The sequence below is a fragment of the Bufo bufo genome, chromosome 1 (genome assembly GCF_905171765.1).
Source record: "Bufo bufo chromosome 1, aBufBuf1.1, whole genome shotgun sequence".
Lineage (NCBI taxonomy): Eukaryota > Metazoa > Chordata > Amphibia > Anura > Bufonidae > Bufo > Bufo bufo.
In genome coordinates this window covers 711237326-711814041 of record NC_053389.1, presented here as the reverse complement: position 1 = coordinate 711814041, position 576716 = coordinate 711237326, and the positions used below count along the sequence as shown (strand labels likewise).

At 44.6% G+C, this 576716-nt stretch overlaps 3 protein-coding genes and 1 pseudogene across 6 annotated transcripts; 1 reads left to right on the top strand and 3 right to left on the bottom strand.

Annotated features, from left to right (window-relative positions):
* Window positions 1-7262: 7262 nt before the first annotated feature.
* Window positions 7263-15358, bottom strand: LOC120986879 (annotated as a pseudogene).
* Window positions 15359-76248: 60890 nt separating this feature from the next.
* On the bottom strand, window positions 76249-123724 carry ASB7 (ankyrin repeat and SOCS box containing 7). Of its 2 annotated transcripts, none has more exons than XM_040414247.1 (6): window positions 123588-123724; window positions 119357-119401; window positions 115390-115487; window positions 108835-109090; window positions 90544-91149; window positions 76249-78313 (listed from the first exon to the last, which is right to left on the bottom strand). In XM_040414247.1, the coding sequence occupies exons 4-6, from the start codon at window positions 109070-109072 to the stop codon at window positions 78174-78176; spliced, it is 984 nt and encodes a 327-aa protein (XP_040270181.1). In that variant the 5' UTR covers window positions 109073-109090; window positions 115390-115487; window positions 119357-119401; window positions 123588-123724; the 3' UTR covers window positions 76249-78173. The 2 variants fall into 2 exon arrangements, with proteins under 2 accessions (XP_040270181.1, XP_040270182.1); XM_040414248.1 differs by having other exon boundaries at window positions 123297-123717.
* A 55856-nt stretch (window positions 123725-179580) lies between these two features.
* LINS1 (lines homolog 1) lies at window positions 179581-228456 on the top strand. 2 transcript variants are annotated; one of them, XM_040414245.1, is made up of 8 exons: window positions 179581-179697; window positions 180812-181005; window positions 194843-195036; window positions 197714-197803; window positions 198252-198393; window positions 206388-206975; window positions 222633-222816; window positions 227331-228455. In XM_040414245.1, the coding sequence occupies exons 2-8, from the start codon at window positions 180840-180842 to the stop codon at window positions 228085-228087; spliced, it is 2121 nt and encodes a 706-aa protein (XP_040270179.1). In that variant the 5' UTR covers window positions 179581-179697; window positions 180812-180839; the 3' UTR covers window positions 228088-228455. The 2 variants fall into 2 exon arrangements, with proteins under 2 accessions (XP_040270179.1, XP_040270180.1); XM_040414246.1 differs by lacking the exon at window positions 194843-195036 and having other exon boundaries at window positions 227331-228456.
* Window positions 228457-235841: 7385 nt separating this feature from the next.
* On the bottom strand, window positions 235842-442614 carry CERS3 (ceramide synthase 3). 2 transcript variants are annotated; one of them, XM_040414243.1, is made up of 13 exons: window positions 442527-442613; window positions 426304-426352; window positions 425180-425227; window positions 325087-325260; window positions 283662-283779; window positions 258135-258253; window positions 247915-247972; window positions 245750-245800; window positions 244695-244787; window positions 244186-244314; window positions 243981-244087; window positions 241221-241374; window positions 235842-237494 (listed from the first exon to the last, which is right to left on the bottom strand). In XM_040414243.1, the coding sequence occupies exons 4-13, from the start codon at window positions 325257-325259 to the stop codon at window positions 237378-237380; spliced, it is 1119 nt and encodes a 372-aa protein (XP_040270177.1). In that variant the 5' UTR covers window position 325260; window positions 425180-425227; window positions 426304-426352; window positions 442527-442613; the 3' UTR covers window positions 235842-237377. The 2 variants fall into 2 exon arrangements, with proteins under 2 accessions (XP_040270177.1, XP_040270178.1); XM_040414244.1 differs by lacking the exon at window positions 325087-325260 and having other exon boundaries at window positions 442527-442614.
* Window positions 442615-576716: the final 134102 nt, after the last annotated feature.

The window sequence follows — 576716 nt, the reverse complement described above, 5'->3', positions numbered from 1 at the left end:
ATAGCTAGCCAATATCTATAGCCCAGACAACCCCTTTAACACTACTTCATGGCTTCAGGTATCTCAGATGGGCAATATGCTAACAACAAATTACAGGTTGAGGTGCACACGAAAGATGCAACCACCCGATAAACAATAAAGTATGGTGCTGATGGCCCTCTCGAAGGGTCTAGTAATATGTAAATACAGTATATATGTGTCAGTGAGACATCTGATCTTCTATTGGTTACAATCTATTTATACATACTGTCCAGTTTGGTATTGTTTGCATGATGTATAATATTTTGCCTTTCTTTTTTGTACTTTTCCCCTGTCTGTAATGACTGAGAGTGCACAAGAGAAGAAGCTGAGCAGGACCCGTGCTTGTTGTCACTGTACATCAGCTGGAAGGTAAAGGCCTATGGCTGTCCCAGAAACAGTGACATAGTGATGTATCTGCTCATTTATCCAGGTACTGTTGAAATAATGATGGCCTGTGAGGTTTCCATTGGGATTCCAAGAATAGCACTGTAGACTGCCCTATTGCTGCCATCTACCATAATCGTAACCCCTGATTGAAGAGGTTAGAGCCTTCTTGCAATGTGCTGTTATACAGTGTCTGCCGCTGTATTGCAGCTATCCCTTTAGCAGCCTAGGCTGGGGCATAGAATACTTTTTTCTAGATGGTATCTTGTACATATCATGGTAGTTAGAGACAATCATGTTGACCCTATCACTGCCAGGATTTCTAGGGGGATTAATATCAGTCGTATTTCTCAGACATCTCCTCATCTTGCACCACTCCTGTAAAAATAACAGAAACCTGAGCAGGTCACATTCCCCGGGGGAATCCAAGTGAAAGGTATTTGTTCTTTAATATTAGCGGCTTTTTGTGGCCTCTTAGCTTTTGGGTTCCTGTTATTAGAAGCTCTTGTGCAGACACATACCTGCATCCCAGCTAATTAGATCATGTTTCATATTCCTCTTCAAACTTCTTATCTTACATAAAGACCTTTCTGTTTGGGAGCAAATAATTATGCGAAATTTGGAAAGGGCTTCAGTCTGAGATACCTGAAGCCATGAAGTGGTGTTAACTTGCAGGTAGCTGTCACTTCACTCACAAGAAGCATTTGTACTGAAAGCTTTTAATTACGTCCAAAATAGGAGACCTATATGAAATAACCGGAGGATAAATATTGGTTGCAAATTGCTGCTGAGTGAAACTTCTCAGCATGGGGCATTCTGATGTCTGGCTCTCGGACTGACATGCACCACTGGCTGGGAAATATGCTTGCGACGTGAACAGGACCTTCTGTCAGCTTCATAACACCTGTTCCTCAATGAGAATCCAATTCAGAGAGCTCTTGCAATAATCCAATATTATTCCACCTGTTACTGTCACCTGTAGCGGAAGTCATTACTATTGCTGACAGGTCTTGGTTTTTCGTTCAAATGAAGAGAGCAAGTTTTCTCATAAGGTATGTTCACATGCAGATTTTGTTTCAGTAGTCACTACGTATGTAGGTCAGAAATTGTTTTACTTAAAGGGGGTTTCTAGGAATAATTAAAAATGGATGGTAATGATGTATCCTGTCTATGATATGCCATCATGGCTGAGCAGCCTGACAGGATCACTCACCAATATATATTATATGCAAGTGCCAAAGCGTACTGTGTATTAAGGTCTGGCCTCCTCACCCCCCTAGGCAGCTCTGGTCCTGCTCACCTTCTAGAAATGGTTGCTGGCGACGATCTTAAATAATTCCCGGAGAACCCCTTGAAGATTTCATTGCGTTTTGACTGCAGTATATATAATAATTTCTAAGTAGTGCATTACAATAAGAAGACAATATAGTATATGCACCAGTATGATGAATGCAGAAGCATCCTCGGGGGCGTAATTTGAAGTTCCTAGACCCCAATACAAAATGTATAACCACATACCATGTACACCCTATAATAATACTATCATTAAAACCATTAGAAGCTCTAAACAGGTTTCCAAAACTTAAAGGGAACTTGCTATCAAGTCCATGCTGTCTGTGTAATTCGAAAGGGTCTATGTTTTAGTCTGAAGTACTACATCATTTAAGAGAAAACATAGTCAAAGGGGCTGGCTGCTATTCTATAAGTGCAGATAAATGGATTTAAATAAGGAAAAATACATTTACTAATTGTAAATAGGTCCCAATTCCTACTTTCAGAGCTACCACGTCACACACCAGCACAACAGGTTGGATGTTAAAATGGACAATTAAAATGCCGTCATTAGGGGCATCATCCCTTGCCAGTGTTATGGTGGGGACAGACTAGAGTAGCGGTGATTTGTAACAAGAGCGGTGGCAAGAGACTGCCCACTGCAGCGCGGGGCAGCACAGTGCCGGAATATTGGGAGAGGTGGGGAAAGACTGTATCAACTCTTCTCTCCACCCTGCAGCACTTATTTATAGGGAGTGGTGGGGAGAGAAATGATTGAGTTCCAATTTCAGTGACCACTAGAGCAGCTAGAGAGTATCACGTGACGTCACATGTGAACATAAATCTGTATGGACAATGTTTCGGAGGGCAGAGTCATATTAAATTCTATTTCATAAATTTTTCAGATGAATTAATGTTGATAAGGGTGGGTTCACACTAGCGTTAGGGATTCCATTATGGCTTTCCGTTATAACATGGTTATAATGGAAAAAAACGGAATCCATAAGACGGAAGAACGGATCCGTTCTTCTGACTATAGACTTGTATTATGACGAAATGCAAAACGGAAGCCTTTAAAAGGCATTCCGTTTGCTTTCCGTCCTAATAGAAGTCTATGGGAAAGCATAACGGATCCGTCTGGGTCCCATTATGCAAGACGGAAAACAAAGTCCTGTCAACAGGACTTTCTTTTCCGTATTGCATAATGGGACCCAGACGGATCCGTTTTGATTCCCATAGACTTCTATTAGGACGGAAAGCAAACGGAATGACTTTTAAAGGCTTCCGTTTTGCATTCCGTCATAATACAAGTCTATAGTCAGAAGAACGGATCCGTTCTTCCGTCTTATGGATTCCGTTTTTTTCCATTATAACCATGTTATAACGGAAAGCCATAATGGAATCCCTAACGCTAGTGTGAACCCACCCTTATCAACATTAATTCATCTGAAAAATTTATGAAATAGAATTTTATATGACTCTGCCCTCCGAAACATTTTTTAACTCCTTATCTGCCAGGAGCTTCGCAACATCCTGAAAAGGCCAAACATTGTAAAATTATTTTTTTAAATATACAGTTGCAAGAAAAAGTATGTGAACCCTTTAGAATGATATAGATTTCTGCACAAATTGGTCATAAAATGTGATCTGATCTTGATCTAAGTCACAACAATAGACAATCACAGTCTGCTTAAACTAATAACACACAAAGAATTAAATGTTACCATGTTTTTATTGAACACACCATGTAAACATTCACAGTGCAGGTGGAAAAAGTATGTGAACCCCGGGCCTAGACTAATAACATCTCCAAGAGCTAATTGGAGTGAGATGTCAGCCAACTGGAGTCCAATCAATGAGATGAGATTGGAGGTGTTGGTTACAGCTGCCCTGCCCTATAAAAAACACACACCAGTTCTGGGTTTGCTTTTGCTTTCCACAAGAAGCATTGCCTGATGTGAATGATGCCTCGCACAAAAGAGCTCTCAGAAGACCTACGATTAAGAATTGTTGACTTGCATAAAGATGGAAAGGGTTATAAAAGTATCTCCAAAAGCCTTGCTGTTCATCAGTCCACGGTAAGACAAATTGTCTATAAATGGAGAAAGTTCAGCACTGCTGCTACTCTCCCTAGGAGTGGCCGTCCTGTAAAGATGACTGCAAGAGCACAGCGCAGACTGCTCAATGAGGTGAAGAAGAATCCTAGAGTGTCAGCTAAAGTCTTACAAAAGTCTCTGGCATATGCTAACATCCCTGTTAGCGAATATACGATACGTAAAACACTAAACAAGAATGGATTTCATGGCAGGATACCACAGAGGAAGCCACTGCTGTCCAAAAAAAACATTGCTGCACGTTTACAGTTTGCAGAAGAGCACCTGGATGTTCCACAGACAGTACTGGCAAAATATTCTGCGGACAGATGAAACCAAAGTTGAGTTGTATGGAAGAAACACACAACACTATGTGTGGAGAAAAAGAGGCACAGCACAAAAACATCAAAACCTCATCCCAACTGTGAAGTATGGTGGTGGGGGCATCATGGTTTGGGGCTGCTTTACTGTGTCAGGGCCTGGACGGATTGCTATCATCGAAGGAAAAATGAATTCCCAAGTTTATCAAGACATTTTGCAGGAGAACTTAAGGCCATCTGTTCACCAGCTGAAGCTCAACAGAAGATGGATGTTGCAACAGGACAACGACCTAAAGCATAGAAGTAAATCAACAACAGAATAGCTTAAACGGAAGAAAATACGCCTTCTGGAGTAGCCCAGTCAGAGTCCTGACCTCAACTCGATTGAGATGCTTTGGCATGACCTGAAGAAAGCAATTCACACCAGACATCCCAAGAATATTGCTGAACTGAAACAGTTCTGTAAGAGGAACGGTCAAGAATTACTCCTGACCGTTGTGCACGTCTGATCTGCAACTACAGGAAACGTTATTGCTGCCAAAGGAGGTTCAAACAGTTATTAAATCCAAGGGTTCACATACTTTTTCCACCTGCACTGTGAATGTTTACATGGTGTGTTCAATAAAAACATGGTAACATTTAATTCTTTGTGTGTTATTAGTTTAAGCAGACTGTGATTGTCTATTTTTGTGACTTAGATGAAGATCAGATCACATTTTATGACCAATTTGTGCAGAAATCCATATCATTCCAAAGGGTTCACATACTTTTTCTTGCAACTGTATATACACTGCTCAAAAAAATAAAGGGAACACTTAAACAACACAATGTAACTCCAAGTCAATCACACTTCTGTGAAATCAAACTGTCCACTTAGGAAGCAACACTGAGTGACAATCAACTTCACATGCTGTTGTGCAAATGGGATAGACAACAGGTGGAAATTATAAGCAATTAGCAAGACACCCCCAATAAAGGAGTGGTTCTGCAGGTGGTGACCACAGACCACTTCTCAGTTCCTATGCTTCCTGGCTGATGTTTTGGTCACTTTTGAATGCTGGTGGTGCTTTCACTTTAGTGGTAGCATGAGACGGAGTCTACAACCCACACAAGTGGCTCAGGTATTGCAGCTTATCCAGGATGGCACATCAATGCGAGCTGTGGCAAGAAGGTTTGCTGTGTCTGTCAGTGTAGTGTCCAGAGCATGGAGGCGCTACCAGGAGACAGGCCAGTACATCAGGAGACGTGGAGGAGGCCGTAGGAGGGCAACAACCCAGCAGCAGGACCGCTACCCTTCGCCTTTGTGCAAGGAGGAACAGGAGGAGCACTGCCAGAGCCCTGCAAAATGACCTCCAGCAGGCCACAAATGTGCATGTGTCTGCTCAAACGGTCAGAAACAGACTCCATGAGGGTGATATGAGGGCCCGACGTCAACAGGTGGGGGTTGTGCTTACAGCCCAACACCGTGCAGGACGTTTGGCATTTGCCAGAGAACACCAAGATTGGCAAATTCGCCACTGGCGCCCTGTGCTCTTCACAGATGAAAGCAGGTTCACACTGAGCACATGTGACAGACGTGACAGAGTCTGGAGACGCCGTGGAGAACGTTCTGCTGCCTGCAACATCCTCCAGCATGACCGGTTTGGCATTGGGTCAGTAATGGTGTGGGGTGGCATTTCTTTGGAGGGCCGCACAGCCCTCCATGTGCTCGCCAGAGGTAGCCTGACTGCCATTAGGTACCGAGATGAGATCCTCAGACCCCTTGTGAGACCATATGCTGGTGCGTTTGGCCCTGGGTTCCTCCTAATGCAAGACAATGCTAGACCTCATGTGGCTGAAGTGTGTCAGCAGTTCCTGCAAGACGAAGGCATTGATGCTATGGACTGGCCCGCCCGTTCCCCAGACCTGAATCCAATTGAGCACATCTGGGACATCATGTCTCGCTCTATCCACCAACGTCGTTTAAAAATTTGATTTCCATTTTTTTATTTTTGTGTGATTTTGTTGTCAGCACATTCAACTATGTAAAGAACAAAGTATTTCAGAACAATATTTAATTAATTCAGATCTAGGATGTGTTATTTTTGTGTTCCCTTTATTTTTTTGAGCAGTGTATATAAATTTTTAAAAAATGGCCAAGAGCCCCATTTCTGCATAGGGCAGGTGATTGGGGTAGAGGGGCGTTTAAGACTATTAGTGATGCAGCTTGCACACTGTCTTGATAAGGCACATTGTGTAGGTTTGATTGTAACAGCAAGGCGCGAACGCCACAGAGGGTAGGTCACCGCGTGTACCAAAACCCGCAGACCCAATCGGGGGCAGAAATAGTTATAAACAATATTTTAGATGGAGGCAGAACATGGCGGCAGCATGCGGAACTTCGCCAAATATTTCATGGGCGGAGCAAAGCTTTTCCAGTAAGTCACATGTCATTTCTAGCGGCCGCCATCTTGAAGAGAAAACCTCAGAACCGACCAGTTCATTATATGTATACATATATACTGTCTGATGCAGAACGCACCCCCATAATAAAGTTTTACTATTATTTCCTTTACCTTTTTTAAAAAGAAAAAGAAACTGGACCGGATGCGATCGCCCGAGTCCAGATCACAGGGGGAAGAGGGGGAGGGGTTTATAAAAGTTTATAAAAATCCAGGAGGAGAAGAAAAAAAAATCCTCTTTTATACAATATTATCTAAAACTGGAAATCTGTAAGGCAACACTAATGGAGATTAATGCGCAAAGTTTACCGTTCCCTGGTGCCAGCAGCGTCACAGATCTTCAGTAAAAACGTTATGGTAACGATGGTCGCTGGGGTGCATGAATGCCCAGGGTGAAATGAGGGGGTGTTGCGCCCCAAAACCTGAGAAAGCACCAGTCTTTAGCTGGCAAGGGCAGGGCCTTGGCAGACCTGTGGAATACGAGTTTCTTTGGACTTTTTCCAGGTTGATGTCCCAGCGTTACGCCATGCAAAGAGGGAAGCGATATTTACACGTGTGTGGAATAGAGGAAGGTTATGATGGCGCCTGTTGGGAAGTCGGATCATTTAAAGCAATTTTCTTATGTTAAAAAAAAGAAAACATTTCTACAGCGAACCCAGTCATGTATGCAGGGCACCCCGCCCCCCCCCCCAAAAATAACTGTTAAAATCTAGGATTATAAAAACTCAAGTCCTTACTTACGGGGACCCCAAGGTCATTTTTTTGGGCCTGGGGGAATAAATTCCGCTGGAACATGATACCACAAAGGGCACTAATCTGCATATAGAGCAGCTGCCCTCGCTGGGCCCCACAAGTCCTCCATTAGGAATCCAGACTTTCTAGGGACAGTTCCTCTGTGGCCCTCTGGAGTTCGGTGCTCACCCTCCTACAGGGGGTTGCACCCGGCTGTGGGGGAAGCTTTGGCTCCTCCTGATTACTTCTCACTTTTTTGTCTGACTCCCCAGCTCTTCCTTCGGCCTCCAGACGCAGGTCCTCGCTCCAACGTTGCTTGAAGCGCAACCTAAGGGGGATGCAGCGTCCGCTTCCACTTCCTGCGCCAACCGCTTCTTCTTCCTTTCCAGGAGGAATAGGTGGAGGGGGTCTTTGCTCTGGTTCTGTGGGGGCTTTGAACACCTCCTCATCTTCTTCCTCTTCTTCACTGATGTCTGTCACCTCCACCATTAGTTCCTCCTCATCTTCCTCAGCATCAGAGATTGGCTCCACTATGATTTGCAGGTCCCCTGAGGAGGAGGAGGTAGATGAACCGGGTTCCAGGGGTCTGTCCCACTGCTTTTTGCCCAAAGGAGGAGGCTGAAGTTTGAATTTGAATGGAGGTTTATCAGGGGGTAAATGTAGAGGCTTTTCAGGGCGTTGCGGCTGAGGCACCACAATACTGGGGTAATGCAGGAATGCCTGTGGGCTGAGGTGGTAGTTATACACGCTCTGCGTGTGCGCCTGAAGGTAACGCTTTATGTCTTTGGGATTAAATGAAAAATGACTACCACCTGGGTATATGGGGCTCAGAGTAGGTGATGGGGTATAGTTCATATGATTTGAGGTCATTGGTAGTGATGAGCGGCAGGGGCAATATTCGAACTTGCAATATTTCGTGAATATTTGGTAGAATATTCGTCATATATTCGCGAATTCGAGATTATTTTCTTGATCGCAAAAAAATCGTCAAAGTAATATTCGTGTAATGCGCTCGATATACAGGCGTGGGTCACTATACTGTAGCTACATTTTTCAAGCTGCTAGAAGTTTCCTGAGACTGAAGAAAATGGTTGGCAAAGCAGAACATTACAATAGCTTTATATGCAGATAGAGTGCTCCAAAATATTCGGCACTAATGATGCGAATATTTTGGCTTAATACGTGCAACTTCACATTTTAACAGGTCTGACTACTTATTAGTGATTGGTGCACTAAGTATTATTGTGAACTTGTGACATCACAGCACTATGTATGTATGTATGGACAGCAGAACCTATCAGCTACACTACAGTATTTCACTATCTAACCTACACTGACTATCTCCCACTAACTATCTGTATTATATACTGTATATAAGCTAACTAACTATCTAATGTAATGACACAGGAAAGCAGAGAGCACAGCAATAACACTCTATCTCTCTCAGTTCTGCAAAATACTGCATACAAGGGCTGCTGGGGAGGTTCTTCTATAGTAAGGGGTAGGCAACTTTCCTATCGGTTGCTACGGATGTTGCTAAGCTCAGACAAAGACATTGCAGCCTTTTCATTGGCCCACAAGCAAGAAGGGAGGTTACTGACAAAAAAAAATCTAGAATATTCGAACTGGGAATAGGCTGAGGGGTTCTGGCACCCGTGGACGAGGGTAGACCCTGAAAATATCCTCATGAGTGAGTCGAGGAAGTGGTGGCCCTCTGAACGCTGGGACGCTGGGATGTCAGGCCCAGGGCCTCGTCGGTGCTGCTCTTCGCTCAGACTCTCTTCGACTTCAGAGTTAGTAGAGGTGCCTTCGCTGCAATCACTGACTGATCCACGGGCGAGACAACGTGCCACGAATGAGAAGAGGGTGGGTGATCGTAGCTCCTCGTGGGAGACAAAACATCTGAAGGGGTGCAGGGCGGGAAACGGAAGTGTGTTTCTCCTGACGTTATAGGCAGAGCACTCAGAGTTACCGGCCCTCCCGCCATGCCCATGTCGATGAAGGGGTAGTTGACCAGTACCAGCTTGTTGAAGTTGAGCTTGTAGGTGAAGCGTTTGACTTTGGTTTTGTGAAGGATTCTCTTGTTGTAGTAATACCTAGTTCATTTGAGGTTTTCACTTGCGCACGCCCCATAACCGTGTTAGCGCAATTCATGCGCTTCTCCCTCTTCTTTGTGTGGTGCCAAATCAATTAGAAGAATAAGTATGTGTACACCATACTGCTTTATAATGAGACCAGACAAACTAGGTGGTTTCATGAAAGCATCTTCTCATCTTCCCTGAGCCATGGTAGAAGAGACCCTTTATTCACAGTACATTGACTTAAATAGCAGACATGACATCACAAAAGGGGTGTTCCTTAAGAAGAGACTATACGCTCCTTAACCTGATAGGAGTGGTTTAGGTAGATTTGAAAGCTGTAATGTAATCCCCTCTTCCCCCTCCCTTATTGACCTTCTTATACATATGGTTTGCAGCCATCTAGTGGAAAGAAATGTGTACTACAGAATGTTTGCATTATATATGCATAGAATAATAAATCCATCTCTCACAAATCCCTCCTTTTGCGGGAAATAGACCAAAGGTGAACAGGCAAAGTGAGGTACTCTCCCAACGCCCTAAACAGCGAAGAGCTGGACTTTCCTTATTGCTTCACCAGGTACCCTCAACTCCCTTTCAGGTTTGCCTTCACCTTGTCCTATTTACCCCGCAACCATCAACAAGGTTTTATTTACTTAAGGATGGAATAATCTGTGTCTTTGCCAGGGGCACAGCACATATACATAGTGTGGGCATGGATGTATTATACATTTTCCAAAACAATTTTCCTAAAATGTAGAACTATATGACAGCCTGTTAAAACCAAATTCTAATAACATTGTAGTCGCTGAACCAGTTCCCAAAACATTATTCTGGCCATGATATTAATTTCAGAATTTTTCCCATCAGTTCATTTGATAAAGTCCATCAGTTTCTTCAGATCCTTGGTGATCCTTCCATCGGGGCAGTGTTGAATGTAGATGCAGCAGTTCCTGTAGACCCCTCCTTTTTCTGCTGTCAAGGACCAGTCGGTTCTGTAGAGTCATCACTGGAAAAGAGCTCAGTTGTTCCACCATTCCCTTAACAGCATCACATATATAATTCACAAATCTCTGTTGATGACAATAGAGATGTTAATCCAATCAAAAAAATATAATTTTTTTATTTTTACTAATCATGGGAGTTAATGACTCAAATCCTGCAATTATCTGACTTTTTGCTTTAAATTCATCAGAAACCCTTCTACAGATTCCTATGGCATCCATGTATAAATGTGAGTCAAAGGATGTAGGCAGTGACCTCCTTAGTCGTGACCAGACATTGGTTTCTGATTTGATCTCACTCAGGAGGTGAGAATAGAACAAATGGCATCAGTACCCGATCAGGACTTGATCAGGGTACATTGACCACTTCATTCCACCTGCATCCCGGGTCGGAGTTTCAAATCTACACACAATCACCAGATATCTGTGTTTTGATCATTTTGGTTGATAAACCAACTGTCAGAGTAAACGTTAGAGTCACTACTTGTCTTCTTCAGCTGAATTATGTAAGAACAATATCCTGGAGGGAAAACACCAAAGGGCTTTCCTGTATAAATCCTGTCTCTAAGGTCAGTTTGTCATTATATTTTAAATTTGGCCAAATATTTAATGTCAATTATAGGTAAGGATGTAGGAGCCACAGATGCTACTGAACTTTGAGGTTTCTCTCTTACCAACATTCTAAATTTGTCTAGGCTATGTTTGTCACTTACACATGCTCCTAACACATATATCCCCGAATCCTGTTGGATAGGATTTCTAATGGACAGGAACAGAGGATTACATTCATCATGTTGCAACTGTTTGGTGGTGTTCCCTTCAGAATAGTCATCCTTTGCGACAAACCTTCAGCTTTACTGACTCTAGAGGTAGTTTCCACTGGTTTATATTCCCAACACTTCAGACTAGTACTCCATTCGATTAATTTCCAATATCCACAGTTGGTATGGTCATATTTAAACACAATTACCATAGACTGGGTCACTTCCAGTCACACAGATGTACTTCTCAGACCAAAACCAAGTGTCCTGTCATCTGTCTTACAGTCCACTATACTGCAAAAGTCAACTTAGTTGTTCCTGACTCATCTTGATAATATAACACTGTTGGAATTTGATTTGACTGTGATTTCCCCTTTGTACAATATAGAACAAACAATAAGGCATGAAACAACATTATGACTCTTATAGTCCTGGCACTTGATTGCAATAAGATCAGTTTTTCCTTGCAATTCGACAGCAGTGGCAGCGGTTATCAGGACTTGATGTAGATCTTCAAACCGTGGCTCTAGGACTTTCCACACGTCTCTCGTTTCACCACTATCCAATCTCCTGATTGTAAAGAATGAATCGCTTCTATACAGTCTGGATTCTAGGAAACAACTAAAACTTGGAAATACACATTAGACAATAATTTGTGCAACAGGCAACATCATTTGGAAAACTACTATGCTGCATCTGGAACTATTGGGGAAATAGACACCTAATCCAGGAGCATTCCCAAAGAGTACTTCATAAGGACTTAGGCCTATCTTTCGGTTAGATGTATATCGGAGGGAGAAAAACCCCACGGATAGGTACTCTCACCTCAGTCAGTATCTTTTAGATGTAGCCTTTGCTACAGGCCAAATCTCCGAATATCCTGGAAAGAGATCAATACAGACACAGACATATTCACACTGTTCCACCTTTGTTCCGAATGTAGTCAATCCGCAGTCTCTGAAATGGGTAAGATGACCTTGGTATATGCCTTCCTGGAACTCCCATAGTTCTCCTATCATTATTACAGCATTCACAACTAACCTAGTGGCAGCATTGTTGAACCCAGGAGCCATCCCCCACAGAACCCAATCACACCTTCTCTCTCTTGATTTGCCCATTTTCAAATCCATCCTCTTTAGGTAGAGTGCCCTCTGAAGGAAGAGTTTCTTACCAACTCTCCAGAGTCCTATTATCACTTCTACCTTTATCCTTTGATGTTTCCATTCAGCCTCTGTAACCTGTATCTGAAAAAGGCAAACTTTTTGGAAGTCCACTGGTCTTAAGCCATCCTGTATCACACAGATTTCCACTTAGCATAGACTTCAGGTAATATGTAGCCTCTACCTTCTCAGGCAGCATCAGGGCATCAAACATCTTTCATACACTCAGCATTCATTATTGATGGACTTACCCATGGATCAAACAAAATCTCTGCTTCACTAGATTAGACCATAATAATGAGTGATACCGAAGGCATACCTGGATGTTAGTAGTCTTACCCTCAGCCATCTTACCAACCTCAGCGAGTGTCTTCAGCTCTGTCTCCTGCACTACCATTGCTGGACGGAGTGGTTCTTTCTTGACAACATCAGATTAAGTAGGAACAGCATATCCTGTCCGAAATGATCCATCTTCCAGGAACCTGAAATGATCTACCAGAAACTCAAAAATGTGGTTATTAATTGGAGACATTCATGTAAATTTGAATTTTTATGTTTTTATTTACTACTCCCAGAAAGCACTCTATTTACAGAGGTGGGAAAAAGTATTTGTATTTACTACTCCCAGCCTCCCCTCCTCCAGATGCAGCAGAGTAATCAGATTTAAATTTTGCACACCCTTAAGACGGTGATTAATTGGTGAGAGGAGTAGGAATTGCATTACTATATGCTCCTACACATGTGATACTACCCTTAGCCATGAGAGATCATGGAACATGTTTGCTATGAGGCAATGGAATTAGATCCCAAGGATTATATAAATAATAGGGATCCAGTATTTGATTCTGGGTTGTTAATTCCCTATGGGTGTTTCATTTGAAAGGGCTGAACATTTGTAGCTCCTCCCACGGGCGAGGAAGTGGGCAAGTACATACAAAGTCTTCCTCCCCCCCTTGTGGGGAGGACTGATAGGCAGCCACGCCCGCCTTAGGTCTTTGTTTGATTTAACTTTAACAATATGAAGGGACAAAATGAACTTCTCTCAAGCCTAGCCAACACTAGACGCCCGCAGATGATCCTTAAGACCATCCACAAAGGCAGCACTTAGGATTTTCTCATGCATAGCTAAGGTAATCTCAAAAATCCAAATCCACCCAACTTTCCTGGAGTCTAGTGAAAACTTTCTCCACACTCTCTGTCCTGATGACAATGTGACTGACTGATGACCTAAACACTTCCTCCCAGACTCACTTATCTTCACTATGCATTAAATCCCCAGCTCTACATTGGACTTAATTTTCCAAATCTCATAAATAATATGAGAAAACTCTCCATATTTTAACTAATTTTCATGCTCAAGCAGCATAAGTAAGTTCTCTGAATTGGGAATTCTATTCATCATGGCAAAATTGATGTTACTACCCACACTCCCATCCCCCATAAGGAGGGGGTTGATGTTCTAAGGAAAGAGTTTTGGGGGATGGGGAAGGGATAGAGGGAGCAGAAGGCACAGTGGGTGGTGCTGATAAGAGCATTCCAGAACATGGTGTAGAGGAGGGGCTGACAGAAAAAGCAATAGTATTGTTTGATGAACCACAAGACCCAGGATTACTTCTTAAAGTTACAACAGATGTGGTGGGGGAAGGGATGCCACATGGCAAAGTCTCCTGTTCTTTGTTCCCTACCACACCCAAATCCTCCATCTTACTATACCAATATTGTCCATTCTTCTCAATTTCTCTCAGTCACTTCCATATACACTTTTCCACAAACTTTAATTTAATCTATCTCCTACTGCATTTGCAACCTCTGGGGGGAACTTTTACCCAAAACTGCATATTTCCGGATAATACCTGAAATCGCTGCTACTTAGTATGACAGAATGCTTTCAACTTTTATTCCTAACTGAAACTTTTTCCTTTCTTTCTTGCATCAACTGAGCTGCCGTTAATATCTCTTCACTCTGTCCTGCAACATTAGAATTTCCCATTATTGTAGTTACACGAAGATCCAACAATTGCTACTTATCGAGCCCGCTAACTTAAGCGTAGTTGCACAAAGATCAAACGGTATCCGATTACTATAAGTAATCGCTATCGAACCCACAAACTTAAGCACAGTTGCACAAAGATCAAACGATATAATAGTATTGAGCCCACAATCTCTCTTGGTGAAGACCCCTAGTCAATTCACCGGGATACAAAATCTTAATAACTTCCAATTGCCTATGACAATTGGTGTTAACCCTTTCCTCAAGATTCTCATCAGAACTTGGCTGGGATCCAATTCTACGTCACAGGATATCAGACTCAGCTATCTAACAACTTCCGTTTAGTTCCAGTATGTTCTACCACACCAATTCAACTCTTAAGAACCCACAAATGCGGAAGTTTCAGAGGAGATTCGTAAGAAATAAAGCTTTCTTACCTTGCCGGCATGTGATCTCGTCTGATGGTTCCGTTTAAGTTGCTCTCGTGGCGTTTAAATCGGAAGTTACGCAAGCTGTCTGCCCCACGTTGGGCGCCATTTGTTAGCGCAATTCATGCACTTCTCCCTCTTCTTTGTGTGGTGCCAAATCAATTAGAAGAATAAGTATGTGTACACCATACTGCTTTATAATGAGACCAGACAAACTAGGTGGTTTCATGAAAGCATCTTCTCATCTTCCCTGAGCCATGGTAGAAGAGACCTTTTATTCCTTAAGAAGAGACTATTCGCTCCGTAACCTGATAGGAGTGGTTTAGGTAGATTTGAAAACTGTAATGTAATCCCCTCTTCCCCCTTCCTTATTGACCTTCTCATACATATGGTTTGCAGCCATCTAGTGGACAGAAATGTGTACTACAGAATGTTCGCATTATATATGCATAGAATAATAAATCCATCTCTCACAAATGCGCCACCTTGTCCGGGTCCTTGATGACAAACTCCCCGTAGTCTCCTTGCCAGGCGATGACGTCGTGATATTCCTCTTTTCTCAGCAGTTCCAGAATAAAGTGCCAGAGCTGGATCTGTCCGGAGCCCGGGTTGGACTCCGGCTTGTAGGCCCAGTCCGGAAAGGCGAACCCTGGCTCGGCAGCCGGGGTCTTCATGGCTGTGTCCCACTGGCTGATGCTCTCCGCTAGGTGTCTGGCTCCGGTGTGAGGACCGTCTCCTCCTCCCACTCGGGCCCCAGGCTCTCCTGTCTTATGTGTTTTGTACCCACTCCTGCTTTTGGCTACCAAATCATAAGCCAATTCTGATGGGACCATACAGGCCTTACAGCTGCTACACAGACAGGATCCGATGTGTGTCTCATTTTTCCTTCATTCTGACAGATCAGAAGAACGGTTAAATAAATGATGATGCCAACAAGGCCAAAAAGGCAAAATACTGGCCCAGTCATGGAGTGGGGAGGGTGGGAGAACAGCTTGAGAAGTCTACAGAGTGGCCCAATGACATAGTGTTGAGGTAGCAGCAGCATGAGGAGCCAACAGAGTGGCCTAGTCACATAGTGGGGAGGTGGCAGCAGTATAAGGAAGCCACAGAGTGGCCCAGTGACATAGTGTTGATTTAGCAGCAGCACAAGGAGGCCCCAGAGTGGCAAGGTGACATAGCGTGGAGGTGGCAGCAGCAGCATGAGGAGGCCACAGAGTGACCCAGTGACATAGTGTTGATTTAGCAGCAGCATGAGGAGACCACAGAGTGGCAAGGTGACATAGTGTGGAGGTGGCAGCAGCAGCATGAGGAGGCCACAGAGTGGCCCAGTGACATAGTGTTGATTTAGCAGCAGCATGAGGAGACCACAAAGTGGCAAGGTGACATAGTGTGGAGGTGGGAGCAGCAGCAGCAGCATGAGGAGGCCACAGAGTGGTACAATGACGGAGTGTGGAAGTGGCAGTGCAACGGGCGGCCTCCCCCCAGGGCCCTCTATATATCGCGTCCCAGGTGTAGGAATGCCGAGTGGTATAGTGCAGCCTAAAACGTCTCTTTATGTGTTAATGTGCTCCTACCTGTATACCGCTGGACCCCAGGCTTTGGCTCTTAAGCAATAAATAGGGGGAATAATTGAGGGATAAAAGAATAACTGGAGTCTAGACCTTGAGATGAAGTTCAATGGCAGCTTTACTTTGAATAAACGTTCTCCAAAACGGTTTACAGGCTTTGGTTCCAGCAGGCTTTAGCATAAAACTGGCAGGAAAACTCAACTCTGCTATATCTCTGTTTCTCTCTAACTCTGGTGTACTGACAGGCTGACTGTATAAGGGTACTTTCACACTTGTGTTGTTGGATCCGGCAATCTGTATGCAAACGGATATCATTTTACTCACAAATACATTGTAATACCGGATCCGTCTCTCCGGTTGTCATCCATAAAAACGGATCCGGTATCTATCTTTTTTTACATTTTTAAAGGTCTGCACATGTGCAGACCGCAAAACCGGATCCGTTTTTCCGGAACACTTGGGGCCGGATCCAGCATTAATGCATTTCAATGGAAAAGTTTAACGCAAGTGTGAAAGTACCCTAACTCAGCTTCTTCTGTATGCTGCACTTCTTTTCTGTAGTCTGACTCTAGATTATGCTAGAGAACTTTCCTCCTGGCTCCTGAGGATTTAAGCTTTGGTCTCCATGGCCAGCAGAGCTTAAGGTGCTCTGGCTGGTGTGGGCACGTCCAGCAGAGATGTGCCCCTGCACACCCTTCCCCTTGCTGGGGGTAAACTAAACTAACCCTAACTGGTCCCCACCCTTCCTGCAGGAAATAGGACTAGCCCACTTCTCTCCAGAGGGGGGTTAGAATGGAATGGTAAGTTCCATTCTATCTAAGTACAGATCTGCCATATTTGCTGCCACCTGCTGGTGAACCAGGCATATTACAAGAACATAACAGTCGCAAACAGATTTATAATGCACAGTGTATAGGACCTGGACAACAATACATAAGATGACATTTTGTTAGCCCAAATAAAGACAGTAGCAGGGTGCAGAAGTGGTAACACCACTCTGGGGTGTTACAGCAGCAGCAGCATGAGGAGACCTGAGTGATGAGGTGGCAGCAGCATCAGGAGACCCCAGAGTGACCTGGTGACAGAGTGGGGAGGTGGGTGGCAATAACAGTACCCGCTGACGATGGTGGATGTAAGAAAGAGCACTTGGCATCAGATGTGTGGCATCAGGTGGGTGGCAGCATCAGAATAGTAGCTGAGGCCGTAAGCCAGAAGAAACCAGTCTCTTTTGTAAAGGTTTGGGTGAGGCAGCATGGATGATCTAATCTGATGCATCAGGCATTGGTGGGTGAAAATCCTGTCTGATCCACGCCTGATTCATCTTGACAAAAGTCAGTTTCTCCACATTTTGGGTTCTCCTTGGGGTAACTATGGCCCCCGCCGCATTAAACACCCGCTCTGATGCCACACTACTGGCCGGGCAGGACAGCTTTTCCAGTACAAACTCGGACAGTTGTGGCTACAAATACAGTTTGGCTGCCCAGTAGTCCAGCGGATCTTCAATGTGGGGTAGCAGGGTGCTGTCCAAGTATGCCACCACCTGCTGGTTCAGGTTCTGCTCTAGGTCTACCTGCTGCTGTTGGTGAGTAGTTTCTTCACTAGGTGGGTTAAGAAAGCTGCCCATCATCAACTCTAGACTCAAGCTGCTGCTGATAGAGCTTGTACTGCTCCTACACCCCCACCCCGCCACAGCAGCCATGGCAGTGAAACGAGAGTGCAGTGGGCCCCCCCCGGTCAGACCTGCGAGAGGATGGACGATGGCGCAGATAGGCAGCGGCCAACTGACTACATAGGATGTCTCTATAGTAATTCAGTTTGTCTAAGCGGGTGTAAAAAAGGCCCCCATTTTGGACTAGTAGCAAGGGTCCAACAGGGTGGAGAGCCAGAAGTCATCCATCTGCGGAATGGTGACAATTCCGCTGTCACTACCCAAGCAAGTGAGCATGCAGCGGGCCATTTGCGCAAGTGACTTGGAGGGACTGCCACGGTGTGCCTGGGTCATCTGGGTCATCTGCCTCATCTTCCTCATCTCCCTCTTGCTCCTCCAGCTGCTCCTGCTCCTCCTCTCCTGTCACCTGTGTAGAAAAACCACCCATTTCGCTACAGATTGATTGTGCTCCAATGTCCTCCTCCTCCTCCAGTTCAGCCCCCACAGAACTCATGTGGCTGTGATATGTAGGTACCACGTCTCCAGTCCCCTGACCAGCCAGATGTACCAGCATCTGTTCCAGGATATGAAGCAGTTGAATGACGTTATTCATCTCGTAGTCCTGGGGACTGACAAATAACGTGGCATCCTCAAAGGGCCTGAGCAAACGGCGGTATATGAGTGGCTGAAGTGCATGCAAAGTTTCCTGGCCATTTTTAGGATATCTTGCAGATGGGTGGAAGACTTCAGGAACCGCTTGACAACCAGATTGAACACATGCGCCATGAAGGGCGCATGGCTCATCCCTCCTTGACGCAGCGCCGACACCATGTTCTTCCCGTTGTCGGTTACCATGGTTCTGATTTTGAGTTGTCGCGCAGAAAGCCAGGATTCGATTTCTTGATGAAGGACATGGAGCAGTTCCTCCCCAATGTGACTCAGTTCGCCCAGGCAAACGAGGTGTAGAACAGTGTGACACCGCCGTGCCGTGCACATGTGGTATGTTGGAGGAGCACTATGAATTGGCCCTGCAGTGAAGGCTGAGGACACGATGGAGGATGAGGAGGCAGAGGCGGACATTTTCGCAGGACAAACGACGTGAGAACATGGAGGTGGAAGCGGCGTCACCTGGCCAAGTTGCTGGCTTGGCTGGGCAGGAACCACATGTACCCAGTGGGCCATAAAGAGCATATATATATAGTTACAGCTCCATACGTCGGCGCTGCAGTGCACCGACTGGCCCACCTTCTGTTCTACATATTTGTGCAGGGCTTCCTTTGTGGCAAAGAAATGACAGCTTGGGACTCTCCACCTCGGTTTGGCATAAGCCATCAGTTCTCTGAAAGGTGCAGAGTCCACCACTTGGAAAGGGAGAGACTGCAGCACCAGCAACTTGGCCAGGAGCATGTTCAGCTTCTGCGCCGTTGGATGAGTGCATGCATACTGTTGTCTCTTGGAAATCGCTTCAGTGATCGATTGCTGACGGAATGACTGACACGGAGTAGGAGGGTGAGAAGCAGGAGCATCAGGACCGGTAGATGATGGGAAAGACAGACAGCTCCCTTCGGCTGAGGTGGTGGAGCCTTGACTGCCTGAAATCGGGTGTGTGCCACTGGCTGGACCACCTCATTGTTGACGCAGGGCCGTGGTGCCAACATTGGCATCCTGGCCACGCATTAACTTTCTGCCCACAGATTCGGCAAATGGCCATGTTCACCTCCTCCGGCGGCTTAACAAAAAACTGCCACACCGCCAAGTAGGTGATTTTACCCCTAACACTGTGCACTGACTGACTGCTACCGCCGCTGCCTCCGTGAACCCCTGCACCACTACTTTCCGAGCAGGTAGGCTTCTGCGAAGCGGGTGGTCTACCCTGGGCACGTTTGGTTCCCGACCTCCCACTGCTGCCACCCTGCTGCCACATTACCGACTTGCTGGCTCCACCGCTGCCTCACGCGTAAGCTGCCACCCTCTCCTCCCGATGATGATGAAGCCCCTTCATCACCCGGCTCCAAATTGCGATCGGCTACATCATCATCGAGTACTGTCTGCATGTCACTGATGTCCTCCTCAACGGTCTCTGAGCCAGGAGCCTGACCGCTCGCAACACCAGCTCCCATGCCACTCTCCTCATTACTACTTGCCCACCTCCTCCGGTGGTGGAGGCGGCGGATGTCTCCTCCAGATCTTGGCTGGGCAGTAGCTGCTGACTGTCATCTAGTAGCTCATCCTCACTGTATAGTGGAGCTGAGCCCACAGCATACAATACTTCTCTGGCTGAGGGAACAGAAAAGGACAGAGACAGGTTGAGGACAGGTGAGGGCACAGGGCCTGCTCCCGGTCCATGCCAACTAAGTATTGTGTCTGACGAACCCACTGACTCTTGGCTGATGTTACTTGGGACGAAGTAGATGACCGAGTCAACCATTCAAGAACCGCTGGGTTGCTGGTCAAGACACGACCGCTAGCTGACACTGGGAGCTCAGGCCTCTAGAAGTGACCCCTGCTGCCACGCCCCCTCACTCTGCTGCGACCTGTGCCTGCGCCAGAAACATTTAGGCCTCTGCCCCTCCCCTGTGCAGGGCCAGTCACTTCTCTGTCTGACATACTGTTAGATCAAATAAGTAAATAAAAAGTAAATTAATACACCCCAAAAAAGGCTGTAATTTTGTCACTTCACCACTCAACGGCAAATAATACTTTTTTTTGCCACTAATACACGCCAAAAAAGGCTTTAGAACATATAACTGCATCGATGAACGGGAAATAATACTTTTTTTTTGCCACTAATACACGCCAAAAAGGGCTGTAATATTCTCACTTCACCACACAATGGCTAATAAGCCCTTTTTTTTCCAACTAATACACGCCAAAAAATGCTTTAGAACATATAACTGCGCCACTGAACAGCAAATAATACTTTTTTTTTGCCACTAATACACGCCATAAGGGCTGTCATTTTTTCACTTCACCACACAACGGCTAATAAGCCCTTTTTTCCCACTAATACACGCCAAAAAAGGCTTTAGAACATATAACCACCACTGAATGGCAAATAATACTTTTTTTTGCCACTAATATACCCCAAAAAGGGCTGTCATTTTCTCACTTCACCACACAACGGCTAATAAGCCATTTTTTTCCCACTTATACATGCCAAAAAGGCTTTAGAACGATAACTGCACCGCACAAGGGCTAATAAGACGTATAAATATTTCCTAGTAATACACCCTGTTAATGGCTGTATCACACTGAACTTGCACCCCAATAACAAGCAAGGTTTGCTGGAATTACAGAGGTATCATCTATTGCAAACCTGAAAGCAGCAGTATAATGGCAATTTGGATCCGCAGTCAGTGCAGCAAGGTGTAATAGGATTGTTCCTATTACCCAGGCTGCACATCCCCCTATGGAACCCTGTTCTGCTTTAATACTGTGGAATAATTCCTCCCTATACTTTCCCTATGCTTCTAATGCGCTTTCCCTGAACTTCTATTCAGCAAAATAACAGTTTTCAAGTCTTTCCTAGCACTTTCCCTAGCGCCTGCTGACGTCTCTCCCTGCACTAAGTACACTGGAAAATGGCTGAATCCAAGATGGCTAAGGCTATTTATAGGGCTGTGACATCACAGGGCTGGCTGGCTGCTGATTGGCTGCATGCATGGCATTGTGGGTGATCCCAGAGTTCTTTGTTCCATGTCCTAACATGTGCAGCAGTCATTTTAGGAAAAAATGTGATTCGTTACCACGAAGCATGAGGAAATTTGGATTCGGTGCAAATCAAATTTTTCCTGAAATTCGGATCGCATTCCACTTCGTCAGTTTTGATTCGCTCATCTCTAATAATAAGTCAAGTTATTAAAAAAAAAACTTATGGATGAATAGATGGATTATGTCAACAGGCGCCATTTGAGAACACAACAGATTGGTTTTAGGAATATTGCTACATTGCATTGCCATGGTTTAGTCCAATGTGAAATGGCCTTCCTATGGTAAATGAGTGAAGATGATCACATCTTATTCCTTCTAACTCTGCTAGTGGTCAGAGGATGGATTAACTCGGTTCCTATTCTTTGCATCTGTTGTAAAGCAGATTGTGACCCAGAGCAATCTGTTAGGTTCGGGTTGATGCAGCAGTTTACAATAATGCTTTGGCAGGACACAACCATCGCCCGGTGTCCTCATTATACACTACACTATATCACCAAAATAACAGAAGTCTTAAATTCAGGGGAGATGAGAAGCAGAAGAGTCTATGAGAATATCACAAAGGAATTCAAAATGCAAATTGTACTGGAAAGAGCCAACTTTAAAATCAGTGAGAACAGCCAAAACCATCAGGGTCTATTCATTATGGTCATTAAAATAACATCTTGTTCTCTAGTTGGAGCTTTTCTCTCTTTCTCTGCCCTAAATCTTGATTTCCCAAGAGGTGGCAAATTTAAACATTTTGCTGTATCATTACCAGATTAAAACAACATACATTTACTTACAGCGTTTAGAAGCCCATGTAAACTCATTTATCAAATTCTCCAGCCGCCAAGCCGAGTTACAAAGAAAAACCCTACAAAGTGACACTAAAGGCTGAATATGATCAATGTGCTCTCGTGGATTCTTCCTTAACCAGCCCTGGTGTCCTGAAGTTCCTTCACCATACGGTATTCAGAGAGGCACGCTGCGTATAGAATTTCTGTTGTTTTTTACGTAACAAAAGGGAATTAATGAAATTGGTTATTTTGAAATAAAGAAATTATTGATTCAAGAGGTTGTCTCATGGAGAGTTAGGTTATATGGACAGCATAGAGATGGACCATCCTCTATTAGCCAGGGCTGACAAAGCACACATCTTGCTCTGTTGCACCCAGTTCACCTATGTATTACATGATCAGCATGTAATAATGCATTTAATTTTGGATGGTTATGATGTCATATGCATATATCTATCATCTATTATCTATCTATCTATCTAGAAGGAGCAGCAGCAGGGTCAGTTGGTGATAGTCGGGTGCAATCCCTCTGGGGCAATAGGCCACAGTCCACTGAAAGATCCAAAATGCAAAAATAGGGGGGGGGGGATGGGGGGGGGCAAGGTTATATGCTATGAATAGAGATTAATGTTATACGAAGTAGAATATGTTACTCTTCTTCTGTACAAGATTGATTAATTCAACAGCATGTCATTATTTTGATTCTACTTACAGTGAAAATCATGCTTTGCTTTTAAGATACTTCTCTAAGAAAATAAATAAAATGTTATTAAAAAAATAAATGCAAAAATGAGGCAGCACTCCAATGCAGTGAATGGATGGTGGACCCGTTTAATCCCAAGGCAATGTTTCTATCTATCTATCCATCTATCTAAAGCTGAAAAATGGCAGCACTAGACAAAAGGTGGTGAAAGAGGGAGGTGCAAGTGCAATGGGACGCGACTAAATAAACAAAAAATGCAAAAAGGCAGCACTCTCACATATAAAAAAAAGAAAAAAGATTTATTCACCCATGCAGGACACAATGCATGGGTGAATAAATCTTTTTTCTTTTTTTTTATATGTGAGAGTGCTGCCTTTTTGCATGTTTCATTTTTTATCTACAGTATCTATCTATCTATCTATCTATCTATCTATCTCATATACATTTCTTTATACAGTCCTGATCAAAAGTTTAAGACCACTTGAAAAATTTGTTGGATCTTAACAAGGTTCCAAGTAGAGCTTCAACATGCAACAAGAAGAAATGAGACTGAGACAAAACATTTTTTGTGTATTCAATTAATTGAAAATAACGATTAAACTGAAACAGGCTGTTTTTCAGCTGATCCAAGTTTTAGGACCACCACATGCCTTTAAAAGGCCAAATCTGTGCAAAGATGTGGATTCATTGTCATTTTCTGTCAGGTAGTCACACGTTGTGATGGCAAAGGCAAAAAAACTCTCCCTTTTTGAACGTGGTCGGGTTTTTGAACTGCATAAGTAGGGTCTCTCACAGCGCGCCATCGCTGCTGAGGTGGGACGCAGTAAGACAGTCATTTGGAATTTCTTAAATGATCTTGAGGGTTATGGAAAAAAAAAGTCAAATGGAAGACCCAAAAAAATTTCACCAGCACTGTGCCGGAGGATCCAATTGGCTGTCCGTCAAGACACTGGACGATCCTCGACACAAATTAAGGCCCTTACTGGTGCTGACTGCAGCCCCATAACCATCAGACGGCATCTGAGACTGAAGGGCTTCAAAAACAAAAACCGTCTTCAAAGACCTCGTCTCCTTGAACGCCACAGAACTGCTCGTTTGGACTTTGCAAGAGAGCACCAAACATGGGACATTCAAAGGTGGAAGAAAGTTTTCTTCTCTGATGAGAAAAAATGTAACCTTGATGGTCCTGATGGTTTCCAACGTTACTGGCATGACAAGCAGATCCCACCTGAGATGTTTTCTACGCGCCACAGTGGAGGGGGCGCCATAATGGTCTGGGGTGCTTTTTCCTTCAGTGGAACAATGGAGCTTCAGGAAGTGCAGGGGCGTCAAACGGCCGCTGGCTATGTCCAGATGTTGCAGAGAGCATTCCTCATGACTGAGGGCCCTCGTCTGTGTGGTAACGACTGGGTTTTTCAACAGGACAACGCTACAGTACACAATGCCCGCAGGACAAGGGACTTCTTCCAGGAGAATAACATCACTCTTTTGGCCCATCGTGCATTTTCCCCTGATCTAAATCCAATTGAGAACCTTTGGTGATGGATGGCAAGGGAAGTTTACAAAAATGGACAGCAGTTCCAGACAGTAGATGGCCTTCGTGCGGCCGTCTTCACCACTTGGAGAAATGTTCCCACTCACCTCATGGAAACACTTGCATCAAGCATGCCGAAATGAATTTTAGAAGTGATCAACAATAACGGCGGAGCTACTCATTACTGAGTTCATGTTTGGAGGTTGGATTTCTGTTTTGGGGGGGTTTCGTTTTTTTTTGGAGTTGTGGTCCTAAACTTTTGATCAGCTGAAAAACAGCCTGTTTCAGTTTATTCGTTGTTTTAATTCTCAAAAAAGGTTTTGTCTCACTCCCATTTCTTCTTGTTGCATGTTGAAGCTCTACTTGGAACCTTGTTAAGATCCAGCCATGCTAAATATGATTTTTTGCCATTTTTCAAGTGGTCTTAAACTTTTGATCAGGACTGTATCACATATACATTTCCAATCAGAATGGGGTCAGGACCCCCGTTGTGGAAACAAGTGTGGATCATGTAAATGCAAGTAACAAGCGCTGATCAGCATGCCATTATTATCGACCCGCACTCAGTACCAGGCAGAATATGCCTGCATAAAATCGTCCTAAGGGAAAACGCCTTTATGTGGTAAATTAAAGCCCTTTCATTTGGCTAAGGCCTCATGCACGCAAACGTATTTTCTTTCTGCGTCCGTTCCATTTTTTTTTGGCGGACCATATGCGGAACCATTCATTTCAATGTGTCCGCAAATAAAACGTAAATTACTCTGCGTGCATTCCGTTTCCATATGTCCGTATTTCTGTTTCTCAAAAAATAGAATATGTCCTATGAGCTTATTTGCATCCCTTTCTTCCCAGAATTCCAAGGAGCATGTATGGCCTATAAGTCTCACGCTGATTAAGGTGTTCTCTCCCCAAGGAGAGATAGTGCCCCCAAATCCATTCCTTTAGACTTTAGAGTGATCTCTAATGCCAACCTACCTGTATTAGAAGTCTCAGTATGTAGTTATTGCTGTTAAAGCTAGAACACCCAGATATTGTGTTATTACATTTACATTTTTATCATTAAAGAGTTGAAACAATTGTGACAAATAGAAAAGAAATCAGGGGGCAAATATTTTTCACAGCGCTGTCTGTATGAATGAGGCGTCTCCTCCTATCTCTGTATGACACATCAGAGCACCTTCTATTCCCAGCTGGACGCAAATAATTTTACTAAGATGTCACAGCGCGGTTTGTGTTGTTAATAAGCAGCGTGGGACCGTCTTCTGACAACCCAAACCTCTCCCGGTGGAACTGGCCGCTGTATAAAGGGCAGGGTTGTGCAATGTAATATTACAAGTATGTCCGATCAGGAGGATGAAAAGACAGCTAAAACAATATAAATGAGCAGGGCGGCTGCTGATAGATGTGTTAGAAACAGGAAAGACGACCCCGAAGGAGCCAACACCCTTTAGGTGTCTTACAGGAAAAATCTGACTTTTAATAGATTTTCCCCAAAATGATGTCAGATATCAAAAATAAAGGAAACCAAAGAACATGGTGGGCAGAGAGCATCGCTATCATGTACATATGTAACTATTTCATGGTCCCAACTCCCAAATAATAGCTTTACATTGGGAAATACACATTCCAGATATCATGTCTGGTTAGATGTTGTACATTTGGAGAGTCATATTTCCTCTGCTATTATGAGCGATAATGAAGGGGTTGTCCAGGGTAAGACAAAAGGGTCCGCTTTGTGAACCCAGAAACACCACCACATCTGTCCATACTGCTCATGGTATTGCTTTTCAGCACCATTCAGTTGAAAATAGTTAAAGGGGTTGTCTCACCTCAGACATTGCTAGGATATGCCCCCAATGTCTTATAGGTGCTGGCCCAACCTCTAGGATCTGCACCGCGCATGAGTGGCCACTCTCCATTCATTTCTATGGGAGCGCTGGAAATAGCTGAGCGCTGGCTCAGCTATTTCTGTCAGCCCCATAGAAGTAAACGGAGCAGTGGCTGCGCTTGAGCAGTGTGCTTCCCATTTAATTCAATGGGACTAACGAAAATAGCTGTGTGCGACGCTCGGCTATTTCCGGCACTCCCATAGGAATTAATGGAGGCGGCCTCCTTTACTCTGCGGGCTCCATTCTAAAGATAGGTGCAGGTCCCAGAGGTGGGACCCGCACCTATCAGATATTGGGGACATATCCTAGCAATATGCCCCCAATGTCTGAGATGAGACAACTTATTAAAGCAGGCATATTGCATGCTAGGTTTGATCCTGCTAAATAAAATGGTACCAGTCTTGTGAAAATTGGTTGTGGTGTTCCTGAGAACAAAGACTTTTATTCTTTATGAAAATCAGGACTTCAGTGCCCTTCAGAGGGGCGGGGCCAACAGTGGAAAGATGAAGAACTGATGTGGACAGGCCCCGCCCCTTGGTGCACTGAAGCCCTCATGTTCATAAAGAATAAAAGTATTTTTTCTCTTTGAATGTCTCAACCGATTATGACAAGACGTGTGTTATTTTAACCCGCAGGATTAACCCTACCATGTACCATGTCTTGCTTAATAGGGTTGATCCTGCTAACAAGTACTCTTTAAAGGGATTATCTCATGACAGACATTCGTGGCATATTACTAAGATTGGTTATCAGTGTCCAATCGGTGCGGGTGACCATCTGCTGTGACCAATTGTTAGAATGAAGTGGCAGCAAGGCTCGAAAAGCTCTGTGCTACCTTGTCTCCTATTCACTCTACAGCCTCGATATGCCATCAGTACCTGCCAGGAGACAACCTCTTTGAAGATAATAGGGGAAATTCATTATTCCACCTACGACATGTTTTTGGTGTAGAAAAGTCACAAATCCACCAGACTTTTCTAGTCGCAATCGGCATTTTACGGCACTCTCGCCAATTTTACATAAAGGGAGCTTAACGAGGGTGGAGTGTGGATGGGGTCATCAGCCGTAGATTTCATTCCGGCACAATGAGAGCCATAGGAGGCATGTAATCTATGACATGGCTTCTCCGACAACGCAGGCACCATCAATCAGGGGGCCAATGTCTCGTGTAGATGACTCTGTAACCAATAGGTGGGAATTTCTGAGGTTTCCATAACATATCAGTCATTTGGGCTTCTGGTTGCCTAGAAGATAGGCCTGCCCGCTCCACTGGTAGAATCTCCCACTCCCACTTTTACACCTATTATGGGAGAGTAGTGTGGATTATAGGTCATTTAAGCTCTTGGGATGGGCCAGTGCTCACTGATTCTAAAAGGCAGCCAGCAGAATTTGGAATGCAGCTCTGGATGCGACTGGAGACAATGGCATAATGGAGGTCAAAATCATCATAAGTAAAGAAAAATAAAGCTATGCTTGAATTTATCCATCACAAATATCTCATCTGGTAAGTCTTCGCTGCTCTATGTTTTAAGTGCCTGGGAAAACCTTTTCTTTCTGTACATACTATGGATGTACTTGGCAAAACAATGTATTTGTCACTGATACAAAATACTTTGCAAGATACATAGTGGAAAGTCTGATTCCTGACCACCTGCTGGAACACAAACACATCCACCCTTTTAATATCAGGCTTGCTAAGAGTCCACTTACGGCATCCGGTCCTTGCAGCTGCACTCATCTTAAATCCCTCAGCCATGGAGAATAGTTTGTAAATCACTCTGCAAACTGATACAGAATGTGCTCTGTTTTCTACTGATTCCAAGTTACTGGACACAGTGTTAGATGACTGACTTTGTATCTCAGAGGGTTTCAGTTTACATGTATGGCTACCTGCACGCGTAGCACGTCTGTCCAATCATCCTCCATGACGTAGGAAAAAGACTGGGTTGCCATGCTTCGATAGAAATGTCGTTCTTTTTGCATTATAAGATGCTAATAAAACCTATTATAACGAGCTTCGAGTGCAGCAATTTGGAAGAAGCAGGGGTGCACCTTCAATGAGGCCAGGTGAGGCGATCGCCTCAGGCAGCACCAGCTAGGGGCAAGAGGGGGGCAACGGAAGAGCCACGGGCAATGAGCGCTTTCATCGTGGCAAAGGGGTTAGGCCTCTTGCACACGACCATATGTATTTTGCAGTCCGCGAAAAAACGGGTCCCGCAAAAAATACATCTGTGTGCATTCTTTTTTTTGCGGAACAGAACAGCTGGCCCCTTATTGAATAGTACTATCCTTGTCCGTAATGCAGACAATAATAGGACATGTTCTATTTTTTGGCAGAACGGAAATACGGAAATGGAATGCACACGGAGTACCTTCCATTTTTTTTGCGGACCCATTGAAATGAGGTATTTGGTCTGCAAAAAAAACGGAACAGACATGGAAAGAAAATACGTTTGTGTGCAAGATGCCTTAGGTTAAGAAATTGGCATTTGCCGTTTCAGTTTTCGCCTCAGGCAGCAGAAAGGCTAGGTGCGTCCCCGGGAAGAAGAACTGTCCAAGTTGGTGTTTTCAGTCATTCATGAAATATCTGTTTTTGTGTATGGCATTCATTTTCTTCCTTACTACTTTAGATAAAAATTCCCACAACGAAAAAAAGAAATTCTAAGAAACTGCTGACTCAGCCACTGCTCCTTCAGAGTCACTTACAGAAAACTAAACAAGACTCCAAAATTCCCTAAGCAGTATGATAAGGCTGCCATGTATTACAGGAGGAGGTGGATTTATTGCACATGTAGGACTGATTATCAGTCAAAGGGAATGTGTCATCAGAAAATTATTTATTGTTTATATCAAGTTTTTATGTTAGCCTTTTTTATTTATTTTTATTTTGGGGGATTTTGTTTTAAATACTCCACAGCCTTATCTAGCTCTAAAAGAATCCTAAAATCATGCAATTTTCACACTGGCCACCAAGCCTGACAATATGTCAGGACTTCCGTTACTTTAAGAGCAGCTCCATGGGCCATAGACACAACGGAGAGGAGCTTCTATGGGAGAGTTTTCTAGGTATGCTCTGTGACTTGTAGGGAGTAGATAAGCTGTGAATGGTGGACCCTGTGTTATCTATATATTGTAATCCTGCCTGTAGTGATAATGCGTTGACTGTTGAAATGTGATCTGTACAGAACAGGAAGCTACAACTTATTATTAATTAGGCCTAGTGGCCAGTGCAAAAACTATGTGATAATATAAATAGTTATATGGAAAATTAAAATTAAAATCAACACAAATATGAAAAAATCTATTTCTAACATAAAATCTTAATTTAAATAATAAAATATCTGATGACACATTTCATTTAATATAGGAAGGGGGGCTTTTTATGTGGGAGCTCTCAAATACAGATGTCTTTCAGGTCTTTCTGTACGCCACAATTTGGTGTCTCCAACCTACCAGATCTGTGTTATGAAGGCCTATACTGTACCGCCATAGACCTATGATTGTAGGTCTATGGCCCATCACCCTGTTCCCTTGAGACAACCCAACCATATTTGATTATAAAGTGTTCCAAGGACAGAGTCTACTACCCTGGAGCAGTTTAAAAAAGAAAGCTTGATGGGGAATAAAAAGTCACCAGGGTGTATTGAAGGATATCTTGTTATTAATTAAGCGCATCTTCCGGTAGCGCAGGTGAATATCAAAATAAATGACCCCCTTAATAAATAATCTACAGAAGGGGAGAAGGAGAAAGACAAAGGAGAGAATTAGAGAACTTAGAATCTGCATGGCTTAGCATTGGAGTCAGTAAGGTAATCAGTAAGGTAACCTGCTACTAAAAGCTGCTTAGACTTTGCTGCTGTGAGGGACACCGTTAAGATACTCTTCACATCGGGACATGACTTGGTTGGTCATATCACTAAAACCCTGCATCCTGCAGTGGCCACTACATCCGTTATTGCTCACCATAGGTCCTGTTGGAAGAGACTTTAGAAGGACAGAGAGGAAAGAGAGCCATAACTCCTGCCCTTGCCTCAAATCCAAACATCACTATCTGGGAAAGAATTGCACAATGTACATTTGGAACTGTGTCTGCTATAACTGCATGTACTACAACTACCAGTTTGCACTCAAGTAAAGAGAGACTTTTATTCTTTACCTTTGGCCTGGTTATCTGACTCCTATACCATACGCTGCAATCTACATGCCCTGCCTTGCACCCATACAGACACTTAACATCATGGACACACCAACTACCATCAGATAGGTGTCCCAGAACCAGGGTGTACCACAAGGAAAGAAAAGGTGCACCATCCTATCACTGTACAGCGCTAGGGAGCAACGTTGTCAAGAAATAATTGATTGCTACAGGCAGAGCCACTACCACTCCCATCATCTGCTCCGGCTCGCTGCACATGTCGTCAAATAATAAAATAAATCATACTCATATTATTGACCTACACCTCTCTAGATTTTTCTTTTTGCACCCTTTTTCCAAAAACCACTTCTGTATCATATCGCTCTGTTCCCTATAGGTTTTTTCTCTGTACAATTCCGGTGAATTCTTTTAAACTGACCCTTTGGGATATTTTCAATTCAGAGACCGTAATGGCAACTGGTGATATCAATGTATGTATTTGCGTCCGTGGGTTTGAAATATGTCTTTGTCTTTAGTGTATTATCCTCCACAAAAATAGTGAGATCCCAAAAATTAATACTAACTGAACTTATAGTGTTTGTGAATTTTAAATTCCAGTGATTATTATTAATATTTTGCAAACATTCCTCCAACCCCAATAATTCACCTTCCCAAATGAACACACAGTCATCGACAAATCGCTTCCATAAACACAATTTTCCCTTTTCTTGTCGCAAATTTAGTATAGGATGTATAAATTCGCTTTGCCAGGCGGCCAAAAATAAATTTGCGGAGGCCGGGGCGAATTTTGCCCCCATTGCCGTACCAGTTGACTGTAAATAAAAATTAATCAAAAACCAAAAATAATTGCGACTTAAACAGAAATCAATACATTCAACCCAAAATTCCCCTTGTGCTTTAGACATACAGTTGCAAGAAAAAGTATGTGAACCCTTTAGAATGATATGGATTTCTGCACAAAATGGTCATAAAATGTGATCTGATCTTCATCTAAGTCACAACAATGGACAATCACAGTCTGCTTAAACTAATAACACACAAAGAATTAAATGTCACCATGTTTTTATTGAACACACCATGTAAACATTCATAGTGTAGGTGGAAAAAGTATGTGAACCCTTGGATTTAATAACTGGTTGAACCTCCTTTGGCAGCAATAACTTCAACCAAACGTTTCCTGTAGTTGCAGATCAGACGTGCACAACGGTCAGGAGTAATTCTTGACCATTTCTCTTTACAGAACTGTTTCAGTTCAGCAATATTCTTGGGATGTCTGGTGTGAATCACTTTCTTGAGGTCATGCCACAGCATCTCAATCGGGTTGAGGTCAGGACTCTGACTGGGCCACTCCAGAAGTCGTATTTTCTTCTGTTTAAGCCATTCTGTTGTTGATTTACTTCTATGCTTTGGGTCGTTGTCCTGTTGCAACACCCATCTTCTGTTGAGCTTCAGCTGGTGAACAGATGGCCTTAAGTTCTCCTGCAAAATGTGTTGATAAACGTGGGAATTCATTTTTCCTTTGATGATAGCAATCCGTCCAGGCCCTGACGCAGCAAAGCAGCCCCAAACCATGATGCCCCCACCACCATACTTCACAGTTGGGATGAGGTTTTGATGTTGGTGTGCTGTGCCATTTTTTCTCCACACATAGTGTTGTGTGTTTCTTCCAAACAACTCAACTTTGGTTTCATCTGTCCACAGAATATATTGCCAGTACTGCTGTGGAACATCCAGGTGCTCTTGTGCAAACTGTAAACGTGCAGCAATATTTTTTTTTGGACAGCAGTAGCTTCCTCTGTGGTATCCTCCCATGAAATGCATTCTTGTTTAGTGTTTTACATATCGTAGATTCGCTAACAAGGATGTTAGCTTATGCCAGAGACTTTTGTAAGTCTTTAGCTGACACTCTAGGATTCTTCTTCACCTCACCGCGCTGTGCTTTTGCAGTCATCTTTACAGGACGGCCACTCCTAGGGAGAGTAGCAGCAGTGCTGAACTTTCTCCATTTATAGACAATTTGTCTTACCATGGACTGATGAACAGCAAAGCATTCTGAGAGCTCTTTTGTGTGAGGCATCATTCCCATCAGGCAATGCTTCTTGTGAAAAGCAACCCCAGAACTGGTGTGTGATTTGTATAGGGCAGGGCAGCTGTAACCAACACCTCCAATCTCATCTCATTGATTGGAATCCAGTTGGCTGACACCTCACTCCAATTATCTCTTGGAGATGTCATTAGTCTAGGGGTTCACATACTTTTTCCACCTACACTGTGAATATTTACATGGTGTGTTTAATAAAAACATGGTAACATTTAATTCTTTGTGTGTTATTAGTTTAAGCAGACTGTTATTGTCTATTGTTGTGACTTAGATGAAGATCAGATCACATTTTATGACCAATTTGTGCAGAAATCCATATCATTCCAAAGGGTTCACATACTTTTTCTTGCAACTGTATTCGGATCATTCTCCAAATGCTTCTGAACCGCTCTTTACCCTTTCTCCTTAGGAATTACTGTGTACAAAGATATAACATCAGCTGTAGAAAGATACGTATTCTCAGTGAATGATCCAAAGTCATTCAATATTTTCAACACATCACCCGTATCCCGCAAATATGAGGCCGTAGCTATTACATATTTCTGTAGGTAGTAATCTACATACTCTGTCAATCTACTAGTTACTGAGTTTATTCCCGAAACTATGGGTCTCCTGTAACAGTACAGCCTGGATCACAGCGGCTCCCTGTGACGATACGCTGACTTGCGCTCCAGCGTGGAACGCACCGGCCGTCTGCGATGATACGCTGGCTTGCGTTCCAGCGTGGAACGCAGCGACCGCCTGTGTTGTTACGCTGGCTTGCGCTCCAGCGTGGAACGCAGTGGCTGCTGGGCCCTCCTGTGACTCCGCCCACTTACCGTCCGGCCCTTAAATAGAAGACAGGTGCTAAGCAGGGTGTTCCACTAATGGAGTGCGCACCCTGCTAGCTCCACTGCATCTGAGGACTCTGTCCACATATCCAGACCTGGATCCCTAACAACAGCGTGAAGGACTGCCTACCTTCTTGCCACTGGCTTCCCCACTGCTGGTTTCCTAGCCAGGACCAACTAACCGCAAGTATATGCCTGTTACCTGCTCTGATTAATGTCCTGGAACTCTGAGTGGGGTGGTTCCTGACTGGTGTGAGATGATACTCCCAGACCAGCTCTGAACCTACTGCATACTATATACTAAACTGTGGACATGCTCTGAACCTACTGCATACTATATACTAAACTGTGGACATGCTATACTAACTCTGAACCTACTGCATACTATATACTAAACTGTGGACATGTTCTGAACCTACTGCATACTATATACTAAACTGTGGACATGCTCTGAACCTATGGCATACAATATACTAAACTGAGGACATGCTATATACTAACCCTGAACCTATTGCATACTAGATACTAACTCTGAACTGTGCACAAGCTTATACTAACTTGTGACTCCTGTAATACTGGGAGATCTTCCTCTCCATCAGTAATACTAAATAGATGGATAGCGGTAAATGATTTTGTTACCCCAAACTCTCCGCCCAAGACTGAGAGAGACGCCTGGGGTACATACTGAGTAACCGCGAATCCCACAGCCAAGAACAAGGGCAGTGGGATAATAGTGCATGTCCATTGCTTCCGCAGTTGAGATCCTAACTGATCAACTAGGTGCGTTACATCTCCCCGGTGGATCTACAAGACTCTTATGTATTTTATGGAGTTGGTAGATTACCGGTATGACTGGATGTTTAAACCTCAGGTATTGATATTCTTTTCCACTCAATATGCCCTTTTTATACCCTTTTTCCAACAGCGCCTCCATTTCCTTTTTAAACTGAATAGTAGGGTCTCCTTTCAACACTTTATATGTAGTTTTATCCTCCAATAATCTCAGCATTTCTGCCTCATATTTTATCCTATCCATTATCACAACCCCACCCCTTTTGTCGGCGGGCTTTATCACTATCTCAGTTCGAGATTCCAGGGCTAGCAATGCTTGCCTTTCCTCGTATCTTAAATTGTGGTATACGGATTTGGTATTGATAGTTTTTAATTCCTTGAAAATCCCCTTTTAGTATCCCCTTTTCCTCCATTAGTTTCTATTCTGGGATTTAGGATCGCATATTTTGTTTCAAATTTGTTCATTGTTCTGGTTGGTGCAAATTTAAGGCCTTTCATTAGGACAGTTTTTTCATTATCCGTGAGCTGATATGAACTCATATTATAAATACCTTTTATTTCTCCTTCATTCTTTTGGTTCTGGGGCTGGGGTTTTTCTCTGTTCCCCCTACATCCTCTCCTAGATTTCTTTTTAGTGGAGTTCTTGATTCCCTATGTTCTCTTCCCTCTGTGTTCTGCACCTGTCTACCTGTTCATGATTTCCATATTCTCCTCTGCCTGCATTCATATTCCTCCCTCTATTATATTGGAAATGGGGCACATAATAAAGAAAGAATAATACACTGGAGGCAAACCTAACCAGCAGACGTATACACCACAGCAAAAGAGGAACTTCGGTGACACGCAATACAAACCGGATTCCAAAAAAGTTGGGACACTAAACAAATTGTGAATAAAAACTGAATGCAATGATGTGGAGATGGCAAATGTCAATATTTTATTTGTAATAGAACGTAGATGACAGATCAAACGTTTAATCCGAGTAAATGTATCATTTTAAAGGAAAAATACGTTGATTCCAATTTTCACGGTGTCAACAAATCCCCAAAAAGTTGGGACAAGTAGCAATAAGAGGCTGGAAAAAGTAAATTTGAGCATAACGAAGAGCTGGAAGAGCAATTAACACTAATTAGGTCAATTGGCAACATGATTGGATATAAAAAGAGCTTCTCAGAGTGGCAGTGTCTATCAGAAGCCAAGATGGGTAGAGGATCACCAATTCCCGCAATATCAGAAAGGTGTTACCCAGCGAAAAATTGCAAAGACTTTGCATCTATCATCATCAACTGTGCATAACATCATCCGAAGATTCAGAGAATCTGGAACAATCTCTGTGCGTAAGGGTCAAGGCCGTAAAACCATACTGGATGCCCGTGATCTCCGGGCCCTTAAACGACACTGCACCACAAACAGGAATGCTACTGTAAAGGAAATCACAGAATGGGCTCAGGAATACTTCCAGAAACCATTGTCAGTGAACACAATCCACCGTGCCATCCGCCGTTGCCAGCTGAAACTCTACAGTGCAAAGAAGAAGCCATTTCTAAGCAAGATCCACAAGCTTAGGCGTTTTCACTGGGCCAGGGATCATTTAAAATGGAGTGTGGCAAAATGGAAGACTGTTCTGTGGTCAGACGAGTCACGATTCGAAGTTCTTTTTGGAAATCTGGGACGCCATGTTATCCAGACCAAAGAGGACAAGGACAACCCAAGTTGTTATCAACGCTCAGTTCAGAAGCCTGCATCTCTGATGGTATGGGGTTGCAGGTTCTAGAACAACATATGCTCCCATCCAGACATCATCTCTTTCAGGGAAGACCCTGCATTTTTCAACAAGATAATGCCAGACCACATTCTGCATCAATCACAACATCATGGCTGCGTAGGAGAAGGATCCGGGTACTGAAATGGCCAGTCTGCAGTCCAGATCTTTCACCTATAGAGAACATTTGGCGCATCATAAAGAGGAAGGTGCAACAAAGAAGGCCCAAGACGATTGAACAGTTAGAGAGGCCTGTATTAGACAAGAATGGGAGAGCATTCCTATTTCTAAACTTGAGAAACTGGTCTCCTTGGTCCCCAGACGTCTGTTGAGTGTTGTAAGAAGAAGGGGAGATGCCACACAGTGGTGAAAATGGCCTTGTCCCAACTTTTTTGGGATTTGTTGACACCATGAAATTCTGATTCAACATATTTTTCCCTTAAAATGGTACATTTTTTCAGTTTAAACTTTTGTTCTGTGATTTATGTTCTATTCTGAATAAAATATTAGAAGTTGGCACCTCCACATCATTGCATTCAGTTTTTATTCACGATTTGTATAGTGTCCCAACTTTTTTGGAATCCGGTTTGTATAATCGTGCCCCATATTTTAATAGATAAGGAATTTACAATAGTGGTCATAGTCCTCGTCGTTCATGGAACAATGGCCAACACTTTATTCGATCAAATTATTAACGGAGATCTAATTATGTGCCCCATTTCCAATATAATAGAGGGAGGAATATGAATGCAGGGAGAGGAGAATATGGATATCCAAGGAACCACACAAACTATGAAGATAGACAAGGTAGGCCTACTCAACCCTGCAATAATTATACAAATGGGACTAAGGTAGAGATTTGAAATTTTCCACATCAGGAAATAAAGGGAACACAAAGGGAAGAGAACATAGGAAATCAAGAACAGGTAGACAGGTGCAGAACACAAAGGGAAGAGAACATAGGAAATCAAGAACAGGTAGACAGGTGCAGAACACAGAGGGAAGAGAACATAGGGAATCAAGAACAGGCAGACAGGTGCAGAACTCCACTAAAAAGAAATCTAGGAGAGCATGTAGGGGGAACAGAGAAAACCCCCAGCCCCAGAACCAATAAAATGAAGGAGAAATAAAAGGTATTTATAAGTTCATATCAGCTCACGGATAATGAAAAAACAGTCCTAATGAAAGGCCTTAAATTTTCACCAACCAGAACAATGAACAAATTTGAAACATTTTTGGATGTGCATAAATATATTAGAAGATTAAATTTAGCAATATATGCGATCCTAAATCCCAGAATAGACACTAATGGGGGAAAAGGAGATACTACAGTATTATTCACTCGGGATTGTGGGAAAAATCTAAGTTTTGTCCGGTAATTAAAGAAAATTAATGTGTAGAGGTGTTTAGGAGAGGGATTTGGAAGGAATTAGAAACTATCAATACTAAACCCGTATACCACAATTTAACCACTTCCCATCTGGGCCATTTGCCCCCTTCCTGACCAGGCCAAATTTTGCAAAACTGACATATCTCACTTTATGTGGTAATAACTTTGGAACGCCTTTATTTATCCAAGTCATTCAGAGATTGTTTTCTCGTGACACATTGTACTTCATGATAATCATAAATTTGAGTCAAAATATTTCACCTTTATTTATGAAAAAATCCCAAATTTACCCAAAAATTTGAAAAATTCGCAATTTTCAAAATTTCAATTTCTCTGCTTTTAAAACAGAAAGTGATACCTCATAAAATATTTATTATTTAACATTCCCCATATGTCTACTTTATGTTGGCATCATTTTGGAAATGTCATTTTATTTTTTTAGGACGTTAGAAGGCTTAGAAGTTTAGAAGCAATTCTTCAAATTTATAAGAAAATTGCCAAAACCCACTTTATAAGGACCAGTTCAGGTCTGAAGTCACTTTGTGGGGCCTACATAGTGGATACCCCCATAAATGACCCCATTGTAGAAACTACACCCCTCAAGGTATTCAAAACCGATTTTACAAACTTTGTTAACCCTTTAGGCGTTCCACAAGAATTAAAGGAAAATGGAGATCAAATTTAAAAATTTCACTTTTTTGGCAGATTTTCCATTTTAATCAATTTTTTTCTTTAACACATCGATGGTTAACAGCCAAACAAAACTCAATATTTATTACCCAGATTCTGCGGTTTACAGAAACACCCCACATGTGGTCATAAACTGCTGTATGGGCACACGGCAGGGCGCAGAAGAAAAGGAACTCCACATGGTTTTTAGATGCCATGTCCCATTTGAAGCCCCCTGATGCACCCTTACAGTAGAAACTCCCAAGAAGTGACCCCATTTTGGAAACTAGGGGATAAGGTGCCAGTTTTATTAGTACTATTTTTGGGTACATATGATTTTTTGATCATTCATTATAACACTTTATGGGGCAAGGTGACCAAAAAATTGGTTGTTTTAGCACAGTTTCTATTTATTTATTTTTACAGCGTTCACCTGAGGGGTTCAGTCAAGTGACATTTTTATAGAGCAGATTGTTACGGACGTGTCGATACCTAATATGTATACTTTTTCTCATTTATTAAAGTTTTACACAATAATAGCATTTTTGAAACAAAAAAATTATGTTTTAATGTGTCCATGTTCTGAGAGCTATAGTTTTTTTATTTTTTGAGAGATTTTCTTATGTAGGGGCTCATTTTTTGCGGGATGAGGTGACGGTTTTATTGGTACTATTTTGTGGGACATACGCGTTTTTGATCACTTGGTGTTGCACCTTTTGTGATGCAAGGTGACAAAAATTGCTTGTTTTGACACAGTTTTTTTTTTTTTTTTTTTACGGTGTTCATCCGAGGGGTTAGGTCATGTGATATTTTTATAGAGCTGTTTTTTACGAACGCGGCAATACCTAATATGTATACTTTTTTTTATTTGTTTCCCTTTAACACAATAATAGCATTTTTGAAACCAAAAAAATGATGTTTTAGTGTCTCCATGTTCTAAGAGCTATAGTTTTTTTATTTTTTGAGAGATTTTCTTATGTAGGGGCTCATTTTTTGCGGGATGAGGTGACGGTTTTATTGCTACTATTTTGTGGGACATACGCATTTTTGATCACTTGGTGTTGCACCTTTTTTGATGCAAGGTGACAAAAATTGCTTGTTTTGACACAGTTTATTTTTTTTTTTTTTACGGTGTTCACCCGAGGGGTTAGGTCATGTGATATTTTTATAGAGCTGGTTTTTACGGACGCGGCAATACCAAATATGTCTATTTTATTTTATTTTTTCTATTTTTAAATTATTTTTTTTTATTCCTTACTTGGGAACTTTTTTTTTTTTTTTACATTTACAGCGCTTCCTTCTCTGCAGACACAGCGCTCGGTGAGCGCTGTGTCTGCAGCGATCTAGAAGGCAGGGACACCTGGGCACTGTCCCTGCCTCCTCTCAGGGTTGCCCTGCTGTCACTGACAGCGGGCAACCCGATCAGCAGCTGCACGATTAGCGTGCAGCTGCTATTTCTGAAAGGACGTTCTAAAACGTGCTTTCAGAAATAGACGTCCACCCATAGGACGTTTATATCCTATGGGCGGACGTGAAGCGGTTAAGATATGAGGAAAGGCAAGCATTGCTAGCCCTGGGATCCCAAACTGAGATAGAGATAAAGCCCGCCAACAAAGGGGGTGGGGTTGTGATAATGGATAGGATCAGTGCTTTAAGTGGGCCAAAAGAGGTGCCGGTACTCTATTAGGCGCCGGTGCTCCCCCCCCCTGCACATCAGACCCCCCCATCACACACATATATATTAGTTCCTCTATGTACCAGTACAGTACCCCCCCCACCACCGCACATTCGTTCCTCTCTGTACCAGTACCCCCCTGCACATCAGACCCCCCCCCCACTCATCACACACACACACATTAATTCCTCTCTGTACCAGTACCCCCCTGCCAGGGGGGTACTGGTACAGAGAGGAATTAATGTGTGTGTGTGTGATGAGGGGGGGGTCTGATGTGCAGGGGGGTACTGGTTCAGAGAGGAACGAATGTGCGGTGGTGGGGGGGGGGGGGGGTACTGGTACATAGAGGAACTAATATATATGTGTGTGATGGGGGGTCTGATGTGCAGAGGGGTACTGGTACAGAGAGGCACTAATGTGTGGTGGTGGTGGGGGGGGGTACTGGTAAAGAGAGGAACTAATGTGTGTGATGAGGGGGGGGGGTCTGATGTGCAGGGGGGTACTGGTACAGAGAGGAACGAATGTGCGGTGGTGGGGGGGGGGGGGTCCTGGTACATAGAGGAACTAATATATATGTGTGTGATGGGGGGGTCTGATGTGCAGGGGCCCCCTACACATCAGACCCACCCATCAGACACATATATATTAGTTCCTCTATGTACCAGTACCCCCCCCCCCCCCACCACCGCACATTCGTTCCTCTCTGTACCAGTCCCCCCCTGCACATCAGACCCCCCCCCCCCCTCATCACACACATTAATTCCTCTCTGTACCAGTACCCCCCTGCCAGGGGGGGGGGTACTGGTACAGAGAGGAACTAATGTGTGTGGGGGGAGGGGGGGTGCCTGTCACTCACCAGTACTCTTCAGAAGTTGGATTCCAAAGCAAAGTCGATGTTCTTTGCTGCACCGTCCGACTCCTGACTCCAAGGAGGACCAGTCACTGGTCGCCGCACTGATCGCTCCTCAGTCACAGGCGCGCGGGAAGGAGTTGACGTCACCTAACGTGAGGTCAACTCCCTGCCTGCGCCAGCCTGAGCCGTACTCTGCAACGACCCGCCCCCCTCCACTAGCTGCCCAGCCAACGACATTAGGGAGGAGATACTGCCAGCTCTCCGCTGCGCTCCGGTACCGGAAACCCACGTACTGGGCGCACGGAGAGGTGCTGGTACTCTCCAGGGCAATTTTTGGAAGTGGCGGTACTGAGTACCGCCGCGTTCCGGCCCACTTCAAGCACTGGATAGGATAAAATATGAGGCAGAAATGCTGAGATTATTGGATGATAAAGCTACATATAAAGTGTCAAAAGGAGACCCTAAATGGAGTATCTGTTGGAAAAAGGTTATAAAAAGGGCATATTGAGTGGAAAAGAATATGAATACCTGAGGGTTAAACATCCAGTCATACCGGTAATCTACTAACTCCATAAAATACAGTCTTGTAGATCCACCCATAGTTTCGGGAATAAACTCAGTAACTAGTAGTTTGACGGAGTATGTAGATTACTACCTACAGAAATATGTAATAGCTATGGCCTCATAATTGCGGTATACGGGTGATGTGTTGAAAAAATTGAATGACTTTGGATCATTCACTGAGAATATGTATCTTTCTACAGCTGATGTTATGTCTTTGTACACGGTAATTCCTAAGGAGAAAGAGTTAAGAGCGGTTCAGAAGCATTTGGAAAATGATCCTAATATATGTCTAAAGCACAAGGGGAATTATTGATTGAATGTTTTTGTTTAAGTCGCAATTATATTTAGTTTTTGAATAATTTTTATTTACAGTCAACTGGTACGGCGATGGGGGCCGCCTGGGAAAGCGAATTTATACATCCTATACTAAATTTGCGACAAGAAAAGGGAAAATTGTGTTTATGGAAGCGATTTATCGATGACTGTGTGTTCATTTGGGAAGGTGAATTATTGGGGTTGGAGGAATGTTTGCAAAATATTAATAATCATTGGAATTTAAAATTCACAAACACTATAAGTTCAGTTAGTATAAATTTTTTGGATCTCACTATTTATGTGGAGGATAATACACTAAAGACAAAGACATATTTCAAACCCACGGACGCAAATACATACATTGATATCACCATTTGCCATTACGGTCTCTGAATTGAAAATATCCCAAAGGGTCAGTTTAAAAGAATTCACCGGAATTCTCAGAGAAAAAAACCTATACGGAACAGAGCGATATGATACAGAAGCGGTTTTTGGAAAAAGTGTACAAAAAGAAAAATCTAGAGAGGTGTAGGGAAGAAATAGAGAGTGAAAAACAGGAAAATCACAACAAAAAAATGAAAAAAAAAAAAGTAAAAACGATTATAGATTTTCATTTATCACCTAATTTAATTGCAATGCTGGTTTAATTAAAAATGCTATAAGAAAAAATTGGTCAGTCCTTAAAAATGATCATGTTTTAGGGGAGGTGATCCCTGCTCATCCAGAATTTATATTCAGAAAGGCACCTAATCTAAAAGATCGCCCCTTGCATAGTTGTTTACCTTTAAAAAATGAAGGTATCAAAAAACATGTTGTCACGGGGTTCCGAAGGTGCACTCGGTCCCCCATTGCCCGCAGAACTGTTGCTTAGCTTTTGGAATGAGGTTCTGTGTTTGACCTCATTCCCAGGGCGGCTTTACTAGCTGGGTGGCTCCCTGCTCCTAGTCTGCCTTGAGCGCCGAGCTGATCACTCGGTGCTCGACTGGTTGGTCTGTCGGTCATGTGACGCTGGCCACGTCACATGACCCTCACTCCCCACTATAAATACAGGCAGCCTGCTGGCTACAGGTTGCCTGTTAATTTCTAGGTTCCTGGCTATTTGTTGGACTGCTGAATACTTACCTGATCCTGTTCCCTGACCATCCTTTTGCCTGCTCCTCCTGTACTGCGCTTCCGTCCTGGTATTGTGACCTCGGCTCCCACCTGACTACTCTCTTAGGACTCCTCTTGTACTTCTCTGCTCTCCTGGTATTTATGACCCCGGCTTCTCCTGACAATTCACTGCTTGCTCCATTTGTACTTTGCAGCTTTCCTGGTATTGACTCGGTCCTTTCACGTCCTGTTGTTTGTCTGTCTGTCATCCCTGCACTTACTCCAAGTTAGGGATTGCCGTCCAGTTGTCCCCTGTCATTAGGACTCGCGAGGCAAGTAGGCAGGGCCAGGGGTAAGGGTGGAGCGCAGTGGTCACTTCCCTCCCCCCTGTGTGTGTGTGTACGCGACCGTTACAGATTAACAGGCCCAATAACCACTGTATTATGAATCCTCTGGTGACCCTGACTGACCATGTCTCTAATCTGACGCAGAGGGTGCAGGAGTTAGGGGAAAAACTGAGTTAGGGCAAGGTTCTTCCACTCCTCAGGCCTCCAGTCCGCATTTTGAGCCCCAGATTAAGCTCCCAGAACCCTTTTCTGGAGACCGGAGGAAATTTCTCTCTTTTAAGGAGAGTTGCAAACTTTACTTCCGTTTGCGCCCCGTGTCCTCTGGCCCCGAGAGTCAACGCGTGGGCATTATCATTTCCCGATTACAGGGTGATCCCCAGGACTGGGCGTTCTCTTTACCTGCTGGCACCAGTTGTTTATATTCTGTGGAGGGGTTCTTTCAGGCCTTGGGTACCCTCTATGATGAACCAGACAGGGCTCTAGTAGCCGAGACGGCTCTAAAGGCACTGGTTCAGGGCAATTTACCAGCGGAGGATTATTGCACCCAATTCAGAAGGTGGTGTGTCCCCTCAGGATGGAACGAACCAGCCCTGAAGAGTCAGTTCAGGTCAGGTCTGTCTGATAAATTAAAGGATCTTCTGGTCAGTTATCAACTTCCAGAGACCTTAGAGGAGATGATGACCCTTGTTGTCCGACTTGACCGACGGGTTAGAGAGAGACGACAGGAACAACAGTTCTCTTCCCAGATGGTGGTCCAGCCAGAGGCCTATCCCAGAGACAATGCTGAGGTCTCCACCGAGGAACCCATGCAGGTTGGCATGACCCGAGGGAATCTTCGCCGCAGACGTGGAGAATGCTTTTACTGTGGAGATCCTGACCATTGGATCAACCAGTGTCCTAAGAAGGTCCTCTCTGTCAAGTCTCCTAAGACAAGGCAACCTAAAGACCAGGTACACCCTGAATTTTCTAAATGTAAGCTTTCGGTACCCATTACGATTTCTCTGGGAGTCGATAAATGGCCGGGTAAGGCCTTTATTGATTCTGGCTCAGCGGCTAGCTTTATTGACTCTGAGTATGCTGTAAGATTGGGTATTCCTATGTTTGCCTTACCAACTCCTATCCATGTCATGGCTATTGATGCTACTCCTCTTATTGGTGGTACGGTGAGCTTATGTACCTCGGAGATTTCTCTAACCGTGGGTGTGTGCCACTCAGAGAGATGTTCGCTTCTAGTCCTGGAGAACCTACCTGCTGAGATGGTACTAGGGTTGCCTTGGCTCCGACTACATAACCCCACTATAGATTGGTCCAATGGGGAGTTGGTGAGATGGGCGCCTAAGTGTGACTCGTGCTTGTCCGTGGTACAGGCTGGGGTCTCAGTAAAGTCTGATACTTTACCCTCTGTTGTTAGAGAATATTCTGATGTATTCTCATCACCAACCCCGGAGGTTCTACCCCCCCCCATAGACCTTATGATTGTACCATAGAGCTAGTAGAGGGGGCCAAGTTTCCTAAAGGACGAATTTATAATCTTTCTATGCCCGAACGCAAGGCCATGGAAGATTATATTAAGGAGGGCCTTGGTAAAGGGCATATTAGACCTTCTGTCTCTCCTATGGGGGCGGGGGTTTTCTTCGTTAAGAAAAAGGATGGTGGTCTTAGGCCATGTATCGATTACCGGAGATTAAATAAAATCACTGTCCAGAATAGATACTCCCTCCCATTGATTCCGGATTTATTTAACCAGGTTCTGGGGGCAACCTGGTTTTCCAAAATTGACCTGAAAGGGGCATACAATCTAATCCGAATTAAGGAGGGAGACGAATGGAAGGCGGCGTTCAATACTCCGGTAGGACACTTTGAATATCAAGTGATGCCTTTTGGACTCAGCAATGCCCCAGCTGTGTTCCAAAACTTTATGAATGACATTCTTAGGGAGTACTTAGGTAAATTTGTTATTGTCTATCTTGACGACATTTTGATATTCTCTCCGGACTTCGAATCCCATGTGTCTCATGTTAAACAAGTATTAGAGGTGTTGAGGGAGAATCAGCTATCCGCTAAACAAGAGAAATGTGTCTTTGGTGTACAGGAGATTCTGTTTCTAGGGCATGTTCTGACTCCTCACGCCTTCAAGATGGATCCTGGTAAGGTACTAGCAATTAAGGAATGAGTAAGACCTTCATCCTTAAAGGCCTTACAACGGTTCTTAGGTTTCGCCAATTACTATCGTAAATTTATTATGAATTTTTCCGTAATTGCTAAACTATTGACCGACCTTACTAAGAAAGGGGCGGATTTGGAGAATTGGTCTACTGAGGCCATTTCTTCATTTGAAAAATTAAAAAAGGCATTTAGTAGCGCTCCCATTCTGATCCAGCCTGATCAGGAGAAACCTTTTATTGTGGAGGTGAATGCGTCCGAGGACGGCGTAGGAGCAGTCCTTTCACAAGGTCCTGCTAGCCTCACTAATCTGAGACCATGTGCCTTCTTCTCCAGGAAATTCTCTCCCACGGAGAGAAACTACGACATAGGGAATAGGGAGCTGCTGGCCATTAAATGGGCATTTGAGGAGTGGAGGCATTTCCTGGAGGGGGCAAGACATTGTGTAACTGTTGTCACTGACCATAAAAACCTTATGTTTCTCGAGTCTGCTAAGAGGTTGAATCCCCGTCAAGCCAGATGGGCTCTGTTTTTTACTCGTTTTGATTTTTCCATCACGTTCAGGCCGGGAAGTAAAAATGTGAAGGCGGACGCATTATCTCGGAGCTTCCAGGCTTTTCAACCTACTGAGGTACCACCTGAATCCATCCTACCAGCAAAAATCTTCTTAGCAGCTCTTACCCAGGATATCTCGGCTCGCATTAGGTCTGAACAACATCTGGCACCGGTATCCACCCCAACAGATAAGTTGTTTGTTCCCGTACAATTTCGTCTCCAGCTGTTGGGTGAGTGTCACGATTCTGCCTTTTGTGGACATCCGGGTGTTGAGGGCACTAAGGATCTGGTTTCTAGATCTTATTGGTGGCCCACTCTAACTAGGGATGTCAAGTCCTACGTGTCAGCCTGTGAGGTTTGTGCCAGGTCCAAGACACCTAGGACTCGCCCTGCTGGTAACCTACGACCCCTACCCATTCCCAGTAGACCCTGGTCCCATATCTCGATGGACTTTATAACTGACCTACCGCTGGCGGAGGGTAAGACTGTGGTTTGGGTAGTGGTCGATAGGTTTAGCAAGATGGTTCATTTCATTCCCCTGTCTAAACTTCCGAATGCTAAAACCCTGGCGTCTATTTTTGTGAGAGAGATTGTTTGTTTACATGGCATCCCGGAAAATATTGTTTCTGACAGGGGTGTGCAGTTTGTGTCCAAATTCTGGAGGGCCTTCTGTCAAAGATGTAAAATTTCATTGTCTTTTTCTTCCGCCTACCATCCTGAGAGTAATGGGCAGACTGAACGCCTTAATCAGTCTGTGGAACAATTCTTGAGGTTGTATGTTGCTGATGACCAGCAATTATGGGTCAAATTCCTTCCGTTGGCTGAATTTGCTTTGAATAACCGTGTCAATTCTTCTGCTGGGGTCTCCCCTTTCTTTTGTAACCATGGTTTTCATCCCCGTTTTCATTCTGGGTCGTCCGTCTCCTCCTCTAACCCTGAAGCGGATAAACTCTCCTCCGAACTGTGCACAGTTTGGGCCCGGGTTCAATCGAACCTAGAAAAGGCTCAATGTTCTCAAAAACTCAAGGCCGATAGGAGACGTTCAAGGGGGGTAAACTTTCAGGTTGGGGATAAAGTATGGTTGTCCTCCAAGAATCTATCTCTCAAGGTAACTTCTAAAAAATTTGCTCCTCGTTTTATTGGACCATATAAGATCACGGAAGTGATTAACCCGGTATCTTTTAGGTTGGAGCTGCCTGAGTCATTCCACATTCATAATGTGTTCCATAAATCTCTGCTTAAAAAATATTTTGAACCGGTAGTACTCCGCCGGTTCTTGTTAATGATGCTGTCGAGTATGTGGTGTCTAAAATAGTGGATGTCAGGAAGGTGCGTAATTCCTTACAGTACCTGATTCACTGGAAGGGGTATGGACCTGAAGAGAGATCTTGGGTACCTGCCAGGGAGGTTCATGCTCCTAGACTTGTTCGTAAATTTCATTTAGAACACCCTGAAAAGCCATCGCCTGAAGTCTTGGGTGCGGTGACCCCTCGTAAAAGGGGGGGTACTGTCACGGGGTTCCGAAGGTGCACTCGGTCCCCCATTGCCCGCAGAACTGTTGCTTAGCTTTTGGAATGAGGTTCTGTGTTTGACCTCATTCCCAGGGCGGCTTTACTAGCTGGGTGGCTCCCTGCTCCTAGTCTGCCTTGAGCGCCGAGCTGATCACTCGGTGCTCGACTGGTTGGTCTGTCGGTCATGTGACGCTGGCCACGTCACATGACCCTCACTCCCCACTATAAATACAGGCAGCCTGCTGGCTACAGGTTGCCTGTTATTTTCTAGGTTCCTGGCTATTTGTTGGACTGCTGAATACTTACCTGATCCTGTTCCCTGACCATCCTTTTGCCTGCTCCTCCTGTACTGCGCTTCCGTCCTGGTATTGTGACCTCGGCTCCCACCTGACTACTCTCTTAGGACTCCTCTTGTACTTCTCTGCTCTCCTGGTATTTATGACCCCGGCTTCTCCTGACAATTCTCTGCTTGCTCCATTTGTACTTTGCAGCTTTCCTGGTATTGACTCGGTCCGTTCACGTCCTGTTGTTTGTCTGTCTGTCATCCCTGCACTTACTCCAAGTTAGGGATTGCCGTCCAGTTGTCCCCTGTCATTAGGACTCGCGAGGCAAGTAGGCAGGGCCAGGGGTAAGGGTGGAGCGCAGTGGTCACTTCCCTCCCCCCTGTGTGTGTGTGTACGCGACCGTTACACATGTGTTCACATAGTGCGGTTTCTGCTTGCCGTGCAAAAACCGTCAAAAGAAAGATAGAAGACCTAATGTAACGGAAGTGGTGTCTATGAGCAATGGTGGTGCTTTTAAGATTGGAAGTTAATTGTTCTGTGAAACCATGGGGTCGTCTACATGTTGGAGTGCCCTTGTGGACTCCAGTATGTAGGACGAACTCTTAGGAAAAAAAAAACTGTATACAGGAACACATTAGAAATATAAAAAAGGGCTGAAAACACATAGTGTCTCGGCCCATTTCAAAAGAGTACATAATAAAAATGTCACGGACATTCCCGTGGCAGGTACCAGGAGATCGGAGAGACTGCCAACTCGTGGGTTAAATTGACAAGTTCACTGTGGATCTTATTGTGTCTATGTTTTGGTGAATGCCACACCCCTTGCTTCAGGTTTTGCTTGTTAGTGATTTGCCTTTCCCATAAGTAGCTGCTACTCACTCTTGGATTTGCGGTTTATAGATTTTCTTCCTGCCTTCTAACTAGCTGGTCGGTTGTACTGTGTGGTGCTTCTGGAGGTGCCAGTTTTTTACTTAAAGGGGTTATCCCATCATAATGATCACTGTTAAATCTGTTAATGATTTGACAGTGATCATTTTTGTAAATATACTTTATTAACAAATTCTCACCGATTAGGAGAAAATTCATCCCCACTTACCTTATTGTTGTGACTCGGTCTCCCCTGGTTACGACCACCGCTCTTCCGCAAGATCCCGATGGTCGCGCTTGCCCAGAAGACTTCTTCTTTTCTCCCGGCCGGGCCACTCGCTGTCCTGAACACACACGCTGCCGCGCATGCGCGACGGTGACTTTCATCCCGGCCAGAATAGTACAGAGCTGCGAACGCGCACGCCGGCTCTGTACTATACTGGCCAGAAATAAGTCACATTGCGCATGCGCGGCAGTGTGCGCGTTCAGTCCAGCGCGCGGCCCGGCCGGGAGAAGACTTCAATCAAGATGAAGCCCGCCCCCAGCCAGAATCCAGGAAGTGAATGCGCGGTGGCAGCAGGTAAGTATGAAACTGCTAAGTGGGATAACCCCTTTAAGTCTTGTCTTCTCTTTGTTTTGTGTTTGTTATATTCCCTCTTGTTTGTATCTGGGCCTGAGACAGAGACTTGCATTTGTCCATCTGGGGAGGAATGGGTTGTCTCTGGTCCTAACCTCATTCCAGGGCCTTATAGGGAAATCAGGGCCTAGGTATACTGCTTATGAATATTCCTACCTTCAAGGTCTATTCATATTGATAGGTAGTTAGGGCCCGGATTAGGGTTGTTTAGGAGATGACCTGTTTCCAGGCCCAGTTACTGTTCCCCTTCCCTCCTGTGTTTAGTGTGGAGTTTTCCCCCCACACTGATCGTGACGTTATAAACTGCCAAATAACCGTCATTTTGTTGTGCTTATCAGTTCAGCCATGGATGTTATCGCTGCACTGACCGGACATCTACAGGGGCTGTCTCTGGAGGTGGATGACCTCCGCTCGACCGTCTCACAGATGCAGAGACCACTGTTGGCTGATCCTAGTAGTGGTTACCTGACCTGTCCTGAACCTAAAGTTGCTCTCCCGGATAGATTCTCGGGGGGGGGGGGGAGGGGGGGAGTGATATTTTATTCGGTTCAGGGAAGCGTCCAAATGGTACTTTAAGTTGCATGCACACTCATCTGGGGATGAGAGCCAGAGAGTGGGTATGATTATTTTGTTGCTTAAAGGGGACGCCCAGTCTTGGGCTTTTTCTCTGCCGACCGGATCACAGTCTCTCCGATCAGTAGATGCCTTTTTCAGAGCTTCAGGTCTCATCTATGATGACCTGGACCGAATCTCCCTGGCCGAGACTAGATTACGCGGCCTGCGTCAGGGAGAGCGTTCGGCGGAGATCTATTGTTCTGAATTTAGGAGGTGGGCTACGGATACTGAGTGGAACGATCCAGCTCTCCGTAGCCAGTTTTGTCAGGGTTTATCTGAGAGGATGCTTTGGCCTTTCATGAGAATCCTGAGTCTTTGGAAGCCGCTATGTCTTTGGCTGTACGTATTGATAGACGCCTGAGAGAGAGATCTAAGGGCCCAATCTCTCAGGACGTTCTATTACATAAGGTACCGTATTCCTTTGACTCTTTTGGTGAAGAGACTCCTGAGCTTATACCTGGGGAGGAATCCATGGAATTAGGGGGAGCGACTCCGGGATCTGCTTGCAAAAGTAGGAGTCGCAAGCAGGGAGTATGTTTTTTCTGCGGTCAAAGGGGACATTTTGTCAATATATGTCCAAGCATTCAGCGGCAAAAAGAGAAACAAAAAGGGGCGTCTAGATCCCATCTGACTATCGAAGGTGTGAGTGGAGAGTCAGAGAATGTGCATTTGTCCTTTGCTGGTAGTACCCGATTTCTCCTGACTGCCGAGGTGGCGCTAGAGTCAAAAACTGTGGGAATTGAGGTATTTGTCAACAGTGGGGTCGGGGTGAACCTGATTGATGCTCAGTTTGTCCGCATGAACGGGTTATCACCAAGTACATTAAAAAAAGACATTCCTGTATTTGGTATTGATTCTGCCCCTCTTACTCCGAGGTGCTTGTCGCAAGTTTTGCATGATATCAGATTAAGAGTGGGTGACTTTCATCAAGAAGTTATCTCGTGTTTTGTCTTGGAAGGTCTCCCTGCACCTATGGTTCTGGGTTTACCGTGGCTTACCAAGCATAATCCAACTATCGATTGGCAAGCTAAGCAGATTCTAGATTGGGGGGACTATTGCATTGATAATTGTCTCAATACATCCTGTTCTGTGGTTACTACTATGGCTGTACCCTCTTTTATATCCGAGTTTGCCGATGTGTTTTCTGAGAGTGGATGTCAGGATTTACCTTCCCATCGGGAATATGATTGCCCTGTCAATCTTATTCCTGGTGCTAAATTGCCTAAATCTAGGTTGTATAATCTTTCTGAACCTGAAAGGCAGGCCATGAGAGAATATATTGCTGAGAGTTTGAAGAAAGGACGCATAATACCTTCCAAGTCTCCAGTGGCTGCAGGTTTTTTTTGTAAAAAAGAAAAAGATGGAGGTCTTTGGCCATGTCTGGATTTTCGTGAACTCAATCAGATTACTATCCGTGATCCTTACCCTCTTCCTTTGATTCCGTATTTGTTTAACCAGATTATTGGTGCCAAGGTGTTCTCCAAGTTGGACTTAAGGGGGGCATATAATCTGGTTAGGATCAAGGAAGGGGATGAACGGAAGACAGCTTTTAATACTCCTGAGGGGCACTTTGAGAACCTGGTCATGCCTTTTGGGTTGACCAATGCCCCGGCGGTCTTCCAACATTTCGTGAATGACATCTTTCATCACCTGGTGGGGAGGTTTGTGATCGTGTATTTGGATGACATTCTTATTTATTCTCCTGACATGGAAACATATCTGAATCATGTGAGACAGGTGTTACAGATTCTAAGGGATATTAAATTGTTTGCAAAATTAGAGAAGTGTGTTTTTGCGGTACACGAGGTGCAGTTCTTGGGCTACCTGCTGTCATCTTCGGGTTTTCAAATGGATCCTGAGAAAGTCTGTGCTGTATTGGACTGGGATTGACCTGAAAATCTGAAGGCTCTTATGCGTTTTTTAGGATTCACCAACTATTACCGAAAATGTATTAAGAATTTTTCGACAATAGTAAAACCCTTAACGGACATGACTAAGAAAGGTACGGATGTCTCTGTATGGTCTGATTCGCCGTTGCAAGCCTTTTTGCTTCTCTTCTGCTCCCATATTGGTGCAGCTAGATGTGTCACAACCGTTTATTGTGGACGCATCCGAGGTAGGGGTAGGAGCAGTTTGGTCACAGGGCCCATCACCTGGTAAATGGCAACCATGTGCATTTTTCTCGAAAAATTATGATGTGGGTAACAGAGACTTGCTGGCCATTAAATTGAGGAATGGCGTCATTGGTTGGAAGGGGTGATTCATCCAATCACAGTATTCACTGATCACAAAAATCTGGCTTATCCGGAGTCGGCGAAACGACTGAACCCAAGACAAGCCAGATGGGCCCTGTTTTTCACCAGATTCAATTTCACTGTCACCTATCGTCCAGGGAATAACAATGTCAAGGCGGATGCCTTGTCACAAAGTTTCCCTGGAGGTGGTGATTTTGAAAACCCAAGTGCCATACTGTCTAAAGGGGTGGTGATATCTGCCCTCTACCCTGACCTTGAGGTGAAGGTGTTGGAGGCGCAGGGAGATGTACCGGATTCGTGTCCCTCTGGGAAACTATTTTTGCCACCGGAATTGCGTCACAAGGTGTTGGAGGAACATCATTGTACGGTTCTTACAGGACATCCTGGGAGTAGGTCCACTGCCAACTCCATATCTCGTAGATTCTGGTGGCCGGGGTGGCGTAAGTGTGTGAAGGACTATGTGTTAGCCTGTACTACCTGTGCACGTGCCAAGGTGACACATACTCGACCTTCTGGATCTTTACTTCCGTTACCCATTCCGTCCAGACCATGGACTCATGTATCCATGGACTTTATCACTGATCTACCTAATTCTTCAGGAAAGTTATTCTGGTTGTAGTTGATCGCTTTAGTAAAATGGTACATTTTATTGCATTACCAGGCCTACCTAATGCTAAAACCCTTGCACAGGTATTTGTTAACAACATTGTGAAACTTTATGGCATTCCCTCTGACGTGGTCTCAGATCGTGGAACTCAGTTTGTTTCCAGATTCTGGAAGGCGTTCTGCACTCGTCTGGGAATTTAACTGTCCTTGTCTTCGGTTTTTCATCCTTAGTCGAACGGACAGACGGAGCACACTAATCAGAGTCTGGAGACTTACTTGAGATGTTTTGTATCTGAGAACCAGGAGGAGTGGTCTTCCTTTTTGTCTTTTGCAGAGTTTGCCATAAACAATGGTAGTCAGGAGTCCACTGGAGCCTATGGATTTCACCCGCAGTTTGGCACATTTTCTGGTTCTAATACTTCTGGTATCCCTGAAGAAGAACGTTTTTCGTCATCATTGTCATCGATATGGCGAAAAATTCTAAATAACTTGAAAAATATGGGCAACAAATATAAACATGTGGCTGACAGGAAACGTATGAATGGTCCAGACCTAAGTGTGGGTGATTCTGTGTGGCTGTCCACAAGAAACATTAAGTTGAAGGTACCTTCCTGGAAGTTGAGTCCAAGGTTTATCGGCCCATATAAGATCACGGCCATTATTAATCCTGTAGCTTTTCGTCTTGAGCTTCCTCAGGCCCTGAAAATTCATAATGTGTTCCATAGGTCTTTGTTGAAAAAATATGTGGAACCTTTACAGCCATCTTCCTTGCCACCTGCTCCGGTCATGATGGACGGTAATTTGGAATTCGAGATTGCAAAAATAGTTGACTCTCGAGTTCTCCTTGGATCCCTTCAATATCTTGTCCACTGGAGAGGTCATGGACTGGAGGAGAGGATGTGGGTGCCGAAATCCGATGTTAATGCCAATCGTTTAGTGAATGCCTTTCATAGATCTCACCCGGATAAGGTCGGTCCTGGGTGCCTGGAGGTCACCCGTAGAAGGGGGGGTATTGTCACGGACATTCCTGTGGCAAGTACCAGGATATCGGAGAGAATGGCAACTCGTGGGTTAAATTGACAAGTTCAGTGTGGATCTTATTGTCTCTGTGTTTTGGTGAATGCCACACCCCTTGCTTCAGGGGTTGCTTGTTGGTGATTTGCCTTTCCCATAAGTAGTCGCTTCTCACTCTTGGAGGTCCGTTTTATAGATTTTCTTCCTGCTTTCTAACTAGCTGGTCGGTTGTACTCTGTGGTGCTTCTGGAGTTGCCAGTTTTCTACTTTCAGATAAGTCTTGTCTTTTCTTTGTTTTGTGTTTGTTATATTCCCTGTTGTTTGTATCTGGGCCTGAGACAGAGACTTCCATTCGTCCATCTGGGGAGGAATGGGTTGTCTCTGATCCTAACCTCATTCTAGGGCCTGATAGAGATATAAGGGCAGATGAATATTCCTACCTTCAAGGTCTATTCATATTGATAGGTAGTTAGGGCCCGGATTAGGGTTGTTTAGGAGGTGACCTGGGCCTTCCCTAGTTTCCAGGCCCAGTTACTGTTCCCCTTCCCTCCTGTGTTTAGTGTGGAGTTTTTCCCCCACACTGATCGTGACAAAAAATCCGTCCGGGTTAAAATTTGTTGGAGTTGAGTGTGTGATGAACAAATGGCGGGGAGATGATCCTGTTGCCAAGATTAATCGCCGTGAGATAGAATGGATTCACAAATTGGGTACTCTGCAACCTGCAGGGTTAAATATGGAGTTTGATTTAAAACCTTGTCTGGTATAAAAGGGATGTTTGGCTCCTTGTTAATAAGGAGAGAGCTTGTAAACTGATGGTCATTCATATATAATAGTAATTCCTTTGAAAATTATAATGAGAAATGGGAACTTGAGTATGAATAGATGCTTATGAGAGGGTAGTAGTTTTTTCTGAATGGGTCTTGATAGTATTCTCCGATTGGCCTTATACAGACATGTGATGTTGGAAGGAAGCATATACGCATATGTGATGTTGTAATGAGAAGGATTGTTGATTTTATGGATTTTTAGAGCTAATGAGCTATTTTTTATAGGTTAAACCAATGTTTTCACTTGTTATATAGTGGTTTTATATGTTTTTAATGCAAACTAAGTGAGAGGAGGAACATAACGTGTATATAAAAAACACGCCCGTCTTGGGCGGGATATGCACCCTTGACAAAGCAAAGCTGAAACCCGGGTCGGGTGATAGACGTGAAGCCGGTTGAATTGTTTTATATGCCTATGTCCCTCGCATGTTTGTGAGTATAATAAAAGCTGGTTTGTGATTAAATCTCATTGCGGTGCTTCACTATTTTTGCCTATCTGGTCTTGACCATTGTAGGACAGGCGAATAGATGTGTAGCAAGAAACCAGTGATTGGCGTATTGATTAATGTCAACGCAAACTGAAGTGGTCTGATTGGAGCTTCAGGTGAGCAGCGCGGTTTTAACATTGTGAAGATTGGAGCTCGGTGTGAACAGGACCCACCACACTTGTAACCTGCAGCGCTCAAAGTAGGATTGACTATTCGGAATTGACTTTGATTTCTAGTGATGATTAACTTTGAACCTGTTACAATTATAACTAAACTACAACTCCAAATATGCAGGACAACCACAAAGTGTGAAGGCATGCTGGAAGTTTTATTTTTTTCAGTAGCTGGAGAGCCACTGGATAGGCAACACAATCTTAAAGCATTGTTCCATTTTTAAAAAGGATATCCTAAAGGATCCCAAATGGATCAAATGGATTCCTGGTGCAGTTCTGGTATTTTTTTGTAAAACTAGCCCTGCATACTGCTCTGCTATTGCCCTCGAAAATGCCGGAAAGCCTGATGTAAACCCAGACAGAAACCAGTAATGCCAAATGCCAATGTAAAAGAATAAGCAATAAGTCACACTGAAGACAGTCAGCCAGTCCGGCATCATTTTTTATGAGAACCCTTAAGAATCAATGTTTCTGAGTAATAATACTTTTCCAAAATTCTTTTTTTAGATCATGATTTCAGACAAGTGATTCATAGACAGTTTTGTCAGCAATGTATTACAAGGCTGTGGTTTAACACAATGAAACATCTTTTGGTATGTGAAAATGTTTCTGCATATTTCATTGTATCTGTAGGCACTCCGTGGGATGCTGTTTGGTACCTCTGAGGCATCATATTCTTCTCTGGAAGCAATGCCGAGAGTCAGTGAGACCCTGAGGATAGTGGGGGAGATTTATCAAGACTGGTGTAAAGGAAAACGGACTTAGTTGCCCATAGCAACCAATCAGATTGATCCTTTTAGTTTTTAAAGGAGCTCTAAAAAATGAAAGGTGGAAGCTGATTGGTTGCTATGGGCAACTAAGCCAGTTTTCATTCTCAACAGTCTTGATAAATCTCCCCAAATGTGCTAGTGTAGAGTCACAACCACAGACAAATGTACTAATACAGTCCGGATAATTGGAAACCCGTGTGAACAGTGAAGAAATAAAGCCTAACAATAGATGGCCGCTCGCTCCTTGAGCCAATCACTGCTAGGGTAATTTTTTCCACCCCCAGAAGACAGTATTGTCTCTTCAGAGAAGGAGTTCATTGGTCCCAGGGCTGTTACAGTGAAAAGGGGGTCACCTAGTAGTTATTTTTCCCCTGGGGCACACCATTGTTGGAGGTTCCTACCCGATGGGAGGTGGTATGCCATTAGGGTTGCCACCCGGCCGGTATCTCACCGGCAAGGCCGGTAACTTACTGGCCCTGCCGATGCCGGTAATTTTTTTGCACCAGCAATGTTACCGTAATTGCCGGTATTTTCCTTTGCAGACTGCTACTAATGAGCGCTTCCATTGCGGAGCGCTCATTATTGCAGCCTTTCTCTCCCCCCCCCAACCCCCTCCGTGTTAATAAAATAAAAAATAAAAAGCACTCACCTTCTCCATTTGCTTACACAGCTGACTGGATGGAGCAAATGGAGGAGGTGAGTGCTTTTTTTTTGCAGAAGCAAACTGGGGGCACAAATGGGGACATTATTCTAACTGGGGGCACTAATGGGTGGCATTATTCTTCCTGGGGGCACAAATGGGGGGCATTATTCTTCCTGGGGGGCACTAATGGGGGCATTATTCTTCCTGGGGCACAAATGTGGGCATTATTCTTCCTGGGGGCACAAATGGGGGGCATTATTCTTCCTGGGGGGCACTAATGGGGGCATTATTCTTCCTGGGGCACAAATGTGGGCATTATTCTTCCTGGGGGCACTAATGGGGGCATTATTCTTACTAGGGGCACAAATGGGGGGCATTATTCTTCCTGGGGGGCCCTAATGGGGGCATTATTCTTCCTGGGGCACAAATGGGGCATTATTCTTCCTGGGGGCACTAATGTGGGCATTATTCTTCCTAGGGGGCACTAATGGGGCCATTACTCTTACTGGGGGCACTAGGTCTGGGGTGCACTAATGGGGGCATTATTATTACTGGGGGAACTAATGTGGACAGTATTAATTCTGGGGGCGCTAATGGGGGCATTACTATTACTAGGGGCACTAATGGGGGCATTATTAATTCTGGGTGGCACTAATGGGGGCATTAATTCTGGGGTGCACTAATGGGGGCATTAATATTACTGGGGGAACTAATATGGACAGTATTAATTCTGGGGCACTAATGGAGGCATTACTATTACTGGGAGCACTAATGTGGGCATTATTAAATCTAGGGGCACTAATAGGGGCATTAATATTATTGGGAGTCACAGTATGATAGGGACTTAACACCCAGTCTTAAGCCACACCCCCACACCCTTTGGGGTGTGGCTTAACTTGGCCGGTATTTTTTGTTGGGAAATGTGCAACCCTAGATGCCATTGGTGTTGTACGTGGCGCGGTGCAAAAGACAGAAGACAGGCAAGGAGGAAGTGCACTTGACCATAAACAAGAAATCTTGTCAGCACTTGCAAGCTGCCATACTGATACATTTGGGAGTTGGAAACTTTTACATGCAATCAAGTGCTGTGAAGTCTAGAAGCTGTTTACGCGCATTACCTTCACAAGCTAAATCCCGCACCACCTCTTTTTAGCAGCTCAGCAGTCTGAGGTGGGGGTTCTTATGCTCAGACTGCACATTCCAACCCACTGAGTTCACAGAGGCCAAGCTCAAGGGGTTAAGTTCTGCCCTGCACCTGGAAATAGTACCTCAGGGACATGAGAGACGTGTATGCTAATTAGCCCCTTTGTGCAACAAAGGCGTTGCCGTTGCACTTGAGGCCCCACTCATCTTGTTTTCAGGCTGCACCCCCATCACTTTAACTGACAGGGCCTGGTCCGTTTTTTTTTGTCGCACTGCATTTGTGCATGTGCAGTACAGGGATGGATATCGCCAGGAAGATGGTAGGCTTCCATCAAACTGGCGAACTCCAACCTTGTACTTTCTGTGCGTGCGCCAAACACGCTGCCACGAGACTTCAGGGCCAGGCGTGAATACGACTTCAATGCCTGATCCTTTCAGTCAAAGTGGAGGGATCACTGCCTGGAAACAAGATGAGTGAAGCCTCGGGTGCAACAGCAATGTCCTCATTGCACCAAGGGGATAATAAGCATAAACTTAAAATGCTAATTTCTCTGGATTGTGGGCACTCATGAAGGTGGGACCAAGAGCAATAAAATGTTACTCCATTAAACTGACCATATATGTGAGATACATTCAGATGAGTGGATGTCCATCCAAGAGCAGCCATTGTACCCCCAAAAAGATAAAAATTTTAATGCTACAAGAGTCCTCAAGGCTGCTATTTTATTCAGTGTATCCCTCATTGAATGCTGCCATGTGGTGCCATGCCAAGGAATCATATATTGTAGACAGCTTTTACAACAAAGCACATAGATAATTTATAGCTAGGAAATAGTAGATATAAAATGTGCATTGATGGTGGAATTGTAAAGCAGTTTTGTCATTTTTTTACTCTGATTCATCAACAAAAAATCCATTAAATATTATGCCAACATTTTCTCTTATGTTACTCAGAAGTGAGCAAAATGATGATATCATAGGAGAACAGACAGCAGGGAGTCTGAGCTATGGATGCCAACCCTTGTAAATATTTCTGCTCTGACGCTTAGTTTACTGACACATTGCATCTTTAAAGCCTTTCTCAACAGCAAATAAAGAAGGATAGTAAAACATAGAATGCACGATAAAAAATACTTGAAACACAGATACTGCAGAGATAATACAGTCAGGGGTGTCACTAGGTCAAAACTTCCAGGGCTTGGGCCATGTGCCATGTTGACTTTATTGCACCACCTGGGCTGAGAAGCCAACAACTCAGTATCGCAGGCGGCTAAGGGGAGTTAGGTGAGTATTATGTATTTTTGGTTTTCTTCCTCACTTTGGATGAAGATAGTACTGGGGCACTATGTAGGGCGGACATTATAACTACAGGGAGGCACTATAAGTACTGGAGGCACTAGAGGGCTGCACTATACATACTGGGGGCACAACAGGGCACATCATATATACTGGGGCACTACAGGGGGCCATTATAACTACTGAGAAAAAATAAGTGGCAATATACTTACTGGGAGCACTGTAGAGGGCATTTTACTTACTGTGGGCATTATACCTACTGCGGGGCACTACAGGCGGTTATTATAACTATTGGAAAACTACAGTGGGGCATTATAACTACTGGGGCAATTTACAGACTTGGAGTACTACAGGGAGCATTATAACTACTAGGCAAACTACAAGGGGCATTATAACTACTAGGGACCCCACAGGGGGTATTATAACTACTGTAGGCACTATGGGGGTCGTTATTACTACTGGGGCACTATAGGGGGCTATTATAACTACTGGGGCCACTATAGGGGGCATTATAACTATAGGTGCTCTGAAGGGAGGCCTTAAGGAGGGGCTTTATTACTAGTGGGGGCACTTTGGAGAGGTTGACCTATCTGGACATTCATGGCTTATCGATAGGATATGTGATAAATGTCCAATAACGACCTACTCCTAACTCAGGAATGGGGCCCCACCCTAAATAGAGAACACATTGTGTATGCACAGTCAACCTTCCTTTCACCACTATGGGATTTCCAAAAATAGCTTTTATGGGAATGGCAGCTATTTTTCAGAACTCCCATAGCAGGAAATAGACAAAGCTGTGTATGCGCAACTTGCTCTCCATTCAAATTGGGGCCCCATTTATGAGATAGGAACGGGTCCCAGAGGTGGGACTCACACCCATCATACATTTATGGCATGTTCTATAAAGCAGTAAAGGGTATGGGGAGGGGGGAGAGTTAGTGATGCTTTTTACATATTCAATTTTTATTGAGGTTTTTAGTATAACATATTCTGGTCATAAACAAATGATACAAGCTTACAATAACGATGCATTGTGAAAGAGCACACATAACATACAGTGCTCAGAAGTAATAAGCCACGCAACAGCGTGGGTAATGGCGATTACGAAAACTTGGAATATAACAACTAACAAAATAACTTAAAGGAGAAGAGAGACAGACAGAAGATGGTATGGAAGGGGGGGGGGGGGGGGAAGGGGGGGTAGGGAGTCAGATATGGAGAGTCAGATCTGTATATACCGGCACATCTAGGAGGAGCGGAACGCATCCCATGGGCCCCAAGTTTTGAAGAATCGTGAGGAGTCTAGGGGTGTAACACTAATTAGGTCCTCCATTCTCTGGTATAGAATGATTTCCTCGAACCATTCCTCTGGTGAAGGAGGGGAGGGGGATTTCCAGTGTTGTGGAATAACAGCTTTTTCTGCTTGAATCATGTATTTCTGGCGTGAGGTTTTGTAGGCAGGGATATTTAGGTCGAGTACAAATAGTAGAAGAGCTTCAGGGGAGTTCTGCATAGGAATGCCCGTCACCTCTCCGATGGTTTTGTGCACAAAGTTCCAAAAGGGGCGCAGGACAGTACAATTCCACCAAATATGGATCATCATGCCCTCCTCTGTGTGACATCTCCAGCAGCGATCTGACACCTCGGGAAACCATTTATGGAGAAGTGCGGGCACCGTGTACCATCTGGATCGGAGTTTATAACTCGTTTCCTGGGCCTTAGTAAAGATCAGCGCTTTATGGGATAAGAGATAGAGTAAATTGTGCACCTATATCCCGCTCCCAAGCTTGACAAAAAGGGGGGAGGTGTGAGGAGCGTTGATGTATTAGTAGTTTATATCTAGTGGATATGTTCCTGAATACCTCTGAGGGGGTTATGCACATTTGTTCAAATGATGTGAGATTTTGGTTTAATGTATAGGACTTACTCAGAGAAGAGTAGAAGTGTTGGAGTTGCTGATACTCAAAGAAGATGCGTGGTAGAGGGAGGGGGGGGTCTCTAGCAATTGAGATAGGGGCTTCAGAGACGATCCCGAAAGGACATGGTAAAATCTAAGTGGACGAGTCTTCATACCCTTGAGGACGAGATGAGGCGAGTTCCCTGGAGGGAAGCGTGGATGATCAGTGATTAGGACCAAGGGATCAATTAGAGAGGTGTGGCGGTTTATAGACGCAATTACCGCAAAAGTGTGGCGGGCCGTGAAAGAAAGCTTAGAAGAGGTAGAGCATCAGGTGCCTATTAGCCATGGGAGTACTGTTAAAGCGCAGGGAGAAGAGTCTTGTGCTATATGTACCCAAGAGGTGGCAGTCCGGAAGACCAACCCCCCCCCCCCCCCCCCGCCTCTTTAGAGCGGTTCAGCACTACCTAGTTAATCGTGGTTTACCAGGCGACCATACAAATTGCGTAAAGCATCGGCGCACTTGGGACCAGTATACAGCCGGGATACGGAGGGGAATGGTCTGCAGGAGATAGAGTAATTTCGGCAACAAGGTCATTTTTAATATGCTAATTCTGCCAAACCAGGAGAAATCCCTTCGACGCCAGGCTTCCAAGTCCATTTGGAATTGTGACAAGTCAGCTGCGATTTTTATACCTAGGTATGTTATCCCGTTTGATGGCCAGGCAAAGGGGAAAGGGGTTTTAGGAGAAGAAACCAAGGCGTTGGGTAGGGAGACGTTTAGGGCCTCAGATTTAGTCCTATTGATTTTGAAGTTGGTCCAGTCGCCAAATCGGGAGATCTCACGGAGAAGAGATGGCAGGGAAATGTGGGGATTAGTTATATAAAGCAGGAGGTCGCCTGCGAAGGCCGCACATTTGTATTCATGATCTCCAATCTTTACTCCGGAGATGTCCGGGTTGGCACGTGTAGAGGACATAAGATGCTCCATAACCAGGACGTAGAGCTAGTGATGCTTTTTAAACTGTAGATGATGTATCACTGAATTGGTAAAGTAGATTTACAATGCATTGATAAAAATGTCTGTGAAATAAGATATAAAGGAAATATAAAATGAAATTTTGACTGATAATTTAGGGTAAATACCAGTGTTCTGAGATTTACAGCAAATAGAGGAAATGGCTATTTAATGTTAGTTTATTGCCAGAATCATCCCATTCGCTTCCATATAACCAATAATCACATTCAAATCCATTAGGTATTAACAGATACTGTCAGCATATTGTTCTTTTAGCATTTCCAAGGAATGGGGCAGCTGCAATTAATAAGAACAATGACATTGTGGAAATGGTATGTACTAAGCAACATAACAAACTGTATTGTGATATTTACTGGTACATGGAGGCTCCCACAGCATATGGCTCCTCATCACGAGTGTCACAAGGGAACTGAACCTAGGCTTAACAATAAGGAAAACAGGAGATTGTGGAAGCAAAGGCATGCAATCAGTCTCTGGCACTGTGTCCTAGCGTTTCTCTTGTCCAAGGTTGACATGTGCAGAGGATACTGATATGATTTACAAATACACAAGATTTGCTTTGGGTATCAAAGTCACACAGTACAGAGAATCGCACATCAATCCTGACACGTCTGTGTAGGAAATTGGTGTATTCGTATAAAATAATCAACAAATATTCATCTTGTTCCTCTATTATTCCTTCTAGAAATGTATGAATGTTACCATTCCTTTGTCAAAGGGATGTGTCCCTATACTGGCAGCAATGATTGGACAGTGTCAGACAACATACAGACACTGGTAACACCCTGTTGTCAATTCCTAAATGTCTAAGAATAAGAATGGCACAATGCAGTGCTATAAGAAAAGTTGCTCCAGTATTGTTTTTATTAGTAATGCAGTAAAGTACAGTGGTGCTTGAAAGCTTGTGAACCCTTCAGAATTTTCTATAGTTCTGCATACGTGTGACCTAACACTACATCAGATTTGCACAGAAGTCCTAAAGGTAGATAAAGAACCAAATCAAACAAATTAGTCAAAAATATTGGACATGATCATTTATTTATTGAGGAAAATGATCCAATATCACATGTCTATGAGTTGCAAAAGTATGTGAACCTTTGTTTTCAGTATCTGGTGTGATTTGTAATGTGAGAAAGGCCTTTAGTTGCATAGAGGTTACCTAGGGTTCCTTTGTGACCACGTGGACTATTAAACGTCTTGCTCTAGGCGTGATCGATGTTGGTTGACCACTCCTGGGGAGTGTAATGATGGTTTTGAATTTCCTCCATTTGTACACAATCTGTCTGTGGATTGGTGGAGTCCAAACTCTTTACAGATGGTTTTGTAACCTTTCCCAGCCAGATAAGCATCAACAACTCTTCTTCTGAGGTCTTCAGAAATCTCTTTTATTGGTATCATGATACACCTCCACAAAGATTTGTTGTAAAGATCAGACTTTGATAGATCCTTGTTCTTTAAATAAAACAGGTCACCTTCGCATACCGGATTGTCATCCCATTGACAGAAAACACCTGACTCTAATCTCACCTTCAAATGCTATGCTAATCCTAAAAGTTCACATACTTTTTCCACTTACAGACTTATAATATTGGATCATTTTCCTAAAAAAATAAATGACCATGTCTAATATCTTTGACTCGCTTATTTTATTTGATTCTCTTTATCTACTTTTCAGACTTGTGTGAAAATCTCACATAGTTTTAGGTCATATTTATGCAGAAATACATAATTCTAAAGGGTTCACAAATTTTCAATAACTGTATTTACTAAAACAAACGTGTTAGGAGAGCTGATAGACCCTCTTTAATCATGTAGACTACATAGGGATTGGTAAGCTATAAGATTCACCTGAACTTACAATGCTGTGTTTAGTGTGTATCCAAATCAAATCATGCCATCTAAAAACTGGCAGGTTAAAGAAATGTTTTTTTTTTTTTTCTTTCATTAAGTAAAGAATCTATTTGCCAGAATATATCATTAAAACTTGTATTTTTATTATTTTTGCAATTGAAATGTAGTGTAAAGAAATCATCAGTTGATACGTGTACAAGATATATATTCAAACCAATATGGAAATAGCCTATTTACAATCTAAATACCTGTCTGCAGGGATGGACAGGCCCATAGAACCTACAGGGAAAATTCTCAGTGGGACAATGCCCAGCAGGGCACCTGAGCCCCCCTCACCTGGCCACTGGCTGGCTGCATAACGATCTGGCGCCATACTGACAATTTCTGCTGGGGCAGTATATTGTGATGCACTTTGCCATTTGGTTCTGCTACAGAACCATATACAGGGTAGCCCACGAAAAAGTAGCCTGCCTCCAATATCTCAAAATGAAACTGTCAAATAGTAAATCTGTCTTAGTTGTCCATAGCAACCAATAAGATACCAGTCATTTTTACAGAGCCCTGTAGGAACTGAAAGCTGAGCTCTGATTAGTTGCTATGGGCAACTAAGACAGATCTACTATTGGGCAGTTTGATTTGGAGATATTAAAGGCGGGCTACTTTTTTGTGGGCAACCCTGTACCAAAGTGTAGTACAATATACTGTCCATCTATGGTTTTGTTGGCCCTGCCTACTTGAGTTGGCCCAACTTGTGTCAACTTGGGCCCACCTACTTCATGGGGCCACTTTAAATTCCCACTCTCCCCCTGCCTGTCTGGCATTAACATGTATATAATAGTGGATATTTACTATGATCTTCTATCCAGTAACTGTCGTAAAAAAGTCACAAACCACAGGTTGGCAAATTTTTAAATAGCTTTGCCCCTAAATTTGCCCAAAGAATGGAGACGTCTGTCATTTTTATCGTAGGTTCACTTCAACTGTGAGAGACAGAATCCAGAACATCACATTGTATGATTTTTTAATAATTAATTAGTATTTTATTGCATGAAATACGTATTTGATCACCTACTAACCAGCAAGAAATCTGTCTCTCACAGACCTGTTAGTTTTTCTTCAAGAAGCCCTCTGCACTCATTACCTGTATTAATTGCACCTGTTTGAACTTGTTGCCTGTATAAAAGACACCTGTCCACATACTGAATCAATCACACTACAACCTCTCCACCATGGCCAAGACCAAAGAGCTGTCTAAGGACACCAGGCACAAAATTGTAGACCTGCACAGGGCTAGGATGAGCTACAGGACAATAGGCAAGCAACTTGGTGAGAAGGCAACAACTGTTGGCGCAATTATTAGAAAATGGAAGAAACACAAGATTACTGTTCATCTTCCTCAGTCTGGGGCTCTATGTAAGATCTTGCCTCGTGGGGTAAGGATGATTCTAAGAAAGGTCAGCAATCAGCCCAGAACTACACGGGAGGACCTGGTCAATGACCTGAAGAGACCTGGGACCACAGTCTCAAAGATTGTTGTTACTAACACACTTCACCGTCATGGATTAAAATCCTGCAGGGTCCCCCTGCTCACGCCAGCACATGTCCAGGCCGGTTTGACCATCTGGATCAGGGATGGCCAACCTGAGGCTCTCCAGCTGTTGCAAAACTCCCATCATGCCCAGACTGCATACAGCTATCAGCCTACAGCAGGGCATGGTGGGAGTTGTAGTTTTACAACAGCTGGAGAGCCACAGGTTGGCCATGCCTGATCTGGATGATCCAGAGGAGGCATGGGAGGAGGTCATGTGGTCAGATGAGACCAAAATAGAACTTTTTGGTATCAACTCCACTCGCCGTGTTTGGAGGAAGAAGGGTGAGTACAACCCCAAGAACACCGTCCCAACCATGAAGCATGAGGGTGGAAACATCATAGGCTACTTTCACAATTGCGTTAGGTGCGGATCCTTCTGGTATCTGCACAGACAGATCCGCACCTATAATGCAAACGCTTGTATCCGTTCAAAATGGATCCGTTTGCATTACCATGAACAAAAAATAAAATACATTATATATTTTTTTTTTTCATGATAATGCAAACTGATCCGTTTTGACTTACACTGAAAGTCAATGGAGGACGGATCCGTTTTCAATTGCACCATATTGTGTCAGTGAAAATGGATCCGTCCCCATTGACTTACATTGTAAGTCAGGACGGATCCGTTTGGCTCTGCATCGTCAGGCGGACATCAAAACGCTGCAAGCAGCGTTTTGGTGTCCGTCTCCAGAGCGGAATGGAGGCTGAACGGAGGCAAACTGATGCATTCTGAACGGATCCTTATCCATTCAGAATGCATTGGGGCTAAACTGATCCGTTTTGGGCCGCTTGTGAGAGCCCTGAAACGGATCTCACAAGCGGACCCAGAAACGCCAGTCTGAAAGTAGCCATACTTTGAGGGTGCTTTTCTGCAAAGAGGACGACTGCACTGTATTGAAGGGAGGATGAATGGAGCCATGTATCGTGAGATTTTGGCTAACAACCTCCTTCCTTCAGTCAGAGCATTGAAGGTGGGTCGTGGCTGGGTCTTCCAGCATGACAATGACCTGAAACACACAGCCAGGGCAACTAAGGAGTTGCTCTGTAAGAAGCATTTCAAAGTCCTGGAGTGGCCTAGCCAGTCTCAAGACCTGAACCCAATCGAAAATCTTTGGAGGGAGCTGAAACTCAATGTAGCCCAGCGACAGCCCCGAAACCTGAAAGATCTTGAGAAGATCTGTATGGAGGGGTGGGGCAAAATCCCTGTTGCAGTGTGTGCAAACCTGGTCAAGAACTACAGGAAACGTCTGACCTCTGTAATTGCAAACAAAGGCTTCTGTACCAAATACTAAGTTCTGTTTTTCTTTCTCTGTTTGTATCAAAAACTTATTACATGCAATAAAATGCAAATTCATTATTTAAAAATCATACAATGTGATTTTCTGGATTTATTTTTAGATTCTGTGTCTCACAGTTGAAGTGTACCTACGATAAAAATGACAGACCTTCCCATTGTTTGGCCTCATGCACACGACCGTTTTTTTTTGCGGTCCGCAAAACGGATTTCCGTTGTTCCGTGATCCGTGACCGTTTTTTCTTCCGTGGGTCTTCCTTGATTTTTGGAGGATCCACGGACATGAAGGAAAAAGTCATTTTGGTGTCCGCCTGGCCGTGCGGAGCCAAACGGATCCGTCCTGACTTACAATGCAAGTCAATGGGGACGGATCCGTTTGACGTTGACACAATATGGTGCAATTGCAAACAGATCCGTCCCCCATTGACTTTCAATGTAAAGTCAGGAGTCCCTATTATACCATCGGATCGGAGTTTTCTCCAATCCGATGGTATATTTTAACTTGAAGCGCCCCCATCACCATGGTAACGCCTCTTTGTTAGAACATACCATCGGATTTGAGTTAGATCGTGAAACTCAGATCCGACAGTATATTCTAACACAGAGGCGTTCCCATAGTGCTGGGGACGCTTCAAGTTAGAATATACTGAGAACTGTGTAATAACTGCCCCCTGCTGCCTGGCAGCACCCGATCTCTTACAGGGGGCTGTAATCCGCACAATTAACCCCTCAGGTGCTGCACCTGAGGGGTTAATTGTGCGTATCATAGCCCCCTGTAAGAGAACAGGTGCTGCCAGGCAGGAGGGGGCAGACCCCCTCCCTCCCCAGTTTTAAATTCATTGGTGGCCAGTGCGGCCCCCCATCCCTCCCTCCCCTGTATTTAACTCATTGGTGGCCAGTGCGGCCCCCCTCCCTCCCTCCCCAGTATTATATTTATTGGTTGCCAGTGTGGCCTCCCCTCTCCCCCCCCCTAATTAAAATCACCTTCCCCCATCATTGGTGGCCAGTGCGGCCTCCCCTCTCCCCCACTAATTAAAATCACAAATCTAATTGTGCGGATTACAGCCCCCTGTAAGAGATCGGGTGCTGCCAGGCAGCAGGGGGCAGTCATGTACACAGTTCGTAGTATATTCTAACTTGAAGCGTCCCCATCACTATGGGAACGCCTCTGTGTTAGAATATACTGTCGGATCTGAGTTCTCACAAAGTGAAAACTCAGATCTAAAAAGCTTTTATGCAGATGGATCAGCGGATCCGTCTGTGTGAAAGTAGCCTACGGACACGGATGACGGACGCGGATGACAATCTTGTGTGCATCCGTGTTTTTTCACGGACCCATTGACTTGAATGGGTCCGTGAACCGTTGCCCGTCAAAAAAATAGGACAGGTCATATTTTTTTGACGGACAGGAAACACGGATCACGGACGCAGATGTACAACGGTGTATTTTCCGAGTTGTCAATGGGTCCGCAGAAAATCACGGAACAACGGACACGGATGCACACAACGGTCGTGTGCATGAGGCCTTTGTAGGTGGGAAAACTTGCAAAATTGCCAGTGTACCAAATACTTATTTTCCTCACTGTACGAACAGGCATAGACTCAATCTAGGTGTACAGTCTTCTGGAGAATACGTTTAATTTATGACGAGGCGTGTGCCTCGTCATAAATCACATCCTAATCTGGTGCAATGACCCCTCCATGTATACATTTCAGAACACTGGGGGCATTTGTTAACGGTTGTACTCTGGAAACTGGTGTTAAATGCTTGTGCCAAACCTTATGACTTTTAGGGGTTTAAAGCCCCATTCACAACTTTTCTAAAGTGTTCATAGCCAGCTCTGCACATTTATTATAATTTATGCCAGAAAAGTGACGTAAATTATACCAGAAAGTTGCACCAGCTCCCTTGCTGGCATAGATTTCTATTATGGCTCACGGTGCCATAATTATTAAGAGAAGATGGAATGCAAATGAGCTCTTTGCAAGCTCTGCCCCTAATTCCACCATTTACACTATAAGGCCTCATGCACACGACCGTTGTGTGTTTTGCTGCCCGCAAAACACGGATGGCGTCCGTGTGCGTTCTGCAATTTACAGAACAGCACAGACAGCCATTAATATAACTACCTATTCTTGTCCGCAAAACGGACAAGAATAGGACAGGTTATATTTTTTTGGCAGACCACGGAACGGAGCAACAGATGCGGACAGCACACGGAGTGCTGTCCGCATCTTTTGCGGCCCCATTGAAGTAAATGGGTCCACATCCGAGCCACAAAAACTGCGGCTCGGATGCGGACCAAAACAACGTTCGTGTGCATGAGGCCTAAGGTAGCTATCCTTGGAAACAGGCCTTGATACATGGCTTGGATAATAATTAAGCCAGCATCTCATCTGCAGACAGGATTTTCAGGGTGATTGCCCCTCATCATTGCAGACCAGAAAGTACTGGCTTGACTGGGTAAGAGGCCTAGATGAGGATTCGGGGAATACAATATCTCCAGAAGAGCATTGCCTGGCATATAAGACTCCTCACACCGTTTTGGCGCTTTCCATAATGAGATATTGTATTCTCCAAACAATTATTAAGAGATATGCAACTCTTAATAATAGTGGTGTATGTGACGCCAATGGGAAATAGGCATGTAATACGTTGGTTTAAATAAATGTGCCCCACAGTGTCAAGCATGTAGTACACAAGGCCAAGTGAGAAGACTAAGGCCTCTTTCACACTTGCGTTGTCCGGATCCGGCGTGTACTCCACTTGCCGGAATTACACTCCGGATCCGGAAAAACGCAAGTGTACTGAAAGCATTTGAAGACGGAACCGTCTTCCAAATGCGTTCAGTGTTACTATGGCACCCAGGACGCTATTAAAGTCCTGGTTGCCATAGTAGTAGTGGGGAGCGGGGGAGCGGTATACTTACAGTCCGTGCGGCTCCCCGGGCGCTCCAGAATGACGTCAGAGCGCCCCATGCGCATGGATGACGTGATCCATGTGATCACATGATCCATGAGCTTGGGGCGCCCTGACGTCACTCTGGAGCGCCCGGGGAGCCGCACGGACGGTAAGTATACTGCTCCCCCCTACACTTTACCATGGCTGCCAGGACTTTAGCGTCCCGGCAGCCATGGTAACCACTCTGAAAAAGCTAAATGTCGGATGCGGCAATGCGCCGAAACGACGTTTAGCTTAAGGCCGGATCCGGATCCGGATCAATGCCTTTCAATGGGCATTAATTCCGGATCCGGCCTTGCGGCAAGTGTTCCGGATTTTTGGCCGGAGCAAAAAGCGCAGCATGCTGCGGTATTTTCTCCGGCCAAAAAACGTTCCGTTCCGGAACTGAAGACATCCTGATGCATCCTGAACGGATTTCTCTCCATTCAGAATGCATTAGGATAATCCTGATCAGGATTCTTCCGGCATAGAGCCCCGACGACGGAACTCTATGCCGGAACACAACAACGCAGGTGTGAAAGAGCCCTAAGCAGGAACCTGGGAGGGCTGGCAGCAGAGAAAACAGGATTAAAACGTATCCCTTATTGTGTTATAAGGGTATTTTACATCATTAAAGGGAACCTGTCATCTGGATTTTGGGTATAGAGCTGAGGACATGGGCTGCTAGATTGCCTCTAGCACATCCACAATATCCATTACCCATAGCAGTTTGCTCCCTGAGGCTCTAGCTTTGGGACGTCGGGGAGCAAGGAGCAGATTCAGGGTATGCGGGGCGGGGCGGGGCGGAGCTGGGCTCCTTCACAGTGGGCGTGGCTGGGCTCAGAGTCCGATAACGCTGGACTCATCTCTCAAGCACAGAGGACGCAGGACTCATCTACGGTTAATTTACATATCTATAAAAATGTTTTTTTTTTATACAATAAAAGCACAGAGAGCTATGGGGACTGGATATTGCGGAATTGCTAGCAGCCCATGTCCTCAGCTTTATACCCAAAATCCAGGTGACAGGTTCCCTTTAAGTACCAATTGGTTCTGTCACCTTTAATTATTACATCACCTTCTATATTCTTTGTAAATGTAGTAAGTTAGGGATAGTTCGATAACAAACAAACCCCCCATTGTGGAGAGAAGGCTGCATTCTTGAGTGATTATCTCAGAGACAGGAGTACTGCACACTGGAAATCCTTAGGATGAGGGGCTGAAAGGTATAAACTTATGTGCACAAAGACAAAAAGAGGTGCTCCAATGAGAATATTATACAGGTAGGATATTATCCCTCTTATGTATCACCATGGGGTTTCAGCCATGTTCTACGAGTCCCCCCATTGTGTTGCAGGCCAGTGATTATTTTTAATACTCTGTATGTGATTTGTCTGTTTTATATTTTCTATTCAGTAAATGTATTTGTTCACATAGCCTGTGTGAGTTTATTCTCAAATCTTTTGACTTCACGTTAAAACACCTGAGCTGAATGGAAAAGCAGCAGGCATCTGTGTCCACTGCTTTAAATGGGAGAACACAGGTTCTGATTCTTGTGATCACTGCACCAGTGGTTGGGCCCCCACCAGACACTGTGGATAGGGGATAAATTGATGTCATTAAACAACCATATTAATAGAAAAAATAGCTATGACCACAGAAATCCAGAGAAGATAAAACAAAAAAATGACAGCGTCAGTAAGTGCAGGATCACATCACAGCTATGGATTCCGTTTTTGGTTTCCGTTATAACGGAATCCATAAGACTGAAGTCAAAACGGAAGCCTTTAAGAGGCATTCCGTTTTGATCTGTCATAATAGAAGTCTATGGGAATCATAACGGATCCATCTGGTTCCAGTTATGCAAGACGGAAAACAAAGGCCTGTCGACAGACTTCCGTCTTATGGATTTCGTTATAACCGTGTTATAACGGAAAACAAAAAAACTGTATCCAAAACGGTGATGTGAACCAGCCCTAACTTACAAACAGGCTTGGTCGTTAAGAGTTTAATAACATTTCTGGTGACATCCTTATAGAATGTCAATCTTGTTGCAACCTTGTCGCACTCTGTTCTGATTTGCTTGGCGTAGGGTTCCCGCCCCAATTATAAATGAAGAAAAAGACTCCAGCGTAATTTGGATTAACTTGATTTATTTTTATTGTATGGTTACTGCGGCTTTAAATGTTACGTTTCGGCCATGTGGTCTTCTTCAGACTGCCGTGAACATAAGATATATAATTTTAGTATACATTTCATATCATATCATAAAGGGAACATGTAATTATGACATCTGAACATATGGGGATATGTACATATCATAGAATTCCATCTAGGTACATTTTACATTTAATTCAAGATTCAATTCATCACAAAAATGGGATCTCAAAAGCATGAGACCCAGTGTCATGTTCCGGAGTGGTCGCCCTGTAGTATTATCCAAAAGATAGATAAATTACTGACATTTGTAGGCCCCTTCAAAGTTGCCTGTGATAGTACCCCAATCTATTCATCTGGTTATTAACCAATCACATTCCCATCAAGATCATGATGTTACCGGTACATTAACCATCTAATACTGATGTATTGATTAAGGAAGAACTGGTAAATTCTACTTTTCTGTTTTCTGTACCTGCTAGAATTGACCAGTTCTTCCTTAATCAATACATCAGTATTAGATGGTTAATGTACCGGTAACATCATGATCTTGATGGGAATGTGATTGGTTAATAACCAGATGAATAGATTGCGGTACTATCACAGGCAACTTTAAAGGGGCCTACAAATGTCAGTAATTTATCTATCTTTTGGATAATACTACAGAACGACCACTCCGGAACATGACACTGGGTCTCATGCTTTTGAGATCCCTTTTTTGTGATGAATTGAATCTTGAATTAAATGTAAAATGTACCTAGATGGAATTCTATGATATGTACATATCCCCATATGTTCAGATGTCATAATTACATGTTCCCTTTATATGATATGAAATGTATACTAAAATGATATATCTTCTGTTCACAGCAGTCTGAAGAAGGCCACATGGCCCAAACGTAACATTTAAAGCCGCAGTAACCATACAATAAAAAGAAATCAAGTTAATCCAAATTACGCTGGAGTCTTTTTCCTCATCCTTATAGAATGGTAATGTAAAGACCTTCAGATCATAGAACTGAAATGTAGAAATAAGTTATCCGTTTATTTAGGTCCTGTGGTGCATTTCCAATCGCTATCTCTACAGGTCCTTCTAAAAAAATTTGCATATTGTGATAAAGTTCATTATTTTCTGTAATGTACTTATAAAAATTAGACTTTCATATATTTTAGATTCATTACACACAACTGAAGTAGTTCAAGCCTTTTCTTGTTTTAATATTGATGATTTTGGCATACAGCTCATGAAAACCCCAAAATTCCTAATCTCTAAAAATTAGCATATTTCATCCGACCAATAAAAGAAAACTGTTTTCAATACAAAAAAAGTCAGCCTTTAAATAATTAAGTTCAGTTATGCACTCAATACTTGGTCGGGAATCCTTTTGCAGAAATGACTGCTTCAATGCGGCGTGGCATGGAGGCAACCAGCCTGTGGCACTGCTGAGGTGTTATGGAGGCCCAGGATGCTTCGATAGCGGCCTTAAGCTCATCCAGAGTGTTGGGTCTTGCGTCTCTCAACTTTCTCTTCCCAATATCCCACAGATTCTCTATGGGGTTCAGGTCAGGAGAGTTGGCAGGCCAATTGAGCACAGTAATACCATGGTCAGTAAACCATTTACCAGTGGTTTTGGCACTGTGAGCAGGTGCCAGGTCGTGCTGAAAAATGAAATCTTCATCTCCATAAAGCTTTTCAGCAGATGGAAGCATGAAGTGCTCCAAAATCTCCTGATAGCTAGCTGCATTGACCCTGCCCTTGATAAAACACAGTGGACCAACACCAGCAGCTGACATGGCACCCCAGACCATCACTGACTGTGGGTACTTGACACTGGACTTCAGGCATTTTGGCATTTCCCTCTCCCCAGTCTTCCTCCAGACTCTGGCACCTTGATTTCCGAATGAAATGCAAAATTTGCTTTCATCCGAAAAAAGTACTTTGGACCACTGAGCAACAGTCCAGTGCTGCTTCTCTGTAGCCCAGGTCAGGCGCTTCTGCCGCTGTTTCTGGTTCAAAAGTGGCTTGACCTGGGGAATGCGGCACCTGTAGCCCATTTCCTGCACACGCCTGTACACGGTGGCTTCCGCAGGTCCCCCAAGGTCTGGAATCGGTCCTTCTCCACAATCTTCCTCAGGGTCCGGTCACCTCTTCTCGTTGTGCAGCGGTTTCTGCCACACTTTTTCCTTCCCACTGAGGTGCCTTGATACAGCACTCTGGGAACAGCCTATTCGTTCAGAAATTTCTTTCTTTGCTTGAGGGTGTCAATGATGGCCTTCTGGACAGCAGTCAGGTCGGCAGTCTTACCCATGATTGCGGTTTTGAGTAATGAACCAGGCTGGGAGTTTTTAAAAGCCTCAGGAATCTTTTGCAGGTGTTTAGAGTTAATTAGTTGATTCAGATGATTAGGTTAATAGCTCGTTTAGAGAACCTTTTCATGATATGCTAATTTTTTGAGATAGGAATTTTGGGTTTTCATGAGCTGTATGCCAAAATCATCAATATTAAAACAAGAAAAGGCTTGAACTACTTCAGTTGTGTGTAATGAATCTAAAATATATGAAAGTCTAATGTTTATCAGTACATTACAGAAAATAATGAACTTTATCACAATATGCTAATTTTTTGAGAAGGACCTGTATATCTGCCAGGAGGCATGGGGTCTCTGGGCCACCAGTTTCTTACATTATCAGTGTAAAGACATACTACAATTGCAAACCATTCAGCTAGAACACAAAGTATCTGGACGCAAACACGTACATGCTCTGAGCACTGAAGGGGGCACTGGCTGCAGAATGTGGTCATGGTCCGTAGCCGATCAGACGCCCTACAGTATGATGTTAATTAGGAAGGGACCAGGACGGAGGCTGATGGAAAAGGTTGTGATTTAGTTCCCCATCACAGAGCAAAGAGCAACAATCAGAGGAGGTGTTAAAGTGACAAGCTCCTTAAGCTCATTAGCTACACTATGTGAACAGGAACAAAAAGAACGGTGTGACCACAAAGCAGAGCATGACAAGCCAAAGAAAGACACAAGGTTGTAACAGGGATGCAGCACTTACAGCTTACCATCATCCAGGGGTGGCAGACACTTTACTGTGACCCGGGCTTGCAGTTGATTTAATAAGTCATAAAGAGCTACTCATGCCTGCTAATTAGGAATGTGGACGTTGGGCTGCAGGGAAGCTTTCAGCAAGGCCTCATACACAGGACCGTATATGATGTGGTAATGTATATGGGAAAGTAGTGTATACGTCGCCCAGGTTCCTGAGCTGGGTGGGATAGCGTAAATGCATCTTTCTGGATTTCCTTCAGCAGATCAGTTTAGACCAAATAAAGCACAGTTTGAAACCGCTGTTTCTGTGAAAATCTACTGTTGCCAACCCTACTGCCAGTACAGATCCCTACAATGAGTATAGCATTAGTTTAGATATTCGGTGTTTGCGGCGTGCCGTTGCATTGTGTTTGACTACTTGTATGGCATACATCGCCCATTTACACATATTGAAAAGTGTACTGTGCATTATACTTGTTTTTTGCAGTGCACTTTCCTATTCAGAAGAAAAAGGGGCATGCTGACATCTTCCAGCCCATAGGTGGCCATAAGGACTACAATGGAAATGTATTTACTTGGAGCTTTTCCCAACACACATGCCAAAAATAGGGCGCACAGTGTGCACAAAAGCCCTAGGGTCCTTTTATATAGGCAGATCGATGATATAATAAGTCAAATCGGCGCTTGTTTAAGGGTTCTTTACACGGGCCGAGGCAACGATCGTTCGTACGATCGTTCATCCCCCATACAGTTTGCATATTGTCAGCAGCACAATCCTTGTTGATATGGGGAGATGTGCTGCCAATCCATTCAGCTTGTTTAGCAGCTGACTGATGGACAGGTCGATGACGAGCAGAACGAAAGTACCCATGGACGTTCGCTCCCAATCACCTACCTGTGAAAAAAGGGACTTTATTTTAATTCAAGAAAGAAAATTGAATTATTTTGATTTAAATATTTTATTACCAGCTACCCGCTTACCAGTATAAAGCCTCATTCACACGTCAGTGTTTCACGGACGTGTGCTGTACATGTTCTTCACTGACAGCACACGTCCCCATTCATTTTAATGTGTGTATTCACACATCAGTGTTTTAGCACGGTCTGTGGGCTCGTTTTTTTTAGCACGGATGCCTGCTCTATTTTGTCCGTGTTCACAGATCCATCACGTCCATTAAAGTCTATAGGTCTGTGAAAACCACGGATGCCATCTGCGTTTCATGGATCATTAAGAAGAGATTATTTGAAAATTATTTTTCAGCTGTTCAGTGTCAGTGAAACACGGACAGCAAAAAACGGACACACGGACCCAACATGGATCTTTCACGGACAGCTTCACCGATGCATCACTGACCACCTGCTCACGGATCTGAACACAGACACGGACGTGTGAATGAGGATTAAAACAATAACACCCTTTATAAAATCAATCACTGACCACTAAGCACCACACCCAGTATAAAAAAATAAAAAAAAAACACAAACAGCAGACTTTCTCAAAATGTGACTTTTATTAATTATAAATAAGACACCATAGCACCATACACATGAAAGAAAATAAAGTCACAGAGCCGAGGGAGAAAAGTATGTTTAACTGCAAACATAATGCTGCCTAAAAGGATTAAACAAAAAATATATATTCATTTATATATTTCACAGCATGGGAATAAAAGAACAAGAATTACGTAACCAAGTTGCTTTGTTCTGCAGCATCATTCACATAGAAAACCTTTTAGAAAGAGCTGTGGAATCAAATTCTCATGAAAAGACAGTACTGGATATAGGGGAAGGGAGATTCTTCAGGGGCTGATCATTTGGCTACATCAGAATTTCGTATACTGCTACTTTGCTTTATTTATTTTGCATTGGTTTTAAGTTGGTGCATGCCTACCCCTCTCCATTCGAATACATGGCTGCTTACAAAACTCAGCTGGTTGCCCTTGGAAACAGACAGCGGCTTATCTGCACTCTGCTATCAGACATCGGACCCATCTGCTCCCCTCCAATGGCCACCTAAACTCCCACAATGCACTGATCTCTGGTTTACGTCCTGTTTACACTATACAATGGCTCGGGGCCGAGAAACCAAATGCACGACATGATAATTCATTGGATTACTTTGTTTCAAACTACTTCTTTTTTTCTCAGATTTATTTTCCAAAGTAGCAAACATCCCTACAATGCTGAGAAACAAGCAATGATGGCTTAAGATTGAAACGCTGGGATCATCAGATCTGTTGCCTGCGTTTTATGGATCTAAAATCTGTAGCAATGGTCTATAAATGGACGGGAATGAACAGAGCCAGCTAAAATAGGACATTAGCGTGAATGGAGTGGAAACCAGCAAGTAAATAAAACCAGTATATGATAAGTAAAGCAAAGTATTTGTAGTCACTTATCATTTTATATAGATGTAAACGGTTGTAAAAAATGTGCTCAAAAGTGATCATTTCCTTTAGGCTACCCATACATACTAGAAAATTATTCGGCAGGCAACGATCCCACCTGTAACATGAATGTTCTACTTATGGAGGAAAGACAGACGAACGTGAAGGTCCAAGAGCTCTGCAAATCAGTGGTATAGGGGGAAGGGTCCTGCCAGTGGACATATATATTAAGGGGGTTGTCTGACATCAGAAAAATAGGTAAAAGAAGGCTAAGTGATAAAATAGCAAAACAAATCAATAGTTACCTGTTAGATTCTCAATGCTCCAGTGCCACCTCTCTGGTGCTTCCTGCTGGTCTTGGTTTACGTGGCTGCAGAGGTGACATACCTGTCTACCATGTGACCGCGCAGTGGTCTCGGCACTGGAGGACCTAACAGGTGATGATTATTGGTTCTTTTGTTATTTTATCACTTTGCCTGCCTTTGAGAAAATCTTATGATCTTGGACTTTCCCTTTAAGGTGTCAGCAGATCCGACAGATGCCACGGACTCTACTGTGTCAGGGCAGCTAAAGGTGTATAGTAATTTGCACTTGTAGAATCCAGTTTTAGTAATATGATCGGTTGTCAGTGCACTGACAACCGAAACACCAATCAGCGAAGATAAAGTTGTGCAGCCTCAGATGTATCGTAGGCTATTTCAGAAACAAGGGGAACCTAGTGTACCCCGATTGTGATCAAATCTGCTCTGTGTCAAGTAGGAAAGGGAAGAAATAAATTAAAGAGGCATTTATTTAAAAAAAAAAGTGTATAAAGTAATTATTTAAGTGAAACTGAAAGAATGGACCGCAAAACCTGGATCCCAAAATATTAAGACTTTTCGGGACAATCTTTTTAGGGAAATGATAAAATAAAAGTGTATACCTGCCTTCTGACTCCGCCCCACATCAGAAATTGCATAGGATATACTTGTGCAAGACAACAGCCTAACCCACGTCTGGAATATTGACACTTAGCATTACTGGGCAAGTCTCTTCTACTGAGCAACCACACTTAGATGTCATCAAATTTGTGTTTCAGGTAGTCCTTCATAACCCTGGCAATGGGGAGCTCGTCCAGTAGCTTGAGGTTCTGCAGTCCAATACAGTAGCGTATTTTGATCCGGCATAAATCCTGCAAATATCGGGGTTGCCCTGCAAACCAAGGAAAAAATAGCAGTGGGTTATCGCCGGTAATATGTGTGCCATCGTAAAATGCAAAAACTGCTGGTAAAGTTCTTAAATAGTCGGGTAAAGGAAACATGCCAAGTTACTGGTGAGAAAATAGCAGAAGAACGCCTGGGAAGGAGCCACGCTGTCCCCTTACCTCCAAGATCAGCCTGCAGAAGTAAAACTATACACGTGGCCTGCACCATCAGCAGGTCTATTATACCAGTCAGGAGGCATGACATGTACACTGTTCTATATGTTCTGTATTATTGTAGATTTGTCACATTGCAAGTTTTTGAACCCAAGATTGTGATAAAACCACAACAGAGCTTCTATATGAGAACTCGTCCAACATGGATTCTGATCTTTAAACAGATAATATTAGCCAAAGGAAACTAGAACACAGCAAACGCTATAGACACCTATATGACCTACGTGATAAAAGTATCTACACTCCTTAAAGGGGGACAGTCAGTAATCCTGATAGGTCTATTTGATTAAAGGGGGTTGTGTCACCTCAAGCATTGGTGGCATATTGCTAGGATAGGACACCAATGTTTGATAAATGGGGCTCGCACCTATCTGTAGAACAGAGCCCGCAAAATGAAGAAGAGCAGATTGCGTGTGCGCAGCGGTCCTCTATTCATTAGTATGAAATTAGTCAAGCGCTAGCTCGGCTATTTCCATCAGCCACATAGAAATGAATGGAGTGGTGGCTGCGCTTGTGCGGTGCACTTCCCATTTGTTTCTATGGGACTTCGGAAAATAGCTGAGAGCACCGCTATGCTATTTTCAGCACTCCTATAGAAAAAAAATGGAAGCTGGACGCGCATGCACAGTCCACTCTTCTTCACTTTACGAGCTCCGTTCTAGAGTGAGGCTAGGGTTACACGACAACATGTGTCGCGCACAAAGGGCACAACTACACTGCAACATGTGTCGCAAGACAATTTTATAATGATATTCTATGGTGTCGCACTGCGACATGCTGCATCTTGGTTGGATTTTTTTTTTTGCTACTGTCGTGTCGCAGTGCGACACCACAGACAATAATTATAAAAATTGTCGGGCAACACATGTCGTGTGGTTATGCCCCAATGTATGCGATGGGACAACCCCTCTAAATCTGTGTGTTCTATATTAAATAATTCCTGGGCATCTTTTATTAGAATTTAGAGTTGTCTTGTTCCTCTGTTATTCTACCTAGAAATTAAAGAAAAAAAGATTGACGCCAGGGCATTGACGCCTTGATGTGGTTAGCCCTCCTGCAAACCCTGATGCGGCCGCCATCATCAGTACCAAGGCAGAATCTTCTTTCATCACTGAACAGTATTGTATGCCATTGATGGCCGCATCAGAGTTCGCTGGAGGGTTCGAGATGGCCTATACTTTGTAAAATCTTCACTCCATCACATTAAGTTCTCCAGCTGTTCTTGATTCATTTTCCAAAAGTGCATATTTGTCAGCAGTCAAGTAGAATTCCACAGTGCGGCAGAATTTGTCCTTTTCTGCAGCAGAGGCTTGAGCCCATCACGTGTCATTGGTAGACACTTACAGCAGGAAAGTGGTGACTGCTAGGAGAGTCAGTCTGTGGTCTCTGACTATTTTTAACCCTTTGATACCTACCATTGCCAGATAACTGCGCAATCTCACTCTGGTCAGTCCTGCCCCCTCGCATACTGGAGTATTTACCAGGAACAAATTGCATCTTCCAGGCGTAAGCCTTTGTTATTACATCCAGTAAGTTGTAAAAGCCAAAGTCAGGAACAGTGCAAGGTTCCCTAGAAGCAGTGTCTGCACTTAGTCATTCTTCAAGATGAATGAAAGCAAATACGAGAAAACCAGTAACAGGAGGAAAGGTCACTGGTGACTCCCAGTACTGATAAATCTCTGTCGGGGTACATGCTGATTCACTACTAGGAAATATAAACTGGGAAAACATATGTACAGTTCGGAGGATCCCAGTTCCCACTAGTGTTTCAGATTTGCCCGACTGTTCCGGCAGGGAATAGATGTACGGATATCTCAGCATTGCTGGAAGTTTGTAAGTCTCAGTCCAGTCCCATTAACTATAATGGGGACCAGAGGAGATCTGGCCACATTCAAGCAAATATGGCGCGAATCGGCCAGAAGAGACAGGTGCTCCATAATGCAGAGATCTGGAACAGCCGGGCGGCTAGTGTGAAACTGGCCTAATAGAGGATAAAACTGCTCACTGTCCTTTAGGATCAATCATTTGTATAATTTGCAAAATGTTGTCCCAGGATATTCTAGAAATGACCGTTGTCAGCACATTTTCCCTATCCTGACAAACTGGGTTGTCACTAAACTTTCCACAAACTTTGCATACATTAATAGTGCAGGTGAATAAAATAAACTTTGTAATATAACTTATCAGAAGAAAATGCCACTCTCCCCCTCCTGATCTAACAGTATCTGCTAAGGGTACTTTCACACTAACGTTTTCCCTTTCCACTATTGAGAGCCGTCATAGGATCTCAATACCAGAGGAAAACGCTTCGGTTTTGACCCCATTCATTGTCAATGGGGACAAAACTGAACTGAACGAAACGGAGTGCACCCGAATACATTCCGCTCCATTTCATTGCGTTCCCATGACGCACACAAAAGCACTGCAAGCAGCGTTTGAGTGCGTCCTAGGATGCGGAGCAAGAGGGATCCGTCATGACTCACAATGTAGGTCAATAGAAACATAGAATGTGTCGGCAGATAAGACCCATTTGGCCCATCTAGTCTGCCCAATATACTAAATACTATGGATAGCCCCCGGCCCTATCTTATATGAAGGATGGCCTTATGCCTATCCCATGTATGCTTAAGGCCATCCTTCATATAAGATAGGGCCAGGGGCTATTCATAGTATTCAGTATATTGATCTTATATAAAATAATACCACCGTGGTGGTTCACCAGTGAAAAATAGTGAGACAAACAACAATAATGAAAAATAATAAATGCTCCTGGAAGCCTTCCGTTGATATAGTAATAAGGTGGTGAGCAAACACAGGGCAGCTAAGGGGAGCAGTGAGTGTATTTAACCTGTCCCTACGCTCACCCTGACTGATTCCTCAGCCCAGGGACGTCCCCTAGAGGTGGAGACTCCCTGTCCTCGTGCCTGGGCTGACTGCCCTGCGTTTACCCTCCTCTCAAATGGTATAATTAACACAGCTCCCCAAGAACTGACGGGTGATACTCTGTGTCCCAGGTAACCAATTACCCACATGGACACCAATAGATAAGATCAGACCAGATAATGTTTATAAATAGGTGAACGAGGATACGTATCGCCTATAGATATGAAAAACCAAGCACTAGGGCATCATAGCGGTGCGTTCCCAGGCTGGTTTACATAAACTCCTACGCGTTTCCCCTATTGCTAGGTTCATCAGGGGGCATTCACAGTCAAGGGTACAACCGTCATATATAAACAGATAAATCAAATATACTTATGATATAGTGGAGATTTAGGCTGCATCCCAGTAACGTCCTGTTCCGTCCTGAGGAGGAACAGGACGTTACTGGGATGTAGCCTAAATCTTCCTGGGTGAAGTGCTGGCCCTTATCTTATTGGGCCCTTTAGCCTCCTGACTGCCTAGGACACTAAGTGGGACATATCAATTGGTCCCTTGGTCCTATGCTTATTATCGTCTGCGTCTCTGGTCCTGTGTCCTCCACTATATCATAAGTATATTTGATTTATCTGTTTATATATGACGGTTGTACCCTTGACTGTGAATGCCCCCTGATGAACCTAGCAATAGGGGAAACGCGTAGGGGTTTATGTAAACCAGCCTGGGAACGCACCGCTATGATGCCCTAGTGCTTGGTTTTTCATATCTATAGGCGATACGTATCCTCGTTCACCTATTTATAAACATTATCTGGTCTGATCTTATCTATTGGTGTCCATGTGGGTAATTGGTTACCTGGGACACAGAGTATCACCCGTCAGTTCTTGGGGAGCTGTGTTAATTATACCATTTGAGAGGAGGGTAAGCGCAGGGCAGTCAGCCCAGGCACGAGGACAGGGAGTCTCCACCTCTAGGGGACGTCCCTGGGCTGAGGAATCAGTCAGGGTGAGCGTAGGGACAGGTTAAATACACTCACTGCTCCCCTTAGCTGCCCTGTGTTTGCTCACCACCTTATTACTAGATCAACGGAAGGCTTCCAGGAGCATTTATTATTTTTCATTATTGTTGTTTGTCTCACTATTTTTCACTGGTGAACCACCACGGTGGTATTATTTTATATAAGATGGATAAGTAAAAGTTATGTTTTAAAGGGATCAATACTGCTGGACACTTTTTGATTCTATGATCCTTCTTTATCAAAATTGATATTGATTTAGCTGGACATTTATTCAGTATATTGGGCAGACGAGATGGGCCGAATTTGTCCCTTTTCTGCAGCAGAAGCTTGAGCCCATCACGTGTCATTGGTAGACACTTACAGACCTGGCATGAAAACATCAGAAAGTGGTGACTGCTAGGAGAGTCAGTCTGTGGTCTCTGACTATTTTTAACCCTTTGATACAGACTATCGCCAGATGACTGCGACAGATCCGTTTTCTCTGACAAAAGAAAACAGACCCGTCCCCCATTGACTTACAATGGTTTTAGAGATGGATCCACCATTGCTATTTTAGAGATAATGCAACCGGATTCGTTCATAACTGATGCAGACAGTTGTGTTATCATGACGGAAGTGTTTTTGCTGATCCATGACGAATCCAGCAAAAACGCACATGTGAAAGTAGCCTACATCTGCCTTCAGAGGCCAGACGGGCTGTCAGCGCACTAAAAGATCAGAAAACATATGCCCATGGAAGTCTATGGGAGAAGGGAGGAGGTTCATAGAGTGAGAAGCAATCTATGGAGATGGTGAGGAGAAGTGAGCTGCTAGAGGAAGAAAGAGGCATTTTTCTTTGATAAGATATATTAAAGCTTCTCAAATTCATCTGTACTTTTGATATATTCAAATTCTTTTAAAAGGTCAGTGATCATTTAAGCTAAACCATTATACGCCTTGGTAAACCAGAGATCTATTACAAATGACAGATGCCCTTTTGTTTTAGATCAGGGGCCCTATAATGCTGTATGAATGAGATCGTACTTAGAAACTTGCCTCCTGTCTAATCTAGAAAACGCCATGGAAATTGCTCACTTCACATCAGCTTCTATTTCTTGCACGACTTCTACTGGCTGAGACACTTTCTAATGGATGGCTCCCTTGGTGTTTTGGGGCCTTGATTCTCCATGAAGAGCCCACATCTACAGCAAAGGTTCAGTTCATGATGTGACATACGAATAAGCAGAGTTGTAAACCAGTGGTTTTAAAATCGATTGTTGTCTGCCGGATACCCCCACCATATGAAGAGGGAGCAGAATTACATAAGTCTGGGACTTATACAATGCAAACTAATCTTTGGGCAGAATGGCATAACTTTCCATGACAACTCAGCGCTGAACAAGAATTTATGACTTGTTTTCAGTAACAAGTATGAGGTCACCCGTGCATTTCTCACTAATATGCGGGATAGGATCTGGTACAACGTAGCAGGTGCCAGAGGAAAACTTCCCATGGATAACCATTCCTGGGCTGGCACTACGCACACAGGGAAGCTGTGCGGCTGGGATTTCCTGCAGAGAAGCAGAGCCTCCATGAAAATTAACACGCAAAACACCTTCCACTGAGAGGGGCCCCGCACCCATGAATGGGGCAACCCCATTTACTGGCAGGCTGCTGGACATCTGGCAGTGTTTGTGAAGCATGTGGGTCCTCTCAATCCTGCACACAGATGTGGGCTCTCTCTTCACGTTACTCTATTGTGATGGAGGATGTAATGTAATCTGTGACAGATTAACTTCAGGACCCACACTCATGACATCTGGGCTGGGGAGAATACGCGATACAGGAGTAATCCTACTATGCCAGCGTTCCTCAAAAATATTTCTGTACAAGGTCTTCTTGGCACAGACATGAAAAAGTTTTACCTCTGATGACCTTATACTAATGGCATATAAAGCAATTCCTTAATAAATGTCTATTATCACAAGGTAAAGCACGTCAAGAAGTGAGGAGCGGTCAGGTCAAGCCTTAGCCCAACCGGTCTAGTCTGCCTATGGCACAGCAGCTGCTCCATTCACTTTTATGGGAGTTCCAAGAACAGCCACCCAAGTGTGCATGTTGGGAGTTGTAGTCTCGCAACAGCTGGAGGTTGCTGATCCCTGCATTAGATATTTGTAGAAAGATCTCACAGATTTCATTCGAATCCACAACTATCCCTAAAAATCTCTACTCCGGGTAAACTAGAAACGGACAGGCTGAATTTTAACCAATGTCCTCAGAGAGGCCTGGTAGCCACTTATCTCCTTCCCCTACTAGAACCAAAACTGAATGTGCAGAGTTTGTGAAGAACAAGTGGCTGTAATTTTGGCCTCTGGGCTTTGAGATGAAGGGGCTTGTAAATGAGCTTTCTAAGATGTCTTCTTCTTTCGTAAGGAAAATTGGAAATAATTTATAGAAAGCGTAGAGGTGTACACCTGAGGCACGGGAATTTGGGATTGTATATCACAACTGTGGGTGGAGGATCCTTAGAATACTCAACCAATGGCCTCTTTTCTTGGTGATTAAGCCAATCAGGGGGCTCAATCCTTACTGAAGTGCTGATTGGCTGTCTAGTAGCGCCTCTCTCCTGTACTGCGCTCTACCTGTGCCGGGACAAGCTGCTGCTTGGACATCAGATGAGGCTGGCTACTTTCATTTATAATGTCCACCAGTGGGGGCCAAATAGTACATGTCAGAATGGGCGCCAGGAGGTTGTCACCTATCTGGTGGATGGCTGGTCCATACTTTTTGTGGGATAACCCCTTTAAAAAAGGGTTTTCACCTTTTTATAAGCTTTTCAACAGACCTCACAGCTCGGCTAGACCTGTGGTGATAATCATACTTACCTGATCCCTACCACTGGTTTCCAGCTCCTTCGCTGCCCCACCAGCTCTGCAGATCCCAGGTCTTCCTACGTCAATAGCCGGTTTGACACCAGGTCATGTGACCGCTGCAGCCAATGATTGGCCGCAGTAATCACATGTCACCCATGCAGCACATGGTTCGGTGATGTGCCACATGGGTGACATGCCACCGCTGCGGCCAGTCATTAGCAGTAGCGGTCACAAGACCCGCGTCAAACTGGCTATTGACGTAGGAAGACCTGGAACGTGCAGAGCAGGCGGAGCGGCAACAGAGCTGGAACCCACCGGCAGGGATCAGGTAGGTACGGCCACGCTGTGGGGTCTGTAGAAAAGAGATATAAGGTGAACAACCCCTTTAATGCTGGATTAATGGAAGTTTACAGTATTTTGTAGCAATCCATGTCACAAAGTTAGGTAAGGACAGAGTTAAATCATTAGTATTCTCCCTATAGAAAGCTGCTGAGTGGCAGAAATACATTAATAATGAGCCTATGTGTTTCTACAGTAAATTACCTCAGGCTCATTATCCTGTGCTATTCCCATTGCTCTCAGATCTTATCCAAGATGTTCATCATCTTCAGGCACTTTTTTTTTATTTTTTTTTGTTTTCTTGCCCCCTCTGTTCTTCAAAGACATTTCATTCTGAGGGTCAGCACTCAATCCTCGTTGGAGCGGCCAGAGTCTTTGGGAAAGATTTATATTCCCCCATTAAAGCAAACTTATGAAGATTTAATGCTAACAAGGGCCGCTCCTTTGAACAGTCCTGGCACGCTGCGAGCTAAGTGACGTGCTTCATTTAATGGCTCGCACAAGCACAGACCCTCACAAGTATAAGCACTTAATCCCCCTCCTCTTAGCGGTTAGACATGCACGTTTGGTCTCCTAGTAATGCACAGATCTGGGGCCGGTGCCGCTAAATCAAATACAGCCAGAATGGGCCTGAATACTGATTGCTGGGAGCTATAGAGAACACATCTACGTGTGCACACGACACACAATACAGCAACATTTCAATCACCAGATCCTCCAATGACAAACCGAATATAGACCTATATGGATATCTACTGTATAGGTCATTTTACAGATGATGTGGAACTACAAGGCTCAGCACAACCTAAACGTTCCATAATACACTGCATGGCTGAAGTGCTGTTTCCACGGATGGGGACTACAATGACATCTGCTGGATATAAAAATCCTAAAAGGAAATGTTCAGCAAGTATGAGTACAGAAGACGACTTGACGTAACCTGGCACGTCCAGCACTAAAGTGACCAACAAAGCACAGGAAAACAACAGTCCTGGATAATGTGGTTTCTGCAGCAGTCTGGCATCTGCATCTCTGTTTTACCAGTTCTATGAATGACATCGTAGCTTCCATTACCAACTGGGCTACGTCTGCTAGTGCAAAATGGATCGCATTGCCTTCAGATGGGTATAGGTCTGACATTGCTCCACTAAACTTGGCTTCTTTTCACATGTTATTCTTGCTGTAAAAAGAGGAGCAGCGCCCAGATGCAGTGTGAACAGAGCCTGATATGCATTTACCCCGCTGCATTTTCTGGTCTCGTGTACACTTAGTCATTGTATAGTGAAATATTAAAGACTTATTACTGATGATGTATTCTCAGGACAGGTCATCAGTACCCGATCATCTGACACTCAGGCCCACCGCCGATCAGCTGTTTGAGAAGGCACCGGCGCTCACAGCCGCAGCCTTATTGCAGCACACCAAGCACAGCACCGTACATTGTATAGCGGCTCAGCCTCATTCACTTCAATGGGGCTGAACTGCTCCGAGGCCACGTGACTGGTGAATGTGATGTCACGTGGCCTAAGGAAAGCTGTGAGAAGATGGCGGCGCTACTGTGGGGGGGAAGGGGGTCAGTGTATACACCTCAGCTCATGGCACATCTCAAGCGAGGAGGAAGTACAGTGTTCCAGGCACGATATTTCGGACGAGCTAGTGCCAACACCAGGAAGCTAAGGGAATGTAAATAACGGGTGGGCTGGCGGCAGAGACTCCATGACTTGGCGAATCCAGCCATACGCCCCCGTGACTCCTGGTCCCACACAGACCTCAGGTCAGACTGAAATACTACTTTTTGTTTCAGGAAAAGGGCTTTACGGTAGTTTGAAAACTGCGTATTGTGAACAGCAGCAACATGCCATTTGCTGCATAGGGAAAAACCTGATGACAGGTTCCCTTTAATATTCAATTTCTTACCACTCTCAACATGTCTGCTTGCAGTCAGTGTACGGAAGCTAAAAACATGTCCTCCTAATGTGCCGCTCACACAGGTATATATTACATCATTGCAATGCTATACTGTGTAAACAGGATGGGGTGTAAGCGTCGGAATACGCTGGTACCTGAGGATACAATATTTAACATGCAATGGTCTTTCCTGCCCCGTCATATTAAACTAGACTGAACATACACAATGCCTCAGATCTAACCAATCAACATGGCCAGTTCTCTGGTAAACCACCTGCATCGATCAAGGCACTACATGTCCTGTACTGCCCCCTGTCTGTAGCAGGATGAGCTGCTCCATTTTATTCTTCTGGTACGCCGTGTACTGTACAGGACCCTGAAGAAGCTCCTGTCCTCACCATACAAAGTGATTTACAGCTTCCAGCATCTGCTCCTGACTGTTATGTGTAAAGACTTCCTTCATCTGTCTTAGGGTACTTTCACACTAGCATTAGAAGAATCCGGCAGGCAGTTCCATTGCCGGAACTGCCTGCCGGATCCGGAAATCCGTATGCAAACGGATATCATTTGTTTCCAGATCCGGATGACAAATGCATTGTAATACCAGATGCGTCTCTCCGGTGTCAACCGGAAAAACGGATCCGGTATTTATTTTTATTTTTTTCACATCTTTAAAGGTTAGCACATGTGCAGACCGGAAAACCGGATCCGTCAATGCGGCAATTTCATGAACACTTGGTACCAGATCCGGCATTAATACATTTCAATAGAAATTAATGCCGGACCCGGCAAGTGTTCCGGAATTTTGGCCAGGGAAAAAACCGCAGTATTTTCTCCTGCCAAATACCGTAAAAGGGACGGAACGGAAGAAATCCTGATGCATTCTGAACGGATTGCTTTCCATTCAGAATGCATTAGGATAAAACTGATGCGTTTTTTTCCGGTATTGAGCCCCTAGGACGGAACTCAATAGCGGAAAATTTTAACGATTGTGTGAAAGTACCCTTAGTGCTCTTTCACACTTGCGTTCTTGTCTTCCGGCATAGAGTTCCGTCGTCGGGGCTCTATGCCGGAAGAATCCTGATCAGGATTATCCTAATGCATTCTGAATTGAGAGAAATCCGTTCAGGATGCATCAGGATGTCTTCAGTTCCGGAACGGAACGTTTTTTGGCCGGAGAAAATACCGCAGCATGCTGCGCTTTTTGCTCCGGCCAAAAATCCGGAACACTTGCCGCAAGGCCGGATCCGGAATTAATGCCCATTGGAAGGCATTGATCCGGATCCGGCCTTAAGCTAAACGCCGTTTCGGCGCATTGCCGGAGCCGACATTTAGCTTTTTCTGAATGGTTACCATGGCTGCCAGGACGCTAAAGTCCTGGCAGCCATAGTAAAGTGTAGCGGGGAGCGGGGGAGCAGCATACTTACCGTCCGTGCGGCTCCCCGGGCGCTCCAGAGTGACGTCAGGGCGCCCCAAGCGCATGGATCATGTGATCGCATGGATCATGTCATCCATGCGCATGGGGCGCTCTGACGTCATTCTGGAGCGCCCGGGGAGCCGCACGGACTGTAAGTATCCCACTCCCCCGCTCCCCGCTACTACTATGGCAACCAGGACTTTAATAGCGTCCTGGGTGCCATAGTAACACTGAAAGCATTTGGAATACGGTTCCGTCTTCAAATGCTTTCAGTACACTTGCGTTTTTCCGGATCCGGCGGGCACCTCCGGCAACGGAAGTGCACGCCGGATCCCAACAACGCAAGTGTGAAAGAGGCCTTAGTTATCTGCTTATTTTTCTTGAATCTTCACTTTCTCTTACCCTGGTATGACATTTTGGGGCTTCGAAACCAATTACTAGGTTTCCGCAGTGGTTCTAAACTCAAGTTACAATGGTTTCAACTTACAATGGTCGTCCCAGAACAAATTAAAGGGAACCTGTCACCTCAAAAATGCATCTACACCCGCCAGCAGTACCTCATAGTAGCCCGCAGCCTGTTAATAATCATATATTCCATCCTGTTGTCCAATACTGCGCAAGTTCAAAAAAGGTTTATTATCTATGAGCGCTATAGTGCCGGCCAGCTTGAAGTCAAGGTAACCACGCGCCCCAACTGTCCCCTCTTGCCTGAGAGTGACAGCCTGCAGTGCGGCTGCGATTCCCCAAGTCTCGCGCATGCGCACTGCGCTCTGTAGTAATGCGCTATCCCATCTCCTGCTGCCGCTGTTAGCCGGGTTACAGCGCCGCAATGCGCATGCGCTAGACTTGGGGAATCGCAGTCGCACTGCAGGCTGTCACTCTCAGGCAAAAAGGGACAGTTAGGGCACGGTACTGCTGGAGGGTGTAGATGCATTTTTGAGGTGACAGGTTCCCTTTAATATTTAGTATACATAAAACATGATAGAGTGAAGCCATTCCAAAAGACCACCCCTTATCCAGACCGATTTAAAGTTCCATCCTACATTATGCATGCCGGCCAACTTCTTTGAGAGGACCACTCTTCTGGAAGACCACTTTCGAGTGGAATTTTGGATGGTCATTTCACTGAGGTTTCACGGTAAATAAATGGCTCTCCATACAGAGACAGCAAGCAGAGCAGAAAACGTTGGTGCTACATAAAGATTATTATTAGGCTCCATTCACACGTCCGTTCCGCATTTTGGGGACCGCACATCGCCGGCACTAATAGAATATGCCTATTCTTGTCCACAATTGCGGACAAGAATAGGACATATTCTATTTTTTTCAGGAACGGAATTGCGGACCCGGAAGTGCGGGTCCGCAATTCCGTATCCGGGCAGCACATCGTACTGCCCCATAGAAATAAATGGGTCTGCAATTCCGTTCTGCAAAATGCAGAACGAAATTGCGGACGTGTGAATGGGGCCTTACAGATATAAGGTGATACACAAATGATGTTAGTCCCAGGATGTACATGTGAGGATGTGCCAACAGACATCCATTGGAAATAGACGTTACACTTGGACACAATTGGACGTGGTTACTTACTTCGTACTTCCTGTAGGAAATCCAGACAGGGCCGACTAGTTTCTGAGATGCTTAGTGATACATCTAGTGGGGTCTGACCCTCATAGTTCCTAGTGTTCGTGTCTGCACCATAATTGTACAACATCCGGGCGCATAGAACATCATCCCGGAGGGCTGAAATGTGAAGAGGGGTCTGTCCATCCTCTAGTCGCCCTAAGTTCGTATCAGCACCTCTTTGGAGAAACATGCGACAGTAAGAATGGTTACTTTTCAGCACGGCATAGCGTAGCAAGAACCCGTTTTGAATATCGATATTGGCATTATGGTCCAGTAGGATCTTCACGCAGCTGGATCTTTCCCGAATGATGGCAAGCTGCAAGGGAGTCGTACCCTTGTCACTTAAAGGGTCAACCTCGGCCTTGAACTCCAAAAGCAGAGTGACAAAGGAGTCTCTACCATAGTGGGCAGCCACATGCAGGGGCGTCCAGCCGTCATTGCTCTTGGCGTTGATGATGTCACTGCGGTGCTCTGACTCCAGCAGAAGGCGTGCAATCCGAGCCCGTCCGTGCATGGCAGCATAGTGCAATGCGGTGAAGCCTCCAATCAGGTCCTTCACTGTAGGATCCGCTGAAACAGAAAACAATGAGGTTACCCAATGTTCATATGACATTTTAACCATCAACGAGTGGATTTTTACATAGCGGTAACTATACTGCAACACCACCGTCATAATCAGTCTGCAAGAATATACTTTATTTAGAAAATCCTAATTAAAAAGCACAATGACATAGGTATTGTTGGTTGAGCAGAACCATGGGAGGTCCAAGAAGAGCAGTCATAGGGATACTACCGCTGTATGAAAGTGACGTTATTACCATGTGCAATACCTACCCCTCAGAGAAGCAAGTATAGGGGCAACCTATAAATCTTGCCTAGGAATATATACTGCCCAAGTGTGTTAATGTAGATGTTGTTTGGTCAAGCATCTATGAACATGTCTGCCCATCCCTGTGGAAAGAGTACATGGACGTAAACGGAGAAGAAAAAATAAATAATCTGCCATTGATTTTACGATAAATGCACGACAAAATCAGCAACAAATACATGGCTTTTAGGCCTCATTCACATCTCCGTCAAGCTGATCTGGCACAAATGCCGGCTGTCAGACGGACAAAAAAAAAACGTTGCATGTAACGTTTTTTGTCCGGTTGAATGATAATCCCGGCATTTATTCTGGAAAGTGGCCAGATCACCGCCGGACCTCACTGCAGTCAATGGGGATCTGGTGGTGAACTAGAGAATCCAGCAGGCTGTCCTCTGATTGACGGAGATGTGAACGAAGCCTTACTGTGGATTTGCTGCAAATTTCAGTCTATGCATTAAAAAGGGTGACAGAAAATGTGCAACATAAATGGACAACCTTTATATACATCTGTAAAGATCGTGTGTGTGTGTGTGTGTGTGTGTGTGTGTGTGTGTATGTGTGTATATATATATATATATATATATATATATATATATGTATGTGTGTGTGATGAGAGTAATTTCTTTCCTCCTGCAGTATACTGGGAAGCCGTCGATGCATCCTCCTCCATATCAGCAGTCCTATTACACAATTTCACACAAGAAGACTTGGCAGCCTGCTGTGCCCTCTGTTGCCTCCACGTCTTCTGCGCTTCATGTCCTTGCTAAGAGAAAGCATGTGTCAGAACATCTGCCGATCATTGGATTTCCTGTGGTCTGGCACGACTGGTGTACGGAATTTAGGTAACATGCTCCTCTGTGGCTTGTCGCCTTTCCAAGCAATACAACATACATTATTTAAGGGTCTTCTGGTACACTGTGTCCAGTGTGCGGGGAGCGTGCCCCTGCAGTTAATGTAAATGAAAGTGAAGGGACAGGAAGAGTGTAATGGAAATCTGTCTTCCTCTGACTCTTGTTTGATTACTGGGCTGTTTGAAGAGACATTATTTCTGGAACCCGTTCATCAGTTACCTGTGCTCAAAGGCAATGTCATGAAATCAAAGCTGCAGAGGCACAAGAATGAATGGGGCACATCAAAGACGGGCAAGGGAGATGCAAGAACAAAATACCACCTGGCACAATGAGCGACCAAAGACCAGGGCAAATCTGCCACTCACCAGAGTGGTGACTCACAGCAGCTATTCATTGCTTAAACTTTATTATAACCAGCACCAGGCCCCATTCTGCCCTTACACTACCTGGGAAAAGGTGGCAACCCTTTCATCTCTGGGCTTTTTGGCCACACACCTCACTAACAGGTGCCTATGAACAAGCACACAGCCTTGCAATCCGCAGTGGCAGCAGAGCGCGTCATACCAAGGAGCTCTTGGATTTCCAATATGGCACTGTCAGAGGATTTAAAGGGGTATTCTGTTTGGTACAAGTTATCCCCTGTACAAAAGGGGCATCAATATCAGATCGGCAGGGGTCCGACACCCAGCATCCCCGCTGAAAAGCTGGTTGAAAAGAAGGCTGCGTGCCGTGCCAGCGCTGCCTTCTGTTCATTGTTAAAGGGGTATTCCCATCACAGACAGTGGGGGCATATCGCTAGAATAGGCCCCCATTGTCTGATTGGTGCGGGACCCAGGGGTGGACAACGAGAACAGAGCGGGGAGAGTTGTGGCTGCGTGGCCCCCGCTCCCATTCATTTCTATAGGGCCGACGGAAATAACCGAGCCATCGCTCTGCTATGTTCAGCGGCCCCATAGAAATGAAGGGAGGGCGGCTGCGCACGCGCCCTGCACTACTTTCCCCGCTCTGTTCTCCGTGTAGGTGCGTGTCTCAGTGGTGGGACCCGCTCCTATCAGACAATGGGGGCATATCCTAGCGATGTGCCCTCATTGTCTGTGATGGCAAAACCCCTTTAAGGCTACTTTTACATACGAGCTTTACATTCTTGTTTTGAGATCTGGCAAAGGATCTCAAAACCGGAGGAAAATGCTTCCGTTTTGTCCCTATTCATTGTCAATGGGGACAAAACAGAACAAACCAGATCAAAATGCACTCCGTTCCGGTTTGTTCAGTTTTTTGTGGTTGTATTAAACCGAAACTGAACAAACCGGATACAGCACGAAAATTAGTCAATGGTGCTAGATCCGTTTTTGGGGATAAAAAAAATAAAAATACGGTTTGTTCAGTTTCGGTTTAATACAATCATATCCAAACGAAACAGATGCATCTGGATGTATAAAATCCAACTGAAGCGTTTTGCTCCGGTTTTGAGATTCCCTTGGATTTCAAAACCGGAAGGCAAAGCGCATATGTAAAAGTAGCCTTACCTGCTCGTCGTTGCAACCGCAGCGGTGAGCAGGTGTAATTACAAGAAGCCGTCCCATTCACTTCAATGGGAGGTCTGTTTCAATACACTATAATATGAACGAACTGTCCCATTGAAGTGAATGGGACGACTTCGGTGTAATTACACCTGCTCACCGCTGCGGTTGCAATGATGAGCAGGTATACAATAAAGAGAAGGCAGCACCTGCACCGCACGCCAGCTGATTGGCAGGGGTGCCGGGTGTCAGACTCCTGATGATCGGATATTGATGACCTATCCTGAGGATAGATCATCAATAAGAATAACTTGGACAACCCCTTTAAGATCGGTGGGGGTCCTACTGCTGGAACCAACACCGATCACGAGAATGGGGGCCACATACCGCTGCAGCTCCCCTAAAACGACCGGAGCGGCCAGTCGCACGTGCGCGGCCGCTCCATTCATTTCTAGGGGAGTTCCGGAGATAGAGCTGCAGGGGTACAGGGCCTCTGTTCTCATGATCTGTGGAGGTCCCCTACTGATCTTAAAGTTATCCCCTATCCTGTGGATAGAGGATAACTTGTACTAACTGGAATACCCCTTTAACCTTTCCAACAGGCTTGGTCTAAGATAGGGACCTATGACTCTAACGGTCAAGCCCACGCACAGCAGCACAGTTTTATCACAGAATCACGCAGCCACACTGGGAGGCCGTAACCGAACCATTGCAAAAATAGAACTCCCAGCCTGCTCTCTCCACTCTGCAAGTGTGCATGCGGGGGGTTGCTCTAAACCCTTGGTGTTGGTGGGGATCCTAGTGGTCGAACGCTCAGTGAACAATTTTATGGCAGGTTTTACTGATGTGCTATAAAAAAAAAAAATCCAATTTAGGACAATTCTCTTTTGATGGAAGGGTCACTGACAATAAGCTGGTCACAGAAGGTCTTGCTACTGGGAACCCTAGGGATCAGGCTGTAACCTGCTGGGAAACCTGGCACCAAGTGGACAATTCCCTGCAGCGCCACCACAGGAGAAATAATGCATTACGTGATGCTCACTGGGAGAATTGCAACGTCATGGATCTGGTAAGTCCTCGCAGGGATAGATGCTCTACATTTGCTCCCCACGGATCCTAAAGAGGAGACCCTACTTTATTACCAGACAAGCCGTAGTAACTACACGCTGTCTACCAGCTGAGACGCTGCACGAAGCCACCGTACGTCTGTCCAGACTCCATACTACAAGTTGCTGCTGCTTGCTTCACTCTATTGTCGGCCATGATCATGTACATTTGGGAGCACCTTTAATAAAGACAAGTAATCCTAGAGCACTGAACCTTCTCTAATAAATCTTCTATATTTCTGACCCCAGCCCTCTGGATGGTTCCAATTGCTGTTGGAATTAAAATACACGAGGACATCACTTTCCCACTAGAAACCACAAGCTAGAAAAACACCATCTCTGGCAACCGAATGCGAGAAATGCGGATGTCAGCGAACTGACATCGCTGTGACGTTAGCCTTGCTCTACACACGGATTTATTTGCTCACAGTAATCCTTATGTACAGATTACACGGACGGTATTAATTGGGTGGTTACACGGTCTTATCAAAAGCCATTAAAATAGTTCAAACAGTGCGTGATCAAAGGTGTACTAACCTGAGCGCTGTCCAGTATGCTCGTGCTAGAAGCTGACCACGTACATTACAGAACAGTGGTCTGTGCATGGCCCAGCTTTCTGCTGCATGGACACACTTTTTCAAAATGTATAAATCAAAAAAACTTTTAGTAACAGAAGCAAACTGGACACAGTTCAGAAGCCGTTGACGCCAACTGGACACTGGTGCCATGTTTCAGCAGGATACCACCAATTTCTGCTGAGGCAGGTCCTTCAAACTAGAGAACACATAAAAATGCACCTCTGGGAAGGCCTGTCCAAACATATAATGCGTACACCATCTACTGCAAGTACAAAAATCATCAAGCTGAAATGAATGTAGATGGAAATATGAGCTACTTTTATAGATAAGTAACAATAACTTCTGAGCGCAAAATAACTCACTGAATCCCCACTCGGAACCTGTAAGGCTATAAGGAGGCATTATTGTATAGCTCCTGCAGAGCTATGCAGACATGCAGTCCTTCCCCTGGATCACTAGGTGCTGATGCATCTGCTGCAGTTTATACATTATAGGATATGCTGCCATCTCCTGGCAAAAAAGCAGAATTACATCAGACTGCTTTGAAATTGTACTCCACCACATAAATCATTCTGTAGCACTAATGAAAACCTTCAGACTTAATAAATCAATAAATAAAATACATGTGCTGAAGATTTTTATTAAATGGACAAACTGAACATGTGGTAGCATGTTAAAGCGAGTCAGTCACCAGGAAACCCAATGTTAAAGGGAACGTGTTGCCAATTATTTTTTTTCTGCCTGTAAAATACATACCGTAGCATAAATCCATTTCACGAGGTCAAATTCCTCAGGCATTAAAGAGATTTTATTTTATTTTTTTACTAAATGACCTATCCTCTGAAAAGGTTGTCAGTATCTGATCGGTGAGGGTCCAACATCCGAGACCCCCGTTGATCAGCTGTTTGAGAAGGCAGTGGTCCACCTGTGGACACGTTCATCGGTCACATAGCCTAGGAACAGCTAGACAATGTACAGCGCTGTATTTGGTAAGCACAGTTAGAACGCCACAGCACTCCCAGGAGCGCCGTGGCCTTCTCAAAACAGCTGATCGGCAGGGGTCCTGGGTGATGGACCCCCACTGATCAGCTACTGATGACCTCCCTCCAAGTCTTGATTGACAGGGCCAGGCAGCGTTTGCATCCTCCTGTCGGCCCTGAGCGCATGGTAAATCTCACGCCTGCGCCGTTCAGTATTCAGCGCAGGTGCAGTAAGGAAGTCAGCAGCCAGTAAGCGTCCTTCCTTCACTATGCCTGCGCCGAATAGTGAACGGCACGGCACAGGCGCGAGATTATATATTTTTTTTTATTCAAAGTCATCTTTTTATTGCAATAAAGGTATGCATAGAACATCAAGGAGTCAGTCAGGTTATACATCAATGTCCGGAAAACATAGTAGTATCACCCGGCCATCAGGGCAACACATCTTGACAAAAGTCATGTATACAAAGATCGCAGAACACTTACAGTACCCGATTACATATAGACATTTCCGAAAAAGAAAAGTAACTCCATAACATTTCAACTCCCCCCCCCCCCTTGACCATGCAGAGAGATGGGTACACCCATTCAGTAGTCAGAAGACAAAAAGCGCAGAGCAATGCTGCATATCACTGATACGTAGACATGATCTCCCATAATATCTAATCTAATAAACTAAGATAGTTGGCCTAGTAGGGATAGTTGCCCCCTCAAGCAATCTCTTGTTAATGCTAGTGAAGCCAGATTTCCAGATTCCAGCCACATTGACAAAAATGTATGTGGACATTTTCGTTTAACATACACCCCTCTTTCAAAGCGCAAAACAGTATTCAGCCTATTAATATATTCCTGTCTAGTGGGAGGTTTCACCTGTATCCAATGCTTGGCGATTAGGATCCTCGCCTGGAATAACATCCGGTGAATACACAGGGACTTTGAATCGTCCATTCCTGAGGAATCCAGCATATCCAACACACAGACCCTGGGATCATTGGGTAACACTATCTGGGTCGTTGCAGCGACAATGTCTCGTACATCTTCCCAATATTTACCCAGTTTCGGGCAGCCGCAAACCATATGAAGCAGTGTCGCTTCTGGTGATCCACAACGAGGGCATGCGGAATCTGTAAACCAATTTTAAATAGGAGCTTGGGGGTTCTATACACTATACACTCTATGAATAAGATATATCTCAGACAATCTTTGAGATAGTTGAGGGTTGCGCCACAAGGGCGTATCATCATAAAACCCTGTCAAACTCGCTGATTTCTTAAATTCAGACCATATTCTGGCTATAAAGGGAGATTGTGGGGAGTCTTACCAAGAGGCTGCTGCTTACCTATTTCAACCGAGGCAATGGGTGATCTCTGCTTCATCACAGAGGAAACGATAGCAGCCGAGGAGTCTAAGTTATTGGTCCTCGACCACCCTGTAATATGTTGCAATTGCGCAGCTATAAAGTATAACCACGGGTTTGGAAGAGACAGGCCGCCCTCATCTTTACCTTTTTGGAGTGTCTCTATACAAATTCTCGGTTGCTTTTTCCCCCCAGAGCAATGACCTAAAAATCCTGTGAATTTTGTAGAATATTCTGTGAGGGACCCATATCGGAGAATTATGTAACAGGTATAATAATTGTGGCACGAGTATCATCTTGATTAAGTTACAGCGGCCAATGACCGAAAAGGGGGGGGGTTTACACCAAGCATTAGTTTGGGTCCCAAATTTAGTAATTTACCGCTCTATGTTAATTTTTATGTACTCAGCTGGTATTTGAAGCTAGAGGTCATCTGTAAAGGTACACGACCGGGGTCCAATTGCGGCGGGGTAGAATCCAGCGGAAGAATTGTGGACTTATCCCAATTAATTTTTAAGCCAGAATAGTTGCCAAAATCGACAATCTCCTTCATTACGGGATCTATAGACGTCTGCAGATCTCCCACATATAACAAGTCTTCTGCGTAAAGCGAGACTCTTTCCTCCTGTGGGCCTAGGGGAAATCCCTGCCAGTGAGGAGAAGATTGCAGCAGACAGGCTAGAGGCTAAACCGCTATCGCGAACAACAGAGGGGACAAGGGGCAGCCCTGACGCGTACCCCTATGTAGAGGGAATTGATCAGAAAGTATCCCATTCGCCCTGATCCGTGATAGTGGTGAACAGGCGTGAGATTTAACATGCACTCAGGGCCGGGAGGAGGATGTGAACGCTGCCTGGCCCTGTCAATCAAGACTCTGAGGGAGACACCCGTTTAATATAAGGAATGGCACTAGGCAGGGGTGTCCATTGTCCCCCTTGCTATTTGTTTTGACACTTGAGCCCCTTCTTCAAACAATTAGAAATGACTCTGCTATCAAGGGCATAACCCTTGGAGATCAAGAACATAAAATAGCAGCCTTCTTGGATGACATGCTTGTAATGATCAGCATTCCAAAGTCTGCGCTTCCTAGAATTTATCAACATCTGGAAAACTTTGTTCCAATTTTAAAGTGAATCATAGCAAATCATTTATCATTTGCTCAGGCCTATCTACGTCTACAAAACAAAAACTAGCTCAAGCTTCCCCCTTTAACTGGACAGCCCCTTTCCTGACATATCTAGGGATCAAAATTAGTACAGATCCATCTCAATGGTTTGCTTTGAACTATGACCCCCTGCTATTAGAAATCACTAAGATAATTAAAAATCTGGAACTACCAATACTTTCGTGGTTTGGGAGGAAAAACATTTTGGCCTGATTAATCCTCCCGAAGTTAACATACCTACAACAGACTCTCCTCATACAAGTTCCCTCCTTATTCTATAAAAAGGTGAGATCTCTTATTAGCTCATTTATTTGGTTTAATAAAAGTCCTAGAATGTCTTACAAGTCTTTGAATAGAGCAAAAAAATGGGGTGGCATTGCCCTTCCAGACCCTGAACTTTATGGTAAAGCGGTTCTCCTAGCAAGAGCGATAGACTGGTTGAGGGAACCTTTCAACAAATCCTGGGTCTCTATGGAACAAACCCTACTGGGTTGCACCTTCAGGGCCTTTTTATTAGGCCATAGAACTGCTCAAACGTTACCCCCACTAGCTTCCTCATTAATGAGAGCTACACTTTCTGCTTGGAAGGGGATCAAGGATTCACAACACTGTATACCTTTTCCCTCTTTAACCCTGCAAATTAGGGATATTATGAATGTGGCACCTAAAGCTTTGCTTGATAGTGTGGCAGGTTCACTTAAAAACTCCACAACTCAAGTTAGAGACATATTGGGCGACTCTCATCCTTACTCCTTAGCAGACCTGAAAGTCAAGCTCAACTATAGTCATACAAATACCTCCCCTCTACTTTTCTTAAGGTCATATCTTCAACAAAATATTAACAGTAATGATTTCTCCCACCCACCGGTCTGGCTAGAAAGCCTTTTAGAAAGCACACAATACCCAACCAAACTAATTTCCCAGCTATATGATAAATTAAGAATGCCTGATGCTCTTTTTACCCCGGCGTACATTAGACTCTGGGAAAGAGTCCTGAACAAAACATTTTCCAGACAGGATATAGATCGGATATTGATTTCCCCACACAGAGCATCAAGATGTGTTAGAATTCAAGAAAACTGCTATAAAGTAGTAGCCAGGTGGTATAAAACCCCTGACAAAACTTGTTTGTACTCAGCGTCAGCATCAGACACATGCTGGAGGTGCTCAAGTTCTAGAGGTTCCTTCCTACATATATGGTGGGAATGTCCTCCCTTAAAGGAATGGTGGAAACAGATATTCGAGATATGCAACAAGTCTGTACAGTCGTGGCCAAATCATTGTTCTTCCATTGTTAACCATGGTGACCTGCAAAGAAACGCGTGCAGCCATCATTGCGTTGCATAAAAATGGCTTCACAGGCAAGGATATTGTGGCTACTAAGATTGCACCTCAATCAACAATTTATAGGATCATCAAGAACTTCAAGGAAAGAGGTTCAATTCTTGTTAAGGCGGCTTCAGGGCGTCCAAGAAAGTCCAGCAAGCGCCACAATCGTCTCCTAAAGAGTATTCAGCTGCGGGATCGGAGTGCCACCAGTGCAGAGCTTGCTCAGGAATGGCAGCAGGCATGTGTGAGCGCATCTGCACGCACAGTGAGGCGAAGACTTTTGGAAGATGGCCTGGTGTCAAGAAGGCCAGCAAAGAAGCCACTTCTCTCCAAAAAAAACATCAGGGACAGATTGATCTTCCACAGAAAGTATGGTGAATGGACTGCTGAGGACTGGGGCAAAGTAATATTCTCCGATGAAGCCTCTTTCCGATTGTTTGGGGCATCTGGAAAAAGGCTTGTCCGGAGAAGAAAAGGTGAGCGCTACCATCAGTCCTGTGTCATGCCAACAGTAAAGCATCCTGAGACCATTCATGTGTGGGGTTGCTTCTCATCCAAGGGAGTGGGCTCACTCACAATTTTGCCAAAAAACACAGCCATGAATAAAGAATGGTACCAAAACACCCTCCAACAGCAACTTCTTCCAACAATCCAACAACAGTTTGGTGAAGAACAATGCATTTTCCAGCACGATGGAGCACCGTGCCATAAGGCAAAAGTGATAACTAAGTGGCTCGGGGACCAAAACGTTGACATTTTGGGTCCATGGCCTGGAAACTCCCCAGATCTTAATCCCATTGAGAACTTGTGGTCAATCCTCAAGAGGCGGGTGGACAAACAAAAACCCACTAATTCTGACAAACTCCAAGAAGTGATTATGAAAGAATGGGTTGCTATTAGTCAGGAATTGGCCCAGAAGTTGATTGAGAGCATGCCCAGTCGAATTGCAGAGGTCCTGAAAAAGAAGGTCCAACACTGCAAATACTGACTCTTTCCATAAATGTCATGTAATTGTCGATAAAAGCCTCTGAAACGTATGAAGTGCGTGTAATTATATTTCACTACATCACAGAAACAACTGAAACGAAGATCTAAAAGCAGTTTAGCAGCAAACTTTGTGAAAACTAATATTTGTGTCATTCTCAAAACTTTTGGCCACGACTGAACATCCTCCCTTGCTCCTCGACCGGAGTTGGCGTTGTTGAATTTATTTCCGAAAACCACTAAAATCCTAAATATAGGCCTTTATAAACAACTTATTAACGCAGCTAGATTTTTGATCCCACTCCACTGGCTGTCGCCAGATGTCCCTTCTATTGAAAAATGGTGCTCCAGAGTGGACCAGATATATAGGCTTGAGGAAATATCCAACTGGGAATGCAGATCTATTCATAAATTTAGATCCACATGGCTCGCCTGGGAAACTTATAGAGGGCTCAAGATTGGTTAGATATCAGACGCCCACAGGTCGATGGGAGTTTCTCATATCCTTTCCCTATCCTTTCCCAATCTGTTTAACTTACTCACAGTTACACATGTAATCAGTCGTATATTAGTATTGTCTGGGTAAGACAGTCCAGAAGTGTTGCATCTCTCTTGGAATTTGGTCATCTGCCCGAATTTTCGATACCGATTATTATAATATTGCTAATAATCGAAGTAAAATGCCGTAATGTCCTGTATTCATCCTGCGATCTTGTCTTGTATACATCATACTGTCGTTGATATGTCAATTTTTATGTTGGAGAATGGAGATCTGTCATCACTCTCCGTTGCTCCTATGTTAACTTGTACTCATGCTTTTGCAAATAAAGCTTTTTTGAAAAATCAAAAAAAAGACTCTGAGGGAGGTGACAGAGGTAGGAGAACGGAGCCTCCTCTAGGAGCAGGAACAACGCCCCTATCGCCCCTCTCCCCCCCCCCCCCCCCCGCTCCTAAAGGCTAATTTGCATATTATAAAAGTTACATTTATGGAGTAACGGGCATAGATAAAACTAGGAATAGGCTAGTTAGGTATAGCTGACATTAGCACATCGCTAAAGTCAGACAGTTTAATTTAGGTATTTCTGGTGACAAACCCTTTAAAGGTAAACATTTTTTAACAAGTTCCTGCAGCATGACCCCATAAACAGAGGATTCACTTACCTACTCCAGTTCTCTGCGCTGCTCCTGCTCTGTTTATATCTGGCTATGTGCATGGTCACATGCTCCGCTCCAGCCAATGACTGGCTTCAACAGTGACATCCTAACGCCAGTCATTGGCTGGAGCGGAGCATGTGACCATGCACATAGGCCAGCCAGATGTAAACAGCGCCGGTACCGGAAGATGGAGAGTGAGGAGGCAGCGTGGACCATGGGGGAGAGGAAGTATGAATCTTCTGTTTCAGGGGATATGCTGCAGGATCTTGATTAAAAATCACTTGCGGCCTACCCGGAGAATTTTACAAGAAGCATCGAGAGTTGTTACTCCCGTATCTCTTAGAGGTTTTCAGAGACACCTATCATACGGGTACTTTGCCAAACTCAATGAGAGAGGCGATAGTGGTAGCGCTCCCAAAATCGGGCAAGGATCTCACTCTGGTAGATTCCTATCGCCCTATTTCTCTTCTGACGGTCGACATTAAATAGTTAGCTAAGGTTCTAGCTAATAGACTTTTAGGTGTCATATCCACCATTGTCCATGAAGACCAGTGTGGTTTTATGCCTGGGAAATCTACATCCCTTAATTTGAGACGGTTGTTCCTAAATCTCCAGTGGGAAAAAGAGGGGGAGATGGTTGTCGTGCCGTGGTCTCACTCGACGCTGCCAAAGCGTTTGACAGCTTGGAGTGGGATTATCTTTGGGCGGTCATGTCTAAAATGGGATTTGGCCCTGTGTTTATTAATTGGGTGAAGCTACTATATAGCCAACCACGTGCTAGACTAAGAATAAATGGGGGAATCTCTCCGGTTTTGGAGCTTGAGAGGGGTACAAGGCAGGGGTGTCCCTTGTCGCCTCTTATTTGCGATCGCAATAGAACCTCTGGCCTGCCTCCTTAGATCTACCCCACTAATGCGGGCTTATGAAGAAGGTATAGGGAAAGGTTAGGGAAATCTTGGGTGTCTCTGGGCTACTGAATATTTCGCCCATTTGGAATAACCCTGCTCTGTCGGAACTTTCTCGTTTGACGGGCTTTTCCTTTTGGGAAACGAAGGGAATTTGGAATATTAGTCAGCTTTACTCCAATGGAGTTCTGAAACAGTTTCAGCTCCTCTGCACCGAGTTTGGATTACCCTGGACTCATTTCTACAGATACTTGCAGCTTAGACATGCTCTAGATACACAATCCAGAACATCTTCCCTGCAATTTACGTCTAACCAGCTGCTCAGTAAGGTCGTTGGGACAGGGTGAGTGAAGGGTGCCATCTCAACTGTCTATCAGTCGTTACATAAAGAATTCCTGAAAAATTCACGCTTAAGGTAAAATTACAGTGGGAAACTTTATTGCTAGGCTGAATGGTATAATACGGTTGGAAAGGGGGATACATCTTAAGCGAAATTGCATTTCAAAATTTTAGGCTATTTGGGGCTTGTGGGTCGATAGATCTGGAGTATGTAGTCCCTGGCTTGCTCTTACTAGAGGTGTGGGAAGTGTTATACACAGAGTGTAGGAATATTTGTTTTGTGGGTGTCCTAGGGGTCATGCAGTTGATACCCTTGAAAAGCCTTAATGCCCCTTCTTATTTCGGTACTTAAACTATATATGTTTGATTTGTACTACTGCATCTTTGCTATAATTGTCTACACAGTATACACTGTTTGCTAGTCCATCTCGAGTGGGGTGGGTGGGGGGTTATGCAATTATGGATCGACCGATATTGATTTTTTAGGGCCGTTACCGATACCAATAATTTGTGAACTTTCAGGCCGATAGCCGATAATTTATACCGATATTCTGGGAATTTTCATTTTTGAAAAAAAATAAAAAATTTCTACACAAATCTGTTGAAAATTAATATGTTTATTGTTAATGTGTATTTTTTATTTTTTTTGTAAATCTTTCTTTTTCATTTATACTCAATATTTATTTATTTTTTTTACTAACTTTTAGCCCCCTTAGGGACTAGAACCCTTGTCCTATTCAGGGTGAATAGGATCTCACACTGTCCCTGCTGCTCTGTGCATGGAGCTGAACATAGCAGCCAGGGTTTCAATAGCGTCCTGGCTGCCATGGTAACAGATCGGAGCCCCAGGATTACACTGATCGGAGGAGCAGGTGAGAGGGGATCCTGTGGCCACTGCCACTAATGATTAATACTGGGCGGGGGGCGTGGGTGGGGGGAGCGCACTGCGCCACCAACATTTTTAATACTGGGGTGGGGGGCGCACTGCGCCACCAATGATTAATACTGGGGGGGGGGGGGGGGCTGGGGGGGGGGGCGCACTGCGCCACCAATGATTAATACTGGGGGGCTTGGGGGGGGCGCACTGCGCCACCAATGAAGAGAAATCGCTCATTTATTCATATACAGGAGGCGGGAGCTGGCTGCAGAATCACATAGCCGGCTCCCGACCTCTATGAGCGGTAGCTGCGATCCGCGGCACCTAAGGGGTTAACTACCACAGATCGCAGCTACCGCTCATAGAGGTCGGGAGCCGGCTATGTGATTCTGCAGCCAGCTCCTGCCTCCTGTATATGAATGAATGAGAGATTTCTTTTCATTGGTGGAGCGGTGGCCAAAGCCCCTCCCCTTCTTTTGTCCTCTCTCCTCTAATTGGCGGCAGCAGCAGCACAGGGGGGGGAGACACGGCTTCCTTCTCCCCTGTGCTGCTGAGGGAACACGGAGAGCGCTGAGAGCAGCGCGTTCTGTGTTCCCAATACGTTAACGGTATATCGGCAAAATAGATGCCGATACGATAACTGTCAAAATCCTGAATATCGGCCGATAATATCGGTAAAACCGATAATCGGTCGATCCTTAGTTGCAATGTTTATATATCTTTGAATTGACTGCATGTGTACAATTTGCAAATTGTCATTTTTGTGAAAATTTTCAAAAATAGATAAAAAAATATTTGATCAAAAAATAAAATAAATCACTTGCACCAGAACACCCCTTTAATGTTTGTCACACAGAACTATCCCGAGCAATAATTCTTGGCTGTGCTGTATTGGCCCCATCTGTTTTTTGTCCCTACATAATTATATCCATGTACAGAGTCTTCAGTCCCCTTTAAATGGGACGATACAGATTGTCGGGAGGGAAGCTTCGCCTGTTCGTCAGTGGAGGAGACCGCTGCTATTATATATGCAGTGATCTCCTCCACAGTCTGGGGAGGAGTTATCGCTAATGCATTTGCTCGTCCCCATAAGGAGTCATTATTTGCCGGCAGCAGAACGTGTTTACACAGTACATTCTGCTGCCGGCATCAAAGATTTTGGTGTCCGTGTGAATTACCTGATGAACAACCTGGGTAATCGGCAGCACTTTTACACCGCCAGATAATCGCCAACAAGCGTTCCCATGAACGCTAAATGGTGATCATTTTGCGGATTCTCGGCCAGTGTAAAGGGCCCTTTAGTTCTCAGCACTACAGCAAAGTCAACTGTTCAACGATGGACCAGCATTTGCCATGGTTATGCACAGCAGAATAAGGCCTGTAATATTACACCAACAGATTATCGGGCAGATTTTCTGACGAATCATTGGTCAGATGGCCGTTTACACACACAGATCTTTTGTTATACATACCAACTATTAGTCTGATTGAACAGATATTGGTCAGATAATCTGTTGGTGTAATATAGGCCTTACAGGAGTCCTATCTGATGTAAGCATTATTTATTAACATTTTTCTGTGCCTGACTATTTTTATCTATACTGGACCTACTAAATTAATTGATATCCACATTGGGATATACACATGGATGATACAGAAACTGGATGTATTTGAAACTGCACACCGTTAAAGGTTTTGCTGATCTACATACATGAAAATGTCAAGAAAAAACACTGGGCCTAGCCCGGTTTCAACCCACAATGTACAGGGCTTGAGTCTGCGCAGTCAGGCAGCCTTAGGCACAACCCCCATATATTCTCAGTCAAAACCGGGCTAGGATCACATGAAGTCCCAGAACTGTTTGCAACATTATTAGACTGGGAAGTGCAGCGCTCACTCGGTAAGGTAAAAATATTCATCAGGATGCAATTCTTGAAAGACTCGCCACTGTGGGAGAGATTATAAAAAAAATATATATATCTTTTTTAAGTAGCAAGACCATCCAATAAATAAATTATTTATTAAGCGCATCATCCGGTCACACAAGGTTAAAACGTTAAAAGACACTTTTTTTCCTATGCAAGGACAAACTATTATTTATTTATTTTATTTCCAAAATGATTAGCGCCCATAGCAGAGAAAAATGGTGGGGGTAAATTCCACTTTCTATATGTGCTACACCCTTTTCTTAGGGCGGTGAAGGGGTTAATAGTAAGATCCATAGTGCTCTAAGGTAGATGTGGTGTTGTACCTAGACTCTATGACTGTCTAGTGTAGGAAAAGGTCAACATCTAATATTCCTGCAGAGTTATGTCTGGAAAAAAAACTTCCTTATGTTATCAGTGGGGGTCCAACCAGCCGGGCAAATACAGAGGGACTATTCTATGGTTAGGCCTTCAATGTATGTACTACTGGATGTTCTTATTTTATAAGATCTGTCACAGTAACAGGCTGTCTTCAAAAATCAGCTTGTAAGGCATAAAGAGAATCTGCCATCCCATACCAAAATGCAGTGCAATCTGTAGACAGCATGCTATAGAGCAGGAGGAGCTGAGCAGATTGATGTATAGTTTTATGTGAAATGAGTAAAAAAAAACCTTGTAATTTATTCATTTATATCTGTGCCATTTCTGACTTGAATTGTACTAATTATCAGTGATTGATAGCATTCTCTGTCAGTGCTCCAGACTAAAAAAAATTAAACAGGAGCCATTGGCTCCTAAACTGAAAAATTTAGGAGCTAAATTAATTTTTTAGTTGCCAAATTGAAAATACATATATTTATAATTAATAAAAAAAGACTTGGAGAAGATGACACGCAGGTCACAGTAATGAGCCAGCACTACATATTAGGGGTGTCACGATACCAAAATTTTGATTTGGTTTCGATACCATAAAAAAGTATTGCAATACTCAATACCACGCAAAAAACAAACAAAAAAAAACACCATTCCGCATTTTATGGAACGTCCAGCCCATAATAGAATAGTACTATCCTGTTTTTTAGGGGGACAAGGTGACACTATTATTTTTTTTTCTTTTACGACGTTCACCGCATAGGAGATATTTTTTAATATTTTCATAGTTTGGACTTTTCAGACGTGGCGATATGTAATATGTTTATTATTTATATATTTTATAAGTAAAATTAGGAAAGAGGGCCATTTATACTTAATATTTTGGTGTTTGTTTAAAACTTTCATTTTTTTTTTTTTACACTTTTTATTTAAGGCTACTTTCACACTAGCGTTCAGAGCGGGTCCGTCTGATGTCTGCTCAGACGGATCCGCTCCTATAATGCAGACGTTTGTATCCGTTCAGAACGGATCCGTCTGCATTATAGTTTAAAAAAAATTCTAAGTCTGAAAGTAGCCTGAACGGATCCGTCCAGACTTTACATTGAAAGTCAATGGGGGACGGATCTGTTTGAAGATTGAGCCATATGGTGTCATCTTTAAACGGATCCGTCCCCATTGACTTACATTGTAAGTCTGGACGGATCCGCTTGCCTCCGCACGGCCAGGCGGACACCCGAACGCTGCAAGCAGCGTTCAGGTGTCCGCTCGCTGAGCGGAGGCTGAACGCTGCCAGACTGATGCATTCTCAGCGGATCCGCGTCCACTCAGAATGCATTAGGGCAGTACGGATGCGTTCAGGGCCGCTTGTGAGACCCTTCAAACGGAGCTCACAAGCGGAGCCCCGAACGCTAGTGTGAAAGTAGCCTAATAACTATTTCTCCCCTTAGGGGCTAGGACCCTTGTCCTATTCACCCTGATAGAGCTCTATTATGGTGCATAGGACCTCACACTCTCCCTGCTGCCCTGTGCATAGTGCTCACAGCAGCAGGGGGCTTACCATGGCAGCCAGGGCTTCAGTAGCGTCCTGGCTGCCATGGTAACCAATTGGAGCCCCAGGATTACACTGCTGGGGCTCCGATGGGAACTGCCACCAATGACTTTAATACTTGGGGGAAGGGGGGGGGGGGGAACGCACTGCACCACCAATGATGATAACTCACTCATTAATTAAAATACAGGAGGCGGGTGCTGGCTGCAGAATCACACAGCCGGCACCCGACCTCTATTGCCTTCCTCAAGGATCCTGCAGGATAAGCACAATGTCCAGAGACCATTCAGAGGAAAAAGGATTTTCCCAAATCTTTGCCTGTAAATTGCCACTTCTGTCAGAGCCCTTACAAAAGAAAATGAGGCATGCTCCACATTAAGCAAACTGTATCTCACCTCCATGTTCCAGGAATACTCTCACACATCTTTCTTTTCCTCTGGCTGCTGAGAAGTGCAGAAGAGTCCATCCGTTGGTATCACGACCATTCGGTGAGTAGCCCTGTTCCAGCATTGTGCGGACAGTGTGGACATCGCCTACAGCCACTGCCCCTTGGATCCGCAGTTCCTCCTGCAGCTCAGGATTCCTGCGGCAGTGATGATGTAACATCCTCCACGCTCTGCTCTTCCTCCACATAGATTCACGTGAAGTTACCTGTCATACATACACAGGATCAGCATTTACATCTGTAGGGAGCATGACTGATATCTTGTAAGCATTGTGTGTGGTGCCAAAACTCTGCTCCCATGCACGGACAAACAAATTGCCAGCCATAGCGTCCCCATCATAATGTCAGTCACAGGGCCCGATCATATTGTCAGCCATAGTCATAGTGCCCTATCAATACCGCCTAGCTTACCCGACAGTAGCAGTGCATAGAGGCAGGAGTTACTGTGGACAGATCTGCTCTTGGGTCAGCATACAGAGGAGAAGAGTCCTGGTTGCCCATGTTCTAAGTATAATTAGGCTTGGCGAGAGGGCCCTGGCAGAGCAGTGGCTGCACAGATTAAATTGTCTAGATTTACAGAAGTCTGTGGGTAAGATGTGACTATTCAGTAAGCAGATAACACCAATACTGTGTACTAGGCCCAGTACATACTGCACCTGAACACTGCACTGCCAGGAGCTTATAGACATACAGAGCTCAGCGTCTCCTGATCCTGAACACTGCACTGCCAGGAGCTTATAGACACACAGAGCTCAGCGTCTCCTGATCCTGAACACTGCACTGCCAGGAGCTTATAGACACACAGAGCTCAGCGTCTCCTGATCCTGAACACTGCACTGCCAGGAGCTTATAGACACAGAGCTCAGTGTCTCCTGATCCTGAACACTGCACTGCCAGGAGCTTATAGACATACCGAGCTCAGCATCTCCTGATCCTGAACACTGCACTGCCAGGAGCTTATAGACACACAGAGCTCAGCATCTCCTGATCCTGAACACTGCACTGCCAGGAGCTTATAGACACACAGAGCTCAGCGTCTCCTGATCCTGAACACTGCACTGCCAGGAGCTTATAGACACAGAGCTCAGTGTCTCCTGATCCTGAACACTGCACTGCCAGGAGCTTATAGACATACCGAGCTCAGCGTCTCCTGATCCTGAACACTGCACTGCCAGGAGCTTATAGACACACAGAGCTCAGCGTCTCCTGATCCTGAACACTGCACTGCCAGGAGCTTATAGACACAGAGCTCAGTGTCTCCTGATCCTGAACACTGCACTGCCAGGAGCTTATAGACATACCGAGCTCAGCATCTCCTGATCCTGAACACTGCACTGCCAGGAGCTTATAGACACACAGAGCTCAGCATCTCCTGATCCTGAACACTGCACTGCCAGGAGCTTATAGACACACAGAGCTCAGCATCTCCTGATCCTGAACACTGCACTGCCAGGAGCTTATAGACACACAGAGCTCAGCGTCTCCTGTTCCTGAACACTGCACTGCCAGGAGCTTATAGACACAGAGCTCAGTGTCTCCTGATCCTGAACACTGCACTGCCAGGAGCTTATAGACATACAGAGCTCAGTGTCTCCTGATCCTGAACACTGCACTGCCAGGAGCTTATAGACACAGAGCTCAGTGTCTCCTGATCCTGAACACTGCACTGCCAGGAGCTTATAGACACACAGAGCTCAGCATCTCCTGATCCTGAACACTGCACTGCCAGGAGCTTATAGACACACAGAGCTCAGCGTCTCCTGATCCTGAACACTGCACTGCCAGGAGCTTATAGACACAGAGCTCAGTGTCTCCTGATCCTGAACACTGCACTGCCAGGAGCTTATAGACATACCGAGCTCAGCGTCTCCTGATCCTGAACACTGCACTGCCAGGAGCTTATAGACACACAGAGCTCAGCGTCTCCTGATCCTGAACACTGCACTGCCAGGAGCTTATAGACACAGAGCTCAGTGTCTCCTGATCCTGAACACTGCACTGCCAGGAGCTTATAGACATACCGAGCTCAGCATCTCCTGATCCTGAACACTGCACTGCCAGGAGCTTATAGACACACAGAGCTCAGCATCTCCTGATCCTGAACACTGCACTGCCAGGAGCTTATAGACACACAGAGCTCAGCATCTCCTGATCCTGAACACTGCACTGCCAGGAGCTTATAGACACACAGAGCTCAGCGTCTCCTGTTCCTGAACACTGCACTGCCAGGAGCTTATAGACACAGAGCTCAGTGTCTCCTGATCCTGAACACTGCACTGCCAGGAGCTTATAGACATACAGAGCTCAGTGTCTCCTGATCCTGAACACTGCACTGCCAGGAGCTTATAGACACAGAGCTCAGTGTCTCCTGATCCTGAACACTGCACTGCCAGGAGCTTATAGACACACAGAGCTCAGCATCTCCTGATCCTGAACACTGCACTGCCAGGAGCTTATAGACACAGAGCTCAGTGTCTCCTGATCCTGAACACTGCACTGCCAGGAGCTTATAGACACACAGAGCTCAGCGTCTCCTGATCCTGAACACTGCACTGCCAGGAGCTTATAGACACAGAGCTCAGTGTCTCCTGATCCTGAACACTGCACTGCCAGGAGCTTATAGACACACAGAGCTCAGCATCTCCTGATCCTGAACACTGCACTGCCAGGAGCTTATAGACATACCGAGCTCAGTGTCTCCTGATCCTGAACACTGCACTGCCAGGAGCTTATAGACACACAGAGCTCAGCATCTCCTGCTCCTGAACACTGCACTGCCAGGAGCTTATAGACACACAGAGCTCAGCGTCTCCTGATCCTGAACACTGCACTGCCAGGAGCTTATAGACATACAGAGCTCAGCGTCTCCTGATCCTGAACACTGCACTGCCAGGAGCTTATAGACACACAGAGCTCAGCATCTCCTGATCCTGAACACTGCACTGCCAGGAGTTTATAGACATACCGAGCTCAGCGTCTCCTGATCCTGAACACTGCACTGCCAGGTGCTTATAGACACACAGAGCTCAGCATCTCCTGCTCCTGAACACTGCACTGCCAGGAGCTTATAGACACACAGAGCTCAGCGTCTCCTGTTCCTGAACACTGCACTGCCAGGAGCTTATAGACACACAGAGCTCAGCATCTCCTGATCCTGAACACTGCACTGCCAGGAGCTTATAGACACACAGAGCTCAGCATCTCCTGATCCTGAACACTGCACTGCCAGGAGCTTATAGACACACAGAGCTCAGCGTCTCCTGATCCTGAACACTGCACTGCCAGGAGCTTATAGACACACAGAGCTCAGCGTCTCCTGATCCTGAACACTGCACTGCCAGGAGCTTATAGACACAGAGCTCAGTGTCTCCTGATCCTGAACACTGCACTGCCAGGAGCTTATAGACACACAGAGCTCAGCATCTCCTGATCCTAAACACTGCACTGCCAGGAGCTTATAGACACACAGAGCTCAGCGTCTCCTGATCCTGAACACTGCACTGCCAGGAGCTTATAGACACAGAGCTCAGTGTCTCCTGATCCTGAACACTGCACTGCCAGGAGCTTATAGACATACCGAGCTCAGTGTCTCCTGCTCCTGAACACTGCACTGCCAGGAGCTTATAGACACACAGAGCTCAGCATCTCCTGCTCCTGAACACTGCACTGCCAGGAGCTTATAGACACACAGAGCTCAGCGTCTCCTGTTCCTGAACACTGCACTGCCAGGAGCTTATAGACACACAGAGCTCAGCGTCTCCTGTTCCTGAACACTGCACTGCCAGGAGCTTATAGACACACAGAGCTCAGCATCTCCTGATCCTGAACACTGCACTGCCAGGAGCTTATAGACACACAGAGCTCAGCATCTCCTGATCCTGAACACTGCACTGCCAGGAGCTTATAGACACACAGAGCTCAGCGTCTCCTGATCCTGAACACTGCACTGCCAGGAGCTTATAGACACACAGAGCTCAGCGTCTCCTGATCCTGAACACTGCACTGCCAGGAGCTTATAGACACAGAGCTCAGTGTCTCCTGATCCTGAACACTGCACTGCCAGGAGCTTATAGACACACAGAGCTCAGCATCTCCTGATCCTAAACACTGCACTGCCAGGAGCTTATAGACACACAGAGCTCAGCGTCTCCTGATCCTGAACACTGCACTGCCAGGAGCTTATAGACACAGAGCTCAGTGTCTCCTGATCCTGAACACTGCACTGCCAGGAGCTTATAGACATACCGAGCTCAGTGTCTCCTGCTCCTGAACACTGCACTGCCAGGAGCTTATAGACACACAGAGCTCAGCATCTCCTGCTCCTGAACACTGCACTGCCAGGAGCTTATAGACACACAGAGCTCAGTGTCTCCCACAGGAGTTTTAAGTATTTTTAAAGGCAGGTATACACTGGTAAACACAGCAAAATGTGTGCAGTGTGCGATCTGCCCAGTTCTTTGTACCACGCCCCTCCATGCTGTGCACAGGACTGATCTATCCCAGTACTCTTGCTGCTGCTTCTGACTGGGTAAGATTAGGTAGCAAGGCTGTCCCTAATAATGACACAGCTCTGTGGTTGGCATAGTCAGGGGGCACAGAGACTGGCATAGTAAGTGAGCATTATGGCTACTAATATGATGGGACACTGTGGCTGGCATAGCCAAGGGGCACTGAGACAAGCATAGTCAGGGATCATTGTGGCTGCTAATGTGTATATGACCCATAGGTTATATACAGTGAACACTGTATTTTCTATTTGTATGCTTCCAATTGTGGGTGTGTCTTATAGTCTGAAAAATATGGCATATAGTTTCGATTATGTTTTACTACTCTTAAAAATAAACCTTTACAATTTTATTTTTTTTGCATCGCCATATTCTGAGAGTCATCGGTTTTTATATTTTATATATCAGCTATTTTTTTCCATTACAGCGTTCACCACACACAATAAATAATTTTATAATTTTAATAGTTTGGACATTTTTTTAGATGTGACGATACCAGTGATGTTTATTTTTTTAATTGCTTATAGATTTTTATATTATAAGTTAGGAAACAAGGTGATTTGAATATTTCATATTTGTGGGGGGGGGTTTTTAAAACATTTTTCACTTTAATTTTTAGTCCTCTTAGGAGAATTGAATGTGCAATCTTCTGATAAAGTATTACTGCAGTCTATGGGATTTTGACCGCCTTAACAGGCATCATTATATGGTAGGCCTGGGAGCAACCAATCGGAGTATGCGATTATGCATTAAGGGGTTGAAGGGGGTTGTCCTGGATTTTGATACACCATCAATATCAGATTGGCGGGGGTCCAACACGCCACAACCCCTAGCAATCAGCTGTTTTCTTGTAGCTCTGGTTCCGCTGCTCCCATTCACTTCATTGGCAGCAGTGCTGCAGTCACTGTACTTTTGGTAACAGAGCTACAAGGCAAAAGAAGATTGGTGGGAGTGCTGCTGTCCAACACCGCCGATGTGATATGGATGGGCTATCCTGAGAATAAGTCATCAAAATCCTGGACAATTCCTTTATAATAAAATAAGCATTCAATGCAGCATTTATCTTAATATATACTAACTATATATCACATATGGTAAGACTAGTTTCACACCAGTATTAAAATCATCCATCAGGCTGTTCCAGTAGAGGAAAAGCCATCCAGAGTTCTTTGTATCCGTCATAGCCAGATATTGCCTTTCCGAGCCGGAGCCCATTGACTATAATAAGGCTCTTTCCAGCATTAGTGTCCCGTTCCGGGCTCAATCCCGGCACTAATGTTGGAAACAGGCCAGATCTCATTACAGTCAATGGGACCTGGTGGTTCTCCAGCAGTTTCCAGCTATGCCTGATATGATGCACTCCGGCAGCTCTGGCTGGATCTAGAAAGTTTACTAAAATGACCGACCTGGGAGCCTTTGTTGGTTGCTGAGGTCAATATTGACCTTGGTATCAATTGGATTAAATGGCCAGGACAGGAGGTACCTCCAATACTGGCCGTTGCCGCAGGAGCCTGGTCGTACTTGTACATCAGATTGGTGGAAACAGGGCTATGCACTGACACTTCCCAAACGTACCAGGGATCATGTGGCTGCCAAGACCAGAAAGAGATGGCAGAGCTCATTGACCACTATGCATACAGAAGGTTTAAGGCAGCAGAAACCGCGGACATCTGGCTGTACGATCTTTCATGCAGAGTCGCAAGATAGAATTCCTTAACTGGCTAGTTTCACACGAGCGCTAGGGATCCAGCAGCGGCTTTCTTCTGGACGATTCTTGGCATATTTGCTGGGTTGCTGCTGGATCTCCGGCGGACCCCATTATAGTTAATGAAGCCGGACGGAGACATTCAAGCTTCTGGCAATGCCGGAATGCCGAGAGATCCTGCAGGTTGTTCCCTGCCGTAACATCCTGCCGGATCCCTAGCGCTAGTGGGAGACTAGCCTAAGCATGTTATGTGACTGGAGAAAAAGACAGTGGCCTTTACTGGGAATGGAAATACCTCTCAGTGCTGTGCCTATTTCTTTTTTGAGCAGTGGTGGAGTCTCTCCTGGCCTGAGGTACTGAACCACTTCATGTCCTCGGAGTGACTGTTTTCACCTGCAGGAGGAAAGAAACATATAGTAATAAAAAATACATGTATACAGGGCAGGGCAGTTACACGAGTGATGACGACTGAGGGACAGGGGCTTCTCTAGTAGGACGCATGGCGTTCACCTGTTTAACAAACTAGTTTCAATTAGTAAGAGGATCGTCAAGATAAGAAAACTCAAGTAAAGAGGTTGTGCCATCGGGACAATTATGGCATATCCACATAAATGTCTGATAGGTGCAGGTCCCACCTCTCTGACCCGCTCCGGTCAAGAACGGGACCCTGTATCGCGCTGCAGTGAATGAAGAGCAGGCCATGCATGCATTGCTAAGGGACCTTCAAAAATAGCAGAGTAAGGGCTGTTTCACATGAGCGGATGCCGTGCTTTGACATCCGCTGCGTGAAAGAGAGCCAAGCCCCATTCCGGACAGCAGAGACACGGAGCACTAACATGATTGATAATACTCTGTTCCTCTCTGTGATCTTTTTACTACAAAATCACGGTGACAACTTTATCTCCCTGTGACTTTGTAGTAAAAAGGGCACAGAGAGGCATGTTAATGCTCCGTGCTTCTTCTATCCGCAGTGGGTCTTGGCTTTCATTCACGCAGCGGATGTCAAAGCACGGCAGCCGCTCGTGTGAAACAGCCCTAAGAGCTGCTATATTCAGAAGTCCCTTAGCACTGAAAGGGGTTGCCCTTCTAAAGAGGCCGGGTCATCACACAATGCAGTGCAATGTGCAGACAGCATGTTCTAAAGCAGAGTGATATATAGTTTCATGGGAAATGATTCAGTAAAACCTTTTCAATTTCTACATCTTTTCCTATAACTATACAGGTCCTTTTCATAAAATTAGCATATTGTGATAAAGTTCATTATTTTCTGTAATGTACTGATAAACATTAGACTTTCATATATTTTAGATTCATTACACACAACTGAAGTAGTTCAAGCCTTTTCTTGTTTTAATATTGATGATTTTGGCATACAGCTCATGAAAACCCCAAATTCCTATCTCAAAAAATTAGCATATCATGAAAAGGTTCTCTAAACGAGCTATTAACCTAATCATCTGAATCAACTAATTAACTCTAAACACCTGCAAAAGATTCCTGAGGCTTTTAAAAACTCCCAGCCTGGTTCATTACTCAAAACCGCAATCATGGGTACGACTGCCGACCTGACTGCTGTCCAGAAGGCCATCATTGACACCCTCAAGCAAGAGGGTAAGACACAGAAAGAAATTTCTGAACGAATAGGCTGTTCCCAGAGTGCTGTATCAAGGCACCTCAGTGGGTAGTCTGTGGGAAGGAAAAAGTGTGGCAGAAAACGCTGCACAACGAGAAGAGGTGACCGGACCCTGAGGAAGATTGTGGAGAAGGACCGATTCCAGACCTTGGGGGACTTGCGGAAGCAGTGGACTGAGTCTGGAGTAGAAACATCCAGAGCCACCGTGTACAGGCGTGTGCAGGAAATGGGCTACAGGTGCCGCATTCCCCAGGTCAAGCCACTTTTGAACCAGAAACAGCGGCAGAAGCGCCTGACCTGGGCTACAGAGAAGCAGCACTGGACTGTTGCTCGTCATTCGGAAATCAAGGTGCCAGAGTCTGGAGGAAGACTGGGGAGAGGGAAATGCCAAAATGCCTGAAGTCCAGTGTCAAGTACCCACAGTCAGTGATGGTCTGGGGTGCCATGTCAGCTGCTGGTGTTGGTCCACTGTGTTTTATCAAGGGCAGGGTCAATGCAGCTAGCTATCAGGAGATTTTGGAGCACTTCATGCTTCCATCTGCTGAAAAGCTTTATGGAGATGAAGATTTCATTTTTCAGCACGACCTGGCACCTGCTCACAGTGCCAAAACCACTGGTAAATGGTTTACTGACCATGGTATTACTGTGCTCAATTGGCCTGCCAACTCTCCTGACCTGAACCCCATGGAGAATCTGTGGGATATTGGGAAGAGAAAGTTGAGAGACGCAAGACCCAACACTCTGGATGCGCTTAAGGCCGCTATCGAAGCATCCTGGGCCTCCATAACACCTCAGCAGTGCCACAGGCTGATTGCCTCCATGCCACGCCGCATTGAAGCAGTCATTTCTGCAAAAGGATTCCCGACCAAGTATTGAGTGCATAACTGAACTTAATTATTTGAAGGTTGACTTTTTTTGTATTAAAAACATTTTTCTTTTATTGGTCGGATGAAATATGCTAATTTTTTGAGATAGGAATTTGGGGTTTTCATGAGCTGTATGCCAAAATCATCAATATTAAAACAAGAAAAGGCTTGAACTACTTCAGTTGTGTGTAATGAATCTAAAATATATGAAAGTCTAATGTTTATCAGTACATTACAGAAAATAATGAACTTTATCACAATATGCTAATTTTTTTAAAAGGACCTGTATATCAATCTGCTCAGCTCCTCCTGCTGTAGAACATGCTGCCTGCAGAGTACATTGCATTTCATGGGTCATTTTAAAGGGGTTGTCCAGCCTTTACTACGTGATGGCCTAACTTCAGGGTAGGCCATCACTAGCTGATCAGCGGAGGCCTGTACCCCCGCCAATCAGCTGTCCTGGGTCCAACGCTGATACTACAAATGAACAGCGGATCAGCGCAGGTGTGGGGTGCCAATCTGCTAGTGATGGCCTGGCAACTCCTTTAAAGAGGTTTACTCACTTCAGCAAATGGTATTTATCATGTAGACAAATACAAAACACTTACTAATGCAGGGATCAGCAACCTCTGGCACTCCAGCTGTTCTGAAACTACAACTCCCAGAATCCTCCTTTTACTTCTGTGGGAGTTACCAGAACAGCCCAGTAAGTTTGCATGCTGGAAGTTGTAGTTTCACAGCAGCTGAAGTGCCGAAGGCTGCTGATCCCTGTTCTAATGTATTGTTATTGTCCATATTGCTTCCTTTGCTGGCTGCATTAATTTTTCCATAACATTATACACTGTTCATATCCAGGGGTTATGACCACCCTACAATCCAGCAGTGGTGGCCGTGCTTGCACACTATAGAAAAAAAACACCAGGCTCTCTGCTGGCCGGGACTGTGGCAGCACACACAGTTTGGTGCTTTTTCCTATAGTGTGCAAGCACGGCCACTGCTGCTGGATTGCAGGGTGGTCATAACCCCTGGATATGAGCAGTGTATTATGTGATGGAAAAATGAATCCAGCCAGCAAAGGAGACAATATGGACAATCACAATACATTAGTAAATGCCTTGTATTAACTTTCTCTACATGATAAATTCCATTTGAAGTGAGACAACCCCTTTAAGGCTACTTTCACACTAGCGTTCGGAGCGGATCCGTCTGATGTTTCATCAGACGGATCCGCTCCGATAATGCAGACGTTCGCATCCGTTCAGAACGGATCCGTCTGCATTATTACTTAGAAAATTTTCTAAGTCAGAAAGTAGCCTGAGCGGATCCGTTCAGACTTTACATTGAAAGTCAATGGGGAACGGATCCGCTTGAAGATTGAGCCATATGGTGTCATCTTCAAGCGGATCCGTCCCCATTGACTTCCATTATAAGTCTGGACGGATCCGCTCGCCTCCGCACGGCCAGGCGGACACCCGAAGGCTGCAAGCAGCGTTCAGGTGTCCGCTCGCGGAGCGGAGGCTGAGCGCTGGCAGGCGGATGCATTCTGAGCGGATCCGCGTCCACTGAGAATGCATTAGGGCCAGACGGATGCGTTCGGGGCCGCTCGTGAGCCCCTTCAAACGGAGCTCACGAGCGGACGCCCGAACGCTCGTGTGAAAGTAGCCTAAGATAAAACAATTAATGGAAGTTGAAAATCAAAATTATGTATATTTTTAATAATAAATATCATACAAAAATACATTTCTGTGAAAAAGTAGCCTTACCTCCGGTCCTTTCCTTTTACTTCCACAAACTCTCTAACACCAGACCTATAATATAACGAAAAATGGGAAATAGAATGAGACGACAAAAAGGAGCTGTAATCAAACATTCCCATTTCAAAGTGTATGTACCCAGAGGAAATCTAAAGAACGTATGGAATTCATTCATGGCTTGTCATGAAAAACATATCCGATTTGGAATCGGCAAAACCCAATACCCAAAATAACCATATGAGAGACACAGGGATTAAAAGGCCACATACAGAAAGCAAAACCATCATGAAGGCAGATTTCTCCATGATATATTTCCAGCACAAGCGCATTCAGTGCTTGAAATATATATCATGTGGGAGGAGTATTTCCCGGACTGTACACTGACCCTCCGAAGTGAACTTGCAGCATCATAATGATTTATAATGGTGTGTGTTGCTGCCCGACCTTGGCTGCTCTAAATTGTACTCAGATATTGACGTCAGCACAAAACAGTACAGAGGTGGTCGGGCAGGAACACACAGCCTTATAATGTCACAGGAGCACAGAGCATAGGCTTGTGTGGAATTGGCCTCTTTTTCTTTCCACCGCATAAAAAACCAGTGCTGAATGCTGCAGTATGGAGAGTTCATCTCTGGGCATCATTCACACTGAACATAACCCTCTATTTAGGGTCCCCCACATCAGCATTTGGACCTGGTGTTTTTACTAAGAAAAACACCATATTTAGTGCAAGCTTTTTTTGTTCTTCCACCAGTGGTTTTTGTGGTTGTATTTGCTTGTATTTTACCACTGGCTTTTTCTTCATAGGGTTTTTCTCCTATAGAGAAGGTGATGTAAAAACTCCTGAAAAATGCCAAGAGCTCCAGCATAAACCTAATCAAGAAAAGGCCAGAAGCAAAAACTGGCTGTGCGGCCTGCATTTCATATTTCCCACAGATTTCCAGCAAAAATGTGGCAAAAAGACCCACTGCAAAAAATGCCACTAAACCTGCATGTGAAAAAAGGCTAATCTTAGGCCTCCTGCACACGGCCGTTTTTTTTTTCCCCATTTACTGGCCGTTTTTTGCATTCCGTATACGGAACCATTCATTTCAATGGTTCCGCAAAAAAAACGGAATGTACTCCGTATGCATTCCGTTTCCGTATTTCCGTTCCGTTTTAACATAGAATATGTCCTATTATTGCCCGCAAATCACGGTCCGTGGCTCCATTCAAGTCAATGGGTCCGCAAAAAAAAATGAACACATACGGAAATGCATCCGTATGTCTTCCGTTTCCATTCGGTTTTTTTGCTGAACCATCTATTGAAAATGTTATGCCCAGCCCAATTTTATCTATGTAATTACTGTATACTGTATATGCCATACAGAAAAACGGAACAGAAACGGAAACAAAAAACGGAAACGGATCCGTGAAAAACGGACCGCAAAACACTGAAAAAGCCATATGGTCATGTGCAATAGGCCTAAGAGGGAGTCCGTTCCAATGTTTCATATACTTTTATGGGGAACCCCAAACAGCTGGCTGACAGGGTGCACTCAGGCTGCATGGAGCTTGCAGAAATCCATGTGCTCGCTGCCCCATTCAAAAGGAACGGATTTACAGTCGCAGACAATTCTGCAACAAAATCCACATAAGTCCCGGAAAACAGCCATTTTCCGCTACAAAATCCACTAATAGCTTTCCACTGACTTTAATTGAAAAACTGCCATCATGTGCACATGGCGGCATTTTTTTTTTTTGCTGCTAAATTGAGATCCGCTTCTGAAGTGGCACATCACGTCTTAAGGGCTACTTTCACAATTGCGTTTTGTGCGGATCCGTTCAGATAATACAACCATCTGCATCCGTTCCGAACGGATCCGTTTGTATTATCTTTAATATAGCCAAGACGGATCCGTCTTGAACACCATTGAAAGTCAATGGAGGACGGATCCGTTTTCTATTGTGCCAGATTGTGTCAGTGAAAACGGATCCGTCCCCATTGACTTACATTGTGTGCCAGGACGGATCCGTTTGGCTCAGTTTCATCAGACGGACACCACAACACTGCAAGCAGCGTTTTGGTGTCCGTCTCCAGAGCGGAATGGAGACGGAACGGAGGCAAACTGATGCATTCTGAGCGGATCCTTTTCCATTCAGAATGCATTAGGGCAAAACTGATCCGTTTTGGACCGCGTGTGAGAGCCCTGAACGGATCTCACAAACGGAAAGCCAAAACGCCAGTGTGAAAGTAGACTTAGAAGCGGATTGTTAGTGTATTTTGTATTGAAGTCAATGGGGAAGCGTTACACAACACTAGAGGTTTTAGAAGCTTCTGAATTATATCCCAACCAAGGACTGGGTAAGAAAAACGCTAAATTCTCAACCAAAAGCTCTTCTAAAGCTAGTAATCTGCTACGGATTTTGCTGCGTGATCTTAGGCCAGGTTCACATCGCCATTTCGTTTTCCGTTCTTCTGATCTATCAGAACAAAAAAATAAAATAGATCCCATTTTTCAAGCATCCGTTATGCAGATTTTGCTTCTGTTTTGGCCATGTCCAGCTGAGATCCGTTATTTTAAACGGAAAACAAAATTACTGCATGTGGGACTTTTTTTTCCTGTCTAAAATAACGGATCTCCAAAGGAAATGGCTAAAACAGATGCAAGATCTGCTTAAGATACAGGATCCGGGTTTTTGGGTTGTTTTGTGTTCTTCTGAAGGATCAGAAGTACGGAAAATGAAACGATGAAGTGAACCCGGCTCTAGCCTAGGGGTCCATTCACACGTCCGTGTGTGTTTTGCGGATTCACGGATCCGCAAAACACGGACATCGGCGATGTGCGTTCTGCATTTTGTGGACCGCACATCGCCAGCACTTAATAGAAAATGCCTATTCTTGTCAGCAATTGCGGACAAGAATAGGACATGTTCTAATTTTTTTTTTTCGGGAACGGAATTGCGGACCCGGAAGTGCGGATCCGAAATTCCGGATGCGGGCAGCACATCGTGCTGCCTCATAGAAATGAATGGGTCCGCAATTCCGTTCCGCAAAATGCTGAACGAAATTGCGGACGTGTGAATGGACCCTTAGGCTGAGTTCACATCAGCGTTCAGCCTTTCCATTCTTCAGTTCCGTTATAGGAGCAGGAAAACGGATTCGGCACAAAACTGAGCCTGCGGATGTCTCAGACTATAATGGGGTCCGTTAGGTTTCCGCTCAGAGGAAGATTTTTGAAGCTGAGACAAGTCCTGCCTGCACCACTTTTGTCTCCGCTCCAAAATCATCTTCTGAGCGGAAACCTTGCGGACCCCATTATAGTCTAAGGGGTCCTTAGGTTCCGTTCGCCTCAGTTATTGGCCATCCTTTCCGTTCCCCTGCTTCATAATGCGGCAGGGGAACGGAAAGGCTGAACGCCGATGTGAACTCAGCCTTAGAAGTGCAGGCCTGACAAACCAGTTGCTAGCAGAGCTGCAATGTAAATCCAGGTCAAAGGTTAAGGCCCATTTTCGCAGAGCGGTATTTCATCTAAGGCCTCGTGCACATGGTCGTGTCCATATTTTAGTGCAAAAATAAAACAGTTCCACCTTCTGTGTGCAGTCCCATCGCATCTGCAACACGGACGCGAATACAACATGTTCTTTTTAATGTGCGGAACGGCCATACAGATCCACACGGCCCCAGAGAAATGAACGGGTCGGCAGTATAATACAGACGACACACTAATGGTGACGTCTCAGCAGCAGAAGCAGCCATTTCAGGGAGAACAGCACAGCCTAAACAGAGTTCATTAACTATTTAATGGTCATTTGTCAATGTGTAAAGCAGAGAATGATTCCTGACATATGTATACAGAATGGAGTCTGTGAGGGTGCAGGGGACAGTGTAGCCCCCTGATCAGAGCTGGGAGACAAATGACACATGCAGCTGGTGTGGATGATAGGCCAGGACTACTGCAGTACACACCTTTCATGGGCACAGGTCTGCTCTATGGGCTGGGGTATTGTCTGCAGCTGGCACAATGGCCGCAGAGGATGCACACGGTGCTGGCAGCCTTATAGCCATCCTGTGGAGCTGCACGTCACAGGGGGCAGCCGCACACAGGCACGGCCCGCACTGGGCACTTGCTGCTGGCTAAGGGGGGCACAGGCGGCCATTGTTGCACAGTAGTGGGTGCAGGGACCGGGCGCTGGGTGTGAGGGCCTGTCTGGGAAGTGGTGAGTGCAGGAAGGGCTTACTGAACGGAAACACACTCACCCCCGAGACACACCACTGCCCAGCGCCTCACACCGCTCCGTACTTTCCAGGGCCTGCCCCATAACCCTCCGCGTTAACGGGAAGCAGGCACAGAAAACCCCTCCAGCACAACCAATCAGAACACAGCACCGCAAAGCGAGACCGGAACGCTGCAAAAAGAGACGAGCTGGGCCTGCGCTAACAGACAAGGAAGTCAAGCGGCGCGGGCCGGCCTTCACGATGATTGGCTGGAAGTCGATAAACCCCCCGCCCAATCCCTTCGGAGTCCCTAGTGGTTGCCAGGCAACAGCGACCAGCTGCTGTAGGCGGCAGTTACCTTGTAAGCAGGCGCAGTAGAGCCGAATAGCCCAACGACTACATTTCCCGTCTTTCTTTGCGCCTAGTTTGAAAACGCTGCATTCTGGTTTATATTGATAGCCAGCCAGAAGCATTGTGTCTACTGAGAAGTAAAAAAACGTGCAGTTATACACACGAGTGCTTGTCTGTTAGTTACAAAGTTATTATTTTATAATCGTAGTGTACTGTGCCTATTTTAGCTCCTGTTCCTGTGCTTCATCCCTGTGTTGGGGTACCGCACATGAATGGGGGTGGATGTCAGCTCTGAGTCTGAAGCCAGGAAAATGGGAACTGGAGCTGTAGACTGTGGTAACGGCCGTGTTAAAGGGGAGATTTTTTAGTTATTTCTTTTTTTGGAAAAAAGGGGGAAAAATATATAAAAAGGGCTGTTTGTAGAGATAAGCGAATTTCATGTTATGAAATTCGTTCACGCTTTGATTGGTGGTAAAAGCAGAATTGCGTTATGGATTCTGTTACCACGGACCATAACGCAATTCTATGATGGAATGCATAACGGAATGTCTTTAGAGGCATTTATTCATTCCGTCATAATAAAAGTTTATGGCCTGCGAAACTGATCCTTCCCGTTTCCGTTATGCAGGAGAGGACTTCCCTGCATAACGGAAATGGGACGGATCCGTTATCCAGGCCATAGACTTCTATTATGACGGAATGAATAATGGAATGCCTCTAAAGGCATTCCATCATAGAATTGCGTTATGGTCCGTGGTAACGGAATCCATAATGCAATTCTGCTTTTACCACCAAACGAAGCGTGAACGAATTTAAAAATATGAAATTCGCTCATCTCTAGTTATTTGACCAAAAAGAGTAAATTAATGAAAGTCCCTTCATTCCGGCTCTCATGACCGCTGTCTCCAGTCCCCACATGAACTGGAAGCAACGATGTGCCGTTCCCATTCATGTGCCCACTGCAGTCATCCACTGGCTTCAGAGGTCAAGTAGGGAGTGGAGGTACTGCAGGTACAACAGTATTTAAAGGGGTTGGCCAGTATGTAATGTAAATGGTTAGGATGCCATATACAGTCTGTATGTATGCTCCATATACCCATGTCTGTATACTGTCCGACTACCCCAGTGCCACTGAAGTAAACATACTTACCTGTCATCCTCTATGTCCAAGATGGATGTGTTGCAAGATGGCAGCAACCGCTTCCTCTGGCTGCTCCTGGATAGCGTCTATGGTAAATGGACCATCCGGCGCATGCGCAACTACAGATTCCTTTGTATCTGCACATGTGCTTGGCACATCCGTTTGCCATTCAGCGCAAGGGCATAGTAGAAGCTATCCAGGAGCAGCCAGAGATAGCAGTGGCCGCCATCGTGAAAACCCATGGACACGGAGGATTACGGGTATGTTTAAGGGACCTCCATTAGGACTCCTGGGGGACAGTATACAGTAATGTATGCTTGTATGTGCCGTAATAATGTGCAATAATTATTCACAGTGGCAATCCTCACACCAATGCTTCCTAAAGCCTACTGGCAGTGATAGGAAGGAACACCCTTTCTTCTCTCGGGGCACACCATGGCATTGGGGCTCCTGCCTGATGGTATTTGGGATGCTCTTGGTGTAAGTCTTGTATAGGTGCAAGGCAGGAGATGTAGGTGCTGTGGCCGGCGAATAGTGATGGAGTCAGTAACCAGGCCAGTTGTAAAAAATAAACAAGTCTCTAGTTATTAACCCCTTCAGGACCCTGCCATTTTGCACCTTAACCCCTTAAGGACTCAGCCCTATTTCACCTTAAGGACTTGGCCATTTTTTGCAAATCTGACCAGTGTCACTTTAAGTGCTGATAACTTTAAAACGCTTTGACTTATCCAGGCCGTTCTGAGATTGTTTTTTCGTCACATATTGTACTTCATGACACTGCTAAAATTGGGTCAAAAAAGTAAATTTTTTTGCATAAAAAAATACCATATTTACCAAAAATTTTGAAAAATTTGCAAATTTCAAAGTTTCAGTTTCTCTACTTCTGTAATACATAGTAATACCCCCAAAAATTTTGATGACTTTACATTCCCCATATGTCTACTTCATGTTTGTAGCATTTTGGGATTGATATTTTATTTTTTGGGGATGTTATAAGGCTTAGAAGTTTAGAAGCAAATCTTGAAATTTTTCAGAAATTTACAAAAACCAAATTTTTAGGGACCACTACAGGTCTGAAGTCACTTTGCGAGGCTTACATAATAGAAACCGCCCAAAAATGACCCCATTCTATAAACTACACCCCTCAAGGTATTCAAAACTGATTTTACAAGCTTCGTTAACCCTTTAGGTATTGCACAAGAGTTATTGGCAAATGGGGATGAAATTTGAGAATTTCATTTTTTTGCCTAATTTTCCATTTTAACCCATTTTTTCCACTAACAAAGCAAGGGTTAACAGCTAAACAAGACTGTATCTTTATTGCCCTGACTCTGCCGTTTACAGAAACACCCCATATGTGGCCGTAAACTACTGTACGGGCACACAGTAGGGCGTAGAGTGAAAGGTGCGCCGTTTGGTTTTTGGAGGGCTGATTTTGCTGGACTGTTTTTTTGACACCATGTCCCATTTGAAGCCCCCTGATGCACCCCTAGAGTAGAAACTCCATAAAAGTGACCCCATCTAAGAAACTACACCCCTCAAGGTATTCAAAACTGATTTTACAAACTTTGTTAACCCTTTAGGTGTTGCACAAGAGTTATTGGCAAATGGGGATGAAATTTGAGAATTTCATTTTTTTGCCTAATTTTCCATTTTAACCCATTTTTTCCACTAACAAAGCAAGGGTTAACAACCAAACAAGACTGTATCTTTATTGCCCTGACTCTGCCGTTTACAGAAACACCCCATATGTGGCCGTAAACTACTGTACGGCCACACAGCGGGGCGTAGAGTGAAAGGTGCGCCGTATGGTTTTTGGAAGCCAGATTTTGCTGGACTGTTTTTTTGACACCATGTCCCATTTGAAGCCCCCCTGATGCACCCCTAGAGTAGAAACTCCATAAAAGTGACCCCATCTAAGAAACTACACCCCTCAAGGTATTCAAAACTGATTTTACAAACTTTGTTAACCCTTTAGGTGTTGCACAAGATTTAATGGAAAATAGAGATACAATTTCAAAATTTCACTTTTTTGGCAGATTTTTCATTTTAATATTTTTTTTCCAGTAACAAAGCAAGGGTTAACAGCCAAACAAAACTCATTATTTATGGCCCTTATTCTGTAGTTTACAGAAACACCCCATATGTGGTCGTAAACCGCTGTACGGGCACACGGCAGGGCGCAGAAGGAAAGGAATGCCATACGGTTTTTGGAAGGCAGGTTTTGCTGGACTGGTTTTTTTGACACCATGTCCCATTTGAAGCCCCCCTGATGCACCCCTAGAGTAGAAACTCCAAAAAAGTGACCCCATTTTAGAAAGTACGGAATAAGGTGGCAGCTTTGTTGGTACTAGTTTAGGGTACATATGATTTTTGGTTGCTCTATATTACACTTTTTGTGCGGCAAGGTAACAAGAAATAGCTTTTTTGGCACGTTTTTTTTTTTTTGTTATTTACAACATTCATCTGACAGGTTAGATCATGTGGTAATTTTATAGAGCAGGTTGTCACGGACGCGGTGATACCTAATATGTATACCTTTTTTTTATTTATGTAAGTTTTATACAATAACTTCATTTTTAAAACCAAAAAAAGTTTTAGTGTCTCCATAGTCTAAGAGCCATAGTTTTTTCAGTTTTTGGGCGATTATCTTGAGTAGGGTCTCATTTTTTGCGGGATGAGATGACGGTTTAATTGGCACTATTTTGGGGTGCATATGACTTTTTGATCGCTTGTTATTACACTTTTTGTGACGTAAGATGACAAAAAATGGCTTTTTTTACACCGTTTTTATTTTTTATTTTTTACGGTGGTCACCTGAGGGGTTAGATCATGTGATATTCTTATAGAGCCGGTCGATACGGACGCGGCGATACCTAATATGTATACTTTATTTTTATTTATGTAAGTTTTACACAATGATTTCATTTTTGAAACCAAAAAAATCATGTTTTAGTGTTTCTTTAGTCTGAGAGCCATAGTTTTTTCAGTTTTTGGGCGATTATCTTGGGTAAGGTATGATTTTTGCGGGATGAGATGACGGTTTGATTGGTACTATTTTGGCGTACATGTGACTTTTTTGATCACTTTTATTACCTTTTTTGGGAAGTAAGGTGGGCAAAATTTCAATTTTCTCATAGTTTTTATTTTTTTATTTTTATGGTGTTCACCGTGCGGGGAAAGTAACATGACCGTTTTATAGATCAGGTCGTTACGGACGCGGCGATACCTAATATGTGTAGTGTATTTTATTTTTTTTATTTTTATTCAGTGATGAATGTTTTTTTTTTATCTTAACTTTTTTCACTTTTTTTAACTTTTTTTTTGACCCAGACCCACTTGGTTCTGGAAGATCCAGTGGGTCTGATGTCTGTATAATACAGTACAGTACAATATATATTGTTCTATACTGTATTTTACTTACACTGAACAGATCTATGCTTTCAGCATAGATCTGTTCAGCACCATGGACAGCAGGACGCCTGAGCAGGCGTCCTGTTGCCATGGGAACCCTCCCCGTCTGCTCAGAACTTCGCAGACGGGGAAGGGTAAGCACAGGGCTGAGGGGGGCTCTCTGGGGGCTCTCTCCCTCTCCATCGGGGGGCTGCAAAGGCACAGCAGCCCCCCGATGGAGAGGGAAGGAGCTCCCTGACCGACGACAGTTAACTTTTTCCATACAGCGGTCCGGTCCGTTCCGTTTAACCCCTCGGGCGCCGGAATACTGAGTTCAAGTTAGGACGTACCGGTACGCCCTGAGTCCTTAAGGACTCGGGAAATAGGGCGTACCGATATGCCCTGCGTCCTTAAGGGGTTAAGGACCAGGCCATTTTTTGCAAATCTAACATGTGTCACTTTATGTGGTGATAACTTTAAAACGCTTTTACTTATCCAGGCCATTCTGAGATTGTTTTCTCGTCACAAAAATTTGCATATTTCCAGATTTCAATTTCTCTACTTCTATAATACATAGTAATACCTCCAAAAATAGTTATTACTTTACATTCCCCATATGTCTACTTCATGTTAGGATCATTTTTTGAATGCCATTTTATTTTTTGGGGACGTTAGAAGACTTAGAAGTTTAGAAGAAAATTTCCAAACCCCACTTTTTAAGTACCAGTTCAGGTCTGAAGTCACTTTGTGAGGCTTACATAATAGAAACCACCCAAAAATGATCCCATTTTAGAAACTACACCCCTCAAGGTATTCGAAACTGATTTTACAAACTTTGGTAACCCTTTAGGTGTTCCACAAGAATTAATGGAAAATGGAGATTACATTTTAGAATTTCACATTTTTCTGGCAGATTTTCCATTTTAATAAAAAATTTTTTTACACTAACAAAGCAAGGGTTAACAGCCAAACAAAACTCAATATTCATGGCCCTGATTCTGTAGTTTACAGAAACACCCCATATGTGGTCGTAAACTGCTGTACGGGCACACGGCAGGGCGTAGAAGGAAAGGAACGCCATACAGTTTTTAAAAAGCAGATTTCACTGGGATAATTTAAGCTGCCATGTCACATTTGAAGACCCCCTGATGCACCCCTAGAGTAGAAACTCCAAAAAGTGACCCCATTTTAGAAACTACACCCTTCAAGGTATACAAAACTGATTTTACAAACTTTGTTAACCCTTTAGGTGTTCCACAAGAATTAATGGAAAATAGAGATAAAATTTCACTTTTTTGGCAGATTTCCCATTTTAATCCATTTTTTAATCCATTTTTTCCAGTTACAAAGCAAGGGTTAACAGCCAAACAAAACTTTATATTTATGTTATATATATATATATACAGAAACACCCCATATGTGATCGTAAACTGCTATACGGGCACACGGCATTGCGCAGAAGGAAAGGAACGCTATATGATTTTTGGGAGGCAGATTTTGCTGGACTGGTTTTTTGACCCCATGTCCCATTTGAATCCCCCCTGATGCACCCCTAGAGTAGAAACTCCAAAAAAGTGACCCCATTTTGGAAACTACGGGATAAGGTGGCAGTTTTGTTGGTACTATCTTAGGGTACATAAGATTTTTGGTTGCTCTATATTACACTTTTTGTGAGGTAAGGTAACAAAAAATAGCTGTTTTGGCACCTTTTTTTTTTTTTTTTTTTTTTACAATGTTCATCTGACAGGTTAGATCATGTGCTATTTTTATAGAGCAGGTTGTTAAGGACGCGACAATACCAAATATGACTTTTTTTGGTTGTTTGTTTCAGTTTTACATAATAAAGCATTTTTGAAAAAAAATGATTTTATAGTGTCTCCACAATCTGAAAGCCGTATTTATTTTTTATTTTTTGGGCGACTGTCTTGTGTATGGGCTAATTTTTTTTCGGGATGAGATGATGGTTTGATTGGTACTATTTTAGGGTGTATATGACTTTTTGATTGCTTGCTATTACACTTTTTGTGACGTAAGGTGACAAAAAATTTCTTTTTTGACACCGTTTTTATTTTATTTTTTTAAGCTGTTCACCTGAGGGGTTAGGTCATGTGGTATTTTTATAGAGCAAGTTCTTACCGACGCGGCGATACCTATTATGTCTACTTTTTTTTATTTATGTAAGTTTTACAGAATGATATAATTTTGTAAACAAAAAAAATGATGTTTTAGTGTCTCCATAGTCTAAGAGCCATAGTTTTTTCAGTTTTTGGTTGATTGTCTTAGGTAGGTTGTCATTTTGCGGGATGAGATGACGGTTTGATTGGCACTATTTTGGCGTGCATTAGACTTTTTGATCGCTTGCTATTACACTTTTTGTAATGTAAGGTGACAAAAAATGGCTTTTTTGACACCGTTTTTATTTTTATTTTTTTTACGGTGTTCACCTGAGGGGTTAGGTCATGTGATATTTTTATAGAGCAGGTTGTTATGGATGCAGCGATACCTAATATGTATACTTTTTTTATATACTTTTATACAATAACAGCATTTTTTAAACCAAAAAAATCATGTTTTAGTGTCTCCATACTCTGAGAGCCATAGTTTTTTTGGTTTTTTTGGGCGATTGTCTTACTTAGGGTATCATTTTTTGAGGGATGAGGTGACGGTTAGATTGGTACTATTTTGGGGGGCATATGCCTTTTTGATCGCTTGGTGTAGCACTTTTAGTGAAGTAAGGTGACAAAAAATAATAATTTTACCACAGTTTTTATTTTTTATTTTTTACGGTGTTCATTTGAGGGGTTAGGTCATGTGATATTTTTATAGAGCCAGTCGATATGGACACGGCGATACCTAATTTGTCTACTTTTTTTTCCGTATTATTTACAATTTTTTTGAAACTTTATTTTGGGAAAAGGACGCTTTTTTTTTTACTTGAAACTTTTAATTTTTTTGTAAAACTTTATTTTTTTACCTTTTTTTTACACTTTTTTTTTGTCCCACTCTGGGACTTAAACATTTGGGGATCTGATCCCCTTTACAATGCATCACAATACTTCTGTATTGTGATGCATTGGCTGTAAGTGTATTACAGATTATAATACACTTACAGCCTGTTAGCCTCTCCTGGAAGGCAGCCACGATGCCTAAGGCTACTTTCACACTAGCGTTCGGGTGTCCGCTCGTGCGCTCCGTTTGAAGGGGCTCACGAGCGGCCCCGAACGCATCCGTCTGGCCCTAATGCATTCTCAGTGGAGGCGGATTGTCGTGGAGGCAGATGCCGGCGCATGCAGCAGAGGTTCGGCTATCAGTGACTGCCGGTTCCCTGCCACGGATCGGGCAGGCGCTGGGCCTTAAGGGCTCTTTCACACTTGCGTTGTTCTGTTCCGGCATAGAGTTCCGTCGTCGGGGCTCTATGCCGGAAGAATCCTGATCAGGATTATCCCCATGCATTCTGAATGGAGAGAAATCAGTTCAGGATGCATCAGGATGTCTTCGGTTCCGGACCGGAACGTTTTTTGGCTGGAGAAAATACCGCAGCATGCTGCGCTTTTTGCTCCGGCCAAAAATCCTGAACACTTACCGCAAGGCCGGATCCGGAATTAATGCCCATTGAAAGGCATTAATCCTGATCCGGCCTTAAGCTAAAAGTTGTTTCGGCGCATTACCGGATCCGACGTTTAGCTTTTTCTGAATGGTTACCATGGCTGCCAGGACGCTAAATTACTGTTTGCCATGGTAAAGTGTAGTGGGGAGCGGGGGAGCAGTATACTTACCGTCCGTGCGGCTCCCGGGGCGCTTCAGAGTGACGTCAGGGCGCCCCACGCGCATGGATGACGTTATTGCATGGATCACGTCATCCATGCACATGGGGCGCTCTGACGTCATTCTGGAGCGCCTCGGGAGCCGCACGGACGGTAAGTATACTGCTCCCCACTACTACTATGGCAGCCAGGACTTTAATAGCGTCCTGGCTGCCATAGTAACACTGAACGCAGTCTTCAAATGCTTTCAGTTCACTTGCGGTGTTACGGATCCGGCGGGCACTTCCGGCAAATGGAGTACACGACGGATCCGGACAACGCAAGTGTGAAAGAGCCCTAAGTCACGGACATCTGCGCCGTACATGTACGGCGCGGATCCTCTACGGGTTAATTGTCCATCTTAACATCCATCCTGTTGTGCTGGTGTGTGACGTGGTAGCTCTGAAAGTAGGAATTGGGACTTATTTACAATTAGTAAATGTATTTTTCCTAATTTAAATCCATTTATCTGCACTTATAGAATAGCAGCCAGCCCCTTTAATTATGTTTTCTCTTAAATGATGTAGTACTTCAGACTAAAACATAGACCCTTTCGAATTACACTGCCAGCATGGATTTGATAGCAATTTCCCCCATTTCAAACATCAGATCAGAACCTCATATCAGACCCCCATATCAGATCCCCAAATCTGTCCCCCATTTCAGACCTCAGATGAGATCCCCATCAGGCCTCCACATTAGACCCCTCTTATCAGACCTCAGATCAGACCCCATATCAGATCTCAAATCAGACCCCCTTATCAGACCTCAGATTAGACCCTCATATCAGACCCCCATATCAGGTCCTCAGATCAGACCTTAAATCTGGCCCTCAGATCAGACTTCAGATGAGATCCCCATCAGGCCTCCACGTTAGACACCCCCCCATATCATATCTCAGATCAGACCCCCATATAAAACCTCAGATGAGATCTACATCAGGCCTCCATGATAGACCCCCATATCAAACCTCAGATCAGACCCCCATATCAGATCAGACTCCCATGTCAAACCTCGGATCAGAGATAAAATAAATAAATGTACCTCTCCTGCTCTGCTGCTGTTCTGCAAGTTTGGCGTTCTCTCTTGCAGTCACGCTCCCTGGTCTTCTGCGGGCCCGCTTTGCACTGTGACCTGATTGCGTGCAGCGTCCGTCATAGTGTGTGCACTGTGTCCTCATGCTGTTTGGAGGAAGACCATGGAGCAATGAGTACAGCTCATCACCTATCACTCCCACGCCACTTCTTCATATTAGTGAGACGCACTGCCATTTTTGCCCCACCTTTGGGGGGAAAAAGTGCTTCTTATAAAGCAAAAAATATGGTATACAGTAACCACTGAGGTACTACAAGTTGCCTAAACGTAACATACAAATGGTTAAGTAAAAGGGTTTTCCAATTTGCATCGAAGTCCATTAACCGCTTGAGCCCGGAGGATTTTTTGTTTTTCAATCCCTACCTTCCCAGAGCCATAACTTTTTATTTTTCTGTGTATATAGCCGTATGAGGGCTTGTTTTTTTTTGTGGGACAAGTTTTACATCCTAGTGGCAAAATTTATTGTTGCATGCAATGTATGCTTCTCCCTGTACACGGATAAAAACATCCGGTGTCTAGGGGAAGCAGCCAATGGCAGGTGGTGACGGGGACGAGGCTCCCTAGCATCACCCGCGATGCTAGGGAGGCTCGTCCCCGTCTGCCATTGGCTCCCCCCCCCCCCGACACAGGATGTTTTCATCCATGTACACCGAGAAGCAGCGGCGGCGGTGCGGGGACCAGGAACGTGCAGGGAGCTGGGTAAGTATATTACCTGTGAGGGGCCCGGCACATGGAGACATTGAATAACCCCTTTAATGCACAGCCAGTTCACACTAAGAGAAGCTTGTAATTTTTCACTGCTGTCATAACTATGCCGAGCTGAGTTTTGGAGGGAAAAGCCAGAAACCGTTAACTTGTTACTATCTGGTTTAGCTCTGTCAGACTTGTTTAAGACTGAAAACTGCTTGGTCATTCCCACTGACTTGTATTGAGGCTCACATAAAAGTCTATAACAGCCTTAGGCCTCATGCAAACGTCCGTTGTTTTATTCCGTGTCCGTTGCGCCATTTTTCGTGATTTTCTGCGGACCCTTTGATTTTCAATGGGTCCGTTGAAAACTCGGCTAATGCACCTTTTGTCATCCGCGTCCATGATCCGTGGTTCCAGTCCGTCAAAAAAATATAACCTGTCCTATTTTTTTCGCGGAAAACGGTTCGCGGACCCATTCAAGTCAATGGAACCATGAAAAAACGTGGAGGCACACCCGATTGACATCCGCGTCCGTTTTATTTCTATGTTTTGCCATGGCAAAACTGTCTGCCAAAACTTGTGCCAATAAAATGAAAAATATATATATGCAGGAAGTTTAAGGTCACAGGTTTATGCTAATTGCTAGCCACCTGTGCCGAAAATCAGTAGTGTGGTGTGGCAGTCATTGCTGATCTATTTTCAGTCAAAATGCCACGCTGGAATGTCGAAAAATTAATACATTTGGTACAGGAGAGGCCCGAAATATGGGACACCCAGTCCAATTCCTATCAGGACCGAGTCCGTAAGGAGGCTGCGTGGGAACAAGTGGCCCATAGCATGAGGCGGGCCGAATGGGCCAAAGCAGATGGCCGAGGCCGGGCAGATTTAGCTAAGTGCTAGCAATGTAGTTGTACTGTCCTTGCCCTGTGTGTGCCAAAATGATGTAGCTATAAATTCCATGAGGTCAGAATATTGTATATTTTGTGGCCCATTTTGCATAAAGGCCTGTACATGGTTTTTAAATGAGTCGTGCACTAAATACCATACCCCACCATTTCTAACTTTAAATGGCTGTCCCTCCCTTTGCTACAGCATACAGTACTCATGTATAATAACATGTATGGGCACTTTTTATTTGGTGACACATGTGTCCCTGTTGTAATTGAGCATCTTATAGTTGTCACCCTCACATATTCTAAAGTATTTTAGTACAAATGGCTTACACGACTGTCTCCTCCTTCCTGAACTTGTACATTAGTATCCACACACCTGCAGTACTGTACCATGTGCTGTATAATCTTGCCAATTCAGACATTTATGAGATTTGTCTCCTTGATCTAGGTTAACATTTGCACTTTGTTATTTGTCTAGAGTTTTTATCTTGTTTTTGATTAAATTAAATTTTATGTAATTTGTATATTATGTCATTTATTTACAGTCAAACAGACTAAAACCCGGTGGTCTAGTTGCCGGGATCAATTTCGCTGGGAGGTTACAAATAAAGGCCGGAGTGGGGAAGGAACCTAAAAAACAGGCCCTATCTGTACACTGCCCAGTTGCAGTTTTTGCGACCAGTTATGGATTTGAGGCCGTAAGTATTTTTGATGTTTTTTTGTTTTTTTTAAATGTTGGTTAAAATTAGTTCCTAATCTAGGGGAGCAATAGTGGAAAAGAATGTAATGGCTTGTGTTGCGTTGTACTATTGATGACCTATCCTTTGTGTAGGTCAGGCATGTCCAAACTGTGGCCCTCCAGCTGTTGCAAAACTACAACTCCCAGCATGCCATATTAGCTGTAAGCTATCCAGTCCTGCTGGGAGTTGGAGTTGTGCAACAGCTGGCGGGCCACAGTTTGGACATGCCTGGTGTAGGTGATCTCCATCATTTTTGTGGGGGAGTCACACCAGGCACCACCGCTGATGAGCTGTATGATGAGACGACACGTGCAGAGCGCACATGGCGCCTCCCGTATCTCTTTTGTTCCTGTGAAGCAATATTTTCACGGTCAAGGAACATAGATGTTTGCAATCAGAGCAGGAATAGAGAAGGGAGATGGCACGTGCTCACTGCACGCATTGTCTCCTCATACAGTTGGTCCCACACCAATATAATCTTGTGTACCTGTCCTGTGGATAGGTCACAAATCTCAAAAGGTTGGACAAACCCTCCTTTTTTTTTTTTTTGCCCAGAATAGTGTAGCCATTTGCGAATGTTTTGGTTGGTTACACATCTTACATACCTGCTATCTTACTATCTTACTTTTGTCTGTTTTAGAATTTGATACCCATTCTGTACCGTCATTGTCATTTACATAGGTTAAATGGTATATTACAAACCACAACATGGATTCCTAAAAGTTCACATATAAAATGCCGTGGGCATTTGACTGAATTTGAGAAATTGATATGCTCACCAATTACTGGCACAAGGAAAATTGCAAAGCTCTATCCTTTGGTGGTAGGCCTGGGCGAATCACTGAAACCACTATATCTTAGGGAGTGGGAAAAAGAATTGAACAAGGTTCTTAATGATGCTGAGGTCAAAAGAGTGCTAGCACACTCGCATGGATTCTCAACATGTATTCGCCTACAGGAGAATCATTTCAAAATGCTATCAAGATGGTATAGAACCCCTGACTTTCTCTTCAAGAGGGGATTAACGGAAGCGAGGGAGTGCTGGAGATGCGGAGGAGGAGTTGGCACATTATCACATATTTGGTGGGAATGTCCCCGCATAAAAAAGTATTGGGAAGAAATAGAAGTAATAATCCAAAAATTTACAACACCAAATTTCAAGCTTAAACTAGAAACGATAGTTTTGTCTCTCCCCACATCTGAATATAAACCATCCAAGAGGAACCTAGTATCCCATCTTCTTGCAGCTGCAAAAATAATAATTCCTCTACACTGGCTGGACGCAGACCCCCCCTCCGTATCTGAATGGAAGGCCAAGGTTAATCAAATTTGTAGGTTTGAAGAGATGAGCAGTTGGATCAACAGGACTCATGATAGGTATCTGGAAATGTGGGGCCCATGGATATCTCTGAAAGAGGCAACTCCTGGCGATAGCAACTCATAACTTAGGATAAAACACAATGGATCAAGGTCCCCCCCCCCCCCTCCTCTTTCCCTCCCTGTCTTCCCTGTCTCTCTTCTCTGTGGTTTTTCTTCTTTCTTTATTGTCTAATATATTTTAATGATCTGGCCTATTATATACGTTTCTCTTTAATAGCACCAACAAAAGTGATTAAGGGATTGTATTAAACTATCCAACGCTTTTTCGGTACTCAGCCTCCCTTGCTATGTGACGTATCCATGACTGTACAAGATAAAGAATTCGGAATTGTTAATATTCAGACCATTGTCTGATACTCAGCTGTAATAACAGATGTTGATTCTTCATGGCCATGCATGTATGTCATGTTGCATTGTTCTTCTTATTGAAAATTTAAAAATAAAGAATATATAAAAAAATAAAATGCCAATTACATAATCCGATGATAATCGAGTATAATGATGCTCCAACTACGTCCGACCAGCAGATTTTAAATACTACTCCCACCATGGGCAAGTGTTGCCTGGTACATGTTGTTTCTCAGGAAATGATGTTCTATTAGGTTTACATTACATCAAGTATGTTTGGATGGTGGAAGCAGGCCACATGCAGACGAGATGGACTGAATATCAGCACTGGTTTTGGTCCTTGAATGAGTAAACCTCTTTTGGTGCTGGACAGCTCCAAACGCCAAACAGTGTATTCCAAATAGTTTCACATTAGGCCTTTACATCAAATATCCAAATGTTTTAAAAAAAAGTTTAATATTGTTATTTTTATTTAGAAAAATTCACATTGAAGGTGTTATTCCTTTTTTTAAAACCAATATGTGATATATGCAGCCTCACAGTATATATTGTACACACACGGCTGTTTTAAATTAGTAAAAATGATGTACTTTTGCAATGAGGTAATCAAATGATGTAATATATTTTTCCTTGTTTCTTTCAAATACAGTACTGTGGACAGTCTGGATGCCTCAGATGACTCCGAGACGGCGGGAAGTGAGACACTGGCTGTTTTTTCTCCCGCAACAAGTCCAGCACCAACGCCAGCAGAGGAGCCTGAAGAGTCGTCACTGGCCCAGCCCACCCTAGCAATGGCGAGCCCAGAGAGAGGCCAGCAGCCGCAGCCCAGGCGTCGCCGCCATGTCCCTCCCTCTTCCTCTGGGCAAGCGAATCGTGAAATGATTGATGCACAAGTCATAGAATTCCTTGCCCAGAGGAGGAGTGATGGCATGGAGGAGGCAATGTTAAGGGGACTAGGGCCATTAATGAAGCAAGTCACTCCGGACAAGTACCATGAGTGCATGGCTTCTCTGGCCCTAGTCATTAAAATGTATTCCTCCCCTTACCAGGGAGACATACACTCAAAAATAAATTTATTAAAAAATGAAATATTAAATGCTGCTAATCAGCTGCAAACACGCAGCTACCACCAGCATCCCCAACCAACTCAAGGGTCATCTTCCCCCCCCCCCCAACCACCATACCACCATTCCCAAGACCCGACACAACATGTGGGTCAGCCAAATTACCCGGCCACTTTGGCAACTGGGGCCACACAACAGGCCTATGTACGCCCACGCTCTTCATATGGTCCTGGGTCATTTACCCAAGACCTCTTTGAATTTTGATATGATATGTTTCAAAATGTTTTCATAGCACTTTTTGATTATGTGTTTATTATTTATGTATTTTTGTATGGTTTTTGGATTTGTTATCCACATATTTTAGTTAAAGTATGTTTGGGAAAAAAATATTTGACTTGTGTTAATTTTTTAAGTACACTAATCATTTATAGTTCAACACATCGCAAAAACACAACGCACTATAGCTCACAAATAAACACTTTATTTTGAAGAACAACATCTGTATTTTTGGATAATGTGATCATGAGATATTAGAAAAAATTTTGGACCATATAAGCAAAATACTAAAGATCTTAATGTCAATTAACATTTTGTAGAAAACATCTTTAAGATTTATTTATATGGAGTTTAAAATATGTGATGTCCAAAAAATCTCAGCCCGCAAGCCCACGTCAAGGGTCCTCATTCTCTTGCGAGTCCTTCCACTCAACTACCACAATAAATTTTGATTAGCTATCTAGAAAAAAAACCAAAAACTAATGAGTCCAGAAGATATCAAACACTGCCACGAATAGCGTCCCTCTGCCATGGCAAGGACCCCTCTGGGCTGTAAAAGTAGTCTGCATAGAGTTCCCGAACTGCAATGCCTGCAGTCCCAGGTCGTCTATGCAGGGTCTTTTCCAAACCCAAAACTGATGACGTAGGAAAATCTCCAGTACTACCACAACTAAGTTACAACAACTGTGTTTAGACCCTTGACATGCTGAAGGGTATGGGCGACTTAAGAATGATGTGAACATTATGCATGATTATGACGTTAGCTGAACACAAATTGGAAACCTGCTAAAAAGAAACGACGAGCTTTAATATTGCCATTTTATGTGTCAGGGATTCAAGTTAAAAAAAAAAAGGACATAACCATGTTCGCAAAACATTATGGGCAAAGAAAGGTTACTTCAGCAAACAGTAGCACATGTCTAACAGCAGCCATTTCCAGAAACATGTTCCTCCTGACAGAAGCAGTGCACATTACTGTTGAAACTAGAAACGTAAAATATTGCTTACCTCAACGTGACGATGAGCCTTTCCTCTGGAGAAATGCTGCGCCTCATATTGGTTTCATGAAGGTAAGGACAGTACAGTACGTAGAGATGACAGCAAGCGATCAAATGTAGTCACTGACATCCGACAGAAGGAAAAAAACTTCTCAGGATGCAGGCGCATATCTTGGTAGAGAGTATGAAAGTGTCCTTTCCGGTAGCGTTGTGAAAAAATCGGATGGACCCAAAATCGCCGCCTTCTACTAGGTTCCTCGTCCAACAAAAGAGCACGCTGTCCCCATCGCCGAGAAATAAGCCAATGCAGTACGACCTCTTCCTCGGAGTCATCCACCATGGTGAAACAGCAAAGACAAGCAACCAAAAGAACCTCTGTACCCTGTAAAGACTACAGAAAATGGCCACCAAACCAAACTCAGGTGACCTGCATATATACCAGTATCCTGGGTGGAGATATTAAAATTAAATTTTTTTCACCCTTCCGTTTTTTTTTGCGGACCGTCAGAAAACAAGGAAGACACAGGGAAACACAACAGAAGCAAAAACGGACACGGATCACGGAACAACGGAACCACATTTTGCAGACCGATAAAAACAACTGTCGTGTGCATGAGGCCTTAAAGGCTATGTACACCTTCGAGGGCAATATTTTTTATGATTGCATTTTTTTTATATTCAGCCATTCTGTCACAAAGTGTTAACTATCTAGCTGTGTGAATAGCACTTTCACTTTGTACTGGTCATCTAATTAACCTAATCTCTAAATTATCAAAAGATCATAAACACTTATTTAAGCCCATTATGTGGCTTAAATAAGTGTTTAAGAGGTCAGAGATAAGGAGCCCATCAGCTGAGCTGCCTGACGGAACACAATAAAAAATACAGAGCCTGCTACTAGAGAATCTCAAGGCTGTACAGAGAAAGGGGCTCAAATTTTTTAATAAAGACCAATTGAAAAAAAGGATTTTTAGCTCAAAATGAGGACACTGCAATAATAATAAAAAAAATGATCCCCAAAGTGTTTATAGCCTTTAACCAGTTGCCGCAACTGTAACGCCGAAAGGCGTCATCGCGGTGGCTCCCTCAGTCTACGCTAACGCCGATTGGCTTCATCTCGCGTGAGCCGAGATTTCCTGTGAACGCGCGCACACAGGCGCGCGCGCTCACAGGAACGGAAGGTAAGAGAGTTGATCTCCAGCCTGCCAGCGGCGATCGTTCGCTGGCAGGCTGGAGATGTGATTTTTTTAACCCCTAACAGGTATATTAGACGCTGTTTTGATAACAGCGTCTAATATACCTGCTACCTGGTCCTCTGGTGGTCCCCTTTGTTTGGATCGACCACCAGAGGACACAGGTAGCTCAGTAAAGTAGCACCAAACACCACTACACTACACTACACCCCCCGTCACTTATTAACCCCTGATCACCCCATATAGACTCCCTGATCACCCCCCTGTCATTGATTACCCCCCTGTCATTGATCACACCCCTGTAAAGCTCCAATCAGATGTCCGCATGATTTTTACGGATCCACTGATAGATGGATCGGATCCGCAAAACGCATACGGACGTCTGAATGGAGCCTTACAGGGGCGTGATCAATGACTGTGGTGATCACCCCATATAGACTCCCTGATCACCCCCCTGTCATTGATTACCCCCCTGTCATTGATAAGCCCCTGTAAAGCTCCATTCAGACATCCGCATGATTTTTACGGATCCACTGATAGATGGATCGGATCCGCAAAACGCATACGACCTCTGAATGGAGCCTTACAGGGGCGTGATCAATGACTGTGGTGATCACCCCATATAGACTCCCTGATCACCCCCCTGTCATTGATTACCCCCCTGTCATTGATCACCCCCCTGTAAAGCTCCATTCAGACGTCCGCATGATTTTTACGGATCCACTGATAGATGGATCGGATCCGCAAAACACATACAGGCGTCTCCCTGGAGCCTTCCAGGGGGGGTGATCACCCCATATAGACCCCCTGATCACCCCCCTGTCATTGATCACCCCCCCTGTCATTGATCACCCCCCCTGTCAGGCTGCATTCAGATGTCCGTATGATTTTTACGGATCCACGGATACATGGATCGGATCCGCAAAACACATACGGACATCTGAATGGAGCCTTATAGGGGGGTGATCAATGACAGGGGGGTGATCACCCCATATAGACTCCCTGATCACCCCCCTGTCATTGATTACCCCCCTGTCATTGATCACACCCCTGTAAAGCTCCATTCAGATGTCCGCATGATTTTTACGGATCCACTGATAGATGGATCGGATCCGCAAAACGCATACGGACGTCTGAATGGAGCCTTACAGGGGCGTGATCAATGACTGTGGTGATCACCCCATATAGACTCCCTGATCACCCCCCTGTCATTGATTACCCCCCTGTCTTTGATCACCCCCTGTAAAGCTCCATTCAGACGTCCGCATGATTTTTACGGATCCACTGATAGATGGATCGGATCCGCAAAACGCATACGGACGTCTGAATGGAGCCTTACAGGGGCGTGATCAATGACTGTGGTGATCACCCCATATAGACTCCCTGATCACCCCCCTGTCATTGATTACCCCCCTGTCATTGACAACCCCCTGTAAAGCTCCATTCAGACGTCCGCATGATTTTTACGGATCCACTGATAGATGGATCGGATCCGCAAAACGCATACGGACGTCTGAATGGAGCCTTACAGGGGCGTGATCAATGACTGTGGTGATCACCCCATATAGACTCCCTGATCACCCCCCCTGTCATTGATTACCCCCCTGTCATTGATCACCCCCCTGTAAAGCTCCATTCAGACGTCCGCATGATTTTTACGGATCCACTGATAGATGGATCGGATCCGCAAAACACATACAGGCGTCTCCCTGGAGCCTTCCAGGGGGGGTGATCACCCCATATAGACCCCCTGATCACCCCCCTGTCATTGATCACCCCCCCTGTCATTGATCACCCCCCCTGTCAGGCTGCATTCAGATGTCCGTATGATTTTTACGGATCCACGGATACATGGATCGGATCCGCAAAACACATACGGACATCTGAATGGAGCCTTATAGGGGGGTGATCAATGACAGGGGGGTGATCACCCCATATAGACTCCCTGATCACCCCCCTGTCATTGATCACCCCCCTCTGTCATTGATCACCCCCCCTGTTATTGATCACCCCCCTGTCATTGATCACACCCCTGTAAAGCTCCATTCAGACGTCCGCATGATTTTTACGGATCCACTGATAGATGGATCGGATCCGCAAAACGCATACGGACGTCTGAATGGAGCCTTACAGGGGCGTGATCAATGACTCTGGTGATCACCCCATATAGACTCCCTGATCACCCCCCTGTCATTGATTACCCCCCTGTCATTGATAACCCCTGTAAAGCTCCATTCAGACGTCCGCATGATTTTTACGGATCCACTGATAGATGGATCGGATCCGCAAAACGCATACGGACGTCTGAATGGAGCCTTACAGGGGCATGATCAATGACTGTAGTGATCACCCCATATAGACTCCCTGATCACGCCACTGTCGTTGATTACCCCCCTGTCATTGATAACCCCCTGTAAAGCTCCATTCAGACGTCTGCATGATTTTTACGGATCCACTGATAGATGGATCGGATCCGCAAAACACATACAGGCGTCTCCCTGGAGCCTTCCAGGGGCGTGATCAATGACTGTGGTGATCACCCAGTATAGACTCCCTGATCACCCCCCTGTCATTGATCACCCCCCTGTAAGGCTCCATTCAGACATTTTTTTGGCCCAAGTTAGCGGAAATTATTATTTTTTTCTTACAAAGTCTCATATTCCACTAAAGTGTGAAAAAATAAAATCTCACATGAACTCCTCATACCCCTCACGGAATCCAAATGAGTAAAAATTTTTAGACATTTATATTCCAGACTTCTTCTCACGCTTTAGGGCCCGTAGAATGCCAGGGCAGTATAAATACCCCACATGTGACCCCATTTCGGAAAGAAGGCACCCCCAGGTATTCCGTGAGCGGCATATTGAGTCCATGAAAGATTGAAATTTTTGTCCCAAGTTAGCGGAAAGGGAGACTTTGTGAGAAGAAAATAAAAAATCAATTTCCGCTAACTTGTGCCAAAAAAAAAAAAAATTCTATGAACTCGCCATGCCCCTCATTAAATACCTTGGGGTGTCTTCTTTCCAAAATGGGGTCACATGTGGGGTATTTATACTGCCCTGGCATTTTAGGGGCCCTAAAGCGTGAGAAGAAGTCTGGGATCCAAATGTCTAAAAATGCCCTCATAAAAGGAATGTGGGCCCCTTTGCGCATCTAGGCTGCAAAAAAGTGTCACACATCTGGTATCGCCGTACTCAGGAGAAGTTGGGCAATGTGTTTTGGGGTGTCATTTTACATATACCCATGCTGGGTGAGATAAATATCTTGGTCAAATGCCAACTTTGTATAAAAAAATGGGAAAAGTTGTCTTTTGCTGAGATATTTCTCTCACCCAGCATGAGTATATGTAAAAAGACACCCCAAAACACATTGCCCAACTTCTCCTGAATACGGTGATACAACATGTGTGACACTTTTTTGCAGCCTAGGTGGGCAAAGGGGCCCACATTCCAAAGAGCACCTTTAGGATTTCACAGGTCATTTACCTACTTACCACACATTAGGGCCCCTGGAAAATGCCAGGGCAGTATAACTACCCCACAAGTGACCCCATTTTGGAAAGAAGACACCCCAAGGTATTCCGTGAGGGGCATGGCGAGTTCCTAGACTTTTATATTTTTTGTCACAAGTTAGCGGAAAATGATGATTTTTTTATTTTTATTTTTTTCCCTTACAAAGTCTCATATTCCACTAACTTGTGACAAAAAATAAAAACTTCCATGAACTCACTATGCCCATCAGCGAATACCTTGGGGTGTCTTCTTTCCAAAATGGGGTCACTTGTGGGGTAGTTATACTGCCCTGGCATTCTAGGGGCCCAAATGTGTGGTAAGCAGTTTGAAATCAAATTCTGTAAAAAATGACCAGTGAAATCCGAAAGGTGCTCTTTGGAATATGGGCCCCTTTGCCCACCTAGGCTGCAAAAAAGTGTCACACATGTGGTATCTCCGTATTCAGGAGAAGTTGGGGAATGTGTTTTGGGGTGTCATTTTACATATACCCATGCTGGGTGAGAGAAATATCTTGGCAAAAGACAACTTTTCCCATTTTTTTATACAAAGTTGGCATTTGACCAAGATATTTATCTCACCCAGCATGGGTATATGTAAAATGACACCCCAAAACACATTCCCCAACTTCTCCTGAATACGGAGATACCACATGTGTGACACTTTTTTGCAGCCTAGGTGGGCAAAGGGGCCCAAATTCCAAAGAGCACCTTTCGGATTTCACCGGCCATTTATTACAGAATTTGATTTCAAACTCCTTACCACACATTTGGGCCCCTAGAATGCCAGGGCAGTATAACTACCCCACAAGTGACCCCATTTTGGAAAGAAGACACCCCAAGGTATTCGCTGATGGGCATAGTGAGTTCATGGAAGTTTTTATTTTTTGTCACAAGTTAGTGGAATATGAGACTTTGTAAGAAAAAAAAAAAAATCATCATTTTCCGCTAACTTGTGACAAAAAATAAAATGTTCTATGAACTCACTATGCCCATCAGCGAATACCTTAGGGTGTCTACTTTCCGAAATGGGGTCATTTGTGGGGTGTTTGTACTGTCTGGCCATTGTAGAACCTCAGGAAACATGACAGGTGCTCAGAAAGTCAGAGCTGCTTCAAAAAGCGGAAATTCACATTTTTGTACCATAGTTTGTAAACGCTATAACTTTTACCCAAACCATTTTTTTTTTACCCAAACATTTTTTTTTTATCAAAGACATGTAGAACAATAAATTTAGAGCAAAATTTATATAAGGATGTCGTTTTTTTTGCAAAATTTTACAATTGAAAGTGAAAAATGTCATTTTTTTGCAAAAAAATCGTTAAATTTCGATTAATAACAAAAAAAGTAAAAATGTCAGCAGCAATGAAATACCACCAAATGAAAGCTCTATTAGTGAGAAGAAAAGGAGGTAAAATTCATTTGGGTGGTAAGTTTCATGACCGAGCAATAAACCGCTAAAGTTGTGGAGTGCCGATTTGTAAAAAAGGGCCTGGTCTTTAGGGGGGTATAAACCTGTGGTCCTTAAGTGGTTAAACTACAACTTTTATTCTGTTAGCCTCTGCTTCTCCAGCTTCACCCCTCCCACTACAAGCTGGACCAGTTAGAAACTGTATAAAAGTATAGCAGTCAGAGCCCTTAGTTGTCTGCAGATAGGGACCAGTGTTTAGTAGGAGAGACTCTGCCAGACTGTATGATCAGAATAAGATGCTGAGACAGGGATACTCTGCCACAGACCCTGAGCTAAGCCTTTGGCCTGGGAGCAGCCTTCTAAGAGAGAGAGGAGGACAGTTAGCTCAGGCCTTTCCTCGGCACCAGGGAGGAGACTGGAGAAGCCAGCTCAGTGCCTTACCTGTATGGTTTTGCACTTGAGTTCTTCCTGTAAAGAAGCACACTGGTTTACTGCAGACCCTGACTCTCTGTACTTATTTACCATTAGGGTGCACCACACTTCGACGGTGTCCGGGGGACCCAGTGTAGCGTTCAGGCCACCCTAAACCTGGCCACCGTACAGCATATTAAACCAGGCATAATGCATACCTGTGTTATATGGCTTTCTGATCACTGGATCGGAGACCACACCAGTTTAACCCCAATACTACTATTGTACTAATTAGCACTAACAGTACTTCATTAAAAGAAAATACACAAGAAAGATGAGGCTGTCTTCATATTCCTATATTTCTGATGCAGAGTCGTTCCATCACTTCTCAGAGGGGCTCTACAAATTACATCACAGACATAACATACCGGCAGCAGACTGGATTAGCTGCAGAACATGTTCATGGCAGCGAGAGATCTGTGTCCTGGCAGATGTAGAAAAAGTAGGAAATAATGTACAGTCGTGGCCAAAAGTTTTGAGAATTACATAAATATTGGAAATTGGAAAAGTTGCTGCTTAAGTTTTTATAATAGCAATTTGCATATACTCCAGAATGTTATGAAGAGTGATCAGATGAATTGCATAGTACTTCTTTGCCATGAAAATTAACTTAATCCCAAAAAAACCTTTCCACTGCATTTCATTCCTGTCATTAAAGGACCTGCTGAGATCATTTCAGTATTCGTCTTGTTAACTCAGGTGAGAATGTTGACGAGCACAAGGCTGGAGATCATTATGTCAGGCTGATTGGGTTAAAATGGCAGACTTGACGTGTTAAAAGGAGGGTGATGCTTGAAATCATTGTTCTTCCATTGTTAACCATGGTGACCTGCAAAGAAACGCGTGCAGCCATCATTGCGTTGCATAAAAATGGCTTCACAGGCAAGTATATTGTGGCTACTAAGATTGCACCTCAATCAACAATTTATAGGATCATCAAGAACTTCAAGGAAAGAGGTAGGTTCAATTCTTGTTAAGAAGGCTTCAGGGCGTCCAAGAAAGTCCAGCAAGCGCCAGGATCGTCTCCTAAAGAGGATTCAGCTGCGGGATCGGAGTGCCACCAGTGCAGAGCTTGCTCAGGAATGGCAGCAGGCAGGTGTGAGCGCATCTGCACGCACAGTGAGGCGAAGACTTTTGGAAGATGGCCTGGTGTCAAGAAGGGCAGCAAAGAAGCCACTTCTCTCCAAAAAACATCAGGGACAGATTGATCTTCTGCAGAAAGTATGGTGAATGGACTGCTGAGGACTGGGACAAAGTCATATTCTCCGATGAAGCCTCTTTCCGATTGTTTGGGGCATCTGGAAAAAGGCTTGTCCGGAGAAGAAAAGGTGAGCGCTAGCATCAGTCCTGTGTCATGCCAACAGTAAAGCATCCTGAGACCATTCATGTGTGGGGTTGCTTCTCATCCCATGGAGTGGGCTCACTCACAATTTTGCCCAAAAACACAGCCATGAATAAAGAATGGTACCAAAACACCCTCCAACAGCAACTTCTTCCAACAATCCAACAACAGTTTGGTGAAGAACAATGCATTTTCCAGCACGATGGAGCACCGTGCCATAAGGCAAAAGTGATAACTAAGTGGCTCGGGGACCAAAACGTTGACATTTTGGGTCCATGGCCTGGAAACCCCCCAGATCTTAATCCCATTGAGAACTTGTGGTCAATCCTCAAGAGGCGGGTGGACAAACAAAAACCCACTAATTCTGACAAGCTCCAAGAAGTGATTATGAAAGAATGGGTTGCTATCAGTCAGGAATTGGCCCAGAAGTTGATTGAGAGCATGCCCAGTTGAATTGCAGAGGTCCTGAAAATGAAGGGCCAACACTGCAAATACTGACTCTTTGCATAAATGTCATGTAATTGTCGATAAAAGCCTTTGAAACGTATGAAGTGTGTGTAATTATATTTCACTACATCACAGAAACAACTGAAACAAAGATCTAAAAGCAGTTTAGCAGCAAACTTTGTGAAAACTTATATTTGTGTCATTCTCAAAACTTTTGGCCACGACTGTACACTGCACACTATGGGCCACTCGAAAACATAATGCAACTTAATAAAGAGTATTTATTCCATCTATATGAAATCTATAACAGATAAGGCCAACGTTTCAGTCCGTCCCGGACCTTGATCATGGCCTATAAAAATACATAGAATACAAATGAAAAGTACATATGAGCAAAAATTACAATAAATAAAAAAATTGAAGGAGGAGGAGGAAGGGAATGAAGAAAAACAATAATGATAATGGGGAGGAGTAGTCTCTGTGAAGAACATAGGTATATATCATGTAAAGAAATCATCAGAAAAACTGTAGACAATTAGACATATAAAGACCAATTAATGTGATTAGAAAAGTAGAGTAAATCAAAATTTGTGGCATGGTAGTTTAATAAGTAATCTGAACAAGATCCTACTGGTCATAAAAGAGGCATAAGTGAAAATGGCCTGATGCTGTTTTAATATATAGTCTGCGCAATATACTACTGGTCAAAGAGAGACTGACATGAGCGGAATTAGCCTACTGCTTGAGTATAAAAAAGTTGGTGAGAAATATAATATGAGCCCAGAGTATAGCCAGAAGTAGCGCTGAAGGATAGGTAAACTGTCAGTACATTTATCAAGTTATGAGGAGAGATTTAGATGTACATACCGGAAAGGCAGGAGCGTGCTGTAGTGCTGGATGGCGTTGCGCTAACTGTACTGAGCATGCCCCATTTTAAAGCAGTACTTTGGCGCTCTGGATGGGTCACATGATTAACGTCTGACGTCACTACATACGCGCGCATGCGCGGACAGCTAACTGTGGGCAAAGTGGGCTGATATGTGCTAGTGATACAGCGCAGAACCGTGTAGATAAATGGAAATCAAGTAAACGGCCAATGTAGAATAAATAGCGACCTGACTATGTGCGAAAAGCACAGTCACCAGACAGGACAAATATCACAAACATCTAAATCATACAATAGGATTAATAATTTATGTTCAGGCGGTAGTATAGATTAGCGAACACCTGAGGTTACTGTACCCACAAAAGAAACATATAGGTCATACAGACAAACAAGGTGTATGTTCAGATATAATCGCATTAATGTGGGAGAAAAGGTAAGTATACAGGGGCACTGCGCCAACAGTGGGTTAGTAGATGTAAATATATTAATTGTATATGAACGTGTATATACTAAATGAGTTACTATACCTTCAAAATAGCGTCACTTCTTCTGTGTAAAAAGAGAGTGACAGTTAAAAGAGATAAAGGGAAAATGCTCAGGGTACGAAATTAAATGATCAAATCAAAATCACGGTTGAGTCCCATTGGATACAGACTCATCAATAGTCTCATCCACAGACTCAATTCTTACTCCGTTTTCAATTTTCTTGGAAAAAATATTGACTCCTTTGACACAACTCACTAAATCCTACTTATTGGACACTTCACACTTTCTTCAGATTATTTTAACATTACAACGTATTCCACCTGACGCTTTATGGTCCTTACACTTCAATCCAACATGAAAAAGGATTACACGCAACTTCTGTGCTCTTACAAACATCCTCATTAAGCACAACTCAACAGTCCTTCTGTATTCAGCTGTTGCGCTCTGTTCTGTACAATAACTTTTTTATGTTTGGAGATGAATATTACCTCCAAAAAAGGGGACCGCAATGGGGGCTAATGTAGCCCCCCCCATGCTAACATCTTTATTGCTAAGTTTGAAGACAATTTTGTATATCCCCACTCATTATATCAGAAATATGTGCCATTATGGCACAGATACATTGATGATATTTTCTGCATTTGGACAGGTGATAGAGAGTCATTTAACTTGTTTCATACTTACCTCAATAGTATTGATAGCGACCTTCAATTTACTGCTCATACTAATGAGACCAGTATTAACTTTTTGGACACCACTATTATTAAAAAACCAGGATAGGGTCCTAAATATAGATTTATATACTAAACCCACTGATAGAAACACACTTTTATTGTATTCTACACTGAACAAAAATATAAACGCAACACTTTCGGTTTTGCTCCCATTTTGCATGAGCTAAACTCAAAGATCTGAAACATTTTCTACATACACAAAAGACCCATTACTCTCAAATATTGTTCACAAATCTGTCTAAATCTGTTAGTGAACACTTCTCCTTTGCCGAGATAATCCATCCTACCTCACAGGTGTGGCATATCAAGGTGCTGATTAGACAGCATGAATATTGCACAGGTGTGCCTTAGACTGCCCACAATAAAAGGCCACTCTGAAATGTGCAGTTTGATCACACAGCACAATGCCACAGATGTCGCAACGTTTAAGGGAGCGTGCAATTGGCATGCTGACTGCAGGAATGTCTACCAGAGCTGTTGCCCGTGCAATAAATGTTCATTTCTCTACTATGAGCCGTCTCCAAAGGCGTTTCAGAGAATTTGGCAGTACATCTAACCAGCCTCAAAACCGCAGACCACGTGTAACCACACCAGCCCAGGACCTCCACATCCAGCATGTTCACCTCCATGATCGTCTGAGACCGACCACCCGGACAGCTGCAGCAACAATCGGTTTGCATAACCAAAGAATTTCTGCACAAACTGTTAGAAACCGTCTCAGGGAAGCTTATCTGTTGTAAAATTATTTCTATTAAGGGTTTTACATGAAGTCTTAAATAACATACATTGAAATACAAGCGTATATAAAAATATGCGCCATTAAGACATAAGAATATATCAGATATACACTGGCAATGAGGTAGTTATAGTCAAATGGCCTAGGTGATAGCTTGACCTCTCGACAATGTATTTTTACAGTTCAATATAGGTAACAAGTAATGAGTCCTAAAGGAACATAACCGGGGATATAGGAAGGTCAGAGGGGAAGAAAGGGGGGGAGGGGGGTTAGATGTGATTGGTGTAGGTCTGTTATATATCCTCACAATTTGACAGTCTTGCCAAAACATCATAACCTTACATCGGTTGCATTAATCATCTAATTGTCACTAATGGACCATCTTTGCCTTATTTGGTTCCAGGCCCTTTGTACAATCCCGGTCCTGCTTGCTACCATCATTTTATTAGGGAATTAGGTATCTGAGAAGTGTCTGTATGATCGCCAAGGGCTCCAGATCCTCTCGAATTGAAAAGCGGTGCGGGCATCCCAGTGTGCTAATTGCTCTAAGCGGTACAGCTGGTCACATTTCTGTATCCAGTGTAGAAAGTTGGGGGGCTCTGGAGACTTCCAGTGCACCGCTACTAATAGTCTGGCCGCCGCTAACAATGTGCTGGTCAGCTTTCGGGTATGTTTAGCACACTGGAACTCTCCAACTATCCCAAAAAGGCATAATTTCGGAGAGACCGGAACCGAGGCCCCACACACCTCCGAGATGGTTTTGCATATCTTTTGCCAATAGGGTTGAATTTTTGAGCAGGTCCACCATATATGCCCATGTGTCCCTGTGCCATTATTACATCTTCAGCATTCAGGGCTACAGTCAGGGAATATACGGTTTAGTCGCTGCGGGGTATAGTACCATTGCATTAATACTTTATAGCTATTTTCTTGTAATTTCACACATCTGGACACCTTCGAGAAGTTCAACAATGCTTGCTTAGAGTCATTAGGGGTAAAAGAAATATCTAAATCCCTCTCCCACCGTTCAAACCATGGGAGGGTTTTGGGTTCTGTCAGTGACATTAGCAAGTTGTATAGTTTGGATATTTTGCTCTTTGGCTCTTTGGTTTGTAAAGCTAATTTCTCGAATACTGAAAGTTCCTGTGGGTCAGTGAAATTAATTAACTGTTTTTTGATGGTCTGAATAAAGTGGGCCAAATGAAAGGAAGATAGGCTGCCCATCAAGGGGTGAGTTTTCAAAACAGCAAAGGATGGGACATCAGTATCTGGACACAACTCTAAGGCCGGGTCTCTTGAAAATGGGTAGTGGATTGAAAAAGTACATCTCTTACTTGCATGAGTGTAAGATAATTAGGGGAGAGCTGATTCAACCAGTTAGAGCTTAACCATATGTAAAGCGTGTATCTAGTAATCGGACTATGAGTGCGAAGCTGTTTATCTGCCTTAGTACGGTCTAGAAAAAGCAGGGAACGAAGTGGGATGGATGACAGATCATCTTCAACCAATAAATCTAAACGATTACCATTTGGTCTCAACCATTCTAAGCACCTGGAGCATACTATCGCTTTATGGTAAGCATAAAGGTCAGGTACCCCAAGCCCACCTTTGGCAGGGCGTTGTACTATTTGTTTGAATGGCAATCTGGCTTTCCTACTGTTAGGAAATCTCAACGTCCCACTTGGTACCCCTGGTACCGAACTTCTAGTATCAGCTTGGTTTGAGTCTTGTTCTGACGTCAGGAGAGCGCTTCACTCAGTAGGGACAGACACAACAATGATGTACTGAATGAACGCTCTAAAGTTTATTATTAGTACACACAGATTATATAGAGGGGTTTACGCCCCCATATTAGCATATCAATGTAAGTTATTTATTCAACCTATCATAAATTAACATGTTCTATTCTACAGGCAAATAGAGCAAAGAGCAGAACTTCCATATTTGGGGGAAACATCTGGGCGTAGTGCCAAAGAGATAAGATTCATTTTACAGAGAACAGAAACTGATACACAAACAAAGAAGCTTCTACATGTTGTATAACATGGATTCCCTTCAAATCCCCTCTTAGAACCTTTAGTCTATCACACTACATGGTTCTTTCCTTTCTTGTCCCTTTTCTCTCTATATGATATTAGATAATTTTTATACTCTTCTGGGCTTCGATCCTCCTGGGATAAGAGAGTTTGATATAATGACATATTAGAGATCCCCTTTTCAAGCATTCGTCTCACACAAGGAATAACACATAATGCTTATCAAACACATAGTGCAACAGCACTCTACAAACCAAATAAAGTACAAGGTATATTATATTGCCAATGCTATGCTAATAACTTAGAGATGCTTTGCAAATACTTTTTGTACAAAATTATTTGAGCCCGTCTGCCGCACGCCAAGGCGATCTCTAATATGGTCATAATGCTACTACACCTATTACTATTGGTTAGTAAACTCAATAAAGTCATCGAGGCCATTGCAATCTTAATCAATGCGCTCGACCATTTCCCAAAACAGGGGGAGAGGATCTTCATGTTGGAGGTCAGGGCTGTCTGCCCCCGTTAGTACCTCTGGGCCTCGTTGGAGGTCAGGGCTGTCTGCCCGCATTTCAGCCTCCTCTCTTGCTCTCACAAGCTTCACTCGGGTGGCGTGGATCCACGTTGGAGATTGTTCAGTCAGCACGGCTGTTCTGGTTACTGCGACCACAGTAGTAGGTGGGCCATATACGAAATCACCTTGGGCTCTTCCTTTCTTCGGTGTTTTGATCACCACCTCATCCCCCACCCTGTATGGGTGGGTGGGTTCCTGTGGAAGAGAGGGAGACTTACAAGCAACTTTTTCCTCAGTTTTATTAAGTACCTGTATCAATTTGGTGACATATTCTTCCTTTATTAAATCAAGGTCCCCTTCCTGTACTATCATTGGGCGTCTGGCCCAGGGGGTGGGGAAAGGCCTCCCCATGAGTATCTCAAATGGTGATAACCCTAACTTCTTATTAGGTGTCATCCTTATCTCTGCAAGTATTATGGGTAGGATCTCTTTCCATTTTTCAAAGGTACCTGTGGTGGCCTTCCTCAATTTATCTTTGATTGTCCTGTTCATGCGTTCCACAATTCCTGAGCTCTGTGGGTGATATGGAATGTGAAATTTCCATTCTATCTGTAGTAATTTAGCAATTTCCTTGGTGAGTTTAGAGGTGAATGCTGTTATGTCCTTGTCACAACCAGACAGTTGAGAAGCTCTGACAGGAGCTTTCCAGATCCTCCTCCTTGAGTTTCTTTGTTTGGTTAAGTTCCTCATCTCGTTAGTCTATCTCAGCTGTCATGCAGTTGGACTGATTGCTGCCCTTTAAGTTCCTCCCCAGAATGCAGTAGTGTGCGGCTTATACAACTTCCTGGAGTGTGTGTGCATGCTGTTCCTAGTTCCCAGTCCACAGTCGTCTGCAAGATAAGTGCTGTTTATGTATTTATGATTTTCTGTTTTCTGGATCCAGGTGACCCTGACTCCCTCCGTGTCTGTGTAGGGAGCCGGTGGTCGTGTCCCCTCACTATTGTAGGGTCTTCAGGTGTAAGATAGTCGAGGTACGTGGATATGCGCCCATCCACCTTTGGGGTGGTCGCATAGGCTGAGCAATAAGGGAGAGCGGCAGGTCTCATGCAGGGGTCTCCCTTTTGTTCCTTAGTTGTGGATCCAGTGAGTCATTGTTTATATTGTATTGTCTTGTTTCCTGTACACCATCCGTGACATTATAAGCCGCCAAAACCGTCTCAAGCATGGATCCGGTTTCACTTTTAGCTGAACGCCTCCAGGGTCTTTCATTGGAGGTAGCTGATCTCCGTAGAATTTTTTCTCAGTTTCAAGTGACCGGTTCAGCTTGCGTTCATGGAGTTTGTGCTGAGCCTAAGATCTCGCTCCCGGATACGTTCTCTGGGGGTAGTAAGCATTTTGTGCGTTATAAAGAGGCTTGCAAACTCCATTTTCGCCTTCTTCCCCATTCCTCTGGTGATGAAGAATGGAGGGTGGGGATCATTGTATCGCTGCTCAGGGGTAACGCTCAGTCTTGGGCCTTTTCGCTACCGGAGGGGGCACGGCCCCTCCGCTCAGTGGATGAATTCTTTTTAGCCCTGGGTCAGATATATGATGATCCGGATCGTATTGCTCTGGCTGAGTCTAGACTACGTCTGTTATGCCAGGGTAAACAATCCGCAGAGATATACTGCTCAGAATTTCGGAGATGGGCAGCTGATACTGGTTGGAATGATGCTGCACTCCGAAGTCAATTTTGCCATTGTCTTTCAGAGGGATTGAAAGATGCATTTGCCTTTCATGAGAGACCTACCTCCTTGGATTCTGCTATGTCTCAGGCCGTTCGTATTGACAGGCGTCTTAGAGAGAGAGGAGAGATCTCTCCTTCCTGTCATACTCAGTCCCGGGACAGTGCAGCGGTCTCTTTCTGTGCGCAGGGGTCTCAGTCGCTGTCAGCCCCTTCTGAGCAGGAGTCCATGCAGCTGGGGTTGATTGCCTCTGACAATAGAAGATTCAGCCCGCATGGGAGGGTTTGTTTTTGTTGTGGAGGTATAAATCATTTGGCAAATGTTTGTCCCTCTAGGAGATTCAGGCAGTTTTCTGGGAGTAATAAAGAAACAAAAAGGAAAAAATCTTTTAAAAATGTTCCGTCTGTTACTATTGGCAGGGTTGAGGCGGAAATTGAAGGTTTTCCGTTTGCTTGTAGTTCCCGTTTTGTCCTGCCTGCTAGGGTGGCGCTAGAGAGCAAAAGCATTTTTTGTGAGATATTTGTGGATAGTGGAGCAGCTGTCAATCTCATTGATAATCAATTTGCAATAACTCATGGTTTCCAGGTATGCACTTTGGGAAAGGATATTCCTGTTTTTGCTATTGATTCCGCTCCACTTTCTCAGAAATCATTAAAGGGCATAGTTCACAATATCCGTTTAATTGTGAGTGACGCTCATGTTGAGGATGTGTCATGTTTCGTCCTTAGCGGTTTGCCTACTCCTCTAGTGTTGGGACTACCCTGGCTCACTAAACATAACCCCACCATTGATTGGCAAGCGAGGCAAATAAATGGTTGGAGTGACTTTTGCAGAGAGAATTGCCTTATGACATCTGTTTCTGAGGTTTCTACTAAGACTGAACCACCTTTCCTCTCTGAATTTTCGGATGTCTTCTCTGAGAGTGAAGTTCAGGATTTGCCCCCGCACAGGGAGTACGATTGCCCTATTAATCTCATCCCAGGCGCCAAGCTGCCTAAATCTCGTTTATACAATCTTTCCCAACCTGAGAGGGTCGCTATGCGTGCTTATATCTCTGAGAGTCTGAGAAAAGGACACATACGACCCTCGAAGTCACCTGTTGCCGCTGGTTTTTTCTTTGTTAAGAAAAAAGATGGTTCTTTAAGACCTTGTCTGGATTTCAGGGAGCTGAACAGTATCACTATTCGTGACCCATATCCACTTCCTCTGATCCCGGACCTGTTTAACCAGGTAGTTGGGGCTAAAGTCTTTTCCAAATTAGACCTAAGAGGGGCATACAACCTGGTCAGGGTCAGAGAAGGAGACGAATGGAAGACGGCTTTCAATACCCCTGAGGGCCATTTTGAGAATTTGGTTATGCCTTTTGGTTTGATAAATGCCCCAGCCGTTTTTCAGCATTTCGTGAACAGCATTTTTTATCATTTAATGGGAAAATTTGTATTAGTGTATTTGGATGAGATTTTGATTTTTTCTCCTGATTTCAAGACTCATAAGGAACATTTACGTCAGGTCTTGCTCATCCTGCAGGAGAATAAATTATACGCGAAACTGGAAAAATGTGTGTTTGCGGTTCCAGAAATTCAATTTCTGGGGTTTCTTCTCTCCGCTTCTGGTTTTCGCATGGACCCCGAGAAGGTCCGCGCTGTGCTTGAGTGGGAGCTTCCTGAGAATCAGAAGGCGCTGATGCGTTTTTTGGGCTTTGCCAATTATTACAGGAAATTTATTTTGAATTATTCCTCTGTTGTTAAACCACTCACTGATATGACCAGAAAGGGGGTAGATTTTTCTTCCTGGTCGGTAGAGGCAAGTAAGGCCTTTTCTAATATCAAGGAGAGTTTTGCTTCCGCTCCCATCCTGGTACAACCTGCTATTTCGTTACCCTTCATAGTTGAGGTTGATGCTTCTGAGGTAGGGGTGGGTGCGGTCTTGTCTCAGGGTTCCTCTCCTGCCAAATGGCAACCATGTGCCTTTTTCTCGAAGAAACTCTCTTCCGCAGAGAGAAATTATGATGTGGGAGATAGGGAATTGTTGGCCATCAAGTTGGCTTTTGAGGAATGGCGCCATTGGCTAGAGGGAGCCAGACACCCTATTACCGTGTTTACTGACCATAAAAATCTGGCCTACTTGGAGTCAGCCAAGCGTCTGAACCCGAAACAGGCCAGATGGTCTTTGTTCTTTTCAAGGTTTAATTCTGTTGTCACGTTCCGCCCTGGGGTTAAGAATGTGAAGGCAGATGCCCTGTCACGTTGTTTTCCGGGAGGTGGGAATTTTGAAGACCCGGGTCCTATTTTGGCTGAAGGTGTGGTGGTCTCTGCTCTTTTTCCTGAATTGGAGGCAGAGGTGCAGGCAGCCCAGTCAGAGGCTCCTGATCTTTGTCCTCCTGGGAGGTTGTTTGTGCCTCTCGCTTTGAGACACAAGATTTTTAAGGAACACCACGATACGGTCCTTGCTGGGCACCCGGGGGCAAGAGCCACACTGGATCTCATCGCTCGGAGATTCTGGTGGCCTGCGCTTCGTAAGTCGGTTGAGGGTTTTGTGGCAGCTTGCGAGACTTGCGCTCGTGCCAAAGTCCCTCATTCACGGCCATCAGGTCCTCTCCTTCCCTTACCCATTCCTTCCCGTCCTTGGACACATCTGTCCATGGACTTCATAATGGACTTGCCTCGTTCCTCGGGGAAGACTGTGATTCTGGTGGTGGTGGACCGTTTTAGCAAAATGGTGCATTTCATCTCTTTTCCTGGTTTGCCCAATGCTAAGACGCTGGCGCAGGCATTTATTGACCACATTGTCAAATTGCATGGTATTCCTTCAGACATAGTCTCTGATAGGGGCACGCAGTTTGTTTCCAGATTCTGGAAGGCTTTCTGTTCTCGCTTGGGGGTTCGGTTGTCGTTCTCTTCTGCTTTCCACCCGCAGTCGAATGGCCAGACAGAGCGCGTCAATCAGAATCTGGAGACATATCTGCGCTGTTTTGTGGCGGAGAATCAGGAGGATTGGTGTTCTTTTTTGTCCCTTGCTGAGTTTGCTTTAAACAACCGTGGTCAGGAGTCCTCTGATAAGTCACCATTTTTTGGTGCATATGGGTTTCATCCGCAGTTTGGGACTTTCTCGGGAGAGGGGTCTTCTGGTTTACCTGATGAGGACAGATTCTCCTCGTCTTTGTCATCTATTTGGCAAAAGATTCAGGATAATCTAAAGAGCATGAGTGAGAGATATAAGCGTGTGGCAGATAAGAGACGTGTGCCTGGTCCGGACCTGAATGTTGGTGATCTGGTGTGGTTGTCTACCAAGAATATCAAATTGAAGGTTCCCTCCTGGAAGTTGGCTCCTAGGTTTATTGGGCCTTACAAGATCCTGTCTGTCATCAATCCTGTTGCCTACCGTCTTGATCTTCCTCAGGCTTGGAAGATCCATAATGTTTTTCATAAGTCCTTATTGAAACCTTATGTTCAACCTATTGTACCCTCGCCTTTGCCTCCTCCTCCGATTATGGTTGATGGAAATCTTGAATTTCAGGTCTCTAGGATTGTGGATTCTCGTCTTGTCCGCGGTTCCCTCCAGTACCTCGTTCATTGGGAGGGTTATGGTCCTGAGGAGAGGATGTGGGTCCCAGTGATGGACATTAAGGCCACTCGTCTCATCAGGGCTTTCCATAGGTCCCATCCTGAGAAGGTGGGCCCTGAGTGTCCGGAGTCCACTCGTAGAGGGAGGGGTACTGTCACAACCAGACAGTTGAGAAGCTCTGACAGGAGCTTTCCAGATCCTCCTCCTTGAGTTTCTTTGTTTGGTTAAGTTCCTCATCTCGTTAGTCTAGCTCAGCTGTCATGCAGTTGGACTGATTGCTGCCCTTTAAGTTCCTCCCCAGAATGCAGTAGTGTGCGGCTTATACAACTTCCTGGAGTGTGTGTGCATGCTGTTCCTAGTTCCCAGTCCACAGTCGTCTGCAAGATAAGTGCTGTTTATGTATTTATGATTTTCTGTTTTCTGGATCCAGGTGACCCTGACTCCCTCCGTGTCTGTGTAGGGAGCCGGTGGTCGTGTCCCCTCACTATTGTAGGGTCTTCAGGTGTAAGATAGTCGAGGTACGTGGATATGCGCCCATCCACCTTTGGGGTGGTCGCATAGGCTGAGCAATAAGGGAGAGCGGCAGGTCTCATGCAGGGGTCTCCCTTTTGTTCCTTAGTTGTGGATCCAGTGAGTCATTGTTTATATTGTATTGTCTTGTTTCCTGTACACCATCCGTGACAGTCCTACTCCGTGGAAATGTGCTATAAAGATGGAAGCACTGTGTTGGGGAATGCATGGCTTCCCCTCTTTGCAGACTAATCCTGTCTTAGGATTTTTCTGCAATACTGGATAACACCAGTCTTTCCGTTCCTGTTCAGTGGCATACCTTTGAAGATCAGTAAGCATTTGCGACATCTCAGGGGTTGGAGGTGCCAGACATGGCATCTCCCAATGGTTACACAGACTTGTGGGGTTGCATTTGGCCACTCATTTCGCCACCTTATCTGCCAGCGCATTGCCCTGTGAGACATGATCCTTGCCATTGGTGTGTGCCTTGCAGTGGACAATTGCTAATTGTGAAGGTAGTCTGATGGCTTTAAGTAGATCTGTGACCAACTGTGAGTGTGAGATACGCTTACCATCTGCTGCCGAGAACCCTCTTCTCTGCCAAATCATACCATGGTCCCACACTACTCCATGTGCGTACCTACTATCAGTATAGATGGTGACAGGTTTGTCAGCATGTAGAATACATGCTCTAGTGAGTGCAATGAGCTCAGCTGCCTGTGCAGACTGGAATTTTATGGGTTTTGCCTCTAGGAACTGTACAGTATTTGGTGTCATTTGGTCTGGTGCATGACCCGTCCACAAAAACCTCTGGAGCTCCTTCAATGGGTGTAGATGACAAATCATGTCTTGGAGAAGTTTCATGTTCTAGTACCTGTAAACAGTCATGTGTGTCTGCGAGGCAATCTTCCTGTCCTTTAAGGCCTAAGAGAGCATTCAGTATTGGTGCTGGACCTGAGGTGTGGGAAGCATACTTGATTTTGAGTGAGGGGTCACTGAGCAGTATTACCTCATATCCTGAAAGTCTTTGTGCAGACATGTGTTGAGTGTGGATGCCCTTGAGTAGGCCTACAACATCATGAGTGGTGTGCATAATGGTGTAATGTCCCATTGTGAAAGGAGTTGCCAACTCTACCATCAAAGCACAGGCTGCAAGAGAACGCAGACATGCCGGTATCCCTGGGACAGAGGTGGGCATTACCTTCGAGAAAAATGCACATGGGCGCAATTTGCCTCCATGTTCTTGTGTCAGTACACCCGCCATGGTTTTACAGTTTTGTCGTGCAAACATGTGGAAGAGCAGTTTGTAGTCAGGGAGGCCCAATCCTGGACTTAACATTAATGAACATTTCAAATAATCAAATGCATTATACATTTCTGAAGAACATCTTATTAAATCTGGTTTGTCCTCCAATGTTGCCTGCCTCAAGACATTGTCATAGTAGGAACAGTCGGGGATCCATTGTCTGCAATAGTTAATCATTCCATGGAAGGACAGCATTTCCTTCTTGGCGTTCGGGGTAACCAGGCCCGCCACAGACTGGACTTTGTGTCCACATTCAAACAACCATTGTCCTCAATGTTGGCCTCCACTGACATACTGCATAACAGTCAATTGTCGCCCTTCGAAGGAAAAAGCAAAAAGTAGTCTGGTCCGCTTGTCAACTGGGATAGAAAAGAATGCATTTTTCAGATCTATCACACTGAAACAAACAGCGTCTGCTGGGATGGCAGATAGTAATTGAGTGATGTCAGGTGCAACAGGGGCTTCAGGCACAATGATGTTGTTGATGGCCCCTAAATCCTGTACAAAGCGAACTGAACCATCTGCTTTTGCCACAGGATTTATGGGAGTGCTAAAGGGTGAAATCACCTCTTCTAAAATGCCCTTCTTTAAAAATTTCTCGATCATTGGCCTTAAGCCCTTAATTTTCTCTGTGGACAACGGGTATTGTTTCTGGAACACTGAGATGACACCTGGTTTTACAGTAGCTTTGTAAGGTGTGCAATCTATGAGCCCCGTGTCATATTCATTTGAGGACCATAATGCAGGGTTAATGTTGTTAAGTTCTGGGTGGTCCTGTATGTTTGCAAGAATCAGTGGCACGGGTGTAGAGATTGGAATGAGGTCTGAGTGTACTCTTATGCCCTGATTTTTGGCTGTCACTTGTAAGTCAAGCTTAATGAACAAATCTCTCCCTAAAAGGCTGACTGGGCAATCTGGTATAATGCTGAAGACATGATTTGTGATGTATTCCTTGTCCGTGGTCTCGAGTGGTAGTGAGTCAGTTTTGTAAGTTTTTGTCAATACCCCATTAATTCCCATAGAGGGCTCAGATTTTCTCAATGGTCCTTTGTACAAATCCTTACTTAACACACTTGAGGTTGCACTGCTATCTACCATGAATCCTACTCTCCTTCCTCCCACTCTCAGTCATCTAAGTCCACCCCTTTTAGTCGGACGCTGTGGTCCTCCTTCTTTCCGTCAGTAGTGTCCCAGCTGTCCATGAGAACAGAGCTCTGATGTTAAGCACAACACTTAACATGTAACACGTAACTTCAAACATTGAAACAAACAGATCTGACAATACAGACATGAACACACAAAGGGCCCATAAGAAACTTTTCATTGACTTCAATTTAAAAAAAATGTACAGCTCAATCAACTCTGTTGGCACCAATAAAAACCAAAAATCTTCCAAGAAAAATAAAATACAATTCTCAATGCGCATATTATATGAAAACAAATATCGTACTCCATACACATTCACATTTTCATGTACTCCTTTTCACAAACAGCTCATAACCACGCCCTTATACATAAAATATGAATTGCATACACAGCTCTGCTAAAAACATCCATCAGTCTTCACACATTTTCGACTCAACTACAACTCAAAGCCAAACCCATTCACATTCCACTGAATCATTTATGTCTTCCAACCCAGCCACATAGTTTTCTTTGTTTCATCCCAAAACTTGCAGCACAGACAAACACAGCTTTCCTGGAAACAGATAGCCACACCACACCCAGAATTGCTGATGGTCTATGTCGCTGTTGTGCTGTGTTTTCCAATGTCTTCTGGTTTTCACTCTGTGATTAATCAACTCTTATAAGAAGACAATATACATGTTATAATCATACAGAAATTTTGTTAAACCCAAATCATCTTATATGCCATGTGGTCTTAGTTAGTGTTGCACATATATAATAATTTTTGTTAAAAGCTGGATTCCCACATTACACTGCTTGTGAAAGAAGAAAGAAAATTATTAAACAATTCTTTGTCTTCTATAATGTTATTACACATATAACATCACTTACTCTGCATGATTCCCTCCCCCCTTTTTTCTTTGCCTGCTTCTCTTATCTTAGGAATGTTTCTCTGTTAAGGCAGGGGAAAGTAAATATTCCTCAAACTTTTACAGATACTGCACCAGACAATACTGCGTCTTCTCACACTCTGGAAAGTAGAACTACTTCAACAGAGATATCTTTCTAACACCTTCGTGTTCTGTGGCTCACACTAGGTACAATACTTATCCATTAACTGACCATCTTTTACTGCTCTAATTTCTAATGCTAGGGCTACGGATCTTCCCTATTTAAACACACACATATCATTAGGGTAACAAAACTTAACCAGTTAATTTCTGAACATTTAACACAAGCGCCTTTCTGATTGCAGACACTGGGGCACTTTCTTTCTTGCTAGTGCCATCAATTAACCTCCTGACACTACTCTGTTTTCTCACTCATTAGAAGCCCCCCTCAACATCACAGGAGTTCTGATGTCCACAGTCTGTAAGCTCTAACTTCACAGATTCTTACAGATTTTCATCCCTGTTGCCAGCCAGACGACCTGCTGTCCGGGGCCACACTTTCTCTGTAACATTCTTTTTCACATTTTAACTTTCAATTCTCCATTAATATCACATCCTGCCAAATTGTCTACCCATGGGTTAACTAGGAAGTAATTTGTGGGACTACACAGGGCAACATAAACTTTACATGTTTCTCCCTTCTCAGGTTTGGGGTAATCTGTTTTTGACCCTTGTGCCCCCATTTCATCTGATATTTTAATGATGCCACTTCTCTAGGACTGGCTGTACTGAACCGTGAAGGCTCCGACAAATCCTGTCAACTTAGACGAAGGACTCAGGTCTGATCACAAAATATCAGAGAGTTTCATTAAACATATAATTTGTTGTTTTGGCCCGCCACTTTCACCTATCCCCGGGTCAACGGATTGCTCCTAGCCGGGGGGGTGGGGCTTCTTGCAGACCTCCGCAACACAGTAAAACAACAATACAATGTCCTTATAACTCTATGCAAATAGTCAACTTCAGTCCGTACACTTACCACCTGGACATCAGTATCCTTATATCAACTCTAATATTCTTATACTCTAAACAATTTAAAAAGAGTCAAACTAAGCTCCGTCCTTGTCTAGCATTTTCTAGTGCGCACTATATTTTCTCTGAGTGATCCTCACGGCGGAGTAAAAAAAAATCTTTTTTATTTATAAAAAAATACCAAATTTACCAAACATTTTGAAAAATTAGCAAATTTCCAAGTTTCAATTTCTCTACTTCTATAATACATAGTAATACCTCCAAAAATAGTTATTACTTTACATTCCCCATATATCTACTTCATGTTTGGATCATTTTGGGAATGCAATTTTATTTTTTGGGGATGCCACAAGACTTAGAAGTTTAGAAGCAAATCTTGAAATTTTTCTAAAATTTTCTAAAAAACACTTTTTAAGGACCAGTTCAGGTCTGAAGTCACTTTGTGAGGCTTACATAATAGAAACCACACAAAAATGACCCCATTCTAGAAACTACACCCCTCAAGGTATTCAAAACTGATTTTACAAATGTCGTTAACCCTTTAGGTGTTCCACAAGAGTTAATGGCAAATTGAGATTACATTTCAGAATTTCGATTTTTTGGCAAATTTTCCATTTTAATCAATTATTTCCAGTAACAAAGCAAGGGTTAACAGCCAAACAAAACTCAATATTTATTGCCCTGATTCTGTAGTTTTTAGAAACACCCCATATGTGGTCCTAAACTACTGTACGGGCACACGGTAGGGCATAGAAGGAAAGGAGCGCCATGTGGTTTTTGGAAGGCAGATTTTGCTGGACTGGTTAATTTACACCATGTCCCATTTGAAGTCCCCCTGATGCACCCCTAGAGTAGAAACTCCATAAAAGTGACCCCATCTAAGAAACTACACCCCTCAAGGTATTCAAAACTGATTTTACAAACTTTGTTAACCCTTTGTCACGGATGGTGTACAGGAAACAAGACAATACAATATAAACAATGACTCACTGGATCCACAACTAAGAAACAAAAGGGAGACCCCTGCAAGAGACCTGCCGCTCTCCCTTATTGCTCAGCCTATGCGACCACCCCAAAGGTGGATGGGCGCATATCCACGTACCTCGACTATCTTACACCTGATGACCCTACAATAGTGAGGGGACACGACCACCGGCTCCCTACACAGACACGGAGGGAGTCAGGGTCACCTGGATCCAGAAAACAGAAAATCATAAATACATAAACAGAACTTATCTTGCAGACGACTGGGGACTGTGGACTGAGAACTAGGAACAGCATGCACACACACTCCAGGAAGTTGTATAAGCCGCACACTACTGCATTCTGGGGAGGAACTTAAAGGGCAGCAATCAGTCCAACTGCATGACAGCTGAGATAGACTAATGAGATGAGGAACTTAACCAAAACAAAGAAACTCAAGGAGGAGGATCTGGAAAGCTCCTGTCAGAGCTTCTCAACTGTCTGGTTGTGACACCCTTTAGGTGTTCCACAAGAGTTATTGACAAATGGAGATTAAATTTAAGAATTTAAATTTTTGGGCATATTTTCCATTTTAATCAATTTTTTCCAGTAACAAAGCAAGGGTTAACAGCCAAACCAAAAAAATATGTATTGCCTTGATTCTGTAGTTTTTAGAAACACCCCACATGTGGTCGTAAACTACTGTACGGCACATGGTAGGGCGTAGAAGGAAAGGTGCGCCATGTGGTTTTTGGAAGGCAGATTTTGCTGGACTGGTTTATTTACACCATGTCCCATTTGAAGCCCCCCTGATGCACCCCTAGTGTAGAAACTCCATAAAAGTGACCCCAACTAAGAAACTACACTCCTCAAGGTATTCAAAACAGATTTTAAAAACTTTGTTAACCCTTTAGGTGTTCCACAAGAGTTATTGGCAAATGGAGATGAAATGTAAGAAATTAAATTTTTTTACAAATTTTCAATTTTAATCCATTTTGTCCAGTAACAAAGCAAGGGTTAACAGCCAAACAAAACTTAATATTTATTGCCCTGATTCTGTAGTTTGCAGAAACACCCCATATGTGGTCGTAAACTACTGTACGGGCACACGGCAGGGCATAGAGGGAAAGGAGCACCGTGTGGTTTTTTGGAAGGCAGATTTTTCTGGACTGGTTTATTTACACATGTCCCAATTGAAGCCGCCCTGATGCACCCCTAGAGTAGAAACTCCATAAAAGTGACCCCATTTTGGAAACTACGGGATAAGGTGGCAGTTTTGTTGGGACTATTTTTAGAGTACATATGATTTTTCGCAATGTAGTTATTCAGTGGCTCACCAATTAGATATTATGGATATACAGTGGGATGCGAAAGTTTGGGCAACCTTGTTAATCGTCATGATTTTCCTGTATAAATCGTTGGTTGTTACGATAAAAAATGTCAGTTAAATATATCATATAGGAGACACACACAGTGATATTTGAGAAGTGAAATGAAGTTTATTGGATTTACAGAAAGTGTGCTATAATTGTTTAAAAAAAATTAGGCAGGTGCATAAATTTGGGCACCACAAAAAATAAATGAAATCAATATTTAGTAGATCCTCCTTTTGCAGAAATTACAGCCTCTAAACGCTTCCTGTAGGTTCCAATGAGAGTCTGGATTCTGGTTGAAGGTATTTTGGACCATTCCTCTTTACAAAACATCTTTAGTTCATTCAGGTTTGATGGCTTCCGAGCATGGACAACTCTCTTTAAGTCACACCACAGATTTTCAATTATATTCAGGTCTGGGGACTGAGATGGCCATTCCAGAACGTTGTACTTGTTCCTCTGCATAAATGCCTTAGTGGATTTTGAGCAGTGTTTAGGGTCGTTGTCTTGTTGAAAGATCCAGCCCCGGCGCAGCTTCAGCTTTGTCACTGATTCCTGGACATTGGTCTCCAGAATCTGCTGATACTGAGTGGAATCCATGCGTCCCTCAACTTTGACAAGATTCCCAGTCCCTGCACTGGCCCCACAGCCCCACAGCATGATGGAACCACCACCATATTTTACTGTAGGTAGCAGGTGTTTTTCTTGGAATGCTGTGCTCTTTTTCCTCCATGCATAGCGCCCCTTGTTATGGCCAAATAACTCAATTTTAGTTTCATCAGTCCACAGCACCTTATTCCAAAATGAAGCTGGCTTGTCCAAATGTGCTTTAGCCCACCTCAAGCGGCACTTTTTGTGCTGTGGGAGGAGAAAAGGCTTCCTCTGCATCACTCTTGCATACAGCATCTCCTTGTGTAAAGGAATGGTTGAACGATGCACAGTGACTCCATCTGCAGCAAGATGATGTTGTAGATCTTTGGTGCTGGTCTGTGGGTTGATTCTGACTGTTCTCACCATTCGTCGCTTTGTTCTATCCAAGATTTTTCTTGGTCTGCCACTTCGAGCCGTAACTTGAACTGAGCCTGTGGTCTTCCATTTCCTCAATATGTTCCTAACTGTGGAAACAGACAGCTGAAATCTCTTAACCACTTCCCATCTGGGCCCTTTGCCCCCTTCCTGACCAGGCCAAATTTAGCAAAACGGACATATCTCACTTTATGTGGTAATAACTTTGGAACGCCTTTATTTATCCAAGTCATTCAGAGATTGTTTTCTCGTGACACATTGTACTTCATGATAGTCATAAATTTGAGTCAAAATATTTCACCTTTATTTATGAAAAAATCCCAAATTTACCCAAAAATTAAAAAAAAATCGCAATTTTCTAAATTTCAATTTCTCTGCTTTTAAAACAGAAAGTGATACCTCATAAAATATTTATTATTTAACATTCCCCATATGTCTACTTTATGTTGGCATCATTTTGGAAATGTCATTTTATTTTTTTAGGACGTTAGAAGGCTTAGAAGTTTAGAAGCAATTCTTCAAATTTTTAAGAAAATTGCCAAAACCCACTTTATAAGGACCAGTTCAGGTCTGAAGTCACTTTGTGGGGCCTACATAGTGGATACCCCCATAAATGACCCCATTGTAGAAACTACACCCCTCAAGGTATTCAAAACCGATTTTACAAACTTTGTTAACCCTTTAGGCGTTCCACAAGAATTAAAGGAAAATGGAGATCAAATTTTTAAATTTCACTTTTTTGGCAGATTTTCCATTTTAATCAATTTTTTTCTCTAACACATCGATGGTTAACAGCCAAACAAAACTCAATATTTATTACCCAGATTCTGCGGTTTACAGAAACACCCCACATGTGGTCGTAAACTGCTGTATGGGCACACGGCAGGGCGCAGAAGGAATGGAACTCCACATGGTTTTTAGATGCCATGTCCCATTTGAAGCCCCCTGATGCACCCTTACAGTAGAAACTCCCAAGAAGTGACCCCATTTTGGAAACTAGGGGATAAGGTGCCAGTTTTATTAGTACTATTTTTGGGTACATATGATTTTTTGATCATTCAATATAACACTTTATGGGGCAAGGTGACCAAAAAATTGGTTGTTTTAGCACAGTTTCTATTTATTTATTTTTACAGCGTTCACCTTAGGGGTTCAGTCAAGTGACATTTTTATAGAGCAGATTGTTACGGACGTGGCGATACCTAATATGTATACTTTTTCTCATTTATTAAAGTTTTACACAATAATAGCATTTTTGAAACCAAAAAATTATGTTTTAATGTGTCCATGTTCTGAGAGCTATAGTTTTTTTATTTTTTGAGAGATTTTCTTATGTAGGGGCTCATTTTTTGCGGGATGAGGTGACGGTTTTATTGGTACCATTTTGTGGGACATACGCGTTTTTGATCACTTGGTGTTGCACCTTTTGTGATGCAAGGTGACAAAAATTGCTTGTTTTGACACAGTTTTTTTTTTTTTTTTTTTACGGTGTTCACCCGAGGGGTTAGGTCATGTGATATTTTTATAGAGCTGGTTTTTACGGACGCGGCAATACCTAATATGTATACTTTTTTTTATTTGTTTCACTTTAACACAATAATAGCATTTTTGAAACCAAAAAAATGATGTTTTAGTGTCTCCATGTTCTAAGAGCTATAGTTTTTTTATTTTTTGAGAGATTTTCTTATGTAGGGGCTCATTTTTTGCGGGATGAGGTGACGGTTTTATTGGTACCATTTTGTGGGACATACGCGTTTTTGATCACTTGGTGTTGCACCTTTTGTGATGCAAGGTGACAAAAATTGCTTGTTTTGACACAGTTTTTTTAATTTATTTTTTACGGTGTTCATCTGAGGGGTTAGGTCATGTGATATTTTTATAGAGCTGGTTTTTACGGACGCGGCAATACTAAATATGTCTATTTTACTTTATTTTTTCTATTTTAATTTTTTTTTTTTTTATTCCTAACTTGGGAACTTTTTTTTTTTTTACATGTGAAACTTTATTTTATTTTATTTTTTCAACCCTTTATTTTTTTTATTTTTTTTTACACTTTTCGTCCCCCATAAGGTCATACAAGACCTCTGGGGGACATTTGCTTCACTTTTTCTTTTTTTTTTCACAGTTGATTTCTCCTGTAACTGGGGCTGAGATAGTAGCCCCAGTTACAGTGGAAATGCACCCCTATAGAGGCTGTACAGCAGCAATCCTGCGCTGTACAGCCTCACAGCAGGGCTGATCGAGGTCTCTGAGAGACCTCACACAGCTCCTGCACACTCCGGTCACGGCGGTCACATGACCGCCGGGCCGGAACAGGAAGCGCACAGCGCTTCCTGCTCTGCAGACACAGCGCTCGGTGAGCGCTGTGTCTGCAGCGATCTAGAAGGCAGGGACACCTGGGCACTGTCCCTGCCTTGTCTTAGGGTTGCCCTGCTGTCACTGACAGCGGGCAACCCGATCAGCAGCTGCACGATTAGCGTGCAGCTGCTATTTCTGACAGGACGTTTTAAAACGTGCTGTCAGAAATAGACGTCCACCCATAGGACGTTTATATCCTATGGGCGGACGTGAGGCGGTTAAACAGCTTTCTGTAATCCTTCCCCTAAACCATGAAGGTGAACAATCTTTGTCTTCAGGTCATTTGAGAGTTGTTTTGAGACCCCCATGTTGAAACTTACAATTGACCCCCTTAAATACTCTCTCTCATAATTGGATTCACCTGTGTATGTAGGTCAGGGGTCACTGAGCTTACCAAGCCAATTTGAGTTCCAATAATTAGTTCCAAAGGTTTTGGAATCAATAAAATGACAACAGTGCCCAAATTTATGCACCTGCCTAATTTTGTTTAAACAATTATAGCACACTTTCTGTAAATCCAATAAACTTCATTTCACTTCTCAAATATCACTGTGTGTGTCTCCTATATGATATATTTAACTGACATTTTTTATCGTAACAACCAACGATTTATACAGGAAAATCATGACGATTAACAAGGTTGCCCAAACTTTCGCATCCCACTGTATATAAATTCCTGCCACATATTGCCAATTCCTGCTGGGACCCTAGACTAAAGCTGTAACTTGTATGGATCAAAGCTGCATATCTCCAAGTAAAGACAAGTTGGACCCTATTATCTGTGTGGAATCCCATCATTCCTCAGTTACTCCTATTAACCACACTCAATTTGTTGCATGTGAGCCAGGATACAGGAGTCCAGCCGTACTACAGGTAGGAGACACCGTTGACACTACCATATCTGCTATACAGAGACAATATCCCCCCTCTGGCATTCCTCACCTGGTACGTGAGCTATAATATCTTAAAGGGCCCTGCTACAGTACCTGCGCAAGCTGCAACTGGCGTCACAAACTTATACACATATATACTGACCCACTGCATAGCATGCCCACTGACCCAGTGTCCTGCTACCATTGCACATGTGCAGCACGAGGCTCCAAAACGTCCTCATCTCGGCTGCACTGACCGGAGTCCAGCCATCGGACCTAGCCAAAAAGGAGCCTGGGTGTTGAGCAATGAACAAGTTCGCTTGCTCCACCATCAGATTCACAAAGTGGTCACTGAAAAAAAAACTAAAATAGTCATATTCAGTGAAGCCCACTGTGGGAATCTGGATTCCTGATTGGCCAACAAAATCAGGAATCATGGGCTCAAAATGCTCTGGGGTACACCATGCAAGTTCACCGGTAGGGGGCTCAGGTGGACTTATCTGGTGGGCCGGAAAACTAGTATGACCCCCAGAGCTGCTCATACTAGTGTGGGCTACAGGGTCCCTGGCATGGCAGTCCCCTTGCTCCGCCGCCTTGGGGGCTCATCATCATCGCTAGATGATGAGGAGGACACGGATGACAAGAGGAAAGTGGGGTCATCCTCATCCTCACTGGGGCTCTCGGAGTTGGAGGCAAACAGGGCGTATGCCTCCTCGGCTGAGAACGTCTGGCGGGATATTTCTGGGAGCGTGGCGTAACCGGGCATGTAACAGGACGTGTGCTCGCTCGGCTCTGTCCTGCACTCGGCAGTTTATCCTGAAAACCCCGCTGCAGAACCTCAATAAAAGCGCCCACAGTGTGCCCAGAGCCGACCTACCTACCTCCAGTGCCGCTCGTGATCCGACCGGCGAAAATGTCCAAGAGGAGAGAGGGGAGAGCGGCCAACCCGAGCTCCAAGATGGCGACAGCAGTGAAACCCCATGCCGCACAGACCGCCCGGCTGACCTGCACAGGGAGACTGCAGCTAAGCTGGGTAAGTTTGCCCGTTCTGCTGCCCAACTAACCGCTAAAGTGGCAAGGGAAAGACATCCTCCCTCCATGGGATCTGCCGATCAGGCTGCTGAGCAGGAGGGAGAAGGGGAAGCTGCTGCACGGCCAGAAGAAAGCTCTGCTGTCCCTGAAGCTGCACAAGCCAGCGATCCCTCAGCACAGCTCACTGACACAGAAGACATAGTGGGTGAACCGACTCTTAAAGACGTCCTTCACGCTATCACTAAGTGTGGTAAATCGCTGCACACTCTTAATGTTCAAGTAGGAGCCATTAAAGAAGACGTAACTATAGTCCGCCACGATCTGCGAAAACTTGCGGACCGAACGACCGACCTGGAAAACCGTGTGGGCGATGTGGAGGAGTCTATTCATCCTCTTAAACGTGATGTCGCTGAATGTACCAGGCGGATGGATGTGTTGGCAGCTAAACAAGATGACTTAGAGAACCGATCACGCCGAAACAATGTGCGTCTGGTGGGCGTACCGGAAAAAGCAGAAGGTACTAATCCCACAGAGTTCTTTGAATCCTGGCTGAAAAATCAATTCGGGCCAAGCAATCTGACTCCTCTGTTCGCGGTGGAAAGGGCTCACAGGGTGCCTACTCGCCCATTACCACCGGGTGCACCGCCAGACCGGTGATTATGAGGATTCTACAATACATTATTCTCCGTAGAGCCAGAGAGCTGCCAGACATGTCTATTGATGGCCGCAGAGTGTCTCTGTTCCCTGATTATTCCATTGAAGTCCAAAAAAGGAGAGCGAAGTTCCTTGATGTAAAGAGGCGACTGAGGGCTCTTGATGTCAGCTACTCGATGATCTTCCCTGCAAAACTTTGTGTGGCAGCGCTGGGATCCACCATGTTCTTTGAGGATTCTAAAGAAGCCATGAAATGGTTGGACAAGCATGAACAACAGCTGCGAGAGAATAGAAGGCGGGATGATTTGTGACTGTCGCTTGTGGTAGTGTACACGTAATGTGGTTATTTAAAATGTTCACACCTCTCATATTTGTGTGTTCCTCTCTTTTTGAATCTGCATTTATTCGCTCTCGCGTGCAGTCTATGGACCTTGCTATCGGTCTCATGATGTGCTTATATTAAGTATAGCCGAGAGTTGCAGGAGAGCTTAAACTGTCTGTAATACTTTGTATATTTTCTAACTGCAATACATATTGTTCTCTGTTTACTCCTACAATTATAATTACTGTTGATACTGCTCTACGTTTGGGGTAGATAGGCTGACCACTGGTGCTTGGCCTTGACGACGGGTGCTACTTTGACCCCACGGGCCTGGTAACTCGGGTGTATTTGGTGGGAACCCGCTGTTCAGGCTACAGCGCCATCTTGGTTCTAAAGGTGGAAAGAGGCACAGGAAAAATTAAATGACAAATTATTGCAAAATGCAAAGAATAAACGCTTTTTCCAAAAGCAGTCCTATTATGAGGAGGGAGAAAAGGCGGGGAGGTTATTGGCTTTAATTTCTAGAGCTCAGCAGCAGTCATCATATATAGCGGCGCTCAGGGATCCAGAGGGAGTAATAAGAGATGATCCTGACACGATAGCCCATACTATGCAGTCCTTCTACTCCCCGCTATATGAGTCCAAGATGACAGCTTCAGAGGAGGAGATTCGGGGGTTTCTACAGCAGTTACCCCTGCGTACCCTTTCGGGGGAACACAAAGATATGTTAGATGCCCCAGTAACTCTTGAGGAGTTGGAGGAGGCTCTAGGGTCCATGTCTAGTAATAAGGCGCCAGGGAGCGACGGCCTACCCGCTGAACTGTATAAACGATATGCATCCATACTTTTGCCGCAGTTACTGGAGGTTTGCAAAAAGGCGAAAGAAGTGGGACGCTTGCCTGCCTCGATGAATGAAGCTATAATTGTGCTCATTCCGAAGCCTGGTAAAGATGATAAAGAAGCGGATTCTTATAGACCAATCTCGCTCCTGCAGACGGACATTAAACTACTGGCGAAAGTGATGGCAAACAGACTAAACCGGGTCATCACGACGCTTATCCACACAGATCAGGCGGGCTTCATGCCGAATGCTTTCACTGCTGTTAATGTCAGAAGACTTTTTCTAAATATCCAGGCGAGCCAGGTCCACACCTCGAATGCGGCGGTTGCATCTCTTGATGCGGCCAAAGCATTTGACAGTGTGGAATGGCGATATATGTGGCTAGTGCTTGAAAAGATGGGCTTTGGACACCACTATATAGAATGGGTACAGCTTTTGTATGCATCCCTGAAAGCCGTATTGCGGATTAATGGGAATTTGTCGGACTCCTTTGAACTGCATAGAGGGACGCGACAGGGGTGTCCCCTGTCACCGCTTTTGTTTGCGGTGGCGGTGGAGCCTTTGGCGGAAGCTCTGAGACGAGCAACCTCAGTGCGTGGTTTTCAATATGGTGAGCTGACTGAAAAAGTTGCGCTTTATGCAGATGATCTGCTGCTGTTCATGGATGACTGGATAAACTCCCTTACGGGAGCCATGCAGATCATTAATGACTATGGTACACTATCTGGCCTGCGCATTAATTGGGCGAAGTCCGTGGTTATGCCGTTAACTAATGGAGGCGCCCCGACTTTGGAAGACGCCATGGGTCTCAAGATCGTATCCTCCTTTAAGTACTTGGGCGTTCAAATAACCTCTGATATAAGGGATTATGAAAGTCTAAACTTAACTCCTTTGCTAGATAGGTTCAAAGATAAAGTAAATACATGGGTTAAACTGCCGCTTTCCATGATAGGGAGGACCAACCTTATTAAAATGATATTGATGCCCCAGTTACTATACCTTCTCCACAATGCACCCTGCTGGATCCTGCTGCGCTTTTTCTATAAAGTAAATGCCCTGTTTAGGGACTTAATTTGGAAAAAGGGTATCCCTCGTATTAAACTCACAACTTTGCAACGACCCAAAACGAACGGGGGCCTGGCCTTACCAGACCCGTGGCTATACTATTTAGCGAGCCAGCTACAACACATAACGGGCTGGGGGGATATAGAGAAGATAAACACGGCAGGAAAGATAGTGGGATATCTTCTGGGACGGCCCTGCTTGTTGTCTGCGCTGGAGGATGGCACCTTTCACACTAAAGGGAGTCAATACGGTGTCTTACGCACCATTCACAAGGTGTGGTGGAAGGCCAGAAGCATAACAAAGGTTTCTGGTTACACGATGTATACCCCGATATGCAGGGCCGGCTCTATCATAAGGCAGCCCAAGCGGCTGCTTGAGGGCTCAGAGAAGGGGGGGGCGGAAAACAATTAACTTGCTAACTTACATTTACCCCGCTGAGCCTGTGTGCCGAGCAGCCCGGCTTGACTTGGCCATTTCATAACATTCCACTTCTTTCCCTTAAAAAAACTCTTTGGTTGCTTTTGCAGTATGCTTTGGGTCATTGTCCATCTGCACTGTGAAGCGCCATCCAATGAGTTCTGAAGCATTTGGCTGAATATGAGCAGATAATATTGCCCGAAACACTTCAGAATTCATCCTGCTGCTTTTGTCAGCAGTCACATCATCAATAAATACAAGAGAACCAGTTCCATTGGCAACCAAACATGTCACTGATGAGGTGGTATGCTTATGATCATGGGCAGTTCCTTTCCTTCTCCATACTCTTCTCTTCCCATCACTCTGGTACAAGTTGATCTTGGTCTCATCTGTCCATAGGAAGTTGTTCCAGAACTGTGAAGGTTTTTTTTAGATGTCATTTGGCAAACTCTAATCTGGCCATCCTGTTTTTGAGGCTCACCAATGGTTTACATCTTGTGGTGAACCCTCTGTATTCACTCTGGTGAAGTCTTCTCTTGATTGTTGACTTTGACACACATACACCTACCTCCTGGAGAGTGTTCTTGATCTGGCCAACTGTTGTGAAGGGTGTTTTCTTCACCAGGGAAAGAATTATTCGGTCATCCACCACAGTTGCTTTCCGTGGTCTTCCGGGTCTTTTGGTGTTGCTGAGCTCACCGTTGCGTTCCTTCTTTTTAAGAATGCTCCAAACAGTTGTTTTGGCCAGGCCTAATGTTTTTGCTATCTCTCTGATGGGTTTGTTTTGTTTTTTCAGCCTAATGATGGCTTGCTTCACTGATAGTGACAGCTGTTTGGTTCTCATCTTGAGGGTTGACAGCAACAGATTCCAAATGAAAATAGCACACGTGAAATGAACTCTGGACCTTTTATCTGCTCATTGTAATTGGGATAATGAGGGAATAACACACACCTGGCCATGGAACAGCTGAGAAGCCAATTGTCCCATTACGTTTGGTCCCTTAACAAGTGTGAGGCACATATGCAAACTGTTGTAATTCCTGCACCGTTCACCTGATTTGGATGTAAATACCCTCAAATTAAAGCTGACAGTCTGCAGTTAAAGAACATCTTGTTCGTTTCATTTCAAATCCATTGTGGTGGTGTATAGAGCCACAAATCTTAGAATTGTGTCGATGTCCCGATATTTATGGACCTGACTGTATGTGTTCCGTTCCGTGCATTGGGGACCGCAATTCATTCAACGTGATCAGAGCAAGTTCTATCTTTCTGCGGAACGGAACCCCACAGAAGCACTCAGTAGTGCATCCGTAGGGTTCCGTTCCGTGCTTCCGTTCTGCAATTCCGGACCCATTCAAGTCAATAGGTCCGCAACCGTGATGCAGAATGCACACAGAACAGTGCCCGTGTATTGCGGATCCGCATATGCGGTCCGCAATACGGCTACGGGACACCTACGTTCATGTGCAGGAGGCCTTAGACTGAACTACGGGCAGCATGAACTTAGTGACAGGTATGCTTTACAGCCTTGTTCACACATTGCAGTTCTGGTGCAGCTTTCCCTAGTGAAAATAGCTTATTCTCAGAGGTTGGGGAAAATTTCTTTATAGTGGCCATGGACAAAAAATCCGCCAGTGTATCCTTGGCCAATCAGAGTGTAGAACAGGGTAAAATAAGCCAGTAGTGGGGAAGAATGGATTGGGCAAGATACAATCCTACATGTCCGATCCTACTTTCCAGTGATTTGGGAACTCTTGGTCCCAGCATCAGTAAAGTGCAGACAATTAGACATATGGACTATACAAGCAATATATACGGGTGTCGGGTGACCATGTGTTTGTCTTATTAGGCCCAAAACCTCCCTTGAAAACCAACTCATGTGAGACAATTAGACCGCTTTCACGCAGTCTGTGTTTGATCAGTGATTTCCATCGTGAGCCAAAACCTGGAGTGGAGTCTGCACAGAGATAAGGTACAATGGGCAGATTTTCTCCTGTTCTGTGTTTGACCTGCTCCTGGTTTTGGTTGACAAACACTGATCAAATCACTGACCAAACAATGACTGTGGGAAAGCGGCCTTAGGCTACATGCACACGACCATTGTGTGTTTTGCGGTCCGCAAATCGTGGATCCGCAAAACACGGATGGCCTTTAATATAACTGCCTATTCTTGTCCGCAAAGTGCGGACAAGAACAGGAGAGGTTATATTTTTTGGGCCGACCATGGAACGGAGCAACGGATGCGGACAGCGCACGGAGTGCTGTCCGCATCTTTTGCAGCCCCATTGAAGTGAATGGGTCCACATCCGAGTCGCCAAAACTGCGGCTCGGATGCGGACCAAAACAACGGCTGTGTGCATGAGGCCTTATGAGGAGTAGCACGGCACAGCTGGAGTCCAGATTCGGTTTGTCCACCTTATCATGTAAAGGAAGTGTGAACCTCTAACGGACTATATACCAAGACAAGAGTCCAGTCCACGCCCTTTCCAAGAGTCCAGTCCAGGCCCTTTCCAAGAGTCCAGTCCAGGCCCTTTCCAAGAGTCCAGTCCAGGCCCTTTCCAGGTTCACAATGGCATATTTTGGCTGCATTTTCCAGCCCAACCGCGAGACTAATGACCTGAGAGCATCATGCCTGGACTATGGCCACAAGTCCTGACCCAACCCTGGCTCTCTAGGGTTGCCACCTGGACAATTACCACAGAGAGGCCTTTGCTGGTATTTAATCTGTGTTGTTGTTGCTGCAGGAAAGGCCATTAATCCTTTAATTGATTCTCAGTATAAGGCCAAATGCACACGGCCGTGAGCGGTCCGTGGTAACACGGCCTGGATTCCTGCTGAGAGCATTGGTTGCTATGACGCCGTGCGCTTCCTGCTGCCGCCGCAGTACAGTAATACACTGGTATGATCCATACCAGTGTATCACTGTACTGTGGCGGCAGCAGGAAGCGCACGGCGTCATAGCAACCAATGACGCCGTGCGCTCCTGCTCTCAGCAGGAATCCAGGCCGTGTTACCACGGATTGCGCACGGATTCAGCCTAAGGGCTCATGCACATGGAAGTATTTTCTTTCCGTGTCCGTTCCGTTTTTTTAGCGGACCGTATACGGAACCATTCATTTCAATGGGTCCGTGAAAAAAACGGAAGGTACTCTGTGTACTTTCCGTTTCCGTATGTTCATTCCACACAAAAAAAATAGAGCATGTCCTATTATTGTCCACATCACGGACAAGGATAGGACTGTTCTATTAGGGGCCGGCTGTTGACTTTCCGCAAAATATGGAATGCACACAGACGTCATTTGTTGTTTTTAAGCGCTGTAATCTCGCTCATTTAGCGCATGCACAGTTTGTTCCCTGAGGCTGATACCAGCATAGGGAAGAAACACCATGCCGACGCGCGCATGTGCGAGATTACGGCGCTTCAACCGTGTGATGTGGAGAGCAAGTAGTGGATTTGGAGGATGTGGGGCGGTGCTCGGTGGGTGTGGCTGGGCCCCTGAAACGGTACTAGCCCCTTGGGCTCCTTACTACCCTTTTTGCATATATATATATAAAATCTTTTTTTTTTACTAAATAAAAGCATTCAGAGCTATGGGGAATGTATATTGCAGACGCGCTAGTGGCGATCTAGCAGCACATGTCCTCAGCTCTATAGGCTAAACCTAGCTGACAGAATCCCTTTAATTTTCTATTTTACCACATTTAGGCCTCATGCACACAACCATATGCATTTTGCCAGCTGCAATAGCCGGATCAGCAGAATACAGATGATGTCTGTGTTGCACCCGGTTTTTGTTTTTTTTGAGGACTTACGTGGTCCACATTTTGCAGCCAGGTACAGGACATGTTCTACCTTTTTGCTGAGCGGACATACGGATGCAGACAGCACAATCAATGGGTCCACAAAAAAATATGCAACGCGGACGTCATCCGTATGTTGCAGATAAGCATTTTGCAGACTGCAAAATACATACGGCCTTGGCCCACTTTCCCAGGGCGTTGTTCCTGCCCCTAGAGGCTAATTAGCATATTATAAAAGTTGGATTTCGGGCGTAACGGGGGCATAGATAAAAGTAGGAATAGGCTAGTTAGGTTTAGCTGACATTAGCACATCGCTAATGTCAGCTAGCTTTCGCGTTAGGTGCGGATCCGTCTGGTATCTGCACAGACGGATCCGCACCTATAATGCAAACGATTGTATCCGTTCAGAACGGATCCATTTGCATTATGAAGAACAAAGTCAAAACGGATCTGTCCTGATTTAGATTAAGAGTCAATGGGGGACGGATCCGTTTTCAATTGCACCATATTGTGTCAGTGAAAACGGATCCGTCCCCATTGACTTACATTGTAAGTCAGGACGGATCCGTTTGGCTCCGCATCGCTGCAAGCAGCGTTTTGGTGTCCGCATCCAGAGCGGAATGGAGGCACAACGGAGCCAAACTGATGCATTCTGAGCGGATCCTTATCCATTCAGAATGCATTGGGGCTGAACTGATCCGTTTTGAACCGTTTCCTGAATCCTGATCCCTGAAACGGATCTCACAAACTGAATTCAAAACGCCAGTGTGAAAGTAGCCTTAATAGGGTTAAATCTGGTGACAGAATCCCTTTGAGGAAAATACCTGGCTGGATGCAGTGGGACCTGTTTTTGTGTGTTTTGCTGCTATGCGAGGAGCTGGACCCATATTAAAAGAAAAGGTCATTAACCTCAGTGTCACCAACTGTGCGCCTTGGGGATGCAGCTGGCACCTCTGCCCTGTAAATGATTTATCAAAACCACTGCACTGACTGCGGGCACCCACACACATCACACCCGGGCATGCCTACCTGGCAAACCCCACCGGGCAAATCCCGCATTGAACTGCAGCAGATGGCAGCGACCCCTAGTCAGCCAGCCGATTGGCTAAGACGCAAGCAAAACTCCGCCCACCATCCAGAGACACTAGCGACTGGCAGGCAGTATATAGCGGGACCTGGAAACAGCTACTGCGCATGCGGAATAGTAGGTCCGGTGGACTACATAACCCGGCATGCTTTGCGGTGTGCGCCGTCGTACTGCTCCGGTTGCTGTGCATCTCCTGGTGTGTCATGACGGCCGCCTGGGGTTTATGCCGGACACTATGACGGATCTGGCAGGTAATGTATGGGCCTGCTGTGGTGACGCTGGGTGTGCATGGGGGCATACATGAGTGGAGTCATAGGGTCTTATCCACACTGATAGACAGCCAGTCCATCAGGACCCCCCACAGGGGGAGTTCTGGGCAGTTTCCTGGCCGTGGACCCATTTCAATGTTTAGTTCACGGAGCCTCTAACACTTTTGCCTTGTGACCGGGTCACCACCATGCTGGAGAACGTCCATCCCCGGGCTGCTCCTGGACCACGGGGGGAAGTGGCTCTTGGAGGACGTTTTTGTCCAATTTTTCTTTAACCCCTTAAGCCATGGAGGATGTTTATTTTTCATTTTTATGCTCCCTGCCTTCCTAGAGCCATAACTTTATTTTATTTTTCTGTTCACATATCTGTATGTGGGCTTTGGCTTAGGTTTTTAATTTATTTTTTGGTGGGACAAGTTTTACTTTCTAATGGCATTTGTATAATGTATACAATGTAGTGGGAAGCTGGAAAAAAATACCAAGTTTTATTGGGGTGGAAAAAAAATGCTATTCTGCCACAGTTTTACTGGTCTGGTGTTTGTCATTCTCTGTGAGGTCTTATTGCCTGCATTCTCTGGGTCATGTCGTTTTTCTCTTGTTTTAGTAATTCACCGTATTCCAACCCCATAACTTTTTTTTTTTTTTTTTTTTTTTTTTTTATAGTTGCATCACTTTTTATTCCGGGATTATTATTATTATTATTATTATTATTTATTATTATTTTTTATATATACCTTCTTGGAGTGTGTTTTGACTTTGCTTTTTATTCAGTTTGTTTTTTTTTTAAAGTAAGTTTTGATTATTTATTTTTCCATTACATTTGGTGTTACCCTATGGAGACCTGCCACCTGCTGGCCGCCATAAGAACTACAGCTCTGATACGCTGGGTTTCTTAACCAATGACCTGCATGTTCCATGGCTAACTCCTGTTGATGAATCTGGTGCACGCTCCTGTGCAGGAAGATAATTGCACCATTTTGATAAATTCCTCCCTGTTTGTCTTATGTTCTATATTGAAAATGGACCGGGCCTGCTTATCTTCTGCTGTGTATCTATATACTGGTTTTGACTTTTTTTTTTTTTTTTATTGGTCTAGGAGGATTAGGCACCAATAATGATCGTTCATGAAATGTACACTATTCAAGTGTCTCAAGGAGATGGAAGGACCATTCCCAGACTTGAAGGAGCTGCACAAGAAGTTGCTGCAAGCTGCCCCCCTACATGAAGACGTCTCTGCTTGTGCAGCACTATTGATGCCACGTCTTGCAAATGAAGCCTCTAACAGCTCAGGTGAGGCAGCTTGGTGTATCTTTGTCATGTCTAAGGGCATCCACCGGCTGTACATGGCAGCAGTGTCTCATGCGGCAGCTCCTACCGAAGTCACTTGAATGGGTTGTGCCGAAGTATAACGTCACAGCCGCGTGTACATTTGTGTCTGGGGGCAGGCATCACAGCCACTATATCCTGCTACTCGGAAAACGGATAACACAAATCAGATTAGTGGCCTTCTTGAGATTGGGCCATTAAAGGGGTTTTGCCCTGGCATGATATTGATGACTTACCGTATTTTTCGCCCTATAAGACAAAATGGAAGCGCTTCATTAGTATTCGCTCCACGGAATGCGTTCGCTGAGCCATAAGATCGCGCATGCGCTGTGGATACACATGTCAGCGCCTGGAATCGGCCTCACAGGACGCACTGCAGACTGATGTGATGATGTTCAAAGCTGTCACTAAAATCCAGGTGACAGAATCCCTTTAAAGGAAACCTGTCACCGGGATTTTGTGTATAGAGCTCTGGCTTTCTGACGTCGGGGAGCAAGGAGGAGATTCTGGGGATGCGGGGCGGTGCTGGTCTCCTTTACGCTGGACTCCTCTCGGGGACAGGACATATATCAGGTTCATTTTCATATCTATTAAATTTTTTTTTTTTTTTTTTACACAATAAGGCCCCTTTCACACGAGCGAGTTTTCCGCACGGGTGCAATGCGTGACGTGAACGCATAGCACCCGCACTAAATCCTGACCCATTCATTTCAATGGGTCTGTGTACATGAGCGTTGTTTTTCACGCATCAGTTCTGCGTTGCGTGAAAATTGCAGCATGTTCTATATTCTGCGCTTTTCACGCAGCCCTGGCCCCAATGGGGCTGCGTAAAAAAACGCATTGCATCCGCAAGCAAGTGCGGGTGCGTTTTCACTGATGGTTGCTAAGAGATGTTGTTTGTAAACCTTCTGTTTTTTTTATCACGCGCGTGAAAAACGCATCTAAACGCATTGCACCCGCACGGAAAAACGGAACAACTGAACGCAATCGCAGACAAAACTGACTGAACTTGCTTGCAAAATAGTGCGAGTTTCACTGAACGCATCCGGACCTAATCCGTCACGCTGGTGTGAAAGGGGCCTAAAAGCACACAGAGCTATGGGGACTGGATATTGCAGATGTGACCCATGTCCTCAGCTCTATACACAAAATCCCGGTGACAGGTTCCCTTTAAGTGCGTTTCCCACTTCCTCTCTAACTTCTTCATGCATTTCATCATGGAAGGCGACTCTTCTGTAATTGTAGACTCAATACAAGGGCGACAAAGTATCTTACTATAGGTGGGAGCCAAGTTTGCTTTACACAATCCACATTCTTTATATTTTGTTTTAGACAAAATCCTGGTGACAGGTTCTCTTTAAATCCAAGAAAGTTCCTCCTAAGTCTCCGTCAGTTTACTCTGATATCTCTAGCTCAGAAGATGAGTTTTTGTTAGAAAGTGGGGAACTGGGCTCTGATTTGTCTTCTGAGGAAGACAGGGGTGGTAAACCCTTTTTTCCTATTCAGGATACTGATCAGCTATTAAAAGCAGTTAGAGCTACTATGAACATCAAGAACCAAAAATAAGTTCTTTCCATTCAGGATGTAATGTTTGAAGGGCTAGAAGGAAAGAAGAAACGTTTTGTTTTTTGTTTCTCCTCCTCCCCCCCCCCCCCCCCAATTCATAAAAATTTATCTACTTTAATATCTAATGAAGGAAAAAATCCAGATGAACTGAAATTTTATTCCATCATCAGTTAAGCGAAAGTATCCCTTTGAGGAATCGGAGTCTGATTGTCAATCTTGGGATCGGGCTCCAAAGATTGATGTACCCATAGCAAAACTTTTCCGTTTTGACAATTTATGGCAGTTAAAAGACACTCTGGATAGGAAGGCAGACAGTTTTCTTAGACATACATGGGAATCAGTGGGGGCCTCCTTTAAGCCCAATATTGCTGCTACTTGTACAGCCAGAGCTCTTATCTTATGGATTAAGCAGCTCGAGGCTCAGATCAAAGAGAGTTTCCAGAGAGCAGTTATTGGAGAATATTCCAGTAATTGCTAAAGCGGCAGACTTTTTAGCGGATGCTGTTAGATTATCAGCCAGAGCCGCTTCATCTAACTCTGCCCGGAGGGCTTTATGGTTAAAGAATTGGTCAGGAGATGTGGGATAAAAAAAAACGCCTATGTAATATTCCTTGCGAAGGCAAGTATTTATTTGGTTTAGATGATAGTTTGGAAAAAGCTGGTGATAGGAAAAAGGGGTTCCCCTCTGGTTACCGCAGGCAATATAATTCTTTTCGTCAGAATAAAAGATTCCCCGGTAAAGATAGGAGCCCGGGTAGGAAGAATAACAGATGGAAATTCTCCTATTCTAAGTCAAAAGGCTTTCATGTTCAGGGGTCAGGGCTTTGTTCCCAAGAAGGAGAATACTAGGGGTGCACCGAAATGAAAATTCTGGTCCGAAACCGAAAATTCAGGATGCCCTTGACCGAAAACCGAAACTGCCTTTTTGCCCAAATACTTTTAAAATACTTTTTTTTTTTTTTTAATGATTTTATTAATAATTCTTTTTCATGAATTTAATAAATCATATTATATAACATGGTGCTTCCTCATACACAAGTGATTGTACAAAACAACTGTTATGGGGGGACACTGTTATGGGGGGGGATCTGTGGATGACGGACACTGTTATGGGGGGGGATCTGTGGATGACGGACACTGTTATGGGGGGGGATCTGTGGATGACGGACACTGTTATGGGGGGGGGATCTGTGGATGACGGACACTGTTATGGGGGGGGATCTGTGGCTGGCACTGTTATATATGTGCCATCCACAGACCCCCCCCCCCCCCCCCAGCCCATAACTGTGCCATCCACAGATCGCCCCCGCCTCCCCCCCCCCCCCCCCCCCCGCTGCCGCCAGTATACAAATATAAGATGTTATATTCATTTATTGGTTATTAAACATGCCCCCTCAGTCCTATTACTACCTTACATCCTAATCGCTTCTGTAGAATTCAGGCAGCCCAAGCCGGGCGGCCGGCGCGTCTCTCACTGACGTCACTTGCCTGCGCCGCCGGCTTCATTCAGGCACATGACAAGAGTTACGCTGCCGCCCGCCTGGCCTGCATGAATTCTACAGATGCGATTAGGATGTAAGGTAGTAATAGGACTGAGGGGGCATGTTTAATAACCAATAAATGAATGACATCTTATATTAGTATACCGGAGCGGCGGGGCGGGGCTATTATATTTTCTGCTGATATGTACCAATATCGGCCGAAATGGATTAGGCCCATTTTCGGCCGATATTTTCGGCCGCCGGAGTTTCGGTGCACCCCTAGAGAATACATAATTACACCAGGGTGGGAGGAAGATTGTCAAACTTTCTCCCCGCCTGGTCCAGATTTTCCAACAGCAGTTGGATTTTAACCTCTCTAAGAGAGGGGTTCAAGTTGGAGTTCTGTTCTTCCCCGCCAAAATATATAATTTTTCATTTCAGAAATGGGTCAAAAAATTCAGGGGGCGCTAGAAAGGGAGGTGGATATGTTAGGAAAAGGTGCTCTTTATTCCTTTCCCTTCTGGAGAAGAAGGTTCAGGTTATTCCAATCTCTTTCTAGTAAAGAAGCCAAACTGGGATTACAGGACAATTATAAATTTAAGAGGTTTGAACAAATTTTTGAAATACAGGGAGTTCAAGATGGAGACGTTCAGATCTGTAATAGATCTTCTTTACAAGGACTGCTTTATAGTAGTGCTGGCTATAAAGGATGCGTATTACCATCTGCCGATTTTATCCTGGTCATCAGAAGTTTCTGAGAGTGGCACTGTGATTTAAGGGGAGAGTAAGACCCTTTCAGTTCCAAGTGCTTCCGTTCAGGATTTCTATGGCTCCCTGTATATTTACCAAGCTGGTGGCAGAGATGGCGGCTCACATAAGAGAGGACATCTTATTTGTCCCATACCTGGACGATTTTTTAATAGTGGCCTCATGCAGGCAGAATTGTCTTTCACAAGTAATTCAGCTCCTGGAATCATTTGGGTTGTATTGTGAACAGGGAGAAATCCAGAATGATCCCCCAACAGACGCAAAGGTTCCTGGGGATGTTTGACTCTACCTCCCAGAGATCCTTTTTGACCTTGAACAAAGTGGAGAAAGTAAGGTCAGTGGTGCGGGATCTGATTCTATGTCCTTACGTTTCAGTCAGGAAAGCTATGTCCATACTCTGTACCTTAATTTCTTGCATTCCGGCAGTTCTGTGGGCATAGGCTCATTCTAGGTGTCTCCAGTGCGAGATTGTCCAGTTTTGGTCAGGGAGATTGGAGGAGCTGGACCACAAGATTGTCATCTCCAGGAGGACCCGTCGGTCGCTGGAGTGGTGGCTTGTGCAGGAGAATTTAGATTAGGGGGTCCCGTTGAAGGTGGTAAACCCTTTAGTAGTTACTACAGATGCCAGTCTGTCTGGTTGGGGTGGCCCATGTTCTGGACAGAGTTTTTCAGGGATCTTGGGACAGCTCAGATTGAGAGATTTCTTCCAACGCAAAAGAATTGATGGTGGTTCTGAAGACTCTGCGGGAGATTCTGACGTGGCTTCAGAAACGACATTTAAAGGTTTTGTCTGACAATGGTTTTGTGGTGGCCTACTTGAATCATCAGGGGGGAACCTGATCCAAAGAGTTGATAGGAATTGCGAGTCAGATTTTCTCCTTTGTTGGAGGGGAAGGTGTTGTCACTGTTAGCCCTACATATCGGAGGTATAGAAAATTGGAAAGAGGACTACCTGAGTCGACACAAACTAGACCAGAGGGAAAGGTCCTAGAATCAGGAGGTCTTTACCAAAATAATAAGTCGGTGGGGGTTGCCAGATATAGACCTCTTCGCTATGGAAAGGAACAGGTAGATGAGAAGGTTCTTTTCCCTTTGTTCAGGGGATTCTCCCACAGCAGTAGATGCCTTCCTCCAGCCTTGGGGCAGAGGTCTTCTGTATGCATTCTCTCCGTTGCAGTTAATTCCCAAAGTGTTAAACAAAATAAGGCAGGACAGGGCTTCTGTGATTTTGATAGACCCCTTTTGGCCCCATCGAGCATGGTTCACCTGGTTAAGACTACTGTCGGTCAGGGAGCCATGGGTGCTTCCGGAGATTCTGGATCTCTTGTCTTGGGGCCCAGTAATACATCCCCCAGTCAGGGGCCTTCACTTGACGGCATGGGTTTTTGAAAGGTTTCTTCTGATGCGGAAGGGGCTATCGGGTTCAGTAGTCTCTACCTTATTAAAGAGTAGGAAGAAAGTGACTACAGGCATATATGCTAGAGTATGGTCGGTTGCCTTTAAGTTTTTAGGGGTTCCTCCTTCCCCTTCCTGTCAGCTTGGCATTCCAAGGATTTTAGAATTTCTCCAGAAGGGGGTTAGATAGAGGGTTGGCCTAAAGTACCTTAAAAGTTCAGATGCCGGCCCTAAGTGACCTGTTTGATTAAAGTTTGGCTGCACATCCTCTAATTGCTAGATTTTGTAACTGTAAGGCTGTTGCTAGAAACATCCCAGCTAGGGTCGCAAGAGTCCCTCCTTGGGACCATGGTCTGGTCCTTCGGGCCTTGGTTAAAGCGCCCTTTGAACCCCTCTCTGAAGTCCTAACATTAAAATGTGTCTAAGTGGCCATCACATCAGCCAGGAGATTGGGTTAAATGCAAGCTCTTTCCATTAACCCTCCTTATATGTCCATTCAGGAGGATAGGATTAGCCTTCGTCCCGATCCAGCATTTCTCCCCAAGGTAGTTTCGGATTTTCACAAGGGCCAGGAAGTAATTTTCCCTTCCTTTTGTGATAACCCTAGAAATCCTAAGGAGGCCAAATTTCAATCATTTGGATGTTAGATGTGTATTGGCTTATTTAGAGGCTACTATGGGGTGGAGGAAAGCAACTTCCTTGTTTTATACAGTTTGCAGGCCCCAACAGAGGGAAATCAGCTAGTAAGAGTTCCTTAGCCAGGTGGATAAGGCATCCAAAAGAAATCCCAGCGGGATTTCTTTTGGATTTCAAGTGGAGATTGCTTCCTATCCCGTGCGGCGTGCACTGAGTGAGTGCCAGGTGGATAAGGCAGGCTATCTCTTTAGCTTATGTTTCCCTGCAGAAGCCGGTTCCCCTGGGATGGTCGGCTCACTCAACAAGAGCGGTGGCGACTTCTTGGGCAGAGAGAACGGAAGCTTCAATTTAAGATATCTGCAAAGCCGCAACTTGGTCATCTCTATTGACCTTCTATAAGCACTTTGGTCGTAGGGTTCTCCAGGCCGTGGTCCCACCCTGATTCGTCTCGGGAATCTCTCCTAGTGCTGTCATGGACGATTGAGGAAAAATGATAATTACAGTCACCAGTAATTTGATATTCCAGAGTCCATGACAGCACCTCTATTTTTCCGACCCTTCTGCTTCGGTGTTGGTTCTTGGGTATGGTCACAGGGTGTGCAGATATATATATATATATATATATATATATCATTTTCCATCACATTATATACACCGCTTGTTTCCATAGTTACGACCACCCTACAATCCATCAGCGATGGCCGTGCTTGGACACTATAGGAAAAAATGCCAGTCTCCCTGGTGGCTGGGAGCATGCATAGGCTGATCCTGTGCCGGCCACTTTGTATCTGTGCTGAAGAAAAGGCTAATTATGGAAATGAGCAGTGTTTAATGTGATGGGGGGGGGGGGGGAATGAATCCAACCAGCAAAGGAGGCAGTATGGATAATAACAATTAGTATAGTAAGTGCCTTGTAATAACTTTCTCTACACGATAAATGCCATCTCCTGAAGTGACACAACCCCTTTAAAAAAAAAAAAAAGTGATTCTCTTTCTTCGGAGCCATTCTCTGTGGTGCTTGTCCAGTCCTCCTTGCACTGTTTGTTGAGATGATGATGATAGGCCAAGGATATGGTACATGACCACTGTGGACGAAGTTGTCTTTACATGTCCGTGTGCAACGGGCGTCATAACCACTGAGACCCACCGCAAATGTATTTGATCAGCCATAAAGCTGCTATTAGTGGAATATACCAGTACAGGCCACTAGGCAGCATTGTATTGTTATATAAAAATGATATATAGCTATCAATGAACACAATGGGCAATCTAATTATTGCCAGTTAGTCACCCAGGTTGACTTAAAGGGGTATTCCTATCATAGACAATGTGGGTATATCGCTAGGCTATGCCCCCATTGTCTGATAGGTACAGGTCCCTCCTCTGGGACTCCTCGTTTATGCTGAGAACTCTCCGGGGCAGAGTGGTGGCTGGAGGACCCCAGCCACCACTGCCCCATATAAATAAATGGAGGATGGTTTCGCATGCGCAGTGCGCCCTCCACCACCTTCCCTGCTCCGTTCTCTGTGTAGGTGTGGGTCCCAGAGGTGTTTTCAAAGGTGAAGGAAGCTTTTCACACACTTGGTAATGATATACGGGAGGTTGCATCAACTGTTTCATTCTCTGCAGTTTTGCCTGTGCATAACCTTCAGCATGACAGGAAGATGCGCATTAAGGAATTTAATGTATGGCTTGGTGAATGGTGTCTGAACCAAGGGTTTGGCTTTGTGTCTCATGTTAGCTCTTGTTGGAATGGAAAAGAACTGTACAAGAAATATGGTTTGCATCTTTCTCTCAAGGGAACGAATGTCCTCGGTGAACAGTTCAAAGTATTTGCTAAGGAGCATTTAAACTAGGAAAGGGGGGCAAAAGAGTGATAATCCAGCAGTCCGACTGCCCCCCGGAACAATGCCAGAAGAGGCCAGTAGCACACAGGTTAAGAAATGACGACAAGCTCAGAGTCTTGTCTACAAATGCTCGCAGTTTAGGGAATGAGGTCAATGAACTTGAGTCTATAATGGCATCTGAGAATATAGATTTAGTGGCTGTTACTGAGACATGGTTCAAGGGGAGTAATGACTGGGATATAACAATACCAGGGTGTTCTCTATATAGGAAAGACAGAAGGCAAGAAAGGGGGAGGGGTGGCCCTGTATGTGAAAGATAGCATAAAATCGAATTTAATACAAGTTAGCGAGACCAATTTAGTCAGTTTGGGTTACGTTGCAGATTGATAATCATAAGGTAACTCGTGTAGGTGTGATATATAGACCACCTAGCCAAGTCAAAGAATCAGATCTAGTTGAGGAAATGGCTAAAATTACATTGAAAGGGGAAGTTATCATTATGGGAGACTTTAATCTTCCTGATGTAAGCTGGAAAACCAAAAAAAGCTAGTTCTGCCAGGAGTACAGATATTCTAAATTCCCTACTGGGATTATCTCTACAGCAAGAAGTGGAGGAGCCAACCCAGAAGGAGGCCATTTTAGATTTAGTATTCACAAATGGGAATTTGGTATCTGATATTACTGTAGGGGAAAGCTTGGGATCTAGTGATCACCAGTCAGTGTGGTTTACTATAAGTACAGTGACTGAGTCACACCACACAAACAAAAATTTTAGAAAAACTGACTTTTCTAAAATTAGATTAGTGGTATGAGTCCCTATCAGATTGGAACAGTTTCATTGGAGTCCAGGAGAAATGGGACTACTTAAGTGGCACTATTGAAGGCAACAGACAATTGCATTAGGCTTGTCAGTAAAAGCAAAAAAAGGAAGAGACCACTGTGGTACTCAGCAGAAGTAGCCAAAATCATTAAAAACTAAAAGATAGCATTTAGTAATAAAAAAATAAAAAATAAAAAAAGAGGATGACTGGCAAATTTATAAGATTAGGCAGAGAGAGACCAAGCAAGTTTATAAGAGCTTTTAAAGCACAGGCAGAAGAGAAATTAGCTCAGTCAGGGAAAAAAGGCGATCAGGCATTCTTCAGATACATAAATGAAAAAAGAAACTAAAACAAGGAATTACCAAATTTAAAACAAAAGGAAGGTATATGGAAGAAGATAAAGAACTAGCTGACTGCCTCAATGAATATTTCTGTTCAGTTTTTACAAAGGAAAATGAAGGCAAAGGACCTCAGTTAGTAAAGAAGACTAATGAATCTTTTGATGCATGTGTCTTTACAGAGGAAGAGGTTCTAAGTCAACTGTCTAAGGCCTCTTTCACACTTGCGTTGTCCGGATCCGGCGTGTACTCCACTTGCCGGAATTACACGCCGGATCCGGAAAAACGCAAGTGTACTGAAAGCATTTGAAGACGGAACCGTCTTCCAAATGCTTTCAGTGTTACTATGGCACCCAGGACGCTATTAAAGTCCTGGTTGCCATAGTAGGAGCGGGGGAGCAGTATACTTACAGTCCGTGCGGCTCCCGGGGCGCTCCAGAGTGACGTCAGAGCGCCCCATGCGCATGGATGACGTGATCACATGATCCATGCGCTTGGGGCGCCCTGACGTCACTCTGAAGCGCCCCGGGAGCCGCACAGACGGTAAGTATACTGCTCCCCTGCTCCCCACTACACTTTACCATGGCTGCCAGGACTTTAGCGTCCCGGCAGCCATGGTAACCACTCTGAAAAAGCTAAATGTCGGCTCCGGCAATGCGCCGAAACGACGTTTAGCTTAAGGCCGGATCCGGATCAATGCCTTTCAATGGGCATTAATTCCGGATCCGGCCTTGCGGCAAGTGTTCCGGATTTTTGGCCGGAGCAAAAAGCGCAGCATGCTGTGGTATTTTCTCCGGCCAAAAAACGTTACGTTCCGGAACTGAAGACATCCTGAACGGATTTCTCTCCATTCAGAATGCATTAGGATAATCCTGATCAGGATTCTTCCGGCATAGAGCCCCGACGACGGAACTCTATGCCGGAAGACAAGAATGCAAGTGTGAAAGAGCCCTAAAATTAATACAAATAGGTCACAGGGGCCTGATGGGATACACCCAAAGCTATTAAAAGAGCTCAGCGGTGAACTAGCAAAACCATTAACAGATTTATTTAACCACCTGCCATCTGGGCCATTTATTTATCCAAGTCATTCAGAGATTGTTTTCTCGTGACACATTGTACTTCATGATAGTCATAAATTTGAGTCAAAATATTTCACCTTTTACTTATGAAAAAATCCAAAATTTACCCAAAAACTTGAAAAATTCGCAATTTTCTAAATTTCAATTTCTCTGCTTTAAAACAGAAAGTGATACCTCATAAAATATTTATTATTTAACATTCCCCATATGTCTACTTTTATGTTGGCATCATTTTGGAAATGTCATTTTATTTTTTTAGGACGTTAGAAGCCTTCTAAGTTTAGAAGCAATTCTTAAAATTTTTAAGAAAATTGCCAAAACCCACTTTTTAAGGACCAGTTCAGGTCTGAAGTCACTTTGTGGGGCCTACATAGTGGATACCCCCATAAATGACCCCATTGTAGAAACTACACCCCTCAAGGTATTCAAAACCGATTTTACAAACTTTGTTAACACTTTAGGCGTTCCACAAGAATTAAAGGAAAATGGAGATCAAATTTTTAAATTTCACTTTTTTGGCAGATTTTCCATTTTAATCAATTTTTTTTCTTTAACACATCGATGGTTAACAGCCAAACAAAACTCAATATTTATTACCCAGATTCTGCGGTTTACAGAAACACCCCACATGTGGTCATAAACTGAAGAAAAGGAACTCCACATGGTTTTTAGATGCCATGTCCCATTTGAAGCCCCCTGATGCACCCTTACAGTAGAAACTCCCAAGAAGTGACCCCATTTTGGAAACTAGGGGATAAGGTGCCAGTTTTATTAGTACTATTTTTGGGTACATATGATTTTTTGATCATTCATTATAACACTTTATGGGGCAAGGTGACCAAAAAATTGGTTGTTTTAGCACAGTTTCTATTTATTTATTTTTACAGCGTTCACCTGAGGGGTTCAGTCAAGTGACATTTTTATAGAGCACATTGTTACGGACGTGGCGATACCTAATATGTATACTTTTTCTCATTTATTAAAGTTTTACACAATAATAGCATTTTTGAAACAAAAAAATTGTTTTAATGTGTCCATGTTCTGAGAGCTATAGTATTTTTATTTTTTGAGAGATTTTCTTATGTAGGGGCTCATTTTTTGCGGGATGAGGTGACTGTTTTATTGGTACTATTTTGTGGGACATACGCGTTTTTGATCACTTGGTGTTGCACCTTTTGTGATGCAAGGTGACAAAAATTTCTTGTTTTGACACAGGTTGTTTTTTTTTTTTTTTTTTTTTTTACGTTGTTCACCCGAGGGGTTAGGTCATGTGATATTTTTATAGAGCTGGTTTTTACGGACGCGGCAATACCTAATATTTCTTCTCCCTCTCCCTCCTTTTTTTTTTTTTCACTGTTGATTTCTCCTGTAACTGGGGCTGACATAGTAGCCCCAGTTACAGGACAAATACACCCCTAGAGAGGCTGTACAGCAGCAATCCAGCGCTGTACAGCCTCAGAGCACGGCTGATCGAGGTCTCTGAGAGACCTCACACAGCCCCTGCACTCTCCGGTCCCGGCGGTCACATGACCGCCGGGCCGGAACAGGAAGCGCACAGCGCTTCCTTCTCTGCATACACAGCGCTCGGTGAGCGCTGTGTCTGCAGCGATCCGGAAGGCAGGGACACCTGGGCACTGTCCCTGCCTTGTCTTAGGGTTGCCCTGCTGTCACTGACAGCGGGCAACCCGATCAGCAGCTGCACGATTAGCGTGCAGCTGCTATTTCTGAAAGGACGTTCTAAAACGTGCTTTCAGAAATAGACGTCCACCCATAGGACGTTTTATATCCTATGGGCGGACGTAAAGCGGTTAACCAATCACTGGTAACAGGAGTGGTCCCAAAAGATTGGAAATTAGCAAATGTTGTGCCCAATAACAAGAAAGGTAGTAGCGAGGAATCGGGCAACTATAGGCCAGTAAGCCTGACATCAATAGTGGGGAAATTAATGGAAACCATACTTAAGGAGAGGATTGTGGAACATCTAAAATCCCATGGATTGAAAGATGAAAAACAGCATGGGTTTACTTCAGGGAGATCATGGCAAACTAATATTATTATTTTTTTTTTATTTATTTTATTGGGTGACTAAAATAATAGTTGGCGGAGGTGCAGTAGACATCGCTTATCTAGACTTTAGTAAATTGCAGTCTTTGTGCTTGGACTCCCATATTGTTGAATAGATTAGGCAGTGGCTGAGGGAGAGACAACAGAGTGTTGTAGTCAATGGAGTATATTCAGACCATGGTCTTGTTACTAGTGGGGTACATCGGGGATCCGTTCTGGGACCCATATTGTTTAATATCTTTATCAGCGAAATTGCAGAAGGCCTCGATGGTAAGGTGTGTCTTTTTGATGATGACACAAAGATTTATAACAGGGTTGATGTTCCTGGAGGGATACACCAAATGGAAAAGGATTTAGAAAAACTAGAGGAATGGTCAAAAATCTGGCAATTAAAATTTAATAAAAGTTCAAGATGATGCACCTGCGGGTGTAAAAACCCAAGAGCAGAATATAAAATCAGTGATACAGTCCTAACCTCAGTATCTGAGGAAAGGGATTTAGGGGTCATTATTTCAGAAGACTTAAAGGTAGGCAGACAATGTCATAGAGCAGCAGGAAATGCTAGCAATGCTTGGGTGTATAGGGAGAGGCATTACCAGTAGAAAGAGGGAGGTGCTCATGCCGCTCTACAGAGCACTAGTGAGACCTCATTTGGAGTATTGTGCACAGTACTGGAGACCATATCTCCAGAAGGATATTGATACTTTGGAGAGAGTTCAGAGAAGAGCTACTAAACTAGTACATGGATTGCAGGATAAAACTTACCAGGAAAGATTAAAGGACCTTAACATGTATAGCTTGGAAGAAAGATGAGACAGAGGGGATATGTTAGAAACTTTTACCTTGTTGATTCCCTTTATGTACAGTGATACCTCGGTTCACGAACGCTTCTGTTCACGAACAACTCTGTTCACCAACAGAAAAGTTCATAAAAATATGCTCCGGTTCACGAACTCCGCCTCGGTTCACGGACAGGAGCCGCGGCCATTTTAATGCTATTTCCAGGCTGTCACATGGTCGTGACTTCCTGTAGGAAGACCGTGGAGAGAAATGATAATGTGGTCTCTCATTTCCGGAGGGTTATGCAGCGCAGGAAGAGACAAGTGACATTGGACAGATTTTTCAGAAAAACTGAGCCTGCAGCTAGGAGACAAAGGAGAGAGGAAACCCCTGAAGGAGATCCCCCTGATGTCCTTATGGAGGGGGACTCTCCCTCCAAACAATAACTGCCTCCCACCTGCCTTCCTCCATGCCAGAAGTCATCTCAAGCAAGGTTAGTGTCCTCTCTTTATACATTACTATACTGTACTAATGTGTATTGTAATTTGTTTCATATTTTTGTGCTTCAAAACCCCCCAAAAAAAGGTCAGCACGGATTAACTGGATTTACATTTAACCCTATGGGAAAATGTGCCTCGGTTCACGACCAATTCGGTTCACGACCAGAGTCAGTTCACGAATTAAGTTCGTGAACCGAGGTATCACTGTATTTAAAAGAAGAAAAACTGCTACAAGAGGACATAGTTTTAAATTAGAGGGGCAAAGGTTTAAAAGTAATATCAGGAAGTATTACTTTACTGAGAGAGTAGTGGATGCATGGAATAGCCTTCCTGCAGAAGTGGTAGCTGCAAATACAGTGGAGGAGTTTAAGCATGCATGGGCATAAGGCTATCGTTCATATAAGATGGGGCCAAGGGCTATTCATAGTATTCAGTATATTGGGCAGACTAGATGGGCCAAATGGTTCTTATCTGCCGACACATTCTATGTTTCCTTAACCAATTCTGCTCTCTCTAATTTTAGCAATACATGAAAATGCTGGAACAGAGACTTACTTGGCCACCACATGGGTAGCCCGAGATGTTACCTTGCTTCAGCTGTCCCTCATCCAGATCCTGATCATCAAAGCTGAGAACCTCTGCACTGAACCGCAAGTTAGATGTCAGTATTCCCGAGTGCTGGAGCTGCTGCAACAAAATGGAGCTGACACAACAATTGTAAGGATCAAGCATGTGTAAAACTTGACAAAGGGATCATGAATATCTGATCTCGTGGAGACCTGTGGGTTGGCAGTCTTCGCCCACCCCAATTGGTGACCACTCTGGCATTACTGCTTGGTGGGGAGTGTCTGGAAGACGGGGCTCTCCTCATACTCCATCCCCATCCTGTTCAGTGGAATGCAAGTCTGTTGTCCGTTTACTGCTGCTGTGAGGGGAAAATTATATCTGAAGAGTAATCCTCATTAGAATAGTAGGTTGAGGAGTGGAATGATTGACAGTTTTGTTGTTTTCTTGATAGTTCTAGATAAACCTGGCAGCAGTGCCTTGATTAGTATTGGTTCTGACCAGCCACTCAACTGGTGGCATAAGGCCCTTGCAGACTAGCATGTGTCATGCTGCCAGTCCGCAGCGCAGCTCCTGGCCTGACCTCCCACCACTGACGGGGTCACATAGCATTATATTGACTTATGATGCTATGTAACCCTTACAGTTCCGGAATGTATTAAATAACACTGGCAGCATTATGTCAGTGTCATCTAATACATTCTAGAACTGTAAGGGTTACATAGCATTAGATTGATTTATGATGCTATGTGACACACACTCATCTGCAAGGGGCCTTAGGGAGGTGTGGTGCTCAGTCACTCATTCAGTTTGGTCACACTGATGGTCTGAGAGCGTTAAAGGGGTTATTATTGTCAGGACAGGTCATCCATATCTAAATGGTGGGGGTCCGACACCCGGCACCCCCACCAGTCAGCTGTGAGATGAGGAGGCGGCGCTCCATGTGAGCGCTGCTTCCTCTTCATTACACTACGTCTCGTCTCCTGTGGCACGACGGCATAGTGTAATACAAGTACTCACTCCATTCACTTGAATGGAGTGGGTACCTGTATTACACTGCACTTCCGAGACTAAGTGCAGTGTTGGGGCTCATTCATGTGACCATAGTGTTTTGTGGATCCACAAAACATGGATACCGGCCATGCGTGTTCCGCAATTTGCGGATTGCACATGGCCGCAACTATAATAGAAAATGCCTATTTTTGTCCGTGATTGCGGGTCCCCGGAACGGAACTACAGACTGCACACGGTGTGCTGTCCACATCTTTTGCGGACCCATTGAAATGAATGGTTCTGCAACATTTCGGAGCAGACGCGGACGGACTACTTCATACGGCCGTCTGAATGAGCCCTAATTAAGTGGAAACAGCGCTCGCATGGAGTGCAGCCTCTTCTTCAAACAGCTAGTTGGCAGGGATCCAGGAAGTCGGACCCCCGCCGATAAGTCATTGATGACCTATCCTGACGATGGGTCATGAATATTACCGCCCTTTAAGCAAAACTGTATGCCATGCTAAGTCTAGACAGGAACTAGCATACATGAAGAGATGTAAATTTTTTTAAATCCAGGAAACCATCCACTTGTTGTTCATAAACTAAAAATGGAAGTGTCCCCCTAAAAGGTTAGGGTTAACACCATAACATGCTTTCTTATGGTCCAAAATAATATCGTAAACACAATCTATTATGGAACATGCCCCTCCAGATAAATAATTGCTCAGTCCATTGGGGGTCTTTTGTTTGCGTTTGTTGCTATTGGAGCCGCTCACCAGTCCTGCAGAGAGGAGGACTCACATGGGCACTAAGCAGAAAGGGTGTCTGTTATGATTTCCTTCTAGCATGCCCACTCCACTGGCCTCCATCATGCACTTCCAGTGTTAAGGATCCAGTCTGGCTTCTTCCTGTCCTCGCTCTGTAAAGTTCCGGACAGGGTCACCTGTGCCGCTGCAGCCAATCGTTGGCCTTAGTTGTGACGTGTACCTAAACGGCACATCACTGCTGGGTCATATGTTCCTTGGGGACTTGTCACCTCTGAGGCCAATGATTGGGCCCAATGGTGCACGTGACCCTGTCTGGATGTGTACAGGCCTGTGACTGGAGGGGGCTGACCAGACCCTCTACTGGAATGGAGAGGCGAGGACCAGGTGAGTGACTATTTTTTAACTATAGGATTAGCTCTGTACTGCCCAAATTAAAAATTAACATAAAAGCTGGTTCAACCCTTTAAAGCGGAGACATCTCCAGTGACTTTACATGGGGCAACACAGCCGGCAGTTATCAGCAACGAAACATTGGTGATCGCCCGTCCCCATAAACATGCATTACTTCTGGGCAACAGATCATTGTTCAGATGGCACAACCTGCTGCCCAGAAACCAGGAGATGGGTGTCTGCACCAGCAATGCCTTCACCTGATGAACCACCATCTGCTTGTTCAGTGAGTGGTTAGTGGCACCTTCTGAAAGTTGCCCCAATCATTGGCCCATGTAAAGGAGCTTTTAGGAATAACTTCTAAAATCTCATTTCAAATTGCCTTGCATTACAGGGGGTAAGGTGGTAAAGGCCCCATATAGACTGGTGGCCGAACCCGCCATGATGTGTGTGTGTAGAGCTCCCCTAAGGTGGATCAGTTGAAGTGACTATTTTTGGCTGATCTTTTTGTTCTCCTGGGTGATAAGTGTCTGGCAGCAGCTTTCTCCCTTTTTCTCAATAAATAAACACACTTCAGCTTTCCACACAAAATCCCGCCATGGAGAATCCTCAGCAGTGGGCGTAAGAATAGGCCAACCTCTCTGGCGCACATTAAACTGTCACCTTTCTTTTCTGTGCAGATTGGACTGTTACAGACTTCTGATAAGGTGCTATCACACATCTCCTCCAAGTGCCTCTCCTATTTGGTGCTATATCAACTTAAATTCAAGGTGAACAGAACTTTCCTCTTTTACTTTCATAAATTGACTGTTACTGAACATCTGTGATTGAAATGGGTTTGAGTGCTCTGTGGTTGTGGAAGTTGAGGAACAAGCTTACAGACTGCATGGTGTAGTCTACTGAACTGCCCATGTTACAACATACATTCTTGATTGCCGGGGGGCGGCGGCGTGATCTTCCGAAATTGGAAGCTATTTATTTGCAAATATATGTTGCAGAGTGAAATGAATCCCTTGGGTTAGGATTAGCCTAACCCTAACCCTTGGGATTACTTAAATTATCTCCGTGACTGGGGGGCTGGAACGCTGACAGTGAGGCTGCTTAGCAGTGATTATGGCTTGTATAGATAGGGCCGCTAAGTATAAGGGCGTCCTCACACTTTTAGGCAGGTGATCTGTCACTTAATATATTTTCCATGCACTGTCCCTGTTTCCCTAGAACGAAGTGAATCCTCATTGGCTTCAGTTCTGCCTAAATACCTTCAGTGATGACCCAGGATCCCCCGCCCTGATGCAATGTCTGATGTCTCTGATGGCTGTTTACAAAGGAATCCTTGTGGATGAGAGGATCAGAAAGGCAGGTAGGATTATATTTCATTATTACCGGTGCAGAACACAACTAAAGGCTGTATTAGACAGCATTACTTGCTAATCGTCTGCTTGCTAGTAGCGGAGACCGCCGCTATTACATGCAGCAATCTCTGCCTCAGTATAGGACGGAGCAATGCCGTCGCTCTTCCCTATACTGAATCATTGTTTTCCAGCAGCAGATCGTTCATTTTTAACCCCTTAGTGACCACCAATACATGTTTTTACACCGATCAGTAAGGGGTCTTAGGCTGGGCCGCGTTTTTTCATTTTTTTAACGGCGGCCCAGTCTAAGCGCTGCACTGGTCCCCCGTGCAGCTGGGAGCGGGGACCCGGCTCTTGCATGAGAGCCGCGGCCCTGCTCTAACAGCCCGGACCGGCAGGAGTGACGATCCGGGCTGTTTAACACTTTACATGCCGCGGGCAATGGCACCCACCGCATGTAAAGTGCTGACAGAGGGAACGGACTCCCTCTGTCTCCCATCGGCGCCTCGCAAATGCGATCGTGGGGTGCCGATGTGTGTGAAGGCTACCTGGGGTCTGATGTAGGCCCCAGACCAGCCTTCAATAATTTCCGCCTCTCTGGTGCAGCTGCTGGTCAATGTTAGAATAGCATTGCCATTAAAATGCAATTCACTATAGGGATAGTGCATTGCATTTTAAAAGCAATCAAAAACTGTCTGTTATAGCCCTCTTTGGGACTATTAAGTCGTAAAAAAAAAAACATTTTCTATTAAAAAAAAAAAACTCCATAGAAATAAAAAAAAAAAAGTTATGGGTCTTGGGAAGCGGCAATGCAAAAAAGTTGTAAAATGTAAAAAAAAAAAAAAATATGTATTTGGTATCAATGTAATTGTACTGAACCAGAGAATAAAGATGTTGTTATTTATACCGAAAAATGAATGCTGTACAATTTATAACTTAAAAACGCAGTGGCGGTATTGCTGTTTTTCCCATCTCCCTCCCAGAAAAAGTTTATAAAAGTGAATCAAAGTTATGTGTACCCCAAAATGGTGCCATTAAAAACGACAACTTGTCCCGCAAAAAAAAAACAAGCCCTCATAAAGCTATATAGACGGAAAAATAAAAAAGTTATAGCTCTTGGAACACAGGGAAGAAAAACACTTGGCCAGTAAGGTCCAAAACAGGGGTCACTAAGGGGTTAAATATGTCAAAAGATTTGGATTGCCGCTCCTTCAGCGGCAGTATCACACTGCCAGATGATCGCTAATGAGCGTTTCTACAAATGCCTGTTAGCGATCATCTGGCAGAAAATCTGCCTGTCTAATACAGGCTTAAGATAGCAGACTGCCTTAAAACCTATTTTAGGGTTGGATTCACATCCCATTTTATGACTCTGTTTGACGTATATGTTCGAAAAAAAAAAAGGGCAAAAATGCAGCACACCACATTCTTGTATCCTGCAGAGTCCAGCAATCGGGCCACTGTTAAAATCCAAGCGTTTTATTGTATTTTGTTAAAATCCATTAGCCGGCTGGAGTACAAGGCAGTCTACGCATTTCAACATAAGGGTCCATTCACATGTCCGTAATGTGTTTTGCGGCTCCGCAAAACACGGACACGGCAATGTGCGTTCCGCATTTTGCGGACCGCACATCGCCGGCACTAATAGAATATGCCTATTCTTGTCCGCAATTGCGGACAAGAATAGGACATGTTCTATTTTTTTTCGGGAAAGGAAATGCGTGTCCGCATTTCCGGAGCCGCACATTGTGCGGCCCCATAGAAATGAATGGGTCCGCAATTCCGTTCCGCAAAATGCGGAATGAAATTGCGGACGTGTGAATGGGGCCTAAGAGTTTTGGTCCTGATTAAGACTCCTATGTTGAAACCTGTGGACTGCTTTGTACTCAAGCCGGCTAATGGATTTTAAGAAGATACAATAAATTGGTCTAAATGTAAGACAGCAAGGAAGCTGTTACATTTTGAAGCCTGTGGCTCTTCATAACCACAGCGGATCCACCACCAGGTATAGAGATTTAATAAATGTGCCCTATGTGCACAGCAGATCTATGCTAAGAGGCTGGGAGAGCTGAGTTACTTCTATGTAAATGTGTAATATAAAGGTTATATGGAGTATTACTCAGTAATTAGTCTGCATCGTTAGTATATAGTACCTGGATCACATCATGGCTCTGACAGTCATTAACCGTTCATGGTGTCAATGCACCCCTGGGCAATATCTCGAACCACATCAGGTATAGTGGCAGTAACTGTGACCATAGGAGGAGTTGATAAGTTTTTCTTTACAAATGCTTCATCCATATTCACTGGACAGGCTTGTGTATGACAATGGGCATATTCTCTTAGAGGATCAAGTTTACTATATATATATATATATATATAATATATATATATATATATATATGTTCCGCGATCACTCACAAACGCAAGCATCGATTTCAACGAAACTTGGTATACACATCCCTTGCTACCTGGAAAGAAATCTTGTGGGGGGGTCACAGCTCTCTAGCACGTACCATTCCTGAGATATTCCCAAAAAATGCAAATATGGCACATTACTTGACTTACATTAGCCAATAGAAGCCTGCAGGTCTTTCTCTTCATATCCCAATTGTCATACACACGATCACATGTCCCTATCAGCCAATAGAAGCTCACAGGTCCTTAGTCTCCACATCCAGTTTTACACCAGGTTTCCATAACAACCCAGCCATTATTCCCCTCACCTATGACTGCACCCATGCAACTAGGACCTCCCATCCAGGACAGGAAACCTGAAGAGAGAAAATGGTTCACACCTCAGATCAGGTTTCCTGTCCTCCGGATATTAGGTACCTGAGGAGCTCTGGCTCCTACCGTTGCTTTGGTTCTCACCTCAGGAGGCTGGGGTTGTCCGGTTCTATTATACCATAAAGGGACCTATCCCTGGCGGCGTCAGTCTCCTTGGGAGCTGCTGGACGAGCCTGCTCTTCTTCCTGCCTCGTCCCAAGCCTCATTGGGGAGCCGCTGTGGCCGTGTTCAGGCGGCTCCTGGTCCATTGCAGCAGGGTGCCTGGCGTCCTGCTTCCAAGATGACGGTGCGTGCTTCTCTTGCGTTCTGTGCATGCGCGCCGGGACGGCTCTTTCCGACTCATTGATGTAATTTCCGGGCGCCGGCTCGAAAGAGGTGTGGGCATCCTCATGCGTTGGATTAGGCTTTTTTTGACTTAAGAGTTAAAAGGAGCCGAGGCGCGTTTGATAAATTGGCAGCAGGAGAAGGAAGGCAGCCAGCCTTGTGTGCACACAGTGCTGTGCAGGATCTGGGTTTCCACCAGCATGTTGGAACCAGGTGATGCAGGAAGTGCCGACCCCCTTGAGCCCTCGAGACCCACAAGCCCGGTATTGGTCCTGAGGAGTGGGGAAGCTTGACTCTACTATTGGTGAGATTTATCCTCTCCTAAATAATTTTGGGTGTTTTTGCTTTATTGTTGTAGGTAGCAAAAACACCAAAGAAATTATCCGGAAAGACTAAACATAAAGAATGTGGAGGATGTAGAGTAGCTTTAGCATCCTCTTATGTTAAACCACTATGTCAAGCATGTATAGATAAGTTGGTTATGGAAAAGTCTCGCTTATCTAGAAATATTAAGGCCTTGGTGCAGTCAGAAGTTAAATCTACTATTAAATCCTATAATAAGGACTCTGATTCAGATTTTTTTGGGGAGGATGCAGATGGAGAATCCGGCCAGGCCTTATCAGATGATTTCTTCTCTTCAAATGAGGATTCAACGGGGAGGGCTCTTTTTTCCACCGAAAGATAGATTCTTTACTTAAAGCCACCATGCAATTAGAGGATATAAAACAACCTAAATCTATTGCCAGGTTTTTGAAGGTCTCTGCCCTAAAAGTCAGAGTTTTCTCCATTTTATAAAAATATCGAAGCTCTTATCAGAAAAGAATGTAAAAATCCTGAATTGTTTTTCATTCATAATTCTGTAAAAAATAAATATCTATTTGAGGAGTCAGTAGCTGGCATCTGGGACAGAGCCCCCACGGTAGATGCCCCGGTAGCTAAAATAGCCCAAAAATCAGCTCTACCATTCGATGTTTTAGGCTGCTTAGGAGATCCTTTAGATAAAAAAAAAACAGACGTTTATCTTAGACGTGCTTGGGAGTCTGCTTCAGCAAGTCTTAGGCCGGCCATTGCCGCCTCTTGGGTCTCCAGGTCCTTAAGGCTATGGTTAGATCAGCTGGAGGCTCATATTAAGGACAAAATACCTAGAGAGGAATTACTATCTTCCCTCCCTACATTTTCTAAAGCCGCAGACTCCCTGGCGGACGCTTCTACTGATACGATCCGTTTTTCTGCCAGAGCAGCTGCCATGTCGATCTGTCTTAAATCGTGGAAGGGGGATCAGGGTTCCAAGTCTAGACTCTGCTCTTTTCCATGTGAGGGTTCTAGGCTGTTTTGTTCCTCGCTTGATGACATCCTAGAGAGGGCCTCAGATAAAGAGGGGTTTCCCGGTTGCTCAGAAAACGTCCTTTTTTTTTGTAAATCCCAGGCTAGTTTTAAAAGACAAAGGGGTAGGCAGAGTGGCAGGAGAGACGGAGAAATTTCCTAAAAGATCTTCCCTTTATTTTATTTTATTTTTTTTTTTTTTGTTCGAACCCCAGGACAATAGACCAAAGGACAATCAACAATGATGCCAGATCTCAGGTGGGGGGGAAGGCTTTCTCAGTTTGATCCCAAATGTGATAGAAAACTGATTCCGTCTGGAATTCCTTTCTCATCCACCAGATTTTTTTTGCCCAGACAGCGTGTCCCAAAAATCCAGAAAGAAGAAATGCTTTGGAGTTAGAAATGGTCTCCCTCTTGCACAAAGGGGTAGTTTGCCCGGTTCCCAAAACAGAGAGGGGCAAAGGGTTTTATTCCCCTCTATTTTTGGTGAAGAAACCAAATGGAACATTCAGAGTGATTTTAAATCTAAAAAAATTAAGCAAATCTCTGGCCTACAATTTTTTTTATATGGAGACTATAAAATCAACTGTAGATCTCCTCTTCCAGGATTGTTGGATCAATGGGGGGATATGTACCAGGACAGTACACAATTGTGATACCTCTTGGCGCAAACACGACTCCAGTGGATGATAATACATTCTTTTATTTATGTGTAGGGTGACAACGCGTTTCGGAGTAAATATACTCCTTTTTCAAGTCTGTGGGGTCTGTGCTAATGCAGGTAGCGTAGCTTCTCACATGTGGATAGTCCAAGCTGTAAGATCCAAGCGGCTTGCATGCTCACCCTACACATAAATAAAAAAAAAATATTAATATTATCCACTGGAGTCGTGTTTGCGCCAAGAGGTATCGCAATTGTGTACTGTCCTGGTACATATCCCCCCATTGAACCTTGCATCACTCCTCGAGGATTGAGAGATACCGGCAGCACCGACCCACTGATCCCACGAGTGTGGTGCCTTTGATGCACAACACACAAAGGTGAGCACATTAACTGGCACCCTTCGTGTGTGATTTACCTCACTATTTCATACTATCCTATGAGCGCCTTTCCCCCTTTTTTCGCCACATATACAGGATTGTTGGATGGCAAGCTTGGATCTGGAAGATGCATATTACCATGTTCCAATCCATGCTTCCTACCAAAAATTAAGAACAGCAGTCTGGGTACAGGGAGAGATACTGCATCTTAAATACAGAGCGCTGCCCTTTGAGGTTTCTCAGGCTCCCAGAGTCTTTACCAAAGTAAGACTGTCTGGAATTGCGCTAGTGCCTTATCTGGACGATTTTTTTTAATAGTCTCTCAGTCAAAAGAGAGACTAGAAAAAGATATATAAAATTCCTCTGCTTCACTTTGAAAAATCTAGGATGGAAAATAAACTGGAGAAAATCATACCTGATTCCTTCTCAAGATTGCATTTTCTTAGGAATTAAGCTGGACTCCTGTCTGCAAAGAAGTTTTCCGCTTCCAAGGAAGGAGTCGATCAGGGAACAAGTATGGTCAGTCTTCCTTTCTTACCAGTGTACTTTCAGGGAAGCAATGGTGGCACTCGGGCAGATGACATCAGCAATTCCAACCGTACCTTATGCACAGATCCACTCCAGAGAGCTTCAGGCAAACATCCTAAAATCATGGGACGGCTCACTTTTATTCCTTGGATTAGAGTTTTCACCTTTCTTCAAAGACGAGACTCTCCCTGTTGTGGTGGACAATTCTGGAGAATATATCCGCAAGGGTTCTATGGACATTTCTAGACCCAACTATAATTACCACAGACTCCAGCCCTTGGGGTTGGGGGGCCCACTCCCAGAACAGGTGCTGGCAGGGGAGATGGGACTTGAACACGGGGAAAGCATCCTCCAATTTCAAGGAATTAAAGGCAGTAGAGATGGCACTGAAGTTGGCTATACCAGAGGTAAAACACAGGAAGATTGTCTTCTATACCGACAATTCTATAGCAGTGGCCTACATAAACCGTCAAGGGGGAACGAGAGTCCCTTCCCTTTTACTTCTATGCCAGAAGATCTTTTATATAGCAGAGGAGAAGGCTTTTTCTGTCAGCAGTGCATCTGAAGGGGAAGGAGAACGTCACAGCAGACTTCCTAAGTCGAGTCTCCTTTAAAACAAGGAGAATGGTGTCTAAACAAAGACCCTTTTTTTTTGCAAATAGTCCAGAGGTACGGTCTTCCCACAGTGGACCTTTTTGTCTCAAGAGCCAACAGATGATTAGAGAGGTTCTTCTCCCTTAACCATTTGAAAGGCCCGTTAGCAATAGACGGGTTAGCACAGGACTGGAGCCAGGAATTACGGTATGCCTTCCCTCTATTTTGCCTTCTTCCCCAGGTATTGAAGAAAATAGTAAGATAGGGGGCCTTGGTTATCCTGATAGCTCCAATGTGGCCAAGGAGGTCCTGGTACTCCAGTCTGCTAAGGATGGCAGTAGAGCCTCCGTGGACCCATCTGTTGAAGGAGGATCTTATTTACCAGGGTCCACTAGTCCATCCCAGCCCAGAAATTCTCCATCTTTTGGTGTGGATTTTGAAAGGGAAGTTTGGTCTAGAAGGGGATTATCCGCAAAACTAGTCTCCACTAGAAGAATAGAAGCCTGGTCACATGATCTTTATCAGCCAATAGAAGCTTGCAGGCCCTTAGTCTCCACATACCGTTTTATACCAGGTTTCCATAACAACCCAGCCATTTTTCTTCACTGCTGTAGGTCAGCTGTAAAGGGGCAGGGCGCTGTGGATGACACTGTTAAGGGAGCGGAGTGCTGTGGAAGTGACAGTTCAGGGGGCAGGTAGGGTGGCCATTCAGGCCACCCTCAAAAGACTGACTTAAAAACCCCGCCACCAGGTCCCACTAAGCCACGCCCACTCCGCAGCCGACGGGGATTAAAAAATGAAGGTAAAAATCAACTTCTGTCATCTGCAGGTATGGGAGGGAGGGTGACTTTCTCCCTCGCAGCTCATGCTCGGACAGCACAGTGCTGCTGTCAGAGTGAGCTGTTCAAAAGAACATCCCGGTTTCCGTCCAGTCCGTCCATCTCTTCTATAGCCATGAACGATCCGTCATCAATACCACTAAAAGTTTTCTATTGTGTCAGAGAAAACAGATCCGTCCCCATTGACTTGCATTGTGTGTCAGGACGTCTTGCTACGCACCAGCATTTTTCTGTTTGCGATGGACACAACCAAATGGAACTGATTGAATTCCATTTAGTTTAGTTCAGTTTTCTCCACTTTGACAATAACTGGGGACAAAACTGAAGCGTTTTCTTCCGCTATTAAGATCCTATGACTGATCTCAACAGTGGAATTGAAAATCCTAATGTGAAAGTAGCCCTAATGTTTTATTCTATTGGCTATTTATTTATTTTTCGCACTGGTTCCAGCCTCAGTACCTTTGTAACTAGGGTGTATTGTGCTTTTTATTACTTCCTCACAGGTTAGTGCTAGAGCTGCTTCTAATCTGATGTAATGCATCATTTGCATTTCTTTTGTCTAGATTATCTGCTGCAGATTATGGCTGCTCTGGAAAATGTATTTGAAGGATTCTGCTCCACCTGGATCAGCCGCCTGTCAGTAACTGAATGCCAACCTCCTCCACCAGAGTCCAGCAGTCAGCTCTCCTGCCTCTTGGATCTATTAGAAGTCATGGTTGCCTTAAGGATAGAGCTGAAGCTAAACGTCTCCCTCTGCAAACATGTTTTATCTGTGATTCTTCCTCAGGCCTTGAACCTAATGTCCTGTCCTGTTCCTTACTTTGTTAAGAAGCAGGTCATCCTGGTGCTAAAACGATGTCTTCTGTATAAAGCTGGCGAAGACTTCTTGCCGTCTCCTCACAATATAAATAACCAGCAAGATGTGGTGTTGGATGAAGATCTGGCAGTCCTGGCTACCACACTACTGAATGCAGTACGGCAAGGATGGCTATTGCAAGTGCCTTCAGGTGACAGGTCAAGCAGCTTTGGTGGTGCTAATGAAGGTGCAGAGCATGGTCCTGACCTGGTGATCCTGGGAGCAGCCAGTCTATCTGTTCTCAAAGCCCTGGAAATTCAGTTCCGTAGTAAAGCCTACAGTAGCCTTGGGCAAGGTAAGCTCTGCACTTAATGGTGAACACACTTTTTGTATGTCATTGTATTGTAGTCAATGTACAGTGATGACCACTAATCCCTAAGCAGAAGTAACAGGAACGACAAGATATGGAGAGGTGGTGGCCGAGATGTTTAGTGGCGGTGGGGATTTGCTGTGTGTCCAGGGCATAACCGGCATATAGCTTTTTTAGATATAAGCAAGAAGGTGGCACTCACCAGTGCTGTAGTAAAAATCTTCTTTATTTCTTCCTCAAAATACAGATAAAATTGCGGGGCTGGGGCGGACCACTATATTTCACGGAACGTTAAGGTGGCGACGGCCGTTTTGCACCACTCATTACCGGCATATAGATCTCTTTCTAGTGATGAAGTCACATTACTTAGGCTACTTTGACACTTGCGTTCGGGGTTCCGATTGTGAGTTCCGTTTGAAGGCTCTCACAAGCGGCCCCAAACGCATCCGTAGAGCCCCAATGCATTCTGAGTGGATGCGGATCCGCTCAGAATGCCTATGTCTGGCTCCGCCTGGCCGTGCGGAGCCAAACGGATCCGTCCAGGCTTACAATGTGAGTCAATGGGGACGGATCCGTTTGAAGTTGACACAATATGGCTCAATTTTCAAACGGATCCGTCCCCCATTGACTTTCAATGCAAAGTCTGGACGGATTCGTCTGACTAACTTTCACACTTAGATTTTTTTCTGAAATATAATGCAGACGGATCCGTTCTGAACGGCTACCATTGTTTGCATTATAGGAGCGGATCCGTCTGTGCAGACACCAGACGGATCCGCTCTGAACGAAAGTGTGAAAGTAGCCTAACTGGTTGTGGTAAAAAGTACTGTGCTTCATTTGTTTTCAGGTTAAAGGGTTATTCCCATCGCAGACAATGTGGACATATTGCTACTGGCCACTGCTCCCATTCACTTCTGTGGGGCTGACGGAAATAGCTGAGCCAGTGCTTGGCTATTTTCGGCGGCCCCATAGAAATGAATGGGGACCAGCACCTATCAGACAATAGGGGCATATTCTAGCGATATACCCCCAATGTCTGAGATGGAGGGGGGGGGGGGGAACCCCTTTTAAATATTGAAGAAGTTGTATGAGATTAGAAAAAAGTATTCTTTTCCAGAAACGGCGCCACTTCAGTTCATGCTATTGCAGTGCGTCTCATTCGTTGTCAGTTTTTTTTATTTTTTTATTTTTTTTATTTCCTTTAAAGGGGTGGCCACTCTCCATGTATTTTCTACTACTGTGTGGAAGGCAGGGAAAAGTACATTTCCTTAAGCAGATCTGCCTGTTTGTTTCTAGAATCTGAAGCCACACCCCCTTAGCCCGCTCTTCCCTTCAGCCAAGTTCGTCCATGGCTGCACGCAACATTTGAGCTTCACAACAAATCCATATCATTCCAAAGGGTTCACATACTTTTTCTTCCAACTGTATATATACAGTCCTGATCAAAAGTTTAAGACCACTTGAAAAATGGCAAAAAATCATATTTAGCATGGCTGGATCTTAACAAGGTTCCAAGTAGAGCTTCAACATGCAACAAGAAGAAATGGGAGTGAGACAAAACATTTTTTGAGCATTCAATTTAGTGAAAACAACGCATAGCCTGTTTCAGTTTGTTTTTTCAGCTGATTTTAAGTTTAGGACCACACCTCCAAAAAAAACCTTCCAAACATGAACTCAGTAATGCGTATCTCTGCCGTTATTGTTTATCACTTCCAAAATTCGTTTCGGCATGCTTGATGCAAGTGTTTCCATGAGGTGAGTGGGAACATTTCTCCAAGTGGTGAAGACGGCCGCACGAAGGCCATCTACTGTATGGAACTGCTGTCCATTTTTGTAAACTTCCCTTGCCATCCATCCCCAAAGGTTCTCAATTGGATTTAGATCAGGGGAACACGCAGGATGGGCCAAAAGAGTGATGTTATTCTCCTGGAAGAAGTCCCTTGTCCTGCGGGCATTGTGTACTGTAGCGTTGTCCTGTTGAAAAACCCAGTCGTTACCACACAGACGAGGGCCCTCAGTCATGAGGAATGCTCTCTGCAACATCTGGACATAGCCAGCGGCCGTTTGACGCCCCTGCACTTCCTGAAGCTCCACTGGAGGAAAAAGCACCCCAGACCATTATGGCGCCCCCTCCACTGTGGCGCGTAGAAAACATCTCAGGTGGGATCTGCAAGACAGAAGAGATGCTGGCTGCGCGAACAAGTGGATTAGGCTGCATTCACAAGTCCGTGGTGTGTTGCGGACCCAGCCTGGCACCCCCATAGAAATGCCTATTCTTGTCCGCAAGCTGCGGACAAGAATAGGACATGCTCTATCTTTTTGCGGAGCTGCGGACCCAAAGATCGGGGGCCGCGCACCGCAAATGCGGACAGCACACTGTGTGCTGTCTGCATCCATTCCGTCCCCATAGAGAATGAATGGGTCCGCAAAATTGCAGACCCATTTTGCGGACGTGTGAATGGAGCCTTAAGGTGAGTTAAATTATTGTACTATGCATTCTGTATTTTGAATGCTATTATTTTCCCTTATAACCATGTTATAAGGGAAAATAATACAATCTACACAACCTTGAACCCAAACCTGAACTTCTGTGAAGAAGTTCGGGTCTGAGTACCACATTCAGTTTTTTATCACGCACGTGCAAAACACATTGCACCCGCGCGATAAAAAATGAACTGAACGCAACCGCAGTCAAAACTGACTGCAATTGGGTACCTACTCGCGTGGGTTTGCCGTAACGCATCTGGACACGCTCGAGGCCATTTTGCCCAAAAAAAAATTTCCGTTACGCCATTCGCTGTATTGGAAATATTTTTAGATTTGGATAGTGTGGGTATTTTAGGTCGCAGTGATACCCATAATGTTTTATATTTTAGGTATTTATTTTTTTATTATATGGAAGGGGGGGGTGACTTAAACGTTTATATTAAATATACATTGCTACACTGCTATATTAAATATCCACTGCTATACATATACACTGCTCAAAAAATAAAGGGAACACACAAATAACACATCCTAGATCTGAATTAATTAAATATTCTTCTGAAATACTTTGTTCTTTACTTAGTTGAATGTGCTGACAACAAAATCGCACAAAAATTTAAAAATGGAAATCAAATTTTTCAACCCATGGAGGTCTGGATTTGGAGTCACACTCAAAATTAAAGTGGAAAAACACACTACAGGCCGATCCAACTTTAATGTAATGTCCTTAAAACAAGTCAAAATGAGGCTCAGTAGTGTGTGTGGCCTCTACGTGTCTGTATGACCTCCCTACAACGCCTGTGCATGCTCCTGATGAGGTGGCGGACGGTCTCCTGAGGGATCTCCTCCCAGACCTGGACTAAAGCATCTGCCAACTCCTGGACAGTCTGTGGTGCAACGTCACATTGGTGGATAGAGCGAGACATGATGTCCCAGATGTGCTCAATTGGATTCAGGTCTGGGGAACGGGCGGGCCAGTCCATAGCATCAATGCCTTCGTCTTGCAGGAACTGCTGACACACTTCAGCCACATGAGGTCTAGCATTGTCTTGCATTAGGAGGAACCCAGGGTCAACCGCACCAGCATATGGTCTCACAAGGGGTCTGAGGATCTCATCTCTGTACCTAATGGCAGTCAGGCTACCTCTGGCGAGCACATGGAGGGCTGTGCGGCCCTCCAAAGAAATGCCATCCCACACCATTACTGACCCAATGCCAAACCGGTCATGCTGGAGGATGTTGCAGGCAGCAGAACGTTCTCCACGGTGTCTCCAGACTCTGTCACGTGTGCTCAGTGTGAACCTGCTTTCATCTGTGAAGAGCACAGGGCGCCAGTGGCGAATTTGTCAATCTTGGTGTTCTCTGGCAAATGCCAAACGTCCTGCACGATGTTGGGCTGTAAGCACAACCCCCACCTGTGGACGTCGGGCCCTCATGGAGTCTGTTTCTGACCGTTTGAGCAGACACGTGTGTGTGTGTGTGTGTGTGTATATATATATATATATATATATATATATATATATATATATATTACACACACACACACACACAATGGAGATATATCTATCCATCAGCATTTACTGTATCTATATATACTGTGGTGGAAGGTGTGTATATCTCACCCAGATACCCTCTGCTGGATGAGATAACTGAAATCCAGAAAGCTGCAGTGGTTTCAGCAAAGTGTAGTTTGCCGAGACAGGTTTTGTTTAGATTCTGTTCTGGGTTTTTGCTGTTTTAACCCGTTCACTACCAGCGCTGTACATGTACGGCGCTGGAGCGATAGGCAAACAGCAGAGACCTGCCACTAATTACCGTGACCGGCAATAATGCCGATCGCTGTAAATAAAAGGCTTTAGATGCCGTGATCAAGTGCACATTTGTGGCCTGCTGGAGGTCATTTTGCAGGGCTCTGGCAGTGCTCCTCCTGTTCCTCCTTGCACAAAGGCGGAGGTAGTGGTCCTGCTGCTGGGTTGTTGCCCTCCTACGGCCTCCTCCACGTCTCCTGATGTACTGGCCTGTCTCCTGGTAGCGCCTCCATGCTCTGTACACTACGCTGACAGACACAGCAAACCTTCTTGCCACAGCTCGCATTGATGTGCCATCCTGGATAAGCTGCACTACCTGAGCCACTTGTGTGGGTTGTAGACTCCGTCTCATGCTACCACTAGAGTGAAAGCACCGCCAGCATTCAAAAGTGACCAAAACATCAGCCAGAAAGCATAGGAACTGAGAAGTGGTCTGTAGTCACGACCTGCAGAACCACTCCTTTATTGGGGGTGTCTTGCTAATTGCCTATAATTTCCACCTGTTGTCTATCCCATTTGCACAACAGCATGTGAAATTGATTGTCACTCAGTGTTGCTTCCTAAGTGGACAGTTTGATTTCACAGAAGTGTGATTGACTTGGAGTTACATTTTGGTTGTTTAAGTGTTCCCTTTATTTTTTTGAGCAGTGTATATATGTGTATGTATGTGTATGTGTGTGTGTATATATGTGTGTATGTATATATATATATATATATATATATATATATATATATATATATATATATATCCACACACATGTATGTACTGTATATATCACATTGTGGGAAAAGCGGTAACCTTTTATTCAATGTTGGGAATGGGATTGCTATAATTTATGTTGATTTTCTCTATGTAGTTGACTGGAGGACTGATGAGCTGACACCTGAGGTGCTGTTGTCACTATGGCTTCACAAGTAGGCAGAGATGTCATGTGACTGCTCCTCTGAAGATGCTTTCTGTGATGCATGCTGGGATATTTACTTTCACTTTGCAGCTGCTCCGCCCACACAGCCTCTCATCAATGTGGGCATGCTATGCCGAATGCAGTAGAAAAATTATATATACACTGCGTGCAGAATTATTAGGCAAATGAGTATTTTGACCACATCATCCTCTTTATGCATGTTGTCTTACTCCAAGCTGTATAGGCTCGAAAGCCTACTACCAATTAAGCATATTAGGTGATGTGTATCTCTGTAATGAGAAGGGGTGTGGTCTAATGACATCAACACCCTATATTAGGTGTGCATAATTATTAGGCAACTTCCTTTCCTTTGGCAAAATGGGTCAAAAGAAGGACTTGACAGGCTCAGAAAAGTCAAAAATAGTGAGATATCTTGCAGAGGGATGCAGCACTCTTAAAATTGCAAAGCTTCTGAAGCGTGATCATCGAACAATCAAGCGTTTCATTCAAAATAGTCAACAGGGTCGCAAGAAGCGTGTGGAAAAACCAAGGCGCAAAATAACCCTTGAACTGAGAAAAGTCAAGCGTGCAGCTGCCAAGATGCCACTTGCCACCAGTTTGGCCATATTTCAGAGCTGCAACATCACTGGAGTGCCCAAAAGCACAAGGTGTGCAATACTCAGAGACATGGCCAAGGTAAGAAAGGCTAAAAGACGACCACCACTGAACAAGACACACAAGCTGAAACGTCAAGACTGGGCCAAGAAATATCTCAAGACTGATTTTTCTAAGGTTTTATGGACTGATGAAATGAGAGTGAGGATGGATGGGCCAGATGCATGGGCCCGTGGCTGGATTGGTAAAGGGCAGAGAGCTCCAGTCCGACTCAGACGCCAGCAAGGTGGAGGTGGAGTACTGGTTTGGGCTGGTATCATCAAAGATGAGCTTGTGGGGCCTTTTCGGGTTGAGGATGGAGTCAAGCTCAACTCCCAGTCCTACTGCCAGTTTCTGGAAGACACCTTCTTCAAGCAGTGGTACAGGAAGAAGTCTGCATCCTTCAAGAAAAACATGATTTTCATGCAGGACAATGCTCCATCACACGCGTCCAAGTACTCCACAGCGTGGCTGGCAAGAAAGGGTATAAAAGAAGAAAATCTAATGACATGGCCTCCTTGTTCACCTGATATGAACCCCATTGAGAACCTGTGGTCCATCATCAAATGTGAGATTTACAAGGAGGGAAAACAGTACACCTCTCTGAACAGTGTCTGGGAGGCTGTGGTTGCTGCTGCACGCAATGTTGATGGTGAACAGATCAAAACACTGACAGAATCCATGGATGGCAGGCTTTTGAGTGTCCTTGCAAAGAAAGGTGGCTATATTGGTCAAGCCGATTCGCATAAAACTTAGTTCCAGTACTGTACGGAGCAGGAGCTCCGTACAGTATTAGAATGTATTGGCTCCGATGAGCCAAAGTTATTGCTTCACGAAGCAATAAGAGACTTTGCGTGATAACTTCATTAATGTGTACTGTAAAAAAACATTTCCCGAACTCTGGTTTGGTTCCGAGGTACCACATAGCTCCTGCTCTGTACAGTATTGGAACTAAGTTTTATGCGAATCGACTTTGCTCATCCTTAATTTATAAGGGAAAAGATGCAATATTGCTGAGACAGAGGTTTCACCACAAGGTGGCACCAGTTTTACAACCCAGTGCAGCAGTGAAGCTGTACTTTCACTAAGGCTTCGTTCACATCACTGTTCAGCCTTTCCGTTCTCCTGCTCAGTTTAGGAGCAGGAGAACAAAAGACGGAGAAGGCACATAACCTGAGCCGAACAGAACCTAAGGACCCCGTAGACTATAATGGGGTCCGTTAGGTTTCCGCTCAGAGGAAGATTTTTGAAGCGGAGACAAGTCCTGCATGCACAACTTTTTTGTCTCCGCTCCAAAATAATCTTCTGAGCGAAAACCTAACCGACCCCATTATAGTCTATGGGGTCCTTAGGATCCGTTCGGCTCAGTTATGTGCCAAATCCATCCTTTCGGTTCTCCTGCTCCTAAACTGAGCAGGGGAACGGAAAGGCTGAACGGTGATGTGAACAAAGCCTTAGACTGCAGTTCTTTTGTAGGGTTTTTGGGCAGTTGATTACTATGACATGTTAAGGTGCCCATACACCTTCAGTAGCTGAACACTTGCTCGGCAGACGGCTATCTCTCCTAAATCCCACATACACGCTTGACTTCGCTCAATATATATGGGGATAGAGATATCAGAAAGAAGCTACCAGTCTTCTCTGTTGGCTTATCTCCCAAAAGAACCAAAAGGCCCCTTTACACTGCAAGAGTGTCGGACAGATAATCACCAATATGCGTTCATAGGAACGCTCGTTAGAGGTTATCTGCTTGTGTAAAGGTGCCAGAGATGAACAAGTGAAACGCTTGTTCATCGCGTAATAGTATTGCTCGTGCGATCACCTAAACAGCACTCTACTGCCGGCAAACAATGATTCCGTATGGGGACGAGTGATGGCATTAGCTATTATTCGTCCCCATACTGTGGAGGAGATCACTGCATGTAAATGTAGCTTTCTCCTCCACTGAGGAGCAGGGGTGATTGCTGGAAGGAACTCTTCCTTCCTAACAACAGTCATCTTCTGTATCCATGTAGTTTAAAGGGGTTCTATAGCTTTTTCTTACTTCTGATCTATCCTTGGGATAGGTCATCAGTATCTAATTGGTAGGGGGTCTGACACATGGGACCCCCGGCGATCAGCTGTTTGAGCAGGCTGTGGTGCTCTCAGTAGTGTTGCGACCTTTTCACTGCTTCCTGCAGGCCAGTGACATCACAACTACACTGCGTGCAGAATTATTAGGCAAATGAGTATTTTGACCACATCATCCTCTTTATGCATGTTGTCTTACTCCAAGCTGTATAGGCTCGAAAGCCTACTACCAATTAAGCATATTAGGTGATGTGCATCTCTGTAATGAGAAGGGGTGTGGTCTAATGACATCAACACCCTATATTAGGTGTGCATAATTATTAGGCAACTTCCTTTCCTTTGGCAAAATGGGTCAAAAGAAGGACTTGACAGGCTCAAAAAAGTCAAAAATAGCGAGATATCTTGCAGAGGGATGCAGCACTCTTAAAATTGCACAAAGCTTCTGAAGCGTGATCATCGAACAATCAAGTGTTTCATTCAAAATAGTCAACAGGGTCGCAAGAAGCGTGTGGAAAAACCAAGGCGCAAAATAACTGCCCATGAACTGAGAAAAGTCAAGCGTGCAGCTGCCAAGATGCCACTTGCCACCAGTTTGGCCATATTTCAGAGCTGCAACATCACTGGAGTGCCCAAAAGCACAAGGTGTGCAATACTCAGAGACATGGCCAAGGTAAGAAAGGCTGAAAGACGACCACCACTGAACAAGACACACAAGCTGAAACGTCAAGACTGGGCCAAGAAATATCTCAAGACTGATTTTTCTAAGGTTTTATGGACTGATGAAATGAGAGTGAGTCTTGATGGGCCAGATGGATGGGCCCGTGGCTGGATTGGTAAAGGGCAGAGAGCTCCAGTCCGACTCAGACGCCAGCAAGGTGGAGGTGGAGTACTGGTTTGGGCTGGTATCATCAAAGATGAGCTTGTGGGGCCTTTTCGGGTTGAGGATGGAGTCAAGCTCAACTCCCAGTCCTACTGCCAGTTTCTGGAAGACACCTTCTTCAAGCAGTGGTACAGGAAGAAGTCTGCATCCTTCAAGAAAAACATGATTTTCATGCAGGACAATGCTCCATCACACGCGTCCAAGTACTCCACAGCGTGGCTGGCAAGAAAGGGTATAAAAGAAGAAAATCTAATGACATGGCCTCCTTGTTCACCTGATCTGAACCCCATTGAGAACCTGTGGTCCATCATCAAATGTGAGATTTACAAGGAGGGAAAACAGTACACCTCTCTGAACAGTGTCTGGGAGGCTGTGGTTGCTGCTGCACGCAATATTGATGGTGAACAGATCAAAACACTGACAGAATCCATGGATGGCAGGCTTTTGAGTGTCCTTGCAAAGAAAGGTGGCTATATTGGTCACTGATTTGTTTTTGTTTTGTTTTTGAATGTCAGAAATGTATATTTGTGAATGTTGAGATGTTATATTGGTTTCACTGGTAAAAATAAATAATTGAAATGGGTATATATTTGTTTTTTGTTAAGTTGCCTAATAATTATGCACAGTAATAGTCACCTGCACACACAGATATCCCCCTAAAATAGCTAAAACTAAAAACAAACTAAAAACTACTTCCAAAAATATTCAGCTTTGATATTAATGAGTTTTTTGAGTTCATTGAGAACATGGTTGTTGTTCAATAATAAAATTAATCCTCAAAAATACAAGTTGCCTAATAATTCTGCACTCCCTGTATGTCACATGGCCTGGGCGCAGTTCATTGAAGTGAATGGGGCTGAGCTATACCCAGGTCAGTGAAATAATTGTGACCTCACTGACCTGCGGGAAGCATGGAGAAGGTCGCAACACTACTGAAATTGCCATCATCTTCTCAAACAGTTGATCAGCATGTACACTTGTGGCGAATAAGCTGCTCCCTTGAGACCCAAAAAAAAATCGTCATGTTGAAATTTGACATGACTTTTCATTCCCTGCCCAAACATCACAAGTTACCCACCTTGGGATGGATATGTTGTAAAGGGGGAATATTATTTACCAATATTTATTTAAATATCAATAATTAATATCCATAAATAGGAGGACTCGTCTATTGATGACTCCGCCTATTTATACCTTTATATTAATAACACTATACTTTCACTTTGCTTCACACTACCCGCTAGACTAGCTGCATGCGCCTTACTGAACTAACTACCGCTTATAACCACACGCTACACAGTAGGTATAATACACAATATTTATTACACCTACAGTGCACAACGCACGCAATACACTAACAATACAGCACTAAACTACGCTACACAATCCCAAGTTCCACCCACAAACTATTACACACACACACACACACACACACACAATATTAGTAGCCCACCCCACCTGGTTCTAATCCTATCCCTAAGGGAACAACGAGAGTCAACTGTGGCGCTGCAGGGGTGAATGCAGGCCACAGACCCAGACATACAGCCAGCGGTACAGAATAGGGAGCAGGGATGCTCCTGCAGGGTTTGGGTAGGGGATTGGTGGTCAATGCAAGGGTTAATACCCTGCAAGTGAATGCTGGGGTACAGGGGAATAGTAAGGGTTAACAGGGATAAGAGTATATCGGGGAGAGTGGGTAGATGTAGGGGTGATCGTTGGTGGAATAGTGGGGTTTAGGATCAGGGAGAGGGATGGTCGTGGTGGGATGGTGGAGAGGGTAGATCGTTGGTGGATAGGGATATGGGGCACAAGGTTAAATAAGGGTTAATATGGGGAGGTATCGTTGGTGGGGTAGTGGAAACTCAGCCCATCCAGCGAACGCTCGTTGTCCAGGGGGGTCCTCTGGGGGGGGGGGGGAGGCTCGGCCCTCTTCCTCCTAGTGCCGGGGCCGCCGGATATTTATGTCCGGCGGCCCGCACTGCCGCACCACCCGCACTGCCCACCATCAGGGGCACGTGGGCCGGCGCAGTGAGATGACATCACTGCGCCAGCCCGCGCGTCCCTGCACGAGCGCTTCAGGGACGCGCTGCTTCCTGACAGGCGGGAGAATCCTTTGATCTCCCGCCTGTAACACTTCCTATTCCGGACAGCGCGATAGTAATCGCGCTGCCGGAATGCGCATAATAGAAGGAGGGGAGGTTTCTCCCCTCTTCCTATTATGCATAATTATCTCCAGCGGCGCTATTCTATTGAATCGGAGTTCTTTGAAGCATACAGGATGACCGGACTCTTGTCCGGTCATTCTGATGCCATTAACCAGATGGCATCAGTGTGAATGCTTGGGGCACATTCACTCTGATACCTCTGGTTTTAGGTGGTAAGAGGACATCATATATAATATATATGTATATGGATGATTGGGGCACATCCATACACATGTATACACCATATGGACAGGATTTTGGGCTATGAGGGGACACATAGGAGAATATATATATATATATATATATATATATATATATATATATATATATATATATAAACATATAAGGGGGCACATTCCCCACAGGGGCCACATTCCCCACAGGGGCCACAATGAGTCCCTGTGGACCACTAAGGGCAGATGTGCGCAAATGTTGGGCACATCTGCGCACATCATCCTATAATGTGGCTATTAATGTATGCATATATATTATACATGCATGCCCGTGACATATATATATATATAATATAATCTATATCTCTCTCAACCCTTCCTCAACATATGTATACTATAACGACTGCCCTTTCTGCTTTTTCTCCTCCATTGATTTTTTTGAAGAGGTCGTCCCATGATTCATGATTATATTTCTCTGTAAAATCACTTAAAACTTAACGTTTTTCAGATATTGCTGTTCCATGCTTGTTATGGCTCCCCCTAGTGTTCTTTTGATTGCCTCTGATAAGTCGAGCTAATGTGCCCAGTTCTCGTGGTCGCCCACCAGCCAGAGCCTCTTGTACATGATGGTGGTAGGCTGCTCATTTAGTACATCACTGAAGGTCCTGATACCTGGATCCCGTCATTGGAGGTCAAAAATATGAAATCTTTCTTATACATCATTACTCTTAGAATCATATTTAATTCTCACGCTGGTTTAAGATGAGGCAATATCTATGCACATGAAGGCTATGAGGAACCTCAGGGAGACAAATACAGAAAAGGATGGACTTCTGTGATCAGGAGATCAGAGAGAATTTTGATAATGTTTTATAAAAAGTCTGAGGGTTGTTGCGACCCCATGCTCCACTCCTTTTCTACTTGTCGTTTTTATGTGCATGGTAAGTGCCGTTATTTGGCACATTGCTCCTAAGGATACTAGTGAAATAGGTGCAGTAGTTTCATCAGGTTGAATCTTTCATTGTTTTTCACCGCATCAGTGTCACACTTATGTTGTCTTAAATCATTTTCCCAGATTGCATCCTTACCCAGGTAAACATTTAGCAGTGCAGGCCTGGCTTGGCACAAAAGTTGGCCATTCACATTAAAGGGATTTTCCAGTTTTTTCATATTGATGGCCTATCCTCAGGATAGGTCATCAATATGAGATCGGCGGGAGTGCGGCCACTGTTCAGCGGTTTTAAAAAGCTGTGCCGTGGCCTCCTCGTAGCTTACTAAGCTACGATAGCGGCTGTCCTTAATATGGCAGCTCAGCACATTCAATTAAATGGGACTGAGCTGCACCTAGGCCATGTGTCTGATGAACGTGACATCACATGGCCTAGGAAGAGGCCCAAGTACTCGCTGAATGATGTGGCATCTTTGTACATCTGATTGGCGGGGGTGCCAGGACTCCCACCTATCAGGTATTGATGACCTATCCTTAGTAACATAGTACATAAGGCCGAAAAAAGACATTTGTCCATCCAGTTCGGCCTGTTATCCTGCAAGTTGATCCAGAGGAAGGCAAAAAAAAAAACTGAGGTAGAAGCCAATTTTCCTCACTTTAGGGGAATAAAAAATTCCTTCCCGACTCCAATCAGGCAATCAGAATAACTCCCTGGATCAACGACCCCTCTCTAGTAGCTATAGCCTGTAATATTAATACACTCCAGAAATACATCCAGGCCCCTCTTGAATTCCTTTATTGAACTCACCATCACCACCTCCTCAGGCAGAGAGTTCCATAGTCTCACTGCTCTTACCGTAAAGAATCCTTTTCTATGTTTGTGTACAAACCTTCTTTCCTCCAGACGCAGAAGATGTCCCCTCGTCACAGTCCTGGGGATAAATAGATGATGGGAGAGATGTACTGTCCGCTGATATATTTATACATAGTAATTAGATCTACCCTCAGTCGTGTTTTTTTCTAAAGTGGATAACCCTAATGTTGATAATCTTTCAGGGTACTGTAATCCCCCCCCCCCCCCCCCCCATTCCAGTTATTACTTTAGTTGCCCTCCTCTGAACCCTCTCCAGCTCTGCTATGTCTGCCTTGTTCACAGGAGCCCAGAACTGTACACAGTACTCCATGTGTGGTCTGACTAGCGATTTGTAAAGTGGTAGGACTATGTTCTCATCATGGGCATCTATGCCCCTTTTGATGAAACCCATTAGCTTATTGGCCTTGACAGCAGCTGCCTGACACTGGTTTTTGCAGCTTAGTTTGCTGTTTATTAAAATTCCTAGATCCTTTTCCATGTCAGTGTTACCGAGTGTTTTACCATTTAGTACGTACGGGTGACTTGCATTATTCCTTCCCATGTGCATAACTTTACATTTGTCGGTGTTAAACCTCATCTGCCACTTATCTGCCCAAGCCTCCAATCTATCCAGATCCCTCTGTAGTAGTATACTGTCCTCTTCAGTGTAAATTACTTTACACAGTTTAGTGTCATCTGCGAAAATTGATACTTTACTATGAGAGCCTTCTACAAGATCATTAATAAATATATTGGAGAATAGGGCCCAGTACTGACCCCTGAGGTACCGTTAATAACCACCCTCTGTTTTCTATCATTGAGCCATCAAAATCCCGGAGAACCCCTTTTATTCTTTGTCAGCTGAACCTGCAGATATTGGTGGGGCCTGCTGAGTCTCCTTTGACAGCAGATGTCAGGATTTCAAAACTTCAGGTTCTTTTGTTCTTTGGGATATAGGTGCCTGGTAGCAGGATAAGTATGCATGTGTACATGGTTCGGAAAAGAAGGCATGAGCATTGGGATGACGGCTAATGTATACACTGCGTGCAGAATTATTAGGCAAATGAGTATTTTGACCACATCATCCTCTTTATGCATGTTGTCTTACTCCAAGCTGTATAGGCTCGAAAGCCTACTACCAATTAAGCATATTAGGTGATGTGCATCTCTGTAATGAGAAGGGGTGTGGTCTAATGACATCAACACCCTATATCAGGTGTGCATAATTATTAGGCAACTTCCTTTCCTTTGGCAAAATGGGTCAAAAGAAGGACTTGACAGGCTCAGAAAAGTCAAAAATAGTGAGATATCTTGCAGAGGGATGCAGCACTCTTAAAATTGCAAAGCTTCTGAAGCGTGATCATCAAACAATCAAGCGTTTCATTCAAAATAGTCAACAGGGTCGCAAGAAGCGTGTGGAAAAACCAAGGCGCAAAATAACTGCCCATGAACTGAGGAAAGTCAAGCGTGCAGCTGCCAAGATGCCACTTGCCACCAGTTTGGCCATATTTCAGAGCTGCAACATCACTGGAGTGCCCAAAAGCACAAGGTGTGCAATACTCAGACATGGCCAAGGTAAGAAAGGCTGAAAGACGACCACCACTGAACAAGACACACAAGCTGAAATGTCAAGACTGGGCCAAGAAATATCTCAAGACTGATTTTTCTAAGGTTTTATGGACTGATGAAATGAGAGTGAGTCTTGATGGGCCAGATGGATGGGCCCGTGGCTGGATTGGTAAAGGGCAGAGAGCTCCAGTCCGACTCAGACGCCAGCAAGGTGGAGGTGGAGTACTGGTTTGGGCTGGTATCATCAAAGATGAGCTTGTGGGGCCTTTTCGGGTTGAGGATGGAGTCAAGCTCAACTCCCAGTCCTACTGCCAGTTTCTGGAAGACACCTTCTTCAAGCAGTGGTACAGAAAGAAGTCTGCATCCTTCAAGAAAAACATGATTTTCATGCAGGACAATGCTCCATCACACGCGTCCAAGTACTCCACAGCGTGGCTGGCAAGAAAAGGTATAAAAGAAGAAAATCTAATGACATGGCCTCCTTGTTCACCTGATCTGAACCCCATTGAGAACCTGTGGTCCATCATCAAATGTGAGATTTACAAGGAGGGAAAACAGTACACCTCTCTGAACAGTGTCTGGGAGGCTGTGGTTGCTGCTGCACGCAATGTTGATGGTGAACAGATCAAAACACTGACAGAATTCATGGATGGCAGGCTTTTGAGTGTCCTTGCAAAGAAAGGTGGCTATATTGGTCACTGATTTAGTTTTTGTTTTGTTTTTGAATGTCAGAAATGTATATTTGTGAATGTTGAGATGTTATATTGGTTTCACTGGTAAAAATAAATTGAAATGGGTATATATTTGTTTTTTGTTAAGTTGCCTAATAATTATGCACAGTAATAGTCACCTGCACACACAGATATCCCCCTAAAATAGCTAAAACTAAAAACTACTTCCAAAAATATTCAGCTTTGATATTAATGAGTTTTTTGGGTTCATTGAGAACATGGTTGTTGTTCAATAATAAAATTAATCCTCAAAAATACAACTTGCCTAATAATTCTGCACTCCCTGTATAACCAGCATAACACTTGAAGCAAAGTCTGTATTTGAAGGTAATGAACGTGTTTTGTATTTTTGTCTCTAGGGTATACTGAATTTTCAGAAACCTCCATGTACATGGCTCTTTTGTTGACTTTCCTAAAACAACATCTTGGATGGAAGGAACCAGAGCACTTCTGTGAATGGGTGTCCCTCACCTTTATAGAGCAGGATGATGACATGTTGGAGGTAGCAAAGAGTTTGCTTCAGATGTACCTACACAATCCAAGGTGTGCAGCTTTGTGTGTCACTAAGGCCTGGTGCGCATGGCTGTCTTGTGATTTTACTATGTTGTACAATGCCATAATCTGTAACCTGCTGAGCGCCTATACTGTACCTCTGCGTGCCTTACATTTTATCTGGAGTCACACAGGGATTTATTTTCTAAGGGACAGACAATTTCATGGATGGCCCCACGTGCCTGCAGACTCGTAGGGACTATGTGTGCCTCTGCAATTATCCAATGTCTGAACAAAACAGAGTTTTTGTAGAACTTTTGATACGTCGTAGAGACATCAAAAATTTGTATTGGTGGTGGTCTGAGCGCCACTGATTGCTAGAATGAGGAGAGATAAGCACGCAATTTTCGCGCTCTCCTCACCACAGAGGACAGAATCAAGATGGGCCCATCATTTCTATTGAGTGCGTCTTGCTCCCTCTCCCGCAGCGAGGAGAGGCCGTGTAATATGCACGCACTTTCCTCTACTTTCTAAGCAATCTGTTAGGCTCTTGGCGCTTAGACCCCATTTGATCAAAACTATTGATATGTCTCAAAATCAAAAGTTTGACTAAAACTTACTGACCCTTTAAAGTAATGGTCATTTAAACTTTTTATAAAAAATGCGTATGGACAGTAATGTTAAAGGGTTTCTACCACCAGAAATACTGTTATGTAGCTGACTGATATAGTGATTCGCTAATGTCAGCACTACATAACAGTATGTTTCTAACATTGGTCCCTGCAGCCGTTTTTGTTAAACGTACTTTTATAGATATGCTAATGAGCCTCTAGGTGCTATGTGGGCATCATTAGCACCTAGAGGCTCAGTCCACTAACCATTTCAGCCGCCCATCACGTCCCTCCAGCCCACCCCGCTCCTGTTGATTGACGTGAAACTTTTCAGTATCTCGTACCAATTCCCGCGCCTGCGCCGTGCGCTTCTGTATTTTCCCGGCGCCGGCTTCCTCACTGCGCCTGCGCCAACTACGTTACAATGAGGAAGCCGGCACCAGGAGCACGGCATTAACTCACTGCGCCTGCGCCGAATACAGAAGCGCACGGCGCAGGCGCGGGAATTGGTACGAGATATTACTGAGAAGTTTCACGTCAATCAACAGGAGCGGGGCGGGCTGGAGGGATGCGATGGGCGGCTGAAATGGTAAGTGGACGGAGCCCTCTAGGTACTAATGACGCCCACATAGCACCTAGAGGCTCATTAGCATATCTATAGAAGTACTTTTTTTTTTAACAAAAACGGCTGCAGGGACTACTGTTAGAAACATACTGTTATGTAGTGCGGACATTAGCGAATCGCTATATCAGTCAGCTACATAACAGTATTTCTGGTGGTAGAAACCCTTTAAGTTTTGCAGTATACTTTTATTAGGGAATTTTGTGTTATTTTATAAAAAACTAATGAGTGTTGCTAAGTAGAATCTGCCCTCGACATTATACTGAAAACGGATAACTGTAAGATACAGAGGCAAGCGTCTTCCCTGCATCAGCCGCTGCCTCCCTACATTTATATAAAACAGGGGTAGGCAACCCCTGGCACCCCAGCTGTTGTGGAACTACAAATCCCAGCATGAATACTTGCTCTGCTGTTCATGGAACACCCAATGAAATGAATAGAGCATGCTGGGAATTGTAGTTTCACAACAGCTGGAGTGCCAAAGGTTGCCGACCCCTGATTTATAATCTATTGTAGGAAGTAATTTGATTTTCACTAAAGCTGGCCATACACATAACTTTGTTGGGCAAACCTGTAAAATCATAGAATGAGGATGCCGAGTTCAGCCGAAACACTCGTGTGTGGGGAGCTCCCAACTCTCCCGTCATGATGTCGGAGACCAGGATCGGGTGAAATGAGTGTTTTTGGCTGATCCTCTGGTTCTCCAGTAAGATAAGCCACTGCCAGAAGTGTCTGATAGCAGCTTTCTCCCCTCTCCCCATAGAATACATAGACACGTTTGGCCGAACGTGTATGTGGCACATGGAGAGATGTCAGCTGAACGAACTTTCAGTCGACTGCTATTGGATGCTGCCAGCACTGATTGCTGCAGTCCCACTCCCCTCTGACTTACCAGGGACGTACTGGAAAGTTAGAGAGCAGTGGGGCTGCAGTGATTCGCTCAGTATAGGTACAGTATACACATACTGTCAGCACCATGCCCCTCTATCTTCCCAGTGCTTACTAACCAGGGTCACGATGTAAAAATAGGAGCGTGGGCTGCCAGCAGCAGATCCAATAGGCAGAGAGTCTGATTCTCTTCCAAGGCCTCTTTCACACAAAGGATACGGATTGTGTCCAGATGTGTTCAGTGAAACTCGCACCATTTTGCAAGTTCAGTCAGTTTTGTCTGCGATTTGCATTCAGGGTTTCAGTTTTTTTCTGCGCGGGTGCAATCAGTGTTGATGCATTTTTCACACTTGTGACAAAAAAATCTCCTAGCAACAATCAGTGCTTCCGGATGCAATGCGTTTTTCACTGACGCCCCATTCACTTCTATGGGGCCAGGGCTGTGTAAAAATGCAGAATATAGAAGATGCTACGAGTCTCATGCAACGCAGAAATGATGCGTGAAAGGGGCATTATTAAAGTAAATGTCCACATCCGTGATATGGAATGCACACTGAACTGTGGCCGTGTATTGCGGCCCGCAATACGGTCATGGATCACACACGTTCGTGTGAACTAGGCCTCATGTTGTATCAGCCCAGTTACATATTTTATTTGACCTAGTAATTTGATGACCCATTACATTTGTTTGACCTTGTGTGTCACTATGTCATTAATCTGGGTGTGTATATATTTTGCTTAGGCTACTTTCACACTAGCGTTTTTTGCAGATCGGTCATGGATCTGCAAAAACACTTCAGTTACAATAATACGAACGGATCCGGTTCTATTATGTCTTCTATAGCCATGACTGATCCGTCATGAACACCATTGAAATTTGTGTCAGAGAAAACAGATCTGTCCCCATTGACTTAGATTGTGTGTCAGTGTGGATCCGTCTTCCTTCGCACCACATGGCGGACAGAAATGCTGCCTGGTGTCCGCCTCCAGAGCGGAATGGTGACTGAACGGAGGCAAACTGATGCATTCTGAGCGGATCCTTATCCATTCAGAATGCATTAGGGCAAAACTAATCCGTTTTGGACCGCTTGTGAGAGCCCTGAACGGATCTCACAAATGGAAAGCCAAAATGCTAGTGTGAAAGTAGCCTTACTGCTATGTATATATGGTTGAAAAAGGCTTATATGTAGCCGAAACCTCACTGATCCGAATGGATTAATGTCCTTTTCTGCTTGGTAATCAAGGCCGTGCGCTGCCTAAACAAATAGTCTAAACAAAGACTGGATCACCACCAGAAAGAGGCAAAGAAGCGAGAACCTTTCCAGCTGTCCTTTATAAAGTTTTTAAAATATTTATTTTATTTTCCCATGTTGGATGACTCCTTTAACAGTACATAACACAAGTGTGTAAACACATGGACTGCACATCCTCATGCTATGCATTCATCTATTGCAGCGAAGCACATTTTATAAAAATGTTCCTGAGGTTCTCAAAGGGGTTGTCCTTCCAGTACATTGATGATCTATCCTTAAAGGGGTTATTCAAGACTAAAAATGTGCCCCCCATATGCCCGGGCCCCTCACACTGAATATGCTTAACTGGCTCCCCGCTCTGCTCCTGGTCCCCGCACTGCTGCTTCTCCCCGTGCACGGATGAATACATCCGGTGTCAGGGAGGGGCCTCTCTAGCATCGCGGCTGATGCTAGGGAGGCTCGTCCCAGTCACCACCTGCCATTGGCTGCTCCCCCCCGACACTGGATGTTTTTATCCGCACACGGGGAGAAGCAAAAGCGGTGGCGCGGGAAGCCAGGTAAGTAGAATGAGTGTAAAGGGCACAGACATATGAAGGACATTTTTAAGTCTAGGATAACCCCTTTAAGGATAGGTCAGCAATATCTGATCGTGGGGGTCCGACTTCCGGCACCACCACTGATCTGCTGTTTGAAGAGGAGGTGGCACTCGTACAAGCACCACTTCCTCTTCAAGATTACACGGCGTGTCGTTTCAGAGGCGCAGTGTAATTACAAGTGCTTGTTCTACTCACTTGACTGGGGCAGGCACTTGTAATTACACTGCGCCGCTGTTGCAAGAGAAACGGCACATTGTGTAATCTGGAAGAGGACGCAGCGCTGGTTTGAGCAGAACCCCACCAATCATATATTGATTATTTATCCTGAGGATAGGTCATCAGTTTATATTGACTGCACAACCCCTTTAATGTATATTGATCAGAATGTAGAAGCCCACTTCATAGTGACGTGTCCCTACACTACACATACTGTAATAGGTTTCTGGTTGTATGTGTGGCTTTTTTTTCCCCCTTTCCTTTTTGCAGCTTTATATGTTGGATTAAAGGGTTGTTGTAGCAATAACGTTCAACTTTTGCATGCCTCCTTGACCTTCTGTGCATGACAAGCATGTTGTTTTTTGTATTCTTGTTTTAGACCGTGCACTGCGACTAGTGATGATGAAGACATTCTAAAATTGCCATCACATCAGTGCGGGATGAACCCCCATTGTATCTTCCTGTTTCTGCTAAAGAATTTGTTGTTTGATGCATCGGTCCTGCTGGACTTCCTGATCTCCTCAGAGACCTGCTTTCTGGAGTACTTTGTCAGGTACTTGAAGCTTCTAAAGGAAGACTGGCCTCAGTTCTGCTCAACCTGCACCTTTCTTGACAAGTCGGCCTCTCTCCAATTACCTACTGTGGCCAGTGACTCTGTCCATCCTCTGCAGACAGTGGGCTTGTCACGTGCACAAGAATCTTCTGTGGCCGGTCCAAAAATTGGTACGCCATCGCCATGTTCTCACCAGTCTGAAAGCTCATCCTCTTTAGGTGCTCTTCAACGCCTTGTAGAATATGACAGCTCTGAAGATTCAGAATCCGAAGTGTCAGGCAGCGAGCCATGTCCAGTCATGGCACACTGTGCAGGTGGTGACAGCTCAGATATAGATAAACACATGAAGAACCTGGGGCTGACTGCAGCGTGTCTGAGACTCCATACTACATCGGCAAGTAAGCAAACTTCTACGTACCAGGCTTTGGGCATCCAGCACAAATCGGCACAGTGTCTGCTCGAGCTTCAGGGAGCCATTAACAGACTCCATAGAAAGAAGCTGTTTCCATACAACCCATCTGCTTTACTGAAGCTGCTCACCCATGTGTGTGCACTAAGCAAAGATCAAAGCACTGAAATGTGACTAAAGCAATGTAAATGCATCTAATCTGGATCCATTTTCCATGCACATTCGCTAAAGAAAGTTTTTGGAATTGTTTTTTTTCCAAATGGAAAACTGACCCATATTACATGCATGTAAACTAGAGATCTTTACACGGACTGAAAATCAGGAACACTCCTTCCTACACCAGATCATTGACGCGTGTCAACATGCCTCCAGTCACCGGGCAAAAAAGCAAACGCTCGTCAGGTGATCCGATCTTTCATTGTTTGTCCACTAACCTGAAGCCATCTCTGACCCTAAAAACAAATAAATTGGTGAAAATTGTAGCCAGATATTTATTATGTAATAAATTCAGTCATTTTGTGGACAATCCATCAGTGGTCCTTTTTAGGGATGAGCGAACTTCATATTTTGAAATTCGTTTTCGTTTTGTGGTATAATGTGAATTGCGTTATCGATTCCGTTACCACAGACCATGACGGAATGGCTTTAGAGGCATTCCGTTATAATAGAAGTCTATGGCCTGTATAACGGATCTGTCCGGTTTCCGTTAAGCTGGAGTCGCCCATCCCTAGTCATTTTCTTCAGAATAGTTATTAAAATACTGCACATTCATCTTCCAGTGGTTGTTGTTTGTTTTTTTTTTTTTTGTTTTTTTTTCTTGCACTGATTTCATTATGAAAGAAACCTCTGTCCACATTCTCAAGGTCAGAATAATTTCCAGGCAAAGAAGGGTCATGATTTAAATTTGGTTATAACTAACCTGAAGTAGTTGCTCTGTAGGTGCTACAACCTGCCACTGAGCGTTTTGGTGTCCGCATCCAGAGCGGAATGGAGGTGGAACTGAGCCAAAAAGATGCATTCTGAGCAGATCCTTATCCTTTCAGAATGCATTAGGGCAAAACTGATCCGTTTTGGACCGCTTGTGAGAGCCCTGAACGGATCTCACAAACTGAAACCAAAACGCCAGTGTGAAAGTAGCCTAATAAAAACAGAGTTTTAGTTACTCTAAAACTGCTTCAGCAGAACTTTAAGCATTTTATTAAAGTGTACTGATCCTTTTTTTTTTTTTTTTTTTTAAGAAAACCCCTTAGGCCGGGGTCACATTACTGTTTGGCTTTTTGTTCTTCTGATCATCAGTAGAACAGAACAGAAAAAAAATGGATCCATTTATTATGAGCATCAGTTCTGTCAGATGAGTTATTTTTGACAGGAGAAAAAGTACTTTTTGCAGGACTTTTTCTCCAGTCAAAAATAATTGATCTCTGACCGAAGTGACGCCATCTGATCATAACTGATACTCAGAATAATGGATTGCTTTTTTTTTTTTCCTCCTCCTTATGGATCAGAACTAGAATAAAGACTCTCACACTCCACCATATTGCAAACAGTGCTGTATTATTTACGGAGTAGTCTTTCATTAAAAATATGAATGTTTCCAGCCTTAAGCCTTGGTCAGAGTACTGGGGTGCAGCACCAGACGGGTAAGGAGATGTAGCAGCAGGAAAAAGGGGCAGAGGCCCCGTCACAATAGCGCTGTAGCACTGTGGGCAACAGCCTGGTATGAATGGGATTCACATCCCTACAAGGGCCATTGTGACAGGGCCTCTGCCCCCTTTTTCCTGCTGCATCTCCTTACCCGTCTGGTGCGGCACCCCAGTACTCTGACCAAGGCTTAAGGCTGGAAATGTTCAGATTTTTACTGAAAGTACGGCAATTTGGTGAAGTGTGAGTCTTTATTCTGGCTTGGGAACCATCTCCTGCAACCCTCTAAGGCTACTTTCACACTTGCGTTGTTCTTTTCCGGCATAGAGTTCCGTCACAGGGGCTCTATACCGGAAAAGAACTGATCAGGTATGTCCCCATGCATTCTGAATGGAGAGTAATCCGTTCAGTTTGCATCAGGATGTCTTCAGTTCAGTCGTTTTGACTGATCAGGCAAAAGAGAAAACCGTAGCATGCTACGGTTTTATCTCCGGCTAAAAAAACTGAAGACTTGCCTGAATGCCGGATCAGGCATTTTTTCCCATAGGAATGTATTAGTGCCGGATCCGGCATTCAGAATACCGGAATGCCGGATCCGTCCTTCCGGTATGCGCATGCGCAGACTGAAAAAAAGGTGAAAAAATAAATGCCGGATCAGTTTTTGCCGGATGACACCGGAAAGACGGATCCGGCATTTCAATGCATTTTTTCGACTGATCAGGCATTTTTAAGACTGATCAGGATCCTGATCAGTCTTACTAATGCCATCAGTTAGCATACATTTTGCCTGATCCGGCAGGCAGTTCCGGCGACGGAACTGCTTGCCGGATCTCTCTGCCGCAAGTGTGAAAGTAGCCTTAAAGAGGACCTGTCACTAGTGTTGAGCGAACTTGTGTTTTAAGTTCGGCGTCTAAGGTTCAGGTTCGGGTTATCGAAGAATCGCGTTAAGGATTAAAAATTCTGTTATGGTCCGTGGTAGCGATTCTTCGATAACCAGAACTTTAGACGCCGAACTTAAACACAAGTTCGCTCAACACACAATCTATCTTGGCTTGTCCTTTTCTACACCATGGTACTTTCAGATTGCATTTATTGGTGAGGGGTCCATTGCAGGAGATGGTTCCCAAGCCAGAATAAAGACTCTTACACTTCACCAAATTGCAAACAGTGCTGTATTCTCAGCTCTCTAGGATGTACCATTAAGGAGATATTCCCAAAAAATGACCTGCATTAGCCAATAAAAGCCTGCAAGTCTTTCAGTGTCCCATTGGCTGATAAGGGATATGTCACCGTGTGCACGGTCTATTTATGGCTGTGTTGTAAGAAAACCTGGATAAATTTAATATTAACTGACACACCTCATCTGACTGAAAATAAGGGACATGTGACTGTGTAAATGGCAGTTCGGATTTAAAGGGAACCTGTCACCAGTTTTATGGTGTCCTAACTAAGGGCAACATAAATAAGTGACTGATTCTCTTAGCAAAATGCTGCGTCACTTTATTTAATTGACCCAGTCAATCTGCCAACATCTTGTATTGAAAAGCTCCAGCTCATAATGATGAGTCATGAATATTTATGAGCTCCTGACTCTCCCCGCCTACCTGCTGCTGATTGACAGTTTTTTTTTTTTTTCCATATAAATCAGCAGCAGGTGGGCAGGGGAGTGGCTATAGCTCTGAATTAAAAATACGCTGGACTCAAATCAGCTCATTAGCATGTGGCCTATTTGTGTATATTATGAGGTAACCATCTGTCACACCAGTAAGTAAATACATCTAAGGTACTTTTTAGTAGTTAATGATTGTATATAATTAGTTAGATTATAATCAAATATCCACATGACAGGTTCCCTTTAAGTGAAAGGCTTGCATTGGCTAATGCAGGTCATTTTTTGGGAATATCTCAGGAACGGTAAGTCCTAGAGAGCTTAGAGCCGGTCTAAATCCGTGAGTCGTAAAAAGATATCAACAGTGACCTCCACAGTACCTGCCCCTTTAACATTGACCACCCCTTTTAACTGTGACCTTCATAGTGGCCGCCCCTTTAACAGTGACCTTCACAGTGCTCTCCCCTTTAACAGAGACTTCCACAGTGCCCGTCGCTTTAACAGTGATCTTCATAGTGGCCGCCCCCTTTAACAGTGACTTCCACAGTGCCTGCCCCTTTAACTGTGACCTCTGCAGTGCCCGCCCCTTTAACCGTGACCTCTGCAGTGCCCACCCCTTTAACTGAACTCCACAGCGCCTGTCCTTTTTAATAGTGGCCCCTGCCCCCATGCATGTAGCAGTGTAGTTGTGCTGTCATACGTCATATGACTGAATATTTAAGGGTCTGCTGAAACCTGTGATCAGTTGTTATGGAAACCTGGATAGGACATGTGACCGTGTGTATGGCAGTTGGGATAGGAGTGAAAGACTTGCAGGCTTTTATTGGCTAATGCAGGTCATTTTTTGGGAATATCTCAGGAACTGTACATCCTAGAGAGCTGAGACCCGGTCTAAAACCTTCCCGGACACCTTATGTACCTGTGTGCCAAATTTGGTGAAGATCGGTCCAGTCATTTGGGCGTGCATAAAGAACGTCTAGACAGACAAACTCATTTATATATATATATATATATATATATATATATTTGTAATTTTATTTTTTAGGAAAAGATTTAGTAAAACTTGTAATTTATACCTCTGTTTTTTCTACCTTCTGTGAACAGCATCGGTAGAGGAGGAGGGGTTATCAGTGATAGATAGCATTGTGTATAGAGATGGCTGTCAATCACTGATAACCCCTCCTGTACTGATAGCTTTTTCTACCTCCTGTGAACAGCTAAGATATAAATGTGTAAATTGCAGGTTTTACTGAATCTTTCCCCACAAAACTATATCACAATCTGCTCAGCTCCTCCTGCTCTATAAAAGGGTGCTTTCAGATTGGATTGCATTGCATTTTTTGGTAACAGATCCTCTTTAAGTAGGGTGGCATCAAATCTATTACAAAATCTGATGGAACAGAAAACCAAATGGTGATGTGAACCCGGCCTTAGCTGTAAATGTGTACCAGATGTCCTGCAGCTGTCCATGTTAACTCACCTGCAGATTTTGTTTTTTCTTCCCTTTGCTAGTTTCTGTGAATGAATTCTCTCTGCCCTGCTATTTTATATACACGGGCTGGTAAGGGTACAGACACTTTGCTTTTTTTTTTCTTCTGTGCGGAAATTGACCTGTTTTTGGATTTTGAAATCCGCAGCATGTCAATTGTTTGTGCGATTGCGCACCTTCTGTTGCGGGGTTTTATCCATAGGACTTTAATAAGTTAACAAACAGAAAATATCCAACAAAACTTTATTTATTTTTTAGAACAAAGACTGGTGTAAAAATGTTTGTAGATGAACCTCACTATCTTTTTAGGCAAAGCAGGTTTGTTTATCAGCATAGCCTCAGTACAAGCAGTGAGACTACAGGACTCATGTAAAATAAGTTTAACAAGGTATCTAGTAGATGGTCATGAAAGACTTTGGCGCCTTGCCTTCATAACATGTGGTGGTAGCCTAAGGCTATGCCCTTGCGTGACTGATATGCTGCAGATTTGTGGTCAGGCCTTTTTGCGTGGCAAATCTGCCGCATTGTACAGTACCAGCAGGGTGGAAGACATTTTAAGAAATTTCATCTACATGCTAAGAAAACCCCCATGGAAATTAACCTGTGTTGGCGATTTGAAATCTGCTGCAGTTCAAAAACCGCCACGCAAGTGAAGCAAAAACCACTATAGGGCTCATGCCCACAAGCGTAAGGGCCCCGTGCTGCAGACTGCAAATTACAGTCTACAAAGCACGGGCACTGGCCGTGTAAACTCAGTTTGCAGATGTGGACCCATTGACTTTAACGGGTCAGCGATCCACAACATACAGCCAAAAATTGAACATGTTCTAGCTTTTTGTGTTGTGGAGGCACAGATGGGAAGCCCACAGAAGCGCTTCTGTTGGCTTCCATTCCATGCCTCCGCTCCTCAAAAGATAGGTGAAGTCCTGTCTTTGGTTGTATGTTGCAGATCCATTTAAAGGGGTTATCCAATCCTATAAAATGTCGTCGTTCACCCCCCCCCCATGCTCACCACTTGTAAATCATCCCCTGCTATAGGTATGTCTTTTTGAAGAGGTGCTGATTCAGATCAGCAGAATGTCACACTTTCAGGCCATGTATATTTGCTCTCCATCAGTTGAACAATTTCTTCAAACTTCTTATCAGTAGGAGGTGAAGGAATGTTCTGAACAGCGAATTCCTCAGTGCTCCTACAGGCCACAGCAGCGCCGATCCGTCCTCGCTCTGCCTCTTTCCATAGCCCATTGTAACCATACTTGATGTCAAGCACTCTATGTACTTCAAAAATATGAAGGATTAAGTAATATTTATTTGCTGCAAACACAATGGGGAAAATAGTACCAGTCTTGGTACAAAGTCCGATGGCATAAGATGCACCAAAGGTATTAAGAGTGCAAGTCTCTTAAAATTTTTCAGCTCTGCAGGAGATCCATGTGACGGAGACTAAAATCTACCCTAGCTGGGAGCTGACAGATTTCAGGTGTAATTTACACTAATTTTCTGGCCATGTCTGTCTGTTCCATTCCTCTATTATTCCTTCTAGAAGTTTATGAATAAAGCTAAGCAGTTACCAGTTGGGGGTGTCCCCTACACAGTCTGACACTATCTGGTCAGTGCTGCTGGTGCACCTCTCCCCCACCTGGTAACACCCAGGTAGACTTATTGCAGACTGCTGGCAATTCATTCAAAAACCTCCAGTAGGAATAATAGAGGATAGCACAACACAGAGTTATAAAAATAGATGCACAGGGAAGGCAAGTGGTTACACCTCAGGAGAGGGGACCGGTCCTCTTTAAGTCTGTTGGACCACATAGGCCCTGCCCCCATAATTTTAATTTTTTTTAAGTGGCAAAACCACTTTGGTCACACTAAATAAAAAAAAGTGGCTGGGGCTTAAGGCTGCATGCACATGACCGTTGGTTGTTTTGCGGATCAGCAAAACACGGATACCGACCGTGTGTATTTTGCGGAATGGAACACCTGGCCCCAAATAGAACAGTCCTATACTTGTCTGTAATGCGGACAATAAGGCTCCATTCACACGTCCGCAAAATGGGTCCGCATCCTTTCCGCAATTTTGCGGAAAGTGTGCGGACCCATTCATTCTCTATGGGGACGGAATGGATGCGGACAGCACACAGTGTGCTGTCTGCAGCCGCAATTGCGGAGCGCGCCCCCGATTTTGGGTACGCAGCTCCGCAAAAAGATAGAGCATGTCCTATTCTTGTCCGCAGCTTGCGGACAAGAATAGGCATTTCAATGGGGGTGACGGGCTGGTGTGTTGCGGACCCGCAATTTGCGGGTCCGCAAAACATCACGGACGTGTGAATAGAGCCTAATAGGACATGTCCATGTCTGTTCCTCAAAAAAAAATGGGACAAGAAATACACACAGAGGCCATTCTGTTTTTTTTTTTTGCTGCCCCACTTAAGTGAATAGGTCCACATGGCAGCAAAAAACAACAAAAAACGAACGGACAAAAAAAAAACAAAAAAAAACATTTGTGTACATGAGCCCTAAGGGAATGGGTCTCCTTCTCACACTTATCATAATTCACTAGAGAAAATTGCTGTAAATTGAACTCTATGCCAGCCCATAGGTAGTGTAGACTTCACTTTGTGGCGCATGGACAGCCCAAGGTGCGACAAATTTATGAAGAGGCGTTCTCTTATTAATAAATTTGGGCTTGTGACTAGACTGGTGTATGAAACTGCAGCCTAAAAGGCCCTTTACATGGGCTGACACAGCAGGCAATTATCAGGAATGAACCTGTTATTCCCCATACATGCCCGCTTCCCAGAGAAGGTGAGCGCTGCATTTACATACAGCAATTATCTCCGCCGTATGCGGATGAGCCATCACTTGGCCCCACAGGCAGATCCCTGTTTACAACCATCTGCTGCCCCGGAACGATGATTTAGGCTTCCACATCAGTGAAGCTTTCACCTGATCAATGAACGGTAAAACTGTGCGGACAGTGACTGCCGCGGGTGGCCGTGTCTTGTCCGTATGCAGTCCCAGAAAAGTTCTTTAATATACCGGGGGAGGTTAGAAGAATGTGAATTTTGCCCTGATCATGATGGCGAGTAAACTATTTCCAAAATAAAATTTCTAACAATCCCCTCCTAAAGATAATGTGCTACATGCCAAGTAGGTAAAGTAGTTGAATTACCACTCCCTGCCAATAAACCAGGTAAAATCCAACACTTTATTATCTTTGTGGTTTTATTTACACGTGGACAAATTACAGATACAAAGTTAGTGTGTAAAGAAAATATGGGACCGGCGTTAACCATGTGTATCCGGGCCAGTCCACCGCAGGAAACACTAATGGCTCCAATTTATCAACCTGCCAAGAAAAAAGACAGCATAGCAACCAATCACAGTGCAGCTTTCATTTCTTTTAGTACTCTTGAAAAATAAAAGGCGCGCTGCCATTGGTTTGTACGGGTACCAAGTTTTCTTTTAGACAGCTTGAGAAATCTGCCCTCATGTCTTTACAGCTATTTCCCTGGTCTTCATAAACATGGCTGCAATACATGTCTGGGAATACTGCATATAGTAAAACATGTACCTAACCGCAGCTGATCCTGGTTTACAGGCAGCACATGACTACAAACTGTATAAAAGGGCTAGAGGAGGAGAAGAGGGGACATGGCTAAAATCTCCACATTTGGCAAAGTCAGATATAGTAGCTATTTGGGGTTTTAGAAATAGGCTGTAATTAGAAAATATACTATAACACGTATACATTAAAGCTATAAGAGCGCCATCTCCCCTCTAAGGGCATGAACAGCATGTTTTTTGTTTTTTTTTGGGGGGGGGGGGGGGAGGGATATAATGTCAAGTATGCACTGGCTAACAGTCTTATAAAAAGTTGCATATGTATTAAAATACCTAAGTCCTTTGCTGTTTGTTGAAAGCAGGCACAGAAGTCAATGGCAAAAGGAACAGCTAGCGCTTCCTGTGGCCATTGGTGGAACAGACGGCGAGAGTTATCCTGCCGTCCCCTCCTGTGCAGCTCATGTATGAGGTCACAGCATGAGCACAGTTAATCGTGTGTGTATTATACACAGAGCGCCTCTTGTGTTCCCGTATGTGGTATAAATAGAGCCAAGGAGGAGGTGGAGGCAGTGTCATCGTCGTCAGTGCGCTGGGAAGTTAACCCTCTGGTCAACGAGGGTTTAGTGCAATTCAAATTCTTTGTTCCACTCTTCATAGCTTGAAAACGGAATAAAAGCAAATGTTCCCAGGCTACTGCGATGCTGAGCTGGCACCAGATCTACTTGCCTCCTTGAGTACACTGTAAGACATCTCACCCCACACTAACCAATGTAAATGAACTTCCAGGGGAGACTCTTATACTTGAGAATACTGTCTCCTCCGGGAAAAAAAATAAAAAATAAGGAAATTAAACCGTTGCTTCTAAAGCAAAAAAGAACAAGCGGTCACTTTAGGTGGATTTTTTTTTTCTTCTTTCAAAGTTTATAGGTTTTGGAACTGAAAAAATGGCTGGGCCTTGCCTCAAACATAGTCGGTCCTAAAGAAGAGGACCCTGCACCTTCTGAGCAGTGGTGCCCATCCAGCTGTGGTCTGTCGCCCCCCTCCCCCACCCCCCGTTCCCTGCTGCATCTCTCACTAGAAATTCAGCAAGAATGATCCTTTTACTCTTTATCCACTGTGTTATCAGGGGTGGGGTGCGACTGCCTATGATGAGCTGCAAACCTAGCGGTCGTGCTGCCCATTTATGATGCGCTTCTTGCCATCCCCATTGGATAATGGCTGCTCTTCATTTTCCTCACTGTCCTCTTCTTCATTGTCACTCCGATCATCACCAGACATCTACACAAGGATAGGAAAGGTTGATAATAACGTGTTAACCAAGCAGGAAGGCTGGCACAAATGAGATACTAGGAAAGTTTACTCTATATAAAACCTTAAAGGGTTGTCCGGCGGATAAAGATTTCTTTGAAGAGAGGAAGAATGGGTTAAAAAAAAATAATAAAACAAGCATTACTCACTTCACAGATCCCATTCCAATGTCTCCCAGCTCCCCAACTGGTCTGTACTTCAGTCCCTCACAACACACAGGAAATGGGCACTCCCCAACCTCCCCCCGCTGTTCCAGCACTTCCCAGTCCCCCTCTGGTCTGTATTTCCTGGTCTCTAGACACACAGGAAATGAGCACTAAGACAATCACTTGTCAACCTCTGCGGCCTGTGATTGGCTGAGCAGTCATTTCCTGTGTGTCTAGAGAGACCAGGAAGTACAAACCAGAGGGGGACTGGGAAGTGCTGGAACGACAGGGGGAGGTTCAGTGAGGAGAGTATTGCTTAGGCTACTTTCACACTAGCGTTCGGAGCGGATCCGTCTGATGTTTCATCAGACGGATCCGCTCCGATAATGCAGACGTTCGCATCCGTTCAGAACGGATCCGTCTGCATTAAAACTTAGAAAAATTTCTAAGTGTGAAAGTAGCCTGAGCGGATCCGTTCAGACTTTACATTGAAAGTCAATGGGGAACGGATCCGCTTGAAGATTGAGCCATATGGTGTCATCTTCAAGCGGATCCGTCCCCATTGACTTACATTGTAAGTCTGGACAGATCCGCTTGCCTCCGCACGGCCAGGCGGACACCCGAACGCTGCAAGCAGCGTTTAGGTGTCCGCTCACTGAGCGGAGCGGAGGCTGAGCGCTGGCAGGCGGATGCATTCTCAGCGGATCCGCCTCCACTGAGAATGCATTGGGGCCAGACGGATGCGTTCGGGGCCGCTCGTGAGCCCCTTCAAACGGTGCGCACGAGCGGACACCCGAACGCTAGTGTGAAAGTAGCCTTATTCTAATTTTTTAACCCATTCTGCCCCTTTTCTAAAGCATCTGCTGATAACAGTTTTGATCATAGTATACATTTCTAATAAGTAGCAATAATTCTTCACCACATTTCACACACTCATTGTTTAGTTCCATAGGCTGAAAAGCTGTCCTGATCATGGTTATCTGACACCGTTGCATGGCTTCTGACCACATATTAGAGGCCTCTCTTATAAGAAACTGCTAAGGAGAAGTGGTCAGCTGAGCTTGGTTCTCTTCTGTTCTGAACAGCACTCCTATGCAAAGCCACTTCAAGGGGTTGTTTCATCGCAGACTGATCAGCAGGATTCTGACTGCTGTGACCCACACCACTCACTAGAACAAAGGGACAGCAGTGCTAGGAAAGACCTACCACTTTGTCTACAAATGGCTCCACTATATTTTTCTTCTAAGAGGCAATTTTTTCCTAGATTGGTTAGGGTCATAGTAGTCGGACCTCTAAGGCAAATCCTGGTCCAATGTCCGTAATGAGACAACCCCTTTAAGAGAAGATGATCTGCTCTACCACCAAGATGATAAGGTTATAAACTTGACAAGTACCGTGCTGCCATGATTTTATAAATCTACAAAAGGCTTGGTACCTCATCTCGGAGAAAAACATGACAATGAGAGTGATGCTTATTAGGGGTTATGTTCATCACCCTTGCATTGGGGCCTGTGCTGATAAATGCTATGCTTTCCACAGAGGAGCAGGTCACTGCCACAGCGGCTGCTGCTGAATGCAGAACATTCTTCTGGGCGCTGGTAAGTTTCCTGCTGGCAGTACTTGGCTCGTGTAAGGTCTGTGGCTTATTGCAAAACACTGCTTTTAAATCCTCACTTGGCACATACACAAAGAGCAAGAGCATAAGCCTCTGGATGCCTGCACATGCAGGGAGCTTTGTTTCACCAGCCCTTAAAATTGGCCCCAATAGAAGGGGAAGTGAAGTTAGAGTCCGTTTATTCATAGAAAGAAGACGAGCTGAGTGGAAGGCATCCTGTTAGAATGACGAGAGACTGATAATGTTCTGTGATTTAGGTCTTCCATAGGGTTTTAAAATGTGACCGTTGATTAACTAGATGTCAAGCCGCGTCTGACTCCTGGCCACTGCACTGATGAATGTAGTTTTATTACCTTAAAGAGGACCCATCACCGCTCCTGACCTGCCTGTTTTAATAGCTTCATGCATTCCCAATGTAATAACAATTCTGGGGCCTCTATTCTTATGGCTCTATGTTGTGCCATGCCTTTATTATTCCTACGAGAAGTTATGAATGAATTACTAGCAGTCTGCAGTAAGGGTACAGAGTGATGGTAACAAGGTAGGGGTGTGTAACTGCACAGACTGACTATCCAATCAGTGCTGCCATTTTCAAACTGTACAGGTACACCCCCCCCCCCCCCAACTTGTTACCACCCCTCTGTACCCTTACTGCAGACTGCTAGCAATTCATAACTTCTAGTAGAAATAATAAAGGAAGAATACATGCTCCAGAATTGTTATTACATGGCGAAGGCAGGGAGCGGTGATAGGTCCTCTTTAAACTGACCAGATATCTGACAGGTTTTAATCCTTACACCCCTAGCACTGTGCACATATGACTTGGCCTAACATGTAAAAGTTTAAGGTTGCTTTCAGACCTGCAAGTGGTTCTTGTGATGGCCGCATTTCCTGCACCGACCACGAGTCAGCCGAGCTGAACTTTGTGCATTACAGTGATCTATGATGCTGTGAGTTCCAGCCGAACCACATGTCTACTATCCTGTACTCGAGTATGGAATAGTAGACTCGTGATCAGGCATTATAGATCACTATGATGCAGTGAGTTCGGCTCGGATGCTTATTCGCTGGCGATTGAATCTTTTAGGCGGCACATAAAATCAATGCTTGCCGGCAGCATGTGTAAACAGGGAAGTGCTGCTGACAAACAATGAATTTGTATGGGGATGAACAATCAACAAGAGTAGTGATCATTTGTCCCCATATAGAGGGGATGGTTGCTGCCTGTAAATGCAGATCAATGATCAGGCACCTAACGGTTGGCTCCTGATAATTGCCTGTGCATTGGTCTGTGTCAAAGGGCCTTTACTCCTCATGCACATAGCAGGGACTATATGGGGGCACACAGAGTCCTTGCAGCATCATACTACTGAGTTGTGGGACCTTCATGAGCACCATATTACAAAGCATTGCTTCTAGGGGAGAATGCCGTGTCTGATGGAACTACCGTACTGCTTGTTTTTTACATATGGACGCAGACACAAAACACCTCCATATGAAGTCAGGTACAGTAGGGTCTCATATACTTCTACAGGTGCCGTATTACAGTCGTGTACAACCTGGGGATGTACATTGGCCTACTACAGTAGTGGGCATGAGCGCGTATTGTGAAACCACAAACAGGAGGCCGCGCTTCCTGCCAATGTGAAACAGGAAAATGTGTCATAATATACTCCAAAGCCAGTGATCAAACATTCTGTCTTCTACACCAGGAGACCACACTGTCCACCAGACTCACACTGGGTAGTTTAATGCAGTTTTTGATGCATTAACAGAAAAAACAAACAAAAAAAAAAAAACTGCATAAAACTGCCCTGAGTGAAACCTGGCCAGAATGTTTTTGCCCTAAGTTACCTCTTTTAGTGTCTTATGGAAGGTCATATTTTCTTATAAAAGGAGGATGAAAATGACGTGGCTGTTATTATTACAACTTACCTTTCCTGAGATCATTTTGCGCACCATCTTAAAGATAAGGTATGCCCAGTAAAGATGAAGGAACTGAAGGATAAACATGACCATGTTGAAGAAGTAGTAGAGGAAGAAGCGTGGGCAGTAGTACAGGGGATACACCACCGTTGCATAGATTATCCTGCCAAACAAATGTATCAGTTATTTTTTGTACAATAAACGCTATAATGACAAATACGAACGTTACATGCATACATTTATTATGTAGGACGCAGACCAACTGATCATTGGCATTATGTCCATCCACATTACTTGTGAAAGTAATCTTTTTAAATCTACAACTGCACAGGTACCAGAGAAAATAATGGTTCCCGGAGGTAACTGCAGCCACGTAACAAGTCCTTATCATGGTGCTAAATACTGAGCTTTTCCAAGGCTCGGCTCTACTTGACCTCCATAATCTAACTCGTGAGTGGAGCAGTTAGAGAACTGGGCACTATTCCATATACAGAACCACATCAGATAAATATTCCCATACAATAATTTGCTATAAAGCAGCCAGACATGCAGGGTCACATAACCACACAAACAATATTAAACAACCTCCAGGTCTAGTGCTCTAAAGTTTAATGTCTGCTTCCCCCATGGTCTAGGGCAATTAAGAGGTTAATGGCTATATCCCTGGTGGTCTAGGGAAGTGAAGGTATAAATGACAGCATCACTGGTGATCTAGAGCAGTAAAAAGGTTAATGTCATCATTTCTGGTGGTCTGGGGCAGTGAAATGGTTAAAGGGGTTTTCTGAGACTTTAATAATGATTACCTATCCTCAGGATAGGTCATCAGAATCTGATTGGTGGGGGGCTGACACCTGGGACCCCTGCCAATCAGCTTTTTGGAGAAGGCACCGGTGCTCCTGAGCGTTGCGGTCATCGCCATGTTCGTCCACCAAACACAGTGACGTACACTGTATAGCGGCTGTGCTTGGTATCGCAGCTCAGCCCTTTTCACTTTAATGGGGCTTAGGTGCACTTAGGCCACGTGTCTGATGAACGTGTTGTCACTCAGCCTAGAGAAAGCAGTGGGAAGGCCATGGCACTACTGTGAGCACCGCTGCCCTCGAGAACAGATCATAGGCAGGCTTCCCAGGTGTGGGACCCCACTGATCAAGTATTAAAGTCTCAGAAAACCCCTTTAATGTCAGACTTCATCGTGGTCTAGGAAAGTGAAGGGACACTGAATGGCTTAATGTCATTATACCTGGTGGTCTAGGGCAGTCAGTGGGCTAATTCCAATACCCCAGTGGTCTAGAGCAGTGAATGGGTAAATATAAGGAACCCGAGTGATCAAAGACAGTTAAGGGGGTTAACGTAAGGATTCCTGGTAGTCTCAGACAGCCAATGCTTAATATTTAGATTAGGGTCCATTCACACATCCGTATGTGTTTTGCTGATCCGCAAAACACGGACACCAGCAATGTGCGTTCCGCATTTTGCGGACCGCACATCACCGGCACTATAATAGAAAATGCCTAATCTTGTCCGCAATTGCAGACAAGAATAGGACATGTTCTATTTTTTTTCGGGAACGGAATTGCGGACCCTGAAGTGCGGATCCGTATTTCCGGATCCGGACAGCACATTGCGCGGCCCTTATAGCAATGAATGGGTCCGCAATTCCGTTCCGCATAATGTGGAACAGAATTGCGGACGTGTGAATGGAGCCTTAATGTTCCATATCTTGGGTCAAGTGTTGTCCTAGCTGTTTTCAGCTTCATGTTTCCTCCCTGCACTGATCATAGGGAGTGGATAGAGAGGACTGCGCAGCTGCAACTGTATGTCTCTGCAGTTCTCTCTATAATTGCACAGAGTGATTCAACACCACACTGCCCAGTCATTAGGAAAAGCTCAGGGAGTCTGCACAGGTGCATACCTATCCCTGAGTGGGCATTGTTTCCATGCTGTGTGACCGTACAGGTTAGAGCACGCACTGATCATGTCCTTAATGATGTGCTCAGAAGGCGGAGGGGGCTAGCCTAGCCCCTTGGAGATCCACTTCACCTCTGACTCTCCCTATCCCAGTGATATTGTCAGGGTTAGGCATTCTCACTGTTCACTGCGCGAGTGCAGTGAAGGTCTCATGCAGTCTTTCCCAATCTGTATTGCACATGCGCTGATAGTACTGCTGCCAGCACATTCACAAGCTTTCAGGACCAGGCATTATAGCAGTAAGTATGCCTGACCCTATCTATCTCACTGGGAGGGGGAGGTGGTGCTCCAAGGAGGTAGGTCAGCCCCTTGGTGCTCCGAGTGCATCATTTCCATATAACTAAAAATTAAAAAAATTATTTTAAATGGTAATACGATTGCAGAGAGAAAGTCATTTTAGTCACCATGATCAACCCTACCAAGCAGTATGCCTGGTTTAATATGGCCGATTATGGTGACAGATGCTCTTAATCTTTGTAAGGTTCACTTGTTATTACCGATACATAAATCTGTTCACCCTTCCATTGTTTTGATCGGGACTTGAAAAGGAACCTAGGGAAAAAGATTTGCCTGTGGATTTTTTTCCTTGTTCCCTCATATTAAATAGGGAAGGGAGACCAGATCTCCTTGCCACTAGTGACAACAGATGTTTACTACTAGTCTGAGGTTCTCCACTTGCCTACATTCCAGGGTCATCCCAAGATACTACCTCCATCATATAGATTCCAGCTAAGCCTGTCTTATGAATCATCTGAATTAATATTTTGATCAGATCCATTATACTCAAAGATGAGAAATTACCAGAATGGGAAGATAATGAGCCGACTGATGGCAAATACAACTGCAAATACGGCAAAGATAATGTTGCAAGCCTTGCTCCACGCGGCGTAGCTACACATTTTAGCAGCCTTCAAAGAGAAATAAAAACAGGGCAGGGATCAAACCAGGATAACTATACTAGGAGAGAAAGCTGCTGTCATCATTATCATCATCATCATCACTGCACCTCCAGCAAAATATCGGAGACGTCATGCACCAGCAAGGTCAGAGTTCCCACTCGGATATACTTGACTCCCCATGAAAAGTTCAATAGAAAAATGGTGGCCAAGTGGTGAACAACTTGTACCTTGAAGTCCTGTAGTAAGAAACAAACCATTATGGAAGTATAAACCTAATATACAATGATTCCAAAATGTCAATTCTTTCAAAGAGAATAGTTATTTATCATGTTGACCCTTCACTTCATATTATTAAAAGCAGGGGAGAAATCTTTTAATTTCCTTTGAGCTTTCTTAAAATTCATGGGACATTGCTGGATTTGCGTCCTCAGTCCTTAGAAATGTTTTGATTTCCTGTCTCCTCCTTCGGCAGCTTAAAAGGAGGCGGAAAACATATGTATTGTATGATGCAGTTGCGTCCAGTATTCCAGGGCACTGCCCAAATTGATCTGCTGAGTAGATATATAGAGGTTCCTGATAACATAAGAATTTAAGCAGCGATATGATATGGACTTACCTTTCGTCTAATATCAGAGGCAACGCTAAATAGCAGGGACCAGTAGAAGCCCAATTCCAAGACATAGTACCAGTACTGCGATGCCAGAACTTCCTAAAATAATAACACAGAATCGGGGGATATACGGTTATGTATATGTTTGTTCACACATTTAAAATTGCCTGCATTTTTCTTCTACGTTTTTATGTTAAAAATGCAACTGAAAGACATGCCATCCATTCATACGATGTGCAATTATTATTTTATATATTCTTTTTTATTATCAGGCAGATTATTGGAAACAAACATTTGTATGAACGCTCGTTCTGGATAACTGGCCCATTTAAAGGTGCCCCTATGACCGGACACGAGCATATGCTCGTTTATCGGGTGAAATTATCGTTTATGGGGACACCAAAATCATAGTGTCTAGGCAGTAGATCATGCTGTGTTAACAGGGATCTGCTGCCCAGAAACAACGAATCTGTAGGAGTACGATTGCCTGTCCTTATACACTGGAGGGGATTGCAGCATGCAAATGCAGCTCTCACTTCCTCTGACAAGCAGGCAATTCCTTGGCGACCATTGCCTGCTCAGTTGGTACATGTTAAATGCCACATAATTGCTCTCAGCCAATCAGCATCGCCGAATGGCATATAGCAATGCTGTACGGCGGAGAGCAGCTGATGCTCCCCATGCAACGCTCCTAGTGCTTCCACTGAAAAGCCCTCAGTCGTGCTTTGCAGGGAGAATCCTAATGGATTTGATCTATTTTGCATTTTACCCTTTACAAAGGTGTAGGCAAATCTACATTTTTTATTGCAGCCTTTAGGAATTTGGACTTTATTTGTGGATATACTGTATGGTTATTATTAATATAGCTCTGACATACTGAAGAACACGGCATGATCATGGAACTCCAAGGTGCATGGCAGGTCTACCGAATGTGGGGCCTTGTGCTGTGACAGCAATGCCCACCATTGGACCAATGTTCTACAATCTACATGAACCTGCAGAGCTCTTCATTCTTATTAGAACAGTTTTAGGCTTTGTCCATTTTAAAACAGTTCTCTTACCTGCTTTGGGTATCCCACCCATACCTCCCAAACATCATGAAACCAAGGTTTCTGCAACAGAAAAACAATCTTTTTATAGTATCTTAATGTCTTATTACAGGGTTTTCAATATTTTTAACCACCACAACAATGCAAAAAATCTCTCCTAATAAGCTGGCATTACCATAGCACTCCATGTTGTTGGCCAGTTGATATTACTAGCTGCACTCGTGCTGGTAACAGGACATGCATGCCGCTAGTAATGAGCGTTATTAATCTATCGGCACTGATGTCTGATAGTTTATTAGGAATAATTCACGTTTACACGAGTGCTGCCGCTGCTCTGGGGATTCTGTTCATCAGCGGCCTCCATTTATTTACAGTGGGGACTGACCGGGGAACTAGCGCATGTGCAGTCTATCCCCTGTGCAACTGAATGGAGGCCGCTGATGGACGGAACCCTCCATCAGTGGACATTTTCCCGGCACACAGGTCAGGGAACCTGCGTGTAAACATGAATTATTCATATTAAATAATCGGACATCAGTACTGATGGTTATAGAACGCTTATTACTAGCGGCATGCATACCCTGTTACCAGCACATGTGCAGCTAGTAATATAAACTGGCCAACCCCTTTAGAGACCATGGATACCTTCGTATCAATTTCTTTATTGAACTGCGTATATTGGGTGAGAATCATTGGTTTTAATTGAATTCTGAACGGTTTGTCTTCTGCAGGCTGCACGTGTTCACATACTTTGCAGGCCGCTTTGGCCCCTTTAGCCTGGGCTTGCGCGTGACTGAAAATACAGCTGAAAAATCCACTGTGGATAAGCCAGCTGACTTCACCCTCTCCATTGTAAATGGTGAAATCCCCTGGGAAGAATGGCCAAAAAAATTGGACCTGCCGCAGATTACAAATCCACAGGACAATTCACGCTGCATATTTTTGTACGCTGCGTGTGGGTGATATTTCTTAAAATCTCACCCACTTTGCTGGTACTGTACAATGTTGAGGATTTGCCACATGAAAGTCTGTGACGGCAAATCTGCAGTTAGTCAGTCATGTATAAACCCAGCCTGACGAGCTGTCAGATGGCTCACTCTCAAGCCCTTATCTCCGCTGTCCCGAAGGATCTGCTGAGCTGGCATCTTTACAACTAACTAAACTTTAAAAAATTATTTAAAAAAGATAACTTAGATCAGCTTAGAAGATGGTTCAGTAGAGCAGAGAAAGAGCTACAGAGGGAACCATCTGAAATCTCGTCTGACAGATTCTACTCTGAAAGGGACTCAGCAGCCTGCAATGTATGTGGACACAAGCATGATGCAGAACACCAAAAGTTTAGAATTTTAAACAGAACCATTTATAAAAATAATTTTTTATCATATAACAGATGAAATTCCCCCAAAAATATATGCAAAGGATCAATCTGCATAATAGCTCTGTACTGGAATTTCAGTTCAATCAGTAGATCGCCTGTTATAGAGCAGAAGGAGCTGAGGAGACGGATGTATTATTTGACCACTCACAGGACTTCTAAGTAGGTGTTTGTAACCATAAAACTATAGAATTGGCTCTGCTGCCTGCAGATTGTAATGGGGACAGGTTCCCTTTAATGCACTAGAAAGTCCAGCAAGCACCATCTCCTTCAAAAATGGCTGATGATGAAATAGATGAGTGAAATCTATGGTGCAGAAGTCTGTGTTGCAATGTTGATTTTAAAGGGCTTGTTCAACTTCTTTTTGGGAGGGGGGGGGGGGGCAGACCTATCCCCACCTTACTAGACAGACCTGCAAAATCATTTTTCATAAAACAATGATGCGTCGTCATAGCTGAACATCACAGGAACCTGCTTCCCCCCTCCTGTACGTGTCGGCATGTCACCCACTAGACACACAGGGGAAATGGGCCTAGCGATTCAGGACATCAGTGGGCATGTGGGTGAAAGAGGATGGACGACAGACTACAGAGAATGAGGGAGCAGGGAAGAGGAAAGTGGAGGATACCAGAACCGTTGATCCGCCAAGATATACAGGGGAGGGGGACCTGTGACTATGCTTCCTGAAGAACTGCTAAACATCTGTCATCATGTGACCACCCCCAGAGATTTGGGAATATTTACTAATGGAAATAAATCAGTTAGTACCTGACCTTTATATTAGGTGTGAACTGTAACTTACATCATAGAGGACAGCGATTCCCCCGATCAGAGCACACAGGTAAAAGGTGAACCTCCAGCTGGAGACGAAACAGATGTGCACGAGTTAGTCTGGTACAAGTGACATACACTGCATGAGGCACAGAAAAGCTCCTGGCTATAGAAATAATGCGCTTGGCCGGTTGGACTCGGGTTAGGCCCTATCCCAGCATATGCCCCAGGTGTACCTATAAAGCTCCATTCTCTTGGTGTTCTTTTGTCCTCCACAGGGGTGGTATACATTGGTACCACCTGTATCCTACTGTAGCACTATTGTTATTTTACCCATTACAACCAAACAGCCTAAACTGACTGCAAGTTAGGCCAGGTTCACGTCATCGCTATTTTTTCCTGTAGTTTTTTCGGTAGTTCCGCTATTTTGCACCATTACAGCAGCAGAACAATGGAAATGGCAGAAGCACCGGACAGGGCATGTGTCTGACCCGAACGGAGCTGAACAGACTTCATTCACTGTTTTTTTACCAGATGAAAAAGTCAGTTTTTTTTATCCAGTCTTTTTAACACATTCTGCGACAGAGGCCCTGGATGGAGTCGACAACGCACATATGAAGTCCTCCTTACAGAAATCTCTGGACTAACAGTTGCCAGCAAGGAAATACTCAAATAATTTCTAGTGCTTACTAGAAGTCCATGGCTGGCGCTACTCCATGGGCATGAAATTAGAAATAATGCCAATATCTTTATACAACTGCTATATTAGAGCTGGGTTCACACTACAGCAGAGGCTTGTAGACGTTCAGCAACTGTTGGCAGCTCCACCAGATTAGATGGGAAGCAAAGCACAGCATGCAGCACTACTCTTCCCACCAAAACAATGGACACCATGACAGAGTCCTAATGGACCCATTATAAGTGATTGGGGGCCATCAGGCTGGTGTCGGGCCATGTGAAAGATTCGGCACTGCAATCATGATTGCCATTAGGAGCGGATTGGCCATAGACTCTACAAGGAGATTTCCTGGTGGGCTGTTGCCCAGGGGGGCCGCCTGAGCCCTCTTCACGGCCGGCAGCCAGGTAAGTAATGATCTGTCATTCCCAGAGTGAACGTTGGGGGTGTCAAGTAGTTATGTATCTGGTGCCCTCCCGATTCCTGAATTCAACTGTATTGCCATCCTGAGGCAACTGAAATAGCAGGACAGAATGTGGCAGCTGGAGCTAGCCACCACAGAGGAGCTTCTGAGGAGGCATTTTGTGCTGCTGGGGCATTATTTGGTGCTGCACAGCGGTTTTGGATGCTGCTGGGGAAGGTTATTGTGTTGCACTGAAGTATTTGGCTCTGCTGGGGCAGTGTCACGACAGAGGGGAGGGATAAGTGCTGCCCTAAACTGCACCCCACCTCTGTCCCTGCCTACTTGCACGGCCCGTCCCAACCGACGGCATACAACTTGGTGGCAGTCCCTCGCTTAAATATGTGCAGGGGCCTAAGAAGATAAGAGGAATACCGTAACAGAGTCAGGCAAGCCAAAGTCAAAGCCAGGAGGTCACGCAGGCACACAGGGGGCAATACAATAACGAGGTCAACACACAATCCGGAGTCAGAAGCCAAGAGGTAACGTCAAATCCAGGGAGGTCACAAGGTCGAGGTCAAAAACGGAGCCGAGGTCCAAGAACACAGAAATGCACAATAGGAAACTGCTGGCTTACTTTCAATTTGCTAAAATTTGGCTATTTACACACTTTAAAGGGGCTGTCCAGGATTAGAAAAACAGGGATGCCTTTGTTCAAAAAATAGCATCACACCTGCCGACAGGTTGTGTGTGGCATGGCAGCTAAGCCCTATTCATTTTGATAGAGCAGTCTGCGATAACAGCAGACACAACCTGTGGCGAAAGCAGATACTATGCTCCCAGCATGAGGGCGGGCATGGGCACTAGCAGGGGGCGTGCCTGGGCTCCTTCCTGCAAGAGTGACGCCCCTCTGGGCACATTACTGCCTCATTTGCATACCAAATAAACTGGATTTTAGGAAGATAGAAAACATCTTAAATTAAATAGATGAAATATACCAGTGCGGAGCTGGATCCTTCGTCACACAAGATACATACATCTCATATAGATAAGAATGAATTTGTCTGTCTGTCTTTTATGCATGACCAAACGACTGGACCGATCTGCACCACATTTGGCACACAGGTACATCAGGTGTCCTGGAAGGTTTTAGACCAGGTCTCAGCTCTCTAGCATGTACCGTTCCTGAGATATTACCAAAAAATGCACATATGGCACCATCACATGACCTGCATTATCCAATAGAAGCCTGCAGGTCTTTCACTCATATCCCAACTGTCATACACACGGTCACATGACCCTTATCAGCCAATTGAAGCTCACAGGCACTTAGTCTACACATACACACAGCTTTACACCAGGTTTCCATAACAACCCAGCCATTTTTCTTTACTGCTGTAGGTCACCTTTAACCCCTTAAGGACTTTGGACGTACCGGTACGCCATGTTTGCCGAGTCCTTAAGGACCCAGGACGTACCGGTACGTCCTAACTTTAAAACTACATTGCGGCGCAGTGGGGGTTAATCGGAACAGGATGTCCGCTGAAATCATTCAGCGGGCATCCTGTCACAACACCGGGGCGATCGCAGCAAACCGCAGGTCAATTCAGACCTGCGGTTTGCTGCGTTTCCACCAATAACAGTCCGAGCATTTGGGGGCGGCGGTGCTGTCCTTGGTGCTGGTGGTGCTGATTGGTGCGTGGAGAGAGGCGGGAGATTCAAACTTCCAGCGCTCCTCTCTCCCCTCCTCTTCCTGCTGCTGCACCTGCACCAGCTCCTGCGAACCCCCCGTCGGCACCCATCACCCTCCTGCACCCATCACCCTCCAGGTAGGTTAGGGTCAGTGAGGGAGAGGCACGATTAGGCAGGGATAGAAGGGAGAGTTAGTTAGGGGGGGAAGGGGGGAAAAGAAAAAAAACTAATCTGATTTATTGTCTCCACACTTAGCTGTGAGACCCTAGACCCACCCAGGAGTGCTGCCACATTGTAATGCGTTTTGCACTCGCGTGAGAAAAATCGCGCGTGTTTGGTACCCAAACCCGAACTTCTTCACAGAAGTTCGGGCTTGGGATCGGTGTTCTGTAGATTGTATTATTTTCCCTTATAACATGGTTATAAGGGAAAATAATAGCATTCTGAATACAGAATGCATAGTACAATAGGGCTGGAGGGGTTGCCTTAACCGGCAGCTCAACATTACAGAAGACAGAGATCCGCAACTATGCGATCAAGTGGACTCTGAGCTAATTTTTTTTTTATTTTTAACCCCTCCATCACTATTTTACAGATTGGGTCCCCAGCCCAATCGTCTCCTAGCAACCATGCGTGAAAATCGCACCGCATCCACACTTGCTTGCGATTTTCACGCGGCCCCATTCACTTCTATGGGGCCTGCGTTGCGTGAAAACGCAGAATATAGAGCATGCTGCGATTTTCACGCAACGCACAAGTGATGCGTGAAAATCACAGCTCATGTGCACAGCCCCATAGAAATGAATGGGTCAGGATTCAGTGCGGGTGCAAGGCGTTCAACTCACGCATTGCACCCGCGCGGAATACTCGCCCGTGTGAAAGGGGCCTTAAAGTGATACTGGTCAGATTTGCAAAAAATGGCCAAGTCCTTAAGGTGAAATAGGGCTTAAGGGGTAAAGGGGCAGGACGCTGCGGATGACATTGTTAAGGGGCGGGATGCTGTGGAGGCCACTGTTAGAGGGACAGGGGACTGTGGAGGTCACTATTAAAGGGACAGCCACTGTGGGGGTCACTTAAGGCGGCGGGGTACTGTGGCAGTCACTGTTAAAGGGGCGGGTGCTGCGGAGGTACAGTCTTGTGAAAAAATTAGGACACCCTTTGAAAGCATGTGGTTTTTTGTAACATTTTTAATAAATGGTTATTTCATCTCCGTTTCAACAATACAGAGAGATTAAAGTAATCCGACTAAACAAAGAAAACTGAAGAAAAGTCTTTTCAAGATCTTCTGTAAATGTCATTCTACAAAAATGCCTATTCTAACTGAGGAAAAAGATAGGACACCCTTGCCCCTAATAGCGAGTGTTACCTCCTTTGGCTGAAATAACTGCAGTGAGACGGTTCTTGTAGCCATCTACCAGTCTTCGACATCGGTCTGAGGAAATTTTACCCCACTCCTCAATGCAGAACTTTTTCAGCTGTGAGATGTTTGAGGGGTTTCTTGCACGTACAGCCCTTTTCAAGTCACCCCACAGCATCTCAATGGGATTCAAATCTGGACTTTGACTTGGCCATTCCAGGACTCTCCATTTCTTCTTTTTCAGCCAATCTTTGGTTGATTTACTAGTATGTTTTGGGTCATTGTCATGTTGCATGGTCCAGTTCCGCTTCAGCTTTAATTTTCTAACTGATGGTCTCACATGTTCTTCAAGCACCTTCTGATACACAGTAGAATTCATCGTGGATTCTATGATGGTGAGCTGACCAGGTCCTGCTGCAGCAAAGCATCCCCAAACCATGACACTTCCACCTCCATGCTTCACAGTTGGTATGAGGTTCTTTTCTTGGAATGCTGTGTTTGGTTTACGCCAAACATGTCCTCTGCTGTTGTGTCCAAATAATTCAATTTTGGACTCATCTGTCCAAAGAACATTATTCCAGTAGTCCTGGTCTTTGTCAACTTTATCGCTGGCAAATGTCAGTCTGGCCTCGATGTTTCTCTTGGAAAGCAAAGGTTTCCTCCTTGCACACCTCCCATGCAAGTTAAACTTGTACAGTCTCTTTCTGATTGTAGAGGCATGTACTTCTACATCAACAGTAGCCAGAGCCTGCTGTAGTTCTCGAGATGACACTTTAGGGTTTTTGGATACCTCTTTTAGCATCTTGCGGTCTGCTCTTGGGGTGAACTTGCTGGGGCGACCAGTCCTGGGCATGTTGGCAGTTGTTTTGAAAGCCCCCCACTTGTAGACTATCTTCCGGACAGTGGAATGGCTGATTTCAAAATCTTTTGAGATCTTTTTAAATCCCTTCCCAGACTCATAGGCTGCTACAATCTTTTTTCTGAAGTCCTCTGACAGCTCTTTTGCTCTCACCATGGTGCTCACTCTCACTTCAACAGTCAGGAGCACACCAAACTAAATGTCTGAGGTTTAAATAGGGCAAGCCTCATTCAACATGCAGAGTAACGATCTACTAATTATGTGCACCTGGTGTGATATACCTGTGTGAGATCTGAGCCAATTTAAGAGGGAATACATGTGAGGGTGTCCTATCTTTTTCCTCAGTTAGAATAGGCATTTTTGTAGAATGACATTTACAGAAGATCTTGAAAAGACTTTTCTTCAGTTTTCTTTGTTTAGTTGGATTACTTTAATCTCTCTGTATTGTTGAAACGGAGATAAAATAACCATTTATTAAAAATATTACAAAAAAACCACATGCTTTCAAAGGGTGTCCTAATTTTTTCACATGACTGTATCTGTTAAGGGGGCAGAGAATGGTGGAGGTCACAGTTAAGGGAATGGTCTGCTATTAAGGTCACTGTTAAGGGGCGGAGAGATGTAGAGGTCACTGCTAAGAGAGCAGGATGTTCTGAAGGTCACTGTTAAGGGGGCAGGTTATTGTGGAAATCACTGCTAACGAGACTGGGTACTGTGGAGGTCATAAAGGGCCAGCCGCTGTAGAGGTTACTGTTAAAGGGGTGGGCGCTGTGGAGGTTACTGTTAAGGGGGCAGGGGATTGTAGAGGTCACTATTAAAGGGGCAGTTGCTGTGGGGGTCACTTAAGGCAGCGGGGTACTGTGGAGGTCACTGTTAAAGGGGTGGGTACTGTGGAGGTCTCTGTTAAGGGGGCAGGGAACGATGGAGGTCACAGTTAAGGGGACGGTCTGCTATGTTGGTCAGTGTTAAGGGGCGGGGTGCTGTAGGGGTCACTGTTAAGGGGGTGGGGTGTTGTGGAGGTCACATTTTAAGGGAACGGAGCTCTGTGGAGGTCACTGTTAAGAGGACGGGTGATTGTGGAAATCACTGTTAAGGAGACAGGGTACTGTGGAGGTCACTAATAAAGGGGTTGGCTTCTGTGGAGATCACTGTTAAAGGGGTGGGCGCTGCGGAGTCCTCCAGCCACCACCTTGCGGGGCTCTGTTCTCTATACAGGTGCGGGTCCCAGCGATGGGACCCGCACCTCTAAGACCATGGGGGCATAGCCTAGCGATATGCCCCCATTGTCTATGATGAGACAACCCCTTTAAAGAGTAACTGCCTTTTTATGTACCTAATAAGCTACATATTAAACCAGTATAAAAGTGGAGTATGAACCCGTTAAGCACGTGAAGGAGGTGTACGGCAGCACTTGTCACAGTGTGCACAAAGGCAAGCAAACTTCCAACTCCGGCTTCTCATTCAATCTATATTCTAATTCTCTCATTTAATATTTCACAAGGGGAACATTAACAAACAGGAACTTAACCCCTGTGGGCCCATTGCTCTTGTAATGAGATTATGGCGGCTCTTAGCAGTAGCAGCATCCAGTTCAGTAATGAAGGCTACCCGCTCCCCTGGTGATGCGTAATTACAACCCCCAGAGAACTCCTGCTGCCTCTAATTACAATACATTAAAGCTGAGGCCCTTCATGTTGGCTAGTGTAATGGAAAGCTTTCCAGCTAAATAGAGTCTATGGATAGCACTGGGTATCATGTCTGTGCGGAGACGGGAAAAGACCTATACCATGTTATTACATGGACCACCACCCATTAATTATACATAATGCAAGACGTCTAATTACACAAACACTCAACCAGGAACAATGAAGATTAGAGAATACTGTGGTGTATAAACTGCAGGGATAACTAATGTGGAAGCCAACTTTTAATTTTCATTAGATGTACTGTAGAACACATTAATATGACTGCTATATAGATACATGGTATGGTTGCATTTAACTCACAACGACAACCCTTTTTTAAATTGAAACCAGCCCAGGGATCACCTGGTCTAACCTTCAAAAACTTCAGAAGCTGCAACCAGCCAAAATATTATGGTATCACAAGCCAGCCATTGAAATGAATGGCCAACCATGTAATGTTCCGGCCAGGTCCACAAAGCGAGAATCACTCTGTACTCCCAACTGACTAAGGGCTCATGCACACGACCGCTGGGTGTTTTGTGGTCCGCAAAACACGGATACAGACCGGAAGGGCCGGCCCCTAACAGAACAGTCCTAATAGAAAGCAGACAATAATAGGACATGTTATGTTTTTTTGAGGAACGCCCATGTGGACATAAGGAAACAGAATGCAGAATGGACACGGAAAAAAAGACAGTCATGTGCATAAGCTTTAATACAAGGCCCATCCCTACATCTAAATAGAAAAGGGCTTATCTTGAAGAGATATTTGGGCAGATTTACTAATACTGTCTAAAAGTATGACATTGTAAACTCAGACAGTCTTAGGCTGGGTTCACATCACATTGTTGCCATCCATTTAACATATATACCACATTGAAGAAACATATATACTTCCATTGAAGAAAAAAAAAATGTGTACGTTAACATATAGGTTTTTTATATACTGGACGCTGCAGAATAGAAAGCGTGGCGTTACGTTTTTGTTTCTTTTTTTCCCCCAACGTATACATTAAATAGATGGCAAAAATGTAATGAGAACCAACCCTAATACAGGACCAGACTTATCATGGTGGCTGGATGATAAAATCGGGCGCATCTTTAGACTGTCTAGTCTAAAGTTTATGCCACCTATAGGTTGGCTTTGTTTCACCCCAAAATGTGCCAAAATTTTAGTGCATTTTTTGAGGAGCATTTAAGTCACGCCCCTTCCTTACTAATCCAATGCCCTTTGTGTTATGCCATGCCCCCTTGTCAGACACGGCATAAGAAGTGTCAAACCCCTGATCAATGCGGTGCAAAGCGTGTATGCTAGTTTTGGGCACCAAAACATTTTCAATAGTAAATCTACCTCAGGGGGGCACTGTCCATAGGCCCTACAGGGAAACTTCCTGATGCCCAGGGGGCTGCCTTAGCCCTCTTCACAGCTGCCAGCCATGGTAAGTATTGATCGGATGCTCCCTTCCTAAGGCAACTGGTATAGGAGGACAGAATGTGGCAGCTGGCGCAGGGGCAGTTTTTGGGGAGGTATTTTGTGCTGCTGGGGCAGCATTTTGTGATGCACTGTGATGGCATTATGTGCCGCAATATAGTATTGCTGGCCCTGCCCACTTGTGATGACCCCCCATCTGGGGTCGATTTGGGCCCCACTACAAAATAGGGCCACTTTTAGTTTCTTTTCCAGTCCGCCCCGTCCATTGAACTCTAAAAGTAAAGTACTAACCATAATGTTTGTGTCACTGATGTCATAACGCCAGCTTCAGATCTGCAGGGCTGGTAGAGGACAGCAGGGTCTGTGTGCCGAGCCAGGGGCATGTTATTGGCATCGCTACTTACATTGCCATCTGATTGCTTTGATTAGTAGCTGGTTTATTCGATTTCAGTGGTATCTTTGCATCATGTGTCCTTTGCACCAGTTCTTTCCAACGTCCTCCTCCTTCTACCCCCTCTGTACCTACTTTTCTGCATTATAAGCACTGCTATATTTGCACTTCTCAGCCATAACCACAAGCAACTCTGGGCTCCTTCAGCCAGCAGCGAGAACTGACGCTTTTTTACACCGTACAGCCCTGACATGCAGACAACCAAACTCCAGTGATCCAGAAGCTAAATCCGACTCCAGGAAATAAAGGTCCCCAATACCAGAATGCTGTGACCGCCTGCTCGATCACCTCTCTTATTCCATATTCATTCGGAGTATGTGATGCCCTATGTCGATCCCATACTGTATACCGCCACTCAGCGATGCTGGCAATGAATGCTTTCCTTTCTAGGTCTATGGTTATTTGCAGTAACAGAGTATGACTTGTGCCAGGCAGTGCTGATTCAGAGTCCCTGAGCCGGCAGGGTGTGGTCGCCCAGAGGGCTTCATATTCAGTGTCTGAGTTTCACATGGATGTCATCTCATCACGTGAATTATATAAGCACGGTTCATCGTCACCGCACTAGGACATTTACGGGAATGGGATTCTTTCCAGAGCAATCAGCTCAAGCACAAGAGAAATAAAAACCAGATGATCCAATATTAACAGACTTTTCTCCGGTTGCTGGCAGCTATTACATCTTTGGATCTGTCCACAGTCTGCATGCACTACTTATAAGCTGGTGAAAAATGCTGATGGGATCATTGATCCCAGAGACTGCAGCTCCTTCATGCCCATAGTAACATATGCACGTAGGAAAACCTCTCTCGGGAACTAGCTTGTAATCATCTAATTAAATACAGGTTGTCAGGGTGACCAAATGAAGGCGAATGCTCGTTATCTTCCGACCCATACATCTAAGAATTCCGTTATGGATTCTGCTACCACGGACCATAAGTAACGGAATCCATAAAGGAATTCTTAGATTGTACACCGAACTTGAAAACAGAAGTTCGCTTATCCCTTCAATGAGGAGAGAGAAGAAAGCTGCTGCCAGACACCTCTGGTGGTGACGTATCTCCTGGGAGAACAAAAGGATTGGGCAATAAAACACAAAGCTCCAGACCCTTCCCTCCTCAGACATCATCTGTAGGGGGACAGTCAGGAGCTCCCCATACACACACACACAAATAGTCAGCGAGTCCTGATGAGAACAGAGGGTTCGGCCGACATCCGGATAGCTGTGTGGAGCCCTTTAGACGTTGTTCACAAAATCCTCTCCAGAAAATATGACACCGCAAAACCGTATCAGTAAAAAAGGCCATAATCAATAATCCTAATAAATGCCACAATGGCACCACAAGCCCCAGTGCCATTTCGTAATTGCTTCTTCTGGGGGGGGAATGGAGTTGGGGCTTGTGGTGCCACTGTGGTGAGTACTTACCTTTATTTATTGTACTTATGGGATACTTGCTCAGTGTTTCTTTTTAAGTGCTGTTTTGGGGGCAGGATGTAATTGGTTTATGCTGCGCTCTTAGTTCACCTTTCATAATTGAGGTATTCTCCAGCATGGCACCTTGTGTTATGGTGATTAAATAAAGATTATGGCATTTGGCATCGGCCCACCGGGAAATTTCCCTATAAGGTCTAAGGCCAATCCGCCCCTGGCTTTAAAATATTGTTGGCTAAGCATTCCCAAACCCAAAGGACCCTTTCTCACCAGGATTCCTGGAACTTCTTCATCACTGCTGGTCGGTCCTGATTCCTCCTCCTTCTGAACCATCTCTCGACCTGTACTGTTGTACGGTTGCATTTCTTAGCCAGGCCATAGATGTCTGTCTGTGGGAGCAAAGATAGCCGATTACTACATATAGCTTGACTTCCATAACCACACTAAAATTATAACTAAGAGTCCTCATTTCCAATCTTCTGACATTGTACAACTTGTACTGTACAGGGCACTGACGATACTCCAGCCCCAGGGCTGCCAACCAGAATGTCTCTTCTTCTGGACAACTTATCCTAAAATCACAGACCTCCAAAAAAAAATTACGGACAAATTGGAAAACCATAATGAACGATGAAGATTGTAAGTAATACACGTCTATAGCTAAAATGTACTGATGAACTGTGAGCTGTAAAATGCTGATAATCCCCACCAAAATAATCTAGACCAGCCTCAAAAAAAAAAATAAAAAAAAAAAAAGAAAATCACAGGCACATCTTTTTTTTTTACGGACATGGAAAAAAAGTCACCTATTTTAACGGACTGTCTAGAAATTTCTGGATGGTTGGCAACCTTGTCCAGGTGATCCCCGGGTTCCAGCAACTCTGGCTTTCTTTTATATGTGACATTTTGGAGACTTGGGGACCAATTACTAGCTTTCCAGCTTTTATGGTCTGAAGCTAGAACAAACTCCTACTATGATTTGAGGGCACACTGTATATGTTATCTGCTTGAAATACGTAATTTTGCCCACATAGTGTGTTTTATCACCTAGCATTTTCATAGGAAAGTATATAACCCCTTCTCGGTCACTTCCTCTGTAGAGCAGTAGGGGGAGAAATGAAACATTACAAAAAACACTATGCAAATTTCGGGAGGGTTCACGTCACTTTTTTGCCATCCGTTTAACGTATACAAAAAATGTATAAGTTAACAGATGTTTCAGAGTAATGCCATAAATGTACATGTTAATGCAATTTATTTATTTTTTTACCGCACTCTGCAGGATACAAAAGCTTGGTGTGCTGTGCTTTTGGATCCTTTATCTCCTATGTATATGTTAAACGGATGGTAAAAACGTGACGTCAATCCACCCTAAAAAATGCCACACTGGCACTTGTGTTTATATGCAAGCCAGGCAAACAATGGATGTCTATAGGACAAAAACACCAGACAAAGAGAAGAAACGCCAGCTCCAGAGCACGCTGATATTTAAAAAAAATAAAATAAATCACTGGCCCAAAAGACGCACATCAAGGGTCCAAAATGCCACTACAAATAAAGTCTTCTGTCCTATGTTTAATATTCCTCATTGTTCACATCTGCGATGGAGGCTCCGTTTAGGGCCTCCATCACAGATTCCATGAAAAACTGCGGAAAGAAACGTCCTGCATGCAAAAAATAATAAAATGGGATCTGTTTGGCTCCATTCGGGTTAGCTATGTGCGGAATTCCGTTCTTTTTATTGTTCTGCTCCTCTAATGGAGGAGAACAACCGAAATACAAAGCGGACTCGGAGGTTTGAACTCGCCCTCAGAGGCTTCCTTGCAACACATCTGGAGCTACAATTTTTACCTAAATAACGCAACAAAATATGCAGCAAATGCCGGGAAAAAAAACCTCTCAAAACTGCCAAAAAATATTAGAAGCCTCAAAATATTTTTGTAGCAATCAGCGTTTTCCTTTCCCTGAAGGCTGTAAATATTCAGAAACCTCCAAAATCACCAAAGCCTGTTTAGTGTGAAATAGCAAAGGGAGAGGAGGTGCCGCTGCAGCTAGGGACCATCATGATGGGGAACCCTAGAATATTTTTCTGCAGCATTCTAACAGGGTTTTGAAGACCAGTCACCTGCAGTTTGCCACAGATTGTGAAGATGGTCTTGAACCTTTTAAAAGGACAACGCCACATACCTGTAACCCATGTCAAACATTTATGGACACTGCTGCCAAGAAACCACTTGTTCCAGACTCCGCTCCCAATTAGATCTTGGCTATTACATACTGCAGCTGGATCATGGCCATTAGATTAGAAGACAACATCCCCAAGCAGAGTGACTATCTGACGCTGGGCCCTGTTCACAGCGAACCAATCTTTGTTCATTGTTTCTGTGACAATGGGACGCTGATGCTGACCACGGCAGAACAGGGCAGGTTTTCAGAACTAGATGAGATCAGAGAGTCATCTCCGAGGACAGCCTCACATGACTAGAATACAAGGAGGAGATTGAATACCAGTGCACAGGTTCAACCTGTTCACTAAAATGTCACGTATGTCCTCAGGGTGAGGATATTTTGGGATAGCATTCATAGACTGCTAGCCAAAGTAATACAGTTATAGAGTGTCTAAATAGGAAGCAAAAATGAAGGTCTGTGGATAATGACAAATACAAATCTGCTGCATCTAGAGGAAATCTGTCACTAGGATAATCGCTATTGAAGTAAAGCCATAGCCTAATAACACGTAGTACCTTATTTCCAGATGTGCCTTTTTTCCAGCAATAGATATTTTTTATCCTCTGAAAATCCAGTTTATTTGGTATGCAAATGAGCCAGTAAGGTGCCCAGAGGGACGTCACTCTTGCAGGAAGGAGCCCAGACACGCCTCCTGCCACAATGTGTCCACCCCCCCCCACATCACATTCAAGCCATAAGGGTACTTTCACACTTGCGGCAGAGGATTCCGGCATGCAGTTCAGTCACCGGAACTGCCTGCCGGATCCGTCAAAACGTATGCAAACTGATGCCATTTGTCAGACGGATCAGGATCCTGATCCGTATGACAAATGCATTGAAATGTTGGATCCGTCTCTCCGGTGTCATCCGGAAAAACTGATCATTTATTTTTATTCACATTTTTTGCGGTCTGAGCATGCGCCCCATGCATGTAGGGGCAGGGACCACTGTTAAAAGGGCGGTCACTGTTATAGGGGCAGTGACTGTGAAAGTCACTGTTAAAGGGGTGGTCAATGTGAAAGTCACTGTTAAAGGGGTGGTCACTGTGAAAGTCACTGTTAAAGGGGCGGTCACCGTTAAAGGGCGGCCATTGTGAAAGTCACTGTTTTTTAATATAAAATTGCAATAAATAAATACCCGAGCAATGCTGGGTCATCAGCTAGTATAAGGATAAAATAATTATGCTTATGACTGACAAGGCGCCATAGTACAAGCAATGCAGTAAGTATTTTGCCATCTGTATAACATAGCATGGTTTTATTTCTATAGGTGTTGGCCTATGCGCACTTCCACCCTTTTCTTATATAGTGTGTAAGCACGGCCACCACTGCTGGATTACACTGTGGTATTATCTATGGATATGTGCGGTGTATAATGTGATGGAAAGGAGGCAATATGGACAATCACAATACATTAGTAAGTGCCTTGTATTAACTGCATGATAAATGTCATTTACTGAAGTGAGACAAAGCCTTTAACCCCTCTGGCATGGAATTTACCAAATCGTAACCTCCTCATTTTGTACATAATCTAAATTATATTTAAAAGGGTTGTCCTACCATAATGACCTATTGCCTATCTACAGGATAGGTGATAAATATCAGATTGCTGGGATCTGACTGCTGGAACACCCACTGATCATGAAAAAACGTTCCCTTGATCATGGGGGTCCCAGCAGTCAGACCCCCACCAGACACTTATCACCTGTAGTGTCATAGCTGTTGGACCTTTTCACATTCCCTATCCTTAAAGGTTTTCTTTGGGTGTAAAAAAATAAATACAAATTAAATAAAAATTAAAAATCTGGCCCAAAATATATGTCGAACTAAAATAGAATGGTCGCCTGTTAAAGGACCTGTGTCCACTTTTTTAGTTATCCTCTATCCACAGGATCGGGGATAACTAAGTGATCGGTGGGGGTCTGAACGCTGGAGCCCCCACTGATCCCCCTTCTTGACTGAGCGGCAGGTCGAGCATATGCCCTGACTCTCCATCCATTCTCTATGGGGTCACTGGAAATGGCAGAGTACAGCGCTGGCTATTTCCAGTGGTCCCAAAGAGAATAAAAGCAGCAGCAGGACATGTGTGGCCTGCCACACCATCAAAAAGGGGGAACAGGACCCGTTCCTGGGATCAGTGGGGGTCGCAGAATAGGACCCCACTAATCATAGTTATGCCCTATGGTGTGGAGGGGATAACTTGAAAACCTGGATAACCCCTTTAAAACCTCCACCACCAGTATCTCTTTACATGGCAGCAGTGATGCTTGTAAATACGGAATATCATCACTACCGCCATGTAAACCATACGTGTCAATACTGGAGAATATGACGCACTGTGCAGAATTTTTCAGTCACAAGTCCAACCCCCTTTGCAGGTCATAACCTTTAACAAAGCCTAAGCAAAGGTGCCAGAGGAGCAATGTGAGCAAAGGGCACAAACGGAGGGTCATAACTGAAACAGAGGCATTAGGGTTACCTGAGGCAGGGTAGTAGTGTGGATCCTGGAGCAGGGGTAACTGGAGAAGAGGCAATATTAGCGGTGCATTTATTTAGAGTGGGGGCATCTGGAGCTGGGGTATTTACGGGGGTGCACCTAAAGCAGAGGCATTAGGGTCGCCTGAGGCAGGGTAATAGTGGTGATCCTGGAGCAGAGATATTAGGGAGACAACTGGAAAAGAGGCACTAATTGGGGTGCACCTAAAGCAGAGACATTGGGGGGACCTAGGGAAGAGTCCCCCAATGCCACTCTGAACTCTGCAGAGAGCAGCACACATACACAGATCTGAGTCTACGATTAACAAATCCCCTATTTCCCCCTTACAGTCTCCTAAAGCTCGCTACTGTCATACACCTAAGAAATCAGCCCAGCACCTCAGAGGAGTCCTTCTGTCCAGTAACCACAGTTTTCTGACAGCAGGGAGGGCAGGAGGATGGCCAGACATTTTCTCTCCTCCTTCACTGCCAGCAGCCGGGGAAGTTTAGAAGATACTGCAGGGCCTCAAGTACAATTTACACCAGTAGAAGGCTGCATCACTGTGCGAGACTGCCACCTAGTGGCTACAATATTTCTCTCTCCTGAGAAACAAGATAAATAATTACTCCTCCATCTTATCTCCAGGCGCAGCAGACTGGGGGCCTACCGAGGAATTCCCCCGCCTCCCCGGTGGGAGCCTAAGAGGGAGCGCCGCCAGCATTCAGTCCGTGGGAGAGACACAGGGAGGCACACTAAAGACGTAGGTAACACTACCACATGATCTACACTAGTGTTATCTGTGGTTTTACATAGGACTGCAGGTGATATCTACTATATTATCTGTACTCAGAGTTATCACTGTGTAAGGGGGCCCAATGAGACTATCGATCATAGGCCCACATGAACCTGGAGCCGGCCCTGCAGCTGAAGGCATATGTGCCTGCATTGCTGAGAAAAAAGGAGATTTTTGGGGGACACAGACCATGGGTATAGCTTAGAGATATTACTAGGAGGGACACTATGCAAAAAAAGAAGCTCCTCCTCCTCGGGCTATACCCCCAGGCACCTCCAGGAGAACTTCAGTCGTTGCAAAAGCAGTAGGAGAAGGAGAACGGAAACAAAACACTATGGAAACCATCACACAGCACACCATAAGGCGTAAACCAAAAAAAAGGGGCGGGAGCTGTGTCCCCCAATGGAAATTACGAGAAAAAGATTTTACAGGTGAGTTTCACAAAAATCTCCTTTTCTCGTTCATTCCATTGGGGGACACAGACCATGGGACGTCCCAAAGCAGTCCATGGGGTGGGAAAAAAGAACAAATCCAACACCGCCAGGAATAAACGTCCAGTAGTCAAACCGGAACCACAGCCTGCAATACCCTGCGCCCAAAAGCAGCATCAGCCGAGGCCAGAGAGTGTAACTGATAAAACTTTGTGAAAGTATGTAAGGACGACCAAGTGGCCGCCTTACACAACTGGGAAACGGATGCGCGATTGCATCTAGCCCAGGAAGCTCCCACTGCCCTTGTGGAGTGAGCGGTAATCCGCAACGGCGGAACATGGCCACGAGCGCGATATGCCGCAGCAATAGCGGAACGGATCCACCGCGCCACGGTGACCTTGGAAGCCGCCAGGCCCTTACGGGACCCTTCAGGAATCACAAAGAGAGAGTCTGAACGCCGGAAGGAAGCGGTAGCCCCCAGGTACACCTTCAGGGCCCTGACGACGTCCAGGGAGTGGAGAGCGCATTCCTTGGGGTTCGCCGGAGAAGGACAAAAAGAGGGCAGGACAAGATCCTAGTTAAGGTGGAAGGGAGAAACCACCTTGGGCAAAAAAGAAGGCACCGGTCTGAGCACCACCTTATCCTGGTGAAAGACCAGAAAAGGTTCCCGGCAGGAAAGTGCAGCCAGCTCCGAAACTCGCCTGATGGAGGTTATGGCCACCAGAAAAACTACCTTCCAGGTGATTAAAACCAGAGAGACCTCCCTCAGAGGTTCAAAAGGCGCCGCCTGAAGGGCGCGCAGAACCAAGTTGAGATCCCAGGGGGGCAAGGGAGGCACATACGGGGGAACAGAATGCGCCACCCCCTGCAGGAAGGTTTTTACAGGTCTCAAAAAGGCAATGGACCTCTGAAAAAAGATAGCCAAAGCAGAAACCTGACCCTTCAAAGAACTGAGCGACAGACCCATGTCGAGGCCGGACTGGAGAAAGGACAGCACCACTGGGACAGAGAAACGTAGGGGCGAGTAGCCCGATTTCTCACAAAAAAACAGGAAGGCCTTCCAGGTGCGATAATAGATTCGTGAAGAAGCCGGCTTCCGAGCCCTGATCATGGTTCTCACCACCGCATCAGAGAAGCCTCTCTTCCTCAGGATGGCGGTCTCAACAGCCACGCCGTTAAACGCAGCTGCCGTGAATTCTGGTGGAAGAGCGGCCCCTGAGACAAGAGATCCTCTGTCGGGCAGAGGCCACGGAACGTCCGCCAACATACGAGCGACGCTGGAGAACCAGGCGCGGCGAGGCCAATCCGGAGCGACGAGAATGGTTGGTATCCCCTCCGCCTCGATCTTGCGCAGCACCTTCGGCAACAGAGGAATCGGAGGGAAGACGTAAAGGAGGCTGAACCGCTGCCATGGAAATACCAGCGCGTCCACCCCGCCCGCCCGTGGGTCTCGAGCGCGGGCAAGATACACCGGCACCTTGTGGTTGAGCCGGGAAGCCATCAAATCTACGTCCGGACGGCCCCATCGGTGGCAGATGTCCTCGAACACCTCCGGATGGAGAGACCACTCTCCCGGATCCACCTTGGTGCGACTCAGAAAATCCGCCGTCCAATTGTCGACTCCCGGGATGTACACTGCCGACAATACTGGAACATGAGACTCCGCCCATAAGAGGATCCTCGCTACTTCCCGCATTACTGCCCGACTGCGAGTCCCGCCCTGATGGTTGACATAAGCCACAGCCGTGGCATTGTCCGACTGAACCCGCACCGGGCGAGTCGCAAGGAGAGGAGTCCAATGGGACAGGGAGTGGAAAATCGCCCTCAATTCCAAAACATTTATCGGGAGACGGGATTCCTCCGTCGACCAGACACCCTGAACTGTGAGGTTCCGGAGAACACCTCCCCAACCGATGAGGCTGGCGTCGGTGGTGACTATCGTCCAGGAGAACGGAAGGAAGGACTTTCCTGACGATAGGTTCAGGGGAGACTGCCACCAAGGGAGAGATGCTCGAACTTGCCGGGACAGACGAACAGGAGTGTCTAGACCCCGAGGGTTCTTGTTCCAGAGGGCAAGGATCATCTGTTGTAGCGGACGAGTGTGAAATTGGGCGTACGGAATCGCCTCGAAAGAGGAGACCATAAGGCCCAGCACCCGCATGCACTCCCGAATGGTGGGACGTGGAGAGCGTAGAAGGAGCACCACTGCCAGACGAATCTGGGAAGCCTTGGAATCTGGAAGAAACACCCGAGAAATCGAGGTGTCCAAGATCATCCCCAGGAACGAGAGTCTCTGGGAGGGGTGCAGAGAGGACTTGGGGAGATTGATCAGCCATCCGAACCGTTCCAGGGATTGAACCGTGATTCGGACGCTGTCCTCAGCCTGTGGAAGAGACGGAGCTTTTATCAAGATGTCGTCTAGGTATGGTAACAAAGAGATGCCCCTGGTGCGAAGAAGCGCCATGAGAGGCGCCAGAATCTTCGTAAAAACTCGAGGGGCGGTTGCCAACCCAAAAGGTAGGGCGACGAACTGGTAATGACGCCCCCCTATGGCAAAGCGCAGAAAGCGATGGTGGGACTCTGCAATAGGGACGTGCAAGTAGGCGTCTTGAATGTCCACAGACGCGAGAAATTCTCCTGGAAGCAGAGAAGCAATAACGGAGCGAAGGGACTCCATGCGAAACTTCCGCACCCGTAGAAACTTGTTGAGAAGTTTTAGATCCAAGATTGGACGCACTGACCCCTCTTTCTTTGGAACAACGAACAGGTTTGAGTAAAAACCTGTCCCTTGCTCTTCTGGGGGAACGGGGGAAATGACACCACGGTCCAGAAGAGAGGAGACCGCAAAAAAGAGGTCCAAGGCCCTGGCTGGATCCCCCGGAACGCGAGAAGGGAAAAAACGTTCCGGCGGGCTGGACGCGAACTCCAACTTGTAGCCGGACGTCACCACTTCCAGAGCCCAGGCATCCTGAACGTGAGCCCTCCAGACCTGTTGAAAGGAGAGCAGACGGCCCCCCACCACGAGGGATGGGGGCACTCCTTCATGCGGAGGGTTGCTTGGGAGCAGGAGGACGGGCTGACTGCGCCCGAGGCCGCCAAGAGGGCTGGGGCTTGAAGAAAGGCTTCTTGCGGGAGTCCTGGGATCCCCCTGCTGATGAGGATGACGGCGTCCTGGCAGTGGAGAAGCGACAAAAGGACTGGCCCCGGAAACCTGAAGGCCGAGACCGAAAGGGACGCTTGGTCCTGGGCTGGGGTAGATGAGTGCTCTTGCCCCCTGTTGCGGCAGAAATGAATTCATCTAGTTGAGCCCCAAAGAGCCTGGACCCTTCAAAGGGAAGGTTAGCGAGGGAACGCTTGGATGAGGCATCAGCATCCCACACCTTCAGCCAGACCTCCCTGCGCTGAATGACAGAGAGGGCCGAAATACGGGCAAAGAGGGAGCCGATGTCCATTGAAGCCTCACAGGAGATATTTAGACGCTTGAGACATCTGGATGATAAAATCCAGAGTATCTGCAGAGGCGTCCTGCTCTGACAGATCCTGGTGGTGGCGCTGCAACCACGTTGTAAGGGCTCTGGCGACCCAAGCCGACGCAAAGGCCGGTCGCAGGGAAGCGCCCGCCAGCGAGAAGATGGACTTGGAAAGTGAATCCAAACGTCTGTCCACCGCATCCTGCAGAGAGGAACCGTCTAGGACGGGAAGGGCCGTGTTCTTGGCTAACCTGGCCACCGGAGGATCTACCTTAGGGGAAGAAGTCCACTTTTCCACTGTGTCAGCTGGAAAAGGATAAAGCGTATCCATACGCTTGGTGGCCGAAAATTTTTGATTAGGTCGATCCCAAGCTTTTGATAGGACCGCAGTGAATTCCTCATGAATAGGGAACACGGCGGACTCCTGTTTCTTGGGTGGAAAAAGGGAGAACTCCCGACTAGTGGAGGGAGGAGAATCCCCTTGTATATTAAAAGTGTCACGGACAGCTGCCACCAACTCGGTTACCATGGTGGAAAGCTTAGGCAGGGGTTCCCGCTCCGTGACTTCGTCCGATCCGGACAATTCCCCATCGGATTTGCGCTCCCTGCGAGGGGGAGAGTCAACCGGGCATGCCTCAAGGCGAGGGGGAAAAGCGGAGTCATCCGAGGAGGAATGCTGCCGCTCACGCTGCCTTTTAGAAGTCAGATGCCCTCTGTGAGAGTCACTGAGAGGGGATGGAGTGGTGGATGCCACTGGAGTAGTAGCCGCCATGCGCTCCATGAAGGACATGGCTGCCTTGGCAACTAAGGCCAGATCAGCTGCCACATTAGACATGGTGGAGGCCCAGGCAGGTACCGCTGGATCCGCAGGGGCAGAGGGAGGACCGGGCTGAGCAAGAGAAGGAGGCTGATCCTGTCCAGGAGCAGGGCATGAGTCACAGGAACAAGTGACAGAAAAAGGCCTAAGGCATATTTTACATGACTCCAGTGGAGCCTGAGAGGAAGCCTTGGAAGGCTTAGGGGCCCCAGGTTTAGGCATGATGGTATTCCAAAAAAGATTTCCTACCAGGTTGCTGCAATTCCTACCACCCAGGCAACAGCAGAAGTCTCCGGTCACCGAGAACTGAGGAGATGCACGGCCGCAATCCAACAGAGTCTCCGGTGTAGGGAGAGACAGAGCTGGACGCCGAGGCTCCGCCCCCTTGGACGCGTCATTGCGGCGCGAAATAAGCGCGCGCATTTCAAAATACACCCCTTTGCCAGATACGGCGCAACGGGGGTTAATATCGGGAGGAGCAGGCCTGCGGGAGCTGCAGAGAGCGCAGCGGCCATAAGATAAAATAAAATACACTCCTTCAGTGCCAAGATTGCCGCCGATGCGGCCATAGTCTGAGCTGCAGGCAGGTAGGAGAGACGCAACCTGTTCCCAGAGTCAGTGGAATCACCAGCCCTCCCCAGAAGGGGCCCCCTCCCAACGGGAAAAAATGCCCCCAGCCGGTCCTTCTCTAGCTCACCTCAGGTCACAGAGCACCAGACAGACGACATGAAGGGGTGGGGGGAGGGGGGAAGGAGGGAGATTTAAGCAGGCAATACTTATCTGCACAGCATGCTCCCTCGATGTCCAGACCAGCAGGGATTCACCTCTTCAGATGTCTGACTCCAATCAAGGAGAGCAGTGCTCTGGTGGAGGGTAGGCAGCAGGTGTCCCAGCAGCTGGTGGGATGCCAGAGCTAACATGTCGAGCCTGGATCCACTTTTCTTCTGTGGGGGAATGGGAGGTAGCCAGGAACCTTCAGAAGACCGTGGCAGACCCTCCACAGGGGCCAGGAAAGCGCAATGCTGACCTGCGTCCCCATCTGAAACCAGAAAAAAATAACAAACAGGAGAAGAATAAATGTCAACCTCCTTGAACGGACACTAAGCAAAGACTGAAGTTCTCCTGGAGGTGCCTGGGGGTATAGCCCGAGGAGGAGGAGCTTCTTTTTTTGCATAGTGTCCCTCCTAGTAATATCTCTAAGCTATACCCATGGTCTGTGTCCCCCAATGGAATGAACGAGAAAAAAAGTTTTATTATATGCAAATGGGACAGTGTTGCTGTTACGCCGAGAGCAGTGATGGCTAACATCTGGCACTCCAGCAGTGGTGAAACTACCACTCCCAGCAGGCTCTGAGAACAGCCAAGCAAGGAGGCATCTTGGGAGTTGTAGTTTTACCATAGCTGGAGTGCTGGAGGTTAGCCATCACTGACCTAGAGGATCTTCTCTCTGCAACTTCCATACCTTCTGCACTGCGATTGACATGACCAGGCAGTGAAAATATATCACTTGGTCCTGTCAATCAAAGTGGATAGGACACGGCAGTTGCAGAGAGAGCAGAGCCTCTAGGTGTAACGGCAATGTCCCCATTGCTCCTTCCTAGAGGTTCATTTGCATATATTAGAACATAATTGTTCTCACATGCTTCCACATATGAACATGGGACCCACACAGATGCCTTCAGCTGCCAAGGGCACATGTAACAGGTCAGCCAATGTCATAGGTACAAATCTACTGACAAATGCCCTTTAAACCCCGACGGTCCTAGACCACCAGAAATACATATATTAACCCTAGACCACCAGGGACGCTGACATTAACCCCTTGAGTGCCCCAGACCAACATGGATGCAGACAATAACTTGTACAGTACTAGTCCTGGATGACCCTTTATATCTGGCTTCTTTGTAGCCAACTATTAATGTACAGTGCCGGAATAATTATTTGCCACAGTTCTGTATTGCCCGGCTAAAAAGGGAGGAGCAGCGGGGTCCAAAACTGTTGCACTCACAAAATCTTAGAGGGAACATTGACATTGATGCAGTTCAAAATTACCTGAGGGCCATGGTCTGCTGACATGAGGAGAAGTTGTGCGGGGAAGGGGGGGCCCATGCGTCCTTTTTGCATCGGGCCTATGAGCTTTTAGCTGCACCCCTGTCTTCAGTATGCAACTCAGGACTCAGAGGTCCATGTTGTATAGAGCTATAATAGAGAACCCAGAGAAGTGTTGGGGACCTTACTGTGCCTCTAAGTCTCGTATTTCACCTGGAGCCAGACAGGCTTCAGAATGTACAAATATGTAAAAAAATATTATTGGTGCACTCTACACTAAAAGGAGAAGATGCCTCTGACATCAATATCTAAAGGAGCAGCAACCTGTCTGAGTGAGGCTTACATTTATGGGAGAGCTGCGGGTGATCCTATGACTATGGTCAGCTAAGAGTTTCTCCTTTATAGAACATAACCTGAAGACCATCTGTTGTCCTGGAGGATCCAGCACCATGTATTCCAAGGAAGTTAAAGGGACATCATGCAAAAACAGTGGATGTGAAGCCCATCCCACGGATGTCACTGTAAAAAATGGACAGATGCCTGGAACATATTTTTTCTGTGCGCCTGCTATCAATATGTACAGCAGCATTATCTATTTGCACTGGCTAATCCTCAGCACACATACAATAGACTAGATCTGGCTCAGTCACACATTTCACCTAACGACAATGGAGGCAATTGGCTTAAAAAAGGGCAACATTTTGTGCAAGTAAAATTTTGCACAAAAATTTAGCAACTTTAAAAAAAAGAAATGTTAGTTTTTCAAAATTAAGACATGTGCAAATTACATAAACCTACATCAACAACAACAAGAAACTATCTCTTGATGAATCCGTGTCAATGCAAGTTAGTCATGATAGCCTCTCAAAATATGAGACGTGCTCGTTCCCTTCTCTTCCAATTTTCCTTACATGCTTAGTTTTCCAGCCCTCAGAGCTAAGGTCAGATTTCCCAATGTGCCCCTCAACTCCTCCATTAAATACCACTGAGCGCGCCTAAAAGGGCGCCCTGTTCGATACGATGTGGGTGGAGCTTGCTGGAAGGTGGCGGGGCCTCCACGGCTCAACACATTTAATATAATTTAGGCCCGACAACTGGTGTCAATTATAAGTACATTTCAGTTTCTAGTGCATGGACATCACAAATGCAACAAATTTGGTGGTCTCATTAGAACTTAAAAGGGGTTGTCTGGGTTCAGAGCTGACCTCGGACATACCCTTATTTTCACCCAGGCAGCCCCCCGGATGTTAGCATCGGAGCATCTCATGCTCCGATGCGCTCCCTTGCCTTTGCTAGATCGCGCAGGGCAAGGGCTCTTTTGTTTACAATAACACACTGCCGGGCGGAAGCTTTCGCCCGGCAGGTTGTTCAGTGACGTCACAGGCTCTGATGGGCGGGCTTTAAAGCCCGCCCATCAGTGCCGGTGACGTCACCGGGCTTTTCTGGCAGCCCAATGGAGAGCCCCAGTAAGTCACCGGAATTCCTGAAAATGCCTTTGCCCTGCGTGATTTAGCACAGGGCAAAGGAGAGCATCGGAGCATGAACTGCTCCGATGCTCAAGTCAGGGGGGCTGCCGGGGTGAAAATGGAGGTATGTCCTGTTTCAGCTCTGAACCCAGACAACCCCTTTAACCATATCCACAGGTTAGGTGATACGTGTCTGATTGGCATGGGATCTGCTGATAATGAGAACGGAGGGCCAATGATCCCCATTTGAGTGAAGTGGCAAAAAGTCCATTTAACTTGATGGGACTGCCAGAGATAGCCAAGAACAAGCGCTTGGTTAGATCAGTCAGCCCCATAGAGCAGCAGCGTACATGCATGACCACCAATACATTCAAATGGGGGAGCACAGGCCCCAATTCTTGTGATCGGCATGGGCCTTAGAAGTTGGACCTCCACAATCAGAAACTTATCTTGCTGCTGTGGATAAGGGATAACTTATTGTAATGGGACAACCCCTTTAGAAAGCTTGCTTCCTCTTAAGAAATTGATCATATCTTTCACCTGCGGGGCACCAGTCTTTAGCAAATGACCTTCAAATGTTTAATCAGCTGGGAGGCAGTATACATTCTGCATGTCTGTACAATATGTAACATGAGAGATTTGCACAGGCAAATTTTACAGCAACCCTTGTGACCCACTGGGTGTTTAGATGTGAGCAACAGTCAATGAACTTTTCTGAGCAAAATACATTTTAACCCCTTCGTGACCACGCACATTTATTTTCAAAATTGCATTCCAAGAGTTATAACTTTAGTTTTTTCATCAATATACCTTTATGAGGCCTTATTTTTTGCAGGACAAGTTATAGTTTTTAATGCACCATTTTGGGTACATATAATCATTAACACCAGCTATCTGTCTTAAACCCCCTTTGTTTACGTCAGTAAAAAGGTGTATTGGTGGTCACTAAGGGGTTAATTAAAAGGTAAATGAATGCCCATTAAATGCAGCCACTTATTACTAAGGACTGCTTCTCATATCAGTGGCTGCAAGATTGAATCCAACAGAGAAGGTTTTCCATCAGTCTTGCACCTCATGGAAAAAGTTGATCTGACAAGTGTTCAAGACCTTTCCTTAGAGGCTTGGGAGAAAGGACACCTGCTCCTCAGCATCATGGCCACAATATAGTGCATGGAGTGGGAATTAACATAGTAGTCACCATTCAATGACCTGTCACCACTCCTGACATGCCTGTTTTAATATCTCCATGCATTCCCCATGTAATAATTCTGGAGCCTCTATTCTTATGGCTCTATGTTGTGCCATTCCTTTATTATTTCTACTAGAAGTTATGACTGAATTGCTAGCAGTCTGCAGTAAGGGTACAGAGGGGTGGTAACCAGTTGGGGAGGGTGTACCTGCAGAGTCTGAAAATGGCAGCACTGATTTGATAGAGCGAGTCTGTGCAGGTACACCCCCCCCCCCCCCCCCCCGTACCCTTACTACAGACTGCTAGCAATTCATTCACAACTTCTAGTAGAAATAATAAAGGAATGGCACAACATAGAGCCATAAGAATAGAGGCTCCAGAATTGTTATTGCATGGGGAATGCATGAGACTATTAAAACAGGCATGTCAGGAGTGGTGAAAGGTCCTCTTTAATACATCTGATATAGCTTTATGATGTACACCCTGGTACACACTTCAGAGTATGGCTGCTAGTTACTTTTCAAGGCGGTAAGTGATTCTATGAATCTAATTTTTCAAACTGATAGGTGATAAGTATCTGATTGGTGGGAGCGCCAATTGTTGGGACCTCCACCGATCATGAGAATGAGGCCCCAAAGTCCTCAGAGTGAAAAGTTCACATATGCGCACTGATGCTCCATTCATTCCTATGGGACTGCTGCAGATAGCTGAGTGCTGTACTCTGCTTCTCTTTGGCAGCCCTATATACCATAGTTGAATGAAGCAGCAGCATACTTGCGGGGATCCCGTTCTTGTGATCGGGGTGTATTAGTGATAAGTGCCTATGGTTTGACAATTGCTTTAGGATAACCACCAAAAGTTTCAGTGGAAAAAACGGTCTTCTAGAGAACAAATGGGTCATCAAACAGGATAAAATGTAGGTCTAAAATCGGGAGAGCTGATCTTCACTACAATGCATTTGACCATCTCTGGTTCAACATTTGGTATCCATAGAGAGTTGCCCATTTCCCTGTTACATGGAGAAATGTCAGAAGGTAACACTGGTGGTGGTCTTGGCTCTACAACCACCACGATCTACATAACAACCCTCTTAGATCTCTTCTAGGCGCCAGGGTGGCTATACACTTAAGATTATGGCTGCCAGTTATTTCTCGAGGCAATAAGTTATCCTATGAATCCTTTTTTTTCCAATGCAATTAGGGAATTATGGAAACAATGGGGATTTAGGTCCAAAAGAGGCACAGCTGTGATCTACCATACATTATGCAAGAGTATGCAAGTTGTATCAACCTTAGAGAATGGATGCTCTATGTATAAATGTGTCAGGATTGTCATATTCCAGGGGACTAGGCTTAGTTACATCTGGGCACTTTTTACTTGTATTATTTAGTGAGAAATCATAAGAGGTCAATCATTTTAACATATATCGTATCTCGTCTTGGTCATCTTTTAGTTCCTAGACCCAGCTTTTCCATCGTTAGATCTCGACTCCTGGCAAACATATCCAATTCTCATTTCCAAAGGTCTATTTATATTGTTAAACACATAAATATATAGATGTCTATTTTTATGTTCACTATGTCTGGTCTGTTTTAGTATTCTCTCTGGCAAGTCTCACTCAACAAAACCTTTTCCACTCTTCTCAGGGAAGGTCTGTCGCCTCTAAAAACAGCTTCAACTTACCACCATGTAGGGTAGGCGCCCTATAACCAAACCTTTCTTGTGAAAAACCAGTGCACTATGAAAATTATTTTTTCAGTGTGCCATGGGTGGGGGCATGTTCTGTTTGGTGCACCATTGCTCCACAATATCACCACCCATTTGTTCTCTTGTGACTGAGTGACAGTCCCTGAGATTTCAGAGCCAATAGTGATGATGCAGGGCATGCCAGCGGCACCTAATTAAGTAGCCCTGCCCTCAGTGCACTGAAAACCTTATCTACATAAAAATAAAAAGATGCAGGACAGGATTAGAGCTGTTTGAAGGGGTAGAGACGTTTGTATGCAACTAAACGTTGAAGAGGATGCAGCACTTGCACAAACAGCTGATCAGCAGGGGTGCCAGCAGTCAATCCCTGCTGGTCTGATATTGATTACCTGTACTGAGGGTAGGTAATCAATATCTATATCCTGAACAACTCCTTTAAGTCATGTGGTGTGCTGAGAATTATTTACATAGAGGATGGCAACATCATGGCAGATCCCTATGATTAGGATGAACACATCACCCCTGGTGAACTCTACACTAGATAAGGGGGAGGCGGGCACAGGTGGAATCCGGAAAAAATAATAATCCCACCAGTGGGCCGTCAAAAAAGGAAACACACAATAAGGGTCCACTCCCTAGTAAAATGTCCACAGGGCTAGGGGACACGTGCAGAATGTGCGGGATGTTTAAACCGGAAGTGAAAATCCCACTTCCGGTTCCAAGGTTAACTACTGTATTAAAATTTAAATTTTTTTTATATATACAGGGAGTGCAGAATTATTAGGCAAGTTGTATTTTTGAGGATTAATTTTATTATTGAACAACCATGTTCTCAATGAACCCAAAAAAACTCATTAATATCAAAGCTGAATATTTTTGGAAGTAGTTTTTAGTTTGTTTTTAGTTTTAGCTATTTTAGGGGGATATCTGTGTGTGCAGGTGACTATTACTGTGCATAATTATTAGGCAACTTAACAAAAAACAAATATATACCCATTTCAATTATTTATTTTTACCAGTGAAACCAATATAACATCTCAACATTCACAAATATACATTACTGACATTCAAAAACAAAACAAAAACAAATCAGTGACCAATCTAGCCACCTTTCTTGCAAGGACACTCAAAAGCCTGCCATCCATGGATTCTGTCAGTGTTTTGATCTGTTCACCATCAACATTGCGTGCAGCAGCAACCACAGCCTCCCAGACACTGTTCAGAGAGGTGTACTGTTTTCCCTCCTTGTAAATCTCACATTTGATGATGGACCACAGGTTCTCAATGGGGTTCAGATCAGGTGAACAAGGAGGCCATGTCATTAGATTTTCTTATTTCATACCCTTTCTTGCCAGCCACGCTGTGGAGTACTTGGACGCGTGTGATGGAGCATTGTCCTGCATGAAAATCATGTTTTTCTTGAAGGATGCAGACTTCTTCCTGTACCACTGCTTGAAGAAGGTGTCTTCCAGAAACTGGCAGTAGGACTGGGAGTTGAGCTTGACTCCATCCTCAACCCGAAAAGGCCCCACATCTTTGATGATACCAGCCCAAACCAGTACTCCACCTCCACCTTGCTGGCGTCTGAGTCGGACTGGAGCTCTCTGCCCTTTACCAATCCAGCCACGGGCCCATCTATCTGACCCATCAAGACTCTCATTTCATCAGTCTTGAGATATTTCTTGGCCCAGTCTTGACGTTTCAGCTTGTGTGTCTTGTTCAGTGGTGGTCGTCTTTCAGCCATTCTTACCTTGGCCATGTCTCTGAGTATTGCACACCTTGTGCTTTTGGGCACTCCAGTGATGTTGCAGCTCTGAAATATGGCCAAACTGGTGGCAAGTGGCATCTTGGCAGCTGCACGCTTGACTTTTCTCAGTTCATGGGCAGTTATTTTGCGCCTTGGTTTTTCCACACGCTTCTTGCGACCCTGTTGACTATTTTGAATGAAACGCTTGATTGTTCGATGATCACGCTTCAGAAGCTTTGCAATTTTAAGAGTGCTGCATCCCTCTGCAAGATATCTCACTATTTTTGACTTTTCTGAGCCTGTCAAGTCCTTCTTTTGACCCATTTTGCCAAAGGAAAGGAAGTTGCCTAATAATTATGCAGGGTGTTGATGTCATTAGACCACACCCCTTCTCATTACAGAGATGCACATCACCTAATATGCTTAATTGGTAGTAGGCTTTCGAGCCTATACAGCTTGGAGTAAGACAACATGCATAAAGAGGATGATGTGGTCAAAATACTCATTTGCCTAATAATTCTGCACGCAGTATGTATGTATATATATATATATATATATATATATATATATATATATATATATATATACACACACACACACACACATACATTAATACAAGGTACCATTTCCCCCCCCACCTATGTGAACAAGAGTCCGCTGGTGGGAACAGAGCTATAGCTTATAATCGGGATCTGAATTATATATCTGGCGGTGCGTTCCACCCTGGAACACACCGCCATCTTCTTCCTGTGCTAGGGCTGTGCTCTCCACTGAGGAACGTCACACCCTCAAACTTCCTTTGTGCATTCCAGCGAGGAGCGCCCCACCCCCACACTTTTCTTGTGCTCTGGCGATGCGTTCCACGCTCATATCTTTTTCTGACCACCTGCTCCGCCTCTATAGGGCCACCCTCTCATTCTAATATTAAAAGAAAGCAGTATTTGGAGGGGGATGGAAATATTCATATCACCCAAGATATAAAAGGAATGTAATATAGGGATAAACATTGACTAACGTATCCACATGATCCTTACAGATAAAAAATCTAAATTTATATAAATAGATATAAATTAATGAAGTCAATAAAAATCAATATAAGTTGATACATATATGAGAATAAAAACTATAACAGGAATGCCCTGTCTCTATAATAGGTATACCATAGGCACATAAATAATGGATCAAATTAGGGGGTATATATATGTATATATATATATATATATATATATCTAGAGTTAAAAATAAAAAGTATATATATATATATATATATATATATATATATATATATATATATATATATATATATATATATATATATATATATATGTAAGGCTAACCCTAACCGGCTTATAATTACCCGTATTCTATTACAATTGATATATGGAAAATATGTACCCCAGCCTACAATATATGGTCTATTAATTAATTTGATATATATCCGTATTCTGTTATGATAAAAAAACAAACATATAGAATATGTACCTCAGCCTACACTCTATTGCCTATGCCTCTTAAGGGTCTGGATTTTTCGTATAGGATAGACCAATAATTGGTATATTCTAGTGATTCATTGAGGCCGAAAGGTATAGAATTGTGTATCACATTCAATCGGAGTGACCCGTAGGCATGAAGGGTGCCCATCATGAGATATGGAGAAATGTCGGGAAACACTGGGTTGTTACTTTCCTGGTAATATTAGAAAGATGTTCATTCATCCTTTCACGTAAGGACCGAGTTGTACGCCCAATGTAGAGGAGATTACAGGGGCACTGTAAGAGATAAATGACGTTTGTGGTCCCACAGTCCATTCTATGATTAATGGTGAGTAATTGTGATCTCCTTTAGGGTCCATTCACACGTCCGTTGTTTCTTTCCTGATCTGTTCCGTTTTTTGCTGAACAGATCTGGACCAGATCTGGACCCATTCATTTTCAATGGGTCCTGAAAAAAAAAATCAGACATTGAGCTGTCCGTTTTTTTCCAGGACCCATTGAAAATGAATGGGTCCAGATCTGGTCCAGATCTGTTCAGCAAAAAACGGAACAGATCAGGAAAGAAAAAACGGACGTGTGAATGGACCCTTACGCTGTGTGTAATCATGTTACAGCATTTGCACCTGTTGGCTTTACACTTCGAAACTCCAGGATCTTTTTGCCGCACAGTTTTCCCTGTTAGCCCCTTCATGCCCCAAACTAAATAGACTAACAGATTTTTCAGGGTCTTTGCTCTTCGAAAGATAATACTGGAGGCTGGGGGGATTAATTTGCCCAGGATGAGGTCTTTCATTAAAAATCGACCAATTCTTTGTCAAGGTTTTTCTGATCAAGGTATGTTCGGGATTAAATCTAGTGACCAGACTGAGGTATTGGAGTGCATTCTTACTTTCGTCCCTGGGCATTTTAGTTTTAGGTAATAGACTTTTTTTTTGGGAAACTTGGAGTTGAATCCTCCAATGGTCTCCTTGGATATCCCTTTTCTCTAAACCTATTGTTTAGTAAGTCTATCTGATTTTTCACAGTTCGATTGTCAGAACAATTCCTCCTGATCCTCTTCATTTGACTATAGGGGATATTGCACTTCCACTTAGAGTGGTGACAGCTCTTGTAGTCTAAGTAACTATTGGCGTCCAAGCTCTTGAAATGAGTCTTGGTAATTATCTTTCTATTTTCAATGGTAAGATGTAGATCCAAAAAGACTACTTCTGTGGGATCATACTCGAGGGTAAATGACAGGTTCCAGACATTTGAATTATTCATCTCGATGAACTGACAGAGTTAATCAATTTCTCCCTGCCAGACAAAGATTATATCTTCAAGGAATCTACGACAAAACTTAATTCTGGGATGCGACAGCAGACAAAATTTATCCTCAAATGCACCCATGAAAAGATTTGCATATGATTGGTGCCCATTGCCATCCCTTGGACCTGAATATAGAAGGTGTCATTAAATATAAAGTAGTTGTGTTGAAGTATGAACTCAATAACCCTCAGGATAAAGTCCTTTTGGGATTCTGGCATACAGGGGTCTTGGGAGAGTATGTGAGATAGCTGCAATCCCTAGTTAATGTGTAACATTGCTATATAAGGCAGAAGCATCTAATGTTACCCATATATAATCCTCCTCCCATTGAAAGAACTCAAGTGATTGTATAAAGTGGGATGTATCTAATGTAGGATTGAAGCATAGAGACATACTTCTGTAGATAGCCATCTACATATGCCGATGGGTTGGATGCCAGGAAACCCACCCGCGAGAGGATGGGCCTTCCAGGGGGATTCACGTGAAATGGACGGGTGTGAAGATTTCAAAAAGGATCTATCAATTCAAAGAGGGATTTTTTTAAACACTTAGTGGGGTCTTCTTTCAATGACTTATAATATTCAGAGTCTAACAATATTCTCTGTGATTCCGCTAAATAGTAATTTGCATCCATAACCACAACACCCCCACCCTTATCCGCACTCCTTATAACAATGTCTTTATTCTTTATGAAGTTTTTCAAGGCTAATCTCTCGTTGTCGGGGGTCATCATAATCTTTTTTAATTTTTGTAGATGGATTACCCAGGGTGCCTTTTAGATCATCCATGGTCATGCTATAAGAGCACTCAATATGTGGGCCCCTACTTTCTAAGGGATAGAAGGAAGATTTTTCCCTTTAAACTACAAGGGATAGGGGTACATTCCTGGGGATTATTAGGAATAGCAGGGGGTGTTTTAGTATCTTGCTGCTTTAGGGATTTCCCAGCAAAATGTCTTAGAGAAGTGTGGGGGTGGTGCGCTCCTCGATGGAACGCACAAAGGAAGTTTGAGGGTGTGGCGTTCCTCAGTGGAGCGCACAGCCCTAGCACAGGAAGAAGATGGCGGTGCGATTATAAGATATATCTCTGTTTCCACCAGTGGACTCTTGTTCACATAGGTGGGGGGGGGGGATGGTACAGTTTGTGTCTATATATTTCTTAGTTAACCTTGGAACCGGAAGTGGGATTTTCACTTCCGGTTTAAACATCCCGCACATGTCCCCTAGCCCTGTGGACATTATAAAAAAAAGGTACCCAAGAGTGCTATGTATTTAGGGACCACTGAAATTTATTGGTCTTGATATACAATGTACTAGGGCTGCAACGATTAATCGAAGTTATCGATAATATTCGATAACTGGATTAGTTGTCAACGAACGCAGTTATCGAATAATCGGCCGATTCGTTGCTATGCGTTCGGGAGCAGGCGACCAGGCGCTATGCCTGCGGGTCCTTAACCGGCAGTAACTTTTACTTCAACTTTAAATCACTGCATCTTTATTACCTTACAAAGAAGCTCCATTAACAGGCAGAGCGGGCTGCGGCGTAACGTCACTTACTCACGTGACGCGCCTGCTCCGCCTGCTTCATTTATAAAGTGGGCGGAGCAGGCGCGTCACGCGAGTGAGCGACGTTACGCCGCCGCCCGCTCTGCCTGTTACTGGAGCTTCATTGTAAGGTAATAAAGATGCGCTGATTTAAAGTTGAAGTAAAAGTTACTGCCAGTTAAGGAATAAATAAATAGTCTACTGCTGTAAGCGGCGGGGCCGGGGCCGTTATGGGAGGGGGATCTGTGGATGGCACTGTTATGGGGGAGATCTGTGGATGACACATATAGCATAAGATGCTATATAGTGTCATCAACAGATCCCCCATAACAGTGACATCCACAATTTGTTTTAATATGGCCTTTGAACATAATTTTTCAAGTAAAATCATATAAACCCCTTTTTTGTCATTGGTGTTTTTTCCTGATTAAAATCGATGAAATTATCGACAACTAATAGATTATTCAAATAGTTAGCTGCAGCCCTACAGTGTACTACTTCTGAAGGTATGTACCCTGCGCTTTTCACATGGGCTGTTCAAATTCCTATGGCTTGATGTTGAAAGGTTTTTATGTTCTTTCTAGATTTTATTTAATATCATTTTTTCTATGATTATTTGTATGTATGGACCTTTATATTACTCCTGAAGGGGGCAACCAGACTCCCGAAACGTGTTGGACCATATATTGTTTGTAATCGTGATTGATCAGAAGCCTCCAGGCATGGGTTGCTATCAATTTCTAACATTTCTACGTGTGATCCTGGCCAGGGGGGTTCAAAGTCTCAGGTGTCTTGAGGTTATCCTGTTGACTGCCCCCCCCCCCTCCCCCGTGAAGTGAGTGTACACTGATATTATTGCCTCTTGTACTGATGCATATCCTAAATTTACCTAACGGTACACACCATCCGGTACTGTTGTTCCAACTATTTACATCTACTAAAAACTAAAACCACTGTATAAAATACTGGTCTTAGCAAATTGACAGTTACTGCACTGGTAAAGCCTTGTTCACATCTCTGTTAAGCAGATCCTGCTTCTTGATCCGGCACAAATGCAGACTGTTGACCGGACAAAAAAAAGTGGCATGCGTATCTCAATTGTTATTGATCCATAGGGTATACAGAACCCTGTCCTTGTTCGAAATAGGGGCTAGAGTGAATGAATCCTGTCCGAGGTGTGGGCAGGGGCCAGCCTCGCTACTACACATGTTTTGGGTATTGAAAAGGATTAAGGACGCATATCAAGTGGAGATACCAGCTACTCCTAGAACTTGTCTTTTGGGGATGGAAGTTATTGGGGACCGAGCAAAGTGCATTGGGGTGCAGCGCTCATTTTTCCAAGCTCGTAAATTGATAGCCATGCACTGGATCCGTCCACAACCCCCTTCACTAGCCGAATTCCTTAATAGAGTGACTGACGTACTGCGCTTAGAAAGGGGGGTATATTTGAAACGGAACTGTGAAGCCATATTTGTGGCAATATGGGAAAGATGGCTCTCTGTTCGGGCTGGAGTTCTCTCCCTTTAATTGGTTAGATGCTTCACGGGTGAATGTAGGCTACTCCGCTGCTTGTGATTGGAGTTCCAGTGATGTAGGGGGAAATGAATTTGAGCTCGCCTGGGCACTGTTCTGGATGAGGACAAGATGCGTCTCTGGGGACTGTAATGGCAGGAAAGCTCTAATTGATAATGGGCCCTGTGGATGGTCAGAAGGGCAGCTGTTTCCCTTCAGATTCTGTATGGATGGCTACCCGGAATGGTGGATGGACCGTCTCTTCGCTAAGGGGTGGGGTTTCCCTTTTTTTTTTGTTCTTCCCAACTTTTGTTGGCTCTTTATTGGACAATGTTGTAAAATGTTTAATAAAAATGATCTGATTTAAAAAAAAGTTGCATGCAATGGTTTTTGTCTGCCCAAAATCCAGCAGGACCTGCTGGACCTCATTACGGTCAATGGGGATCTGGCTCAATCTGGCAGGCTGTTCTCTGATGGATCTGTTTGGCGGAGATGAGAACAAGGCCTTACCTATCCACTACAGAATACAGGTTACATTTATCCCTCTCACCCACAAGTCTCTCCACAGTGCTGCACCCCCTACATCCTCCTCTATCGCTATCTACCATCCTAGCTGTAGATTAATATTCTCCATGATCAAAACCTTCAACTCTTGTTTCCAAGATTTTCTTGCGCTGCACCAGTTCTCTAGAATCCAACCACTGGGTCAATTACTTTTTTTCACAAAGTAGTTTTTATAAAGTCACTGTGAAGTAGCTGCAGAATCCGAGAGTCCGCTCCATTATGTGCTCATGCTCTGGAGTCCTCAATACACATTAGCTGCCAGTTCTAGCATCTTCCAGCACCACCCCAGATAAGGCAGTGTAATGTAAATCTGGTTTGACTGGTTTATGTGTGTATATATATATATATATATATATATATATATATATATATATATATATATATATATATATACACACACACACACACATATATATACGTACACACACCACACGTATAATTTATATGTAATGCTCAGCACAAGCTGTGAATTACGAATCCTTAAAAAGATCTAAGGTTTGTCTTGTGGTTGCCCACCAGAACGTGGCAGGATCATTTTAGGCATCCTAGCCACAATCATGTTCAGAAGAGGCTGACTACAGAAGTCCAACCTGTATATCTTGTGGTCTGTCTGATCATTACTCACTGGTTGTTAGATGAGATGGTCGACTTCGTGTGATCAGCAACCCCCGGCACTCCAGCTGCTGTGAAACTACAACTCCCAGCATGCACATCTAACTTGGCTGTTCTTGTAATTTCCACAGAAGTGAAAGGAGGATTCTGGGAGTTATAGTTTCAGAACAGCTGGAGTGCCGCAGTTTGCTAATCCCTGGTCTTTATGTTTGGGGGAGATTTATGAAAACTGGTGTAAAGGAAAACTAAGCCAGTTTTCCTTTACACCAGTTTTAATAAATCTGCCTTTGTCTGCAGTGCAGCACCGTACGCGGGGACACTGTTCGCCTTCATCAGTATCAGATCACACTGCTGTTCTCCTCTATGACGCAACTGCTAAAACACTTACTTGAGATGGGTGTTTAGAGCCAGAGATGTAGAAATTTTCCAAGACCGGATTAAATGAAGCTTTTAGTCGGACTTCGCACTTTATCCCCATGGCTCTGGCCACAGGTGTAGCAATGGCCCTGTGGAAATGAAAGACACACATTGTAAATCAGACTTTGACATCCTACTGATAACAACCTCTGGCCTCCTATTTGTCCTCAGAATTATTAGTGAGACCTCCATGGGCTATAACAGAATATATATGAAGTCTCGGGTTGTGGATTCCTTTTTGCTTGCCCGTGATGTAATGTACCATACAAATGCATCTAGTTATTGTCCAGACTGAATATGGAAATATAGGGTGAGGCCACTGATATCGTTATCAGTCATTAAAGGGTTTGTCACCTGAAAAATGGGTATTAAGCTGGCTGACATTCGCGATGTGCTAATGTCATCTGAACATAACTATATTAGTGCCATCTCACTGCCTGAAGCCTTTATTAAGAAAAACAAACTTTTATAATATGCTAAATAGCCTCTAGGAGCAGCGGGGGAGGGGTCCTAGAGGCTCCGTTTGCCCACCTCTTTTCACGCCCTTCTCTTGATTGACAGGGCCAGGCAGCGCTGCTCTCCTCCCGCTGGCCGTGTCTGCAGTGTAAATCTCGCGGCGTTCAGTATTCGCCGCAGGCGCAGTGAGGAAAGGACGCTCGGCGGCTGCTGACTTCCTCACTGCGCCGTTCAGATTTACACTGCAGACATGGCCGGAGGTAGGAGACCAACGCTGCCTGCCCCTGTCAATAGCAGGGCGTGGCGAGAGGTGGGAGAACGGAGCCCCCTCCTAGAGGCTAATTAGCATATTATAAAAGTTTGTTTTTCTCAATAACAGGGGGCAGGCAGTGAGATGGCACTAATATAGTTATGTTCAGCTGACATTAGCACATCGCGAATGTCCGCCAGCTTGATACCCATTTTTCAGGTGACAAACCCTTTAAAGGAGCCCAACACCTTCAATAGTTCAGCTCCCAGCTTTTCCTCCTGACTCCCTCATACACATGCATGCTCAGCCTGGCCTAGGATACATGTGGGAAGAGCTGAGTAAACCCTTATCTCCTTTGGGAACCAAGGATTTGGCTTGCTGTAATGCAACAATGCCCAATTCTTTTTTCCACTAAAATAATCTGTTGGGGGATAGTCTACCCCCCCCCCCCATACTTTGCTCTTAGGTGTATGGGCACCTTAGAGGTACGACCACACCACGTGGTTGTGACAAGGCCGTACTGTGGTCGAGTTCCACGCAGCCCCTCTGTTTGGTCGGTCTGCACTGTTAATGGCCGTGTAGTACTGTGGGTGTTGCACGGCCATTAACAATGCAGACCAACTAAAAAGTCTGTTGCCTTATTAGTTTAATTAGAGCCCTCTGCAGCTCCTATAGTCATGCAGTATTTCACCACAACCATGACATTATAACGCCGCATCCTAAAAATCTAGTTTCTAGATCCTACCAGTAGTCTCTTAATGAACATATTTGAGCAACCTCTCACTTCCAAGTCAGCCCCTAATTTGTCCCTATTCACAGAAGTGCTCATCTCAAAGCTCTTAGGCCTCATACACACGTCTGTAGCCATTTATGAGGCCTGAAAATTGCAGATCCGCAAAACATGGATACAGGCCATGTGCGTTCCACATTTTGCCTATGTCCTGCCCTCTATAGAGTTTGCAAAACTGACAAGAACAGAGCATGTTCTATTTTTTTTGCGGGGCATTGGAACGGAGTTAGGCTACATGCACACAAACGTTAGGGCTCTGTGCCCGTGGTGCGGACCGCAAATTGCGGTCCGCAATGCACGGGCACAAACCGTGGGGCAGCCACATGCGGATCGCGGACCCATTCACTTGAATGGGGTCCGCAATCCACAACCGACTGTCCGCACCGCAAAAAAGTAGTGCTTCCGTGGGGTTCTGATCGGTGCCTCCGTTAAGCATCTCGTGATTGCGGACCCATTCAAGTGGGGGGGGGGGCACACGGTCGTGTGCATGTAGCCTTACAGATACAGGCAGCACACGGCGTGCTGTCTGCATCTTGTGCAGCCCCATGAAACGAATGGGCCCGCACCCGATCTGCAAAAAATGCTGATCAAATGCAGACTAGTGTTGATCAAGCACCAAAGTGCTCGGGTGCTCGAGTAGAACACCTCGGGATGCTACCGAGCACAATGGAAGTCAATGGGACACCCCGAGCATTAAAACCAGGCACCCCCTGCTCTGAAGAGGGGAGGGTGTCTGGTTCACAGGAAACTGTCAAATTGATGGAAACACCACTGAAATGGTTCGGGAACAGCATGGGGAGGATGTCTGGATGCATCTTGGACTCCCAGGTCGCTGCTGGGAAAAATGTTGTTCGAGTAGTACGCCACTTTTACAGACTGACAATAATACGCACCAAACCGAAGATAAAATCGATTTTAGAGGAAAAATTTGTTAGGAAACATTCTTTCCTGTATATTTACTTATATATAAAGTGCAAGTGCTGCCAAAAATTACAAGGAAGAGGCACTCCGATACAACCTGTATATCACATAAAGGAGGGCCTCATTCACATTGTGGTACAATTGTTCAGATAGTGGGACTCCTACACTCATAAAGCGTATGCACTAAGTTAAAGGGCTGCCAAAAATTACAAGGAACCGGCACTCCAATACACGACGGAGGAGGAGGAGGAGGAGGAGGAGGAGGAGGAGGATTCAACCATATACCCTTTTTTGTGGTTGAAGGGGTGCATGGGAATACAGTGTATTCAATACACCATAAAAGCCACATTTAAAGTGCCCTTATGTTCAGCCGCTTTCCTCTGGTGGAGTAGAGCAGTCAGGGGCAATCCAGGCCTTGTTCATTTTGATAAGAGTCATCCTGTCAGCATTTTCAGTTGACAGGCGGATGCACTTATCTGTTATTATGCCCCCAGCAGCACTAAATACCCGCTCTGTCAAAACGCTGGCGGCAGGGCAGGCCAGCACCTCCAAGGCGTAGAGCGCCAGTTTGTGCCACGTGTCCAGCTTGGACACCCAATAGTTTAAGGCACAGAGGGATCATTGAGGACACTGACACTGTGTGCTACGTACTCCTTCACCATCTTCCAAAACTTTTCTCCTTGTAACACTAGGCTGCGCATCAGGGTGAGGGTGCTGGCGGGTGTCATGAAACTGTCCCAGGCTTTGGAGAGTGTTGCCCTGCCTCTGTTGGAACTGCTGTGTGTTCCCCTCGTCTCCCCTCCTCGGTTGCCCAAGGAACTACGAACTCTGCTGCCAGCTAGAAATTTTTGGAGAAATTTTTCCACAAGGACCTTCTGGTATTGCACCATTCTGCTAGTCCTCTCCACCACAGGAATGAGAGTCGAGAAGTTCTTTGTAGCAGGGGTCGAGAAGGGTGAACAACCAGTAATCGGTGTTGGCCAAAATGCGTATAACACGAGAGTCACGGGAAAGGCAGCATAACAAAGTCAGCCATGTGTGCCAGAGTCCCAACAGACAAAACTTTGCTGTTCTCATCAGGAGGATGACTCAATCTCCTCATCCTCTTCGGCCCATCCACGCTGAACAGATGGAATAAACCTGCTGTAGGTACTACCCTCTGTAGCGGAGGCAACCGTCTCCTGCTCCTCCTCCTCATCCAATTCGCGCTGAGAAGACGAACTGAAGGTGGTCTGCCTATCACCCTGTGTACTGTCTTCCCCATTTCCACCTCTTCCACGCTCAAAGCGTCCGCCTTTATTGTGTGCAGCGAGCGTTTCAGTAGATACAGAAGTGGGATGTTACGCTGATAATAGCGGCATCGCCGCTCACCATCTGTCTTGATTGGAATTCCTGATGGAAGTAGGGTCTGCAATACTTGGTGTCGGTAGCAGCTGTGCCATCCCAGGGTACGACTCGCTCCCGGCCTCCACAACGTTCACCCAGTGTGCCGTCAGGGAAATGTAGCGTCCCTGACCACAAACACTTGTCCGTGTGTCAGTCGTTAAGTGGACCTTCCCAATAACTGCGTTGGTCAGGACACGGGTGATACTACGGGACACATGCTGGTGTAAGGCGGGGACGGCACACCGGGACAAATAGTGGCAGCTGGGGACTGAGTAACGAGGGACCACCGTCCCCATCAGGCTGTGGAAAGCCTCAGTGTCCAGAAGCCTAAATGGCAACATTTCAAGGCCAGCAATTTAGAAAGGTGCGCATTTAGTGCTATGGCCTGTGGGTGGGTATTTGCGCTTTCATTCAAAGGCCTGGGTTATGGACATCTGTACACTGCGCTGGGACACAGAAGTGGATGTTCTAGCTGACGGTGCTTAGGAAAGTCCAGGTGCAGGGAGGGAGGCATCCGGGCCTGCGTCTTGGACAGGGGATTGGCCAGCACGTAACAGGAGAGGAGGCAGTGGTGTGACCTGCAGACACCGATTGTGGACCCAGGCGTTCGGGCCACCTATTAGGGTGCTTTGATGCCATGTGGCAGATCATGCTGGTGGTGGTGAGACTGCTAGTGTTCACACTCCGGCTCATTTTGGCATGGCAGAGGTTGCAAATTACAATTCTTTTATCGTCCGCACTTTCCTAAAAAAAAAAGCACAAGACTGTGGAACACCTAGACCTTGGCAAGGAAGATTGCCGCAAGGGGGTGCTCCGGGGAACAGTTGTGGGCCTGTTTGGTGTTCTCCCTTTTGCAACCCCACTGCCTCTTCCAGCCTGTTGCGGTGCTGCGCAATTTTCAATTTAAATTTTAAAAAAATCCAATAAAAAAAATCCAATAAAAAAAAGAAAAAATTAAAATAAAAAGATTTTTTAGATTTTTTTAAAAATATCATTGATTTTTATCCACCCTGGTCAGTGATTTAGTCGTCCACCCCCTCCTCTTCCTCACTCTGGTCTTTAGGATGCGCAAATGCTATACATGAGATGTAGTGCAGGTAATGTAACTGCCCGCAACGGACACAGTCTAAGTAAAAAGTACACTGATGTCAGATATTTTTAGTATGCGCACAGGTTAGGCTACTTTCACACTTGCGTTAGGAGCGGATCCGTCTGGTCTCTGCACAGACGGATCCGCTCCTATAATGCAAACGCTTGCATCCGTTCAGAACGGATCCGTTTGCATAACCATGAACAAAAAAAAAAAAAAAAAAAAATTTTTTTTTTCTTTTTTTTTTTTCATGATAATGCAAACGGATCCGTTCAGACTTTACATTGAAAGTCAATGGGGGACGGATCCGCTTGAAGATTGAGCCATATGGTGTCATCTTCAAGCGGATCCGTCCCCATTGACTTCCATTAGAAGTCTGGACGGATCCGCTCGCCTCCGCACGGCCAGGCGGACACCCGAACGCTGCAAGCAGCGTTCAGGTGTCCGCTCACTGAGCGGAGCGGAGGCTGAGCGCTGGCAGGCGGATGCATTCTCAGTGGATCCGCCTCCACTGAGAATGCATTAGGGCCAGACGGATGCGTTCGGGGCCGCTCGTGAGCCCCTTCAAACGGAGCGCACGAGCGGACACCCGAACGCTAGTGTGAAAGTAGCCTTATACAGGCGATGCAGCGCAGATAATATCGCTGTCCAAAGAGTCTACGGAAAAAGTACACTGGATGTCACACATTTTCAGGATGCACAAACGTTATACAGGAGATGTAGCGCAGGTAATGTAACTGTCCGTAGCGGACACCGTCTACGGAAAAAGTACACTGGATGTCAGATATTTTTAGGCTGCGCACACGTTACACAGGAGATGAAGCGCAGATAATACCGCTGTCTGCAGTGGCCAAACAATTGCAAGCTTTTTAGCGCTAAAAATATATATTGCTGCCAGATACTTAAAAGGACTTTTGGGTCTCTAACACCAACCCTGCCTAACCAAAAAATAAAATTCAATTCCCTACACTATCTGTCTTTTCTACAGCACAGCTCTATCTGACTAAGATTGGCCGAACCACGTGTCGAGTGCTTTCTAGCACCCGATGACGCGTTTCGGCAAGTCAATCACTGTAATGGCAGTAATCAACATGGCTACGGCATTACAGTGAGCGGCAGTACTTACCTGCTACGCAGCCAAGAAATGTGCGGGGAGGAGACTCTAGAATGGCGCTCGAGCACACACTGTATTCGGCTGAACACCGCGATGTGCCGAGAACTGGTGTTCGGCCGAGCATGCTCGATCATCACTAATGCAGACCAAATCTACAGTCGTGTGCACGAGCCCTTAAAATGGAAACTAATTCTAACTTGCACAAAGTGCTCTATCGCTACAGGATGAGATATTAGATGCAGTATATTGCCAAAAAGTAACAGATTCTAGCATGCAAATTGCTGTACTGACACATTCTTCCAGTGTGAACAGCCACATTGGTCAACGTACTGCAGGCCCCAGATAACAAATCTAGCATCTCTACAATATTTCTCCATTGTCATTTTTACTTCACTGTCAATTTACTTCATTTGGATTCCAGATTTACGGTAGCCATATATATATTAGATGAATGCCAGACGACTGTCAGAGATAAACCACTGCCAAATGTGTCTTGTAGGGGCTTACTCTCCTCTCAATAGTGAGAAAGTGGGCGGGTGGGGGTCAATAGCAGATCCCCGAGCGAGCCTTCAGCTGACGACTAATGGCCAGCTCCAGGCAAGATCTAAAGAAAGGATGATTCACATCATGGATGGATGGAGAACTGTATGAGAACTCCATTTCTTAGTTGTAAACTCCTACATAAAAAGATGGAAATGGAAATAACATATTACACCTAAGCGTGTCGGCCTGCATGCAAGCAGCTGTAGGTGGGTACCAAATGGCAGATCCTTAGGCGACTTTTACACGTGGGTGTATCACAGACCTTAAGGCTACCTGCAAAAGGTGCTGATTACGCCCAGTTTTTCTATCCGCCCATGAACTTATTGTCTTTCCGTGTCCGTTCTGTTTTTTTGCCATTTATTTCAATGGGTCCGCAAAAAAAAAACAAAGAAAAAAAAAAACAGAAGTTACTCCGTGTGCATTCTGTTTACCTAAGTGGTAGAACATGTATTATTGTCCGCATTACGGACAAGCATAGGACTGTTCTATTAGGGGACAGCTGTTATGGAATGCACACGACGTCATCCATATTTTTTGCGGACCGGAAATTACATAGGGTCGTGTGTCTGAGCCCTATTACAGTATCAGCAAAGTATGAGTTTAGATAACTGTCATGACCACTTAACTTTTTTTTTTTTCTGTGTGGCTTTTTTTGAAGTCCGCAGCATCTCAACATTTTGAGCGTTTTTTTTTTGTGTGCCCTTCACCCTTTGCAATGCAAGGGTGAGATCTGCACCTCCTCATAAGGGCTCATGCACACGAACGTAAAAAAAAAAAAAAAAAAAGGAAATGACAGTTTGCATGCAGTCTGTATATACAAATGGCTGTTTCACAAAAAAAAAAAAAATTGAACAAATCCTATTATTATCCGCATTACGGACAAGGAGACTACTGTTCTATTAGAGGCTGGACCTTCCATTCCGCATAATGCAGAATGCACGCGGATGGTATCAGTGTTTTGCGGATCGCAAAACATCCAATGGTCGTGTGCATGAGCCCTAAATGACATGCCTCCTCTGGCAGCGCAGGTCCCATCAAGACTGGAGTCTGCTGCTCATGCACATGGTTGTGTTTTGCGGTCCTCAAATCGTAGATCTACAAAACATGGAGTGCATGCTACCATTTATTTTTTTACTTCTGTAGAAATGTCCTATCTTTGCCCACAGACGTCATCCGTATTTTTTGCGGACCGCAAAGTGCATATGGTCGTGTGCATGAGGCCTTCTAGAGAAGTCTGTGGGAAAACGTCTGAAATGGTCACAGAGCGTGCTGCAAACTCAGAGAAAAGGGAGCAAACCATGCAGCATTTGTCGTGCGTTTTATCATTTCCTATTGGCCAGAGCGTAACATCAGGCAGCAGTGTTTTTTGCTTCAAAAAAATGAAAAAGAAAGTTTACAAAAAACACTACATTTCTGAAAAAAAGTGTGCATCCATCCAAATACTGAAAAGGTATTTATAATACCCTTGTACCTAAATTCTTGATAAATAAAGTCTTAGAGGGTCATTTATCAGACTTTTTTTCCCCCATTTTATGCTGCTCTGGTCACTTTTGAAAAGTGGGTGAGAGGCGTCTGCGGTTAATTATGCTAATCTAGGTGCACAACAGATTTAGCAAGTACACTTTTTTTTTTAAAAGTTGCAAAAAAATAAAAATGGCAATCTTAGGGCTCATTCACATGACAGAATGAATGAGTCGGCATCAGTTTCCGCAATTTTGTGGAACGGGTGCGGACCCATTCATTTCAATGGGGACGCAAAAGATGCGGACAGCACACCGTGAGCTGTCCGCATCCGTAGTTCTTGTCTGCGTAGTTCGCAGACCAGAATAGGCATTTCTATAATAGGTCGCCCTTACTATGGGTGGGGGAGGGCACGTAAAAACTGCATCATCATCACTAGACAAAGGCATTATGTTTAAAGGCTATGTACACCCATGGGGGAAGTTTTTTTTTTCTGTTTGCATTATTCTCATTTTCAACGAAAATCAATTAAATTGGTCTTTATTACAAATATGGAAAGGCTTAAAAATCACAATTGCCCGATGAATGAGGGCTTGCTTGTTCATTGGGCATTTGGAAGCCGTATTAGACTGCCAGGTGATAGGAGTGTTCGTTAGCGATCATCTGCCATTACATTACATGTGCTCCAGATAACGTATAGCTGTGAAATATGACACAACCTGGGATCTCCTGCTCTCTGACGCATCATCACACCACCGCCGGCTGACTCACCGCATCTACAGGACATTGCTGAAAGAGGTTTGCGTGGACTCCAGCCTTGGAACTGGAAAGCTTAAAAAAACATGAAATAGCCATGTCCTAACCTATAAAAACCCTGGGTTTAGCCCACAGTAAAATGTATGCGCCCCCCCCCCCCCCCCCCCCTTTAATTAGAGGGGTACTGCACTACTAAACAAATGTCCCAGACACATGTAGAAAGAGTGAAGATTATCTGCAAAAAGCAATATTTCTACACAAGCTTCAGAAGAAATGTGACACATTGATAACATAGACAAACAGATGCTAGGAAACCGGAAAGGTCAGCACCCCTGAAAGCAGACGTATCATACGTTTCCTTTACCAACTCAACATATTCCTTTTTTTCTAACCTTTCTCATTGTAGATTTTTTGAAATTCTATTTTCAGTATAGAATAATGAGGGCAGCCATGTCGCCTAAGCGAATGCGAACAGCAAAGGGAGAGGTTTTTATCTTCTACCAGCAGGAGGGCCCGGCTTCTCACGGGTATAGTTAATCTATTTCATTTAATGTTTGTGTGTGAGGTTAAAAGATATCGACAGCATCCCTCATAACAGTGACCTCTACAGTACCCCTCCCCTTTCACAGAGAACTCCACAGTCCCCCACCCATTAACAGTGCCCCGCCACTTTAAAATGGGACCTCCACAGCAGCCCATCCCCTTAAAGGGTTTCTGTCACCCCGCAAAACTCGAAACTTTTTTTTTTTTGGATAGTTAGATTCCTCATAGTGCGATATAGCAGAATATAATGCTCTTACTTACTTTCATGTGGCCGATTCTTTATAAAACGAACTTTTATAATATGTAAATGAGGGCTCTACCAGCAAGTAGGGCGTCTACTTGCTGGTAGCTGCTGCAGAAATCCGCCCCCTCGCCGTGTTGATTGACAGGGCCAGCCGTGATCTCCTCCTCCGGCCGGCCCTGTCAGTAATTCAAAAATCGCGCGCCTCGCGTCATTCGGCGCAGGCGCTCTGAGATGAGGAGGCTCGTATCCTCAGCACTCCCTCAGTGCGCCTGCGCCGATGACATCACCGAAAGAGAAGACGTCATCGGCGCAGGCGCACTGAGGGAGTGCTGAGGAGACGAGCCTCCTCATCTCAGAGCGCCTGCGCCGAATGACGCGAGGCGCGCGATTTTTGAATTACTGACAGGGCCGGCCGGAGGAGGAGATCACGGCTGGCCCTGTCAATCAACACGGCGAGGGGGCGGATTTCTGCAGCAGCTACCAGCAAGTAGACGCCCTACTTGCTGGTAGAGCCCTCATTTACATATTATAAAAGTTCGTTTTATAAAGAATCGGCCACATGAAAGTAAGTAAGAGCATTATATTCTCCTATATCGCACTATGAGGAATCTAACTATCCCAAAAAAAAAAAATGAGTTTTGCGGGGTGACAGAAACCCTTTAACTTTGACCTTCACAGCAGCCCGCCCCTTTAACAGTGAGTTTCACAGCCCTCCACTCCCTTGACAGTGACCTCCACAGTACCCTGCTGCCTTAACAGTGACCTCCACAGTGCCCTGCCCCTTTAATGGTAGGGCTACACGACGACGTGTGTCGCCCAACATTTTGTCTCAACAATTTTTATAATGATAGGCTATGGTGTTGCACTGAGACATGTGACCTGCTGCGACTGCGACACGACAGTTGCAAAAAAGAATGGATTTTTCTGCGACTGTCGTGTCGCAGTCGCAGCATGTCACATGTCGCAGTGCAACACCATAGACTATCATTGATGTCGCATTGGTGCGACATCAATGTCGCGCGACACATGTAGCAGTGTAGTTGTGCCCTATGTGTCGCGCAACTTATTGTCGCGTAGCCCCGAACTAAAGCGGACCTACAGCAGTGAAGAAAAATGGCTGGGTTGTTATGGAAACCTGGAGTAAAACGGTGTGTATGTGGAGACTAAGGGCCTGGGAGCTTCTATTGGCTGATGAGGGATATGAAAAGAAAGACTTGTGATTTTTTTGGGAATATCTCAGGAACGGTACGTCCTAGAGAGCTGTGATCCCCACAATATTTACTTCCAGGTAGCAAGGGATGTGTATACTAAGATTAGTTGAAATCAATGGTTGAGTTTTTGAGTGATCATGAAACATACAAACATATATATGTCCATATATATTATATATATATATATGGCAGAGTTTTCTAAACATGCTTTGATCTGTTCAGCCGTCATTGTGCAGAGAGGGGGAGGATATAAGCTGTGACGATCACCTACTATGAATGGATGAGTACGAGTCTTTTCTATACAGAGGTGTTATCTTTCATTATAATTCTGTAATTCTACCCGTTATGTAAATGCCATCCTGATCTCTAAAGAACAGGAATTGTCAGCCTGTCAGTGCCTCAAAAAGTATTCATACCCCTTGAACTTTTCCACATTTTTTCAGGTTACATCCACAAACTTAAATGTATTTATTGAGATTTTATGTGATAGACCCACACAAAGTAGCAAGTATGTGTGAAGAGAAAATTATACATGGTTTTCAAAATTGTTAATAAATAAAAATCTGAAAAGTGTGGTGTGCACTTGTATTCAGCCCCGCCGCAGATTCTCAATGGGATTTAGGTCTGGACTTTGACTGGGCCATTCTAAAAGATAAATATGCTTTGATCTAAACCAGAGATGCCCAACCTGCAGCCCTCCAGCTGTTTTAAAACTACAACTCCCAACACTGCCTGATATGTGTAGGCTGTCCAGGCATGCTGGGAGTTGTAGTTTTGCAACAGCTGGAGGGCCGCAGGTTGGGCATCCCTAATCTAAACCATTCCATTGTACCTCTGGCTGTATGTTTAGGGTCGTTGTCCTGCTGGAAGGTGAACCTCTGCCCCAGTCTCAAGTCTTTTGCAGCCTCTACCAGGTTTTCCTCCAGAATTGCCCTGTATTTAGCTCCATCCATTTTCCCATCAACTGTGACCAGTTTCCCTGTCCCAGCTGTAGTACACCTGCTTCCACAAGTTTGCTGTGTCCCCTAAATAGCTTGTGGCAAACAGGGACTTCTTATGGTTTGCTTTCAAAAATGGCTTTCTTCTTGCGACTCTTCCATAAAGGGAAGATTTGTGGAGTACACAACTAATAGTTATCCTGTGGACAGATTCTCCCTCCTGAGCTATGGATTTCTGCAGCTCCTCCAGAGTGACCATGGGCCTCTTGGCTGCTTCTCTAATTAGTGCTCTGCTTGTCAGGGCTGTCTGTTTAGGTCAGGGGTGCACAACGTTTCCTGGTTGGGGGCCACATTGCCAGACTGAACCAATGACGAGGGCCGAAATTAAAATTTTAAGGTGTATTAACAACTGAAATATTGTACTTATGGCATATTGAACACACATTATATACCATTAATGTCTAGTTACACTTCCAGGACTCCCATCTAATGGGAGAAATATATGAAAAATACATGTGAGCAGCCACAAGACATAGGCATACATGTCTGTTACCAGATGGTTGGGGGCCGCACAGAATGGTATCAAGGGCCGCATGTGGCCCCCGGGCCGCAGGTTGTGCACCCCTGGTTTAGGTAGTCAAATGGTAGGTTTGCAGTTGTGCCATACTCCTTCCACTTGCGGATGATAGATTGAACAATGATCCGTGAGACGTTCAGGGATTAAAAAAATATTTTTCTTTTTTTTTATAACCTAACCCTGCTTTACAATTCTCCACAACTTTATCCCTGACCTGTCTGGTGTGTTCCTTCATTTTCATCATGCTCGTTGATCACTAATGTCTAACAAACCTCAGAGGCCTTCACAGAACAGCTGTAGATAAAGATAGATATATATTTAAAAAAAAGAAGGACGTATGTATGTATGTTCCGCAATTACTCAAAAACGCAACCATTGATTTCAACGAAACTTGGCCTACACATCCCTTGCTACCTGGAAAGAAATCTTTTGGGGGTCACAGCTCTCCAGGACCTACCGTTCCCGAGATATTCCCAAAAAATGACCTGCATTAGCCAATACAAGCCTGCAAGTCTTTTGCTTCATATCCCAACTGCCATACACACGGTCACATGTCCCTCATCAGCCAATAGAAGCTCGCAGGCCCTTAGTCTCCACATACACACAGTTTTACTCCAAGTTTCCATAACAACCCAGCCCTTTTTCTTCACTGCTGTAGGTCAGCTTTAGGCTAGGGATGCGTGACACATAGGGCACAACTACGCTGCTACACGTGTCGCGCGACAATTTTTATAATGATAGTCTATGGTGTTGCACTGCAACATGTGACATGCTGCGACAGCAACGTGACAGTCGCAGAAAAATCCATCTTGGATGGATTTTTTGCAACTGTCATGTCGCAGTCACAGCAGGTCACATGTCGCAGTGCGACACCATAGACTATCATTATAAAAATTGTTGAGAATGTCAAGCGACAAAAAAAAATTCATAAAAGATGTGCAACCTTCGCATCTGTGGCTAGTCAGACAAGGCCCAGCAAACGCTTTGTCCGTTTCCTACAGTGTCACTGTATATGCTGTCATTGTATAATACTGTTGAGGGGGCACTGACAAAATCTTTTAGTCCTCCTCCTGGATGGGCCCCAAAGCAGCAGCTTCACCTGTAGCTACGCCCCTGACACTGAGGATGGGCCCAAGTCACTCTTTGCACCCTTACTCGTTCTACCAGCCTCACCACCTTCTTGACAGGGCCATGTTCCTGCAAAGTCATCTCACAGACCCTGTCAATCAAGAGGGGGGAGGCTTTCGATTAACTCTTAGGGCTCATGCACACGGCCGTTGCCTGGGCCGTGGCCGTATTGAGGCCCCCATACATCGGGTCCGCAATACACAGGCACCAGCCGTGTGCACCCCGCATCACGGATGTGGACCCATTCACTTGAATGGGTCCGCAATCCGGGAGATGCAGTGGAATGGAAGCACGGATCAGAAGCGCCTCCGCACCACAAAAATATAAAACATGTTCTATTTTTTGCAGTGCAGACGGATCACGGACCCATTCAAGTTCAATAGGTCCAAATCAGTCCCGGCCGCCGCATGGACATTGCCTGTACATTGGGGACCGAAATTTGTCGTGTGCATGAGGCCTTACGGTACTTTCACACTTGCGTTAAAATTTTCCGGAATTGAGTTCCGACCTAGGGGATCAATACCGGAAAAAACCTGATCAGTTTTATTTTAATGCATTCTGAATGGAGAGCAATCTGTTCAATATGCATCAGGAGGTCTTCAGTTCAGTCACTGTACGGTTTTTGGACGGAGAAAATACCGCAGCATGCTGCTGTATTTTCTCCGTCCAAATTACAGAACACTTGCTGGAATGCCGGCATTATTTTCTATTGAAATGCGTTAATGCCAAGTGTTCCGGAAAAACGGATCCGGTTTTGCGGTCTTTGTATGCGCAGACCTTTAAAAATGTAAAAAAGATAAATACCAATGACAAGCGGAGAGACGGATCCGGTATTGCAATGCATTTGTGAGACGGATCTGCATCCGGATCAGTCTACAAATAGTATCAGTTTGCATACAGATTGACAGAATCCAACAATGCAAGTGTGAAGGTACCCTTAGGCCTCTTGCACATTAACTTTTTCCCCCCTGTTTCCGTTCCGTTTTTCGCGTTCCATATGCCGTTTCTGTTCCGTTCAAAGATAGAACATGTCCTATTATTGTCCGCATAACGGACAAGGATAGTACTTTTCTATCAGGGCCCAGCTGTTCCGTTCCGCAAAATACAGAAAAAACAAAAAAAAACATACGGTCGTGTGCAAGAGGCCTTAAAGGGGTTATCCCATCTTAGACAATGGGGGCATATCGCTAGGATATGCCCCCATTGTCTGATAGGTGCGGGTCCCACCTCTGGGACCCGCACCTACAAGGAGAACGGAGTCGGGGAGAGTTGTGGCTGGAGGACCCCAGGTTTCCCAGGGTCCGTCCACCACCAGTCGCAGCTCCCCGCCTCTCCCATTGAAGTGAAGGGGCCACAACTCCCATTTATTTCTATGGGGCCGACGGAAATAGCCAAGCCAGCGCTCGGCTATCTTTGATGGCTCCAGAGAAATGAATGGAGGGCAGTTGGGCATGCGCAGTGCGCCTTTCTCCTCTCCGTTCTCCTTGCAGGTGCGGGTCCCAGCACCTATCAGACAATGGGGGCATATCCCCTTTAATCAAATCAAAACAGTCTTTAAAACGTTGTATCTTGATTATATTTCTAGATGAAGAACATTCCCCTCGGGAAAGGAGCACTGTCCTGCAGAGCCTAGTGGTTTGGGGAGGCATGTTGTGTCTCGCCAAAAAATGTGGAGCATCTAATACTCTGAGTCATTTGCACATGTGAAATTCCAGTTTCTGATTTCAGAAGGAAAAATGTGATTTCAAGTCAAAGAAGGTGCAAAAAGTGAAGGAAAGTCTGACATCCCCCAGATTTCACTTCACGGCAAGCATGGATGTGAGCTGAGGGTTCATCTGCCTTCCTGGCTCTTCCTACACGCCCCATTCTTCCTGATTGCTGAGCGACACACGGAAATGGCTCTGACTCATGATACCCCCAAGAGATGTGGTCTGAGGCCTTTCAATAGCAGGTAGTGTGAAGAAAGGGGAAGATCCAGCACACAACACAGCACATAGTATGACTGATTCACGGAGGGGACATTTAAACTATTTTACGCCACGTTTTGAATGGCAAAATGTGCAACATTTCCCCCTTCACACCACTTTTCAGAAGTGGCGAGGAAACAGGGCGTGCCATGTGCAGGGTGTAGGCGGCGCAGCAGGCCCACCACATTTATCACGTTGACACCAGTTTTCTGACGTAAAGAAAGCCTTAAATCTACAGCAGCTCGGAGGCTGCCATAGAGTTAATTGCGTCACACGACATGGTTGGAAGATGCGCCAAATATATGAAAGACGTGCGCCTCTGCATAAATTTGGCCTATTCTCCAGCAGCACAGGGTGAATCAAGACCGGTGTATACACTCCAAAGTCCTCCAAAGTCTCTAGCACAATTTAAACTACGCAAAATGAAGAGCATCTTTGTCGGACCTCTTTAAATGGTTTGTCTTACAAAATAAAATACTGTACGGAGCGAGTACAGCATTAGAATGTCTTGGCTCAGATGAGCCAAAGTTATTACTTCGCGAAGTCTCACAAGACTTTGGGTAATAACTTCAGAACTTAATTTCTACTGTAAAAAAAAAACCTTTGTACCCGGGTTCGGTTAAAGGCTCATCCGGTGGGGGAGGGAGGAATTATAGAAACTTTTCTTCATATTATCACTTCTTTATCAACCAGAGGCAATATTGGCCCCCGATTGCCACATCATTTGTCTGTATTTTTTAAACTACCCCTAGCACTTAGTCAGTACATGGTTTGATTCAGAACTGCATTAAAGCACCCATGAATTGTCACAGACGCGACAGGTGTCTACTTTCGGAAAATATATGGGTATATGGGAATATTTATTTTAGGTTATAATTCAGATTTCTGAGTTTGCTAAAAGTGTGAACATTGTTCTGGCACTAAAAGGGTTCAATTAGAGCCTCGTCTCTAACTCCGTCCAAAACATAACTAAACACTTAATCCCACCCAGTCCCCTAAATGCATAGTAATTATTCCCCCTTTATGCCACCACACAGTAGTTATGCCAGCATTGTTCCCCCCTCACAGTAATATGCCCAGCTATATGTGCCCCCTCACAGTAATATGCCCAGCTATATGTGCCCCCTCACAGTAATATGCCCAGCTATATGTGCCCCCTCACAGTAACAGGGATCTCAAGTCTCCCGGAGGTTCAGGGAGTCTCCCGCTATCGGCTCCCTGACACCGGCATGTGAGACAATATATCCTGGAAAGGTTCACTGATAGCAGAGCAGAGAGATAAGAGAAGTGACAGGACACAGAGTTTACATTACAGGTTGAATTAACCCTTTAGGGTCAAATTGGCTTCTCAAGGAGATATATATGTTAAAGGCATCCCTTCTTCTGTCTCATTCAGTAGCTATAGAACTATTGAGAGAGATGTATTTTTTAAAAAAAACATTTACACATTTAACCCTCCATTTTAATTATATTATTTACCCCAGTGTTAAATTCACCCCCCCCTGGATGCTTGTTTTTTTCCTACAGTGGGGTAGATAATTACACACAGGATTTTAAAGAATAAACTTCCTGACTCAGACCAAGAGCCGACTCAGCGAATGAACCGAAGATTCGATTCATGAATCGGTTCATTTGAATGAACTGATTCAAATGAACCGATTCATGTGAAAGATCCGAAATTCCCATCTCTAGTTTACTCTCAGTAAACCTTTCCGACAACCTGTACCAGTGTCCCCTTCTCGGCGCGTGCGCACAGTGCGAGAACAAGCCGATGCCAGCAGTCCGCAACGGCGCATCAGGCTGAGCCTGTGCGCATGCGCGGGATCTCAAAGCGGGGGAGGGAGAGGCGGCACTGAGGAGTACAAGGCGGCGCTGGGCACGAACGGCGATGCGTGCGGCCGGGCACCATGTATCCACAGACCTCCCCTGCTTGGGCACCTTAATTCAATGATTGACAGGTTAGTAAAACCTGTTTTTCCGCAGAATAAAGCCACAAATAGCTTTTATAAGGCCACCTTAGAAATCAGAATGCTGCCTGGACATGGGCAGATGTTTAGCTCACAGGGTTTATAGGTGGTGACGGAGACCCTTTAATCATATACATAAATATGATAATTTGGGGCAGGGTAATGAGCCCAGTCCTCCACACCATAGAGCAAAGTGTGCAGATACTGCATATGTTTGGAAAATTTAATAAAAAGTTTGTGAAAGAAAAAAAAAAGAAAACCTCCCTGAAATGAGTTTTTGCAGGTTGGGATGTCTGCAGCAATATGCCCAGCTATATGTGCCCCCTCACAGTAATATGCCCAGCTATATGTGCCCCCTCACAGTAATATGCCCAGCTATATGTGCCCCCTCACAGTAATATGCCCAGCTATATGTGCCCCCTCACAGTAATATGCCCAGCTATATGTGCCCCCTTCACAGGCAGTAAATAAATAAACTCCACATACTCCCCCCATTCCCCAGCAGCAGCAGGATACACAGAGCAGAGCTCCCGGCCGGCCCTGGACCCTGCCCAGACCTGCAGTGTGGAGCGCAGACAGGGGGAGGAATGATGGAGCAGGGAGTGGATGGCTCTCTGCTTCATCTGTACAGGCAGCTGACCCTGCATCCTATGGAAGCAGGGACAGCTGCCGGAAAGCTAGACATACCTCCCCCATACCAGGACTGCGGGACAACCAATCCGGGACTGTCCCGCAGGATCCGAGATATTTGGGAGGTATGCCCTCAAAGTGTCAAGTACGGGGCTCAAAGGAGAGCTGCTCCTGTTATTGTAGAGTCACACGGTACACCCCATGATATCACTCAGCCACCAATCAGCTCTGAAAAGGATCAGGTGACACTCTATAGGGGAGAACTAGCAAATCAGGTGCAAAGATAAAATTGTTGCTTCCATCTTCCATGGGGGGCCATACCGCTATAAACAAGGCACCAAAGTTTCCTTGGCTCAAAATTAGGGCTCATGTACACGACCGTGCAAGTCACCATTTTCTTTTTTTTTATTTCTGTAGAAATGTCCTATCCTTGTCTGCAAGGCGGACAAGGATAGGACATGTTCTATTTTTTTTTCAGGGGGCGTAGAACGGACATACGGATGCACACAGCACACCGTGTGTTGTCCGCATCGCAGAATGGGTCTGCATCTGATCCTCAAACAAACACGGATGGGATGCGGACTAAAACTACGGCCGTGTGCATGAGCCTTTACTGACAGATTCTCATTCATTAGATCAGGGATGTTCATACTGCTTTCCAGCTGCTGTAAAACTACAACTCCCACCATGCCCTACTGTAGGCTGATACCTGTAGGCTGTCTGGGCATGCTGGGAGTTGTAGTTTTGCAACAGCTGGAGGGCCGCAGGTTGAGCATCCCTGCATTAGATAAAGAGTTGTCTTGATAATTTACCTGTTCAACAGCGAGGGGCTCATATTCTGTTTCTCCACAGGGGCCCTGCACAGTCTGTGGCCCCCTTGTACAAGTCTGCTGGGCCTAGGGAAGTCACACCTCCTGCCAATAAGCCCCAACCAGTTCTCAGAAGTGGCGAGCATGGCAAGAAATCAAGAAGTATAACGTGTGCACGGCTGATACTCCCCTCCTTACACTGCATTACAGAGTTGGGCGTTGTAATACATTCTGCAATCCACTACAAAGCACAATTGTTTTTGTAATTGCCCCATTTTGACCCACCACTCTTTTAGGCCCGATTCAGACAGGCATGTTTTCTGTCTGTGTGCACTACAGACTGCACTCAGATAGCACATGGACCCATAGACCCAATTCACAGCGAGGATCTGTGTGGAGAAACGGTCACCATGTCTATGTCCTACACGGACCTCACTGTGTATTAAGAACCACCTGTATTGCGACTACAACACAATTTATTATACATAGTAATCCTACTGACCGGTTCCCTTTAAAGAGGATGTCACCTCTCGTGACATGTCTCTAGGAGACACAGGAGCGTTGCCTCACGCCACTTAGGCACTCTCCATAAGGAGTTATAGTATTCTCTGAAACCGCTCCTGTGTTGTAGGGTAGGTTCACACCTCCATTTAAAGGGGTTATCCGGGTTCAGAGCTGAACCTGGGTATATCCCCCCGACATGAGCATCGGAGCATTTCATGCGCGAAACAGCACAGGGCAAGGACTTTTGTTAACATTTTTACAATGCTAGGCGAAGGCTTCCGCCTAGCAGTGTCCCCAGTGACGTCACCGGCACTGATGGGCAGGCTTTACAGGTTAGGCATCGCTAAAGCCCACCCATTAGTGGCAGTGACAACACTGGGCTCACTGCTAGGCGGAAGCCTCCGCCTAGCTTACCCATAGATAACCTGGTACGTCACCAGATCTCCAGAAAAAGCCCTTAGGCCTCTTTCACACGAGCGTGTCCGGATAAGGTCCGGATGCGTTGCGGCAAACCCGCGCGAGTAGGTACGCAATTGCAGTCAGTTTTGACTGCGATTGCGTTCCGTTGTTCAGTTTTTATCGCGCGGGTGCAATGCGTTTTGCACGCGCGTGATAAAAAACTGAATGTGGTACCCAGACCCGAACTTCTTCACAGAAGTTCAGGTTTGGGTTCAAGGTTGTGTAGATTGTATTATTTTCCCTTATAACATGGTTATAAGGGAAAATAATAGAATTCTAAATACAGAATGCATAGGACAATGGGGCTGGAGGGGTTTAAAAAAAAAAAAAAAAAAACGTAATCCACTTGTTCGCGCAGCCGGCATCTCTTCTATCTTCTTTTGTGAGGAATAGGACCTTTGATGACGTCACTACGTTCATCACCATGGTGATGGATCATGTGACGGACCATGTGATGGACCATGGTGATGAACGTAGTGACGTCATCAAAGGTCCTATTCCTCACAAAAGACAGAAGAGAAGCCGGCTGCACGAACAAGTGGATTAAGGAGAGTTAAATTATATTTTTATTTTTTTTAACCCCTCCAGCCCTATTGTACTATGCATTCTGTATTCAGAATGCTATTATGTTCCCTTATAACCATGTTATAAGGGAAAATAATAATGATCGGGTCTCCATCCCGATTGTTTCCTAGCAACCATGCGTGAAATATCGCACCGCATCCGCACTTGCTTGCAATTTTCACGCAGCCCCATTCACTTCTATGGGGCCTGTGTTGCGTGGAAAACGCACAAAGAGGAGCATGCTGCGATGATTTTCAAGTGATGCGTGAAAATCACCGCTCATGTGCACAGCCCCATAGAAATAAATAGGTCCAGATTCAGTGCGGGTGCAATGCGTTCAACTCACGCTTTGCACCCGCGCGGAAAACTCGCCCGTGTGAAAGGGGCCTTACCCTGCGAGATTCAGTGCAGGGCAAGGTAGAGCATCGGGGCTCCGATGCTCATATCAGAGGGGCTTAGTGGGACAAGAAGGGTATATGTCAAGGTTCAGCTCTGAAGCTGAACTACCCTTTTAACTGCCGTTCATTGCTGGACCCCAGGACCTGTCACCTCTTCTGACATGTCTGTTGTAGGGTAGGTTCACTGGATCTAGCCTAGCCAGATACGGTCATTCACCGCCAGATCCCTTTGACTATAATGGGATTCAGTGGGGATCCTGCTGCATACAACGTTTTTGTCCAGCCGAAATACTGGTGTGAACAGACACATTGAAATATATGGGTACGTGTGCTGTCCATGGAAAATGCGATTAGCACAGGTCAGTGAAAAACGGAAATATAAACCAGGCCTAAGGCCATGTTCATACAGCGGGTATTTGTTTTAACTTTTTGGTAATAAAAAAAACGCAGCAGAAAAAAAATATATATATGCACGGCTTTGAAAGCATGCAGCAGATTTTCTGTTCTATTCGGCTGTGGATTTCATGGACTTACTCCAGATTTTACAGCTGATTTTCCCTGGGTTCCATTGAGGACAAGGGTCTGCCTCGTGTGCACCCAGACTAACAGTTTATCATTTATTCTTTGCAGTTTCCAGACTTTTGCACCAGATTAATGGTTTTTAAGCAAACTCTTGTCTGCAGTCTGTTGACAGATAGACAAGGAAACCATTGGGAAGCTGAATTCTCCCTGGGGATTGCTTAATCAGCTGATGGCAGAGAGTCCAGTAACAAAGTACTATGTAAGCAATTCTCTAGCTACCGTAGCTCCCAATATTTCCCCTAACTATAGATGGAGAGCGTCAGCTATGCCGCTGGAGAGGCGGGTTATAGATGTCACACACTGGGGCAGATTTACTATAGATGGCGTAAACTTGGACCGGCTGTCTAGGCCTGCAGCAGATTTATCAAAGGGGCTCAGGCTGGAGGATGAACACTTTTTGGCACAATTTAGGTGCACCGACGGTAAACGTGGGCGCAGAGGTTGCAATGTGTCACTGACACCTGTACAGGTAAGTTTCCTCTCTTAAAGTCTCGTGTATTTCTACACATAAGAATCTCTTTGGTCCAGAGCGCAGCTGAGCCAGTGTAGTATGTGCATTAACCGTAGCGCGGGCAGCAGGAACTGAAGAGACCTAAAAGGCTGCGCCGTGCTCCATATCACTGAAGTCAGCCTGAATAACTCCCTAGATGCCGCAGTCAATAGCAATCGTGGCATCTAGGCAGTTAGATGAGTGATAGGGCTCCCTCTGCCTCCATCGTCCAAGGAAGCAGAGTTACTAACAAAGGCTCCCAAGACTGCCATGGCTGTATATCTATTAAGGCTCATGCACACAACCGTTGTTGGCCGGTGTCGGTATTGCGGCCCGCAAACAGCGGGTCTGCAATATACGGGCACTGGCCGTTTTTGCACTGCATCATGGAATGCAATCCGGAAGGTGCGGAACGGAGGCACGGAAGCACTACAGAGTGCTTCCGGGAGTTTTTTGTCTGTGCCTCCGCACCGCAAAAAATAGAACTTTTTCTATTTTTTGTGGTGCAGACGGATCATGGACCCATTCAAGATAGTCTGCATCCATCTGTGCCAGCCACATGGACGATGCCCGTGCATTGAAGACCGCAATAACCCACGTAACCAAAAAGATGGTATCAATGAAAACAAAACAAAAAAAAAGCCCTAATACAGCTCCATCAGCGCGAAAAGGAGTTCTGGCTCTTGGGATGCGGAGACATTACAAGATAAGTTATTATTGTGCAACCGTAGTAAACAACACAAATCTATACGTATATAGGATCACCGTAATCGTACTGACCAAACAGAATTAGGCCAAGTTCACACACCAGTTATTTGATCAGTTATTTCCATCAGTGATTTGGAGCCAAAACCAGGATTGGAGCCTCCACAGAAATAAGGTATAAGGAAAGATCTGCTCCTGTTCTGTGTTTAGAGCCGCACCCAGTTTTTGCTCACAATCACTGATGAAAATCACTGACCAAACACTGATGTTTGAATGAGGCCATAGGGTCCATTCACACGTCCGTAGAATTGGTCCGCATCCGTTCCGCAGTTATCCGGAACAGGTGCGGACCTATTCATTCTCTATGGGGCCGGAAGAGATGCGGAGAGCACATGTGCTCTCTGCATCCGCATTTCCGGAGCACGGCCTCGAACTTCCGAACAATTTGCAGATCCGCAATACACTACGGACGTGTGAACGGACCCTAAGGCTCCATTCAGACGTCCGTAGTGCATTGCGGATCCGCAATACACCCAGCCGGCAACCCCATAGAAACGCCTATTCTTGTCCACAATTGCGGACAAGAATAGGACATGCTCTATTTTATTGCGGAGCGGTAGATCGGGGCCGCGGTCTGGAAATGCGGATGCGGAGAGCACATAGTGTGCTCTCCGCATCTCTTCCGGCCCCATAGAGAATAAATGGGTCCGCACCCGTTCCGGATTATTGCGGAACGGATGCGGACCCATTCTACGGAAGTCTGAATGGAGCCTTAAGGCTGTTTCACACGAGCGAGTTCATTGCGGGAATCACGCTCCGTGTGCGAGTCTGATCCTCATGCACACGACCGTTGTTTTGGTCCGCATCCGAGCCGCAGTTTTTGTATATATATATATTTAACCTGTCCTATTCTTGTCCATTTTGCGAACAAGAATAGGCAGTTATATTATGATTGTCTGTGCCGTTCCCCAAATTGCAGAACGCACACGGACGCCATTCGCGTTTTGCGGACCGCAAAACACACAACGGTCGTGTGCATGTAGCCTTATCCTCATTTTCTGGGGTTTTTTTGTCGCGTAAGACACCAATTGAGTGTCATTTGCTAACAGTTTTCTGCCTCTTTTAGGTGTAATATTGACACAAAACCCCTTTGTGACTTTTTAAATGCCCATGTGCGTTGCTGAGCAGGGGCTGGAAAATTTACAGTTTTTATGCCAGAAAAGGGCGTAAAGTTGCTGGAAAAAACTTTTTCCTTGAAGAGCACAAGCTACCAAAGATGTGCCTAATTTATGACGAAGCGCATGCCCCCTCATAAATTAGGCACATCTTCTGGAAGCAATGTCGGTGTAAAAGAAACTAAAAAGACTGTCGAAAAATGGAGGTCTTAATAAATGACCCTCATTGTTCTTTTGGCCTTCTTGAATAAAACACAACTATCAACAGGCACAATGGATCATGCTTGTATGCAAAGTTTCTCGGGTACAAAAGGTAAAAAAATAAAACTAAAAAGCCAACACCAAAAAACTATTGTGTAGCACCCTTGGGCGTCTTTCACACAGGCGAGCTTCCCGTCAGGATGTGATCTGTTTTACAAACTGACAGCATCTGGACTGAATCCTGCTCCATTCATGTCGATGAGTAAATGCACACGAGCATGGCTTTTCACCGAACATCTTTACATTTGGGGAAAAATCCACAGCATGTTCTATACTGTCCTTTTGTCACCAGCTCTGGCCCAAAGAAATGAATGGGGCTAAAAAACTGAAGGCGTTTTACGGACAAAAATAGCCATTTCTATTAATGGAACTGAGAAAAATGAGGATTACATAAAAGTTTTTTTTTTTTTTGAGGGCTCGTTCAACCCCTTTTAATTTGAGTTTCTATAACCTACTGAACCAACCACCCCTTAGTGTATGTTCACATGGGCCATATTTTGTGTGTTTCTGCTGCTGTAGCAATTTTTAGCGATGACACATTTATCACCTATTCTTGGTTATAAATGTTGTTCGGTAACCAACCCCTTTATGTTCCAACACGTTGAAGCACGTGCCCGAGGCCTCATGCACACGGCCGTCCTGTTCATTGGGGACCGCAAATTGCAGTCCCCAATGCACGGGCAACATCCGTGCGGCGGCCAGGACGGATCGAGACCCATTCAACTTGAACATGTTCTATCTTTTTGCGGTGCGGAAGCACTCCGTAGTGCTTCCGTGCCTCCGTTCCGCACCATAGCTCCGGATTGCAGACCAATTCAAGTGAATGGGTCCGCATCCGTGATGCGGGGAGCACACAGCCGGTGCCCACATATTGGGACCCGCTGGTTGCGGGCTGCAATACGGCCACAGCCGTGTGCATAAGGCCTAAGGCTACGAATAAATCTGGCAGCAGATTGTGGATAGAACCTGTATCAATAGCATCTCTGCTTCACGTATAAGAGGTGCTCTAACAAAATGTCTCCGTGTCGCCCACAGCAACCGAACAATCGCTGTCCTCATTTTCCACTTAGGACAACCTCTTCAAGCTGTCCTGGTATCTGCATGACTCAGGACATGTCGTCATCTTGAGTGCTTTTTATTTTTGTTTAATGCCTGTAGTGATACATTGTTAAAAGGGTTCTCCTGGAATTAAGAAAATACCTAAATATTACTTTATTCTAAATATATTCCCAAATACCTTTCATTATCTATATTGGCTTGTTTTGTCTACGGAGCAATCATTAGGAGAAATAAAATGGCCACCGTCCTATCAGTACACACAAGACCTGTCCTAATCACACAGGACAAAAGAGCTGCCTCAACCTCCCCTCTGTTCTACTTGTCAGGGATTATGATCCTGAAAAAGCTGATAAGATCTTCGGCTGAATCTCTGAAGGAATGGAGCTCAGGACAGGACAGACTGGGGTAATGGAGACTGCACACAAATTCTGCTGCTCATTAGGCCTCTTGCACACGACCGTATGGCTTTTTCTGTATTTTGCGGTCCGTAAAACGGATCCGCAAGATATACGGATGACGTCAGTGTGCATTCCGTTTTTTGATAGAACAGTACTATCCTTGTCCGTTATGCAGGCAATAATAGGACATGTTCTATCTTTGAACGGAACGGAAACGAAAGTCATACGGAGTACCTTCCGTTTTTTTTGCGGATCCATTGAAATGAATAGTTCTGTAAATGGTCCGTATACGGAACGCAAAAAAAGAAAAAAAAACAAATGTTCGTGTGCAAGAGGCCTTAGGGTCCATTCATACGTCCGTAGTGTATTGCGGATCCGCAATACACCCGGCCGGCACCCCCCATAGAACTGCCTATTCATGTCCGCAATTGCGGACAAAAATAGGACATGTTCTATTTTTTTGCAGAGCCGCGCTCCTGAAATGCAGATGCGGAGAGCATATAGTGTGCTCTCCGCATCCTGTTCTGCCCCACTGAGAATGAATGGATCCGCACCCGTTCCAGATATTGCGGAACGGATGCGGACCCATTTGCAGACGTGTGAATTGACCCTTACTCACATCTCCACCATACTCTCTGTACTTCATGTCTCCTCATGAACTCCATTCCTACAGAGATTCAGCTGAAGCTCATATTAAACTGTATTCAGGGTCATAACCCTAGGTAGACCAGAGAGGAGGATGAAGCAGCTCTTTAGCTCAGTGTTGTGAAGTAACTTGTCCTGCTGTGTGATTAGGACAGGTTTTTGGTGTACTAATAGGCCAGTGGCCATTTTGTTTCTCTTAATGATTGCTCTTTAGAAAAAACGAGCCATTATAACTAATGAAAGGTATTTGGGAGTATATTTATAACAAAGTATTATTTAAGTATTTTCCTTTTCTTAATTCCCGGAGAACCCCTTTAAGTCAGTGGGGTAGATTTATCAAAAATGGTGGAAAAGAAAACTGGCTTAGTTTTCCATAGCAACAAATCAAATTCCATCTTTCATTTTTCTTTTGGAAAATAAAAGGTGGAATCTGATTGGTTGCTATGGGAAACTAAGCCAGTTTTCTTTTCCACCAGTTTTGATAAATCTCTCCCACTGACTACTACATTGCAGGCATTTAGAGGAACAGACCGCTAAATGATTTGGCATATGGCATAAAGAACGTGCATACACTGCCACTGTCTCTACTTCTCCTGTAGGCACGGAATAATGGGGCACATTTACTATAGTATCTGCCCCTATTTTTAAGTCGTAAAATTTAAGATTACACTCACCGGTAATCACTTTTCCATGAACCCATGACTGCACCTGGGATTTATTCCCGCCCTACTTAATAAATCCCAGGTGCAGTCATGGGCTCATGGAAAAGTGATTACCGGTGAGTGTAATCTTAAACTTCCCTTACGCCCATGACAGCACCCTTGAGAGACGACTAGAATAGTAACTAGCTTAGGAAGGGGGCTACTGCCTGTAAGACTTTTCTGCCGAAATATGGCTGGTCCTTAGAGTCTAAATCTAATCTATAGTGACGGAAAAAAGTACATGGAGACTTCCAGGTAGCAGCCCTACAAATTTGTTCTAGAGATGCATTAGCCCTCTCTGCCCAAGGAGGTAGAAATGGATCTGGTTGAGTGAGCACCAAATCCTAAAGGGGGAGTTTCCCCCGCTGAGGAATAGGCCAAGGTGATAGTGTTCTAGAAGAAATTTTATAACCTCCGTTTCTTCCTCCAAATCGTACAGAAAGTCTAGAGGATTCTCCATTGACTAGTGACTTTCAAGTATTCAGACAGGCATCTTTTTTTTAACGTCTAGACAATGGAGCCTCCTCTCTTCCTTATTCTTTGGGGATTGACACAAGGATGGAAGAACAATGTTTTGGGTTCTATGAAACGGAGACCACTTTAGGTAGAAAAGAAGGATCTGGTTTAATGAGCACTCTGTCCTCCAGGATGTTAGTATAAGGGCTCGTTCACACGACCACCCATGCTGTGGACCACAAACTGCATCCGCAATGCACGGGCACTGACCGTGGGCCAGCTGCATGCAGATCGCGGACCGATTCACTTGAATGGGTCCGCGATCCGTCCATTACGCAAAAAGATAGAACTTGCTCTATCTTTTTGCGGTGCGGAGGCACGGAACCCCAGGAAGCACTTCGTAGAGCTTCCGAGGTGTTCCATTCCGCACCTCTGGATTTGCGGACCCATTCAAGTGAATGGGTCCGCATCCGTGATGCGGAATGCACACAGCCGTTGCCCCTTGCTGAAAAGGCAGAAATCTCACCCACGCGCCTGGCAGAGATAATCACCACCAGAAATGTGGCTTTAAAAGAAAGTTTTAATAGATCAATCCTGCAGTGGTTCAAAGGAGGGTCCATCATTCTAGACAAAACTAGATTAAGATCCCACAGGGGAACCGAGGATCTGATCACAGGTTTAATCTAGGGATCGACCGATAGATTTTTTTGGGCCGATACCGATAATTTGTGAACTTTCAGGCCGATAGCCGATAATTTATACCGATATTCTGGGAATTTTCATTTTTGAAAAAAAATAAAATTCCTACACAAATCTGCTGAAAATTAATGTTTATTGTTAACGTGTATTTTTATTTTTTTTGTAAATCTTTCTTTTTCATTTATACTTAATATTTATGGTTTGTTTTTTTGTTTTGTTTTTTACTAACTTTTAGCCCCTTTAGGGACTAGAACCCTTGTCCTATTCACCCTGATAGAGATCTATCAGGGTGAATAGGATCTCACACTGTCCCTGCTGCTCTGTGCTTTGTGCGCACAGCAGCATGGAGCTGAACATGGCAGCCAGGGCTTCAGTAGCGTCCTGGCTGCCATGGTAACCGATCGGAGCCCCAGGATTACACTGCTGGGGCTCCGATCGGAGGAGCAGGGGAGAGGGGATCCTGTGGCCACTGCCACCAATGATTAATACTGGGGGGGAGAATGGGTGGGGGGGGGGGGGGGTGCACTGCGCCACCAACGTTTTTAATACTGGAATGGGGGTGGGGGGCGTACTGCGCCACCAATGATTAATACTGGGGGGCTTGGGGGGGGGGGGGGGGGCGCACTGCGCCACCAATGAAGATAAGTCTTTCATTAATTCATATACAGGAGGCAGGAGTTGGCTGCAGAATCACATAGCCGGCTCCCAACCTCTATGAGCGGTAGCTGTGATCCGCGGCACCTAAGGGGTTAACTACCGCAGATCGCAGCTACCGCTCAGAGGTCGGGAGCCGGCTATGTGATTCTGCAGCCAGCTCCTGCCTCCTGTATATGAATTAATGAAAGACTTATCTTCATTGGTGGAGCGGTGGCCACAGCCCCTCCCCTTCTCTTCTCCTCTAATTGGCGGCAGCAGCATCACAGGGGGAGGGAGACACTGCTTCCTTCTCCCCTGTGCTGCGGAGGGAACACAGAGAGCGCTGAGAGCAGCGCGTTCTGTGTTCCCAATACGTTATCGTATATCGGCAAAATAGATGCCGATACCGATAACGTTCAAAATCCTGAATATCGGCCGATAATATCGGTAAAACCGATAATCGGTCGATCCCTAGTTTAATCCTAATTGCTTTAAAGAATCTCTTAATCCATGGATGATTGGCAATAGGGAAATCAAAAAAAGCACTAAGGGCAGAAACTTGTACCTTAAAGGGGTTGTTCGGGTTCAGAGCTGAACCCGGACATACCCTTATTTTCACCCAGGCAGCCCCCCTGAGGCTAGCATCAGAGCATCTCATGCTCCGATGCTCTCTCTTACTCTGCAATAAATCGCGCAGGGCACAGGCTCTTTTGTTTTCAATAACACACTGCCGGGCGTAAACTTCCGCCTGGCAGTGTGTTCAGTGACGTCACCGGATCTGAGGGGCGGGCTTTAGCTCTGCCCAGCCGTTTTACTGGCTAGGGCAGAGCTAAATCCCGCCCATCAGTGCCGGTGACGTCACCGGGCTTCCTGGCAGCCCCATGGAGAGCCCCGTTACGTCACCGGATCTCCAAAAAATGCCTTCTCTCCAAAAAATACCGGATCTCCAAAAAATGCAATCTAGCGCAGGGCAAAGGAGAGCATCGGAGCATGAACTTCTCCGATGCTCATGTCAGGGGGGCTGCCGGGGTGAAAATGGAGGGATGTCCGGGTTCAGCTGTGAACACGGACAACCCCTTTAAGAGTGCTAGGTCTTAGGTTCTTATAGAGACCTTTTTGTAAAAAATCAAAAATTTCAGACATAGGAGGAGAACTCAAGGGATCTACCGGATTTTTTGAAAAGTTTAAGGCTACTTTCACACTAGCGTTCGGGTGTCCGCTCGTGCGCACCGTTTGAAGGGGCTCACGAGCGGCCCCGAACGCATCCGTCTGGCCCCAATGCATTCTCAGTGGAGGCGGATCCACTGAGAATGCATCCGCCTGCCAGCGTTCAGCCTCCGCTCCGCTCAGTGAGCGGACACCTGAACGCTGCTTGCAGCGTTCGGGTGTCCGCCTGGCCGTGCGGAGGCGAGCGGATCTGTCCAGACTTACAATGTAAGTCAATGGGGACGGATCCGCTTGAAGATGACACTATATGGCTCAATCTTCAAGCGGATCCGTTCCCCATTGACTTTCAATGTAAAGTCTGAACGGATCCGCTCAGACAACTTTCACACTTAGAAAATTTTCTAAGTTTTAATGCAGACGCATCCGTTCTGAACGGATGCGAACGTCTGCATTATCGGAGCGGATCCGTCTGATGAAACATCAGACGGATCCGCTCCGAACGCAAGTGTGAAAGTAGCCTTAGATATACCCCTGCGTTCTAGGATTTCCTCTTCAAATATCAGGCAGTTAGATGAAGGTTTCTTACTTCCGGATGGAAGACAGGACCCTGAAACAGATCCTGCCTGACCATGTTCTCCTTGGCCAGAAGGGGCGATCCAAATGAGCCTCGTCAGTTCCTGCCTCAGCTTCTGTAATACTCTCGGAAGAAGTCTTAGAGGAGGAAAAGCATACAGAAGTTGATTCGGCCACGGAAGGGAGAAGGCGTCTATCCCTGCCGGAGAATCTTTCGGATTTGGGGAAAAGAATAGGTTGCCTGGTTGCAAAGAGGCCTACTTGAGGATGGTCCCAGAGCTGAATTATCTGGCTGAAGACTTCTTGGTTTAAACACCATTCTCCCTGATCTAGAAGGTTTCTGCTTAGATAGTCTGCCAGCTTGTTTTCTGTTCCATTTAAGTGTAATGCTTTGATGAAAGGAACATAATGAATAATCAGGGAAAAAATGTCTGCGGCTAAGGACATAAGAGTTTTTGATCTGGTCCCTCCTTGCCTGTTTAGGTAGGATACCACCGTGGCACTGTCCGAGAAGATCTTTATTCCCTTTCCTTGTATTATGGGTAGGAATTCTCTTAAGGCAAATAGAACTGCTCTGAGCTCTCACATATTCTGGGAGTCCCGACTCTCCATTGAGCTCCATACCCCCTGTCGGACACCCCACTGACAATAGGTGCCCCACCCAGTCGGACTGGCATCTGTGGTGATGGTTATCTGCTCCTGTAGATCCCAAGAGAGGCCCTGGGACAGATTTAAAGGTTCCTGCCTCCAAGTTAAGGATTGTATAACCTGAGGGATGAGAGGAAGCGGGGCATCCAATGGGGACAGTGATCCCTGCCACGCCTTTAGAATCTGCCATTAAAGTGTTCTGGAGTGAAACTGGGCTCAACTGACAGCAGGTATCGTGGAGGTCATTTTGCCTAATACTGCCATTCCCTGTCTGATGGTTCAATCTTGAGGTTACTAGGGACTGCACATATTCTCTTAATCGGGATATCTTGTGCTGAGGAAGGATACAACGTAGGTTCACTGAATCCAGAATCAGTCCTAGAAATACACAACTTTGGGAAGGGGGCAGTTTTGACTTTCCCCAGTTTATCTGTCATCCTAGTTTTGTCAAAATCTCTAATACTTCTAGAAGATGAGAGGTTAAAAGGTTTTCTGATTCTGTCACCACTAGAAGATCGTCCAAATAAGGAATAGCCAGAATGTCTTTCCCTTATGTGGGCCATAAACTCTGCCATCAACTTTGTAAAGAGTCTGGGGGCCTGAGATATTCCAAACATAAGTGCTCTGTATTGTAAATTATGAACTTGGCCTTCCATGGAAACTGCCACTCAGATATTTTTGGAAATCTGCATAAATTGGGATGTGATAATAGCCATCTTTTATGTCTATGGTGGTCATGACACAGTCTTTGAATAGATGTTTTATTGCAGACTGTACAGATTACATTCAGAATTTTTTGTATTTTAGGAATTAATTTAAGTCTCTCAGATTTATAATCATTCTGAATGATCCGTCTGGCTTGGGTACAAGGAAAAGGGACAAATAAAACCCCCTCCTCTTCTCTGAGTCCGGAACAGTAACCAGAAACTTTTAGAAGGGAAAACATTTCTTGTTTTAGTGCTAGGTTTCTTGTAGAATTTTAAGTAAGATTTGTAATTTTTAATCTTACCGATGGGGGAGAGACAAACGCTAGACGGAACCTGTCTTTTATTATACCAATAATCCACAGGCTTGACGAGACTTCTTCCCAAGCCCAAGAAGAGAGAGAAAGTCTTCCCCCCACGGGACAGAAAGTCATTGTTGACCAGCCTTGGGCACTGAAGTGGACTGAGAATTAAAGAGGATTCCCTTATCCTTCCTACTTCTGTTTTCTTGTTGAAAGAAGATATTCATGAAGCTGCATTTTTTAGCTAATTTTACCTTTCTGATGTCTGTATACAACCCTTAGCAACTAAATTTCTCTGTGCCTCTATTTTAGCAACTTCCTAAGATGGCCTCTGCTGCTCTTCCTGTAATGATCTTTGCCCTTCCTTGAGGCAATCCTGTATTTCCCTCACTTCCCATAAGCCCTTGCTCTCCTCACATGAACTAGCAGGACCAATCAGAACGCAGATAACTTCCCACAGTACCCAGAGCAGTGTGTATCCTCACATACAGCTAACCAGAGACAAGCCCTGCAATTACATTAAATCAGTAAGCATTTATTTTAACCTCTTAATAGCCAGCTGTCCCTCATTCTCTTCCAGACTGACAGGGAGGAAGGGGGGGGGGGGGGCTGCTTTAGCTGCTTATTTCTCTGGTTTGGACTGTCAAACTGGTCTTTCAAACAAGACCAGTTGCATATTTCTAGCTGCTACCATTGAGAAGATATCACCATCTAAAGCAGCCCTGACCCCTCCACTTTCTGCCTCAGCCCAGCTCCAGGCTGTCAGGGCTGAGCTCCTCCGTCTCTTGTTATAATACTGAGAAGACGGACTGCACATGGCAACGCTGTGAGATGAGAGCTGCTGAATAGGAAAGTAGCATGCATTTGTGGGAGTTATTAGCAGGTAAAACTGAAAATGGTCACATTTTAAATCACAAAAGCACTTATACAGCAGGGTATACTATACCATTAGGGAATAAAAAATGAAACAGCAGTTACACTTTAAGGATGGTAGGAAACCCTGCTAGTAATTGGTCTCTGGAGGTTTTATTCTGGATATGGGACTCCAGTTCTTGCAGCCATAACTTTAACGATCTGGCAGTAGAGGTAGTGGCAATATTCGGTTTAAATGCCTGGGTAGAGGCCTCCCATGCTTTTTTTTTTAGGTAAACTTCTGCTTGTCTATCTATAGAATCCTTTAAAGCACAGAGATCCTCAAATGGCAAAGCAGATTTTTTTTTTTTTTTTAGACATCTTGGCGATTGGGGTGTCCAGTTTAGGAGGCCTATCCCAGCAGGAGGACTCGGCCTTATCAAAAGGGTATTTTATTTAAACTTTTTGGGAATAAAAAATTTCTTATCAGGTTTTTTCCATTCTTCTTGAATTAAAAATTTTATGTTTTCATTTAATGGAAAAACTCTTGATCTTTTGTGCCCCAGATCACCAAACATATCTTGGACGACTTCTGTTCTTTAGATTCATCTACTTTCATAGTGGCTCTAATAGCCTTCAGCAGATTCCGTATTCTCAGGGGAAGGTAGGTACTTCAACATTTTCATTGAATCAAACTTCAGATTTGACAATATCCTTAATACTCTGAAGCACAGATGGGGATTCCTTTTCTACCACATTATCCACACAATGCTGACATAATAACAGACCAGGAAGGGGCGAGCTTTTTCTTGCATACAAGTGGTCTTTGTGGTAGCTTTCCTAGGGACCTCTTTGATACTCTAAAAATAAAATGAGAGAACAAGCCCCTATTAGAACCTGACAGAGGAAAATAAAAGTTGGGGACTGACCCCCATACCCCACCAGGAGTACCGGTCTGGCGTCATAACCCTCCTGGACATCAGCGCGCTGACTACTCTCATCCTCCATTATAGCAGACAGGGATAGAGAGTCTTCCATAAGAGATCCACCAACGCTTGTAGGCTGGCTGGGCTCCTTCTGACCACACGCTGAAGGGTTTTAAGTACCCTAGGTCGGGTCCCTGCCGGTGCTCTCATGTGGCCTCAGTAGGAGAAGTCCCTCCCCTACTTCCGGAAAGCTCTTTTCACATGGGTTCCAAATACAGGAAGTTGTGCCGTGCAACTTCCGGTTCGCGCGCAGAGCACGAAGGACAAATTCTAACCCCGCCCCTGCAAGCTGCCCAGGCAGGGGGGCAGGCAGAGAAAGGCCCCAGACCTCCTGAACACTGCCAGGAGGATCCCGCGTGTCAGCATCATCTCGCGGTTATACTGGGATTGCCCAGGAACACCGGCCCGATAAAGCATCCAGGACCCAGAAGGAAAAGGCCTCAGACTTTGCAGGCGGCTCCTATTGGAGACTTACACCGCACTAGGTAACCCCTATCATAATGTGTCTCAGGTGCTCCTGCAGCCTAAATCTAGCTCTCCACAACAAAACCGTCCTATCCATAGGACAGGAAACAGGAACTGGTAGTATAGGGGCAGGGCCCCTCCTTAAGAGCTCTCCACGAAAGTTCCCGTTTCCTGTCCTGGATGGAGGCGGTCTCTCTCAAGGGTGCCGTCATGGGCGTAAGGGAAAATGCTGTTTTAGACTTATTTTTTACTACTGAAAATGCACCTGTTTTGGAGCCATTCGCGCCTTCTTCGCCTATTTTAATTTTTTAGACTAATTAAAAAGTGTTTTTCAAACCTATTTATGTAGGTGTGCCTGTTTTTACATCGGCTTTAGTCGTAAAAACAGTCTCATTTCTACTCCACGGCTGATGTACGTTTCTTCATCAATTTGAGTCGCAATTTGCTCAAAATTTTGCCTTTAAAGTTGCACTTTCATGGAGATGTCCACCTATTCTCAACTTACTCGTGCAACCAGTCTTAGTGACTATGAACCTGTTGTACTGAAAAAAAGCCACCTGAGGTCAGACTAAGGGCTCATGCACACAAACGTATTTTTTACCATGTCTGTTCCATTTTTTTCCCTCTGCGGCCTGTATGCGGAACCATTTATTCCAATGGGGCTGCAGAACAACAGAAATTACTCCGTGTGCATTCCGATTCTGTATGTCTGCATGGCTGCTCCGCAAAAAAGATAGAACATGTCCTATTCTTGTCAGTTTCGCGGACAATGATAGGCATTGTTAAAATGAATCCAAAAAAAAAAAAAAAGATGCAATACAGACTGCAGAATATGGTACATATGGTTGTGTGCATGAGCCTTAAAGGCTCATGCACACAACCATATATTTGTGTCCGCATCTGTTGCGCAATTTTACGGGACTGATGCAGACCTATTAAAGTCTGTCAATATGTCCGTTCCGCTGCCCCGCAAAAAAGATAGAACTTTTCCTATTCTTGTCGGTTTTTCCAGATAAGAATAGGCATTTCTATCATAGGGCTGGCTGTTACCCAAAATACGGAACGCACACGGCCGGTATCCGTGTTTTGCGGACGGCAAAATAGATACGGTCATCTGAATGAGCCCTAATAGCAATACGCCTAGTCTAATTCATGAAGTGCTTTGGGACTTTTTATAAATACTAGGCAAAAGACAGACAGAAGAAGCAAATACGCCTAATTTTATGCCTAAAAATGGGCGAGCTTAATAAATGTGCCCCAATGAGGTCACCTCCAGGCAATCCTTCAGTTTCAGATCTGAGTGGAGGTGTTCTTCAAAAATGCGCACGTAAAAAGGTTTTAAGGTGCACACATTCACTATTCTTCCAGATTCTCTAGACAAATGTACACTCGACTTGGCCCGAGTGTACACGTGCTTTCATGTGGCGAGAGAGTAGTACGCTTCGGCCAAACATCTTTGGCGGCAGCTTATCTCCTATGGGGAAGGGGGGGGATCAAGATGCAATGTGCTGGGGAGATTTGGCGCACCATGAGCCAGTCAATTCTGCAGAAATCGGTAGCCTCAGCTGACATTCTTCTAATGTATGAGCACCGTAAAACATTGATGGCCCATCCTCAGGATAGGTCATTTATGTCTGAACGGTGGTGTCCGAACCCCAGTTATATAGTAGGGGGGTGAGCCTTAGGGATCGACCGATTATCAGTTTTACCGATATTATCGGCCGATATTCAGGATTTTGAACGTTATCGGCATCTATTTTGCCGATATACTGATAACGTATTGGGAACCAGGATCACGCTGCTGACCGCGCGCTCCGTGTTCCCTCAGCAGCACATGGGAGAAGGAAGCAGTGTCTCCCTCCCCCTGTGCTGCCGCTGCCACCAATAAGAGGAGGGAGGAGGAGGGGAGGGGCTGTGGCCACTGCGCCACCAATAAAGATAACTCTCATTAATTCATATACAGGAGGCGGGAGCTGGCTGCAGAATCACATAGCCGGCTCCCGACCTCTATGACAAGTAGCTGCGATCCTCGGCAGTTAACCCCTCAGGTGCGGGACCTGAGGGGTAACTGCCGAGGATCGCAGCTACTTGTCATAGAGGTCGGGATCCGGCTATGTGATTCTGCAGCCAGCTCCCGCCTCCTGTATATGAATTAATGAGAGAGTTATCTTCATTGGTGGCGCAGTGCGGCCCCACACCACCTACCCCAGTATTAGACATTGGTGGCGCAGTGCGCCCCCCCCCACCCAAGCCCCCCAGTATTAATCATTGGTGGCAGTGGCCACAGGGTCCCCCTCCCCCCACCAACCCAAGTAATTTCATTGGTGGTGCAGTGGCAGCTTCTGATAGGAGCCCCAGCAGTGTAATCCCGGGGCTCCGATCGGCTACCATGGCAGCCAGGATGCTACTGAAACCCTGGCTGCCATAGTCAGCTCCCTGCTGCCGTGTGTACTATGCACAGGGCAGCAGGGAGAGTGTGAGGTCCTATTCACCCTGATAGGGCTATATCAGGGTGAATAGGCCAAGGGTTCTAGTCCCTAAGGGGGCTAATAGTTAGTAAAAAAAAATATATATATATAAAAAAAATATATATTAAGTATAAATGAAAAAGAAAGATTTACAAAAAAAAAAAAAAACACACGTTAACAAACATTCATTTTCAGCAGATTTGTGTAGGAATTTTTAATTATTTTTTTCAAAAATGAAAATTCACTGAATATCGGTTTAAATTATCGGCCTGAAAGTTCACAGATTATCGGTATCGGCTCTAAAAAATCAATATCGGTCGATCCCTAGTGAGCCTATATGTGTTGTGGATAACAATGTTATGATAATTGTCGAGCGTCCGAGGGCTCAGACCACCAATTTAAGTATGCTAACAAAACGTGAAAAAGATTTACTGTAAACTGTACAGTGACCAAGCCGGTTCTTAGTCAGATGCTGAGCGTGTCCTGCCTCTGGAGACCCAGCACCTGACACGCTTCCGGCTGTGTCATGTACGGACATCGGCAGGGCCTATGATCTGTTACACAACTCGCTGAATGACTGCATTGTTCAGATCAGCCTGCCATTACCGCACTGCTCTCCTGTCAGCCCTTCTGTAAGGAAATCACAACATCCTAAGCTACCACCGCTGGTGATGGTTGTGAGGCTTAGCACCCGGGGCCTGGAATCCAGGCTGCATTTTATCACCTCCCCAGCGACACATGGCCGATGTACAGCTGTAGGCTACTAGGGTATGGAGCAGACCTGGTGATTACACAGTGTACATACTGCTCCCTCCCACAGGCCCTGCAACCACAAGGCCTGCCAGAGATGGAAGACAGGAATAGCACAGCCACCTACTCATCCCGAGTCTTCTCAGCACAAGCCTGAATCAAGCCTTTATAAGCCCCCACGGCTGGTGGTGCCCACTCCTGCTCCAGAACACTCACTCCTAATCAACAAGTGCCCGAGAGAGCTCAGTCTCATGTCAGGAACCTGTGTGCACAGAGCACTGATCTGCAACCTGCTGCTCACAGGATGTTGTGAAATTACAGCTCACAGAACAAACTACTCCTCCCAACATCCACTGACAGTCTGTTTCGTAGCGACCAGAGAACTGGTACAGAGTGTCTGTGTACACGTGCACAGGGTACTGTACCTGTGGTGTAAGTAGCTGTAGAGCACATATACAGGAGCAGATTTATCAAAACTGGTGTAAAGGAAAACCAATCAGATTCCACTTAAAGGGGTTCTGCACTTTGTTTTAACTGATGATCTATCCTCTGGATAGATCAGCAGCATTTGATCGGCAGGGGTCCGACACCCGGGACCCCCACCGATCAGTTGTTTGAGAAGGCAGCAGCGCAGTGGCCTTCTCACCGTTTACCGCCGGCCCAGTGATGTCACGACTTGTATCAACTGGCCTGGGCGGGGCTAAGCTCCATTCAAGTGAACAGAGCTTAGCCCCACCCACGCTAGTTGATACTAGTCGTGACATCACTGGGCCAGCGGTAAACAGTGAGAAAGCCGCGGCGCCGCTGCCTTCTCAAACAGCTGATCGGCAGGGGTCACGGGGGTCGGACCCCCGCCGATCAGATGCTTATGATCTATCCAGAGGATAGATCATCAGTTAAAACAAAGTGCAGAACCCCTTTAATTTTTCAGAGCGCCTTTGGAAAATGGAAGAAGGAATCTGATTGGTTGCTATGGGCAACTAAGCTGGTTTTCCTTTACACTAGCACATTGTATATAGATTATGGGGGACACTTAAAGGGGTTCTCCAGGAATTAAGAAAATGAAACAGTACAGTATACAGATGTGTTCTACAGTAGTGTATGCACAGTGTACAGATGTGTTCTACAGTAGTGTGTGCACAGTATACAGATGTGTTCTACAGTAGAGTGTGTGCACAGTATACAGATGTGTTCTACAGTAGTGTGTGCACAGATGTGTTCTACAGTAGTGTGTGCACAGATGTGTTCTACAGTAGTGTGTGCACAGATGTGTTCTACAGTAGTGTGTGCACAGATGTGTTCTACAGTAGTGTGTGCACAGATGTGTTCTACAGTAGTGTGTGCACAGATGTGTTCTACAGTAGTGTGTGCACAGATGTGTTCTACAGTAGTGTGTGCACAGATGTGTTCTACAGTAGTGTGTGCACAGATGTGTTCTACAGTAGTGTGTGCACAGATGTGTTCTACAGTAGTGTGTGCACAGATGTGTTCTACAGTAGTGTGTGCACAGATGTGTTCTACAGTAGTGTGTGCACAGATGTGTTCTACAGTAGTGTGTGCACAGATGTGTTCTACAGTAGTGTGTGCACAGATGTGTTCTACAGTAGTGTGTGCACAGATGTGTTCTACAGTAGTGTGTGCACAGATGTGTTCTACAGTAGTGTGTGCACAGATGTGTTCTACAGTAGTGTGTGCACAGATGTGTTCTACAGTAGTGTGTGCACAGATGTGTTCTACAGTAGTGTGTGCACAGATGTGTTCTACAGTAGTGTGTGCACAGATGTGTTCTACAGTAGTGTGTGCACAGATGTGTTCTACAGTAGTGTGTGCACAGATGTGTTCTACAGTAGTGTGTGCACAGATGTGTTCTACAGTAGTGTGTGCACAGATGTGTTCTACAGTAGTGTGTGTGCACAGATGTGTTCTACAGTAGTGTGTGTGCACAGTGTACAGATGTGTTCTACAGTAGTGTGTGTGCACAGTGTACAGATGTGTTCTACAGTAGTGTGTGTGCACAGTGTACAGATGTGTTCTACAGTAGTGTGTGTGCACAGTGTACAGATGTGTTCTACAGTAGTGTGTGTGCACAGTGTACAGATGTGTTCTACAGTAGTGTGTGTGCACAGTGTACAGATGTGTTCTACAGTAGTGTGTGTGCACAGTGTACAGATGTGTTCTACAGTAGTGTGTGCGCACAGTGTACAGATGTGTTCTACAGTAGTGTGTGCACAGTGTACAGATGTGTTCTACAGTAGTGTGTGCACAGTGTACAGATGTGTTCTACAGTAGTATGTGCACAGTATACAGATGTGTTCTACAGTAGTATGTGCACAGATGTGTTCTACAGCAGTGTCTGTGTAGTATACAGGTATATAGTCCAGTAGTGTGTGTGTGTGTAGTACATAGGTCTGTAGTCCAGTATTGTGTGTAGTATACAGGTCTGTAGTCCATTAGTGTGTGTAGTCCAGTATTGTGTGTAGTATACAGGTCTGTAGTCCATTAGTGTGTGTAGTCCAGTATTGTGTGTAGTATACAGGTCTGGAAGAAGTGTGTGTAGTATACAGGTCTGTAGTCCATTAGTGTGTGTAGTCCAGTATTGTGTGTAGTATACAGGTCTGTAGTCCATTAGTGTGTGTAGTCCAGTAGTCTGTAGGTGTAGTTCAGTATATAGGTGTGTAGTCCAGTAGTATAGGATATAGGTGTAGTCCAGTAGTGTGAACGTAGAATGTGTTTATAGTATACAGGTGTGCCGTCCAGTAGTATATAGGTGCGTCGTCCAGGAGTATGTATGCGTGTGTAGTATACAATTGTGTCTTCCAGTAATGTGTGTGTGCGTAGTATACAGGAATGTTATCTAGTATTGTCTGTGTAGTATACAGGAGTGTTGTCCAGTACTGCGTATGTGTGCAGTCCAGTACTGCGTATGTGTGCAGTCCAGTACAGCGTATGTGTGCAGTCCAGTACAGCGTATGTGTGCAGTCCAGTACAGCGTATGTGTGCAGTCCAGTACAGCGTATGTGTGCAGTCCAGTACAGCGTATGTGTGCAGTCCAGTACAGCGTATGTGTGCAGTCCAGTACAGCGTATGTGTGCAGTCCAGTACAGCGTATGTGTGCAGTCCAGTACAGCGTATGTGTGCAGTCCAGTACAGCGTATGTGTGCAGTCCAGTACTGCGTATGTGTGCAGTCCAGTACAGCGTATGTGTGCAGTCCAGTACTGCGTATGTGTGCAGTCCAGTACTGCGTATGTGTGCAGTCCAGTACTGCGTATGTGTGCAGTCCAGTACAGCGTATGTGTGCAGTCCAGTACAGCGTATGTGTGCAGTCCAGTACAGCGTATGTGTGCAGTCCAGTACAGCGTATGTGTGCAGTCCAGTACAGCGTATGTGTGCAGTCCAGTACAGCGTATGTGTGCAGTCCAGTACAGCGTATGTGTGCAGTCCAGTACAGCGTATGTGTGCAGTCCAGTACAGCGTATGTGTGCAGTCCAGTACAGCGTATGTGTGCAGTCCAGTACAGCGTATGTGTGCAGTCCAGTACAGCGTATGTGTGCAGTCCAGTACAGCGTATGTGTGCAGTCCAGTACAGCGTATGTGTGCAGTCCAGTACTACGTATGTGTGCAGTCCAGTACTGCGTATGTGTGCAGTCCAGTACTGCGTATGTGTGCAGTCCAGTACTGTATATGTGTGTAGTATACATGTGTGTAGTCCAGTACTGTGTAATGGATCAGAGGTGGTGCACACAGGAGAGATGTAAAATGCCGGTATTTAAAGGAAAAGTTGAGCCGTGTCCAAGAACAACCAATGAGGTGGCTGCTTTCATTTTCCCAAACTTATAAAAGGTTGAATTTGATTGGCTGTGACTGGCAACTGCCCCAGTGCCTTGTGTGTCCGTGTGTGCACTGGGTGTGACAGCCTGTGGGGTGAGGGGAGAGGATGTCCGTCTTCGTGGACGGGCTGGCGACTTACCTCTCAAAGCCATGTCTGAGCAGCATGAAGAGCAGGGCGAGCGGCAGGGTGACGAGGAGCTGGGACGTGGACGCGGCGCCGGTGCCTTCGCTGTTCTGAAAGTCATCCCAGGTGTAATTACACGGCAGCCAGATCCTCTCCGACCAGAACCAGTCGCTCAGAGCCCGCAGCATCCTGGAGAGGAGAGAGGCGGCGGCACAGGGTTAGGAGGACGGCACCGGCACAACTACAAGACGAGGGCTGGGACTGGCACAGTGCGCTGCTCGGAGGGGAAGTGATTCATTCTTCCGCAGGGATGTGTTCTCGCTCCCTTTCCCCCTCTCTTCACTTCTCTGCTTTTTTTTTTTTTTTTTTTTTTTTTGTCTTGTACTTCTCTAGCTTTATAAAGGGGAGGAGAGAGAGAGGGCCAGTGCCGGCCGATTGGATGGCAGGGGATGTGGAGGGCGTGTCCTGCTCACCAGCCATAAACCCCCTGGATCTCAAGGTGGACCTGGTCATGCTGGGAGTTGTAGTGTCACTCAGATAGAAATCCACGGGTTGTCCACCACTGCTTTATATAGCTACCCTAGGGTTCTGTTCACATCTGTGCTGTTTATGCAGGACAGCACCCAATGGAATAGAATGGGCTCCGCTGGGTTTCCATCATGGCTGGTGCACGATATTATATCAGACAAAATACTGCTGCATGCTGCTCTATTTTGTCTGCCACTTTTGACTGACCTTAGATAAGGGATCATGCACACGACCGTTTGTATTTTGCGGTCCGCCAAAAATACGGATGACGTCCATGTGCATTCTGTATTTTGCGGAACAGAACTGGCAGTATTATCCTTGTCTGTTATACGGACGATAATAGGACATGTTCTATAATTTTGCGGAACGGATATAAGGAAGCAGAATGCACACGGAGTAACTTCCGTTTTGTTTTTGCGGACCCATTGAAATGAATGGTTCCGCAGATGGTCCACAAAAAAACCAGAACGGACACAGAAAGAAAATACGTTCGTGTGCATGAGCCCTAAGGGTCACACACTGGACCAGATTTACTAATACTAAAGATGCGAACGCTTAGGCTACTCGGATCATGGACGGATCCGTTCAGATAATACAGCCGTCTGCATCCGTTCAGAACGGATCCGTTTGTATTATCTGTAACATGGCCAAAACGGATCCGTCTTGAACACCATTGAAAGTCAATGGAGGACGGATCCGTTTTCTATTGTGCCAGTGTCCCCCATGACTTACATTGTGTGTCCGAACGGATCAGTTTGGCTCAGTTTCGTCAGACGGACACCAAAACGCTGCATGCAGGGTTTTGGTGTCCGCCTCCAAAGCGGAATGGAGACGGAACGAAGTCAAACTGATGCATTCTGAGCGGATCCTTTTTTCCATTTAGAATGCAAACTGATCCGTTTTGGACCGCTTGTAAGATCCCATGACTGATCTCACAAACAGAAAGCCAAAACGTGAGTGTGAAAGTAGCCTAAGACAGTGCATCCTAGGCCCTGCCCTTTCCCACCAAGCCACACCCATTTTCTGACAAGCCGCACCCCCTTTCCAACCCTGGTGTGGAGAAAGTGTAGAAACCAATTTACTGCACTTTTATAGTCACATTTTTGGTGCAGATAGATTAGTAAATCTGGGCCAATGTTTTTTTTTTGTCATGTTAAATGGTATTGTTAAGTTATTTTTTCGAGGGGGGGGTGCAAATTTGGCAATACAACAGCAACAGGACACAAACTCGATGCAGGCTCCTTTTACTGCCGTGTTGATAAACAGGATCTAGACCAGGGATACCCAACCTGTGGCCCTCCAGCTGTTGCAAAACTACAACTCGCAGCATTCTCGGACAGCCTACAGATATCAGGGATGTTGGGAGTTGTAGTTTTGCAACAGCTGGAGGGCCGTAGGTTGGGCATCCCTGATCTAATTTCACAGTGAACAAAAACGTAATTGCCTCCCACTATCAATACCATTCACTGAAGGGACACTATGAATAAAACTAACCTTTATTGAGATATACCTTAAAATCAAAGGAAAAACCTCCCCAAAATACACCGTCCCAATGAATTAAAGAGGGCAGCGGTCCGCTGTATCGCTATTAGACCCAGCTGCGCGGTCACTGGGGTGCAGACTAATTCATCAAAAATGATGGGCTTAGTACTCAGGGACGATAGGAACAATGCTTTGTCCCTGCTAATCAACTGCTACAGGTAACATCCCACCTAAGGCTACTTTCACACTAGCGTTTTGGTTTCCATTTGTGAGATCCGTTCAGGGCTCTCACACGCGGTCCAAAACGGAGCAGTTTGCATTCTAATGCATTCTGAATGGAAAAGGATCCGCTCAGAATGCATCAGTTCGCCTCCGTTCCGTCTCCATTCCGCTTTGGAGGCGGACACCAAAACGCTGCTTGCAGCGTTTCGGTGTCCGTCTGATGAAACTGAGCCAAAGGGATCCGTCCTGGCACACAACGTAAGTCAATGGGGACGGATCCGTTTTCTCTGACACAATCTGGCACAATAGAAAATGGATCCGTCCTCTATTGACTTTCAGTGGTGTTCAAGACGGATCCGTCCTGGATATGTTAAAGATAATACAAACGGATCCGTTCTGAACGGATGCAGACGGTTGTATTATCTGAACGGATCCGTCTGTGCAGATCTATGACGGATCCGCACCAAACGCGAGTGTGAAAGTAGCCTTACTCAAGTTGATAAACATCTGCCGATGTCAAACAGCCTGCCAATTCAAAAGTGCGTGCCAACTGTATAAGGCACGCGCAGGCAGTGGCTGTGATACGGGCACGAATCAACTTGATAAAACTAACTGTTTGTGTACATGAAGCTCAAGCTGATAAACATCTGCCCATGTCTAACAGCCTACCAACCCAGAGCGCGTGTCCGCTGTGTAGACACGTGCAGGCAGGAGCTGTGATAGGGGCACGAATCAACTTGGTAACCTAATTGTACACATATGGCCCCCCTGACTGTTTCGCAGATAATGGCTCATCAGGAGCATTACTTCAACAGGGTTCAAACATGCAACATACAAGCCGCCGGCCTCATATGCAGAGGCCGCGGCAAACAGCACTGGAGTGGCCGCTGCATATAAGGCCGCGGCTTGTATCATTTTTGATGAATTAGTCTGCACCCCAGTGACCGCGCAGCTGGGTCTAATAGCGCTACAGCGGACCGGTGCTCTCTTTAATATTGGTCACTGAGTGGTGTGTGCAGATTTATATTCATTGGGACGGTGTATTTTAGGAAGGTGTTTTCTTTGATTTCCCTTTGATTTTAAGGTTAGTTTTATTCATAGCGTCCCTGATCTAGACTGATAGTTCTTTTTGTACAATGAAAGCCTATAACAACGGGATAGGTTTTCATGGTGACATTTTCATATTATGGAAACTAAACTGTACTTTTGAAGGGGATGTGGATGCCATAGCTGTAACCCTAGCCCCGTCACCCCACATACAGGAGACAGGCTCCCTATTAGATCAAGAGGAGGATCACAGCTCAAGGAACAAGTCACCTCGACATGATGTAAAAGGGTGTTGTCGGTCCCTTATAAACATAGCAGATTTTTTTTTAATTAGTGTCGAAAAAACGACTGTAATAACATTAAAGGGGTTATCCAAACTATAAAACATGCCCCCCAATGTCCGGGCCCCTGATATAGATTATACTTACCCCAGCACCCGCGTCGCTCGTGAACCACGCACAGCTTCCGCTGCATCTCCCCAGTGCGCGGATCAATACATACAATGGGGGGAGTAGCCAATAGGAGGCTGCGATGGAGATGAGCCTCCCTAGTGTCACCTGCGATGCTATGGAGGCTCGTCCCCTTCGTGGCCTGTTATTACCTGCTCCCCCCGTTGGCAGATGTTTTTGACTCACATGACAGGGATATTCAGTGGCGGCCGTGCAGGGATCAGGAGCGACGCAGGGTAATGATCATCTGTATGAGGGGCCTGTTTTATAGTTTGGATAACCCCTTTAATACATCTACCAAATAAACTAAATTTTAAATACCAAATAATATAAATAAAAAATAATGGAAATTGATGGTATAACTACATAAAAGAAAGTATGCTATCAGATTATTCGTTTTACAGTAGCTTTCAGAGATCCGGCAGGCTGTTCCAGCAGAGAATAGCCGGAGCTCTCTGGGTGCCGAATGCCTGCCAGCCACATTAAAGGGGTTATCCAATATCATAAACAGCCCCCCCCCATGTGCCGGGCCCCTCAGAGGGAATATATGTACCCCGCTCCCTGCGTCGCTCCTGGTCCCTGTACTGCCGCTGCTGCTTCTCCCTGTACGCGGATGAAAACATCCGGTGTCTGGGGGGAGCCTCCCTAGCGTCACGGGTGACATGCTAGGGAGGCTCGTCCCGTCTCGTCTGCCATTGGCTGCTCCCCCCCCAACACCATATGTTTTCATCTGCGTACGGAGAGAAGCAGCAGCGGTGGTGCGGGGACTAGGAGCGGGGTAAGTATATTCCCTCTGAAGGGTGCGGCACATGGGGGGGCTGTTTAGGATATTGGATAACCCCTTTAATTATAATGGGGACCGGTGGAGATCCGGCCCCAACCCGGCAAATATGGAGGATTGGCCGGACAAATAACTCTGCACTAAAACCAGCAATCCTGGATCCAGAGAACTTCAGCATGCCGCTCCTGCCGGATTTCTGAACACTAGTGTCAAACTAGCAAAATAGTTTTTTTTGGAGTATTTACATCACTACAAGTTCTGCAGTAGTAATTCCACTACACCTATGTCACTGCTGATTTCTGGGAAACTGGCTGATAACCCTTGGATGCTGTAGGGATATTCCCATTAACAAATATGTGTAAGGGCTCATGCACACAAACTTATTTTCTTTCCATGTCCGTTCCATTTTTTTTGGGACCGTATACGGAACCATTCATTTCAGTGGGTCCGCAAAAAATAAACGGAAGTTACTTTGTGTGCATTCCGTATGTCCGTTCCGCAGAGAAATAGAACATGTCCTATTATTGTCCGCATTACAGACAAGGATAGTACTGTTCTATTAGGGGCCAGATGTTCCGTTCCGCAAAATGCAGAATGCATACGGTTGTGTGCATGAGCCCTAAGGCCTCTTTCACACGAGAGAAATGGATTGGCTCCGGATGCGTTCAGTGAAACTCACACCATTTTGCAAGCAAGTTCAGTAAGTTTTGTCTGTGATTGCATTCAGTTTTTTTCCGCGCAGGTGCAATGCGTTTTGATGCGTTTAAAAAAACGTGTGATAAAAAACTGAAGGTTTACAAACAACATCTCCTAGCAACCTTCAGTGAAAAACGCATCGCACCCGCACTTGCTTCCGGATGCAATGCGTTTTTCACTGAAGCCCCATTCACTTCTATGTGGCCAACGCAGAATATAGAATATGCTGCATTTTTCACACAACGCAGAACTGATGCGTGAAAAAACCCCGCTCATGTACACAGAATGGGTCAGGATTCAGTGCGGGTGCTATGTGTTCACGTTGCGCATTGAACCCGCGTTGAAAACTCACTCGTGTGAAAGAGGCCTAAGGGTGGGTTCACATGAAGGTTTTCAATGGCGCTTTTTGGCACTTTTGCATGTTATCGGTGTCTTTTTGCACCAGTTTTGTTTGCCGGCTCCAGGTGTGAGCTGAAAGTCTGTGGGAAATATGAAACACAGGACACACAAGTGTTTTTTTTGCTCTTGACGTTTTTGTTCATTAGGTGGAGTTTTTTGTCCTTGCTGTAGCTTTTGCCATTTTGACATCACTATAGGGGGAAAACACCATTAACCCCTATAGGGGGAAAACACCATTAACCCCTTCCCAACCAGCGCCGTAATAGTACGGCGCTGTGGGAAGTGACTTCCCGACCAGCGCAGTAGTACTACGGCGCGCTGATTGGGCGGGTGCAGAGGACCGGCTGTTCTCATTAGCCAGACCCCTGCTGAATGAGCCGACATCGGTGAAAACACCGATGCTGGCGCATTAACTCTCACTATGCCCTGGTCAGTGCTGACCGTGGGGAGTGTGGAGGAAGGGAGCTCCCTCCCGATTCCCATCGGGTCCCCGTGCTGCTGTGATGGGGACCCGATGGCTGGGATGGCAGCCTGATGAGTAATGCATTACAACACAGATGTATTGTAATGCATTGGAGAGGGAATCAGACCCCCAGAAGTTGTGGAAAAGAAAAAAAAAAGTTAAAATAAAGTTTTGCATAATAAAAAAAAAATACAAGTTTCATGTAAAAAAAAGAAAGTGTTCTTTTCCCATAATAAAGTAAAAAAACAGGGAAAAAAAAGTAAAGTATACATATTAGGTGTCGCCGCGTCCGTATCGACCGGCTCTATAAAGATATCACATGATCCACCCTGTCAGGTGAACGCAGTAAAAGAAAAAACTGTGGCAAAATAGCAATTTTTTGGTCACTTTCCCTCACAAAAAGTGTAATACCAAGCGATCAAAAAGTCTTATGTACCCTAAAATGGTACCAATCAAACCGTCATCTCATCCCGCAAAAAATGAGCCCCCACATTAAGACGATCACTCAAAAAATAAAAACCAATGGCGCTTGTAAACCAATCCATCGAAATCTGCGATGCAAAAGCCATATGATGCGCCATATGACTGAAGGTTTACAAACAACATCTCTTAGCAACCATCAGTGAAAAACGCATCGCACCCGCACTTGCTTGCGGATGCAATATGTTTTTCACGCAGCCCCATTCACTTCTATGGGGCCAGGGCTGCGTGAAAAACGCAGAATATAGCGATTTTCACACAACGCAGAACTGATGCATGAAAAACAACGCTTATGTACACAGACCCATTGAAATGAATGGGTCCGGATTCAGTGCGGGTGCTATGCTTTCACGTCACGCATTGCAACCGCGCAGAAAACTCGCTCGTGTGAAAGGGGCCTTAGGCCCCTTTCACACGAGCGAGTATTCCGCGCGGATGCGATGCGGGAGGTGAACACATTGCACCCGCACTGAATACCGACCCATTCATTTCTATGGGGCTGTGCACACGAGCGGTGATTTTCACGCATCACTTTTGCGTTGCGTGAAAATCGCAGCATGCTCCTCTTTGTGCGTTTTTCACGTAACGCAGGCCCCATAGAAATGAATGGGGTTGCGTGAAAATCGCAAGCAAGTGCGGATGCGGTGCGATTTTCACGCACGGTTGCTAGGAGATGATCGGGATGGAGACCCGAACCTTATTATTTTCCCTTATAACATGGTTATAAGGGAAAATAATAGCATTCTGAATACAGAATGCTAAGTAAAACAGGGCTGGAGGGGTTAAAAAAAAATAAAAATCATTTAACTCACCTTAATCCACTTGCTCGCGATGCCCGGCATCTCCGTCTGACTCTTTTACTGTATAGGACCTGTGGAGAGCATTAACTATAGTTTAAGGACCTGGGATGACGTCACTCCGGTCATCACATGGTACGTCACATGATCTTTTACCATGGTGATTCACCATGGTAAAAGATCATGTGACGTACCATGTGATGACCGGAGTGACGTCATCGAAGGTCCTTTAGCCAGGTCCTAAAGAAAAGAATACAGAAGGAGATGCCGGCTGCGCTATCAAGTGGATTAAGGTGAGTTAAATTATTTTTTATTTTTTTTAACCCCTCCAGTGCTATTTTACTTTTCATTCTGTATTCAGAATGCTATTATTTTCCCTTATAACCATGTTATAAGGGAAAATAATACAATCCACAGAACACCGATCCCAAGCCCGAACTTCTGTGAAGAAGTTCGGGTTTGGGTACCAAACACGCACGATTTTTCTCACGCGAGTGCAAAACGCATTACAATGTATTGCACTCGCGCGGAAAAATCGCGGGTGTTGCCGCAACGCACCCGCGCATTTTTCAGCAACGCCCGTGTGAAAGAGGCCTTAGGCTACATTCACATACAAATTCATGTATTGTTGGCTGAACCCGCTGTTCTCAACTTGTTCTCTAGCTTGGCTTACAGCTTAACCCTTTCCTGACGCACCCTATTTTTTGTAAATCTGACATGTCATTTTCTATGATAGTAACTTTGGAATGCTTATACTTATCCAAGCCATTCTGAGATGGTTTTCTTGTGACACATTGTACTTCATGTTAGCGGTAAATCTGAGTTGATGTTTTACCTTTATTTCTTAACAAATTCAAAATTTACAGACAATTTAGAAAAATTAGCTATTTAAAAATTTTACAAATTTCACTGCTTTTAAGACCCCATTCACACGACTGTATTTTTGGTCTGCATTTTGTGTGGGTCGGGTGCAGACCCATTCACTTTGATGGGGCTGCAAAAGATGCGGACAGCACACCGTGTGCTATCCGCATCTGTATGTCCTATCCGTGGCACCTGTAAAAAAATAGAACATGCCCTATTCTTGTCCGTTTTACGGACAAGTATTGGAGTGTTCTATAGAGGACAAGATGTTCTGTACTAAACAGGCTACGGTGCCGTGCATGAGCCCTGACAGTGACACCTCACAAAATTGGTATTAATTAACATACACCATATGTCTACTTTATGTTGGCATCAGTTTATTAATGTTATTTTATTTGTTAGAATTTTAGCAATTTTTCAAGAAAATTTCCAAAACCGCCATATGGTTTTTGTAGGGCAGATTTTGCTGGAATAGTTTTTGGGTTCTACAGTATGTCACATGTAAAGTGACCCTGACATACCCCTACATCAGAAACCCCCAATAAATGACCACATTTTGGAAACTACATCCCTCTAGGAATTTAAGTGGTGTGGTGAGGGCTTTGACCTGACAAGCTTAATAATTTAAAACCTCTTGGCTGTGAATATGAAAAATTATATTTTTTCTAATAAAATGTTGCTTTAGCCACCAATTTTTCATTCTCACAATGGGTAACAGAAGAAAAAGGATGCTGACATTTGTTACCCATTTTATCCTGAATATGGCAGCACACATTATGTGGTTGTTGACTACTTTATATGGCACACTGCAGGGCTCAGAAGTGAAGGAGCACCGTTTGGGCTTTTGGAGTATGGATTTTGCTGTAATGGTTTTTGGGCACTTCATCATATTTGCAGCGCCCCTGAAGTACCAGTAAAGTGGAAATCCTCAATAAGTGTCCCCATTTTGGAAACTACACCCCTCAAGTTATTTTTCAAGGGGTGGCGTCACCATTTTTATACCACAAGTGTTTTGCAGAGATAAATGAGCAGGGAACTGTGCACAATTAAAACTGAAAGTTCACAGATATGTCCTTTAACTGCCCGCTATGCTGTGCCCAGCTCTTGCCATCTAAGACACATCACACCCTTTGAATTAAAAGAAAAAAATGTACTGTGTAAGGCCTCCTGCACACGACCGTTGTGTGCACCCGTGGCCGTTGTGCCGTTTTCCGTTTTTTTCACGGACCCATTGACTTTCAATGGGTCCGTGGAAAAAAACGGAAAATGCACCGTTTTGCAGCCGCATCCGAGACCCGTGTTTCCTGGCCGTGAAAAAAATATGACCTGTCCTATTTTTTTCACGGCCAACGGTTCACGGACCCATTCAAGTCAATGGGTCCGTGAAAGAACAAGATTGGCATCCGTGGCCGTAGGTTACTTTTTATACAGACGGATCCGAAGATCCGTCTGCATAAAAGCTTTTTCATAGCTGAGTTTTCACTTCGTGAAAACTCAGAACCGACAGTATATTCTAACACAGAGGCGTCCCCATGGTGATGGGGACGCTTCTAGTTAGAATACACTACAAACTGTGTACAAGACTGCCCCCTGCTGCCTGGCAGCACCCGATCTCTTACAGGGGGCCGTGATCAGCACAATTAACCCCTTCAGGTGCGGCACCTGAAGGGGTTAATTGTACTATCATATCCCCCTGTAAGAGATCAGGGCTGCCAGGCAGCAGGGGGCAGACCCTCCCCCCCTCCCCAGTTTGAATATCATTGGTGGCCAGTGCGCCCCCCCCCCCCCCTCTATTGTAATAATAGGTTGGTGGCCAGTGCGGCCCCCCCCCCCTCCCTCTATTGTAATTATTCGTTGGTGGCACAGTGTGCGCCCCCCCCCCCCTCCCTCCCTCTATTGTAATAATTCGTTGGTGGCACAGTGTGCGCCCCCCATCGGCCCCCCCTCCCTCTATAGCATTAACAACATTGGTGGCCAGTGTGCGGCCTCCCATCTAAACCCCCCCCCCCCCCATCATTGGTGGCAGCGGAGTTCCGATCGGAGTCCCAGTTTAATCGCTGGGGCTCCGATCGGTAACCATGGCAACCAGGACGCTACTACAGTCCTGGTTGCCATGGTTACTTAGCAATAGTACAATAGTAGAAGATTCATACTTACCTGCTGGTGGCTGCTGCGATGTTCGTGTCCGGCCGGGAGCTCCACCTACTGGTAAGTGACAGGTCTGTGCGGCGCATTGCTAAATGAACTGTCACTTACCAGTAGGAGGAGCTCCCGGCCGGACACAGACATCGCAGCTCCCAGGTAAGTATGAATCTTTTACTATTGTACTATTGCTAGTAACCCGCTGCCACCAATGATCGGGGGGGTTAGATGGGAGGCCGCACACTGGCCACCAATGTTGTTAATGCTATAGAGGGAGGGGGGGCCGATGGGGGGCGCACATTGTGCCACCAACGATTTATTACAATAGAGGGAGGAAGGGGGGGGGGGGGTTAATTGTGCTGATCACGGCCCCCTGTAAGAGATCGGATGCTGCTAGGCAGCAGGGGGCAGTCATGTACTCAGTTTGTAGTATATTCTAACTAGAAGCGTCCCCATCACCATGGGAACGCCTCTGTGTTAGAATATACTGTCGGAAATGAGGTTTCACGATCTAACTCATATCCGACAGTATATTCTAACATAGAGGCGTTCCCATGGTGATGGGGACGCTTCAAGTTAAAATATACCATCGGATTGGAGAAAACTCCGATCCGATGGTATAAAAGGGACTCCAGACTTTACATTGAAAGTCAATAGGGACGGATCCGTTTGAAATGGCACCTTATTGTGTCAACGTCAAACGGATCCGTCCCCATTGACTTGCATTGTAATTCAGGACGGATCCGTTTGGCTCCGCACGGCCAGGCGGACACCAAAACGACTTTTTTTTCATGTCCGTGGATCCTCCAAAAATCAAGGAAGACCCACAGACGAAAAAACGGTCACGGAAAAACGGGACCCGTTTTTGCGGACCGCAAAAAAATACGTTCGTGTGCAGGAGGCCTAAGCCAGTAGAAAACAGGTTTATTGCTCTAATTAAGAGAAACAAAATTAGTCTAGAAGGTATAATACCTTTTTATGTCTTACAAAAATAGAAGCAATAATGTTACATTGAGAGCTTTTGAGACAACTCACATCTCTTCCTCATGCTTAATATCACAGTTTGAGGAAACTGCTATATTTATATACATAATTAACAGAAACATGGTGTAATGAATGGACATCTAAAACAACAGAATATAAAAAACGCTTGAGAATGAGTCCTTAAAGGGGTTATCCAATTTCAAGAAACCCCCTCCACATGTGCCAGGCCCCCTCCTCACCGGATATATACTTACACCGCTCCTGGTCCCTACACCGCTGCTGCTGCTTCTCCCTGGACACGGATGAAAACATTCGGTGTCGGGAGGGAGCAGCCAATGGCAGACGGTGACTAGCCTCCCTAGCGTCACCCGTGATGCTAGGGAGGCCGGTCCCCGCCTGCCCCTCAACATACTGAATGTTGCCCGCACATTTTCTTCGCCCATAGGAATGAATAGATCCGCATCTATTCCGCAAAATGCGGATCGAACGCGGATAAAATTATACGGTCGTGTAAATGTATCCTAAACCTGATGCTTAACTATTGAAATATAAAAATCAGCTTTCTGGACACCACCATAAATCTTCAAATTAAAGGGGTTGGCTCAACTCAGACATTGGGGGCATATCTCTAGGATATGCCCTCAGTGTCCGATAGGTGTGGGTCCCACCTATGGGATGTTTTGCCCAGGACCTCGAACATCGCTGCTGCCGCATTGTGGTGGGCGTTATTGGGTACAATATGACTGTATTGCTTTATTATTTCAGCAGCATAGTATATGACGGCATTGGGAAGCACAGCGGGCAACGTATTAGCAGGGTAACACTGTTGGGACACCAGTGTGGGGAGGATGATAGAAAAGTGATGAATCTAAGATATCTGAGCAGTAAACTCTGCAGAGACGAGATAGGGCCTAAAGAAGTTGTTATGGGCTGAATGGAAAAGAGAAAAATAAATGTCTACATCGGAGGAGACGTCACCTGGGAGGAACTGGCTATAAGAGGTATGTAGTGCTGTATAGTTCTGTATGTTTGGTAGATGTTTATCCAACAAGTAAAATATGTCTTTTGTACTAAGGAGTGTGTGTGGGGCATTTACGTTGAGAATTTTGGACATATGCATTGGGGCTTGGGCCTCAGATTTTATGTATCACATCTGATATGGCAGGTAACAAACGTGCGGTGGAGAGAGGAGGGAAGGGGAGAACCCTTTCACTAGGGAGAGGGAGGAGTGGTGACCCCTAACTCATCTAGCACTGCCACCAGGCTCCCCTGACGTCCCTAGACGGCCTGCTAAGGCTACTTTCACACTTGCGTTCAGGGTTCCGCTTGTGAGCTCCGTTTGAAGGCTCTCACAAGCGGCCCCGAACGCATCCGTCCAGCCCCAATGCATTCTGAGTGGCTCCGCTTGGCCTCCGTTCCGCTCAGCAGGCAGACACCCGAACGCAGCTTGCAGCGTTCGGGTGTCCGCCTGGCCGTGCGGAGCCAAACGGATCCGTCCAGACTTACAATGTACGTCAATGGGGACGGATCCGTTTGAAGTTGACACAATATGGTGCAATTTTCAAACGGATCCGTCCCCCATTGACTTTCAATGCAAAGTCTGGAAGGATCCGTCTGACTAACTTTCACACTTAGCTTTTTTTGTGAAATATAATGCAGACGGATCCGTTCTGAACGGATACCATTGTTTGCATTATAGGAGCGGATCCGTCTGTGCAGACACCAGACGGATCCGCTCCGAACGCAAGTGTGAAAGTAGCCTAACCCGTACGCCGATCACGTGCCCTGTCCCTGGCTTACCCCGAAATAAGCCCTAGGTAGTGAGTAGGGCGGTGGGAGCACTAGTCCTCACCACTGACACCTAGGGTAAGAACAGGGAAAGGACAAACATAAACACCACATACAATCCCTGAATGGAGACAACAAAAGGAGAGAACCGGAGATCCGACAGCACCAGTTCCAACAGCTCCACAGCAACTCCAACTCCACCAGAGGTCAGAATAGAAGATATGGAAAGAAGGTCTATATCTGGCAACAAGGGACGCAGAAAGGGAGAATATATAGTAGCTGGGAGTGGCTAACAGAGAACAGCTGAAATGAAAACCTACAGATTCCAAAATGGGACAAAAAGGATCGCAAACCTAAGCAGGAAAACCTGGACAGGAATCCATTCCCACCACTAGGTCATGGAGCAATCTCTTGAAACTGAGCGAGTAGCCACCCGCTGCAACCTTCTGACCCCAGGCATAACAGCGTCAGCGATAGGTCGTTACATCCTCGTGACAGTACCCCCCTTTCTACGAGGGGCCACCGGACACTCAGGACCAGGTCTCTCTGGTTGAGAAATGTGGAAAGAACTAATTAACCTGCCGGCATTTACTTCTGACGCTGGCACCCGCATTCTTTCTTCCGGACCATAACCCCTCCAATGCCCCAGATATTGAAGGGAGCGACGGACAAAATAAGAATCAACAATTCTTGCCACATGAAACTCCAACTTGCCATCAACAATAATTGGAGGGGGCGGTAACAGTGATGGTTCCGGAGGTGCAACATACTATTTGATCAACGATTTATGAAATACATTATGAATTTTCTAAGTTTGAGGCAGCTCCAAGTGAAATGCCACGGGGTTAATGACGGCAAATATTTTATAAAGGACCAATAAATCTAGGACCCAATTTCCAAGATGGAACCTTTAACTTAATATTGCTAGTCGACAACCACACATAGTCATTCACCCCTAGGTCCGAACCTGGCGAACGTTTTCTTTTAATAGCCATACGTTTATATCTGCTTCCCATATTTTTCAAATTGCTTTGAACCTTTTGCCATACAGAAATGCCAGTTATGAGAGTTATGACGTAAACCGTTCTTCAGGGATCCCAGAAGGCTCCCCCTCACTGAAAGTGCAAAATTGAGGATATGCACCAAAAAATGGTGACTTATCAGTTGATTCTTGATGGTGATTGTTTATAGCAAACTCTGCTAAAAGTAACGCCTAAAGTAAGTCTCTAGGTTTTGGTGCGTTCAGTCTGGATGTTCAGCTGCGGATGGAAGACTGAGGAAAAGGAAAGTACAAATGTACACCAAGACGAGAACAAAAAGCTCTCCAGAATTTAGAAATAAACTGGGTTCCCTGATCCGAAGCAACATCAGAAGGGACCACGTAAAGCTTCTCACTGCTAAAAACCTGAGCCAAGGTTTTAGCATTTGGCAATGTGGGTAAGGCAATGAAATGCACTATTTTATTGAACCTGTCTACTACTACCTACAGGTAGGTCAGTAATAAAATCCATTGACAGGTGTGTCCACGGTCTGTTGGGAATGACCAGTGGTAACAGAGACCCCGCCGGAAGAGTATGAGTGACTTTAACACGTGCAAAGGTCGTCCAGGTAGACACAAAATCAATTACATCCTGGTGCAACCTTGGCCACCAAAAAACGACGAGACAATAGCTCCAAGGTTGCCCTACTATCAGGGTGCCCAGCAAGTGCAGAGTTATGGTGTTCTTTTAATATTTCAAGGTGCAGATTTAAAGGCACAAACAACTTTCCTGGGGGGCAGAAGACCTAGGCGTCCCCCTGAGCCTCCAACACCATCCCGTCCAGGTCTGAGTGTAACACAGAGACAACCACCCCCTTTTGTAAAATCGGCACAGGATCGTCAACATCACCCCCTCCAGAAGAACTTTGAGCTAATGCATCAGCTTTGGTATTTTTTGCCCCCGACAATAGGTGATAATAGAACTAAACCTCGTAAAAAACAAAGACCACCTAGCTTGTCTAGGAGTAAGACCTATAGCAGGCACAAAGTATAACAGGTTTTTATGATCTGTAATCACTGTGATGGGATGAGCTGACCCCTCCAATAAGTGACTCCATTCCTCAAATGCTAATTTAATAGCTAAAAGTTCCCTGTTGCCTATATCATAATTCTTCTCAGCTGCCGACAATTACTTAGAAAAGAAAGCACAAGGATGCCATTTACTTAGAGATGGATCTTGAGACAGTACCGCCCCCATTCCCACCTCCGATGCATCAACCTCCATAATAAAAGGTTGAGAAACATCAGGCTGAACCAGTATGGGTGCCGAGGTGAAACTCTCCTTCAGAGAGGAAAAGGACAGTTTAGCAGCGTCAGACCATTTAGAAAAATCAATCCCCTTCTTTGTCATGTCTGTAAGGGGTTTGACAATTGCAGATACCCCAGGAATTGTACCTCCTGTACGGCGAATACATATATTAGCTGGGAGAGTGGCTGACAGAGAACAGCTGAAAGGAAAAGCTACAGATTCCTAAATGGGGCAAAAAGGATCGCAAATCTAAGCAGGAAAACCTAGACCGGAATCCATTCTTACCACTAGGTCATGGAGCGATCACTTGAGACCGAGCGAGTAGCCTCCCGCTGCGACCTCTGTCCCTAGGCACAACAGGGTCAGCGATAGGTCGTGACACCCTCATGACTTTATGAGACCCTATCATTGTCCCTGGATCCGGATTCACAACGCACAGCAGGACTATAAGATCCCTGAAACATTCATATGTTCTGCAGCCAGTGTTGTGTACCTGATTTTCTGCATTATATGTCCAGTTCGGGGTCTCTATTCTGGAGAAACAGGAGAGAAACTTAAAGGTCTCATCACCACACAAATAAATTGAAAAAGGTATACTTTCCTGTGACTAAGCCTTTATGTAGCTCAGGACACAATTAAGAACATATTAAAAGTCAATTCCAAATCTCAAAGAACCAGAAGAATTTGAGAACACAAATTTATAACACTGTTTGACACATTGAAAACTGAACTGAATTTGTCCCAATGATTTGTGGCACATTACAAGATGTAAAGTATCTTTACCAGAGATAGTCGGGCACCAGGTGTCTGAGCTAACATCAATAAAACCATAAAACTTTTACATCACTTATCTGTGAGATAATTAAGGACTCATTCTCTAGCTTTGTTTTGATATTCTGTTGTTTTACAGATATACATGATTCATACCTGTCTCTGTTCATTTTGTATATAAATACTGCTGTTTTTTTCAGACTCTGATATTAACCCCTTCTAACCTGGGCCAGTTTTCACCTTAAAGTAACTAAACCTTTGTTACAATTTTTAATATGTTGTCCCTAATGCCCTAATAAAACTATTTCTAATATACTTTATTAATCGATTTCCTATTTTTATGACACTGTTTTATTCCCAGGTGTGCTTAAAACTCAGTTCTCAGCGGTGTACTGAGTACACATTTTATAAATGGGGCCACAGTAGCGCTGTGAGTACGGGCAGGAGCGCATATTGCTCCCCAGAGGATTACTAGCTCCTGGCATAGCACATGGGTGCTCCTCTCAGCTAATCCTGTACCCATGTGCTATGCCAGGAGTTAGTAATCCTCTGGGGAGCAATATGCGCTCCTGCCCCTACTCACAGCGCTACTGCGGCCCCATTGATAAAATTTGTACTCCGTACAACGCTGAGAACTGAGTTTTAAGTACATCAGGAAATAAAACAGTGTCATAAAAATAGAAAATTGATTAATAAAGTATATTAGAAATAGTTTTATTAGGGCATTAGGGACAACATATTAAAAATTGCAACAAAGGTTTAGTTGCTCTTTAAGGACCGAGCCATTTCTTTGCAAATATGTGTCACTTTATGTGATAATAATTTTGGAACACTTTTACTTATCCAAGCCATTCTGAGGTTTTTTTCTCGTGACACATTGTACTTCATAACAGTGGTAAACTTGAGTCGATATATTTCACCTTTATCTATTAAAAAGAATCAAAAATTTGGAAAAATTCACAATTTTCTAAATTTCTATTTCTCTGCTTTTAAGAGAGACAATGATACCTCATAAAATAGCTATTACTTTACATTTCCCGTATGTCTACTTTATGTTGGCATCATTTTCTAAATGTCATTTTTTTTTCTTTCTTTTTTTTGGGGGGGGGGGGGGGGGGGGGAAGTTGGATGCAGTACAATTTTGGATGAAATTTTAAAAATATTTAAGAAAATTTCCCAAACCAATTAAGTTATGAAGTCCCTTTGTGGGACTTACATAATATAAACCACCCATAAATTACCCTATTTTAGAAACTGTTGTTAACCCTTTAGGTGTTCCACAAGAATTAAAGGAAAATGTGCAGATTTTCCATTTTAATTCATCCAAGGGGTAACAGCAAAACAAAACTCTATATTTATTATCCTGATTCTGCAGTTTACAGAAACATCCCATATGTTGTCGTCAACTGCTGTATGGGCACATGGCAGAGTTCAGAGGGGAAGGAGCCACATGGATTTTGGAAGGTAGATTTCACTGGGATAATTTTAAGTTGCCAAGTTTTATTGGCACTATTCTGGGGTACATATGAATTTTGATTGCTCGATATTATGCTTTTTGTGAGGCAAGTTAACAAAAAAATGGTTGTTCTGGCACCGTATTTATTTTTAGTTTTTTAAGGGATTCACCTGACAGGATAGATCATGTGTTATTTTGAAAGAGCAGGTTGTTAATACGTGACAATACTAAATATGTCTATTTTTATTTTTGTGTTGCAGGCGATTGTGGGAAGAGGAGATAAGAGGAGAGTAGAAAAGGAGGTCTTGTGAGGATCAGAGATTATGAGTGGGAAGTTACACATCCCCCATGCTGCTACAAACACCGCCCATCTTCTTCCCCCACCACTACCATCACTGCCTGTTCACCTCTTAGCAACCTACCACCACTCTCCCCCTCTACACCAGAGGACTCCATCATTCACCCTCCTACCCACATGCCCATCTTGTTCTTCACCACACTCCAGGGGAGGAAGGAACTACAGAAAATCAAGGTGCGTAAAGCTGCAGGACCAGACGGCATCAGCTCCAGGCTCCGGAAGTGCTGATCAGACCAACTGTGTGGCATCATGGGTCACATGGGGTCACATGTTCAACATGAGCCTGAGGCTGGGTAATGGTTAAACAGCTGTGGAAGACCTCCTGTGTGGTACCAGTGCCAAAGACCTCACACCTGAAAGACCTCAGCAGCTACAGGCTGGTAGCACTGACCTCACACTTGATAAGAGGCTGGTTCTCAATCATCTTCACCCCCTGGTGAAGTCTTCATTGGATCCACTGCATTTTGCCTACCAGCCTGGCATCGGGGTGGATGATGCCATCATCTACCTCCTACACCGAGCTATAACTCACCTGGAGAGACCTGGAAGGACTGTGAGGATCATGTTTTTTTATTTCTCCAGTGCTTTTAACACCATCCAACCTGGACTTCTGAGGGACAAACTGGAGATGGCAGGAGTGGACCACCACATGTCATATTGGATACTTGATTACCTCACAGAATGCCCACAGTTTGTTAAATCTCAGGGTTGTGTCTCTGACAAGCTGATCTGCAGTACGGGGGCACCACAGGGAACTGTGCTGGCACCGTTCCTCTTCACCCTCTACACTGCAGACTTCTCCATCAACTCCCTAGGCTGCCACCTACAGAAGTTCTCTGATGACTCTGCCATAGTCGGCCTTATCATAGGTGAGGACGACTCAGAGTACAGACAGGGGACACAGGATTTTGTGGACTGGTGTCAGCGGAACCAGCTCCAGATCAACGCGGGCAAAACCAAGGAGCTGGTGATGGAATTCCGCAGACACAGGCCCTCTGCTTTGGTTCCGGTGAACATACAGGGAACGGACATTGAGGTGGTGGACTCTTATAAGTACCTGGGTGTTCACCTGAACAACAAACTGGACTGGACCCATAACACTGATGCTCTTTTCAAAAAGAAATGTATAGCAAAGAAAAGCAGGCGACACCACCTTCTGGAATAAGCGTGGAACAATGGAAATACTCTTTAGAATATTTATTCTGAGATATCACACATAAAAAATGGCCAATATTATAAAATAAAATACAATAAAACATTCAATTACAATAATACACTGGATAAAAATACAATTAAATCAATAAGGATGTGGTCTCCTGAAATAATGTCTCATGAGATAAGTTGCGGCAGAGAGCTGTAAAAATCCACCTGTAGGTGTTTGCCAAATGGGACTGTCTCTGTGAGACTCTTACCGCTCAGTAGTCCCGATGTTATTAGTATATGGTTAACTTCCACGGAGCGGTGGAGAAGTGTCGTCACCAGAACCCTGGATTCTCAACGCTGAATGATGAACAAGCGCGCAGCTTGCAGTAAGTAGTCACACAACGGTGCAGGATACAAACACCGGAGCGCAGGACGCTGAATGCTGAATGTTCAGCTCGGAGGGCGTGCTCTCGATCAGATGATCCCCACTAAGATGACGGATATCTGGAATGTTCAGTTGAAATGCTTTATTCCGCTGCTGTGCCGGTACTTTGAGTTCAGGGATATCACATATGAGTTTCGTTCCCCTCACCACTGAGGAAGGGGTGATAACAGACCCCGAAACGCGTTTGGTGCTAGGATCCCCCCTGATGGACATTGACTTTCCGTGCTAAAGTATCATAGATACCCGGATCTACTGTGTCTCACTGCAGACCTTAGGCGCACTCCAAAAGGATTTCTCTGAGGAGTATCACACCCTCATCTACAAATCAAGTCCAGCGCAGAAAAAAAAAAAAAAAGGAGCCTGCATTAACCATCGAGTGCCGGCTCTTCTACTGATAGAGCGGCGCCTACGAGACAGAGAGGGGAACGAAACTCATATGTGATATCCCTGAACTCAAAGTACCGGCACAGCAGCGGAATAAAGCATTTCAACTGAACATTCCAGATATCCGTCATCTTAGTGGGGATCATCTGATCGAGAGCACGCCCTCCGAGCTGAACATTCAGCATTCAGCGTCCTGCGCTCCGGTGTTTGTATCCTGCACCGTTGTGTGACTACTTACTGCAAGCTGCGCGCTTGTTCATCATTCAGCGTTGAGAATCCAGGGTTCTGGTGACGACACTTCTCCACCGCTCCGTGGAAGTTAACCATATACTAATAACATCGGGACTACTGAGCGGTAAGAGTCTCACAGAGACAGTCCCATTTGGCAAACACCTACAGGTGGATTTTTACAGCTCTCTGCCGCAACTTATCTCATGAGACATTATTTCAGGAGACCACATCCTTATTGATTTAATTGTATTTTTATCCAGTGTATTATTGTAATTGAATGTTTTATTGTATTTTATTTTATAATATTGGCCATTTTTTATTGTGTTTTATTGTATTTTATTTTATAATATTGGCCATTTTTTATGTGTGATATCTCAGAATAAATATTCTAAAGAGTATTTCCATTGTTCCACGCTTATTCCAGAAGGTGGTGTCGCCTGCTTTTCTTTGCTATACATTTCACTTTCTTAATTGGGTGAGTGACCCAATCAGCAGTGAACCCACCGCTATCCGTTCATCTTTAGTGTTGAGCCTCCCTACTTTGCCTCTTTTCAAAAAGAGTCAGAGCAGACTCTATCTGTTGAGGAGACTGAGGTCCTTTGGAGTGCAGGGGACGCTCCTAAAGACCTTCTTTGAGAGGGGGAGTTGGGGGGGGGGGGACTGGGAGATTTAATAAAGATTTTTTTTTTTGATGCAGTGTTATTGACATGCTGATTTGGATAAAGTATGATTGATTTTACTGTATTGATATCCTATTGTCATATAATGTATGGTTTATCTGAACAATTGGCTGTATGTAAAATAAAAATGATCTGATTAAAAAAAAAAGACCTTTTTTGATTCAGTGGTGGCATCAGCCATATTCTATGGTGTGATTTGTTGGGGGAGAAGCTTATCTGTGGCTAAGAGACAGAGATTAGATAAGCTTATTAAGAAGGCCAGCTCTGTCGTAGGTTGTCCCCTTGATCCAGTGCAGGAGGTGGGTGACAGAAGAACTCTAGCAAAATTAACATTACTGTTGGACAATGTCTCCCACCCCATGCATGAAGCTGTTGTGGAGCTGGAGACCTCCTTCAGTGACAGACTGCTGCATCCTAGGTGCAAGAAGGAACGTTATCGGAGGTCCTTCTTCCCAGCAGCAGTTAGGATTTATAACCACCACTGTTCCCAGAAACCCAGTAGTGAATTTTTAAAGTAAATTCTGTTTTATGTTTTTCTTGTATTTTACTCTTTAATTTCTAATTACTCTTCTTTTTGCTCCTGTTGTGAATGTGATTGCTGCTGTTATGCCAAAATCTCCACACTGAGGGACAATAAAGGGATTTTCTTCTACCTCTTTTTTTTACTGGGAGATCAGGTCACAGAAGTATGGAGGGTACAGGTTGTGGATGGCCTTGTATGTCATAGTAAGTATTTTGTACTGGATTCTCTGGGCAACAAAGAGCCAGTGAAGGGATTGGCAGAAGAGGGAGACAGAAAAGCGACAGGGGAGAGGTGGATTAGTCTGTGCGGATCCGAGAGATATTTTTGAGTTGGAGGCGGAAAGGGCTTGGATGTGCGGTTTGAAGGACAGAGCAGAATCAAAGGTTAACCCAAGGCAGCAGACTTGGCTGACCGGAAAAAGTGTGCAGCCATTGACTGTGATAGATGTGCTGTCCCATGGCAAAGGTGTAGTTTAAGAAGAGCAGGGTTCCTAGGACAGAGCCTTGCGGAATACCAACAGAGAGGTGATGAGGTGAAGAGGTGGTGTGTGAGTGGGAGACACTAAATGTCTGGTCTGTGAGATATGAGGTGATCCAGGAGAGGGCCAGGTCCGTGACACCAAAAGAGAAGAGAGTTTTAGCTGAAGGTAGTAGTCAACTGTGTCAAAGGCATAGGGTAGGTCAAGGAGGAGAAGGACAGAGTAATGTTGTTTGGCTTTGACAGTTAGCAGGTCGTTGGTGACATTGGTAAGGGCAGTTTCCGTTGAGTGGTGGGTTCGGAAGCCAGATTGTAGCTGGTCAAATAGGGAACAGGAAGAGAGGTAGGAGGTCTATTCAATGTTCATGTTGTTCATGTAGCTTTGAGGTGTATGGAATTAGTGATATGGGGCGATAACTAGACAAAGAAGATGGGTCGAGGAAAGGCATTTTGAGGATGTGTGTGATGTTAGCATGTTTAGTTTAAAACAAGAGGGGAAGACATTGGTGGTTAGAGATAGGTTAAAGAAATGGATTAGGGCCCGAAAACACTGTGGTGAGGTTGGGGATGGGGTGGGATGAGATCGGGAGAGTAGGGTGGAAAGTTTTTCTTCTATAATGGCGGAGAAGCTGGTTTTGGGGAAGAGGGTTGAATAGTTGAGTAAAGGGGCTGTAGGGACTGCAGGCTAAAGTTTACTCTAATGTTGTTAATGTTGTTTGACGTATGTGACAATGTCCTCGGCTGAGATGAGAGTTGAGGGAGGGGGCATTTGGGGATGGAGAAGAGAGTTGCTGTCATGGTCTTACCTGCTTGCTGCTCTCCTTCGTTTGACATGTGCTGGCGGCCATCTTGGGTCCTGGGTTTCTTGTAGCCTTCCACCCTGCGGCTCCTCCTTCCCCTGGGAGGAGCTGGATGCCTAGCTCATATATATAGGAGGTCTGTGGCTTCAGTTCCTTGCTTGGTCCTCTTGTGTTCACATGCTTCTAAGACTGCTGCTGCTTCTGGTTCCTGATCCTGGCTTTGTCTGACTACCCGGCTGGTTCCTGATCCTGGCTTCGTCTGACTACCCTGCTGGTTCCTGATCCTGGCTTCGTCTGACTACCCTGCTGGTTCCTGATCCTGGCTTCGTCTGACTACCCTTCTGGTTCCTGACCTCTGGCTTCGCAAAGACTCTGCTCGGTTTCACCATCCGTTTGGACTTTTGCTTTACAGCTTTATTTTCAATAAAGCCTTCTATTTTCACTTATCTCTTGTTGTACGTCTGGTTCATGGTTCCGTGACATTAGGACCAAGCCATGAATTCTGACGGTACAGGGCCATCCTCGCTACCCATGCTGGTTGCCAGACTTGATCAGCAGGATCACCTGTTGGGTCGGTTCGCTGTGGCGTTGCAAACCCTGCTTGAACGCACGGCTCATTTCGCTCCCGTTGCCGATGGGTCGGTTGTCGCTCCTGGGCTCGCTCCTACTGCCGCTCCGGTTGTTGCGCCAGAGTCTACCCCGACACCTGTTGTTGCGCCTGCGGTGTTTCGGGGTATGACCGGTTCTGCCCCTCTTCCACAGCGCTTTGGGGGAGAGCCAACTCAGTGCCGAGGTTTCCTTAACCAGGTGGGCATTTATTTCGAGTTGCTGCCACATGCCTTTCCTACTGAGAGATCAAAGGTGGGCTTCTTGATCTCACTGCTCTCGGACAAGGCCTTGGCCTGGGCCAGCCCTTTATGGGAGAACAACAATCCGGTGGTTGCCGAGTTTTCCGGTTTTGTTGTTTCTCTTCGGAAGGTATTCGATGTGCCGGCTCGTGCTGCCTCTGCTGCGAAGCTCCTTATGTCCATCAGACAGGGTTCACGATCCGTAGCTGAATACGCCATTGAGTTTCGTACCCTGGCAGCAGAGGTGGGCTGGAATAATGAGGCTCTGGTCGCTGCTTTCTCTCATGGTCTCTCGGATGCCTTGAAGGATGAGGTTGCAGCTAAGGACCTACCAGTTGAGCTCGAGTCTCTTATTTCTTTCCTGATTTTGATTGACACCAGACTCAGGGAGAGACCTTCCTTTAAGGAGAACCTGCGGAGGTCTTCTAACAGATTGGTGCCTACGTTTGCTGTCCCACCCGTGCCTCCCTCTCCTCCCACGCCTCCTGGGGATGACTTGTCTGGGGGTGAACCCATGCAGCTGGGGTTTGCTCGCCTGTCCGAGGGGGAGAGGGCACTCCGGAGACGCGAGGGCCGATGCATGTACTGTGGTCTCGGTGGGCATTTTCGGTTGGCATGTCCGAACCGTCCGGGAAACGCTCGTACCCTGAGATCCTGTCGGGGGCAGATCTTGGGTGGAGTCTCCTCGTCCCCGGTTTCCCGTGTTGACAAACCACTGATCACTGTTGTCCTCTCCTGGGTCGGGGGCTCGGTGACGACCCAGGCGTTGGTGGACTCTGGTGCTGGTGGTTTGTTCATTGATAGTGTGTTCGCTGCCGCCAATTCCATTCCTCTGCAGGCTCGAGGTTCCCCACTGGCTCTTGAGGCGATAGATGGCAGACCCCTTCTGCCGCCACACGTGACTCATGAGACCCTTCCAGTGGGGATAGCCATTGGTGCCGTTCACAGAGAGTCGGTCTGCCTCCAGGTTATTTCGTCTCCACACTACTCGGTGGTCTTGGGGTACCCCTGGCTCCAGAAGCATAATCCGACTTTCGATTGGAGATCGGTCGAGATCCTCTCGTGGTCACCGCAGTGTGGGGCTAGTTGCATCCATGGGTCTGTCAAGTTGCTGTGTACTTCCTCGGACTCTCTGTTGCCTCCTGAATACGAGGAGTACCGGGATGTATTCGATAAGGTGCGCGCGGTTGCCCTACCTCCGCACCGCCCATACGATTGTGCCATAGAGTTACAATCTGGTGCCGTTCCTCCTCGTGGCAAAGTCTATCCACTGTCGGTAGCGGAGAATGAGGCCATGGAGGAGTACGTGAGGGAGGCGCTTTCACGCGGACACATTCGCAAATCTTCGTCCCCGGCAGGGGCTGGATTTTTCTTTGTGAAAAAGAAGGGCGGTGAGTTGAGGCCTTGCATCGATTACAGGGGTCTCAATCGCATCACGATCAAGAACGCTTACCCGATACCCTTGATTTCCGAGCTGTTCGATCGCCTTAAAGGGGCCACGGTCTTTACCAAACTCGACCTGAGGGCGGCATATAACCTGGTAAGGATCAAGGCGGGCGATGAGTGGAAGACCGCGTTTAACACCAGGACCGGTCATTACGAATCCTTGGTTATGCCCTTTGGGTTGTGCAATGCGCCCGCAGTCTTTCAGGAATTCATCAACGATGTTTTCCGTGACCTGTTGCAGCAGTGTGTGGTAGCCTATTTGGATGACATCTTGGTATATTCTGAATCCATGGAGGCCCACATTCTGGATGTCAGACGAGTGTTGCAACGGTTACGAGAGAACAAGCTGTTCGGTAAGCTTGAGAAATGCGAATTTCACCGATCCCAGGTAACCTTCTTAGGTTACATCATTTCCGCTGAGGGGTTCTCCATGGATCCTGAGAAGGTTTCGGCTGTCTTACAGTGGCCCCAGCCCAGTGGTCTTCGTTCCCTGCAGCGCTTTTTGGGCTTCGCCAATTATTATCGGAAGTTCATCAGGGACTTTTCCATGCTGGCCAAGCCTCTCACGGATCTGACCAGGAAGGGCAGTAATTCCCAGGTCTGGCCGCTCGAGGCCATCCGAGCTTTTGAGGCCCTAAAGTCCGCCTTTGTGTCGGCTCCGATTCTGTCGCATCCCAACCCTGGGTTGCCCTTTGTCCTCGAGGTGGACGCGTCTGAGACGGGAGTAGGCGCCCTTCTGTCTCAGCGTAGAACACCAGAGGGTCCTCTGCTTCCTTGTGGGTTTTACTCCCGGAAACTGTCTTCCGCGGAGTGCAACTATCAGATTGGTGACAGGGAGTTATTGGCCATCGTGCAGGCCCTTAAAGAATGGAGGCACTTGCTCGAGGGTTCGGTGGTTCCGGTTCTCATCCTGACGGACCACAAGAATCTGACCTACCTTTCTGAGGCCAAGAGATTGACACCACGTCAGGCCAGATGGGCTCTGTTCTTGTCACGTTTTAATTACGTGGTCTCCTACCTACCCGGTTCCAAGAACATCAGGGCGGATGCCTTATCACGGCAGTACTCCGAGCTGTCCAGGGAGGAGTCGATTCCGACTTCGGTCATACCTCCGAATCAGATCCTGGCCGCCATTCGCACCAGCCTGACCTCTCCCCTGGGTGAGCAGATTTTGGCGGCTCAATCTGGTGCTCCCTCTGGGAGACCCAACGGCAGATGTTTTGTGCCTGAGGAGTTGCGCACTCGGTTGTTGCGAACCTACCATAACTCCAAGACCGCGGGGCATCCTGGAAAGAATCAGCTGTCCTGGGCTGTTTCACGTCTGTTCTGGTGGCCTTCCCTACGTTCCGACATCGCCGCATATGTAGCGGCATGCTCCGTTTGTGCCCAGAGTAAGTCCCCTCGGCACCTTCCGTTGGGCCTTCTGCAACCCATAGCCACCGGGGAGCGCCCATGGTCACACCTGGGGATGGATTTCATTGTGGACCTCCCTGCATCCCGAGGCCATACGGTCATTCTCATGATTGTGGATCGGTTTTCCAAAATGTGCCACTGTGTTCCTCTCAAGAAGTTACCCTCTGCACAAGAGTTGGCCACGATTTTTGCCAGGGAGGTCTTCCGGTTGCACGGTTTGCCTAAGGAGATTGTGTCGGATCGGGGGAGTCAGTTTGTGTCCAGGTTCTGGCGCGCCTTTTGCTCCCAGTTGGGGATTCATCTCTCCTTCTCCTCGGCCTACCACCCTCAGTCCAATGGGGCCGCAGAACGATCCAATCAGGCCTTGGAGCAATTCCTTCGTTGCTATGTCTCCGATCACCAAGACAATTGGGTTGACCTCCTGCCTTGGGCTGAGTTTGCCAGGAACACGGCGGTGAACTCTTCCTCTGGGACGTCTCCCTTCATGGCCAATTATGGGTTCCAACCTGCCGTGTTACCGGAGGTATTCTCTCCCCAGGATATTCCGGCTGTGGAGGATCAACTTTCCGTCCTACGTGCTTCTTGGGTACAGATCCAGAAGTCCCTTGAGGTCTCTGCGCAGCGCCAGAGATTCCAGGCTGATCGCAGACGAGCGCCTGCTCCTTCCTACCAGGTCGGAGACCGTGTATGGTTGTCCACCCGCAACCTCAACCTTCGAGTGCCCACTCCCAAGCTGGCGCCTCGCTTTGTTGGTCCCTTCCGAGTGCTTCGCAGGGTAAACCCGGTAGCCTATGCCCTTGCGCTTCCTCCTGGCATGCGGATCTCCAACGTGTTTCATGTCTCCCTGTTGAGGCCACTGGTGTGTAATCGTTTCACTTCCTCGGTTCCTCGGCCTCGTCCGGTCCAAGTGGGCAATCGTGAGGAATATGAGGTGAGCAATATCCTGGACTCACGCCTGGTCCGCGGTCGGTTGCAGTTTTTGGTCCATTGGCGTGGTTATGGTCCAGAGGAGCGTTCCTGGGTTCCCTCCGCAGATGTCCATGCTCCTGCCTTGCTCCGAGCCTTCCACGCACGCTTCCCTCAGAAACCGTTTTGTGCTCCGCGGAGGAGGGGCCCTTGAGGGGGAGGTACTGTCATGGTCTTACCTGCTTGCTGCTCTCCTTCGTTTGACATGTGCTGGCGGCCATCTTGGGTCCTGGGTTTCTTGTAGCCTTCCACCCTGCGGCTCCTCCTTCCCCTGGGAGGAGCTGGATGCCTAGCTCATATATATAGGAGGTCTGTGGCTTCAGTTCCTTGCTTGGTCCTCTTGTGTTCACATGCTTCTAAGACTGCTGCTGCTTCTGGTTCCTGATCCTGGCTTTGTCTGACTACCCGGCTGGTTCCTGATCCTGGCTTCGTCTGACTACCCTGCTGGTTCCTGATCCTGGCTTCGTCTGACTACCCTGCTGGTTCCTGATCCTGGCTTCGTCTGACTACCCTTCTGGTTCCTGACCTCTGGCTTCGCAAAGACTCTGCTCGGTTTCACCATCCGTTTGGACTTTTGCTTTACAGCTTTATTTTCAATAAAGCCTTCTATTTTCACTTATCTCTTGTTGTACGTCTGGTTCATGGTTCCGTGACAGTTGCAAGCATTAAATAGTTGTTTAGGATTGGGAGACAGGAGAGATATGAGAGATGTAAAGAAGGCCTGTTTTACAGCAGAGTGCAGACTTGAAGTTGACGAGGGATTGTTAGTATCTGACAAAGTGCCCCTTAGAATGGAATTTCTTCCATCCCGCTCCACAGCCCTGGAAGCTTATCTCAGCTCTTTAGTCAGACTAGTATGCCAGGATTGCCTATAGATTTTTTGGGTTTTGTTATGTGTGTCTGGGGGGGGGGAGGTTGGGAGTTGAGAGCTGTAGTTATTGTCGTGTTAAGGGCCCCTTATATGGGCCGGGAATCCCAAAGATAATTGCTAACGATAGCAATTATATGGCGGTGTAAATGTACTGCTGATTACCCAATGAATGAGCGAAACATTTGTGCGTACACAAAAATAGTCTTTTGCCTGCAGCAGATCATGCTGTGTAAACACAATCTGCTGCCGGCAAACAATGAGTCAGTATGGGGAAGATCAATGACATTGACAATCACTCCTCCCCATACTCTTGAGGAGATCGCTGCATGTAAATTTCGGGAAGGAACACTTCCTTTCGCGACAATCTGCTGCTCTATTGGCCAGTGTAAAGAGACCATTATACAAAGTGGTGGCAGCATTTGCATCATGGAAGGAACACATGGTAGAGAGTGGCAAAAGAGAGTAAGAGATCAAAACAAAGTCAAGATGTTTAAGGTTCTTGCAAGGGTGTGCCAATTTGTGAACTAGGGGGACAACTGAAGAGTTAAGAGAGTGTAAGTAGATTGTTGTCGGATAGGGGGAGGGGTGAGTTAAAGGGGTTGTCCGGGTTTTTAATATTGATGACCTATCCTAGTTCATTAATATCAGATCGGCAGGGGTCCGACACCCGGCACCCTCGCCGGTCAGCTGTATGAGAAGATGGCGCGTGCAGTCCTGTCTTTCTTCTTGTTCGCCACTGCTTTGTCATAGACAGCACTGGAGAGCAGATCTGATATTGCTGACCTATCCTGAGGATAGTTCATCAATAGTAAAAGCCTGGACAACCCCTTTAAGGTCGCTTTAGATTTAACAGATGATTGTCTGGAAGAAAGAGTGCCTTCCCAATCGTGTTCTCGGTTTACATTTATATGCAGAGATCTCCTCCTCTGACTGCACAAGCGATCATATTACCAGATGAACAAGCGCTTTGCTCGTTCATCAGGTAATCGGCGGCACCTTTAAACAGGCTTGTTAGAGATTATCTGGCTGATGCTTGGCCAGTGTAAAGGGGCCTTAAGAGAGGTTAGATAGGGAGCAGAGGTGGGTAAAGATAAGATCCAGTATGTGAACGTCTTTGTGGGTGGCAGTGGAGGACCATTGTGAGAGGCAAAAGGAGAAAGTTAGTGCAAGAAGTTTACAGGTAGCTGAGCGGAAAGTGTCAATGGAGATGTTGAAGTCACCTATGATGATAGTGGGGATGTCAGTAGAAAGAAAGTGTAGGAGCCAGGTGTTGAAGTGGTCAAAAAAGTTGGTTACCGGGCCTGGAAGGTGGCAGATGGCAGCCACTTGGAGGTTAGAGAGAGAGAGAGAGGATGAGGACAGAGTGTACTTCAGTGCATTACAATACTTAATATATTGTAATGCATTGTGACTGTCAATATTACACTGACAGTTGCCTATGAGACTCAGCCTGGGCCCCGTAGGCTTCTGTAGCTTGCAGGCCGAGGCCTCTGGTTGCCTTAGCAGCCATTGGCACTCTGCGACCACATCTCGGGGGGTTGTAAACCTCTTAGGTGCGGCAGTCAGTAACAACCGAGTCCCTGCCACTGATCACGCAAGCACAGCTCCTGTGCCTACCCAATCAGCACACTGTATATGTACGACCCGTGTCGGGAACTCACTTCCCACAATGCAGTACATGTACAGCAAGGAAAGGGTTAATCTGTATGGGGAGCTCATGATTCTCCCTGGACAGATAATGCCGGGATAGAAGGATCTGGTAAAATGTTTACTTTCGCCTGATCCTTTTGTTTTCCCTCCAGAAGTCTACTCTCTCTCCATCAAATACACATACACATACACATTCCGCTGAGCAAACATGAAATAAACTTGTGCGAAGTCAGGTAATTCTACATTATGTATATATATATATATATATATATATATATACACACAGTTGCAAGAAAAAGTATGTGAACCCTTTGGAATGGTGTAGATTTCTGCGCCAATTGGTCATGAAATGTGATCTGATCTTCATCTAAGTCAACAATAGGCAATCACAGTCTGCTTAAACTAATAACACACAAATAATTTAATGTTACCATGTTTTATTGAACACACCATGTAAACATTCACAGTGCAGGTGTAAAAAGTATGTGTACCCCTAGACTAATGACATCTCCAAGAGCTAATTGAAGTGAGGTGTCAGCCAACTGGAGTCCAATCAATGAGATGAGATTGGAGGTGTTGGTTACAGCTGCCCTGCCCTAAAAAAAACACACATCAGTTCTGGGTTTGCTTTTCACAAGAAGCATTGCCTGATGTAAATGATGCCTCGCACAAAAGAGCTCTCAGAAGACCTACGATTAAGAATTGTTAACTTGCATAAGGCTGGAAAGGGTTATAAAAGTATCTCCAAAAGCCTTGCTGTTCATCAGTCTGCGGTAAGACAAATTGTCTATAAATGGAGAAAGTTCAGCACTGCTGCTACTCTCCCTATGGGTGGCCGCCCTGTAAAGATGACTGCAAGAGCACAGTGCAGACTGCTCAATGAGGTGAAGAAGAATCCTAGAGTGTCAGCTAAAGACTTACAAAAATCTCTGGCATATGCTAACATCCCTGTTAGCGAATCTACGATACGTGAAACCCTAAACAAGAATAGATTTCATGGGAGGATACCACAGAGGAAGCCACTGCTATCCAAAAAAAAACATTGCTGCACGTTTACAGTTTGCACAAGAGCACCTGGATGTTCCACAGCAGTACTGTCAAAATATTCTGTGGACAAATGAAACCAAAGTTGAGTTTTTTGGAAGAAACACACAACACTATGTGTGGAGAAAAAGAGGCATAGCACACCAACATCAAAACCTCATCCCAACTGTGAAGTATGGTGGTGGGGGAATCATGGTTTGGGGCTGCTTTGCTGCGTCAGGGCCTGGACGGATTGCTATCATCGAAGGAAAAATGAATTCCCAAGTTTATCAAGACTTTTTGCAGGAGAACTTAAGGCCATCTGTCCACCAGCTGAAGCACAACAGAAGATGGGTGTTGCAACAGGACAACGACCCAAAGCATAGAAGTAAATAAACAACAGAATGGCTTAAACAGAAGAAAATATGCCTTCTGGAGTGGCCCAGTCAGAGTCCTGACCTCAACCCGATTGAGATGCTGTGGCATGACCTCAAGAAAGCGATTCACACCAGACATCCCAAGAATATTGCTGAACTGAAACAGTTCTGTAAAGAGGAATGGTCAAGAATTACTCCTGACCGTTGTGCACGTCTGATCTGCAACTACCGGAAACGTATGGTTGAAGTTATTGCTGCCAAAGGAGGTTCAACCAGTTATTAAATCCAAGGTTTCACATACTTTTTCCACCTGCACTGTGAATGTTTACATGGTGTGTTCAATAAAAATATGGTAACATTTAATTCTTTGTGTGTTATTAGTTTAAGCAGACTGTGATTGTCTATTGTTGTGACTTAGATCAAGATCAGATCACATTTTATGACCAATTTGTGCAGAAATCAATATCATTCCAAAGGGTTCACATACTTTTTCTTGCAACTGTATATATATATATATTTACACATTGTAAGCAGAATTAGAACCATTTATAGTGCACAGGGACACAGCTCATGTATACTGGGCACCTTTGTAGACAATAGCCCAGTACCAACATTTTTACTCTCTGTAAATCAATGAAATGAGACATGTAGCTAGCACACCAGCCTGTTGTAATGTGCACCCTTTGTTTAGACATATAAAGCGTGTAAGGGTTATATGACACTGGCAGATGAGGCTGACAAATGTCAAGAAGGAGGCGTTCCTTCCCGACAATCGCCTGCTCGTCAGCGGAGGAGACCACTGCTATTACATGCAGCAATCTCCTCCACAGTATGGAGAGGAGTGATCGCTATTGCTATCCCTCGTCCCCATACAGAATCATTATTTGGCAGAAGCGGGTGATTGCACGGCACGGTCGACTGCCAGCAAACAATGTGATTACCTGATTAAAGAGAGTTTGCTCCTTCATCAAGTAATTTGGCGTCACCTTTACACAGGCAGATCATCGCTAATGAATATTCCTACGAATGCTTGTTAGCGATGATCTGGCCAACCCTCAACCAGTGTAATATAGTCCTAAGATGATATATAGCCAGTGCCATGACTGCCAGCTTTCTAATGGAGAAAATTAGTGACAGAAGATGATGGAGACCTATGAAGATAATAGGGAATACACTAAGGAATCCAATCCTGTCATAGATTGTTTAGGTGTAATTATACGTGATCTTTTGTAGAAGTACATGTAACAGCCAGGTCTTTTGTGCTTTACGGATGAGCTCCATACAGGTAAAACTCGAAAAATCAGAATATCGTGCAAAGTTCATTTATTTCAGTAATGCAACTTAAAAGGTGATACTAATATATGAGATAGACTCGTTACATGCAAAGCGAGATATTTTAAGCCTTTATTTGTTATAATATGGAGTCACAATCTCAGGTACCCTTTGCTCAGGGGGTATGGATTAATTAGCTGAGTGTGACACTTTGAGCCTAGAATATTGAACCTTTTCACAAAATTCTAATTTTAAGCTGCATTAATGCAATTCCTTTTAGTTTGCATTACTGAAATAAATGGACTTTTGCACGATATTCAAATTTTTTCGAGTTTCACCTGTAAGTCTTCACTGATCTCCGCTATCAATAATGTACCTCAATTTTTCCATATATTCAGCATTTCATGTTCCCACCAAACTAATAGTGAACTCCTATCAAATTGATCTTAGTATTCATGGGAGATCTACGTAAATCAGACCAAAAGGGCCACATATAATATATATATACACACACTATGTATGCACTATACATAAAGTTTCTATAGTGCTCATATATAACCTACCCTTGCATTCTCTACTCGTCTTTTACACTTTTCTGCCATCACACAACCATCAACTAAAGGGGTAACATACATAATAGCATATTAAAGAACAATTCCTAACAAAGTAACAAAAACACCTCCAGATATAAAATACGTTATCTTGTCAAGGAGTTCAGATGTAATATAGCCATTGTTAATTACTGTACATATATGTTTCACAGAAAGCTTGGCGACAATAAATATGGCTACCATTTCAAGGGTCACTCAGAGCTGTCACTCAGCTTTATCAGATTTCTACATGATAAATATGAGGGCTGATTTGCTAGGCAAGAGCCTGACAAGGCATGTAGCAGTTGCAGCCATATTGGTTGTCACCCAACTTTTACATAAGAGCACACCTCATGGACACATCTAAAGTTCATTCTAGGGAGGAATGCTCTTTATTTCATGGCTTCTATCGTCTCTGAAAACAAAAAGCAACTGTTTTGTAGTGTCACAGTATGTTGTAAGTGCTCATAGCACTTGATTGACGCGGCCATAGCTGTGTAAAAGTGATCACGCCTATCTGGCCTTGTCAGTCAAAGTGGAGAGGGCACGGCAATTGCAGAGAGAGCTGAGTCTCCAGAAGAAACGGCAACGTGCATGTTTTTCCCAAAGGCTCATTTGCATAAATTAAAACATTTGCCAGTACATATGAACATGGGACCAACACAAATGTCTTCAGCTGCCAAGGGCACATGTAACAGGTCAGCCAGTGTCATAGGTACAGATCTGCTGACGGATGCCTCTTAAGCTCCCTACAGAGTAGTTTTATTCAGAAAATAATTTTGTTTGCAAGATCAATAGTGTTACTATCTCACGTGTATTTATTTCTCCTTAAATTCTACTTTATTTTACTTGGGTTGCATCAAGGGCATTCTGCACATTCTGCTTGAAAACAAATGTTGTCTCTACTGGGCAGACAGCCACTTCTACTGCACTGACATGTGTCTCGGCCTGTCAGGACTCCCTGTCACCGGCTGAGCTACCTGGTCAAGAGGCTGTCATTAAAGCTCAATCCCTGGCTGCTGCTTTCTTAAATGTCTCCACAGTAGAACTTTTTTGGTTCGATCATGTTTTTTGTTTTTTTTTCATACGCCTCCCCAACGGCACTAAGCAGGAGGTTACCCTGCCTCCCAGGGACAGGAAACAACGTGGAGAACAAACCTTTAAAAGCCTCCTTCCATTTACCTTCTCCAGTTGTTTCCTGTCCCTCGGGATGAACTGGAGAACGGAGCGGGGGTTCTCTCCTGCTCAAAACAGATTCGCGCAGCTTTTTTTCCTACATCTCCCTGGCCCTTGGGTCAGGAGGGCTGCAGCAGGACGCCGGGATACGAGACGAGATACGGGCCCTTCCGGTGTCTAGGTGTAAGTTCTGTGAGTCGCAGGCAACCCCGGGCGATCCAGCTTCCTGTTCTGGAGCTGCGGCAGAGGATGCCGGCATTGCGAGACTCTGGGGCCTGACTCTCGCGAGATATGGTCACGTGGGTGCGCGTGCACAGCGTGGAAGCATGCGTGCGGTACCACATGACCCGGAAGTAGGAATATGAATTCCGGCCGGACATGTGGATGGCGTTCTCATCGACTTGGAGCGTCTGTGTGCTGCAGCCATGTCCTTGCCTGCCGAGATGTCCGCAGACCCTCCGAAGGCCCTTAGCCCGGGCAAACCCATCAAAAACGGGGAACCTTCATTAAAGAAAAAGTGTGCCATTTGTAAAAAACAACTTGCGGGCCATTCTAAAAAAAACTCTTTGCCAGAAATGCACTGAAAAAATTATGGCGGAAGAAACCCCATCTTTATTGGACAGCTCATAAGGGAACTTCGTTCAGTATTTCTAGCCTTAAAGGCCTTTCGGTCATCCATCCATCACAAGGATGTAAAAAGTCTATCAGACAACAGTACAGCAGTAGCCTATATAAACAAACAGGGGGTCACAAGAAGCAAAATTCTCAGCCAGACAGCATTCCAGTTATTCTCATGGGCACAATGCTAGATAAACTCAATCTCGGTGGTCCATCTAAAGGGAAAAGAAAACCATCTAGTGGATTATCTGATCAGACGGCCTCTAAAATCAGGAGAGTAGTCCCTAAACAAGAGGATCTTTCGACTGTTATGCAAAAAATGGGGTGTCCCAGTCCTGGACCTCTTTGCCTCCAGAACAAACAGGAAGGTGGAACAGTTCTTTTCCCTATCCTTCCAGGACAATCCACTGGGGGTGGACGCATTCTCAGGTCCCTGGCCAGAGGGCCTGTTGTATGCCTTTCCTCTGATATCTCTGATTCCCAGGTGAAAATAATGGAGGACAAATGCAATATAATTATGATAGCCCCATATTGGCCCAAAAGAACATGGTTCCCCCATTTGGTAAACCTCTCAAAAGGGAATTTCTGGTCTCTTACCCAGATCCCGGATCTTCTTCTTCAGGGCCCAGTCCAACATCCGGATGTCCGTCAACTAAATCTGACAGTCTGGATGCTGAGTGTTCCATTCTGAAAGCTAGGGGCCTATCAGACGCGGTAATCAACACCCTACTAAATAGTAGGAAGCCGGTCACATCAAAAATTTATCTCAGAATCTGGAATACTTTCCTTCGTTTCTCAAAAGACACTTGGGATCCTACAGCTAAACCAGAGATAAAAACTATACTTGAATTCTTGCAGAAAGGTCTAGAGAATGGATTAAGGGTCAGTAGTCTAAAAGTCCAAATAGCGGCCCTCAGCGCTTTTTTAGAAATTAAACTAGCTGACGTACCCTTAATTAGATGTTTCTTTAAAGGGGCCCATAGATTAAGGCTCCTTTAGGGCCCCTTTCTGAGATCCCTCTTAGCTTACTGTCAATGAAAACGGCCTTCTTAATCGCAATGACCTCTGCAAGGAGAGTAGGAGAAATCCAAGCTTTGTCTTGCTGTCCACCATATTTAACGGTTCTGGATGATAGAATAGATCTGAAACATGAACCTTCCTTCCTACCTAAGGTATTTTCAAAATTCCATTGTGAACAGGGGCCAGGGAGCTTCAAAGATAACAGTTTCCCGCTGGATAAAAACGACTATTGCCAAAGCATATAGGGAAAGGGGTGCTACTCCTACATTGCAGTTGACGGCCCATTCAACCAGGGCAATCTCTACCTCCTGGGCGGAAGGTGCTTCTGCCTTCCTGACCCAAATATGTCAGGCGGCTACTTGGTCCAGTCCAAATACCTTCTTTAAAGGGAACCTGTCACCTGGATTTTGGGTATAGAGCTGAGGACATGGGTTGCTAGATGGCTGCTAGCACATCCGCAATATCCAGTCCGCATAGCTCTGTGTGCTTTTATTGTGTAAATAAAACGATTTGATACATATGCAAATTAACCTGAGATGAGTCAGAGCTTGAAAATATGACTCTTCTCTGGTCACACAAGTAAGATATGACTCTTTTATGTTAATTTGCATAAAAGGCGGGAAGTACAAAAATGCATAATACTTATTGAATTCGTCTGCAAATGAAATTAAAAGTGTAATTTATACACTGCTCAAAAAAATAAAGGGAACACAAAAATAACACATCCTAGATCTGAGTTAATTAAATATTCTTCTGAAATACTTTGTTCTTTACATAGTTGAATGTGCTGACAACAAAATCACACAAAAATTTAAAAATGGAAATCTAATTTTTCAACCCATGGAGGTCTGAATTTGGAGTCCCACTCAAAATTAAAGTGGAAAAACACACTACAGGCCGATCCAACTTTGATGTAATGTGCTTAAAACAAGTCAAAATGAGGCTCAGTAGTGTGTGTGGCCTCCACGTGCCTGTATGACCTCCCTACAACGCCTGTGCATGCTCCTGATGAGGTGGCAGACGGTCTCCTGAGGGATCTCCTCCCAGACCTGGACTAAAGCATCTGCCAACTCCTGGACAGTCTGTGGTGCAACGTGACGTTGGTGGATAGAGCGAGACATGATGTCCCAGATGTGCTCAATTGGATTCAGGTCTGGGGAACGGGCGGGCCAGTCCATAGCATCAATGCCTTCGTCTTGCAGGAACTGCTGACACACTCCAGCCACATGAGGTCTAGCACATTGTCTTGCATTAGGAGAAACCCAGGGCCAACCGCACCAGCATATGGTCTTACAAGGGGTCTGAGGATCTCATCTCGGTACCTAATGGCAGTCAGGCTACCTCTGGCGAGCACATGGAGGGTTGTGCGGCCTTCCAAAGAAATGCCACCTCACACCATTACTGACCCAATGCCAAACCGGTCATGCTGGAGGATGTTGCAGGCAGCAGAACGTTCTCCACGGCGTCTCCAGACTCTGTCACGTCTGTCACATGTGCTCAGTGTGAACCTGCTTTCATCTGTGAAGAGCACAGGGCGCGAGTGGCGAATTTGCCAATCTTGGTGTTTTCTGGCAAATGCCAAACGTCCTGCACGGTGTTGGGCTGTAAGCACAACCCCCACCTGTGGACGTCGGGCCCTCATATCACCCTCATGGAGCCTGTTTCTGACCGTTTGAGCAGACACATGCACATTTGTGGCCTGCTGGAGGTCATTTTGCAGGGCTCTGGCAGTGCTCCTCCTGTTCCTCCTTGCACAAAGGCGGAGGTAGCGGTCCTGCTGCTGGGTTGTTGCCCTCCTACGGCCTCCTCCAAGTCTTCTGATGTACTGGCCTGTCTCCTGGTAGCGCCTCCATGCTCTGGACACTACGCTGACAGACACAGCAAACCTTCCTGCCACAGCTCGCATTGATGTGCCATCCTGGATAAGCTGCACTACCTGAGCCACTTGTGTGGGTTGTAGACTCCATCTCATGCTACCACTAGAGTGAAAGCACCGCCAGCATTCAAAAGTGACCAAAACATTAGCCAGGAAGCATAGGAACTGAGAAGTGGTCTGTGGTAACCACCTGCAGAACCACTCCTTTATTGGGGGTGTCTTGCTAATTGCCTATAATTTCCACCTGTTGTCTATCCCATTTGCACAATAGCATGTGAAATTGATTGTCACTCAGTGTTGCTTCCTAAGTGGACAGTTTGATTTCACAGAAGTGTGATTGACTTGGAGTTACATTGTGTTGTTTAAGTGTTCCCTTTATTTTTTTGAGCAGTGTATGTTTAGGGTAACACAATGAACATTTAGAAACGCTCAGTGAGGGTAGCACAGTAGAGGTGACAGGCTCCCTTTAAACACTATAGATTGGATGTTATTTCCAACAGGGACCTCTCCTTTGGTCGTAAAAGTTCTGTCTGCCGTGGTACCGCCCTAATAGCTTTTGTTTTCTCGGTTAATCCTCCTGTTTAGTGCCGTTGGGGAGGTGTATGGAAAAGATGATAATTACAGTTGCAAGAAAAAGTATGTGAACCCTTTGGAATGATATGGATTTCTGCACAAATTGGTCATAAAATGTGATCTGATCTTCATCTAAGTCACAACAATTGACAATCACAGTCTGCTTAAACTAATAACACACAAAAAATTATATGTTACCATTTTTTTATTGAACACACCATGTAAACATTCACAGTGCAGGTGGAAAAAGTATGTGAACCCCTAGACTAATGACATCTCCAAGAGCTAATTGGAGTGAGGTGTCAGCCAACTGGAGTCCAATCAATGAGATGAGATTGGAGGTGTTGGTTACAGCTGCCCTGCCCTAAAAAATACACACACCAGTTCTGGATTTGCTTTTCACAAGAAGCATTGCCTGATGTGAATGATGCCTCGCACAAAAGAGCTCTCAGAAGACCTACGATTAAGAATTGTTGACTTGCATAAAGCTGGAAAGGGTTATAAAAGTATCTCTAAAAGCCTTGCTGTTCATCAGTCCACGGTAAGACAAATGGTCTATAAATGGAGAAAGCTCAGCACTGCTGCTACTCTCCCTAGGAGTGGCCATCCTGTAAAGATGACTGCAAGAGCACAGCGCAGACTGATCAATGAGGTGAAGAAGAATCCTAGAGTGTCAACTAAAGACTTACAAAAGTCTCTGGCATATGCTAACATCCCTGTTAGCGAATCTACGATACGTAAAACACTAAACAAGAATTAATTTAATGGGAGGATACCACAGAAGAAGCCACTGCTGTCCAAAAAAAACATTGCTGCACATTTACAGTTTGCCCAAGAGCACCTGGATGTTCCACAGCAGTACTGGCAATATATTCTGTGGACAGATGAAACCAAAGTGGAGTTGTTTGGAAGAAACACACAACACTATGTGTGGAGAAAAAGAGGCACAGCACACCAACATCAAAACCTCATCCTAACTGTGAAGTATGGTGGTGGGGCATCATGGTTTAAGGCTGCTTTGCTGCGTCAGGGCCTGGATGGATTGCTATCATCGAAGGAAAAATGAATTCCCAAGTTTATCAAGACATTTTGCAGGAGAACTTAATGCCATCTGTCCACCAGCTGAAGCTCAACAGAAGATGGGTGTTGCAACAGGACAACAACCCAAAGCATAGAAGTAAATCAACAACAGAATGGCTTAACCAGAAGAAAATACGCCTTTTGGATTGGCCCAGTCAGAGTCCTGACCTCAACCCGATTGAGATGCTGTGGCATGACCTCAAGAAAGCGATTCACACCAGACATCCCAAGAATATTGCTGAACTGAAACAGTTCTGTAAAAAGGAATGGTCAAGAATTACTCCTGACCGTTGTGCACGTCTGATCTGCAACTACAGGAAACATTTGGTTAAAGTTATTGCTGCCAAAGGAGGTTCAAGCAGTAATTAAATCCAAGGCTTCACATACTTTTTCCATCTGCACTGTGAATGTTTACATGGTGTGTTCAATAAAAACATGGTAACATTTAATTCTTTGTGTGTTATTAGTTTAAGCAGACTGTGATTGTCTATTGTTGTGACTTAGATGAAGATCAGATCACATTTTATGACCAATTTGTGCAGAAATCCATATCATTCCAAAGGGTTCACATACTTTTTCTTGCAACTGTATACTTACCGGTAATTGGATTTTCCAACGACACTGGTATTTCCCACCCTTAAGTTTTAAAGATATATTTTTTTTCAGTGGATTTAGCTTTGTTTGTTATGTGCTATGCTCTGCTTTTTTTTCTTTTTGTCTTGTTAAAGGAGGCATTAATAAATTGTACTATTCAGCATCATCTTTGAGTTTCTCGGATAATTACTGGAGAAGGTAAAGGGGAGGAGGCTTTTAAAGGTTTGTTCTCCACGTTGTTTTCTGTCCCTGGGAAGCGGGGTAACCTCCTGTTTAGTGCCGTTGTGGAGGCTAAATAGAAAATCCAATTACCAATAAGTGTAATTATCATCTTTCCCTATCTGCAATCCAACTTAAGGCTCTTTCACACAAGTGGATGCCGTGCGGGTAATCTGCTGCGTGAAAGAGAGTCAAGCCCGTTCATGATTCTTGCCGTGGCTCAAAAAACAGCATCAAAAACTGCAGAAAAAAACATGACCTTTTTACAAAAAAAATTACAGTGATATAAGGTTGTCACCGTGATTTTGTAGTAAAAAGATCACAGAGAGGAACGGAGCATTATCAATCATGGTAATGCTCCGTGTTTCTGCTGTCCGGAACGGGGCTTGGTTCTCTTTCACACAGCGGATTACCCGCAAAGCATCTGCTCGTGTGAAAGAGCCCTTAGGGTTTATGCTTGCTGGTATGACTCCTGTATGGCTGCATTAGTACAGAACCTCTGCTGCTTTGGGGTAGTGTGACAAACAGCTTTTTTTTCCATGTTGGTTTTTTATGCTGTTTTTTGAGCCACGGCAAGAAGTGGATCCAGCACTAATGACATATACGTCTTTGCTTTATATTTACCATTCCTTTTTTCTGCATCTAAAAAAAGCAGCAGCAAAATATTAAGACTGGATGTTTCAAACCCTGGTGGCATACAATGCTCCAGAATTATTTAGAGGTAATAAGTCTGACATATATATCAGCTAGGAAGCTGGCATAATTTCTGCCCCAATGTACAGCAGTTTTCTAGTTCACTGGTCTTTAAATGAGTCAGGCTGTAGTGATCCCGTCTAGTGAACCTTTGTAAAAGTAGCGAGGGAGGTATAAAAGGTCAAAAAGACATGAGTTTTGGTTTAAAAAAGCACTTGTGCCAAAAACTGCAACTTCTGTATGCCAGAGAACTGACTTGCAAAATTGATACAAACCCCACCCTAACTCCATTGGACCCAGTGTGTAGATTTTCTACCCTAGAAACAATGCTTCTAGGGCAGAATACCTTCAGATTTGTATCTAACCCAAACAAAGATGCGCCCATATACCTCTGTATGAAATAATTCTGTATATGGCAGTCCAATAGAAGAAGCCGAATTACAGCTCTGTAAAAGGGAGTGCCATAATAGGGCATGAGCTCTAAGGCTGCAAAAACAAGATTGGATTTTGCCCTCAAACATGATCGAGTCCCATCAGAACAAAGCAAGGATCTGAAAATACCTTTAGCACACAGCTTATATGTAGAATGCTCATAAGCACATGTAATTGAAGCCCGATAGATTGTATTCCTCCTGTCCTAGAAACTGCTGACACTTGGCACCTGCTGCTGACAGGTGATGAATGCAAATCTTGACAGACCTGGCTTATGGAAAACAATACTCATCCCCACGCACTTCCTGCCTCCCTCTTTACTAATGGGTGTTGCTTTTCAGTCATACAGATATTGTAAGTGTACCACATCATCCTCCACAACATCACATTATGGGTTTTCGTACCTTTCTGGTGAAAATGACTACGCTATAGACTGAATAATTTAGTGTGCTAAATAGCTTCTTAAAAACTTCTATTTTTTCTAGAAGCAAATCATTTTGAATTATTACAATAGAGTACATAAAATAAAAGCGATTATTTCCCATTTATAGATCTTTGGAGCCTTTGTCTTCCCATGATAGACAACCATTCATCAGACAGCCATTTGCATGTGAGAAAAGTGTATGGGGTTCAAACTATTTGACAAGAGCAGGGCCATTTTAACACACTGGTGGGCCCAGTGTTGAAATGTCACCACTGCCCACTCTAACGCCCACAAACAGTAGTTTTGCCCCCATAGTGCCACTACACAGTAATTTTGCTCCCACACACTAGAATGCCCCTTATTGCCCCCACACAGTAGTTATTTTCCCCTTAGTGCCCCCTTCACAAGAGTACTCCCTTGGTGCTCCCACACAGTATTATGCCCCCTTATTGCCTCCTCACATTATTTAGTGTCCTCCTCATAGTAAGAGTGACCCCTTAATGCTCCCTTCACAATAGTGCTGCCCCTTTAGTGCCTCTTTAGAGTAGCATTTCCCTCTTAGTGCCCCAAACAATAGTCTTGCCCCCTTAGTGCTCCCTCACAAGAGGGAATTCCCTATAGGTTTATTAAAATAAAAACATAAAACTCACCTATGCCTGTTCCCCTGATGAACAGAGCACATTCACATCATTCTTTGGTTTGTGCTCCCTCCTGCTCAGCTCAGCAGGTGCAATATCGTCACTGCATTGCAGAGGAGAGCGCAGGTCAGCAAATGGTGGGGCAAGGACTTTCTGCTTCACCATTGTATACAAATGTACCGGTGTCCTCCGGACGCAGATAGGATTAAAATTGGGATGCACTGCAGTCCAACTGGATCCAGGACATTTGGGAGGCATGAGTCATATGACCTGCCACTGGTGGGTTCAGTGCAGTTGCACCATTTGCTCTATGGTTAAAATGACCATGGGTCAGAGTCTTATTAACTACAGAGGAGTGGTATTGTATTTTAAAGCATTGAGAAAGATCATTTTTGTTAGGTGAAGGGGTACTGTAGTATATAATGCATGACCATTACAAGTTGTAGGTATTCGCTCTGGTAGGCAGGGTAAGCGGACGCAGTACAGAGGCAAAAAACAGTTTGTAAAGCAAAACTTCAGTGTTTATTCACACATAAGGTATAGCACAAAACGCAAGTCACTTTGCAGTCTTGGTGTTTGTTTTCATACAGACGAAAAGTTCATAAAGCAAGAAAGTCACCTTATCTCCTGGCTTTTAGTTCACACCCTGCTGGCAGTTCTGCCTCGTCAAGTTCATAAGCAGGCTTTAGGAGGCCTGTTTCCCCTACACCCGGGTCTCAGCCCTCCAACTTGGCACAAGATCCCCTCTGCTGATCCCAGCTGTCTTTTAAAGGCAGCTAGAGCTAGGTGTTGCCAAAACACCGGACCGGCACCTGAGATCCAGTCCGGTGTTCGACCCCACCTGGGCGCCAATCAGTCCAGCAGCACACACTGGGAGGAAAATAGCTGTTTTCCCAGACAATACCCTTCACTGTGTCACATACCCCTTCCCCCCTTTGTTCATCCCTTAAGGGGTGAGCACTCGTCAGACAATGTACTCGGGACAGGGCATCCGCATTTCCCTGTAACTGGCCTGCCCTATGTTCTACTGTGGCTTGTCGCAGAGCCTCGGGTACCCGGTATGGTTTTAGCCGGACTTTCACCTGAGGCTCAGTGACAATGTCATGCCGAATTGTGGAAGTGCGTCCAGGGAGGTCCAAGAACACATCCGTGTCCCGGCTAACGAACTCCCTGGCCTCCTGAGCCTGTTTAGATGAGAGGCTGTCAGCAACTTTTACTGTGGCAACAGCTTCCCTTGCATCAGACAGAGGGGCCGGAGCCTCTTCCCCTGGAAAACCCGGCCTTCAGTACAGGTTTCCCTATCTTTCCAAGTTTTGAGTAAATTAACATGGTAAACCTGCTTCGGTTTTTGCCGCCCTGGCTGGTGTACCTTGTAGTTTACCTCTCTAATTTTCTTGAGTACGTCGTAGGGCTGCTACCACCTAGCGCAAAACTTACTGTCCACAGGCGGCCCACAAGCCAAAACCGGATCTCCCCAGCTAAAGTTACGGACCCCAGATGCTCGATTATAGGTCCAACTCTGGGCTGGCTGAGCTATCTTCCTATACTCCCTACCTATCCTATTCCATGGGGCTGCCTCCCCCTTATCCACCTTACCTACCGTGGGCCCCTCCGCCTTGGGTTTCCTGTGTTCTAACACCTCAACTGGGCCAGGCCTCGCTACTGGAGCTTTCCCTATCTCTCGGGGATCAGTATGTACAATGGCCACAAGGCTGGGAACAACGGAAAGTCTCTTCTTAATATCAAGTAGTAGTGCATGCTCGTGGTTACGGCCACCTCATGGATCCGCTTGCTGGCACACGTGCTTAGGGATCTCGTAGGAAGAGTAAGCGGACGCAGTACAGAGGCAAAAAACTGTTTGTAAAGAAAAACTTCAGTGTTTATTCACACATAAGGTATAGCACAAAACGCAAGTCACTTTGCAGTCTTGGTGTTTGTTCACATACACGAAAAGTTCATAAAGCAGGAAAGTCACCTTATCTCCTGGGTATTAGTTCACACCCTGCTGGCAGTTCTGCCTTGTCAAGTCCATAAGCAGGCTTTAGGAGGCCTGTTTCCCCTACACCTGGGTCTCAGCCCTCCAACTCGGCACAACCCTCAGATCCCACCACAGAGATCCCCTCTGCTGATCCCAGTTGTCTTTTAAAGGCAGCTAGGTGTTGCCAAAACCCCGGACTGGCACCTGAGATCCAGTCCGGTGTTTGACCCCACCTGGCCACCAATCGGTCCAGCAGCACACACTAGGAGGAAAATACCTGTTTTCCCAGACAATACCCTTCACTGTGTCACAACGTGTAAGTACACAATAAGAGCTTTTTATTAGGTTGGTGCTTCTTATCAGCTTATGTCGTGAGATGACCTGGAGTAAGTACGTAGTCAATTGAGGGGAAAACATGTTGTGCTGCTGTTTGTATATACAACTTGTATTGCATTTAAATTTCACAAAGTTTTCTCCCAATAATGGGAACGGGTCTCAATAAAGGGAATAAGGTGACAGCTTTCCTTGTCTGCTCTGCAGGCATCCGTACTCATGTTAATTAAATACATTTTCTTTTGCTTTAGCATCCTACAGAGCTGGAGAGAGACTGTGCGCCAGTGTACTATGCTGTGTGCTTTGCATTGTATATGGAGTTATTCTCCCCTAGAAGCAATGTGAAGAAGAATGGCGGTGTATATACAGTATCAAATGAAGCAAGGCACAGCTTTAAATTTGACAGAAAGAAAAAACGCTGCCTCTATATGAACTCAAAGTGTTAATGCAACTTTATGGGAGCCCTGTTACATCTTCATACAAAATAGTGTCATAGTATGATTGCATGTGCAGCAAGCCCCTGAGGAGCCAGAGCAGAGGATGGGAGAGGTAGTGAACTTAATGATGATGTGTCACAGTGTTATCTCTCAGGCTGTTGCTCCCTGGGGCCGTTGCAGTGAAGGAGAGCTACCCTGTGACATCCTGTAGCTGTGGGTTCCCTGCTTGATCGTAGTTTGGGGTGCCCATGGTGTTAATCTCCATGTGGGTGCTAGGCAAGGCACGTGTTGGAGATGCAAGTGTCAACATGTGGTGTTAAGAGAGTCAGAGACCCAACCACATTAAACCGATTAAGATTCTTTCTTTACTGTATGGATTGAAGTTGTAATACAACCAGCAGGTATACAATCTCCCAGATGTCCAAGCATGAGCTAAGCAGATGTATTGGCTGTAAAATTATTATGGCTCATAGAGGTGACAAAGGCTCCGGAGTATATGGGAGAGGAGCACATAGACACTGCTCTTTCTTCATCGTGCTCTACAGATACACTGACTGGAATATTTTGGAACTGGAGGGTGGAGCCAGCCAACACCCTAAGCTCCAGAGAGCTCTGGGCCAGGATGGTTAACTCTGGCCTTGCTTGGCTCATGCTGGAACAACTGAGTATGCCGTGCATTAAATTAACATGACATAACATAACATCATACAACGAACCAAACTTTACAGGTGCCCCCAGGTCTGGGGTACTGCACATGCATGAGGCATAAGAGTCCATAGTTGAGACGATATCTCATTAAGTATAGCAATTATCACTGTGCTGTTCCTAAGCTTCTTTGGAATAAAGATGGTTTATGTGTATCGGTATAACACCAGGCTATCACTTTATGACTGGTGGGGTCCAACCTCTGAGACTCCCACCGATTCTAGAAATGAAGGAGCTGTAGCACTGGTTTAACACTGCTTCCCATTCGTGGGGTTGTGGAGTCCTGCAGGTCGCATTTCCACTGGTCATAATGAGATAGCATGTGCTAGTGATATGCCATCACCATATAAGATAGTAATGCCCCTTTAATTTCAAAAGGCCACGTCTTCTAGATATCAGTTTGCTAAGCAATCTTCCCCAAGAAACTGACAATGAGCACATAAAACAATATCGTATGGCAGGAAACCAAGTTCTTTCATGTCTTACTCCATATTGTTCACTTTATTGCACAGGTGAAGTGTTTGATACTAAACATGTATTCTGCCCATGTGTCATGGATATACGGTATACCCGAGTTGCAAATACTGATTGCAATAAAATTCACTGTAACCTAATTAGCGCTGGGTTGGACATTAATGTAACATAGGGGGCTGTGTACGTACCATTGAAAAATGTGACTCTACTAGTCATAGCAACATATCAGATTCCAGCTGCCATTTTATGCAGGGAGGTTTAGATAGTATATGTAAGGTAGGGGTCTAATTTTTTTTTAAATGTGAGAATCAATTAATCAGATATACCACTACGTACTTTAGAACTACCACTGAGTTAATGCAGTAACAGTTTAATCAATGGTGTTCTTTACATTGGTGGGGGGATTAACCAGATGGATCTCACAAAAGTTATCATCTAGTATGACCTTGTTAAAATACCCTATTAGACATGGAAAATCTGTGAATACCCAGTGGTTGTGGGGGTGTACCACCCCTCAGGAAACAACCTTCCATTTTAACCTCTATGACCCATGCTAACATTGTCCTGTCTCACTGGTTGTCTGTTGCGGCAATGGCTACAAGCAACACCATACGTGTCCTATCACTTATCTAAATGGCAGCATGTAAAACAGCAAGGTGAATATTACCCTTCAGTCGCTATATATAAAATGATACTATCAATAATATCAAAGGATTCAGACAATTTTCTGACAACACGTTGCTTTTACTTATATTTTTTTGTCTACATTCAGTATTTTTTATAGTCCAATAAAATGAATAACCAGTAATTTAGAGTTCCTAACAACATTTCCTAATGAAATGTGATGTAATTATACCTGTAAAAGTACAGAAGATTTTTAATAAATTGGAATATCATCAAAAAGTTAATTTATTTGAGTAATTCAATTCGAAAAGTGAAGCTCATATAGATGTAATGCATACAGAGTGATCTATTTCAAGTGTTTATTTCTTTTAATGTTGATGATTATGGCTTACAGTTAATGAAAACCTAAAAGTCAGTATATAAAAAAATTTGAATATTATATAAGACCAATTAAAAAAATGTTTTTTAATACAGAAATGCTAGCCTTCTGTAAAGTGTGTACAGTATATGCACTCAATACTTGGTCAGAAAATCTTTTGCATGAATTACTGCATTAAAGCGGTGTGACATAGAGGCGATCAGCCTGTGGCACTGCTGAGGTGTTATAGTAGCCCAGGTTGTTTTGATGAGGTCATCTGCATTGTTGGGTCTGGTATCTCGTCTTCCTCTTGATAATACCCCTAGATTCTCTATGGGGTTTAGGTACAGCCAACCAAGCACAGTGATACCGTGGTTAATAAACCAGAGATTGGTACTTTTGGTAGTGTGGGCAGCTGCCAAGTCCTGCTGTAAAATGAAATCAGCATCTCCATAAAGCTTTCAGCATAGGGTAGCATGAAGTTCTCTAAAAATTTCCTGATAGACGGCTGTACTGACTTGATATAACACAGTGGACCAACACCAGCAGATGACATGGCTCCCCATACCATCACTGACCGAGGAAACTTCACACTGGACCTCAAGCAATTTGGATTGTGTTGCTCTCCAATCTTCTTCCAGACTCTGGTACTTTGATTTCCAAATGAAATGCAAAATTTACATTCATCTGAAAACCGGACCTTGGACTGCTGAGCAACAGTCCAGTCCTTTTTCTCCTTAGCCAAGGTAAGACACTTCTGACATTGTCTCTGGATCATAAGTGGCTTGACACAAGGAATGTGACAGTTGTACCCCATGTCCTGGATACATCTATGAGTGATTGCTCTTGAAGCACTGACTTAAGCTGCAGTCCACTCCTTGTAAATCTCCCCCACATTCTTGAATGGCCTTTTCTTGACAATGCTTTGAAGGCTGCGGTTATCCCTGTGGCTTGTGAAACTTTTTCTACCACACTTTTTTCCTTCTAATCAACTTTCCATTAATATGCTTGGAAACAACACTTCACAATTGTCAGGTCAGCAGTCTTCCTCATGATTGTGTAGCCTACTGAACCAGACTGAGGGACCATTTAAAGACTTAGAAAACCTTTGCAGGTTTTTTGTGTTGATTATTTGATTAGAGTGTGACACTATGAAGGATATTTATCAAGACTATATATATTTATCAAGAGATGCCTCTTAACAAATCAGGCACATCTCTGCCCTGCAGTGAGCCAGAGACTGAAGTCTCTGCCCTGCCCTGTGGGTGTTCTGAGGAGATCTGTCAGAGTTGCTGCACGTGACTCGATCTGACAGTTTGTTTTGTTTGGGTTTGAGCAGAATCCCACCTCCTCCCAGGTGTTGCTTTTTAGGTAATTGGTGAGGCTATTTATTCCTCCCTCTCCCTATAGCCTTTGCAGGGTTATAGTTCTGCCTTGTGTGAGCTCTGGAAGTTTGGTGGATTGTCTGCTCCAACACATCTCTAGATAAGTCCTTTTCCCTTGTTCCTTCTGTGTCTGTTTTGACTAGGCCTCTAGGGTGATGCTAGCTCCTTCGGTTGTTGAAGGAGCTGGGTGCCTCTTTCCATCTTCCCTACAGCTGAGAGTTTGGTTCAGTGTGTTATAGTCTTAGGTATGTGGGCATGTGCATATCTACCATTGAGATATGCACATGGGCATAGCAGCTTAGGGAAAATGTTTTAGGGGTTGCTAGGTGACCCCTTTGTTCCCTAGCATTTGGGGCCTAGTCAGTTGTTTTGTTTGCTTTGCTGTGTTCTAGTTCCTTCCCTTATCTTACCTACCATGACACTACGCTGGTGTAGACTTCATCTATAACTTGATCATTTCTGATACTTTCTGGCGAAAGTTATAATGAATCTATTGGGCTGTGCTAAGCCCTGCTCTCTTTTCCAAAGTGCCAAGAAGCTTATATGCGGCATAATTTGGGACTTTTTTTCATCACTATTGTGATGTTGATAGATATCCACCCTATTTTCTCTACAACATTGAACTTTTTCTTTTTCATAATCTTCTAATTTTCTGAGATACTAACTTTTGGGTTTTAATTAGCCGTAAGCCACAATCATCAATATTAAAATAAACAACAAAGAAATAAATAACTTGAAATAGATCGTACTGTGTCATAAATCTATATAATATATGAGTTTTACTTTTTGAATTGAATTACTGAAATAAATTAACTTTAAGCTGATATTCTAATTTATTGAGATGCACAAGTATATAGAAAGACAAGTTCAGCATTGGAGAGACATTTGTAATAGCACACAGGACCTATAATTAAAAGAAATGTTGGCTCCTTGCCCTGCCATTTATTCTGGTAGGTCAGCGGCTGTTTTAGGACTGTGGGCTACTGGAGGTTGGACGATCTTCATTTAAGCACACGACCATATCTATTTTGTGTTATGCAAACAGCAGACCCAGAAAATACAGATGCCAGCAGTGTGGATTACACAATTTTCTCAATCCCACAGTATAGAAATGCCTGTTCTTGTCGGACAAGAATAGGACATGTTCTATAATTAAAGATACTGTAGTTTAAAAATTTAACAGGCACTCTGTCACCTAGAGCTGCAAATGGAAAAACTTTTATTTGAATATAGTGTACCTATAAAACATATAACACTTTGAATAAAATAGACATATTAAAGATAAAAATGCCATCAAACATTAAGAATATATTAAAATTATATACATAAAAAATAAAAATGTAATAGAGATTAACAAGATACGGTAGGTCCACCGTGGGACATTCAATGGTCCTGCAGTAAAAGTCCTGCCAACAAAGGATGGAAGAGGAATGTTTGGAGAAAATGTTTCACAATTCTAAGACTTCTAGAGATTCATACAATATGCTGAGTACATCTTGAAAAATTCATCTAATACGCTGAGTACATCTTGGTAATTCATGAAGGTAATTTGGCAATAAAAAAAAACACGATTTAACATTTATTAGATAAAGTTTTCTTTTTGTAGTTAAAACTTATTCTTGATTTTGTGTTGTCCATTAAAAAGGTGAGATAATGAGGTAATAGTTTTAGTTGTTGTAGGTATTAATTGGTTTCAGTTCGCTAGTAGTAAATGGTAAGTAGATAGAACACAGGTATGTATATTGCGGAGATTAGCTCTGGTAGGCAGATTAGCGGACGCAGTACAGAGGCAAAAACAAAGTCTTTAACTTAAAGGGATTCTGTCACCAGTTTTTTACCCCCCCATTTAAAAATATGGTTATGTTCATGGAGCACTAGCGATTCCTAATGTGGTCTTATAACCGAAATCTGTAGGCTCATTTTGTCTAAAAAACGTTATAACTAACCTGTCATTCATCTCACAAAGGTGCCCAAGGGGATGCTCATGTCTTCCAGATGCCACCCGCACCCGCCGCCGTTCGTGCCCAGCTCCTCCTTTGCTGTCATCAGCGCCGCCTCAGAATCCTTTGCTACGCCTCCGGCTCTCCCTCACTCCCCCCTCTTTCTTCTCTAACATCCCACGCGTGCGCACAGGCCTGTGCCTGATGCGCCCGTGCGGACTTCTCCGTTCGGCTTCATCGAGCGAAGTGCGCATGCGCCGGCACTTCGCTCAACCTCCCGATGACCTGAACACTGGCGCCAGCCTGTCACAGGCCTGTGCGCACGCGGGATGTTAGAGAAGAAGGAGGGGGGAGTGAGGGAGAGCCGGAGGCGTAGCAAAGGATTCTGGGGCGGCGCTGATGACAGCAAAGGAGGAGCTGGGCGCGAACGGCGGCGGGTGCGGGCGGCATCTGGAAGACATGAGCATCCCCTTGGGCACCTTTGTGAGATGAATGACAGGTTAGTTATAACGTTTTTTAGACAAAATGAGCCTACAGATTTCGGTTATAAGACCACATTAGGAATCGCTAGTGCTCCATGAACATAACCATATTTTTAAATGGGGGGGGTAAAAAACTGGTGACAGAATGCCTTTAAACAGTTCAGTGTTTATTCACACATAAACAAAATGACAATTTGCCGTCTTGGTGTTCATTCACACCATGTCAAGTCCACAGAACAAAAAACATTCAACTTGTCAGCGGTTTTGTCAGCAGCAGTCCACAACAGTCTTTAGGGACCTGCTTTCCAGCAATGCGGCTCTCAGTCCTTTAGCATGGCACACATCCTTAGAGCACAAAACACAGAGACTGCACAGCTTCCCTGTCAGATGGAGGATAATCCACACCACCTGACTGTGCTGCTTGTGCTTTTATATCCCAAACCAAGACCTGGCCTGGAGCATTGTGCCTTTTCATAGGTAAATACATTCATATCCAATTCCTTATTGTCAAGATGGATGTTCATTGCCTTTAAGAGCCATGCTCGACTATAGTTGCAATTTTGTATGTCTTGAGTAGGCCGAAGTAAGGTCGCACAAAGGTTTCTGTTTTTTAGTGTTATTCTTCTCATGAATGTACCAGTCTGAGAAGAGGCCTCCTTGTCTACTTATAAATTTATGACGGGAGATAAAGATAAGCTCTATGCAGCTGGTGATAATTACCTGTACAGCTAGGTATTTATTAATGAAGCAAAATATATGGTATTCATGTGTTCGTTTGGTGAGCCCTGGTTAGTCCTTAGCATAAGACAATCAGTAGGACATATATATATACAGTCATGTGAAAAAATTAGGACACCCTTTGAAAGCATGTGGTTTTTTGTAACATTTTTAATAAATGGTTATTTCATCTCCGTTTCAACAATACAGAGAGATTAAAGTAATCCGACTAAACAAAGAAAACTGAAGAAAAGTCTTTTCAAGATCTTCTGTAAATGTCATACTACAAAAATGCCTATTCTAACTGAGGAAAAAGATAGGACACCCTTGCCCCTAATAGCGAGTGTTACCTCCTTTGGCTGAAATAACTGCAGTGAGACGGTTCTTGTAGCCATCTACCAGTCTTCGACATCGGTCTGAGGAAATTTTACCCCACTCCTCAATGCAGAACTTTTTCAGCTGTGAGATGTTTGAGGGGTTTCTTGCACGTACAGCCCTTTTCAAGTCACCCCACAGCATCTCAATGGGATTCAAATCTGGACTTTGACTTGGCCATTCCAGGACTCTCCATTTCTTCTTTTTCAGCCAATCTTTGGTTGATTTACTAGTATGTTTTGGGTCATTGTCATGTTGCATGGTCCAGTTCCGCTTCAGCTTTAATTTTCTAACTGATGGTCTCACATGTTCTTCAAGCACCTTCTGATACACAGTAGAATTCATTGTGGATTCTATGATGGTGAGCTGACCAGGTCCTGCTGCAGCAAAGCAGCCCCAAACCATGACACTTCCACCTCCATGCTTCACAGTTGGTATGAGGTTCTTTTCTTGGAATGCTGTGTTTGGTTTACGCCAAACATGTCCTCTGCTGTTGTGTCCAAATAATTCAATTTTGGACTCATCTGTCCAAAGAACATTATTCCAGAAGTCCTGGTCTTTGTCAACTTTATCGCTGGCAAATGTCAGTCTGGCCTCGATGTTTCTCTTGGAAAGCAAAGGTTTCCTCCTTGCACACCTCCCATGCAAGTTAAACTTGTACAGTCTCTTTCTGATTGTAGAGGCATGTACTTCTACATCAACAGTAGCCAGAGCCTGCTGTAGTTCTCGAGATGACACTTTAGGGTTTTTGGATACCTCTTTTAGCATCTTGCGGTCTGCTCTTGGGGTGAACTTGCTGGGGCGACCAGTCCTGGGCATGTTGGCAGTTGTTTTGAAAGCCCTCCACTTGTAGACTATCTTCCGGACAGTGGAATGGCTGATTTCAAAATCTTTTGAGATCTTTTTAAATCCCTTCCCAGACTCATAGGCTGCTACAATCTTTTTTCTGAAGTCCTCTGACAGCTCTTTTGCTCTCACCATGGTGCTCACTCTCACTTCAACAGTCAGGAGCACACCAAACTAAATGTCTGAGGTTTAAATAGGGCAAGCCTCATTCAACATGCAGAGTAACGATCTACTAATTATGTGCACCTGGTGTGATATACCTGTGTGAGATCTGAGCCAATTTAAGAGGGAATACATGTGAGGGTGTCCTATCTTTTTCCTCAGTTAGAATAGGCATTTTTGTAGAATGACATTTACAGAAGATCTTGAAAAGACTTTTCTTCAGTTTTCTTTGTTTAGTTGGATTACTTTAATCTCTCTGTATTGTTGAAACGGAGATGAAATAACCATTTATTAAAAATGTTACAAAAAACCACATGCTTTCAAAGGGTGTCCTAATTTTTTCACATGACTGTATTACTATATATTATATTGTTATATATTATGAAGACATGTATCCAGTATATTATATATATTTCTCATTAGGAGAATATTAGTCTCTAAAAGAGTGTCTGTGAAGATGTGTGTTTTGTAACAATTATTCACATCTTTGGTATGACAGGAGGTACTGATATCTCTGTGAGAAAACAAGGCCATTCATCTCATCATGGTCCATAAATCAACAGTGTGAGAAACATTCAGAGAGACGCCTAGAGGTCTGTCTCTAATTGCTACAAGTGTCAGAATTAATTCCTATAGCTTTAAATTAAAGCTTCTAAGGTCAAATGTATAAAATACATTTTATTCAGACTTACATAAGTTAACCCTTTATACTATGATGCAAATAGCTTACACAGCAGTGCCACCTAGGTATGAGTAGGTGACATTACAACAGTAGCAAAACTGCATTCTGGGTAAGGTTATGATGTCACATTTTTTTATCAATGGTCACGCCCATCCGACAATGATTGGAAAGTTCCAAACTAGGAAGGTGTGTCTAACTGATAAGTTTGTGATCATAAACCATACACAGAAGGTAGAAAAGGAGAAAAAAAAGAGAGAGAAGAAGAGAAGTTGAGCTCTCTAGAGGGGTCTATCAAGATGAAAGCCATGGTGAGATGCGCTATGATGGACCACCCAGCTTTCCTAGGAGCAGAAGTGAGATTCCTACTAGGACTTGGTAAGAGACACAGAAAATGATATTTCATTTTATTAAGACTAATTTAATAGTGTGGGTGAAATTATACCATCTAGATTGGCGAATAAATAAATGATTAAATTAATTGATCATCTCCATATTGAGATATAGTCTTAGGATATTGTGAGGCTTCATTCTACCTGCAGAAGAATCTAGACTCATAATCTAGCAAAGCATTAAATGATTGCTTTTTTATATATATATATATATATTGATAGAACATTCTTCGCCAAGCTAATATCATGACCGGCGTGCCGATCACATACGTGACGCAAAGGGAGGGAAATGGGAAGGCCCAGTCCAAGGGAGAGGGAAAGGTGGTGACCCCTAACTTAGAAGGATACAGTTATCTCTTCTAAGTTATATCCTTGAATGGATTTGCCCATCTTGAAGTCATGTGATGTGTAGTTGGTTAGAGGGGGGGTGGAATGTATTTGGCATTCTATATTGATGTCTAGGATTAGACATGCCCATCCTGATAGCATGAGATTTTCTCTGAACAGAAGTAATGTATATAACTTATGTTCATATTTTGATATCCTAACCTAATAATAGCTTGGTTATAATGTGACAAGTTATTTCCACTCACATGTATTGTTAAGCTTGTAATGCTTTATATTAACGCTATATATATTCATTTGCATGTATCATTGTGTTTATTTACTTATATATGTTTATAATCTTGTAACCAATAAATCTGCATATTTTTATAATACCTGTGTATTATTGTATAATGCAGAACTACATTTTATCATTAACGTCATCTCACGTCAAAAATAACTTATTTATCTGAGGAAATAGTCGGACTCAGATGTGAATTGTATCGATTAGTTTGTCTACAATTCACCAGGTCATGATTTTAAGAATTTATGACAAATTTTATAAATATAATTTTTTTATGGTTAATTATTTTTATGACCATAATTAATAATTCTTAATTGAATTATTACCCCCCGACAGCATGGGGATAAGCCACCCACCGTGCATTTTGGCTACTCCCAGTAAGAGCTGTCCTGGATCGGCTTTGCAGCCATACTAAACAGCAAACAGTGTCAATCAGCACTAGCTGCCACTGATACTGGAAAATACCGGCTCTTACTTCACCGAGGCCAGGAACCTCAGTGACACATACCTTCCGTCAATGATGGACCCTTGCGCCTTCCTACATATCTCCCCCCTTTGTTCAACCCTAAGCGGGTGAACACCCACCAGACAGTGTACCCGGGACAGGGCATCTGCGTTTCCCTGTAACCTGCCTGCCCTATGTTCCATCGAAAACTTGAAGTTTTGTAAAGATAAGAACCATCTGGTGACCTGAGCATTCCTCTCTTTGGCTTGGCTCATCCACTTGAGAGGGGAGTGGTCGGTCACCAGATGGAACTTTCTCCCCAACAGATAATAGCAAAGAGACTCGAGTGCCCACTTGATGGCCAGGCACTCTCTCTCCACTATACTGTACCTAAGGGAGTCCACTACAGCCTGCACTTTTGGTAGATTACTTTTACAGTCGGTACTATGAATGACAATATTGTCCAGGTAAGCCAAAGTGTACCGACGATGTGGATGAAGTACAACGTCCATGAGCCGTAGAAAATTGGCAGGGGCGCCATGCAGACCAAAGGGTAATACCTTATATTGGTATAGCCCTTCTGGTGTGATAAAGGCAGTTTTCTCTTTGGCAGCCTCAGTCAAGGGTTCCAAAACAGAAAAATACCGAGCTTGGCCTAACCTCTCAATAAGCTCATCCACCCGAAGCATGGGATATGCATCAAACTTAGAGATTTCGTTTAGTTTGCGAAAATCGTTACAGAACCGTAATGTCCCGTCCGGCTTGGGTATTAAGACTATCGGACTGGACCATTCACTTTTAGATTCCTCAATGACGTCTAGCGGCAGCATTAGCTGCACTTCCTCCGTGATGGCTTGTCGCCGAGCCTCGGTTACCCGGTATGGTTTTAACCAGACTTTTGCCTGAGGCTCATTGATAATGTCATGCCGGATTATGGAAGTGCGTCCCGGGAGGTCCGAGAACACATCCATGTTCCGACTAATAAACTCCCTGGCTTCCTGAGTCTGTTTAGAGGAGAGGCTGTCAGCAATTTTCACTGTGGCAGCCACTTCCCTTGCTTCAGACAGAGGGTCCGAAACCGCTTCCCCTAGAAACCCTGGTCGCAGTCTGTCTTCGGTACAGGTTTCCCTATCTTTCCATGGTTTGAGCAGATTCACATGGTACACCTGCTCCGGCTTTCGCCTCCCTGGCTGGTGTACCTTGTAATCTACCTCTCCAATTTTTTCAAGTACCTCGTAGGGCCCCTGCCACCTAGCTAGGAACTTACTATCTATGGTTGGTCTTAGAACCAATACCCGATCACCCAGGTTAAAGGTCCGGACCCTAGCCTGCCGGTTATAGACCCTACTCTGGGCTTGCTGCGCTGCCTCCAACACTGTTTCTATCCGTCCTTGCATCTGGGTGATGTACTCAACAACACTTTTGTGCGGTGTGGGTTGTTGTTCCCACGCATCTTTGGCCACGTCCAACAGACCGCAAGGGTGTCTGCCGTATAGCAGTTTGAAGGGTGAGAACCCAGTAGAGACCTGGGGCACGTCTCTCACTGCGAACATGAGCAGAAGAAGGTCCCAGTCCCTCCCATCCTTAGACACCACTCTTTTTAACATATTTTCTAATGTTTGATTAAACCTCTCTACCAGGCCATCCATTTGCGGATGATACCCGGACGTCCGTAGCTGTTTTATGTGGAGCAACTTACAGAGTTCCCTCATGACCTTGGACATAAACGGGGTCCCTTGGTCAGTCAGAACCTCCTTAGGCAGGCCCACTCGAGAAAACATCTCCATTAACTCCTTAGCTATGAGTTTGGCTGAAGTATGATACAATGGCACCGCCTCCGGGTACCGAGTGGTGTAGTCGAGGACAACTAAGATGTAAGGGTGCCCTCTAACAGACTTCAGTACTGGGCCTATGAGATCCATAGCGATCCGCTCAAATGGAACCTTAATAAATTGGGAGAGGGACCAGGGAGAGGGACCATGTGGCTGGGGGCTGGTTATCTGGCAGGTTGGGCAAGACTTGCAATACTCTTCCACCTCTCTGAACACACTGGGCCAGTAGAACCACTGTAGAATCCGGTCCTGTGTTTTCTCCTGGCCCAGGTGTCCCCCAAGAACATGTTGGTATGCTAACTCCAACATGAGCTTGCGATACGCCTTGGGCACTACCAGCTGTTCAATATGCTCACCCCGTAGTTGATTTACCTGGTACAGCATCTCCTGTTGAACCACAAAACGGGGGAACATAGACTCTGCCCCCGGTTGTTGCCGATCACCCTCAACTACTGCCACATTTTTCCAGGCTCGAGATAGAGTCGGGTCCTGGTGCTGTGCTGTACCAAAATTATCTCCGGAGACGTTGAGGTCTGCCAACTCCGGACCCGGCGGCAAATCCTTACTACTACCGCTGGCCCTTCGGTCTCAGATTCCCAGGGTTCTGGCGTCCCCCCTGAGCCGGGCCACTCTGCTAGGGTTATCCCTGTCTCATGTGTATTGGTGACTCTCGCCTCAGGCCACAGTGACGGGAAACTGGGGAAGTCTCTCCCAATTATTAGTTCATACTGTAATTTTGTGGTGACAGCCACCTCATGAGTCCACCTGCCGGCCACCGTTGATATAAAGACCAGGGCGGTGGGATAGTCCTTTAAGTCTCCATGAATGCACACAACGCCGACTTTTCGGCCAGTATACTCGGCGGGCCGCACCAGGGTAGCTCTTACCAGGGACACCAGGCTCCCTGAATCCAGCAGTGCCACCGCCAGGGTATCTCCCACTTCCACCTGTCACAGGTGGCTATTGTCTATAGTCTCGGAGGTACCTGTGGCACACAGCTTCCTGGCATACAATGAGTGGCGGTAGCCATAGTTGGTATCCATGGGTTCACCCCGATGGGGACAGTCCGCCCTTATGTGTCCAGGCTCCTGACACCGCCAGCAGACCACCGGGGCTGGGTCTGCAGGAGGTATGTCCCGGGCGGGTTTGGCTGGCACCAGCCGCCGAGCCTGAGGTGGAGATTTCCAGGGTTTGACTGGCCCCCTCCCAAAAGAACCCCCCTGCAGATTTCTGGTGGCCTCATAGCGCTTCACCAGGTCGACCATCTCTAAAGCATTACCAGGAGACACCTGGCCGATCCAGTGCTGGAGAGGGTACGGCAAAGCCCTCCAGAATACATCCGCCAACAGACAGTCCAGCATAGCAGTGGGAGTCAGTATGTCAGGCTGCAGCCATTTTTGCAACCGGTGTAGCAGGTCACAATATTGTGGTCTGGCGGGTTCAGCCGGGTTAAATTCCCACTGATGCACCCGCTGGTGGGCCCGGACCAATACATTCACCCCCAGTCTCGCCAGGATCTCACCTTTTACGGTTGGGTAGTCGGCCGCTTGATCATCGGGGAGATCGAAAAACACTTGCTGGGGTCCAGACGCCAGGAACGGAGTGACAACCTCAGCCCACTGGTCTCGGGGTCATTTCTCCCTCATGGCCACCTTTTCGAACACCGCCAGATAGGTCTCGACATCATCTGAGGAGGTCATCTTAGGTATCGCCGCACGGACAGCTTTTCGGGCATCGTAGACGTTCTGGGATGCTGCTGCCGCTTGCAACGCCATCACATGTTGTAATAGCAGCTGGTTAGTTTCGTGATGCTGCTTGTTAGCCTCCCGCTGCTGCAATTTAGCCTCCACGAGGGCTTTCACGATCACCTCCATTTTGTTAGGGGACAGGGGTCGTAACCTTGCCGGCTTAATATAGGACATGCACTTGTGTCCGGGAAAACAAAAAACTTTTCGGCCTTCAGTCCTGCCTCACTGCGTTTGTCCGCATCCAACACCAATTGTGGGGATTCGCTCTGGTAGGCACATTAGCGGATGCAGTACAGAGGCAAAAGCAAAGTCTTTAACTTAAACAGTTCAGGGTTTTATTCACACATAAACCAAATGACAATTTGCCGTCTAGGTGTTCATTCACACCATGGCAAGTCCACAGAACAAAAAACATTCACCTGTCAGTGATTTTTTCAGCAGCAGTCCACAACAGCCTTTAGGGGCCTGCTTCCCAGCAATGTGGCTCTCAGCCCTTTAGCACGGCACACATCCTTAGAGCACAAAACACAGAGACTGCACAGCTTTTCTGTCAGATGGGAGGATAATCCAGACCACCTGACAGTGCTAACTGTACTTTTATATCCCAAACCAAGACCCGGCCTTGTAGCTGGCCAGCTAAGACCTGTCCTAGGTTGCTAGTATAGCCTTATATGTGTATACAGCTAAACCTTGATGCAGTTCCTATGTTTGTGTGTTGAAGACAAGAGCAGGGTTGTTTACTGTGACATCATGTTTGGATGTCATATAACTGTTATATTTTGTGTTCACAGAAGCAGAAAAAGATAATATACCATTAAGATTCATTTTGTAATGTAAGGTAAGCTCAGTGACACAGCAGAAAGAACAAAAAGCATAGTGTTAATCTGTTGTTGCTGGGCAGAAGTCTAGACCTATCACAGCCAGCTTTTCACACAGCAAGAGTTTTCACCAATCACAGCCAGCCTCACAGACAGCCTGTCTGGGAATTCCCCCAGCTCCTGCTGCTAGAATCATTATTCACCAGAGACAGGATCTGAAGATACATTCACTCCACTGAGAGCTGAGTTTATGGGAACAAGAGGCCAAAATAGGTATTTAAAACAGTTATATAATGTTCCTATTGTTAGTATTGTGTTTAGAACTGTATATTGAACTATATATATATGTAAAATGAAATAGAATACAGCGGCTCACCCCTGTCTCGAATGGATAGGTGCTCACCCTCCGGTCCTACCCTCAGGACCTAGAGAGGGTAATGAAGTGTGTGCAAAAATGAGGGGGCACACTCAAGAGGGAAACACTAGGTGGATGATTAATTAGTATTTTAATACTCTAAAAACAAACCCCTAAAATATATATAAAACATACATCAAAATACATATAATATGTAACATGCAGTAAACCTACACAATGTACTACAGCTGTAGGTGCGATATAGCAGCGTAAAATTCGTGTCAGGCAGCAAGGAGGGGTAAGACCGGGATATCACAAGCGGCAAGATACTGTAAGTAACCGGAGGCTAATCTCAGCGTGCACAACTTGTACGCATTTCTGTACATTTATAATACCGGACACTGGTACACAACCATCACTACTGCTCTATCGGATTTGGCCATAGTGCTGTTATTATATCATTGCCCCAACATAATTGGCTGCAGTGCCATATCTATACATTGGTACTGTATAATTAAGACTATTGATCGGGACATTTGGTCATAGTACCACTACCATAAGAGTCTAATTGGGACATTGTTTGCACGAATTTTGCGCTGCTATATCGCACCTACAGCTGTAGTACATTGTGTAGGTTTACTGCATGTTACATATTATATGTATTTTGATGTATGTTTTATATATATTTTAGGGGTTTGTTTTTAGAGTATTAAAATACTAATTAATCATCCACCTAGTGTTTCCCTCTTGAGTGTGCCCCCTCATTTTTGCACACACTATATATATATGTGTTTACTTACAGTTCCACCAATTGCAACCATACAATTGCAAATACAATTGCAAACTACAAATCAAATTGCAAGCATACAAACTAGATTCCATACAAATTGCATACAAACTGCGAACTGCTCATACCAGATCATAAGCAATTGCATACTGCAAACTGCAAACCAAGTTGAGCAAGCAGAACTATTAGTTAGACCTCCGATATACCTCTCAGAGAGATCATAAAGTGCTTAAATAACTTAAAGTGAGAGTACAGATACTCAAGACAGAAATATATCCACCATCTTATGTTGAATGACAAGATTGAACAGTTGAACCACCATCTTAATCATACCGCCATTTTGTGATATCTTTTCAACACGTGTTATGTACATGGACTATCTTCTGCGGAGGCGGCAGTGTTATATGAAGAAAAGTTGAAGTTAATAAAAAAGTTATTTTAAGCATTTGGTATGCTCTTTAAACCTACTGTTTAGGAATTACAGAGTAATAGACAGTCTGGTTAGACTAAAAGTCAGAGATACCAAAATTCCTCTAATGCCACAGCGCAAAAGGCACTTCATAGTGCTGCGCCTGTCACAGGCCTGGAGCGTGGGGAGAAGCCACCCACCCAGCACTTTGGCTACTCCCAGTAAGAGCCGTCCCGGATCGGCTTTGCCGCCATACTAAACAGCAAACAGTGTCAATCAGCACTAGCTGCCGCTGACACTTGAAACTATCGGCTCTTACCTCACCGAGGCCAGGAACCTTGGTGACACATACCTTCCGTCAATGACGGACCCTTGCGCCTTCCTACAACAGATATATCGCTGTATCAGAGTACTGGCTGTTAGTAAGGAGAGTTATAATAGTTTATTTCGTATTTCTCCAAGCAGATACCGAGCTATTGGTATACTGTATATCCCAGATAAGTAAGTAGTGGTTGTACTTTACCGTAGTGGCGGTTTCCAGGTGGAGATCTGTCACCGAAGCACTTGTGTCTTACTCACCAAGGCTTACTCTTGTGTGTGTGGCATTCCGCTGGTAATCTGCTGCTCAGCGTGTCACGTGTTCTTTCGGCGTCTCATGTGTTAGATGCTTGTGCCGAATTTCTGTTATACCGCGCTTCTGCTATAGTGCGCTTTACCTGAATATCTTCTATTTCGGTTGCATACTGTATTGTTGCTCCTGTTGATGCACCATACGCATTTCAGAGCACTCTGCTCCTTCATCAGTGGCTAGTTATCATCTTGTTTCTTGTTTGTGCTTTTTTTTATATATATGCCCCGTATAGGTGTGGAGCAACATATAAAAGAATGAAAAAAAGTGGAAAGGAAGGTGGAATGGGTCTTCTATGTATAATGATACTCTATATGGAGATCCAAATAGTTACATTGTGATCATATATCCAAAGATAAAAGAGAATAACATCTGACAGGAGAATAACAATAATGGTACATATAATAATAACAATAGTGATACATTTAAATATCTCTCATCGCATCTCTGCATCTTGTTTTGTATTCAATGTGAAAAATTATATAAAAATGTTTAAGTATGGGTAAAGTTATAAACTGAGATGAAAAAATATAAAAATGAAAAAACGCAATTGCGTTTTAGCTGCGTTTTTAATGCGTTTTATCATTTTTCATATATTGATATCCCCCATGGTTTATTAGACTGATATCAGTATTCCTACATTAGTAATTATAATATTGGTTCGGACATGAAATCAATTTAAGGTAAAATAATGATACATATAATAATAATAACAATAGTGGTACATTTCGATATCTCTCATCTCATCTTTACATCTTGTTTTATATTAACCCCTTATGGACCGGGCTCATTTTCACCTTAAGAACCAGGCCATTTTTTGCAAATCTGACCAGTGCCACTTTATGTGTGAATAACTTTAAAACGCTTTTACTTATCCAGGCCATACTGAAATATTTTTTTCGTCACATATTGTACTTCATGACAGTGGTAAAATGGAGTCAAATTATTATTTTTTTATTTATAAAAAATATCAAATTTACTTAAAATTTAGAAAAATTTGCAAAATTAGCAAATTAGAAGATTTCTATTTCTCTACTTTTATAATAGATAGTAATACCTAAAAAAATAGTTATTATTTTACATTCCCCATATGTCTACTTCATGTTTGGATCATTTTGGGAATGACATTTTATTTTTTGGGGACGTTACAAGACTTAGAAGTTTAGAAGCAAATCTTGAAATTTTTCAGAAACTTTCAAAAACCCACTTTTTAAGGACCAGTTCAGGTCTGAAGTCACTTTGCGAGGCTTACATAATAGAAACCACCCAAAAATGACCCCATTCTAGAAACTACACCCCTCAAGGTATTCAAAACTGATTTTACAAATGTCGTTAACCCTTTAGGTGTTCCACAGGAGTTAATGGCAAATAGAGCTAACATTTCAGAACTGCGATTTTTTGGCAAATTTTCAATTTTAATAAAAAAAATTCCAGTAACAAAGCAAGGGTTAACAGCCAAACAAAACTCAATATTTATTGCCCCTATTCTGTAGTTTGCAGAAACACCCCATATGTCGCCGTAAACTACTGTCCGGGCACACGGTAGGGCGTAGAGGGAAAGGTGCGCTGTGTGGTTTTTGGAAGGCAGATTTTGCTGGACTGGTTTATTTACACCATGTCCCATTTGAAGCCCCCCGATGCACCTCTAGAGTAGAAACTCCATAAAAGTGACCCCATCTAAGAAACTACACCCCTCAAGGTATTCAAAACTGATTTTACAAACGTCGTTAACCCTTTAGTTTTTTTAATGTTTTTAGCCGATTATCTTAGGTAAGGGCTCATTTTTTGTGGGATGAGAGGACGGTTTTATTGGCACTATTTTGGAGGGCATATGACTTTTTGATCGCTTGCTATTACACTATTTGTGATGTAAGGTGACAAAAAAATACCTTTTTTTGCACCGTTTTTTTATTTATTTTTTTGACCGTGTTCATTTGAGGGGTTAGGTCATGGGGTATTTTTATAGAGAAGATTCTTATGGATGCGGCGATACCTAATATGTCTACTTTTTAAAAAATTTATTTAGGTTTTACACTATATTATCCTTTTATAAAATAAAAATAAAAATATTATAGTATCTCCATAATCTGTCAGTTTTTTAAAAAGTTTTTAGCCGATTATCTTAGGTAGGGGCTCGTTTTTTACGAGATGAGAGGACGGTTTTATTGGCACTATTTTGGGGGGCATATGACTTTTTGATCGCTTGCTATTACACTATTTGTGATGTTAGGTGACTAAAAAATACCTTTTTTTGCACCGTTTTAATTTAAATTTTTTTACCGTGTTCATCTGAGGGGTTAGATCAAGGGGTGTTTTTATAGAGAAGATTCTTATAGACGCGGCGATACCTAATATGTCTACTTTTTTTAAATGTATTTAGGTTTTACACTATATTATCTTTTTATAAACAAAAAAAAACATTTTAGTATCTCCATAGTCTGAGTCAGTTTTTTTTTTGTTTTTAGCCGATTATCTTAGGTAGAGGCAAATTTTTTGTGGAATGAGAGGACGGTTTTATTGGCACTATTTTGGGGGGCATATTACTTTTTGATCGCTTGCTATTACACTATTTGTGATGTAAGGTGACAAAAAAATACCTTTTTTTTGCACCGTTTTTATTTAATTTTTTTGACCGTGTTCATCTGAGGGGTTAGGTCATGGGGTATTTTTATAGAGCAGATTCTTACGGACGCAGCGATACCTAATTTTTTTTGTTTTAGTGTCTCAAATCTGAGAACCATAGTTTTTTCCCCCAATTGTCAGTGGAATTAAAATTGGGGAAGGGGATTATAAATGTAGTACTCCATGGAAGTGTGGTACTCCTTGAAGCAACCAATAATTCAGAGGCCCGGATGATCAGGGCATGTGTCACACTGAGTGGTGGTGTCCTTCCGTATCCCCCTCCTGTGAAACACTCTGCACCTTTTTTGGGTCCGTCCCTTCTTTCCAGTATGGGGGACCACACCTGGAAAGTGTTGGCCAGGGATGATCCAGGCGCCTCCAGTTCCCGAGGTACTCCGGCCTGCTCTTTCCGGGTCAGAAAAGATCAGGGCCTTGGGGACTGGCTCATAGAACTGCAGGAATTTCCCTGTGTTGCCAGCGCTCTGGGACAGCACAAAAGAGTTGTACAAGGCAACCTGTAATAAGTAGACCGCAACTTTTTTGTACCATGCCCGGGTTTTGCGCATGGCATTATATGGCTTGAGGACTTGATCAGAGAGATCAACTCCTCCCATATACCGATTGTAGTTGATCATACAATCGGGTTTGAGGACCATTGCCACGGTACCTCGCACAGGGACAGGGGTGATGCCGTTACCGTGAATTGTAAACAGTACAAGGACATCCCTCTTGTCCTTATATCTGACCAGCAACAGGTTTCCACTGGTAAGGGCACGGGTCTCACCCCTGGGGATAGGTACCTGGAGGGGGTGGGTAGGGAGGCCGCGTTGATTTTTCCGCACGGTCCCACAAGCGGACGTGGATCTGGCGGCGAGGGACTGGAACAAGGGGATACTAGTATAAAAGTTATCCACGTACAGGTGGTAACCCTTATCTAGCAGTGGGTGCATAAGGTCCCACACAAGTTTCCCGCTAACACCAAGAGTGGGGGACATTCTGGGGGTTCAATACTGGAATCTCGCCCCTCGTAAAAACTAAACTTGTAAGTGTACCCTGAGGTACTCTCACAAAGTTTGTACAGCTTCACGCCATACCTCGCCCGCTTAGAGGGAACATAGTGGCGGAAAATGAGTCTCCCCTTGAAAGCAATGAGAGACTCATCAACCGCGACCTCCCTTCCAGGTACATAGGCCTCCAAAAATTTGGCCCCAAAGTGATCGATGACCAGCCTGATTTTGTATAGGCGGTCATAGGCAGGATCACCTTGGGGGGACTTGCTGCATTATCTGCATAATGCAGGCATTTCCGGATGGCCTCAAACCGGGAGCGTGTCATGGCCGAACTGTAAAGTGGGGTCTGGTAGAGAACGTCCCCACTCCAGTAATGCCTGACACTGGGTTTTTTAACTAGGCCCATGTGCAGCACGAGGCCCCAAAACATCCTCATCTCGGCTGCACTGACCGGAGTCCAGCCACCGGCCCTAGCCAAAAAGGAGCCCGGGTGTTGAGCAATGAACTGTTGGGCGTACGGGTTCGTTTGCTCCACCATCAGATTCATAAAGTGGTCACTGAAAAAAAGACTAAAATAGTCATATTTAGTGAAGCCCACTGTGGGAATCTGGATTCCTGCTTGGCCAACAAAATAAGGAATCGCAGGCTCAAAATGTTCTGGGGTACACCATGCAAGTTCACCGGTAGGGGGCTCCGGTGGACTTAACTGGTGGGCCAGAAAACTAGTATGAGCCCCAGAGCTGCTTGTACTAGTGTGGGCCACAGGGTCCCTAGCATGGCGGTCCCCTTGCTCCGCCTGGCGGCGTCTCCGCCTTGGGGGCTTATCATCATCGCTAGATGATGAGGAGGACGCGGATGACAAAAGGAAAGTGGGGTCATCCTCGTCCTCACTGGGGCTCTCGGAGTCGGAGGCAAGCTGGCTGTATGCCTCCTTAACCGAGAACATCCGGCGGGCCATAGGGGAGTGTGTGCGTGTGTGCGTGCGTGCGTGCGTGGAAATCTCTATTTGGTGTGCGTGTGTGTGGGGGCACGGGTGTTCGCCTGAAAACTAACAAAAATAAATTTAAAAAAGGCCCAAAAATGTGAAAAAATAAAAATTATAAAGTCAAACTCGGTGATCAGCGGTGGGGTTTGCGATGTGCTAACAGTGGCCGGACGCTAAGAGGGCCGGCCACAGTCAGCATACGCAGAAAAAAAAAAAACTGCTTGCGCCCCCCAAAAAATTTGTGTGTGGGGGGGCAGGGGGGCAAGCTGCAGCACCCCTGGGGGGGTCTTAGGGTCACACAGCTGTGCTGTGGACCTCAGACACCCGATTAGGGTGATGCAACAAAAAACTCTTTTTTTTATTTTCCCCCACTAACTTTCCCTGAATATCTTTGCCTAACCTAACGTGTCCCTAACCTTTCCCTAAATACCTTTTAGTGCCAGAAGGGACTGTGGAGGGTCAGAAGGGGGGTGCTGGGCAGATATGGGGTGCTGGCTCTGGAGATCGATGCAATAATTTAAATCGCCTGCTCCTGCAGCCAATCAGAAGCGATCCTGAGAGGTGATGTCACCATCACCTCTCAGGATTGCAGGATGATGATTGGTGGTGTATTATTACAGCACCGATCACCATCCTGTTCCGGGTTATCGGGTCCCCAGAGACCTGAATAACCCGGAAACGCAGCAAACCGCAGGTCTGAATTGACCTGCGGTTTGCCGCGATCGCCGATAAGGGGGGGGTCACAGGACACCCCCCCCCCGCGCATTGTCCCAGGGTGCCTGCTCAATGATTTGAGCAGGTACCCAGTTCCGATCACCGCCTGCCGCGCGGCAGTGATCGGAACTACACATGACGTACCGGTACGTCATGTGTCCTTAATTACCGGGACATCATGACGTACCGGTAGAGGTTAAATATGGAAGATTATACAAGGATATTTAATTGTGAGTGATGCTGCAGGCTCACATGAACAAAACGCAATTGCGTTTTAGCTGGGGTTTTTAATGTGGTTTTTCATTTTTCGTGCATTTTTCGCATAACAATATCACCCATGGTTTATTGGACTCTTATCAGTATTTCTACATTAGTACAATCCAATTTTAGGGTAATTATAGTGTTAGTTCAGACATGAAATCAATTAGAGGTATATTATATCTTGTTGTATCGTTTATACCTTAGGACGAGTCTATGGGTGAAATATTAAGGGTTCTTTGACTTATGTTTCCCTTCTTTCTGTTTTATTTAGTTTTTTTTTATATATATATATTTAGGACTTTTTTAGGTAAGCTGTTAAGATGGGGTTTTTGGGCAAAAGAGAATGGAGCCCCCCCCCCAGAGCCGAGATCGAGGTGCTGGTAGACAGCCGGACCTCAATGTCAGGTCCGAGAAAGGCACCCAACCCTAAACTACAGAAACCCAAATAACTTCATTTTAGCATTTAGTTCACTGGGGATCAAGGTTTCAAATTCAAAGATTCGTCTGGATTCCAATCCCGACATCATGGCTATAAGGTCCCCCCCTCTCCAAGGATTTTCAAACGCTGCAAAGGTAAGTGATGTTGGGTTTTGGTTGTGCATCTCTTTATAGTGTTTTGATAGAGAATGTTGTTCGAAACCTTTTCTAAGGCTACTTTCACACTAGCGTTCGGGTGTCCGCTCGTGCGCACCGTTTGAAGGGGCTCACGAGCGGCCCCGAACGCATCCGTCTGGCCCCAATCCATTCTCAGTGGAGACGGATCCACTGAGAATGCATCCGCCTGCCAGCGTTCAGCCTCCGCTCCGCTCAGTGAGCGGACACCTGAACGCTGCTTGCAGCGTTCGGGTGTCCGCCTGGCCGTGCGGAGGCGAGCGGATCCGTCCAGACTTACAATGTAAGTCAATGGGGGCGGATCCGCTTGAAGATGACACCATATGGCTCAATCTTCAAGCGGATCCGTTCCCCATTGACTTACAATGTAAAGTCTGAACGGATCCGCTCAGGCTACTTTCACACTTAGAAAATTTTCTAAGTTTTAATGCAGACGCATCCGTTCTGAACGGATGCGAACGTCTGCATTATCGGAGCGGATCCGTCTGATGAAACATCAGACGGATCCGCTCCGAACGCTAGTGTGAAAGTAGCCTTATATTGTTCATATGTACCGATACTCTTTTTTTTTTTTTATCCGTTTTGTTCTGCCAATGTATTGTTTTCTACATGGTCATTGTAGAATATAAATGACATTGTGGAGTTGCATGTCCAATTTTCTTGGATTTCTAAATTATGCATGTTTTTTTGTGGATTGTGTTTTTTTGGGGGAATTTTGTGACTTTACAAATATTGCATACTCCACATCTGAAAAATCCTTTTTGGTTCAGCCAGTTCTGTGTTCTCTCTATTTAGTTTTTTTTTTTGTATGTTGGGGCGACTTTTAGGCCTAAATTCGGTGCTTTTGTGTATATTGTGAGGAATATGGATTATCTGAGGAATATGGATTATCATTTATTGGCAGCCCTGATTGCCATTTGATTTACCTTTTGGCATGTACACAGTCAGTGTACATACAAAATATGTCCGTCCGTCCCCCCCTTCAGCCATATGATTATCAGCTAGCAAGGGAGAAAGCCACAGGGGTCCAGGCTTCAAGGAGGCCCCAGGTGGATAAAGTCACACCTCAACCTGCCAGTTTGGAGGCAAGCTAATACTGCAGGAAAACCTCCAGCAGGAGGTCTCAGCCATTGCCCAGGATCAATGATACCTCCCAGACATGTTGGCACCTACATTTAATAAGGAATTATGAATCGTCTGTCCATCCCAGGCATAATTTGGTTATCTTTTTGCGATCCTGGGGCAAAGGCAAACATCCACGTAGTCCTAGCTGGAGGCTAGGATGCCCGGGAGGGGAGATATACATATCTCCCCACAGAAACCACATAGCGGCACCATGTTTAGACTCTAGTTGTAGCCGGAACCCAGGCGGATCAATTGGGCCTGGAACCATCTTCCTGCGACATTCTGGTCTAGGGCTATGAGCCCTAAGGGGTTTTATGGGTCATTTGCTGCCAGCACCAGAGAAGGAGGGGCGGACCCTACCCATAGGCGGGGAGGGGAGCGGCCAGCTACAGGTCATAAGCCCATGCAAGCCAGCAGGCGGTGTCTTTTCTGATGGGTCACATCGTGCCAGTGTGTTTGGAGAGACTGGGAACCAGCTGACATCACTGACCTCACGTGACTGCAGCCAAGGACTATTCCACCCTTATCACCCTAAGGAACTTGCATCTACCAGGTAACTGACTTTTGCTCGTCTTAACCCTGTTGTACCTATATCACCTGTATCTGTAACCTCAGACCACAGTATATGTTCTCTGTGTATATTGTGTTATATCTAGTGTGCCCTTAAGGTGATTAAATATATAATTTAATCTTGTGCTATCTTGTATCTCGATCACGAATCCCCATGTCCGTGTTTCGGCCTAGTTTTAAGCTACCCCGGGTTGGTTTCTCACCCTATATAATCCCGTTAGCGGACCGGACTTATATCAAATGAGAAGCTGGTGGCAGATTTCCCGGGCTGAGAAGGTGCTGTTTTACGGCGGCAGTGAAAAGGCTCTCTCAGCTTGTTGCCTCACTGTGCCCGTGTGGACAGGAGGTGTCTGTGTAAACTGTACCAAGCTGACCTTACCTGCTCCTCTGGAGGGCGTAACGTCACGCTGTGGTAACAAGTGACCATACTGCGCCTCGTGAGCTGGACGTAGGTGACGTCAAGCGGGCACGAGGCGTGGTATCCGTCACATATTGGTGGCAGCAAAGTGGGATCGAGATGCTAGTGTGTGTGAGTGTGAGACCCATACTCCAAGACACTAAAGACGACCAGCAGTAGCTTTTGCTGCTGGAGTCTTAAGATCAGCTCAACACTAGACAGTCTGAGTGCAAATACAATACTGTGTGTGTGCATCAGGTTGCAGGCTGTGTCAGTGACCATCAGTTGCAATGATGGCCAGTATCACAAGGAGCAAAGCTAAGGAGATGGCCGATGCTTTGAATGGTGGTGGGGAGGACGCAGTCCAGATAATGGGCTGAGAGAAGGTAGAAGGCAACTTTATTCAAGGCGAGGGGGAGCACAGCCACAGCTCCCCAAGGAGCCAGTTGCCGGAGGTGAGGTCCGCGGTGGGCCTCACTTCACCTGCCCATTCCCCCAGCCTGGCAGGCTCGGCTGCTCTCCTACAAGCTGCCCTGGACCGTCTCCAGGTCGGAGACCAGGCAGCCTCTGAGCTCCTCCTGGCGGTTGCAGTACGTCGGGAGAAAGCAGAAGCTGCAGAGCGAGAACGTTGCGAGCAAGCAGAGGCTGCAGGACGTCGGGAGCATGCAGTGTGTGAGCCTGAAGCTCCAATTCCAGCAGCCCTCCCCAGCTCGATGTGAGTCTCCAGAGGTCCGGATTCCCAAACTGCAGGCGGAGGACTTTCCCCTAATGGATAAGGATGGGGACCTGGACACCTTTTTGTTGGCATTTGAGACAGCCTGCCATCAGTACCAGCTGACAGAGGACCAGTGGGTCAGATTCCTCACGCCACGGCTCAGGGGAAAAGCCCTTGAAATCTTCAGGTACCTGCCCAGCGAGACCATCCTGAGCTATGAGGACATCAAACAGGCTCTGGTCAGGCAGTATAACTTAACCTCTGAGTCGTACCGGAAAAAGCTCAGAAATTTGCAGCGGGGTTCTACTCTACCCAGAGCTGGGCCGATCACATGCGGGCCTTGCTGAGAGCGGTCGCCCAATGGACCACAGGATTGGAGCTCACCACCGTCCAGCAGCTGAAGGAGCTCATCGCCACAGAACAGTTCTTGTGGTATTGCCCAGAGGACCTACAGCAGTACTACCGCGACAGGAAGCCAAAGGGGTCCTCCGCAACAGCAGCCCTGGCCAATGAATACACCAACAACAGGACTTCAGAGGCCCGTAAACCTGTCGGCTGGAGAGGGGGTAAGACACACTCTGCCCCTGCTGCCCCTAGGCCCAAGTGGGCACCGGCCCCAGCTTCACTTTCCACGTCGGTGGGGGAAAACTGACTTTGCCACCTGTGTAAACAGCCAGGACACTTCAAGGCCACGTGTCCCCAGCGCCCGAGGGACCTGTCCCAGTCATCGACCCGGAAACCATCCACTGTTTTGTGTGTGGGTGGTGGGAGGTCCCTTGACAATGTTCGACCGGTCACCGTGGGACAGGCCGTGGCCATGGGACTTAGAGACACCGGCGCTGATATGACACTGGTATGGCCTAAACTGGTGGCACCCCATGATTTACTGACCGGGAGATCCCATACTGTCTCCGGGATTGGAAGAGTAGAACCGGCGGTCGAGGAGTAAGAGTATCTCCGTCAATGTTTTGCTGGGGATGGACCTAGGGTGGCTTGTTTCTAAGTACGTGGCTGCTGACAACCCAAGGTCCGATTCCCCAGAATGTTATGTAATGTCCACCCCTGATGATACTGTGAATGTTCATAACATGCCTGTTGATGGGGATGTGGGGGATGTAATGTGTACCTCTCCCCTCAGTGGGGAGGGGGTCATTCCTGCCAGCTGTACTGAGGCCCCAGGGTGTGACCAGCAAGCCTGCTGGAACCTGTTGTTCTGTTGTGGTGACTGAGGGGACAAGCAGGGGGCAGACAGCTGCGAGGGAGGAGGATGCAAATGAGGTCAGGCTGTCCCAGGAGAAGTAGGGCTGCCAGGTAACGCCTCAGTGCAGGGTTCCTCCACAACTGGGATGTCAGAGGACCAGGTTAGGCTACTTTCACACTAGAGTTCGGGTGTCCGCTCATGCGCTCCGTTTGAAGGGGCTCACGAGCGGCCCCGAACGCATCCGTCCGGCCCCAATGCATTCTCAGTGGAGGCGGATCCACTGAGAATGCATCCGCCTGCCAGCGCTCAGCCTCCGCTCCGCTCAGTGAGCGGACACCTGAACGCTGCTTGCAGCGTTCGGGTGTCCGCCTGGCCGTGCGGAGGCGAGCGGATCCGTCCAGACTTATAATGGAAGTCAATGGGGACGGATCCGCTTGAAGATGACACTATATGGCTCAATCTTCAAGCGGATCCGTTCCCTATTGACTTTCAATGTAAAGTCTGAACGGATCCGCTCAGGCTACTTTCAGACTTAGAAAATTTTCTAAGTAATAATGCAGACGGATCCGTTCTGAACGGATGCAAACGTCTGCATTATCGGAGCGGATCCGTCTGATGAAACATCAGACGGATCCGCTCCGAACGCTAGTGTGAAAGTAGCCTCAGTCCATCTGGACTGGCGACTTGATTGGGAGCTGAGGGGAAGCAGGCACTACAAGCGGTGGCAGTGGCCATAGCTGCTGTCACGCGCAGTGGGAGTGCTGGGGCCCTAGGGCCCCCTCACAGGTCTGATGGTTTTCCCCCTTCCGACCAAGTGGCTGCCGATGGAGGCCAGGAGATAGGTCCCGGGGGCCTGACAGAGGACGTGGCAGTTTCGTCTATTCTGACCACGTCCGGTTAGGGGTTTCAGGTGGCGTTAGCCTGGACGCTCCTAAGGAGCAGGCAGCACAGTCTCCCTTGGACTTAGACCTCGATCGGGTGGTCTGGGACCTTGGACTGCTGTACCGGGTCGCGGTCCAGCGGGGCTCACCGGAGGAATGGCCTAGGGACCGGCAGGTAGTAGCACTGACAGGGGACGTGGCAGTCTCGTCTATTCTGACCACATCCCACCAGGGGTTTCAGGTGGCGCTAGGGGCTAGCGCCAACTTGAAAGCTCTCACGGAGCAGGTGGCACGGCCTCCCTTGGATTCAGACCTCCAGAGGGCAGTCTGGGACCAAGGATGGTTGTGCCAGGAAACGGTCCAACAGGGCTCACCAGAGGCGTGGCCTAGGGACCGACAATTTGTGGTACCCTATCCGTTCAGGGTGGAATTTCTGTGGGCTGCGCATGAGATTCCGGTGACCAGATACCCAGGGGCTGCTAAGACAGAAGCCTGGACGGGAGACCTAGCCACCCCTTGGGTGTCGGTCATCGAGTGTGTCATGCGCTTCCAGGAAAAGGCGCAGGCCTTGTCGCTGTTGGTGCATGACAGTATGAGGCAGGCCCAGACCGACCAGAAGCGGGGGTACAACCAGAAAGCTTGTGAGAGGACCCACCACGTGGGTCAGCAAGCATGGATACTGGTTCCTGTACCTCAGGACAAGCTTCAAGTGGCCTGGGAAGGCCCGTACCTCGCACACCAGTGGCTCAATGCCAGGATGCACCTGATCACCCTGGACCACGCCCAGGGAAGGCAGAAGGCCTTCCCCGTGAACCTGTTGCAGGCGCATCAGGAGCGGGAGGCAGGTGCCTTCCCGGAATGCCACCCCTTCGGTCAATCTAAAGTGTTATTAAACCTCAAAACTGAATATTTAAGAAAGTAAAAGTGAGATTTTTGCTTAATTAGGAGAATATCTATGTGTGCATAATTATTGGGCATTAGTGTGCAGAATTATTATTAAACTAAATGAAAAAAGAACATTTTTCCCATTTCACTCATTTTTCATCTGCTAAGAATAATAATAACTACAAATTTACAGGTAAACATTTCTGACATCTCAAAAAAAAATAAAAAATAATCGCTGACCAATATGGTCACCCTTCTTTTCAATAACAGTCATAAGCCTTCCATCCATGGAGTCTGTCATTTTTTTTATATTTTTGTGCAGCAGCCACCACAGCCTCCCAATCACTGTTCAGAGAAGTAGACTGTTATCCTTCACTGTATATCTCCCATTTAAGAGTCTTTAAGGCCTTTACTGGCTAGCCATGCAGTGGAGCACTTCGATGCATGTGATAGTGCATTGTCCTGCATAAAAAGCATGGTTTTCTTGAAAGACACAGATGTTTTCCTGTACCACTGCTTACAGAAAGTGTCTTCTAAAAACTGGCAGTAGGCTTTGGAGTTCATTTTGAGTCCAACTTCAACATGAAAATGTCCAACTAGCCAGGGTTGCACCTAGCCTGAGGCGAAAACTGAAACGGCGCCCCTCACTACCCAATGCCAATTTCCTAACCTAACCCTTCCCTTCAGCTGCCACTCTCTTGCCCCTACCTGGTGTTGTCTGAGGCGATCGCCTAACCTGGCCTCATTGGTGGTGCACCCCTGCAACTAGCTCATCTATCATGATACCAGCTCACAGCAGTACCTCACCTCCACCTTGCTGGCATCTGAGTCGAAGTGGAGCGCTGTGCTCGTTACCGACTCATCTGGTGCGTCAAGAGTCACTCTTATCTGATTAGTCTATAAAACCTTTGAAATCTCTGTCTTTAGATATTTCTTGGCCCAATCTTCACATTTCAACTTAAGTGTCTTGTTCAGTGGTGGTCGGATTTCAGGCTCCCTTGGGCTGTTTAACACAAACAAGTACATTTCGGTAATCACACTCCATGTGTGAACGTGATACTCCGCTGTGTGCCTCTGCTTGACCTTACTTCTACAGCTTTATGTCAGTATGATCCTGTAGAAGTAAGGTCATGCAGAGGCACACAGCATTATAAATTATGATAATGCTGTGTACTCCTGCAAGTCCAGAACGGAGGATCACACTCACACATGGAGCATAATTCCCAAAACGGACTCGCTCGTGTGAAACAGCCCTTTCCTTGGCCATGTCTCTGAGCAATGGACACCTTGTACTTCTGAGCACTCCAGGGAGGTTGCAGTTCTGCAATATGACAGCACTGGAGCATAATGAGTTCCTGGTCACTTCATGCTTGATTCTTCTCAAATGTTTGGCAGTTAATTTGCGTCTTTTTTTCTCAACACATTTATTGCGATCCGAAATAGATATAAAGAGAGTTGGAGGGCACTCAAATATTGCAGGGAATCTAATATATAAAGCTGAGTGTATGTGTGTGTGTGTATGTATGTCCGCTAAAGGAATCCGCACCGTCACATTTACAATCACAAAATTTTGCACACAGGTACATCAGGTGTCCGGGAAGGTTTTAGACCAGGTCTCCGCCCTCTAGGCTGTACCGTTCATGAGATATTGCCAAAAACTGCATTAGCCAATAGAAGCTTGATCACATGACCCTTATCAGCCAATAAAAGCTTGCAGGCTGTTAGCCTCCACATACACAGTTTTACTCCAGGTTTCCATAACAACCCAGCCATTTTTTTTTCCACTGCTGTAGGTCAGTTTTAAAGGAAATCTGTCACCAGGATAATCGCTATTCAAGTAAAGCCATTGCTTAATAGCTGTGGAAGACACTGTTAAGAGAGCGGAGTGCTGTGGAGGTCACAGTTCAGGGGGCAGGTAGGGTGGCCATTCAGGCCACCATGAAAAGACGGATATAAAACGGCGCCCCCAGGTCCCACTAAGCCATGCCTCCAATTTGGTTAGGTCACGACCCCTCCCACTCCTCAGCCAACAGGGATTAAAAAAATGAAGTTAAAAATCAACTTCTGTCAGCTGCAGAGGTGGGAGGGAGGGTGACTTTCTCCCTGCAGCTCAGACTCAGACAGCACAGTGCTGCTGTATTAGAGTGAGCTGTTCAAAAGGACATGTCCCCGATCCGGTTAGGCCCTGCCCCCTCCCACACCTCAGCCGACAGGGATTGAAAAAATTAAGTAAAAAATCAACTTCTGCACAGTGCTGCTGTCTGAGAGTGAGCTGTTCAGAAGGACATACCTGTGTCCGTCCAGGCCCTGTGCCAGACGGAGGACAGGGAGCGTGAAATCCAGACTGTCCATCCTAAAACTGGACCTCTGGCCACCCTAGGGGCAAGCTGCTGTGGAGGTCACAGTTAAGGGGATGGTACGCTACGGAGGTCAGTATTAGGGGGCAGATTGCTGTAAAGGCCACTGTTAAGGGGGCGGGCCCCTGTGGAGGTCAGTGTCAAGGCTACTGTGAAGGTCAAAGTTAAGCGGGTGGGCTGCTGTGGAGGTTCATTCATGAAGTGGGAGGAGCATGAATGAGTAAGTGAGGTTACGCTGCCGTCCTGCCTGCCGCTTTGATAGTGAGTACTACTACAGAAGATTACACTAGTTTAACAAACCAGAGCCACTGGTTAAGGATTGAATAAACATACTTTACATGTAAAGCTGCTGTGAGCAGGACACAGTGTAATGGGGTCACTATAAGATGCTATGTGTCATCCACGGATCCCCCCCATAACAGTGTCATCCATAGATCCCCCATAACAGTGTCACCCACAGATTCCCCCATAACAGTGTCCTCCACAGATCCCCCATAACAGTGACCTCCACAGATCCCCATAACAGTGTCCTCCACAGATCCCCCATATCAGGGTCTCATCCACAGATCCCCCATAACAGTGTCATCCACAGATCCTCCATAACAATGCATCATCCAGAGATTCCCCTATAACAGTGGGTCATCCACAGCCCCCCCCCCATAATATTGTCATCCACAGACCACCATTAGTCCAACACCCACCAAAAGCACACCTTTTAGTTCAAAAAAATGTTTTTCTTATTTTTCTCCTCAAAAACCTGGGTGCGTCTTATCATCGGGTGCGTCTTATAAAGTGAAATATACTGTAATTGACCAGTTTAGAATTGAGATATGATGGGTGTCTTGAAACTCTTTTTATTAGCTTATTATAATTGATCCAATGTATTCCTCAGTTCCACTGACATCAGTATATTTGTATAGAATTAGGTATCTTTGGTATCCTTTTAGTAAAAGCAGTTCTTTGTTGTTATTATATACAGGGAGTGCAGAATTATTAGGCAAGTTGTATTTTTGAGGATTAATTTTATTATTGAACAACAACCATGTTCTCAATGAACCATAAAAACTCATTAATATCAAAGCTGAATATTTTTGGAAGTAGTTTTTAGTTTGTTTTTAGTTTTAGCTATTTTAGGGGGATATCTGTGTGTGCAGGTGACTATTACTGTGCATAATTATTAGGCAACTTAACAAAAAAAATATATATACCCATTTCAATTATTTATTTTTACCAGTGAAACCAATATAACATCTCAACATTCACAAATATACATTTCTGACATTCAAAAACAAAACAAAAACAAATCAGTGACCAATATAGCCACCTTTCTTTGCAAGGACACTCAAAAGCCTGCCATCCATGGATTCTGTCAGTGTTTTGATCTGTTCACCATCAACATTGCGTGCAGCAGCAACCACAGCCTCCCAGACACTGTTCAGAGAGGTGTACTGTTTTCCCTCCTTGTAAATCTCACATTTGATGATGGACCACAGGTTCTCAATGGGGTTCAGATCAGGTGAACAAGGAGTCCATGTCATTAGATTTTCTTCTTTTATACCCTTTCTTGCCAGCCACGCTGTGGAGTACTTGGACGCGTGTGATGGAGCATTGTCCTGCATGAAAATCATGTTTTTCTTGAAGGATGCAGACTTCTTCCTGTACCACTGCTTGAAGAAGGTGTCTTCCAGAAACTGGCAGTAGGACTGGGAGTTGAGCTTGACTCCATCCTCAACCCGAAAAGGCCCCACAAGCTCATCTTTGATAATACCAGCCCAAACCAGTACTCCACCTCCACCTTGCTGACGTCTGAGTCGGACTGGAGCTCTCTGCCCTTTACCAATCCAGCCACGGGCCCATCCATCTGGCCCATCAAGACTCACTCTCATTTCATCAGTCCATAAAACCTTAGAAAAATCAGTCTTGAGATATTTCTTGGCCCAGTCTTGACGTTTCAGCTTGTGTGTCTTGTTCAGTGGTGGTCGTCTTTCAGCCTTTCTTACCTTGGCCATGTCTCTGAGTATTGCACACCTTGTGCTTTTGGGCACTCCAGTGATGTTGCCGCTCTGAAATATGGCCAAACTGGTGGCAAGTGGCATCTTGGCAGCTGCACGCTTGACTTTTCTCAGTTCATTGGCAGTTATTTTGCGCCTTGGTTTTTCCACACGCTTCTTACGACCCTGTTGACTATTTTGAATGAAACACTTGATTGTTCGATGATCACGCTTCAGAAGCTTTGCAATTTTAAGAGTGCTGCATCCCTCTGCAAGATATCTCACTATTTTTGACTTTTCTGAGCCTGTCAAGTCCTTCTTTTGACCCATTTTGCCAAAGGAAAGGAAGTTGCCTAATAATTATGCACACCTAATATAGGGTGTTGATGTCATTAGACCACACCCCTTCTCATTACAGAGATGCACATCACCTAATATGCTTAATTGTTAGTAGGCTTTCGAGCCTATACAGCTTGGAGTAAGACAACATGCATAAAGAGGATGATGTGGTCAAAATACTCATTTGCCTAATAATTCTGCACGCAGTGTAGCTAGCATCAATAAATATATGGTAATTGATAGAACTAGCTTGCTGTTCTGTTCTCAATTTGTTTATACTACAAGGATACTCAATGTAACTGATTTAGTTGTACGTTACCTGTCGTTTGGAATGGTGAAGGAGCTGTATATCCAAACTCAGGCTTTGATAATGCAGCCGTCTAAGTAGTGCAGGCTGAGCTGCTTTCGGCGTCCCATGTGACTGCGCTGATGCGGGCGCTGGACTTTGCCGGCTCGCTGTTTCTCGCCGGTGTCCCACGTGGCTGTGTTAGTTGTGGGTGCTGAAGTTGTGTCGGCTTATTAACTTTAGTGTTACACGTGGCGTCCTATGTGTCTAAAAGGTTATTGGTTAGACCGGCCGCTGACCCTCGGTAAATGGATATTGACAAGGATTGCGTCTCATACTGCATATCGTTTCCTTATAGATAAGTCCAATATTTAAAGGACTTCTGTCACCCCCCTAAAGTCATTATTTTTTTTGGCTCCTTAAGATTCTTATGCTGCGATTTATCAATATATAGGGCTCGCATTTTCGTTCAGTAGTTTCTTCAAAAAACTGACTTTTATAATATGTAAATTACCTCTCTACCAGCAAGTAGGGCGGCTACTTGCTGGTAACAGCCGCATCCTCCTTTCATAATGACGCCCCCTCCTCATGTTGATTGACAGGGCCAGCGAACGCGCTCGTCCTCTGGCTGGCCCTGTCTGCATTTTAAATCTCGCTCCTTCGCCGTACCGGTCTTCAGTCGGCGCAGGTGCACTGATAGGAGGACGCTCGCTCGGCCGCTCCATCCTCAATGCACCTGCGCCGGGTGTAGATGTGACGTCATCGGCGCAGGCGCATTGAGGATGGAGCGGCCGAGCGAGCGTCCTCCTCTCAGTGCGCCTGCGCAGACTGAAGACCGGTACAGCGCAGGCGCGAGATTTTGAACGCAGACAGGGCCAGCCAGAGGACGAGCGCGTTCGCTGGCCCTGTCAATCAACATGAGGAGGGGGCGTCATTATGAAAGGAGGATGCGGCAGCTACCAGCAAGTAGCCGCCCTACTTGCTGGTAGAGAGGTAATTTACATATTATAAAAGTCTGTTTTTTGAAAAAACTACTGAACGAAAATGAGTAAGAGCCCTATATATTGATAAATCGCAGCATAAGGATTTTAAGAAGCCCAAAAAAAATAATGACTTTAGGGGGGTGACAGAAGCCCTTTAAGGCAAAAAACAATCTGCTCCATTGACACCAAAGCTTTCCATGGAAAGTGGCCACTTCGATGTTCACCAACAGAGTGGTTATTACCAGACGCATTTCGGAGCTTCATGCTCCTTCCTCAGTGGGTGATATCAATCAAATGTTCAAGAAGAGTTAAACAACCCTGGATTATCATATACATCAAACTCAGCTCAGATATATAGTATTTGAATTACAAAAAACAAAAAACAAACAAAAAAACCAAAACATAACTAAACCATTGAAAATAGGCATATGTATATTGTGCACAAATTATAATCCAAATTAACGCATCAGCATTATTGGTGCGTTTTTACTTCATTTTGAGTAATAATATTGGTATCTTATTTAGTGGGTCATTTATAATTGAAAAAACTATTGACTATTATAGTGAGGTTTATAAAGAATTTTTTTTTTATGCGTTTTTAGTGCGTTTTCAATATATTAATAAAATGTGCACACTTGGTATAGTGATAGCTACTCAAGACAAATAGGTAACTGAGAGATTATACCTCATTTCTAATAATACCTTGTACTAATAAATTTAATATTTAAATGACAATATTATTTTTTTTTTAATCACGCAAATTTTATTAAAGTTTCAAGATATTAACAGGCTTAGTTTAGTATCATTATTACAATACGACATCAAATAGAAATAGCTGGCTCACACGCCAATGTGCATAATAAGGCTGTGGAAGTCTCCACAGTACAGAATTGAGAATATAAATGCACACCGGGTGGCTATTGGTATCGTATGCGTAGGTATGCAAACAACAAACAAACGAGCATAAAGAACAACATAAGCAGCACCAGAGCACAAGATAACTAAAGGAGCAGCCCCTCAGGGCAGCATAGTAGAGGTCAGCTGAAATGAGTGGAGGCAATTTAAGCTGTTTCCTATGGTTTCACTAAGACTCGTACCATGGACTGGATATCCACTCCGACCATAGTGCGTGGAACCTAGCCATTGAGGGCAATCGGGTGCTCCACATTTTTTCGTGCATGCAGGTGGAATTCACCAACGTCACTACCTCACGGAGAGAAGGGTTGGCTGGGGTTTTCCAGTGCCTAGTAATAACTAGCTTGGTGGCCATAAGCACATGGGCCGTTATCGATCTGTGGGTATATGGCAGGGCATCGATGTTGATAAAGAGGAGGGCTGCTTCTGGGGACATAACTATGGGATTAGGGAGCAGGCTATTTAAGAGGTCCTGAACCTCTCTCCAGAGATTAGTAATCCTTGGGCAGGCGCAGAGGGTGTGGAGGAGAGAACCTCTACCCCCACACTGTCTCCAGCAGGCAGGACTGGCTGAGGGAAACATCAAATGCAGTTTGGACGGCGTATAATACCATCGCAGGCTTGTTTTGAAGATCGCCTCTTCGTAGCTCACACAGCGGAAGGTTGAATGGGTCAATCGGAATGTGGCATGCCACTGGTCTTTGGAAAAGGTTCGACCCAGATCTGTCTCCCACTTCTTTAGGGTGGGTGACTAAGACCATTCATCCTCTTGTGTAAGGAGGCCATAGAAGAAGGAGATACCCCCCTTTTTTGGAAACCTGTTGTGGAGGTACCTCTTAACCATTTGAGGCATGTACAGTGAGGTTTTCTCACCCTTATCTAAAAAGGACCTAATCTGTAGGAATTTATAAAACTCTCTATTGGGGATGTGGAACTTGCTATGGATATGGGAGAATGATAAGACCTTGTCTGAGCCTATCATGTCCTGTACAGATCGAATCCCACCAGCAGACCATGTCTTGAGGTTCAGATCTTGGATGTGGTCAGTTAGACAGGATATCGATAAGAGATTGGGGGATAGTCCATCTCCTGAGGTAGAGTTGTCTAATAACGTTTTCCAGGCTGAAAGAGACAATTTGATAGCTTGCAAGGGGGATTCACGGGAAGGGAGTTTCCACGCCGTACCCACTAGCAGGGAGCGGAGGGAAAAGAGGGTGAGCGAGGTCCTTTCCATTGTTACCCAGTGTTTGTCTGCTGAGTCGTTCCACCAATGGACCAGCTGGTCTAAGAGGCAGGTACATTTTGCGTTTTTAATGCGTTTTAATATATTCTATTAATGATGAAATTTGCACACTTGGTATAATGATAGCTGTTTAGGACGAATAGGTATCTCAGAGATTGTGCCTTTTTTCTAATGATACCTTGTACTAAGAGATTGAATATTATTAATAAATGGCTGTATTTTCCATTTCTCTTTCCTTTTTTTTCCCTCATTCCTATCTCCCCTTGTTTTCTCCCTATATTTTCTTTTATTTATTTTTATATATAGGTGTATTTCCCACATGGAAAGAGAAAAGAAGAAGATGTATGGGGCTAGGGGCCTTCCAGGGAGGGGAGATCGAGGTGCTGTTAAACAGCCAGACCCTCGATCTCCCCTCCCTGGAAGGCCCCCATCCCCATACATCTTCTTTTCTTTTTGCATGTGGGAAATACACCTATAAAATATAGGGAGATATTTTTTCTTCCTTATAAACCTCACTATAATAGTCAATAGTTTTTTTCAATTATATATGACCCACTAAGATACCAATATTATTACTCATAATGAAGTAAAAATGCACCGAGCCGGCAAAGTCCAGCGCCCGCATCAGCGCAGTCACGTGGGACACCGAAAGCAGCTCAGCCTGCACTACTTAGACGGCCGCATCATCAAAGCCTGAGTTTGGATATACAGCTCCTTCACCATTCCAAAGGATTGGTAACGTACAACTAAATCAGTTACATTATGTTACAATTAATTATATTATAGATTTAATTGAGACATTGAGTATCCTTGTAGTATAAACAAATTGAGAACAGAACAGCAAGCTCGTTCTGTCAATTACATTTATTAATGTTAGCTATATAATAACAACAAATAATTGCTTTTACTAAAGGGATACCAAAGATACCTAATTCAATACAAATATACTGATGTCAGTGGAACTGAGAAATACATTGGAACGATTATAATAAGCTAATTTGGAGTTTCAATACACCCATCATATCTCAATACTAAACTGGTCAATTATAAGAACATATTAACAATTGGTTTATGTCTATGATACTATATACGTATCAATTAGATTTTATTATATATTCAAGGGGACTATAGATATGTATTTATTTATTTATGGTATAAATTATGTGATGGTATAAAATAGGTATAATATGTAATCATCCTGTAACAATCATGGTCTTCAATTTAATTATACTCTAAATCAAATTTATTACCTAATTGATACCATCATTTGTGATCATATATTTATTTTTATTTTCAGTGTTATTTTTATTATTGTCTACCTATCGGGATTACTGGTGTAATTTTATGTGATTTTTTAAAACTTTTTTTTTCGATTGATTTGTCTATACAGGGAGTGCAGAATTATTAGGCAAGTTGTATTTTTGAGGATTAAGTTTTTTATTGAACAACAACCATGTTCTCAATGAACCCAAAAAACTCATTAATATCAAAGCTTTTGCAAGGACACTCAAAAGCCTGCCATCCATGGATTCTGTCAGTGTTTTGATCTATTCACCATCAACATTGCGTGCAGCAGCAACCACAGCCTCCCAGACACTGTTCAGAGAGGTGTACTGTTTTCCCTCCTTGTAAATCTCACATTTGATGATGGACCACAGGTTCTCAATGGGGTTCAGATCAGGTGAACAAGGAGGCCATGTCATTAGATTTTCTTCTTTTATACCCTTTCTTGCCAGCCACGCTGTGGAGTACTTGGACGCGTGTGATGGAGCATTGTCCTGCATGAAAATCATGTTTTTCTTGAAGGATGCAGACTTCTTCCTGTAACACTGCTTGAAGAAGGTGTCTTCCAGAAACTGGCAGTAGGACTGGGAGTTGAGCTTGACTCCATCCTCAACCCGAAAAGGCCCCACAAGCTCATCTTTGATGATACCAGCCCAAACCAGTACTCCACCTCCACCTTGCTGGCGTCTGAGTCGGACTGGAGCTCTCTGCCCTTTACCAATCCAGCCACGGGCCCATCCATCTGGCCCATCCATCCTCACTCTCATTTCATCAGTCCATAAAACCTTAGAAAAATCAGTCTTGAGATATTTCTTGGCCCAGTCTTGACGTTTCAGCTTGTGTGTCTTGTTCAGTGGTGGTCGTCTTTCAGCCTTTCTTACCTTGGCCATGTCTCTGAGTATTGCACACCTTGTGCTTTTGGGCACTCCAGTGATGTTGCAGCTCTGAAATATGGCCAAACTGGTGGCAAGTGGCATCTTGGCAGCTGCACGCTTGACTTTTCTCAGTTCATGGGCAGTTATTTTGCGCCTTGGTTTTTCCACACGCTTCTTGCGACCCTGTTGACTATTTTGAATGAAACGCTTGATTGTTCGATGATCACGCTTCAGAAGCTTTGCAATTTTAAGAGTGCCGCATCCCTCTGCAAGATATCTCACTATTTTTGACTTTTCTGAGCCTGTCAAGTCCTTCTTTTGACCCATTTTGCCAAAGGAAAGGAAGTTGCCTAATAATTATGCACACCTAATATAGGGTGTTGATGTCATTAGACCACACCCCTTCTCATTACAGAGATGCACATCACCTAATATGCTTAATTGTTAGTAGGCTTTCGAGCCTATACAGCTTGGAGTAAGACAACATGCATAAAGAGGATGATGTGGTCAAAATACTCATTTGCCTAATAATTCTGCACGCAGTGTATATGTACATATTGTAATAAATAGGTTATGAGCATATATTTATAAGCCAATTCCCTGCAACATCAGATATTTGAGTGCCCTCCAACACTCTTTATATCTATTTAGTTATTTATCGGCAGGGGGTGTGCCAGTGGAGAGTTCACCTAATCCATAGATTCAGCCACTGCAAGCCAACAAATCAATTTACTCTTTATTGCGATCCTGTTGAAAGTTTTTTTTAACAATTTAGACTTTTTAGAGGCAGTTAAATCTCTTTTTTGGCCAATTTTGCCAGAGAAAAACAGGCTGCCTAATAACTTTGCACACTTTGATGTAGGGTCATGATCTCCTTAGGTCACACCCTCCCTCATTAAACATCACCTGATATGCTTCAATCCAATAAGCATTCAATTTTATACAGCTTGGAGTTGGAAAATATGCATAAAAATGATGACATAGTCAAACTATTCATTTGCCTAATAATTGTGCACACAATGTAGGACTCTAGTTTCACTCCTGGTGGCACCCATGGTCCTTTGCTATTATTTTCCAAGGGGACTTGCAATATTTGAAAAATTCCTTTTTTACGCATGACTGCTCCTCCCCCAGTGCCATGGGCGTACTCAGAATGCAGAGAAGAACATTATTTCTTCGGATGAGGTAAAATTGTAGGGGACATTTATATCGCTGTAGCCATCCTGCCATGAGATTGAGGATAATACAACAATTCATCTGCATTTAAATCTTTTATCTTTATTTAAAACCTCAGACTGAAATGTTTTCTCCCTTGGCTTTTGGAAAACTTTTGAGGCAGAAAATCTGATGTTCATGGTGAAAAAATTCCACATTTCTACTGTACTGAAAATAATCTATTCTGAGTCACAGACATAAGTAGAACTGACAAACTAGATGGGCCAGTTGGCCTTTATTCTCATTGACTATGCACATATCTATATCTAGAGGTGTAGGTGGTTTTAACATCTCACCGACAATGAGGAGTACTGACTATGTTCCTTAGTTTGTCTACATCTAACCAGGGCAATAGCTGAATAGACTTTGTATAAAATGATCTGCGTGCTCTTAGGAGCAGATTTATAATCTCCCTGCCCCAGAAATGTGGTGTAAATAAGTTGGAAACTGTGGGGGTCATTTATAATTAGATATATGCCAATGTTTGCCGAATATCTGTCGCAGATTCGGTCACAAAGGGGCTTTGCAGCTGAATCTTCAACTTTTCCCCGCTCTTGCCAGGACGAGAAAAGGGTGTGAGGTGTGGGCGGGGAAAGGGGGGCGGCCCGGCCAGCCCGTCTCATTTATCATTTTCTATGCCTGTTTTTGGCATGGGAACTGATCAAAATCTATGCCAGCGAAGGGAGCTGGCAAATATTTAGGTGCCTCTACATGGGTCTGAGGCTAATCATGCGCCAGCGCAAGGGGTACTGTTGCACATACTCCATGTGAATGCTTCAGCTAATGATGTCAAGATGATGTCATGCCTGCAGCGGCAGGGAGGATCATAGCAGCAGGACTTGAAGAGGCAGGGGATGTATAGATGAGCATGCATTATTTTATTATATATATATATATATATATATAATTTGTATTATTATGATGATAACACAATTTCTACCTTGGGGGACTTTTTTTAATAAGCCGAATAATCGTTTTAATTCACACTACGTTTGTCCGGATCCATTGAAACAGTCTCTTCAAATGTATGGCAAGGGCAATACCATTGTATCCATAAATCTGCCATTGACTCGTTTATAAAAATGTTCGTTTATCGTGCAGTTTATGTGTTTTTTTATACAGCTGTATTGAAAAGCAAAGCCAACTCTGCTATTATTCCAGTCAAGGCTTCTGGATCCCAACATATGTCTTTGGACATACCATGTATACATAGGGATATTGTCACGTCACATAATTCAGTAGTGCATCAGACTCATAAGGTGAATCACGCGACATATATGGACTGGACATTCTGGAAAATCATTAGCAGAACAAAAGTCTGTGCAACAGCAGAGAAAAGGATAAAGGAACAAGACAAAAATGGATGATGGGAGTCCTGATAAGCAGGAGAATGAGGACCCTTGCAGACAAGCGAGTATTCCACACGGGTGCAATGCGTGATGCGAACGCATTGCGCCCGCACTGAATCCGGACCCATTCATTTCAATGGGTCTGTGTACATGAGCGTTGTTTTTCACGCATCACTTGTGCGTTGCGTGAAAATCGCAGCATGTTCTATATTCTGCATTTTTCACGCAACGCTGGCCCCATAGAGGTGAATGGGGCTGCGTGAAAATCGCATCTGCTGATGCGATGCGTTTTTCACGGATGGTTGCTAAGAGATGTTGTTTGAATAGCTTCAGTTGTTTATCACGTGCGTGCAAAGCGCATTAAATCGCATTGCACCCGCCCGATAAAAACTGAACAACTGAATGCGATCACATACAAAACTGAATGAACTTGCTTGCGCATTTTTCACTGAACGCATCCGCAACGCATCCGGACCTAATCCCTCTACAAGATATAAGCGACAATACAGCATGCCGATCGGTAAGTACCATTTAGAGGATGCAGATGAATATTCAGTAATATGATTGTGCATATAGATTTCATCTGTCCTTGTTTACACAGAGCCATGTGCTGCCAACAAATGAGGATTTGTGGGGCCACATAAAAGGTGATCACAAGCGAGTGTTTGTCGTTGCCTATCATCGGCCTATGTACAAGGCCTCTAACACAGCTGTAATTCTGGGGGCTTAAGTCACTGCATTTTTGGTGATATCATGTATACAACTAGAGGTTAGTAAATGATTGCCCTTGCAAAGCACTACTGATTATATACAGACTTACTAGCTTATAAAATAAAGTCTGGAAGCCATTAGGATAGGAAACAGAGATAAGAAAGGAGGTGTTTATATACAAAAGCCACCCGTTCATAGTAAAAGCAATGGGAAAGATAACATCCTGTGATCTGTGGTCAAGGCTGCATTTATGATACAAGACACATAACATCATATCACTCTGTAAGCAATCTTCAAAGGCTATTACAGAATGGCTTTCTTCCAGTTACACTGACTGTAAGAGGACGTTCCATTTTGGAGCTACTCAGGGTTATGTGTTAATAGAGTATAATAGTATAATAGTATAATAGGGTGCCATTTTATTTGATGAGTGGCTTCTGCTACAAATGAAGAGCACTTTGCAGCTAGTGAATCTGAACAAGAATATTACATTCCCTGAGGTTGTGGTGGCCTATAAAGGCTAAAGGCTGCCATAAGTGTATAGCAAGTTGATGGGCTGCAGTGACATTTTGTATTCGGCTTTCCATATTCAGTGTAATATGCATGAACTTGCAATTATTGTTATTAATGATTATTATTATTATTATTATTAAAGCATCATTCATCCCATTGAGCTGTAGATATGAACAGGGGTGCGCAGGGTGCACTGCGCTGTCTGAGCGTGAGCTGCAGCAACTGACTGAGGCTTCTCTCACCCCCAGTCAGTCACTAGAGCCGCAGACATGGCTCCTTGTGACTGACTGAGGGGGAGAGAAGCACCCCGGCTGTCCCCTGCTCACCTTCCCCTCAGAAAGTTCTTCCCTCTTCTTCCATTCATTTTTTTACAGCAGGTGATGGGGGCATGGCTTAACGGAGCAGGGGGAATGGTTTATCTGTTCGGGGGCGTGGCCGATGAGGTCCGGCTTTCTGGGGTGAAGCCAGTGGCCACCCTAGCTATAGGGGAAGCGGCTGCTTTGAGGCCCACACACAGAAGGGGCCACTCAGGAGGAGGACTAAAATATTTTATTGTCAGGGCCCCTCAACAGTATTATAAAATTACATGTTAATCTTTAGATTGATGATTTAAAGATTCATGTCTACATGAAAATATTGTATTTGAAAATGCAATTAACCTGTTATTTGATATATCTTTTGCTTACTGTGGTTTGCAATAAACACAAATTGAACCACAAAATTACATGTTATACAGAGACACTGTAGGAGACGGACAGAGGGGCTGCCGGATCTGGTCTGAGAGAGCAATCTTGATTAGTCACAGGTGTGTGCTCATGTGTGTGCCTTCAGCACCATCTAGTGACCTTTAGCTGTAAGTGCATCTTTTGCCTTGTAAAGTAATGCATATTAATTAGGTCACCTGACTTCCTGCTCACAGTGCTTTCTGGGAAAGAGACAGGCTCCTGCTTCCTTTTCTCCTCACCTCATGGAAGGAGCAGCTGCACATTGTGTGTCTCTTACTAAAGCATCGTCGGTAAGGGATTAATTCATGTTTTTGTATTGGTTTTGTGTACATTGTGCTGTATATTCAGTTCTTGTATGTTCATTTTCTTATAGTTTACCTTATCTACTGCCGGTTAATAAAAACCACAGACTACAGAAACAAGTCTCATCTTATTAACTAGTAGAATGGTGATATCTGCCTGTTGAACTGCATATAGACCCCGGGGGTACATGTTGTGAGAACAGGACAACAGGAGTGGGGGTTGCACTGGAGAAGGGGGTTTTCTCCAGTGGGGGGGCTTTGTTAAAAAAATTCCTGTGGGGCCCAGTCATTCCTAGTTACGCCACTGGGGTGCACACACATAATACAGACAATTGCAATAAGCATGAACAAGATGAGTTACAAACTCGTACAGAAGGAGAGAGGACCCTTCCCGCGAGGGCCTACAATCTAAAGATAAATAATTACATCCACACACCATCATTTATACTGAAGTAATGGAGGACAGAGAGTTTTAGGAGAGGAAGTGGCAGATGTAAGAGAGGGCCTCATTGCTAATATCAAACGGAAATATTTTATTGTTAGAGATTTTGCCACACAGGACAACAGAGCCTGTTTCCCTTCCACATCCTTTCCAGTACCCTTAGGCCTCTTTCACACGAGCGTGTCCGGATAAGGTCCAGATGCGTTGCGGCAAACCCGCGCGAGTATGTACCCAATAGCAGTCAGTTTTGACTGCGATTGCGTTCCGTTGTTCAGTTTTTATCGCGCGGGTGCAAAACTGAATGTGGTACCCAGACCCGAACTTCTTTACAGAAGTTCAGGTTTGGGTTCAAGGTTGTGTAGATTGTATTATTTCCCCTTATAACATGGTTATAAGGGAAAATAATAGCATTCTGAATACAGAGCTGGAGGGGTTAAAAAAATAAAAATAAATTTAACTCACCTTAATCCACTTGTTTGCACAGCAGGCATCTCTTCTGTCTTCTTCTTTGAGGAATAGGACCTTTGATGACGTCACTGCGCTCATCACATGGTCCATCACATGATCTTTTTACCATGGTGATGGATCATGTGACGGACCATGTGATGAGCGTAATGACATCACCAAAGGTCCTATTCCTCAAAGAAGAAGACAGAAGAGATGCCGGCTGCGCGATCAAGTGGATTAAGGTGAGTTAAATTTTTTATTTTATTTTTTAACCCCTCCAGCCCTATTGTACTATGCATTCTGTATTCAGAATGCTATTATTTTCCCTTATAACCATGTAATAAGGGAAAATAATAATGATCGAGTCTCCATCCCGATCGTCTCCTAGCAACCGTGCGTGAAAATCGCACCGCATCCGCACTTGCTTGCGGATGCTTGCGATTTTCACGCAGCCCCATTCACTTCTATGGGGCCTGCGTTGCGTGAAAAACGCACAAAATAGAGCTTGCTGCGATTTTCACGCAAAGCACAAGTGATGCGTGAAAATCACCGCTCATGTGCACAGCCCCATAGAAATGAATGGGTCCGGATTCAGTGCGGGTGCAATGCGTTCACCTCACGCATTGCACCCGCGCGGAAAACTCGCCCGTGTAAAAGGGGCCTTAGGCTCCGGTCATGCAATAATTTGTGCAATTTCTGATGGCTGTTAAGTTGATTTAGGCAAATTTTCTTAGACCTGCCAACAATGCAGGCCCCTCGTAGCTAAGAGCAGTAAGTATGGGATTTACAAGGACCAGGCCAATTCTCCAAGATTAACTTTACTTAAGGCCCCTTTACACTGCTAGATAGAGTAGACGATTCTGGAGGGAAGCATTCCTTTCTGGCAAACACCTGTTCGTCAGTGAAGGAGACCACTGCACTTACATGCAGTGATCTCCTCCACAGTATAGGGAGGAGCGATTGTTAATGCCATCGCTCGTCCCCATACAGAATCATTGTTTGCCAGCAGTAGAGTGCTGTTTAAACGGCACAATCTGTTGCTGGCAAATTATAATTTAGGTGACCACACAAACGATCATATTACCCGATGAACAAGCATTTTGCTCATTCTTCGGTTAATCGGCGGCCTACCTGCACCAGGAAACTTGACCATGTGGCCATACCCATAAAGAGGCATCCAGGGTAGCAAAATAAGGATATGGCCACACAGTCAGGTTTCCTGATGCAGTTTTAGAAGCATGCCACATCAATAGTAAAAAAGTACACCTATGGTAAAAGTACAGTATGCTGAAGTATACTGACAAAACATAAACCAAAAGGGCATTATTTTGTTATTTTGTTTGGGGAATGGTTGTCTATAGGCTTGTTGGCATACGCATCAAGGTCCGAATTAGGCGTATACTGTACACCGAACATACAGCCACAGCACAGTGTGAATGTAGCTATAGAGCGGTATGCGACAGAGAGATCCAGAATTAAGTAGATAAAATGGCGTGGCACTCTCATCCAGGTTATGTGGGAGCTGAGGTTGTGGGTTCCCAGCCCTCAACAGTAGAAAATTAGAAACGTCAGCACTCCGATGAATATGGTGATATCATAGTATATTTTTTATTTTTATTTTGCAAGGCAACTCATAGAAACATAGAATGTGTCGGCAGATAAGAACCATTTGGCCCATCTAGTCTGCCCAATATACTGAATACTATGGATAGCCCCCGGCCCTATCTTATATGAAGGATGGCCTTATGCCTATCCCATGCATGCTTAAACCCCTTCACTGTATTTGCAGCTACCACTTCTGCAGGAAGGCTATTCCATGCATCCACTACTCTCTCAGTAAAGTAATACTTCCTTATATTACTTTTAAACCTTTGCCCCTCTAATTTAAAACTGTGTCCTCTTGTGGTAGTTTTTCTTCTTTTAAATATGCTCTCTTCCTTTACCGAGTTGATTCCCTTTATGTATTTAAAAGTTTCTATCATATCCCCTCTGTCTCTTCTTTCTTCCAAGCTATACATATTAAGGTCCTTTAACCTTTCCTGGTAGGTTTTATCCTGCAATCCATGTACTAGTTTAGTAGCTCTTCTCTGAACTCTCTCTAGAGTATCTATATCCTTCTGGAGATATGGCCTCCAGTACTGCGCACAATACTCCAAGTGAGGTCTCACCAGTGTTCTGTACAGCGGCATAAGCACTTCACTCTTTCTACTGCTTATACCTCTCCCTATACATCCAAGCATTCTGCTGGCATTTCGTGCTGCTCTATTACATTGTCTTCCCACCTTTAAGTCTTCTGAAATAATTACTCCTAAATCCCTTTCCTCAGATACTGAGGTCAGGACTGTGTCAAATATTCTATATTCTGCCCTTGGGTTTTTACGCCCCAGGTGCATTATCTTGCACTTATCCACATTAAATTTCAGTTTCCAGAGTTCTGACCATTCTTCTAGTTTTCCTAAATCCTTTTCCATTTGGCGTTTCCCTCCAGGAACATCAACCCTGTTACATATCTTTGTGTCATCAGCAAAAAGACAAACCTTACCAGCGAGGCATTTTGCGATATCACTTATGAAGATATTAAACAAAATCGGTCCCAGTACAGATCCCTGTGGAACCCCACTGGTAACATTACCTTGTTTTGAATGTTCTCCATTGACTACAACCCTCTGTTGTCTGTCACTCAGCCACTGCCTAATCCACTCAACAATATGGGAGTCCATGCTCAATGACTGCAGTTTATTGATAAGTCTTCTATGTGGGACAGTGTCAAAAGCCTTACTAAAATCTAGATATGCGATGTCTACTGCACCTCCACCGTCTATTATTTTATTCACCCAGTCAAAAAAATCTATAAGATTTGTTTGACATGATCTCCCTGAAGTAAACCCATGTTGTTTTTCATCTTGCAATCCATGGGATTTTAGATGTTCCACAATCCTATCCTTTAATAGGGTTTCCATTAATTTGCCTACTATTGATGTCAGACTCACTGGTCTATAGTTGCTTGATTCCTCCCTACTACCTTTCTTGTGAATGGGCACGACATTTGCCAATTTCCAATCTTCCGGGACGACTCCTGTTACTAATGATTGGTTAAATAAATCTGTTAGCGGTTTTGCCAGCTCACCACTAAGCTCTTTTAATAATTTTGGGTGTATCTCATCAGGCCCCTGTGACTTATCTGTCTTCACCTTAGACAGCAAACTTAGAACATCTTCCTCTGTAAAGATACATGCATCAAACGATTTAATAGTCATTCTTTCTAGTGGAGGTCCTTCTCCTTTTTCTTTTGTAAAAACTGAACAGAAGTATTCATTAAGGCAGTCGGCTAGCCCTTTATTCTCTTCTACATACCTTCCGTCCTTTGTTTTTAATTTAGTTATTCCTTGTTTTAATTTCCTTTTTTCATTTATATATCTGAAGAATGTCTTATCCCCTTTTTTCATAGACTGAGCTAGTTTTTCTTCTGCCTGCGCTTTAGAAGTTCTTATAACTTGCTTGGCCTCTCTCTGCCTAATCTTGTAGATTTCCTTATCTTCATTGCTCTGGGGTTTTTTATAATTACAAAATGCTAGCTTTTTATTTTTAATGATTTGGGCCACTTCTGCTGAGTACCACATTGGTCTCCTCCTTTTTTTGCTTTTACTGACAAGTCTAATGCAATTTTCTGTTGCCTTCAATAATGCACCTTTTAAGTAGTCCCATTTCTCCTGGACACCATGTAATCCGTTCCAGTCTGATAAGGACTCATTTATGACTAATTTCATTTTTGAAAAGTCTGTTTTTCTAAAATCTAAAACTTTTGTTTTTGTGTGGTGGGACACTTTCACAGTTCTTATATTAAACCACACTGACTGGTGATCACTAGATCCCAAGGTTTCGCCTACAATGACATCATATACCGAATCCCCGTTTGTGAATACCAAATCCAAAATGGCCTCCCTCCGGGTTGGCTCCTCAACCACTTGTTGTAGAGATAACCCCAGTAGGGAATTTAGAATATCTGTACTCCTGGTAGAACTTGCTATTTTGGTTTTCCAGTTTATATCTGGAAGATTGAAATCTCCCATAATGAAAGTGAAAGAGTGACGTTTCGGTCAATTCTCACTAAAATGAGACAAGATTACAAAATATTATAAGGTATTAGAAACTAAACATTAATTAGTAATTATAGATATATATGAATATGTACAGTCAAGAATCTGGCATATACATGGATGTATATAGAAATCAAAGTATCAGCTATACACAATCCCTAGTACATATTAGTACGTAATAGAGAAACAATGCATTGGCGGTCAAAAAAGTATCCTGATGTAATAAGGGAATATGTGAGGCAGCACAAAATGGCCCAGTATTACCACATTTGTAGGTAAGTGTGCTTTCATTGATTCTACATATTTCCGCATTCATATCTATAGTCTTAGTTAAAGGGATTCTGTCACCTTTCATAACACAAATTCAGATTTTAAACCAGTCATGCTCCACAGCTTACCTTGAATCGGCTGTGCTGTTCTATATTGTAATCCATCCAGTAGTTTTGCAGAAAAACTACTTTCATAATTATGCAAATTAACCCTGAAGGTGCCCAGAGGGGCGTTATGTTCCCCTTTGCGTGCCCAGTAACGCCCCTCTTACAGTGACCAAAACGCCTTCCTCCAGAATCCCTAACCGCCCAAGCGTCTCATCCCTCTCCTCCCCCTCCCTGACGGCTGAGCGAAGTCTCGCGCAGACGCAGTACCCACTGAGGGCTGCGCCAGTGCGATTTGCTGGAGACTGAGGGAAGAGCGAGCATCGGACGTCACTGGGCTCGGCGCATGCCCAGTGACGACGATGAAGAGGGGCGTTACTGGGCACACAAAGGGGAACATAACGCCCCTCTGGGCACCTTCAGGGTTAATTTGCATAATTATGAAAGTCGTTTTTCTGCAAAACTACTGGACGGATTACAATATAGAACAGCACAGCCGATTCAAGGTAAGCTGTGGAGCATGACTGGTTTAAAATCTGAATTTTGGTTATGAGAGGTGACAGAATCCCTTTAAGTATATTCAGTACATAGCAAATAAGCTGGATGTTCATTAAAAATAGGAAAACAAAAGGATAAACAAAATTATAAAATGATAAAATTGACAGAATGGTCATATATATAGTCCTGGAAAACAAGTAAGGAACAAATATGCTGGAATCTCTGACCTAAAACATAGATTGGAGCCGGGTCCCCTAGAAAGAAGTGGAACTTACCAAGTTGCCAATAGAACATGGAGAGAAATCTCGGAAATTTGATGCAGAGTTTGTGGATAGGTGTATTTACACCAGTGAATTAGCTGGAGAATATGGGAGCACTTGGGTCCACTTTTTATGATGTCAGAGGCCGGAAGTATGTCCTCTGGACCGGAAGTATCATGCGTTCCAAGTTGGAAAGCATGTTTAATATGGAAATTAGCCAAAGGTTACTGGTACAGAGTTTAAAATTAAACTATGAGTATGCTATAATTTGGTCCTATTCCTAGTGCTGCTGGGGAATGTGGGAGCTCGCTGTAACACCTAAATTGCGATGCGTTCCATCATGGAACGCATCGTCATGTTCAAAATGTAGGGAAGGTGATAAGATGGCGGGGCGTTCCACAGTGGAACGCACCGCTAATACTGCCAGGAATTATTCGGCCGTTATGGGAGGAGATATGAAGATGCGATTGTACTATATGGTGTCAGATTTTTATTTTTTTCATCAATTGTGGCATAATCCCTTTAAGTCTTCTACTCGGTCATAGCAGCTGTTGATTGCATATGTACCCTAGAACAGTTTTGCATCTTAGTTCTCGATCTGCTCATGAATCCTCTGTGTACTGGCCTTAGCTAGTTTCTGGATTTACCCCTTGTCTGCTGTTTTTGGTTCTTTGGATCCTCCTAGTATACTGTCCATGGCCAGTTTCTGGATTAACCTCATGTCTGCTGTTTGAGGATCTTTCTGTCTCTCCTGGTTCTGACCCTGCTTGTCTACCACTTTTGGCACCCCGGTCATTCAGATAGGTCTGCTTCTCGTGAACTCACCCCCGTTTTCTTCTACCTTACTTCACAGGTGTAACATTGGTAACGCATCACGATGGAAGATGTGGAGGGCAAGATTAGCATATTAAAGATGGCCGTGCGTTCCACAGTGGAGCGCATCTCTCTGAACTAAGAGGTGGCCCCTTATTTGGTGTTGTAAGAGAACATGGCGGCCCCTAGTTCGTTACCATATTGTTTGTCAGCAATAATGTATATATAATGATAGAAGGAGTTGATTATAGACCTGGGGATGGTAAGATACATATAATGGCTGTGCGTTCCAGTGTGGAATGCATGGCCCTAGGTCATGTATGTGGGTATGCTAAATGAGTACTGGAAACGGTGAGATTAATAGTACCAAGGGATACTAAGGGATACAATATGGTAACGAAATAGGGCCCACCATGTTCTCTTACAGCCCCAAATAAGGGGCCACCTCTTAGTTCAGCGTGATACGTTCCACTGTGGAACACACGGCCATCTATGTTTTAGGTCAGAGATTCCAGCATATTTGTTCCTTTCTTGTTTTCCAGGACTATATATATGACCATTTGGTCAATTTTATCATTTTGTTTATCCTTTTGCTTTCCTATTTTTAATGAACATCCAGCTTATTTGCTATGTATTGCATATACTTAACTAAGACTATAGATATGAATGCGGAAATATGTAGAATCAATGAAAGCACACTTACCTACAAATGTGGTAATACTGGGCCATTTTGTGCTGCCTCACATATTCCCTTATTACATCAGGATACTTTTTTGACCACCAATGCATTGTTTCTCTATTACGTACTAATATGTACTAGGGATTGTGTATAGCTGATACTTTGATTTCTATATACATCCATGTATATGCCAGATTCTTGACTGTACATATTCATATATATCTATAATTACTGATTTATGTTTCGTTTGTAATACCTTATAATATTTTGTAATCTTGTCTTATTACAGTGTTTGAAAAAGGTCAGAATTGACAGAAACATCACTCTTTCACTTTGAGTTGCCTTGCATAAGAAAAAAAAAAAGAAAAAAAATACTATATCACCATATTCATTGGAGTGCTAAAGTTTCTAATTTTCTTCTAGAGATCCAGAATGTCAGGAGTTTACCCAGCCAAAACTCTGTGCAGGGCTGTGCCAGTCTGACTAGTCAAGCCCAAGCTAGTCGACCTCTAAGTGAGGATTGAAGCTGAGACAATCTGATTTCTGGCCCAGCGTCCAATCCCAGAGCTAGGTAGAGTACTTAAAGGGGTTGTGCAACCATCAAATTTTAGTTTCAAATAGTTCAGCATGAAAAGTGAGCTACTTTTGTCATTTACTTTTTGCTACAAAAATGCTCCAGTTGTGATGTATTCTCTTAACTTCATTATAATGGTGCCCACCTGGTGTTTAATCAGTATAGTAATGTACACTCCTACCTACTGAGGTGGTCACACACACTCAGTTCCAGCCTTCAATAGCCTCCAGACATACAGTAAGGTCCATAAATATTGGGACATCGACACAATTCTAACATTTTTGGCTCTATACACCACCACATTGGATATTAAATTAAATGAACAAGATGTGCTTTAACTGCAGACTGTCAGCTTTAATTTGAGGGTATTTACATCCAAATCAGGTGAACGGTGTAGGAATTACAACACTTTGCATATGTGCCTCCCACTTGTTAAGGGACCAAAAGTAATGGGACAGAATAATAATCATACATCAAACTTTCACTTTTTAATACTTGGTTGCAAATCCTTTGCAGTCAATTACAGCCTGAAGTCTGGAACGCATAGACATCACCAGACGCTGGGTTTCATCCCTGGTGATGCTCTGCCAGGCCTCTACTGCAGCTGTCTACAGTTCCTGCTTGTTCTTGGGGCATTTTCCCTTCAGTTTTGTCTTCAGCAAGTGAAATGCATGCTCAATCGGATTCAGGTCAGGTGATTGACTTGGCCATTGCATAACATTCCACTTCTTTCCCTTAAAAAACTATTTGGTTGCTTTTGCAGTATGCTTTGGGTCATTGTCCATCTGCACTGTGAAGCGCCGTCCAATGAGTTCTGAAGCATTTGGCTGAATATGAGCAGATAATATTGCCCCAAACACTTCAGAATTCATCCTGCTGCTTTTGTCAGCAGTCACATCATCAATAAATACAAGAGAACCAGTTCCATTGGCAGCCATACATGCCCACGCCATGACACTACCACCACCATGCTTCACTGATGAGGTGGTATGCTTAGGATCATGAGCAGTTCCTTTCCTTTTCCATACTCTTCTCTTCCCATCACTGGTACAAGTTGATCTTGGTCTCATCTGTCCATAGGATGTTATTCCAGAACTGTGAAGGCTTTTTTAGATGTCGTTTGGCAAACTCTAATCTGGCCTTCCTGTTTTTGAGGCTCACCAATGGTTTACATCTTGTGGTGAACCCTCTGTATTCACTCTGGTGAAGTCTTCTCTTGATTGTTGACTTTGACACACATACACCTACCTCCTGGAGAGTGTTCTTGATCTGGCCAACTGTTGTGAAGGGTGTTTTCTTCACCAGGGAAAGAATTCTTCGGTCATCCACCACAGTTGTTTTCTGTGGTCTTCTGGGTCTTTTGGTGTTGCTGAGCTCATCGGTGCGTTCCTTCTTTTTAAGAATGTTCCAAACAGTTGTTTTGGCCACGCCTAATGTTTTTGCTATCTCTCTGATGGGTTTGTTTTGTTTTTTCAGCCTAATGATGGCTTGCTTCACTGATAGTGACAGCTTTTTGGATCTCATCTTGAGAGTTGACAGCAACAGATTCTAAATGCAAATAGCACACTTGAAATTAACTCTGGACCTTTTATCTGTTCATTGTAATTGGGATAATAAGGGAAAAACACACACCTGGCCATGGAACAGCTGAGAAGCCAATTGTCCTATTACTTTTGGTACCGTAACAAGTGGGAGGCACATATGCACACTGTTGTAATTCCTACACCGTTCACCGGATTTGGATCTAAATACCCTCAAAGGAAAGCTGACCATCTGCAGTTAAAGCACATCTTGTTAGTTTCATTACAAATCCATTGTGGTGGTGTATAGAACCAAAAATGTTAGAATTGTGTCGATGTCCCAATATTTATGGACCTGACTGTATATACTGCTAGAAGCTGTGACAGTTACAAGGAGAGAGTTGCAGCAGAAAGGAGACACCCCTAAGCTGCCAACCTTAATAGAATCTAGAAGAGTAATTGGAGCAATGAATGGGGGGGGGGGGGGGGGAGATCTGGATCCATGTGAGGTACAGGGCTGGTTCTATCTTTATTAGATATTGTCATGTACTATATGGTGTCTGATTTTTCTTTTTTTTCATCAATTGTGGCATAATTCCTTTAAGTCTTTTACTCGGTCATAGCAGCTGTTTATTTGCATCTTAGTTCTCGATCTGCTCATGAATCCTCTGTGTACTGGCCTTAGCTAGTTCCTGGATTTACCCCTTGTCTGCTGTTTTTGGTTCTTTGGATCCTCCTAGTATACTGTCCATGGCCAGTTTCTGGATTAACCTCATGTCTGCTCTTTGAGGATCTTTCTGTCTCTCCTGGTTCTGACCCTGCTTGTCTACCACTTTTGTCACTCTGGTCATTCTGATAGGTCTGCTTCTCGTGAACTCACACCGGTTTTCTTCTACCTTACTTCACAGGTGTAACATTGGTCCTAGCACCAGGCCTCGCAGTAGGTTCTGGTGTAGAACCAAGGGTAGCCTTAGCATTTTACCACCCATGGTTTATGAAGATTGGTAGCAGATTCTGGGTTTGCCAGTTGTGGTTCCAGACTATAGTATTTCTTTACACAGAGTTGGCCTTTTGCAGTATCATGATTAATGCCCTCCTTATAGTGCTCAAATAATGCAAATATGAAGTTCCCAAATAATAAAATCACACAATGCCCAAGTAACATTGATGTAGGATAAACTAGCCATGTATCTGCTTTCTATAGGTTTGGCGCCAAGAGGTTAGAGTTTCCAGGGTGTACACTTCATTGGTGACAAGTTATTATCCCTGTGTAGCCCTGGGGAGTCGGACAGACATTTCTACATACAGACGTGCCGTTCCTTACCTTTCCTCTTGGTTTGATCAAGCCAAACTTTTACGTTATTCACAACACCTGAAAGAGTAATGAAAAAGCTTTTTTTTTAAAGCTGTCCATCTTGTGCCATTCATCCCAGGATACAGTACTGTATCGTGAACCAGAAGGAAAAATGAGGAGCCTCTTGCATGGGTTGCTGCTAAGCCCTCTACAAGCGCTGATCTACGCTATACGTCGATCTGCGCTCATTTAATGTGCCTTTCACATGGCCCGGTGCTGTTTAGTAGCACATCCCATTTACATGGGGCGATCTACCAACAACGATTTTAGGTGCCGCATGAAAGATGTTATCTTGGGTGACCAGTAGCTATTTACACAGGCCATTTAATGGAAACAAGCGTTCATATGAATGTTAATTCCTGAGAACTGGTCCAATCTTTGGCCAATGTAAAAGAGCTTTAAAGAAGGATACATCCATACTTCCTGTCTGTAAACCCAGTAAAGAATATTACAATGAGTCTCCCGGGCCTACACTGGCTGCTTACAAAATAAAAATAATAGATCATAAAGAATAGATTGTCCTGCAGAACATGTGGAGATAAGATTAACTTTACTGTTTCTGTAAAGTGCAATGATCCATTAGCAAATATGAACATGGCTCATGCGGTAAAATGTCTTTTATTTTGCAATCCACAGGTGGATGAATAGTAAAATGCACAGTGTTCAAGGTTCAAGTTAAATGTAGGGTAACAAATTGTGGCTGCAACAGCTGAGCCAGCACTGCGGGATTGTGTAATCCATCCAGTGTGTGAAAGCCAAGTCTGAGAGGGTTGCGATAGAAACCTTTCACATACATTACGAGATTTATTCCACAACATTCAGCAGAGAAAGCAAATTCAAGGAGCAAAGCCAGAAATGGGAATTGCAATAGACTTTAACTGCAGTCTGCCAGCATCACCAGAAGTGTAAAAAATAATAATAGTGAATGGTAGAAGAGTTTTTCAGCAGAGGTGGTGCTGGCGCATACAGTAGGAAATGAGAATAACTTGGGTTAAGTCTGTGGATCAAATATCATCTGTTGTTCTACATTCACTAGGAAAAAATGCCTCTTTTGGAATAAAGGCTTGTATGAATGGACATGGGGAATGACTTACTTTTTCCCTTCATGAGCAGCCTTCTCCCGCCTTGACTGGTGCCCCAGCTCTGCAAACACAGAAGGAAAAGACACATCAGGGCAGCTTTGTTCCTGTATTATCAATCTATCTGCAAATCAGTAACTCTCCCTAGTAACTATTGGTTGTAGATGATTAAATTGCCAGAGAGAAGAATGTTCTTAGAGAATGGGCAATGCATCCTCACAAAGACATGCCGTTTGAAGGTCATGTAGGTGCAGCTGTAATGTACATCAGAAATTGTACTCTTGCCCTCTCAATTTACACAGTGTGAGCAGATCAAACTTTTAGGGTACGGCCATGCATTCAGGATTCCTGAGGCTGTTTTGGAAGCTAAAATCAGAAGTGGATCACATTCCCTACTGGTATTATAAGACTTTTATATCAGAGCTGTTTCCCCACATGATGACCCTCTTTAACTGGTTTCTAGCTGGAGAGTCAGTCCCTACTTCCATGTCCCACTCTTACCTTATGTAGAAGAGACCCCTTGGAATTATAGACTGATTGCACTCTTGAATTCAAGCCTTTACAAAAATTCTGGCCTCCCGGCTTAGCTTTAACCTCCCATCCTTGATCCAGAAGGACCAAGCTGGTTTTGTGCCGTGTAGACAGGGAGGAGATAATACCAGGAGAAATATCACTTTATTAGATATGGTCAGTCACTCGGGGGAGGCCTTGCAGCTTAGTTTAGTTGCTGAAAAGGCTTTTGACCACTTAAGCTGGCCGTTTATGTTCGCCACCTTGAAAGCTTACGGATTCTCTGGCTCTTTCCTTCAGTCCATTCGTAGTTTGTACTCCTTTCCTGTAGCGATGGTTAACCCTGGTGGCGACCATTAGGACGAGTGTAGATGTCCAGGGTGTCATGGTTAGAGATAAAGGGGGTAATTTATTAAACAGAAATGTGCCTAAATTAGGCATATTTCTGGGACAGATGGCAGCGCAAAAAGGTCCTTTGCGCTGCAATCTGTAACTTTTCCTTGCTCATGCCAGGGCTAAAAAAGGAGGTGTGGGGTGGAAGGGGGCGGGTCGACAGGCCTGTCTCATTTATCATTTTCTACTCTTGTTTTAGGTGTAGAAAATGGTCTAAATGTAAGACTGCTCAGAAGCTGTCTTACATTTAGAAGTGGCGGTGGATCTTCCGAAGTTATGTAGAGGCCAGCAGCTCTTCATAACTCCGGGGAATCACTGCGAGAGGAGGGCTTTATTAAGACCACCGTTTAAAATGCTGGTCTTAATAAATGACCCCCAGAGTGTTTAAAATATCATTATCTGCGGATGATGTTCTGCTTACTCTAACTCCATATCTCTCTCCCCAATCTCCAATCCATGCTGCACAATATTGGGATTCTGTCGGGATATAAGGTCAGCACCCACAAGACAATTTTCCCCGGGATACCCTCTGTACACTTTAGGCTAATTTTCCCTTTAATTTAAAACTGGACTTACTTAGGTACCTAGGTATTAACCTGACCCCTTAATATTCCACCCTACATAAATGTTATTTTCCTCCTATACACAGGGAGAGTAAGGAACTTTTTACTAAATGGAGTAATTTCCCCTTATCTTTATTAGGTCGCATTGCGGCAGTAAAAATGACGATTCTCCCAAAGCACCTGTATTTATTTGAAACTTTGCCCATCGTGGTCCCACGATGGGACCTTAAAATGCTGCAATCACAAATCCTTTGATTCATTTGGGCCGATAAATGGCATAGGGTACCCAGATCGGTGCTATTGGCCTGCAGGTCCAAGGTGGCATGGCTGTTCCTGACCTTATTAAATATTATTGGGTGGCTCAGTTATGCTGTGTGACAGCCTGGGCCTCTTTATCAGCCTACTCCATATGCATGCAAATGGAGAGACTTTGGTTGGCTCCCATACACCCAAACTCTCTTTTATTGTCAAATCCCTATTGCCCATCTACTCCTAGGGAACTCCTAGGTCCGATGGCCCATACTAGGTCCATATTAAGGGTCTCAAAACATTCTTACATGACGTCATTTTTATATCATCCCCTGCTTCCGGGCAGCCTCACTGTGTCTGCTACAAGACAAGTGGTTTTAATGTGGATGTGGTTGATCCGTTCAAGGGAAGTAATGTCTTTCTCTGCACTCCAATCCAAATATGACCTTCCCTCTTTGAGTAATTACTTCTATACTCAAATAAGAGTTTGGTCAGACCTCTTTCCCTGGGTTGACAGTCTCTCTCCCAACGGCATTTAAATGCCTTTTCCCGAAGGGACCGTCCATGAAGGGGTTAATATTTGATATATTAACCCCTTCATGGACGGTCCCTTCTGGCAAAATGTCGTCCTCTTAGATCTAGCCCCAGATTGAGGGCCCAGACACACATACATGATCCGCTGGGAGGAATACCTAGGAAGGACACTGCCTGATGACACCTGGCGTCTCATATGGAGGAGAGTGGCGAAGTCCTCATTGTCCATTCTATCTAAGAAGAACCAATATAAGATACTTATGTATTGGTATCACACTCCCGATCTCCTCCATAGGATTAATCTGGCGGTACCAGGGGTGTGTTGGAGATGTGGGATTTCTCAGAGAACACTTCCCCATATTTTCTGGGCTTGATCAATTATATGGCCCTTCTGGTGTAGTGTCAGTACTCTCCTCAGTGATCTTTTAGGATGTAGTATGCCCCTTGATTCCCTATCCTATTCAGTGCCCATGCTTGTAAGGAAATTGTTAATACAGGTGTTGAAGGCAGCTCGCTGCCTTATTGCCTGGTTTTGGAAGCTTACGGATCCACCAAGGATCTCTGTGCTAGGGTAGAAGAGGTCAGAACTATGTAATATATGTCGGCTCTGTTACAATATTGAGTTAACCTCTTTTATTATATCTGGGATGTATGGGATTGGCATGTCGCCATACCCTTAGGGCACCACAATGTGGATTACGTGCAGATTTTTTGTGCAGGAAAACCTCAGCATAATACAGTACTAGCAAAGTTAAAGGGGTGTACCGGATTATAATATTGATTACCTATCCTCAGGATAGGTCATCAATATTAGATCATTGAAAGCAAGAGTTGAACGGCACTCCTCATTTAGTATGGACGGTGCTCAGTGGTAAGTATACCAATGTTAATAGGAAGACCACGGCACTCAAGAGAGAATGTTGTATAAATATCTTATTTATTTTCCTATATTTTTTTTTGTGCATATATATTTATCCAGAAAAATTTAATTTATAGTGGTATACTGGCCAACGTTTCGGTCTTATCCAAGAACTTGTTCACGGCATTAGTGTTCTGAGTAGTAGAGGCATCGGATGCATCGTGAACAAGGTCTTGGATAAGACCGAAACGTTGGCCAGTATACCACTATGAATAATTTTTTTCCGGATGGATATATATGCACAAAAAAATATATAAAACAAAAAAATATAAGAAAATAAATAAGATATTTATGCAACATTCTCTTTTGAGTGCCGTGGTCTTCCTATTAACTCCAATATTAGTTCGGCGGGGGTCGAAAACCCGGCTCCCCATGCAATTAGCTTGTTGAAGAGAAGGACGCGCTTCGTGCAAGCGCAGCCTTCCCTTGTTTGTCGTTGTCAATGGTAAGCAGGTGTAAATACAAGCCGTCCTATTCATTTCAATGGGACGACTCTTCCCTATACACTTGTTGGGTCAGTGATTTTTCACAGAGCCCTAGACTACAATGGGAATATTTGGTTCACATAACAGTAGCACATGTCTCCTTAATTTTTTTTTATGACCTACGGTCACAAAAAAACTACTGATATGTGAACAGACACATTAAAATCATAGAGTATGTGTCACAGTCATTACCACTGGCTGTGACCTTCTGTCTATGCTCTCGCTGCAGCTCCGTTCCTCTGTATTATTTGTGGTTCTGTATGGGTTAACTCCCCTGTATTCCTATTAGGAGTTAATTCTCTGTCTGCTCCATGGGTGTGGTCTCTCTGCTGCACCCATGGAACCTGTATATAAGGTTGAGCTTTCCTCAGTTCTGTGTCAGCTCTCCTGGTGTGTGTTGTCTGTCCTGCTCCTGGTTTGTTCTCTCTCCCATGCTGCTGACCCATGGGATCCGTGTCTGTCTGCCTGTGCTCTGTGGGTTTCCCTACTTGTTCATTTGCGTCCTTTTTCCTGTCCTCTTTCCTGTCTTTCTGTTCTGCCAGTTATGTTTTAGTTACTTTGTGTTTATTCTGATGTCTGTGTTCAGCAAGCCTTTGCAGCAGAGTGGCATGACAAGGCCATGCAGTTTACTACTAGTGGAGCAAGTCCTTCTCTGCTCATTGCCACTCCTGCTCCCTTGCATGAACTCCTGCTTGTATTATTAGTTGCCCTGTTTTGTATTCATATGTCTGTGTTCAGCAAGCCTTTGCAGCAGAGTGGCATGACAAGGCCATGCAGTTTACTACTGGTGGAGCAAGTCCTTCTCTGCTCATTGCCACTCCTGCTCCCTTGCATGAACTCCTGCTTGTGTTATTATTTACCCTGTTTTGTATTTGCCTGTATGTTATCTATGCCTATGTGCTGTCGGTACCTTCTGGTACCTGTTGTCCATTCGCTCCTGCTGTCACTGTCTAGGTCACGCTCCAGAGTGGACCCTGGCAACTTCCTGCGGCTAAGTCTAACCCTACCATCTAGGGCTCTAGTGAAAACCAGGAGTTGCTTAGTTACGCCCCTCTGGAGTATTACTAGACAGTGGCGCAGTGGGGGTTTTCTCCCACTGTGCTGACGGTACATAGAGCTCATGTTTTGTCTGTGCTGCCTTCCCTGTTTTGTTTGTGCAATAAACTCTTATGTGTCTGTACCTGATTTCTGTTTGTTTATTGCATGACGACGCGGTGGTCTCTCCTGGGACCTCCAACTCGTGACAGAATGAACAAGTGAACTTTCACAGAGTTTTTTTTGTTCTGTTTTCTGCTTATCTGTGGTGTGTGTGCCTTCTGTATTTCCCTCTGTTTGCTGCCTTTAGGTATCGGATCTGGTTGCCTTGGTGTACTGGCTGCGGTGTTCTCCGTGTATGCTGTTTGCCAGGGGCGACGTCCGGTTTAACCTTTTTGCTTGCAGTTCTGCCTACGGCCGTGTTTTCCGTTATCGGCGCAGGTATCTGCTTCTGGTCCTGGGCCTCCGGAAGGGGGTGTCAGCATGTCTGACCAATCAGTTCTTGGCAGACATGCTATTCTCCGGAGGGAGAGTGGAGGGGGAGGTGTTAGCACACTGCAGTTCACCATGACTTTTGTGGCCGTGTAGGCTGGCTGCATTCCTCTTGGCGTACTGGCTGAGTTTACCATGTAGGCTGGTTGCTAGGGGCTGCGTGCTGGCTGCGGTCGTCTTATGTGTTCTGCTTGTGTACCTCTGTACCCCTTTGATTCTGATTTTGTTTGTATTCCTGTCTGGTTCCTGTTCCTGGTCCCAAGCCTCCGGAAGGGGGTATCAGCATGTCTGACCAATTAGTTCTTGGCAGACATGTCATTCTCCGGAGGGAGAGTGGAGGGGGAGGTGTTAGCACACTGCAGTTCACCATGACTTTTGTGGCCGTGTAGGCTGGCTGCATTCCTCTTGGCGTACTGGCTGCGTTTATCATGTAGGCTGGTTGCTAGGGGCTGAGTGCTGGCTGCGGTCGTAGTATGTGTTCTGCTTGTGTACCTCTGTACCCTTTTGATTCAGATTTTCTTTGGATTTGAGTTTGGTTCCTGTTCCTGTCCCACTCCTCCGGAAGGGGGTGTCAGCATGTCTGGCCAGTCAGTCCTTGGCAGACATGTCATTCTCCGGAGGGAGAGTGGAGGGGGAGGTAACTGCATGGTGCGGTTCACTTGACATGTATACCGTGTTGGCTGGCTATCTTCCCCTGGCGTACTGGCTGCGGACTCTCCATGTGGCTGGTTTTCAGGGGTTGGGCTGGTTGCGGTCGTCGTATGTGTTCCTGCCCTTGTACCTCGTCACCCCTTTGATTTCTGTCCCCTTGCCTGGTTCTGTTTGGTTTGTTGCCCCACTTCCTCCCGTTTTCTGCTTGGGGGGGAGAGGGGGGGCTTTGAGGGGTGGGAGTGTCACAGTCATTACCGCTGGCTGTGACCTTCTGTCTATGCTCTCGCTGCAGCTCCGTTCCTCTGTATTATTTGTGGTTCTGTATGGGTTAACTCCCCTGTATTCCTATTAGGAGTTAATTCTCTGTCTGCTCCATGGGTGTGGTCTCTCTGCTGCACCCATGGAACCTGTATATAAGGCTGAGCTTTCCTCAGTTCTGTGTCAGCTCTCCTGGTGTGTGTTGTCTGTCCTGCTCCTGGTTTGTTCTCTCTCCCATGCTGCTGACCCATGGGATCCGTGTCTGTCTGCCTGTGCTCTGTGGGTTTCCCTACTTGTTCATTTGCGTCCTTTTTCCTGTCCTCTTTCCTGTCTTTCTGTTCTGCCAGTTATGTTTTAGTTACTTTGTGTTTATTCTGATGTCTGTGTTCAGCAAGCCTTTGCAGCAGAGTGGCATGACAAGGCCATGCAGTTTACTACTAGTGGAGCAAGTCCTTCTCTGCTCATTGAAACTCCTGCTCCCTTGCATGAACTCCTGCTTGTGTTATTATTTGCCCTGTTTTGTATTTGCCTGTATGTTATCTATGCCTATGTGCCGTCGGTACCTTCTGGTACCTGTTGTCCATTCGCTCCTGCTGTCACTGTCTAGGTCATGCTCCAGAGTGGACCCTGGCAACTTCCTGCGGCTAAGTCTAACCCTACCATCTAGGGCTCTAGTGAAAACCAGGAGTTGCTTAGTTACGCCCCTCTGGAGTATTACTAGACAGTGGCGCAGTGGGGGTTTTCTCCCACTGTGCTGACGGTACATAGAGCTCATGTTTTGTCTGTGCTGCCTTCCCTGTTTTGTTTGTGCAATAAACTCTTATGTGTCTGTACCTGATTTCTGTTTGTTTATTGCATGACGACGCGGTGGTCTCTCCTGGGACCTCCAACTCGTGACAGTATGTGTGCTGTCAGTGGAAAATGTGAACTTGGCCATAGAGATCATTTATTTCAAAGTTGCAGAATTGGCTATCAAGTTAAAGTTGCAGCCCTTCTTCCCCATCATATTGTGCGTTAAAATCACTATGGAGTAGGAAACAATGATTTGAACTACTGTACATCCAATGGCTAACATTTACTACTGTTATTATTTATTATGTTTTTACACTAAAACTAAGTGACTGTGCACCACACATGCTTGTTTTCTTTTCAATTCTGCTCCAAAGTGGGCATGGTTAGTGGTAGTAGTGTCGTAATTTGCACCAACTGTGTTATTGCCTTGTGCCTGTTTGCTGGCTCAGAATAATAACCTAAGGTAAGCCAAGCAGTTATACACGTGGGGAATCTATTCCAGCACCATTATTTAGCCCTTTTCTTCAGTTTCCCTAGTAGTGCTATTATTATTATTCTAAATTTTCTTCACTGTATCATTATTGGACCTTGGACCTATAGCTCTGGATGTCATATTACTTTGTATCTTTCAATCGGATTCATCATTTATATATCCCTGTGCTAACATATTGATGTTACTTTGTACCTTGTGTTTATTTAACCTTGCACTTTGTTCAGATGTTTTATTCAGTCTAATAGGATTATATTACCAATACGAAACTTGAAACAAAATAATTTGGACGTCTTCAACCATAGCAAAACAAACAACACTGCAAACAACCTATACACGATCAGATGATGTTTGCCTGAAATACTCCAATAAATGGCACCAATAATTTATGTAAAATATTATGAGGTTGTTAAATCCTTAAAAGCATGCTGGTCAGAGAACCCCCCCCCCCCCCCCCTCCTCCAGTGAAAGGTGCTCCAGCGCATTTGACTATCAACAGGCTTCGTCAGACGGCAGCAATAAATAAAATGCATAAAGGGATTTATGTAGTCTGAGTTATTTGTCCAATACTCTGCCCATGTGACTTTATGTGATCCCTTATGTAGGCAACTAAATTAGCATTCGTCATCCAGAATTCCACAAGTGTAAGCCGGTATCATTTACAGCACAGAGGATATTACACCATACTCTGCGCTTCTAAAGGGTTGTCAGTCAAACGTTAATGACTCCAATAACGACTTGTTTGTCGTTCGATCAATTCAATTATTTACTCAAGTAAAGGGGCCTTAACTGACAAGTCACATTAATCTGAACCAACCAGTATGTGGTCTCAACCTAAATTTTGACAAGTAGCTTATGAATATGTTGTGCTCTTATTCATTATAATGTGTAATCATAAAAATATATTCACTCCATTTACAAAAGGTATCCATACTGCAGTTGCTCTGTATAGCTGTGTGTGTGGTCGCCCCCTCCAAAAGCACAACAATCTCAAGCACACAGCCATATTATGGCTCTGAATAGAAGTCTGGGGGCCATACTGTACCGCAGGGATCAGCAACCTTTGGCACTCCAGCTGCTTTAAGAACTACAACTCCCAGCATGAGAACTTACTCGGCTGTACTTGTAACTCCCACAGAAGTGAAAGGAGGATTCTGCCAGCGAGTTGAAGTTTCAGGACTGCTGGAGTGCCGGAGGTGGCTGACCCCCGCTATATCATCATATGCTTCTGATGTCATACAGAGATGCACTGATTTTTTTTTTTTTTACTTATACAGAATCAGATATTTTGCCATCTTCCAACGGAAGCAATATCACTAAGATATTCTCCCCAGTAGATATTGCCTCTAGAGGAGATAATCTTGGTAGCATACTGCCTTATGGACAGGGGCGGACTGGGAACTTAAAGTGGCCCTGGAAAAAATACTAAAAGTGGACCCCGTTTTGTAGTCGGGTCCAAATTGATGGAAGGCAGGGCCAACACAAGTATTACCATATTGTGGCACATTATACCATCCTAACAGAGCCAAATACCACAGTTCATAATAAAATACTACCACCAGCAGCACAAAATACATCCCAAAACCTTCCACTGGCTGGCCGTGAGGAGGCCTCAGGCCCACCGGGAAATTTCCCTGTAATGTCTATGGCTAATCCGCCCCTGCTTATGGACCTTCCATATGGTTGCACATGGATACAGTCAGTCTGTATTACAAGAGAATAAAAACACATCTGTATATGTCTCTGTATAAAACTGGAGTTATATTAACCCCTTCAGTACCGACCCACTTTTCACCTTAAATCCCAGGCCGATTTTTGCAAATCTGATATGTGTCACTTTATGTGGTAATAACTTCCGAACGCTTTTACTTATCCAAGACATTCTGAGAATGTTTTCTCGTGACACATTGTTCTTCATGACAGTGGTAAATTTGAGTCAATATATTTCACCTTTTATCATAAAAAAATCCCAAATTTACCAAAAATTTGGAAACATTCACAATTTTCTAAATTATAATTTTTCAACTTTTAAAACAGATAGTAATTCCTCATAAAATAGTTATCAATCAACATGTCTGCTTTATGTTGACATCAATTTGTAAATGTCATTTTATTTTTTTAGGACGTTAGAATGCTTAGAAGTTTAGAAGCAATTTTTCATATTTTCAACAAAATTTCCAAAACCATATTTTTAAAGGGAGTCTTTCACCTAATCTGAGCGTTTTAGACCGCTCAGATCAGGTTATAGACTCTTTGACCCTCATTACAATGGTACCTTTCTTTTCTCTGTCCCTCGTCCAGATCATGAAAAAAACACTTTTTAAACGTATGCAAATGAGCTTCTGAAGTTGCCCAGAGGCGGCGTTACTGGGTGATGTGCCCAGAAAAACAAACCTCTTTCAGCCCTTTGGCCCGCCCTTTTGTCCTATTACCTCCCCCGCTTCCAGCCGGCGAAAGTCACGAGCGGCACCAGAGGACGGCGGACCGGCTGTCTTTAGTTGGCCGGCGCATGCGCAATATGAAAAGCTGTTCCTTTGCCCATAATGGGCAGAGCAGTGCGCGGGTGCGGGCCAGTTCCCAGCCTGACTTCTTCTCTTGCCGCTCGTGACGTCCGCCGGCTGGAGGCAGAGGAGGAGGTAATAACAGGACAGAAGGGCAGGCCAGAGGGCTGAAAGAGGTGTGTTTTTCTGGGCACATCGCCCAGTAACGCCGCCCCTGGGCACCTTCAGAAACAAATTTGCATACGTTTAAAAAGTTTTTTTTTCATGATCTGGATGAGGGACACAGAAAAGAAAGGTACCAGTGTAATGAGGGTCAAAGAGTCTATTAACCTGATCTGAGCGGTCTAAAACGCTCAGATTAGGTGAAAGACTCCCTTTAAGCACCAATTCAGTTATAAAGTGATTTTAAAGGGGCTTACGTAATGGAAACCACCTATAAATGACCCCATTTTAGAAACTACACCCCTCAAATTATTCAAAACTGATGTTACAAACCTTGTTAACCCTTGAGGTGTTCCACAAGAATTAAAGGAAAATGGAGGTGAAATTTCAAAATTTCCTTTTTTTGGTAGATTTTTTATGTTAATCAATTTTTTATTGCAACACAGCAAGGGTTAACAGCATAATAAACCTCTATATTTATTACTCTGATTCTGCAGTTTACAGATATACCCCATATGTGGTGGTAACCTGCTCTATGGGCACGTGGAAGTGGTCAGAAGGAAAGGAGAGCCATATGGATTTTGGAGGTAGATTTTGCTAGAATTTGAAGAGACCCTGACATACCCCTACAGTGGAAACCCTCAAATAGTGGTCAGAAGGAAAGGAGAGCCATATGGATTTTGGAGGTTAATTTTGCTAGAATTTGAAGAGACCCTGACATACCCCTACAGTGGAAACCCTCAAAAAGTGCCAGTATTTTGGAAACTACAACCCTTAAAGAATATATTAGGGGGGTACTGAGCACTTTTACCCCCTAAGCGTTTTACAGAATTTGAAAACACTTGGCTGTAAAAATGAAAAGTTTAATTTCTTCCAAGAAAATGTTGCTTTAGTCCCAAATTTTTCATTTTCACAAGGGGTAACAGGAGAAAAAGCACCCCATAATTTGTTACCCATTTTCTCCTGAATACGGCAACACCCCATATGTGGTGGTAAACTGCTGTGGGGGCATATGGCAGGACTCAGAAGGGAAGGAGCGCCATATGGCTTTTGCAGTTGATGAATTGGTTTACGGGTGCCATTGGTTTTTATTTTTTTAGTGATTGTCTTATGTGGGGCTCATTTTTTGTGGGATGAGGTGATGTTTCCATTGGTATCATTTTGGGGTACATAAGACTTTTTGATCGCTTGGTATTACACTTTTTGTGAGGCAAGGTGAAAAAAAAATGGCTGTTTTGGCATAGTTTTTTTTTTTTTACAGCATTCACCTGAGGGGGCATATACCGTATTTTTTGCCCTATAAGACGCACTTTTTCCCCCCAAAAGTGGGGGAAAAATAGCAGTGCGTCTTATGGGGGCGAATGCTGCGACCGTCCGGTGAATATGCTGAAAGGGAGGAGGGGCTGGGGGCTGGCATCTGTTTCTGTAATGGCAGCGGGGCCCGGTGCAGTCACTGTATTCTACTAGATATAGGTAAAGACCACGGCACTCGTATTTGAAATAATCAAAAGTAATTCGTTTATTGTCCATCCCAAAAATTAAATCTTATGACACTGGCCAACGTTTCGGTCCACCAGGACCTTGTTCACGGTCTAAAGTACAAATAGATACATAGACTTTTAGTACAGCGCCTGCGTCGCCCACTTTATGAATGAAGCAGGCGGTGCAGGCGCAGTGAGCGTAGTAAGCTACGCTACGAGCGCCCGCCCGCCTGGCCACCTGACTGCCAAGAAGTTAGTTGTAAGTAGTACAGCGCTAGATTTAAGATAATTGGAATACTTTAAACAATAGCCACAAGTTAGATATGATTATTGTATACTACAGAGAGCGGGGCCCGGTGTAGTAGAATGCAGTGACTGCATCGGGCCCCGCTGCCTTTACAGAAACAGATGCCGGCCCCCATGCACTACACAGGGACACTCTTATGGGGGATCTGTGGATGACACATAAGATGCTATATATGTGTCATCCACAGATGCCCCCATAACAGTGCCATCAACAGATGCCCCCACAATGATCCCCCATAACAGTGCCATCCACATATGCCCCCGTAACAGTGCCATCCACAGATGCCCCCATAACAGTGCCATCCACAGATCCCCCATAATAGTGTCATCCACAGACCACCATTACGGTAGTTCAAAACCCACCAAAAGCACACCTTTTGGTTCAAAATATTTTTTTTCTTATTTTCCTCCTCAAAAACCCAGGTGCGTCTTATGGGCAGGTGCGTCTTATAGGGCGAAAAATACGGTAATGTGATCTTTTTATAGAGCAGGTTGTTACAGACGCAGCGAATATATATATTTTTTTTAAGTTTTACCCAGTGAAAGCCTTTTTGAACAAAATAAAATCTTGTTTTTGTGTTGCCATTTTCTGAGAGCCAGATTTTTTGGGCGATTGTCTTAGATAGGGTCTCATTTTTTGCGGGATGAAATGACGTTTGATTGGTACCATTTAGGGGTACATAAGACTTTTGATCACTTGGTATTACACTTTTTGTGAGGCAAGGTAACCCGAAAATGGCTGTTTTGGCATTTTTTTTTTTTTACGGCATTCACATGACAGGGCGGATAATGTGATATTTTTATAGAGCCGGTCGATACAGATGTGGCGATACCTAATATATCTACTTTTCTCTTTTTCCCTTTTTTTTTACTTTATTTTGGGAAAAGGAAGTTTTTTTTTGCTTGAAACTATAATTTTTTTTTATAAAACTTTATTTTTATTACTTCTTTTTTCACTTTATTTTTTGTCCCACTCTGGGACTTCAACTTTTGGGGGTCTGATCCCTTTTTCAATGCATTACAATATTTCTGTATTGTAATGCATTGGCTGTAAGTGCATTACACACTGGACTACACTTACAGCTTCCTGCCTGTGAGATCCAGGGGGCTGGATCTCACAAGCTGACATGGATGGCAGCCACAGTGGCTAAGGAAGGCATCGGGCTGCCGTCCAAGCCATCGGGTCCGCATCACAGCAGCATACCACATGTGCCGCGGTCAGCGCTGACCGCGGCAGTGCAAGGTTTAATGCGCCAGCATCTGTGTTTTCACCGATGCTGGCGCGTACAGCAGGGGTCCAGCTATCAGTGACTGCCGGACCCCTGCAGCTGATTGGGCGGGCGCAGCTCCTACGGGTTAAAGTTGTCCACAGTACTTTTTTATTAAAGGGGTTGTGTCACTTCAGCAAATAGCATTTATTATGTAGCGGAAGTTAATACAAGCCACTTACTAATGTATTGTGATTATCCATATTGCTTCCTTTGCTGGCTGGATTCATTTTTCCATCAAATTATACACTGCTTGTTTCCATGGTTATGACCACCATGCAATCCATCAGCGGTGGCCGTGCTTGCACACTATAGGAAAAATTGCTAGCCTCTTTGGTGGCCAAGAACATGGGAGCTCACATAGGCCAGTGTTTTTTTCTATAGTGTGCAAGCACGGCCACCGTTGCTGGATTGCAGGGTGGCCATAACCATGGAAACGAGCAGTGCATAATGTGATTGAAAATGAATCCAGCCAACGAAGGAAGCAATATGGATAATAACAATACATTAGTAGGTGGCTTGTCTTAACTTTCTCTACATGATAAATGCTACTTGCTGAAGTGACACAACCCCTTTTAGGAAAACTGTTTGGGGCTTGATAAAGTATTAAAATCACTTTTAAAATCACTTAATTTCCCAGGCCTCTCCAATCCGTCCTGTTGACGGGCTGCAGCAAGTACCTCAATGATGCAGCTGCCACATCCCATATACCACTGCCGGCTGGGTATACAATTAATATGAAACATTCCTTTTAGGATCGTTTTGCATGCATCCACAGAGACCTCTAGCAAGTTAATATTTATGGAGACTCCAGGTCTGTTTGCCTACTTTCTCTGTTTACTTATAGACCTGCTTGCAGGTCGAAACCTGATTTGAAGCCTTCCCCAATTTTCCATTGCGCAAGGTGCAACATTACAGCTGACACCATGTGGCCCCCAAAAGCAGGTCAGGGGTTTATTCAAGGGGCAGTAGAATTGCACTGACTACTACATGAGACAAGTGAGGGCAAAAGAAAGCAGAACTGGGTGATAGAGCTGGGGGACTAACAGTCTGAATTTTACTTGTGGGGGAAGAAATCTGTGGAAATGCATGGGTACCACCAACTCTTGCAGTAGGCAGCTAGTAGGCGTGCTTGGCTGCAGGATACAGCAGGCGGGCCAGGTCTGAGCTCAACGTGTAAGGTGCTGTGATCACTCCGCTCACCTAACTGTGAAGATATTTGTAGAACCATAACTTTTTTATTTTTCCTTTGACATAGACGCATGAAGGTTTGTTTTTTAGTGGTTGAGTAGTATTTTTGAATTGCACCATTCTGGGGACTGGAAAACTTTTTATTTCTTTTATTTTTTTTTATGTTTTGTTTTGGGGTTTTGCTTTTATTGCATTCATTATGCTATATAAATAATAACTTGATAAAAATTATTATTATTATTTTTTTTAATGTTTGTTGAATTTCTTAAACATCCAGTGTCCTGACTGCTGGTATAATAAACTGCAATAGGTCTGTATATTACAGATACAAGTCCATTCTTCTATCAGCCAATAAAGCACATAAAAATAGTTGTGCTGTTTGGCTAATAGGGGAGATGCACCATGTATTCTTTTTTCGTTCCTATTAGCCAAAAGGCACACATGTTACCTGTATCTGTAATATCCTAACTTTACATGGGGCAGCATGTGTGTTTGTTACAGAGCTGTGTGCACAGAGTCTGTATGGTAGCACATTGTGTGTTATATACTATGGAATGATATACAACCCTGTATGGTGCCTCTGACTATATTATGTATTTGATAAAGTATAAAAGTGAGGCGGCTCTCTATTGGCAAGAGGATGGAGTATGGTGCTCAATCCAAACAGAGCGTACCCAACGCTTGTAGTGGGGGAATACAAATAAGAGTAGAGGGATGGCACTCAAAACAATTGCGTTGTATGGAAAAAATATATAATTGAGGTGTATGGGAAAGTATACTATTTATTATGGAATAGCTGATAGTAAAAAATATTGATAGTAAAATTATCAGGTATGATAAAATGTCTGTATATATCACAGACATTTTATCATACCTGATCATTTTACTATCAATATTTTTTACTATCAGCTATTCCATAATAAATAGTATTCTTTCCCATACACCTCAATTATATTATGTATTTGCTCTTCATTCTTTTTTTTTCTCTATCAGATGTTGTACGGATCCAATAGAACAAAAACATTTCCATATGCCTGTGTATACAATTGGAATCAGATATAGGTACAGTATGGCCCCAGAAAATTGTAAGGGTGCCGTTTAATGGATTCTTACAGCTTGGAACTGAAAAGGTTTTTGCTAGGTTTTAAACTTATCCTCCATCCACAGGATAATCTGTGTCTGCAGAACATGGGCCCTGTGTTTCTCCATATGAATGGAGTGGCTATCAAGCATGTGCACTGTCACTCCATTCATCTCTATGGCACTGCTGTGCTTGGATTCTCTTCAGCAGTCCTATAGCGATAAATGGAGCGGCATTGTGCATGCTCGACACCAACTCCATTCATACAGGGTGATACAAGTCCTCCTGTCACGACAGGTAGGTAAGCAGAGAAACAACCAAACACGGGAAAACAAACTGAACAAACGACTAGGCCCAAAAGCTAGGGAGAAAGGGTCACCTCCTAGCGATCCCTAAAAGCTTTCCCTAAGCTGCTGTGCCCATGTGCATACCCTTAGGGTGGATATGCACATGCCCTCGTGCCTAAACCTGAACTCCCTGGGCAAACCCTAAGCAGCAGTGAAAAGGAATGAGGCAACCTGCTTCTTCAAACCAGGAAGAAGCAAACGTCTCCCTAGAGGCCTAGACAAAACACACAAAGGGAAATGAAGGAGAGGACTTATCTTGAGCAGACGCTCCACCACAAATAAAGAGCTCCCAGGAAAAGAACTATAACCCGCACAGGCCACTGGGGGGGGGGGGGGGGGATAAATAGCCTCACTAACAATGAAACCCAGTACACCTGAGGGAAGGTGGATCCAGCTCAAATCCAAATCAAAACAAACCAAGAAGTCAGACATGTGCAGCCAGTCTGACAGATCTCCGCACATTCACAGGGCAAGGCGTGACACCTCCCTATCTTCGCAGATACGGGATAAGTTTAAAATGTGGCACAAACCTTTTAAAATGGACTCTCTCCAGGGCCGGCGTTGGGATGGGGGGAAAACTAGGCAATTGCCCAGGGCCCCCATTGTCTAAGGGGCCCCCTGCTTCAGTGCTGCTGTTCAGCTGAATGTCCGAGAAAGCAAACGGGAGGACAGCTGAACAGCTGCAATTTACAATGCAGTGTAAGGTCCCCTCCCTCACATATAAATCATTACCCTAGTGCTGACAGGACCTGCGATAATGTCAGATGCAGGAGGCGGAGCTCAGCAGAGAAGAGGGGATGAAGGACCTGCGATGACCTCACCATCATGTGACCAGAACAGAAGGCGGAGCTCAGCAGTGCAGTAAAGTAATGAAGAAGAAGAAGAAGACCAGCCTTGCATGTGAAGTATGGATTCAATGTAAGTGCCAGGGAAATGCTGGGAGTTGTAGTCCTCTCCTCTTATACCCCTGTTATGTAATATCAGAGTACATTACAAGAGGAGGTATGAGGAGAGGACTACAACTCCAGCATGTTATGTAATATCAGAGTACATTACGAGAGGAGGTATAAGAGGAGAGGACTACAACTCTCAGCATGTCCAGGCCATTATTATATAATATCAGGGTACATTACAACACCCTGGATATGCTCAGAGTTGTACACCTCCTCTTATAATGTACTCTGATATTACATAATAACTGCTTGGACATGCTGGGAGTTGTAGACTTATCTTATACCTCCTCTTGTAATGTACTCTGATATTACATAATAACGGCTTGAACATGCCAGGAGTTGTAGTCCCATCCTCTTATACGTTTCCCTGTAATGACAGCGGCGAGGGGACGGGAGGGAGGCTTTTTTTGTTTTGTTTGTTTTTTATACTAAATGTCCACACTGCTGGGGGCACCAGGGATGTGGGGAAGGAGATCATTATATATACTTGGTGTGAGGAATATGGATTATCATTTATTGGCAGCCCTGATTGTCATTTGATTCACCTTTTGGCATGTACACAGTCAGTGTACATGCAAAATAAGTTCTCACCCCCCAGCCATCTGATGTCAGCTAGGGAGGAAACCCCAGGGGTCCAGGCTTCAAGGAGGCCCCAGGTGGATAAAGTCACACCTCAACCAGCCAGTTTGGAGACAAGCTAATCCTGCAGGAAAACCCCCAGCAGGAGGTCTCAGCCATTGCCCAGGATCAATGATACTTCCCAGACATGTTGGCACCTACATTTCATAAGGAATTCGGAACCGTCCGTCCATCCCAGGCATAATTTGGTTATCTTTTTGCAATCCTGGGGCAAAGCCAAACGTCCACGTGGTCCTGGCTTGAGCCTAGGATGCCCTATGGGGAGATATACATATCACTCCACAGAAACCACATAGCGGCACCATGTTTGGACTTTAGTTGAAGCCGGAACCCAGGCGGATCAATTGGGCCCGGAACCATCTTCCTGCGACATTCTGGTCTGGGGATATGAGCCCTAAGGGGTTTTATGGGTTATTTGCTGCCAGCATCAGAGAAGGAGGGGTGGACCCTACCCATAGGCAGGGAGGGGACAGCCAGCTACAGGTCATGAGCCCATTCAAGCAAGCGGGCGGTGTCTTTTCTGAAGGGGGTCACATCGTGCCAATGTGTTTGGCGAGACCAGGAACCAGTTGACATCACTGCCCCCGCGTAACTGCAGCCAAGGACTATTCCACCCTTATCACCCTAAGGAACTTTCATCTACCTGGTAACTGACTTTTGCTCTGCATAACCCTGTTGTACCTATATCACTTGTTTCTGTAACCTCAGACCACTGTATATATTCTCTGTGTATATTGTGTTATATCTAGTGTGCCCATAAGGTGATTAAATATATAATTTAATCTTGTGCTATGTTGTATCTCAATCACAAATCCCCACATCCATGTTTCGGCCTAGTTATAAGCTACCGTGGGTTGGTTTCTCACCCTATATAATCCCGTTAGATGACCGGGCTTATATCAAATGAGAAGCTGGTGACAGATTATCCGAGCTGAGAAAGCGCTGTTTCATTGCGGCAGTGAAAAGGCTCTCTCAGCTTGTTGCCTCTCTGTACCCGCGTGGACAAGAGGTGTCTGTGTAAACATTACCAAACTGATCTTAACTGCAACTCTGGAGGGCGTAACGTCACGCGTTGGGTAACAAGTGACCATACTGTGTCTCGTGAGCATGACGTAGGTGACGTCAAGCGGTCACGAGGCGTGGTACTCGTCACACTTGGCACTACAGGGGAGGAATGGAGGAGAATTATATACATACTGGCACTACGGTGAAACATTATATATTGTGAGGGATTAGCTCGCTTTTGGGGGTCACACTTACAGATATCTTCGCCAGACACCAAGTTTAAGGTCCAAACACTGTGCTTTATTGCGGCACATCCGCGTACACATAAACAATTATACAAAATAAACACTTCACCCGTCTGGGCTCTACCTAAACAGAATAATATCCCTGACTCACCTACATAAGGCTACTTTCACACTTGCGTTCAGAGCGGATCCGTCTGCTGTCTGCACAGACGGATCCGCTCCTATAATGCACGGATCCGTCTGCATTATAGCTTAGAAAAAATTCTAAGTGTGAAAGTAGTTCAGACGGATCCGTCCAGACTTTACATTGAAAGTCAATGGGGACGGATCCGTTTGAAAATTGAGCCATATTGTGTCATCTTCAAACGGATCCGTCCCCATTGACTTACATTGTAAGTCTGGACGGATCCGTTTGCCTCCACACGGCCAGGCGGACAGCCGAACGCTGCAAGCAGCGTTCGGGTGTCCGCTTGCTGAGCGGAGCGGAGGCTGAACGCTGCCAGACTGATGCATTCTGAGCGGATCCGCGTCCACTCAGAATGCATTGGGGCTGGACGGATGCGTTCGGGGCCGCTTGTGAGACCCTTCAAACGGAGCTCACAAGCGGAGCCCCGAACGCTAGTGTGAAAGTAGCCTTATGCAGTTCACACTTGGAATCAGATGCGGCTTTCTCAGCCAGTTGCTCAGCAGTCGCCAGGGTGTAGCAAAACAGTATGTCTGTGGAACTAGGGCCCAGAAGTCTGCCTAACTCTGGCCGTGCAACCCTCTCACTGCAGGCGTTGCGTGATCCCCCAAACTCCAGGCTATTCAAAGCCTTGTGGTCCCTCAGTCCTCCTGACTGAGACCAAACACAGAGCCTCTGCAGGCCTCTGCTTCACAAAACACTTCCCCTGACTGACAGTCTGGGCTGGGCTCTTATCCCAGACTGATTGTGGCACCTGGTGCTGCCTCAGACCTGATGATTGCTTGGGGAAGACATGGAAACTCCTGCCATAAATGCCTCACATACCCCACCCCCCCACTTTGTTCAAGCCCGAAGGGGTGAACACTAGCATCAAACCAAGATACTCGTGAGAGGGCATCGACCTGGCCTTCTGCCAGACCTAGCTCTTGGTTTGTTACCAACATGAGTTTATCACGGAACAGATAAGACCTACGGGATTTTCTTGCCCATCTCATGACGAGGTACTCTCTTTCCCGAGCGAGGATGAAGCGCTTTCGCACCCGTGACCTCTCTCTTTTCTTTTTCTCTCCACATCTGGCATTCGGCCTCTGGAACTTCTGTCAGAAGATGTCTTTATACAATCGGCAGGCTTTGTTTTTAGATTCTCTGGCTTCCGCACATGCTCCTCATGTCCTTTCTTGGACTGCTGCAGCTCTTGACTGAACTGTTCCCAGTCATGGTCGTCCCCCGACCCTTCCTCCTTTGCCTTGCGGGGCTCCTTCAGCAGAGCATGCTTGTCCCCGCTCGCTTCTTTTACGGGTCTCCGGTTCACATCTTCCTTCTTTCCAGCTGTGGTTTGCCCCGCTTCTGCTTCTTTAGTGGTTTTTCCCACTACGGTAGCCGCTCCTTCGGTCTCAGCAGCACCTGAGGACTTGCTGTAAGGTCCCAGCTAATGTCTGGCATGCAACAGGTTATCACCAATTTGGTGCCGGCCCTTTCTTTTTCTGTAAAGTCAGGGTCGGAATCTTCCAAAACTTTGCCCTGTGCAGGGCAAAAAGGGGGGAGAGTAGTCTGTGACCGGTCAAATCATCACACCAAGCCGGTCCAGCCTAACAGAGATTTTTTCCTGACTTTGGGAAAAAGAACTGTTGTGAAGAGTGCGTACCTGAGGATGGAACAATTCAGGAGAAGGGAGCACGGCTGCAGTGTAGACAGACCTAGACCATGCAGAGCAAGCATCAGATGTTTTGCATGTGGTGGCCCAGGTCACATAGCGAGACACTACAATGCAGATAGGAAAATAACACACAGGACAAGAAACCAAGTCACGTGTTTCAGGTGTGGGAACAAAGGACACATTGCAAGGAATTGCCCTTGTGCAAGTAATTGCAATGTGTCCAACAGTAGAATTAGCCAGGTAACAAATTGTGCAGTGGGGTCTAGTCAGCTTGGCCATAAAGGAGTTACACCTCAGCGGCATACGCCTCACCAGGTGCTGAGGGGTCCGAATGGCCAAGCTAGGGAACATTTGACACCCCTGTACTATTTGTTACACCGTTTGTTCCCTGTGTATGTCCATGTTATGTGTTTTTGTTATCTGTTTGTATGTTTCTTGATGTTGATGGCGGGAGTCCTTGTCTACGAATGTGTTCCACCTTGCTGATTTTTGTAGTTTACATTCCTTGCTGTGAGTCCAGTCACTGCTGTTTTTGATTCATTCTTGTGTCCCCTTTGAGTAAAACTGTGTTATACTGTGGATCGAGAAAATTGTTGGATTGCGGAATGGGTGACATTGGAACACAGTTAAGTGGGATGTCACGATGAGCAACGAAGGTCTCTGATAGATACAGGTAACACTGTTTTGCTCAAGGTTTTCGGTAGGGATGTGTTATACTAGGGACTGGGGCAGACAGACAACATTGGTGTAATGTTGTGCTGCGCACTTAATTCTAGTCCGATCAGGTAACACAGCTCTGATTGGGATTGGGCACAGAATGATTGGCAGCAGAGTGTGGACTGTGTTTTTGTGTTGTGGAGTCCTGAAGAGCCAGGGCATGACCAATGCCATGGATTCTGCTGGCCTCCACAAGACAGGATGACAGGGGGAAATCAACCTGAGTACACATGCATGGACAGGGATACAGTGCCATCAATAACAAGATGGTGTTTTGTCCACAGCTCCTAACCTAGTAGGATGGCCATCCTTATCTGTTGGTGCAGAGGGATGTGTAGCAGAGGACGCAATCCTCTGAAGGTAGGGTGTTCAGACACCAGTGTTACGATAACGAGGGGTCCTGTAAGATGAAGGGCAGCCCAATACTTTTCTCTACTCATGCGTCAAAGGTATTGGTGCTGGGATTTTACATCTACTTGCACCGTGAGGGGAGAAATCCCCCAGGAGCGCCTGGTATTTTCTTCTGTCATAGGTGTGTTCACAATGGAGCAGAGGAAAAACCCAGATGACGCCACAGAAGAGACTAGCTATCCCCCCTGACACTCTTGTGAGGCTCCAGAGGATCCCACTGGATTTTGGCAGTCAAGCGACCTTTGTTCAGAGGTTTTCAAGCGACGGAGGACTGTGCCACAATCCAGCGGGAGCATTATCTCAGGCTCTGGAGAAAGACTTGGAGATGTTCGGGTGGAAGAGCTTATTCAGCTACGATCTCTTGTTTCACCCAGTGAAAGTTCTTCTGGTTCTGGTCATCATCACGGACTGTGTATCGGAGGGTCAAGGGACTTATTGACCAAGCACACCAGAACCAGACAGAACTTTACCGAACTAACCGGAGGAGGAGGCTCATAACTCCAACATAGTCCTGTAGCCAGATATCTTATTGACACACTTTGTTTCCTATGAGGGTTCAGGACGTATAACTTATGCTATCCTGAAACCCCATAGTACTATGTACATATATAGATTTTGTATGTTGGTCGATTGTGTACCCATAGACACTCTAGGTACAAATGTGTGACAGCCTATACCCAGGGAAATTCGCCCAACGCACTGCGGTGAGTTATAATTTGGCTGTACACATTTGGATCCTATAGTCGTTTCCCATTGACACGGGGGTCTATGACCTACCTGTGTCTTTGGAGGTGTAGAGAGATAGGCCAGGTTGCATGAGTCTCTATGGGTACACACATTAAATGGAATTTGGTGGTGTTGGGAGGGATGTGACCTGTTTTTGTGTGAATGGAAAAGAGAAGATTTCCTAGGGACAGGCTCTCCTCCTTTATAAAGTTATTTGCCACTTTAATCCCAAGAACGGTGACGTTTGTAAGGGTTGGACTGAATGTCAGCTAATGCGGTGTTCTTTCCCGCAGTTAGAATTTAGGTACCATGACATCACCTCTTACCAGAAATTCTGACCTGCCTTGTAAAGACCTACGTATCTGTCCATGGGAGAACCTCCCAACAACTGATTCTTCAATCAAGATGGAAGAAGCAGTGTCGGAAGAAAAGTCGTGCCGTTACTAACAGGAAGCCAATCCACGGTTGACCGTACTACCTGGAGACCGTGAGGGTGAAGCTATCCCAGAGTCTGACTAATAAAATATGACAATGGAGCAGCGGCGGGTACCTGAACATTGACACTGACAGCAAAAACTAAAGAAGGCCAGTCCACGGGGCAACAACCCAGCAGCAGGACCACTACCTCCACCTTTGTGCAAGGAGGGACAGGAGGAGCACTGCCAGAGCCCTGCAAAATGACCTCCAGCAGGCCACAAATGTGCATGTGTCTGCTCAAACGGTCAGAAACAGACTCCATGAGGGTGATATGAGGGCCCGACGTCCACAGGTGGGGGTTGTGCTTACAGCCCAACACCGTGCAGGACGTTTGGCATTTGCCAGAGAACACCAAGATTGGCAAATTCGCCACTGGCGCCCTGTGCTCTTCACAGATGAAAGCAGGTTCACACTGAGCACATGTGACAGACGTAGTTAGCCTAGTAGTAGGACCCTTTGCCATGCTGAGTGACCGTGACGTGGTGCAATGATGGGCTCCGATATTTTCCTGACAGGAATATATTGGCGAAAGTCTCAGCTTTTAATATCTGCTTGTATGACCAGCTAGTATAGTCAGTGGCATATCCTCTTGGTGCATTTTTCTCAGTGATTTATATAATTGTATTTTCATCCGCACAATGCTCTGGCCTGTGTAGGATGCTTTTGTGGTGCATGTGGACCGCGCTGGCGTCCTCCTTTGTACGCATTAATTGCTCGGGATGGTCATTTGCTGCGGTCCACATGCGGTGGGACTGCTCCCCCAATGAGAAACACGCTACAGTGTTTGGGGTTTGAGCAGTTCCGCCATATTGGCCACTGCAATTCAACTCGCCAGAGGTAGCCTGACTGCCATTAGGTACCGAGATGAGATCCTCAGACCCCTTGTGAGACCATATGCTGGTGCGGTTGGCCCTGGGTTCCTCCTAATGCAAGACAATGCTAGACCTCATGTGGCTGGAGTGTGTCAGCAGTTCCTGCAAGATGAAGGCATTGATGCTATGGACTGGCCCGCCTGTTCCCCAGACCTGAATCCAATTGAGCACATCTGGGACATCATGTCTCGCTCTATCCACCAACGTCACGTTGCACCACAGACTGTCCAGGAGTTGGCAGATGCTTTAGTCCAGGTCTGGGAGGGATCCCTCAGGAGACCGTCCGCCACCTCATCAGGAGCATGCACAGGCGTTGTAGGGAGGTCATACAGGCACGTGGAGGCCACACACACTACTGAGCCTCATTTTTACTTGTTTTAAGGACATTACATCAAAGTTGGATCAGCCTGTAGTGTGTTTTTCCACTTTAATTTTGAGTGTGACTCCAAATCCAGACCTCCATGGGTTGAAAAATTTGATTTCCATTTTTTAATTTTTGTGTGATTTTGTTGTCAGCACATTCAACTATGTAAAGAACAAAGTATTTCAGAAGAATATTTAATTAACTCAGATCTAGGATGTGTTATTTTTGTGTTCCCTTTATTTTTTTGCTCAAAAAAATAAAGGGAACACTTAAACAACACAATGTAACTCCAAGTCAATCACACTTCTGTGAAATCAAACTGTCCACTTAGGAAGCAACACTGAGTGACAATCAATTTCACATGCTGTTGTGCAACTGGGATAGACAACAGGTGGAAATTATAGGCAATTAGCAAGACACCCCCAATAAACTAGTGGTTCTGCAGGTGGTGAGCACAGACCACTTCTCAGTTCCTATGCTTCCTGGCTGATGTTTTGGTCACTTTTGAATGCTGGCGGTGCTTTCACTCTAGTGGTAGCATGAGACGGAGTCTACAACCCACACAAGTGGCTCAGGTAGTGCAGCTTATCCAGGATGGCACATCAATGCGAGCTGTGGCAAGAAGGTTTGCTGTGTCTGTCAGCGTAGTGTCCAGAGCAGTGTTCCCTTTATTTTTTTGAGCAGTGTATATAAAATAGGCCCTGTATGGACAGTGGACATATACAGTGAGGTGCGAAAGTTTGGGCAACCTTGTTAATCATCATGATTTTCCTGTATAAATCGTTGGTTGTTACGATAAAAAATGTCAGTTAAATATATCATATAGGAGACACACACAGTGATATTTGAGAAGTGAAATGAAGTTTATTGGATTTACAGAAAGTGTGCTATAATTGTTTAAACAAAATTAGGCAGGTGCATAAATTTGGGCACTGTCCAAAACCTTTAGAACTAATTATTGGAACTCAAAATGGCTTGGTAAGCTCAGTGACCCCTGACCTATATACACAGGTGAATCCAATTATGAGAAAGAGTATTTAAGGGGGTCAATTGTAAGTTTCCCTCTTTTAATTTTCTCTGAAGTGTAGCAACATGGGGGTCTCAAAACAACTCTCAAATGACCTGAAGACAAAGATTGTTCACCATCATGGTTTAGGGGAAGGATACAGAAAGCTGTCTCAGAGATTTCAGCTGTCTGTTTCCACAGTTAGGAACATATTTAGGAAATGGAAGACCACAGGCTCAGTTCAAGTTAAGGCTCGAAGTGGCAGACCAAGAAAAATCTCGGATAGACAGAAGGGACGAATGGTGAGAACAGTCAGAGTCAACCCACAGACCAGCACCAAAGACCTACAACATCATCTTGCTGCAGATGGAGTCACTGTGCATCGTTCAACCATTCGGCGCACTTTACACAAGGAGATGCTGTATTGTGAGAGTGATGCAGAGGAAGCCTTTTCTCCGCCCACAGCACAAAAAGTGCCGCTTGAGGTGGGCTAAAGCACATTTGGACAAGCCAGCTTCATTTTGGAATAAGGTGCTGTGGACTGATGAAACTAAAATTTAGTTATTTGGCCATAACAAGGGGCGTTATGCATGGAGGAAAAAGAACACAGCATTCCAAGAAAAACACCTGCTACCTACAGTAAAATATGGTGGTGGTTCCATCATGCTGTGGGGCTGTGTGGCCAGTGCAGGGACTGGGAATCTTGTCAAAGTTGAGGGACGCATGGATTCCACTCAGTATCAGCAGATTCTGGAGACCAATGTCCAGGAATCAGTGACAAAACTGAAGCTGCGCCGGGGCTGGATCTTTCAACAAGACAACGACCCTAAACACTGCTCAAAATCCACTAAGGCATTTATGCAGAGGAACAAGTACAACGTTCTGGAATGGCCATCTCAGTCCCCAGACCCGAATATAATTGAAAATCTGTGGTGTGACTTAAAGAGAGCTGTCCATGCTCGGAAGCCATCAAACCTGAATGAACTAAAGATGTTTTGTAAAGAGGAATGGTCCAAAATACCTTCAACCAGAATCCAGACTCTCATTGGAACCTACAGGAAGCGTTTAGAGGCTGTAATTTCTGCAAAAGGAGGATCTACTAAATATTGATTTCATTTCTTTTTTGTGGTGCCCAAATTTATGCACCTGCCTAATGTTGTTTAAACAATTATAGCACACTTTCTGTAAATCCAATAAACTTCATTTCACTTCTCAAATATCACTGTGTATGTCTCCTATATGAGATATTTAACTGACTTTTTTTATCGTAACAACCAACGATTTATACAGGAAAATCATGACAATTAACAAGGTTGCCCAAACTTTCGCATCCCACTGTATGAGTCCCCTGTATGTTGGCCCAGTGTATGTGGATCTGTCCAGGTTGTGTGTATGTCTATGCATGTATACCTAAGTGCCCCCAGGTTGTGTGGGTATATACAGCTGCAAGAAAAAGTATGTGAACTCTTTGGAATGATATGGATTTCTGCACAAATTGGTCATAAAATGTGATCTGATCTTCATCTAAGTCATAACAATAGACAATCACAGTCGGCTCAAACTAATAACACATAAAGAGTTAAATGTTACCATGTTTTTTTTGAACACACCATGTAAACATTCACAGTGCAGGTGGAAAAAGTATGTGAACCCCTAGACTAATGACATCTCCAAGAGCTAATTGGAGTGAGGTGTCAGCCAACTGGAGTCCAATCAATGAGATGAGATTGGAGGTGTTGGTTACAGCTGCCCTGCCCTATAAAAAACACACACCAGTTCTGGGTTTGCTTTTCACAAGAAGCATTGCCTGATGTGAATGATGCCTCGCACAAAAGAGCTCTCAGAAGACCTACGATTAAGAATTGTTGACTTGCATAAAGCTGGAAAGGGTTATAAAAGTATCTCCAAAAGCCTTGCTGTTCATCAGTCCACGGTAAGACAGATTGTCTATAAATGGAGAAAGTTCAGCACTGCTGCTACTCTCCTTAGGAGCGGTCATCCTGTAAAGATGACTGCAAGAGCACAGCGCAGACTGCTCAATGAGGTGAAGAAGAATCCTGGAGTGTCAGCTAAAGACTTACAAAAGTCTCTGGCATAGGCTAACATCCCTGTTAGCAAATCTACGATACGTAAAACACTAAACAAGAATGGATTTTATAGGAGGATACCACAGAGGAAGCCACTGCTGTCCAAAAAAAACATTGCTGCAAGTTTACAGTTTGCACAAGAGCACCTGGATGTTCCACAGCAGTACTGGCAAAATATTCTGTGGACAGATGAAACCAAAGTGGAGTTGTTTGGAAGAAACACACAACACTATGTGTGGGGGAAAAGAGGCACAGCACACCAACCTCAAAACCTCATCCCAACTGTGAAGTATGGTGGTGGGGGCATCATGGTTTGGGGCTGCTTTGCTGCGTCAGGGCCTGGACGGATTGCTATCATCGAAGGAAAAATGAATTCCCAAGTTTATCAAGACATTTTGCAGGAGAACTTAAGGCCATCTGTCCACCAGCTGAAGCTCAACAGAAGATGGGTGTTGCAACAGGACAACGACCCAAAGCATAGAAGTAAATCAACAACAGAATGGCTTAAACAGAAGAAATTACACCTTCTGGAGTGGCCCAGTCAGAGTCCTGACCTCAACCCGATGGAGATGCTGTGGCATGACCTCAAGAAAGTGATTCACACCAGACATCCCAAGAATATTGCTGAACTGAAACAGTTCTGTAAAGAGGAATGGTCAAGAATTACTCCTGACCGTTGTGCACGTCTGATCTGCAACTACAGGAAACGTTTGGTGGAAGTTATTGCTGCCAAAGGAGGTTCAACCAGTTATTAAATCCAAGGGTTCACATACTTTTTCCACCTGCACTGTGAATGTTTACATGGTGTGTTCAATAAAAACATGGTAACATTTAACTCTTTGTGTGTTATTAGTTTAAGCAGACTGTGACTGTCTATTGTTGTGACTTAGATGAAGATCAGATCACATTTTATGACCAATTTGTGTAAAAATCCATATCATTCCAAAGGGTTCACATACTTTTTCTTGCAACTGTATATATACTGATATGATCCCCAGGTTGAGTAATATGTATATATATATATATATATATATATATATATATATATATATATCAGCCTAGTTCTGTTTAGGGATTGTTATGACGTAGGCGTGTGTGATGCTATGGTGTGGCATCTGGGGGAATGCTCTCATTTACACCTTGGGCAGGAAGTCCTTTGATTTCTTTGTCTGTATAGATCCTGAGCTAGCCTCAGGTGGCCAACTGGCAGTTCAAGCATTCCGTCACACGCCCACGATGATGTCATCACCCTCCTGTTGAAGGGGGAGGTGGGCTGCTTTTGGGCTGATATCAGCCCTAGCCAGGACAAAGGCGCTCTCTCTTGGAACTGGACTACAAAAAGAGACACATGGGAACAGCTCCCTGAAGGAAGAGTGGCAGAGTCCCACATGCCCTTGGAGATGGCTGAGTAACCCTTTCCCTCCAGCATTGCAGTACCCCTAATACCCCTGCCCTGATTTACCCCTATTCACCTCTGGCCTGCATTGGGTTAACCCTAACCCCTGCATTTAACCCCTTTTTCCCTATACCACCGATAACCCCTGCATTAACCCACCAACCATCCCCTAACCCCGGCTGCTGAACTCCTGCAGTCATTATTTACCCCTGCTGCTGATCTCCTGCAGCATTAACCTCAGAACCCTTGAGGCAGCCCCAGTTACCCCTGTAGCTGCCCTGTAATCCTTATCCCTTCACTGCTCCCCTGTCTACCCCAGCAGCAGCTGAGTGTGTGTTAACCCTTTGTTTATCCCATAGGGATAGCTTAGAGCCAGGTTGGGTGGGTTGCTAATGTGTATGTGAGTGTAAAATATAGATAATGTGTATGTGAGTGTAAAGTATAGATAGTGTGTGGGGTGGAATGGGAATTGTGTATTGTGTAGTGTAGTTAGGTTTGTATTGTGTTTAATAATATTGTTTATTGTAGTACTGTTACTTTGCTGTGGTGTGTGCGTCTATATGTATATATATTTATATCCATTGATCTATAAATATATATAGATATAGCGTATTATTGGAATTGTATAGTTGTATTGTGTAATAAATACTTTATTGTTCATAATACAGCGTGTAGTGTTTTTAGTAGTCGCTGCCCTAGTATAGTGATAGTAAGTCACATGTAGTGTAGTTCAGTGTAGTGTATATGCAATCAGAGGTAGTTAGCTAGTTAGTTAGCTAGAGAGTATAGTTAGGTATCTATTTTAGGTATAAATAGGCAGAGTCATCACTAGACGACTCACGCCTATTTATGAATATTAATTATTGGTATTATGCAAAATATCAATAGTTAAAATGTCCTTTAACATAATTAACATAGTTAACTAGTCAATTAATTAGCTAACATAGTGTGTATATATATATTTAGGCATAAATAGGCGGAGTCATCACTAGACAACTCATACCTATTTATGAATATTATTTATTGGTATTATCCAAAATATCAATAGTTAATATTTCCTTTAATATAGAGTTAGTTCCTTTTTTTTAGGCATCAATAGGCAAAGTCATCGCTAGACGACTCACGCCTATTTATGAATATTAATTATTGAGATTTGCATAAATTTCAATGATTAATATTTCCTTTAACACATACAATGCAGGATGCCCGCAGCAAACCACAAGTGCCACATAGACATCCTACACCAGATAGCAAAATGTGTGGATGTAATTGACTATATAAAAAAAAAAACATTTAAAAGAATAGGTGCACTACTGTGGTGGTTGCAATCAACAAAATCTGGCTAAACCCTCACACTGATGTTAAAATGAGACTTTAGCCAATATATCCTTATATGAAGGACATACCGGAGCCCGCGCACCACGTCAAGGTATCTCAGGTGGCACAAGACCTAATGCTAACCTACCTGTGCCATATGGGCAGTACCAGGAGCCAGTGGGCGAATTACAGAAGCTTCCCCAGAAGAAGCCTGTGTGGCGAAATGGCGTTGGGAGGAGGTGACTGCAGAGTCGGCCTGCTACAGATGGTACTGATTTGCATTGTTTTCCTATCCTGCCCATGTATAAGTTATGTCAGTAACCCATATGTGGCCATTGTGCCCTGGGCACTAGTAATGCTTTCTGTGGGCATATTGTGATAGTGGTTTTACTGCTGGATTATATTCTGCAGCGGATGGACTCTGCAGTTCCCTCTTTGCCCTCTTTTGGGGTTTCACCTGCTGCTATTTTACTTACATGTTTTTATAAATACTACATGAATTAAATAAAGTATATATTTTCAATCTTTGTGGAAGAAAACTCTCTTTGGTGGATTTGTTGCATGGATTTTATTTCTTCCTGCCTATATACTCTTTGATGCCCTGGTTCATAGTATGGTGTGCATTTTATATATATATATATATATATATATATATATATATATACAGTGCCTTGCAAAAGTAGTCGCCCCCTTGGCTTTTTTTGTATTTTGGTGCCTCACAACCTGGAATTAACATGGATTGTTTGAGGATTTGCATAATTTAATTTACAGAACATGCCCACAACTTTGAACATGTTTTTATTTATTTATTGTGAAGCAAACAATAAATAGGACAAAATAACAGAAAAAGTCAATGTGCATAACTATTCACCCCCCTAAAGTTAATACTTTGTAGAGCCACCTTTTGCGGCAATCACAGCTCCAAGTCGCTTTGGATAAGTCTCTATGAGCTTGCCACATCTTACCACTAGGATTTTTGCCCATTCCTCCTTGCAAAACTGTTCCAGCTCCTTCAAGTTGGATGGTTTGAGCTTGTGAACAGCAATCTTTAAGTCTGACCACATATTTTCTATTGGATTGAGATCTGGGCTTTGACTAGGCCATTCCAACACATTTATATGTTTTCCCTTAAACCACTCAAGTGTTGCTTTAGCAGTGTGTTTGGGGTCATTGTCCTGCTGGAAGGTAAACCTCTGTCCTAGCCTCAAATCACGCACAGAGTGGTACAGGTTTTGCTCAAGAATATCCCTGTATTTAGCACCATCCATCTTTCCCTCAACTCTGACCAGTTTCCCAGTCCCGGCTGCTGAAAAACATCCCCACAGATGGTGTTCTTTGGGTGATGTGATGTGATGTGTTGGGTTTGCACCAGACATAGTTTTCTTTGATGGCCGAAAAGTTCAATTTTAGTCTCCTCAGACCAGAGCACCTTCCTCCATACATTTTGGGAGTCTCCCACATGCCTTTTCGTAAATTCACAACGTGCCTTTTTGTTTTTAGCTGAAAGTAATGGCTTTCTTCTGGCCACTCAGCCATAAAGCCCAACTCTATGGAGGGTACTACGGCTTATTGTCGTCCTATGTACAGATACTCCAGTCTCTGCTGTGGAACTCTGCAGCTCCTCCAGGGTTACCACCCAGTCCGTGAGTTTTGGTGGGCGGCTGGTTCTTGGCAGGTTTGCTGTTGTGCCATGTTCTTTCCATTTGGTTATGATAGATTTGCTGGTGCCCCTGGGGATCATGAAAGATTTGGATATTTTTTTATAACCTAACCCTGACTTGTACGTCTCAACAACATTGTCTCTTACTTGTTTGGAGAGTTCCTTGGTCTTCATGGCAGTGTTTGGTTAGTGATGCCTCTTGCTTAGGTGTTGGAGCCTCTGGGGCCTTTCAGAAAAGGTGTGAATATGTAATAACGGATCATGTGACACTTAGATTGCACACAGGGGGACATCATTTGACTAATTATGTGACTTCTTAAGGTAATTGGTTGCACCAGAGCTTTTTATGGGCTTCCTAACAATATATATATATATATATATATATACACACACACACACATACTTAAAGGGAACCTGTCACCAGTTTTATAATGTCCTAAGGGCAACATAAATAAGTGACTGATTCTCTTAGCAAAATGCTGGGTCACTTTCTTTAATTGACCCAGTCAATCTGCCAACATCTTGTATTGAAAAGCTCCAGCTGATAATGATGAGTCATGAATATTCATGAGCTCCTGACTCTTCCCACCTACCTGCTGCTGATTGACAGTTATTTTCCATATGAATCAGCAGCAGGTGGGCAGGGGAGTGGCTATAGCTGTTAAATAAACGCTGGACTCAATGACATCACGCTGGATTCAAATCAGCTCATTAGCATGCAGCATGTGGCATCTTTGTGTGTATATTATGAGGTAACCATCTGTCACACCAGTAAGTGAATACATCTAAGGTACTTTTTAGTAGTTAATGATTGTAATTATAATTAGTTAGATTATAATCAAATATCCACATGACAGGTTCCCTTTAAATTAAGTTTAGCCACTATTTCTGAAAAGTTTCTGCCGGGATTTGAACTCACAACATTCTAATGTAGAATGTTGTGAGTTCAAATCCCGGCAGAAACTTTTCAGAAATAGAGGCTAAATTGGATTTAAATACACTGACTCGAGCATCGCGCTCGAGCACACGAGGTATTCGGCCGAGCATCGCGATGCTCGAGTCGAACTGGTGTTTGGCCGAGCATGCTCGCTCAACACATTATGTATGTCTGGAGGTGTATAAACTCCAAACTTCAATGTGCCTGATTTTCATCTATAGGCAGCATTCGGTGCACCTGAGAGGCCTGCATCATATCAGTTAGCTCTGGGTAGGACTCACAGCCTCCTCCCTTTGCATGTGTGGTTTCACACTGGAGGCAACTGGGAGCTGTTTGCTGTGAGTCAGACCTTACACTTCTGTATTCCGCCCACTGGCCCCTGGTACTGCCCATATGGCACAGGTAGGTTAGTATTAGGTCCAGTGCCACCTGAGATACCTTGACGTGGTGCGCAGGCTCCGGTATGTCCTTCATATAAGGATATATTGGCTAAAGTCTTATTTTAACATCAGAGAGGGTTTAGTCAGATTGTGTTGATTGCATCCACCACAGTAGTGTACCTATTCTTTTAAATGTTTATTTGATATAGTCAATTACATTCACACAATTTTCAATCAGGTGTAGGGTGTCTATGTTAAACTTGTGGTCCACTGCGGGCATCCTCCATTGTACGCATTTCTTGCTGGGGATCACCATTTGCAGCGTACCACATGTGCAGGATTTTCTCCCCCAGTTATTAATGCACAATTGCATATGGGGTTCAGCATTTCCTGCTTTTTGAGACCATGTTACATTATGTAACATTATGTAATTTAGACTTCTTGGCCTCTAACTCTTCAGACTTAGTCTTCTCCAACTCATAGATGTTCTCCCCGACTTCATCCTTTGAGCTCATGAGTTCCTCCATCTCTGCTCCGAGTTGCTTGTTCAGCCTCTCAAACTCATTTCGCTCCTCTTGCGCTTCTTCAAGGGCTCTAGCCAAGGAGAGGGCCTTGGTTTCCTTCTCCCGAGCATCAGCCTCCGCTCACTCATGTTCTTCGGCATATCGGACCGAGATGTATTTCTCTTCAGCCAGGAGCCGGTCAAACTTCTTCTGTTTCTTCTTAGTTTTTCGCACCAGCTTGTTACAAGCGCCCCACTCTTGGGCCTCTGGTTCCAGCGGCTCTTCGCTCTGTTTTGCTACAACAGCAGATGTAGGAGTACCACCATTCTCACCCAGGGACTCTTCAAGCCCGTTGTCGATGTCTACTGTAAACCTTTGTGTCTGGCTCCATTCACACATCCGCAATTCCGTTCCACATTTTGCGGAACGGAATTGTGGACCCATTCATTTCAATGAGGCCGCACGATGTGCGGCCCGGATCTGGAATTGCGGTCACAGCACATACATCACATATACCGCTCGTGTCATTATTAATTCTGACCTCTAGGGGCACCGATGAGCTAATCCCCACCTGGGACACTTCCTTAGTAACCATAAAACACTGTGGAGACTGCATATCCACCTCTGGTACGTGCGGTACACCCTCTAGCCCTAACATTATTTTCCTGCACATTCACCAAACGCTGAGTTGGAGCAGTGTTTAGCTCCACACTACTTATATGCAATTCTTCAAATCTCTTGATCAAGTCATATAGTTCTTCATGAAAAATAGCAGATGAAGAAAATAAAACTTCATCATCATTTACATTTTTACCACCAGGGGCTGCTTCTCCCCCAACCACAACCTGCAACGGAAAAGTAATGTTATCAACATCACATATTTCACATAACATCCCACTTTCATTATGCATTTCCGCCAACTTGGCACAATCAACTAGCACCTTATCCGCACCATTGTTTCTAATGGTTACTTCACTTAAAAGATTAAGTACCAGTTCTGCAGGAGTTTTGTCAATGACTGCAGAAGTGTTTCCACTTCCCCACAAGTCACGGAACAAGGGGAAATCACAGCCCAACATTCCCTCATACATGAGCACTTTTGCATTACCAAGTTAATAAGTGCCAGTTCTTACCCTCAGTGAGAACCACCGGATAGTCCGTATTATCTGCACGACTGTCCCGCACATCTATCATTTGTGGCTCAGTCTCCAGTCCTTGTGTCTCAACACCTCCTGGCTCAGCAGATAGCAACTGCCGCCGGTTCACACCAGAGTCCACGGCTTCTGAAGCCCCAGGGCACTGGTCAGCAACCTGCCCAGTCTCCAGAGCCATCCTCACTGTCACTTTGTCTTTTACACAAGAAAAAAACGGAACAGTCTCACCCACAGACGTCACTGGTGCGGAAGTCCCAGGCGATGAGGGAGTGCCAGAAACATCTTCCCCGAGATCACCGTCCTTCTCCTGGACATTAGGAACCAACCGCCTTTGATTCCTGGTTATCTGACCATAGGACAATCAGGTGCACACTTTGTGACTTGATGGCATCTCCAGCAGCACTGTCTTTGTTGCAGGACAGCTGCCTGCCATCTTGGTTGGGTGCACCTAGCACCCGCATCATGGCTCCTCCGCACATCCTCTATAGGACTCTGTACACCCGAGCCGTAAACACTTGAACTCTTGAGAGCCTCACCGCTCTCCACCTCCTTTTCTTCCTGACGGTTGCACTTGGCAACGGCACATATCAAATTTTCGTTTGGTTTTCCAGCCGCATCACCGACACTTTGGACTTTTACAAATTGTCCACTCAGCTTTGCAGGCTTTTTCTCCAGGGCCCACTGCAATTGAGCGCTCAAAGCTTCAGCACAGCTGTTACCCTGGGAAACGCTTTGGGTTAGGAGTTCTCTTTGTCTTTCATAGTCCATGAGTTTTTCATGCTCCTGCTGCCACTTCAGGTGCCTTTGGTTAGCCTACCTTAGCTGCTCAGTGAGATACTCCATCCACCCCATAGCAACAGACGGCCCAGGCACCAGAATTTTTTTTCAGCAACAAGTCCACTTTAAAACAGAGACCCGGCCTCCAGGTGTCTCACTCTCTAGAGACAATTTCAGCATTCACATTGCAGACATCAGTTTTTTTCACAGGGCTGCTGGGCCTTTAAGTCCACACAGCTTTTGTTTGCAGCACACCAGTATTCAGCAGCGCCTGCTCTTGCCGTTGCCCCTAGCAACCGGTTGTCCACTTTCAGCAGGGACACTTGCCCACATCCTCCACCAATTGTAAGGGATAAGTTTGCTTTCGGGAGTCACACTCACAGATATCTTCGCCAGACACCAAGTTTAAGGTCCAAACACTGTGCTTTATTGCGGCACATCCGCTTAAACATAAACAATTATACAAAATAAACACCTCGCCCGCCTGGGCTCTACCTAAACAGAATAATATCCCTGACTCACCTACATAACGCAGTTCACACTTGGAATCAGATGCGGCTTTCTCAGCCAGTCGCTCAGCAGTCTCCAGGCTGCAGCAAAACAGCATGTCTGTGGAACTAGGGCCCAGAAGTCTGCCTGACTCTGGCCGTGCAACCCTCTCACCAAAGGCGTTGCGTGGTCCCCCAAACTCCAGGCTATTCAAAGCCTTGTGGCCCCTCAGTCCTCCTGACTGAGACCACACACAGAGCCTCTGCAGGCTTCTGCTTCACAAAACACCTCCCCTGACTGACAGTCTGGGCTGGGCTCTTATCCCAGGCTGATTGTGGCACCTGGTGCTGCCTCAGACCTGATGATTGCTGGGAAACTCCTGCCATAAATCTCCCCGAGCAGCCATGAGGCCTGTCACTGCCTCACAATATATATTGGCACTATGGGGGGGGGGGGGGGGCATTATATATTGGAACTAGTGGGGGCACTACAGGGGGACATTAGAGCCACTGGGAGCATTATAGTTATATTATTACTACTAGAGTACTGTAGGGGCGTTATTATTTGGCGCAATATGGAGGGCATTGCTACTAATGGGGGCTATCTTGGGGAGTATTATAACTATTGGGGGCACCATTACTAATGGGGACAGTTTGGGTGTATAGTATAGTGTTTGTGGACATGGGGGAAAGCACAACAGGCACAGTATTGGGGTAGCTTCAAGAGGTTCTCCGGGTTTTTTCATATTGATGACTTATCCTTTGGATAGGTCATCAATATAAGATCGGCGGGGGGGGGACGTCTGACAACCGGCACTCCCGACGATCAGCTGTTTGAGGAGACGGCGTACGCTATGTGCACGTGCCGTCTCCCTTCTCTCTTCCTCTTTTGCTGCTGTAGGTCTATGAGACAGCAGCAGTGAACAGCTTGCGCCGTCTCCTCAAACAGCTGATCGGCGGGGGTGTCGGACTGTGTTTTTAGAACATTATTACAAGATGTGGGCCCCCTCTTTTGATTTTGCCCAGGGCCACATTTTGTCTAAAACCGTCCATGAATCTATCAGACTATATGTGTACAGATATATACAATATGAAATCAGGGGGCATGCAGAAGATCACCAGAGGACTTGTGCATCTCCATTATAGCACTATTACGGTTTCATACACAACTCTGAGCTGTAGTATGACCACATGCATGAGCCCTTAATGTAATTTGTAAGGGTACTTTCACACTAGCGTTTTTAGTTTTCTGGCACTGAATTCCATCAAAAGGGCTAAATGCCGGAAAAGATCTGGCAGGCAGTTCCGGCGACGGAACTGCTTGCCGGATAACTCTGCCACAAGTGTGAAAGTAGCCTAATTCAGATAAAAATGTGCATATATCATATGTTGTGAAGTTTGCTCAGAAACAAGTCACTTTTCAAGGTCGCAAGTAACAACATAGAGACTCAAACAAAGGATAGTGCAAGTCCCTCCATGTGTCATTGTGCTTTAGTACTGTCACTCCCACTCTCCCTTGGAAATGTGAGTGAAGGTCAAACTAGTGAGTACTGGCTAGTGACCATAGAATGACGACTATTGGTCCAAGCACCAAGAGGAGATGAGCTGATACACGAGATGATACATGAAATGAATCTCTAGACTACATGTATGGTAGAGGTATTGTCACACGTAGCCCTGAATCACAAATCCTGTGCGTCTGATTTTCCACAAGGTCAACACTTATATCCAGAAAGATCATTTGCTTCTTTATTATCTGATTATTCCGTCATTACTATATTCATCCATGACTTTGAAGCTCTGAACCACCCAAAAAGGTTCATACAAGTCACTCCTATATAAAACTCATAGTATTATTCAAAATCTTGTATGCAAATCTCAGAAGTAGGGATATCTGAGATAAAGCAGTGATTATGGGAGCAGATGTATTCTGAAAATTATTTTAGTCATCCTATTGAAGAACGCCTGAAGTGGCCTATGGTCCAAAAGTTTTAAGGAAATCCAGTGCTTCTAGAATAAATTCTTGGAAAAGAAATGGTGGCTCTCTCACTGTACCACTTCTGGAATGCTGCACTACCCCTCAGCACTCCCAAATGCTGATATAAAGAAGTAAATGTGAAGTTTGGATAGGGGGTCACTCAATATTAGGCAAACACACGATAGATGGGTATCCACATACATTTTATAGGCTTAAAAATTAACACACTACAATATTACATATAAAACATTTCATAAAAAGCAGTTAAAAATTATAAATAATACCGCACTAGAAGGTCATTAGCACTAGACCTATAATTCAGTAGCGCTAGGAGTCCCTGAGGAGCTATTTTCCAATGACACTGGAATGCTTCCAGGAGCTATTACTGTTGTCAAATAGCTTCAAGTACTGTAGTCCAGAGACAGTAGTAATAATAAGTCTCAGTTATTAGTAAATCCACATTATAGATGGTACTTTACCGCTCCTGTAGCTAGTCCGCTTGTGCGCCAAGTTTTCAGATGAAGTGCTCTGTTGTAAGCTGCAAGGACCTGTGGATAAGATCTGTATATGAAGTTCCCCACGCTCCTGGATGTTCGTTGTAGCGGTGGCGCTTGATATTACCGTTTTGACCTTCCAGGACCTGTGTGGCGTCCCACGTGGTTTACTGGGCGGTCAGGTGATCTGTAATTCCAGGCGGGGTTTTCAAACTTCTTTGGCGTAGATAGCTTATTCCATGAATCGTGTAGATGTACGATTACAAATACTTCTTCCTAGTAGTCCCTCACTGTCATTCACCAAACGCGTTTCGGGGTAAAGAGACCCCTTCCTCAGTGGCTTGACAGTGGAGGTGTAATGTCTTGTTTTATATAGCGTCCATAATTAACAAATATGGGTTGGGACATGGGTTGAACCATGGGTTGGACCAGTGAGGGACATCTTAAAGACCAGGAAGTCAAATCCAGATATTGAAACAGGTTCTTTTCTTGTAACTAGTCCACATTCAATATATTCTGGGTCTAAAATCTTTATATTAACAGATTTATCATTCAATTTTGCATATCATGCGGTATATTTCACTTTGGTGCATATATAGAACTTAAAATATATAAAATCCGAAAAAAACGCATGTGCGGTTTTTATGCGTTTTCAATGCGTTTTTTCCGGAATTGGGCTAAAATGGATCATATCATAAAACTGGATACATTGGTAAGGTTAGAAATATAAAATTAATACGTTGTACACATACAAAATTCAGGAACGGAATAGGACTCATGTGTCAATATACATACATAGCTGTTATAAATATTTCATATATTATCTACATCTTTATGCTATAGAACAATATTGAATAAGCTGTCAGCGCTTTTTCAGTTTCAATGACTTGTCTGAATATATCAATATAGGTGTCATTTTACATATACCCATGATGGGTGAGATAAATATCTTGGTCAAATGCCAACTTTGTATAAAAAAATGGGAAAAGTTGTCTTTTGCCAAGATATTTCTCTCACCCAGCATGGGTATATGTAAAATGACACCCCAAAACACATTGCCCAACTTCTCCTGAGTACGGAGATACCACATGTGTGACACTTTTTTGCAGCCTAGGTGGGCAAAGGGGCCCACATTCCAAAGAGCACCTTTCGGATTTCACCGGCCATTTTTTACAGATTTTGATTTCAAACTACTTACCACACATTAGGGCCCCTAGAATCCCATGGCAGTATAACTACCCCACAAGTGACCCCATTTTGGAAAGAAGACACCCCAAGGTATTCGCTGATGGGCATAGTGAGTTCATGGAAGTTTTTATTTTTTGTCACAAGTTAGTGGAATATGAGACTTTGTAAGAAAAAAAAAAAAAAAATCATCATTTTACGCTAACTTGTGACAAAAAATTAAAAATTCTAGGAACTCGCCATGCCCCTCACGGAATACCTTGGGGTGTCTTCTATCCAAAATGGGGTCACTTGTGGGGTAGTTATACTGCCCTGGCATTCTAGGGGCCCTAATGTGTGGTAAGTAGGTAAATGACCTGTGAAATCCGAAAGGTGCTCTTTGGAATGTGGGCCCCTTTGCCCACCTAGGCTGCAAAAAAGTGTCACACATGTGGTATCGCCGTACTCAGGAGAAGTTGGGCAATGTGTTTTGGGGTGTCTTTATACATATACTCATGCTGGGTGAGAGAAATATCTTGGCAAAAGACAACTTTTCCCATTTTTTATACAAAGTTGGCATTTGACCAAGACATTTATCTCACCCAGCATGGGTATATGTAAAATGACACCCCAAAACACATTGCCCAACTTCTCCTGAGTACGGCAATACCAGATGTGTGACACTTTTTTGCAGCCTAGATGCGCAAAGGGGCCTACATTCCTTTTATGAGGGCATTTTTAGACATTTGGATCCCAGACTTCTTCTCACGCTTTAGGCCCCCTAAAAAGCCAGGGCAGTATAAATACCCCACATGTGACCCCATTTTGGAAAGAAGACACCCCAAGGTATTCAATGAGGGGCATGGCGAGTTCATAGAAATTATTTTTTTTTGGCACAAGTTAGCGGAAATTGATTTATTTATTTATTTTTTTTGTCACAAAGTCTCCCTTTCCGCTAACTTGGGACAAAAATTTCAATCTTTCATGGACTCAATATGCCCCTCAGCGAATACCTTGGGGTGTCTTCTTTCCGAAATGGGGTCACATGTGGGGTATTTATGCTGCCCTGGCATTCTAGGGGCCCTAAAGCGTGAGAAGAAGTCTGGAATATAAATGTCTAAAAATTTTTACGCATTTGGATTCCGTGAGGGGTATGGTGAGTTCATGTGAGATTTTCTTTTTTGACACAAGTTAGTGGAATATGAGACTTTGTAAGAAAAAAAAAAATAATTTCCACTAACTTGGGCCAAAAAAATGTCTGAATGGAGCCTTACAGGGGGGTGATCAATGACAGGGAGGTGATCAGGGAGTCTATATGGGGTGATCACCCCCCTATCATTGATCACCCCCCTATAAGGCTCCATTCAGATGTCCGTATGTGTTTTGCGGATCCGATCCATGTATCCGTGGATCCGTAAAAAACATACGGACATCTGAATGCAGCCTTACAGGGGGGTGATCAATGACAGGGGGGTGATCAATAACAAGGGGGTGATCAGGGAGTCTATATGGGGTGATCACCCCCCTGTCATTGATCACCCCCCTGTAAGGCTCCATTCAGATGTCCGTATGTGTTTTGCGGATCCGATCCATGTATCCGTGGATCCGTAAAAAACATACGGACATCTGAATGCAGCCTTACAGGGGGGTGATCAATGACAAGGGGGTGATCAATGACAGGGGGGTGATCAGGGAGTCTATATGGGGTGATCACCCCCCCTGTCATTGATCACCCCCCTGTAAGGCTCCATTCAGACGTCCGTATGTGTTTTGCGGATCCGATCCATGTATCCGTGGATCCGTAAAAAAACATACGGACATCTGAATGCAGCCTTACAGGGGGGTGATCAATGACAGGGGGGTGCTCAGGGAGTCTATATGGGGTGATCACCCCCCTGTCATTGATCACCCCGCTATAAGGCTCCATTCAGATGTCCGTATGGGTTTTGTGGATCCGATCCATGTATCCGTGGATCCGTAAAAAACATACGGACATCTGAATGCAGCCTTACAGGGGGGTGATCAATGACAGGGGGGTAATCAGGGAGTCTATATAGGGTGATCACCCCCCTGTCATTGATCACCCCCCTATAAGGCTCCATTCAGATATCCGTATGTGTTTTGTGGATCCGATCCATGTATCCGTGGATCCGTAAAAAACATACGGACATCTGAATGCAGCCTTACAGGGGGGTGATCAATGACAGGGGGGTGATCAATGACAGGGGGGTGATCAGGGAGTCTATATGGGGTGATCACCCCCGTCATTGATCACCCCCCTGTAAGGCTCCATTCAGACGTCCGTATGTGTTTTGCGGATCCGATCCATGTATCAGTGGATCCGTAAAAATCATACGGACGTCTGAATGGAGCCTTACAGGGGGGTGATCAATGACAGGGGGGTGATCAATGACAGGGGGGTGATCAGGGGGTTAATAAGGGGTTAATAAGTGACAGGGGGGGGTGTAGTGTAGTGTGGTGCTTGTTGCTACTTATTACTGAGCTACCTGTGTCCTCTGGTGGTCGATCCAAACAAAAGGGACCACCAGAGGACCAGGTAGCAGGTATATTAGACACTGTTATCAAAACAGCGTCTAATATACCTGTTAGGGGTTAAAAAAATCGCATCTCCAGCCTGCCAGTGAACGATCGCCGCTGGCAGGCTGGAGATCCACTCGCTTACCTTCCGATCCTGTGAACGCGCGCGCCTGTGTGCGCGTTCCCAGGAAATCTCGCGTCTCGCGAGATGACGCATAGATGCGCGACTGTGCGCAGGGCTGCCGCCTCCGGAACGCGATCCTGCGTTAGGCGGTCCGGAGGCGGTTAAGCGGCAAAAAACATCTAGGTTACATAAACTGTGGTCTTAGGGTCACACACAGTTCCCATATATATTACATAAACAGTCTCCTAATCCTTGTCGCTTTAATATCCTTTATTTTTTTTATTTTTTTTTTATTTTTACATATGTGTGATTAAAGTCATAGAAAGCAATTTAGACTTCATGCACACTGCAGAGCTGCATGCAGAAGGCAGTACAGCCATACATGGAGTCACTGCTGATCCATATTGTGTAACCGCAGATATCCTGTGTGCTGCCATATGGTGCTCCGTGCAGAAATAATATCTCCCATAATATAGGGTCGCATGAAGTATATCACAGATAATATCAAAAGGTATACAGAAGTACAGCAGAGTCCCATAAAAGGTGCCCTGCTACAGCTCTGTAGAACTAGTAAGTTTTATTGTCTATAAATGTCGTAGTTTTATTCCGTCCGCCTCTCGGCATGTTTGCCGTGCTGCCACCGGAACTCAGGCCTGCCCCCATTATAGTCAATGGGGCCAGAGTGGACCTCCGGCGGCACACGTGCACTAGTGTCAGCACGGATCCAGCAGGTTGTTCACCCGTCGGAACAGCCTACTGGAGAAGGCTGCCGCTGCTGTGAAAGAAGCCTTACATTATTAATTGGGTTGAGCGAAGCGCACTTCGGATCATAGATCCGAAACTGCTTTGTTTAAAACTTTGTTTGAATGCTGTACGGAGATCTTCGTACAGCTTTCAAATTTGTGAGCTCCACAGAGGTGAAATTCGTCTTCAACTGATACCTCGGTACATTTGAGCACTGTACGGAGATGGGTTGCTCAACCCTAATTATTATCCATTATCATCAATAATCACATATTCTTATACGTTCTTAATGGCATTTACAAAGGCTTTACTCCAGATTTCGTGGGGTAAAAAGTAGCAAAATAAAAAGCAAAGGGCTTTTTGCACAAAAATATTGCGACATTTGTGCTTTCAAGGGGCAGAGCTTAGCTGAAAGGGTGGTGGTACCTGTTGTAGAAATATTAATAGTTGTAATCAGCTCGCATCAAACTTTGTGTAAAGAAATAGGTAAATCTCTCTTCCCTCAACCCCAGTCAGAGACAGACCCAGGTGTTACCATCTTGATTAAAAATTCTGAGCAACTCCTCCCCTCCCTGCTCAACCTGTGTCTTTTATTTACTAACACAAGGTGTAAAAGGGGCTGGCCCAAGACAAGGATACAGGAAGTGATAACATACAGGAAGTGATGACATGTCAAAGGACAGGGAGGGGCAATCAATGTGGCTGGGCAGACAATGCCCCATCCCTGTATAAGGAAGGATGAGTCATGTCCATTGTCTGATCAGCCAGGTGGCCGCCCACCCCCCATCACTGTCAGCATGGACCTCATTCAATACTGCTCAAAGGTGATCAGTATCTAATAAAGATCATTCTACTGGTTCCTATAGGTTTGAGATTATCTGCGAGACATTGCTACGGCTATTGTCAGTATACGGTACTAGTATACCGACAAGGCAGATATGCATGTCTTAAAAGAAGATATGTCTCCAAGCCCATGAGAAGGTTTTCATACTGACGGTTTAACCACTGGTCCCGATTCAGCCAAAGTACCCTCTGCTAGAGCGCTCTTTGGCTAAATCAGACACAGGGAGACAGATGACAATCTATAAAAACACACCCACATCCTAAGATAAAATGTCCGCATAATAAAATTTCCACAACAACCATTGTCCAGAACATTTACTATAATTTATGCCAGAGAACTGGAGTAGATTTTACTTTCTGGCGAACGGACCTGGTGCACCTATTAAAAAATTGGTCTTCCGAGGCGCATGCGCGAGGCTCGCATGGCGGACGTGTTCCCCTGAGCTCCGCTCCTAGCGCCGAACTTTTCCCACATTTAGCGCTGATTCGTCAGCTCCACGGGCCTGATTCTACATGAAAGGGACCCCTATGAAGACCCGCAACAAAGGGAGGACAAAATCGATGGGAACACCCATGCTTTCCCAAACCTTGCCGGAACTATTCAGAAACTCCGGCCGAAGCAATATGGCGGACTCTGCTCCCACACCCAGAAGTCCAGCGTCCTCAGAGGTCAGCACTGCCTCACAGCCGCCGGAGATACATGATCCAGGTCAGGCTGAGCTGTATAAGAACATTGCATCCCTGTTCCGCTCAGAACTGTCCCAAGCTGTGGACGAGTTTTCCCGCCAGATTAACGACCTGGGCGCACGGGTCTCAGACTTGGAGACACGCACCGATGATTTGGCGGACGCCCTACATGCTGACAAGGCGGATATCTCAGCGCAAGCTGCCCAGATTACAGCTCTGGAACTCAAATTAGAGGATCTGGAAAATAGAACCAGGAGGGGCAATCTCCGGGTCAAGGGCCTACCTGAAATTTTCACTGATCTCCAGGTCACTTTGATGGATCTGTTCCAGGCCCTGCTGCCGCAAATAGAACCAGCAAAACTCCTGATGGATAGGGTTCACAGAGCCCTAGGGAGACCTCGTTCTGATGCCTTACCGAGGGACGTTATACTAAAATTCCACCACCCAGGTACTCGGGACTTAATTTTGGCGGCCGCCCGCAACCTTACTGAACTCCCTGGTGTACCCTCATCAGTTCACCTATACGCCGACCTGGCCCCCTCCACTCTCCGCAGACGCAGGGACATGAAACCGGTGACTTCGGCTTTACAAAATGCGCAGGTGCGATATAAATGGGGGTTCCCTTTTTCCCTCTCATTCCGATTGAATTTGCGGGATCATACAATCCACTCACCAAAAGAAGGATTTGAGATCCTCCGGAAAGCGGGAATTCCATGCGACCATGATCCTGCCCCAGAAGCCGTCCCGGAGCCGCAGCGTCCGTCCAGGATCTGGACGAAGGTACCTTCATCCTCGCGGAAACCGGCCTCACCACCATCTGTTTAGATTTGGGACTTATGTTCCTGATCTTCAGGCCTGCTATAAGGCCCAACCTGTTGTTATTCCCCCAACAACTTTGCTCCATACTAATTACTCTGTCCCTAATGTTGCAGAACACTTCTCCACCTTTATGGCCCCTTCACTACTGGCTGATATTTTCACATCATTGTCTTTTAACAGGGAATCGGCGTGAAGGACTGTCATGTTAGACCCCATGTTTGGGTTCTTTGGGTTGGGTTGGGTGACTTTGTCCTCTCCCCACCCTACAGCACCCACCTACTCTTCTCAAGCCTATTTAGGCTTTATTTCATTTTGTTTAATGTGTTTGAAATTTTTTGTTATTTTCACTTCTTTTACCCTTTTTGTCTTTATCATTATATGTGTCAGGGGAATTGAATATGCTGCATTGGTGTTCAGGAGGCGACCTGAGGTAGCATTCCTGTGGCGGATCGCATGGGCTAATTCCATACCCTTCTGGTTATACTGACATGTGTAAGTTACTTTCACATAATGTGAGGGGATTTAACTCCCCCAGAAAACGTAAGTCAGCCTTTTCCACCTATGTTAAACATACACCTGATGTGATCTGCCTGCAGGAATCCCACTTCACGCCCACCTCCCATCCCAAATATTTCCATCCACAATATTCACGTTTCTATTCATCTACTTATGTTTCTAAGAGTAGGGGGGCTATAATACTATTGCGTAATTCCTTCCCTTTTACATTGCAGAGTTCTATGGCTGACCCCAATGGAAGATATGTCATTCTTCTAGGCACCTATAGGGAGGAAATCCTATGTATAGTGAATGTATATGCACCCACTGAAGACCCTATTCAGTTTTTTGCTACTATGCATTCTATTATTGAACCCCTCACCTTCCACAAGATACTATGGTGTAGTGACTTCAATTTTGTACCCAACCCGGTTCTCGACAGATCCGCCCCCCCGGCCCAATCGCGCCCATTATCCCATAATGTCAAAATTAAACAGGTGATGGAATCTCTGTCCTTGGCGGATTCCTGGAGGGAGCACAATGGCCCACAAAGGGGATACACCTACTATTCTCCTTCTCATCAACTCTACTCCCGGATTGATTTAATCCTAGCTTCCTCTTCATGTCTCCCTTCACTAACCCACTCCAGACATATTGTGTCCTCTCTATCGGACCATGATATGGTTTTAGCAGACTTTGCATTCAACAATAACCCTAGTACTCCCCCTGCCTGGCGCCTGAATGAGTCATTACTGACCCGTCCGGCTGTGTTTGATTCACTATTAGATGAACTTAAACAGTTCTTTTTGCTGAATGACACGCCAGATACTGACCCTATGAACCTGTGGTTGACTCACAAGGCTGTCATGCGGGGTAAGCTCATTCAGGTGGCATCGCGGCTTAAAAAGGACAGGTCTTCAGCTCAGACTACCCTGGAGTCTAAATTGGCTAAACTAGTAAGAGCTCATCAACAAACCCCATCCCTATATTTACTGAAGGAAATAAGGGACGCTAAGTCACAACTGAATACCATACTTTCTAACAATACAGAAAAAGCACTCCGCTGGACCTCCTCCTATTACTATAGGTATGCCAACAAACCAGATAAAATGTTAGCTCGCCAACTTAAGGCTAAGCAGAAAGTAAATCTAGTCTACCAGATCCGTACACGATCTGGTAGAACTACTACTCACCCGGACATCATTTATGACACTTTCCAATCCTACTATAAACAGCTATACTCAGACCACAATAATAGCCCCAGCAATAGGACTGATAACTTCCTTTCATCCATTCCTCTCCCTAAGGTCTCTCCTACTGCACTAGTAGAACTTAATAACCCCATTACAATGGAAGAAGTGACCTATTCAATCAAAGCCCTAAAACTGGGAAAAGCCCCAGGCCCAGACGGCTACACAGCACTTTATTTTAAAAAATTCTCAGACCAATTAATCCCTTTCATTACTAAATATTGTAACCATTTGCTGCAGGGCTCCACACCCCCAGCCGAGTTCCTAGAGGCCAAAATCACAGTAATTCCCAAACCACACAAAGATCCTCTTCTCCCTTCTAACTATAGGCCCATCTCACTCCTGAATATAGATAACAAACTATTTACTTCCATCCTGGCGCGTAGACTAAATAGACTTCTCCCTGATCTGATTCACAAAGACCAGGTTGGTTTTATCCCGGGCAGGGAGGCTCCAGATAATATAAGAAAAGTGTTGGGTCTTGTCCAAGAGGCAAACAGAACCGTAACCCCAATTGCTCTATTAGCTTTGGATATAGAGAAGGCATTTGATACGGTGTCTTGGACCTACCTCTGGCAGACTCTTTCCCATTTTAACATTAAAGGTCCCTTCCTTTCTGCCATCCAAACTTTATACTCTTCACCACAGGCTAGCCTCAAATTACCCTCATCACATTCGTCATCTATCCCAATCTTTAGGGGAACACGTCAAGGATGCCCCCTATCCCCAGCCCTCTTCGCCTTAGCCATGGAACCGCTAGCAATTAAGATCAGATCTCATCCGGATATAAAAGGGATCTCGGTTGGGGGTGTGGAATATAAACTAAGCCTTTTTGCTGACGACTTTTTGTTGACACTCACCAACCCTGTCATTTCATTCCCCTGCCTTTTATCAGCTCTCAAGTCCTTCTCGACCACATCTGGCCTACTAGTTAACCAGTCCAAATCTGAACTTTTGTTAAGTAATGTCCCCACTAGAGATTCCGAAATTCTCCAAAGAGGATTCCCATTTCAACACAATCCACATCTCCTCTCATACTTAGGTATATCACTGACCAAAACGCTCGACACCCTATATAAGCACAACTATCTCCCCATGTTTGCTCGGATACGGAAAGACCTACAGTCATGGGAATCCCTTCCAGTGTCCTGGGTGGGTAAGATACACATAGTACGAATGGTAGTCCTCCCTCGACTTTTATACATGTTCCGTGCCCTCCCTGTATCAATCCCAGCGTCTGAGGGCTCTTTAGGCGGACATCCTTAAATTTATTTGGGCCCATAAACGTGCCCGTATTTCAAAACTGGTAATGTGCCGTCACAAGGCTCACGGAGGCCTTTCAGTACCAAATTTAGCTCAATACTACAAGGCAGCCAGATTAGCGCAACTGTTCCTGACACATCTATCCGAGCAAGCTCAACCTATATGGGTCACCCTTGAGCAGTCGCTGTTTGGCCCGTTCTCCTGGAGAGCCCTCATTTGGACCACATCCACCCTGCCCTCGTCTCTCCGCTCCAAATCCCAACTCTCATACTATGCTTTACTCCTATGGAGATCCATCAGATTCAAATGTATTCTCCAATCCAAACCATCCCCCTTAGAATACATGTGGGGCAATCCTGCCTTCCCCCCTGGACTTCAATCTAGGACCTTCTCATGGTGGGTTGGGAAAAAATTGTGCTCCCTCCGGGACTTCCTAGAGCGGGGTAAACTACTGACTATGTCAGCCTTTATTGAGAAATACTCCCCCCCAGCTTGTGAACAATTCAATGTCCGGAGAGTATTCTCCTTCCTTCACTCCCTGAAGACTAGCCTCCATAAAGTTGAATATACACCTTTTGAAAGAACAATGTCCTTCTCTCTATATAAACAGGGTCTATTATCCCGGATATACTCCATCCTCACTGCACCTCCAGAGGACACCAAACTCCACTATATGTTGGAGTGGGAGGCGGATCTGTCGGAAGAATCAAGCGTATCTAGGTGGCACCAGCGCTCCCAGACATTAACCAAAGGGTCATGGCAAACTACCTTGGCTGAGACCTCTATTAAAATACTCCACCGGACGTATTTAGTACCAGCCAAATTACATCGCTTTTACCCAGAGGTTCCCTCTACTTGCTTTCGAGGATGTGATGAGGAGGGCACGATGCTCCATACCTGGTGGACTTGCCCAGTGGTGGCCAGGCTATGGGGTCGCATCTGTGACCTGCTCTCTTCTCTGCTGGGGTACGTCCTCCTCCCCACACCCTCGGTCTTGCTACTTGGCGACAAGCCGTCGAAATTAACAAATGCCAAATTCAAATTGACCCAATTTATCCTGCTTGCGGCTAGAATCTACATTGCCTCCCAGTGGCGTTCCTTGTCACTAAGCTATCAAGCAGTAATTGATAGAGTCAACAAGATATACCAATCTGAAAGGATGTCGGCAATCCGCTCAGATACATTTGCTTTGTTTGAAAGAGTCTGGGAGCCCTGGTCGTCCTCTTCACACTCTATTGACCTCTCCCTTTACAGGGGGCTCTGATAATTTGTCATGGATGTACTGCACACTGAAGGGGGGTTATGCAGTTATGAACCTTTCTACTCTTGATCGCCTCCTGACACCAGACCTATGTACCTTGTAAGTATAAGTCTAATACCCCTGATTTCCTGACGCTTCCCTTTTATTTAAATCTTATTTTATGTATGTCTTTTTGTTCTATTTATTTCTTATTTTATTTTATATGTTTGGAATGTACAAATAACTGGACTCCAAGTCCCCTGTATTAAGTACATTTTACTGTACACCTTATTATTGAAAAAAAAAATCCAATAAATACTATTGAAACATAAAAAATTGGTCTTCCTCCAGTGGGGTTCTTACTAACTAGTCTTTAAGCAGTCATAATAGCTGACCAATTCCATTGTTAATATACAGTAAAAGAGGTCAGAGCTCTTCTTATTTTGTACAAAGCCTAATTGCCTATTCCATGTATAGTTGAAAATTATCAATGCTATGGCTGTTGCTAGAGGATGTACAAATAAAGACTAATTTAGAGAATGCCCTTGAGAAATTGATAACATGATAATGTGTTTCTGTCTGATAAGATATATTGCAAAGTTTCTTATGGCCGATTGTACTATTGATTTATGCAAAGTTGTGTAAAAAGTTAGTCACCATTTAAAACAAAACTGTCACATTGCAAATATAGTGCAACCTGCAGGCATCAATTACACAGCTGCTGAGCAGATTGATATTTAGTTTTATCAGAAAAGGTTCAGTAAAACTTGTATTTTATTTATTTATTTCTGCGATTAGAAATCCTGTGGGTGGTTCTGTCAGTGATTGACAAATACAGTATCTCAGTTTACATACTTATACATGGAAGAGGGCCCGCTCTTGGTGTAGCTCCATTCAATTGGGTCAAACCATGAGCAGGTCCGCAGCATTTAAGTTTAAAAATTGTGGCAGAAACAGTGGTAATTTTTGCAAGTGGCAGTTTTGATGGCAACAGCATGCACTGTATGGAGAACAGCACGGTGGGGTCATCTAACTGATATACTGTCACTTTTATCATAAAGCAGTCGTAGTCATTTAGCAGATCAGATCTTTATAATCAGTTCTGCACAGGAGAAGGGAAAAACAGGAACAGAATTTTTGTGGCGGACATTACATTGTAAACCTCCTAGTGATATGTGTTGTGCTATGTAATTCTTGATGGAAGCCTGCTCACAATGTTACATTAACCTGTTGGGGCAGGTTAATACTGCCTGCATGTTAAAACCTACATCTAATCCTACTTGAAAGCCAGGACAGTTTTATAACAGCAGACTAGGCCGCTTTGCTTCTTATTTTAGTTTTTTGCTTTTAATTAGAAACATGACATCATTTGCTTTATGAAGGTCTGAAAACTGGTCTAATGTGACATATAAACACCATCTTGGCATCAAAGGATTCTTTGTCTTCTCATTGAAAGTTCCCTTTAAAGAGCATCTGTCGGCATGATCAACCCTATTAAACCAGGCATATTGCCGGGTAGGATTGATCATGCTGAGTTAGACGATATATTCCTTTTCTCTATAGGAATAATAGTTGCTGAGATATATGAATTGTTACATTTACCGGTATGTAAGTGTCCTATTTGGATCACCAAAGAGCTGGCCATAGCGCTAGGAGCACCGCTGGTGAAAGCCTCTGTGTTATCTCCCTCCCCCCTTGTGTTCCTGTGCCAGCACCGAGGCTCAGTGACTCTTCACCCGTGCAGTGGATCTGATGAGCTTGAAAAGCAGCGCTCATCAGATCCTCCGTGCAGGCGCCAGGTCACTGAGCCAACTTGCCGCTTGCGCAACGGACTTTCTGCTGCTTCCCAAGCTCAGGAAGCAGCATCTGATTCACTGCCCAAACACCAATTCACTGTTCACAGTTGCCAAATATGTTGCAGAAATTTCTACAACTGAAAAATCCACTGATACATCTAAATGGTGTTGTTTCTGCATTCAGAACAAGACTTTGTGCAAACCCCATTCAGATGCATGGAAGAACTGCAGACATGACTACAACAAATCTGATGGGTGTAAATAATATGCTATTCCAGGTATACCCCACAGATGCATCATTGGCACACTCCCTTTATAGGCTACTTTCACATATGCATTTTGGCATTAGGATTTTGAGATCCAGCAGAGGATCTCAAAACCGGGCCAAAATGGTTCCGTTTTGTCCCCATGCATTCTGAATGGAAAGAGATCTGTTCAGGGTGCATCAGGATTCCTTCAGCATTCCGATTTTTGACCAGACACTAAACCGCTGCACTAAACGCAACCAACCGGATCCATCACTAAAAACAGTGTAAGTCAATGTTGACGGATCCGCTTTTTTAGGATCCATTGACTTAGTATTTTTGTATTTAGTAATGGATCCGGTTTGTTCCATTTGATTTTGCACAAGCACATCCTAACGGAACGGATGCATACTGATGTTAAATCAAAACGGAACCATTTTGGTCAGGTTTTCAGATCCTTATTTTGCATTAGTATCTGTAAGGCCTATTGCACGCAAACGTGTGCACTCTGTGGCTGTATTGCAGACCGCATTTGCGGATGCGCAATACACGGGCACCGTTCCGTGTGCATTCTGCATCACGGATGCGGACCCATTCACTTCAATGGGTTCGCAAATCCGGAGATGCGGAATGGTGTGGAACGGAAGCACGGAACGGAACCCTATGGGAGCACTACTGAATACATCCATGGGGTTTCGTCCCGTACTTCCGTTCCGCAAAAGGATAGAACATGTCCTATCTTTTTGCAAAATAGCTGGATCGCGGACCCATTAAAGTGAATGGGTCCGCGATCCGCTGCGGCTGCCCCACAGACAATGTGTGACAACACAACCACGGGGCGCACACGTACGTGTGCAGGAGGCCTAAGGCTGTGTTCACATCTGCATCAGAGTTCCATTATGGACCTTCATGGCGGATTCCATAAAAAATATGGTACAAAATGGAACAGCATGGTGTACTATTTTGGCCAGTAAAATGCCGGGTTGCATGACGAAGACCCAGCAGACTCCATTAGAGTGCATTGGGCTCTATTTCTGCCTGTTATATGACAGATCCAGAGATTCCGTTATTTCCACTGTTCTGCTCCTATAACAGAAGCAGTTTAACACCAGTCAACAGAGGGTTGTAGTCAATGGAGAACATTCAAAACAAGGTCATGTTACCAGTGGGGTTCCACAGGGATCTGTACTGGGACCAATTTTGTTTAATATCTTCATAAGTGATATTGCAAAAGGCCTCGATGGTAAGGTTTGTCTTTTTGCTGATGACACAAAGATATGTAACAGGGTTGATGTTCCTGGAGGGAAACGCCAAATGGAAAAGGATTTAGGAAAACTAGAAGAATGGTCAGAACTGAAATTTAATGTGGATAAGTGCAAGATAATGCACCTGGGGCGTAAAAACCCAAGGGCAGAATATAGAATATTTGACACAGTCCTGACCTCAGTATCTGAGGAAAGGGATTTAGGAGTAATTATTTCAGAAGACTTAAAGGTGGGAAGACAATGTAATAGAGCAGCACGAAATGCCAGCAGAATGCTTGGATGTATAGGGAGAGGTATAAGCAGTAGAAAGAGTGAAGTGCTTATGCCGCTGTACAGAACACTGGTGAGACCTCACTTGGAGTATTGTGCGCAGTACTGGAGGCCATATCTCCAGAAGGATATAGATACTCTAGAGAGAGTTCAGAGAAGAGCTACTAATCTAGTACATGGATTGCAGGATAAAACTTACCAGGAAAGGTTAAAGGACCTTAATATGTATAGCTTGGAAGAAAGAAGAGACAGAGGGGATATGATAGAAACTTTTAAATACATAAAGGGAATCAACTCGGTAAAAGAGGAGAGAATATTTAAAAGAAGAAAAACTACCACAAGAGGACACAGTTTTAAATTAGAGGGGCAAAGGTTTAAAAGTAATATAAGGAAGTATTACTTTACTGAGAGAGTAGTGGATGCATGGAATAGCCTTCCTGCAGAAGTGGTAGCTGCAAATACAGTGAAGGAGTTTAAGCATGCATGGGATAGGCATAAGGCCATCCTTCATATAAGATAGGGCCAGGGACTATTCATAGGATTCAGATATATTGGGCAGACTAGATGGGCCAAATGGTTCTTATCTGCCGACACATTCTATGTTTCTATGTTTCAGTCTGTGGTATTCTCTGCGCTGTTGGAGGTTGTGCCTAATTTATGTTGAGGTGCAGGCCTTGGCATTAGGTGCATCTTCCTGCAATCCGTGCGGCTATCTGAAATTCCCAACAGCTCCAAGCTGCCAAAGATTTCTGGCTTCATTAACAGCAGAAAACTAGCCTAAATGAAGATAAATGTGACAGGCCATCTCGCCTAAATAAATAAAAAATTGTAATTAAAAAAATTGCCCTCCATCTCATTCACTGTATCCGAATTCTATGTCGGGAAAACGTGAAATAGGTGTTTCATAAGTTTGGCACTCTTTCTGAGCACCATATTTCTCAATGTTTTTACACCAGGCAACTGGCAAATACATTGATAAATCTGTGACCCTTCTATTATAAAGCTGACTGCCTGCAGCCACCACTAGGGGGACCTCAGTGCATAGAAAAGTTACAATTTACTGTGATGGAAGCTGAAATAACCCCTTTGCATTATGACCTGAGTAAATGCAGTGTTTTCACATAGGGAATAGGAGTTCAAGGCATGCGCCTCCTCTCACCGTGCCACACATCGGAATGTACGCAGGTCAACCTTGGAGGCTGACTGCTCACAGCCCCAGTGGCTGCCTGACTGTGCATGCACAACCCGAGTACATTGTAGGTTGTAGCCATGCTAGCATCACGTGCAGTACATTCTGAAGTGCCCCCAAACTATTTAGACCAGGAAATTCTTATCAGCATTTATAAAAGCATTATAACACATACCAACCAGAGGTAAAAAAAAACAAAAACTGTTAATCCCATTGACCCTTACTGATCCATGCATGACTCAAAGTAAAACACATCAAAACACTGCAAGGAACCAAATAACATTAAATATCAATAAACAACAGTACCCTGTTCTGGGGTATTTCACATTTATAATGTAAGAGTCTTCTCATTATGGGCATTGATAGGGTCTCAAAAGATCCAGGACCGAAGACCCAATGCATATGTGCCAAATTCTCAAACTAACCACCTCTCACACACACACACACACACACTCTCATGCCCTAGCACTAAAGACATACCGGTATTGTACTGGCTGGATGGACATTACCTGTACAAACAGGACTATACAGCACTACATACCTATTACATCCAGTGTGTCAGTGTCTTGTTGGTGATGTCTCCTCTGATGCAGATATTCTAGTCTCTGCAGAGTTTGCCACACAAACATCTTAGGTTTCTCACTTTTCTGTTATCCTCCCAGTGCCCCAACATTGTTATCCTGCTGCTGCCCCAAATATTGTGTCCGCTGCGCTCCCCAAAATACTATACAGTAGAAATTACAGTGGCATACAGATAGTCCCCTGACTATAAAATAAAAGTCCTACCAATAGCAATAATTCGCTTCTGGAGTGCGCTCATTAGTAATAGTGCCCCCTACAGTACCCCCAATAATGATAATGCTCCCCAAGAGTACCCATGTTAGTAGTAGTGCCCTCCATATTGTTCCAAATAATAATGCCCACCATGGTGCTCCAGTAGTAATAAGTCCTCTCTATTATGCCCCTAGTATTAATAAGGGCCCCATGTAGTGCCCCCAGTAGTATTAAGGCCCCTTTATAGTGCCCCAGTAGTTATAATGTCCCCTATAGTAGCCCAGTAGTTAAAGAGTAATTAAACCTTTGAGTAAAATTTTAATAAGATGTCCATAATACCCTAATAAAAGTTTTTTTTAATATACTTTATTAATGGATTTTGTATTTTTATTAGACTTTTCCCTACCTAAAGCGCACCATTCACTGTGCGCTTAAAACCGACATTTCTGTACACCGCTGAATGGAGCTCCGCTCAGCTAATCCTGGCGTAGTACATGGGTACAGGGTACCCATGTGGTATGCCAGGAGTTAGTAAACCTCCGGGGGGCACGGGTAAGAGCAGCAATATGCACTCCTGCCCGTATGCACTGCTGCTGCAGCCCCATTCATAAAGTGTCTACAGCCCATACTTAACGTACACTGCTAAGCAGTCAGTGGTGTACAGAAGTGTCAGTTTTAAGCTCAGAGGGAATGGTGCGCTTTAGGGAGGGAAAAGGCTAATAAAAATACAAAATCCATTAATAAAGTATATTAGATAAACTTTTATTAGGAACATATTAGTGTTACTTGTATTTCAGCGCAGGCGGTAGCGAGACATTATCATGCGCCCTGTTCCGTTGATGCATCCTCTAATAGGCTTCAGGCCAAGTGTCTGTGGCCTATGAGAGTAATTTATGGTGGGGCAGGAAGCCCTTGGCTCCCATGCCCAGCTGCGATGTTCAACTGGGTCACAATATACAACTTTATACAATGTGCAGCTGTCACAATGTTCAGTGCCTTAGGAAAAACATCTGGAACCCTAGCCCTGGATATTTTGGCCTAGTGACACCTCTGCTTCCTTTTTGGCCCTTTTATTATATACCTATGACAGCCAAGTTAGTTTTGATATATGTAATTGTGGCGAAACCAACCTCACCACTGGGTTTTGGAGAGGCCTGTTTACTAGCCTCTTGCCCCAGGATTATGGGCCCTCTCATCAGCCAGGCCTCATTTGTTCACAAAGGACTTGGACTTACTTGAACTCTCACCCCCACGAATTAGACCAGGGTTCAAGTTAGTCCATTACGTTTGGTAATTGTATTTTGTGGATTGCGTCTCAGACAATGCTCATTGTATTTTGTTTATTGCGTTACAGACAGAGGGAAGGGGATTTTGTGTACAATTGCTGGGAAGGTTGAATACTGTAAATACAGGTGATTGGCTGTTTTTACAAAACCCTGTGGGTGGTAACATTGTTGGAAGATGTGTATAAATCAATGCTTGTGTTAAAATAAAGGGAGTTCCTGTTTTATACCTTCATGAAGTCTTGGCTCATGTTTGGCTCATGGGATAACTACACTCTTGGGGATTGCTATATCATAATACTCCCCTGAGTATAAGCTCTTGTAAGAGCTTGCTCCTGGTTCCTGACTCTGGATTTAGGAGAGGTTCACCCACTGGAGCCTGGAGCTTTGTCGTAGGTCCAGGGTGGGTAGGAGACGGCGAGACCTCCACCAAGCTTCGGCGGTTCGTGGGGTCTGCAGTGCTGACGGTGTCGAGTGGAGTGCTTGGAGTACTCTGGAAGCACTAGGAGCATCTATCGACGGAGGTACCCGGTCGGGCTGCTAGGCGTTCCGTTACAGCAATCAAAAGCTTTTTCCAGTAAATATTAGACTAAGGCTACAAAACAATAGTGCTGCAACTGGCCAATGGGACAGGCAGGGCCGGCTCCAGGTTCATGCGGGCCATTGGGTGATAAAGTCTCAGTGGACCCCCTTACACAGTGATAACTCTCTAAGTACAGATAATATAGTAGATATCACCTGCAGTTCTATGTACCAGCACAGATAACACAGTCATGGCTATCTGAGTAAAAAAATGTAGTAGCGTTACCTGCAGTCCTATGTAAAACCACGGATGACACTAGTGCTAATAATGTGTTAGTGTTACCTGCAGTCCTATGTAAAACCACAGATAACACTAGTGCTGATAATGTGTTAGTGTTACATGCAGTCCTATGTGAAACCACAGATAACACTAGTGCTGATAATATGGTAGTGTTACCTGCAGTCCTATGTAAAACCACAGATAACACAAGTGCTGATAATGTGGTATTGTTACCTGCAGTCCTATGTAAAACCACAGATAACACTAGTGTAGATCATGTGGTAGTGTTACCTACATCCTTAGTGTGCCTCCCTGTGTCTCTCCCACGGACTCCATTCTGGCGGCGCTGCCTTCTCCTCCATCTTCTTCTTCTTGCCCCACACAGAACGTTCTGATGCAGCTGCGTCAAGGCATAGGAACACTGTGGGCATGGTGATGGTGACACACAGGGAGAGACACACACACACAGACACACAGCGAGAGACACACACACACAGGGAGAGACACATACACAGGTACAGACACATACACACAAAGACAGACACATACACACAAGGACACACACAGGGACGGACACACAGACACACACACAGGGATAGACAACACACACACAGGGACAGACACACTCACATACACACACACACACACACATGGACAGACAGACAAACACACACACAGGGACAGACAGACACACACACAGGGAAAGATACACACACACAGGGACAGACACACACACACAGGGACAGACACATACATATGGACAGACACCTGTGCAATGGTGAGATCGTCAACCAACTTCTATCTAATGTGTGGCCACCTTTAGGGGACATTAAAAGGGAATTCCACCTTTAGTTATGCTCCAACCTTTTGTCACCTTCTAACCCCTTAAGGACTCAGCCCTATTTCACCTTAAGGACCAGGCCATTTTTTGCAAATCTGACCAGTGTCACTTTAAGTGCTGATAACTTTAAAACGCTTTGACTTATCCAGGCCATTCTGAGTTTGTTTTTTAGTCACATATTGTACTTCATGACACTGGTAAAATGAAGTAAAAAAAAATCATTTTTATTTATTAAAAAAATACCAAAGTTACCAAAAATTTGTAAAAAATTAGCAAATTTCCAAGTTTCAATTTCTCTACTTCTATAATACATAGTAATACCTCCAAAAATAGTTATTACTTTACATTCCCCATATGTCTACTTCATGTTTGGATCATTTTGAAATGATATTAAATTTTTTGGGGATGTTACAAGGCTTAGAAGTTTAGAAGCAAATCTTGAAATTTTTCAGAAATTTTCAAAAACCCAATTTTTAGGGACCAGCTCAGGTCTGAAGTCACTTTGCGAGGCTTACATAATAGAAACCACCCAAAAAACCCATTCTATAAACTACACCCCTCAAGGTATTCAAAACTGATCTTACAAACGTCGTTAACCCTTTAGGTGTTCCACAAGAATTAATGGAAAATAGAGATACAATTTCAAAATTTCACTTTTTTGGCAGATTTTCCATTTTAATAATTTTTTTCCAGTTACAAAGCAAGGGTTAACAGCCAAACCAAACTCAAAATTTATGGCCCTGATTCTGTAGTTTACAGAAACACCCCATATGTGGTCGTAAACCGCTGTACGGGCACACGGCAGGGCGCAGAAGGAAAGGAATGCCATACGGTTTTTGGAAGGCAGGTTTTGCTGGACTGTTTTTTTTGACACCATGTCCCATTTGAAGCCCCCCTGATGTAACCCTAGAGTAGAAACTCCATAAAAGTGACCCCATCTAAGAAACTACACCCCTCAAGGTATTCAAAACAGATTTTACAAACGTTGTTAACCCTTTAGGTGTTCCACAAGAGTTATTGGCAAATGGAGATGAAATTTCAGAATTTACATTTTTTGGCAAATTTATCATTTTAATCCATTTTTCCCAGTAACAAAGCAAGGGTTAACAGCCAAACAAAACTCAATATTTATGGCCCTGATTCTGTAGTTTACAGAAACACCCCATATGTGGTCGTAAACAGCTGTATGGGCACATGGCAGGTCGCAGAAGGAAAGGAATGCCATACGGTTTTTGGAAGGCAGATTTTGCTGGACTGTTTTTTTTGACACCATGTCCCATTTGAAGCCCCCCTGATGCACCCCTAGAGTAGAATAAAAAAACTGGCCCCATTTTAGAAACTACGGGATAGGGTGGCAGTATTGTTGGCATTAGTTTAGGGTACATATGATTTTTGGTTGCTCTATATTACACTTTTTGTGAGGCAAGATAACAAGAAATAGCTGTTTTGGCACCGTTTCTTGTTATTTACAGCATTCATCTGACAGGTTAGATCATGTGATATTTTTATAGACCAGGTTGCCACGGATGCGGCGATACCTAATATGTATACTTTTTTTTTTATTTATGTAAGTGTTACACACCACGATTTCATTTTTGAAGCAAACAAAATCATGTTTTAGTGTTTCCATAGTCTGAGAGCCATAGTTTTTTCAGTTTTTGGGCGATGACCTTGGGTAGGGTTTGATTTTTGCGGGATGAGATGACAGTTTTATTGGCACTATTTTGGGGTGCGTGTGACTTTTTGATCGCTTGCTATTACACTTTTTGTGATGTAAGGTGACAAAAAATAGTTTATTTAGCACAGTTTTTATTTAAATTTTTTTACGGTGTTCATCTGAGGGGTTAGGTAATGTGATATTTTTATAGAGCCGGCCGATACGGATGCGGCGATACCAAATATGTATACTTTTTTTTTATTTATGTAAGTTTTAGACAATAACAGCTTTTTTTTTTTTTAAAAATTATGTTTTAGTGTCTCCATATTCTGAGCCATAGTTTTTTTATTTTTTGGGCGATTGTCTCAGGTAGGGGCTCATTTTTTGCGGGATGAGGTGACGGTTAGATTGGTACTATTTTGGTGGGCAAACGCCTTTTTGATCGCTTGCTGTTGTACTTTTTGTGATGTAAGGTGACAAAAAAATGGTTTATTTAGCACAGTTTTTATTTTTTATTTTTTACGGTGTTCATCTGAGAGGTTAGGTCATGTGATATGTTTATAGAGCCGGTCGATACGGATGCGGCGATACCTAATATGTATACTTTTTTCCCCCCCTATTTTTTACCAATTTTTTTAACTTTGACGTTTTTGTTTATTTTTACTTGAAACTTTTTTGGGGGGAAACCTTTATTTTTTCAACTTTTTTTTCACTTTATTTTTTGTCCCACTTTGGGACTTGAACTTTTTGGGGTATATTCCTTTACAATGCATTCCAATACTTCTGTATTGGAATGCATTGACTGTATGAGTAATACTGTGTGTATTACTCATACAGCTTCCGGGGCTTCTGAGATCCAGGGGGCTGGATCTCACAGGCTCTTCACCGGAAGGCAGCGCAGATGCCTCAGGAAGGCATCGCGCTGCCTTCCATGCCATCGGGTCCCCCCCACAGCCCCATGGGGACCCGATGGCACCACCGCCGCACCAGGTAAAAGCCGCAAACCGCAGGTCTGAATTGACCTGCGGTTTGCAGAGATCGCCGGAACGGGGGGGTCACGGGACCCCCCGCACATTTAGCCAAGGTGCCTGCTCAATGATTTGTCATGTGTCCTTAAGGACTCGGGAAAAACATGCCGTATCGGTACGTCATGTGTCCGTAAGGGGTTAAAAAGGAATTATCAACATGTACCAGAAGGTGGTCTAAACTGTAACCCATTAGACACTGGCTAGACTGTGGTATGGAGTCTAAGCAATGCCTTAGACACACACAGGGACAGACAGACACACACACACACACACACAGGGACAGGCATACACAGCTAGGCCTCACCACATTCCAGCCAGGCTCCTGTCCATACAAGAACACAGCTATGTGCTCCTCTGGCTCCTCCCCCACTGGTCACATGGGCGGATGACATCAGGAAGGTCCTTTAGCCCGGTAGGAAACTCCATCTACCCGGTTCTGAGTCCTGGGGCCGCCCACCCCAGCAGTGCACATGGCATAAATTGTCTGCATTGCTGGGGTAAGCTGCCCTAGAATTGAGAAGAGGAAGTTTAATGAAGACCAGGACACATCTGCAGGAGTGAGCGGGCACAATAGGCCCCCCAGGAGCAGTGGGCCCCGGAACTTGCCCGGGTGTCCCGAGTGCTGAGGTCGGCCCTGGGGACAGGTGTTTATAAATGTTGGCAATACCTCCCACTGACCAGACATCCTCTATTTACACAGCACAGCGCTGCCAAGGAGTAGAATTGTTCACTGTATACATAATCTGGTTATTCAGCTGTATAGTTTGGGTTACAAATAGTATTATTTTCCTTCCCTGAAATTCCTACATCTGTCAGGATCACTGATTCATAGTTCATTGTATTTTTAGAAGATTAATCATATTGCAGTCATTGTCATGGTGGTCATGATTAAGAAGTACAGTTAAAACACGTAGACCTTGCCTGTCTGGTCAGCCTATGAATTTTATAATGAAGAAATAAAGAAATCGGATTTTATCCTGAGCCTGCTGCTTAATTGTTTTCCACTGATTTGATATTGCAGTGATTATAATGTTAGGGAACTCCCTAGCTTATATAGCAGGAGGTCCCAGGCTGGACTTACATCCATGCTAGAAAAACAAAACAAAAACTGAACCAGGTACTCCTTAAATGATGGTGATGGTGGAATATCTAGGAGGTAAGAAATTTCATGAACTGACCACAGCAGTGGCATCCTATTACAGTACCACTGTTGAATTCAGTGATCTCTTTATAACGACCCACTCTTTCACAAATGTTTGTAAAGGCGATTGCATGGCGAGGTGCTTAATTATATACACCTTTGGCAGTGGGACTGAATGAAACCCCTGGATTCCATGATTAACAGTTGTGCCCCAGTACATTTTTCCATATAATGACTTCCCTGCATTGGTGGAAGGTAAAATGATAAAATCTCTACTGCCTGCAGTCAGTCAATAGGGGGAGCTAATGTGCTTACTGCATACTGTTTTATTATTGAGCTCTATGTATACTCAGTATGCAGTAAGCCAACTGTCCCATTCATCATTATTATGCAAAGGCTTGTCTACTGGTAAATGTCTAATCAGATATCTAAGCGAGTAATTGTTAACCACAATGTCAAGATGCGCTCTGTGTGTGGTTCCAGGAGGCGGGCACGGCCGAGGCGCGCTCGCATCATCAGCGCACCCGGCGTTGCCTGTTCCCGTGCGAACCACACTGGGGCTGAGTGCCGAGCTGATCAATCGGCGCTCGGCTGTATGGGCTGCATTGGAACTCAGGAGTCATGTGACGCTGGCCACGTCACATGACTCCACTAGTGTACTATTTAAACAGGCAATCTGCTGGCCACAGATTGCCTGTTATTGAGGTCCTTCCTGCATGATACTCACCTGGTTTGTTTGTTCCTGCTTGGCTTCCGATTTCCCGTCCGTCTCATCCTCTGGTCTTGGCGTGCTCTCCTGATTTGACTTTGGCTTGTCCTGACGATTCTCTGCTTGCTCCTCCGGTACCTTTTCTGCTCTCTTGGTTCTGACGCAGCTTGTTTGACCTTTCTGTTTATGTGTTGTTTGTCTTCCCTGCACTATCCTAGCTAAGGGTTTGTCGACCAGTTGTCCCTTGTCGCTAGGACTTGCGAGGCAAGTAGGCAGGGACAGGGGTAAGGGTGGAGTTCAGTGGTCACTACCCCACCCCCTGTGTGTGTGACACACAACTAACTATTTTTAATGCAAAGGCACCAAACAATAGTTCGTTACCACAATTAGTACATCTAAGATAACAAAATGATTAGGGTATATTGGCATGTGGCAGGTTTTGTTACATAACTTTCTGCGACTGCTCATTTATCTGAATGGGGTTTGCAGAAAACAAGATTCTGGTGAACCTGGTGGATGTATGGATTTTCAGAGGCAGAAAGTTGTACAAGGAATCCGCAGATTTTATCCATAGGCGAGGGCTATACTGCTTTGGCCAAATCACACTTTAGGCAGTCAAATGTCATGAAATGTTACATAACAATATAATGAAAGTGAATGTGGTTGCATTGTGGCTTTTAAGTTGCTGTGGCCATGACATGAAAGTTGCCAGAAATTCTAACCTGCTAGATTTCTGGTGACTGGCCTGTGAGGCTAATAAATGCATATGATCAGGATTGCGTGCGGATTTGCATGCGGAAAACCGCACCGTAGGTCATGTACATTGTATTCTATGTATTTTTATTAAAGAAATGTAATAACTTTTAAGTTGCTAGGCGAATACAAAAGGGGGTATTCATTCTGGGTCCTTAAAAGGGGTGTTGTTGCTATATGGGACCTAAAAAGAGGCAATATTTCTGTATGGGAGCTAAAGTGGCACTATTTCTTTGCTGGGCCTAAAGGGAGCACTACTACTGTGGGACCTAGTGTGGAATTACTAGAGGGCACTATTACTTTGTGGGACCTAAAGAGGCACTATTACTGTGTGTAGCACATCATGGATACTTTGGTTTGTGGGGCAGTATTATTGTTTGGGTCACTATTTGGCACTTTTATTTTCAGAGGCCCTATTGAGTCGTGACTGGAAGAAGTCATCATGGAGGCCAGGATTGGATTGAGAGGATAATAGAGAAATAATGACTCAGAGAAGATATCACCCATGAGGTTAGGGCATATTCACATGTAGAGGTTATGTTATTGTTATTTTTATTTTGCCAAGACTATTGTTGAAGCAAAATCCCACAGTCTTGCCACAATTTCGCAAAAATAGTCACAGCAATAAATTGTGATGTAGCTGATTATATACATTAAATTGACTGTGTAGATAGCGTAAGACAATTTGTAAGAAGGTCCACTCATGAACCTTTGCATTGGGCTGACAAATATTTCACGTGAGTCACGGGACTAAAGGTGGATTTACATAGTGTATTAATTGAGTAGATTATCGAGAATGAACATTCCTGCGAATGCTCGTTCCAGACAATCTGCCCGTGTAAAGGTGCAGCCGATCACCTGATAAACAAGAAAAACACTCATTCATTGGGTCAAATTGTCGCTCGGGCAGGCACCTAAATGATCGTTTCTAGGCAGCGATCGTACGGTCTAAACAGCGACCTGCTGCCCAGAAACAATGCAGCTGTATGAGGACGAGCAATCGCAATAGCAACCGCTCCTCCTCATACTGTGGAGGTGATCGCTGCATGTAAATGCATCTCTTCACCTCCTCTTAACGAGCAGCCGACTGTGCTCATTGCAAGGTGTAAATGCACCTTTAACTGTACTGCATGCCTGGACAGCCTACAGCTATCAGCCTACAGCCGGGCATGGTGGGAGTTGTAGTTTTACAACAGCTGGAGGGCAGCAGATTGAGCATCCCTGGTCTAGAGGTATTATTTAATTCTTACAATGTGATCTATAAGTTGTCTTACAGCTATATTGTCTTCAATACATTTTTAAAGGTGGGGGCATATGCTTTTGGTATTGTGCCCAGATCTTTTAAGACCCTAGCAACATCCCTAGAACCAGTAATCCCTTAAAGAGAGTCTGCTAGCAGTTTTGGGCCTGCACAACTGCTGGTAATACTTGACAAGTGTCCTTGAAAGCTGTTTAAACATATCTTTGTGCATGGCTTTAGGCTAGGGCTACACTGCGACATGTGTCGCACACCAATGTCGCGCTACATTTATTGTAATGATAGTCTATGGTGTCACACTGTGACATGCAGCGACACGCCAGTTACAAAAAATTCATCCAAATTGTATTTTTTGTGTGACTGTCGTGTCGCAGTCACTGCATGTTGCATTACAATGAATATTGTGCGACATTAGTCACAATGTAGGTGTACTCCAATTAGTCGCACGACTAATGTCGCCGTGAAGCCCTAGCCTTTATAGCAGCATGAATGAGAAAATTAAGTCTTAATCCAGCTTGTGCTGCTATCACAAGTGCCCTCTAGATAGACAGTACATTATTAGGGCAGTTGCAGGAGTAGCACACTCCAGATTAATACTTCACTTTCTCAAACATGCTGTTAGCTACTTTCACACTGGCGTTTTGGCTTTCTGTTTCAGAGATCCGTCATAGGCTCTCAGAAGCGGTGCAAAACGGATCAGTTTTGCCCTAATGCATTCTGAATGGAAAAGGATCCGCTCAGAATGCATCAGTTTGCCTCCATTGAGTCACCGTTCCGCTCTGGAGGCGGACACCAAAACGCTGCTTGCAGTGTTTATCTGTCCGCCATGTGGTGCGGAGCAAGACAGATCCATCCTGACAAACAATGTAAGTCAATGGGGACGGATCAGTTTTCTATTGTGTCAAGACGGATCCGTCATGGCTATAGAAGACATAATACAACCGGATCCGTTCATGACGGATGCATGCAGTTGTATTATTGTAACAGAAGTGTTTTTGCAGATCCATGACGGATCCGCAACAAACGCTAATGTGAAAGTAGCCTTACTAAAACCATACAGAAAGGGATGGTCATGGGCGGATGGCAATTTAACCACCTCAGCCCCTATAGCTTAAACACCCTGAAAGACCAGGCCACTTTTTACACTTCTGACCTACACTACTTTCACCGTTTATTGCTCGGTCATGCAACTTACCACCCAAATGAATTTTACCTCCTTTTCTTCTCACTAATAGAGCTTTCATTTGGTGGTATTTCATTGCTGCTGACATTTTTACTTTTTTTGTTATTAATCGAAATTTAACGATTTTTTTGCAAAGAAATGACATTTTTCACTTTCAGTTGTAAAATTTTGCAAAAAAAAACGAGATCCATATAGAAATTTTGCTCTAAATTTATAGTTCTACATGTCTTTGATAAAAAAAAAATGTTTGGGTAAAAAAAAAAAATGGTTTGGGTAAAAGTTATAGCGTTTACAAACTATGGTACAAAAATGTGAATTTCCGCTTTTTGAAGCAGCTCTGACTTTCTGAGCACCTGTCATGTTTCCTGAGGTTCTACAATGGCAAGACAGTACAAACACCCCACAAATGACCCCATTTCGAAAAGTACACACCCTAAGGTATTCGCTGATGGGCATAGTGAGTTCATAGAACTTTTTATTTTTTGTCACAAGTTAGCGGAAAATGATGATTTTTTTTTTTATTTTTTTTTTCTTACAAAGTCTCATATTCCACTAACTTGTGACAAAAAATAAAAACTTCTATGAACTCACTATGCCCATCACGAAATACCTTGGGGTCTCTTCTTTCCAAAATGGGGTCACTTGTGGGGTAGTTATACTGCCCTGGCATTTTAGGGGCCCAAATGTGTGGTAAGGAGTTTGAAATCAAATTCTGTAAAAAATGACCTGTGAAATCCGAAAGGTGCTCTTTGGAATATGGGCCCCTTTGCCCACCTAGGCTGCAAAAAAGTGTCACACATCTGGTATCTCCGTACTCAGGAGAAGGTGGGGAATGTGTTTTGGGGTGTCTTTTTACATATACCCATGCTGGGTGAGATAAATATCTTGGTCAAATGCCAACTTTGTATAAAAAAAAATGGGAAAAGTTGTCTTTTGCCAAGATATTTCTCTCACCCAGCATGGGTATATGTAAAATGACACCCCAAAACACATTCCCCACCTTCTCCTGAGTACGGCAATACCAGATGTGTGACACTTTTTTGCAGCCTAGGTGGGCAAAGGGGCCCATATTCCAAAGAGCACCTTTCGGATTTCACAGGTCATTTTTTACAGAATTTGATTTCAAACTCCTTACCACACATTTGGGCCCCTAGAATGCCAGGGCAGTATAACTACCCCACAAGTGACCCCATTTTGGAAAGAAGACACCCCAAGGTATTGCGTGAGGGGCATGGCAAGTTCCTAGAATTTTTTATTTTTTGTCACAAGTTAGTGGAAAATGATGAATTGTTTTTTTTTTTTTTCATACAAAGTCTCATATTCCACTAACTTGTGACAAAAAATAAAAACTTCCATGAACTCACTATGCCCATCAGCGAATACCTTGGGGTCTCTTCTTTCCAAAATGGGGTCACTTGTGGGGTAGTTATACTGCCCTGGCATTCTAGGGGCCCAAATGTGTGGTAAGGAGTTTGAAATCAAATTCTGTAAAAAATGACCTGTGAAATCCGAAAGGTGCTCTTTGGAATATGGGCCCCTTTGCCCACCTAGGCTGCAAAAAAGTGTCACACATCTGGTATCTCCGTACTCAGGAGAAGGTGGGGAATGTGTTTTGGGGTGTCATTTTACATATACCCATGCTGGGTGAGATAAATATCTTGGTCAAATGCCAACTTTGTATAAAAAAATGGGAAAAGTTGTCTTTTGCCAAGATATTTCTCTCACCCAGCATAGGTATATGTAAAATGACACCCCAAAACACATTCCCCACCTTCTCCTGAGTACGGAGATACCAGATGTGTGACACTTTTTTGCAGCCTAGGTGGGCAAAGGGGCCCATATTCCAAAGAGCACCTTTCGGATTTCACAGGTCATTTTTTACAGAATTTGATTTCAAACTCCTTACCACACATTTGGGCCCCTAGAATGCCAGGGCAGTATAACTACCCCACAAGTGACCCCATTTTGGAAAGAAGAGACCCCAAGGTATTCGCTGATGGGCATAGTGAGTTCATGGAAGTTTTTATTTTTTGTCACAAGTTAGTGGAATATGAGACTTTGTATGAAAAAAATAAATAAAAATAAATCAGCATTTTCCACTAACTTGTGACAAAAAAGAAAAAATTCTAGGAACTCGCCATGCCCCTCACGGAATACCTTGGGGTGTCTTCTTTCCAAAATGGGGTCACTTGTGGGGTAGTTATACTGCCCTAGCATTTTCCAGGGGCCCTAATGTGTGGTAAGTAGGTAAATGACCTGTGAAATCCTAAAGGTGCTCTTTGGAATATGGGCCTCTTTGCCCACCTAGGCTGCAAAAAAGTGTCACACATCTGGTATCGCCTTTTTCAGGAGAAGTTGGGGAATGTGTTTTGGGGTGTCATTTTACATATACCCTTGCTGGGTGAGAGAAATATCTTGGCAAAAGACAACTTTTCCCATTTTTTTATACAAAGTTGGCATTTGACCAAGATATTTATCTCACCCAGCATGGGTATATGTAAAATGACACCCCAAAACACATTCCCCACCTTCTCCTGAGTACGGCGATACCAGATGTGTGACACTTTTTTGCAGCCTAGATGCGCAAAGGGGCCCAAATTCCTTTTAGGAGGGCATTTTTAGACATTTGGATACCAGACTTCTTCTCACGCTTTGGGGCCCCTAGAATGCCAGGGCAGTATAAATACCCCACATGTGACCCCATTTTGGAAAGAAGACACCCCAAGGTATTCAATGAGGGGCATGGCGAGTTCATAGAAATTTTTTTTTTTTGGCACAAGTTAGCGGAAATTGATATTTTTAATTTTTTTCTCACAAAGTCTCCCGTTCCGCTAACTTGGGACAAAAATTTCAATCTTTCATGGACTCAATATGCCCCTCACGGAATACCTGGGGGTGTCTTCTTTCCGAAATGGGGTCACATGTGGGGTATTTATACTGCCCTGGCATTCTAGGGGCCCTAAAGCGTGAGAAGAAGTCTGGAATATAAATGTCTAAAAAATTTTACGCATTTGGTTTCCGTGAGGGGTATGGTGAGTTAATGTGAGATTTTATTTTTTGACACAAGTTAGTGGAATATGAGACTTTGTAAGAAAAAAAATAAAAAAATTCCGCTAACTTGGGCCAAAAAAATGTCTGAATGGAGCCTTACAGAGGGGTGATCAATGACAGGGGGGTGATCAATGACAGGGGGGTGATCAATGACAGGGGGGTGATCAGGGAGTCTATATTGGGTGATAACCACAGTCATTGATCACGCCCGTGTAAGGCTTCATTCAGACGTCCATATGCGTTTTGCGGATCCGATCCATCTATCAGTGGATCCGTAAAAATCATGCGGACGTCTGAATGGAGCTTTACAGGGGGGTAATCAATGACAGGGGGGTAATCAATGACAGGGGGGTGATCAGGGAGTCTATATGGGGTGATCACCACAGTCATTGATCACGCCCCTGTAAGGCTTCATTCAGACGTCCGTATGCGTTTTGCGGATCCGATCCATCTATCAGTGCATCCGTAAAAATCATGCGGACATCTCAATGGAGCTTTACAGGGGGGTAATCAATGACAGGGGGGTGATCAGGGAGTCTATATGGGGTGATCACCACAGTCATTGATCACGCCCCTGTAAGGCTTCATTCAGACGTCCGGATGCGTTTTGCGGATCCGATCCATCTATCAGTGGATCCGTAAAAATCATGCGGACGTCTGAATGGAGCTTTACAGGGGGGTAATCAATGACAGGGGGGTAATCAATGACAGGGGGGTGATCAGGGAGTCTATATGGGGTGATCACCACAGTCATTGATCACGCCCCTGTAAGGCTTCATTCAGACGTCCGGATGCGTTTTGCGGATCCGATCCATCTATCAGTGCATCCGTAAAAATCATGCGGACATCTGAATGGAGCTTTACAGGGGGTTGATCAATGACAGGGGGGTGATCACCACAGTCATTGATCATGCCCCTGTAAGGCTTCATTCAGACGTCCGGATGCGTTTTGCGGATCGGATCCATCTATCAGTGCATCCGTAAAAATCATGCGGACATCTGAATGGCGCTTTACAGGGGGGTGATCAGGGAGTCTATATGGGGTGATCACCACAGTCATTGATCATGCCCCTGTAAGGCTTCATTCAGACGTCCGGATGCGTTTTGCGGATCCGATCCATCTATCAGTGCATCCGTAAAAATCATGCGGACATCTGAATGGAGCTTTACAGGGGGGTAATCAATGACAGGGGGGTGATCACCACAGTCATTGATCATGCCCCTGTAAGGCTTCATTCAGACGTCCGGATGCGTTTTGCGGATCGGATCCATCTATCAGTGCATCCGTAAAAATCATGCGGACATCTGAATGGAGCTTTACAGGGGGGTGATCAATGACAGGGGGGTAATCAATGACAGGGGGGTGATCAGGGAGTCTATATGGGGTGATCACCACAGTCAGTGATCATGCCCCTGTAAGGCTTCATTCAGACGTCCGGATGCGTTTTGCGGATCGGATCCATCTATCAGTGCATCCGTAAAAATCATGCGGACATCTGAATGGAGCTTTACAGGGGGGTGATCAGGGAGTCTATATGGGGTGATCACCACAGTCATTGATCATGCCCCTGTAAGGCTTCATTCAGACGTCCGGATGCGTTTTGCGGATCCGATCCATCTATCAGTGGATCCGTAAAAATCATGCGGACGTCTGAATGGAGCTTTACAGGGGGGTAATCAATGACAGGGGGGTAATCAATGACAGGGGGTGATCAGGGAGTCTATATGGGGTGATCACCACAGTCATTGATCATGCCCCTGTAAGGCTTCATTCAGACGTCCGGATGCGTTTTGCGGATCCGATCCATCTATCAGTGCATCCGTAAAAATCATGCGGACATCTGAATGGAGCTTTACAGGGGGGTAATCAATGACAGGGGGGTGATCACCACAGTCATTGATCATGCCCCTGTAAGGCTTCATTCAGACGTCCGGATGCGTTTTGCGGATCGGATCCATCTATCAGTGCATCCGTAAAAATCATGCGGACATCTGAATGGAGCTTTACAGGGGGGTGATCAATGACAGGGGGGTAATCAATGACAGGGGGGTGATCAGGGAGTCTATATGGGGTGATCACCACAGTCAGTGATCATGCCCCTGTAAGGCTTCATTCAGACGTCCGGATGCGTTTTGCGGATCGGATCCATCTATCAGTGCATCCGTAAAAATCATGCGGACATCTGAATGAAGCTTTACAGGGGGGTGATCAGGGAGTCTATATGGGGTGATCACCACAGTCATTGATCATGCCCCTGTAAGGCTTCATTCAGACGTCCGGATGCGTTTTGCGGATCCGATCCATCTATCAGTGGATCCGTAAAAATCATGCGGACGTCTGAATGGAGCTTTACAGGGGGGTAATCAATGACAGGGGGGTAATCAATGACAGGGGGGTGATCAGGGAGTCTATATGGGGTGATCACCACAGTCATTGATCACGCCCCTGTAAGGCTTCATTCAGACGTCCGGATGCGTTTTGCGGATCCGATCCATCTATCAGTGCATCCGTAAAAATCATGCGGACATCTGAATGGAGCTTTACAGGGGGTTGATCAATGACAGGGGGGTGATCACCACAGTCATTGATCATGCCCCTGTAAGGCTTCATTCAGACGTCCGGATGCGTTTTGCGGATCGGATCCATCTATCAGTGCATCCGTAAAAATCATGCGGACATCTGAATGGAGCTTTACAGGGGGGTGATCAATGACAGGGGGGTAATCAATGACAGGGGGGTGATCAGGGAGTCTATATGGGGTGATCACCACAGTCATTGATCATGCCCCTGTAAGGCTTCATTCAGACGTCCGGATGCGTTTTGCGGATCGGATCCATCTATCAGTGCATCCGTAAAAATCATGCGGACATCTGAATGGAGCTTTACAGGGGGGTGATCAGGGAGTCTATATGGGGTGATCACCACAGTCATTGATCATGCCCCTGTAAGGCTTCATTCAGACGTCCGGATGCGTTTTGCGGATCGGATCCATCTATCAGTGCATCCGTAAAAATCATGCGGACATCTGAATGGCGCTTTACAGGGGGGTGATCAGGGAGTCTATATGGGGTGATCACCACAGTCATTGATCATGCCCCTGTAAGGCTTCATTCAGACGTCCGGATGCGTTTTGCGGATCCGATCCATCTATCAGTGCATCCGTAAAAATCATGCGGACATCTGAATGGAGCTTTACAGGGGGGTAATCAATGACAGGGGGGTGATCACCACAGTCATTGATCATGCCCCTGTAAGGCTTCATTCAGACGTCCGGATGCGTTTTGCGGATCGGATCCATCTATCAGTGCATCCGTAAAAATCATGCGGACATCTGAATGGAGCTTTACAGGGGGGTGATCAATGACAGGGGGGTAATCAATGACAGGGGGGTGATCAGGGAGTCTATATGGGGTGATCACCACAGTCATTGATCATGCCCCTGTAAGGCTTCATTCAGACGTCCGGATGCGTTTTGCGGATCGGATCCATCTATCAGTGCATCCGTAAAAATCATGCGGACATCTGAATGGAGCTTTACAGGGGGGTGATCAGGGAGTCTATATGGGGTGATCACCACAGTCATTGATCATGCCCCTGTAAGGCTTCATTCAGACGTCCGGATGCGTTTTGCGGATCCGATCCATCTATCAGTGGATCCGTAAAATCATGCGGACGTCTGAATGGAGCTTTACAGGGGGGTAATCAATGACAGGGGGGTAATCAATGACAGGGGGGTGATCAGGGAGTCTATATGGGGTGATCACCACAGTCATTGATCACGCCCCTGTAAGGCTTCATTCAGACGTCCGGATGCGTTTTGCGGATCCGATCCATCTATCAGTGGATCCGTAAAAATCATGCGGACATCTGAATGGAGCTTTTTCAGGGGGGTGATCAATGACAGGGGGGTAATCAATGACAGGGGGGTGATCAGGGAGTCTATATGGGGTGATCAGGGGTGATCAGGGGCTAATAAGGGGTAAATAAGTGATGGGGGGGGTGTAGTGTAGTGTAGTGGTGCTTGGTGCTACTTTACTGAGCTACCTGTGTCCTCTGGTGGTCGATCCAAACAAAGGGGACCACCAGAGGACCAGGTAGCAGGTATATTAGACGCTGTTATCAAAACAGCGTCTAATATACCTGTTAGGGGTTAAAAAAAACACATCTCCAGCCTGCCAGCGAACGATCGCCGCTGGCAGGCTGGAGATCAACTCTCTTACCTTCCGTTCCTGTGAGCGCGCGCGCCTGTGTGCGCGCGTTCACAGGAAATCTCGGCCATCGCGAGATGACGCGTATATGCGTGACTGTGCGCAGCGCTGCCACCTCCGGAACGCGATCCTGCGTTAGGCGGTCCGGAGGTGGTTAAAGTGGCGCTGGAAAAAAAATAAAAGTGGGCCCAAATTGACAGAAGGTCAAGTAGGTAGGGCTACCACACATATACGGGGCCAGCAATACCATAGCGGTGCAGCAGAACCATAAATATCACATTGCAGCACAATATACTGACCCGGCAGAACCAAATACCACGGTGCAGCACATTATACTGCCCTACCAGAACTAAATATCACAGTACAATACAAAATACTGCCCCAGCAGAACCAAATACCACAGAGCAGCAGAATGTACTGCCACCACCAGGACCAAATACCACAGTGCAGCACAAAATACTGCACCAGCAGTACCAAATACCACAGTGCAATACAATATACTACCTCAGCAGAACCAAATAATGTAGTGCCCTAGAGCAGGGAGTACTTTGACATTTGGACATTTGCCTATATCCCCTATGCAAAGTAAAAACTTCTCACTTTATTTCTCTTGAAAGGGTTAACTTATACTGTTTAACCCCTTCCCGACATGTCACGTACTATTACGTCATGGAAGTCAGTGACTTCCCCCATTTTGACGTAATATGAAGTCATGGTGATCGGGCGGGCACCGGAGCGGTGCACGCCCGATCACTGCAGGGTTACGGCAGTCCCTGATACCTGGGCCCCGGCTGTATCCGCCGGCATCGCTGTTTACAGCGTTGCCGGCGGATTAACCCCTTCTATGCCGCGGTCAGCACTGACCGCGACATAGAAGGGGTTTGCTGCGGGTGAGGGAGCCCATCGAGTCCCTGCACTGCTGTGGCGGGGGCACGATGGTTGACAAGGCAGCCCGATGCCGTGCAGAAGGCTGCCCAATGCCTTGCACGCAATTGGACCTGCCTTCTACGGGTTCCGAGGAGATTCAGCCTCAGGCTGTCACTCTCTGAGAAGGTCTGGCAGACGTTCTTCTGTACCTCTTGCATGATGTTCTTTGTTTTGGTTTCACTTTGTCATCTCCTTTCCTTCTCCCAGCTGTCACCTATCTACACTAATTGCCTCCCTTTATATTCCCTCCCATACTGCCTCACTTTGCGGTTTATACTACTTCCTGGATTGAAGTTTTCACTGCTGGAGTCTTCTGCTGCTGCTTGTTCAGATAAGTCCTTTCATGTATTGTGTTTCCTTGCTGGCTTGATTCTAGGTGACCCTGACTCCCTCCATATTAAGTGCAGGGAGCCGGTGGTCGTGTCCCCTCACTATTATAGGGTTTTCAGGTGTCACACAGTCTAGGTACGAGGGCATGCAATCGTCTACCTCTGAGACCCTTGTATGTGCTTAGCAGTCAGGATGAGCTCTTAGGGTTTTATAGGGGTCACCTTTATGCTCCTTAGTTTGGGATCAAGCCAGTCGGATGTTTATCCATAACTTCCAGCTATCTGCAACATCATCCGTGACACAGGCTGGGTCTCCTAGGCAACCTGTTAGTGTATTACTCTGTGTAATATGCTAACAGGCAATGCATTACAATACAGATGTATTGTAATGTATTGCAGAGGGGATCAGACCCCTAAAAGTTGAAGTCCCAGAGTGGGACAGAAATAAAGTTAAAAAAAAAGTTTAAAAAAAGTGTATTTAATAAAAATAAATAAAGTTTCAAGTAAAAAAAAAAAAAAAAAACTTTCCCCAGATTTCATAATAAAAAATAGAAAAAAAAAGGAAAAACACACATATTAGGTATCGCCACATCCATAACGACCGTCTCTATAAATATATCACATGATCCACCATAAAAAAATAAAAATAAAAACTGTCAAAAAAAGCTATTTTTGTCACCCTACATCACAAAAAGTGCAACACCAAGTGATCAAAAATGCGTATGTCGAACAAAATGGTACCAATAAAACTCACCTCATCCTGCAAAAAATTAGACCCTACATAAGAAAATCACTCAAAAAATAAAAGAACTGTAGCTCTCAGAACATGGAGACATTTTTTCTTTCAAATATGCTATTATTGTGTTAAAGGGAAATAAATAAAAAAATTATACATATTAGGTCTCTCCGTGTCCGTAACAACCAGCTCTATAAAAATATCACATGACCTAACCCCTCAGGTGAACGCTGTAAAAATAAATAAATAAATAAAAACTGTGCCAAAATTAACTATTTTTTGGTCACCTTGCCCCATAAAGTGTAATAATGAATGATCAAAAAATCATATGTACCCAAAAATGGTACCAATAAAACTGGCACCTTATCCGCTAGTTTCCAAAATTGGGTCACTTTTTGGGAGTTTCTACTGTAAGGGTGCATCAGGGGGGTTTCAAATGGGACATGGCATCTAAAAACCAGTCCAGCAAAATCTGCCTTCCAAAAATCATATGGCATTCCTTTTCTTCTGCACCCTGCTGTGTGCCCTTACATCCGTTTACGACCACATGTGGGGTTTTTCTGTAAACCGCAGAATCAGGGTAATAAATATTGAGTTTTGTTTGGCTGTTAACCCTTGATGTGTTAAAGAAAAAAATTGATTAAAATGGAAAATCTGCTAAAAAAAGTTAAATTTAGAAATTTTATCTCCATTTTCCTTTAATTCTTGTGGAACACCTAAAGGGTTAACAAAGTTTGTAAAATCAGTTTTTAGTAACTTGAGGGGTGTAGTTTCTACTATGGGGTCATTTATGGGGCGTTTCTACTATGTAAGCCTTACAAAGTGACTTCACACCTGAAATGGTCCTTAAAAAGTGGGTTTTGAAAAAAATAATTAAAATTTTAAGAATTGCTTCTAAATTTCTAAGCCTTCTAACGTCCTAAACAATAAAATGACATTTCCAAAATTATGCCAAAATAAAGTAGACATATGTGGAATGTTAAGTAATAAATATTTTATGAGGTATCACTTTCTGTTTTAAAAGCAGAGAAATCGAAATGTTGAAAATTGCAAATTTTTCTAAATTTTTGGTAAATTTGGGATTTTTTTCATAAATAAATTTGAAATATATTGACTCAAATTTATGACTATCATGAAGTACAATGTGTCACGGGAAAACATTCTCAGAATGGCTTGGATAAATAAAAGTGTTCCAAAGATATTACTACATAAAATGACCTGGGCAGAAGGGTGAAAACTGGCCCGGGGTAAAAGGGGTTAATACTGTGTTACTGTATTTTATAAGTTCTGATATATAGCCTGTTCATTATCACTGTATTTACATGGCTCTGTGGAAAGATCTAATGAATACTGAGAGACTGTTAGGGCTTTGATTGAGAAGCTGGTAATTTTACACCATAGGGTTTACCATAGGGTTTAAAGAATACCATATTTTGGAGGGAAAAAACTCAGACCTGTTTACCACCATGTTTTGGAGGGAAAAACCCCAGACTTATTTACCACCAAAAAGCAGACAGCCTGACCTTTCAAAATGTCTGGTTTTAGCTATGTTGTTATGTCTGGAAACTTGTTTTTGTCTGGAAAACCTGCTGTGTCATTGCCATTGAGTATCGAATCTCTAATGTAAGTCCATACCAGACAGGAGTTGAAACATTGTATCTGTTTGTGCTGAGTTTCTCCACTCCACCCCTCCCACTAGAAGGTACTAGTCTAGCAAAAACTGTATATAAGGAGAGCAGTCAGAGCCCCTAGTGTGCTGCAGTTAGAGAACAGTGCTTGGAGGAGAGACTCATGCCAGCCTGCATGAGTGACCAGAAGAAGACGCTGAGATAGGGACACTGAGCCACAGACCATGGGTCACTAGCCCTGTGACCAGGAATCCACCCGGACTACTGTACTATAGACCGTGGGCCCTTGACCAGGATGCCAGCCTTCTGAGAGAGAGACTACTGAGTGACCAGAAGAAGACGCTGAGACGGGGATACGCTGCCACAGACCCTGGATCACCAGCCTTGGACCAGGTACCAGCCTTCTGAAGAGAAAGAGGGCAGCCAGCTCAGGCCTTTCCTCAGCATCAAACCCTTCTTTTGCTAGGGAGGAGACTGGAGAAGCCAGCCATTGCCTCGCCTGTATTGTTTTGTACCTGAATTCCTACAATAAAGAAGCACCCTGGTTTACTGCAGACCCTGACTCTCTGGACTTATTTCCCATTGGGGTGTACCACGCCTTACCATCCCTTCGGGAGAGTAGCAACACATGGTGACACCTCAACGGTGTCCGGGGGACCCAGCGTAGCGTTGGGGCCACCCCAAACCCGGCCACTGCAATAACACTATGCAGCAAAATATACTGCCCTAGCAGCAGGAAATACTTGTCCAGCAGCTGCCTCTCTGTGGTGGCCAGTGCCAGCTTCCACGTTCTGTCTTCCTCGACTTGTCTCTGGAGGAGGGGGCTGACAAGGGGAAACACAGGCCACAGAAGCGAGCCAGGCCTACAAATAGCATACTGCCTACCATCACTACCAAACATACAGGAGGACACAGGACTACATACCTATTACAGCGACTGATGTCTCCTCTGATTAGTCGTTCTCTTTCCATATTTTCTCCATTGGGCCAAGATTGCCATGACAAATCCTTTCAGCCACATTTTGTCTCTGCAGAGTTTGCCACACAGACATTTTAGATTCATCACTTTTCCATCATCCTCCACATCTTCTCAATACAAACCACCCATACTGGTGCCCCAACAGTGTCATCCTGCAGCCACCCCCAGTACCGTGTCTGCTGTGATCCCCAATGAATCCACATGTACTATACTGCTAAAAAAGTTCCCCCAGTAGTAATAATGCCCTTATATTGCCTCCAGTAACAATAATGGCACCTATAGTGCCCCCAGTATTAACCCCCTCCTGACATGGTGATTTTTCATTTTTGCATTTCCGTTTTTTACTTCCTGCCTTCCCAGAACTTTTTTATTTTTTTGTTCACATAACCATATGAGGGCTTGTTTTTTGCACTTTGTAATGGCACCATTTAATATTGCGTATGATATTGTGAAGTTGGAAAAATTTCCAAATATGGTGGAATTGAAAACAAAATAGCAATTTTGCCACAGTTTTGTGGGTTTTGTTTTTACAGCACTCACTATGAGGTAAAACTGACCAGTTCCCCATTCTCTGGGTCAGTGCAATCACAAAGATACCACAAATATAGTTTTTCTTGCGTTTTAATACTGAAAAAATATATATAAACTTTGAAGAAAAAAATATATATTTTCATTACCATATTCTAACCTCTAACTTTTTTTTATAGTTATGTCTAAGGCTCATTTTTTGCAAGACAATCTGTAGATTTTATTAATACCATTTTGGGGTATGTATGGACTTTTTTAATACATTTTTATTCAATATTTGGTGGGAGAAAAAGTGATTAAAAAATCGTCAAATCGGCCATTTTGATATTTTTTTTCCATTATACTATTCACCATATGGGATCCATTTTTATATTTTAATAGTACAGGGTTTTTTTTAGATGCAGAAATGCCTTTGATGTTTATTTTTTTTAATTGGTCATTTATTTTTTGTTTAATTTTGGGGAAAAGGCGGTTGATTTGAGTTTTTATATTTTTTAACCCCCCCAAATTGATCCCAACATGTAATCATTATATTGCAGCTTGAATAAAGTAATGGAATTGTATCCACTACACCATACAAAGATTGGTATATTACAATACAGGGCTGCCACCTGCAGGCCTGAATTGTAATATACAAGTAATAAGCCTAGAAGCCTAGTACAGGCTCTGGCTTATTACAGCAATGCAACGCATATGGGGGTTAAATGTCCATAATCGGTATTACTGGTGATCGCAGACATTAGCCCTGGGTGTCTGCTGTGTGAAACAGCAGGCACATAGTAGCTATGACGAGCACATCTTTAAAGACCAAACATCCGCTGTACATGTACTGCGAATGTCGAGCAGAGGTTAATAGTGCCCCTATATTGCTTGCAGCAATAATAATAGCCCCTATAGTGCCCCAAGTAATAATAATGTTCTCTTAAATGCCCACAGGAATAACATCTCTATAGTGCCCCAAGTATTAATGTCTCCTATTGTGCCCCCAGTAATAATGTCCCCTAAAATGCTTCTAGCAATAAAAATGCCTCTATAGTGCCTCCCCCTCATTGTACTCATCGTAATAATAATGTGCCCAGTAATAAAATCCCCCCATATTGCCCTGTATTAAAATGCCTCAGTGCCTCCATTAATGCCACAGGTTTAAAAAAAAAAGCTCTGTTAATGCTACCAGTATTAATAAAATGACCAAGCTGTGCCTAAGTACTATAAAGTATATAAAATATATAAACATAAAATATAATAAAATCCATCCATAGTGCCCCCAACTGCACATTGCGTTTTTTGTCCGGCCGCCTCTCGTCATGATTGCTGTGCTGCGGCCGGATCTGTGGCCAGTCCCCATTATAGTGAATAGGGCCGGGCGGACTTCCGGCAGAACACGTGTGCACACGGTAGTACGGATTTGGCAGGCTGTTCACCTGCTAGAACAGCCTGCCGGAAAAGCTTAACGCCTTAGTACTCGCCTTGCATATTATTTCCTTATTTTATGCAACTTGGCTTTTAGAAATTTCTATATTCAGATAAGTTTTGGGCTATTGTTGTAAAAAGAAAACTATTAAAGTGTATAAATATGCAGGAAAAATAGATTTTTCACACCCAACAAGTTGGGTGGTATGCCCACACCACCCAGTCACACCAGGCATGACTTAGCACCACCACCCTCCCTGCCCTACATCACACTACTACACTGACCAACACCACCAGTTAACCAGGCAGCCTGACCGAGCCCCATGCCCTAATGTTGAGAGCCATTTGACTGGCATGGGATCGGGCACACAGGAGGAAGAGAAAGTATGGCTGGGAGTGGGAGGAGGTTTGCATGCATGCAGTCTTAGTGGCCTGCTGATGCTGGGAGTGGTAGGCATGGCAGGTCTCTTAGGGAGGAAACTAAAAAGAAAACGGTTCATCATCAGCAGGTGGGTGGGGAAGCAGGAGATTATGAATAACCATGACTCTTCATAGGCAGCCGTGACTCTTTTCAAGGCACGAGCTGCAATCATTATAAAGCTGGTTCTCAGCAACCACTTAAAGGGGTTTTCTCATCACAGACAATGGGGGCATATTGCTAGAATATGCCCCCATTGTCTGATAGGTGCGGTTCCCACCTCTGGGACCCACACTTACACCGAGAATGGATTGGGGAAGGTGGCGGAGGGCGCACTGTGCATCCGCTCTCCATTCATTACTATGGGGCCACCAAAAATAGCCAAGCTATTTCCGTCGGCCCCATAGAAATTAAGGGAGCAGTGGCCGCGCAAGTGCGGTGCGCTTCATTTTAACTTGTATGTAGAGAGCGCTTGCAGGGGGCCAGGCCCTGGGAAACCCAGGGTCCTCCAGCCACCACTCTCCCCGCTCCGTTCTCACCTATCAGACAATGGGAGCATATCCTAGCGATAAGCCCCGATTGTCTGTGATGGGAATACCCCTTTAATGAGTGACACACCTCTGAAATAAGCATATCTGTCACTACTTTATGCTGCCATCAGTGAGGGTAGCATAAAGTTGATGACAAGTTTCCTTCACATTCTCCAGGTGTAAATAAGCAAAAAAAAAGGGAAAAGTTCCAACATCTAAAGAGTATACCAATTTGCGATCTATGGACATATTCAATTATGAGTCCACTAGGGGGCAATATTGTCATCCATTCACTAATGGACCCACAAATTGATATGTCAACAACAGCAGCCTGTCATCTCTGGTTTATTCCCATTTTTAAGAACTAATGACTCCCTGGAGCCTTGCTGTACATTTTAATTTGATGTATTATTTATGCATTTCTTTCCAAAGAGGTTTCTACAAAACCTAAATAGGATATTTATAATACCCATATTAATTATTCACGCTAGTTTGTTTTCAATGATAACAAGCCAAAACCTTAAGGATTTAAAACCTCAAGCTTTTTTTTAAACAAAAACACAGGCAGCTGGACCTGTGGGGAAATCCATAATTATTGTACCTGGTTACGGCTTCCTGGCTCTCAGGTCTTCACTGGACTTCCATTCCGCATATTGCTATTTCACTTGTGCTGCTGCAGCAGCCAATGACTGGCCTCAGCAGTGATGTGTCCAAAAGGGTGCATGTGACCCAGTCTGTGCAGGAAGTTGACAGAGACCAGAAATCCAGTGTAAACATCTTGGAAGCCAGAACTATTCAGCAGGGACAGATAAAAAATAAATAAATAATGGACAAATATGTAAAAAAAAATATTATAATTTTATATATATATATATATATATATATATATATACACATTTGAAAATATATGTACAGCATCATTATGTGTACTGCATATGCAGATATAAGGTTATTTAATAAGTTATGTTGTACAATAATAAATGTAGTTCCAAATATACAGGTGAAACTCAAAAAATTAGAATATTGTGCAAAGTTCATTTATTTCAGTAATGCAACTTAAAAGGTGAAACTAACATATGAGATAGACTCATTACATGCAAAGCAAGATATTTCAAGCCTTTATTTGTAATAATTTGGTGGATTATGGCTTATAGCTTATGAAACCCCAAAGTCACAATTTTGAGGTACCCTTTGCTCAGGGGGTAACATAGAAACATAGAAACATAGAATGTGTCGGCAGATAAGAACCATTTGGCCCATCTAGTCTGCCCAATATACTGAATACTATGGATAGCCCCCGGCCCTATCTTATATGAAGGATGGCCTTATGCCTATCCCATGCATGCTTAAACCCCTTCACTGTATTTGCAGCTACCACTTCTGCAGGAAGGCTATTCCATGCATCCACTACTCTCTCAGTAAAGTAATACTTCCTTATATTACTTTTAAACCTTTGCCCCTCTAATTTAAAACTGTGTCCTCTTGTGGTAGTTTTTCTTCTTTTAAATATGCTCTCTTTCTTTACCGAGTTGATTCCCTTTATGTATTTAAAAGTTTCTATCATATCCCCTCTGTCTCTTCTTTCTTCCAAGCTATACATATTAAGGTCCTTTAACCTTTCCTGGTAAGTTTTATCCTGCAATCCATGTACTAGTTTAGTAGCTCTTCTCTGAACTCTCTCTAGAGTATCTATATCCTTCTGGAGATATGGCCTCCAGTACTGCGCACAATACTCCAAGTGAGGTCTCACCAGTGTTCTGTACAGCGGCATAAGCACTTCACTCTTTCTACTGCTTATACCTCTCCCTATACATCCAAGCATTCTGCTGGCATTTCGTGCTGCTCTATTACATTGTCTTCCCACCTTTAAGTCTTCTGAAATAATTACTCCTAAATCCCTTTCCTCAGATACTGAGGTCAGGACTGTGTCAAATATTCTATATTCTGCCCTTGGGTTTTTACGCCCCAGGTGCATTATCTTGCACTTATCCACATTAAATTTCAGTTTCCAGAGTTCTGACCATTCTTCTAGTTTTCCTAAATCCTTTTCCATTTGGCGTTTCCCTCCAGGAACATCAACCCTGTTACATATCTTTGTGTCATCAGCAAAAAGACAAACCTTACCAGCGAGGCCTTTTGCAATATCACTTATGAAGATATTAAACAAAATCGGTCCCAGTACAGATCCCTGTGGAACCCCACTGGTAACATTACCTTGTTTTGAATGTTCTCCATTGACTACAACCCTCTGTTGTCTGTCACTCAGCCACTGCCTAATCCACTCAACAATATGGGAGTCCATGCTCAATGACTGCAGTTTATTGATAAGTCTTCTATGTGGGACAGTGTCAAAAGCCTTACTAAAATCTAGAAATGCGATGTCTACTGCACCTCCACCGTCTATTATTTTATTCACCCAGTCAAAAAAATCTATAAGATTTGTTTGACATGATCTCCCTGAAGTAAACCCATGTTGTTTTTCATCTTGTAATCCATGGGATTTTAGATGTTCCACAATCCTATCCTTTAATAGGGTTTCCATTAATTTGCCTACTATTGATGTCAGACTCACTGGTCTATAGTTGCTCGATTCCTCCCTACTACCTTTCTTGTGAATGGGCACGACATTTGCCAATTTCCAATCTTCCGGGACGACTCCTGTTACTAATGATTGGTTAAATAAATCTGTTAACGGTTTTGCCAGCTCACCACTAAGCTCTTTTAATAATTTTGGGTGTATCTCATCAGGCCCCTGTGACTTATCTGTCTTCACCTTAGACAGCAAACTTAGAACATCTTCCTCTGTAAAGATACATGCATCAAACGATTTAATAGTCATTCTTTCTAGTGGAGGTCCTTCTCCTTTTTCTTTTGTAAAAACTGAACAGAAGTATTCATTAAGGCAGTCGGCTAGCCCTTTATTCTCTTCTACATACCTTCCGTCCTTTGTTTTTAATTTAGTTATTCCTTGTTTTAATTTCCTTTTTTCATTTATATATCTGAAGAATGTCTTATCCCCTTTTTTCATAGACTGAGCTAGTTTTTCTTCTGCCTGCGCTTTAGAAGTTCTTATAACTTGCTTGGCCTCTCTCTGCCTAATCTTGTAGATTTCCTTATCTTCATTGCTCTGGGTTTTTTTATAATTACAAAATGCTAGCTTTTTATTTTTAATGATTTGGGCCACTTCTGCTGAGTACCACATTGGTCTCCTCCTTTTTTTGCTTTTACTGACGAGTCTAATGCAATTTTCTGTTGCCTTCAATAATGCACCTTTTAAGTAGTCCCATTTCTCCTGGACTCCATGTAATCCGTTCCAGTCTGATAAGGACTCATTTATGACTAATTTCATTTTTGAAAAGTCTGTTTTTCTAAAATCTAAAACTTTTGTTTTTGTGTGGTGGGACTCTTTCACAGTTCTTATATTAAACCACACTGACTGGTGATCACTAGATCCCAAGGTTTCGCCTACAATGACATCATATACCGAATCCCCGTTTGTGAATACCAAATCCAAAATGGCCTCCCTCCGGGTTGGCTCCTCAACCACTTGTTGTAGAGATAACCCCAGTAGGGAATTTAGAATATCTGTACTCCTGGTAGAACTTGCTATTTTGGTTTTCCAGTTTATATCTGGAAGATTGAAATCTCCCATAATGATAACTTCTCCTTTCATTGTCATTTTAGCTATTTCTTCAACTAGTAGATCATCTAGTTCTTTAACTTGACCAGGTGGTCTATATATCACACCTACACGTGTTACTGCATGGTTAGCAAACTGCAACGTAACCCAAACTGACTCTATGTTGGCCTCACCAACTTGTATTAGGTTAGATTTAATGCTATCTTTCACATACAGGGCCACTCCTCCTCCTTTCTTGCCTTCTCTGTCTCTTCTGTATAAAGAGTACCCTGGTATGGTTATGTCCCAGTCATTTCTTTCATTAAACCATGTCTCCGTAACAGCCACTAAATCTACATTCTCAGATGCCATTATTGACCCAAGTTCATAGATTTTTTTACCTAAACTGCGAGCATTTGTAGACAGGACTCTGAGCTTATCATTTCTTAACCTCTGTGCTTCTGACCTGTTCTGGCATTGTTTCGGGGGGCAATTGGACTCTTTTATTTTCACTCTTTTGCCCCCCCTTCCTAGTTTAAATACTCTTTCGCAAATTCTTGGAGCTGTTTACTAAGTACATTTGTTCCTTTGAGAGAAAGATGCAAACCATCTTTTTTGTACAGTTCCTTTCTATTCCAAGTAGAGCTATCATGAGAAACAAAGCCAAATCCTTGCTCTTGACCACATTTACCAAGCCATATGTTGAACTCCTTTATGCGCCTCTGCCTATCATTCTGAACATTATGCACAGGCAGAACTTCAGAAAATGAAATGGTGGATGCAAAATCCTGTACGTCATTACCAAGTGTGATAAAAGATTTTTTCACCTCTGACACTTCATTGCAAGCCAGGTCATTTGTCCCTAGATGGACAAGAACATCCACGTCCCCTTCCTGCTTTGCTTGCTTAACAATATTAATAATACGTCTTCTATCTCTTCTAGCAGTAGCCCCAGGGAGACATCTCACAAAACCATTTTCTTTAAGCTCCACACTTCTTATGATTGAATCACCCAGCAACAGCTGCATCCTTTGAGACTTCACTTTATCTTTTTTGTTGCATACATTAGACATAGGAGTCGATGGTTTCTCACCCTCTGTGCTTGAGTCCATATCCATGTTGTCCTTACATTCTGAGAGTGCTGCAAATGAATTATGGAGAACCACCGACTGTGGGACATGTCTTCTATCCACCACTCTAAGACTTCCAGAACCTACATTAACCCATCTGCCATTTCTGGGGGTCCTCTGTGGCAGTGGCATTGCAGCAGTCCTAGCTGGAGTTTGTTTGGGTATGAATTAATTAGCTGATTAGAGTGTGACACTTTGAGCCTAGAATATTGAACCTTTTCACAAAATTCAATTTTTAAGCTGCATTAATGCAATTCCTTTTAATTTGCATTACTGAAATAAATGGACTTTTGCACAATATTCTAATTTTTTGAGTTTCACCTATATATAAGACAGCTCTCACCTTTGTTGCTTTCAGGGAAGCACGGGCCCAGCCCGGACTTGACTGTATACAAATGTAATCCAAAGAAAAAACTTGTGGTCCAGCTTCCCATAAAAACTTGCATCTTTATTAATAACAATAAAAAACTGTTATCCAAACACGAATACAAGATCATACAAGATCCACGATGTCTACGCGTTTCGGACTCCACAATCTCGGTCCTTTCTCATGACATACAGAAAAGTGAATGTTCACCTTTCTTTAAAGATATGGTGCACCAGGTAATCAAGACTTCGGCATCACATGCTTAAAAGGGGGAGGAGAACTAATCAGACACCAAAAACCAACACCCAATGCATCAGAAAGAAAAGACAACATATACAGTATATAGTGCTGAAAAACTATAAAGATAGTTCTTTTAACAATATTGTAAAATCAGATCGTGTCTTCTGTTCAGACCTGTGGGAAAGCAACTTCCCAATTCAAACATCCAATATGCCTCACGGCTGAGGAGTTTTCATTTGTGATCTCCTCCTCTAATGGGAAGAGTAACCCTTTCCACTCCTGAACAGAAAACGCTCTTGTATCTCTTTTATGTACAGTGGCAAAGTGAAAACTGGCTGCAGATACATTGCGAGTTTCATAATATGGTATATCTGATAAATGTTTGCGTATTCTGCTTTTTATTTGTTTTGTAGTGCAACCTACATATTGTAGAAGACAATTTCTGCAAGTGATTAAATAAATTGCATAATCTGTCTTACAGTTCAAATATTGTTTTATGGTATAATTCTTGCCATTTACAGTATATGTCACATTTTGACACACTGACATGTATTTACAACAGATACATCTGTTACTACCACATTTGTAGCTCCCTTTATAGGTGAGTCACATAGGTGGAGTTGCTGATCGTTCCTGGAAAAGGCTGGGGCTGATTTTTTGTCCTATGGTTGTGGCTCTATGGGCCACACATTCAACCCCCTCATTGACTATCCCTTTCCACTCCTGGTCAAAGTTTAATACAGGGAGATGTCGCTGTATGATATTCCAAATCTCTGTGTATTCCTTACTCTAGCCTGTCAAAAAAGTTGCTGGCTTCCCTTTTTTATCTTTTTTTATTTTCCTATCAGAAACTGCCTATTGGGGAACTATTAATTTCTTTCTGTCTAAAGAGAGAGACCATTTTTTGGCCTCCTCTATAGACCGTGTAGCATAATTTCTCACAAACAATCTGCTACCGATATTATCTGCTTCCCTCATAAATGCAGTACTATCCGAACAGTTGCATCTTGCTCGCAACATTTCGCCCCTTGGTATGTTCCTTGTCACAGGAGCAGGGGCGTAACTAGGGTTCTATGGGCCCAGGGGCCGGCTGGGCCGGGAGGCAATTGCCCCCCAGGCCGCCCTAAATAAACGGCCGCACCGCCGATCACCACAGGTGGCGCGGCCCTGGATGTAATTGCGGCCGTGCTGTGTGCTGTGGGGCAGGGGAAGGAGAGGCGTGTCCCTCCCCTGTTCTTCTGATAGGCCGCAGGCACTAATGCCTGCAGCCTATCAGAGGCCGGCTCAAGCAGCGCGATGACGTCATTATCATCGTGACGCCTGAGCCGGGCAGCACACAGCAGGGACACAGGCCGGAAGAGGCTTGCATCGCTGCTGATGGAGGTAAGTATTAGTGTTTTTTTTTTTTCTTCTTTGCGGGGGGCTGGCACTATGGGGGGGGGAGCTGGCACTATAGAGGGGGCTGGCACTATGGGGGGGAGATGGCACTTTGGGGGAGCTAGCACTATGGGGGGCACTATAGGGGGAGCTGGCACTATAGGGGGGCTGGCACTATGGGGGAGCTGGCACTATAGGGGGGGCTGGCACTATGGGGGAGCTGGCACTATAGGGGAGCTGGCACTATAGGGGGGCTGGCACTATGGGGGGGCTGGCACTATGGGGGAGCTGCCACTATGGGGGAGCTGGCACTATAGGGGAGCTGACACTATGGGGGGGCTGACACTATGGGGGGCTGGCACTATAGGGGGGCTGGCACTATGGGGGAGCTGGCACTATGGAGAGGAGTGGCACTATGGGGGGCTGGCACTATAGGGGGGCTGGCACTATGGGGGGGCACTATAGGGGGAGCTGGCACTATAGGGGGGCTGGCACTATAGGGGGGGCTGGCACTATGGGGGGCTGGCACTATAAGGGGGTTGGCACTATGAGGGGAGCTGGCACTATTGGAGGAGCTGGCACTATGGGGGCATTTCTTACTGGCACATTATGGGGGGGCACCATGGGGGAGAGGAGCACTATGGGGGTATCTGGGGGCTCTAAAGGGGCTTTTTTTTTTATTATTGGCACATTCTGGGGGGCACTATAGGGGAGAGCAGCACTATGGGGCATCTGGTGTTACTATAGGGGCATTATTTGGGGGCACTATGGGGAAGTGGGGGCTCTAAAGGGGCCTTTTGTATTGGGGGCACTATGGCATTTGGTGGCACTAAGGGGGCATTTTTTACTGGCACATTATAGGAGGCACTATAGGGGAGAGCGGCACTATGGGGCATTATTTGGGGGCACTATGGGGGAGTGGAGCACTATTGGGGCATATGGTGGCACTAAGAAGAGGCATTTTTTTACTGGCACATTGTGGGGGAGAGGAGCACTATAGGGGCATCTGCTGGGGGCACTAAGGGGCATTTTTTTACTGTCATATTATGGGGGACACTATGGGGGAGGGGGAGAGGAGCAGTATGAGGGCATTTACTGGAGCACAATATAGGGGTATTTTATACTGGCATACATTATGGGGACATTAGCTCAACTGCGGGCACTAAGCGGGGTATTTCATGTACTGTCATATTATAGGGAAAATTAGTACTACTAGGGGGTATTATGGGGAGCTTTACTACTACTGGGGGGCTATGAGGAACATGATTACTAGGGCACTATAGGGGCATTATTACTACTAAGTGTGCTCTGGCAGAGAATTATTTCTATTGGTGGGATTTTGGGGAGCACTGTTACTTTGGGGGCACCCTGCCACAGTATCAGCTTAGCACAATTATTTTTGGGGGACATTATCTTTATACTATTAGTGTCTGGGTGCAGTTATTTTTTTAGAGCACTGTGTGCCAATAATTGTTTAAGGGGGCACTATCTGTGTGGTAGTAGTATTCCCAGGGGTACTGTTTCTGCAGTATAGTATTGGGGGCATAACGGGTACAGTATTGGGGGCACTATCTGTGTGGTAGTAGTATTTCCAGGGGGACTGTTTCTGCAGTATAGTATTGGGGTTGGCAGGAAACTAATGTCTGTTTCTCAATCTCTGCAGAGACGGGAGATAGCAGAAAAATCATTATGGCGGTCTGGTCTGAATGGAGAAGATGAGGAAAGAGAACGTCTACATCAAAGGTGACATCACTGGATGTAAGAGGTATGTGGCGCTATGTAGGGGAGGAGATGCTCCGGCTCCTCCTCCTGCCATTTGCAAAAGGAGGATTCAGAGCTGGGTGAGGACGACGAAAGGGGGCAGCAGGCCACGGGCGGGTGGCAGATGGAGGGGGGAACCACAGGCCTTGAGCAGGATCTGGGGAGGGAGGAGAGCAGAGGAGCATCCTGGCTGTAGCTTGTTATATAAGCAGGCAGTGCAGCCAGGACAGACCCTCCCCTCTCCGTATGATGTGTAGACAGGCCTCAACTATAGAATGTCAGCTGTACAGTGTGTGTTGGGAGTGGCCTATTATATGTAGGAGGGGCTTTTAATAATGGGCGGGGCTAAAAATGGGCCACTTGACTGGATTTTCCCCCCAGGACTAAGGCTGCCAGCCCTCCCCTGTAATGGGCCTGTTATAGAAATATTAATAGTTGACATCCGCTCTCATCAGACTGTGTAAGGACAGGCAAATCCCTCAACCGCAGTCAGACAAAGGTGTTTTCATGTTGAGTTCTGCTGAGCAACTGCCCCTTCTCCAGTCTGCTCACCTTTTATTTAGTCACAGTAACAATAGAAAAGGGGGTGGCCCATCACCCGACCACTTACTTCATGTAACAAGGATACAGGAAGCAGGGCCGATCCTACACGGGGTGCAGTGGGTGCCCCGCACCCCAGCGCTGTCACCCGAAAGGCGCCGAGCGCAGGGCCGGACTGGCCTGCCGGGATAGCGGGAAATTTCCCGGTGGGCCGGCAAGCCTGAGTGCCGCAAGGCCGCGGCCCTGGTGACAAGTGGGGGCGGCCGCGGCCGGCGGCAGGGCAGAGCAGGAGATGAGCGCCTCCATTGCGGAAGCGCTCATCTCCATAGTCATCTGTATTGCCGTCCTCAGGACAGCAATACAGATGCCTGTGCTGCGGCAGAGGAGGGAGAGGTGTGTCCCCTCCTGTTCCTCTGATAGGCTGCCGGCTTAGTGCTGGCAGCCTATCAGAGGCCGGTGCAGGCGGCGCGATGACGTCATCGCGTCGCCTGAGCCGTATAGCGAGGGACACAGACGGAAGAGGCGGCCTGCATCGCATCGCATTGCTGGAGGTAAGTATAAGTGTATTATTTTTTTTATTTTTTTTATATAGGTACAATACTGGGCTGGCACATGATAAGGGGGGCTACTGGGCTGGCACATAAGGGGGGCTACTGGGCTGGCACATAAGGGGGGACTACTGGGCTGGCACATGATAAGGGGGGCTACTGGGCTGGCACATGATAAGGGGGGACTACTGGGCTGGCACATGATAAGGGGGGACTACTGGGCTGGCACATGATAAGGGGGGACTACTGGGCTGGCACATGATAAGGGGGGCTACTGGCACATGATATGGGGGGCTACTGGCACATGATATGGGGGCACTCTGGCTACTGGCACATGATATGGGGGCACTCTGGCTACTGGCACATGATAATGGGGGGGATCTGGCTACTGGCACATGATATGGGGGGGGGGGCTCTGGCTACTGGCACATGATAAGGGGGGGCTCTGGCTACTGGCACATGATAAGGGGGGGCACTCTGGCTACTGGCACATGATATGGGGGCACTCTGGCTACTGGCACATGATAATGGGGGGGATCTGGCTACTGGCACATGATATGGGGGGGGGGGCTCTGGCTACTGGCACATGATATGGGGGGCTACTGGCACATGATAAGGGGGGCTACTGGCACATGATAAGGGGGCTACTGGCACATGATAAGGGGGTCTACTGGCACATGATAAGGGGGGCTACTGGCACATAGGGGGGCTACTGGCACATAAGGGGGGCTACTGGCACATGATATGGGGGGCTCTGGCTACTGGCACATGATATGGGGGGGCTCTGGCTACTGGCACATGACTTTTATTTTGACTTGTCAAAGCCGTTGACTAAGTTATTGTCAAAGCAAATTGGTGGGGCTGAAGTTGGGGGCTGAAGTTGTTGCCATAGAAACATTGTAAAGGGGAGGAGTTAGTAAGATAACCACGCCCATGTGGGGGCGCCAGAAATATTTCTGCACCCAGGCGCCTGTGACCCTAGGATCGGCCCTGACAGGAAGTGATGACATACAGGAAGATGAGAAAGTTCAGGTACATGTCAAAGGACAGGGGATTGCATCAACATGGCTGGACAGTGCAATGCACACACCCCATCCCCGTATAAGGATGGATGAGTCATGTCCATTGTCTGATCAGCCAGGTGGCTGCCCATCCCCCATCACTGTCAGCATGGACCCCATTCAATACTGCTCAAAGTGACCAGTATCTAGTGAAGATCATTCTGCTGGTTCTTATAGGTTTGAGATTATCTGCGAGACATTGCTACGGCTATTGTCAGTATACGGTACGAGTATACCGACAAGGCAGATATTCATGTCTTAAAAGCAGATATGTATCCAGAAAGGGATAGCGAAGCCGCAGCAGAGGTATAATATGTATCTCTCGTTATGCAGACTTCACTTCTCTAATGTGCATAGACATTTGAAGGGAAGAAGCCCAGTGCATTGCACTTAGTGCTCACAAACCAGCAAACGCCCCCCTACACACTGAGAACACGTCTCCAAGCCCATGAGAAGTACCCTCTGCTAGAGAGTTCTTCGGTTGAATCGGACACAGGGAGACAGATGACAATCTATAAAACACACACACATCCTAAGATAAAATGTCCGCATAATAAAATTTCCACAACAGGCCCCAGGGCAAACTTTGAATTGGGGCCCCTCTCGCGAGCCTCTGTCCCCCCCCCAGCCTCTGCCCCCACCCATACCCTCCCCCCCCTCTGTCCCCACCCATACCCCCCCCCCCCCCTGTATGAAGCCATACATAAAAAATATATATATACTCTAGTCACTAGAGTATTTTTTATTTATTTTTTAATGTATGGCACACACTGGCTTGATATGAGGGATGGGGGGGAGATGAATGATGATCAGTGGTGCCGTGCGGCAGTGTGTCTGAATTCAGAAAGGGGGGGCCCGCCGGCCATATGAGGGCAGCCAGGGGCAGCAAACAATGAGGGGGGAAAATGAAAATGAAATACTCTGTGGGCAATTTTTTTTTAAATATATAGAGGGAATGAGGGCAAAATGAAATCTAGTGAGACTCTTACTATATTTCATTTTGCCCCCACCCACTCCCTCTATACAGTTAGATTTTTGTCCACAGAGTATTTCATTTTCATTTGCCCCCGGGCTCCTCATTATTTGCTGCCCTATTATGGCCGGTCCGGGCCCTTCTGAATTTAGACACACTGCCTCACGGCACCACTGATCATCATTCATGTCCCCTCGAAGTATGAAGCCTGACGCCGGTGTGTGCCATTTTTTACCTAAAAAAAAAAAACTACCTGCTCTTGTTTGTTCCGCTCTCCTCACTTGAGGGCTGAGGTGGCCGGCGGACTCGTCATTCCTGGCTGCTGTGATCCTGCGAGACCCGCCGCGGAGATCACGGGTCTCGAGCTGACAAGTAAGCGCAGCCACACAAAATATAGGGAGGGCCCGCCGCACTTAATAAAAACCACTTGCGGGGCCCGCTTTACTCCATCTCTCCGCACTTAATAAAAACCACTTGCGGGGCCCGCTTTACTCCATCTCTCCAGTCACAATTGCGACCGCTGTGACCCCTATAGCTACGCCACTGCACATGAGGTAGGTGACATGAAGTCGCTAAAAGGGTAGTATTGCCAGCCGTCTCTTTTCTATGGGTTGATGTTGAAATTACTGAATTGGCGGCATCACCATATAAATGCAGGTCCAAAAATACTATAGATTTCGGATCATGATGGATGCTAAATTTGATTGTATCTATCCCCTCACTGAAGTATTCACCTAAAGCTGGAATGTCCGCCACATCGCTGACCCATATAATCAACATATCGTCTATGTAGCATCCATACCACTTGATATTATCTAAAAAAAAGGGTTAGCTTCCGTAAATAAAAACTGTCTTTCCCACCAAGCCATGACAATATTAGCTACGGAAGGCGAAAATTTCACCCCCATAGAGACTCCTGCCCACTGCAAATAATACTCCCCATTAAAGATGAAAAAATTATGCTTGAGTAAAAATTGCATAACCTTGCAAATATAATCTTGGAGCTGTGTGGTATAATCACTATAAGAGACCAACAACCACTGTAGAGCTTGTATCGCTAATTGATGGGGAATATTGGTATATAGCGATACCACATCTGCTGTTATCCATTCATAATTAGCATTCCACTCTAAACTGTCGCAAGCTTGCAATACAGTATGTGAATCTTTCAAATATCCAGGAATTAGCGGTACCAAAGGTTGCAGGAGAGAATCCACCCACTCTCATAATTTCTCAGAGTAAGAACCAATACCAGCAACTATTGGTCTCATAGGGGGTGGAAACTCTCCTTTATTTATCTTGGTTAAAGCATGAAAAATAGAAACGATGGATGTTCCACATATATACAGTATATTCCATTTCTTTTTGGCTCAAAATACCCATGGTGAAACCACACTGCACCAAATCGTGCAATTTTTTCTGATAGAGGGAGAGAGGATTGTTCTTCAATAGGGAGTAAGTTGCTGAAACTCTCAACATCTTCAAAATTTGTGATTTATACACATAACTATCCATTAGAACAACTGCTCCACCCTTATCAGCTTCTTTAATTACTATATCCGATCTCTTTATTAATTAATTTAGTGCATTGTGTTCATCCATGGATATGTTGAAACCATTCTTATGTGGAATTGTGTTCAGGGAGTGGAAAGGGTTACTCTTCCCATTAGAGGAGGAGATCACAAACGAAAACTCCTCAGCCGTGAGGCATATTGGATGTTTGAATTAGGAAGTTGCTTTCCCACAGGTCTGAAAAGAAAGACACAAACTGATTTTACAATATTGTTAAAAGAACTATCTTTATAGTTTTTCAGTACTATATATATGTTGTCTTTTCTTTCTGATGCATTGGGTGTTGGTTTTTAGTGTCTGATTAGTTCTCCTCCCCCTTTTAAGCATGTGATGCCGAAGTCTTGATTACCTGGTGCACCATATCTTTAAAGAAAGGTGAACATTCACTTTTCTGTATGTCATGAGTAAGGGCCGACATTGTGGAGTTCAAAACGCGTAGACATCGTGGATCCTGTATGAGATTCGTGTTTGTATAACAGTTTTTTATTGTTATTAATAAAGCTGCAAGTTTTTATGGGAAGCTGGATAAGTTTTTTCTTTGAATAATAAATGTAGAACCAGCAAAAGTATGTAATATAAAGTAAAAGCACCAACTCCACTGGCTAAGACCTAATGCCTACAGGAAAATAGAAATGCAAAGAACTAGATGTACAAATAGATGGCTCTCAAGGCATTTATATAAGTATTTTATTAGTCGTATCATAAAACAAAATTAAATGTATATATAAAGAGAGCAATCCCGATGTCGGCACTGCTGCCAATTTTTGGGGTGCGCCTGGAGTCTGTGCGCATTTGCGTGCTCAACAATTTAAACCCAATTCAAATGTAATATGTAGAAGACAAAAACTTGCGGCACTCTCCCAATTTTCTTTGCAGATTTGTTATTCAAAGTTAAAACATGGTCGCTGATGCGGGCACTCACTCTGCCACAGGCAACGGCTGTTTCACGCAATCCGCGCTTCGTCTGGCCTCCCACTGCGTCTGACGTCATCACCATAACAACGATATACACATATACATTTAAAAACAAAACACTATTACATGCCTTAAATGAAAACAGCTAAATCATTCTTATCATTTAGGCTGAAAGGTCCCATTGAATTTGTTTTTATTATCTAAGAGGCTTCTTTTTGGAGTAATATGCAATGTCTATCTCCTCCATTTATTAATATTCCTACCGTTTCTATTCCTGCACATGTGAGGACGTTACTGTCCCCTCCATGTGCTTCTCTGATATGTTCTATCAGTCTCTGTGAACCAATTCCTGTCTCAATAGATTTCTTATGTTCCCTAAATCTTATATATAGACATCGTATGGTTTTTCCTATATAGAACCTTCCACATGAACAAAATATAACATAAACCAGAAACTGTGTTTTACATGAGATAAACTGTCTTACTGTATGTTTCACTCCTCCTATATTTAAATTCCTAGATTTAATTATAAATCTGAAAGCTGTACATTGACCACATTTATAATTTCCCTTCTAGTATTTGTACAATTAGACAGCACTCCAATTGGTTGGTGAGATAATTAGTGAATTTTATTCAGCCGGACATGATGGTGCACAACAATACAATATGGCAATGTTTTTAAAATTATAGCCCTTCGTCAGGCTGGTGCACAGAAGAAAAAGAAATGAAAAACGGATCAGTACGTGATTTGAAAACATGATTGGAAAAACATGATTGAAAAAACAAGATTGAAAAAACAAAATAAAATGCATTACATAAATTCTGGTCTCACACTAATAATTTCATATAAATAATTGGTGACTAATTTATACCAGAAATTAATTCATAAACCATGATCAAAATTAATAGTACATGATAGTAGGCAATAAAACAAGGTTCAAAGTGTATGAAGTACACCAATGTACATAGATGTGCAAATACAAGAGGGCTGAATGGAAACATGAACAATAGTGAGAGGGGAGGCAAAGTAATATATCCACAAAGGAGGATTACTAAGAGCAAATAAAATAGCTAGAAAGAATAGGAGTGGTACCTAGATACGGAGTCTACATGATATGGAGCTGTATGTCTTACCCTGTTTGTGAGCACGAGCGGGGAATGCCAACGCTGGGGCAGGGGATGGCGATCGTCATCTTAAATAGTGCGAGAGTGGAGACAATTGGCCTACATGGCCGATCCGGGGCGGGTACAGGAGAAGGTGCACAGGTGCAATGCACAAGAGGACGGAGTTAGGTAAATAGCTTAACTTCAAAAGCGTGCAGGAGCACTAGACCGGAAGGTTCCGGGGGCCATCTTGGTTGAGGGCAAAGGTGCCAGAGCTATAACTGCGCTTAATAGCCTAATGGGGAACGCAGGAACAGCGTGCATATGTGAGTTTAATTAATCAGAACCACAAGGAAAACCCCCCTGAAGAGAGAAAGAGACACGAAGAGGATATTAGTATAGACTAAAGGGGATAATGCAGAAAAGCCTGGCCAGATGTAAATGTAGGGAAAAGTACCCCCTTATGCTAAGATGACCATCTAGTAACCCTCAAGTGACAGCACACTAAGATGGCCCTGGGCGTTATGACAACCTGGTAATAATGGAAAATCGGTACCACTTCAGATGGAAGACTAGGAAAATTGGACCATGGGACGTACTTCACGAGTGTCTCCACTCGCTATTGAACGACTCCGGCCCTATGGAAAGAAGGAGAATAAAACTTTACAAAATATATAGCAGAAAGTGATTCAAAATTTAACTAAATATTAGAACAAGAGCATAAGAACGTAATTAATCCCAACAATTTATAATTTCCCTGTGGTGTTCCTTTTTCTAGCAAATTGTCTTTTCTACTCTCAAACCTACTTCTTACTATCTTATTTTTAATGGTCTGGCTCCTTCTAAAACTTATCAAAGGTGAATTCTTTGTTTTTTCCTTTAAATCCTCATAATGGGCAAGAATATTCCAGTTATTCAAGATGGCTTTTTTTTTTATAATCGTAGCCATAGGTGTCTATTTAACGGTGAACACTGCTCTACCTCTTTTCTCTTCTACTTGTTTATTATATCTCCTCTCTTTTTGATTACTCTCCTTCGTTGTTCTCAAAAATGAACCATCAATAATTTTTCCAGGGTGCCCCCTCTCCAGTAGTCTTCTTTTTAAATCTCTAGACTGATCTATAAAGTCTACATCTTCACTAGCTATCCTTCTCAATCTTGTAAATTGCCCATAGGGTACTGCTTTTTTTTTTTTACATGTGGGGGGTGGGAGCTCCTGAAGTGCAAGCGGAAATTCGTGGCAGTAGATTTTCTATATACCCTATAAGACGCACCTACCCATAAGACGCACCTAGCTTTTTGAGGAGGAAAATAAGAAAAAAATTATTTTGAACCAAAAGGTGTGCTTTTGGTGGGTTTTGAACTAATGGTGGTCTGTGGATGACACTATTATGGGGGATCTGTGGATGACACTGTTATGGGGATCTGTGGATGACACTGTTATGGGGGATCTGTGGATGGCACTGTTATGGGGGATCTGTGGATGGCACTGTTATGGGGGATCTATGGATGACATTGTTATGGGGGATCTATGGATGACACTGTTATGGGGAGGGGGATCTGTGGATGGCACTGTTATGGGGGCATCTGTGGATGGCACTGTTATGGGGGCATCTGTGGATGATACTGTTATGGGGGGGATCTGTGGCTGACACTGCTATATACACTCACCTAAAGAATTATTAGGAACACCTGTTCTATTTCTCATTAATGCAATTATCTAGTCAACCAATCACATGGCAGTTGCTTCAATGCATTTAGGGGTGTGGTCCTGGTCAAGACAATGTCCTGAACTCCAAACTGAATGTCAGAATGGGAAAGAAAGGTGATTTAAGCAATTTTGAGCGTGGCATGGTTGTTGGTGCCAGACGGGCCGGTCTGAGTATTTCACAATCTGCTCAGTTACTGGGATTTTCACGCACAACCATTTCTAGGGTTTACAAAAAATGGTGTGAAAAGGGAAAAACATCCAGTATGCGGCAGTCCTGTGGGCAAAAATGCCTTGTGGATGCTAGAGGTCAGAGGACAATGGGCCGACTGATTCAAGCTGATAGAAGAGCAACGTTGACTGAAATAACCGTTACAACCGAGGTATGCAGTAAAGCATTTGTGAAGCCACAACACGCACAACCTTGAGGCGGATGGGCTACAACAGCAGAAGACCCCACCGGGTACCACTCATCTCCACTACAAATAGGAAAAAGAGGCTACAATTTGCACGAGCTCACCAAAATTGGACTGTTGAAGACTGGAAAAATGTTGCCTGGTCTGATGAGTCTTGATTTCTGTTGAGACATTCAAATGGTAGAGTCCGAATTTGGCGTAAACAGAATGAGAACATGTATCCATCCTCTGATGGCTACTTCCAGCAGGATAATGCACCATGTCACAAAGCTCGAATCATTTCAAATTGGTTTCTTGAACATGACAATGAGTTCACTGTACTAAAATGGCCCCCACAGTCACCAGATCTCAACCCAATAGAACATCTTTGGGATGTGGTGGAACGGGAGCTTCGTGCCCTGGATGTGCATCCCTCAAATCTCCATCAACTGCAAGATGCTATCCTATCAATATGGGCCAACATTTCTAAAGAATGCTATCAGCACCTTGTTGAATCAATGCCACATAGAATTAAGGCAGTTCTGAAGGCAAAAGGGGGTCCAACACCGTATTAGCATGGTGTTCCTAATAATTCTTTAGGTGAGTGTATGTGTCATCCACAGATCCCCCCCCCCCCCCATAACAGTGTCCCCCAATACACAGGGCCCGCTCACAGAAGTCTTCATATCTAAACTGTAATCATCCTTAACCTCTTGGTAATGTTAGTTAAAGTAGCGCTATCCCATGTACTAGTACTTACTATCAAACTCCCGTAGCATGCAGGGCGGCTGACAGCATAACGTCACTCACGTCACGTGCTCGCGCCCGCTTCATTATTAAAGTGGGAGGAGCAGGTGAGTGAGTGGCGTTACGCTGCCGGCCGCCCTGCATGCTACGGGAGTTTGATAGTAAGTACTAGTACACAGGATAGTGTTACTTTAACTAACGTTACCAAGAGGTTAAGGATGATTACAGTTTAGACATGAAGACTGCTGTGAGCGGCGGGGCCCGGTGTAAGAGTGCAGTGACTGCACCAGGCACCGCCGCAATTCCAACAGCAGTTGCCGGCCTCCAGCCCCTCCTCCCTCCCTGCTGATACATCGCCGCGCTGTGCAGCATCGCAGCCGGCGATGTATCATTGTTGTTAGCACAGTAAAAATGGCAGCATTCGCCCTATAAGACACACTGCCATTTTCCCCCCACTTTTGGGGAAAAAAAGTGTGTCTTATGGGGCTAAAAATACGGTACTTTAGTTCTTAATTTCTCCCCTTGTACATTAAAGGGCTTCTGTCACCCCACTAAACTCTTTTTTTTTTTTTGGGGTACTTATAATCCCTATCCTGCGATATAGCTATACATTATTTTATTAATCATTTTCGTTCTGTAGATATGCCCAAAAATTTACTTTTATAATATGCTAATTACCTGTCTACTTGCTGGTAGCAGCCGCAAAAAACCGCCCCCTCGTCGTGTTGATTGACAGGGCCAGCCGCGATCTCCTCCTCCAGCCAGCCCTGTCAGCATTTCAAAAATCGCGCGCCTGTGTTCATTCGGCGCAGGCGCTCTGAGATAAGGAGGCTCGCCTCCTCAGCACTCCCTCAGTGCGCCTGCGCCGATGACGTCTTCTCTTTCGGAGATGTCATCGGCGCAGGCGCACTGAGGGAGTGCTGAGGAGGCGAGCCTCCTTATCTCAGAGCGCCTGCGCCGAATGAACACAGGCGCGCGATTTTTGAAATGCTGACAGGGCTGGCCGGAGGAGGAGATCGCGGCTGGCCCTGTCAATCAACAAGAGGAGGGGGCGGTTTTTTGCGGCTGCTACCAGCAAGTAGACACCCCACTTGCTGGTAGACAGGTAATTAGCATATTATAAAAGTAAATTTTTTGACATATCTACAGAATGAAAATGATTAATAAAATAATGTATAGCTATATCGCAGGATAGGTATTATAAGTACCCCAAAAAATAATAATGAGTTTAGTGGGGTGAAAGAAGCCCTTTAACCCTTATATCCAAATAGTCCAATTCTCTTGAACTTATTTTACTAGTAAATTTCATATTTCCTCTCCATATTCAGTTCCTCTCCATATAATAAGCACATCATCAATAAATCTCAAAAAAAGCTTTATATTGCTCACATACTTATTTTTAGTGGTGAAAATTAGCGAAAGTACAGAAGACTGGTGTCCCTATAGCTGTTTCCGTTTTTGGTAATACCATTTATTATCAAATGTGAAGGCGTTATGTGTCAAAACAAATCTCAAGGTATCTCTCACAAATTCCACATATTCCTCACTTTTTTGTTGACATTCCAATATTTTACCTATTGCCTGAACCCCCAATTCCTGTGGTATTCTTTTGTACAAACTTTCTACATCTATAGATGCTAAAAGATCTCCTTCTTGCCACTGTATATCTCTAATCACTCTCAAAAAATCATTAGTATCTTTCAGATATGATGGTATCCCTTTCAAAAGAGGACAAAGTAGCCAATCTACATATTGTCTCAGGGGTTCTGTAATCGACCCTATTCCTGACACTATAGGATGTCCAGGTGGGTTTTCCACCGATTTATGTACTTTAGGTACAAAATACCACTTTGGTTTTGTGGGGTATTTGGGATACAGTCTCTCCGCAGTTTTTTCTGTTATCACACCTTTCTCCATATATTTCCACAACAGTGACCTCAACTGCTTCTGATATTGAGAAATTGGATTGTTCATCAATTGTGTGTATACTTCCTTATCCTCTAACTGTCTTATTGCCTCTTTTATGTAATATTCTTTCTGCATTAGTACTATATTACCTCCCTTGTCGGCTGGTTTCACTATTATATTCTCTTGTTTCATCAACCACTGTAGGGCTTGTTCTTCCCCCTTACTGATGTTTTTCTTCATCTTTGGGTACATCAGGCATTTCTCTTCTTTGAGTACCTGTTTTTGAAATATACAGTATCTAAGTTACTTCCAGCCGACAAGGGAGGGTTAAATTTTGATTTAACACCTTTCATGAACGGTTCTACATCATCCACTTCCCCTATTTGTGTTAACTCTGTCTCATCCTGAAGGGCCAACAATGTGTTCACCACATCTTTGTCAACTTGGTCCTGTACTTTACTCATACAGAATCCAACTTCACTTATCACGCTTGGTTTTTCTCCTTCTTTTACCTCCCCCTTCAATCTTTTGTCATTTTTGTAAAACTTATACAGATTTAGTTTCCCGATAGCTTTAAACAGATCTACTTCAAATTCCACTGGGTTAAATCATTCCACTAAACTAAAAATCAAACCTTTTGAAAGCAGCGAGAGACAGTCCTTATCTAATCTCACATTTGTCAAATTAATGACATTACTTCCTATTTTTTTCTCTTAAGTGTCCTCCACTCCCAGTTTTATTGCTTCCAAGATACTTGTTTCCTTTTGTAACTTCCTTTCCAATTTCTTCCCCTTTGATAGCCCCTTTCTGGTCTTTCTCCTAAAAGGGGGACCCTTTCCCCAATTGTCATCTCTCCTCTTGCATTAGTGGCCAATGTTATATTATTTAAGTCTTCTAATGCACTTGAATAAGATTCTGTGGTCCATCCATCCATATTTCTCCTTCTCCCTTGTCTTTTTCTCCTATATGTTTTTCGGTTCTCTTTCCAGTCAAAAACTCAAAAAATCATTATCATAGTTCTGTTTATCTCTCAAAAATGTGAGATTTTTGTCTTGGATAATAAAAACAAATGCAATGGGACCTTTGGGCCTAAATGATAAGAATGATTGAGCTGTTTTCATTTAATAAGGCATGTAATAGTGTTTTGTTTTTAAATGTATATGTGTATAATGTTGTCATGGCGATGGTGTCAGACGCAGTATATTGAGAGGAGCGTCCTGACGCCATCACAAGTGAGTGCCCGCACCAGCGACCATGTTTTAACTTTGAATAAACAAGCTGCAAAGAAAATTGGGTAAGTGTCGCAAGTTTTTATCGTCTACATATTACATAAAACAAAATTATATTACATAACCTTACATTGAAATTGTGACAAAAACACAATAAAAAATAAATAAAATTGTACACTTACGCAGTCCGAATTCTAGGGTAAAATACTTGCTGCCGGTGCCTATCAGGAATCCATATGCTACTTGTTAATACCACAATGCTATCACTTGTATAACCATCGCTAAAATAAAGTAAGCAAAAGTCTGATATTGCGGTTCAAAATAAAGTTAGTAGTTGGTATGAGTTATAGCAGTTGATTGGACGAGAACAGTGTCTATATTATCTAATAAGCCATAGTGGTATTACCATTTCTTCACCCTGCTACTGTCTCTAATGGGCTAACAATAATGTAATCTTTGTATTTATTCCAGGTCCTCCTACATTGTGCATTCCTAACCATTGCAATATAACCTTTATTGACCAGTATGTGACTGGTTCACCAACAGGTGGCAGAGAGATCTATACATAGAATAGAACTTACCATTCCATTCTCCCCATTTTGGGCAGAAGTGGGCTAGTCCCATTTCGTACCAAGTCAGTCTAAGCCAGGGCAGCATCAGATGCAGACGTGCCAAGATGTAGCAGTGAGGGGAGGCCCTGCTCCAGCAGCAGGAGTCCCTCCAGAGGGAGCAGCTCATAGAGCACCATAACTCCTTGCAGATTTACCTAGAGAGTGTCACGAGGGGGTCAACAGCCAAAGGCACGCCACTCCAGAGATACCAGAACAGTCCTAAAGTCCAGCTGCCAGACTAAGGCCGAGTTTAGCACAGCAGAGAGAGAAGGCAGAGTACTCAAGTTTGCCTGCCAGTTTATGCCAAGCCTGACGGAACCAAGAGAGAGACTGCATTTTGTCTGGATACAAGTTTATGCAAGTAAAGCTGTTGAACTTTATAAAAGTCTGGACTTGACTTGCTCTCCGCCTCCACCATTACTCATCCCTTTTATTGCTTCTAGGTTGGTATTTTGTTCTGCACTATGGTATTGCTGTCCCCGCCTCTTCTGCTGCCCTGCCTTTTGTCAGTTTTGACCCTCCTACAACATGGGGCCACTATTAGTTTTTTTCTTCCAGGGTCGCTTTATGTTCCAAGTCCGCCCCTGGAACTTGGCCATAATGACTGTCATTATGAATAGTGGAAAAAGGGGAGACTAACTCGCCAATGAATACCATCCCAACCATGACGCACAGGGGTGGCAGCATCATATTGTAGGGGTGCCTCGCTGCGTGACTGGTGCAGTTTGGAAAATAGTTGGCATTATAAGCAAGGAAAATGATGTGGAGATATTGAAACAACATCTGAAGATGTCAGCCAGGAAGTTTAAGTTTCAATGCAAATGGGTCTTCCAAATAGACAATTAGACATTGATTGGTCAGCACCCCGGGCTATTGTGTGGTGCTCAGTGGTAAAGAAATCCTTCCATGTATATGAATACCACAACACTCATAAATGATGCTTAAGTATATATTTGCTTTATTGAAGGCACTCCATAAAAGAAAACGTATAGGCTGACACCAGTGTTTCCATCTAAACTTATACCTAGTTCACAGCCTGGAATAAGTGAAATAAAAAATGGATGAGTACAAAAGAAAACTAAATAATGCAAACAAAAATTAGGTAGGATAATGTACAGGTAAAGGAACATGTAAAATATGGTTCCCAAGATGTACATATAAAATAACAAGAAAGGCATGGGGACTGAGAAGTACATACATTTTGTCCACAAATTAATGAAAGTAATACAGCTGCTGGAAGTTATAAAAGCACAACACTGATATAGTTTGTAATATACATAAAAGTCTGCTGGGTCATAAAATAACATAAATCAACATAATCATTTGAATAGGAGGTAGATATCAGTGGATAAGCTGATAAACTAGTAGCAAAGGATATGAGAGACATACTGTATGATGCAAAGTATCAAAGGATCATTGTGACAACAAAATGTATTGGTGGTTTGGGTTATACAATGGCAGGCATGAAAACCCAATCAACAAAAGAAAAAAATGTAGATTGGCTCACCTCCATGAAGAGACGGTGCTTGGGATCAGGAGTGCTTTTAATATTTTTTCATATGTTCTGAGCATATAAAGTACACTGTTTTTATTGAGTGCGGGATAGACAGTTTTTTTTTAATTGAAAACCCAATAGGTGCCGAGCAAAAGATTACTGCATTAGTAGAGCAGTATGTGTTATAGGGAGAATAACTAATGGCGGGTTTACACTGCCCGATTGTAAGGCAGATGATCTGGGACGAACGTTCCTACGTTCTAAAGGTGCAGGCATTTGTGCAGGCAAGTAAATTATCATTTCTGGGCAGCTGTCACGGAACCATGAACCAGACGTACAACAAGGGATAAGTGAAAATAAGAAGGCTTTATTGAAAATAAAGCTGTAAAGCAAAAGTCCAAACGGATGGCGAAACCGAAGCAGAGTCTTTGCGAAGCCAGAGGTCAGGAACCAGAAGGGTAGTCAGACGAAGCCAGGATCAGGAACCAGCAGGGTAGTCAGACGAAGCCAGGATCAGGAACCAGCAGGGTAGTCGGACGAAACCAGGATCAGGAACCAGCAGGGTAGTCGGACGAAACCAGGATCAGGAACCAGAAGCAGCAGCAGTCTAGAAGCATGTGAACACAGGAGGACCAAGCAAGGAACTGAAGCCACAGACCTCCTATATATATATGCTAGGCATCCAGCTCCTCCCAGTGGGAAGGAGGAGCCGCAGGGTGGGAGGCTACAAGAAACCCATAAACCAAGATGGCCGCCAGCACATGTCAAACGAAGGAGAACAGCAAGAAGGTAAGACCATGACAGTACCTCCCCCTCAAGGCCCTCTCCTCCGCGGAGTAAAGAACGGTTTCTGAGGGAAGCGTGCGTGGAAGGCTCGGAGCAAGGCAGGAGCATGGACATCTGCGGAGGGAACCCAGGAACGCTCCTCTGGACCATAACCACGCCAATGGACCAAAAACTGCACCCGACCGTGGACCAGGCGTGAGTCCAGGATATTGCTCACCTCATACTCCTCACGATTACCCACTTGGACCGGACGAGGCCGAGGAACCGAGGAAGTGAAACGATTACACACCAGTGGCTTCAACAGGGAGACATGAAACTTGTTGGAGATCCGCATGCCAGGAGGAAGCGCAAGGGCATAGGCTACCGGGTTTACCCTGCGAAGCACTCGGAAGGGACCAACAAAGCGAGGCGCCAGCTTGGGAGTGGGCACTCGAAGGTTGAGGTTGCGGGTGGACAAGCATACACGGTCTCCGACCTGGTAGGAAGGAGCAGGCGCTCGTCTGCGATCAGCCTGGAGTCTCTGGCGCTGCGCAGAGACCTCAAGAGACTTCTGGATCAGTACCCAAGAAGCACGTAGGACGGAAAGGTGATCCTCCACAGCCGGAATATCCTGGGGAGAGAATACCTCCGGTAACACGGCAGGTTGGAACCCATAATTGGCCATGAAGGGAGACGTCCCAGAGGAAGAGTTCACCGCCGTGTTCCTGGCAAACTCAGCCCAAGGCAGGAGGTCAACCCAATTGTCTTGGTGATCGGAGACATAGCAACGAAGGAATTGCTCCAAGGCCTGATTGGATCGTTCTGCGGCCCCATTGGACTGAGGGTGGTAGGCCGAGGAGAAGGAGAGATGAATCCCCAACTGGGAGCAAAAGGCGCGCCAGAACCTGGACACAAACTGACTCCCCCGATCCGACACAATCTCCTTGGGCAAACCGTGCAACCGGAAGACCTCCCTGGCAAAAATCGTGGCCAACTCTTGTGCAGAGGGTAACTTCTTGAGAGGAACACAGTGGCACATTTTGGAAAACCGATCCACAATCATGAGAATGACCGTATGGCCTCGGGATGCAGGGAGGTCCACAATGAAATCCATCCCCAGGTGTGACCATGGGCGCTCCCCGGTGGCTATGGGTTGCAGAAGGCCCAACGGAAGGTGCCGAGGGGACTTACTCTGGGCACAAACGGAGCATGCCGCTACATATGCGGCGATGTCGGAACGTAGGGAAGGCCACCAGAACAGACGTGAAACAGCCCAGGACAGCTGATTCTTTCCAGGATGCCCCGCGGTCTTGGAGTTATGGTAGGTTCGCAACAACCGAGTGCGCAACTCCTCAGGCACAAAACATCTGCCGTTGGGTCTCCAGATTGAGCCGCCAAAATCTGCTCACCCAGGGGAGAGGTCAGGCTGGTGCGAATGGCGGCCAAGATCTGATTCGGAGGTATGACCGACGTCGGAATCGACTCCTCCCTGGACAGCTCGGAGTACTGCCGTGATAAGGCATCCGCCCTGATGTTCTTGGAACCGGGTAGGTAGGAGACCACGTAATTAAAACGTGACAAGAACAGAGCCCATCTGGCCTGAACTGGTGTCAATCTCTTGGCCTCAGAAAGGTAGGTCAGATTCTTGTGGTCCGTCAGGATGAGGACCGGAACCACCGAACCCTCGAGCAAGTGCCTCCATTCTTTAAGGGCCTGCACGATGGCCAATAACTCCCTGTCACCAATCTGATAGTTGCACTCCGCGGAAGACAGTTTCCGGGAGTAAAACCCACAAGGAAGCAGAGGACCCTCTGGTGTTCTACGCTGAGACAGAAGGGCGCCTACTCCCGTCTCAGACGCGTCCACCTCGAGGACAAAGGGCAACCCAGGGTTGGGATGCGACAGAATCGGAGCCGACACAAAGGCGGACTTTAGAGCCTCAAAAGCTCGGATGGCCTCGAGCGGCCAGACCTGGGAATTACTGCCCTTCCTGGTCAGATCCGTGAGAGGCTTGGCTAGCATGGAAAAGTCCCTGATGAACTTCCGATAATAATTGGCGAAGCCCAAAAAGCGCTGCAGGGAACGAAGACCACTGGGCTGGGACCACTGTAAGACAGCCGAAACCTTCTCAGGATCCATGGAGAACCCCTCAGCGGAAATGATGTAACCTAAGAAGGTTACCTGGGATCGGTGAAATTCGCATTTCTCAAGCTTACCGAACAGCTTGTTCTCTCGTAACCGTTGCAACACTCGTCTGACATCCAGAATGTGGGCCTCCATGGATTCAGAATATACCAAGATGTCATCCAAATAGACCACCACACACTGCTGCAACAGGTCACGGAAAACATCGTTGATGAATTCCTGAAAGACTGCGGGCGCATTGCACAACCCAAAGGGCATAACCAAGGATTCATAATGACCGGTCCTGGTGTTAAACGCGGTCTTCCACTCATCGCCCGCCTTGATCCTTACCAGGTTATATGCCGCCCTCAGGTCGAGTTTGGTAAAGACCGTGGCCCCTTTAAGGCAATCGAACAGCTCGGAAATCAAGGGTATCGGGTAAGCGTTCTTGATCGTGATGCGATTGAGACCCCTGTAATCGATGCAAGGCCTCAACTCACCGCCCTTCTTTTTCACAAAGAAAAATCCAGCCCCTGCCGGGGACGAGGATTTGCGAATGTGTCCGCGTGAAAGCGCCTCCCTCACGTACTCCTCCATGGCCTCATTCTCCGCTACCGACAGTGGATAGACTTTGCCACGAGGAGGAACGGCACCAGATTGTAACTCTATGGCACAATCGTATGGGCGGTGCGGAGGTAGGGCAACCGCACGCACCTTATCGAATACATCCCGGTACTCCTCGTATTCAGGAGGCAACAGAGAGTCCAAGGAAGTACACAGCAACTTGACAGACCCATGGATGCAACTAGCCCCACACTGCGGTGACCACGAGAGGATCTCGGCCGATCTCCAATCGAAAGTCGGATTATGCTTCCGGAGCCAGGGGTACCCCAAGACCACCGAGTAGTGTGGAGACGAAATAACCTGGAGGCAGACCGACTCTCTGTGAACGGCACCAATGGCTATCCCCACTGGAAGGGTCTCATGAGTCACGTGTGGCGGCAGAAGGGGTCTGCCGTCTATCGCCTCAAGAGCCAGTGGGGAACCTCGAGCCTGCAGAGGAATGGAATTGGCGGCAGCGAACACATTATCAATGAACAAACCACCGGCACCAGAGTCCACCAACGCCTGGGTCGTCACCGAGCCCCCGACCCAGGAGAGGACAACAGTGATCAGTGGTTTGTCAACACGGGAAACCGGGGACGAGGAGACTCCACCCAAGATCTGCCCCCGACAGGATCTCAGGTGCGAGCGTTTCCCGGACGGTTCGGACATGCCAACCGAAAATGCCCACCGAGACCACAGTACATGCATCGGCCCTCGCGTCTCCGGAGTACCCTCTCCCCCTCGGACAGGCGAGCAAACCCCAGCTGCATGGGTTCACCCCCAGACAAGTCATCCCCAGGAGGCGTGGGAGGAGAGGGAGGCACGGGTGGGACAACAAACGTAGGCGCCACTCTGTTAGAAAACCTCCGCAGGCTCTCCTTAAAGGAAGGTCTCTCCCTGAGTCTGGTGTCAATCAAAATCAGGAAAGAAATAAGAGACTCGAGCTCGAGCTCCACTGGTAGGTCCTTAGCTGCAACCTCATCCTTGAAGGCATCCGAGAGACCATGAGAGAAAGCAGCGACCAGAGCCTCATTATTCCAGCCCACCTCTGCTGCCAGGGTACGAAACTCAATGGCGTATTCAGCTACGGATCGTGAACCCTGTCTGATGGACATAAGGAGCTTCGCAGCAGAGGCAGCACGAGCCGGCACATCGAATACCTTCCGAAGAGAAGCAACAAAACCGGAAAACTCGGCAACCACCGGATTGTTGTTCTCCCATAAAGGGCTGGCCCAGGCCAAGGCCTTGTCCGAGAGCAGCGAGATCAAGAAGCCCACCTTTGATCTCTCAGTGGGAAAGGCATGTGGCAGCAACTCGAAATAAATGCCCACCTGGTTAAGGAAACCTCGGCACTGAGTTGGCTCTCCCCCAAAGCACTGTGGAAGAGGGGCAGAACCGGTCATACCCCGAAACACCGCAGGTGCAACAACAGGTGTCGGGGTAGACTCTGGCGCAACAACCGGAGCGGCAGTAGGAGCGGGCCCAGGAGCGACAACCGACCCATCGGCAACGGGAGCGAAATGAGCCGTGCGTTCAAGCAGGGTTTGCAACGCCACAGCAACCGACCCAACAGGTGATCCTGCTGATCAAGTCTGGCAACCAGCGTGGGTAGCGAGGATGGCCCTGTACCGTCAGAATTCATGGCTTGGTCCTAATGTCACGGAACCATGAACCAGACGTACAACAAGGGATAAGTGAAAATAAGAAGGATTTATTGAAAATAAAGCTGTAAAGCAAAAGTCCAAACGGATGGCGAAACCGAAGCAGAGTCTTTGCGAAGCCAGAGGTCAGGAACCAGAAGGGTAGTCAGACGAAGCCAGGATCAGGAACCAGCAGGGTAGTCAGACGAAGCCAGGATCAGGAACCAGCAGGGTAGTCGGACGAAACCAGGATCAGGAACCAGCAGGGTAGTCGGACGAAACCAGGATCAGGAACCAGAAGCAGCAGCAGTCTAGAAGCATGTGAACACAGGAGGACCAAGCAAGGAACTGAAGCCACAGACCTCCTATATATATATGCTAGGCATCCAGCTCCTCCCAGTGGGAAGGAGGAGCCGCAGGGTGGGAGGCTACAAGAAACCCAGAAACCAAGATGGCCGCCAGCACATGTCAAACGAAGGAGAACAGCAAGAAGGTAAGACCATGACAGCAGCAGATCGTGTGGTCTAATCAGCCTCTGCTGCCCAAATACAATGCTGTTGTATGAAGACGAGTGATAGCAGTAGTAACCGCTCCTCCTCATACTGTGGGGGTGATCACTGCATGTAAATTCAGTGCTTTTTGCCCACTGGACTAGCAGCCAATTGTCCAGAAGGAACAGTTCTTTCCGAATTCGACTGTTCCTCGGGCCGTCTAAACCAGCCATTTAATCGCACTGTAGCAATACAGTGGCAAACAGTTCTCACCACTATGTAGAGAAGCATGTATAGCGATAGAGCTGACGAGGCTGGAATGTACTGTGCAATGCAATGCACTTGCTCAGGCAGACAGGGGATGGCTTACACATGTAGTAGAGTTAGCACGTCTCATAAAGCATGTGTGTTATCTAAACTAAATGCGTTAAGCTAACACCTTCATTTGCTTTTCAATGGCTTTTGTTTCAAGATAACGTGATGAGTTAAGAAATTTGAGTTAAGAGTTTGTGTGTTAACCCTGCTACAAAAGTAGCTGTGGGAGGCTGGTAGGGATGGTGCAGAGAAGAGAGGCTACAAATCAACTGATATCGGGTGCTTCCTGACTGAGCACAATGAGTGGGCCTGAGCCAAGTGAAGAGCACTATATAGTAATGATGCAGTGCAAAACAGTTAAAAGGCCAATATACAGTCAGGTGCATAAATATTGGGACATCTACACAATTCTAACATTTTTGGCTCTATACACCACCACAATGGATTTGAAATTAAATGAACAAGATGCGCTTTAACTGCAGACTGTCAGCTTTAATTTGAGGGTATTTACATCCAAATCAGGTGAACGGTGTAGGAATTACAACAGTTTGCATATGTGCCTCCCACTTGTTAATGGACCAAAAGTAATGGGACAATTGGCTTCTCAGCTGTTCCATGGCCAGGTGTGTGTTATCCCCTCATTATCCCAATTACAATGAGCAGATAAAGAGTTCATTTCAAGTGTGCTATTTGCATTTGGAATCTGTTTCTGTCAGCTCTCAAGATGAGATCCAAAGAGCTGTCACTATCAGTGAAGCAAGCCATCATTAGGCTAAAAAAAACACAACAAACCCATCAGAGAGATAGCAAAAACATTAGGCATGGCCAAAACAACTGTTTGGAACATTCTTAAAAAGAAGGAACGCCAAAAGACCTGGAAGACCACGGAAAACAACTGTGATGGATGACAGAAGAATTCTTTCCCTGGTGAAGAAAACACGCTTCACAACAGTTGGCCAGATCAAGAACACTCTTTAGGAGGTAGGTGTATGTGTGTCAAAGTCAACAATCAAGAGAAGACTTCACCAGAGTGAATACAGAGGGTTCACCACAAGATGTAAACCATTGGTGATCCTCAAAAACAGGAAGGCCAGATTAGAGTTTGCCAAACGACATCTAAAAAAGCCTTCACAGTTCTGGAACAACATCCTATGGACAGATGAGACCAAGATCAACTTGTACCAGAGTGATGAGAAGAGAAGAGTATGGAGAAGGAAAGGAACTGCTCATGATCCTAATCATACCACCTCATCAGTGAAGCATGGTGGTGGTAGTGTCATGGCGTGGGCATGTATGGCTGCCAATGGAACTGGTTCTCTTGTATTTATTGATGATGTGACTGCTGACAAAAGCAGCAGGATGAATTCTAAAGTGTTTCGGGCAATATTATATGCTCATATTCAGCCAAATGCTTCAGAACTCACTGGACGGCTCTTCACACTGCAGAGGGACAATGACCCAAAGCATACTGCAAAAGCAACCAAAGAGTTTTTTAAGGGAAAGAAGTAGAATGTCATGCAATGGCCAAGTCAATCACCTGACCTGAATCCGATTGAGCATGCATTTCACTTGCTGAAGACAAAACTGAAGGGAAAATGCCCCAAGAACAAGCAGGAACTGAAGACAGCTGCAGTAGAGGCCTGGCAGAGCATCACCAGGGATGAAACCCAGCGTCTGGTGATGTCTATGCGTTCCAGACTCCAGGCTGTAATTGACTGCAAAGGATTTGCAACCAAGTATTAAAAAGTGAAAGTTTGATTTATGATTATTATTCTGTCCCATTACTTTTGGTTCCTTAACAAGTGGGAGGCACATATGCAAACTGTTGTAATTCCTACACCGTTCACCGGATTTGGATGTAAATACCCTGAAATTAAAGCTGACAGTCTGCAGTTAAAGCACATCTTGTTTGTTTCATTTCAAATCTATTGTGGTGGTGTATAGAGCCAAAAATGTTAGAATTGTGTTGATGTCCCAATATTTATGGACCTGACTGTATACATAAGGGAAAAGGGGGTAGAGGACATATGGCTGGGAGTGCCTGTATATAAAGTGTGCCTATATTAACCCCTTCCCAGGCAGGTCTTTAAAGAAGGCGCCCACTCCTGAGCAAAGCGGGTGCCATAGCCACGGGTGCTTGCTGTTTCATACAGCAGACACCCGCAGCTAATGTCCATGACCGGCGATAATGCACTTCGGATGCCGTGGTCAATCCAGCATGTGCTTCCGGTGATGCTCCGGCTACCCCGTGCGGCAATGGGAGGAGCCGGAGCTTGTATGCAGCAGCCCCTGTCTTTGTGAATGACAGGAGGCTGCTGCACAGTGTTTCCTATGGTGCTCTTACCTGTAATAGGGCTCTATAGGAAACTAGTAATTTTCTCATAGACTTCAATGCTAATGCATTTGAGAATAGCAATCTAATGATTGCTTGTTATAGCTCCCTATGGGAACTACAAAAAAGTGTAAAAAAAAATAAAGTTGAAAAAAATAAACAGAAAAAAATACACATCATGGGTATCGCCATTTTAAAAAACTCCCATAGTATAAAAATATCTTCCCAATACGGCAAACGTTGAAATGGAAAAAAGCATGAAAATGGCAAATTCACCGTTTTTGGACGCTTCATTTTCTACAAAAAATTTTAATAAACAGTGATCAAAAAGTCATACACATCCCAGAATGGTGTCAATAAAAAGTACAGATCGCCCCACAAAAAATGAGCCTCCACACAGCTCTGCACACAAAATTGCTAAAAGTTATAGGGGTCAAAATATGGCAACGCAAAAATAAAACAAATTTTTTCCAATTTTTTTATGATTTTATCTATACATATATACACCGGATTCATACTTACCTGGAGATCAAAAGTAACTGGTTAGTTTTATCGCACATCGAACGATGTAAGTAAAAAACTGTGGCAGAATTGCATTTTTTTTTCAATTTCACCCCATTTGAAATTTTTTTCCCGCTTCCCACTACATCATATGCAAGATTAAATGGTGGCAATTAGATGGTGTCCCGCAAAAAACAAGCCCTCATACGGCTATGTGAACGGAAAAATAAAAAAGTTATGGCTCTGGGAAGGCAGGGAATGCAAAATGATAACACAAAAACTAAAAAACCTCTGGGGTAGAAGGGGTTAAAAGGGGGAAAGGTGTGGCACAATATGAAATGGTAATGCAGTTTAGAGTATATAAGGACAAAACAATTAATTGATGATAGGAATTTATGTAATATAAAGGGAAATAGGGATGCAATTCAGAGTAGGGTTGCATTGGGTATCAAACTTTCAATACCCAATTGATCATTTTTCACCCGGATCTATACGATACCGAGATTTGCTTTTTTCAATACTAGGCTGCGTTACTGCGCAGCTCAGTATCTCTTCTGATTGGAGGACATGGCGCATTCTCATCGGTCACACAGTAGAGAAGGATGGAGGGAGGGAGCCCTTCCCTTCCCACTGTGACGCGGCCACCACTGCCACCAATACAAACACTAAGGGGGAGTCTGCTAAGTCATGCCCCCCAAGTCTGTGAGGCCATGCCCCCCACAGCCAACGAAGATTGAAAAAATAAAAGGAAGAACTTACGGTGAACTGCGGGGCAGGGGGTAGAGGAGGTCACTTTCTGCCTGCAGGCCACGCTCAGACAGCTCGATGCAGCTGTCTGAGCGTGAGTTTCTAAAAAGGAATGCAATATTTATATGATCTAGATATAATATGTTCATGGGGCAGATAATAACGTCTTCAGTTTATAGCATCGGGCATACACATTATAAGAATAACTCCATCTACAATCTCTGGAAAACTGCACTCCTCATGTCCTAAGTGTACCTACAACTCACCTCATAAATGCACCTCACACATCACCCCATAAATGCACCTCCCACATCACCCCATAAATGTACCTCACACATCACCCCATAAATGCACCTCCCACATCACCCCATAAATGCACCTCCCACATCACCCCATAAATGTACCTCCCACATCACCCCATAAATGCACCTCCCACATCACCCCATAAATGCACCTCCCACATCACCCCATAAATGCACCTCCCACATCACCCCATAAATGCACCTCCCACATCACCCCATAAATGCACCTCCCACATCACCCCATAAATGCACCTCACAGTGGTGGTCACTTATTTTTAATGGGCACATGCTTTTCTCAATTTGGAGTGGACCCCATGTGCCTCAAATTAATAGTAAGTAACTCCTGATATAATGGGCAACATGGGGTTAATGCGAGTTACAGAATACAGATGGGGTCACTTACTAATAATGTGATGAACATGGAGGTCCAAATTCTTAAAACTATGTGCCGCTAACATTGATAGCAAGTAACTGTTCATGTACCTCATGCATTAACCCCTTGTTGCCCATTATGCAAGCAGATGAATACTTGATAAGGTTATCAAGAGGCACAGGGTTTTTTTATCACTTAGAACGGTTGAACCTGTGCCTCATATCAACCCCATCATGTATCACCTTGCATACACCAGTTTAGTACCACAACACTTAGGGCTCATGCACACGGCTGTATTTTTTCCCCGCACCCGATACACATTTTTTGGGGGTCGGATGCAGACCCATTCACTTCACTTCAATGGGGCTGCATAAGATGCGGACAGCGCTCCGTTCATTTCTTTTGCATGGTATCGAATGGTATCAAGTATCTCAATACTTTTTTATGGTATTGAAATCAAATCAAAATTTTGGTATCGTGACAACCCTAATTCAGAGTACATGAGGACAAAATCAATGATGATGGCAAATATGGAGTATAAAGGGGTAAAGTACGGACATGTGGGACCAACATTATATCTGATTCATGATTATAATCAACCCAATTATAACGTCTCTCATATACAGAATAATTAGAGTAATAGAAGATGGCTATATATGAAGTATAAAGAGGTGTAACTATATATATATATATATATATATATATATATATATATATATATATATATACAAATGGACATGGAGGACACTTAAAGGAGTTGTCTCACTTCAGTAAGTGGCATTTATCATGTAGAGAAAGTTAATACAAGCCACTTACTAATGTATTGTTATTACCAGAGATGAGCTAATCGAAGCTGAATTGTGCCCAAAAAATCGATTTACAAGTGCAGGAAAAGATTATTCAAGGTGTAGGGAAAGGATAGGGAGGAATCATTCCGCAGCATTTATGTTGAACAGGATTCAGTAGGGTTGGTTACAGCCTGGGTAATAGGAACAATCCTATTACACCTTGCTGCACTGACTGGGCACCCAAATTGCCATTATACAGCTCTGTAATTCCAGCAAACCGTTCTTGTTATTGGGATGCAAGTGCTGTTTAATACAGCCATTAATAGGGTTTATTACAAATAAATATGTCTACGTCTTATTTGCCCTTGTGTGGTGCAGTTATATGTTCGAAAGCATTTTTTGGCTTGTATTAGTGGGAAAAAAGGGCTTAATAGCCGTTCTGTGATGAAGTGCGAAAATTACAGCCCTTTTTGTCGTGTATTAGTGACAAAATAAAAATATATTTGCCGCTCAGCGGTGCAGTTATATGTTCTAAAGCCCTTTTTGTCGTGCATTAGTGGGAAAAGTAAAATATATTTGCCGTTCAGCGGTGCAGTTATATGTTATAAAGCCTTTTGCGGCATGTATTAGTGGCAAAAGAAAAATATATTTGCCTTTCAATGGTGCAGTTATATGTTATAAAGCCTTTTGTGGCATGCATAAGTGGAAAAAGAAAAATACATTTGCCGTTCAGCGGTGCAGTTATATGTTCTAAAGCCTTTTGTGGCGTGTATTAGTGGTAAAAGAAAAATATATTTGCTGTTCAGCGGTGCAGTTATATGTTCAAAAGCCTTTTGTGGCGTGTATTAGTGGTAAAAGAAAAATATATTTACCGTTCAGAGGTGCAGTTATATGTTCTAAAGCCTTTTTTGTCATGCATTAGTGGCAAAAGTAAAATATAATTGCCGTTCAGCGGTGCAGTTATACAGTAAGTTATAAAGCCCTTTTTGTCATGTAATAGTGGCAAAATAAAAATATATTTGTCGTTTAGCGGTGCAGTTATATGTTATAAAGCCTTTTGTGGCGTGCATAAGTGGAAAAACAAATATATATTTGCCGTTCAGCGGTGCAGTTATATGTTCTAAAGCCTTTTGTGGCGTGTATTAGTGGCAAAAGAAAAATATACTTGCCGTTCAGCGGTGCAGTTTTATGTTATAAAGACCTTTTTGTTGTGCAATAGTGGGGGAAAAAAGGGCTTATTAGCCGTTGTGTGATGAAGTGAGAAAATTACAGACTTTTTATTTATTTATTTGATTTAACAGTATGTCAAACAGAGAAGTGCAAGGCCCCGCACAGGGGAGTAGTTGGCAGCAGAGTAGGGGGCTGTGGCAGCAGGGGTCACTTCGAGAGGCCTGAGCTCCCAGTGTCAGCTAGCAGTCGTGTCTTGACCAGCAACCTAGCGGTTCTTGAATGGTTGACTCGATCTTTGACTTTGGCGCAAGTAACATCAGACACCCCCAGCCAAGAGTCAGTGGGTTCGTCAGACACAACCCTTAGTTGGCATGGCCTGGGAGCAGGCCCTTTGCCCTCACCTGTCCTCAACCTGCCTCTGTCCTTTTTTGTTCCCTCAGCCAGAGAAGTATTGTATGCTGTGGGCTCAGCTCCACTATACAGTGAGGACGAGCTACTAGAAGACAGTCAGCAGCTACTGGCAAGCCAAAATGTGGAGGAGACATCCGCCGCTTCCTCCACTAGGCGGGCAAGTAGTGATGAGGAGAGTGGCGTGGGAGCTGGTGTTTCGAGCGGTCAGGCTTCTGACCCAGAGACGGTTGAGGAGGACATCAGTGACATGCAGACAGTATTCGATGATGATGATGTAGCTGATCGCACTTGGGAGCCGGGTAACAAAGGGGCTTCATCATCATCGGGAGAAGAGGGTAGCAGCTTGCCCGTGAGGCAGCAGCAGTGGGAGGTCGGGAGCCAAATGTGCCCGCGGTAGACCACCCACTTCGCAGGAGCCTACTTGCCCAGGAAGTAGTGGTGCATGGATTCACGGAGGCAGTAGCGGTAGCTGTCAGTCAGTGTGTAGTGTTGGGGGTAAAATCACCTACTCGGCAGTTTGGCAGCTTTTTGTTAAACCGCAGGAGGAGGGGAACATGGCCATATGTAGAATCTGTGCACAGAAGGTGAAGCGTTGCCAGGGTGCCAATGTTGGCACCACTGCCCTGCGTCAACATATGCAGGGTCACCATAAAGTTGCCTGGGAGAACCGTGGTTCTGATGTGGTGGTCCAGCCTGCCGCAGCAACCGCTGCATCACCCAGTGGCACACAGGCAATCAAGGCTCCACCACCTCAGCCTAGGGGAGCTGTCTGTCCTTCCCATCATCTGCTGGTATTGATGCTCCTACTCCTCGCCCTCCTACTCCTCATCAGTCATTCCGTCAGCAATCGATCACCGAAGCGATTGCCAAGAGACAACAGCATGTGTGCACTCATCCAACGGCTGTCCAAGTTGCTGGTGCTGCAGTCCCTCCCTTTCCAAGTGGTGGACTCTGCACCTTTCAAAGAACTGATGGCTTGTGCCGAGCCGAGGTGTAGAGTCCCAAGCCGTCATTTCTTTGCCAAAAAGGCAGTACCAGCCCTGCACACACACATGTATAACAGAAGGTGGGCCAGTCCTTGAGCCTGTCGGTGTCTGCCAAAGTGCATGGCAGCGCCGACGTGTGGAGCTGTAAATACGGTCAGGGACAATGCATGTCCTTTACGGCCCGCTGGGTGAATGTGGTTCCTGCACAGCCACACCAACAACTTGGCCAGGTGACGCCACTTTCGCCTCCACGTTCTCACGCCGTGGGTCCTGCGACAATGTCTGCCTCTGCCTTCTCATCCTCCACCATGTCCTCAGACTCCTCTGCAGGGACAATTCACAGTGCCCCTCCAGCATACCACATGAGCGGGGCACGGCGTTGTCATGCTGTTCTGCACTTCATTTGCCTGGGCGAACGGAGTCACACAGGGGAGGAACTGCTCCATGTCCTTCATCAAGAAATCGAACCCTGGCTTTCTCCGTGACAACTCAAAATCAGAACCATGGTGACCGACAACGGGAAGAACATGGTGTTGGCGCTGCATCAAGGAGGGCTGAGCCATGCGCCCTGCATGGCACACATGTTCAATCTGGTTGTCAAGCGGTTCCTGAAGACTTCAAACCCATCTGCAAGACATCCGCAAAGCACACTCTCCTTGAACTGCAGCGGCAGAACAACATCCCCCAACATGCTGATATGCGACGTTTCCACCCATTGGAACTCCACCCTCCATATGTTGGACCGACTATACGAACAGAGAAAGGCCATAAATGATATCATGATGATCCAAGCGGACAGGAGTATTCCCCTGTGTAACTTCGATGTCAGCCAGTGGCAGCTCATGCGTGACACCTGCCGTTTGCTCAGGCCCTTTGAGGAGGCCACGTTATTTGTCAGTCACCAGGACTACGGGATGAATGATGTAATTCCACTGCTTCATGTCCTGGAACAGATGCTGGTAAATCTGGCTGGTCAGGGGACTGGAGATGTGGCGTCTAGATCTCACGGCCACATGAGCCCTGTGGGGGCTGAACTGGAGGAGGAGGACATTGGAGCACAAGCAATGTGTAGCGAAATGGGTGGTTTTTATACACAGGTGACAGGAGAGGAGGAGCCAGAGGAGCTACAGGGCGACGAGGAAGAGAAGGCAGAGGACTCAAACACACTGTGGCAGTATACAGTGGAGATGGAGGCTGGGAGTCCCTCTGTGTCACTTGCACAAATGGCCCGATGCATGCTCACTTGCTTGCGTAGTGACAGCCGAATTGTCACCATTCGGCAGAGGGATGACTTCTATCTCTCCACCTTGTTGGACCCTCGCTACCGATCCAAAATGGGGGCCTTTTTTTTACACCCGCTGAGAGGAAGGACAAACTGAACTACTATAGAGACATCCTATGTAGTCAGTTGGCCGCTGCTTATCTGCGCCATCGTCCATCCTCTTTCAGGTCTGACTGGGGGGGCCCTCTGCGCTTATGTTCCACTACCATGGCTGCTGGGGAGGGGTGGGGTCGCAGGAGCAGTACCAGCTCCATCAGCAGAAGCCTGAGTCTAGAGTCGCTGATGAGTAGCTTTCTTCACCCGCATAGTGAAGAAACTACTCACCAGCAGCTAGACATAGAGCAGAACCTGAACCAGCAGGTGGTGGCATACTTGGAGTGCACCCTGCCAGCCGTCATTGAAGATCCGCTGGACTACTGGGCAGCCAAACTAGATTTGTGGCCGCAACTGGCCGAGTTTGCCCTGGAAAAGCTGTCCTGCCCGGCCAGTAGTGTGGCATCAGAGCGGGTGTTTAATGCAGCGGGGGCCATAGTTACACCAAGAAGAACTTGCTTGTCCACCCAAAATGTGGAGAGACTGACTTTTGTCAAGATGAATCAGGCGTGGATCAGCCAGGATTTCCACCCACCAATACCTGATGCATCAGACTAGATCATCCATGGTGCCACACCAACACTTTGACAAAAGAGACAGGTTTCTTCTGGCTACCTGCCTCAGCTACTATTCCGATGCTGCCACCCGCCTGATGCCACACATCTGATGCCAAGTGCTCCTTCTTTCACCCACCATCTTTAGCTGGTACTGGCATTCCCTGCCACCTCCACACTATGTCACCTTGCCACTCTGTGGTCTCATGATTCTGCTGCCATCTCCACACTATGTCACCTTGCCACTCTGTGGTCTCCTGATGCTGCTGCCACCTCCACACTATGTCACCTTGCCACTCGGTGGCCTCTTCATGCTGCTGCCACCTCCATACTATGTCACCTTGACACTCTGTGGTCTCCTGATGCGGCTGCCACCTCCACACTGTCATTGTGCCACTCTGTGGCCTCCTCATGCTGCTTCCACCTCACCACTATGTCATAGGGTCACTCTGTGGACTTCTAATGCTGTTCCCACCCTCCCCACTTCATGACTGGGCCAGTATTTTGCCTTTCGGCCTGGCTGACATCATCATTTATTTGACCCTTCTTCTGATCTGTCAGAAGGATGGAAAAATGAGATGCACAACGGATCCTGTCTGTGTAGCAGCTGTGTGGCCTGTATGGTTCCAACAGAATTGGCTTGTGATTTGGTAGCCAAAAGCAGGAGTGGGTACGAAACACAGAAGACTTGCAAATATTCCATTCACGTGTCATCTCTGTTTTGGATCCACTCCTGTTTTTTTTTTGGCATTAGCAATACTGATGAATTACTGACCAAATGCTGACCGAGTGAAGGCGGATGCTCAACAGACAGGATCTATTTTTTGGGGGTTACTGTTCTGACAGATCAGAGGAAGGGCAAAATAATCAGTGATGTCAACACAAATTTACTGCTGACACCCTCTCCACTCTGTCGGGGGGCTCTACTTGTATAAGCGTTTAATAGAATAGGTTCTGTAGACATCTATGTGGAATCAGCTGACGATAGTGTAAAAGGAGTGCGCTTCTTCTTAGCGCTAACATCGACCTGTAAGGGTGAGTTCATACATGAGCTATTTGGTCAGTTATGGCCCCGTGACTGCCCTAATAAGTGAAGTGTGCAGTGATTTCAAGAGTGACTCCTGTCATCTGCATGTCATACTGACTCACAATATTATTTCACAACCACAGCAGACTCCCTATGCGTGTGAATACAAGGCACAGAGTTCTACACCACTATAAAGGCTCTCTGCAGCGAGGAAATATCCATTTTTTAAAACGCGATTTGCTGCAAATAAATTCGGATCAAACCAAATCTTTTCTGAAAATTCGGCGAACCGGCCGAATCTATATTTTTTTTAATTTGCTCATCTCTAGTTATTACCCATATTGCTTCCTTTGCTGGCTGGAATTATTTTTCCATCACATTATACACTCGTCGTTTTCATGGTTACAGACCACCCTGCAATCCATCAGTGGTGGTCGTGCTTGCACACTATAGGAGAAAGCGTCAGCCTCTCTGGTGGCTGGGACCATAGGAGCGCACATAGGCTAGTGCTTTTTCCTATATTGTGCAAGCACGACCACCACTAATGGATTGCAGGGTGGTCTAACCATGGAAACGACCAGTGTATGAAAATGAATCCAGCCAGCAAAGGAAGCAATATGAATAATAACAATACATTAGTAAGTGCCTTGTATTAACTTTCTCTAAATGCCACTTACTGAAGTGAGATAACTCCTTTAATTACATAAAGTCATGATGTGGATTAATATGATTATGTCTGATACATCCAGTCAGAATCGTAGTTAAGTATTCCACATGTTTGGCACTTACTAAGTGTCAGTCTCATTGGGTCTGTGAAAAAAAGGGGGAGAGAAAGTTGTCAAGATTGACAGTAATTACATATATCCATACGTAACCTGAACCACCAATTCATTTTGTTGTCAAAATGATCCTTTGACACTGTGTATAACCTGAACCACCAATACATTTTGTTGCCATAAGTGATTCTATGGCATTTTGCATCATATGTCTCTCATACCCTTTGCTACCAATTGGTTTATCAGCTTATCCACTGATAAGTACCTCCTAGTCAGACCATGATGTTGATTTATATCCTTTCATGACCCAGCAGACTTTTTGAATATTACAAATTATATCATTGTTTTTTTATTTTTATTTCCAGCAGCTGTATAGGAACCATGTTTTCGGCGTTCTTTTACATGTACATTATCCTACCTAATATTAGTTTGCATTTTTCGTTTTCTTTTGTACTTATGCCCTTTTTGTTTTATTTATTCTAGACTGTGAACAAGTTTAGACCGAAACACTAGTGTCGGCCTATAAGTTTTGTATTATGGAGTGCCTTCAATAAAGCAATGATATACCTAAGCATCATTCATGAGTGCCATGGTATTCATACTGTATACATTTCCAAAGTTGTGGCAAAATGGTTTAAGGACAACAAGGTAGGGGCGTAGCTCTAGGGGATGCAGAGGTAGCAGTCTATACCGGGTCCAGGATCCTGAGGGGGCCCAAAGACCCTTGTACCACATAAGAAGACACTGGTATTATAGAAAGTTCAAGTTGGCCAAGTTACGCCTGTGGATGGAGGGAAGGGGTTAGGTCAAGAATTTGGCATTAAAGAGTGGGGGTTGCCGTTTCAATTTTTGCCTCAGTAACCACAAAGGCAAAGCAATGAGGGAAATGGGGGCCCAAGCTGAACTTTTGTGCCAGGGCGCATGAGCCTTTACCTACGTCCCTGCAACAAGGTGAAGGCAAAGGAGTGGTTATCACAAAGTCCTGACTTCAGTCACAGAAAATGTATGTGCAGAACTGAAAGAACATGTGTGAGAAAGAAAGCCTTCAAACCTGATTCAACTATACCAGCTCTGTTTAACAGGAATTGGCCAAAATTCCAGCAATTTATTGTGAGAGGCTTGTGGAAGGCTACCCAAAACATTTTGTCCAAATTAGACAATTGAAAGGCAATTCTACCAAATACAAACCACTTTTATGTAAACTTCTGGGTCAATGGGAATGTGATGAATGAAATAAAAGCTTAAATAAATCATTGTCTAAAGTATTATTCTGCCATCTCACATTCTTGAAACATATTAGTGATCATTACCGACCTAACAGAGGGAATACATACTAGGATTAAATGCCGGGAATTGTGAAAAACTGAGTTTTAATGTGGTGTATGCTAAGGTGTATGAAAATGTATGACTTCAACGTAAGTATTAAGAAATATTATAAAAAAAAATATTGTCTCAAAAATCCAGGTGAAAAAGAATTAGACATAGTCTAAGTTTAAACATAAAGATTTGACACCAACATCAATACAGTTTCCAAGGCAAAAAATTGGAAAGGAATTGTCTATATTCTGGGTCTCCACAGAAAGGGATGTTAAAGCTGTGAAATGTAATCAACAGGGTAAAAACCTTATTAAGGCAATGAAGTAATTCTGGGCATAATCAAGAATAATCAAGAATGCTATAGACAACTAACGGATAAGGCTACTTTAACACTGGCGTTTTGGCTCTCCGTTTGTGAGATCTATTTAGGGCTCTCACAAGTGGTCCAAAACGGATCAGTTTTGCCCTAATGCATTTGCCCTAATGCAGAATGCATCAGTTCGCCTCCGTTCGGTCTCCATTCCGCTTTGGAGGCGGACACCAAAACGCTGCTTGCAGCGTTTTGGTGTCCGTCTGACAAAACTGAGCCAAACAGATCCGTCCTGGCACACAATGTAAGTCAATGGGGACTTATCCGTTTTCTATGACACAATCTGGCACAATAGAAAACGTCTTGGCTATGTTAAAGATAATACAAACGGATCCGCACCAAACGCGAGTGTGAAAGTAGCCTAAGAAAACATATAGCAAATTATATAGTGATCCTGTCACAGGTTAAGGGTAAGGAAAAACACCAAATACACACCACAACGAATAGACAACAATCTAGGCCTCAAAAGCTAAGGAAGAGGGATGGTGACCTAGTAATCCCTAGGCCTTTCCCTAACTCCTGCCAGTATGAGCAGATCCTTATGGTGGAAATACTCATACACCAGATACCTAAAGCCCTGCAAAACTGACGAGCCCTAGAATAGGTAGCAGGGGATGAGACAGCTGGTTCCAGAATGAAGGAACCTGCGTCTTCCTGAAACCTAGAAACAACACACACCAGATAATAAGAAACAGCGAGTACTTAGCTTAGAGACGTATGGAGAAGCAGAAGATCCAAGACAAACCAGCACTAGCAACTCCAAGCAGAAACTACCAACTGCATGGTCAGCAGTGTGAGGCGGATCTAAATAGAGCCTCATCACTGATAACGAGCGGCACCTGAGGAGAGGTGATATCCTGCCAAACAACAATATACATAGAGAAAAACAGAGAGACCTGTCAGATAGCCTAACGTGCAGCAAGTCTATCCGATCTTCTCACCTCTCTCACAGGAGGGACCGTGACAGTACTCCCATTCTACGGGTGTCCTCCGGACACCCAGGACCGATTTTATCAGGATGCGCCCTGTGAAAGGCACTCACAAGGCGACTGGCATTCACGTCGGTCACAGGAACCCACATTCTTTCCTCTGGACCATAACCCTCCCAGTGCACGAGGTACTGAAGAGATCCACGAAGAATACATGAGTTCACTATCCTGGCAATCTGAAACTCAAGATTACCATTCACCATGACAGGAGGTGGTGGCAAGGAGGACGGTTCAGCAGGTTCAACATATCTTTTCAGCAATGAATGGTGAAACACATTATGAATCTTCAAAGCCTACGGAAGCTCAAGACGAAAAGCAACCAGATTAATAATGGCAGAGATCTTTTATGGCCCAATAAACCTTGGCCCCAACTTTCAAGAGGGTACCTTCAACTTAATGTTTCTTGTGGACAGCCACACAGAATCACCCACTCTCAGGTCCGGACCACTCACACGTCTCTTGTCAGCCATACGTTTATACTTTTTGCCCATTTTATTTAAATTGTTTTGAATCTTCCGGCAAATAGATGACAACGAACAGGAGAATCTTTCCTCTTCAGGTATACCAGACAAACCAGTACCAGAATATGTGCCAAACTGCGGATGGAACCCATATGCACCAAAAAACGGCGACTTATCAGTGGACTCCTGTCTACAGTTATTTATGGAAACTCGGCCAACGACAAAAATGAAGACCACTCCTCTTTATTCTCAGAGACAATACATCTCAAATAAGTCTCCAGATTCTGGTTAGTGCGCTCAGTCTGCCCATTCGACTGAGGATGAAAGACCGAAGAGAAGAACAATTGGACCCCCAGACGAGTACAGAATGCCTTCCAGAATCTGGAAACAAATTAAGTCCCTCTATCAGACACCACATGAGAGGGAATGCCCTGTAGTTTCACGATGTTATCGACAAACACTTGAGCGAGAGTTTTGGCATTAGGTAAACCTGATAATGGTATAAAGTGCACCATCTTGCTGAAACGGTCAACAACCACCAGAATCACAGTTTTCCCAGAAGAATTAGGCAAATCTGTGATAAAGTCCATGGACAAATGAGTCCAGGGTCGGGATGGGATAGACAAGGGAAGCAGAGATCCTGAAGGCCGAGTATGAGCCACCTTAGCATGCGCACAAGTCTCACAAGCTGCCACATAGCTCTCAACACATTTACTTAACCCTCGCCACCAGAATCTTCGAGAAATGAGATCCACAGTGGATCTGCTCTCAGGGTGTCCCGTAAGAACAGTATAGTGATGTTCCTTAAACAGCTTGTGTCGTAGTTCCAAAGGGACAGACAACTTCCCTGGAGGACAGGAATCGAGTGTCTCTCCCTGGGCCTCCAACACCTCTGCCTCAAGTTCAGGATAAAGGGCGGATACAACCACCCCATCTGCCAATATCGAAGGAGGATCCTCTGAATCACCCCCCCCTAGGGAAAGCTACGCGACAAGGCATCCGCCTTGAAGTTTTTTTATCCCAGGACGATAAGTGACAATTAAATTTAATCTAGTAAAAAACAACGACCATCTGGCCTGCCTTGGGTTCAGACGTTTAGCCGACTGCAGGTAGGCCAGATTTTTGTGATCAGTAATTACCGTAACCGGATGAATCGCTCCTTACAACCAATGACACCACTCTTTAAAAGCCAATTTAATGGCTAACAACTCTCTATTACCTACATCATAATTTATTTCGGCAGAAGAGAGTTTTTTAGAGAAAAAAGCACAAGGGCGCCATTTGCTAGCAGAAGAACCCTGCGACAAGACTGCTTCAACCGCTACCTCTGATGCGTCAGCTTCCACAATAAATGGTTGTGACATATCCGGTTGCACCAGAATAGGAGCAGAAGCAAAACATTCCTTTATTGCTGAAAAAGATTGCAATGTTTCTTCAGACCAGACTGAGAAATCCACGTCTTTCTTAGTGATATCAGTTAATGGTTTAACAACAGTTGAGTAATTCAAGATAAATTTATGGTAGTAGTTGGTGAACCCCAAAAATCGCATGAGTGCCTTCAGATCGATCCCAGTCCAAAACAGCACAGACTTTTTCCGGATCCATACGAAAACCCAAAGATGAGATTAGGTACCCCAGGAATTGCACTTCAGGGGCCGCAAATACACACTTCTCCATTTTGGCATACAATTTATTCTCTCTGAGGATCTGTAGGACCTGTCTCACGTGATCCTTAAGCGTCACCATATCAGGGGAATAAATTAAAATATCATCCAGATAAACCACCACAAACCTGCCCACCAGATGATGAAAGATGTCATTGATGAAGTGTTGAAAAACCGCAGGAGCAAAGGACAAACCAAAAGGCATGACCAGATTCTCAAAATGACCCTCAGGAATATTAAAGGCCATTTTCCATTCGTCCTCTTCCTTGACTCTTATCAGATTATATGCCCCCCTTAAATCCAACTTAGAGAACACCTTGTCGCCGACAATCTGATTAAATAAATCTGGGATCAAAGGAAGGAGATAGGGATCACGGATAGTGATGCAATGAAGCTCACGGAAGTCCAAACATGGCCTAAGAGTTCCAAACAAGAACCACGCCGCCATTGGTGATTTGAATGGTCTAATATGACCTTTAACCAAACTCTCAGTGATATACTCTCACATGGCTACTCTTTCGGGTTCAGAAAGATTATACAACCGAGACTTTGGCAATCTAGCTCCGGGAATAAGGTTGACGGGGCAATCATACTCCTGATGAGGAAGCAACTCCTGGTCTCCACCCTTAGAGAATACATCAGAAAAATCTGAAAGGAAAGGAGGTAACATTTTAGTAGTTACAACAGAAAGCGACGTGCTAAGACAGTTGTCAAGGCAGAAATCACTCCAATCGAGAATCTGTCTCGCTTGCCAATCAATAGTAGGGTTATGTTTGGTTAACCATGGTAAACCTAACACCAAAAGAGCAGGCAAACCCTCCAGCACAAAACATGAAATGGATTCAATATGAGAATCTCCCACTTTTAGGCGAATGTCCTGCACCATTTGAGACAGACACTTTTGAGAGAGAGAGGCGGGATCAATCGCAAACACAGAAATATTTTTGTCTAATTCGCTTGTTGTCAAACCATGCATAAGGACAAACTGGCCATCCACTAAGTTAACCCCTGCCCCACTGTCAATAAATACTTCCATTTCCACAGTTTTGGAATCTAGCGCCACCTTGGCAGGCAGGAGAAATCGGGTACAATCGGTAAAAGACAAAAGTAAATTCTTAACTTCCCCATCCACACTTCCAAGAGTGAGAAGAGGACTAGACACATTAGGACTTTTTTTTTTCTTTTCACCTTGATGTTTAACATAAGGACATACGTTAACAAAATATCCTCCTTGACCACAGAAAAAACAAAGTCTTTTCTTAACCCTAAAGTTTTTATCACCTGGTCCAGGTGTGACCTGACCCAATTGCATTGGCTCATCACCAGACACGAACTCGAGTGTCTCTTTACCCAGAGTGCCAGAAAAGACCGCTTCCCTGTATGATAATACGTCCCGAGTGAGAGGAACTTTAGATCTCTCCCTCAGGCATCTATCAATACGCACCACCACCGCCTCCAATGACTCTGGATTTGTGTCAAATGCCAAGGTGTCCTTCAGGTTCTCAGACAGTCCTTGACAAAATTGACTATGGAGAGCTGGGATATTCCACTCTGTATCAGTTGTTCACCTCCTAAATTCAGAGCAATAGGACTGAGCTGAACGCTCTTCCTGCCGCAAGCAACGCAATTTAGATTCGGCCAGGGAAACCCAATCTGGGTGATCGTAGATAAGTCCCAGAGCTCTGAAAAATTCATCGACCGATTGGAGGGATTGTGAACCAGTCAAAGAGAAAGCCCAAGACTGAGCGTCACCTTTCAGCAACAAAATAATAATCCCCACTCTCTGACTCTCATCCCCAGAAGAGCTAGGACGCAGTCTGAAATATAATTTGCACGATTCCCTCAACCGAACAAAGTTGTCACTTTCCCCTGAAAACCTATCTGGGAGATCAACCTTCGGTTCAGGGCAGGCCTGGTTCCCGCTGCCGGAACCCACCGCCTGTGGTCTCTGAAATTGTGCAACGGCCGTGCGGAGGTCAGCCACCTCCAAAGACAGCCCCTGCATACGATCAACCAGTGCGGAAACAGTATCCATAGCTGCACTGATAAAACAAAGGATAACGGTTTTGGCGGTTGATAATGTCACAGATTAAGGGGATGGGAAAACACCAAATACACACCACAACGAATAGACAACAATCTAGGTCTCAAAAGCTAAGGAAGAGGGATGGTGACCTCCTAGTAATCCTTAGGCCTTTCCCTAACTCCTGCCAGTATGAACAGATCCTGATGGTGGAAATACTCATACATCGGATACCTAAAGTCCTGCAAAACTGACGAGCCCTAGGATAGGTAGCAAGGGATGAGACAGCTGGTTCCTTCCAGAATGAAGGAACCTGCATCTCCCTGAGGCCTAGAAACAACACACACTAGATAATAAGAAACAGCGAAGGCAACAAGTACTTAGCTTAGAGATGTATGGAGAAGCAGGAGATCCAAGACAAACCAGCACTAGCAACTCCAAGCAGAAACTATCAACCACATGGTCAGCAGTGTGAGGTGGATCTAAATAGAGCCTCATCACTGATAACGAGCGGCACCTGAGGAGAGGTGAGATCCTGCCAAACAACAACATACATAGAGGAAAACAGAGAGACCTGTCAGCCTCACGTGCAGCAAATCTATCTGATCTTCTCACCTCTCTCACAGGAGGGACTGTGACAGATCCAACATGATGTAGTCTTCTCAACTACAAACACTATGTTACAGAGTCTTACAAAAAGTTATTCGCATTGAACAAGAATTTGATTTCCTATTTAACACACTCCAACACATTCCTGTATTCTATGGTACTCCAAAAAACAATTAATCCATACAGTAGTCCCATTGTGTCCATGATTGGATCTATTACATAAAATCTTTTCCAATGTAAAGAACAATTTTTGCAGTCATATGTAAAAAATACAAAGTTACTTAAACAACACCACAACACAAGTAGTAAATAATATAGAACATATTACATGGCAAGAAGGTTGGGTGCTGGCTACGCTGGATGTTAGTACAATGTGCACCTGTACTAAACATCAGTTAGGGAAACAAGGAATCCAATTCTTTTTGAAACAAGTGGGTGAGTTGGAGTTCAACCAGATTTCAGTGTTTCTGGGCAGTATCAACTACATAATTGTTCAGAGTTATTTCTCTGCTCTTATCTGTCTGCAGATGCCCTATTAGAACGTATTGTTGTAATAGAGGGGGCCAATGTCAAAGGGGTTATTGTAGCTGGCCAGCTAAGACCTGTCCTAGGTTGATAACATAGCTTATATGTTTATACAGCTAGACCTGCTAATAGCCTTAATACAGTTGCTATGTTTGTGTGTTAAAGACAAAAGCAGAGTTATTTACAGTGACTTCGTGTTTTGGATGTCATATACCCCCGTATATACTCGAGTATAAGCCGACCCGAGTATAAGCCGAGCCCCTAATTTTACCCCAAAAAAATGGGAAAAATTATTGACTCGAGTATAAGACTAGGGTGGGAAATGCAGCTATAATGCAGAGTGTATGTGTATATAATGCACACACTCTACATTATATACACACATCTGCAAGAGGGTGACTCCCTGTATTTAATGCAGAGTGTGTGCATTATATACACACACACTCTGCATTAAATACAGGGAGCCATCCACAGATCTCCCCCCTAAACAGTGCCATCCACAGATCTCCCCCCTAAACAGTGCCATCCACAGATCCCCCCTAAACAGTGCCATCCACAGATCCCCCTACAGTGCCATCCACAGATCTCCCTACAGTGCCATCCACAGATCTCCCTACAGTGCCATCCACAGATCACCCTACAGTGCCATCCACAGATCCCCCTACAGTGCCATCCACAGATCCCCCTACAGTGCCATCCACAGATCTCCCTACAGTGCCATCCACAGATCCCCCTACAGTGCCATCCACAGATCCCCCTACAGTGCCATCCACAGATCTCCCTACAGTGCCATCCACAGATCCCCCTACAGTGCCATCCACAGATCCCCCTCCCCGACGCTCACAGCAGTATATTTAAACGATATCTTACTTTGTCTTTGCTCCGGTAATACAGGCAGTGCGGGGAGCGGCGCTCACTCACTGACGTCACGCGCCTTCTCCCACTAGGCGGCGCAGGCACGTGACGTCAGTGAGTGAGCGCCGCCCCCCGCACTGCCTGTATTACCGGAGCTAAGACCTAGACTCGAGTATAAGACGAGGAGGCTTTTTGAGCACAAAAATATGTGCCAAAAAACTCGTCTTATACTCGAGTATATACGGTAACTGTTATATATATTGTGTTAACAGAAGCAGAAATTATAATATGCCTTTAAGATTCATTATATGAATGTGAGGTAAGCTCAATAACACAGCAGAAACAACAGAAAGCAAAGAGTTAAACTGATGTTGCTGGGCAGGAGTCTTGACCAATCCTAGCTAGCCTCAGACAGCCCAGGAGTCTTGGCCATTCACAGCCAGCCTTACACACAGCCTGTGTGGGAAATCCTCTAGCTACAATCATTATTCACCAGAGAGAGGAGCTGAACAGACACACACTCCACTAAGAGCTCTGTTTTATGGAAGCAAGAGGCCAAAATAGGTATTTAAAACAGTTATATAATGTTCCTACTGTTAATATAGCGATTAGAACTGTATACTGAACTGGTTATATGTATGTTTACATAGGATACTTTCACACTAGCGTTTTTGTTTTCCGGTGTTAAGTTCCATCATAGGAGCTCAATACCGGAAAAAACTGATCAGTTTTATCCTAATGCATTTTGAATGGAGAGCATTCCGTTCAGGATGCATCAGTTCAGTCCCTCTTACGTTTATTGGATGGAGAAAATACCACAGCATGCTGCAGTTTTATCTCGGCCAAAAATACTGATCACTTGCCAGAATGCTGGATCCGGCATTAATTTACATTGAAGTGTATTAGTGCCGGCATTAAGTATTCCGGCAATACGGATCCGGCTTTCCCGTCTGCATATGCGCAGACCTTTAAAAATGAAAAAAAAAAGTTAATACCGGTTCTGTTTTTCCAGATGACACCGGAGAGACGGATCCGGTATTTCAATGCATTTGTCAGACGGATCCGCATCCTGATCCGTCTGACAAATGCCATCAGTTTGCGTCCATATTGACGGATCTGGTGGGCAGTTCCGGCGACGGAACTGCCTGCCAGAATCCTCTGCCGCAAGTGTGAAAGTATCCTTACTGAACTACTAAGCCATACAATCATACAATTGCAAATACCATACAAATTCAATCCAAATTCAAATTCCATATTGCAATCCAAATTGCATAAAACCATACCAGATCATACTTAACCAATCTGCAAATAGTTACTGCTAACTGCATACTGCAAATTGTGACCAAATTCAGCAAGTAGAGCTATTAGTTAGACCTCAGATATACCTCTCAGAGAGATCATAAAGTGCTTAAATAACTTAAAGCGAGAGTACAGATACTCAAGAGAGAAATATATCCACCAATTTATGTTGAATGACAAGATTGAACACTTGAACCACCATCTTATGCATACCGCCATTTTATGAATCTTTATGCAACACGTGTTTTGTACATGGACTATCTGCTGCGGAGGCGGCAGTGTTATATAAAGAAAAGTTGAAGTTAATAAAGAAGTTATTTGAAGCATTTGGTGTGCTCTTTAAACCTACTGTTTCCATAGAACGGCGCTAGAGGAATTACAGAGTAATAAACAGTCTGGTTAGACTAAAAGTCAGAAATATCAGAATTCTTCTAATGCCACAGCGCAAAAGGCACTTCATAGTGCTGCGCCTGACACAGTTATCCAACCCCTAAAATGCCTCCCCATACGCCCCAGGCCCCTCACACAGGTTGCACTTACCAGGCTCCTCTGTACCCACATTGCTTCTAATGCCTGCAAGGCCACAGCTAAATCTCCCCGGGAACAAGCCTCCCTAGCATAGCGGGTGACACTAGGGAGGCTCGTTCCAGTCGTGGCCTGCTGCCCTCCTCCGGCCCCAGATGTTTTCATTTGCGCTATGGGGAGATGCAGGAGCGGCCATGCGGGTGTCCGAAGCAACGCGGGTGGCGGGGAGCCAGGTAAGTACAATCTCTGTGAGTGGCCCGGGTGTATGGGGAGGCATTTTAGGGGTTAAATAACCCCTTTAAAGGGGTTGTCCGGGTTCAGAGCTGAACCCGGACAAACCTCCATTTTCACCCTGGCAGCCCCCCTGACTTGAGCATCGGAGCAGTTTATGCGCTAAATCGCATAGGGCAAAGGCATTTTTTTTAGATCCGGGGCTCTCCAAGGGGCTGCCAGGAAGCCCGGTGACGTCACCTGCACTGATGGGTGGAATTTAGCGTTGCCCTAGCCGTTTTACTGGCTAGGGCAGCGCTAAAGCCTGCCCATCTCAGCGGGTGATGTCACCGGGCTTCCTGGCAGCCCCATGGAGAGCCCTGGTACGTCACCGGTTCTCCCAAAAAAAATTTGCCCGGCATTGTGTTATTGAAAACAAAAGAGACCTCAGGGGGGCTGCCTGGGTGAAAATAAGGGTATGTCCGGGTTCAGCTGTGAACCCAGAAACCCCTTTAAGCATTTCCTGAATAAATAAAACAGTGATCCCCTCTTTAGAGGACTTAAAGGGGTTGTCTGACTTCAGCAAATGTAAGTTTATGTAGACAAAGTTAATATAAGACACTTACTAATGTATTGTGATTGTCTATATTGTCTACTTTGCTGGCTGGATTCATTTTTCAATCACATTATACACTGCTCATATCCAGGGGTTACGACCACTTAGTAATCCAGCAGTGGTGGTCTTGCTTGCACACTGTATAAAAAAGGGCTGAACTATGTGCACTCCCGCGGTCCCAGCCACCAGAGAGGCTGGCGCTTTTTCCTATAGTGGGCAAGCACAGCCACTGCAGGGTGGTCATAACCATGGAAATGAGCAGTGTATAATGTGATGGAAAAATGAATCCAGCCAGTAAATGTGACAACATGGACAATCACAATACATTAGTAAGTGTCTTGTATTAAGTTTCTCTACATGATAAATGCAATTTGCTGAACTGAGACAAGCCCTTTAACTCGCCTGTGCATTACATGGATGGTTCTTTAATTTTAGTGGGTGCATGTAATACTGCTGTGACAGTGTAGGGAAAATAAGACATGACAGACTCTACCAGCAGGGGTATCTACCATAATTAAATCATTGTCCTGTTATGCGAGAAGTGGATGTCCACACGGGGGCTTTGTCAGTTGGACATGACCAGAACAGCATTCAGCCTCCGTATGTAAATAAAAATGTGTCTATTGACTGACAACAATAAGTTATTTTGACAATGATGAGCATTTCAAACACAAACTATATTAGAAGGTTTTATAACATTTCTGTATAAAATGTATTAACACAGAACTAGAAAACGCTAGGAGAGAAAAATACCAAATATGTCTGCCAGGGGGCAGTGTTGATTGCACTTTGCTCTAACAGCAGGCCAGAGTCACTGAGACTTTAGATAAGGAGTAATATTTCAGTTATAATGCCTGGCTTATAGAAATTACATCCTACACAGTTTATTTTAGTATTTGACACAACCATATTTTCAATCCGCCTCCGATCCACATTTTTTCTGGATCGCAAATGGACCCATTCATTTCTATGGGTACGCAAAAGAAAAAAACAGCACATTGTGTGCTGTCCACAGTCCCACAAAAAAGATAGAAGATGTCCTATTCTTGTCCTTTTTGCAGACAAGAATAGGCATTGTTACAAAGGGTGCGCAATAAAAAAAGGAGCAACACGGACGTCATCCGTATTTTTTGCTGATCCAAGTTTTGCAGACTGCAAAGGCTCATTTAGGCACCTTTCACACGAACGAGTTTTCTGCGCAGGTGCGATGTGTGAAGTGAACTCAAAGCATCCGCACTGAATCCTGACCCATGCATTTCAATGGTTCTGTGCACATGAGCGTTTATTCATGCATCAGTTCTGTGTTGCGTGAGAATCGCAGCATGTTCCATAAGCCTCATGCACACGAACGTGTGAAGCCTGTGCTGTGGGCTGCAAATTGCGGTCCGCAATGCATGGGCACCGTCCATTGGGCAGGCGCATGGCGATCGCAGACCTATTCACTTGAATGGGTCCGCGATCCTTCCGTTCCGCAAAAAGATAGAGCAAGTTCTATATTTTTGCGGTGCGGAAGCACGGAACGGAACCCCAGAAAGCACTCCGTAGTGCTTCCGTAGTGTTCCGTTCTTCATCTCCGGATTTGCAGACCCATTGAAATTAATGGGTCCCCATCCGTGATGCAGAATGGCCACGGAACGGTGCCCGTGTATTGCGGATTCGCAAATGTGGTCCGCAATACGGCAACTGGCATCACACGTTCGTGTGAACGAGCCCTTAGGCTTGATTTTCCCCTGCAAAGACTATGTGAAAGAATTTTGCTCTATGGCAATTGAACTGTATTCGTGTAGTCTGAGTGCCATTCACCTAATAATATGCGCTCAGACCTGAGCTATCTGGGGATATGTTAAATGTCTATGTTTTATGCAATAGCTGCACAGTTAAATATTCTTATGTCTTTTATTGTCTTTTGATAGCATGTGGCTAATGGAGTTTTGCCTCTGCCCTTGGAGATGAATTGGATTACTTCCCAATTGTCTCCAGGACAGAAGACATTGTGTAAAACTGTGTATTCTCCTGCCTGTGATAATTACATTAACCCATTGTGTAAGGTAATTGTATCACAGGCAGAGGGGAGGATTTTGTGTGGGAGTGTATTGTACGGGGTTACTGGTTGTTTTACAAAACCCTGTGGGTGGTACTAATGTGTAAGAATGTGTATATAAGAACAATAAACACACAGCTCTGGCTGTCCACTGCTTTACCCTCAACACAGAGCTTGGTCTCGTTCTTGGGGGGATTGTATGCTGTCCCAGTTCGACTGCTAGGAGTGTAAACCTTTCATATGGTTTTTCCTATTCGGCTGTATGCAGCATTCATATGGTTTCCAGTTCAGGAGATTGGTGCCTTTAGTAGCTGCCTTTGCATCTGGAAAGGGAATATTGCATAAACGTCGTTTACCCCCTTTTATGACCGGGGTGCCGTTACAATTGGTGGCAAGCAACAGGATGGTTCTCACAGTCCAGAAGGACAGCTACAAAGTAACATCATTCCCTGGAATTACAATTTGAGGGCAACGCATGTCCCAGTATAGCGACCCTGACAGCAGTAGGATGGAACCAGCAGTGGCATACAATGAGGAAGACCTGGATGGCCGGGATGCATTAAGGAAAGGCATCTGGTACCAGGCCCTGGATAATGTACAATACCAGCAAGGCGAGAGTCTCCCCAGTGAAGAGCAGCGATTGCAGAAGCAAGTGGCCCTGCGGATGCCCTTCCTGGGAGAGCAGCCCCTGGAGGAATGGGTGAAGGAACTAGAGCACCGGGTATGGCAGGATCTATGGCTGGAGGATGCCTACCAGGCGCTCTGGTGGTATATGGCACAGTATATACCCTGGACAGCTGAGCATGACAAGCCAGAGGGAGAGGAGTTTGATGGTCCTGGCTTGTTATGGGAGTCCTTTGCAGAGCCTAACTTCGGGAGCCTTGCACAGTCCAGACTTCAGGACATTTTCTACGAGAGGGAGGCTAGGCAGGATTGGGATGACCCCCATGAGGTAGAGAAAGACCTGGCTCACCTAGCAACCCTGGAGTGGGAACTGGAGCAGGACTACCAAGATCTCTTCCACTCCATTGGGAAGGTTCAGCAGGACAGCAAGATGACAGACCCGGATCCAGACCCATTCAGCTGGGCAGATATTGTGGAGTGTTGCTGGGAAAGGACCCCAGGTGGCCGGTGGAGATGGGACCGAGGTCTCTCCACCAGTCCTGCAGGGAATTGGGAGCCCAGTCTTCATTCCCCAGCAGCCGTGTGATTTACAGGGAATTGGGAGCCCAGTCTCCATCCCCCAGCGGCAGTTTAATGCACCAGGGGGAGACAGTAAGCCCCACAACATTACAGATGGGACCGTGGTCTCTGCACTCACAGCACAGGGGGCAGGGACAGTCGGTCCTGTCCCCCAGCAACAGGGCTGTTTAGCCAAAGGGGAGACAGTTGGTTTCCCCCCCACAGCAGCATGGTGGTCTATCTAAAGGGGAGACAGTCAGTCTCTCCCTACAACAGCAGAGCTGTGTATCTAAAGGGGAGACAGTCGGTCTCCCCCTCCAACAACCAGGCTACTTCCGTGGTAGCGCTGGCACCAGGGCAGAGTACCACTGGTCTCTGCCCACTCAGCAACTCACCAAGGCAGCCTACCAGTCCCCCACACAGCCGTGGTGAGGCACCTGGACATGGACAAGTTTATCCCATTTATTGTGGGTGGGCTGTACTGCTGTTTCTATTTTGTGTGTGGGCTGCTGGACTAACAAGGGCACTGACTGGCAGGAAGTCAGATACCCTGTTAGTCTGTTTGGAAAAGAGGAGAGATGTGACAAGACCAATCTCGCCACATTGCATTGGAGAAGCCTGGTTGCCCGCCTGCTTCCTTTAGACTATGGCCCTATGTTGAAACGCTTGATTTTCCCCTGCTAAGACTATGTGAAAGAATTTGGCTCCATTGCAATTGAACTATATTCGTGTAGTCTGAGTGCCATTCACCTAATAATTGAATGCACTCAGACCTGAGCTATCTGGGGATATGTTAAATGTCTATGTTTTATGCAATAGCTGCACAGTTAAATATTCTTATGTCTTTTATTGTCTTTTGCTACCATGTGGCTAATGAAGTTTTGCCTCTGCCCTTGGAGATAAATTGGATTACTTCCCAATTGTCTCCAGGACAGAAGACATTGTGTAAAACTGTGTATTCTCCTGCCTGTGATAATTACATTAACCCATTGTGTAAGGTAATTGTATAACAGGCAGAGGGGAGGATTTTGTGTGGGAGTGTCTGAGTGTATTGTACGGGGTTACTGGTTGTTTTACAAAACCCTGTGGGTGGTACTAATGTGTAAGAATGTTTATATAAGAACAATAAACACACAGCTCTGGCTGTCCACTGCTTTACCCTCAACACAGAGCTTGGTCTCATTCTTGGGGGGATTGTATGCTGTCCCAGTTCGACTGCTAGGAGTGTAAACCTTTCATATGGGTTTTCCTATTCGGCTGTATGCAGCATTCATATGGCTTCCAGTTTGGGAGATTGGTGTCTTTAGTACCTGCCTTTGCATCTGGAAAGGGAATATCGCATAAACGGCGTTTACCCCTTTTATGCCCGGGGTGCCGTTACAACTATGGAGACCCCCTCAGACTTTTTGGGGTTACAAGGAACTATGAACCCTGATTTATGTGTGGAATTTATATGACACATATTTCCTATTGCCCATTAAAGGTGCAGTGTGTGAATACAGCAACACAAAAAGGGGTTAACTCTGCACTGAGACTCTCACTGATTATGTTAGTGATGGGATTAAGATAGCTGACTCTAGGAGCAGCCAACTCCTAGATGAGTAGATCACCCTAAAATACACTCAGGAGATAATCCCATCACATGTGTCTCTCCTCTCTCTATTCATTCATTATGGAGTGGGGGAGGGGGGGAGGAGATGTCTCTTTGCATGTTGTTCATGGTTGATTGCGTTATGTTGTTAGACTTCTTGAACTGTATATATATTGAGTTGGTCTTCAATAAAGTGAGTTCCTGTTTTACCTTCAACATAGAGCCTCGTCACATGTGTGTGGGGATTGCTATACGTGGTATACTCCACTGGCTATAACCCCTAGCTCTTGTAAGAGCACATCCTGTTCCTTGTTCCTGTGGTGGTTACGGTGTCGAGCGGTGTGCTTGGAGTCCTCGGGAAGCACTATCAGCATTCATCAACAGAAGTACCCAGTCGGGGTGCCAGGAGATCCGTTAACCCCCAATCATGTGCCAATAACAAGTGCCCCCAGATGCCCCCCAATCATGTGCCAGTAACAAGTGCCCCCATAGATGCCCCCCAATTATGTGCCAGTAACAAGCGCCCCCATAGATTCCCCCCAATCATGTGCCAGTAACAAGTGCCCCTATAGATGCTCCCCAATAATGTGCCAGTAACAAGTGCCCACATAGATGCCCCCAATCATGTGCCAGTAACAAGTGCCCCCATAGATGCCCGCCAATCATGTGCCAGTAAGTAGTACCATATAAAAAAAATAAACACTTATACTTACCTCCATCAGGCTGGCAGCGGTGTGATGCAAGCCTCTTCCGGCCTAGTGCCTGAAGCCTATCAGAGGAACAAGGAAGGGAGACGCCTCTCCCTCCCCTGCCCCGCCGCAGCACATCTATCTGAATCACTGTCCTGAGGACCGCGATACAGATGACTATGGAGATGAGCGCTTCCACAATAGAAGCTCTCATCTCCCTGTGCCCTGCCGCTGCCCCCCACTTGTCACCAGGGCCGCGCCGCCTGGGGTCATCGCCTCACTTTGCCTAATTGGCGGTGCGGCCCTGCTAGCGCCCCCTAAAATTTTGTTCCCGTGGCAACGCCCCCGCGCTTTGCCACTGGCCAGCTGCCCAGATGCCTCTTTTGCCCCGAATTAAAGACGGCCCTGGTGCTAGGTGTCGGACACCCAACGATCAGACATTGATGACCTATCCTGAGAATAGGTAATCAATAGTAAAAGCCCGGACATCCCTTTTAAACGATCATCGTTGACTGTGTTCAGACAGGTCTAGTCATCATACCTATAGGCAAAAGTTCACACGATGCACATTTACATTACCACAAACGACAAACAATAATGGACCTGTTTGCATCAACGACTTGACTTTTAGTTTTTAGTGAAGTCGGTCAATGGCTACATACATTCACATTACATCATTATTGTCCACCATGAATTGCCAGCATTCAAATGAATATCAACTCATCTAAATGAGCCTTTAACAATAAGTCACTTTGCTTTATCTAACGACATTAGCAACAGAATTATTCAGTATTATCCTCTGATAGTGTGGTGTGTTTTACGCCTTCTTAATAATTTTTTTTAAGAATACAGACACACCTAGAGTAAACAAGTCAGATATTGCCTTTGTAAAATCAGCAAAGTGGATGAGATTTTCACAAATGTCATCCACATGCTGTAGAGTGTCCACAGTGGAATCCAAACAGTACTTGACATGCATTGCAGATTTCAAAATCTGCAGCATGTCAATTCATGTTGTGGACGTATACCGCAGATTTCACCCTTTGCAATACAGAGGGTGAAATCTGTGGCAAATCTGCAGCATATCCAACCAAAATCTACAGCAAAACCCCCATGCATTTGTGCAGATTTTAGCCAGAAAACCAACCGTGGACCTGCTAAGTGTGGCCATACCCTTATAATGATGGGCTATTCAATCAGTTGTTCAACTACAATGCCTGGACGAGTGCTGCGGCCTCTTCACTGCTTACCAGGCACAGCACTGTACATTGTGTATGTGCGTGGTCCCAGAGTCTACTGCAGCTCAAGTGATTGGGACAGAGCTTTGTGTAGTACCGTGCACAGCCACTATGGAATGCACTGCACTTAGTAATGAAGAGGCCACAGTACTCACCTCAGTTGCATGATCCCTGTAAGCAGCTGATAGCGAGGCCAGCATACAGTACATCCTAAGGATAGGTCATAAATATTAAAGAGGACCTGTCACCTCTCCTGACATGCCTGTTTTAATAGCTTCATGCATTCCCAATGTAATAACAATTCTGGAGCATCTATTCTTATGGTTCTATGTTGTGCCATTCTTTTATTACTCCTGCTTTAAGTTATGAATTAATTGCTAGCAGTCTGCAGTAAGGGTACAGAGGGTTGGTAACCCGTTAGGGTGAGTACCTGCATAGTCTCACTCTATCCAATCAGTGCTGCCATTTTAACACTGTGCAGGTAGACACCCCTCTGTACCAGAATTGTTATTACACAGGGAATGCATGTAGCTATTAAAACAGGCAGGTCAGGAGTGGTGACAGGTCCTCTTTAAAGTTTGGGAAAACTCCTTTGAAGGAATATTTTAGCCCTTATAACATCAAATAATGGTAGATGTTAACAAATTACAGGTCACTAGGCATAATTATGATGGTTTCAAATACACAGCAGACGCAGCTCTCTTGGTTTGTGGTGTTTTACAAGACTTTTTGGGGTTAGAACCTATTTAGATTTTTCAGACGCGTTTCTCTATAGGCTTCTTATTAGAATGCCAAAACCATCTGGAAACACGCTTGCACACAATAAAGCCAATAAAAAAATGGCATAAAAAATATTTGGTCCTCTGCTATGATACACAGTATGTTTCCACTTCAATAAAAATATTATATATAATATTGCCAAGGTCACCTGCATCTGAGTAAATGTCCACTTTGAGTCTAGCAATTACAGTAAGGATACAACCACACGGTGCGGTTGTTAATTGCTTCGGTTGATTACCGTGAAGCCATATGGGCTGCAGATACCTCTTGTTAAAGGCTATGTACACCTTTAGGGGCATTTTTAATTATTGAAGTGTACTCATGTTGAGCTAAAAATCATTTTTTCAATTGGTCTTTATTGCAAATTTTGAACCCCTGTCTCTGTGCAGTCTTGAGTTTCTCTAATAGCAGGATCTCAATTTTCACTATCCTGTCAGGCAGCTCACCTGATGGCTCCTTATCTCTGACCTCCTAAACACTCATTATAGCTCAGTTCTTATCTTACTGATAAGAATATGGCTTACATAAGTGTTATTAGATGACCGCCACAAAGCGAAAGTACCATTCACACCGCTAGACAGTTAAAGAAGACCTTTCACCAGAATAAAGTATCTAAACTGACTATACAGACGTGTAGAGCGGCGCCCAGGGATCCCCCTGCACTTACTGTTATCCCCGGGTGCCGCTCCGTTCTCCTGTTATATCCTCCGGTATGTTCATAGTTAGGCTCCACCCAGGGGAACCTGCCGCGGTCTCCTTCTCCTATGCTGTAGCGCTGGCCAATCGCAGCGCTCAGCTCATAGCCTGGATAATCCACTTAGCTGAGACTGCTGGCTGGGTTTTTATATCCCAAACCAAAACTCGGCCAGGAACGTAGGGAGAAGCCACCCACCCTGCACTTTGTCTTCTCGCAGAAAGAGCCGGCCCGGATCGGCTCTACAGCCATACTAAATAACAAATAGTGTTAGTCAGCACTAACTGCAGCGTTCACTGGCAGGCTGTAGATGCGATTTTTTTAACCCCAAAAAGGTATATTAGACGCTGTTTTGATAACAGCGTCTAATATACCTGCTACCTGGTCCTCTGGTGGTCCCTTTTGCTTGGATCGACCACCAGAGGACACAGGCAGCTCTGTAAAGTAGCACCAAACACCACTACACTACACTTCCCCCCCCTGTCACTTATTAACCCCTTATTAACCCCTGATCACCCCATATAGACTCCCTGATCACCCCCTGTCATTGATCACCCCCCTGTAAGGCTCCATTCAGACGTCCGTATGTGTTTTTTACGGATCCAGGGATCCGCAAAACACATACGGATGTCTGAATGGATCCTTACAGGGGGGTGATCACCCCATATAGACTCCCTGATCACCCCCCTGTCATTGATAACCCCCCTGTAAGGCTCCATTCAGACGTCCATATGTGTTTTGCGGATCCACGGATCCGCAAAACACATACGGACGTCTGAATGGAGCCTTACAGGGGGGTGATCAATGACAGGGGGTGATCACCCCATATAGACTCCCTGATCACCCCCCTGCCATTGATCACCCCCCTGTAAGGCTCCATTCAGATGTCCGTATGTGTTTTGCGGATCCGCGGATCCGCAAAACACGGACACCGCGGATCCGCAAAACACGGACACCGGCAATGTGCTTTCCGCATTTTGCGGATCCGCACATTGCCAAAACTATATAGAAAATGCCTTTTCTTGTCTGCAATTGCGGACAAGAATAGGACATGTTCTATAGGCTCTACAAAAAACGCAGTGTTCGGCCGATCAGGCCTGATCTTGTGCGCACACTTGCGTTCAGTCCGCCCCACCGCAGTGACAGAAATTTATTTTTTTCTGATCACTGCAAAACACCGTAAAATCGCTGCGGCACTATAAAAAGATCACTTTTGAGGGGCATGGCGAGATCATAGAAGATTTTTTTTTTTATGGCACAAGTTAGCGTAAATTGATATATATATATTTTTTTTCTTACAAAGTCTCAAAATCCACTAACTTGTGACAAAAAATAAAATCTCACATGAACTCACCATACCCCTCATGGAATCCAAATGCCTAAAATTTTTTAGACATTTATATTCCAGACTTCTTCTCACGCTTTAGGGCCCCTAAAATGCCAGGGCAGTATAAATACCCCACATGTGACCCCATTTTGGAAAGAAGACACCCCAAGGTATTTCGTGAGGGGCATGGCGAGTTCATGCAAAATTTTATTTTTTGTCACAAGTTAGTGGAATATAAGACTTTGTAAGAGAAAAAAAAAAAAAAAATCATTTTCCGCTAACTTGTGGCAAAAAAAAATATTCTAGGAACTCGCCAGGCCCTTACGGAATACCTTGGGGTGTCTTCTTTCCAAAATGGGGTCACTTGTGGGGTATTTATACTGCCCTCGCATTTTAGGGGACCTAAAGCGTGAGAAGTAGTTTGGAATCCAAATGTGTAAAAAATGCCCTGTGAAATCGTAAAGATTCTCATTGGAATTTGGGCCCCTTTGCGCACCTAGGCTGCAAAAAAGTGTCACACATGTGGTATCGCCGTACTCAGGAGAAGTAGGGCAATGTGTTTTGGGGTGTCTTTTTACATATACCCATACTGTGTGTGAGAAATATCTCTGTAAATGACAACTTTAAAAAAAAAAATTATACTAAGTTGTCAATTTACAGAGATATTTCTCTAACCCAGTATGGGTATATGTAAAAAGACACCCCAAAACACATTTCCCTACTTTTCCTGAGTACGGCGATACCACATGTGTGACACTTTTTTGCAGCCTAGGTGCGTAAAGGGGCCGAAAGTCCAACGAGTACCTTTAGGCTTTACAGGGTTGCTCACAATTTAGCCCCGCCCAAAATGCCAGAACAGTAAACACACCCCACAAATGACTCCATTTCGGAAAGTAGACACCCCAAGGTATTCGCTGAGGGGCATATTGAGTCCATGAAAGATTGAACTTTTTGTCACAAGTTAGCGGAAAGGGAGACTTTGTGAGAAAAAAAAAATAATAATCAATTTCCGCTAACTTGTGCCAAAAAAAAAAAAAAACTTCTATGAACTCTCCATGCCCCTCACGGAATACCTTGGGGTGTCTTCTTTCCAAAATGCGGTCACTTGTGGGGTATTTATACTGCCCTGGCATTTTAGGGGCCCTAAAGCGTGAGAAGAAGTCTGGAATCCAAATGCGTAAAAAATGCCCTGTGAAATCGTAAAGATACTCTTTGGAATTTCGGCCCCTTTGCGCACCTAGGCTGCAAAAAAGTGTCACACATGTGGTATCGCCGTACTCAGGAGAAGTAGGGCAATGTATTTTGGGGTGTATTTTTACATATACCCATGCTGGGTGAGAGAAATATCTCTCTCAAATGACAACTTTGTATAAAAAAATTGGAAAAGTTGACTTTTAGAGAGATATTTCTCTCACCCAGCATGGGTATATGTAAAAAGACACCCCAAAACACATTGCCCTACTTCTTCTGAGTACGGCGATACCACATATGTGTCACTTTTTTGCAGTCTAGGTGCCCAAAGGGGCCCAAATTCTAAAGGGCACCGTTAGGATTTCACAGGGCATTTTTTAGGCATTTGGATTCCAGACTTCTTCTCACGCTTTAGGTCCCCTAAAATGCCAGGGCAGTATAAATACCCCACAAGTGACCCCATTTTGGAAAGAAGATACCCCAAGGTATTTCGTGATGGGCATAGTGAGTTTATGGAAGTTTTTATTTTTTGTCACAAGTTAGTGGAATATGAGACTTTGTAAGAAAAAAAAATAATAAAATCATCATTTTCCGCTAACTTGTGACAAAAAATAGAAACTTCTATGAACTCACTATGCCCATCAGCGAATACCTTATGGTGTCTAATTTCCGAAATGGGGTCATTTGTGGGGTGTTTTTACTGTCTGGGCATTGTAGAACCTCAGGAAACATGACAGGTGCTCAGAAAGTCAGAGCTGCTTCAAAATGCGGAAATTCACATTTTTGTACCATAGTTTGTCAGCAGCAATGAAATACCACCAAATGAAGCTCTATTAGTGAGAAGAAAAGGAGAGCAATAAACCGTGAAAGTAGTGTAGTGCAGAATTATAAAAAGTGGTCTGGTCATTAAGGGGGTTTAAGCTAGGGGAGCTGAGGTGGTTAAGTGGTGATAACTTTAAAACGCTTTGACTTATCCAGGCCATTCTGAGATAGTTTTTTCGTCACATATTGTATATGTGGTATACATTTTACACTGGTAAAATGAAGTAAAAAATAATAATTTTTATTTATAAAAAAATACCAAATTTGCCAAAAGTTTTGAAAAATTAGCAAATTTCCAAGTTTCAATTTCTCTACTTCTATAATACATAGTAATACCTACAAAAATTGTTATTACTTTACATTTCGCATATGTCTACTTCATGTTAGGATCATTTTGGGAATGACATTTTATTTTTGGGGGATGTTACAGACGTTTAGAAGTAAATCTTGAAATTTCTCAGAAATGTTCAAAAACCAACTTTTTAAGGACCAGTTCAGGTCTGAAGTCACTTTGTGAGGCTTACATAATAGAAACCACCCAAAAATGACCCCATTCTAAAAACTACACCCCTCAAGGTATTCAAAACTGATTTTACAAACGTCGTTAACCCTTTAGGTGTTCCACAATGAATGGAACATAGAGATACAATTTCAAAATTTCACTTTTTTGGCAGATTTTCCATTTTTATATTTTTTTCCAGTTACAAAGCAAGGGTTAACAGCCAAACAAAACTCAATATTTATGGCCATGATTCTGTAGTTTACAGAAACACCCCATAGGTGGTCGTAAACTGCTTTACGGGCACACGGCAGGGCGCAGAAGGAAAGGAATGCCATACGGTTTTTGGAAGGCAGATTTTGCTGGACTGTTTTTTTTGACACCATGTCCCTTTTGAAGCCCCCCTAATGCACCCCTAGAGTAGAAACTCCAAAAAAGTGACCCCGTTTTAGAAACTACGGGATAGGGTGGAAGTTTTGTTGGTACTAGTTTAGGGTACATATGATTTTTGGTTGCTCTATATTACACTTTTTGTGAGGCAAGGTAACAAGAAATGGCTTTTTTTACACCGTTTTTATTTTTTTATGGTATTCACCTGAGAGGTTAGGTCATGTGATATTTTTATAGAGCAACTTATTACGGAAGCGGCAAAACCTAATATGTATACTCTTTTTATTTATGTAAATTTTACACAATGATTTCATTTTTGAAACAAAAAAAATCATGTTTTAGTGTTTCCATAGTCTGAGAGACATAGTTTTTTCAGTTTTTGGGCGATTATCTTGGGTAGGGTATGATTTTTGCGGGATGAGATGACGGTTTGATTGGCACTATTTTGGGGTGCCTATGCCTTTTTGATTGCTTGCTATTACACTTTTTGTGATGTAAGATGACAAAAAATAGCTTTTTTTACAACTTTTTTTTTTTTTACGGTATTCACCTGAGGGGTTAGGTCATGTGATATTTTTTTAGACCAACTTATTAAGGACGCGGCAATACCTAATATGTATACTTTTTTTTTATTTATGTAAGTTTTACACAATGATTTTATTTTTGAAACAAAAAAAATCATGTTTCAGTGTTTCCATAGTCTGAGAGCCATAGTTTTTTCTGTTTTTGGGCGATTATCTTGTGTAGGGTAAGGTTTTTGCGGGATGAGATGACGGTTTCATTGGCACTATTTTGAGGTGCATATGACTTTTTGATCGCTTGCTATTACACTTTTTGTGATGTAAGGTGACAAAAAATTGTTTATTTAGCACAGTTTTTATTTTTTATGGTGTTCATCTGAGGGGTTAGGTCATGTGATATTTTTATAGAGTCGGTCGATACGGACGCGGCGATACCTAATATGTATACTATTTATTTTATGTAAGTTTTACACAATAATATCATTTTTGAAAAAATCATGTTTTAGTGCCTCTATATTGGGGTGCATATGACTTTTTGATCGCTTGCTATTACACTTTTTGTGATGTAAGTTGACAAAAAATGGTTTATTTAGTACAGTTTTTATTTTTTATTTTTTACAGTGTTCATCTGAGGGGTTAGGTCATGTGATATTTTTATAGAGCCGGTCGATACGGACGCGGCAATACCTAATATGTATACTTTTTTTTATTTATGTAAGTTTTACACAATGATTTCATTTTTTAAACTAAAAAAATAATGTTTTAGTGTTTCCATAGTCTGAGAGCCATAGTTTTTTCAGTTTTTGGGCGATTATCTTGGGTAGGGTATGATTTTTGCAGGATGAGATGACGGTTTCATTGGCACTATTTTGGGGTGCATATGACTTTTTGATCGCTTGCTATTACACTTTTTGTGATGTAAGATCCAAAAAATGGTTTATTTAGTACAGTTTTTATTTTTTATTTTTTACGGTGTTCATCTGAGAGGTTAGGTCATGTGATATTTTTATAGAGCCGGTCAATACGGACGCGGCGATAACTAATATGTATACTTTTTTTTTTTTATGCAAGTTTTACACAATAACAGCTTTTTTAAAACAAAAAAAATGATGTTTTAGTGTCTCCATATTCTGAGCCATTTTTTTTTGGGGCGATTATCTCAGGTTGGGGCTCATTTTTTGCGGGATGAGGTGACGGTTAGATTGGTACTATTTTGGTGGACGTACGCCTTTTTGATCGCTTACTGTTGTACTTTTTGTGATGTAAGGTGACAAAAAAATGGTTTATTTAGCACAGTTTTTATTTTTTATGGTGTTCATCTGAGGGGTTAGGTCATGTGATATGTTTATAGAGCCGGTCGATACGGACGCGGCGATACCTAATATGTCTACTTTTTTACCAATTTTTTTTACTTTATTTGGGGAAAATGATGTTTTTCTTTATTTTTACTTGAAACTTGTAATTTTTTGTGGGGAAAACTTTTTTTCTTCAACTTTCTTTTTCACTTTATTTTTTTGTCCCACTTTGGGACTTCAACTTTTGGGGGTCTAATCCTTTACAATGCATTCCAATACTTCTGTATTGGAATGCATTGGCTGTATGAGTAATACAGTGAGTATTACTCATACAGCTTCCGGCCTGTGAGATCCAGGGGGCTGGATCTCACAGGCTCGTCACCGGAAGGCAGCGCAGATGCCTAAGGAAGGCATCGCGCTGCCTTCCATGCCATCGGGTCCCCCCTACAGCCCCATGGGGACCCGATGGCACAGCCGCCGCCCGCAACATGAAAAGCCGCAAACCGCAGGTCTGAATTGACCTGCGGTTTGCGGCGATCGCCGACACGGGGGGGTCACGGGACCCCCCTGCACCTTGTTCCGATCACCGCCCGCCGGTGTGTCCTTAAGTACCAGGACATCAGGGCGTACCTGTACGCCCTGTGTCCAGAAGAGGTTAATATTGCATACAATGTATTGGGGAGCTCGAAAAAAATTCCAAATGGGGTGAAATTGAAAAAAAAAATGCAATTCTGCAACAGTTTGATGTTTGTTTGTTTTATATGGTGTTCACTATTGGGTAAAACTAACCTGTTACTTTCATTCTCCAGGTCAGTATGATTACCACATATGTATAGTTATTTGTTGTGCGTTTTACTACTGAATTTTTTTTTTTTCTTTTTGGCGTCATATTCTGACCCCTATAACTTTTTTGTAGTTATGTGCATGGAGCTGTGTGAGGATTCATTTTTTGGCACAGGGAAGGAACTAATGTGTGGTAGCCTCTTGTCACTCAGGAGGACAGAGGCTGCTGCACACTGCATGCAGATCCCCTGATCCTCACCAGGGGGAGCCGGAGCACACCCAGAATTGCGTCTGAGGGGTTAAAAGTCCGCAATCAGCATTACCGCTGGTCATGGAAATTAGGGCCAGGTGTCTGCTGTGTGAAATGGCCGCTACATGTGATGTACTATTATGTTACACAAATGAGACCATTGTTTATTTGGTCTACATTGTTAAAGGGATTTTCCCATCTTGCCAATTCGTCCTCACCTGCAGCCAGCTCTGCTGTTCACTTCCTGGATTCATGCTTCTAAGGCTGGGCAGGCTTAGGCAGTTTGAGTGAAGCCCTGCCACGCCTCTTTCTGACATCATACTCCTTGCGTGCTTGTTCATGTGTCTCCTATGGCCACCACTTCTCTCCCGAATCCCTGGGCCGCGCTTGTGCAGAAGACATTTTTTTTCACCCAGCCGGCTGCTCATTGCAGTCCTGAGAGCTCACGCTGCCGCGCATGCGCAAAGCTTCTGTATGAGAATCGGCACTTAAGAAATAAGCCTTGCGCATGAGTGTCAGCGTGCGCGTTCAGGACTGCAATGAGCGGCCGGCTGGGCGAAAATAAAGTGTCTTCTGCGCAAGCGAAGCCCATGAATTTGGGAGGCGAGCGGTGGCCGTATATATGGGATACCATATGACAACAATGAGGTAGGAGGGAAAAAATTTTATCAAGAAGGGTGGGAATTTGCCAATACAATATATTTACAAAAATGATCATTGGCACATCATTAACAGATTAAACAGTGATCATTGTGGCCATTAAATACCACTAACAACGCAGACCGACTAAACAGTGCTGTGTTCATTAGTCAACAAAATCCAGCTGTGGCCCGTACAGCCGTGTGGTACTCAAGGGAAACAAGGCCCGCGTCGCAGCCGCAACACAACCACGTCATGTTGTCGTATCCTTAGAGTCTCTCCGGACAGAATCTGTCTCTTCAAATGTCTCTTTGTCTCTAGTGCACACCTTCCATCTAAATAGCCCAGTAATGAGCTGGACACGTGTTACAAAGAAAACTTGTACTGGCCAGGAAGGGAATGATAGGCCCCTCTACCCACCTGCCCATCATTCCATAAAAATCCAGACCTGAAAACAGGACTTACCAAAGCCCTTAGCAAACTACTCTTTGCTAGGGATGCTCCCAGGGGCGTAGCTAAAGGCCCATGGGGCCTGGTGCAAGAGTTCAACTTGGGCCCCCCTTCTCAGTGCTTTGTGGCCAGGGGCAGGGAAGCACATAGCCTTTGTGCTGCCTGAGGCAAAAATTTAAACTGCATTCCCCCCCCCCCCCCCCCCCTTATGGCAAATTCTTGACCTAACCCCTTACCTCTAGCCAGAGGTGTAACTTGAACAGCATGCACTTTCTATAATACCATTGTCTTTACATGCGGCACAAGGGTCTTTGGGCCCCCTCAGGCTCCTGGGCCCGGTAGCAACTGCTACCTCTGCACCTCCTATAGCTACGCCCCTGGATGCTTCGCTTTCCTGGATTCCTAATATCTCACCCAGCTTTATCTCCCACAGAAGCTGGTACATGTTGTGTGACTATATCTAATGACTACACTTTACATATCCAATAAGTGCAAGGGTTAAGTATAAGGTGCAATCCTCATCTGTCCTGCCTTCGTCCAGCATTTCAGAGCCACTCACAGGATTCCAGGCCCTGTGTCCTCCTGTGCTCCCAGAATCAGCTATTTTTGGCTTAAGCTTTGCGTTCTTAGTGGGCAGTTTGCCATGTGCATTCAAGACGATACACAAGTCGGTTGTATTTCTCACCTCCTCTCACAGCTGGAAGATTTGTGGGGCTAGGATTTTAGTAGAATGAGATTACTTAGCAAAACGACATGCTGGGGTGATAAGATACTGCACCCATTAATACACAGAGGTATAATGAATTGCTACGATTCTCATGTGTTAATATAAAAGAGATATAATGCTATATTCATGCAAATTCATTTGACAGTTTGTCATACAGAAACAATAATGAATAAAGTAAATAAAAGGAGTCTGCCACAGATTCCATCACATTAGGAAACACTGGCTATTTTTCAGTAAAAACAATGGTTAGGACAGGTTTTACAGTCATTTCAACCATATACATTGTTACAGTATACAGTAAAAATGAAATAGCGTTTCTCCAGGGGGCCGTGATGCTACACATAGTGATACACATACTGATTCAGTATGCAAGGGTACCTGACCACAGGCATCATCAGCTTTCATGGGCCAGGGAGCATCTACGCTGGACAAGGGACCAGTGGGCCTCAGTGCTGTTCACTAATGAAAGTCGATTCACGCTGAGCAGAAATGATGGCCGCCAATGATGTTGGAGACGTCACACAGAGAGAGCTATGCATCAGCCACTGTTGTCACCAGATGAGTCTTTGGTGGTGGTGGTGGTATTACAGTGTGGGCAGGTGTGTCTAGTCAATACAGAACTGCCCTACACTTTGTGAATGGTACAGTGACAAGCCCATACTACTTAAATAACATCAATAGTCCAGTCATTGTGCCTCTGCATGAACACAGGCCTAATTTCATCTCCATGGACGATAATGTGCCAGCTCATCGTGGACTCCTCATTAGGGAATGGCTGCTGGAGAATGGGGGAACTCAAATGGCCTGCACTGTCTCCAGACCTGAATCCCATTGAAAACCTATAGGATTAGCTGAGTCGCTGTGTAGAGGCTCGTAACTCTGTACCCCAGAACCTCAATGACCTGAGGGTTGCTGTTCAAGAAGAGTGGGATGTCATGCCTCAGCAGACAATAAGTCGACTTGTGAACACCATGAGACGTTGTTGTCAAACTGTAATTGATGCTCAAGGCCACATGACAAGTTTTTGAGACA

Bases quoted from the DNA above. Each gene is read 5' to 3' on its own strand.
- ASB7 (XM_040414247.1), bottom strand. From the start codon at position 109,072: ATGTGGAGGAAGAGCAGAGCGTGGAGGATGTTACATCATCACTGCCGC. The intron at 91,150-108,834 runs GTGAGATACAGT...TTTCTGTTTCAG, and splicing joins AGTATTCCTGGAACATGGAG to CGGATCCTACAGTGAAGGAC. The intron at 78,314-90,543 runs GTAAGTAACCAC...CTTGGTTTGCAG, and splicing joins TTTCCTACAGGAAGTACGAA to GGCAACCCCGATATTTGCAG.
- LINS1 (XM_040414245.1), top strand. From the start codon at position 180,840: ATGAAATGTACACTATTCAAGTGTCTCAAGGAGATGGAAGGACCATTC. The intron at 197,804-198,251 runs GTGAACAGAACT...CTGTTTCCCTAG, and splicing joins TATATCAACTTAAATTCAAG to AACGAAGTGAATCCTCATTG. The intron at 206,976-222,632 runs GTAAGCTCTGCA...TTTTGTCTCTAG, and splicing joins CTACAGTAGCCTTGGGCAAG to GGTATACTGAATTTTCAGAA.
- CERS3 (XM_040414243.1), bottom strand. From the start codon at position 325,259: ATGCTGCGGGCTCTGAGCGACTGGTTCTGGTCGGAGAGGATCTGGCTG. The intron at 245,801-247,914 runs GTAAGTTACAGT...TTTCTGTTGCAG, and splicing joins GAATCGCTGTCCTCTATGAT to AAACCTTGGTTTCATGATGT. The intron at 244,088-244,185 runs GTGCAGTGATGA...TTCTCTTTGAAG, and splicing joins TCTCCGATATTTTGCTGGAG to GCTGCTAAAATGTGTAGCTA.